Source organism: Podarcis raffonei, chromosome 8, assembly GCF_027172205.1.
Source record: "Podarcis raffonei isolate rPodRaf1 chromosome 8, rPodRaf1.pri, whole genome shotgun sequence".
NCBI lineage: Eukaryota > Metazoa > Chordata > Lepidosauria > Squamata > Lacertidae > Podarcis > Podarcis raffonei.
Window position 1 is genome coordinate 73,376,254 of NC_070609.1, and position 576,716 is coordinate 73,952,969.

The 576,716-nt window shown below is 46.5% G+C and overlaps 6 protein-coding genes and 2 long non-coding RNA genes across 21 annotated transcripts; 4 read left to right on the forward strand and 4 right to left on the reverse strand.

Moving 5' to 3' along the window:
• Nucleotides 1–21,934: 21,934 nt before the first annotated feature.
• HES4 (hes family bHLH transcription factor 4) lies at nt 21,935–25,627 on the forward strand. Of its 2 annotated transcripts, none has more exons than XM_053400814.1 (4): nt 21,935–22,452; nt 23,136–23,231; nt 23,544–23,631; nt 24,528–25,627. In XM_053400814.1, the coding sequence occupies exons 1-4, from the start codon at nt 22,345–22,347 to the stop codon at nt 25,109–25,111; spliced, it is 876 nt and encodes a 291-aa protein (XP_053256789.1). In that variant the 5' UTR covers nt 21,935–22,344; the 3' UTR covers nt 25,112–25,627. The 2 variants fall into 2 exon arrangements, with proteins under 2 accessions (XP_053256789.1, XP_053256790.1); XM_053400815.1 differs by having other exon boundaries at nt 24,531–25,627.
• Nucleotides 25,628–57,698: 32,071 nt separating this feature from the next.
• PERM1 (PPARGC1 and ESRR induced regulator, muscle 1) lies at nt 57,699–184,642 on the forward strand. 3 transcript variants are annotated; one of them, XM_053400818.1, is made up of 5 exons: nt 117,587–117,712; nt 119,856–121,809; nt 125,392–125,505; nt 156,790–156,873; nt 184,536–184,642. In XM_053400818.1, the coding sequence occupies exons 2-4, from the start codon at nt 119,856–119,858 to the stop codon at nt 156,870–156,872; spliced, it is 2,151 nt and encodes a 716-aa protein (XP_053256793.1). In that variant the 5' UTR covers nt 117,587–117,712; the 3' UTR covers nt 156,873; nt 184,536–184,642. The 3 variants fall into 3 exon arrangements, with proteins under 3 accessions (XP_053256792.1, XP_053256793.1, XP_053256791.1); XM_053400817.1 differs by lacking the exons at nt 117,587–117,712; nt 156,790–156,873; nt 184,536–184,642 and adding exons at nt 57,699–58,854; nt 127,738–129,166; XM_053400816.1 differs by lacking the exons at nt 156,790–156,873; nt 184,536–184,642 and adding an exon at nt 127,738–129,166.
• On the reverse strand, nt 70,116–73,947 carry LOC128419752 (uncharacterized). The gene is made up of 3 exons (XR_008331907.1): nt 73,882–73,947; nt 71,937–72,063; nt 70,116–70,305 (listed from the first exon to the last, which is right to left on the reverse strand). It is a non-coding gene; the product is annotated as an uncharacterized LOC128419752 (long non-coding RNA).
• PLEKHN1 (pleckstrin homology domain containing N1) lies at nt 137,125–195,090 on the reverse strand. Its single transcript, XM_053400819.1, has 16 exons — nt 194,989–195,090; nt 189,181–189,280; nt 169,954–170,100; nt 168,420–168,500; nt 164,683–164,770; nt 158,374–158,498; nt 154,938–155,087; nt 154,025–154,105; nt 145,992–146,061; nt 145,276–145,430; nt 144,478–144,663; nt 143,480–143,749; nt 142,187–142,336; nt 141,611–141,835; nt 141,246–141,294; nt 137,125–139,752 (listed from the first exon to the last, which is right to left on the reverse strand). Exons 1-16 carry the CDS (start codon nt 195,066–195,068, stop codon nt 139,562–139,564), a joined length of 2,148 nt encoding a protein of 715 aa, XP_053256794.1. The 5' UTR covers nt 195,069–195,090; the 3' UTR covers nt 137,125–139,561.
• A 6,630-nt stretch (nt 195,091–201,720) lies between these two features.
• On the forward strand, nt 201,721–229,968 carry LOC128419757 (uncharacterized). 2 transcript variants are annotated; one of them, XR_008331908.1, is made up of 3 exons: nt 201,721–201,803; nt 220,048–220,159; nt 229,538–229,968. It is a non-coding gene; the product is annotated as an uncharacterized LOC128419757 (long non-coding RNA). The 2 variants fall into 2 exon arrangements; XR_008331909.1 differs by having other exon boundaries at nt 229,542–229,968.
• Nucleotides 210,675–242,264, reverse strand: KLHL17 (kelch like family member 17). The gene is made up of 12 exons (XM_053400833.1): nt 241,943–242,264; nt 227,225–227,484; nt 225,827–225,948; nt 222,549–222,770; nt 220,942–221,058; nt 219,193–219,406; nt 217,562–217,706; nt 215,893–216,060; nt 214,651–214,739; nt 213,634–213,707; nt 212,577–212,758; nt 210,675–211,312 (listed from the first exon to the last, which is right to left on the reverse strand). The coding sequence occupies exons 2-12, from the start codon at nt 227,433–227,435 to the stop codon at nt 211,084–211,086; spliced, it is 1,773 nt and encodes a 590-aa protein (XP_053256808.1). The 5' UTR covers nt 227,436–227,484; nt 241,943–242,264; the 3' UTR covers nt 210,675–211,083.
• On the forward strand, nt 239,373–315,136 carry NOC2L (NOC2 like nucleolar associated transcriptional repressor). Of its 6 annotated transcripts, none has more exons than XM_053400826.1 (19): nt 239,412–239,532; nt 247,394–247,573; nt 249,662–249,863; nt 259,004–259,114; nt 259,409–259,529; nt 263,097–263,187; nt 266,882–266,960; nt 267,798–267,908; nt 268,640–268,753; nt 270,406–270,594; nt 275,960–276,099; nt 283,652–283,763; nt 289,440–289,553; nt 290,656–290,757; nt 294,195–294,338; nt 295,861–295,974; nt 296,784–296,928; nt 311,751–311,891; nt 314,098–315,136. In XM_053400826.1, the coding sequence occupies exons 1-19, from the start codon at nt 239,462–239,464 to the stop codon at nt 314,217–314,219; spliced, it is 2,403 nt and encodes an 800-aa protein (XP_053256801.1). In that variant the 5' UTR covers nt 239,412–239,461; the 3' UTR covers nt 314,220–315,136. The 6 variants fall into 6 exon arrangements, with proteins under 6 accessions (XP_053256805.1, XP_053256801.1, XP_053256802.1 ...); XM_053400827.1 differs by having other exon boundaries at nt 249,689–249,863; XM_053400828.1 differs by lacking the exon at nt 239,412–239,532 and adding an exon at nt 245,757–245,867.
• SAMD11 (sterile alpha motif domain containing 11) lies at nt 314,977–474,763 on the reverse strand. 5 transcript variants are annotated; one of them, XM_053400823.1, is made up of 14 exons: nt 473,840–474,763; nt 470,450–470,490; nt 426,159–426,337; nt 412,852–412,902; nt 393,053–393,177; nt 374,270–374,362; nt 363,229–363,399; nt 352,608–352,758; nt 341,894–342,009; nt 340,299–340,377; nt 337,868–338,565; nt 327,636–327,760; nt 319,809–319,919; nt 314,977–316,455 (listed from the first exon to the last, which is right to left on the reverse strand). In XM_053400823.1, the coding sequence occupies exons 1-14, from the start codon at nt 474,678–474,680 to the stop codon at nt 316,207–316,209; spliced, it is 3,030 nt and encodes a 1,009-aa protein (XP_053256798.1). In that variant the 5' UTR covers nt 474,681–474,763; the 3' UTR covers nt 314,977–316,206. The 5 variants fall into 5 exon arrangements, with proteins under 5 accessions (XP_053256798.1, XP_053256795.1, XP_053256800.1 ...); XM_053400820.1 differs by having other exon boundaries at nt 470,399–470,490; XM_053400825.1 differs by lacking the exon at nt 473,840–474,763 and adding an exon at nt 471,584–471,668.
• Nucleotides 474,764–576,716: the final 101,953 nt, after the last annotated feature.

Here is a 576,716-nt window from a genome sequence, read left to right on the forward strand (position 1 = left end):
CCCCACCAATTAAAACCGACCCTCAGCAATGAAAATTGACCTTCATGGTTTAATCAACTAAGGCTCTTAATTGATCCATTAACTGATTAAATCCCTGCTAAGGAGGAGGGAAGAGTTGTGTTGTGTTTCCTGCCTGGGGCTCCTGTGTGCTTTTTGACAGCATCTCTTGGGCAGAAATTCACCAGGAAAGCTTTTCCCAGCCCTGAATACGGTTACCTAGTCATTAGAGAATGGACCAGACACTCAACAGGTCCAGGATCCCCTGAATCCAATGCTCTTGCAAAATTTCACCAGAACCTGGAAGTTGCTGCAGCCATTTCTCCTTGCTTCTCTGGTGGAGGTAAAGGGCATGCCCACCCCTGGGATTCTGCAGCCCAAGGAAGCCACCTCAGTCTACCTCATGAATGGGATGGCCTGCCCTTAGTGGCTCTGTGGATTTATACCTGATGAAGAGCCCTTGGAACTGTCAGAGGAGAAGGTAGAGCATCCTTGAAAGAGCCAACACCTAAAGCTGAGAGGTCCAGGCTGAAGAGCAATGACAGCATGAATCTACAGATGCAGTTGCTGATCTACTTGTGCCTTGTGAGTATGCAATCCCTGCTGCTCCTTCTCTAAGAGGAGCAATGATTAGAGTATTAGGAGGCCAGCAAACATAAAGCTGATTCGGTATGCGTGACCTTGTTGAGACTGTGCTGCACATGGAACCCCACACTCTTGTGGGTTTTAGTAACAGGCTTTCACCTCCTGGACCAAGACCCTGGCCTCCGGGGGCACCTCCAGAGCATTACATATGATGGAGAAAGATGAGCCTGTCAAATTTGCAGCTGTTCCGCAGCAATTGTGGAAAGAGCGCCTCTGCCCTTAAAAAGAGCTGGCCAATGCCTTGCCCCAGAGCACTGTGGTCTTTTTCTGCTGCTGTAGCTGCTGAGACCCACAGGAAGAGAGGAAGCTGTCTTATACTGAGTCACACCATCCCACTGAGTCAGACCAGCAGCTTTCCAGGGGTTGCAGGAGCCTGGCGGACTGAGCTTCCTGACTATCAGAAGACTTGGCATTTGTTTTCATAGAATCATAGCATCGTTTTGCAGTTTTGTGGGATCAAAGCTCTTACCTTGCATTTTTACAACTATCTTGCAAGGTGGGACAGTAGTGAGTGTACTCTTCATATTTCAAACACGTGGAGGAGATGAGGATTTGCCCAAAGGTACTTAATCAGCTTGTAGAGATTTAAACCAGGGAAGGGCACCTCAGGCGTAGGAGCCAAATGCTTTTCTATCGTGTTCTTGGGACTCTCCTCTGGCTGCATCCTGTCCTCAGACACACTTCTCACCTGCCCTACTTCACACCCTCCTTGAGTTGTTGTTTTTTTAACCTGGCCTTGACCTCCATTAGTGCCTCTTGCTTGCCTGGGTGGAGGATAGAGGCAGGGGTGAGCATCTGCAACAGAAGCTAGTCCCTTGCAGGGAGATAGCATTTGCATTCATCTCTCTGCCCGTTTAAGAGAACACAAGGGGCTTCAGTTTCAAGACGTGCAAGTTTTGTTATGTGCAATGGAAAACACAACTTAAGTCACACCGAAAGAAGATATTGCAGCACTCCAGTTCATTTGCCCATCTACAGAAAATCTTGCTGAAAGGCAGTGCATGGAGATCTGCACTGATGGTTGCAATGCATCCTTAATTATAATTACTGTTTAAGACAATTGTATAATCTCAGGTTGCATATTCTTAGAAGGGAGCATGGCCAGGAGGAGGTCTGGCTGTGAGGGGCCATGGCTGTATCCTGCAGGGACTCTGCGTTTGGAATTTGCCACTGCGCTCCTGGGTGATAAGGCAGCTTCCTATGAATCTGGAGCCTTCTGCCTGCAAAGGAAGCTGCTGCAGTACCACCCCCAGGGCTGTTTGCCCTTCCCATCCGGCTTGAGAGAGTTGCATTCACATGGGATGCATTAGGAGGGATGCTTGCAAAACTCTTTCGGGTAACTTTAAGCAGCTATGAGCCGTTAGTTCCCTTTCTAACGTGCCTGTCCTTTGTCAGCAGAATTCAGGCTCTGTTTCCCGGGCTTCTTCTTCTTCTTCTGGGTTTCCGTTACAGCCATGTGGTGTGGCATCTACAATTAAGCTATCATATTAATTATTTACTGAGCAGCATCATGCAGTGGGGAGGGGGGCAATAAAGGGGTTTGATAACAGGCTTGAGAAACTGTTTCCCTTCTGTCTGGGCCACTTCTTCAGTCGCATCAGAGCAATTGGAGCAGCCATTTGTGTGAGTGACAGAAGTGGTCTTTGTCATACTTCATTTTAAAAAAGAAGTCATAATTAACAGATAATGAGATTGGCAAAAAAAAGAAAATGGAGAAAGATATTGAGGAGAGAAATGATGAGGAAGACAGCTTCTTGGGAAGTTTTTCCTGTTCTTTAAAAAGCAAGAAAAAGTCAAAAGTCTTTTTTTTTTAAGGATTTTGCTGTTGAGTTTATTAACACAAAAAGAGAACTTATTTGAAAGTTTTGAGAACTTTTATGAAGGTTTCTTAATCTTAAAAGGAGGGTAGCCAATATGGTGCCCTCCAAGTGTTGGATTCAATGCCCATCTGCCCCAGTCAGCATGGCCAATGGCAGTGAAGCCCAACAACACCTGTAGGAGTTGGATATCCCTGTTTTAAAGGCTCTATAATTCAGTGGCTGAATGTGCTGAACTGTGTCAGCTTGCCAGCTCTCTGCCTGGCCCACTGCCCTCATCAAGCCTCTGAGCAAGCTGGCATCTAGGCTTTCGTCCACCATCTTAAAAACTTAATGATTCCATATGGACAAGACAATGCGACTTATATTAATGTATTTTTTTTAAAAAAAAACCATCACCACCAATACACATCCACACCACACTTCCCTCAAAGAATCATGGGAACTGTAGTTTGTTAAGGGCTGTGGAAACTGTCGCTCTGTGAGGGGTAAACTATAGTTCCCATTATTCTTTGGGGGAAGCCATGGGCTTTAAAACTATGGTGTGGATAGACTCTAATTTTTATGCCCATTTCATGACCCTGACCTGAGCAAACTTATCTAATACATACTTTCTCAAACAAGATACGAAAAAACAAAACAAAAAACAGCCTTCATTTGAAATTTGCACTCCTCCTGAATTTTGCAATGCAGCTTCTCCATCAAGTAATGTGTCATTATATTACGGGAAAGTGTGCATATAGATGAATATTTTGGTGAAAATAACATTAAAAAATCCATTACATTAGGGAAAACCGCTTTGTAAAAATGCACATCTTAGGTGAAAGTCACACTAAAATGCTGATGAATTTTCATAATTTTTTTTTAAAAAATTGCAAACTAATGTGGAAATTGGGGAGAACTACATTCAGCATTTTAATTGTTACTTTTAAAGAATATTTTGCTTTGTTTTTGAATTACATATCTGTTTACTCCCCTGGTCTCCTTTGAGGAGGAAGGGTGGGATATAAATTCAGTAAATAAAATAAATAATTAAGAAATGAGAAACTGAAATTGACAGATTTGCCCAGCCCCATTTAACTGGAACTATTAAAAAAAGTAAGTAAATAATCCAAAGTTGCTTTGATTTTTTTTTAATACAGTACTCTTGATCAAAGATACTCTTGACATCCATTGAAAACAGAAGATCTCCAGCATTACACCATCTCTAAACAATGCCGTTTGTGCTGGCACAGTCTTACTGCGGTGATGATGGTGGCGAATAATTCCCTGTGGGGGAATTCGCACACTTCTCCGGTTTCCTTCCTGGCTGATGCTAATGGAGGTGTGTCGGCCCCCGTCATCATGTTAATCCTCTCCAGCTTTTGTCTGGACTTGAACAGCACACAAAAGGTAACAAAACTCTCCTTCGTCGCTGACCAGGCTTGTTCTTTCTTCTGTAGAAACCGTTCAGAACTGTTGTTGACTTTACGTGCTTCCAAACTTAGTCATAGTTTCAGTCACAGTGCTGAGCTTGCGTTATCTGTAAGAATGGTCTTGTTGAACAGCACAAAGAGCCATCTAGTTTCATCTTCAGTCGGGCCAACCACACAACTTTTTAGAGCCCCCCCCCCAAAAAAATATAAGGTATAAAGGTTATGAAAGTTCTCCATAAGAACATAAGAAGAGCCTGTTGGATCAGGCCAGTGGTCCAATCTGATCCAGCAACTGTGGATCAGATCAGTGGTCCAATCTGATCCAGCAACTGTGGCCAACCAGGTACCAATGAGAAGTACGCAAGCATGAGCTAACTACTTGCATACAGTTTCCAGCAACTGGTATTCAGAAGCATCACTGCCTCAGATTGTGGCAGAGCATAGCCGTCGTGGCCAATAGCCACTGATAGCTTTCTCCTCCATGAATTTATCTAGTCCTCTTTTAAAGCCATCTAAGGTTGTGGCTATCACTGCCTCCTGTGGGACCATGTGTCTGAAGCTGCATTTTAGTGAATCAAGCTTATCAGCCCAGCTTATCGTCTGCTCTGACTGCAGCCTCTCTCCAGGTCTGTGACCAAGAGAGGTTTTCCTCAGACCTGCTGTTTAAGACCCTTTCCTTCTAAATCAAGAGTTGCTAGGGAACTCAGGATGCAAAACATGTGCCTAACCACTCAGCTTTGACTTCTGCCTCTCCAGTCCATCCTATGCGATAGAAAGATATTCCCACTATGCAGGGGGGCAAGGGAAATAAGGCAATTTTTCTCCACTGGAAGGAGCTTCTTCTAATCCTAGGGAAGGACCATAGCTCAGTGACAGAGCATAGGCCTTGCATGCAGAAGGTTCCAGAGTCAATCTTTGGCACCACCAGGTATGGCTGGGGAAAGGTCTTGTTTGAAACCTTGGAGAGCTGCTGCCAGTCAGTGTAGGCAGTACTGAGCTAGATGGACCAATGGTTTGACCCAGTATAAGGCAGGTTCCTGTGTTGTTCCAATCATCTGTTTTCCTACATCCAATATCTTACAGACAGTTTATCCCGACCATTTGACATTCAGAGATGCATTGCCTCCGGATTTGGATGTTTCATTCAGTTTTCATGGCTTGCAGCCATTGATAAAGACCTATTCTCCACGCATTTATTGCAACCTTTCTTCAAAAGTCATTTCACCCAGTACCACTTGTGATAACGAGTGAATCCCAGAAGTGACGTGTGCATTGATAATCTTATCTTTCGGTTTGCAGCAGCCCTCAGCCTTTAAATTGGTCAGCATGAATTCTTTATAAGAAGAGGCAGGAGGGAGAGATGAAAAGAGAATATATCTGCAATGTTTTAAGCATATCCTAGCCTCTCACTCTTTTTTCCTGGAATGGGCAATAACAATTAAAAACACACGCCAGTGTTTACCTGCCCTGGGGCAGTGGAAGAATCGGAGATAGCTCATGATCTAGTCATCGATCGCATCCACACCACACATATAAAGCACATTCAAAACACATGGCTTTCCCCCAAGAATCCCAGGAACTTTATTTCAGGGTGATGGGAACTGTAGTTCTGTGAAGGATAAACGTCATTTCCCAGTTCTGGGAATCATGGGAGAGGTGTTTCCAGCTACCCTACATCATGTCTGTGGAAGCCTTGCAATTTGCTGCAGGAGAAGGGCTGCTAGCAACATCATTTTGGGAGGGGTGTTTCTAAGACCAAAGTGAAACAGTCAAGCTCCCTTATTAGTTTTGCTATTGCCAGGAGGTGCCAACATAATCTTATTATATTTAAAGTACAGAAATGTTTTGGTGCTGTTGCTTTTTTTTAAAAAAATGTTGTATTGTTGTTTCATGACATTATTATGAAATTGGTTTTGCACTGTTTTTGAAATGCATTCCTGTTTTCTTTGTCGTGAGCCACTTTGAGCATGATTCCTTTTGTAGGGAAGTGGCATATGAATACAATTATGAATATGAATGAATGAATTTCTGTTTTCATCAGATTTTTTTTGTATCTAGGTGGGTCTATATCTTCTAGGTTTGGTTCCCCCGCCCCAAAGAGGAAAACAGCAACAGCAGCCTACCTCACAGGAGTGTTGTGGGGGAAAGGGGTCAAAGATTGTGGTGCATGTTAAAAATGGTACATATACAGACACAATGAATTGGATTGCTGGTTAAGTATAGCTGGAGAGAAAGAACAGAGTATAGCTGTTTCCTTCTCCCAACAAACCATCAAAAAAGTGTTATCTCATTAGGGTTGTAAACAAGATGGACTTTTTTCAGAACATTTAGTTTAGGAACCAAATTAAATGTTCCAGCGATTTAGGGATTCGATCTGGTCTTTCTCCATAAGCTGGTCCAGGCTCCTGCTGCCTGAATGGCCGGCTTGAAAGGGAGAGGAGGTACCCCACTGTTTTGGCCTAGTGACCCATTCTAACAGGTCCTCTTTGAGGAGAAGCGTGGGTCTCTTTCAAGAGTTCATTCGATACAGCTTACAAAAGATTTTCACCCGAGATGAGAAAAGTTTACAAAAAGTTTTTTGGGGGCGGGGAGGCAGGAGGAAAACGGCCAAGCCTTTTTTTTTAAAAAAAAGGGGAGAATAAATTACCTTTGCTGTGTCTGGGTTGAGCTAATCTGATTAGGCCAACCTCATGAACAGCCCCAGTGAAAAGGGGGGAAAGGGAGGAGAGGGGTGGGGGAAGAGAGAAAAAGCCATAGATTCCAAAGAAAAAGAGGCCGTAATGTTAGGCAGGTTCAGACAAAACACAGGGGTCATACAGCCTGCTTGACAACAGATGACAAGATGATAAATCGTTTCGGAGCCAGAACCAATATAATTGATGCTTTTTAAAGAAAAAATAAAAAGCTTCAGGTATGGGAACAGGCACTTAATAAGATTAAGGGAGGCAAAAATGAAAGTCCCTGTGACCACTATGGATATTTCCAATGGGTGTTTGGGTAACATAGAAGTTTGAGGGCTCTTGAATGAAGATCGTGGTGGCGGGGAAGGGGGGGCATGAAGAGGGAGGAACCACCCGAGTTAATTAAGTTAGCAATACTTGATTTCTCAATAGATCAGAGCATTAGGAGTCATGTCAGCTCCACAGAATGAGAATGTGGAAAGGGCTGGCTACAGAAGACCATGGGAGTCACGTAACCAACTGCTTGGCAAGGCAGTGATTTGCTGAAACTCACCAGCTTTTGGGAGGCTGACAAGTGACAACCACACCAGCTCCATTATTACCACTTGGTAAATGGTGGTCTACCTTGCAAACCCTTTGTGCTCCTCAATTCCAGAAGAATAGGTGAGAATACACTAAGTTGCTAATTAATAACCTAATTGATTTCTAAATTAAGAACTGTCACTTAGTGGAAGAGCTTCTGCTTTGTATGGAGAAAGTCCCAAGGTTCGATTCCTGGCATCGCCAGATGGGACTGGGAGTGTTCCCCATCTGAAACTCTGGATAGCTGCTGCCAGTCAGAGTGGACAATACAGAGCTAGATAGGCCATGGGTCTGATTTGGGATAAGGAAGCTTCCCATGTTCCTGTGTCTTAAGGGAAGGACCATAGCTCAGTGGTAGAGTCTCTATGCAAAACATAGGTACAAGCCTCAGCATCTAAAGATAGGGCTGGGAATGTTCCAAGCCTGAAAACCTGGAGAGCCACTGCCAGTCAGCATGGACAACACTGAACTAGATGGACCAATAGTCTGACTTAGTGTAAAGCAACTTCCTATGGCTCAAATGGCCTCGGTGGTGCGGAATGCCTTCCATCAGCTTCAACTGGTGGCCCAACTGCACCCCCACCTGCGCAAGGATAATCTAATTTCTATTGTCTGTGAAGTGGGAACCTCTAAGTTAGATTATTGCAATGCATCATGAATGGGGCTCTCTCTGAAAACAGTTTGGAAACTTCAGCTGGTGCAGAATTTGGCAGCCAGGCTGCTCACTGGGGCAAGACGGTTTGAGCATATAATGCAAATCTTGGTCTGACTGCACTGGCTGTCAATTAGCTTCCGGGCCCAATTCAAAGTGCTGGTCTCGACCTGCAAAACCTTAAACGGCTCAGGACTGCAATAACTCAAGGACCACCTCTCCCCATATGAATCAAACTGGACCCTGCAATCATCATTTGAGGCCCTTCTTTGTGTGCCCCCTTCACGAGAGGTCTGGAGGGTGGCAACATGAAAACAGGTATTTTCTGTGGAGGTTCCCTGTTTGTAGAATACTTTGACCAGGGAGGCTTGCTTGGTGCCTTCATTACATGTATTTAGGCACCAGGCAGAAATGTTCCTCTTCTCCCAGGCCTTTGATTAATTAAACAATCTATGGCATTTTAAACTGGGGCAGGGTATTGTTTTTGGTAGTTACTATGGTATGAATTTTTGTGTTTTTATATTATGAACCACCCTGTGATCTTCAGATGAAGGGTGGTATGGAACTGATGATGATGATGTTTAAAATATGCTCTTCTGAATCAGACCAAAGGCCAATCTAGTCCAGCTCCTCTTTCCCACAGCTGCCAGCCAGATACTTATTTTTATTAACTTGCTTGTAGCGTTTGTATGCTATCTCATAACATCAAGTTCTCTGTGTGGCTTACAGCAAATGAGTAAAGCAAAACAAAACAAAACAAAACAAAAACAGAACAGAATGTGAAGCATTTTATATTCTGCCTTTCCATACCGTGAGGAGGCTCCCAACCAAACAAAATGAAGGAAGTAACAATAAAGTGGATTAAAATCAACCACCGGACAGCAGCAGCAACGCAGGTCTGCAACGCTAACTTGGCAGCCCATAGGCCTTCTAAAAGGGCATAGCTCAGTGACAGAGAATCAGCTCTGCATGCAGAAGGTCTTGGATTCAGTCAGGCTGAGATGGACTTACTCGTGTCTGAAATCCACTGCCAGTCAATGCAGACATAGGGATTTAAGAAGAGACTGCTGGATCAGGCCAAAGGGGGTCCATCTGGTCCAGCATCCTGTTCTCACAGTGGCCAGCCAGTTGTTCCCAATAGGAAGCCCACAAGCAGGACCCAAGCAGAAGAGCACTCCCCGCCTTCCAAAATTTCCAGCAACTGATATTCAGAAGCATAACTGCCTCTGATTGTAGAGACAGAGCATAGCCATCATGGCTAGTAGCCACTAATAGCCTTATCCTCCATGTATTTGCCCAATCCTCTTTCAAAGCCATCCAAGCTGGCAGACTTCACTGCCTCCTGTGGGGGTGAGTTCCGCAGTTTAACGATGTGCTGTGTGAAGAAGTACTTCTTTTTCACCTCTCCGGAATCTCCCAACATTCCGTTTCATCGGATGTCCACAAGTTCTGAGCTACATGGACCGAGGGTTTGACTTGGTTTAAGGCAGCTTCTTATGCTTCTAGGGTTTTGCAGAAGAGCTCTGATCCTCATCAAGAAGGTCATTCTAACATCCTCGAAAGTGTAGTCATAAAGAACCACACAGTGTGAGCAACACAGTGCAGAAACTACCCCATACTTGGAGATATATATATATATATATATGCAAGATTGCACAGTCCCTTGATCCCTTGCAAAACTGGGAGAAATGATGGAAGAGTCAATATTGCAGCATGAATTATGCAAAATAATGTGGGCAGTGGGCACTTTTGCACAAGCTATACAAGGTTGATTAGTCAGCCTTTCATGGGAACAGAATGACAGATTTTTTAATTTATTTTTTAAGCATAGAGTATGCACTGTTCCAGCTACAATTTTCTCAGTTCTTCCTCCAAGGAGTTCAGAGGAGTGGGGTTGCAGTCCAATTGTATTTATGTGTACTTGAGTTGAAAGGAAGTCCCGCTGTGTTGACTGGGACTTACTCCTGGGTAGAGGCATACAGGATTATAGCCTGAGAACTAGAGATGGATGAGAAAGTATATTCAGTTTGTATTTGAAGGGTCAATTTACCTAATTCACACTTTTCACAAGAATACACAAACACAAACCCAGCCATGTTTTGAAATTTACACTTCTCCAAATTTTGCAGTGCAAGTATGCCAAGTAATGAGTAAAGGAATGCATATACCAAAATACAAAGTAATGCATAAATTCATGAAAATAACCTATAAAATGCACTATATTGGGGGGAAATGCTTTGCAAAAATTCTATGGGGAAATTGCATACAAAAACGTGTATGTTAGCAGAAATGTTCACTAAACTGCTGATAAATTGTCAGGAGAGCTTATTTTGTTTATATATATAAAAAAGCAAACTGGTGTGGAAATGGGGAGAACTGAACTTAAACTGAAGAGAATTGAGTGTACGATTGGGGGGAAACTAGCAATGGAAATGATGGATTCGCCCCTTCCGACTCACAGCAACCCTGCAGGGTAGATTAGATTCAGAAGTAGCGATTTGCCAATGCCTCCTGGTCAACAGCACCTCAGAGCTCTCCTGCACAGCTCCCACTCACTTCAGTGGATTAACTGAGCTTTGCGTCCTAGGACTTATACTGCAGATTGCAACGTCGGACAAATTGGCAAGCCAACACAGAGGAATGTTTTCCCCTTTTGTTCAGTGCATGGGCACGTCCGGGTCCTTAACGTTAGATCCCCCCACCCCTGAATTCCTTCACATGCTGGAAGAACACATTCTGCCCCTTAGCAAATATAATTAAGAACAGTATCTGTGGAAGGGCCATGTAAGGAGATTTTCTTTCCAAGGCCTTCTTAATACAGATGTAATTGACTCTGTTTTCTGCCTTCTGCGTGCAGATTGCGCCATCCCCACTCCTATTATTCACCCACAAATTAACTGGGGACCTGGTGAAAAGGGCCTCTCCATCCAGGAGTGCGTCTGGAGAATGGAGCTTTGGCTTGTGTTAAATCTGGACATCGCCATTTGCCTCTCTCTCCCTTTTTATCTCTGCCGCCTTTTCAAATGTGTTTTCAAGCCTGTGAGAAGTCAGCAAATATGTGTTTGGAGAAACCAAAGGGGCTCTTGTAAAAAGAGCCTACATCTGTTTCATTCATGGGGTCATGGTGGACAGCTTTGGTTCCCTTCTCCTTTTCTTTCGGAGCAACATGCTCCAAAGGACTGAACTTTGCAACTTCCCTTTAAGCTTCTCCCTGACTCTGGGGGGAAGAAAGAAAAAGGGGTGGGGGAGAGTGAGAAGAGAAAATATATTGTTTTTTGGTTCTGCCAACTTCCCTCAGTGGAAGGAAAACCTAGGGGCCAGTTTCCTTGTGAAAAGTAAGTACTGAAGCCTGGTGATGTTTGTGTAATATCTGTTTGTGATTATGGATGAATAAGGTAAGGTCGGGTGATCAGGTATACAGTGAATGTCTTGAGAAGAGTATCACCACCACCCCAGGCAGCATAATACGTTGTTCCTTGCAAAAAGAACCCTTCTGGACAAGACCAAATGCTCATATAATCCAGCATCCTGTTTCTAAGCACAGCTACAAGAAGGCATCAGTCCTCCCTTAGTCTGTCACAGCATATGGCATTTGGACAACAGTGCACTACCTCTTCAAATGGAATTTCTATTTAACTGCTGTGGCTAATTGCTAATCTAATGATAGATCTATCCTTCATAAAAGCTGCTTTCTGCAAAACTCAGGCTTTTTTTCTCCTTCATTGGTTACATTCAAACTCTCCAGACAGTTTCTCGCAAGCCTCCGCCCACCAATGGAGTGGGGGGTGTGCAAGAGCTAGTAGCCACCAGTCATCAACAGCCATTCAGGAAAGTGCTTTAGTGATCGGTTAGACACAAGCCTAGAGGTGGGTCTCTCTTCATTTGGCATCACGCAATATTGTGAGATTGACACTGCAGTGTTCTTTGTGTCATCTCTGCCCCCTTTTAAACTTATTCCCCAAACTGGGTGAAGTTGAACTCTGCCACCATCCTTTTTTAAAAGCTTATTCCAGCTTCTCCAACTCCCATCAGTCCCAGTCAGCATAGCCAATGGTAAGGAAATGATGGGAGCTGGAGTCCAACAAGGCTCAGAAGGCCATGGGTTCCCCATCCCTGGTCTAGATGTTGCTGGGCACCAACTCTCACCAGTCCCAGCATAGCAAATGGTAAGGAATGATGGGAATCATAGTGCAGGGACACTCACAGGGCAATGGGTTTCCTGGCATAGAGTCCTACAAACATGGTAGAGCCGCCTTTTGGTCCAGTCATTGGGCTGCTCTCCTTGGTGCTAGACATACTGTGATGGCCACTCTGATAATGGCCATGGTGGGTACTGACTGCAGCACAGTAATTTGGCTGAGGAACCAATGGGGACTGGGCTGGCTCTAAAGAATTATTGCTCCAGGTTTGGTTGCTCAGTCTCAGTGACTTGGGAAACTGAGGAGACACACAGATGCCTTGCCTTGAATTTGCCTTGCCTTCTTGATCCAGAACTTGACCCCCAACCTGTCTTTGAGTTTGTGTTCCTTGCTTGTTTGATCCAGAACCTGATCCAGAGTCTGTATTTGGCCATACCAGGAGAATCAGGGCCTTAAGGAACCTGGCCTGCCTGAACCAGAACCAGGTCCCCCATCAGGGGTGCCAACTAGAACAAAATATTTGGGGGGGGACAGGTAAGCCCCGCCCCACACAATTGATCACATGACATAGCACACATACACAATTTGAATGGCAATGTCCATTAACTTTGGGGGGCGCAGCACGGTAATTTTATTGGGGGTGGCAGCGAAGACCCCCATGGCCCCTAGGAGCTGGCTCCTATGTCCCCCATCCATCTGCAGCCTGCCTTGGAACTTAGGCAAAACCTTCACATGTTGCTTCTCAGTGCTAAGAATGTTCTCCACCTCTCCATTTAGTCAGGATGTGAAACCTTTTTTCCACTCGAAGGCTGCATTCCATTCCAGAGTCAACATGTCAGAGGTGGGCGGGTTCAGTGGAAAAAGTGGGTGGAGCAATGGATGTGACTCTTAAAGGCTACATTTCAGCCTGTGCAAGTCAGGTTCCTACACACACATCGCTCTATCCAAGAGGCAACAGACACAGTCCAAGGACACATTCCATCCAGGCAAAAGCATTCAGTGAAAGCACTGCAGAGTTGCAAGGGCTGGGCAGAGAGGCCCGGTTGACCGCATTTGGCCCCTACGCCCAATGTTTCACACCCCTGCTGTGAACACTGCGCTACAACAGTTCTCACATGGCTTTAGGAAAAACTTCTCTTAATGGTAGAATGTTTGTAAAGCACCAGCAGTGGTGGCTGGTATCCCACAGGAATGGTAGGGTGGAAGGCAAGGAGACCAACAGCAGGTGGCACTAGAGCCAACGATGGGTAGAACCAGAGCCAATGGCAGCCAACTAATTCCACTGTTGTGCCCAACCTCTTCCCTGATTAGCTCTGCAGGGCAAAGCTAAGACTAAGGAGAAAGAAGGAAGCAAGTCAGTGCCTCTCCCTGGACTGGTTGTAAGTAAGAAGATAGACAGGTGGGGACTGACTGAGGGCAGATTGAGATTTGGGGGCAGGGTCCCCACAAGCCCCAATAGACCAGTCTCAATGGAGCACTAGTACAGCACAGCAGACAAAATGAAGAAAACACACTCTCCCTCTCCCTCTCCTTCTCTCTCTCTCTCTCTCTCTCTCTCTCTCTCTCACACACACACACACACTTTGATAATGCTCAGAGTGAACAGTTGTCTCACTAAACTAAAAACTAAACTAAACTAAACTAAACTAAAAGTGTTGAAAGGAGCAAGACTTGTCAACAGTTGGAAGTAAGACAAAAATAGGCATTCAGCCTCCGGCACTCGTCTTTTCATATGCCTTCCATTCCACTCACCCCCAGCTGTGGGCTTTTGAGCCTGTGTTTCTCCCCCTACCATCACCCCACCACCTCCAAATTGTAGAAGCTTCACTCTAATAAAATTAGGCTTAAAGATCAAAGAGGATGGAGAGCTTTCTCGGAAGAAGCTTGCCTTTTACAAGTGGGTTTCTTCTGTTCATGGGGACATAATCCAATACAAACAGTTGTGTTAATAGCATGTTCCTTGTTATTCGTGGGGAAAGTGACTGAGAGAGGGGGGGTGCCAGTCCCAGTTCTTAAAGCACAACATTAAATTAAGTCTTGTTTTCATACAGCCATGGTGCAAGCCAGGTGGAGGCATGCCACCCAGGAGGTAGATTCTCAAGGACCTGGCTGGGGGAGTGAACAACATGCCCTCCAACCAATCAGCAGGAATACGTCAATGTCCTGGCTTTCCACCTTAGATGCAATATTCAGACTCTCAGCTCAAGAAAACCTGAGAGTTTTATTCAATAAATCAGTACACAGTCTCAGAATTAGCTAACAGTATAGGATACAGGATTCACAAGTCTACAACAAATCTCTACGGTTCATGATCAGGAGAATCTAAGTTGCTGTCCCAGTGCTTGACAAGTCGCTCCTGCTCTTCTTTATACAGCAGGTCACTTGTGTGGTTCTTCTCCCAAGAAAGAAGACCAAGCGTGCAAAAATGTACTTTGGCGGATCAGCTGGGTATGTCTGTGCCAGCATAGACAGTGATTTGTCCTTGGTGATGGGACCTAAGTCAGTCCCCACCCCAGGTACCCTTCTGCCTTTGACTAGCCAGCGACACCAATTGGTTTGCTGCCTCTTCAGCTACTTCTTGTCCAAAGGGAGGGCAAACACTGACCCATACAGTTTTCTATTATTTCTGGGACATCCAGCCGTAATGGGTCAGAAAGCTCTCCTAACTTATCACATGGACTCTCTCCACCTCCAGACTCTTAATTCTTCTCTGACAGATCCTGCCAGTCCTGCCCTGAACTGGTGGGTTGCATGAGACCCATGATATGCAATCTGCTTTCTCTCATGCACCTCCTAAAATGAATCTCTGGTTTTGCTAACAGGACTACAATGTTTCCTGCTTTACTTAAGGTGGGGGCTTCAGATGATCACCTTTCACATAAATTTGGGCCCAAGAGAGGGCAGCCATTCTGGACCCATTATTTTAGGCAATGGCACAGAACTGGCCTCCTGGTGTCACCTGGGTTAGGAGGATTCTGGGGTGTGAATGTTCTTGTTTAAGCTGGCTGCAGTTCCTTCCAATGGCTCAGAGAACAAGGAACCACGAATCACTGCTTGATCTGCAAAGTTATTGATCTGAGCCCCAGGAAGCCTAATAAGCTACATTCCTGATAGGCTATACCAGATAATGATGATATGTTTAGCAGCAATATATGAGTCAGTGTTTTAATGATTTGCTATTTTTTAAAATGAGCAAATATATGAGTGTGTTTTTTAATTCCATCATACATAATATATAAACATTTGTTGGTGTTAGATGTATTTTGCTTTTATACTTATTGTATATCACCCCAAACTTGAGATAAAGGTGATTCATAAGCTTCCCAAACAAACAACATACCTTCCACTTGCACAATAAAACAGAGAGTTGTATTCAACCTTCAGCCTTTTCAAAGTAGAGCTGTTGAATATAATGAACATGACTACAAAGGTCCATGTATTTCAATGGGTCTACTCTGAGTAAAACAAACCCCACTCTCCAGCCACCTTCACAGACGACCACTGTTCAAGGCCTTAAATCAAACCCACAGCCTGAGTTTTCAATAGTGAGGAGGTGGATGCAGAATCTCATGGGAGCTACAACTCCCAGTTCCTTTGATGTCTGCTGAAAGACAATGCTGGCTTAGTGTGACACATCTATAGTTGTGTGCAGCTGCCTCTCATCTGATGGTGTCTCATCCGATGGTGGCAAACCATGAGAAATTAACTCAGAAAATGCAGAGCCCAGAAGCTAATTGCTTACAGAGACCACAGCAGCCTCTCCCTCCTTCCCTTCCTCTACCTTGTCTATCCAGGTGTTTTGAGATGGATTCAAAGTGCTGGTTTTGAACTATAAAATTCTTTACAGCTCAGGACCCCAATATCTTCTGGATCCTCTCTCCCAAAATGAACCCAACCTAGACCCTTAGATCTTCTCCTGAAGCCTCTCCCCAGGTCCCCACTCTGGGGGAGTCTCAGAGGGTAGTGACAAGAGAGAGGTCCTTTTCAATTGTGGCTTCACATCCAGGGGGTTGCTTTCCTCACCATGTCATGGTGCAGTGAAAAAGGAAATGCAAGAAAGTGGGCTTGTTTAAGAGCTGGAGCAATTAGGTCTGCCAAAATCATGGGGTGAATGAGGTGAAAACATAGTTTTCGAGTTTGACCATTGTTAGAGACATAGGAGCATAGGCAGTTGCCTTATACTGAATCAGACTATAGATCCACCTAGCTCAGCACTATCCGCAATGGTCGGCAGTGGCCCTCCAGGGTCCTGGGCAGGGATCTCTCCAAGCGGCACCTGGAAATACCAGAGATTGAACCCAGGTCCTTCTTCATTCAAAGCAGATGCTGCATGGCTAAACTACAACCCTTCGCAGATCAGCATAGTTTCAGAGAATGTGGAAACTAATCACACGGAGGCCAAAATCTTATTTGGGGGTTCCTTGCAGTTTCAATCAGAGGTCACCTAAGTGGGTGCCATGTGCCCACGGAGGCCTTTGCTCACAAGGTCCCCACCTAGACTCCCCCACCACACACCAAGTAGGCTTGAAATATGTATTTCATTGTAGCCGACAGAATAGGTTGTGGTTTGTGCCTGATTGCAGCATGAGTGTGTAGTGCCCACAACAATTTCTCCCATTTGCAAATGTGCCCGTCCACTCAAACCTGGCACCCCCAGTTTAAATGGTAACACCACTTTGCAATATTGTGTGCATTTCTATTTAAAGTGAAAGGTTGTGTTTTTAGCTAGCTGAATGTCTGTTGTTACAGCTCAGTGTGTTTTACAAGTTGAGCCTATGCACTCAGAATTAAGCACTGATGGGTTCAGCAGAGCTTACTCCTAAGAGACAATGCACTGGATTGCAGTCCTGCTGATCCTAATAAACTGGGCAGCATCCTATGTACTGCTGCCCTCCCACATGAGAATATATCATAATACAGTGTTCTTCAATCCAGATGTGGGTGGACTACAAGCCCCATCATCTACATCCAGCTTAGTCCAAGGATGATGGAAGTTGTAGTCCATCCACATCCGGGAACCCCAGGTTGAAGAACACTGTAATAATGCAGCGACACAGCTACCTGCAATTTTGGACTCTCCTTAGGGGTGGTGGTGAGGAGGGCCGTCATCATAAGCTCCTGCACTTCAAAATATACCACTGCAACGCTGCTTCAGATTTTATTCATATTTACTCAGAAAGGGTACCAATAAGAGTAAGGGGACTTACTCTACAGCTAGGATGAGGATTTTGTGTGGGCCTCTGTATGTTGCTGAATTATAACTCCCATCATTCCTGGGAAACTAGGAATGGAGGAGAAATTTGATTCAGTTTGGATTTAAAGGTGAACTTAGCTAAAACACAGCCATCCTTCAAAATCTGGACTTTTCCAATTTGTGCAATGCAAGTTCTCCCAACAAGTAATATGTACAAAAATGCATATATGAAAGTGTGCTTATGTCAGTGAGCAGACACAAAAATCATCATATTACGGGAAATGGCTTTGCAAAATGTTCATTTCCAGCAAAATGTTCATATCTGGCGAAATGAGCAGTAAAATGACGGATTTTCATGAGGCTTTAAAATTTTTGCAAAATTATGTGGAAATGTGGAGAAAGGCACTTAAGACTGGGGAACAAATGAGAAACTTTGAGAAGCTGAAACGAATGGATTCACCCATCCTTACTTACTCTACTGTAGGGATGGAGAAGCGTGGCTCTCCAACAGCAGTTGGACTACAACCCCCATCATCCCCAACTATAGGACATGCTGGCTGGGGCTGATGAGGGTCACAGGCTCCTTATCCCTGCTTTAATCAGTCTTAATAAAAAGCCAGAGCTGGCACTCAGGCAGAGACACAGCATGGAGCCTCATTTCTAAATGGTGCTTCTTATCTAGGGCTGGGGAACCCCTGGTCCTCCAGATGCTGTTGGAGTACAACTCCCACCTTCCCTGACTATGGGCAATGGTGGCTGGGGCTGACAAAAGCTAGAGGGCCACAGCTTTCCCAGGGGAAAGCTTAAGAGTTCAACCAACTTCTCAGTGTTTAATCGTGAACTGAAACAGACCTATCAAACAGCCAATAGGTGGCACTATTGGGCTTCCTCTCTCTCTGTCCCTCACCTATCCACTGTATTTTTCCCCAGCCGTTTCCCAGACAATAATTGTTCACGAATAAGAAATTGAAAAGAGGGTAGGAAGAGGATTCAATTTTCCAGCCACCTCTTCCACACCACACACACAGAGAGCTCCCCACTCCTTTAAACTTTGAGTCGTGCTTGGAGATTTGATTATCAGGGAGGTGGGTCTGGAACAAAGCAAAGCAAAGCAAGAGGAGGAGTAAAAGATCAGAATAAATTGCTCGACTCGGTTTTGTGTTGGTTGCATGTGGCCCAGCTCACCAAGATGATTCATATTTAGATCCTAAAGCAGGGATAACAGAGCCCAGAACCAATATCCACATGCCCTAAATAATTTCCATACCAGGAAGGGAAAGGCCCTCTGCATATGTTCAAGGAAACTCCCCACATAAAGGCCACCTCCCTGCCAAGTAGGTTGTGATGGATGCCTTGTACATCCATGGGCTGCACTGCCACTTGCTCTTCCTCTGGTTGTTGTGAAGTTAGGGCTCTGTTGTGTATGGGGAAGATAAGATAGGGAGACAGAGGTTTTCCAATTAGTGTTGGGGTGTGACCAAGAGCCCAGCCCTCAAACATGAAGTACACTGGGTGACCATGTGAAATCGGTCACCTTATTTCAGTCCAACCTACCTCACAGGATTGTTGTGAGGGTGAAAGGGTATGTGTGTGCGCTATGTGCACCTCCCTCGCCTTCCCAGGAAAAGGGAAGTTTTAAGACAGGAGATCATTAGGTTCTGCTGTTCTTCATTACAACACTTCTTAAGATGTGGTTCTTTGATCATGTTCTCCCATTACTGCTTTTAAAGTCACTTTGTGGTCCCTGATGGCCTTTTCACCCAAATGAAATAATTAATAAAATGTTGTGCATGTGACCAAACAAGAAACAGTCTTAACATCTATTTAGTTAAATGTTTCAGCTTATGCCTTCCTCAGTAACACAGCTGGGATTTCAAAGACCCCTGAGAGCCAAGAAGTAAGCCCTCATGAAAAAATACACACATTAGGAGGTTGCAGCACCGTGCCCTCTCATGTCCATGTGTGATGATGAGCCTATGAATATGTCCATGGCCAACAGATCTGTGTAGAGCCATGCAGTTAAGGGGGACCTTGGACCAATCAGGATTTCCCCCTCTGCGTGTACATGGGCACGGTGGTGTGCACATAGGATGTTTTCTTATGCTCTCCAAACATGCAGCCAGTGAACTGTGTGGCTGCCAGGTGTGTTGGCAGTGGTCGCAGAACACAATCCTGCTCCCTCCACCAACACATAAAAGTGTTCTTGTAAATACCGCCACGTGCCAGGTAATAGTTTTAAGAACACTGGGATATAATAACTACTTTTAAAAATTAATAATGCGGCAAACATGCAACAGAATTTTATTTCTGTAACTTGAAAGCCTGGGTAGAAAATAAGTGTGTTTTATCTTGTATATCAAGTCCACAAGGTTGCTATACATACGATTCCTCTTCCCACCCCATCCCTTCTTCATTTTGTGTGGCATCTGTGAACAGCCACTGTGTTTTGTTTCTGTGGTTTGTACAAGATAGATAGATGATAGATAGATAGATGATACATCCTAACACCCTAAAAATAAAGTATATGCTGGAGCAACAAAGATCCGGAAAACTGCTCCAAATCTTGACAACGGTCAACACACATATAGTGGGAGAGAGAGCAGGCCCTGTTGAGAGACTGCATATTCTCTCTTGAACGGGAAGCTAAACAACACTAATGAGAGAGGGGGGGGGAGGGAGGCGTGGTTTTCCCATGAACTGCTTTCCCTCCACTCGATTGCACAGTAGGACTTTTTTTTCTGGAGTCTTTCCTCCTTCTACCCCCCCTCCTTCTTCCCAGTATGAGAGAGCGTGTATTGTGTGCTAGTGTGTGCGTGCGTGCGCACGGTGCAGGAAGCCAGAAGCCCTTTGGCACGTGCTCCCGTGGGCGAGGCAGGAGGAAAGGAAAAGGAGAGCAGGAAGGGCTTGCGCGAGCGAGCCAGTGAGCGCGCGCGCGCGCACCAATTTGGCTTGCCGGGGAGCCGGGTGGAGGCACGAGAACAGCTGGCGGCTGCTTTAGCCGCTGGGTCCGGGAATGGGGGTGGGGAGGGAGAGACTCTTGATTGACAGCTACGGGAGTTGCCAGCCAATAAGAGGCAGCTTGGCTTGCAGCCTTTCATCCATTGGCTGCCTGCCTGGCAGGGCTTCGCGTGCCGGACCAGCTGCTGCTGTGGCTTGCTTCATTTTTTTTTATCCCCCCCACCCGCTCGTTTCCCTCCCTTGCTGCTAGAAAGAGAGTGGTTTCTTTTCTTTCATTTGCAACAGCTGGAGGGAGATGTGGGCAAGGTTTTGTCTGGAAGCAGCGGTGGGTTTTTAAATCGTGCATTTAAAAACTATGCAGGTTCTTTCCCCCCTATCTCTCCTTTCCAGCATGATTTGGTCGCTTTACTGTTGCGCCTTATGGAAAATATGAGTGAGGTAGCAAGTTTCTAATGCAAATAATATATAAAAGTATGCAGAGATAAAGGAATCCAGCTGTAGGCCAAGTACTTGCAGGTTTATCCTTTTAAAAGCTAGTTGGTGGGTTTTGGGTTAAGACTGCAATCCTAGTCCACGCACTGTATCTAAGAGTAAGTCCAATTCACCACAATGAGATTTACTTCTAGGAAGGTAATGCATAGGTTTGCACAGCAAGACAATTGGATGCATCCAGTGCTAGTCCTACTCAGAGTAGACCGATTGAAACTAATGGACCTACGTTAGCCATGTCTATTAATTTCAGTGGGTCAAATTAGTTGGCAGTAACCCAGTGCTCAGTTAATTGCTCAATGCTTATATATCTTTTTTCTGAAAAAGCAATCTTATTGATAAAAAAGCAGCAGTGCTGTATATGTAATATATATCCAACCGGATATCCAAATACTTGCAAATATAAATAACATCAAAGCAGGCTAAATTAAAAAGGGAGCGCACTATTTATCCACTCCATCCCCATCCAGCTGTATCTAAACAAGAACCACCCTAGCGAAAAATAACAAAATGAAAAATGAGTACAAAAATCAGCATAGGGGATTAAGGCGGGGTTTTTTCCCCTTTAAGGAAATTGCAAAAGCAAAAGCCGGGATGAGAATCGTTATCACAAAGGCCGTAACCAGGTAAAAGCACATACATAGCAGCCCAGCTTTTTCTGACATTCTCAGCATTTGCTTCTCCCTCGCCCCTTCAGTAACAGGGGCTGAGAGTTGTTTTTAATTCTACCCTCCTTCCCTTGCCATATGTAGCCTACAGCAACTGACCTCCTCAAATATCTGGCCTGAGAACTTTCTCCAGGATTTTCTACGCTGATGGGAAGCGGCTCCCCAAGGGCTTTCCAGGCAGGGGACATTCCCAGCCCTACCTGGAGATGCCGGAGATTGAACCTGGCACCTTCCGCATGCCAAGCAGGTGCTCTGCCAGGGCCTTTCCCCGGAGAGTGTCCCTCCAAGCCACTCTGCACCCCACCCCCATTTTGCAAGGCAAAACTGGGATTAATACATTCCTGTAACTTAAGTTTGGTGTGTGTGTGTTGTATTATAGAAGCCTGCCGACTTGCTGTACAGGTTGCCTTGCACACCTCTGTTTTTGAAGGGGGGGAGTGTTGCTGACCCCCCCCCCCCAACACACACACACCTTTGTTCCTTCCAAGCTGCTGGTTTCAATCCAGCCTTGGGAGATATTTTATATATATATATATATATATTTGGAAGCTCAGCGCGTGACTGACAGCTCGCGGGGGCGTCCTCCAATCGGCAGCCCCGGCGGGGTGAGTCCCGTCTCCGATTGGCTGCCAGGAGTGTGGGAAAGAATGCGGAGAAGGTTTCACACGAATTGGGAGCTGCCGCCGGCTATAAAGGCGGAGGGGGAGTTTCCTCGGAGCCTGCCAAGCCAGCAGCGGCTCTGCAGCAGCACAAGCGCGGCGGAAGAGCGACTAGCCAGGCGCGCAGGCAGCCGCGCGCTACGTCTCCCCTTCGCCGCGCGCGCGTTGACGCCTGATTGCAAACACAGACTTTACTCGACCCCCCGCCACCCTTTTCCTTGGTCTTTTGGCCAGCAAACTCTTAAGCTGGGATAAGTAACCATTGCACCGACAGCAGCAACCTTAAATACATTGGCTACCAACATCGGATGTACAGTTTTGATTTGTTTTTTTAAAAGCAGTTGATCCAGTCTCCCGCCCCTACTGTAATACTTCCAGCGCTGTTTTGCGACGTCCCCCGATTTTTGTTGCTTTTTCATTTCTGCATTAAAATCAAGAAACTGCAAAAATGCCGGCTGATACTATGGAGAAGCCTACTGCCTCCCCGATTGCGGGGGCCCCGGCCAGTGCCAGCCAGACCCCCGATAAACCCAAGAGCGCCAGCGAACACAGAAAGGTAATTTCCCTCATCTTCTCCCCACCCCGCAAAAATATAATGATTTGGGATTGATTTTTTTATTTTATATAGCTTGCATACATGTGTGTGACTGCGCAAATGGATCTCTCCTCTCGCCATCCTTTAGCGAATCTTACTTATTACTCCAAGGCTGTTTACGTACCTCAAATCTCCCCATAAAATGTGGGTGTTTAATCTGCTGGGGTTTTCTATATAGGACCATCTCCCAAATAAATTACTGTGTGTGTGAAATGAGCATGTGAATATGGTAGCAGCAGGCAAGTGATGTATGTTAGATTGGGGGGGGGGGATTAGCCTCGTGCCTTTGGGGCAGTGCCTTGACAGGTTTGAGTGTTATATGGGGAGGGGTGGGGAACAATTTTAGGGCAAAGCTGTGGAACCAAAAATGGGAAGTTACGTTTGTTTACAGAGTTGTTGTGTGGTATGAGCATGGGGGGGGGGCGTCTTGAGAAGGCTTGTAGTGGCTGGGATGGGTGTGCAATATGAAAAGGGTCTCAAGTCGACCCAACTACCTGGAGTAGCTTACTAAGTAACTAAAGCTATGCATGTTGCAGGTAGCAGTTGCATTCAAAGTTGTTATTGTGCTCGTATACAGGGAGAGAGATAAGAACGCTTATCTGATGCCCACCTAAATTTCTACCACTTCTCTGTGTTCCCCTCAGTCTTCCAAACCAATCATGGAGAAACGACGCCGTGCCAGGATTAATGAAAGCTTGGGCCAGCTCAAGACACTCATTCTGGATGCTCTGAAGAAAGATGTAAGTTTTGATTCAAGGGGGCAACAGATATATTTGGAGAGTTCCTTTTGGGGGGGTGAACTGCATGTACCCGAGTTCTCTACCCCACCCTGGAAAGGACCCTTTTGATTCTACTACTGATATTTAGCTACCTGATTGACTTATGGCCATTGTGGGAGGGGGAGAGATAAGCGAGAGGCGAATTGGTCCCAGATGGCCAGATGCAGCAAAGTTTTTGAGATATGGGGGAAGGGACTCCTTAGGTTATTCCTTGTTGCCTTGCCTCCCAAAAATGGAATAAACTTGCTCATCACGCTTGTTTGCTTTCCACAGAGCTCCCGGCACTCAAAGCTGGAGAAAGCAGATATTCTGGAAATGACAGTAAAGCACCTGCGGAACCTGCAAAGGGCTCAGATGACAGGTGAGGGCAACCTTCCTACCGGCAGATTTGGGTGGGCTGCAAATGGGGTGGGGGTGGAGATGGGGGTTCAATTCAGAACTCTTTGTATGTTTCTCCCTGACTCCTGGCTATCCTGCTTGACAATCTTGCAATCTGATGCACGTAAAATAAAGCCTGGCGATTTGGCTGGCCTCCCTCCTTTCCTGACCCCTTTCCAGTTAATCTGCTTAGCACATTTGTACACATAGAAAGCGGCCTTATGCTGAGTCAGAGCACTGATCCCTATATCTCAGCACTGTCTACAAAGACAGGCAGCGTCTCTCCAAGCTTTCAGGCAGGGAATCCTTCCTAGCCCTACCTGAGGATGCCATTGAGGGCAGAGTCTGGGACCTTCTACACACAAAGCACACACACTAACTGTGGCCTATGGCCCTCCTTGGGCCACACACTGCCCTTGCCTCCAGAATATCTGATACCCCCTTTTTTAAAAAACAAAAACCCTCACAGCAAACCTGTGAGGTAGGCAGATTGTCTGGGACCACCCAAATGTGTTTTGTGGCTCAGCAAGGATTTTGAACCCCTGCCCTTCCAGTCCTGTATTTCATCACACTCCCCTCCAGAAGTGATTTATCCAAAGCCACACAAGAAGCTTCATGGCTGAGCACCATGAGGGGTTTGAACCCAGCTCTTCCGTCACCAAATCCAGGTTGAGATACCCTGACCTGCAATTCAGCCAATCCCCATAAGCTTAAATGCACAGATATAATTAGCTGGTGAGGAGCAATTTCGGAGCTGGCATGCAGCTATTCACATAAGAGAGGAAAGGAAAGGAAGCTGTGTCTGCTGAACTCAAAAGGCTTTGAAAGATCCAAGCCGGCTAACCCTTCTCCTTCTTGTCTCTTCCCCCTCCTTTGCAGCAGCCCTGAGCGCTGATCCTACCGTCCTAGGCAAATACCGGGCAGGATTTAACGAGTGCATGAACGAAGTGACCCGCTTCCTCTCCACCTGCGAAGGAGTCAACACAGATGTCCGTGGCCGGCTGCTGGGCCACCTCTCCACCTGCCTGAGTCAGATCGTGGCCATGAATTACCCTGCGCCCCCACCGCCCCCACCACCTCCAGCCGCAAGTGGACAGCCTGCCCATCTGGCTCAACCTCTGCATGTCCAGTTGCCAGGACCTGCTGGAGGACCTGGGGGGATGCCAGTGCCTTGCAAACTGAACCCTGCGGAAACCTTGTCTCCGAAGGTCTACGGGGGCTTTCAGCTGGTGCCGGCAACTGAGGGCCAGTTTGCTTTCCTCATCCCGAACCCCGCCTTCCCGTCTGGCTCGGGGCCAGTGATTCCTCTCTACGCCAACGCAAACATGCCAGTCTCTTCTGGCAGTTCGACAGCAACTCCTTCTGTCTCCCCAGTGCAGGGGCTCACATCCTTCGGGGGAAGCTTAGCGCCAGTCTCCCAAGCTGGTGGGGAGCGCAGTGAAGCTGTCTGGAGGCCTTGGTGATTCTCTCCTCTGAAAACAGACACCATCTTCTGCTCCCGCTTCCTACCCCCTACCCCTGCACAAAAGGACTTGAATTTGGTTCCGTTGTATGGAACCTGGACTTTGGTTTTTGTGTTAAATGCACCCCACCCCAAAAACTCCTTATTTATTCATTTCCAAAGGTTGGGAATTCAGTTTGTATTCTTACTCTTTTTTTAATTAAAAAAATTGTTTATGACAAATACTTTAGTTTGGTTCTGTTTTTAAAAAAGGAAAAGTCTTACAGCACAATCCTATGTGTTCCTACTTTTTAAAAAGAAAAGTGTAAAGTCCCATTGATTTCAGAGGGGCTTGCTTCCCAGGAAACTGGATATAGGATTACAGCATTAGTTCTGTATCAAATATTCCCATACTATGCCAAAGCTTCTTTCTTTTTTTGTGAGTCTGTATGCCTGATGTTTTGGTTTGTTTGTTTTTTTAAAAAATAAAAAATGTTGGAAAGTATTTGTACAAATAAAAACTTTCTTAAACTAGAAATGTTGGTGTGTTGTCTGGCAAAGGCTGGGGGTGAAGGTGGGATCAGCTTTCTAAAGAGTCCTTCCATCTCAAGCAAGGAAGAATTAAGGCCTCTTCAGAAGTCCTTTTTATTGTGCATCCATGATAATAGCATGGCAGTTTCACACTATCCCACTTTCAGTACTGTTTGCACCTGCAGAAGACTGAGGGTGGACACTCGGCTTTGTTATCAATCAACACATATCCCATAACTTACTGCTGAGATCTGGTAACTTTATATCAACAAGTGGTGATGGTGGGTTTATCCAACTCCTGCTGCATTATAGCACAAGAGTGTCCCTCCAGACAGCAATAATACTGTATCACTGGGGAAGCATCACAGAACAGCTAATGAAGTGGGATGATGGCCACCATTAATCCTCCACTAACACACTATTATTGTATCTCTGGCATGTTGCAGATTACTCCAGCAAACTTACAGCAGTCTGTGGGGGCCCTTTGCCTCCAGGTGTGCAGATAGGCAAGTCTCTCTCTATTGATTGTGAAAAATACGATGGTGCTAGGAATCCTGGTCTCTTCCTTCCTGGCTTTGGATGTGCCACAGATACTATGTTGTTTGCATCTGTGTGTTCAGGCGTGTGAACGAGCAATTTTCCAAGCCTAGGTCACTCATTTCAGCACCATGGGCAAGTTGCAGGACTGCAATGTTTAATACAACCAACTGATCATCTGGGGGTGCTAAAATGTAGCACTAATTGATGAGGCAGTGGATCTTAAAAGTGTGTGTGTGTGTGTGTGTGTGTGTGTGTGAGAGAGAGAGAGAGAGAGAGAGAGAGAGGCTGTGTCTCCAGAAATGATGCCTGCTGTGACATGCCTGCAAACAATATGTTTTGGGTTTTGGTTTTTTGCTTCAGAACTACTGTCTTTAGTCATACAAATCAACTGAAGCCATGGCTGTAGCTAAGGAGGGGCAGGGGGCAGCTCCCCTCCCAATCAAGAAAAACAATAGAAATACTTAACTAACTGACCAATCACATCAGTTCCGCGCCCCTCCCCAACAAAAGTCCTGCCCCCCCCCACAAAAATCCCGGCTACGCCCATGACTGAAGCCACAATCTTAAGAAAACTTAACTGGAAGAAAATCCCCAACAGAGTGAGGGTTGACCTCTGAATAAACATGCCCAAAACTGTGTGCTGCACATGTTATATGCTTTATATGCTTTTTCTTGTAATGGGGCAACAGCTGGAAGGGTGGAGGAACCCTATAAGCATACCCTTGCAAAGGCTTTGCATGCTAAATATTGCCTCCTATCTCCCCCTGCCATTCTGGAAATGAGGTTTCAGAAAGTAAAATTATTCCTATTATGCAACAAAAGATTTTGACAAACCAAACCTTATTTGCTCATGTTTTCTTTCCCACAATTTACAAAGGGTTCAGGGCATATTCCAATATATCCTTACGTAGGTTAGATTGACAGTGATGTAGCCCTGGGGTAACAAGTCACATTGGGGAGCTGAATTTGCAACTTGGTCATCACCCTAACATGCTGTCTGCATTGGCTGTATCCAAGAGGACCCACTTCAACACCCACTTCAAATGTAAAGTGAACATGACAGGCCCAAAAGTTATTCTGCAGCTCAGATTTTCATCTGAGCTGGAAAAGAACCCAAGTCCTGCCTCCCACTTGTAAGGCTATGTGAACACCCACATCACCTTCGCTTCCACAGCAATTGGAATGGGCAGAAGGGAGGTTTCTCATTTTCCTTCCCCTCCTCAACACTTACAATGGGTGTATCCCACATGCTAGATAAGGAAGCCAAACCTCCCTCCACTCAACCCTCAGGAGTTGGGCCAGAGAGGTTGGGTGAGTTGGTAGATAGGTAAGCGGGTGGCTGGGAGAGTGGTTTAGAGACTTGCCAGGGCAGGGCTAGGGGAAAAGGGGTCCTCCAGATGTTGGACTACAACTCCCATAATCCCTGGCCATCTGGCCATGGTGGCTGGAGCTGATGAGAAGGGAAGTCCAATAGCACCAGAAGGGCCACCTGTGTTAGGGCACTTGCAGGGAATGCCTGAGTCTGAATTTGGGCTCAGCAGTGGACCTGGAATTAAAAGCAATCTATTTTTCAAGTTTGGGGTGAAATACGGTAGTTTTGTTTTTCTGAGTCTGCCTGGGGGAGTTCTCCTCCTTGGTAATGAAGATTTTGGAACCAATTGCCCACCTTTTTGAGGTCTTGGACCTCTAACATAGTTTTCCTTGAGCTAGTTTACAGGAGTTTTTGTGGTAGTATTTGCAACAAGGGGGAAAGATGTCATGTGTTTACACCTCTGTTGGACCTTTGCCAGCCTTCTATGCAGGGAGCAGGGGGCAAACATGCAAGCCTCTCCCTGTGGTACAGCTTGGGGGCCCTGCATACATCCGCCTACATCCTGCCTTTTCATGTGGCAAGGAAATTATGGGATGGTCTTTCTAAAGTCTGTTTTCCATGTTTCACGGGCAGGGGGTTGGGTGGAATCTCCTCTGAGAAGTCATTCTCTCTCTCTTTAGAGTGAGCAATTCTGGAGCACAAAACTGGGCACTGCACCCATCTGCCCTTTCCCCAGATGTGCAAGGACTGGATGTAGCTCCTTAGGGTTGAAAGGCAGGCCACAGAGGCACCGGCGTTGTCACTCCAAACGGCTGAGGTCTGGCATTTGGAAAAGAGCCCAGAAACTAAGCCCTGGACTAACTAATTCTTCTGTCTGCCTTCGTGGCTTATTCTGTAGCTGGCATTAAGCCAGCAATTTTATTTCCTTAAAAAGAGGTGCTGGGTGGTTTTTTTTAAAAAAACACACACACACATCACGAGGCCATCACACCTTCTGACCCAGAAACTCTGATCCAGCTGAGCAGGAAGAAACTATGACTACTTTTCTGCAGGAAGATTAAGATATGCAGCATTATTATTAGCCCAGGCATGTTCCTCTTTGACTGAGCTCTAGCACAAATTATATGTACGGTTGCCAAGTGGCTAGTGAGGGTGGGGGGAAAGCCCTGATCCACTCTTGCCTCTTTACATAAATGTTTGAGTCCCAGGACCAGGTTCACTCACTGGCATCTAAGGTAGAGCTGGGAAAGATACCTGCCTGAAACCCTGGAGAGTCACTGCCAGATAACATTGAACTAGATGGATCAGACATCTGGCTCAGTATCAGACAGATCCTATATTCCTACAGGGGCTAGTGCAGGGGTCAGCAAAATGAAGGGGAATGAAACAATGAAAATGAGGGGAATGAACAAATTCCTATGCCCCACAAATAACCCAGAGATGCGTTTCAAATAAAAGGGCACATTCTACTCATGTAAAAACACGCTGATTCCTGGACTGTCAGCAGGCTGGATTTAGAAGGCGATTGGGCCAGATCCGGCCCCGGGCCTTAGTTTGCCTACCCATGGGCTAGTGCAAAAGCTGGCAACGCTAGTGGTTATCTACCAGTTCTTCTGGCAGGGCTCCTGTGCCTCTAACACTTTTCTGACAGGTAGAAATTCAACAGGCAGAGTTCACTCTTCTTTTGTTCTCAGCAGAAAGCTGCAAGGATGTAGGGAAATAATTACCATATATTTTGCTCTATAAGACTCACTTTTTGCCCTCCTAAAAAGTAAGGGGAAATGTGTGCGCGTCTTATGGAGCGAATGCAGGCTGCGCAACTATCCCAGAAGCCAGAATAGCAAGAGGGATTGCTGCTTTCGCTGCGCAGCAATCCCTCTTGCTGTTCTGGCTTCTGAGATTCAGAATATTTTTTTTCTTGTTTTCCTCCTCCAAAAACTAGGTGTGTCTTGTGGTCTGGTGCGTCTTATAGAGCGAAAAAAACGGTAACTTGACATAATGGGCCACACTACTTCTGACTGTAGGCGGTGGATATCTCTTCTGGATGTTTCTTCAGATGGTTGTGGTGTGCATGTGTGTGCTTGTGCTTTAACTCTCTGCAAGGAAAAAGCTAGAACATCAGGAGACAGTTTCTGTCTCAGATATCTGCCTGTCATGCTGGTTTTCTGTTTGTAGCAATCAAGGTGGGCTGTTGCACTGACAGGGCAGTATTCAGCTGAGTTTTACTCAGAGAAGACCCACTGAAATTCATGTGTCTAACTTGGTCACATTCATTAATTGGTATCAGTGTGCCTACTCTGGGTAACTCTTAACTGAATAACACCTGCATTTCTCCCGCCACCCACCCACCCTCAATTTTATCCAAAACAACCCTCTAAGGTAGCTTAGCCTGAGAGAGCCCAACTGAGCCCAAGGTCACCTATTGAGCTTCATAGCTGTGTGGGAATTTGAACCTGAGACTCCTGGGTATTATCAACAGCTATTAGCAATGATAACTATGTTTTATATCCGCTGTTGAAGGCAGAATGCCTCTGAATATCAGTTGCTGGAAACCACAGGAAGGGTGAATGTTCTTGCACTTGAGTCCAGCTTTGGGGATTCCCACTAGGGCATCTAGGGCTGGCTACTGTGAGACAAAGACTTGGGAGATCAGGGTTCAAATCCCCACTCAGCCACAAAGCTCACTGGGCGACCTCAGGCCAGTCATTCACTCTCAGCCTCACAGTGTTGTTGTGAGGACAAAATATGGGAAGGGAAAAAAGAAGCTGGGTACAGTTCAGTCCGTGGAGCATGAGACTATTGATTGCAGGGTTGCGGGTTTGAGCCCCATGTTGAATAAAAGATTCCTGCATTGGGGTGGGTGGACTAGATGTACCTTGGGGTGCCTTCCAACTCTACAATTATATGATTTCTAAGTATGTGTGCCACCCTGAGCTCTTTGGAGGAAATATATACCGTAAATACATACACATATACGTGTGTGTGTGTGTGTGTGTGTGTGTGTATACACACACACTCACACACACACACACACATACATATAGAGAGAGGGGGGGAGGGAGGGAGGGAGGGAGGCGAGGAGGGAGAGGACACCAGCTACACTGCTCCAACTTCTCTAGAAAAAGTATAGGATAAAACAGGAACATTTTTATATAAAAAAAGTTTAAAAATCATAATTCAGCCTTCAACCCAAATTTACATCTGCTGTCAGGAAACATACTTTGGTAGGAAGCTGTTTGGGGGCAAGGTGCACAGAAAGGGGGGGGGAGAGAGATGTTATACCCTCTGTATTTTCTCTCATTTAAGGAGCTAGAGGGAAGCGGGAAAAGTTAGCCTCCCGCCTTACAGGAGAGCTGGGCAGTGAAGAGCCTTGGCCCTTTTGTCGAGAAGGGTAATTAAAAGGTATAAAAGGTCTCATTGAGTATGCAGCGGGCTCTTTTGCAAGGCCGAGAGTCTATTGAGATGCCTGGGAATGCAAGGCAGAAGGGTTAAATGTGCCTCTTTCCTCGCTTCCCACCCCCACCCAGCCACCCCCCTCCCCAGAAAGCCCGCTTTCTCATTGACAGGGTGAGATGGACTCTCATACTCAATAGTGTTGTAAATTCAATCGCCTGCCTTCACAATGCTCACCTCATAAAAGAGAATGATTCAGCCCTGTTCTTTTTTCCCCTCTCTTCTTCTTCTCTATCAGCCTCCCCAACCCCCATCCCTGCCCAATTTCATCCTGGTGTGGCAGAGAGGGAAAAGAATGGAGGGAAAGATAATTTTTGCCACCCATTATGACACACACCAACACACACACACACTAAGTGCACTAATCCCAGCCAAAGGTGAAGCAATTGCAGCAAGGCTTGGCTGCAGACGAATGAGACATTTAAAAATTGGCACCGATCAAGAAAGTCATACAACAAGGCATTTGTTCAGAGGTAAGGGGGAGGCAGGCAACAGGTGATGTGGCTGCCTGGAGTGACAATTTGGCAGTGAGGATAATAAACAGCAACACTGTTTAGCCTTTGTACAGCACTTGAACATTCGAAGCAATTCCCATATGTTCAGCCAGGAATCCTTACAACAACCCTGTAAAGTAGGCCAGTACAGTATTATAGTTACTGTTGTTGATAGAGAGAAGCGAAGCATCATTTCTGGGGAAGGGGCTGACAGGTCACCTATGTTATGCCAACTTTATGCATAATGGGGGGGAGCAGTAGATAGAGCTGGCCTATGTTGCCAGAATTCTCAGAGGGATTTTCCTGTGCGCGTGTGCACACACACACACCCATTTATGTGCCCCGCATCTGCGGTCAGGGTCGGGGGAAACAGCCCAGTGGGCCAGATGAGGAGACCTGGAGGGCCAAGTCTGACTGGAGAAATGAAGGTTCCACACCCATTTTATATCAGATTTGACAGGTTGAAAAGAGAGTCAGTGTGGCATAATGCTTAGAGTGTTTAACTATGACCTGGGAAACCAGGGTTCAAATCCCTACTCAGTCACCATTTCTTAGCCTAACTAATCTCCCTCACAGGATTGCTGTGAGGATGAAATGGGCAGGAGGAGAACAATTTACACCACCTTGAACTCTTTGGAAAGCAAAGGTGGTATATAAATGTAAAATGCTGGAGCTGGAGCAAAGGTGTGTGTGTGCCTTCAGTCTTAGCCCTACTGATTAACCACAGAAGGGCAACTTTAATCTGCAATTAAAGCTTTTGTGTTGATTCCTCTACAAGTTAAATCAATTCAAGTTTATTGCCCTCAGTTTTGGGTACATATACCATGCGCCCTAGGAATGCCTAACTCAGACATTGGACATAACTGAGTACAAATCAGAGTGTGTTTGTCTACACAGACAAGGGATCCTGATTCTCATGATCGGGGCACCTGGCTGTGCAGGTGTCTGGACTGCACAGAGAGCTCTTACACAAGAAGCAGAGCTCACAGGCAACAACTCTCAGTGAAAGAAGACCTTGCTTCAGTGGTGGGGCTAACAGCATTGTCACTGTGCCCCACTCCAGTCTGTACTCAGATGTGCCTTAGCCATGAGAAACACAGGCTGCTGCAAGAGCAGAAACAAAAAAATAAATAAAAATTATGCAACTAAGTGAACGGGTTAACACAATCGTCTTTGGCTTTTTCAATGCAATAACCATCAGAGTTTGTGAAAGGAGTTATCTTTTAGCTATTGGAAGGGGCAGAGAAAGAGAGAACATAGGAAGTGGGCACAGATATTCCTCAACTCAAGAATCCAACTTAGCCATTTTGTTTCCAACTCTCCCTTCCCAACAACAAGGGAAATAAACCTATTTGCACTAATTGCTGTATATCAGTTTTGAAGGAGATGTTATCTCAAGGTCTCACTCTAACCACAATGGCTTTACTCTGTCTTCACTGCTGGAGACACTATGCCTCAGATTATCCGTTGCTGGGAATCACAACTGGCACCAAACTCTTGCTTGCAGGCTTCCCAGAGGCATCTGGTTAGCCACTGTGAGAACAGAGCAACGGACTAGGCAGTTGTTTGGCCTGATCCAGTACTCCTATGATGTTTTTAAGCAAATGTGAGAGTTTACCTAGTACAATGTAATCGTAATATATACAATAGGCTTTTTATTTTATTTGTAATACAGAAGTCTTGTACAAGACCTCTAACCCTCTTAGCAAAGGCTCAGTAATTTTTCTTTTTTTATAAAAAGCAACTACCAAACAAAATGAAAATAGATATCCCAACCACGCCCAAAAGGGACGACCCTCCATTTTGCCCACTGTGAAACATGTAACTGGCTGGATAAGGTTGGCAATGTTTGCTCTTGTGCAGTTTCAGGGATTTATTTATTTAAAGCTGTGCATGCATAGGTGCAGAAATACCTGCGTTAATGCCCAGAATGGGAAAAGGGTAGAGGAGGACCAGTGGGAGCAGTGATTGAAGGGACATAAAAACACAGCCCAGGTGCAGTTTTGCAAAGGTTTGTCCATTGTTGTGGGCAGCAAGCAGCAGAATAGCAATGAATATTGTGATGTGGGGTGGGCAGGAAAATTTGAAAATTAACTTGCGGGGGGGGGGGTCAGATCTGAACAACCCATTTGCGATAATAACGTCCTTGTCTGGAAGCAACCCAGAATCAATACGCTGAGGCACCTTTCAGTGGTGGGCCAGGGTTCTTTTTACACTCACTTTCAGAACATCCTGGCTTTGGGAACATTTGAACCTCAGACTGTGTTATATACCATGTATTTAAAGCACATTCCCCAACCAACCCACAGAATCTTGGGGACTGTACTTTGTGAGAGTGTCAGAATTGGAGTTGGGGCAAACTATACAGTTCCCAGGATTCTTTTTTTGATGGGGGGGGAGGTGTATGTACTTTAAATGCATGGTGTGTAACACAGCTGGTTCTAAGCCCAATACCACAGCTATACATCACCAAATTACAATTTGAGTGACCAGCGAGGCAGGGAGGGATCCGGAATCCTAACAGATCCGGCTTGCACCGGGGAAAGCAGCCTGCCAAGGGCCCGGGTCAGCTGTCGACTTGGCTGCCCTGGAGCGAGCGGTGCGCGCTGCTGGGCCGGCGGCCGCGCCGTCCCTCCGCCGCCCTGCCGCGCGCGCTGGCTGGAGGTCATGAGAATGGAGCGATCTCTCTTTCCTCTCCCTCTCTCAGCGGAGGCTCCAGCAGCCCGAGGCCGGGCGCGCCGCCAAGCAACCCAGAAAATCCCTCATGGCTTGAGCTGCGTGCGGCGGCGGCTGCTGATGGCTGGCCGGCGGCCGCCCGCCTCTCGGCGAGCCAACTAGCGTTCAGCCGCCCACGCGGGGCCGGGCGGTGGCGCACGGAGCGAGGAGGGAAGGAGGGAGCGGCGCGCAGCCCTTCGCTGGCGCAATCGGCGGCCGGGTGGCCCTGCCTGGCCCCGCTGGGAGGAAGGAGGTGGGTGGGCCCGACGGGGCGGAGCGGCTGCCGAGCGAGCCAGGGAGCGTGAGAAGGAAGCGCTGGCCTTGGGCGCTACCGGTTAGGGTAGGGACAGCCCCGAAGGCCGATCCAGCTCGAGTGAGTCACGCTTCCCAAGGCTGCTGCTGCTGCAATCCCACTTCCCTGGCAGCCGGCCCCGTCGAGCTCCGTGGAGCTTTCTCTTGAGCAGACATGCAGGAGCGTGGCCTTGCGCGGGCGGCCGGCGGTCGCCAACGCAAGCCCTAAGGCAGGGAGAGGAGACCCATTGATGAGCTGGGGCGTTAATGTCAGTGGGGCCACGTGGAGTAGGACTTAGTTGGATACCATTCTTATCTGCTTATGCTTATCTGGGAGCCTTCACTGATTCCCCCACCCTCGGGTTCGCCCTACATGTGCCCATTCCACCTCTGAGATCGATCAGCGGAATTGCCGCATAATACCCCTGACCACATTTGTAAAAACATTATTGTTTCGTGCCACACACTTTGGAACTCCCTGCCTATTGAGATCTAGCAGGCGCCTTCACTGTACTTTTTTTCCTGCTAAAAACTACCCTGTTTAGACAGGCCTATCTAGAAAGTTGAGGTAATTTTAATACGTTTTAGTATTTCAACTTTTGTAGGGTTGTAAATTTTGTTGATTTTACTGTTTTTTCTAAACCGCTTTTGAGTTTGTTTTTGTTTTTTTACAATCAAGCAGTGTATAAATGTTACTAAATAAATAATAAAGAACCAAATCTTGCCTAAGAAACTTTTAACAAAATCTTAAGAATTTTAAATTATGTTTTGAATATGTTTTTTTTTATTATTTTTTAATGCAGCGTTCGAAACTCCAAATGTTCTACGCACATTTTGTGACGGGGAATTTCATTAGCGCAAGCAGTTTCTGAGCTCTGGGCACAGTACTGCGCCTAACCTTTCAGATTGAAACTGCAGAGTGGAAGGAAAGGAGGACCTTTTTCTGCCTCCCCACTTCCAGCTACTCTCTGTAGACTGGAGAAGAGATCCTCTGAAAAATAATAGGGGGGTGGGCAGGGGAAGGACTAGACCATGTGAAAAATGAACATAATATTTTAGCTGCAGTTCATTCATTTTCAGCTTTGTATTGTAATAAAAACGCACGCCTAGACATTCTGTTGTTGCATCCATAACCTATGTTTAAGGTGTCATTTAGCTCCTAGCTTTCATATCTCAGTTTCTAACACTGTTTTATTGGCATTGTTTTATCCTTTATGTTTGCCATCCTGGGCTCCTTGGGAGGAAGGGTGGAATATAAATTTAATAAATAATAATTGGTTGTATCCAATGCTGTGGAAAATATTCCCAGGCTTTCCCAGCTGGATAAATGGGTCTCAACACAAGTGTCCATCAAAGGCTATCAATGGCTACTAGTCACAATGGCCCTACTCTTCCACCACAGCTGGAGGCAGGTTCCCCACAAGCATCTTGGTGGCCACTGTGAGGACAGAACGCTAGACTAGATGGGCCATTTCTATGTCTGCTTATAAGGGTTTTAGTCTTGTTTTAAATGTATTAGTTTTTGTGTTTTAAACTGTTTTATATTATCTCATATGTAAATTTCTTAGAGTTGTTGAAAGGGTGATCAGTAAATCAAAGATAATTATAAAATAGTAATGATCAAATATTTCCACTTCTGCACTTCTCTCTGCCCCCATTTTGGCTGGTTCCTTAGACACTGGAAGAGGTCCTGTAGCTGATTTTCCTTACTCCAATGCAACACAATTAAATTTGTTAAAATGGGAATAAAAAGCATCTTTCTATTTTTGCAGTGCCCTTTGGAAACGGGCCAGACTTGCATATCAGACTGGTACATCAGTGCTCCTCATTTCCTATCTTGAACCAATAACCTTATGTCTCCTGATAAAGAAAGAAAACCTTGAGTTGGCCTGATTTAATCAATCCACCCTTCTAGATTAGCTAAACAAGCTATGTTCATAGCGAATACTGTTTTTAAAATCAGTATTTTTAGTATGCTCAAATGTGAACTATATACATTTTTTTCATACTATGTAACTTCTATATAGATACTTTTAAAAATAGTTGTTTGTATTTCATTTAGTTTTATTAGATGTTGCTAAAATTATTTTGCTTTGATGCTAGTCATTATGTTTAATCAAAGTTGTTGCAGTAGTTGCAGTGTATGTATTTTGGGCATATGATTTATCAAATCCTTTCATGAAGTTGCTTTTATTGGATTGTTGTTTTTCTTGGATAATTGAGAAATGTTAGAAAAAATACAGTATCTCTTTCAAATAAAAAATTAGGTATACATACGCATCTCTCACGTTGTCATTTGGGAAGCCATCTCACCATTTGCAGGCTGCTCAGTTCTAGACTTGCTGATTCAGGTAATTGTGATTTAATTAGGATTTCTCGCCTCTTCATCAATAATAAATATTTTAGATTTGGACTGCTAATATTTTCTAAGTTTTTATGCCTTTAAACTCATTTATCTTCTTTTCTGTAATTAAGTTCTACTAAGTAATGTACTTGCTATGTGCCTGAAGAAGCATCCTTGAAGTTTTCTGTGCGCTGATACAAAGGGGGACTAACTCTCTCTCTCTTAATGTGGCAGTTGTAGAGGAAACTTGAGGTGAAAAACATAACTGTCAGGCTCAGTGACTGCTGCATAGAAATCATGCTGGGATATCCCCTCTGAACAGAGCATTACATGGCTTAGGTCCAAGCTATCTGAAAGACCATATTCCCTCATATGAACCTGCCCGGGTTTTGAGCTCTGCAGGGGAGCCTTTCTCACGGTTCTGACACCCTCCCAGGCACATTTGGTGGGGATGCAGGAAAGGGCCTTCTCAGGAGCTGCTCCCAGATTCTGGAAATGCCTCCCTGGAGAAGCTAGCCTGGCTCCCTCCTTGTTGTCCTTCTGCCGGCAGGTGAAGGCCTTCTTGTTCCAATAGGCTTTTTGGGAATTGACTGCTTTTAATGAAAGGGCTGTTTTTATTGTAATTATTTGGATGTTTTAAACAGATTGTATATATGTATATAGTTTTAATTCTATTAATGTTGATTTTTTTAAAAAATATTGTTTTTTCCATGTTTTTAGTGATTCTTTTTTAACTGTAAGTTGCCTTGAGTCCCATCAGGGAAAAAGGTAGCGTATAAATAAACATACTACCATTACTACTACTACTACTACTACTACTACTACTTGTTGTTGTCACAATGCTAGTCCTGCTCAGTGTAAACCAATTAAATTTAACATACATGACTAACTAAGGTCCATCGATTCCAGGGGGCCTATTCTGAGCAGAACTTAGTTCGATAAAGCCTAACAACAGCAGTAGTTCAGCTGTTCACTACAAATGTTCATAAGGCTCCCCCCCCCCCCATATAAACACACTTATAACTGAAGCACTGCCTGGGAATAAGCTCAATTGAACACAGCAGAAATGACTTCCAAGTAATTCATAGGATGCATAGGACTGGGTTATGCATCTGCAATCCAATGCACATTCACCGGCGAGGAGGCTAGAAGTATTTCTAGGCTGGCTTGAGATAGCTTTCAGAGTTAGGGGGTTAGGCAGAATCATGTGTGAAGGGAGCATCAAGCAGCTGTTGGCCATCATAGAACCTCCAGTTCAGAGCCAGTGGACCTGCAAGTACAAGCTAGTGGGCTCAGGCTTCTAGGGAGGGCTACTGCATTTCCACCCCACTTATGAGTTTCGCAGGGGCATCTTGTTAGTCACTGTTGGCAACAAGATGCTGAAGTATACTGAACCTTGGCCCAGCTCAGTAAGACTCTTCTTTATATTCCAAGTGGCTGTAAGGCCCTATTCACACTTGATTGGGAGTGTGCCTCATTGTGAGAATTTCAAGTCAACATATGTAGGGTTGGGGCTGTAAGAGGAGGAAGAAATTTGACCATGCTGAGCCAATAAAATACTTGCAAAATAAAACAAAAACCTCCCTTATTTGTGGCTTCCTTTGCACCTGGAACTAGACTTTGCAGCGGAACTAGGACTACCTTGCAGGACAACAAAGGGTCTATTTAGCCCATAGTTCTGTTCCCAGCAGCTCCTGGCCAGATGTTGTTAAGAAGCTCCCAAGCACAAAGGGAACCCCTAGCTGCACTCTTGTTCTCAGCAGCTGGCTTTCAGGAGGTGTACTACCTCTGTATGTCAAGCTTGCTGTAACAGCCACTGTAACTGCTGTGACATCCACTTGCTGTAACAGCCAGCATGGCCAATGGTCAGGGGTGATGGGAGCTGGTGTTCAATAATGTCTGGAGGGCACCACATCTCCTTTCCAACCCTTCCTACATGAGCTGCCTCATACGGAAGTCAGACAGTCCATCTATCTCAGTATTGTCTACTGAATGGCTGGCAGTGGCTCTCCAGGATTTCAAATGGTGGTCTCTCTCCTTGCCCTACCTGGAGATGTCAAGAATTGAACCTAGGACTTCCTGCATCCAAAGTATGTGCTCTACCTCTGTGCTACAGCCCTTCCCTCAAGATACAGGGACATAGGAAGCTGTTTTGTACTGAGTCAAACCACTGATTCATCTAGCTCAGTGTGGTCCCTAGACTGATTGGTAGTAGTTGACCAGAATCTCAGGCAGGAGATTTTCCCAGCCCTACTTGTAAATGCCAGGGACCACCTGCATGCTAAGCGGGAGCTCTACCACTGAACTACAGCCTAGAATTCACCTCCAGATCTGATTGTTTTTAACACCTGAGGTGGAGGCAGGGCTCCAGGGTTTCAGATGGAATCTTTATCGGTTGTACCTGGGTATGCTGCCAGGCAGATACTCTGTCACTAAGCTATGGCCCTTCTGCTTGTGTCAATGACTTTGTTCAAGTTTACTTATAGTCTACAGACCTTCGGATTCTAAAACCAAACATTTGATTCCATACAATGAATGGGATAGTAACTAAAAAAGGCAAGGAAGCACACTAACCGCCCATTTTTCATTCTAAATCTTTTTTAAGTAGGACAAAATCAAAACCAGTAACGCTTAACAATTCTGCAAAAGTTTCTTTTGAATCATCATAGTTGGGATTCAAATGCTGCAACCCATTCAATTTACATGAGACTCAGGTTGTGTATCAATGACCAGAGAGGCTGTAAAGCACTCTAAAGATCTTCATGGGAAAGGAACAATCAAGGGATCCATAAGTCCAGCTCCTTTATCCATATAAAAATTACAAAATATGGCAACAGTTCCTAAATCTTCACTACCACAGGTGAAAATACAACGATCATAAGGAATACCATTAAATCTTCGAAAATAACTGAGGGAAGAACAAAGTCAAGTTAGTGCAAACGCTTCCCTATATTTTGGGACAAATAAGGACCTAAAGTACGGTAATTAAGCACAAGGTTCGGTAGCTTAGATGGGTTTTCAATGCAGATTAGACAAATCCATGGTGCAGAATAGGGTCACTTGGAAGTCCCCATGGACACAGGAAGTCTTCCTATCAGTACCAGGTGCTGAGGAAGGCTGTTGGTTTCATACCCTGCTTGGGAGTTTTCAGAGACATCTGGCAGCTAACATAATTCTAGACCTGTATGAACACCATATATTTAAAGCACATCACTTCCCACCCAAAGAATCCTGGAAACCGTAGTTTACCTCCTTACAATTCCCAGCACCCTTTACAAACTACACTTCCCTGCATTCTTTGGGGGAGGTCATGTTGCTTTAAATGTATGGTGTGTACACAGCCATTATGAACATCTGGCCTGATCTAGTCTGGTTTTATTTATTTATTTATTTATTTATTTATTTATTTAGTACTTATGGCCCCATTAGGCAAAGGTTGGCATTTTATTGGCCAATATACAGTGTAGCAGAAACCAGGCCATCAAAATGTTTTATTTAGAAAGGTGTACTTAACAGAAGATGGTGCTAAGCCTACAGGGCAGAGGGGAAAGGCCCTGATCCGAGAGAGCTATTGGAAGTGGGCGCTGCAGTAGGTCACAGCTGTCCCAAGTGGTGGGCAGATTTATCCAAGCTGTTAATTTGATTAATTGAAAAGAAGTGCCTCTAGAGAAGCAGTCGCGTTCTCAGGGGTCAGGGGAGGTCACTGAGCTGAAGCACTCAATCAGGACTTTCTCTTAAGGCCAAAGGGGATTGGAATGCCGCCTCTTTCAAAGCCGGGCAGATTGGCGCCAAATTTCTTGCATTGCTCCCTGCCTCTTCTGTTGCACTCGACCGAACACACCCGCCATCACAAACAAAGGCAGCAAATCCAGCTCAATTTGGCCTGTGTGTCTAACTACCAATCCTCATACAAAAGGAAACTGGCATAAAATAAATAAAACAGCCTGTTTTCCATCTGCAGCCTTCATTTAAGGGCACCTTCATTCACAGGCCAGCTGAGAGGATTTAGCGACCCTCGTGCAAACATGAGTGTGCCCCCATCTCATGCAATTGCGTTTTGAAAGTGACCACTGTTCGTGGCGTTTTGGGGCTGCAAGTTACTTTACTCCCCTTTCCCTTCCCACCTCCTTGGTGCAGCACTCCCTCTGGTGGTGATGCCTGGAATTTGTCAGCTTCCTGACCAGTGGGCTGGTGGCTGTTTCTGTTGGGTTGCATCCAATGCTAGTCTTAGTCAGAGAGCAGATCTATTAGAATGAATGGTCCTGACTAACTTCGGCTCATTAATTTCAGCGGGTCTTCTCTGAGTCAAACTTAGTTGAATGCACGGATTCTTAGTTGGAGCGATATGTGGAACTGCACTGCTACATATTATGCATTCCACATTTGTAAGAAACCAATCTTTTAGAGCAGCAGCATCCACACTTTTTTTAAAAAAAGTTTTTACTGATAACCTCATTGCTTTATTCTTTTTGCAAACCACTCTGAGGATGTTGGGTTGTTGTTTTTACACTCAAGCAGTATATACAATTTATAAAATAAACAAGTGACTCCTTGTCCCCAAGATTCTGCCATTGGTGGGAGGCAAATGAGTGGCTTGAATAGCCTTTCATATCCCTCCCTATCCACAACGATCCTTCAGCTAGCCTGGTTGCTGAGTCAGACCATTGTTCCATGTGGCTCAGTATCATCTCTTACTGACATGCAACCAATGTCTTTCTCAATCTTCACTAGGAAGCCCCAGGATTGAACTTGGGACTTTTTGCATTCAAAGCATGTGCTCTACCAGCCCTGCCCTACCATTCCTCCTGGTGCAATAATAGTGATAATAATTTTTCAAAATTCTTTTAAAGGAAAAAGATGAAATAACATTTAAATAGGCAGAGATTGGGGTGGGGAAACCCAGACAAATAATGACATACAATTAATACTCAGAAATAAGAGTAGGCCACCCTCAATTCACATTGTAGATTCAGTGCACAAATCTTAAACCGAACCTCTATTGAGGCGTATATGAAATATGCTCAAGGGACACAGGGCAGTGAGGTCCTCAGACTGACGCGTAACAGACAGTACGTATTTATTCTTACAGGATCAAAGTACCTGGGATAGCTCAGTTGGCAGAGCATGAGACTCTAATTCTCAGAGTCATGTTGTGCAAATGATTCCTGCATTGCAGGGAGCTGGAGGTTCTATGCACCTCAACGATTCTAGGATTATATGTCTATTAGCCACAAGAACTCACTTGTGATGCGCATCCATTCATCCCCAAACTACTGGGATACAGACTCACTGAATCATAGAACTGCAGAGTCAGAAAGGTCACCTAGTCCAACCACCTGCAATGCAGGGAACCACAGCTAATCACAGCTTGGTTGGATGCAAGCCCAAATCCAGAAAACAGGTCACAGAGCAAAGCCTGGTCAAAAGGGCCACACCTCACTGACACCTTCAAGCAGAATGCCTTCCTCAGGGCCTCACTAGTAATTTTAAAGAACATACCTGCAAATATCAAGGACTTTGCCAGTACATGGTTAAATGTGAGTAACAACTTCAGTGAAGCAAGAATAATATTAACATTATGTTTCTGGGTATATGTTGAGTTCTTTTTTCCCCACCCTAACTACAGTCAGCCTCCTTCAAACATCCAAGGTTACGATAAATGAGCTTCCTGGTCAAAGGGTATGACTTTCCAGTATAGGTTTGTTTGAGTTGTTTCAAATGTTAGTCATACTCAGAGCAGCCCCACTGAAAGTAATGGAGATGGTTAATTTCAATGGGGCTACTCTAGGGCTGCCAGACATCCGGATTTCCCCAGACATTACTAGGATTTCAAAGGCGGAATTGATGTCCGGGGGGAATTTTTGAAATGTAGTGCTTTGTCCTGGATCTTCGGCAAGTCAAAAATCAAATTCTTTTTGGCGTTGATGTGAAAAAAAAGCTCAACAATTTTGGGGTTTGTTTGCTTGCTCCCCACCCCCCACCCCCCAGAAATAATAAATGTGGTCGTGAGCAAATTTCATCATAAGCTAGTAAGGTAACTACAGTGGGCTGTCACCAATGCTAGTTTGACTCAAGAGTAGGTCTACTGAAGTTAATGAAAACAACTCGCTTAGGTCCATCAATTGCAATGGGTCAACTCTGAGATGGGCACAAATCAGAGGGTCTGGCTGTTTTTTATCAGAAGGAAAGAACATTTTGTTTGCTGCAGCAACAATACTTTTTTAGAAATAAAGCTTTCGAGGCAAAGAGAGGTTTGTTCAAAAGCAGAAGGCAGGAACACATGTTCATTTAACAAATGTGTAAGTTAGTGTGCAGCTCTGCGATGCAGCATGGCTCCTTTCCCTTGCAGTTATCTGAGGCTAAAAAGCAGCTGACATATATCCTGCCGGATCTGTTTGCTGCTGACTCCTTGACCACAATACATTGACCAGGACAGGTGAAGGATTCCTGAGCAGCGGGGGTGGGATGGAGCAAAAAGCGCTTGTGCCCACTCCCCCACCCAAACACATAAACCTAATTAGCAGCATCAAGGGGTTATATTTATCACAGACGTTTGTGGGAAAGCGGGCGGCTCAAAGGTTTATGCTTCTGGGGAGCGTAATATGTCTGGCTGCCTCAACTGAAGACAAAATTTATCACGAGGAGATAACGCCATGTCTATCCGAAACAATTTATTCAGCAAAAATAGGAGCCAGATAGGGGAAGCGTGGCTTTTAGAAGGCTGCATTTGGTTTGTAGCGAATGACAAATAGTACCAAATAAGCCCCCAAGGCTTCAGGTTTTCATTTGTTACGAAACCTGCTATGTCAGTAACAAATGGGTACAAGGCAAGTTTAGTTTCGTAAACCTAGGCTTCCTATGTGCCGTACATTTAAAGCACATGGTTTTCCTCAAAAGAATCCTGCGAACTGTAGTTTACCCTTCACAGAGCTACAATTCCCAGTACCCAGGGTTCTTTGGGGAAAGCCATGTGCTTTAAATGTATGATGAATTGGCTCCTCCTCTCTCTGAATCGTTCCATTCCAGCTGCTCGTTATAAGTTATAAGAACTACTGTGTAAGTTCAAGAACTGGATCACTAGCTTCCTTGTTTCCTCTTTCCTCCTCATCGCCTTTTCCCTTTGTGATGTGTGTTTTAGAATGTAAGCCTGCAGGCAGGCAGGGATAAATTCCCAGGATACTTTGGGGGGAAAGGCACGTGCTTTAGCACATATGCAGCCCAATTCGTACCCATTCACCACGCTTTCGGGAGTGGGGGGCTTACCTTCTTCCTCGGCAACATATCTGATGGGTTCCGCCCCCCCCCCGCCCAACACACATATTGTATCATTCAGGGACATTTGCATCTGAGAGTGCACAAACGACAGCTGCGAATTGTAAGTGAGGCTCCCTGCAAATTCACTTTCTAAACGTAGGCATATTGCATGTATGGTAGGGTGGACAACTGTCGCCACCACAGGTAGGGTACACAGGTAGGGTACAATAAAGCCCGACACCGCTTTGCCTACTCAGAAGGGTCTCTCTCCAAATGAGAATCTTTCTGCAGTGGACTGACCTTGTGTAGCATTGCATACACAAACACATCCATGCATAGGCACATGCAATACATAAATATAATACACCTGGGAGGGAGTAATGAGTTGGTTGATTTACTCTTCGCCAAAAGGTCAGGTTGTTTCCAGACTGTGTTAATAAGCAGTTACTGAATGGCTTGCCATCCTGGCGGGAATGAGCAGAGGGAGGGAAGGCAGACTGTGAAAGTCCTCACCATGGTGCTCCAGGGCCGGTGATGCTCACTCAGACTAGGTCACGGCTTTTGTCTCTCAAAATAAGAAAGCAATGCATGTGTGGGTGGCACCAGGGGGAGTTGGCAAGAGAGCAAATGCCCCCCATACAAGGAGTTTCGCCCCTCCACTTGTCCCCCACCCCAGCCCATTGATGGACTCTCTGTCATTAACATACACTATATTTTTCTTTCAGTTCTCTTAAAATGTCAGTCACAACTTGCCCACCTGGAAATATACTTTGCCACTTCTGTGCATTTGGACACCTCTTAAAATATCACAACCAGATTTTGTGTGATGGTTCCTGATATCAAGGAGCAGGGTTTGTTTTGTCTATGATTGGATGTCGTTTTGAATCAAGATGCAGACTGAACCTTTCCAAACGGCACTGCTGCTGTTGTTTTCCTTAGAATTCCCAAGCAGAGCCGAGTACAATATAATTTCCAGTATCTGCCCACCCTGGACATTTTTTGTGGCATCACCTCAGTTTGCGTCTTCCTCTCTCCACCCCCACCCTGGCTTGTGTGCTCTTTCTCATTCTCTCCTTTTGTGCCTATCTTAAACGTGAGGCTGCTCCTTCCTCTTAACGAGAAGTTAAGCTGCTAAAGGAAATCGATTCTCTGAGAGCACAGCATGGCTCGCCTCTCCAGCGAAACCCTCTGAGGTTTCATACAGGAAACCTCAGAAACCTTAGAAGCCAGAAAGCTTTTAAAAGCATTTACGATCAAAAAGCCAAGGTGAGAGAGAGAGAGAGAGAGAGAGAGAGCACAAGAGAGAGCACAAGAGAGAGAGTCAACGTCTCCTGAGCAGGATATGCCTCTTGGAGACGGCTGTCCATCTAGGTTTCAGGGAAGCCCACGTCATCTGCTAAGGCTTGACCTTTGGGGTGAACCATCCTCAGTTTAAAACACCAAGAGCAAGAAACTACACTTCTGTTTGCTTCTCTGTTGTAGGGATCAGGAAGAAATTTGATTTAGTTCTCATTTAAAGGCGAACCACCATAACTGCACTTTGCAAAACAAGATAGGAACCAAAATACAGCCATCCTTTGAAATTTGCACTTCTCTGGATTTTGCAGTGCAGTTCTCCAGGCAAGTATTGCACACGAAGAAGCGACTTGTTTGTTAAGGATTGAGAAAGGATGGATTGGTGTCACTTAGGCATTCACTTACAACTTTTCATATTAATATTATATAAATATAGATATATATAATGAAAATTCATATTTAAATACAGTTCAAAATATGTCCTTTACATACATATTTTATCCTGACACACATTTCTAATCATATTTCTATCCTAAAATACACAACGGCTTATGCTTTGTTGAGCTGAAAACGGTATCACAAAAATTGGAGAAGTGTGAAATCAGAATTGTGTAATTAAACCTACAGAATTCACAGCCACAACATGTGGTGGTGGCAGCGGCGACAGCCACAAGCTTAGACTACTCAAAAAACAAAGACAAACTGCCTTTGAGTAAGCAAGGCTATTTTTCTACGTAGTGGAGTATTCCTGAGTTGTGTACTCTGGCAATAGCTCTCCAGGGTTCCAAGAGAAGCTCTTCTCCATTGCCTGCTTATACTGGAGTTAGCAGGGACCAAACCTGGGACTGGTGTGATGCAAAGCAGGTGCTCTACCATTGCACAAAGGCCCCTTGAACTTGGTTAGACAAATCCAACAGCTATGAGATAACAGCACAGCTAAATGGAACACCCATGTTCCAGGACAGTATATCCTTTGAGTCTTGATACCCGTATCAGGCAATAGGGGGAAGGGATGTTGCCCTCATGCCTTGCATAAGGACACATGATAGAGGTGCACAGTATAGAGAAAATGGACAGAGAAAAAATGGTTTTCTCCCTCTCTCATCTAACACTGGAACTTGGGGGTCCTCAAATGAAACGTGGTGTTGGAATATTCCAGGGCAGACAAAAAAGGAACGACTTCTTCACACAGCACATGGAATTTGCTCTTCCGGAGGCAGTGGCAGCGCCAACTTTGGATGGCTTTAAAAGAGGATTAGACAGATTCAGCGAGGGTAAGGAGCTATCAGTGGCTCCTAACCACAATGGCTACGTTCTACCTCCGCTGTCAGAGGCAGTGTGCCTCTGAATACCAGTTGCTGGCATTCAAAAGTGGGGGGAACCTGCTCTTGTACTCAGGTCCTGCTTGTAGGCTTCCCATTGGGGCACCTGGCTGGCCCCTGTGAGAACCGGAGGCCGGACTAGATGGGCCTTTGGCCTGGTCCAGCTGCAGGGCTCCTCTTATGCCCTTGTGCTTGTGAGCTTTCCAGGGGCTTGGCACTCCCGCAAGACTGCGGGAGGCCCTGAGTTGCTGCTTTGTTTCCTCCCTAAACCATCCCAATTATTGCACTGATGGAATCCAGACAGGGTTTTTCTCCCACAAGGGCAGCGGAGGGTGTTGAGGGAGGAGGAGGAGGAAGGGCAGTCAACTGGCAGGCCGGCCGCAGGCTCAGGCATGTTTCTGGAACGTAGCTGTGGGGGGAAAGTTATTCATCACTTAATTCCTCCCTCGAGGTTTCTCGGCCTCCTTTTTCCCACCACCAGGCCTATTATTTCAGTCACTGAAGGTATCCGGTTTGGGCTGTCAGACTGGGAGGGGCCCACCTCCTCGGTGACACAGGGCACAATGCATGGGAAAAGTGTCAGCCCGCCCAGCCCGCACGCATGCCGCTTGCCTCACTGGAAACTCGCCTGCGGTGGGTTGTTCGTGTCATTACAACAGCTGCGCGCTGCCGGCAGGCCGCCATAACCTCTCCCAACTTGCTGCGTCAGGGGGGGGGTGGAGGAGAAGAGAGGGGGGGAGGTAAGCCAGAGGGTTTTTGGTAGGGACATTATGAAGTAAGGAAGGTGGAAGAAAAGGGCTTGCATAACTTTGTGCATTTGGACAGGCTACTGGGCCAATTTTGGGTTTTCTGGGTTTGTTTGGTTTGGGGTAGCAGTGGGGCAGGAATTTGCCTTGTAAACCAGGCTGTTTTTATTAAGAATGTAGGAAGAGCCTTACTGGATTGGGCCAATGGCCCTTCTGGTCCAGCATCCTGTTCTGACAGTGGCCAGCCAGATGCCCCAATAGGAAACCTTTAAGCAGAACTAGAGCACAATATCTCTCTTCCTACTTGCAATGATCAGCGATTGGCATTGGGAGGCGTACTGCCTCTGACAGCGGAGGCAGATGGAACATAGACATCATAGCTAGTAGACATTAATAGCCTTATCCTCTATGAATTTCTCTGATTGATCCTCCATTTTAAGAACATAAGAATAATCCTTTGGTTGTTTTCAGCTAAGTCTTTCTCAGTGTAGGTGCACTGAAATTAATGGACCTAAACTTAGTCATGTTCTATTCTGGGTAAAACTTAATGCCATCCAATATCTCTGAAGGATGGGACTGAGGGCCTAAACATAGTATAACACTCCTTAAACCTTACCAATACTTGGAGTTGCCTTTTACTGAGTCACATCATTCGTCCTTTTAGCCTAACACAGCAGGGACTTTTCCCAGCTGTGCCCCTGGAGAGCTAGTCTTTAGGGTGGTCACTTAAACATCACATTGCCCAAAAAAGAAAGGCAAAAATACAAAAGAGGACACAAATCTGCATATGCTAATTTATATGTATAGAAACAAATTTAGAAATGATTGTTATCATTTAAACAGTAACACAGGAAGCTGCCCCATCTCCCCACCCCCCTTTTAATCAGTTTTAATGTCAGGCAGAACACCCACTAGAGATACAGCATGAGCCTCCTTTCTGGATGGCACTTCTAGGTCCCAGAAGCCTTTAGTCTGGGAATGCAGACACTGTGGCCTTCCATATGCTGCCGGACTACAATTCCCACTATCCCTGACCACTGATCTCACTGGCTACTGCTGATGGGAGCTGTAGTCTAATAAACTTCTGGATAGCACTGCAAGTTTCCCACTCCTGTTCAAAGCGTGTGTTCTCCCACTGAGCTTTGCATTTCACCACAGTGGGGAAGACTAACCGGGTGGTCTCTGTACTTCATGCTCAGACAGCTCAGACAACTAGCTAGATGCTAAACCATTTGTGGGCAACTTCAAGGCCCTGTTATCCCCTTGGAGCATCATTTTAAAAAGTCCTCTGTCCTCTGTTAAAGTAGGCTACATGACCACCTTAGCCAAAGTAGACGTGGCACCATGGTTAGATCTCCCTGCAATATTTCCGAAATTTACCATGCAGGCACTTCTATTTAACAAAGCACAATTTTGCTGCGTATTGTACAATTATAGAACTGTAGAGTTAGAAGGAACCTAAAGAGTTTTATTGTGCAATTGCACAACGAAAGCCCTAGCAGCAATTAATTCTGTATCTTAAGATATACCTTCCACTCAAATGAAGACTAAACAGCAAAGGTTGCTCCGTGCAAGCTAACAGCTCAGAGGTTAAAGGCCAAGCTTTTTCAAAGCTGTCCTCCCCACTTAGAAGGTCCCTCCCCATCCCCTCTGCTTATAATTCTGGCCCCTGCGGCCTTTAGCCTTAGCATGTGAGAGGTAAGGTGGTGTGAGGTACTTCAGGCAAACGGTGCAGGTTTGAGAAGATGGCTTAAAGAGATCTGTTCTACCAGCTTTACCTGTATGAGCAGTGCCACTGTGGTGAACTTTGACCCGACATAGATGAAAACTCATGCTCTGTGCTTTCTTTAGCTATATAAATGTGCTCGGCTTTTAGTTTGCCACTGCAGGTTCTGCAGCAAGATCACCTAATTTTTGCACCAGGTAAAGCAGAATTCCACAACCTGTGCACAATATGCAAATAAGAATTTGCATTGTTGCGCCTACTGCACTTGTTCTAACCATAGTGGAGATGTCGCAGCTGAGTAATAAAAGCACCTGCTTTGTGTGTAGATAAGTAACTGGTTCGATCCCTGCCATCCCTATTTTAAAAGGATCAGAAAGCAGGTGATGAGGAGATACCTCTGCCTGACACCCTGGGGAGCTGCTGCCAGTCAGAGTACACATCAGGGAAGGATAACTGCAGAGGTATTTCCAAATGCGGCCCTCCAGGCATCTCTGTTTGACTCTCAGGACTCTCCTCAGACTGCACCCCACTTCCACAAGCCACATCCTCTTTGAGTGGTTTTGCCTGACTGAAATAGGTCCTCGAACTGTGAAATGCATCTTGCTTGGAAGGAAGATGGAGAAATGTAAGCTGTGTGTGTGTGTTTTGGAAACCCCTGAATTTTGCATGGTTGCAATGTAATCTGCTATATAAAGGCAAGAGTAACATCCATTGCTCTGCCTACTTTTACATCTGGCTCTGCCCACCACCAGTATGTAACCCCAAGAGGGCATGTGTCCTTCAGGCTCAAAAGGTTTCTCCACCCCTGAAGTAGACAATAGTTAACATGGAGAAATACTATTAGTTTTTAATAAAGCAGACTTGTATTTTCATACGTTCACTCACTGACAGCCTCCTCTACTCCTGAAAGTCTGTAGTGCAATTCTATCCCTGAAACCTTAAGGACTGGAAACATGTCTCCACGTGCCTACACAAACACAACCTTGATTAGTTGTTTACCCAGTACCTCATTCTATCTTTGTATGGCATACTGTCAGAATACACAACTTTATCCCTTATGCACTATAGTCTGTGGGAAATTTTCTCCCGCAAGTTCCAAAGATCTCAGAAGCTCGATTTGAAGTAACTTGAGACCAGGGCTTTTAGTTTGTCTGTGCCTGTTCTGTAGGATAGCATTCCTGCTAAGATATAACAGGTGACCAATATTTGCACTTTATGGAAACAATTGAAGACTTTTTTGTTGTTGTTCTGATGGGCTTTTGCATCTAGATGAATAGGTCTCTATGTCACAGATGTACACTTTGTCTTGTTTTTGTTTTGCTTTTAAATACGTCTGCTGTTTTGTGTGTGCCCTTAACTGTTTTCTTTGCTGTTTTTATTGTACATCACCTTGGAGCGATTGTATAGAAGGCAATTTATAAGTTTAATAATAGTAAAAGTGACATGATAGCAGTTTTTTTTAAAATTATGCGTGGCATGGAGACACTGCATAGAGAAAAGTTTTTTCTTCCCTCTCTCATAACACTAGAACTCAGGGGCTTCCAATGAAGCTGAATGTTGGAAGGTTCCTGACAGATAAAAGAAAGTCCTTCTTCATGCAACGCATACAGCTGATGACCATTTTGTGTGGGCGTTCCACTCCTGGCCCCTACATGCATCGCCGGAGTGCATATAAGCCTGCCTTGGCCTGTTCCGCCCTTTTAGTGACATATTTTGTGACTTTGGGGTCACTTCTACGCTTTGGGTTCAACGCTTTGTCTTTCAGATGCATGTTAATTGGTCATCGCCTGTAGTTAAATTACAGAACTTGCTGCCATGGGAGGCAGTGATGGCAGCCAACTTGGATGGCTTTAAAATATTAGGCAAATGCATGGAGGAGAGGGCTATTGATGACTACTAGTCACAATAGCTATGCTCTGCCTCTGTCAACCTTCTGAATACCAGTTGCTGGAAACTGCGGGAGGAGAGAGTGGCCTTCTGCTTGGGTCCTGCTTGAGACTAGATAAGGTAAAAGGTAAAGGACCTCTGGACAGTTAAGTCCAGTCAAAGGCAATTATGGAGTTGCGCCACTAATGTTGCTTTCAGGCCGAGGGAGCTGGTGTTTGTCCACAGACAGCTTTCTGGGTCATGTGGCCAGCATGACTAAATTGCTTCTGGCACAATGGGACACCGTGACAAAAGCCAGAGCGCACGGAAACACCGTTTACCTTCCTTCTGCAGTGGTACCTATTTATCTACTTGCACTGGCATGCTTTTGAACTGATAGGTTGGCAGGAGCTCGGACAAAGCAACAGGAGCTCACCCCATTGTGGGGATTCGAACTACTGACCTTCTGATCAGCAAACCCAAGAGGCTCAGTGGTTTAGACCACATCACCACCCGTGTCCCTTGCTTGAGACTAGACTGGCCTGATCCAGGATAGCTTTTCTTATGTTCTTACTCATCATACTCTCTTTGGATGGCTTTAAAGGACAATTTGATGAAATCCTAGAGGAGAAGGCAATTAATGGCTAGTATGCATAAATGGATATGTTCCAGCTTCACTGTCAATAGGCTGTAACTTGGATTCACAAGCAGGGAGAGTTGCACAAGTGCTTTTGAGCACTTGGTTGGCCACTATAAAAACAGGATGTGGGACTGGCTGGGATACATACCCACAAACACATAATATAATTTCCTCCTTCCACATATACGTAGCCAGAACTTGAGACCCAAGGCTCTTGGTCAGGTGCTCCTGCCAAATGATGTGTCCTGGGTGGTGTCACAGCACACCCCTTAAAACACTCCCTATCAACTAAGGACATTCTGGCAGTTCCTCTTAAACATGTCATTAGGCAGCTATAGCTTGAAGCTACCTGACTCCCAGTCCACAAGTTCAAGGACGTTAAGGGGTCTGCAGAGCATCAATCCCATCCTCAATTATTCTACCACCTTCCAAACTGATCCTTGCACATAACAGGCTTAACAAGTTAACTGTATAACCCCTAAAGAAGCTCCATGCAAAATTAATTTTGTAATACAGAACATATTCTCCATGGGTGTCTGCAAGGGAAAGGGGTCTTTTCAGTAGTCTCAATGGAATGCTCTCCCCAGACAGCAGGGGTGAAACGAGGCTTTATTTCACCCAGGGCAAAGACCCAGTTTGGCACCACGCACACACATTTGCGCACACACACACAGGTTAGTGATTACATATATTTACTGAAGTTTTCAGGCACCAGGCCTGTTGGCAGACCAACTCTGCGTTACGAAGATGTCTGCAAGCAAGACATAAAGGCTGGCAACATCAACCCCACCATGTGGGAATGCCTTGCAGATGACCACAGTGCCTGGAGACAGAGGAGAAATGGCTGCTGGAAGGGGCACAGAGAGAAGAAACGCCATGGTGCATCTGCAGCAGCCCAACTGGATGCCTTCATCTGCCCCAGCTGCAAGCCAACAACAATTTTACATCTGTGAAACTGCCAGTGCTGTTGTGTGAGTGTGCTATACTGATTTTACCCTGTTGCTAGCTTTATGCTGTTAGATCTTGTGATTTTATTGTTTTATTGATGGCTTCAACGTTTATTGTAAGCCATCCTGGGAAATTTTCATTATTGCTCAGCCTAAAAATCAAAGTAAATAAGGGGTGTCCCCCCCAACATTATTCCTGCTCAGAGTCAGTCCACTGAAATTAATGGACATAAGCTAGTCACGTCCATCATTTCAGTGGCACTAATGTTGGATACAAACCACAGTAAACTGGGAATCAGAACCCAAAAGCTGGAATGTAGAGTTGGAAGGGACCCCAAGGGTCATCTAGTCCAACCCCCTGCAATGCAGGAATCTCAACTGAAGCACCCCCAACAGATGGCCATCCAACCTCTGTTCAAAAACCTCCACTTTGCGAGGACCTCCGTTCCACTGTCAAACATGTTGCCAACGTCCGTTCTTCTCAGAGTAGACCCACTGAAAGTAATGCCCAGGGCTAGGCTTAACTTGGGACAGTTAACATCAATGGGTCTACACTGAGTAGGGCTAGCATTGGTGACAGCCCTATATCTCTATGAATTGGGTAACCCCACTCTCTATTCCTGCCCACACGCATTAGAAACAGATCTGTCAAGGACCTCCTTAATTCGAATACATTAAACATGATAATGTGATGTCAACTTCCATTTGCTCTTCCCGGAGAGGATCGGCGCTGACAGGCCTTCTCATGCCCATCGCTGGCTGCCCTTGAGTCGTCTTCCAAACCCTGATTTTTTTTTTGTCTGTTCCCTCCTCCCTTCCTCTAAACCTCCTCTCCATTTCCTCTCTTCTCCTCTCCACTTAGCATCATCAGCCATTTGGACAGAATGTCGAAAGCTGCTTTGGGGCGTTTGTTGTGAAAGGGGACAGGAGCCAAGGAATGGGAACCATATCCGTAAAAGGATGCCAAGTTTAATACAGTTGTCGTTTTTTCAGCAGATCCGAATGGAGGGTGCATTGGGTTATTGCCTGTTGAGTTGACTGGTGCTTGCCAGTGGCCGTGGGTGGGAGTGGGCAGGGAACAACACAACAGCTTAATTCCTCTGCCACTGCACCATCAAGGGAGAAAAGCAATATATCAGAGGTGGCAGAAACAATGGCTATTGCAGTGCTTTTCAGTTGCAGGGGCACCACAGAAACCAAATGTATCCTTGCCCAAAGTACCCTGAGCAATAGTTTAATAGTAGATCACCTACTTGAAGGAAAGGCCACAGCTCAGTGGTAGAACATCAGCTTTGCCTGCAGAAGGTCCCAGGTAGACAAAATGAGCTACTGGTCTGACTCGCTATAAAGTAGCATCCTATGTTTCTGCATCTTAAGGCAAGGGCCATAGCTCAGTGGTGCAGCAGCTGCTTTGCATGCATAAGGTATCAGTTTTAATCCCCAGCAACTCCAGGTAGAGCTAGGAATGTCCCCTGCCTGAAGCCGTGGAAAACTGCTGCCAGTCAGTGTAGACAGATGAGCCAAGGGTCTGATAAGAAAGCTCCCTATGCCCCTCGGCATGCAAAAATCCCAGGTTCAATCTCTGACATTTACAGTTAAATAAAGGACCAGGTAGCAGGCCCTTGTGAAGAGCTGCCAGCATGAGCAGACAACACTGAGCTAGGTGGACCAATAATCTCACCTGGACTAAGATGGTCTATTGTTTTCAAACCAATGCTCTGACCACCACACCAGCTACACACCATGCTCATTAAGCATTCATCCCTGATTTGCTGGTATAAAGCTTACATGGAGGTTGACTATATCCAGTCTTTATTGAGCATGTGTTCTGATTTGCACACGGGGAAGTTATACAGCAATGAGCATTCATTTCAATTTTCTTACAGTGTGTTTATATGTCTTCCTATTAGTCATTCATTCACCCCACAAATTCTAATGCATTTTCCTGTCACTTTCCAAACTGCAAACAGCTTGCTTGCTTGCTTGCTTGCTTGCTTGCTTGCTTGCTTGCTTGCTTTATCTATTTATTTATTTATTTATTTATTTATTTATTTATTTATTTATTTGGATTTCTTGTGCTTGGGTGACACGTTAAACAACAAAGTTCCAGTATGTGTTTTAATCCCTTGTAATGAAACAGTGTCAGTCTGGGGACATGCCATCACAAAATCATGAGACAAGCTAAACATCAACAATGCAAGACTAGTAATAAAATAAAATAAAATCACAACTGAAGCATTTATCTGGGGTGAATCCAGCACACCCCTCTGGATCTTGGTGCCTCATTCATGACCCACCCTCTCAGAATACCTTCTTACCTTGTCTTCCCAGAAGCGATTTGTACCATGTCATACTGCTTGGGATGAAGAAGTGAAGCAAAAAGTGGTGGTGGTGGGGAACCCTCCCCAAACCTTTCCTCTTTGAAGCAACAGTGAGTTCACTTATTGGAAGAATTGCTGCTGCAGCTGCTGCTTTGGTTCGAAAAGGCTTTCTGTGGGAGAGAAGAAGAAAAATGCAACAGGGAGAGGTTATTCCTATTACTTTATTTTCAGTTCTCAGGGCATACCCTCCAACGGGTCACAACCACGCCGTACATTTAAAGTACTCTTATACGGTACCGCTTTAAAAGCCACATCTTTCTCCCAAAGGATCATGGGAGCTGTTTCTTCATCACAGAGCTACAATTCCCAACAACCTTAACAAGCTACAGATCCCAGGATTCTTTGTAGGGGACGTCATCAATGTCAAAGTAGAATTAAGAGCATTCTGGGGAAGATGTCAGAAGATGATTTTTTAAAACAAAACAAAAAAGTGGGGAAGAGATAGTTTGCACATATGGAAGACCACCTTCTTCCACACTGTCCTGCCCATACTTTAAAATCAGCAGGTGGGACCCTCTTGGGGGTCCCCACACAGGATGAAATACAGTAGCAGCTCCACACATTTGAAACTTCCTTCCTATTAAGGTACATCTGGGCCCATCTCTTTATAATGTTAGACTTCTAGTTAAGATGAACTTTTTTTTAGTGAATATTTGGAGGAGGAGAGACCCAATTTGATAAGCACCTTTTTATAGATTTTATTGCATTTATATCTGACCTTTCTCTCTCCAAGAAGCTCTTTCCCTCCTCATTTAACCCTCACCCCACAACAACCCTGTGAGGTACGTTAGGTTGAGAGGCAATGACTGGCCCATCGTCACCGAATGAGTTGTGTGTTTTTTCATTTAGGCAAGCCTACCCAGATATTTACAGTGGTACCTCGCGTTACAGACGCTTCAGGTTACAGACGCTTCAGGTTACAGACTCCGCTAACCCAGAAATAGTACCTCAGGTTAAGAACTTTGCTTCAGGATGAGAACAGAAATTGGGCGGCAGCACGGCGGCAGCAGGAGGCCCCGTTAGCTAAAGTGGTACCTCAGGTTAAGAACAGTTTCAGGTTAAAAACGGACCTCCAGAACGAATTAAGTTCTTAACCTGAGGTACCACTGTATTTACTTTTATTTTATTACGTATGTTTTTTAACTGCTGATTTTATTTCTAAAGTGTGTTTTTTAGAATTAACTTTTTTTTACCGCAGACTTTTATGGATAAGTTTAATGCATATTTTATCCCATGTAAATCGCTTAGAAGCATTTTTAATGATTAAGCAATATACAAATTCCATTAAGTAAATAAAACAATAAATAGCGTACACCCGCAGGAAGGAAAGCATCCGCCTGCAGGGCCCCTTAATTTGTAGTGGTGGTTTGAGCTTGGAAATAATAAGGTGTGGGTCTTCCAGCTTTTAGTCTTACAAAAGTGCTGGCTCTGCAGCTCAAGCTTTGATACTTTGACGACCACCTTCTCTGCAAATGCAGCGGGGCAGCAGGCAGGATTTGACACTGACCTCTCCCTGTTCCTGCCATGGTGAATTCCTAACAAGCCAAAACAGCCCAATCCTGTGCAAAGTTAAGCACATCTAAGTCCACTGAAATAAATGCACTTTCAGCCGGCCTAACTGTGCACAGGCCTGCCTCCTTAAGAAGCTGCAAATATTTCTTCAACGTTTCCTGCTTGAATTTCGCTAGGTCGTTCAACTCCTGTCAAACAAGATGAGCTATGACTTCCAGGGACATGCTGGCAGGGCCCTTTCCCATGGCAGAACAGGGAGAGGGGGAGCCCTCTTTCTTTTAACATCTGAAACAAAAGACTGTTTGTATCAAATTTCATCCTGGGATTTCCTTGTTTTAATCTGCCAGATCTTGAAACTGTTAAGCTCACTAACAGATACCCCTGGAGAATGGAGGTGGGGTGGGGGGTGGGGTAGAGTTGCTTTCAAAATGTAGAGCTTGGAAAGTATGAAAATTTAACCCGGAGGGTCAGAGATACAATTTGTGAAGAATTAAATTCTATAAATTAATTCAGCATCTTCTATTTGGGTGTGTTTTATGGCTTAGCTCCTGTGCCTTCAATGGTTGTGTGAGAGTTCAATAGATGCAGCCCTTTCAAGCAGGATGGTGTTAAGTGCTGAGGCTGCTTCACCTGTTGAACATCTGCCTGTCTCAAAGTTGTTTTCAGGCTCAAAGGCCCTGACAGAAGAAAAAGGCCTCAGAGAGCACAACTGGATGAATGGATATGTAACATGTATAGTGTTCCGAATGCTCAAATTATTATTGTTGATCATTCAAATAGTGTCATCCATTTTATTTTTTTACCTCATATTTGGCCTCAGCCTAGACAACCTCTCTCTGTAGTATTACTACTACTACTACTACTACTACTACTATTATTATTATTATTGTTGTACCGCCCTTCATCTGGGCAGTTCACAACATAAAAATACAAAATGAGAACACAAAATACCGGTACATAATAAAAACAAGAACAAAAACAGAAAGAAACCAATAACACCCCCATAACACAGAGCTACAATTCCCAGTACCATTAACAAGCAACAGTTCCCAGAATTATTTGGGGAAGGTGAAATGTGCTTTAAATGTATAGCATGCACCCAACCTATGTTACAGAATGTTTGGGGACTAATTACCACAACAACCCTGTAGGCCACATCACTGCTGTTACAGTACTATAATCAAGGCAGAGAGAGGTTGTCTAGGCTGAGGCCTAATCTGAGGTAAAATTTGTGACAGACGTAAAACTTGAACCAGGCAGAATTTCCAACCTGCCATTATGCTATACTATTCCTCAGAAAAGTATCGAAGCCTCTTCTTCCCAATTTTGCTGAGGGGAAGCGTGTGATTCAGAAATGTTCGGAACCTAGAGCGAGCAAATTGAGCATTTTCAAATGTACGCGCCCACAAATTACCTCAAGAACCCTTGTGAGGAGCCTGCAAATTAAGCCAGTGCTGTTAACTATAATCAAGGCACACAGAGAGAGAGACCACCTAGACTGGAAGTAAAATCTGAAGTAAAAAAATTGCGACCGAGGTAAAACTCGAACCAGGCATCATTCCTAACCTGCCATTATGCTATTCCGTTCCTTGGGGAAACAGAGGCGCCTCTTCTTTCCCATTCGTATAGCAAGATTCGGTGAGGGAAAGAGTGCAATTCGGCAGAGTTCAGAACCCAGAGCGAGCAAATTGCGCATTTTAAGATGCATGCACGCATACGCACACACCCCAGAAACCCAGCATGCATTTAAGCTGAGCTGAGCTGACGAGAGAGGTCGCCAAGAGACGAAACGCCATGTGTGGCAGCGAGGCTGTCATCTCTTTCCCAAAGTGACTTTCTCCTCTGGAAGGGGGAGCTTCTGCGTTGCCAGAACGGCTGTGGGCATGCCGTGGGGTTGTCTTGACGGTGCTGAGCGACTCTCCGGCAAATGAGCCCTGATACCTCAGCTGCGCACTCCTCCCCAGCACCATCCTTGTCAGAGCTTGTATTGTCCGGGCCTGGTCGAAAATGCCCTCTCTTGTCCTATGGTTGCGCTGACGATTTGTCCGCAGCGTTTGAACTCCTCTGACACGGCCGAAGCACGAAAGCCGCCGTGGAGCCGCTTGGTTAAATGGCTTTCAGAAAGGGTCGGTGACACGGTGTGGAAAGGGCAGCCGTTTAAGACCATCCATTTATTTAATCTGTGCGTGGAAAACAGCAGGGAAACAGACGCTGGTGTTTGAGGCCTGCGCAAGTTGGACAACCCTGAGGAGAAACGAGGAAACGGGTCAACGTGGGTCAAGAGGGATCACTGTGAAAAACATGTCTAGGCCAACAGCCTCTTCAGCTTTCACAGTGTCTACTCCGTGTCTACTCAGAAGTCAGCCCCGTTGAGCTCAGCAGGACTTGTTCCCAGGTAAATTGGTTATAGGGTTATTCTTTCTTTGTTACATTTGCATCCCGCCTTTCCTCCATGTAGCTCAAGGTGTCGTGTGTGGTTCTCTTATCCCCCATTTTATCCTCACAACAACCCTGTGAGGTAGGTTAGGCCAAGGGACTGTGACTGGCCCAAGGTCACCCAGTGAGATTCATGGCTGTGGGAGGATTTGAACCCTGGTCTCCCAAGCCCAACACTCTTGACTGTGCCACACTGGCTCTGCAGTTGCCACGCAGCCTTAGGGTAGTTGCGGAACCAATCCTGTAATTCACAGTACTATGGGCTGAATGTGAGTTCAGTCATACTCAGAATGGACCTACTGAAATAAGTAGGCTTAAACGTCAACCATGACTAACTTAAACCCATTGATCGCATTGGTTCTACTCTCAGTACGACTTAAGGTAAATTCCAGTTATCACTTACTCCACAACCAGTGTTCTCCCACTGCTAGTTTTTGAAGCTGTGTACACATGTTAGCTACAATCCATGTTGATCCTGTCATTTTGTGACAAATACCGCTATTTGATGCAGGGTTTTCCCCCTCAAACCAGCTTCAGTCCCACTAGAAAACTTAAGCTGCATTCACTTCATAGTTAAGAATGGTGTGTGCATTCGAGACCACTGACTTTATGAATACAAGCTCCAGGGGGTTGCAGGAGAGGGGAAACCGAAAAGGTCATGTGTATCAGGTAAAGACACCCCTACCGCCCTCTCTGATGTGAACAACACCAAGCAAATGCAGCTTGCAATGCAGCAGGGGGGAATGACCTTGCTGGGTTTTAAACCACTGATATAAACATACCCTTTGTCGGATTCAACCTTACATTTCTCACACAAAATCTGCCACAAAAAAAGGAAGGGAAATAGCTTGCTAGAACAAAAATGGTCAGATTGGGATAAACATATTAGCAGCCATTTTAAAACTCTCGCAAATGCCTCAATTCCACACAGGAGCACATGTTTGTTTATTCATGCTAACCCATAGTTTGCCTTGCTGTAATGTGTGAGCCGAGTCCAATTAAGGTCTATCCAGAATAGAATTGTTGAAATTAATGGACCTATGTTTAGTCCTGTCTCTTAACTTCAGTGGGTCTACTCTGAGTAGCTCTATCATTGGTTACAACCCCTTTGGCTGCATACAATTAAAGTAAATCCCCACCTCTGCACAAACAAAATAGAAACCTGGGAATTGTAGTTTGCCCCCTCACAGAGCTATAACTCCCAGCGTCTTTAACAACCTACAGTTCTCAAGTTTCTTTGAAGGCAGAGTATGTGCTTTAAATGTAAGGTGTGTATGGCGCCAAAGGTCATAAGGACAGAGTTGTGGTACTTGCCACAGATGATAGAAAAAATCAAAATAAGCACCCAGATCATTTTTGAAACCACTGTCTACACTGCATTCGTAGATATCAGGGAAGGTTCTAAGGGTAAGGAGAATAGCATTTCCTGAGGCTAAAAACATCACACAGTTTCTTTTGGAACTTTGGGAAATGGGCTAGATTTCCAAAAGGTGTGTAGCCTTGGAGTAAAGACATGAAGACTGAGCAGCAATGAGGAGCAAATGCACATTTGCAGTGTGCCATAAAACTGATTATGCAGGAAGACAGACCCTGTGTTGTGAGCCATCCTCAGATCCAGAAGGAAAGTCATTTCCCTTCCTAGTTTATAGACTGTGCTCGTTTGATTGCTTGGAAAGGATACCAGGGAAAACAGTCCTTGTAATTAGCTAATGAGGGAAAGACAGTGAGGAGCAGCTTTGAAGCGCCCGAGCATGATAAAGGTCAAGAAGTCTGACGAGTGTATTGACGTCACTTCCAGCATTTGCTTTTCTTCCTTGGCCTGCTGTCAATTCATTCTGTAGAGACATTGGGACGTGGTGCCTGCTCTAAAATAATAATCTGCCTGGCCTATGCAGAAAATATCACTGGCATTCGTTAAGTAGCAACAGCTCCAGGTGCCCTCCTATCTCCCCCCTCTTTGTTAAAAAAAAACTTGCTTTCCTTATCCAATCATCCCAACAGCAGCCCCCTCCTCAAACCTTCTCAGCAGTCAGATTACAGCAATTGCTTTCAGATGCAAGTAGCTGCAATAAAAGCTCTGGCAGGGGAAATTTGCCTCTGAGGCGCAGAAGGCAAAATCCAATCCCATGCAAATCTGATTATCTTTTACTGCCATAGACACCTACCTAGTCTACTCGTGGGAAAGTTAAAAAATAAAAAAGAGAAAGAAACCGAGCATGGGAACAGATTAACAAAGACCAGGCATGCAAATTTTGGAAATGGTATGTGGTGAATCTGAAATCTAAGAATGCATCTGCAGGTAGGCTTTCCCAGCTGTTGATTACGCTGATCTGAATTTAGCACTTACAAGTACGGAAGATAAAACTAATGATGACTACTAGCCATGATGGCTATCCTCTGCAGTGCCACAAATCCAACTTAACGGTGTACGTAACGCTGGAAAATGTCAATCACTTCTCCTACCTGGGCAGCTGTCTTTCCAGAAGGGCTGACTAATGCCGAAATTCAGCATCGCCTGAGCTCTACAAGTGCAACTTTCTCCTGATTGAAGGGCAGAGTGTTTGGAGACCTGGACATTCACAGGGAAACCAAAATGCTTGTTTACAAAGCTATTGTACTACCAACCTTACTGTACGCTTGTGAAACATGGACCAATTATAAACGCCATCTCTAACCCTTCAAAAGATTCCATCAACAGTGTCTCTGAAAAAAATTACACATCACTTGGGAAGACAGGCGAGCTAATGACAGTGTACTGGAAGAAGCAAAGATCACCATTGTCAAAGCAATGATTCTTCAACATCAACTTCGTTGAACTGGTCATGTTGTGGGGATGCCAGATTATCGTCTTCCAAAGCAACTACTCTATTCCAAACTTGAAAATGGAAAGTGTAATGCTGGTGGTCAAAATAAGAGGTTTAAAGACTCTCTCAAGGCAAATCTTTAAAAATGTAGTATAAACAAAGACAATTGGGAAACACTGGCCTGCAAGTGCTCCAATTGGAGAACAGCCTTTACCAAAGGTGTCATGGACTTTGAAGATGCTTGAACTCGGGACGAAAGGGAGAAACGTGCTGAGAGGAAGGCACACTTGGCAAACCTTCACCGTGATCAGCTCCCGTCTGGAAACCTATGTCCCTATTGTGGAAGGACGTATGGATCCAGAATTGGCCTCCACAGTTGCTTACAGACTCACTGTTAAGACTGTGTTCATGGAAGACAATCTTACTCTGCTATGAGTGATCGCCAAAGAAGAAGAAAATAAGAAGCTTTTTAGCCGCACACAGCCTCCTAAGGAGAAAACACTGTGGGCAGTGCCTGGCAGCAGGTTGGTAAATTATGTGTCAAGGGGTGTGAACCATGCAAGGTCATGTCATCATGGTTGCGGCAGTTGTCAATTGGTGCCTTCCCTGCCTGGCGAATGTGCCTCATCAATGTGCATCACTGTGGTTGGTAGGTAATGGCAGAATTTTGAAAGGTGCTATGGGAGTGGCTGTCGGTGCTGCTATGTCTCGACAGCTGTTGCTGTCTGCATTTGGATTACAACTCTATTACACTGGTGTAAACCCTGGTGCAGCAGAAGCCCAGAATAGCAGCAGTAATAGTTAACAGTAACCCTTCTAGTTGGTTAACTAAGGAGCAGGTTTGCTCAAGTATGTTGCAGGTAGAAATACTGTTTGTAATGAAGGGAGAGCAGTAGTTTGCTTGCTCGAATTAAGAAATAAGAAAGTTTTGAGAATTTACATGCTAGATTAAAATTGATTAATTCATTGAGAAGGGGATTGTAAGAAAAACACTGGGGCCTAATTTGAATAGTAGAGTGCCTGGTATCTGGTGGGCAATCTCACCCTTTATTTCCACACTGTGGCTGCAGACCAAATCACCAGTCAGGAGAGCTATGAGATTCAGGTGAGGGTCACATGCCTTGTCAATCCCAGCAGGTATATAACAGGAAGACCGTCCAGGCCAAGCCTGTGTCCGTACACTGAAAGTGACAAACTCAAACAAATTTTGATGAAGTTTTGGATTCTATGATTCTATGGCTGGCAATGGCTCTCCAGGATTTTCCAGAGAAGGAAATTCCCAGCAGTACCTGGGACCTCTGAGCTAAAACCTTTCCTCTGTGAAAGATACTATTCTAGATATGTGAATGTGTGGTACAACCATTTGCATTTACCAATAGGAATTGCACTGACGTACCCGCTAATCAGTCCCCAGCATCTCCAGGTAGGGCTAGGAAATACATCTATCTGAAACCCTAGAAAGCTACTACAAGTCTGTGTAGACAATACTGAGATAGTCATAGTTCTAGATCTCTGACTTAGGTTACCATACCTTTAAAGCACATGAATTCCTGCAAAGAACCAAAAGAATGGAAATTTGTGCAGGGTACTGGGAATCATATCTTTGTGAGAAGCAAACTACAGTTCCCAGGATTCTTTGGGAAAGAGACATGCTTTTTTGTATGTATGCAGCCCAATAGCACAGCTTTCTAGTTTCCTAACCACTGGAAGGCAATAGTTTGCAAGTTAAAGGATGCTGGCAGAAAGCACATTTAGAAACCCAACCTTAATATTTTCATTCGACTGGGCCAGAGTGGCAACTAGTTTGTCATTGCCCATAAGAACGCCACAGAACAGACCACTTGCTCTATCATTTTGTTTTTCAGAATACATCCATGCCATATATTTGAAGCACACAGATTCCCCTAAAGAATCTTGGGACTGCTAGTTAACCGAAGTCTCCGAACATGTTATTGGAACAGCTAGTTGGGACAGGAGCTATGGTCCAGCAAAGCGGTTTCCTTAACAAATGTCAGGAACTTTATTATAATTGACATGCAAAGAAGCTGATGTTCTCACAAGTGTTCTGCCCTCTTGACTAGTAAATACGGGTGTCACCAAGCTGATTGCATTTTTCTTGCAGAGAAAACTACATAACAAACTACAGTTCCCATGATGCTTCTAGGGGAAGCCATGTGCTTCAAATGTGTGGTTCAGAGGTGACCTTACCCCTTCTGTTAAGTCTCTTGAACCAAGTAGAAAGCAAACACAAAGAGCTGGTGGATTTTGTTATTTCTTTCTTTCTTTCAAACATCCCCACTCCACCATGCTCTTTCAGTGGTCAACATTTGATGCTTAGCCCCCGCCCCACCCGCTCTCTCTCTTTTTTTAAAAAAAGAAAGGAGGTATGGAAAAGTTTACTTGGCCATGGGATGAATAGATGGCAATTAAAAGAAAAGGACAATGCCTGGCCCTTGTGCAGAGGTACGAGTTTAGCTATTAAAGGCTACGGCTTAGGTCAGATTGGGACCATATGTCACCATTCCAAAGCATAGTGGTGCTTGGTATCCCTGGATCCCAAATCAGCTGGGCCCATTGTCTCTGTGCCTGGGTGAGCCCCCCTCCCCACCCCCCAACATATATTCATAGCCCACACGAAGGGCCGCCTAGAAGACAGAAACAAATTGATACATACAAGCGCCCACCACCATTGGGGCTCACATGACACATTTTAAGCAGACAATAAAAGCACATTTCAGACTGTTTAAAAAATCTTGAGAAAGGATCGGTTGCCACGGCGATCAGATGGTAGGCCCCTCCGATGCGGCCCATTAAACTCCAATTGCACCTTATTCATTAGGACTGACTCTCAGGCGGTAAAAGGAGGGGGAAAGCAGGAAGAAAAGGACTTTTTTAAACGGGGTGGGCCTAGGGAGAATGAATCTGTGCAATAACCAGTTTGTTCATCAATTCAGGTGTTGTTTAATTTGTCCTGTTCAGGGGCTCCCTTTGTTTAAGCCCATCGCCCCATTGACTTATAATTTCCAGCACTCTATTAAGATGGGTTTCTCCAAACCCACGGGCATCACTTCATCGCTTAAAGCGGAAGGAGGGGGAAAGAATGGAATAAATCAAAGATGGGGAGATTTTCACTTTAGGAGTTGATGATGGAAAGGCTTGTAATTTCGGAGACGCCTCTTGGCTGGATGTTTTGCAGCAACAAAAGAGAGAGGAGCATTTGCCTCTCCTTAGGCGTGTCAAGGGTGCAGCGCTCAGAGTGTGGGCCACGTTTCTCTCTCATATTAAACTTTGCTCTGTTTGGGGACGGTGTGCTGGTAATGTGCCCCGGAGCTTTTCAGGAGGCAGAGAGAACAGAAAAGACCTTTTGAACTTTAAAACACAAAAGGTGTTAAGTTGTTACCACCCGACCATATTTGGTGAAGTTAAAAAAAACAAAAACTTAATGCTGCCAAAGTAACGAAAATGTTCAGATCTACAAAGGCCTGTAACTTCATGTTGTTCAATGACCAAAGAAGGGAAGGCAAGGAAAATACCAGCCTGCATGTTTGAGGGTAGGACCAGCCCTAAACATTTTGGTGCCTGAGGTGAAAAGATCCAAAGTACACCCCATACCTAATAACCAGAAAATCCTTAGCCCTGAAGAACTTTGCTAGTTTCACTGAAACTCACTCAAAATTCCACAGCCCCCCCTTTTTTTTGCCTGAGGTGGCAGCCTTCCAAATAATCTTAATATTTCAAATTAGGCTATATCTAGCAAAAAAAACAACAACAAACCTATATAAGTGCAAAACTTGCTGGACCTTTTCTTCACTATTATGAAAAATAATAATAATTCCCCCCCCCCTTGCACTGATGATCCTCAGACTTTTCTGCCTATGGAGGAACCCTCAAAGAGGCATCAGATATGTGAGCTGTTAAAAGTGCTGCGCTTCTGTCAGGCAAAAAGGGAGCAATCGGAACCCAGCCTTCACCAATATGAATTCTGTTTTTAAGTGAGAAGGGAGCCATGTCACAAACTGCTATGTTTTGTAGTTCTCCCTCTTCCCGGGCAACTCTGGGAGCTGTAGTTCTGTGAGCGAAATAGGCGGTTGGCACCCTTTACAGTTCCCACAATCCTTTGGGGGAAGCAATGACTTTTTAATTGTTATAATGGTGCTTTAAATATATGGGCCCAAGCCTACATGCAGCCCTTCCCACACCTCCTTGAGCTATCGTAACTAGTTTCACAGCTCTCAATCCTGCCCTGTGACTGGCAAGTTTGCACTCAAAGCAGAATCACGGCCATCTTGGTTCAGTAAGCCCACCAAATTAGAACGGAATAAGATGTCCACCCGTGTGTGGTGAATGGCAGCACAGCAGAGAAAATCAAGATTCCCACCAGTTCCTTAAGTCCCAATTATTCCCAGATTATCTTTTGAAATCGGGAGATCTCAGCTGAATAAACCAGTTGCCTGAATTACTGACAGCCGGGTGAATCGCTAAGGAGAGCAAAGAGGGAGCTGAGCTCTGCGGGTTAAAGGTGCCAGTCCCCTCTGGTGACCTTTGGGGGCAAGGGATGCTGTGTTATTGACTGACGGGCAGATAAACAGCCGCACCGTTTGCTGTCTCCTTTGGCACGCCAGTCAGGCAAACAACAGAGGGCAAGGGCCTTCCCGAAGTTAAAGAATAACTGTTTGGAGGAGGACGGGAGACCCTGGCGGCTTCATCCTTGCTCTGGGGGCTTCAAATCAAGCGTGGGGTAAACAGCTTCAGAAAGGAATAGAGGCAAAAGTCACCTCCGTGGTTACCGAAATGGGTTTTGCTCTGTAGCAACGAAGGCTTCCCCCCTGCTTTTGCCCCAGACTCTATTAAACGGCTTTCCTTATCTATCTATCTATCTATCATCTATCTATCATCTATCCATCCATCCATCTATCTATCCCTCACTCCCACCCACCTACCCTCATTGTGCATGGCAGCAGTAAGCAAAGAAGAGATCTCTCCTTTGAGAGGCACAGACAGTTGCTAAGAGGAGAGATAAATGCCTTTCCTGCCAGGGGACGACTTGTATCTGACCTCACCTCACTCCTAGAGGCTCAATTTCTGTGCAAGGGTTTATGCTATTCACTATCTAGGCCTGCAGAAAATTGCTCTGCACACCTTACATGACTGGTAGGGCTAAATTTGGCTTGGGGAGAATGCTTGCCCCATATTAGTTGGGTGGCTTCTCCCCTGACCCTGCCCTTTGCCCCCTTGCACTTGAAAAAGAGACATGGAGAAGAAAGTCTCTGAGAATGCACAGTGTTTCTTTCACCCTTCTCCCTCAGCTTCCCATTGCGAATGAATAACCTGCGCCTCAAGACACATAACTAAAATCTGAAGACTGGGCCTCAGAGCTAAACAGCACTCAGCTCTGGAGCCTTCCATTTTACACACCAAGCTACACCTGTTTTTGGCTGTAGCATCCCAGGTAGTTGACTTTAAACTGACCCTTGCGGGCTCCCTTGAACTTGCAGACAGATCTGCCTTTTTCAGTCTGAGCCATTCAGTTAACAGTGGCTTCAGGTATCCCTGCTGCATATCCTTCACTCCCAGTGGATAGTAAAGACAGGTGTAACTATGCTATTTTGCTGAATGGTCACCACTGTTCCTGTTACCAACTGCATTCGACAGAGCTCAAGAGGACATCGTCGTCGTCATTATTTCATTGCTTTTTACACAAAAATGCTTTAAGGCAACTTACAGTGTAAGAACAAGAAACATTAAAACCAAATGTAAGGACCACAATAAAACAAAAACCTAAAATACCTATATATAATTTTATATAAAAAAGGACAGATTCAACCCACACCACTAAAAGAATGAACAATAAAAAGAGGCCATGGACACTATCCCCCAAATTAAAAGCCAAAGCCTGAGTAAATAAAACTGTTTTTGGCTGGTGCCTAAAAACAGACAATAATTGCTCCAGGCGTGACTTCCTAGGGAGAGCATTCCATAAGCACGACTGAAAAAGCCCTCAGAATAGGGGTGCATGTAGAAAAGGACCTCAGATGACAAACACAGGGTCTAGCTTGGCTCATGCCTAGATTTCTTCCCATGTTATCCTCACAGTCCTATAAGGTAGGTTTGGCTGATAGATAGCCTGGCCCAAGTTATCCTAGTCAGCTCTAGGGTGAGTAGGGATTTCAGCCAATGTCTCCCCAGTACAAGGCTACTCTATCTGCTATACCACACTGTCCAATGGCCATTTAACCTCAAAGTCCCACTAATCAAGTGTGATGTCTATGGTATGCATCCAATGTACATTATTTTAGTTACTTCACTTTTTGAAAAGAAATAGCAGTTTATCAGAAAGTTTGTGTCTGAAAATGCAATGGTGTTGTTAAGGAGTGGAGATGGGGAGAAAAGAGGAGAGTTAAATTATAAACAAAGCTGGGGGGAGTTTTTGCACTGCAATGAGACTATTGATTTCATTGTGAGCATAGGAACAAGAGAAGGTCCAAAATCAAAGCATTCCATGGTCATTTTTCTATCAAAAAGTAATATTGGGTGAACAACCTATTTACATGCCAATGTGCATTGCTGAACTGACCCAGGATGGGGGTGGGGGTGGGGACATACAAGCCTTCTATTATCCGCAATCAATAATTGCTAGAGTTCCTGGGAGTCACCCTACTAAGAAGACGTTAACGAGGTGCTCCCTTGCGCGAGGAGAGACAGCGAACGAGGTTTTAATTGGCAATAGATTATATTTATCAAACTGACAGCAAAGAGGGGTCGAGGGGCAGTCCTCTTGGTCGCTGTGTGGGTGGGGTGGGGGGGGGAGTAAGGGCTTAAAGGTTGGAGAGGAGGAGGGTGATGGAGGGGAGCAAGACCCTTCCCATAATCTCACATCATTCTGAATTATTCATTAGAGTCCTTCAAGAGGGTGGATAAATCAAGGGTGAAACAAAGAATGCAAGATGCTATTGTGCTATCACTTGAAGCCAACTTAAACCCAAGCCAAGTGATGATGAAGGGGGACAGCTAAGGGGAAGACGAGGAGGAGAGAGAAGAAGAGAGCGCCATTTGAGGTCATTTAGCAATATGGAGTGGCAAAGTTATTAAGAAGTGTTTAAGAGATGAAACTGGATATTTTGGTTAACCTTAGCTCATTTGAAAGGTTACCTACTGGGTAAAGTTAAACCATATAATCTTGGGGGGGGGAACCAGAATAATAATAATAAATTATTAATTATTATTATTAAAATTTATATACCGCCCTACACTCACAGGTCTCTGGGTGGTTCACAAGATAAAATCACAATATAAAAACCACAGAATACATAATCAAAATAAAAACAAAAACAACCGAATTAACCACCACACCAAAAATAAAAAACAACCCACATTTTAAAAGGGCATTGGATGACAATCAACCAAAGGCTTCGTTAAAGAGGAATGTTTTTGCCTGGCACCTAAAGGTGTATATTGAAGGAGCCAGGCAAGCCTGCCAGGGGAGAGCATTCCAGAAGTGCGGAGCCACTGGAAAAAAGGCCCGATTCTCGTGTTGCCCTCCTCCGGACCTCTTGTGGAGGACGCACATGAAGATGGGTCTCAGAAGCTGATCTTAGGATCTGGGTAGGTTCAAATGGAATGAGGTGCTGCTTGCAGTATTGCGGTCTGGAGCCATTTATTATTTGCTACATGTACACCACGCCACATGGATCTCCTCTTTGGGCTTGGGAGACCTGAATTCAAATCCTCGCTGAGCTCAGCCAGTCACAAATCTCACTGGCGAGGCCCTGGGCGATTTACTATTTCTCAGTCTAGCCTGCTTCACAGGGCTAGAGCAAGGGCAGAATGAGACAACCATCTGCATTTCTTCCTGATGCTAAAGAAAATAGAATGCTTATTTGGCAGACAGAATGCCACATCTCCATCTATTCACAAAGCGGAATAAGGACACTTGTGTATTTGTAATACCTTTTATCATTCCAGTCGTCATTGCTAGAGCCTCTCTGCCCTTCTTTGAACGCTGACCTGTTAAGACATCCTCCCCCGCCCCATTTTCAAAAGTGTATTCATCACAGCACTAAATTACTTAAATCAAACAAAATGCATGAACTTGGGTCAAACCATTCCAAAGAACAATACAGTCTTAATGTAAATAAAAGAGGGAAATTAATAACATTGTGTTTAAAAATTCAACAAAAAAACTCACCAATATACACATTTTGCTGCAGACTTCTTCTTTGGCAATCACTTGTAGTCAAGTAAGATTGTCTTCCATGAACATGGTCTAAGAGTGAGTCAGTAGGTGACTGTGGAAGCCAGTTCTGGATCCACACGTCCTTCCACAATAGGGACATAGGTTTCCAGACGGGAGTTAATCAAGGTGAGGATTTGCCAAACATGCCTTTCTCTTAGAACATTTCTCCCTGTCGTCCTGAGTTCAAGCGTCTTCAAAGTCCATGACACCTTTGGTAAAGGTTGTTCTCCAATTGGAGTGCTTGCAGGCCAGTGTTTCCCAATTGTCGATGTTGACACGACAATTTTTAAGATTTGCCTTGAGAGAGTCTTTAAACATATTTTGCTGCCCACCAGCATTACGCAGAATCACAGTACTGAGTACAAGAAAAAGCCTATAAAACAATACAAAGTCAAGTTCAGCAGTAACCAATGCTGATTCAATTACTGAAAAAGTCTTTCATCTCTGTTAAATGCCTACTGGATACCAAAGGATGCATTCTTAAGGTTACTAAATGGAGCTTCTTACAAAGCACCTTTCATGCTTATTCCTAGACATTACTTTTATTGTGAATTCATAATTATTTGTGCTGGTGATGGTATTTGGGGTGGTTATACATCATCCCTCTTTCAACACTGTTTGTCCTTGCAAAGGTTTGGGGGCAAACATACTGCTTCGTTTGCAACCAGCAGTGCATGTCCCTCATAATTTATGCCTGAAACTTTCCATACCACAGATGATCCAGGGTGGTTGTTCTTTGTCCCAACTTTTGTTGCATTCTAGTGCAAGAGTGCCCCTCCAACTGGTAATAATGTGCTAACACTGGGGAAGCATCGCAGAACTAATAAGCAGAATGAGGTTAGGATGTTTATAGATATCCATCACTAATGCACAATGAGTGCATCAATGCCATGCCTTCTGAAGTGTTAGTAATCTGACTATCACAATTTGCTTCTTATAAAACAAAAAACTTGAGAATGTTTAATATAACATATAAGCTTACAATGTATCTAATGCCTATGCCTATGTGCGCTCCCGTTGTTCGGTCCCAGCGCCTGCCAACCTAGCAGTTCGAAAGCACTCCCGGGTGCAAGCAGATAAATAGGGACCGCTTACTAGCGGGAAGGTAAACGGCGTTTCCGTGTGCGGCTCTGGCTCGCCAGAGCAGCGATGTCACGCTGGCCACGTGACCCGGAAGTGTCTTCGGACAGCGCTGGCCCCCGGCCTCTTGAGTGAGATGGGCGCACAACCCTAGAGTCTGTCAAGACTGGCCCGTACGGGCAGGGGTACCTTTATATAATTATACTGTCCTTATTTCAAAGATTTGCAAACCATCTTTGGATAACTGAAAGGTTTATAAGACACCTTTTGGAGTTATAAGACACCTTTTGGAGTAACCTCACAAGACAGCTTCTATACAGTATTTAAATGCAAAAATAAAATAAAAATGCAACCAAAGTTTTTATATATAAAAAACCATCATACAATAAAATATAAAAATAAAAATAAAAACCACTGGTTGTATCAAATGTTACTCCTACTCAGATCAGACCCATTGAAATTAATAGACATGACTATGAGCCAGTGTGATGCAGTGGTTAGAGTGTTTAACTAGGACATGAGAGACCAGGGTTCAAATCCCCACTCAGCGATGAAGCTCCCAGAGTGACCTTGGGCCAGTCATGGCCTCTTAGTCTAACCTTCCTAATAGTTTCTCCACCCCCTTGATTAAATGTGGATGCGTTTCTCAGAACTGGGGGCATCACCCTGTTCCATGCACTGTTTTTTAGCAAGATGTCTTCCACCAGTGAGCAGAGTAAAACCTCCTCTGTGGCATCCTTGCTATGGAACCACCTTCCCAGAAAAACTTGCCAACCACCTTTCTCCAGAGTGCCTCCTTCTGTGTGCACATTCTACTTCTGCTTCCATTAAGCAGGTTGCACAGGGTTTGATCTCATTTCCAAAAAGCCAAATGAATAAACCTGTTTGACCAACTATAGGGATGGAAATTAATGTGTCACATACCTCCTGGGAAGTAGAAGCTTTTTCCAACCGCTTTCCACTTGCTTTAAAAAAAGCAAAAACAAAACTATTGTCTGTCTCCAGCTTTGAGATTTGGCTTCTTTTATTCTTCTTCCTTTCCCTGCCTGAGCTGAGAAAAGAAAAGGGCGGGGGGGAATAATCTAATGAAATATTTAAGATTTTGGTGGGCAAGAGAGTCTCGAGAAGGTATTGTTTGCTCCCGTCTTTTGTGAGGAAGATGGGAGATGGCTGTAAGCAGGTTGCCAGGGGCCGCACCATATTGATGGGAACGGAGTTGGCATTGGCTACAGCTGTGGTATCTTGATTCCCAGCTGAGACACCAGCCTGGAAGCCTTTGTCCAGCTTTGTGAAGAGGACACGGAGGGGCCAAATTTACACAGACTTGATTGCAATTGCTACTAGGCTTTCTTTCTCCCCCTTGCTTTGTCTCCTGTTAGAAAATGGGAGAAGAGAGAGGGCACACGGGGGAGGGGGGGTTGACAATAAATGATGAATTTCATCACTGCTGGGCCACATAATAAACTCAAACACAGGAGAAACCCCCAGCTTTTCCCCTTCCCTCTCTTAAAGACATCTCCCACTGCTTTGCCTTCTTGGAACCTGATTTTTTCCCACTAACTGCTGCCTGATTTATAGCCGCTCCCTTAGAGGGAGCATATGTGGCAGAGGCCGTTTAGCAAGGGGTTGACATTTCGCTTAAGCAACTGTGAAAGGGCAAATTTTCCCTGAAACAGAGCTGCAGAAGAATTATGCTCAGTGGCTTCGTTTTGCCCCTCCAGTTCTTCTTGTGGCCACCAGCAGTCCTCATTGCACACACACACTACATAACATTGAATCGCATACTTGGACTCTCTCCATTACTGAATCCACAGTACCATTCCTCGGTTCCGTTCTCATCAGATCACAGCATACATTTAAAGCACCTTTATGCCACTTTAACAGTCATGGCTCATCCCCTCCACAGCCAAGATTTATGGGAGTCGCAGTTTAGCCCTCACAGAGCTACAACTCTCAGCACCCTTAACAAACTACAGTTCCCAGGATTCTTTGGGCGAAACTATGCACTTTAAATATGTGTTAAATGTGCTTTAGATGTATGGTGCAGAAGTGGTCAAAGCACCAATGAATTTAACAGTCTGGGGTTCAGACTTGGGATATGTGCACAATGCCATCTGTGGATCCAATTCCATGCCACTTATCAACACTGTCCATGAATTTGCCATCTCACTCTAGGCGGGGGGGGGAGGATGGGGATAGGGGATCTTCCCACTCCAATCAGCGCCAGATTTAGGGTGGTGCGGGCAGTTTCCGTACACGGGGCACCAAGGGAGCACACAACAACAACAACAACAACAACAACAACAACAACAACAACAACAACAACAACAATCTACTCAATACTTGACGGGGCGAAAATTTTGTTCTCACTCAGGGTGCAATGTTACTAAGTCCGCCCCTGCTCCCACCTGAACACCAAATTTATTTGGGAAGAAACTGGTTGCGTGATGCTAAAATGCACATAAAAATCAGTGTGGTTAGAAGGTTGGACACCTGTGTACCCTCTCACCCTCCTCACCCCCCCCACCACCTAGCAGTCCCCTTGATCCACAGCTTGTTGTGGGGATTAAATCAGGGTGAGAACCATTTGAGCTCCTTGGAGAAAAAGGATGGGATATAAATGCAATAAATAAATCTCTCACAGACACCCACACCACATTCACAAACTCCTAGATGAAGGACTAGCCTCATGCGCAGGCCAGAGCTTCTCCTCCAGCCCAATCTGCACCACAACCCAGTAAAAATATGACATGGCGCATGGAGACTGCAGTTGCTGCTGCTCCTTGCTTTTGTCGCTGCCCCACGGTGGAGGCGGTTCCATTAGGGAGAATAGGGCACTGCCCCACCAACTTCACTCTGCCCTTCTTACAACCAGTCCACGGGATGGCAGCTTCTTCCATTTCAGTGTTGTCCTTGTATAATTGTGCAGCAAAGAAGAGGAGGGTGGGGACAAAAGTACAATGGGTTGGATCTGCCTCTCATTGGCTCTGGCTGTGCCTGTCATTGTCTCTGGCTCCACCTTCCGTTTGGCCTCCCTGCCTTCCGTTCTGCCAGTCCCAGTGGGCAGCAGCCATCAGTGCTGCCCTCCTGTGTAGATTTTGCCAGTGAACAGGCAAGAAGTTATAACTGTGGAATTCACTGCCAAAAGATGTGATGACGGCCACCAACGTGGATGGCTTTTAAAGGGGTTTTGGCTTGGACATACCAAGGGGCAGGGGTCCTGTGCTGATAACACCCAAGAGTCTGCAGGGAAGGAGGCATTCTTTGAGATATGGGGGGGGGGCTTATGTTAATTAGCACTTTAAACACAAATGCAGGACTTCTCAAACTGGTGCATGGACTACCAGTGGCCTGCAAGTTTCGTTCAGGTGGCCCTTGGCCCATCTGCAGCAAACCTGTTTATTTTCCATTGCGTTTTTATTGCTGGTTTTATCTCTTCTATTGTACTTTATTCCACTGCAATTTGAATGCTATGAAATGGCAAATTGCATTTCAAATAAAACACAACATATTAAGAAACAAAAGAAGCAATAGCAATTCAGTTAAAAGCCAATGCAGCACCTAAGAGCACAGAAGATTATAGTTGCTGCAAAACCAGTATATGGGCCACCAAGACCATTAGCAATTTTCAAGTGGTCCACAGGGGGTGGACGAGTTTCGGAACCACAGAAAAAGTGAATTGTGCCCCAGAAATGAACTGGCAAGCCAGTCTTTCAAAAGATGCACGCAAGGGAGTTACTGCTTCAGTACATCCTCCTATGTCTTCCTCTCTGCCACACACTCCCAAGCAGTGAATTCCACTCTTTTAACAGGCTTTCTCAGGTCCCTTAACAGGGAGCTGGAGCAACTTATGAAGATTACATCCTTCTCAAGAGGCCTGTTATTTCTTCATTTAAGTGAGTGGGCATGACGGTAGTTTTTCGGTTTTTGTTTTGTTTGGAGAAGGGCAGGAGGGAGGGAGGAGAAGAAACGAGTAATGTGATTGAATGTGCGTGTGTTGCTTCATTAGAAGGCTGGTGGGGTCCCCCATCCCCACCCCCTTCCCCTGCCTCGTGACATGGAAGGCTGGCACGCAAAGCTGCGTAGTTAGTTGTTATTAATGACCCTGGCTCTGGTTTGGTCCTCAAGGGACAATCTGACTTTAATAAGCCACAGCTGGAGGGTGGTTTCCGGGCCTGCCGCTGAGGAGGGAGAGAAAACATTTCAGGCACAGGGGAGACTCAGGCAGAGCAGGGCTGTAGGAAGAAGCTGTGTGGATGGGGACCACACTGCTGTGTTGACAAGCTTGTGTGTCAAGGTGTGTGTTTTTATTGTACAATTGGACAAAAAAGGGTGAGAATTGGGGGGGGGGGACCAAGTGTCCTGTTGGAAAGCTGATAATGTGCAGTTCAAAAGTGTGTGGCAAAGGGAGGGAAGATTAGCGTGGTATCCAACTTAGTTTTACATAGCATAGACCCATTGACATTAATAGACCTAGGTTAGGCCATATTTGCACTATGTATTTACAGGCAGGATCATATCACATTAAACAGTCATGACTCCCCCCCCCCCCCCGCCATGAAGCATGGTTTGTTAAGTGTGTTGAGGGTTGTTAGGAGACCCACCTTTCCCCCTCACAGAGATATAATTCTCAGAGTGGTTTAGCAGCCATCCCCTCTTCCCAGGAAACTCTGGGAATTACAGTTCTGTGAGAGGAACAGGGTTTTCCTAGCAGCTCTCAGGACTCTCAGCATCCCATGGTGAAAAGTCCAGCATCCTGTTCTCACAGTAGCCAACCAGATACCGCAAAGGGAAGTCCACAAGCACAACAGCGCTCTTCTCTCCTGTAGCTTCCAGAAATTGGTATTCAGAGCCATACATTTTAAACACATTTAAATCACACCCACCCTCAAAAGCATAATGGGAACTATAGTTTGTTAAGGGTGCTGAGAACTGTCGCCCTGTGAGGGGTAAACTATGGTTCCCATAATTCTTTAAGGGGCAGGTGTGCTTTAAATGTATGGTGTTTAGATAGTTGTAGCAGCAGCAGCAGCAAGGAGGAAGAGTGGCACCCAACCCAGGGACTGATAAAAGACTGGTTGAAATCACAGAGGGATGGGTGGTTTTAGGAAGGAGAGGGACAGGAAGCCTTCTTCCTAAGGAGGGAGGGAAAGAAAAGGGAGAAATCATTGCAAAACATTGGAGAGAAAAGAATTGGCGTCGCCCCCTCTAAATTTGGGCTCCCTAATGCATTTTTCTGCTGTCAGGTTGGGTCACCCAAACTAAGCTGTGAGCGGTGACCTTGACAAGGAACCAACTTCCACGAGCCAAGAGGAGGGAGGGAAGGAGGCCTGTGGGGAGGGAGGGAGCATGGTTAAAGAAAAGCACCTTCTTTTCAGTATGTACACAAGGAGCGGAGGTTGACACGCCGACCTCAACGCTTGGCGGCCGCCCAGCTGCTTACACGACTTGGCAAGGGAGAGCGTGAGAAAGCAGGGGGCAAGAGCTGAGTGTCATCGCAGCTGCAAAAAAAGGGAAAGGGGGGCTAGGTGGGGAACACTGTGCTGAACAGAAGAAGGGGGGGAAACCACCCTAATTAGAAAAATATGCGGCCAGAGGCCTTTCCGCCGTGAAAACACAGCCACATTGACCCTCTCCTGCCAAATGTGCAATCTAAGTTATTTGAGGCTATGGAGTGTGGGATTTTTTAACTAGGCTGCAACAGGGTATGCTGAGGAGGAAAATGGACTGGGGGTCGGGGTGGAAGGGTGGAAAAAGCTCCACAGGGACCATAACTCAAAGCTGTCATCGCAAAGGGTTGGAAAGGAGAAGAAGTGACATCACTTCCTAAAAGGGACAAAACTTCATTGCAGCTTCCTAGACCCTGTTGTTGTTCTTGCTGCTGCTCCTGGTAGTTGTTTTTTGGACTCTTTTCTGCAGAGGCCCTTTGCAATCAAACAACAACGCTTGAAAATCCTGTGCTTGGGAACAACATCTGAAATGAAACCCCGAACCACCCCTACTTGAAAAAAAATTTTTTTTAAGTGTTTGATGCGTTTGTTCTCAAACCAGGTTCAATCCAACTAGCTCAGGCAGTATTCAAACTTAAGCCAGGTGTGTATATTTGAGACAGCCCTCACGCATGCGCAGACAACAACTTAATGAACAGAGGCTTGGTGGGGGGTGATTGCAGGCAAGGGGGAACCAAAAAGATCATGCATGTTGGATGAAGACATCCCCCTCCCCTCTCTGATGTGTGCAACCATTCACATGTGCCAGGTCTGGCTGCTTACCACATTGTGAAATAAATGAAGCAGTACCAGGGTTGGCAAGGTGAAGTGACTGCATCAGGTGGCAGGATTCACAGGGACAGCAGATCCTGATGTCAATCTTCCTTCCTCCCTTGTTCCTGGTGTAGATCTTCCCTCACTCCTTCCCTGGCAGGTAGGGGAGTGCAATTTTGGAGTCTGCCTGAGGTGCCAAATTATATTGGGAAACCTGTAGCCCAGTGTTGTTCTTGTTGGATTCCCTGATCATGGTCAGGGCTGGACTCCTTTGGTCATCCCTGACCATAGGCCAAGCTAGATGGGATTGATGCGAGTTGGAGAGGGCCACAAGTTCCCCAGTCCAGTTTTAAACAATCAAATCTGGAGCAACCACTCATGCAGATACACAGCAGGGAGCCTCCTTTCTGGATGGTGCTTACAGCTCCTAGAAGCCTCTTTCCTAGCCCCACCTCTCCTCCCGTTTCCTTTGACTCTCTCCGCAATCCGTATCTGACAGAAAAGGCACATAGGCATTATTGGTGCACATGATGGTATAGGGAATGAGGAAGCTGAAGGCCTCCAGAAGCTGGACTTCAATTCCCATCACCTCTGACTGTTGGCCAAGCTGGAGTTTGTGTCCAGCAACATCCAGAGAACCACACAGGTTCCCCATTCCCGAATTACCATCTGGTGGTGGTTTGGAACTAGAATACCATCAACTCCAGAGTCTAAACTGTACCACCAAATATCCTTAGGGATCTTCTTATTGAGAAGCATACTGCCTCCAACAGTAGATGGCATAACTAGGGCTTGGTCAGGTTGGCCTCTACCAAGAGCGCAGGCCCAGGGGGGCACAAAAATCATGGCTCTCCACTCTAGCTCATAGTGGCTAGGAGCCCTCCCACCTACCAGTGCATTCCTTGGACGACTCCTCACGCAAGTGCCCTTGGGTGCTATTAAAAGTGTGTGGAGTTCCCAGCAGGGCTCGGAGGGAAGAAAGACAAGGAAACAGGTGAGAGTTTCAGGGGAAGGAAGGAAGGAAAGCAGAGAGTGGAGGGAGGGAGGGAGGGAGGGAAGCACACAAGGGCGCAAGGAATCGTGGGGGGCACTGATACAGTTCCTTGCCAAGGGTGCAAGGGAGCCTAGATATGCCTCTCACTGTAGGGGTAGAGCATATACAACAGGGTTAGTAGCCTAGCCATCTGTAGACAATCCATGGCCCTAGAGACAAACCTTGGAGACTTGGCAGCCCTTAAGTAGGCAAGCTGTCTTCTGGGGAATCTTGTCTGCTCATAGTGATCAGAACCAGGGAGGAGCTCCTGATAGAACCTTTCCAGGGTTCTTTGAAGAAATGCTGTTTTGAATGCCACTGATTTAACTGGTACATCTGTGTGCATGCCAATAATGTCTATGTGTCTCTTCTGCTTGTAGGAGGGCGAGCCAGAATCAAGAGGCAGATTTCATAGAGCCAGGGGAAATGGGAGGAGGGCTAGGGCTAGGAAAGAGGCTCTCTCTGTGTGTGTACTTTATTGACACACGACTGCAGCTCAGCTATCCCGAGCTGTGTGGGTGGCTCTGTGCGGATGCCTGCCAGGCTCCTCTTTTCCCAGACACGAAGCAGACGGCTTGTCACACAAAGAAAGTGGTCATTATGGGACTTTCTCTCTCTCTCTCTCTCTCTCTCTCTCTCTGTGTGTGTGTGTCTCCCTCGTCCCTTCTCCGTGCCAAAGCTGCAAACAGTAGAAGTTCATTTTCAAAGGAGTGGGGATGGGCCACACATCAATTCATGACCTGCCAATGCTTTTGTATTTTAAAAAATTGGGGCCTGGGGTAAACCTGTGATGTGTGTTGGGGAATGTGGAGGGGCAAAGGGCTCTAGTCTAGAGCATGGGTAGGCAAACTAAGGCCCGGGGGCCAGATCCAGCCCAATTGCCTTCTAAATCTGCCCCACGGACAGTCCAGGAATCAGCGTGTTTCTACATGAGTAGAATGTGTGTTTTTATTTAAAATGCATCTCTGGGTTATTTGTGGGGCATAGGAATTTGTGCATTTTTTCCCTCCAAAATATAGTCCGGCCCCCCACAAGGTCTGAGGGGCAGTGGACTGGCCCCCTGCTGAAAAGGTTTGCTGACCCCTGCTCTAGAGAGATGAGTTTCCTGGAATGCTAATAGGGGGCATTAATGAAGGTGGCACAAGGTGAAGTGCTTTGTGCATACATATGTGCTCATGCGCGTGCACACACAAGAACAGCTTGCTGGATCAGGCCAATAGCCCATACAGCCCAACCTCCTGTTCTCACGGTGACCAACCAGATACCTGTGCTAAGCCTGCAAGCACAGCAGCACTCTAGCAACTGGTATTCAGAAGCATCACTGTCTCCAGCGGTGGAGGCGGAACATAGCCATCAGAGATAGTAGCCATTGATAGCCTTGTCCTCTGTGAATTTGTCCTATCCTCTTTTAAAGCCATCCAATTCGTGGCCATCCTCTCCTCTTGGGGGAGTGAGTTCCATAGTTTAATTGTGTGCTGTGTGAAGAAGCACTTGCTTTTCATCTGGCTTGAATTTTCCAGCTTTGATGGATGTCCCAAAGTTCTACAGAGAAAAGCCTTTTTCTCTCTCTATCTGCTTTATCCATACCGTGCTTAATTTTATACTCCTCTATTCTGTCACCTCTTACTTGCCTTTTCTCCTAATGAAGAAGCCCCAAATGTTGTAACCCTTCCTCATAGGGGAGTTGCTCCATACCCTTGATTGTTTCAGCTGCCCCTTTCTGAACCCTTCCACCCTTTGGAGAAACAGGGACTTAAACATTTAAATGTTAAGGAATAATTTAAGATTTTAGAAAAGAGAGAGAGAGAAGGGAGGTAAGGAAAGTGTTCCTTGCTGCACTGATGACTACTGTATAATCTCCCCCATGCCACCCCATGTACACACTAAACTAAAGGCAAATGGAGTCAAAGGGTTGTATCCAAATCAGTCATAATCAGTGCAGATCCACTGAAGATAATACATATGACTAACTTAGGTCCATTAATTTCACAGTGTCTCCTCTGAGTAGCACTTAGCTGCATAAAACCCAAATAACTTTTGCATACTGATTTCCCCCTTCCAAATCTCTTTCCAAGGCCACTCCGAGGAGCAGGGAAGCTTTTTCTTCCCTTTCCTCCTTCCTCCTTCTCTTTCTTTTTTAAAAGTTCGTCTCATTTTATTTTTCTGAAGTTAAGCAGCCCTCAGAATGAATGCATTAACTGGTACCCTGGAAGCCTGACTCATTTTTATGATAGCACGAGCTTGACTTTAAAAAAACAGAAAAGAAAGAAAAAAGAGCAGGGAAGGGAGAGGGAAAGACACAAGGTTTTTATTCTCCTCTCCCATCCAGGGCCAAGTGAAATGGGAGTTATTTGATAATATTTATGGTGTCTCCAGTTGCAGATGACAGTGCTGCATTACTGAAACGGCTCATGGGATGGAGGAGCCAGAGAAGGATCATGTCTGCATGACAGGCTGAGTGGATGCTTACATAAGGCAGAGCTTTGGGCTGATTTGCTTTAGCTGTGACCAAGGGTGAGGGAAACCCACCTCCTGGGCCAACTTTGACAAGTGAACATGACAACACACCTGTCAGTCACATGGCAACATGACAACGCCATATAATTGGTGAGTTGCCCTGCCCCACCTGTCAAAATCCCTTGCATGGGGTTCCCAAACACCCCAAAGCTAGCTGGCTATCAAGGATTTGGGAACCGCAACAGAAGCAGGAATGCAAATCCTGTGGTTGGTGCTTTGGAGATCACTGAGCAAAGCATTTCTTTCTCCCCTCCCCACCAGTGTGTTTGTGTGGGGGAGCTACATTTTACTGGCATTGCTGTGCACAAGAGTCGGTAGAGCGTGAGGCTCAATTCTCTCACACAACTGATGTCGGGGGGGGGGAGGTTTCTCTCTTCCCTCCCTGCAACATAAGAATATAACCGCCTCTGAAAAGTTTGGAAACTACAGCTGTTGCAAAAACATTCCTTGTCATTCACGTCTTTGGCTGATTAAATCATCTATGGCATTTTAAAAGTTTTTTTGGGGTTATTGTTTTGGTTTGCGGGGCTTTCGTGTTTTTCGGTTTTATGTTGTGTATTTTGGGGTTTTTTAAGAGGATGATGGCCTGTGGTCATTGGATGAAGGGCAGTATATAAATTAAATAAATAAATAAATAAATAAATAGCGTAAGACAAGCCAGTTGGAGCAAGCCAATGGCGCATCTAGTCCAGCATCTTGTTCCCACAATATGCTAGCCAATCAGATGTCCATATGAAAAGCTCACAAGAAGAACCTGAACACCATAGCACCTGCAATTCCTAGCTGCTGGCATAATGCCTCTGACAGTAGAGGTAGAACAAAGCCTTTGTGGCTAGTAGCCATTGATAGTCTTGTCCTCGCTTATTTTGACTAATCCTCTTAGAAGAACAGTAATGTCAGTTGATAGACAGGTGGGTGTGGTTTGGGGGAAACAGTTTTTGGGCCACATTGGACACATGCACCCTTGGGGTCTAAGATTGGTCCACAGGCTAGAATCCCCCCACCCCTGGCATAAAATCTTTTGGGTACTACTTGTTACCACACTTGCATTCTCCATCTCTGGAGATGCCAGAGATTGAACTTGGGAACTTCTGCATGAGGGAACCTAGGAACTTCTGTATTCAGCTGTGGTTTCTTTCTAAGTGCACATCTCAGGCTTGAACAGGACACGCAGGAGCCATGGAAATTCTGCCCTCCCACTCACTTCCAAATTTCAGTTTTGGGCTTAGTTTAGATGACCTGGGTGACCTATCCTGGCGGATGATGGGCTGTTGAGTGCAGTATTTGATATTTGGCAGTGGGTGTATACAGGCTTTGCCCAGGTTGCACACACAGTACTCTGGACAGAATTATTCTCCCTGTGAATTTCAACATTCTTTAATTCTGTCTTAAAAACACAACCACCAAGTTTCTAGTCCTTAACATTGAAAATGATTTGGTTGAAAGTGTAATTCTGAGGTTCCGGCTGTATGATCACTCATTATTCAGCTGAGTGGAGGAATTGCACCCAGGACTCGGTCCCAGCATTGTGCTGGCAGCTGGTACTGAACTGGCTGGCAGAATAAGATTTGCAGAAATCAGAGGGCAGGGCTTCAGCATCTTGCCTGTCCCTATCTGCCGGGCTCTATGCGCACCATTTAAACCACACCCGTCCCCTCCTAACAATCCTGGGGACTGTAGTTTACCCCACACCAAGGTAAAATTCTCAGCACCCTTAACAAACTACTGTCCCCAGGGTTCTTTGAGGGAAGACATGTGCTTTAAATGTATGAAGTGCACACGCTACATAGTTGCCAGTGCACTGCCAAAGGCTGGAAGGTAAACAGAAAGGCTGGCAGTTCTCATGCTCTTTGTGGGGAAAGCTGTACTGCCGCCCGCATCCCAGATGGAGACCTCACATGAACCAAATCAGCTTCCCGTTTGGTTGTGTGCGCTCCAACCCACAAAGTGAACTTCTGAGCCCAGCAAAGAGAGACACAGGCTGTGTCAACTAACTGGAAGGACAGAGGAAGGAGAAGGGAGGAAAGTGGCTGGCGGGGAGGCAATACTGGCAAAAGGAGACACAAAGATACCTCATTTAAGGGAAACCTCCGACTGGATTGAGGCTAAGGCAGCATATGCATTACAGTTTACTCCCACTGCTGGTGTCTGAGGCTGAGTACTCACAATGTTATCATTTCTTGAGAAATGCTGTTGCTCAATGTGTTTTGTCCCAAACCAACTTCACTCGGTTCGAAAAAGCAAGCCGTGGTTAAACTCGGTGTGCATTTGAGACATCAGTTGTGAATGTACAGATGCAAGCACATGTGCATATGATGGCTTCATTGAATAGGAATTTGGGCAGGGGCTGCAGGTGCAGGGAAACTAAACAGGTAATGCACATTGAGTGAAGACATCCCCCCACCTGTGTGCACAGGAATGCAAAAATGTGACTCGAATGCAGTCAGGCATGGGGTGGGGAACGGTCTGATCAGCTACTAATGTGTATATCGCATAAGGACACTTGCATAAGTACACGCTCCCATTTACTTTCCATCCAGTGCACCCCACCATTGGTTTAGGAAGCCATGTACACACAGCATTATTTGTTTAATTTATATTCCACCCTTCCTCCCCAGGGAGCGCAGGCCAGCAAACAGATAACACAATTTAAAAACAAAAACAGTCTAAAACAACAATTACAAACATCCCAAAGCAGAAGGCTCCAGGTTCAATTTCAAATGGTATCTCCGGGTAGGGTTGTGAAGTATCACCTGCCTGGGAAACCCTGCAGAACTGTTGTCAGCCAGGGTTTTCTGCGGGTTCATGTTTGTTCCGATTCACCAACAAGCAGCGTTTTTCCTGGGGAAAGCGTTGCTATGTGTGTGCATGGGGGTGGGGTGGGGGGACACCTCTCGGCCCTGTGACTTGAAATCAGGGACCAACAGAAGTGTGGATGGGACTTCAGTGTGTAGACAACACAGAACCAGATAGCCCGACTCCAGAAGGCGGCTTCCTGTTTTCCTAGAATCCGCTCGCCCCGTGCACGCACAGCGCTCCTGCGTCCTGGGCGACGCAATAGCTGTTCGCTGGCGGTGTTGTGAGGTTGGTTGGTTGGTTGGGTGTGTGTTTGTTTGCGCGCGCGCTTCTCTAAACTGGGCGGCTGGGCGAGCGCACCGCACGGCAACCCTCCCCTCGCGCGCCCTCTTTGGGAGCCGAGGCCTTCTTGGGGATGGGAACGAAACAAAAGGAGGCACACGTGAGGCTCCTCCTCCTCCTTTCCCCTGTGCTGCGCTCGCTCTCTCAGTCACGCGGCCGGCTTGCTTTTGCCCTCCTGCTCCTCCCTCTTTCCTAGCTGCGCTCTCCTTCGCTCAGTCGCGTGGCCCTGGCTCAGCCCTCGGTGGCGCGTGCGGGCCGTGCGCTCTCCCTTTCGCCCTCCTCGCCCCCACCACCTCAGTCCTCGAGACCCGCAGCTGGTTACGTGCGCGTGGCAGATCCAAGGCAGGGCCCAGTTTTCCATGCATAGGCTGTAATTTAAAGAAGAAAAGTGGGGGAGGGGGAAAGCATTTGAGAGGCGGCGCGGTGTAGTGGTTGTACTCGAGGATTGGAACGAGGCCATGGGTGCAAGATCCCCACGTAACCACGAAGTGTGGCTTTCGGCTAGTTTTTGTCTGTCAGGCTAGCCCACCTCGTAAGGGTGTTGTGAGGATAAAATGAGAGGGAGAAGAATTTGCCTTGAGCAGCTCCTTGAGAAAAGATGGGATATGGATGTAAAGAAGAATATGTAGATAGAATGTTCCTTCTCCACACATGAATTTGTAGAGATGTGCATAGATGCTAGGAAAGGATATACTTTATTAGATATTATCCATCCTTCTGTTCTCTGGAAGAGGGAGAAGGTTTCTCCAAAAGTACTGCCTCTTAAGTTACAACTTATTTATTTGCAATATTGTCAGTTTTTGTTTTTTTAAAGTGTGTGTCTTCTAACAATGCACATCAGGGAAAACATTAGTGAGGAAGGCACCCAAGTGGCAAAGCGCATTTCTGAGGGTGGGTGATTAAGGAAACAGAAAATGTGTTTACCTATGGAGGGTACATCTGTCAGGGGAGAGTGACTTGTTGGTGGGGTTGCTTGCCCTCCTCACTTCCCTCTTCCTATTACTATCATGCACAAAGTGTTGGCATTAGCATTTCATCTAACACTCAGCTCCCAAGTTGCCGATGGTAGCAAAGAGACATATTTTAGACCAAGAGCCCATCCCATCCAACATCTTGTTTTCCACAAGTTGCCAATCAGATGCTTTTGGGAAGCCTACAAACCGTATTATGAAGGCAACAGACCTATGAACATAAGAAGTGACCCTACTCTAACCGGCAGTGGCACTTGAGAGTTCCAAGGAGGGAGTCCAGTTCCTACCTGGAGATGTCAGGGCTGGGGGGTTGAACTTGGACCTTCTGCATGCTCTAGCCACTGTGCTACCGCCCTTCCCTCCCTAATTCAGCATAACTTGCTCTGCTGATCATGAGAAGAAACAAGGAACTATATAGAACAGAGCATGTGACACTTCCTTATAATAAAACTATATGCCTACCCAGCCCAGTGCTCTCTATTTTGTCTGGCAGTGAAAGGACCCAGCCAGGCCCAGAGCTCCCTGCAAAAGAACTTAGGAAATGGTCAATAACTCTTCCTTTTGCCACCACTTTGTCTAATGGTGGGGCTGGCACAGTTCCCAGTACACCAACTGTTGTCCCATCATAGGAAGTTGCCTTCTACTGACTCAGACCATTGGTACATCCAGCTCAGCATTGTCTACACGGACTGGCAGTGGCTCTCCACGGTTTTGGGCAGGGGGCACTCCCAGCTTTATTTGGAGATATAAGGGATTGAACTGGGGCCTTCTGCAGGCAAAGCAGGTGATCTAACCACTGAACTATGGTCCACTCCAAATGCCAAGGATTGAATTTAGCATGTAGCCATATAACAGTAGAAAGACCCAACGGTGTGACTCAGTATGAGGCTTCGTCATAATGCCATTCTCCCCCACACCTTTTGCTTCTCCCTCTATTTTGTGGGGCAAGGGCATTCATGGCTTGTTTGCCACCTATGCAGTATGCAGTTAAATGCACATGTCATCAAGGTTTTTGTTTTTAAGGATAGCAAAGAGAAGTGCACCTACTGTTGCCACTGGCTTTATTTGGATTTTATGTATATTTTAATATTTATCTGATTTTACATAGGTTTTTTCCCCAGTGTTGGAGTGTTATTCTGTAAGACCGCTTTGGGTTTCCTTGGATGGGAAGAGTGGTCTATGAATGATTGCAACCAGTGATAAGAAATAAATATTATCTTGCACTTAACTCTGCATCCAGCCATCCATTTCACGGGCACAGGATAGGGTTAGCAATATTAGGGAACCAGTGCCCCCTTTCCTCCTTTTCTTTGTAACAACCCCACTGTCTGAAAAAGCCCAGTTAAAAAAAAAAGAAATCTAAATTCTGGAATCTTTCCAGTTTTGACTCACTGGAGGTCAAACATCTCATTGCAGGGAAAACAGCTACAGGAAGCTGGTGGGGAGAAGGAAGGCAGGCACAAGAGTGGGGGGGGCGGGCGGGGGAGCTGTCAGGAGGCCTCTGAAGCTTTTACGTTCCCAGAACTCAGCAGGCCTGCAGCTTTCTACCCTGTTAATCCTTTCCAAGTTCCGTCCTTGCTGTAAGGCATGCGTTGTTACGAAATCTGCAAAGACCAGGTCTGCCTGCCAAAAAAGGAGAACTAGTCTGTTGTGTCCACCAACAGTTCAAAATGCTCTCACAACTCCAAAAAGGCACAGGCTGCGATTTTATTTAAAACAAAAACAAAAAACCTTGAAATTGTTTCAAACCAACAAACAAGCCACCAAACTGTCCTTTTGGGATGACATCTGCTTGACAAAATAATTAAGCTGATATATTTTATACATGACAAAAGAATTAAGCTGGTCTGCTTTAGGCTGGTTTGGGAAGCAATATCTTTTTTTAAAAAAACAAAACTATAACTCTGCATGGGTTAGCTGCAGATGGATTTTTAAAAACCCTTTGCACATGCTCGTATGTACTTTTGTCTTTGTTACATCATACAAGTTAATTATACCCTTGGCACTCCCCCCCCCTCGGCAAAAACAAACAAAGCAAAGAGTTTTTGTGAGCCCTGGGCGCAATGAATTATAATTATAAACTCCAGAAAATGAGAGCCAAATTATAATTATCCAAGTGTGGGATGGGAGTGCATACCTACAGAGATTCAGCAAAGAGCATGTTCAGTGGTGGGATTCTGTCCGGCAGCGACTCGAAGTCACATTATGTCACTTTTTGTGAAAAAAGCAGCTAATAATTAAATATAGTAATGATAATAAAATGTGCTTCAGAGCATGTCCATTTTCGTGACCACTGTGTAGCCTATCCCACAGCATCTGGGATTTTAGGGTATAGGTATTCAGGTCAGGAAGTGCAGAATTGACCTCTAGCATGTTTCTCTTTATTTATTACCGTACATTCCTGTCCCACCTTCCCTCCAAGGAGTTCAAAGCGGTGTACCTAGTTCTCCTCCCTGTTTTATCCTCACCACAACCCTGTGAGGTAGTTTAGGCTGAGAGGCAATGGCTGGCGCAAGCTCACACCTAGTGAGCTTCATGCCCAAATGATGGTGTCGGACTAGGGACTCAGGCTAGACTGGTAAAGAAAAAGAGATTTACGGTATGTGTGGCATATGCAATATAACATTGTGCCCCCAAGATGGCGGTGTGGAGCCCTGTTTTTCTCTACCTGTTTTCCCTGTTCAAATTTACAACGCTTTAAGCTCTGAAACGCTTCTTTGATGTGTCTAGATCCAGGCTGGGACCTGGGAGAGACTAAAAATCTAATCTCTACTCATCCCTGAAGCTCACTGGAGTGACCATGAGCCACTACCTCTCAACCTAACCTACCTTGCAAGGTTGTGGGGAGTAAATAAAGAGGAGGGAGAAGGATGGATGCCACCTCAAGCTGTGTAGAAAAGAAAAGGTGGGATATAAACAGCAATAAATAAACAACCACTACACCACAGTGGCACTCTGCCCAGTTTTCAAACGCTCAATTTTTTTTGGCAGTGAACACATTTTAAAAGAATTGTGACGGTGACGCCCAGCTGCTGCGATCACACTGCTTTTCCCTTGCCACAAGCCCACCATAAACTCCAAGTGAGACCAGGCAATTGCTTCTAGCCGGATTCACTGTGTAGGCGGGAGGCCCTGGCACTTGAGGGAATGCAACACAAAACTCCCCCAGCATTGGCATTTCCCCTCCCTAATCCTGAGCCAGCAGGACCGATGCGAAACTCTTCCCAGCTGGACCTTGCCGTTACACGCATAATCATCCCCCTCCCCGCACAATTCTCTCCCTGCTCGGCCTAGTTACCGTACTGCATCTGTGGGCCAGACACCCCTGTGCAGACTTGGAAAGCGAACAGAAACCTCCCCACTTGCTCCAGGCAGAGGCATGGACGTCTTGGCAGCTCTGGAGACCATGTGCGTCAAAGGGAGCCTTTAAGTCATGTGGGATTTCTAAAGGCTCTTGTGGAAGGGCTTGGCCCTTCGTCAATCAGGGGAACCGCTGAGGGAGAAGGACAGTGAGGGGGGTGCCTTTCACCTCCCTTCCACCCGCGTGCACACACACACACACACACACCAAGGTCACATCCACACTATATGTTTAAAACACATTTCACACATTCAGCTGGTTCATTTCGTGGAGATCTTCCCATTTCCAAGGATAATCTGGACATAATTGGGATTTAAGGAACTGGTGGGAATAGAATTCCAGATGCAGGGTGTGGGGCAGTGGTTACCCCACTCTGTGAGGACAAAACACACTACACATACTCTCGGGTCCCCTTGTGTTTCTTACCCCTCCTTTCACCACAAGGTCCCAGGGAAATGTAAGAGCAATTTATAATTTAATATCTTAAAGACAAGGGCACCCCAGAGCATGTGCAGAGCATTGGCTCCTTTCACAGCAAGAAACCACATGCCCTCTACCGTCCACACACACTTCTAAAACTAGAAGAAGAGCAGTACTTCTTGGGCATAAGATACGCTGGCATATCCTTCTTTAAAAATAAAGAACCCCAAACAAACCTCTCTGCCCTCAGGGTTCTTCAGGACCAATAAAGCAAGCTTTGGAGTACTTGAATTCGGAAGGAAAGAACAATCTCCCAAGAGATAAAAACATTAAGCCTCCCCCCCCAGCCCCAGCTTCCTGGTGCACATTTCTTTCATGCAGTGTGCTTGTGCCTTTTAACTGTTTAAAATTTGGACATTCTGCAGGAACAGCCCTTCCCCCCCTTAATGTATTACTGGGCTAAGGAAAAGTTTCCCCTATGGAGGATTCCTTCCTGCCTGCCATGCTGCTGTTAAGGGTTGGGGGGTGGGGTGGAAATTACATTGGTAAATTGGCAATTATACCCAGACGTATCCATAAGCAACATGTGACCCAGTGGGCGGATATTTCAGGAAGGCCTACAGTATTTTGGCAAACCATAGGGAGGAACTGCCTAATGCTAAGAGCTGTTCATCTGTGGAACTGACTGCCTCAGGAGGTCATGGGCTCTCCTTCACTGGAGGTATTTAAGCAGAGGCCAGATGGCTATTGATAGGTGGGGTGGATGGGGGGTGCTGTAATGACAACCTGCGTCTGCAGATCCTGCATTCAGCAGCGGGCTGTGTTGGATGACCTCTGGGGTTCGTATTGTTATACAGTGGTACCTCGGGTTAAGAACTTAATTCGTTCTGGAGGTCCGTTCTTAACCTGAAACAGTTCTAAACCTGAGGTACCACTTTAGCTAATGGGGCCTCCCACTGCTGCCGCGCCGTCGCTGTGCAATTTCTGTTCTCATCCTGAAGCAAAGTTCTTAACCTGAGGTACTACTTCCGGGTTAGCGGAGTCTGTAACCTGAAGCGTCTGTAACCCGAGGTATCACTGTATATATTTCATATATAACAATAACACACAAAAGTTACAACACATAGAAATTATATTTGTTTTGCCTGGTATAAAATGCGCTACCTTTTGTGTCGGTCTTCTTATTGACCATGTCAATAAGAATGTGAAGAGGAGGCACTGTTCCACCTCAGCTGATCAAGGCTCTCCAGGAGAGTTCTTGTGAAGCAGGTGTTGAGGTCCCAGTTTGACCAGCACTTTGCCCAGGGCCTGCCCCGGTGTGATTCAGAGTAGGCCTCATTCCTGCCCCCTATGACAGCCGGGTAAGGTTGATTTCATTCCCCTTCTTGTTCCCGATGTAGATCTTCACTACCCCCTTGTTCCTGACGTTCACTTCCTGCCTTGGTCCTGATGTTGATCTTAATCCCACCCCCACCAGCCTTGTTCCTGAGTTAGATCTCCACTCCTCACTTCTCTGGAAGGGAATAAAAAGCATCTTCTGCTTCACCTGAGGTGCCCAAATGCCTTGGGCCCAGCCCTATCCTGAAGGAATCCATACCTCTGTCCTATGATATCACCTTCTATATTTGTCTGTCCCATTCCTCTTTCCATTAAAACGTGTTGCCACATTAAAACTTTCCATTCTTGAAATGTTCCTCTGTTCTTCGCTTCTCCGACTTTTTGCTGTTACCTGTCTAGCGGCAACTAATACCATTTATGACATCTCTTTATAGGGAACATCTGAATTTTGGTCATCAAATATGGTTCACAACGTCAATGTCAGGAAAGGATCTATTTGGTGGATTAAGCTTAATGTTAACTTCTAGAGCCAATGTGGTGCAGTGGTTAGAGTGCTGGACTCGTAAGGCCAAGGTCTAAATCCCCACTCAGCCATGGAGCACATTAGGTGAACTTGAGCCAGTCACTAACTGGGCCCATCCATAGCTCGGCTTAATCTGGATTGTGAACTGCTTGTGCTTCCTTTTAATTCCCCCTGGTCCACATGACATTCTCCTCCAACTGGCCCACACTTTCTGATCCCTAACATGGCCTCTGCTATCAACACAGCTCTCCTGTTCGGATTTTCAAAGCATGAGGAATCTCTGAATTTAAGGAGGAGAAAGTGGGGGAGAGCAAAGTTGGAGAATGAGGGAGAATTAAAGGGGTTCACAATCCACATTAAACTGAGGTATGGACGGGACCTCTCTGCCTAACCTACCTCACAGGGTTGTTGTGAGGATAAAACAGAGAGGTGATTGGAGAAAAGGTGGAAGGGAAATACAATGATGCTGATGGCGGCGGCGATGGTGATTATGCTGTCCCTCAGACAGCCTCTTTCTTTTTGCAACCAGCTGAAAACAACAGACAGAAACTCAGCTTAGGAAATATTTGTGCGTGGGGGAACTTCACCTGTTATACAGCAGCCTGGCAATATAAATGTGCAGGTGTCCTATGTTTATAGAAGGAAGTGGGGAAGGTAGCCATCTCCTTTCTGCCGGGTTTGCTTTGTACAGCGTCTTTTGTGCATCAGTATCCATTGCGCTGCTCAAAACCCTTAAACCCCAAAGGCCTGACAAGCCTAGAATAAATACACACACATGCAGAGACACAATTCGTGACTTGTTCAGAGCTGGGTGGCGGCGGCGGTGGATGGGCTGAGGGGGAAGAGGGGGGGGGACGGTTAGCAAAATTTCCTGTTGGCCTCCCTTTCTGAAAAAAGAAGGTGTGCTGTTTGTTCAAGGCTATCCAAACATTTGCAAAAGTTCTGGCAGCCAGGGAATGCGCAAGGCGGTGTGTCCTAGGCGTGGGAAAGTGGTGCTCTCCTCAACCTTTTGCAAGCCTCGTCTCTCTCCCCCCCCCGCCCCCTCCCTCAGGCAAGCAAGCGGTTCAATTAAAAAAAAAAAAGAACCCAGTGCCAAGAGATTTATTGAGCTGATAATGACAGCTTCAGTCAGCAGTAAGCAGACTTAGGAGAGAGAGAGAGGCAAGGAGGAGGAGGGAAGGAGAGGGGGAAGAGGAGAGAGACTCCAGATCACAGGAGAAAGAAAGAGATGAAGTATACACATGAGCCAGGAAGGATCTGGTGTCAGAGGAAGGTGAGAGAATGGAGAAGCAAACCTGCTGTTGTTAGCTGGTTTCGGTGGTTAATCTCTAGGATGAAAGCTGTCAGGGAGAAGGGTAGAGTTGCCACTGTTCTGGCCATGGCCTCCTGGTACTTTGAAAGCCAGACTTTCCCAGACTGCTGACACACACGGTTGTGTTCCCCCCCCCCACCTACCCACCCCACCCCCTTTGACTGAGAGGCATAGTTCAATCTTACACCAGCATTAAAAAAGCAAAAGCCAATAGCTTGCTTATAGAATGGTTCCCTTCCTTGTGTATCTAAATCATGGATTTGGGGTGGGAAGGAGGCTAGTTCTGGAACATTTCCTCATGCAGAAGCACAACAGGCACCCTCTTCTGCATTTTGTTGTTGTTGTTTAGTCGTTTAGTCATGTCCGACTCTTCATGACCCCATGGACCAGAGCACGCCAGGCACTCCTGTCTTCCACTGCCTCCCGCAATTTGGTCAGACTCATGTTTGTAGCTCCGAGAACATTAGAAGTGACCAAGTGATGATGTGATGATGTGATTCAGCCTTTGTCAAGTTTTTGTGCCCTCCAGATGTTTTGGGCTTCAGCTCATGGCCAGCCCAGCTAACGCAATTTCGTGGCAGGCTATTCTTCCTGCACTCGCACCCCCCACAACACCGCCAAAGTGGAAGCTGATTGGAGGAGGCCAGCCCAGAGCAGTGATTCATGCAGAAACACAGCGAGAGCACTCTCTTGCTCCATTGGGAGCAAGGCAATGATGCAATCCCACCCAGTTTCACAGGCACAGCAGAATAACCCTTCCTGCTCTTTCATAGAGGCTGAGTGAAGGAGGCAAGACCAATATCTTTTCTTATTTAAGTCATTTATTGTTCATGGTGATCCAGAAATTCTCCAGGACTCATGATGCACAAATGTGTCCTGGAATACAGTAAATCTCATTAGGCGAAGGGCTTCAGCTCAGTGGTAGAGTGTCTACTTTGCATGCTTTGCATGCAGAAGGTCTTGAGTTCAAACTCAGACATCTCCAGGTAAGGCTAGGAAATATTCTCTGTCTGAAACCCTGGAGAGCTGCTGCCAGTCAGTGAAGACAATACTAAGCTAGATGGACCAATGATTCTAGTTTTGACCCCCAACCTCCTCTCTGCTGAGTTCCATAAGTGGCAACTCTTAAGAGTAAGAAGGAGGAAGTTGACAGGCTGTGCCACTCCCTGTACTGGATGTAAGAAATAAGGCAGGCTGGCAGGTTACTGACTGATGTCAGACTGTGGGACAGTGGCTCGTTCATCCTAATAGACCAAACTCCATTGCAGTCTGTGTGTCTTATAAAGTGCCACAAAACTCAATAGAAACTGCAGGAGGGGAAAGTTATGGTGCAATTTCACTTCTGTTCCTCTTTTTTATTATTTTATTTTTATTAAATTTCCATACCGACCTTCATCCGAAGATCACAGGGTGGTTTACAATATAAAAACAGAAAAATTCTTACAGTTATAACAAACAAAAACAATACCCTTCCCCAGTTTAAAAGGCCATCAATTGTCCTGGGAGAAGAGGAATGTTTTTGCCTTTAGCCCATAACAACTTTTCTAGCGAGTAGAATCAGGGGTCAGCAACCTTTTTCTGTTGTGGGCCAGTCCACCGTCCCTCAGACCATGTGGTGGGCCAGACTATATTGGGGGGGAGGGGATAAATGAATTCCTATGGCCCACAAATAACCCAGAGATGCATTTTAAATAAAAGCACACATTCTGCTCATGTAAAAACACCAGGCTGGCCCCACAAATAACCCAGAGATGCATTTTAAATAAAAGGACACATTCTACTCATGTAAAAACATGCTGATTCCCGGACCGTCTGCGGGCCAGATAGAGAAAGCGATTGGGCCGCATCCGCCCCCTGGGCCTTAGGTTGCCTACCCCTGGAGTAGATCATTGCTAGGATTTGAGCAGCAGATCCATGATGTCATTAAATGTTAAACATTCTCATAAATTTACTTAGAAACAAAACAAAAAAGACAATTGTTTCAGTCTGAGAAAGCTTACTTCAGAAGCCAAATGATCAAGAGGGTGGAGCTGCTTCCCTATGGGAAAAGGTTGCAGTGGTGGCTTAGCTTGCTTCATTTCCACGGAGCTGGCGCATTCTCTAACAGCCCTACCTAGCTGCAATTCTGTAGCAACAGCCGCTCTACTTAGCTTCAAGAGAACTACTCTCTTGCTGGTCAATGTCTATATTCCCCCAGGCCAAAAAAACCCCGTTGTCAAGGCTACATGGGCTGAGCTAGAGGCGTTTTTAGAGCCTCTCGAATCTACTTACCCGTCTGCCCTGACCATTGTGTGCGGAGACTTCAACGCTCGCATAGGAACAGATGACAACAGTCTATACACTCATTTCAACCAATTTATGGACCCCGAAGAACTGACGGATATTGGCGCGACACGACTGTCCAAAGATAGCAGAAGTAATTTCTCAGGTCTCTGCTTGGTGCAGGCTGCCAGACGGAGGGAACTGCTGATATTAAACGGCAATATAGAGGGGGACCGCCCCGGGGAATATACCCATTTCTCCAAGGCTGGGGGAAGCGTTATAGATTATATCTTAATCTCAAGATTTGCTCACAGCTTTGTAAGGAAGTTCCAAGTGGGCCACAATATTCTGAGTGATCACCTGCCTCTAATTTTAGAGCTTGCAGGTCGGCCTTTTGACTATTCTATTGCCGAGCCACAATATATACCTTCTGCAAATTTGGTTATACCTGCCCCCAAAAGACTTAAATGGTCCCCAATACTGAATGAAAATCTAACCCTCCTTCTTCAGTCAGTGGAGTTAAAGCGTATTCGCTCCGCTATCGTATCAGGCAATTCAGTAGCTGCGATCATGGAACGCTTTAAATTACTTTTGGAAAGATTGAAACCCCATTTAACAACAGTGATACATTGCTCCGCTACAAAGAGGGCAAAGGATGGAGCTAGCTGGTTTGACCTGGAGTGCAGGCAAACAAGGAGACAAACGAGAACAGCCTACTGGAGATACAGGAAATCAGGGACTGCCCCCCTACTTAACGCTTATATTTATCTGAGACGGTCTTACAAACAATTACTAAGGAGAAAGAAATTGGAAGCTGAAAGAGCCGCTTGGCACAGTTTGGTTAAGGCATCGCACGAGAAAGATACTACTTGTTTTTGGCGAACCATATCTGGTCTACTGGACCAGGAGCGTACTAATTCCATCTGTACAGTGGAACCAATGGAGTGGTTGCGCCATTTTCAATCTTTGTTCTATGACCAGGAAGCCCAACATTACAAACTATGCATCCAATTGGAGGACCTACCTCATTGGCCACCAGTAACTGCGAAGGAAGTTGAGAATTTAATCGCACAACTAAAGAACAACAAGGCCCCAGGGAATGATTACATCCCTGCTGAACTTCTGAAGTCCAACATTGGCTGGTGGGCCCCCCTGCTGGCGTCTTTATTTTCTTGGATCGACTCAACGGGTTTACTCCCAGATGGTTGGTCTGAGGCAATAATTATCCCAATCTATAAAAAAGGACCCATGACAGACCCGGCAAGTTATAGACCAATCAGCCTTCTGCCTATACCGAGCAAACTATATGCCAAACATCTTTATACCAAGCTAACTAGCTGGCTGGAAACTGAAGCCATTCTAGCGGAAGAGCAAGCGGGTTTCAGGCAAGGCAGATCCACCATAGACCATTGCTTCATCTTAGCCTATCTAATTGACAAATATGCCAAAAAATCCCGTGGGGTGCTATATGCAGCCTTTATCGATCTAAAGGCTGCTTTCGATTCAATTCCACGTGTAAGACTCTGGGATAAATTGAGCACATCAAGTATAGACAAAAGACTATTATTTCTGATGAGCTGTTTGTATAAAGACACGGTGCTGCATGTAAGAACTTCGTTAAACGGCCATCTTATAGGACCAGTTTCTGTCAGTAAGGGGGTCAAGCAAGGTTGCATCCTGGCCCCAGCTCTATTCAACATCTACATCAACGATATGGTTAACTGTTTGTCATCTCCGGACTTCCACGCCCCCAAACTGGCTGACAAAGCAATATCAGTGCTTTTGTACGCTGACGATGCGATACTCCTATCCCGAACAAGAATAGGCTTAAATAGGCTCATAGGTGAATTCTCAGCATACTGTAGGAGAGAGCAACTTGCAATAAACTATCAGAAAACCAAAACTATGGTTTTTGCAAGGAAACACAGACAGTATAGCTGGAGGATGGATAACCAGACAATTGAACAAGTCAAAGCCTTCAAATATCTGGGTATCGTTTTCCAGTCGACTGGGTCCTGGGATGTCCATCAAAAATGTGCCAAAGAAAAAGCAGCTCAAAGTATCAAGATGCTGTCCCGCTTCTTCTACACGAAGGGGGGCAGATACATCCCAGCAGCCCTTGAAGTTTATCAAGCAAAACCTCTGGCGCAGTTACTGTATGGGGCCCAAATCTGGACGGGGAACCACTGCTCCAGTCTTGAGTCTGTCCAGTCTAAATTTCTAAGGCAGATTCTCGGTGTCCCCCCCTGTGTTCCCAACGCAGCATTAAGACTCGAGGCCTGCCTTCCATCTGTGGAAACTCGGACTTGGCAGAGAACATTCAACTATTGGCTTCGTCTTAATCTGAATCCACCTGGTCTACTGCCTTTAGTAATGCAAGACTCTCACAAAAGCAAGTGGTTCAAAACCGTGCATCAAAAACTCCTTACATGCGGTCTGCACTCACAGTCCCTATTATCAATAGGCCTCATCAAAGCAAAGAGTCTAATAGGCCAGCGCCTGAAAGACATCGAACGACAAAACAACCTGACCATCTTAAAGAAACTGTGCCCATGGTATACCTACTTTCCCCCTTCTCATTTTGACTCTCCAGCTTCATACTTGTCTAAACTAACCATCCCGAAATACAGACGTGCCTTTACATTGGCTAGATGGGATGTTCTTCCCTCTGCTGTACTCGAAGGTCGTTACCAAAAGACTCCATTTGAAAAACGACTCTGCCCATGTGGAGATGGTAACACGGAAACAGTGTCTCACGTCCTTCTTTCTTGCCCCCTCTACAAAGACCTAAGGAATGAGATTATTACTCCACTCATTCTCTCCAACCCCGGCCGTTCATCAGACATTACACTGTATTTTCTATTATCTGATACGGAAAGTCAGATAACAGAGAAGGTCGCGAGGTACATCGAGAGAGCTGCGAAATTGAGGGCCACCATCTGAGTGACAGACTTGTTCATCCGACGGACCATCTTTTGCCTGTTCTTTTCCTCCTTTTATCTCTATTTTTACTTTTAACTCTTGTACAGCTGTGGCCTGTTGGCTTTGCTAATAAAGTTTTGTTGTTGTTGTTGTTGTTGCAGCATTTGGGACTTTTTACTTTAGAAAAAAACCAAGAAAGAGGTAACAAGCTGAAAGTTAAAAAATTATACATGGCATGGAGAAAGTGGATAGTGAAAAGTTTTTCTACCTCTCTCGTAATACTAGAACTCATGGACATCCAGTGAAGCTGAGTGCTAGAAGATTCAGGACAGATAAAATAAGTGCTTATTCATGCAGCACATAGTTAAATTATGGAACCTGCTCCCCCAAGAGGGAATGATGGCCACCAACTTGGGGGGCTTTAAAAGAAGACCGGGCAAACTAATGGAAGACAAGGCTATCAATGGTTCCTGTCCCTGGTGGCAACACTCTGCCTCCACAACCGGATTCTGAATACCAGTTGCTGGAGACTACAGGAGGGGAGTGGGCTCTTGTGCTCTGGTCCAGCTTGCAGGTTTCTCACAGGCACCTGGTTCTCCACTGTAGAACAGGATGCTGGACTAGATGGGCCATTGGTCTGATCCAGCAGGATCTTCTTATGTTCAGTGAAGGCTAAGCAAAAGAAATGAAGGAATGTGCTCAAAGTTGAAGAAGAGCCTTTGGCAATAAGAGATATAGGGGCTCTTCAGGGGCTTGTAAAACTCCAAATCTCACAATTTCATTTTCTGTCTTAGAAGGCCTTTCTCCCCCCTCCCCTTCTAGGTATCCAGATCTGAAGGACTCGAGTATTGCTCCAGATTGCTCCAAAGTTTAGTTTGTGTGCCGTCCCATAGCAGGCTTCTCCCTCCACTGTTGGAGGTAGTATTCCTCTGAATACCAGTTGCTAGGAATCACAGATGGACTGTTAGCATATTGGGACATCTGACTAACCACTGTGCAAACAGGATGCTGGACTAGATGGGCCTGTTATCTCTTCTGATGTTCTTTTGATAGGGACGAAAAAAGAAGGTGATCACCAAGTCCATGCTTTTGTGCCAGTGAGATTTGCAGCTTCATGTGGTTTGCTGCCATTGCAGTCAGGATCCAGGGTTAGATGGACCTTGATCTGGCACAGCCAGGGGGTTCTTTCATTTTTTTCCACTTTTAGAGAGTTTAGCCAAAAGTTCATTAATGATAACTGGGTCACCAAGACCCTGGAAAGCCCAGTTAAAGGCAGCTGTGTTTGCTTAAAAAAATGGTACATTGCATTCTGACCAAGGCCATAGCTTCCCGCTGAACACGACATCCCTAACTTTCTACATGCAATCCTTACGGTTTACTTGCCTTTTGTAAGTCAAAATAGGTGAGATTCACAAGTTGCTCTACTGACATGCTTTCTGCTATAGTTACTGCATGATGCAGAGAAAGCACTCTACCCACACTCTGGGATTCTGTTATCATTTCTTCCAGGGCTCAGTTCTAATGCTTTGAATAGCTGAAAAATAATGTGCTGAATATAGTCTGAATACAGGTACCTCAATTGCAAACATAACTCAGCTTTCCCCCTGCGCTACACCTGCTGGTAAAAGTACAGTGGAACCTCAGTTTTCGAACATAATCTGTTCTGAAAGACTGTTCGGCTTCCGAGATGCTCGAAAACCGAGGTTCCACTGTAAAGACTTTCAGATTAAACACAGTTGTTCACATTGCACCGAAACAAAATTATGACTACTGTCCAGCTATGGAAAATAGATCAAAGGACAAAGCTTCATTCCCACAAATTCACTTCCAAGTCAGAAAGGTTAAATTTGCAGGTGAGCGGTGCGGACAGTGGAGGAGAAAGTGCGCAGAACCAGGGTGGAAGAGCCATTCCTACCAATACCATGTAATAATAACCATGAAGCTAGTTCACACAGACATCTGCAGAGAGAGAAGAATGCAATTTAAAAAGAAAGAAAAGGGTCATCCTAAAAGTAGTATGAAAAATTACGGGATAAAGGTGGTGGCATTACTGCAGCCTGGGACATGTGTCATGTGCCTCCCAAGTAGGTTTTGAACCTGAATAACTTCAGGGATGGGCAAAACTGTCCATTCTGGCTCCTCTCTGTTTCTCGTTTTTCCAGTCTTAATTCCATTCTCCCTACTTCCACATCAGTTTGCATTTTAAGGGAAAAAAAGAAGCCATCATGAAAATTCATCAGTGTTTTAGTGCAAATTTATTTTAATATGCACATTTTTGTATAAGCAGCTTCCTCTAATCAACACTCTTTATTTGCAAAGCAGTGTTCCCTGTTATAATGCATTTTTGTATGTTATTTTCTCTAACACGTGCAGTTTATGTGCACAGTTCACGCTAGCTTGTGCATTTCTGTACTCATTGCTTGACTGGAGAATTGCATTGTAGAATCCAGATAATTTTGTGTGATTCCAGTGTGAATTTTCAAGGAGGGCTGTGTTTTGGTTTGCATCCTGCTTTGGAAAGGGCAAATCTAGGCTGGTCTGCCTTTAACTGGCAGCTGATTCAGATCATCCCCCTGCTCACTAGAAGGCAAGAAGCACTGGGGGTGGGTGGGCAATGTACCAGAGACCACATGCTAGTGGTCCAAATTATTGACAGACTATGGGTTATAGCCTGATTAATTCTACTCAGAGTAAAAGGTAAAGGGACCCCTGACCATTAGGTCCAGTTGCGGACGACTCTGGGGTTGCGGTGCTCATCTCGCTTTATTGGCCAAGGGAGCCGGCGTACAGCTTCTGGCGAACCAGAGCAGCACACGGAAATGCTGTTTACCTTCCCAGCGGAGCGGTACCTATTTATCTACTTGCACTTTGATGTACTTTCGAACTGCTAGATTGGCAGGAGCAGGGACCAGCAACAGGAGCTCACCCCGACACAGGGATTCGAACCACCGACCTTCTGATCGGCAAGCCCTAGGCTCTGTGGTTTAACACAGAGTAGACCCACTGAAATTGATGACCCTTAGTCATGTTCACTGAGTTTACTCTGAATAGAACTAGCACTGGATATAACCCTTTATCTTTGCTCTTGGTGTTATTACCCAGCTTCTAAAGGAACAGGATCATTTAGCAGCATTCTGACTGGAGCGTTTGCTGTACAGATAAGCTCTGGTGATATTCAGAATGCTTCTAGATGCCCCTCAGGAACGGCTTTATAGCCCCATATGGTTTCAAAACTAATATATGGTTTATTGGCTCCTGCCCTATGGGGCCATAAGCACACCATATATTTAAAGCACATAGCTGCCCTCTCAAAGAATTTGGGTAGCTGTAGCTTATCCCTCACAGTGCTATAATTTCCAACACCCTTAGCAAACTCCCAGGATCCTTTGAGGGAAGCTTGTGCATGTAAATGTGCTTTAGATGTATGATGAAGATATTACCAAAGCACCAATTGGATTTCCAGAGTTGGTTTCAGATTTTTTTGCGGGGGGCCTTGGAAACAATGCCATCAGGGGGATCACTTCCATTCCATTCCATTCCATTCCATTTTATTCACACTGTCTATTAAGTTGCCACTCCCACAGCTGTAATTCTCAGCATCCTTAACAAGCGACAATTCCTATGACTCTTTGGGTGAAGACATGTGCTTTAAATCTGCTTTAAATTTATGGTGCAAATGTGATGAAGAGTTGGTACTGGGGACTCACTTATGCTTCCCTCACCTCCCCTTTCAGTATCTGTTCACAAATATATAGGCTGAGTAGAGGAGAGCAGGTAAGCCTCCATTAGGACTGGTGGGACAGAAAGCAGGGAGCTCAAACAGTAGACAGAGCCAGAGCCAATGACAAGCAGAGCCAACTAGTACTAGTTTTGTCCCCATCCTCTTCCTCCCTGCGAAATTCTACAGGGAACAACACTGAGATGGAGGAGGAGGAAGCTGGTAGCCAGGCCCACCTCCTGGGCTAGATGTAAGAAAGAAGGCAGGCAGGTGCAGGTTGGCTGAGTTTGGCGGGACAGTGCCCCATTCCCCCTAGTAGTGGATCACCCTCCTCTGCCCCAGATGGATGGCTGCCCCTCAAAAGCAAACACCATGCATTACTAGTAACCCTCCTAAAAATTAGAGATCTTCTCCTTTGGCAGCCTCATTTCAATGTGTTAGACCGCTGCACTCCAGTTCTGCTCAGTTTCTACCTGAGCCGGTGGAAATGTGTTCAACAGCCAGTAGCCTCCAGCCACCAGTGCTCCCACTGAAGCAAGCATCTGCAGCCGCCACCAGGACTAAGGGATAATCTCTAGCTGTTAGCTTGAACAAAAAGCCTAAAGTGTTCATCGCATCCACCATGACAATGCAGGAGCAGCAAAAGGTGAGGCCCTGAAAGAAGAATTGGGGCAAATGCCAGACAAGCTCATGAAACCTGCTAACAATTCCTTTTGGAGAAAACACAGTCTTCTTTGTCAAAATGCTTTTCTCAAATATAAATTTGCAGGCTGGGAATATTATAAGTCATTGTGAAAGACATTTCCTGGGGAGGGAAGCTAATTTATTTTCTTTTTTAAAAAAACCCAAAACTCTCCATTGCACGTGTGTGTGTGTGTGTGTGTGTGTGTGTCCTCCCCACCCCCTGCTGTTTGCTTTTTGTTGTGTAAACTCATAGGGCTGGACAGACTGTTTTTGTCCCACGCTTAAAGCTTAAGTGCCCCACTTCAGGTTGGAAAAACTGATAGTTTTATTTACAGTAAGCAGCTCGCAAAGTTGGAGGGTCTGGGCGTGTTTTTTGGCTGTTGTGTGGCAGGCTGCTGGGGCAGCACTCACACGCGCTACTCCTGTGGCATCGGGAGCTTGTCTGGCTGCCAAAAGCCACACAAGGTTCCTGATGCTAATTATACCTATTGCATCCCACAGGCCTAAACATGGGGCAGACACAGGGAGTTGCCTTATTCCAGGTCAGACTATTTGTCCGCCATCTGGTCCAGCTCTGTCTACTCTGACTGATGGCAGTAACTCTCCAGGGTCCTTCCCAGCACCTGCCAACATCTCGTCCTTTTCAATGGGAAATGCCAGGGATCGGGGCCTTCTGCTATCATATATTAAGCTCCAAAGCGCTTCTCTTCCACCTCCCCCACCTATTTAAGAAGCCTGCAGAGCAGAAGCCCTGGCCTCTCAGAGCAGAAGCCCTGGCTTCTGATTTCAGCAAATCTTATTCAATCACCCCTTTGGCTTCTGTCAAATGTTAAGGACCAGAAACTTGGGGGGTGTTTATTGTAAGAGAGAAAAAGAAGGAAGCTGAGGTTCGCAAGAAGATTAATCCTGTTGCAAGTTGTACATTTTGTACACGATCTAAGCATAGTTGTAGCCTTTATCCATTGCCAAATACCAAATACTCCCACAACCCATCCTTCAGAACATGTTACTCAGGCCATGTGAACTAATTCCTAGAAGTGAAGATAAGAGGCTGGCTTATAAGAAGAGCCTGACTGCTGGATCAGGCCAGTGGCTCATGTAGTCTAGAATCCTGTTGACACAGTGGCCAACCGGATGCCCATTAAGGGAATCCCCAAAGCAGGACCTAAGCACTGCCGCAGCAACCCTCTGCGTTTGTGATTCCCAGAAACTGGTATTCAGGGGCATCCTGCCTCAAGGGGAGTATGATGAACAAGAATGCAAGAAGAGCTCTGCTTGATCAGGCCAGGTAGCCAGGTAGCTAGTTCAACATCCTGTTCTCACAGTGGTCAACCAGATGACCATTACTGGAAGCCCACAGCAAGGGGAATCTGGGTGCAACATGTACGATTCCCAGCAACTGGTATTCAGAGGCATATAGCCTTTCACCGTGGAGGTGGAGGTGGTGGCTAGCAGCCATGAATAGCTTTCTCCTCCAGGACTTTGTCTAAACCGCCTCCAAAGCCATCCAAGTTGGCGGCTATCACTGCCTCTTATGGGAATGAATTCTACAGTGTGAGCTGTGTGCGTTTGGAAGTGGGGTGGGGTGGGGAGAGCGATCTGCACCAGCCGCCCCTGGGCCTGGTATATATATGTGGAGATGGAATGTGCTGCGTCCGCCCAGCGCCCGCTTCCCCGACTGGGAGAGAGAGAGAGAGAGAGAGAGACGAGGCACAGTGTGGGAATTCTCCACCCTCCTTGACTCAGAGCCATAGGTTATGTCTGTCCTGGGGCACAACCCAAGCACTCGGGTTAATGAATTACACAGGAGTGTGTGTGCTTGTGGGTGTGAGAGAGGAAGACGGCAGGCAGGCAGGCAGACGCACACCACCACACGGGCAGGGCGAGGTTTAGCTTCAGAAGTCAAGTATGCGGAGGCCTTTGACAAATTTTATGGTATGCGGTTTATCAGCCACCCGTCTGACAAGGTCTTGCTCAACCTGGTACTCAGAAGTGTGGGAAAAGAACTTCCAAGTTGGCGGAGACAGGCAGGCTTAACTCCTTCGTGCCCACTCCAGCTCAGCAGCCTCTTCCACAGTCTTTACTGCTTGCAGATCCACACCATACATTTAAATCACATCCAACACCTGTTTAAAACACATGGCTTCCCTCAAAAGAATTCTGGGAAGTGCAGTTTGGTAAGGGTCTTGAGAGTTGTTAGAAGACCCCCAACCCCTCACAAACTACAGTTCCCAGGATTCTTTTTGGGGAGGGAGGGAAGGCCTGACTGTTAAAGTGGTATAAGAGTAGATCCACCCCATACCTTTAAAGTGCATCCCAACACAGGTTTAAAACACATGACTCCCCCTCCACAAGAATGCTGGGAACTGTAGTTTGTTAAGGGTACATTGGGAATTGTAGGGAGAAACTACCTTTCCCAAGATTATTTGAATAAAGGTTTGTGCTTTAAATGTGTGTTGGATTCACTTTAACTATATTGTGTGACTTCTGTATTTGACAATATGGTTAAGAATATGGCTTTAAATGAGGATTAGGCAAATTTATGGAAGATAAGTGGTGAGTAATCCTGACAGCTATGGTCTGCCTCCACTGTCAGAGGCACTATGCCTCTGAATGCCAGTTACTGAAAACTGCAGAAGGGGAGAGTTACTGTTGCGCTGCTGTGCCTTTAACAGTTGAAGGGCAGACAAAAGCTCAGTGGGTGCAACATCTCCTAGCATCACCACTCATCAGTCACAGCCAGTGGCGTATTCCCAAGGGGGTTCAGGAGGGTGCACAGGGCACACTGTCTCCCTCTCTCCCCACTAAAGGTTCCACCCAAGGAGCAGGCTCTCCTCCTGGATCATCACCATTGCAGGAAGGCGTAACTAATTGTGTTGTTAATTGGTGTTGCCGTGTGTGGGACAGGCAAGCAGCTGCCAGCAAGCTGGGGCGTTATCGCAGATCCCGGTGCCATTCTTGCCATGGACTAAGAGGCCTTTCCTAATCATCCTGCAATTACAGCAGCTGCCTTGTGGCTTCCAGTAGCCTGTGACTACAGGGTGGAGTAATCCACTCACCTGTGCCTCTATGTTCAAGCTCAGAGTATATTTAACATATTCAGCAACGTGTTCCTGAACTGGGGAGTACATTGTTGCTTCCCATCATGAAATGATAAATGGCAAAAATGTGTGCATTAGTTACACAGGACTGAACTGCCCCAAAAGTAGTTCCCTTGTAAAAAAAAAAAAAAAAAGAGGAAAAGGAAGTTTTGCACAGTCTCTTTCTAAACTCTTTTTTGTTTGGCCCTTCTGCCAAAGAATAGTGGGAAGGAAAGGGGAATCTGCTATTGTATTTGTTCCAATCCTGGGGGTTTAATACATTCACACCTTGGCACCAAAAAAGGCTGCCATTCCCACTACTATGGAGGAAAGAGATTTCTCTAGGAGTAGCAATGCGTTATCTCAGTGTGATGCTTGACCTGTTTAGCTTAGCAGCTAGGTCCTGGTGAAGGTGATGGGATACAGCTCAGCTCGCTGGGTGTGTTTGGGTCTGGTTAAAGCAGGCAGAGAAAGGAACCTCCAAGAGTCCTAGACCGTCTCACTGCTCAATCAATCTCTTTCCCCAGAGAACTCTGCGAATTGTAGATCTGTGACAGGTATTGAGATCTCCTAACCACTCTCAGCTATGGGTGTAACCAGGATTTCTGGGTGGGTAGGTGGGGCAGCCACAGTTGTTGAGCTTGCTTTTTTAAAGGGGTTCCACCAAAGTTTTTGAGCTTTTTTGAGCCATGATTCTTTGGGGGAAGCAATGGCTGTTGAAAGTAGTGATAAATGTATTGTATGGATGTGGCCTAGACTGAACTGTTCACATTCTGTACATGGAATGCGGGGAGACGCTGCCATCTTGTCCTTTGCCTCAGGCAGAAAAATATCATGGGAACTCGACAGCTTCCCAGTGGCCCCAACACACTTGCCAGAGTCTGTATTTCCACACAACCGGTTCTCTAGACCTCTTGACACCTGCCCACCTTCTCCCCTATGCATGTATCATTGACTTACTTAGGTCAAGCCTCTCCCAAGAAAATAGTTGCTCTCTCCTGGTCCCCATTCAGTGTTTCTTAGACTTAGCCAGTGACATTAAATCCTCCTAGGACACTGTCAGGCCTTAATTTGAACTGGTTTCACTTGTAGCCCTTGAATGAGTTTGTCAGCGCCAGTCTAAAACAGATAGCATTAAAAGAGTTTCAGGCACATTCATGGAGGATAAGGCTATCAATGACTATTACCCATGATGGCTAGGTTCTACCTCCACCATCTGAGGCAGCATGCCTCTGAATGCTAGTTCCCAAGAATCATTAGTAGGGAGAGTTGCTGTTGCGCTTGGGTATTACTTGCAGTGCCACCCACAGATGCCACAGAGCTATGCAGAACAATCATCTGAAGGATCTTTATTAAGACTGGCAAATAGCTACATCTGCCTAGGGGAAATCCAGAGAACACAGAATCACCCATGAGCTCATCACATTTGATAGCAATGAGCCACCACCGCAATGACCTGGTTTCATCCGACACACACAGAGACTCTTAAGTCGCTGTTTCTGCCCAGATACCAACCCTGAGGAACCTCCATTGTCACTCTGAAAGCTTTCCACTGAGACTACTGAGGTGGCATTGTTACAGATGCAAGGAAACAAAATTTGCAACCCCAGTTAAAAAACAATCACAAGTGGGGAGATATGCTGTTGGACTTAAGTCCTGTTTGCAAGCTTTCCATAGTGATCTAATTGGCCGCTGTGAGAAGAGGATGCTGGACTAGGTGGACTTTTTGACCCAATCCAACTTCTTATTCATCATATTCTCCTTGGATGTCTTTAAAAGGGGGTTAGATAAAGTCATGGAGGATAAGGCTGTCAGTGACTACTATGTTTTACTCCAGTATTGGAGACAGGATGCTGTCTAATACCACTTCCTGGGAATCTCATGTGAGGAGAGTACTGTTGCAGTTAGGTCCTGCTTATGGGCTTCCCATTGGGCAACTGTTTAGCCACCATGAGAACAAGACTATATGGGCCTTATACTGTATTTGATCCAGCAGGGCTCTTACATTCTTATAAAATGCCGTTCATTCTACCACCTCCGAATTATCCTGCTTCATTCTGCTGAATGCACAGGCTCCCTTCAGATATCCAGCTTCCAAAGGAATGCATAAAGAAACTGGAAGAACTTGCAAAATTGTCAATAAGGCATTTATCACAAATCTCCCTAAACGGTATTGTGCACAGAATGCACAGAACTTAAGCCAATGAGAGAGACCCACGTTCAAATCCCCGCTTAACCATGAACCTTCATTAAGTGACCTTGGCCTGCTCTCTTAAACTTTCCACCTAAACTACTTTTCAGGGTTGTTGTGAGGATAAAATATTAAGGGAGGAGCATGTTTGCTTGCATGACCTTGGGCCACACAGAAGTTTTCAACTTTAACTACTTTGCAGGGTTGTGGTTATGAGGATTACATGTCGGGGGGACCACATTTGCACACAATTCTGAGTGTGCACCACACCAGAAGGACAGGTGTGGATTAAAAAAAAATGTAAGAAAGAAAATATCGTTCAATGGGCATATTTTTGTACAATGAAATCAAGGCTGTCCCTGGCAAGCAGCGCTTATGAGGCTGCATATGTTGCCTTAAGGTTAGTTAACACAATTAACTATGCTGCGAGAAACAACCCCTTCAAAAGGGTCCAGGGTGTGGCTGGTGGTGGGGTTTCCATAAACTTGGTGGGCACCAGTCAACAGTAGCCTTGGAAATTAACGAGGCAGCTCCCTCATCTGCAGCCCAGAAGCTCTTTTCAGGATGATTAACTGAAGTGCTAAGCAATTAACTTTTCACACTTGCAGTCTCTAATCTCTCCAACATAACTCAGAAGGGTGACAGACAGATTTGCTGTTTATTTATACAGGTTACTAAAGTGTGGGAAGAACAGCACTCTCCGGGATTTATGGCTGTGTTTCATGGCAGGTCTAGGAACAAGAGGCATCCGGGTTCCTTAGACACAGTGGGCCAAATCATCACTGGCAAGTGTCGAGATGAGCCATTCCAGTCATGACTAGGGATGGAGGAGAAATTTTATTCAGTACGCATTTAAAGCCAAATCTATCAAATCTGCACTTTGTGAGACAATATTTGAACCAAAACACAGCTATCCTTCAAAATTCGCACTTGTCTGAACTTTGTGGTGCAGTTCTCCGACCGACCAGTATTTACAAAAAATGCAAATATTGGAGGATGGGAGTGTGCAAATATTGGAGGATGGGAGTGTGAATATATTAGTGAAAATAAACATACATACAAAAATGCATTATATCATGAGAAACTGCTTTGCAGAAAGGCATACATTAGTCAAAACTGCATATTAAAATGTGTTTATAAGGATAAATCCAAGAAATGCTAGTGAATTGTCATGAGGATCTTTATATATATAATATATAATATATATAAAACACAGGGGGGTATGGGGTGTTAGAGTAGGGGTAGAACCTCTGGTGGAGGACATGTTGTGCTCTTTCTGGGGTAGTTTGTGGACCTTTTGTCCCCATCCTGCACTCAGCTCTCAACCTGTGGCTCCTAGAAGCTGTCAGCATGTGACAGTGACCACATCCCAGGAATGGCTTTGACTGGGCGGCTAAACCAGGTAAGGGTGGCCGATGGGTCTCAAACCTTCGGTGAGTTGGGGATTTGAATGTGTTCATTCATATGCCCTTTCTGTCCTTTCCCCAGAATGATATGCAAAAATAAGAAATTAAAAAAATTAATCTGCATTAAAATTCTCATTTAAATACATATTTAAATACAAACATAGAAATTAATCTCTAAATGCCTTTTCTCTCTCAATTACATGTATTTTATTTTATTGTTTAATCATTTTTTTGTTTAAAAAAACTCCAAAACAAAACACTTTTGTGGCTGCAATCCTAACCCCTCTTATCTGGGCATAACCTTTGCTGAATTCAGTAGGACTCACATCTGAGCAGGCGCAGTAAGGACTGCGATGTTAGCTAAGAGCTACTTCACAAAATTTGTAGAAATGAGAAATCCAAAGGATAATTTCATCCTGGTCTGCAAGTCGGTTTGGGAAGTTCAGATTATGGGTTGTATCTAATGTTGGTCTTACTCAGCCTAGACCCAATGAAATGCATAACAGTGACCAACTGAGGTCCAAGGTTCTTCTGCATGCACTATATGCTACTGCAAATGGTATGAAATATCTATATTTTAGATAAATCTTTAGCAATGGTTGATACTGTCAGTTATATGAAGAATATTACATATCTGTTGTCCAGTTCAGACAGGTATGTAATATTTAATGCAGTTAAATTTGTTATGAAGGCTCCTCAGCTTAGACAAGGCCACATTGCCTCCTTTGAGATTTAAAATCCCTTTTAATTAAAAATGTAGGTATTATTGATTGTATAGGTCAACTTTTTATTGTTGGGTAAATATATATCGTTAGGTAAATTGAACACATATTCAATTTATGTTTCCATTTGCTATAGCTTGTATTTGGTTGCCATATTAATACCTTTGAAGTATGAAGAAAAATGAACTTAGGCCTATTAATTTCAATGGGTCAGTGCTGAGTAGAATTTAGTTGGCTACAACTCCAATTCACTAATTTCGAACTCCTTGACAGGAGCACTTCTTTTATTCAAGTTTTTAATTAAACATAGGCTTGCTTTACTTTACTTTGTACCCCCCCTCCACCTCTTCCTTTCCCCCCTCAAACCCACCCCTTCAAATTTCGAAGCACTAAAAGGACCCCATGGCTTTTTTCCATTTGTGAGTTTACTTTAATCTCAGTTACAGCAGTGGTTTCGTCCCCAGTCCCTCCTGCTATTTTCCTGAGCTGTAAGACAAAGAGGCGTTTACACTAATAGAGCCAATGGCCTTCAAAGGCTGAGGCAAACAGCTCAGCAGAGGGCGCATAGAAATGAATGTTCAAATGTGACCCCCCCCATCTGTCCCCCCCCCTTTCCTCCAAAAAACAATATTGACCCAAGACCCCTGCATGGCTGCTTTTAGTCAGAGGTTTTAGCACACAAAACTGAGGTTGGATTTGTGGGTTGTTGGGGTTTTGTTTTGTTTTTCTTTTCTTTTTAAAGAGCCAGCTCCCCCTGGTTTAATCTGAAGACAATATTCCCTCTTAAAATGGAAACCAGCCTCACTGGGAGCGCAAAGGAGCATTTCTTACTCAGATGGTGAAAAAGAGACCTTGGGTTGCATCCAACCAAATTCAGAGTAGACCCACTGAAGTTAATGGGCATAGGTTAGGCCATATTCACACCATGTGTTTAAAACAGCTTGACACCACTTTTAAACAAACAGGCATGGCTTCCCCCAAATGATTATGGGAGCTGTAGAGACTGGATGGCCATCCATCATGATTCATTTAGTTGAGATTCCTGCATTGCCAGGGGTTGGACTAGATGACCGAAAGGAACCCTTCCAACTCTACAGTTCTATGGTTCTAAGGGAAGCTGAGAGTTGTACGGATACCCCTTATTTTCCCCTCCCAGAGCTACCATTCCCAGAGTGGTTTAATGGTCAATCCCTCTTCACAGGGAATTCTGTTAATTGCTGCTCTATAAGTGCAAATCTCAATATCCTTAGCAAACTACAGCTTTCAGGCTTCTTTGGGTGAAGCCAAGGCTGTTTAAAATGGCACAATAGTGCATGGTGCAAATATGACTTAAGTTCTACTCATAAGTTTTCACCACTACTTATGGTGAGGGCCAGTGTGGTGCAGTGGTTAGAGCACCGGACTCGGGCTTGGGAGACCAGGTTTCAAATCACCACATGGCTTTACTAACAATGACCTTGGACCAGTCACAGCTTCTCAGCCTAGTCTACTTCACAGGGTTCTTGTGGGGATTAAATGAGTTGGAGGAGAATCTCCTTGGAGAAAAGGGTGGGATAAAATAAATTAACTACCCAGAGTAGACCCACTGAAATTAATGCACGTATCTATTCATTTCAATGGGTCTGCTCATTTAATGGACAGTCGTATCTATTCATTTCAAATGGGTAGGACTAACTTTGAATATAACCTATTTTCTCCTACTTCCCGAGAAATCTAGGTGCTTCCAACTTGTCCCTAACAAAGCCACACGAGATAGAAGACAATTCTATTCTGCCTAAGCAGAACTGGAGGGTGAGAGATTTGGGATCTGAGTGGGGGACATTTTGTGGGTTTTCTCCCCCTTAAAAAGCCAAAGATTATGTTCAATTAAGAAGCACTAATGGGGGCTTGCAACTTAGGCCAAGCGGGAGGGGAAAAGAATCGGGCGGGGGGGGGGAAGAGAACGAGACCAGGGTCATGGCAGAACAATGTCTTGTTGACATCACTTGAAGGAGCAATTCATGGAGTGGGAAGTGAATGCGGGGCTCGACGAAATATCTCTCTCCCCCCATCCCAACTCAAATTCATCAAAGAGGACTCTGAACTCTTCTGTCTCCATTCTCCTCGCCCCCACTCACCCCCAGGAGGAGCATCATTAGAGGAGGCTAATAGGGGAGGCCGGCTGCCATTTTGCCTCCAGCTCACCAGCTGAGGAAAGAAGCCACATTCTTTTGCGCAGGGGTGTGGGGATGTGAGACAAATGGGGCTGAGGAGGCTGGTGTGGGGCAGCGGCGGGGGCGGGCGTGTCATCATGGAATGAAGGCTTGGGGGGCAGGAGTTGGTTAACCCATCTCATTAGTGGCCATATGACATCATTATCTCACATTAGTGACACTCTTGCCACAGTAATTGGGTAGTCTCTGGAATGGCCTGGACGACCTTTAATTATCGTGGCGGGCTTTTTCACCCTCTTTAATGTGATTCTTCTATTTAATTTTCTTTTAGCCAATTCAGCACCAGACCTTGTTAAAATGCCATCATGGGGTTGGGGAGAGAAGAGTACAAAACCAACGCAGAGATGTTCTAAAGCAAAGGGCTGAAGGGGATGGGATGAAAAGAGAGGTATCTCTGGGGACCCCAATCTCTTGGACTCTACTGTAACCTATCACCAGACCTTTGACCTCAAGCAACTGGCTAGGGAATTACCTCAAGTTTTCCCACTGCTGGGTTAATTCATGGATCTCTGTATAACTTATTTATTTATTGCATTTATATCCCACCTTTTATATCCCAAGGTGATGCACATGGTTCTCTCTTTCTTCCAGCTAATCCCCACAGCAACCCTGTAAGGCAGGCTAGGCTGAGAGACAGTGACTGGCTGAAGGTCACCCAGTAAGCTTCATAGCTGAATGGGGAACTAGGCTAGACCCTGCAGGTCTCGCCGCTCTTAGTCCAACCAGGTGCCCCAATACACACCCTTTTGCAAAAGGAAGGCATAGAAGAGCTTTTGGGTCTCATTGTTCAAAGACAGCGTTAGGGAAGGCCTGAGAGAGCAGGACATGTGCGGGGAACAGGGTGGACTCAGGAAACTTTGGGCAAGCAATTGTTCAAGTGGGCTGTATGGTGGAATAAAGTGGTGGAATTAATGGTCTGCCATCTAACCCAGGAGTGGTGGACAACCTAAGGCCTCAATGTGGCCCTCCAGGAACCTCTACCTGGCCCACAAAACTGCTTCACACCCAGCTGGGATGTGTCCTGCAACTCTGATTATACCTCTTGTTTGCCTGGAAGAAGGAGGGAGACGTGTGTGTGTGTGTGTGTGTGTGTGTGTGTGTGTGTGTAGAAGCTAGCCAGCTCGACGAAATGTCAAATTTAAATCCATTGCTCTGTTCACTTTTGCCTCTGGCCCCACCCAATGTTGGCATATGGCCCTCGGAATGTAATCCAGAAGGGAATCTGGCCCTCAGGCTAAAAAAGGTATTGCCCGTCCCTGGCCCAACCTCTCTGTCATCTTAACATTCCCCTAGAAACCAGCGCTGGGATATGTCCATACTACACAAGCAGAAAAACAAGTGTAGCAGCCGCTGTATCTCCATCTCAAGAGTCAAGCCTCAACTCATGCTGGAGATTATGACTGAAATAATAATAATAATGTTATTATTTATATGCCGCCCTTCTGACTGTGTTGCCCCAGCTGCTCTGGGCGGCTTCCAGCAAAATAAAAAAACCACAATAAAACATCAAACATTAAAAACTTTCCTATACAGGGCTGCCTTTCGAGGTCTTCTAAAAGCCATATAGTCATTTATCTGTTTGACATCTGATGGGAGGGTGTTCCCCAGGATGGGCACCACTTCATCATCATCATCATCATCATGCTTCAGAGCAGACCCACCAGCAGAAGAGATGTTTAAACCTGACTCCATCCCTGTGTCATTCCCTGGAATCTTGTAGTTTGGCCCCGGGGGAGGGGAGGGGGAGGACAGGACACAAACCATATACACCATATGCATTATACCTTGATTTTCCCCCACTTTGTGGCTCATAGTTGATCCAGGATGTGGTGTAAAATTGGGGGGAAGGCACCCAGATTAAATCACACCCTTTCCCAAATCTTGCTGCTCTGATTAAATTTGGGCACATTGCCACTGCCAGTCAGTGTAGGCAATGCTGAGCTAGGCAGACCAAGTGGTCTGATTCAGTAAAAATCAGTTTCCTCTGTTCTTATGTCTTATGGGAAGGGCCATGGCTTGGTGGTAGAGCAACTGCTTTGTGTGGTGAAGGTCCCAGGTTCAATCCTTGGCATCTGCAGATAGGATGGGGAGAGACTCCAACCTGAAACTTTGTAGAGCTGCTGCAAGTCAGTGTGTAGACAATGTAGAACTAGATTGACCAATGGTCTAAATAATTCACTATAAAGCAGCTTCATGTGTTACTGTGAGGGCAGATAGAACTTTGGGCATGCTTAGGGACCATGAAATGCTGGCTGATGCAGTGTGTGTGCGTGTGCAAAGGGCCTTCTCGGTAGTGACACCCTCCCTATGGAACGTCCTTCCTTCAGATGTCAAGGAAATAAACAACTATCTGACTTTTAGAAGACATCTGAAGTCAACCCATTGTATTTTAATGTTTTGTTGGAAGCCGCCCAGAGTGGCTGGGGAAACCCAGCCAGATGGGTGGGGTATAAATATAAATATAAAACAACAACAACAACAACAACAACAACAACAACAACAACAACAACAACAACAGTATGGCTCCCAGTATGTTTCCAAGCACAATTCAAAGTGTTGGTGCTGACCTTTAATGCCTTAAACAGCCTCGGTCCTGTATACCTGAAAGAGGTCTCCACCCCCATTGTTCTGCCCAGACACTGAGGTCCAGCTCTGAGGGCCTTCTGGCAGTTCCCTCCCTGCGAGAAGCAAAGTTACAGGGAACCAGGCAGAGGGCCTTCTCGGTAATGGCGCCTGCCCTGTGGAACACCCTCCCATCAGATGTCAAAGAAATTAACAACTCTTCTTCTTCTTCTTCTTCTTCTTCTTCTTCTTCTTCTTCTTCTTCTTCTTCTTCTTCTCCTCCTCCTCCTCCTCCTCCTCCTCCTCCTCACATTCACGTGTGTACACATGTGTAAACCTGGATGAGAGCAAGAACATAATGGAGTGTTGTGAATGAGGACATCAAAGAGCAATGCTCCAGACTGCAGCATTTTGTTGTAGGTCCCAGTTTTGTGTTAAAATCATTTGCTTTCTTTGCTTGTTCTTGGGGGTGGGCAGAGATCCCCAGCATTTCCAGGGTTAAATCAGTCTCTCCCCAGCACTACCCCAAATCTCTCTTTCTCAACTGCTAGTTTAATTCAAGTCAGATTGAATTTCGGAAGGAAGCAGCTGTCGCCACCCCAGGAAATCTTCACCGCTGCTCTTGCAAGGAATCTGGGGGCTGCAGCTCGGGGGCTACTGGGCACATGCCGCGTGATGATTGCAATCTGACTTTTCCCTCCCTGGGTTGTACTTTGAAGCCCAAGACAGTAGGTGGGCCAGGTCAGGAGAGATCAGTGTGGAGCTAGGCCCGCCGTGAGTTTGGAATAACAGCTTCCATCTTCCAGTCCTGCCCGTTAGGCCTTGGCGAGAGTAAGGAAGGGGGGGTGCACTGGAAAGAAGAGAAGGGAGCGCTGCAATAAGACTAATTGAATCCCGCAGATGTGAAACAGATTCTGGCTCCAGTGGGGGTTGCAGCCAGCCAGCGAGGGAAGCGTTTCGACCTACAGAGGAATTAATCAGCTGTGTTAGGAAGGGGAAGAAAAGGCGGCCTGGCCTTCTCTCTGCACTAGGATGTGAGTCACGGCCAGCCAAAGACTTCTGAAGCAGGGGGGAGAACCTCCAGATGTTCCTAGTCTCTAACTCCCATCTTCCCTAGTCACCTTGGCGATGCTGGATGGGGCTGGTGGGAGCTGGAGGCCTAACCACATCTGGAAGGCCACACAGGTTCTCACCCCTGACTTCGAAAAGCATGCCGCTGCAAGGATTCATGTGGTTCCCTGGAGGCATTGGAGAGATGAGCTGCGTGAGAGCTGGGACCAAAGTTCGCCATTGCCAAGGGCCCCTGGAACGTAGGAAGCCACCTAATATGGAATTGGACCATTAGTAGTAGCTCTGTACCATTGACAGCAGCCGCAGCCGCTGCTCTCTTGGGTTTCAGACAGGCGACATTCCCAGCCCTACTTGCAGTTGCTGCCTGGGATTGAACCTGGGACTTTCTGCATGCAGAGCAGGTGCTCTAACACCAAGTGATAAATACTCCTAACAAACATAGGTAACTGCCTTATACTGAATCAGAATTTTGGTCCATGTAACTCAGTACTGACAACAATGACTAGTAGCAGCTTTCCAGACAACTCTCTCTCCCTCTCCCTCTCCCTCTCTCTCTCTCTCGGCCTACCTGGGAGATGCTAGCAGTGACTGAAGCTGGGACCTTCTGCATATCCTCTACCACTGTTGTGCTTTGCATGCCAAAAGCCCCGTGTTCAGTCCTTGGTTAAAAGGATCTCGGGGGTAGGCCTGAAAATGAACTCCTGTTCTGAAATGCTGCAGAGCTTCTGCCCAAAGAGTGGGTAGTGCTGGTTGAGCAGGGCCAATGCTCTGACTTAATAAAAGGCAGCTTTATATTTTGTGGAGCTTACATGTTCCTCATGTGCAGCACTGTTCCCACTAGGATCTAGCTGTTTGGAAGAGGGTGGCATTTTTCTGTCCCCTGGGGTAGTATCTGCACCTCCATGCAAACACATAACTCAAAATTGGCCATCCTGGGCCGTCATCCATCTCTCTGTCCTTGAGTGACACCTAGTGGCCAAAGCAGAAAACAGTTCTTTTCAGATTGGGTGGGAATGGTAATGCCTTACCTGAACTCTTACCTGAATCATAGAGTCGGAAGGGATCCCGAGCGTCATCTAGTCCAAAGCCCAGCTATGCAGAAATCTCGACATGCGGTCTCCCATCCAATTTGAAACCATTTTGGACCCTGCTTAGCTTTGCAAACATGCTAGCAGTTTTTTTTCATTGCTGCACCACTAGGAGGGGTAACAAAAGGGCTGTCTAGCCTAGCATCCTGTTTTCTCTTTCTCATTTAATCCCCTCAACAATCCTGTGAAATATGTTAGGCTGAGTGGGGATTTGAACTCTGGTCTCTCAGGTCTTAGTCTAATAGTAGAAGGAAGTCAGTATAGGGGTTGAAGAGCTTCCAGATGCTCTCCTGCCCAGGCACTGACCAGACCCAAACCCGCTTGGCTTCAGCAAGGTTGCTGCATCATGCACCATTATGCAAGTAGATGGATTCAAAGCTCCACTCCGTTCATGTACAGCAGGAAAGAAGGCTGAAATTAGAAGTGTGGAGGTCCCTCCCCCATGCACATTGCACCCACCAACAAAAATAGTGTGTGTGGGGGGGATTAATGCTTGTCTAGACTGGTAGCAAAATACCTTGGGGTACCGTAGGTCTTTAGATGCTGAAGAAAATCCCAAAAGCTTCAATACCCATTCAAGAACAGAATTATGTTGCAATGAAACCTGCTTTTCAGGAGCGTGGCCAGCAGATGGCAATCTTCAGCCATGGTCCTGCAGCACTGTTTTTACTTTCCCAGATTTTGAGGAAATAATGGCCAATGGTTGCCCATTAGGGCAAATAGCAGGCTTCCCCACCAGCCTTGGCAACACCCACCTTGCTGCCTTCTTGCTTACATCTAGTTGACGGGGTGGCCCTGCCTGGCAGCTTCCTCCACCTTCGTCTCAGGGTCCATCTACACTTCCTTTTGCACTGTGTTTCTACACACAAGTCTGGGCTTTCCAGGCCTAAGTCCAAGCGGTTTCTTCTTCTTCTTTGTCCCACATTTTACCCTTGAATTGGAGCAAACAGCAATCGGTTTTTCAGTGGATTGCTGTTTGCTCCAATTCAGTGGTAAAACATGGGTTTCCCCAGGAAAACCATGGGGGGGCAATAACAATGCTCAGACACAGACCTGGAAAGCCCAGACTTGTGTGTAGAAACACAGTGCAAAAGGAAGTGTAGATGGAGTTGCCCCTGCTACTCTGGCTGGCTTCCAACATAATAAAAACACAGCAAACATTAAAAACTTCCCGATACAGGCCAAAGGCCTGGTTGAAAAAGAACATTTTTGACTGGCACCTAAAGGTGCATAATGAAGGTGCCAGCTGAACCTCCCTGCAAAGACCAACTAGGGAAGGGGGAAACTATGTAATACTCCTTCCACAACACCTAGAGGTGCTGGTATCAAAGTCCCCCATCCTTTGTTTGATACCAGAGTGGACCTACTTGCATTTGAATAGCTCCTCTCAAACACATCCAATATTTCCTGGACAGACCAGAGATGGGGGACTGTGGAAATCCAGAAGTTATTGAACCACAGTTCCCAACACCCTTAGCCATAATCCATGGAGATTTGGGCTGCTGGGAGCTGTAACTCAGCAACATCTGGAGGGCCAAAGGTTCTCTCATACCTGCCCAAAATCTCCCCAACACCCTGGCTAAAAAAGGAGCAATGAGTTGCCAGGTACCAGAAAACAGGTTCTGCCCCTGGTAAACAGGGTGAGTCAGAGTGGCTTCTTTGGCGCATCTGTGGGAAGGGCTGCCTGCCTTCTATTTCTGGACCAGCCCTTTGCATTTATAGAATTTCATGTGACACGTTTGGGAGGCAGGGTCTTATTTTCGGCCTGAGAGAATTGCCTCTCTGAAGACAAACAGCCTCTGCACTCAGTGCCCAGGGTACTGGGCACAGCACCATGTCACGCCGGGAGAACTTTGCTGTGCTGCTCCTGGCATGGCCCCATCCTTGGCGTAGGCTGTCTGCAAGGTAGGAGCTGCAGTGCCACCCCCCGCATTGTTTTTGTGTATCTGCTCCCCTCTAGAACAGCCACTTTCCGCTTTGCATCCTTTTGTACAAGAGGCTGTGATATTGCATAGGTGACCTCGAAACCCTAAAGGTCAGGCTCTCCTCTAGAGTAGACAGTACAGCTGATGATATTAGCAGAGGAGCCTTATACCACCAGAGTGGAGAGGCCACAGAAGAGGGAATGTGCTCATATAGCTGGTGTTGCTGCCCGATCGGGTGGGCCGGAGAACTCACAAGACAGAAGGAGATGGCCTTCAAGGTCATACTTGTTGATCACCACTGTTTATTAGCAAGTTGCCGGTCCACATGATTGGCAGTGGTGTGTGTGTGACGTTTGTGGTGGGAAGTCTTTTCTGTTGACGGGACCCCAGTTGCTGGAAACACAGGAGGGGAGAATGGGCTACGATTTGGGTCTTGCTTGCAGGGTTCTCACAGGCATCTGGGTGGATATTGTGAAAGTAGGATATTGGGCTTGATGGGCCATTGTTCTGACCCAGCAGGGCTCTTACGTTATTAAGTTTGTATATTCAATGCGTCTCTCAGGCTTTGAGCACAGAACCAGAAAACTCAAGTCAAGTCACATGCGCACTGCATTCGGGCAAGGAACAGGTTTCAGTCCACCTTGCCTGTGCCCCCAAAACACAGCACCTGGCTAGTTAGGAATTGCAGCCATTCACTTACATATAAGAAAATCAATGGGGTAAACTTGGGTTTATTTCTAGAGGAAGTTAACTTGCAGCCTGCCTAGACTAGGCTTTCCCGATTCCTAGTCATTGGGAGCTGAGTAGACTAGGGTTTCCCGATTCCTAGTCATTGAGAGCTGAGTGTGCATAGCCCCTCCATTTTGCATAGCCAATACTTGGTAGTGTTTCTTGGTCACACTACTATGTTACAGAACATTAGGACAGAAAGGCAGCAATTGGTTTCTATATAGGCAGCATGTTTATAACATGTCACCCTCTCTTTGCATCATCATTATTGTTATTAATTGTATGCCGTCATTGTCACTTGAGAGATAAAAGCAATCCCCGCTCACGAGGGGAGGGTGCATTCCCAGTTTGCGAGGAGCTTACATTTGAAGGCAAACCCCTGGGAGAACAAGAAGGTTTATTTGCAGCTGGGAATGAGGATTAAGAGATAAGGCACAGGCCACACAGAAGTGGTGGATTTGGGGGAAAGGGCCGAATATCAATGGCAGAGCACGTGCTTTGCATGCAGAAAGTCCCAGGTTCAATCCCTAGCATCTCTAAGGAGGACTGGGAGAGGCTCCATGTCAGACTCTGGAGGGCTGATGCAAGTCACTGGAGGCAATACCAGGGTTGCCATATTTTTTTAGATATCAGCATCCTGTTCTCATAGTGCCCAACCAAATCATTCAGTGGGAAGCCTGCACACAGGACATCAGCCCAACAGAACTTCCCCACTTGTGATGCCCAGAAACTGGCTTTCAAAGACATACTTCCTTGGTCAGTGAAGGAAGAACACAGCCATTGTGGATAGCAGCCAATGATAGACATACTGCTGTGAAAATGTTGTTGTTACAGCCCTATTTAAAGGCCTCTGTTTGTGTCCTCTGTGGCTGCTAGGGATGGAAGGATTCTGGTTCTCTCAGTTTCTCATTTTCCAATCTTATATTAAATTCTCCAGTTTCCTGCAGCTATTCACAGATGACGATTATTATTAGTTAATCCTCATGAAGATTCATCAGCGTTTTGGTGCAATTTTCACTCTAATAAAAACATTTTTGTGTGCAGTTTTGACTAATGTGCACATCTTTGCAAGCATTTTTCTAATGTAGTGCATTTTTGAAAGTTATTTTCCCTTATCAATTCTTATGCACATTTCCCACTAATATGTGCATTTTTAAAAAACAGTGGCTGGCCGGAGAACTGCATTGAAAGTGAATTTCAAAGGATAGCTGTGTTTTGGTTCATATATTGTTTTGGGAAGTATAAATTTGATAGATTTGCCTTTAAATGGAAACTGAATCTAATTCCCCCTCTATCTCTTATTGCAAAGTGAAACATGCTGTAAAAGTATTTTTAAAACTTCTCTCTTTTCTCTCCCCTCTCCCAACAACCCCATCAACATGTCCCTTTCCCAGATGGAAAATTTTGAGTACAGCATCCTGTTGAACGACCGGGATTGGGCTGAGTTCTATTTGGCGTCTGAAGAATGCAGTTTGAGCCAGCCAGCCTTGGCCACAGCTGACGAGCAGCTCCTCAGCGACCTTGAGGAAGGGGAGGCCGCAGAGAGTGGGTCGGTCCAAGTGAAAGTGGGCCCTGTCCTCCCAGCCAGCCATTTAGCCAGCTGCCTCCCACGTGGAACCCCAGATGGGCACCTGCTTGTAGACGAGGTTTTGTCTGGCAGCGACGACGAAACAGATCTGGGCTCTGTCATCAGGTTTCTGTGCAACAGCAAACAACTTGGCACAGCTTGCCCCCAGTCTTCCAGGAGGACCCAGGAAGGTCAGCTGCCCCGTGTCACTTTGAAGCCATCAGGAAGTCGGAGTGGGCTGCAAGTTACTGTCACAGAAGCTGCATTCACCGCCAAGGAAACAGAGAGAGGAGACCAGCCCATAAATCCAGACTGCTCCCTACCAGTGGTGCTAGCTACTGCCACCCAAGCAAGGGCCTTGACAGAGAAAAGCCCGGGGCAGGAGAGAATGGAAAGACCTCCCTGTGCTGAGCCTACAAACCTGAAGACCACAGAGGGGGCAAACAACAAGGGGAGCAGTCCTCTCTGCTTGGAATCACAACACTCCAAGGACAATCCCTCCCTGGCTGCCTGTGTGGACATGCAGCTCCCAGCATCGATGAAGAGCACAGCAGCTTGTTGGGAACCAGAACCCCCACTTGCTCCATATCCAAGCTCTGCACCCTTTTCTTCTCCAGTTTCTGCAGAGCTTGGGGGAGCAGAGCGCCCAGAGAAGGGTGGCAAGCCCCTTCAGGTCACCTTGAAGGCACAGGCAGCAGCGCAGCTCCAGGAAAATCCATCTCCATCTCAAGGGTGTCTGGTTCCAATCGTAAGGGTCTCCGCACCATCTGACATGCTATCGGCGAGTCGTGGGGGAAGCATTCCGGGAAGGACGAGCAAGGAAGAAGACATTTCTGCAAATGTCAGCGTTGAGAGTGGAGCAAGACATAGGGAGGCCTTAAAGGAGGGAGGCCCAGCGAACCAAGTCAGGGGCTCTCCATGTGACAGCGGGGTACAACAATTTCCAAGGGCACCGGAAGAAAAGAGAGGTCCAAGCCCAACCCAAGCAACCAGTTCCATATGTGATGGGCTATTGCACAAAGACACAGAAACAGCTGCTTCGACAGGAAGGGTTGAGAAGAACGACAGTGGAGAAACGTGCCACTATATTGGCATGGCTTTACCATTTGAAGAAGCTTTACCATTTGAAGAGGAACTTCAAGGAGAACAGACATCAGAGCACTTAGGGGAGTCCGCTCCCTATGGTCTGACATTAGAAGGCTCTCCAGAAAGTGGCTTATCTGCCATGACTTGGCCAGAAATGTATGACTGTTTTTTCTGTGATGACACCCAGCAGAAGGGATTGGGGATTGGGCAACCGATCTCAGGGATTGACCAAGAGCTGCCTGAAATGGATGGGCCTGAAATGTATGAACATTTCTTCAGCGAAATGGGGGAGGCCAAGGTGAGAAACAAAGATGGAGCTCTGGAGACAGTCTTCAGCTCTGGACATCAGTCAGCGCCATCTGGTGGCTCGGGGGACCTGGATTTGGACATGGCTGATGGTGCTATGCAAATGTCTACCCCAGAGGTGTACGAACACTTTTTTGCCAACAGAGCAAAGAAGAAGAGGAACTGGAGGGTTTTTTTCTTCAGCATCCCAGCCTCAGAGATGAGGAAGGCTGCAAGAGCTTTAAAATCCTTTCTGTGCAGACCTGCACATCTTCTCAGATCACGGCCCACAAGCCAAGGCACTCTGCTTCGGAAAGGATCTCAAGGAAGGCTGGTGCTCGTGTCTCCAAGGCTCCTGGGTGAAAACCTACCAAGACCAGAAGACCTAGGGATGGCCGTGATGCAACCAGGTACCATTTCTTTTTTCTGATATGCGAGTGGATTTTTGGTTTTGTCAACTTGATACACTGACCATTTAACTGTTTTGCCAGTGCTTAATTTCTAAACAAATGTGCCAGGGCTCAACACTTTGTACATCTAAGGCAGATGCGGGGAACCTCAGGCCCAGGGGCCAAATGTGGCCCTCCTGGACTCTTGTCTGGCCCTTAGATAGGGTTGCCATATTTCATATTATTAGGAAGACCTCAAAATTGTTGAGATTTTATTAGGAAATCTTTATTTAGACAAGCCCTAAAGTTGTTGAGCTGTGGTGTTGTTGCTTTTTTACAAAAACGCCAAAAAAAGAAGAAGCGATTTTTCGATTGACTTGCCTAAGATCCTTTTGGAAATTCCCCCCAGATGTCAATTCCGCCTTTGAAATCCTGGTAATGTCCGGGGAAATCCAGATGTATGGCATCCCTACCTTTGAACTCTCCCCAGAGCACCCTCCTTCCCAGCCCCACTCCATCTCCCTAGGCCACACCCTTACTGACTCTCCTTTGCATCCTTCTTTGTGTGTTCATGCCTGGCTGGAATGCACCCTTATATTCTGATCATGCTTCTTTCCTTTCTGGATGGATAGAGGGATGATGGTGTGTAAGTGCGCATAGAAACTTCCCCCACCCGCCACTGGTGGGTGACCCCTCCCGTCCCCCCCGAAGGTAGCCCAGAGAGAAGCATGACCCTCAGTCTGAAAAAAACATTCCCCTCCCCTGACCTAACCTAAGGACTGGTTGCAGAGTTCCGTGGTGATGTCATTTGGGCATTTGGCATCTTCATTTTTAATAAACAGATGTTTTCCCAGCAGCAGCATTACCCTAAGCATTTTGTTATGGAGCACATGCTTCAAGGGAAGGTGCACTCTGCATGTCCTCAGAGGCCCTCTGTCCTTAGGTCCATTCTATTGAAAACATAAGTTGGATTCATTCTTTTTAAAGTGAAAAAGCATCAGCACACATACCCAGAGGCACCATGCCATGCCCAAAGTATGAGAACATTTGGAAACAAGTATGGCAAACCCTTTTGTGCTGTGGGTTCAAGAGCAGCTAAATTGTGACTGTTATAGTGGATACACATGAAATAACTTTCCTGTGGAGATGTAAATTCCTTACAAATGGAAAGATATAGATGATAGATAGATGATAGATAGATAGATGATAGATAGATAGATAGATAGATAGATAGATAGATGATAGATAGATAGATGATAGATAGATAGATGATAGATATAGATATAGATAGATAGATGATAGATAGATAGATAGATAGATAGATGATAGATAGATAGATAGATAGATAGATAGATAGATAGATAGATAGATGATAGATAGATGATAGATGATAGATAGATAGATAGATGATAGATAGATAGATAGATGATAGATAGATAGATAGATGATAGATAGATAGATAGATAGATAGATAGATAGATGATAGATAGATAGATGATAGATAGATAGATAGATAGATAGATAGATAGATAGATAGATAGATAGATAGATAGATATAGATAGATGATAGATAGATGCACACACGCATATATACATCAACCTATCAATATTTCATATACTCAACCAAATGGTGACCTCATTATTTGAATAAAGCCCTCTTGCCTTGGTGGTGACTAATCAGCCAGCCAGCCTTAATTGATGACCTAGAATAGATCAACCCACAGAGAGTTTTACCACTTGCAGAGAAAAGAGTAAAAGAATATTGCAGCACCTTAAAGACCAACAAATTTACAATGGCACAAACATTTGAGGAGTAGAGAGTCGGCTGCGTCTGATGGAGTGAACTCTAGCCCACGGAAGCTTATGCCATCATAAATTCATTAAAGTGCTGTAAGACATTGTTGTTAACATTTTTTACAACACACCCTGGAGGTTAAAACCTTTGCAGCCCTGTCTCAGGCGTATTTACTCAGAAATAAGCCCTGCTGAGTCACTCCCAACCTAAGAGTACATTGAAACTGGACTTGCAACCTTGGGCCGTCGAGAGGTCCTGTATCCCCAAAGGAAAACAGTGCTCCAAAAACGCTCAAGGGTCATCTGCAAGCACCCATAACTGATTGAAAGTAGCTCCTCTCAGAAGTAAAACAAAGACTGACCTTGGAATGTTCGAAAGTCGTTCTTTGTCCTGAGCCTCAAAGCAGATTGAGCATTATTGCGACACTTGGTCTTCTGCAGGAGACAGACAGAAAGAGTGCAAGGAGTGGATGGGTAAGATTAGAACTCAGATCTCTGATCTATTTGCTTGAAAGCTAGCCAGGCATTACTCTGACCATAAATGTAAAGCACGTTTAAAGCACAGGGCTTACCCCAAAGAATCCTGAGAACTGTCATTTGTTAAGGGTGATAGGAATTGTGGCTCTATGAGGGGTAAACTGCAGTTCTTTGGGAGGAAGCCATGACCTTTAAAATGCCATATAAACGTGCTTTGTCTGTATGGGGTGGATATTGATTATATGAACACACAATGCACTCTCTTGCAAGATTCTTTTCAGTGGAAGCTGAGTAAATCAATGTCCAAGGTTAAGGGGGCAAAAGAACATTAGGGTTGGCTTACTAGGACTGCTGACTCTCTTATGAATCACATGACACATTCACCAGCCTGTAGTTATTCCACTACTTCCCTCTTTTTCTCAGATTTTTCAGACTTGCTTTATGACTTTGCTTTTTTCATTTATTGTAGAGATGAGTAAACCAGATGTTATTGTGCTCCAGGTCAATTCTGCCCCAGCCAGCATAGCTAATGGTCAGGGGTGATGGGGGTTGTAGCCTAGCAACATCTGGAGGGCCACAGGTCCCTTATCCCTGGACTAAAGATGCCTGGGAGCTGGGAGCACCCTCCAGAAAGGAGATTCCCTGTTGCGTCTCTGTGTGGGGTTATAGACAAGGGAGATACAGCACTGCATTCCATACAGTGTGATCCCTGTGTGGCAATTGAATTTGTTCACAAGCAAAAGGAGCAGGCTGCAAGATTAGGGCAGGTGGAAGGTAAAGGAGGAGGAAGGTAAAAGAGGAAGAAAGGGTCATGGAAAGCAATGGGCTCCAGGGAATTTAAAGACATTATAGCAAGAACAACCAACGCAGTGCTCTCCAGAAGTTGCTGGACTACAGTGCCTATCATCCCTGGCCTTTGGCCATGCTGGCTGGGAATCTTGGGAGTTGTAGCACAACAACATCTGGAGTCCTTGTATTCCAGTTGCACAGTTCTCACTGATAGGCGTTCCCAAAGGCACCATTTGAAAATCCCTGAGGTGGAATGGAAACCCCAGGTTGAAGGACAGCTGTGAAGCTGGTCCAAATATAATCACCACTGCTATCACCATCATGCCAATGTCTGGGGATTTGTTTTTTTCTAAAGAAGAAAAATCCTTTGTGAGGATCAAAGGCAAAGCATGCAGGGATTTGAAAGGTCAAAAGCCTTTATGCTTTAAAGTTGAATTGTTCATGGTACCAGTGTGATAGGGGGAGGCAATGCTCTAGGATTCCTGGATAAACATTTCCAGGAGAAACAACCGTATTGGTTCTTCTTCTTCTCCCCCGCCACAGAAAGACCCCTCCAGCCGGTTTTTACACAAAGAGACATGTGCTTGGGCTTTATGGCGTTTGCTTCGTGGGCTGTGAAGAGCTCTGATCTGCAGGCCCCGGATGCTTGGAAGATCGGTAATGTATCCAAGGGCTTTGTGTGGGAGAAGCACAACTCCTAGCGGATTTGGAGAGGGGGTGGATTTAAGCCTCAGAGATAGGCCAGGAATGTTAACATACTGGTTCCGCTCTGAAACAGAGCAAAACTAATGCTGAGAGATGTTTCCCTCCCTCTCTTTTTTTCTTTAACCATTTTTTACTCTCCCCTTCTCCTTCCTTAATGGCCCAACGTTTTATTCTAAACCAATTGTTCCCCTCATCAGAAAGGGAGGCAATCTTCATTCTTAACACCTGAAGGAAACTTCATTTTTAGAGTGCGTAAAGATAAGAATTACCTGCCTGCAGAATTACCTGTGACTTTCTCCGGTAGCCACAGGCCTGAATGAGCCTCCTGATTCAAAACAGGACAGCCCAGAGAAGTAACTCATACAGAAATGCAGGGGGCAGCCTCCTCAGAGATGGGATAGTTCTGCTGAATTCAATCATTTGGGAGTGATTGAACAACCCAACAGCACTTCCTGTAAAGAAGGGGGTGGATCACTGTGATTAGAAGGCAGAGGGCACAGAGCAGTAGCTCTTACAGAGGCACAATGGCAATGCTCCTCTAGGTCTGTTATCTCTCTGCATTGGGAGGGATTGCTTTTTCAGGGTCTATCCAGTGAAAAGAAATGGCAGAGTCACCTGCCCCCCCCCAGAGGAAGGAGACAAAGGCAGAGTGTTACATCATACAGAGGCACAATGGGCAACCTCCTTGGAAGGTGCATCCTTCAAACACACAAGTTCATTTGAATTAATTCCTCCTTATGCTTAAAGATGACGACTTCTCATTTTCCTTTCTCCACTGGCTCTGGAATCTTGACCAAGGAATGGGGTGGGTGGGAAGTAGGGTTGCTTGTCTATGGCTGGAAACAAGAGTCTCCCCACACACATTCTGTGCTCTGTCAAAATTAAGCCCCAGGACTTTAAGGCATTATTAGGCAATATGGGATGGCCGAGGAAGGGAGAAGATAATGAGTCCACCTAGAGCAGGGCGTGCAAAGCTGGGTAACCGCAGATGGGGAGATAGGTGGCTGAACTTGTGCCTGCGCTTGGGCTGGGTGGTGATCAGGTAATTGGGGAGAAAGTCACATCCTTTGAGGCTGGTGGGAAAGGACTGTAGGTTGGTGGTTAGAGCACCTGCTTTGCAGAAGGTCACAGGTTCAGTCCTGGTAGGACTGGAAGAGGCTCCATGTCTGAAGCCCTGGAGAGATGGTGCCACTCAGTGTAGACAATACAAAGCTAGATGGACCAATGGTATAATCTGATATAAGTCAGCTTCCTATGCTCCTGTGAAAGGTGAGGGCAACCATTTAGGCACAGCCCAGATGTTGGCATTTTATTAAAAGAGAGGTTTTCAAGGTGAGAAGCAGCAAGCTGGACAGTTGGCTTACCCAGAGGCTCAGTAGAGCCAGCAGGCCAGGCAGAGTGTGCCACTGGCCATAGCTCAGTGATAGAGAATCTGCCTGGCAGGCAGAAGGTCTCAGGTTCAATCCCTGGCACCTTGAGGCAGGGCTAGGAGAAACTTCTGCCTGAGCGCTGCTGCCAATCAGTGTAGACAATATTGCGCTTGATGGTCCAGTGTTTTGACTTAGTGTAAGATAGCATCCCATGTCTCTGTGTTGTAAGGGAAGGGTTACAGCTAGTGGTAGAGCATCTGCTTTGTATGCAGAAGGTCCCACCTTTAGTGCCTGGCATCTCCAGGTGAGGCTGGGAGTGAACTCTGTCAGAAAACCTGGAGAGCAGCTGCCAGTCAGTGTAGATAACACTAGGGTATATAGATGAGTTGCAGCTTCTTTTGTTCCTATGTCCTTATAGCAAAAAACAAACAAACAAACAAACAAACAAACAAACAAACAATGGTCTCAAGAAAGGATATTGAAATTAATGGACCTAAACTAGACAAGATCATTAACTTCAATGGGTCTATTCAGAGTAGGACAAGCAATGGATTCAAACCTTAGGGTTAACTTTTGCTGTGATTTTTCCCAGCGATCTCTAGTATGTATAGCTGTGTGAGGGGAACTATCAGCACCTTTAACAAACTACATTTCCCAGGATCCTTTGGAAAAGCTATGACTGTTAAAGTGGTATAATAGTGCTTTCAGTGCATGCATTCTAAGAAGACAAGAAAACGATTTGCATAACAACCTGCCTTTCTTTGATACATCCATCTGCACTGTGGATGCATCTTCTTTTTCCCTCCTCTTCCAGTGTTGCTAGCAAACTTTGGTACCTTCTCAGCCATCCGCTTCTTCAGGCGGCAGGTCATCATGGAAGCTCAGCACGGAACATAACAGGACACAGGTCAATTCCATCCAATTCCTGGTGGTCCTTTGGGGATGAGTTGGAAAGGATATCACGGTACTTCTTTGGAGACAGGGAACCAACCTTTGGGGCATCTTGGTCTATCCTGGACTGTTGGACTCACTAGTATAACTCCCCTCAACTGGTAAGACGGCAAAGAGTTTTGAAAGATAAGATGGAGGCTTCCACAGAAACTGGAGTTTGGTTCCACTGTTAGTGCTAGAAGGAGGTGCCAGAGCAAAACCTTTCTGTCCCTGGCCAATAACTCACCTTGAACTCATGGGAGAAGGAGGGCTATAAATAAATAACCCAGCCCACATCTGGTAGCTAGCTAGCTAGCTGGGCAGCTGCTCATGAGGTAGACCTGATGGCCAAGAGACAACTGGAATGTACAATCCTTTTTTGGAGAAGAATATTGAAAGGAGGCAAGTTTCAGGGATGGTTTACCAAAACAAATCCAGGAGGCACAGGCGTAGGAGATAATGGTGCTGTTGTGGAATTTTAGACTCTTAATCTTGAATGGTCCATCAGAGCCTCCATCATTTTAGCTGTGATGAATGTATATTGCTTCAAAGGGGTGCATTTGGAGCACGTTCTACTGAAAATTAGGTCTCCCAATTTCTGCCCTGACAGCACCGCTTGTAGAAAGTCTTTCTGAATGAACTGATGCCTTTAATCAAGAGAATATGAAGGTTAGGATGAAGGGTAGAGGCTCACACTGGTGGCTTCCACATATTCTTAAGTGAATGTGGGAAAAGAAGAGTGAAGGAAAAGATGGCTCACCGTATCTGCTGACAGAAGCAACAGGTTGAAAAGGAAGGGAAAAGGTTAGGTTGAAGTAATGAGAAGGATGTCCTAAACACAAGATCCTTTTATCTAGGAGGCATCCAGACATTTTCCATACGAAGCAGGAGAGAGAGAGGTGACATTTTTATGTTTTAAAATACCAGCACATTCACACTGTCCAACCTTTCAGTGTTAAGCCTCCTGTCCTTTTTGCAGTAGGTGATGGGCAGGGGGATTTTTTGGCAGAATCTATAGCCTTGGTTATTACAAAAGACAATAGATTGAGCAGAACTGCTGTATCCTTGGAACATTACAGCAGCGTGTGATTTTCTTAAACTGTTTTGAAGAGTTCAGTGATTGATGTGGAAGGCCACAAATCTCTTCCTGTTGGAGTTACTAAAAATGTTTGCCTTAGTAAATGGCCTTGCTTGCTGGGTAGGTGAAAAGTTACCAGTGGAACAATACTGCCTGGTGAAATGTTCTGTGTAACTTTAACATTTGCAAATTCCTATGCCAACAGAAGTTGAGCCAATAAAAGATACCACTACTTGCCTGTGTTGAGGTTGTTGTTGTTATTATTATTATTGTTGTTGTTGTTATTGTTGTTGTTGTTGTTGTTGTTGTTGTTATTAACCCCAGCCTTCTAAGGCTTGGAAGAAAGATTGAATAAGCTCTAGTCGTCTTCAAGATTCCAACACATGCCCAAAACTGTTTAGTAAATCATCACCATTATGCTTTAAAAAAAAATATTATTGATTTCATTGTGATGCTTAACATTTATGTATATTGTACTTTTGAATGTTGAAAGCACTTTTCATACATTACCTTGCTGCAATGTTTACAGCAATCTTAAAAGGTAGGTCTCCGTTATTGTCCCCATATTGGAGATGAGGTGGACCTGAGGCTAGGAGGGTGGTTTGAGTTGCCTAAAGCCATCCTATTGTTACCAGGATTTGGATTAGGGATTGGCTCCTTCACAGATGCTTAGCCGCTACTCTGAAATGGCACCTGTCTTCAGCTGATGTTCCTTCACAGCTTCCTTTCAGCTCCTCTGCCTAGAGTTGCCAATGTAGCTTTGGGCTCTGCTTCTATGCCTTCAGTGCAAGGAGGGCAAGGAGCCCTTTTCAGCACAAGGGCCACATTTCCTTTTGACCAACTTTCCATGGGCCACATTCCAGATGTGGGTGGGGCCAGAAACAGCACATGTAAACTTTACCTTTGTGTAGTAAACTGGACTCCCCACACACTCTCACAAGCCCCCCTCTGTCTTCCATCCAGGCAAGGAAGGGGCATGATCAGAGTTCAAGGACACATTCCAGGCAGGCAAAAAACATTCAAGGAGGTTGTGGAACAAAGACTAATCAGTGATGTGGCTGGAGACAGTGTGAGGCCTTGGGAAAATACTGAGGGTCAAGTAGAGAGATCCGGGGGTGGGGGTGGTGCACATTCAACTGTCAGGCCTGAGGTTTGTCACTGCCCCTTTAACTTCTATGCATCAAACAAAAATTCAGCAAGTGAAATGTTAAGAAAAATCCAAATAGAAAAATAGAAATATGTGTACACAAAAGAAAGTTTACAGCATACAAAAAAGTGCCAAATGAAAGTGCACCCTGCAGCTTACTAGCAATTAGAGCCCCGTGGACGTTACCACTGTTGGAGGAAGATGGGGTGGGGGGAGCACACTGCCCCCGGCAGCACGATCCCGGTGGGGTGCCATCGCGGCTCCCCCCCCCCCGGGCATGCTGGGTGCCATGCTCCCACAGGACGCACGCCAGCCCCGCCCCCACCTGCTCTCCGCCACTGGATGTTACATATGCATGTAGGTTCTATGTACACATGTACAAGTGGTCATCAGAAAATCAGTTCATGCACATTCCTGCCTAAAATCCATACATGGGTAGGCCTGAGTAAATCCGGGGAGGCAACTTTGCATTCACTGGATAAACACATGGTTGAGTGAACTATTGACGTGACTTGGTTCACCTGTCGTGGTAAGCCAAAGTATGACTTGTCGAGATCACATGAATGTGCTGGCGTTCAAAGAGGAGCTTCACATCTTCTGTGCTCCTCCCTGGACTTTTTAGATCAGTGGAGAATGAAAGCTAAGGCAAGGTTTTACTTGGTGTATTGCAGTGGAGGCTGCTGTATTTGGGCAATTGGGGCACTGTCCCACCAACCTTAGTTTGCCCTCAGCCAGCCTCTATCTGTCTGCCTACCTACTTGCATCCAATCCAGTAGGTGGAACTGGATGCCCAGTCTTCCTCTTCCTTAGTTTCAATGTTGCCCCTTGCAGAACTGAACAGGGAGGAGGAGGATGGGAGCAAAACTAGAACTAGTTGGCTCAGCCTCTGATTGGCTCTGGCTCCTCCTATCATTGGCTCTGGTACCCCCTACAGGTGGGGTCCCTGCCTTCTGCCCTACCAATCCCAACAGGCACCAGTAGCACTGGCATCATGGCAGAAAGAAGAAGCTTGTAACTCTGCCTCAGCCTCTGCCTAAAGTGAGATTGCTAAAGACACCTGGAATTCCTCCAGTTTCTTTTTGCAACTGGGCCCTCCAGGGTGGGGCGGCAGCAGAGGGCGTCCAACGCAGCCCGCTGCATCAGGAAGACAGAGCCAAGGCTGTCTTCATGGAGATCTTATCCGAATGGCATCGTTTAGTTAGCATGATTGCTGCTTTGTTCTCAATGGGGAAGTGAAGGCGAGCAAAGTATTGCTATCATAAGAGGCGAGGCAGCTGCCGCCCTCCTCGTGAGCAGATCCAGATGAAATGTGGGCCCCTGGGAAAAATGAGTGAGCGGAGTATCAGAAACCGCAGCCAAAAATGGGAGATTAAAAACCCAGGAGTTTCTGCTCGGCTTGTTGGAGCAGCAGCTATAGCTTTTCTTCTTTATCTCCCTCGACTTTCCAAAGAAGGGTTGGCAATTCTCTGGCATTTTAGAGTTTTTAATCTCTGTCTCTGGAAGGGGAGAAGTAAAAAATACTGGGCCCAAAATAGATGAGAAGTTAATCGTGTGCAGACGCAATCAGTGTGGCTGTTTTATGTTGTGAAAATAGCAGCCGGGGGGAAGCCTGAGCAGTCTCAGAACCACGAGGAGTGCTTAACACCTTCATCCTCGGCCACAATAAAAGGGCCGATTGCTCAGTGGCAGTGGTCCCTGCTTCAATCCATCTCCAGGTATGACTGTCTCCTGTCTGAAACCCTGGAGAACCTCTGCCAACCAGTGCCGACTATAGAGCTAGATGGACCAGTGATCTAATTAAGTATAAGGCAGCTTTTATTGTTCCTGTGCCTTAAGGGAAGGGGTGTAGTTCAGTGGTAGAGCATATGGTTTGCATGCAGAAGGTCCCATGTTCAATCCGCAGCAGCCCCAGGCCAGATTGGGAATGCTCTCTGTCTGAAACACTGGAGAGCCACTGCCAGTCAATACTGAGCTAAATGGGTCTATTTAAGGCAGCTGTGTTCCTAAATCTTCTCCCTGGAGCTGCTATTTGCATTTCAAGGGAAATGCTCATTGTCTTGAAAAGGGTCGTGGCTTGGCATTTGCGTCTTTTTCATCCCAACAGGCTCCACCCCTGACCCACCAAGTGCCATAGTCACCAGATGTCACTAGCCTCCACTGTTACCTCACTAGGCTCCACCCCTTGATCTGCTGAGAACCACCCCCTCCATGTGCATATGGTCTGAAAGGGCTTCTAGTGTGGAGGGCTGCTCTTCCAGGCACACAAGAGTCCCAGCACAATCACTAGCCGCATCTGTCTCCCCCCCCCAAAAAAAAAATGGACTAAAGAGGTAGGGCAGGGATGAGGAACCTCAGACGTGGGTGGGCCACATGTTGCCACCCAGAACTATCTACCTGACCCTTGGGACCATCCCCAAGCCACAGCCCTCAATAGTTCTGCTTTGAACCCTCCCAGTGTCTTTCTTCCCTGGCTTGAAATACAGTATGTCCTTGAACTCTCATCATGCCTCCTGTTTGTGTGGATGTAGGAATGAGAGGGGTACATGTTCAGTGTGTGTAGAGATTCACTTTCGTTGCTCCACCAACTTTTGCCTCTGGGTCCACTCACCATGGCCATGTGCCCCCTCCCCCCTAAAAGTTGTAACAAAAAGGAATGTGACCCTTGAGCTAAAAAAATAAAATAAATTCTCCATCTCCCGAGGTACAGCTTTGCTGCTAGCTTCAGTTTGTTTCCTTTTCAGTACTTATGCACTGACAACAAGAGCTTGTTCCTGCTGCACCAGCAATGACCTTGATGAGTTTATCGAAAGCCTTTTTTCCCCTCTGCTAAGCCTGCCAAGATGAGTGCAATTGGCCGGCATTTAGAGACCGTTGTCAAGGGGGTATTGGACTGCCCTACACAGCCTCTGCCCTCACCCAGCATCTGACGTGCGTTACTGCCAAGCAAATGAAAAAGTCAGACAGGTGCTTTTTCAGTCAACATTGTCTCCAAGTTTCAGCTCGCAGACCATGCCAGCAACCTCTTTCTGCAAAGAGCCCCTGAAATGTAATGCTAAAGGTTGGTGATACGCAAAGAGCCACCAGGACACTTCCTGTCTGTGGATTAACTATATATATGCCTTCAAGCTGAAATTAACATGATGCATGTAAAAAAGGAAACCTTTTAAGTGGAGGTTAAAAAAAAAATCCTAGGGTGATTCCAGACAACCTGTTTATTGAGAATTCATCCTTGTTTGTTTGTAGGGAAGTTAGACAATGTTGGCTATTTAGTGAGTGTTTGTTCTGATTTGTTTGCAGGGATGTAAGATGAAGTTGTGCCAAAGCAAGTCCCATCCCCCACTTTGCTGTGCCTTCCCCCATTACTTTCCTTATGGCAAAAAGTCTGTTCTTTTGCACAAAGAAGGTTGATGCATAAGAGCAGCTCCAAAGCATCTCTAATTGCACAACCTGAATTTGCCAGTATGGGATTGAACCCCACTAAAAAAAACACCCCAATAGTTCAGAAATCCTCCCCCATAAATTGTTTCTGTATTGGCCTTGGGGACATTTGGGGGGGCATATGCTTTCATTTTTCATGTTTTTATAGATGCTTTATGGGAAACAATTCATAAACAAAATGAAGAATGAAGCAAACCCTGGGTCTCTCCCTTTCTAAATTTTGGAGGTTAAATCCTGATCTGCTTAGGGGTGGAGTGGGGGTGTCAGTTCATTTGTGACTTGCAAAGGCAAAGCTGCAAATACCACTTCAGTAAATGTGAGAGGTGTTTCAATGTGTTTGCTGTGCTACATTCCTACGGGGAGTGTACTGGCAAAGCTGAGATGCATTTCTTAAGAACCATTGCTTCAGTGGCAGAGCCTACTTTGCATGCAGAAGGATCCAGGTTCAATCTGCAGTGGCATCTCCCAGGTAGAGCTGGGAAAGACCCCTGCCTGAAACCCAGGAGAGCTGCTGCCAGTCAGTGTAGACCAGGCTTCCTCAACCTTGGCCCTCCAGATGTTTTGAGACTATGAGACTACAATTCCCATCATCCCTGACCACTGGTCCTGCTAGCTAGGGATCATGGGAGTTGTAGGCCAAAAACATCTGGAGGGTTGAGGTTAATGAAGCCTGGTGTAGACAATACTGAGGCAATATCATTAGCTGGATTCAGCTTAAGGCAGCTTCCTGTTTTCCTGTGTCTTAAGGGAAGGGCCATGGTTCTCTGCTGGAGCAGCCCGCCTAACATACAAAAGTTCTTAAGCTAAGGGCACCTCCGACAGCATGTCTGGGGAGAGGCTGATCACTCAGTGGCAGAGCACATGACTTGCCCAAATCTAGCCTTCTTCAGGATATGCTATCTTACTCTGACCACCTAGCCACAACACACATTTAAAGTACATGGTTATTCCCCAAAGAATCCTAGAAACTGTAGTTTAACTCTCACATAGCTGCAATTCCTAGTACCCATAACAAACTATAGTTCCCAGGATTCCTGGGCGGGGGGAGGCATGTGCATTAAATGTGGCTGCGACCTAGACATGGGCATAGCCTGGAGGGGGAGGCAGAAGGCAGCTGCCGCCCCTAAATCTAGTAAATAAATAAAAAATGCTTAACTAACTGAGGTTCTGTCCCCCCCACAACATGAAGCCTGCCCCCCCAACATGAATCCTGGCTATGCCCATGGACCTATATGAAGCAATTCCCTCATCCCACCCTGGAAGCACCAACTTCTGTGATCCCCCAGCTACTGTCTGAAGGAGGCCAGGCCAAGCACAGGCTCGCTACCTCAGAAGTACAGTGGTACCTCAGGTTAAGAACTTAATTCGTTCTGGAGGTCCGTTCTTAACCTGAAACCATTCTTAAGCTGAGGTACCACTTTAGCTAATGGGGCCTCCCGCTGGTGCTGCTCCGCCAGCACAATTTCTGTTCTCATCCTGAGGTTAAGTTCTTAACCTGAGGTACTATTTCTGGGTTAGTGGAGTCTGTAACCTGAAGCGTCTGTAACCCGAGGTACCACTGTATGGACCACCAATGGAAAACCAATGACTTCCAGAGTTAGAACACAGCAGTCCTGACCCCCATAGAGTCAGGTTCATTCACTTCATTTCATTCAACTCCCTGTAATATCCTCTCTCTCTCTCCCCCTCTCTCTCCAGAATTCAAAAGCCACAGGTATAACTAGCTGTTTGATGCTGGCTCCTGGAACTGTGAAATTTCCAGGTGTCCAACTGTTCTCTTCAGTAGCTGGGTCTTAAACTGATGCTCTGCTTATATTTGGGGAGAAGGCCAGAAAAAGCTCTTCCTTCAGTGGCTGCCTGGCTCTGCCTCCCATTTAGTTGCCCTGCCCATCACCCCACCAGCTCCTGTATTCACTCGCCACCGCAGAGAGCTACACACCCGTGTTTGTCACACAACCACCTTTGCCTGAAGGGAAGTGTGTGGGTTTTAAAAAATGTGCTTGGGAAGCAGAAACCCTAGTTGAGAGTAGAAGTAGGGGAAAGGGTGACCCTGGTGCATGCATAGATCTTAGGATTGGGTTGCCCAGTTACATCAATAGAAAGGCTAGGTACCTAATTGGTGCTCCCATAAGCCACATTTTTTATTTATTATTTGCAGAACTAGCAAAATGCCTGCAGTTATGGGGGAAGGGCTCATAAATTCAAGAACCTCAAGTTGCAGTCTGTTTAGGTAAAGGTAAAGGGACCCCTGACCATTAAGTCCAGTCGCGGACGACTCTGGGCTTGCAGTGCTCATCTCACTTTACTGGCCGAGGGAGCCAGCATTTGTCCGCTCTGCCGACAGTTTTTCCGGGTCATGTGGCCAGCATGACTAAGCCACTTCTGGCAAACCAGAGCAGCACACGGAAACGCCATTTACCTTCCCGCTGGAGCGGTACCTATTTATCTACTTGCACTTTGACGTGCTTTCAAACTGCTAGGTTGGCAGGAGCAGAAACTGAACAACGGGAGCTCACCCCGTTGAGGGAATTCGAACCACCGGCCTTCTGATCAGCAAGCCCTAAGGCTCTGTGATTTAGACCACAGCGCCACCCGCGTCCCTTGCAGTCTGTTTACTGTACTGCATAGAACTCAAGGGCAACAGTTGGGAATTGAGCAGATCCTCATCTGCATAGCCACACCCATTCCTTTGGATAGCAATTTCCTTTGTTTCCAGGATGTGGGCAGCAAGTACTGTGTTTCTTACATAGCCAGAACAGCATCACCCATGCAGAAGAGAAAGGTAGCACTGAGCATGGGAGATTCCCAGGTTTGCAGGTGTACAAAAATAAAAATGTATTTTTTGGGGAGGGGGGGGTCCTTTAAAAAAAAAGACACCTCTCTCAAATAATAGCCCAATGGAGAAGTGAACTAGGGAACATGAGATGTGTGTGTGTGTGTGTGTGTGTGTGTGTGTGTGTGTGTGTGAAGCACTTCACACTTCAAAATTTGGTTGCAGATCCCACTGTACTACTGTATTAACATCAAGGGCACTGAAGTTTGAATACACGCTCCTGCAAGATGTACCATATTTACTCGAATCTAATGCTCACCCTTTTTTGGCTGAATTACATTGTGAAAATTAAGGTATGTGTTAGATTTGATGGCGCATTAGACTTGAGTAAATACAGTATTTTACAGCCTGTGCCTGAAATCTGTCTCCACCCTTCAAAAAGCCAGATTGCAGGAGTGATAGTAATCTAAAACTAGGTGACCTGGAAACACAATCCCAGCATATTAGGTTTCCCCAGCAAGTCAGTGCACCTTTGATTTCTGGGGAAATCTATTGCCTCACCTGTACAGGAGATGTGAGAGATGGAACTCAAACTAGTTCTAATGATGTCATGCCATAAATTTAGGCCTCTACTGCAGGTGTGAGTTAAATTGGGAAGTACTGTACTTTGAGATTCAACATGGGTTTGAAATGTTTTAGCATATACCATAAGGTCCTTTAATGGGGCCAGTCCAGCAGCTAAGACTTATCATCATAAAATTGGTACCACTGCTCATAGTCACCAATAGTCTCATTCTCCATGAAATCTAGTTAAATTAAGTTGCAAAAAGCTATGAACTGTTACATATATTAACTTTATTAGCAGTATGGTCTTCCAAGAACGTGTCAAGAGAACTGTACAGCATGTAAAATTCATTACATTTGCAACTTTGCTACAACACCTCGCCCCTCCTTATACACACATGCACACATATACAAACACACAAACGCACCCTCTCCGCAAAATCTTTGAAAATGGGTCTAATGCAGCTGTGGTCTGAGACCTGAACGTTTTGACACCCACCGTCTTTTTACAAGCTCCTACATCTGCTTTGTAAAAGAATATTTTTTTTAAAAAAAATCCTTCTACTCTCACTGGGTCTAAAGCTACCCCTTCCTTGAAAATACAAAAAAAAAGAGACCTGCAGTTTCAAATACTGTACAGAAACAAGCATCCCCAAGTTGGTGTAACTCTGGACCAGCTGGAAAGATGCAAGGCAGTTCCAGGAGCACTCCACAGAGTTTTGTCAACAATCACACAATTGAATAGCATTTCTTCCTCCCACCTCTCCCACTGCCCCAAGGCACCCATGTTTACATATTAAATAAAACATCAAACAAAAAAAACTACATGTAAACTTCACTGGTTGCCGTCTGTTTAAAGTAATATTTATTTTTATTTATTTATATAAAAAGTTCAAGTAAATAAGACACACCAGGCCCTTTCCTGATGTGGTACCACCACAACATAATAAATCATCCAGTGAGGTTTTAATTGTTAAGAGTGCTGGACCAAGGTCTGGGAGTTCCAGGCTCAAATCCTCACTCAGTCACAAAGGCCACTGAAGCTCAGGATTGCTAGGACAATGAAAGGAGGGGCTAGGCATGGCATGCCCTGAACTCCCTGAAGGAACAGTGGGGTATAAATGCAATTTATAATAAATAATAATATAAGCAGACTTGACCTAATTGGTTGCAGGTCCCTGTTGTGGGTTTCAGAATTTGGAACCTGAAGATTTGTGGCCTCACAGAGCTTGCCTGTCCCACCAGGTTGGTACTGGAGCCTGGGGGTGAATGATAAATGCAAGCCCACACCAGCTCCTTTGGATGCAAAAGCACTCTTTTCTAAAGCAAGGGTGGGGAACTGCTTGGACTGTCCAAATGCTGTTGGGCAAACAGAACTCCCAGTGATCTCAACATCACCAGGAAGGCCAGAGTAGTCCCCCATCACTGCTCAACACACGGCTCCTCCCCGAGGCTCCAGGGGGCCACGCCAGGCCCAGCAAACCTCTCAACTGAGTACCAGAGCACCCGCCTTCTCAATTCCTCTCCCTGCATGACCACTGTGACTATCTGCCTCAGTGCTGGCACTGGTGCTCCAGACGTGACCACCACCTTTTATTTTGAAATTTGCTCACTTGCAGTGCTGCAAAAACCAAGAGGTCCTGGCACAACGCTGCAAGCTGCAGGCACACAGGAGGTGCAGCACCCAGCAGTGAACTGTGTAACATTTGAATAGGGCATGTTCACCTGGGCATTGGATGGGTGTCTTCCACCCACACGGGTTTTAGGCAGGCAAGAACTAGCTCTGCCTCTTCTTCCCCAGGTGGCTGTTGTGAATGAAGCACATTCTGCACACAATCAAGGGAGGCACAGCCTCCTTGCTTATTGTGGAACATGCTATTCCAAAAAGGCAGAGGTCTGGGTTTCCCTGGTAAGCACTAAAGCATCAGGAGGATAGGAAGTGGCTGTCAGTACCATTCCCTGATGCACACATCTGCCGGTGTTGCAGTTTAACATTTTCAATTATATATACCCACCAGCACACCTTCATTTTAGACTAAGCAGTTCCCTTGTTTTCATAATACTTCTCTTGCCACATCCCCCTCCCCCCCAAAAAAAGAAAATTGTCGCAGCTAGCAAGTGACTTTTCTTCTTCCTCTTCTTGCATAAAATGGCAAGATCCGTTGGTCAGATGCAAAAATGTGGGCTTCGGTCTCCACCAGCTGCAACAACGAGGAGTGCAGGGCCGATGTTTTTTATTATTATTATTCTTTTCTTCATAGCCATTACCAAGAGTCCAGTGTCCCAACTGCAAGTCCCCAAATGCAGGCACAGTGGATTGGATGGGGGTGGTGGAATGCTCTCATTGAAAGCCCAGGCTCCTTTTCCAGACCTGTTTCTCATAGCACCACAACAGGAAGTGAAGGAACAAATCAAAGCATAAAAGTGTGCCTACAAGCAACAGGAAGAGCCACTGCCTTCTCTAGGATACAAAAACTTCTTACTTCCAGAGGAGCATTTTTTTTCTTTTTTTAAAAAAAGAGGAGCCTGGTTAGCCTTGAGCTCAATTTTCCAATCCTTATACTGCCCCAGGAACAAAAGCAAGAGGACCAGAGGAGAGGCAGCCAGCCATGTTTCTTTCTGAAGCTCTCTGTTGCTGCCCTCAGTGCTTCAAATCACCCCACCCCCTTTTAAGCAGTGGTAGGTCTCAAGTCCTCTCCTCCCCCCTTTCAGCAATGGTAGATCTCGTTGTCAGAGACTGGCACCGTCCGTCGGGAACTCGAGCCCTTCGGCTCGGTCTCCCATATGTTGTCATAACTGAAGTCGCTCTGGAAACTCTGGAGCTCGGCATAATCGTGGTAGGCAGAGTCGAGGCGCTCTCGTCCGCTGTCGGGCAGGTCGTACGTTCTGAGGCTTTCGTCTACAGAGGCAGTGGATAAATTGAGGCACAGGAATTAGACATAATATCCAGACATAAACACGGGGAGCTGCCTATTAAGGAGTATGGTAAAGGTGAAGGGACTCCTGACTATTAGGTCCAGTCGTGGACGACTCTGGGGTTGCAGCGCTCATCTCGCTTTACTGGTCAAGGGAGCCTGTTTACAGCTTCCAGGTCATGTGGCCAGCATGACTACCAGAGCAGCGCACGGAAACGCCGTTTACCTTCCACCGGAGCGGTACCTATTTATCTACTTGCACTTTGACGTGCTTTCGAACTGCTAGGTTGGCAGGAGCTGGGACCGAACAACGGGAGCTCACCCCGTTGCGGGGATTCGAACAGCCAACCTTCTGAACGGCAAGCCCTAGGCTCTGTGGTTTAACCCACAGTTAAACCTGCATGCAAATGCACCTATTTGAGGCCCAAGCTGGGAATCGGAAACCTTGTCCTCTGGCCTGACATTAGCAAATGTTTGACTGACAGATACAGATCCCACAATTGTGGAATTCCCTCCTGAGAGATGCACCAAGCTGCCTCCTCCTTTTTAGACATGCTCTGGAAACCTTTCTACTCTGTGGAATCTTTTTAGGACTGACTGGTGAGTGGCCCTTTTTCTAAAACCCAACCAAACTATATTGTTTTGTTTATTTGCAATGATTTCTACGACACCATCACCACTAGAAAATTGTCATGGCAAGATCCACAGTAAGATTACATTCATAAAACAAAATATAGTAAAAAAATAAATAAATCAGTAGATCAGTTTAATACATTAAACATAGCAGAGATCACCCTTTAGGTAAAACCTGCGTGTAAATAGGTGAGTTTTAAGCAGGGGCCTAAATAGCCACTCTGAACTTGGCCACACTTCTGCTTGTCCCTTGACTAAAAAGCACAGGTTGTTTGAGTGATTTTCAACTTATCCCATGTTTTCTTGGCACAGGTCCAAGCAGTTTTGCCTCTGCCCCACTGCTTTCGCCCATAAAACCCACATTTTAGCATTAAAGCGGAACAACTGGCAAACTTGGAAAACCTGATTGTGGTTTGTTCTGATTTAGTGCTAAACCACAGGTTTTCCTGGGGGAAAGCAGCAGGGCAAATGGAAGTGTGGATGAGGCTTGTGTCTGGCCATCGGAACTCTCCCCATGACACTCAACCTCGAGCCACACCCCCTTGCCACAAGCCACACCTCTTCCTGGCCTTGCTTCACACCCTGTGTGCTTTTGTCTGGCCTGAATGTTACCTTGAGCTCCAAAAATTGCCTCTTATGCATAGAAACCATATGGCTTGTTTGTTGCTCTGCTCCCTTGCTCCTTCTGCCCTCCCATCACTGGCATGTGGCTCTCACATGGTTGCCCAGGTGGAAATGCGCTCCTCGGGAGGAAAAAAAGTTCCCCACCCCAATGTATTCTTTTTTTTAGAGTACTTGGAGCTGGGATTGTATTGTGAGACAGCCCAAGAAACCTGGGACTCACCTGAATGCAGCAAGGAAGTTGTCAGAAATTCATCCCGTGATAAGGTGCTCTGAATGGTGGAGGGAGAAGAGAGGAGAAACATAAAGTTGGTGTTAGCAATGTCACTTAAATAACGCAGATGGAGTCCAGAGAGAAAATAAATCTTAATAACCTGTAACCCAGGAGTTAGCAAAACCCAAACACACTAAAGCAGGTGTGTAGGAATCTCTGGCCCTCCAGATGTTGCTGAACTACAACTCCCATCAGCCCCAGCAATCATAGCCAAAAACCAAGGGTGATGGGAGTTGGGCGTTGTGGTTCAGCAACATCTGGAAGGCATTCCCCACACCTGCACTAAGGAGTACTCCCCTTTAGACTGTACTCACTGAGGTCAAACAATCGGTGTCTGGAGAAGGCATCACTGAGAAATTAAAAATGGACTCAGGCATGTTGCATCTCTTTTGAGGCGTTTGCTCTTGCCAATGCTTGTCAAGCAGAGGTTGGGAGTTCTTCTTCTGCACCAGAGGATTATGGGAGACAGGGACAGACACAGGTATGGCTGGGTAGCCATTCTGCTGCTCCAAGGAGCTCTTTCCATGGTGTTTCATGAACTTCAAAGGAAAAGGAAACACGGCTATATTTAGCTGGTTATTCCAAGGAGATTCTGTCTGACTCTACCTCTCATGAAGCTTTGTTTAAGGAACTGGTGGGAAACCTGTGGCTCTCCAGATGCAGTTGGAATTCATCTCCCAACAGAACTTCGAGAAAAGTTACTAACGCAGAAAAGCGAGGGGATGGCTCTTCTACTATAAATACTTATTTAAGTTCAAAGGAGCTTGTACTTATTTCAATTTATGTCACACTGGTGGCTTTCCCCTCACAGCACACAATTTGGGGATTCCTTTGTTAAACTTTGGGGCACCTTTTCAAGGGATCTACTGTCAACTTAACGTGCACAATACCTCTTCAAGGAAGTTGGGGTCTCCTGCTCTGTGCGAAGAAGGGGAATTTGGTGTATAAGGGTCAGCGTACATAGGGGAGGAAGGCAGAGGCACGTTCTCCAGGTTAGTGGGAGCTGGGCAAGTTCCTCTTCGCAAGTTCCATGGTGGCAGCTACAGGAAGAGAAAAGAAGGTTAATGAATGTGATGCCTCACAGCTTGAGGAGAAATTGGTTCCAGGGAAAGGTTAGTGCAGGAGTCAGCAAACTTTTCCAGCAGGGGGCCGGTCCACTGTCCCTCAAACCTTGTGAGGGGCTTGACTATATTTTGAAAAAAATAATGAACAAATTCCTATGTCCCACAAATAACCCAGAGATGCATTTTAAATAAAAGGACACATTTTACTCATGTAAAAACACGCTGATTCCCAGACCGTCCGTGGGCTGGATTTAGAAGACAATTGGGCCGCATCTGGCCCCCGGGCCTTAGTTTGTCTACCCATGGGTTAGTGTACCTGCAACATCATATGCAATGCAGTGCATGCAGGGAATTATGATGTAAGCACTGGAACATGGGAAGAAGCTGTATAAAATTACTACTGGTACTTGAAGGGGAGAGTCTTAGGCCTGAGAGTTGAATTAGACTTGTAAGTCACTTGTCACCTGAAAGTCTCCAAGTGACTTACAATGCATTTAAAACATCAATATAAATGCATCATGCCATAACAACAGAACAAAACAACCCACGTAACAGAAAAAGGAAGTGTTGGAAGCACACCACTAACAAAACAACATCATGATAGTTTATTCAAAGGCCTGGGGCAAAAAGTTTTGTCTTTCCCTGGGGCTGAGAAGATGTCAAAGAAGGCATCAGGTGGACCTCACTGGGGACAGCATTCCACAGACAGCCACAACTGTAAAGCCCTCTCCCTTATCACACCTCTGAGCCTCCCTTGAACTAGACTTAGTTCCTTTTTAAAAATGAACTTCCCAACCTCTGATTTATACTAGCAGCAGTTCCCCAGGTTTTCAGGCAGACATCTTTCCCAGCCCTGCCTGGACCTCGGCACATGTCCTGCCTCTGAGTTGCAATTCCTTGCTACCAACATAAGAGCCTGCTGGATCAGGCCTATGGCCCATCTTGTCCACCCAGATGCCTGTGGGGAAGCCTCAAGCAGAACCCAAGCACAAGGGGACTCTCCCCTGTTGTAGTTTCCAGCAACTGGCATTCAGAAGCATTGCTGCCTCGGACTGTGGAGGCAGAGCACAGCCATCGTGGAGGAAGTTTGAACATTGGTCCCATCTCCTGGTCGCTTACATTGTTCACATCCAGATGCAACGGGGGAAGAGCAGGATGGTGGTGTTGCTGCACCACGGCGGAGTATGGCTCATTGTACACTGGAGAAAGGACTTCTCCACTGGGATGCTCTGGGATGAGCTGGAAATGGTTCCTTTCCCCATCCTGGCTGTGGGGTTGTGGCTGCTGGGCCAGTGGCCCACATTTCCCTTTGGATTTTCGAGAGCTTCCTTTCCTTTTCAGCTCAGCTTTTGGCATCCCTGTGCTTGTCGAGACTGGCTTTCCTGGACACTGAGAAGAAAAGGAGAAATCATGTGATTTGGTTATCTGAAAACCAAGCTCCAGTTATGTGCATTTTCCTCCAACATGATGATGATGGATTACGTTCTTCTGTCCTGTCTCCTAGTTATATCTCCTTGTTGTAACATCCTCTTCGGTCCCGGCTCTCACTGTGTCAGTTTAGTTTAGTTTTATTAAACATTTATTCATTAAATTTATGCTGGCCTGTTTTTTACTTTAAAAGCTTTATACACCGCTTAATTGTAAAAAAAAAACCCAAGTGGTTTACAAAAATAATGCAATAATGAAATGATCAGTAAAATAGTTAAAAGCAACCAACATTAAAAAAAAAGTTATTAAAATCAGCAACAAGCTAAAAGCCTGATTAAAATCCATGTCAACATTCTGCATGTCTGGAGAGACTTGCCTAAACAAAAATCTTGTTAGCAGACTCCAAAAAGGGTACAGCAAACGCTCCCAAGCAAAAACCAGAACAAAAGAGAAAGCCATGCAAATTTGTTTAATTTATTGAATTCTCAGAATTTAATGTTTCTTGATGCAGAATTAGGATTACTATGTTAGAGATCCTGCCCCCTGTCACAGAATATATACAAATCCTGGTGGGTCAGGATTCAACCAGGATCCTGAACATCAAGGATCCTGCTCATAAAGGAGGTGGCATGAAAACCACTTCATGTTGCAGCTTATCTGGGCACCTAATTTCCAAAATTTTTACCTACCCGGACTGGTTGAGCCTGGGAGTCATCAGCTAGTCGGCATTCTGGCATCACACCAAATGACTGCCTCTCGGAAAGGGAGCCCGCGCTGTTCTGGGAGTGGTGTGTGGATGTTGCCCCCTTCCCTCCTGATGCCCAGGAGTTTGTTCGGCCATCAGACGTGAGTGAGCCTCTCCCGCTTCCTGAGAACTGAAGCAACAAACAAGGAAGAGGAGGATAGGGTTCTCGGTTATTAAATATTGCATAGTTACAGCTGACTTTCTTTGGGCCAATGTGATACAGAAGGACAGAGTGCTGGCTGCTGGCAACAAAAACCCAGGTTCAAATCCTACCCAGTTATGGATTTATCTGGCACAATCTACCTCTCAGGGCTGTTGTTAAGGGAAAGTGCAATTAACGAACTGAAAAGTGCAACAGGAATGGTACACAATAAACGTGAAAGACAGTTCTCACAATTAATAATGTAAGAAGAACCCTTTTAGATCAGGTCAGTGTGGCCCATCTAGCATCCTGTTCTCGCAGCGGCCACCCAGATGCCCATTCTGTCACACATTGGCATGATGAAGAAATAAAACCCACACAGATCTGGGACCACTTTTGCTCTCAAAGACTCCCACGGAATGGCATGACACTTGTAGGATGCAAAAGCGACACAACCACTGGAGCAACTACATCATCTCTGCCCCCACTTTGACGGGTCAGTAGCTAGTGCACAATAAATGGAAGGGGATACAGCCAGTTCCTAAGTATTCTGCATAGGTTGTTTTGTTTTAAGCAAGCGGGGAGTCTGTGGAACCTTACCTGAGCCAGGTGGTGTGGCTTTGGTCCTGAGAAGCTCTCCGATCCAGAAAGGGAGGAATCAGCATTACGGAACTGAGCTGTCTTAAGGCAGTACAGCCATTCTTGGTAATCGTCATAGCTGGGGCAAATCACCCGAATGGAGTTGATTAAACGGCCTGCAAGGAATATAAATTACATTGCCTTGAACATGATTCGCTCGGGATGTCACACCGGACCATGGTTTGCAAGCTCCTTTCAAAAAGCACGGCTGGGAAGTTCTGCTTTATTTACCCACTTAACCCAGTCCTGTCTGACTGGCAGTGGCTCTCCAGTACCTCTCAACCTTCAGGACCTTTCCCATCACCAGCTCTTTGATCCTTTTAACAGGAGATGGTGCTGGGGATTAAACCTGGAGCCTTCTGCATGCAAACTACCGTGTGCTTTATGTATGTATGTGCTTTACTGCTGAGCGAGATCAGTGGCTCCTTGATGATTTCTGACTCTGGATTGCTACTTCATTAGAACAAACCATAGTTAAAGCTTCCTTAACCACAGTCTGGATGGAGCCTATGATTTCTCCAGTCTTTCAAATGCTGCTTTCCCCCAATCCTTCCTTGTAGAGAAGTGTCCCTTCAACAACTTGGTCTAATTACCTAAGGCACCACAATTTCTGCCACTTCCTCCGCCTGAATTAAACAATCCCCTTCTCACTTCTATGCTTGTGATTTGTGGCATACCTTCTATTAGGAAAGATGTTTTCTCGTTTTCTTCAAATTGCACCTGGATTGCATTCAGAGGCAGTTCTCCCTGTTGGCAGAGGAGGTGGGATGGGGTGGGGATTAGTAAATTTGAAAGAAAAAAATTAACACACACCTTCCAAGCCTGAGTCTCCTCCTGTTGAAAATATTTTAAAATAAATAAGCAAATGCTGTTGACCTAACCTGGAAAACACGTTACTCGCCTATGGCAAATTAAAAATCGATTGAGGAGATTCACTATGGGTGCCTCCAGACTGTCAGTATATTGCAGGAGAGATCTGCACACACACTAGAACTTTAGGATTGAGCAATTAAAGTGTATTAAAGCACCCTGTGTGCATGGTTTTTTGTTTAACTGGATTTAATTGCGCTAGGATAACAGGCTGTGGTTTGGAAATACATGGGACACTGTGAGATGAGTGAATGACTTCTCCACGCCGTGTATAGCTGAACTGTGGAACTCTCTGCCTCAGGAAGCACTATTGACTGCCAACCTAGATGGCTTTAAAAGAGGATTGACAAATGTGGGGGAGGACAAAGCTATCCATAGCTACTAGCCATAATGACTATGCTCTGCCCTCCACTGAATGCCAGTCGCTAGGAATCACAGGTAGGCAGAAAATTGTTGACCTCATGTCCTGCTTGCAGGCTTCCCACGGGCTTCTGGTTGGCCACTGTGAGAACAGGATGCTGGATTAGATGGGCCCCTGGCCTGATCCAGGCGGCTCATCTTATGTTCTTACCAGTAAGGTGTGTAAGCACCCTGCAAAGGAACCAAGGGGCTTTGCCAAGGTCCTTTTTATTGAGCACAAATTGTGATGAATGCACATGTTGGTTATCCTGGTGATTATATGCGATCCTTGCTTCCAGCACTACTTATGCCTACTAAAGTTTTGGGGTGGGCACACTGCATGCCCCATAGCTTCCTGCTGGCATCCTGTAAGTTTTTATACCACAAAAGTTCTGGTTTGTTTTTTGTCCTACTTTTGTTGTGCTATAGCGCAAGAGCAATAATGCACTAACATTGGGGAAGTATCACAGATAATCTAATAAAGTGGAATGATGCGTTGGCAGTCCTGTATAAATCTACCACTAATGCGCTATTATTGCATCAATGTTACGTTACGGAATACACCTGCAAAAAAAACCCCCCACCAGTCTGAAGGGGCCCAGGACGAATTTTTGTTTTCATACAACTGCCCCATAAACAGATCAGAACAAATGCTCAATAGAAATCAAATATAGTTTAACCCCCATGTAAGCTTTCAGCAAACAAATCAAGATGAACGTTCAATAAACAGGCCATCCAGAATCACCATGATAGTGCCTCCAGTCACTATTTTATGGGAGGAATTCTAGTGTATACTGGTTTGGGCATTTTATGAGTTGAAGCACTCTGTCTCCCTAGCACAACAAATCTACCTTAAAAAAACAACACCCCAGACTTTTTGCAGTTAGGAAAGTTATCTGCCCATGTTATCTAATAATAAACACTGGCAATAAAAAGAAATCTAAATGCTTCTACTCCAAAGCATAGCCTTAAAAAGCTGGGTCTCTGTCTTGATTCTATGTTGTCAAAGAGGAAACATGCACATACAAGAGGAGCCTATCAGGACGTTCAAGGGAGCTCCAATGTTTGCAGATCTATTTGTATTTTTAAACGAAGAGAATCCCCAAAACAGCTGAAAGAGAACTGAGCATGCTCAGTAGCCAAAGAATGTTTGTGGGCAAGGGGGAAGGCGATGGGGTATTTGCTCAGCTCTTGTTTGTGGGTTTCCCACAGGCATCTGGTTGGCCACCATGAGAACAGGATACTGGATGGGCCACTGGGCTGATCCAACGGCCTGGCTCTTCTTACTTGAAAATATGTGGACACTTAGACAATGCGTAATGCAGCCTCAGAAGGATTAGGGAAGGAGGGGGCTTTAATGTTTAGCTGTTTCCTTTGACAAACACAAACAGAATTAGGCAAATCAAGGTCACTAGTTTGCAGGTTACAGAATCCAACAATTTATGCAGGTTACAGAATCCAACTGTTGGTGCATGGACTAGACAGCCCTCCAGTGGGGTGGGGAGGTTTTCTGATTTACTTTCTTAGTATCCAAGAAAAGGTCATGTCTGACTGGCACACTTAACAGAAGCACCCCACACTGCAACAATTTGTTGCACGTCTCGCTAGTGTGTTTACCTAAAAAACAGTTGCAACAGATAGACTCTCTGCACTTTGTTCTCCAAGACTCCTGAGTCATCATCCCAGCTTTAGATGCTCCCCAAACATTGTTTACTCTCCGATACAGTTTGCTCAGGATAACGGCTGCAGGGGACTCAAGTTTGACTTTCCAAGTGACCTTAGTTAAGACGAAGATCTTGGAAAGACCAAAGTTCTGCATGAAGACTGAACAAAACAAACGTGTGTGTCTGTGCAAGAGGCAGAAGCCAGGGGGAAGACAGAGGTGAAAGGCAAATTCAGAGAAAGATATGTGAGAGGGATTTCTGGAGGTGGCTCAGTTACTAAAACAGCCATTCCAGAACTGAGCAGGGATACAGGAATAGAGGCAGGGGTCTTTCCTAACCCTACCTGGAGGTGCTGAGGATTGAGCCTGAGACATTTTGCATGCACAGGTGCTCTACCACTGTATTACAGCCCTTCCTGAAATTACATTGTGTGGATTGTTGAGAAAAAACCTGCAAGCATGAGCAGCACTGAGTCCACAATAAGCTGTCATATGGAAGAGCCTAGTGTCTTGGGGAGAGGCAGAGGGTACCCATCTGTCCACAGGGCACCTCCTGCCCTCCCAAAACTGCACCCAGCTCTCTGGTGCCGCCCCTGACCTCAAAGGAATCCTTGCCTCCCCTGCGAAAACAAACCATTCCCTTCTGAGGTGTGTCACTTCAATTAAGCCAGTCCATGGAGCTTGCTCTGACAGGAACATCCAGGAAGCCCCGGCGATTCCTCACTGCCCCACAAGAAGCTTTGGCTGGCACAGGTTTTGCTGAGCAAGAGGCGTTCTCTGCCATGGCATGCAAAGGCAAGAGCCTCCCTCCAACCTCGATGACAGCCCTAGCTCCCAGGGCAGATGTGGCGCAAGCCTGGCAAACCTCATTCATAGGATGCCTGACGTGGCTGCTCAAGAGGGCAAGGCCGAGTGCAGTGTCAGATCTGGAAGCAGAGGCCTGCAAAGACATGGACACATCTGCAAAGTGCTAATGCTCTCCTTAGATTCTTGTGAGGGTGCTGCTTGCACTTGGGTTCTGCTTATGGGAAGTGTTAAGTACTTGGTGTCTAGTCACACTGAGTGGACGGCATTCATTGCCGCACACACCATCGCTTGCACCAAACCCAAAGTGACCTAATTTAGGTTTTTTGTTTTCTTTCTTCTGTTCAATTGGCAATGCACAAAGCCGGTCCGGATTCCAGCATTGTTGGGCAGGAATGAGGAATTCATGTGCAGAAGGGTGATGCCAAGCCCAGGCATGCCCCTGGAAAGCCAAGTTCCTGAAGTGGCATCACAGGTGGATGATGCACTGGGCGACACAGGGCTGAAAGTTTGCACAGCTGCACCTCTGCATCAAGCTCCACTACAAAGCCAGATTCTACAGTACAGAGGGCTGGCGTGACTGCCTGTGGAAGTTGGCCAATTAGGACAAATAAGGCCTTCCAGCTGCCTTCCACCAATCCCCGCCTACCAGCTAGCTTACTTACATTCAATTGGGGTGGCTCGACCTGTCACTGGCTCTGGCTCCACCTACTGTTTGTCTCTCTGCCTTCTGCCCCATAGGCACCAGCTACCACTGGATGACTACTGTCATTACAGTGAGCTCGCTGGTTTTTTGGGGTGTCGCATCATGGGCTCTGGATGCACCCAGGTCTCCCCCACATCCAAATCCATATAGTTTAAAAGTGAAGCAAAGCTGCTCAGCCACAGATAAAAATTCCCACGGTGAAATTTTAGCATGCTGTGGGTTTTTCCTAATGCCAAGGACTGGACCTGGAACCTTTGACATACAGAGCAGAAGCTCCAGTCTTTTCCCTTCCCTGCCTCATGCCCAACCCACGCACACAGAGGCTCTTACGTGCAAGTAAGAAAGAGATCCTTAATCAAGCAAGCAAGGGCAGGAAGCAGACACAGAGTTCAGCAGACACAATTCAAGAATCAGGCCAGATGTTCAGAACCAGACAGAAACAACAAAGGTGTCCCAACAGTTTCCACCCACCAACCTGCCAACCTTTCAAAGAGGAGGTGGAACATGCTTGCTTTGCAAGAAGGGCACAATTTCAGACAAGCGCTCCTGTGGGGTAGGTGAGCCTGCTCCCATCTGTAGAGGGGCGGCTGGTCCTAGGTGACAATACTGCTGCACCTTCCCTGTTTGGGCACCTGATCAGACATGGCTGCCTCCTCCCATGGCTGCCCACATCCCTCCCCAACAGCCATGGAGATGCTTTCCGGGAGGTCAGGGGGAGCAGACAGCATCTCTGCTCTCCCATTCAAAGTGTCTGAAGTCTTGCCACACCAGGAACAGCCCCCTCCTCAGACCCTGGTTCTGACCAATCAAGTCCTGCTCTGTTTCTTCCTCCGCCTCGGGCCTGCCAACCCAAACCCAAACCTGACAGCAGTGCAAGGCTCATGGCAACTACTGTGGGCATTTGGTCCTCCATGATCAGCAGGGAAACAAAGACCCCTGTCTGAAACCCTGGACAGCTGCTGCCAGTTTAGACAATACATACTGAGGCAGATGAACCAAGGCAGCTTCCTATATTCTTACGCTCCTAAGAGGAGAAATGCAGACTGCTAGCTTCAAAGGAGGTTTCTATTACTGGGAATCACAAATGGGGAGATTCGTATTCTGTCGTTATCCTGCTCTAGTTGGCCACTGTGAGAACAGGATAGGGAGAACTTTGGCACACTTGGTTTGGAGAAACATGTTACGCTTTCACTTCTGTTTTGGTGTCACAGCTGTTTTTCCTGTTCCTCTTATCGTCATGCCAAGGTCTCCATCTAAAGCAGCAAGTATGTGCACAAAGGTCTGAGCAGCTTCTTCAGAGCAGACACAGCCATGGCATCATGCCATCCAGCCTGACGCATCATGGCTGCTCTATGGTGTGCATGAAACATACCACAACTGCTGGGTTGTGATGAATATGTAAGCCTAGCAGGACCCAGATTAACAGGCAATAATGGGCCTCTGGCCTGATCCAGCAGCCAGGCTCTTCTCATGTTCTTAATACTTAAATCATGTCTTTGTTGCTGCAGTCTTCGGCTTTGCCTTGAAGGCAGTCAAAGGTGGCTCTAGGGAATGGGAAGCCACCCAATTCAGCCGGCTGTCCGTGACAGTTGGACCATGGCACATTACACCCCACAAAACCACAGGCATTTTCCCCCCTGTAACAACTGCCCAGCAATGTGATCAGAGAATCCCAACCGCTGTAAGGATTTGCTATTTTAAAAGGAATCTCAAGATTGGTTCTGCCTCCTATAACCAAACGCAATGTGAAGACTTCATTGAATCCAAGGGCTCATCCTCTCAAGTGTACATTCTGAGCTCAGTTCTGCATGCCGAAGTATAAAATGTACACGCCTTGGATCAAGCGTGAGGAGTGGGCACATAGGGTGGCATCTAGTGCTAGTCTAGCTCAGAGTAGACCCGCTGCCGTTAATGGACATGACTAAGGGCTCATCCACCCTTCTGCTTGTCCTGCACCAAGTGGCTTCTCCTGTGCCTTATATGCACAGATCGAAGTGGACTTTTGTTTTCCCAGGAAAACCCGCTCTTCAGCACTGAGGAAAACCTGATTGACACTTGCTCCAATTCAGCAGTAAAGAACAGGTTTTCCTGGGGGAAAGAGGCGGGACAAGCTGAAGTCTGGATGAGCCCTAATTTAGGCCCATCAATTTCAATGGTTCTACCCAGAGCAGGGCTTAGCTGCATTCAATCCATATAAAGGTCCTTTGCTGAAACAAAGGGAAAAGGACCCCTGGCAGGAATTTACTTTTTTAAAGGTACAGGTTCCGGATTTATTTAGTTTCTAAACTGTAGTCACTTTTCCATTAAAATAAAAGCAATTTATAATAGAAATTTCTAAAAACATATTTTTAAAAGTTAGAGAATATAAAGTAATATGCTCATGGGTAAAACTGTAAAAATCAAAACAGAGGCGGAACAACCCAGTCACCTGGTAAGCTTTCTGGTCCTAGTACAGTGGTACCTCGGGTTACATACACTTCAGGTTACATATGCTTCAGGTTACAGACTCCGCTAACCCAGAAATAGCACCTCAGGTTAAGAACTTTGTTTCAGGATGAGAACAGAAATCGTGCTCCAGCGGCGCGGCAGCAGCAGGAGGCCCCATTAGCTAAAGTGGTGCTTCAGGTTAAGAACAGTTTCAGGTTAAGAACGGACCTCCGGAACGAATTAAGTACTTAACCCGAGGTACCACTGTACAGCCTCTCTAAATAAGCCCTGGGATACCCAGAGCCAATTCACTGCCAGGGCCCCACTGCTGATGCTTCCACTGGTGCCCCCCCCTTTAGTGTGTCCTCCCCACCACCACAAATGGCCTGGCACTCTGAGCAGCACCAGGCAGTGAGATCTAGCCACTCTTAATTTCCCAGAATGCCCCTCGCCTAGCATTGCTCTGAGGAATTGTGGGAAATTCCTGCTTCAAGCATTGCTGCCACAGCCTGGTCCGTCCACCAGGGCCCAGTGACAGAGGAGAGGGCCCCTGAGGACTTTACCCAGATCTTCCTCAACCCTGTAGCTGGTTCTTTATGGGTGAGTAAGGATTTGAACCCCGGCCTCTCAGGTTGTATGTAGCCTGACACTCTAACCACTAAACCACACTCGTTCCACATAGATGTAGGTATGCAGAGCAGCATTCAGCCATGCAAGCCTTCAACTGTGAGTATGAAGCGATACAGCCAGGCCAACACTGCCTCCATGAGAAGGAGGCCACAGATGGGCTTGGCCTTTGAGCCTTGAGTGAGGTCACTTCTCCAGCTTCAAAGGAACGCAAATGGAGCCACCGCCCTTCTGGTTCCGAGACAGCTTAACCACAAATATTCAGAAGCCACAGCCGGCTTTCCAAGCAAGTGGACGGAAATATATTCCACGTTGGCCAACTTTACCCGCGGTCTCCCCCCTCCACTTTTTTTAAAGGAGGTGGCGGCAAAGTATTTCCTTTGCCAAGAGCACTTACAGCCAAGGACACAAGCGCTAGCTGACTTGTCAAGCAGAGGCTGATGAAGCCAGCTCACCAGACAGGAAGCACAGGCCAGGGCAGAAGAAGCAGAAGAGGTGGAGCATAGCAGCCCTCAGTTCACATTTCACCTCTGCCACAGACTCAAGTCACTGATCTGTCTTATGGGGCCATTGGCAACGGCTCTGCCTATATAGGCCTCTAGGACAGCTGCATATTCCTGCATTCAAATTCCTCAGGGTCCCTTCCAACTCTACTATACGTCAGATATAGAGAGTGGTATTCAACTATGTTTTACTCAGAGCAGTTTTAGAAACTGAGATATGAAAGCTAGGAGCTAATGGCACCTAAAACCTAGGGTATGGGTGCAACAACGGAATGTCTAGGTGTGGTTTTTTATAACCAGAATACAAAGCTGAAAATGAATGAACTGCAGCTAAAATATTATGTTGATTTTTCACATGGTCTAGTCCTTCCCCTGCCCACTCCCCTAAAATTCTTCAGAGGGTCTCTTCTCTAGTCTAAAGCAGCATTCAGAGGGTCTCTTCTCTAGCCTTCAGAGAGGCATGCTCCCTTTCCTCACACATAGAATGAAGATGTCTTCTAGGATGCCTGCATCTTGCTTCAGAAATACTGTTTCGAACCATATGCAAATTTAAAAGCAACAGACCAACGGACTAAAACTCACAGTATGGATTGATTAAAAGGTCTTTAAACTCAGGTTGCAGCCCTACTTACATAACACAGATGTTATACAGTATAGGCAACATTAAATAAAGGGTACAGGGGTGTGGAGGGTGTTGGGGGAAGCTCCTACCTTAAAGTAGAGGCCGTTGCGTTCTTCGGATACTATGACCAGGGTGGAAGGATAGAGGATCAGTAGTCGGTCATGCTGCTCCTGTTAAGAGACCAAGAAGATCAAGGTTCATATTGAGCTCAAATTGAATATTCAACCTGCCTAACAACTCGATGAAGCCAGAAGTGCAGAGGGTACCAAAAAGATACAGAATTAGGAACATTGGAAGCTGCCTTATACTGAGTCAGACCGTTGATCCGTTTAGCTCTATATTGTCAGCACTGGCTGGCAGTGGCTCTCCAGGGAGTTTTTCCCAGCCATATCTGGAGAAGCAGGGGATTGAAACTGGGACTGTCTTTATGAAAGCTGATGCTCTGCTGTGGAGCCACAGCCCTTCCCTTACGACAAAGGAACACAGGAAGTTGCTTTACACAGAGTCAGACCCTAGCTCAGTATTGTCTATGGTGATTGGCAGTGGCTGTCCTGGGAATTGTAGTTTGTTAAGGAAGTTGGGAATTGTAGCTCTGTGATGGGTAAATGACAGCTACCACTATTCTTTCGGGGAAGCCATGACTGTTAAAGTGGTATAAAACTTGCTCTAAATGTATGATGCGGATGTAACTCCTAAGTCTGGAGCTGACCTTAATCCTTTTTTGGAGTTTCTGAAAGACCTAGGCTCCTCTGGGAAGAAAACAAACAACAGATTTGGTGATACCTGAACCTGCTAGGCCAAAAGAACCCCAGCTTCTTTGCTCTTCAATTATAATAAAATTCCTGACGTTTGTCAAGGGAAGCAGTTTGCAGGACCACAGCTCCTATACCAATCAGCTGTGTCAATCACTGGAATTTACTAGCAGCAAAAAAATAAATAAATGATGAAACTTAAATATACTCTGTGTGGCGTGGATGAAGCCTTGGTCATCAAGGATCCTACCTGGAAGGGCAAGTGTTGCAGCTTCACTTTAGAGACGCAAAGGATGTCGCCTAGAGACTCCCGCTGGGTGCCTCTCCACTCTTGCACAGCGGCATTCTGCACAGACCACCTCAGCTGCTCTCTTCTGATGGAGCTCTGCTTACATTCGTTCTAAAGGGGAAGAAAGCACAACAATGAAGGACACAGAACCGTTCGCCTTGGCTCAGTGCTGAGCACAATGGGTGGCTTGCGGGCAAGACCACTATATCCGTAGTTTGCCATTTAGAGACTTGGCGTGATTAAGTGGTATACCACTAGCTCAAATAAATAATATTTTTTAGTTTGAAAACTTGTTTATTTAAGCAATTAATATACCGCTTTAATCACGCCAAGTCTCTAAGCAGTGAACACAATTAAATAATAATACAACAGATAAAATCAGCCCTAAAAACAGTAACTTTCCTTAAAATGCCTGCTGAGCTAGAAAAGTATTTGTCCAGCACCTGAAGTTCAGCAAGGTGAGGGCCTCTCTAACCTCAACTGCGAGGGAACTCCACAGAGTTGGGCCCACAACACTTCTGGTGAAGTAAAAGCTGTGTGTCTGAGACATGGAGAATAGGTAACAGAGGGTCCTCAGAAGATCTCAGTGATTGGGCAGAGATATAAGGGATCAGGTGGTCCCTAAGGTATCCGGCACCCAAGCCATTAAGGGTGTTGCAAATTAATACAAGGATTTATTATAGTCACCCAGGGCAAGCTTTTGAGAACTGGTGCTATGGGCTGGCAGTAGTTTGTCCCCAGCAACAATGTGGCTGCAGCATTTCCCCCCCTGACCAGCTGTAGCTTCTGGGCCTTATGACACTGCAGAAGTGGGGCCTTTTTGGTGGTGGCACCTGCCCTCAGGAACATGCTCGGCAGCTGCAAACAATGGTTGCTTTTAAACGCCACTGGGGGGGACGACCCACATTTTTTGTAGCATTTCTCCAGACTGTAAAGTTTTAATGTGCCGTTCTGTTATTTATTTATTGTTTTATTGTTTTCTGTGGTAAGTATATTTTGGTTTTAAGATAAACTGCTTAGGGATCATAGATGTCAAGTGATATGAAATTATTAACTGATTTGTTTTTACATTTTTTATTTACTTTAAAAAAATATGTGCTGCTAAACTGCAATCGTCTCTAAGCTGCATACAAGAAATACACTACAGAAAAGGTAAAAATAAAACAATGAAATCAGACTTCCGTTGAAATGACTACTGGAACAACAACAACAACAACAACAAAAGATCTTCAGTGGGCATTGGAAGTTCAACAGGGAGGGAGGCTGTCGGATCTCAACTAGGAGGGCCTTCTGTAAAACTGGGCCCACAATTCTGAACGCAGAGAGGCTTCTGGTAGATGTGAGTTGTGCATCTGAGCTGTTTCACTACTTAAGAAATACAAAGGCAGGCATTCAGGACCAAGTGTACCTGCCATTACTACTGCATTATGTTCTTTCTTTTTAAAAAAGCATATATTCCATTTTCTGTTTCACTGTAGTTAGAACATTTTGGGGGAAACATACTTTGAGATAATGTTTGGCTAGCATGCCACAGACAGTCGCTACCTGCCCACTGTCGACTGACTTCCCTAAAAAGACACTTGAGGGAAATAAATAGGATCTAAAACCAGTTATCCTGGTTTGTGCTTCAAATTCTTTTGTGACAAACTGTTTGTCAATGCTTTTCAACCTGGAACATTTCCCCCTTTATACAGCTACGGAAGCAGCAACTGCAACAAAGACTGAGCTGTCCGGAGCCAGACTGGAAATAGTGAGGAATGGGGGAAACCCCCCCCCATTAACCTGCTCCCTCTCTCTTTCTCTCTCTCCCCAGATACTGTCCGGGAAAGGATTGCTCACCCTGGGAAACAGACCGAAAGCAGCCAGTTTCACAGCACAGAAGAGTTTTTCTGCTAAGGTATTTACAGGCGCAAAAACAAAACCATCAGGCCTCACCTGTGTTTGAGTCTTTCCTCCCTCACCACCCGCACCTCACAGCTGCTGGTTCCGGGTTGGTTTCCAGTTTGCCTTGCTAACTCATCATTTCCCACGCTGACTAAGCCTTTGTTTCAGGAAAAGATAAAAACCCCTCGGATCCCCACCCAGAAAAGGGCTGTGCTTGTGGCACAGGAGGCAGCGGGGCAGCAGGGGCGTAAGGGAGTTGGCAAGAGGTTTCAAATCGGTTGCAGAATGAGCTGCCTTGGGTGTTCCAGACAGACATTTTCAGCACTTTGTTAGCTTTACTAGGAAGTATTTGTTTATTTATTTGATTCTGTTTTATGAATCACTTCCCATAAAATATCCCGAAGCAATGTCACAGTAAAGACACCCACAACAAACAATTAAAAGCAATTCCATGTGTGGAAACAGTTTAAGAACAGTTCCCTGTGGTTGAGCAATTCAATATACACAGAAACATAAAAGCAGTTCCATATATAACCACAGTAAAAAAAACCATTTTATTTAAAAAAATCAATTACAAATCCAATACAGCAACTTTTTTTTTGGCCTAGTGGGCCAGATCTTTATCAGCCCCCACACAACCTGCGGCCAACTTTGATGTCCACCCTTGGGCATGGTTTGGGGAAATGCCCTTGCGAGCCAAACTTCACCCACTAGCAGACCAAGACTGGCCCACAAGCCAGAGACTCCCCACCACTACAATACAGACTGCTTTGATAAGCCTGCTTCTTATTCCACAGTTCCTACAGAACATGGGCATTGTGGATGTTATTGACTGATGACAGGGGGGTTGTAGGTGCACATAATAGATGGATGGGGTAGAAAGGCAGAAGGGAGAGAGAAAGAGAGAGAGATCACTGGTCCCTCTGCTTCAGTATTGTAAACACTGACTGGCAGCAGCTCTCCAGGGTTTTCAAGCAGGGGACATTCCTATCCCTACTTGGAGATACTGGAGACTGAACCGGGGACCTTCTGCATGCAAAGCAGATGCTCTGCCACAGAGCTACAGCCCTTTGTGGCTTAGGCCATGTTAGACGTTGGACAAGACTTGCTTTGATTTTAATGTGTACATAAATACTGGGCCCAGAAAATTCTGTTGGCACCCCATAGCTTGGAGTGAGCCCTGACAGAAAGAACCAGAGGTCTCTCCCCCAACACACACACACACTTGCATTTACATGTATAAATTAACATATGCAGACTGTATATAAATTTGTGCCAAAAGTCCTCTACGTACCTAGCAACAAACTTACACCTAAGCAGAGATCTTGTTATCTGGGTGTATAATTCAGCAACCCATCAAACTCATCTTGCTGTTTTGTGAGATTCTACAGTCAGATCAATGTCAGGGCAAGGGAGGAGAGGCTGGATTAGAACAGGAATTATAATCTCCGGCCGTCACTCCGATTTTACATGTTCACGCTGCTGGCATGCAGGCCATCCCCAAAGCACTCACCTGAGCAAGGAAAGGCATGTCGAAGCTCCCTCCATTTAGATGGATCTGCTTCTCCAAGTGGTAGAGCCAGCGCTTAAGCTCAGACCTGTTGGGGCAGTAGACTGTCAGGGGGTTCAGCAAGGGACCTAGAAAGGCGAAGGACACAAGGAAGGCACGTTAACAGGTTGAACATACAATGCAAGACGGGGGCAGGATGGTCTTAAAAAACCCTGCCAAGGGAGCTTGGGGAGAAGCTAAGCTTGAGGATAAGGTGTGGCACTTCCAGGCGGTTACTATTTCTGAGTGGGGTTCAATCATGTACCAGAAAATTCTCTATTTTTCTTTCTTTGTTGTTGTTGTTTTCTGTAAAAGGTAAAGGTAAAGGGATCCCTGACCATTAGGTCCATTCGTGACCGAATCTAGGCTCTGTGGTTTAACCCACAGCGCCACCTGCATCCCTACAGTTTTTTCTGTATTACTTACTTAAACAAAATAAATAAATAAATAAAATTTGAAAATAATAATGAAAATTTAGGCTGCAAATTACAGCTGGTTGGGAGCCCACCCCGCAGAAAGATCAGACTTTTTACGATAAGAGAAGTGACAGAAAATTGCAACTTGGATGGCTTTAAAAGAGGATTAGACAAATTTCATGGGAGGAAAAGGCTAGCAATGGCTGCCAGCCCTGGTGGCTATGTTCTATCTCTCTGGTAGAGGCAGCAATCCTTCTGAATATCAGTAGCTGGAAACCACAGGAGGGGGAAGTGGTTGTTGCACTCAGGTCCTGCATTTGCGTTTCACATTGGGGCACCTGGCTGGCCACTGTGAGAACAGGGTGCTGGACTTGATAACCTAAGAAGAGCCGGCCAGATCAGGCCAGTGGATCACCTAGCCCAGCATCCTTTTTCCACAGTGATCCGGCAGGCTCTTCTTATGTTCTTACAGACTGGAAAGTATTTAAAAAAAAAAAAAATATTTATTAACAGTTTAAAGACTACAAAAGAAAGAAAAAGAATTAAACAAAACAATACAATACAATACAAAAACAAAAACACTACATAACACTAACACTAAAACATTGAATTAACAAAACAAAACAAACACAATTTAAAACACATCCAATAATTTCAGTATCTTATCTTTCATTCGCTTGTTTCCACGACCTCCTCACACCTCCCTTTTTGTATTCCACTTCAATTAACTATTTCAGCAATTCCTTTCCATCTTCCTCTGTTTTCTGTCCTGTAATTTATCTTAACATATTCTAACCTTATTTTTTCCCTTTAATACATTAATAATCTATGTGTACTTAGTTCCTTATAACATTTCTGCTAAAGCCATATAACTTCATTCCAACATTTTTCTAACATTCATTGATTTTACAGTATTTCTGTAAATAATCTTTAAATTTTTTCCAGTCTTCTTCCACCGACTCTTCTCCCTGGTCTCAGATTCTGCCAGTCACAGACTGGAATGTATAAGGGTAACTAAAGGTGACTCTTGCTTTGCTGCAATGCTGTCTAACCTCCCCACCAGCAAATCAGAATGAGATTGCTCCTTAGGTAGCCCAAGTTGTCAAGCCTCCCTGCAAACAAATCAGGATTAAGGTTCAGGTTGTCCAGAGGCGCCCACTGAGATAATAAACTCAGGAAATTACATGGTAGAGCACTTCCTGGCTTGCACTATTACCATTACATCTGCACAAGTTGCATAACTGCAGGATCCATCACATTCCAATCTCCCTGCATACTGAGAATCAGGACCGTGGCCACATTCATAACCATACATGCAAAACACTGTGATACCACTTTATAAACAAGTCACGGCATATCTGTAGCTTCCTGCTAAAAGCCTGTAACATTTTCATACCACAACTTTCATACCACATTTGTTTTTAGCTGGGCACACATAACTGGTTCAAAACACAGCAAGGTTTCTTTTTAATGCTGCCTTTCAAATAGCATTTGCATGCCCTTTGAACACCTCGGTACAGTCTGCTACCTTTCCATGTTGCCCGCTGCTGGTCCACACCAGCAGGTGAAAAGGGGGCCAGGATGTTTCCATATGGCTTATTTTTCCAAACTAGATGAAAACTGGTTTTGGGGAGAGGGAGGGAGAAACGCACAAAACACAGTATTTCTCAAGAAACTATAGGGTAGATGTGGACTGTGAAAAAACAGGGTATGCAGCAGCCTTTGTTGAATTATAGCCTAAGTATGCTCTTCCATGTGGCAATAATGTGGTAGCACTGGGTAAGAATCAAATGATGTGTGGGTGATCCAGTATAAACCCACCACTAAATGCCTGGCTGGAGTTGGATCCTGTCCTCCCAGCTGCCTCTGCCTGCTGCAGCCGCTCACACACCCTTGTCCGGTCATTACGATAAGCGCCAGAGCAATATTAACCTCCCACTTCCAGTCTGACCGATGCTCAGCTACCCATCATTCATTGCCCCGCCTCTTGTTAAAACAAATACCAGGCACGCTTTGAAACGACCTGAATGGCAGTGCTTGGAGCCTTGCGATAAGCTGACACTCAGCAAGCCGTCATAACAAATCATTATCAGCAGAATGAGTACTTTGGCCTTCTGGGGAGGTTTCTGTGGCAGCGTGCTCAGCGCAAACACTGATTAATTTGGCTTTGCAATATCTTTGGGAGTCAGGGAAAAATACAATTCAGTTTATGTGGTGCCAACTGGGGAATTGAAGCAGAGAGAAGTGAGGGTATGTGTCTGCTGTACTGCTGCAATGCTATGCCTTACAAGAGTATATAAATTCTCTCGATGTATCGGCACCGGCTAGAAATGTGAGAACTTCAGCAAAATGTTGCGGCATAGAGTGTTCCCGTTCAGTGTTCCAGCCCACCAACTAGTTGTGCTCTTTCCAATATACTCCATTCCATTCTCCCCCTAACAGATGCTCAGTATTCTGTGGCAACTGAACATGCTGAGCCATCACTGAGCTACTTAGGGTTTTGTTTTGGTTATTTTTTCAGTGGGGAGTTGTCCCGTTAGCCTTATTTTCCTTAAGCATTTTTATTATGATTTTTGTTACACTACAGCACAACACAACATTATGGAATTATACCATAACAAGGGCATGGTAAAAATAACTCCCAGTCATAGATCTGCTCTCCTTCTGGCAAGACCTGGGTTCAAATCCTCACTCAACCATTAAGTTCACTGTGTGCTCTTGGGTCAGCTGCTTTCTCACCGCCTAGCCAATTCACAGGTTTGTTGTGAGATTTTTCCTGCTTCACCTGGAGATCATAGTTATGGAATGGTAGAGATGGAAAGGGACCAAGGGGGTCATCTAGTCCAACCCACTGCAATACAGGAATCTTTTTGCTCAACGTGGGGCTTGAACCCATAATCCTGAGATTAAGAGTCTCATGCTCTACTGACTGAGCTACTGCAGTCGTCTGCTCATCTTCCCAACCTACCTCAAGGCTAGCAGAACAGAACTATTCTCCTTTCATCCCTGGAACTTCTCATGTGAACTTTTTTTTTTCTGCTAGGGAAATGAGAACACCGCCCCACCCCCCCTTCATTTTCATTTTCTAACTTTCTTTTTCAAGGGAATTGCCCTTAAGGGGAGGAGGAGGAGGTATGCCTTGTGATTTTTTAGATTGCAGAGGGGAAAAGTTCACACCCTCTCGATGAGCCCAGGTGCTTATTAACACAGTGCCTGCAAAACCTCAGACTGTACCCAATTTCTCAAGCCCATTTTGCATATCGGGATGATTCCTGAATTTGGGCAAGCGGCTGCAGCCTAGTGACTCAAAACCTATGTAGGTAGTGTGCCGTCATCTCTCTACCCCTGCTCCTCCCTCCCAAAGCTCAAAAATGGATTCTTCTCCCTGCCTTAACATGTAGCAGAGTCTCTCCATGACCTGTTTGAATTTAGAACTAAGACAGAGGCTTCATACAGGCCATACAATTTAAAAGCACATGACTTCCCCAAAATAATCTTGGGAAATGTAGTTTGCTATGAGCATTGGGGATCTGTAGATCTGTGAGGGGTAAACTACTGTGTATTTGTTTGTTTGTTTGTTTGTTTGTTTACAAATATTTATATTCCACTATTCATTTAAAAAATAATAATCAGAATGGTTAAAGAATTATATATGAAGCCATAAAATAAAAGCTACACAAAAAAAGTTAAACCTCAAAAATCCGCTACATTATGGAAATATGTGTACTTAATTGACTGCATACAAGGGACGCGGGTGGCGCTGTGGGTTAAAGCCTCAGCGCCTAGGACTTGCCGATCGAAAGGTCGGCGGTTCGAATCCCCGCGGCGGGGTGCACTCCCGTTGCTCAGTCCCAGCGCCTGCCAACCTAGCAGTTCGAAAGCACCCCCGGGTGCAAGTAGATAAATAGGGACCGCTTACTAGCGGGAAGGTAAACGGCGTTCCGTGTGCTGCGCTGGCTCGCCAGATGCAGCTTGTCACGCTGGTCACGTGACCCGGAAGTGTCTGCGGACAGCGCTGGCCCCCGGGCCTATAGAGTGAGATGGGCGCACAACCCTAGAGTCTGGCAAGACTGGCCTGTACGGGCAGGGGTACCTTTACCTTTAATTGACTGCATAAGCCTGATGGAATAGAAAAAAAATTCAGATGGCATTTAAATGTTGAAACAAAGGAAGCGTGCTGAATATTTATTGGCCGAGTGTTTCATAATACTGGGCTGATGACACTAAAGGCTCAATTATTTTTGTTGTCAAATGAGCCTCGCCAACTCAAGGAACAACCAATGACCTCAGTCATCAAGCTGGGATATCAGGGTTCAGGTGGTCTTTAAGGTACCCTAGACCTGAGCTGCTCAGGGCTTTGTTTATTAATGCGAGGGCTTTGAACCTAGCTGGGTAGATGGATAGTCAGTGCAGTTGTTTAACAATGGTATCTCATGTTGTCAGCCAGATGCCCCCATCAGCAGTCTGGCTGCCACATTCTACACCAGCTTGCCTTAGTATTCTCTACACTGATTGGCAGCAACTCTCCAAGTTTTCAGGCAAGGGGCATTCCCTGCCTACCTGGAGTTGCTGGGGACTGAACCTCGGACCTTTTGCATGCAAGGCAGATGCTCTACCACTGAGCTACGTTCCCTCCCCAAGAAGCGTGACTTCCTTTTCCCAGGGGCTCACCTGGGATTTGAACCCAAGAGCTCTCATACCCAAAGCGAGAATCATACCCCTAGACTAACAAGACTACAAGCAGATGCTATCAGGACAGCCAAGTTATGTGGCCGTGTCAGTCAGCCAACCCTTCCTGGGACAGCAACCTGTCTGTTCAGTGGCTCCAAGGGCTTAGTCATTCCTGAATTGCAGCAACTGCTGCTCAGCTACCAAGAATGATTGTTTAAAAGCAGGAGGTAGTCAGAGAGAGAGAGAGAGAGAGAGAGAGAGAGAGAGAGAGAGAGAGAGAACCCGATAAAGATTGTGGACTCCAGACAATGGCCGATGAGTGGGTGTCTTGGCACTGCCTGCCTACGTGCTTCCAGGCCAGATTTGTTCTGGCAACAGCAGCTGGAATTCAATGCCTATGTCTTTGGAGAGGTCCAACATGTCCAAACTAAAGGCCCACCCAGACTTCCTTTTCTGCCACATTTCTAGGCACAGGCCTACTCTGTAAAGCTCCATGTTTCGGCACTTTTATTTTTGCCCCAATGCTTTCCTTTGAAAACCCATTCTTTGCCACTAAATCGAAGCAAACAACAGCCAGCAGAAAACCCGAATTGCCATTTGTTCAGATTCAGCATTAAAGAGTGGTTTTTCTGGAGAAAGGGGCAACGCAAAAAAAGCACTTGGGTGGACCTGTGCCTAGAAAGCACAGGGTAAAAAGGAAGTGTGAATGAGCCCTAAAATAGTAGCTGTCAAATTGTGGGGCTTAGAGAAGATATAGCATAGCTTAAAAGTGGCCGGTGGAAGTCAAAGTTAAAAGGTTGGCTAGGAACATAAGGCAGTTAGAAAGAACCTGCAAGGACCAATTCAAGGTGCTCATGTAAGTGTTTAAATGACTTAGGCCCCAGATATCGGAAATACATCTCCTTCCCTACAGACCTTGGGCGGTAAGCTATTTTTGGTTTTGCTCGTTTTACAATTGCAAAAGTTTTGCAGCACAACCCCAAATTGCCCCGACACACACCCTTTTCAGCCCTACTGACATCAGCTATTCTGTAGGTTCCCACTTGGCACTGCAAAAGCATTTCACCACCACCATCTATTCTCTCCCACTTAAGAAAAAGCACCTCCTATGGAAAGCATTCCACAGTCACCACAGAAAATGATGTCATACCAAAAATAGGTACGTCAAAGAGTGGCTTGCTCTCACCTGTAATTTGAAAAGCATGCATCTCCTGTTGGGCGCCCTTTGGGTTTTCAAGCTCGTTCAGCTGAATTTCTCTCAGAGGCACCAAGCCCTGTGAAAAGAGAATGTAACAATCTTATATCTGTCAACCCAACTGTGTTGACCAAAACTCCCCTTTTAAATCCAGAAGTGTATCAGAATGGATTCAGGCTTTGGTTGGATGGCGCCTTGTACACCTCCTTCCAGCAACTCCTGCAGCACAAGCTGCTGCTAAACATATTGCTCTGCTTTCCTTTGGACCACCAACAGTGAGACCGAGAGGGGGGTCTTGTCATCTGGGCAGCCCAAGGCCTCCATACACACTGCCCAGGCTTGCCCCCCCCGCCCCCGGAGAGGGCACTTCAGTGCTGCTGATGCAGCGGTTTGACTTCACCCCCAGAGGTGTACTCCATTGTCTCTCGAAACAGATGGGTGCCAACAACGACGACTTCCAACAAAGCATCCTGGCAACTGCAGCATGTTAAGGGTGCGGAGGGTGGCGCTGTGGGTTAAACCACAGAGCCTAGGACTTGCCGATCAGAATGTCGGCGGTTCGAATCCCTGCGACGGGGTGAGCTCCCATTGCTTGGTCCCTGCTCCTGCCAACCTAGCAGTTCGAAAGCACGTCAAAGTGCAAGTAGATAAATAGGTACCGCTCCAGCGGGAAGGTAAACGACATTTCCGTGCGCTGCTCTGGTTCGTCAGAAGCAGCTTAGTCATGCCGGCCACACGACCCAGAAGCTGTACGCCGACTCCCTCGGCCAATAAAGCGAGATGAGCGCCGCAACCCCAGAGTCAGCCATGACTGGACCTAATGGTCAGGGGTCCCTCTACCTTTACTAAGGAAGCTGAGGGTAGCTAGGAGATCCTGACGAACTACGGTTCCCAGCATTCTTTGGGGGAAGCCAGGACTGTTGAAGTGGCATAGGATGCTTTAAATATATGGTACAGATGTAACGACTGGCCCAGTTCCTGTGTAACTCTAGCCCAAATCACAGCTATGTGTGAGCAAGTGGGGGGTGGCGTGTAGTCAGAGCAAAAACTGTGACTGCCTTGCTCCTTCCCCAGTCCTGCTGCTGCCTTGCTACCTGGAGCTAAACAATGATTTGGCTTAGTATTACATTCAAAACTGGGCTCGTGGTTTTTTATCTTCTCCAGACAAACCATAAGCAGCAAACCAAGAACAAACTCTGGTTACAGCTCATAGTTTGCCTGGAGCAAAACTGCAGGCAAGCTAAGCAGCACAGTGGGCAGTAGTGTAGTGGCAAATTCAGAAGTGCACAATCCCTTTCATGATAGCCGCAGCCACAGCCCTTCTTGGATTATACAATAAATCTTACAATTATACAATTAGGGATGCTATGCAACAATCAATGCAGATCTCCGTGTGTTGCCATTCTGCTAGATCTATTATTTTCTGTGCATGTGTATGAGCAAATGATTTGGAGTGCTCCAATATATTCCACTGCATGTTAACAGAATCAGGATACACTGGTACCTTGGGTTACATACGCTTCAGGTTACAGACTCCGCTAACCCAGAAATAGTACCTCGGGTTAAGTACTTTGCTTCGGGATGAGAACAGAAATCGTGCTCCGATGGCGTGGCGGCAGCAGGAGGCCCCATTAGCTAAAGTGGTGCTTCAGGTTAAGAACAGTTTCAGGTTAAGAACGGACCTCTGGAACGAATTAAGTACTTAACCCGAGGTACCACTGTACAATTATCTTGAAACTGAAGCACCTGGCCGCTTTCAGTTTTCCCAAAAGCTTAGCTTTGGAGCACACAGGGGCTGAAAAGCTCCCCTTCTGCGTTGATTGGGCATCTCTAGGGTTCTGTACCATTTTTTTAACACAGCTCTAAGATGCTAGAGACAGGGACCTGCCTTTGTGAAGCCAGATAACTACACCAATCAAGTCAGAGGCAGGAGCGAAGCGGCTGCGATTTTTAGCTTTGAGTACCTGCAAGCTTGCTCGCTCATGCTTAGCCATGGTCTGGCTTAGTGTTCTGTAAAGACCAGGCCATTCTGTGCAAACCAGACACATGAGTTATTCCCACGATGGTATCTATTTGAATAATGACCTGATGCTACCCAAGAAGGAGGCCTAATTGACACAAACAGTAGGGGAGCAAATAAAACTGTTATGGACTCTTTGCAACAGGTGACTCATTGTGATTCAGCCTGAAGGACATTGGAAGCTGCCTTGTACAGAGTCAGACCACTGGTCTGTCTAGCTCAATGTTGGCTACACTGGGTGGGAGGGGGTGGAGAGCCTTTTCCAGCCTGAGGGCCACATTCTGTTTGGGGCAACCTTCCAAGGGACTGGGGCCAGTGGTGGGTGGGGCCAGAAGCAAAAATAGTAGCCTGTAAAAGCTACTTTTGCAAAGTAGGCTCACTATCCTCCACCTTATCAGAGTTCAAGCACACATTTTAGCCAGGCAAAAACACTTGGGCTGCTAAGCAGGGCCACTGAGATACGATACGATACGATATTGTCATTGTCCCTTGGGGAACAATGAAATTGAAAACTACATAAAACTACATTAAAACTACATAAAACTACATTAAAACTACATAAAACTACCAGAAAACTACATAAAACTACATAAAAGCTACATAAAACTGCTACAAAACTACATAAAACATTCAAAACCCCCTAAAAACTCTAAAACCCCATTTTAAAAAACACTATACTACAGAGACCCCTTATGCTGCGTTTAGAACCAGAATTGCATTAGCGTAGAAACTGTTTTTCAGACGGCTAGTCCTGGCCTTTATAACCCTATACCTTCTTCCAGAAGGCAGAAGCTGAAAGAGATCATTTCCGGGGTGTGTACTATCATGTGCTATCTCTGCCGCTTTCTTATGGCACCTGGCAGCATAGATTTGATCTAAGGTGGGAAGAGTGCACCCAATAATTCTCTCTGCAGTCTTTACAACCCTGGATAGCATTGTGCGATATGGCATGGAAGAATTTTGAGGGTCAGATAGAACCTTGGGCATGAGGTTCGCCACCTATGCTGTCATCTGATGTTTATGGTCTGTGGGTCAATATAAACAGAAATAACCCTAATGGCAATTTCAAATGAAAGCACAGGATACGTAGGTTTTGTCATGCCACAAAAAAATTGGTTCTCAAGTAAATTCCCCACAATGCACTGGGACTCCTCTCCCATGGGTCCACAGAAGAAATAATTCTCAAAACAGCTACTCTCTGTGCAAAGACAGGTCAATCCACTTTACAGTAGTTATTTGGAAGACCATGACCAGGCAGAATGGAAAAGGCATGACTCAGCAATGTCAAGAGAGGTCTGGGGAGGTTTCGTGCCCTGAATGCACCCACAAAGGCAAGAGGCTTTGAGATCCAAAAGTGCTTTTCCCCTTGTCTTGGTTTGCTGCATGATTCACAAGCATGCAGTGACAAACTCATTTGCCTTGGATAACCAAGGGAAAGAGTAAGTCATTGCAGGGATTGTTTATCTGCATCTCTGGCAGAGGGAACTCAGAAATGATTTATTTATTCAGATTTATGCCTCTGAATACCAGTTGCTGTGAATTGCTGGTGGGCAGAGTGTTGCTGCGCTCATGTCCAGCTTGCAAAGCTTCCCAAAGGCAACTGGTCAGCCACTGTGAGAACAGGATGCTGGGCTAGAAGGGCTACCAGCCTGATCCAGCAGGCTCATTTGCATTCTTATGATGTGTTAAAGAGTCTGCCATCCTTTACCTGATAGGTGAGTCCATTTGGACCGAGGGATTGAAAATAGAGGTAAGCTTGAAAGAGCTCCAGGTAGCAGTCGTTCATCTCCTACAACAGAATGAATACATTAAAAAAATGTATTTCCAGGGGACAGAGATCTTTAACATTATGTACTTCAAACATGCCTTCTGGGATTGAAGGAGACTTAAAATTAGTAAACATTTAACGCTCTAATAGCATAAAGAGAAGGAGGAAACTATACACAATTCAACAGAAAGGAGGAGAAAAGGGCAGTGTTTAAAATGTATAGTGTGGCCGAGGGCCTTCTGGCGGTTCCCTCATTGCGAGAAGTGAGTTTACAGGGAACCAGACACATGGCCTTCTCGGTAGTGGCACCCGCCCTGTGGAACACCTTCCCTTCAGATGTGAAGGAAATAAGCAGCTATCCTATCTTTAAAAGACATCTGAAGGCAGCCCTGTTTAGGGAAGTTTTTAATATTTAATGCTGTATTGTTTTTAACACTCGATTGGGAGCTGCCCAGAGAGGCTGGGGAAACTCAGCCAGATGGGCAGGGTATAAATAAATTAATAATAATAATAATAATAATAATAATAATAATAATAATGGCCCAATGGTGTGTATTAAACATACAGGGTCAGCTCAGGACATCCTACTTGATTCAGTGATCCTGATTCTGCACCACTGCTTAAGCAATGCCTTGCTGGATCAGATTCAAAGCCCACACAGTCCTGCATCCTTTGCAAGAATATCATAAACTAACAGGCACTAGACTGGCCATTCAGAAATTTAGGCTCTATCTGTATTATATGCTGAAAGCGGTACTATGCAGTCTCGAACAATCATAGCTTCCTCCAAAGTATTCTGGAACTGTCATTTGCTAAGGGTGCTGAGAGTTGTTAGGAGACTCCATTCCTCTCCCAGAGTGGTTTAGCAATCAATCCTTCTTCCCAGGCAACTCAGAATTGTAGCTCTGTGATAAGAATAAGGGCACCCTAACAGCTCTCAGCAGGACGCGGGTGGCACTGTGGGTAAAACCTCAGCGCCTAGGACTTGCCGATCAAAAGGTCGGCGGTTCGAATCCCTGCGGCGGGGTGCGCTCCCGCTGCTCGGTCCCAGCACCTGCCAACCTAGCAGTTTGAAAGCACCCCCGGGTGCAAGTAGATAAATAGGGACCGCTTACCAGCGGGAAGGTAAACGGCGTTCCGTGTGCTGCGCTGGCTCGCCAGAGCAGCTTCGTCACGCTGGCCACGTGACCCAGAAGTGTCTCCGGACAGCGCTGGCCCCCAGCCTCTTAAGTGAGATGGGCGCACAACCCTAGAGTCGGACACGACCGGCCTGTACGGGCAGGGGTACCTTTACCTTTAACAGCTCTCAGCACAAGCTATAGTTCCCATCATTCCTTGGAAGAAGCCATGGTTGTTTAAAATGGCACGATAGTGCTGTACATGTACAGTTTAGAATCTTGTATCTACACAGCCTTGGCGTTACTTCTCTCAAAGCAACTTTTGGCATCTGCCTTCCCTCCTCTGCAGAACTCACCTGACACTGCTGAAATTTAAACTTGACCTTGGAGTAATAGATAATCTTCCCCAGGTTCCGCACCACAGTCTTCCTCCTTCCCTTCTTGAACAGGTTTGGGAAACGCTGGTCAAAATTTTCCTTCTCATTTTCCTGGCTGGTGAGGTTCTGCAAAAAAAAAAAAAAAAAGGTTAGAAATATAGCATTTTTATTAAGATAATAATAACTAAAAAGTCAAAAATGGTTCATCACAACAGATTAAACCCTTAAGAACCAGCCAGGTTTGGTTTTTTTTAAAAAAAGATGGCATTCAACAAACTTTTACTCAGAGTAGGCTCATTGAAATTAATGAACATGACAAAGTGAGATCCATTAATTTTAATGGGCCTGCTGTGAGTAAAGGTTAGTGGAATAGGACCCAATGTGTTTTGACACAAATTTTTTCTTTGGTGACTATTTCCTATGAATGTAATTTGTTTTAACTAATTTTAATACTGTATTTTAAATGGTTGTATCCTGCCCTGGAATATGCTGTACTGAATGGAATCGGTATGTTTATAAGCGCCACATAATACTTGCACCTCATCTGTAAGAATTTATTTTTTAGTGTGACAGCACCAACCCTTTGGAACTCCCTGCCTATTGATATCAGGCAAGGTGCCTTCACTGTATTCTTTTCAGCACATGGCATAGACATTCTTATTTAGACAAGCCTACCCATATATTTAGAAAGTTCATATGAGCTTTAATTTGTTTTATTCTAATCTACTGTGGTTTTAACTTTCTTCATGTTTTAAATTATGGTTGTAAACTTTTAGTGACTCTTTTACTGCTTTATCCTTTCTGTAAACTGCATTGAGGCTTTTTTCTACAGTCAAGCGGTATTTAAATCATATGAAATAATAAGACTAATGGCAGGTAATAAATGTATATTTGGTTATTTTTACAGTGACTTTATTTTGGTTAATTGCTGTGTAATTTCATGTCATTTCTCAGTTGGGTTGTATAAGTTCTTTTGGTGATTTAATTTAACGAAAAGCTTTTGAAAACGGAAGGAGGGGGCCAAAAGAACCAGCAATCTTTTTCTTTTTTGTACTGGCTTCCCAACTGGTAAAACTGAGTTTAGAACTAACTGTACATTTAAAGCACTATGATCCCATTTTAAACAGTCATGGCTTCCCCCAAAGTATCCTGGGAAATACAGCTTGCCAAGGGTGCTGAGAGTTCTTCGGAGACTCCTTATTCCGCTCGCAGAGCTACATCCCCAAGTCTTCTGTGAAGAGGGACTGATTGTTAAACCACTCTGGGAATTGTAGCTTTGGGACGGGAACAGCAACCCCCCCCAGCAACTCTCAGTACCCTTGACAAGGATTCTTTGAGGGAAGCCATGACTGCTTAAAGTGGTGTGAATGTGGCCTTCAGTTAGGAGTCTAAAAGCCAAACACCACTGGACTCCATTCTTTAATGTGTTGCCTGCTGAACTGCAATTACAGTGGTACCTCGGGTTACAAACGCTTCAGGTTACGTGTTTTCAGGTTGCGGACCACGGGGAACCCGGAAGTACCTGAAAACATTATGTCCGGGTTTCGCCGCTCGTGCATGTGCAGAAGTGCTAAATCGCTCTTCACGCATGCGCAGAAAAACCAAATAGCGTCACACGCATGCGCAGACACAGCGCTGCAGGTTACGAAAACTGCGGGGTGCAGACGTGCCTCCATCACGGATTACATCCGCAACCCGAGGTTCCACTGTACTGAATCTCACACATGGTGCTAGTTTCATGTGATGTCAGTCAATGCAGATCATAGTGAGCTAGATCAGCGTTCCCCAACCTTTTCCCGACCGTGGCCCCCTTCCGACCTCGTTTCCTTCCTGTGGTCCCCCATGGGCGTAGCCTGGGGGGCAGGGAAGAAGCTGCCCCCCATAAGTAAAAACCAATACAAATCTGAGGTTCTGCCCCCTAACAAAAATCCTGGCTACACCCATGCAACCCCGTCCTACCAGTAGAAAGGTAGCTATTTAAATGTTCTGTTTGTAAATAGAAGATGTTTTATTTATAATTTTTATAATTTATACAAAATACAATTACATAAAATGATAGGAACATAATGAAATATTGCTGAAGCAGAAAAACAGAATCATGGAGCTGGAAGGGACACCAAGGGTGATCTTTCTAGTACAACCTCCTGCAATGTAGGAAACTCAGCTAAAGCATCCATGACAGATGGCCACCCAACCTCTGCTTAGAAACCTCCAAGGAAGGAGAGTCTAAAACCTTGCGAGAGAGATCCATCTTCCATGTATTATAAAAATTAAACAACACTTATTTGACCCCAGTTATTTGATACAGATATAGTAAACCTCCAGATATAGTTCTGAAGGAAGATGAGGACAAAAAGGTACACACGGAGTTCTGTATCTCTGGGAGAATTTTAAAAAGCAAATGGTCCTCACCGACCTGGTGCGAAAAGATCTTGTCATGTGGAGGAGCCCTGGCTTCCTAGATAAAACACTATAGCCCCACACACCCTTACCTGGGAGTAAGGCCCACTAAACTCAGTGCAGCTTTCTTCTGAGTAGACAGCTATTTACTAGATGCAAGTCAGTAGCACCACACAACCCCACTTGGCTGAGTACTGGGGTGGATTTCACCCCGCGCCTTGCAGAGCCGGGCAGACGCTGCCAACGGGCCCAGCACTGGAAGCAACAAACAGCTCTGGCTCACCCAGCCCTACCCATTGCCACCCTACCACTACACTTACTGACCTGGGGGTTCTGGATTGCGGACTCTACCAGTCAGAACTGGAGCCTCAGCGATCACCGTTTCCTGCTGGAAACAAACTGCTCCAAGAAAATGCACATGGCAGAAAGGAGCGCTAGGCCCTGGTGGGCCACCCCCCATAGCCAGCCAATCAGGATTTTTTTAAAAAAATGCTTTTTCCCTTTCCCCTTCTCACTTCCCTCTGTCACCACCTAGCCTCCTGCTGTGGCCCCCTATTTATGTGATTGTCATCTGTGGCCCCCTTGGCATATCCTGGGGGTCCCCAGGCGCCATATATAGCCGCCGACTGGGAAACATTGAGCTAGATGGACCAATAAGGCAACTTCCTATGTTCCAATTTTCTCAAACCCCCTAGAACCAAGAGCCAGCCCAGATCAAGGGAGAGGTAACATTCTCGAAACAAAAAAGCTGGCAACCCTAAATGCATCACAGATGCCTTTCCTAAAGGACAAGTGGTCTGGGGTGTGTGTTTGTTGTACAGTCTCCATGCCAGCCAAGGATTTAAGGCTTGATTACTGCAACCCAGACTCTCTGCTTACAACCCTGGAGAGGAGTCAATGAGGGGGCTTAAAAACAAACTACGACTAATCTCCTCCACATCCAGCATTGTGATTAACCCAGCTAAGTGGCTTAAGAAGGTGCTAACTTAATTTGAGCCCCAAAAGTAGAGGTTACCAGACTTGGGTGAAAGTCAAGTCCTGCGGCTGAGCTGCAAGTACACCCCCCCCCTTCCTAATTCTTTGAACTCAGCTGCTTGTACAGCTCTTGCTTTTCCTTTTCAACCTGGACACAAATCTTTACATGCCCATTAGCCTTTATATGCTAAATCTTTACATGCCCCCACAACCATATTTGATCTGATTTGAAAACAGAAGCCATATGAAGACATCCACACCATCTCTCCACCCACTGGTATGGGCAAAAGTGGGACACTTGGAAAAACATTCAACCGCACTGATGCATTTGACAACATGCAAATGCAATGTGAAACACACTGAGGGGGCAATGATCTTGCTGCCTTTTAAGCCAGTAATGTGTACACATGTACATATGGTGTTTACTGGTGATCTGTCTACAGGGATGTTATACGGCAAGCAGCAGTCACCCCATGTTCATCCTGATTTACTTGCTGGGTGTTTATATGCCTTGCCATTAGTTATTCATCCATCCTTTTCAAAGCATTTCTCCATCACTTTTCAAACAGCAAAAAGATATGCAATTTTTAAATTTTTATTTGTTGTTCTAGAGCACCAGAGCTCTTTAATCCATGCTGAATGTGCAAACCTGAAGTTCTGGTATGTGACTCAATCACTCCCGCAAACTACAGACAGCCTGGAAGCAGCCTTATATAAAAACAAAGCAACTTTTAAAATTCCTGGAGGAATATTGTCCTAATATATTGGGATCTGTATTGGGATTTGTATCACGCGGATGACCATTAAGGAGTTGTATTATCAGGCCACTGGTCCATCTAGCTCACACATTCTACACTGACTGGCAGCAGCTCTCCAGCGTTTCTAGCGGGGGGCATTCCCAGTCCTACCTGAAGATGTCAAGGACTGAACCTGGGACCTTTTGCATAAAAAGCAGGTACTCTTACCTCTGAGCTATGTGTGGCATTTGATCATGGGGGCCCCCACCAGTCTAACATGGTACAGTCCAGATAGAGCTTTACCATCTCGTCTTGTGTTTGCTTGCAAGCACTAAGGTTACGAACAACTCAGAATTTAAATCCCTCCTTGAATAATGTTTGCACAGACACTCAGTGCTGATGGCCACTGTTTGGGCAAATGCAGACTCAATTAGCAGCTTTTTGTTTTGTTTCCAAGAACACAAGCAGAACACAAGAAAAGCCTTGCTGGGTCAAGCCAATGGCTCATTTAGTCTATCATTCTCTTCTCCCAGTAACCAAAAGAGGCCTGTGAGGAAATGGATGATTTTTAACAACTCATTCTTTTCTTCAGCATACATACACATTCATTTTTGACCCACAGGTGACTCTGATCAAACAGGTTGGGGAGGTTTTTGAAGAGCCTGCAAAACCTGTTTATCCAGGACTGAGGACAAAGATGCCTCTTGTTGTACAGCTTTCAGCTGTCGTCCATCTTCCCTTGTCAGAAAGCATCAGTACTGTACTCCCTTCCCCTCCGTCAAACGCATGCAGTGAAGCTAAGTAAAAGCACCAACTAAAGTCCTAGCTTCAAAAAGGAAAAAGTCTTTTGCAGCCTGAAGGAGAACGTGGGATCAAGTGGCAGGCAGATAGCACAATCCAGGCAGGGCAGGGCCCCGCAGTAGTTAGCCAGTTCTAATCCATATATGCCTGCTTTCTAATAACTGGTGCCAACAGAGACAGCTGCATGAGCCCCCTTGATAGATGAAGGCTCAGCAGTTATTAGCCAGACCAACATTGCCCTGGGTGGTGCTTTGGTTAGCTCACTTCTCAGGAATGGGCCTTCACCTCTCTGCAACAGCCACTTCAGAGACCCGTCAACAGCTAGAGAGGAACCAGTTAACTGGTGACAAGGTGCTAATTACCCACAAGCCCTTTTTATCTTGGGTTTCTCTGACATTAGCTGGGCCTAATTGGATCAAGACATCTCAAAGCCTACGGACAGATAACACCCTTTGGGCTGCAGGATTTGGTGGTATGCAAAGGAGAAAACATCTATCTATGCCTTAGGACCTCCTAAGGTATGGAAGGTAGCTCAAGCAAGAATGCAAGAGGCATACGTTATCTTTTGCTACTAGGTCAACTTCCATCAATGCTGAAGGTTGCTGGCCTTTGAGCATCACTGAGTGCTTCCTGACAGTTATTGCTTTTAGGCTGGATACAATCCCTCCCAATCAGGAAAGTGATGAGGAGGTGTGGGGTAACATTTGCTTTATGTAGTGTTGTCTAACCTCTGCACAAATAAATTGGAATGAATGCTCAATAAATAGCCAGTGTTGTCTATCCTCCCTGAAGACTTTGTGCAAGCAAACCAGGATAAATCCACAATGAACACGTCTAGATGTGGAGCCAGAGCTTCTCCTCATACAATTGGAAGCTTTCTAAGGGTCAGCTCACATGTTACTAGAAGAGAGGTGGCTGCAAGCATCTCTTAGTATTTTCAAAATACTGTATACAGTAGATGAAAGCCAGAAGCTTATGCATCTCTGCTACACCAAGTTTCCACTGATTCATAATTTACATTTACCACTGCTGTGGGTGGTAGGACTCGAAGCAAAAACAAATACAGTGGTACCTCGCAAGACGAAATTAATTCGTTCTGCGAGTTTTCTCGTCTTGCGAATTTTTCGTCTTGCGAAGCACGGAACTGCACCTCTTCAAGCAATGCACCCGGTTTTAAGAAAAAGGAAACAAACTTGCAAGACGTTTTCGTCTTGCGAAGTAAGCCCATAGGGAAATTCGTCTTGCGAAGCAACTCAAAAAACGAAAAACTCTTTCGTCTTGCGAGTTTTTTGTCTTACGAGGCATTCGTCTTGCGAGGTACCACTGTAGGGCAATCCTGTGCATATTTATTTGGAAGTAAGACCCAGGGTCAGGGCTGATGCATACTTGAGGGTCTACTGGGCTTCCTTAGTAGAGGTTACTGGAGCTGTGGCTCCTCTGATCAGCACCAGGCAACTACCTTTTATACGTCCTGAAATGCCCTAAAGTTCATGAAAGGGATTGTGGGAAATTTAAAATGGTGACCAATCAACAGTGAGAGTGGCAGGCGGCGGGATTTGAAGAAAGGCTCAGACAGCATCACTGGTAGGCTTTGCCAGACACTGAGGCCTGGCAGCTGCCCCAAGGCCATTCAAAATATAAAAGAAGTAATGTGTAACAGCTCTCTGTTGCTGAACGGATTGCAAGCTTTGGAATCACACTGAATGCTTCTCCAGGAATATCTGCCCTTATAACCAGAGCAAGAGAGAGTTAGTTAGCTACCTTTCCGTTCAAGCTGTCCTGTGGGAGACAGATTAGAATCTACAGGGCATCAGTGAGCATGTTTCTGGAGATGGGAACTGCTAAGCGACAATTAACGATTTCACCGAGGGGCAATTAAAGTGAGGAGAAAGAGATTAAATATTTGCTGCTGGGTTATTGATCACCTGCCAACTCTGAGACAGATAAAAGGGGGGGGGGGAATGCAAGCCAGTCAGGACAAAGCTGTTGTGAACACAAAGGCTCAACTGGCAGGGAGGTTTTCCCAGATAAAAGAGATATTGGGGCAACCGCCCCCAACTGCAATTTTGGGGAACTGTTTGGTTGTAGGAAACCGAGCTTCAAATCTTTGCTGAGTCTCAAAGTTCACTCAAGGCTCATCCACACTCACCTTTGTTTGCACTTTCTAGGCATTTTTTGTTTTGGTCCTGGCGTTTTCTCCAGGGAAAACCACATTTTACTGCTAAATCAGAGCAAACGGCAATTGGTTTTCCGTGGATTGCTGTTTGCTCCAATTGAAAGGTAAAACATGGTCTTTCCTGGGGAAAGTGCCAGGACAAAAATAAAAGCTCAAACACAGACCTGGAGAGCCCAGACCTGTGTCTAGAAATGTGGCACAAAATGAAGTGTGGATGAGCTCTCAGTCGGCTTAGGTGAGTCGCCCTCTCTCACCCTAAGTTACCTCAGAGGATGGTGCTATCCAGATATCCCAGGAAAGGCAGGAGAAAAACATGAAGGAGCAAATTCAGAATCACAGAATTGTAGAGTTGGAAGGCACCCCGAGGGTCACCTAGTCCAACCCCCTTCAATGCAAGGAATCTTAACAGAAGAGATTCTAATACACTGAACAGCAGCTAAACTGACATATCTATAACAGGGATAGGGAACCCTTTTCACACTAAGAGCCACATTCCCCTCTGGGCAACCTTTTTGGAGCCACATGCAAGTGGTGAGAGGGGTCAGAGGCAAAAGTGGGTGCAGTCATGAATGCAAATTTCACCTTTGTGCAGTTTCCATGCACACTCACACAACCCTCTCTATCCTCCATCCAGGCACACAAGATGCATGATCAGAGTTCAAGGGTGCATTGCAGCCAGGCAAAAACACTCAGGGAGAGTGCAAAGCAAGGCCAGTGAGGGATGCAACCCAAGGAGAGCCTGGGTAAAGTCCCAAGGGATTCCCCCACTAGCATCCTGAAGTGGTACAGCTGAGACAGAGGTCTCCCTCCCACCTGAGGGAGAAGAAGGTGGACATCTAATGTAGCTTCCAACATTCCATCCTGTTCTGCACTGTGAGAGTGAAACTCACCCTCTATTGACCTCTCAGGGGCTCAGCCCTCACAGACTTGAAATTCCACAGAGGAGAATGCAATGCGCTCCCCTCTCTCTGCACAGACGAGCTGCGCTCTCCCCCCCCCAGGGGTCTTTGCACTCTGAAAGCTCTCCTGCCACACGCACAGTGCACTCATCCTAAAGATGAACAGTTATGGTAATCCCCATCTCCTCGTCACAGAGGATGTGCTTTTCATTCGAGCATTTTCCGTGGTCCAACACTGAAACAGAGGCACAGCACCCTGCAATCTGCACCACTTGCGCAACTACCACTGGCATCCTATTGTCCTGTACTGCATTGTCCCCAGCCTTAAGGTTATAATTAGTACGTCTGATTATCCAAATTAAGAACATAAGAGGAGCCCTGAAGAAACAGCCTGCTGAATCAGGCCAGTGGCCAATCTAGTCCCACAACCTGTTCTCAATGAGGCCAATCAGATGCAAGACCAGAGTGTAGCAACACACTATTCACTTGCGAGTCCTAGCATACTGTGAGTCCTAGCATATTGCCTCTGAAAGCAGAGGTAGAATACAGCCATCGTGTCTAGTGGCAACATATAGCCTTGTTCTCTGTGTATTTGTCCAAGGCTGCATGTACGCCATACATTTAAAGCACTCCCCCCCACACACACTCAAGGAATCCTAGGAAATGTAGTTTGTCAAGGGTGCCGGGAACTTTAGCTTTTGAGGGGTAAACTACAGTTCCAAAGATTCTTTACATGGGTGTGCATGCTTTAAATGTATGGTGCGTGCACAGACTATCCTCTTTTAAAGACACCCAAATTTTTGGCCATCACTATTCTTGTGGCAGTGAATTCCATAGTTAAACTACACACTGCGTAAGGAAGTGCTTTCTTTTTTTTTAAAGAATATTTATTAAAGTTTTCAATAGTAATACAATAAAGATCAAAAAGAAAAAATATCAAAAATACAAAAATAAAAATAATTAAAAACACATAAAGTTTCCATTACCTATTTTCCATTAACTTATTTCCCAGACCTCCTCATACCTCCCTTTTTGTATTCCAATTCAAATTGTTGGTTCAGCAAATCCTTATCAATAAATTTTAACCTATTTCTAAACCATTTTCCCCCCGATATTCTCTTAAAACATTACAGCTGGAAACCACTTAATTTCTATCCGACATCATTCTAACATTCATTAATTTTACAATATTTCTGTAAATAGTCTTTAAATTTCTTCCAATCTTCTTCCGCCGACTCTTCTCCCTGTTCTCGGATTCTGCCAGTCATTTCTGCCAATCCCATATAGTCCATCACCTTCATCTGCCATTCTTCCAGAGTGGGTAGATCCTGTGTCTTCCAGTACTTTGCAATGAGTATTCTTGCTGCTGTTGTAGCATACATAAAGAAAGTTCTATCCTTCTTTGACACCAATTGGCTGACCATGCCCAGGAGAAAGGCCTCTGGTTTCTTCAGGAAGGTATATTTAAATACCTTTTTCATTTCATTATAAATCATTTCCCAGAAAGCCTTAATCCTTGGGCACGTCCACCAAAGGTGAAAGAATGTACCTTCATTTTCTTTGCATTTCCAACATTTATTATCGGGCAAATGATAAATTTTTGCAAGCTTGACTGGGGTCATGTACCACCTGTAAATCATTTTCATAATATTCTCTCTTAAGGCATTACATGCCGTAAACTTCATACCTGTGGTCCATAACTGTTCCCAGTCAGCAAACATAATGTTATGTCCAACATCTTGTGCCCATTTAATCATAGCAGATTTCACCGTTTCATCCTGAGTGTTCCATTTCAACAGCAAGTTATACATCTTTGACAAAATCTTAGATTTAGGTTCTAACAGCTCTGTTTCTAATTTTGATTTTTCCACCTGGAAGCCAATTTTCTTGTCCAAATTATAAGCAGGAAGTGCTTTCTTTTGCCTGTCCTGAATCTTCCAACATTCAGCTTCATTGAATGTCTGCTAAGTTCTAGCGTTATATCAGTTACTGCTTTTCACATTGTGTCAAAGCTGCAGATGTTCGCTCCTCATGTGTAGGAGGGCTGATTACGGATCTACAGCTGTGATTTTCAGGACTCTCCCAAGTGATACCATTTGTACTTTTTTCCTGTTTAAAAACGCCAAAACAATGTTGGGATGCACATAAGTTCCTGCTATCATATCAGAGCTGTGGCCTGAGGAGGCACAAACGTAACTTCAAAAGCAACAGCAACTGAGAACCATCTTATCATTTTAGGCTTTCGGTGGGCCCAGAGATCAGGGAAGAGCAAAGGCAGGACCAAGAATGGAATTTATTGCACATGCAAGCCTCAGACAGAAGCATTTAACCTAAAGTTTCTCAGTGCTTAATTATCAAGGGTAACCTTTCATTAGCACAGTCACAGGCTGATGTGTTCCACTTTCTCTGCTGTAGAAGAACAAAGCTGTCCAAAAGGGTCAGAACCCATAATTAGAACATCATGTATACTCTGAGGTTCAGATACATGTGGCCACAAAAGTATACCACAGTGTTTCTTCATTAAATTCACAATTCTGGGTTATATGTGGAGGTACATGTCTCCACTCGTATACCTGAAAAGATTTGTGTAACAGTGTGAACGACTGGGCTTCTGTATGGTTCTGGCAGGGTCTCCTCTGAAGGCAAAAAATTCTGCTGTGTCAGGACTAAATGACCACAATCACACCCAAAACAGAGCAGTTATCACATATCTGCAGTGAAGGCTGATTAGGAGGAGAAAAGGCCACTGCAGTAAATCACACAGAGACACAGCGAGTAACCTCCTCTGTTGGTGAATCCTTTTTATAATTAATCACACATAATCCTATGCAAATCTACTCAAAAGAAAATCCCATTGAGTTCAATGGGGCTTTCTGGCACTTAAGTGGGTATATAGGATTATAAACTGACATATCGCAGTATAGATGTTTTGGAGTCCAAAACATCTGCAGGGCAGCACTTTGCTGAAGGCACCATATTCAGTGCTGGCAAAAGAAGTAAGAAAACATCTAGCTCTCTTTCAAGAGAATAACTTGGATTCATATTTTAAAACGGCCCCTTCCACCTGCTCCCACACACCCCAGCATGCTACTTATTTTGTGTGTTACTACAATCAGCCACACACCCAAATTTAATTAGACGCCCTTCTGGGCATTAAGTGGCAACCCAGATTTTCATCTTCCCCCACGTTCCCAGGCTTTCCAAGCCAATAGGAACTCACTCGCTTTACGCAAACCACCAGCAACATCCTACTAACTCACTAAACCTGATTGCAGCTTCAGCTTATGTCTCAATTGGAATAGCAGAAATCTGAGTAAGGGTGGTTGGTGCGAATGGATCTGCAAAGTTAAGTTCCTGGACTGGTGCATCCTAGAAGCTCCGTTGCCACATTTAAGCAGGCAATGGAAAGAATAGTGTGCCAGTGAAAATGTAGGGGTGTCAGGAATTATTCCTGCAATGGGCTGGCCTTTGCCCTTTAATGTCTCCTGTGTTCAAGAACTCCTGAGGTGTAGAATAATTGCACTGGGCAAATTGCACAGATACTATACAATCTTGTTCACATGGGATGATGAAATAATTGTGATTCATTCCAGAAATATCTTTTGCTTTGTCAGCCGGTTCTGCACGTCGTTTCTGCGTCTAGTTTCACAGTACAAATCTTTCATCCCCTGAAAGGCTCATTTTTGTTTTTCAATGATTCAACAGGCAAAAAGAATTGTGAACAGTATAGGCAAGTAAGTGGCTTAGTATCACTGACATACTCAAGAATCAAGAGCGGCAGGGCCCTCCCCTCACAATCAGTCCAAGATATACTAACTATTAGGGGAGATAAAAAATGACATTTGTTTAAAATATTTGAATGTCTCAGGCTCAATCCCCAGTGCACCCAGTTACGGCTGAGAAGGCACCCAGTCGAGCATCCCAGACAACTGTTGCCAGTCAGAGCTAGATGGACCCATCATCAGGTCAGATCAGATCCACACAATACATTAAAAGCACATGGCACCCCCCCCCCCCAGAAAATACTGGAAACTGTAATTTACCCCCTGCCCAGAACTACTGTTTCTAGTACCCTTAACAAACTACAGTTCCCAGGATTCTTTAGGGGAAGTCAAGTGCTTGAAATGCTGCCTATCTATCTTTACCAACTGGAAAGTTCTCAAGGCAGATTACAAAATATACAAAAAATACAAAAGTGAGAGATGTGAAGTGTTCTTAAAAATTTAAAAAAAAATGGTTCTGGAATTCTCACAAAATTCCAGTCAAGCTGAAACCTCACATCAGTAAAAACACCAAGGAGTTTTATGGCACCGTAAAGAGACTTCATAAATATATTAAAACACCTACTTTTATGCATTCAAACAGTTTTGTCAGATGCTCAGACCACAAAAGCTTATGCCACAATACCTTTGTTAAAAGGTGCCACAATATTCTTTTGATTGTTTACATTGCAGGAGACTTACGCAGTTAACCCTCTGGAAATCTTCCCATAATAGCACTACTTCTAGCAGTTTGCATCACAAATGGGTAAATAAACAGAGGAAAGAGGGGGGAATTCCAGTATCAGTTGAGATAATTTATCTCAATTTGCCTAATGCAAATTGATCGCAGCAATATATTATTCACACACACAGAGAGGCACCTTCACACTAGGTAGTGTCTTAACTGGTGAATCATACCATCAGTAGAAATCTGAGGTCATTTCCTGCTCCATCACTTATCAGAATAACCCAAGCAGGGGGTAAAGAAAGACAATACCAAAGGTATGTGGGAAACAGATGAATAACCTCAAGCTCTTAACGTTAATGTGTGAAGGCAGGGGTGGGGAACCTGTGTGACCCTCCAGATGTTGTTGGGCTGCAAAACTCCCATCAGCCTCAGTCAGTAGGGCCAATGGTCAGCGACGATGGAAGGCATACTCCAGCAAAAAAAGTATTATTATTACATGCTGCCCATCTGGAGGGTCACAAACTGGCCACTCCTGCCGTATCACAGGGTATATAGTTCCATAATTTAACTACATGCTGTGTGAAGAAGCACTTTCTTTTGCCTGTCCTGAACCTTCCAGAATTCATCTACTAATAGGTTGTACCCGCCTAAGGCCCCATAACTCTTTAAACAGGCATTGCCCTTCCGTCCAAGAAGCCTGGGAACTGTATTTTGTTAAGGGCACTAAGAGTTGTGAGGAAATCCCCCATTGCCCTGGCAGAACTACAGTTCCCAGAGTGGCTTAACAATTGATCCCTCTTCCCATGGAACTCTGGGAATTGTAGCTCTGTGAGGGAAACAGGGGGTCTCCTCACAACTCTCAGCACGCTATGGTTCTTGGGGAAGACATAATTACTTAAAGCGGTATAAGAGCACTTAAAATCTATTTTATTTATTTCATGTATGCACCGCTTGAGTGTAAAAAACAAACAAACCCTCAAAGCTGTTTTCGAAGAGATAAAACAATAAAATCAATGGGGGAGGGGACAACAGGCATACTTTTAAAAGCACTAAAACAGATTAAAATTACCTCAACCTTCTAAGCATTTGGGCGGGTGCATCGAAACAGGAATGTTTGCAGCAGGTGCCAAAAAGAGTACAGTGGAGACGCCCGTTTGATCTCAATAAGCAGGGAGTTCCAAACTGTAGGGCATAGCCAAGATTTGGGGGGAGGGGCAGAACCTCAGTTAGCTAAGTATTTTTCTTGATTTTTACTGATTTGGGGGGAGCTGGAACTTCCTCTTCCCCCCCCCGGCTATGCCCATGTGCTGCCGCACTAAACAATCAAGTTCTTACAAATGCAAATGGGTATTACCTTATGTGGCACCTATAGACAACTGAAGTGGTTGAGTGGGCACATGTGTATGGCACAGATGGGGCCTAAAATCCTACTCAGAGTAGACCTATTGCAATTCATTTGTGGTTTCACTTCTGAATAGGACTAGCATTGGATACAATCAATGCAGAACCTGCTCACCATACCAAAAATGTACAAAGCGCTAACCTCCTACACACACACACACACACACACACACACACACACACTAATGGAATATTATCAAGGGCCTTCAGGCAGAAAACATTTGGCTGGTGGCCTAAATAGGAAGAAACCAGAGTTTGGGGTTTTTTCACTCCCTTTATCATCACTCAGCAGTATTTCCACCCCTCTGGGCTGTTTGTATTTCTCACAGACACTCATTCATGCCCCCCCACTGCTCCAAGCGGAGGTTTTGATCATTTTGGGTTTCTCTCAGCACCTCATAAGAGAAAGAGAGAGAGAGGATTTTGAAGCCCAGTTCCTAGCTGGGGGTTGATCAAGCAAGACACGCACCGACATGTCTCACTTTGCTCCGCCTCAGCTATAGGTGAGGCTAGTTAAAAATTAAACTCCCTCAGACCTTAGCTAGAACGGAGAATCCAGTGACTTATACTTTAATCACCACGGATGGCCACCATGTCAACTTTGGACAGGCTATTGCGTCACAAGGGGGGGGGCTCTGAATTAAGCGTCTCCTTGAAGACATATTTTGAAAAAGTGTGGTGGAGATAATATTTGTTATCTAAACTTCTCTTCCTTCCTCACAGAGTCAATGTTGTTTTTGCCCCAGGGCATGCGCCACTGTGCTTGGGAAATGCAGCAAGACAGGAAGTGGTTGACATCGGTCAAGGTCCCCAACTGCTATGGGCCCGAATTTCTGCCTTTGCCAAAGGTAATTCACTCTATCTTTCTCTGCCTCAGGCACACACAATATCACCTGGTATTATGAACCCTGTCATCCTTTCACAATCTCACTGATAGTATATATAACCCTCATATACGCAATTGTTTGTTACTGGTGGAGTTGCAGGTTTACTACAACTGCTGTAGCTAATGTGTGGCATGAGAGAGTTGATATGAGCACCAACATTAACTCCTCCATTACAGCACAATCCTATCAATTTTTCTCCAGAAGCAAGTCCCACTATTTTTGAGGGCCTTGGGGCAACTCCAGACTGATATTTTATTGCGGGTGCATTCTGCAATGTGTCAGTGGTGTATTTATCCCAATTTATCAGTTGTTCTGCAACACTACAACATTATTGCTGTCTAGAGGGGCTATAGTGCAACAGAAGTGTGATGAAAACTCATACAGAACATTTGTGGAGTTAAAAGTTACAGGATTTCAGCAGAAAGTTACACGAGTAGAAATGAAGCACTATGCCTGCCCCCAAACCTTTTGCAGACAGAAGCAGTATTTAATGTGGGATAGTGTAGGACTGCCCCAATAGCCTCGTGAGCACAAATCATCATAAACACAGAATAAAAAGGATGCCTGAATGAGCCTTTACAGGGTAAATGCACAGAAGATTGCAGCTATAGGCAATGTAAACCAGGCATAGGCAAACTCGGCTCTCCAGATGTTTTGGGACTACAACTCCCATCATCCCTGACCACTGCTCCTGTTAGCTAGGGATAATGGGAGTTGTAGTCCCAAAACATTGGGAGGACCGAGTTTGCCTATGCCTGAGGTAAACACACCATTTGACCCATCATGGTACTCCATGTAAGTTATTCAAAATAAATTACCACCGTACTCTGGGCTATAGGTATCTGGCTGGCCACCATGAGAATAGGATGCTGGACTAGATGGGCCATTGGCATAATCCAGGAGGGTCTTGTGTTCTTAACGGTGTGCACATGTGTGTTTATGCGTGCATGCGTGCGCATGTAAGTGGCCTACAACAACCAGCTGCAACACTCCACAGATTAAGGTTAAAGGATGCAAGGCAGAATCCTTAATGATCTCATAAAAGTATTTAAAAGACCGAAGTTCCTAGAAGAGTTTGGATTTGATATCCCGCTTTATCACTACCCGAAGGAGTCTCAAAGCGGCTAACATTCTCCTTTCCCCTCCTCCCCCACAACAAACACTCTGTGAGGTGAGTGGGGCTGAGAGACTTCAGAGAAGTGTGACTAGTCCAAGGTCACCCAGCAGCTGCATGTGGAGGAGAGGAGATACGAACTTGGTTCCCCAAATTACGAGTCTACCTATTCAATTCACACATATTTTTATTTAATAAGATGCATATATTGCTTAATAATAATAATAAACCCAACCAATTTCAAAACAGCAAATGTACATATCTGGGCAGGTTTGCCTAAACGTTTTTAGCAGGTGTCAAACACAGTATGGTATGTTAATGGACAAGGAGCACCAAAGACTAGGTGCCCCTTCCCCATGCTGTATAATGTTATATACCCTGTAACATTATACAGCATTTGTGGCTGTGCAAGCAGGCACCCATGGAATAAGGCAAGCCTTCAAGTAAAGCAAGTGTTGAGGGGAGGTGGGTTATTGACTTGTGGGTTTTCCTCTCTTCCCCCCTTTTTTATTATGTATTTTGTGCTTTTATCTTGTATTTTTAATGTGACAAACCACTCAGAGATCTATGGATGAAAGGCAGCGTACAAATTTAATAAATAAATAAAAAAAACATAAATCTTTCAAGAGCAGCACCTTGAATTTGGCCCGGTAACAAATTGGCAACCAGTGGAGATCTTGGAACATGGGTGTAATATGCCAACAGGGTCTCTCACTCGCTTTGAGAGCCAGCATGGTACAGTAGTTAGGAGTGTTTGATCAGGACCTGGGAGACCACGGTTCAAATCCCTACTCAGTCATGAAACTCACTGGGCCTGTAGTTGTTTCTCAGCCTAACTTACCTCACAGAGTCGCTGTGAGGATAAAATGAAAGAGAGGCAGAAACATCTATACCACCTTGAGTTCCTTGGAGGAAAGATGGGATATAAATGCAATAAATAAATGTCCACCTCGAACCCCACTTCCATCTGCATTATAGGCAGAGTACATCCACCTCGTTTAGAATGTTGTTGTGGAATTCCTGAGCAATCTATAGTATGTTAAGCTCTTTAAACTCTCTAAAGCACTATAGATGCTAATTATTGCATATAAATGCTACTCCTTTCCAAACATGTAAGCGTATCCCCACACAGCAAATTGATGGGGCCTTCAGCTCAAGCCATCTCTTAGCTTGGGGTGGGTCTCACCCCTTTGAAGACGTTGACTATGGCCTACAAAACATGTAAATTAAAGACTCCAGGCAAAAGGCTACTTCATTGTCATGGCAGTGTCACCATGTCACAAAAAAAAGCACTTCAGTGGGGCAGGAGAGGAGGCTGGATACATCTGCCTCGTGTGTGTACGAAAAGTAGTTCACCTCCAACATCGTTCCTATGGAGCTTTGAAGTGGTTTACCACACCTTTCAGCCAATCACCCATTCCCACCACCCTTCTAAGTAATACCCCTCTCTTACTATTATATAAAGGTCTGGTGACTTCTCTTTCAGCGTATCTGAAGAAGTGTGCATGTACATGAAAGCTCATACCAATAACAAACTTAGTTGTCTTTAAGGTGCTACTGGAAGGAATTTTTTTTTAATTTTGCTTTGACTACAGCAGACCAACATGGCTACCTACCTATATCTAGAACTCCTTAGTGTGTATACTAGGATTGCTGCCTAATTTGAAAGAATGGAATCATGCAAATGTTAACATACATTTAATAAATATATTCAATTTCAAAAAAAAGAAAAGAAAAGAAAAGAAAAGTAGTTCACCTAGTAGATTAACATCCACGTCGCATGTTTCAAGTGCATGATTTCCCCCAAAGAATGCAGGGAACCGAAGTTCATCTCTCACAGAACTACAGTTCCCAGCACCCTTAATAAAATACATCACCCATGATTCTGAGGGGAAGAAGCCATGTTCTTTGAATGTACTCTAACTGCATGGAGTGGTTGTCTCTTGTGTGCACCCCAAAAGGCCTAGCTCAATGTTTCCCCTAACAAAACAGACATTGGTAATATTTTTGCAAGTGCAGCGTTTACAGTCAAGGTGGAAAGAGAACATTAAGGGAGGACAAACAAAACTGCTCCCAGCACAAATCCGAGGGTGAGGGAAAAGATGGCAGTAAAATCTACTTGTGGGTTTGATCCAACATTTCCAGAAGCCCTATCTGAGCCTGCCTTGGCTTCTTGGCCATTGCAGTAAAGTGGTTTTTTTGGGGGGTGGGGCACTGCCGCTGATACAGCTCCTTGTCCAAGGGCACAAGGGACCCTAGGTACGTCTCATGTGGAGCCATCTCTGTGCGTTACAGAATTACCAACTTTTGCACCCTGGGAAGGATGAATCAGCCTAATCCATCAACTAGCTTCCTGCTTTCTCAAAAGAACAGGGAGAGCAGCACAATCCCTTCCTCCCCACCTTTTTGTAGTCATAACTCCAGATATACAGGTTGGTGACAGGGCTCTGTCACCATCTCCACCCAGGAAAATACAGCATGAGAACAAGCAAACATTCCTCAATGGAGAAGGGATCTGGGCTGCACACACACCTTTACCCATTTAAAGCACACCCTCAAATACTAGGAACTGTTAAAGGTGCTGGAAATTGTAACTTTGTGAAGGTAAACTATGGTTCCCAGGATTCTTTTGTCTGGTTGGGGGGGAGTTTGCTTTAATTGTGTCAAGGTATATATACAGCCCTGATCCCCATTCTGAATTCTTGTTTAAAAAGGCTCAGGGCAGGGAAATATTGACTGTGGGCTGGCTAATTTGTTTTATTTTTTAATCATGGGTAATTAAAAGCTCTTGTGCGTCACGATGACAATAGCAGGCCCACTGGCTGGCCAGCAGTCATGCTGCAACTTTCACAGTGAAACAATTCTAAAGACTGTCATCCATAGAAGAAGAACCCTGATAATTAAAATAAAAGTAGTGATGATGATGTTTTTAGTCAGCTGTAGCTTTCCTCCTTAAGACCTCTGGGAACTGTAGTTTGACAAGGCTGTTAACTATCCCTAAAACAGGCATGCCAATCCTTCCATTTCCAAAAACTCATTGGGGCACAACATGAAAATCTGTTTAAACCAGGCTGACTTAACTAGTTTAAACCAGACTGCGTTACAGCGTGCAGAAGCAATTTTATTTGCGGGTTGAGGATTTGTGCTTACAAATTGCATCTCCTCAGCCACAAACTCAGTGAGTGGCCTTGCTCAAGTCCCTATCACAACCTTGGTTTCTCATCTGTAAACGGAATACAATAGTCACTTATCTCACCTCAGGATGTCCATGATTAAAAGAGGTCCTGAAGACACACAAAACATTGGATAGCAGAAATGTCACCACCATTATTCAAATTAAGATCACTATAGATCTCAGAGCACTTACCTGGCCAGGAATATATTGGAGTATCTTGTCTGAGGTAACATCCCTCTCTTGTCCTGGTTCAAAACCAAAAAGGCTGGCTAGCTTTTTTTTGCTCTCTTGTCTGAAAAGCAATTAAAAAAAAAAAGAGTCAGGCGAGATCAAAGCAAGCAAACAAATCAAATCAGCAACGCATCAGGGTGGAATTAGCAACTTTTATCACAAGGCTTTTAAGTGTCCGGACCTAATGAACAGCTGGCCATCAATAACATTTAGGCTTAGCGAATTTCTCCTTGGGTTTTTTTTTTGGGGGGGGGGCTTTGTTTCATTTGTCCTTCCACAAAGGAATGCTTCATTTGTTCTCATTCCTCATCATGGATGGTCAAAGGATTCTGTCTTTCCCAAGGAGAGTGTTAAGGTAATCCTTTTTCTTCTTCACCGTTCTCTAAAAGAAGGATGAGGCATGCACGCTCTCTCAGAACACATGAGTTTGAAGATGATGCAACTTTAACGTAAGTAGTATGAAAGCTCAATATTGTCTACACTAAGTGGCAGCAGCTCTCCAGAGTTTTCAGACATTTCCCCCCCTTACCTGGAAATGACGGGGAATGAAACAGGCCCCATGTTCTGCCTCAGAATCTCTTTCTCAAGGCCACTGTTGCAACTATTGCTGCAGGGCGCAAACACCCACACATGGATACCCCAAAACAAATAAGAATCTGCTGCATCAGGCCAGAGGCCTATCTAGTCCAGCATCCTGTTCTCACAGAGGCCAACCAGATGCCTATGGGAAGTCCAAAAGCAGGATCTGAGCACAACAGCACTGGTTTGTAAAAGTTACCTACGATAGCTAAATAAGTAAAAGTGATTTCTCTCCCACACACTACACCAACAAGTAATTCAGCGCAGGCCTAAAGGTTGTATCCAACCATGTCTTACACAGAGCAGACCCATTGAAATTAATTGACCTCCACACTCCAATTACTTCCAATGTGCTGCTACCACTGATTTGGGAAGTAGTGTACATACGGTGTTAGCCACCATAAAGGTCAATGCACATAATTTTCTCAAAGGAATCCTGGGAACCGTAGTTTGTTATGGATGTGGGGAATTGTAGTTCTGTTAGGAGGAAATTACAGTTATCAGGGTTTGAGGGGTGACAGTCCTGTACTTGAAATGGGTGTGCTTCGAAAGTATCGTGGTTCTACCCAACGTGTTCACAGCCTTAGTCATATTCACTAATTTCAGCAGAACTACTCTGAGTAAAGGCATAGCTTTAGAAACAATCCTAAGCCATTTTTGCTCCCTGATTAGGGCCCCACATAGCATTCCCCCTGGCTAAAACCAACAGTCTTGTTGCACCATTTAAATAACCATTCCTGCCATCCCTGATTCTTCTTTCAAGGTGACACCAGCAGTGACTCAGACCCCATTAAAAGGCATTGTTGGTGCCCAGGTGCCAGCTGATGTCATGGAGGTATTCCCCTTTCCCCACCCACCATCACTCTCAGTCAACATAGTTTCGGCTATTGAAAGCAAATTACAACATTTTTGCTGCATGGTGATGGGTGTTTTTTGTTTTGTTGTTCTTGTTTTATTCACATGCATCCTTCATGCTACTCCACACAGCAGAAGCAAATGCTTCTCTGTAAGGGGCTGTTGCATTCCTCGTTTGCAAACAGGAGATTGTATTCTTAAACACACACACACACACACACACACACACACACACACGTATGCAGCCAGACACATCTTATGGGTACAGACTCCAGATCACTTAACACTGATTACTTGCCACTCAGCATATTTAAACCAGGGGTGAGGAAACTGCTGAACTCCAGATGTTGTTGGACTACAACTCCCATCTTCCCTAACCATTGGCCATGCTGGCTGGGGCTGATGGGAGTTGGAGACCAGCAACTTCTGGAGGGCCCCCTAATTCAATGTACTGTACTGGTTTTGACTTATAAGGCCTTGAGCAGCTCAGGACCATAAAACCTCAAGGACTACCTCCCCCCGTATGAACCAACCCAGGCCCTGAGATCATCACCTGAGGCCCTTCTCGGTGTGCCTCCTCCTTGAGAGGTCCAGAGAGCGGCACCACAGGAATGGGCCTTTTCTGTGGTGGCTCCCCGCTTGTGGAGTGCTCACCTGGTGCCTTCATTACATATCTTTAGATGCCAGGCAAAAACCTTTCTCTATAACCAGGCCATTGGCTGATTAAACAATCTATGGCCTTTTAAACGTGTTTGTAGGAGGTGGGGTTATTGGTTTTTTGCTTATTATTATTTATTGTTATGTTAAGTATTTAGTTTTTCAATTTAGTATTTTTATGCTGTAATCAGTCCTGTGACCTTCCACCCTTCTTCCCCAGCAATATGCCACCTCTAGTACTAGAGGCAACATAGCCATTGTGGCTAGTAGCCCTGAGAGCTTTATCCTCCGTGAAGTTATCTAATCCTCATCCAAGTTGGTGGCTATCACTACTCTCGTAGCAACAAATTCCAGTGAAATATGTGATGTGGCAAGACAGTTGCCACTCCCCCAACATATATATTTTTAATTGAAAAAACCCCCAAAGACTACTGCAAACCCCATGTGTGAGCCTTTGTGTACACAGATATTATTTCACTAATGTGAGCAGTGGCTGTCAATTGACCTCTCCTGCTCCATTCATTTGTCAATATCCTTTTAAAGCTTTTCAACCTAGTGTCAACTGCAGCATCTTGAGGCAGTGAGTTCCGTAGGTTGTTAATGCATCATTCAATGCATCTCTTGCAGTCACACCACGGTATGTGCATGTAAATTTTGTGCCATTCCCTATACTTGAAGTGTATTCTGTGAGAGAATTCTGTCCTTAAAGAACATTCAGACCATCCACTTGCTCTCCATATTACTACTGTACTTTCACTTGAGTGTCACAGGTTGCAAACCTCCACACACACCCAAAAAATATTCAACTGGGGACCCCTTGTTTTCACATACCGTCTGGTAGCACTGATCAGCTAACTTGAATAGTGTTACTTGCAACCCTAAACAAAACAGACAGGCCCAGCATCTGTTGCTACCCTTGAATTTTTGCAAAGCCCCATCCCCAAACATCTCTTGGTAAAGCAAAGAAGCATACAGAAATTTTAGAAAGAGAAAGAAACTCAAGTGATTGGAAAAGAGGCCTATTGATCTTAAGGGCAGACACTGATACCCCAAAATATGGCTATGAATACAAAACCACCTTAGCATATGTTCCATTTGTTGCATTTTGCAATATGTGTTAGTTTTCTTTGATGTGTCAGAACTTGTGGTTTGCAATGTCACACCTCTTGCCAGGGATGCCCATGAAGTGCTAACTAGGGCAGGGCAAAGCTCTTACAGTACTTCCTGTGATATCCCATCATGCACTTCACTCTTCGCTCTCCAGAAGGGAATTAAAGCCACATCAACAAAAGAGTTCTATGAATTCTAGGGAAGTCCATGAACTCTTTTGTTGATGATGCTTTAATTCCCTTCTGGAGAGCGAAGACGGAAGTGTGTTGCTCCACTAATTCACAACCACTCATCTCGGCGCCACCAAAACCTAACAACGTCAAGTGCTTCGCAGGTGGATACAATGTGCAATCATATTGGCATTTTCCACCCAAATGGCTTGATGGGCATTGGGGACACTGCCTGAACACACAGCATTTTCAACATGCAACGTGGTTTTGCATTTGCCCACAAATCCTCTGATTTTTCATGCAATCATAACAGGTTTAAGTCTGGATTTTGTATATAGGAAGTTGCCTTATACTAAGACCCTTGATCCATCTAGCTCAGTATCGTCTGCACTGACCATCAGTGGCTCTCCAGGGTTTCAGAAGGGATATTCCCTGCCCTACCTAGAGATGTTGGGGATTGAAACTAGCACAAAATAGATGCTCCACCACGGAGCCACAGCCCTTTACACAATTACCAGCATCAGTTTCAGGGTTCCTGCCTGTAAGTTTACACCCACATAGATGCCTAAAGAAAGAAAGCCCAGGTGCCTGGTCATTTGGGCACTTAAAAATCCAAAAAAGGCACATCATCCCTGGATTGTTTTTCTAACCATGTTGGCACCAAGGAATTTGGCCTAGTTTTCCATTCCTCCTCCACATATACAGTCACTTAGTTTTACTGTGCAGGTTCTATGTAAGGCGAGATTTTGTCTGGTGGGAACTGTGAGGTGGGAAAACCATGAGAATGGCAGGGGGCTCAACTACATCCCTTTTGTGTTGTCCTTTCCATTGCAAATCTGAGCTACTTTTGTGAATGCATTATGAAATCTCCCTTTTTAAAGTGCTGTTGTGAAGCTCTTCTGCTGCCACAAAGTTTTCAAACTCGATCGGTATCAAAGGCAGAACAGGAGCAGAAAGCCTACAACAGGAGGTTCTGGTGTTCAGATAGACTAATCCACGTAAAGCCCACACTTCAAATAGCATGACATTCCTACACAGAGGGTGGTTCTGTGTAGGAAATAGCACACAGGGCTTATCAGCAGTGATCGCATAATGTGCATGTTGTCCATTTTGCTGGGACAACTTCTAGAAGGGTAGCCACAACAGACACAAAGACTTGGGCACCTTGAAGACTCACAGATTTATTGGGGCATATGTTCTCAGAATTCATGCCCACTTCACTTGATGATGTGGGCTGTAGTCCACAACAGCTTACACTACTATAAATTTGCGAGCCATTAAATGTGCTACAAGGCTCTAATTTCACTGGGTACACTGTACACAACACACAGTGAAATCAGTGCCACAATCTACATGCAGTGCTATCCGTGTAGGGAAACTATGGTAAAGTACCGTAAGTTACTATGTCACTGGAGTTCTGAAACTGATTTCAATTATGTAATGAAGTAAAATATATATATAAAAAGAAACACCCCCATCTTGTTCAAAACTCTTATCATTACAGTACTTCCCTTGATTACACGCCATTTGCCAGTTTGGGGGCTCACCATGTTTCGGACATAGGAATATGCCCCCAAAGTAGCAGTAAATATTTAGGATTTAATTCCTAAGTGAGTCCTGAGGAGAGGGATGCCTTTCTAACACTGCCTATAAGTAAGGGAAAGTTTTATGGAGTGAGACTTTGAATTAAAAGTTCATTTGAAACGCTCGTCTTCCTAGAGACTGTATCATAAACTTCTGTTAAATGGCTATTGTTATTTTAACTTTATAAAAACACACTTACTGGAGAGCAAAGTTTGCGTACACACCATGTATTTAAAGCTGATTGTCCTCCCAGAAGAATCCTGGGAACTGTAGTTTAACAGTGCTGGAAAATGTAGTTCTGTGAAAGGTAAATTACTGGGTGGGGGGTTTGCTTTAAATTTATGCTCTGTGTTATTATGAATTATTCTGCATAGGACTGCCCAGCACATTAACGTTTTGCAATCTAACTCGAACCTTTTAATTCTCAAGTGGGATATAATTTTTTAAACAATTCAATTAAACTGAAGCTGTCAGGGGTGCCACTCCAAAGGAAACAAAAAAAACACACACACCCATTTAAAATAAAGGAATTGTTGTCTCTCCACACACACAAACACACGCCAGACACCGTCCTTTATTCCAAGAACTCCACCAAATTCTCTGCGTGCGATATGAGAAGTGTGGAGGTACTGTAACACTTGTCATGATAAATCTCAAGGAAACGGACATGCACACAGTGCCTGACTTTTCTTGGAGAAAGCGAGACCCAGCAAGGGAATTTTATTCCCAATGAGGCTTTCTTTTAAGAGAACAAAACACGCAGACAGCAGCAGCAGCACAGAAAACTTAAAAGGAAAGATTGCGGCGTACTCACTCTTTCCGAAGCGAGGGTTTCCTGGAGAAGGAGTATCGGAACCTGCCAGGTGCCTGGGGGACGCAAGCCATGTTCCCCATGTTTGAGAGCGACTTGTATAATCCAAGAAACAGTTGCGAGGAGGGGGGAAGAGAGGAGCAAAAAGCCAGGCAGGCTCAGGGAGCCCAGGCGTCGGAGCGTGTGAAGCCAGCGAGGAGGTGTGTGCTCTCTGAGTGTGTCATGCAGACACTTCCGTCTGCAGCGGTGACTCTTATGGGTGTGAGCTGGGAACTCTCAGCCATTTGGCCAAGGGCTGCTTTGTTGCTGGGTTCACTTCCCCTCCTAGTGGATCTGATCACACACACAGCATGAAGTGGGGAGTCCAGAAAGGAATTCTTTGTTGATTGTTGCTGCTGCTGCGTCTTTGCAGGTGAAACTAATGAAGGAACTTTTAAAGAGGCAATTGGAAGAAACTCTTGCCATGTGTTGTGAGAGAGGGGATTATTGTAGGGTTGCCATATTTCAAAAAGTAAAATTCCTGACACCCGCAAAGCTTTTTTTTAAAGGAAACCACCCAAATTGTTGAGCTTTTCTTAGGGAAACATAACCCGAAAATAGTAATTTTAAGCTTCTTTAGCTGTTTCCACTGCTTTTTCCATTGCATTGCTATACATCAAGATTTTCCCTGACATTTTGCCGAAAATTCCCCCAACACACAAAAACCAGGACATGTCAGGAATTTTCCTGGTGTTTGGCAAGCCTAGGATTATTGGTTTGTGTTTGTTCTTATTTCTTATAATGTCTTTTGTGTTTTTAAAATTCTAATTTTATTTTGTGAACCGCCCTAAGATCTGCAGATGAAAAGTGGTATACAAATTTTAATCATCACCCCCCCATGAAAAACTAGAGGTGGTGGTGGGGGGAGCACCATTACTAGTTTTCTCCTGTAGACAGCAAGGCCTGCTGAAATGTTCCGCCAAAAAAATTTAAATTTCTGGTTCATTGTTATTTTTGTCTGACTTTAATAAAACTGGAAGCACAAGTCTGCTTTTCTTTATTTAGGATTGCGGTGAACTTTTATTCAAAGTAGAAAGACCTCATGAAATGAATGGATTTCAGTTAGTCCTGTCCATTAATTTCAATAGGTCTACTCTGAGTAAAAGTTAATTGAGTTTTTCCTGCAAGTTTATTTATTACATTTATGTCTCATCTTTCCTTCAAGGAGCTCAAGGTGGCATAGACACTTCTCCCCATTTCACCCTCACAACAACACCCCTGTGAGGTAGGTTAAGCTGTGCGAAATTGCGACCGGCCCAAGGTCATCCAGCAAGCTTCATGGCTGGGTAGGTAAATTAGGTATACTGTAGAGCAGGCTTCCCCAACCTCTGCCCTCCAGATGTTTTTGGGCTTCAACTCCCATGATCCCTAGCTAGCAGGACCAGTGGTCAGGAATGATGGGAATTGTAGTCTCAAAACATCTGGAGGGCCGAGGTTGAGGAAGCCTGCTGTAGAGAATGCAGCAGACAGATTGCTGATGTTCTGGTTGAGAACATGTGACACCATTGGTAAAACAGCTGCACTGGCTGCTCCTCTGCTACCAAGCCAGGTTCATGGTCCTTGTATTAACTGACAAAGCCCTGAACAACTTACCGGTAGGTCCAGGGTACCTCAGGAGTTGCCTGAACCCTTATATTCCAGCTCAATCACTAAGGTCACCTGCATGAGTGTCGCTGGTCATTCCCGAGTTGGTCAGGCTAATTTGACAACAATGAGAAACTGTCTTTGCAATATTCTGCCAGTAGAGATTCAGCAGGTGCCTTCTATGCCAGCTTTTAAACACCTACTGAAAGCCTTTCTATTCCACCAGGCCTATGCAGACAGTTAAGAGTACTGATGTTTGTTTTTCCCTTTTTTGTTTTAAAATTGTTTTAAAGTTCTTAATGCATTTTCTGCATGGTTTTATTGCTGCAAACCGCTTTGGGATTTTTTTTAATGATATAGCAGTATACCTAATTTTTTTTATTATAAATAAACAAACAAATAAATAAATAACGTGGATTTGAGGTAAGGTCCCCACCCTTCCCTCATCCATAATACATGAATTTGGGGGATTTGTCTGTTTTATTTACTTAAATGTAGTATAAGCACTGATAACTGGGAAACACTGGCCTGCTTGCACTCAAACAGACTTTGTAGAAGCACAAACTCAAGACGAAAGGGAGAAATGAGCTAAGAGGAAGGCACGTTTGGCAAACTGTCACCGTGATCAACTCCTGCCCGGAAACCTATGCCTCCACTTGTGGAAGGATGTGTGGATCCAGCATTGGCCTCCACATTCACTTACGGACTCACTGTTAAGACCGTGTTCATGGAAGGCAATCTTACTCGGCTACGAGGTGTAAGAAGAAAGAAGAATGGGAAGCTGGACAAAGAAGAAAGAAGATGGGAAGCTGGACAGCAGGACCCAAGTGCAACAGCCAGTCTCCCTACCTGTGACTCCTAGCAGCTGGTATTCAGAGGCATACTGCCATCGCCAGCGGAGGGTGTACATAGTCATCAATGACTTCTAGGCTTCTCCAGGAATTTTCATCTCCTTCCTATAAAATATTAGGTCCCCCCCCCCAAATAGAGAGACGAATCAAAGCATAGGCAGCCTACCCCTCTCTGGCTGACTCACGCCAGTATCTCAATCCGCTGCGCCTCACTTCATAGAATCCATTAGGTCTACAAAAGTGTCTCAGTCCTGCTGTGTGAACTAGCAACAGCTGCTTTCATAACTGAACAGGGGGGAAAGGGGGAAGCTTTAGAGAAGCAAACAGAGGTGAATCAAACACTTGGCCAAAAGGTTGTGTGATTCAATTTTCAGAGGAATTTCCGTAGAATGGAAACATCAACAGGGATAGCTGAGGACAGCTGAGCCAGTGTATGGCTACAGTTTTGGACCCAGACTTGGGAGACCAGGGTTCAAATCCCCACTCAGCCATGATGCTTGCTGGGTAACTTTGGACCAGCCACAGTCTCTCAGGCTAACCTACCTCATAGGGTTGTTGTGAGTATACTATGAAGAGGGGGAGAACCATGCATGCCACCTTGAGCTCCTTGGAGGAAAAGGTGGAATAGAGAAGTAATAAAGCATAAAACAAGGTTAAAACTGATAGGGGGAGGACTATCATAAGTGGAATGCGTCAGCGTGTCATCAGAAATCCATGCAGTCAAAAGAAGGAGAAAGAGAGTAGTATTTAGCAGGGTTGTTGTGAGGATAATATAGAATGCTATATATGCCACCTTGAGATCCATGGAGGAAAGGGGGGCTATAAATGTGGTGATGATTATGATAAATACATTACAGTGACCCAGCACAGAAATTGAATATGGAAGAGGGAGCCTATGGCTGGAAAAAGCAAATGTTGTGGGGGAGTTGAGGAGGTTCCTAATCTTTGGCTCATGCTGTTTTTTCTGATTTGAATTCCCTCCCTCCCAAGCTGCTTTCCCCCTGCAAAATGTAAAAGCTTACAAGTAAAATATAGTACCTTTAATATATATATTTTTAACTCATTTGTTGCGGGGTGGCAATTTTAATTAGGAAAATGGCATATGAAGAGAAGGATTGCAGCCATGGGGCAATTACCCCATTAGCTGCTCTGGGCATACGTACACAGGAAGCTGTCTTATATACCAAGTCTGACCGTTGGTCCATCTAGCTCCGTATTGTCAACACTGACTGGCAGTGGCTCTTCAGGGTCTCAGGCAAGATTCTCTTCCAGCCTTACCTGGAGATACTGGGGAATGAGCCTGGCACCTTCTGCATGCAAAGCAGATGCTCAACCACTGCCATGCCCCTTCTGTGCAGCCACCAGTTTAGTAGCCCTGATAGAATTACAATTCCCAAAACAAAATTTTTTTCCCTTCCAGTAGCACCTTAAAGACCAACTAATTTAGTTCTTGGTATGAGCTTTCGTGTGCATGCCTTAAAGACCAACTAAGTTAGTTCTTGGTAAGATGGGGGTGTTTCTTTTTATATATATAAGGTGCTACTGGAAGGAAAAAAAATTTGTTTTGACTATGGCAGACCAACACGGCTACCTATCTGTAATTACAATTCCCAGCAACTCTTAACAAACTACAGTGCCCAGAATTATTTGGGGGAAAAGAGTGTGCTTTGAAGGTATAGTGTACACACAGCCTAGATAGGCCCATTGAAGCAGAAAACTTTTCAGCAGGCATAAAAAAGTATAGTGATGGCTGTCTAATGTTAATAGGCAGGGAGTTCCAAAGCATAGGTGCTGCCACCAGAAGTGCAGTGGTCCAGGGTCATGGACGGGGTGTTGTTTTTATTTCTGCAGCAGGGTCTCCCCAGAGTCCCAGAGCTACCCAGTCAACATGAAAGGGGAGCTTTTTAGCCCCAGAGAAGAAAGTATTCTCACCCTTTGTTCTGATTGGAACCAATCCAAGTGAAAGGAGATGAGTCAGCCAGTGGGGATTGGCTCCTAAGGTCACTCTGGAGAAGGCATGTGGGAGGAAAACCAAAAAGGAGTTACCGGTATCTCTTTATGCTCCAAAGAAACACTGAAACCACAAGGTGCTTCCATTTGCAAGAGAATGGGGAATCTTAAGCGAGCTAACTCAAAACCTCATGGGCTCAAGGTTGAAGGTCGTCTTGCAGATGATCATACATAACTGACCCATAGCTGTCAACTGTTCCCTTTTTTAAAGGAAAATTCCCTTATTCTGAATAGGATTCCTCGCAAGAAAAGGGAAAAGTTGACAGCTATGAACTGGCCTGTTCCAAATTCCAGTGGACTGGTGAGATACGAGGCTCAACTGTTAGCAGACATTCAGGACATCTTAGGACCATTTATGGAACTAGACAATGACCCCCGCTGCAACTGGGTGGACATTCATGATCAGAGGGGCAGCATTGAGTCATGGTTTCCATGACTTAGCAGATATATAACATCTGGTCTCTGACATATGCATTTGAGTTAAAAGGGGCCCATAGTAATGCTGGGTGTAGACAGGAGAACACAAGTTCCTCAGCGAATAATGGAAGTTGGGCTGCGAGGCCTGGAAATGTGAGACAGAACAGTAAAGGACTGAGACCCTGGCATTTATCACCTTCCCCAATAGCACCCAGATCCGCTCTAAGAAGTTCACTGACTGCAGAAGGTGCTTACCTAGGGAAGGGGAGCTGAGATTTGGTCACTCCCTTAATAATTCTGCAGGTAAGGTATTCTCTCGGTCAAAACCTGGGTAACACAGGTATAATGGCACTACTTTGAGACCCCCAAAGAGGCTTTGTCATTGACTCGGAAGCTCCCAGAAAGATCTCAGTATTCTTACTTGGAACTTGGCAAGGTGGGATAATAAGTGGAATAAATATTTGAATATATAAATATAGGGTTCCATTTCTGTTATGTACAATGGAACTTCAGGGGCAAGCAAGCTTAAGTCACTCACAGAAGATATTGGAAGACTCCAAATCATTTGCCTATGTTTGTGCACAGAAAATAATAGATTTAGCTGAAATGCAGCTCAGGGAGATCTGTGTTGACGGTAGCAATGAGTTCCCTAATGATAATTATTGCATAATTATAAGTTCATTGTATAATCTTAGAAGGGGGCGTGGCTGTGAGCGGGCATGTCTGTGATTATCACAAAGGGACCCTGAACTTGCCAAAAGACCACTGGCTTCCATACTGAAGGAACGACTCCTTACAAATGTGGAAGGAGCACTGAGTGGCACTTGTAGAAGCACAAGTTCTGCAGATCAAAGTGCTCCTACATAATCTGCGCTTTAGAGGAGGTATGGAATTATTGACACAAAGTGGAGGAGAGCACCTGTGGCGAGAGGTCACAGAGGGGGAGGTCTGAGCACTCGTGCTGCTAATTCTCCCTTGCAAAACCTCCTCTCCTCCCACCCCAGTTTGACATCAGTGTCAAAAACAGAATTTTGCACCTGTTGCCAAATATCTAGCTTTCGACTTATTTTCTGGACATTTGAACCCAAACTAAACTCAGCTTCAATTTCTTAAAACAGTATCTTTTTAAAAAGCAAAAAGCAAAAAAACCCTGCTATATCATGGGATCCTGCTCCTGATCTCCTTTACCCCTTCAATTTAATTTTATTTTTAAACAGGATTGGTGAGCAGACAGGCTCCGTGCTTGGAAAAACTGTATGCAACTGGTGTTTTATTTATAGAAATCTGAGTCTGGATTAAGGGGCTGGAGAGCAATGTGGAGCAGGTGGGAGGGAGTGTGGAAAAAGAATCTCACTGGCTGATCTCACATACCTACTCCGGTGTTAGTTACACAAAAATCAACCCTGGCATTTCCAGGAGGGATCGGGGTGCAAGCTTTCAGGTCACACAGAACTGTTCCTCAGGTTAGATGTTCAGTGAAAGGTAGTAGGGGAGGTGTTGGGGGGGAGAGCAAAGTGCCTGTCTATACTTCAATGTGAATTGTGAACCACTTGTGCCTCCTTTAATTCCCCCTTGCCCATGCGCCACTCCCTTTCAACGCCTGCTGTCCCACACTTTCTCTTCCCTAAATCTGGAGACACCCTACGTTTTGAAAATCCGAATAGAAGAGCTACACCGATTGCATAGGGAATCTCCACATTTAGGAAGGAGAAGGCAGTAGATACTGCCACATGGGGTTCACAGCCCACCTTAAGACAAGGTATGGACATACCCAAATATATCTCTGGGCAAGAGACATACTTCTTTTTAATTATGCTTTCTTCTCTCCATCTTCAGAAAGGGGAAAGGCTGTACATCAGTGGCAGAACACCTGCCTTGCATGCAGAAGGCCCCAGCTTCAATCCCCAGCATCTCCAGGTAGGCTTGGCAAGGCCCCTGTCTGGGGTTTTTGCACGTATTATTTTCCTTTAAACTGCTTCTCAAAGCGGCCTGCAGCCTAAGCACCAAATATTGAAAATGACAATATGTTGAAATAAAACATTCCGGATAAGATCAAATATGGAATACACATCTAAAGCAGCATAATTAACAGGAAAATAATACCTGCTGCTTTAAGTGTGTATTTAACATTATGGATGGGGGGGAACCAAATGCAAAAATAGAACAAATTTGCCTTATGGACCAGCCTCCATTGCCTGCCCTACTTAGACAACTGTCTGCAGACCTGGGCCAAGGGTGCAAATCAGACGGGTGCTGTCTGAAGGACTGGTGGCTTAGCAGAAATTGCAGCCCATCAGGATTAATTGCCTTGCTCACCATCTTCGTGTAAGAACTGTAGACGATGCCAGAAATGTTTACTTGTCATGATCTTAGAGGACTAGCATTGCAGAAGCAACGCCCAACCTTGTGAATGTACCGCAGGGCTGTGGAACATGTAGCCTTCGGAGGTTGTTTGATTCCAGCTCCCCTCAACTCTAGCCATCATGTCCAATGGTTAGAGATGGGGAGGGATTGCAATCCAACACCATGTTGAGGACCACACTTTCCCTATGCCAGCTTTGCTGTCTTTTGTTGGTCTGTGTGGGGAGCAAAGCAACAACACTTTCAATAAATTATCCGAACTAGTTGGCAAGCAATAGACAGAAAGGCAACCTGTTCTTCCTCCTTACTGATTCCTCCTCTTTATTAGCTACTTTTTGGTGAAGTAGATCACTGCCTCCCAAACTTTACATTCTGCTTCTTCTCCAAATTAGTCCCCAAGTGTTGAGCTATCCTGCGCTAGTGTTAACTTTTTGCCTCCAGCTTGGCCACATGTCAAACCCTTACTTAGGCTTGTTTGCCAGAGAGTAATAAACTGTGAGTTTTCTATATCCTTTAAACCAGCAACCTTACCAGGCAGTTTCTTTGTGCACACCACTGGAGCTTATTTTACAGTCCGGACTTGAGATGTACTGAGCACTGGCTCCTGTTTTCAAAACGCACTCACTCCAGCATCTGCAGCTCCCTCCAGCATTGCAACGATGGCATGTGGGGTTCTGCTTTGCACTGACAGCTTTTTGCCTCAGGTGGGAATGAAAATGCATTTGAAAATTTTCCTCCTTTTCACCTTGGGGCCTTGCAGCCCCCATACCCGCCCTAAGGCAGGAGCCGTCCTGGTTGCCTCTGTTTGACAGCAGGGAAAGAGAGTCCCCAGATCAGCTCATCTGGACCTTCAGCAGCTGCTGTCAGTCAAGGCTGCTTCCTTCCATGGAAGGCTGGAGCTTATTAATTCCAAAGGGGAGCAGTTGGTTTGAGACAAGGGGAGTGAGCCACTTGCTCAGATCAGTTTGCTAGGGGGAAATCTTCTCAGTCCTGGCTGAAAACCTCTCTCTGTTTCTTAAAAAGAAACTATGACCTTTCTAGGAAACTCTGATTGGCACAATGCCTTTGTTTAGAGAAAAGGGCATTTCGAAAAGGCAGCACACAAGTTTTCGAGAGGGGTATTTTCCTGCTGCCAGGCTACCACATTGCTTTTTGGCACTGTAGCAAAATATTTTATGGGTGCTCCTTTACCAGGGCACCAGTGCTCCTAACCTCCTCCTTATGAAGAGGCACCAAGTAATCCCCCCCCCCCAGTTCCATATGAGCACAGCCTGTAGATATGTTCTGCATTAGTAAGAAATCGATCCTTTTGTGTGGCAGCAGCCATAATTTGTAACTCCCTGCCTGTTGACATCAGGAAGGCACCTTCACAGTACTCTTTTCAACACCTGCTCAAAACATTTTTGTATAGGCCAGTCTATCTGGACACACAGACTGCTGATATGTGTTTTAATCTGGTTTTTAGCTCATCGTTGATTTTAATTATTTTCTGAATGTTTTAAATAGTTGTTTTTAACTGGGGGTTTTTTATTGGTGATTTCATTGTTTGGTTCTTTGAAGGTTTTCTATACATATCAAGCAGTATATACGTTTCATGAAACAGGTAGATGAAGTACCGGTAATAGGTATGCTCACAAAGCTGCCGCTTCAGGTAACTCGTTTCAGCGCTTTCCTAAACCACAGGTATCACAGTGACAAAACAGCCAGGACATTCTCTCATGAAAGTATTACTGATTATTTAGAGGAGGGAGGAAGTCTGTCTGCAACCTGATGGTTCCTGCCGCCCCACAGTCTACTCCCTCTTCCTGCCAGACCAGGACTGTGAGGTGCATATAGCACAACTTCAGAGTCCTTCTCCTGTCTGCTAGGAATGTAGGAAACAGGTTTATGTACTGAGCCAGACAATTGGCCTATTATTATTATTATTTATTGAATTTACATACCGCCCTATACCCAGAGGTCTCAGAGCGGTTCACATATTGTCTACACCAGGGATGGGGAACTTCAAGCCGGGAGACCAAATGTGGCCTTTCAAGCATTGGTACCTGGCCCTCATTTGGTACCTCCTCCTCTCCCGAGACCGTACCCCTCAATGGCCTTGCTTTACCATCTTGAATGTTTTTGCCAGGCCAGAACATATCCTTGAAGTCTCATTATGCCTCTTGCACTCCTCCTTATTCTAATTGTTGTTGAATGCATATCCCACCCTTTGTCCCCAAGAAGCTCAGAGCAGCAAACAGATAATCACAAAAACGTCCCAAGACAGTTTAAAACATTCTAAAGACGATTGCATTTAGAAACTTCTAAAAGCAGCTACAATTTAAAACATTCTTCCATCCAGTGATCACGGCGTTGCCAGGAACAGGATTCTTCAGCCACACAATGCCCAAGTGAACAGAAATGCATTCCATTGTATTCACTTTTGTCTTGGGCCCCACCCACCACTGGCATGTGGCCCTCGGAAGATTCTCCAGAAGGGAATGCAGCCCTCAAGCCCACCCTTGGTCCACACAAACTGGCTGTAGCTCTCCAGAGTTTCAGACAGGGTCTCCTCCCCAGCCCTACCTTGCCTGGCAATGTCAGGGATTGAATCTGGGACCTTCTGCATCCAAAACAGATGCAAAGCAGGTCACAGCAGGTGTGAACTTGCCAGGTAAGATACAAATGCTCAACTGTGCACACTTCCAGTCTTGCCCAGGGAATGGTGGTGAATGCAAGAAGTGGTGTGCATTCCTTACTTTGCAGGCACACCTTTCCTGCTGCACTCAGGTGTTGCCTGTGGGCTTCCCATAATAAGCATCCGGCTGGCCACTGTGATAGCAGGTTGCTGGACAAGATGGGATTGTTGGCAGTCTCTTTCTGTGTTCTTAACACCCAGTTCTTTCACACACTGCTTTGCAACCAAGGCACCACCGAATCCTGAGCTTTTACTCAAAGACCAGTGCTAAGTGCTGAACACTTTAGCACTGGTCTCCAGAGAACACTTTCCATGGGATGAGCTCACATTTGCTCTCACCTGCAACACACATGTACAGGGATTACATTCATTCTTTGACCACCCCCACCACCCCCAGTAAGTGGCCACACAAACACACCATTCAATCAAGGTAAGCTTGTTTGAACGTATCTTGTTTCTGCTGAACCCTAGGAGCTTAAATTGGGAGTCTGAGGGCGCCCTCTCCTGGCCCATTCTATCCCAATTATTAGCCTTTATATTACGTTGGTGCATTTGACTGTCTTTCCCCACAGGCCAAGGAATCCTGGAAATCACAGTTTACCCCTTGCGGAACTATAATTTCCAGCACCCTTAACCAACAACAGCTCCCAGGATTCTTTGGGGGGAAAGCCCCGTGTTTTAAATGTGTAATATGGTGGTGACCCCAGATGTCAAATAACTTGGCTGGGCTTGAGTACTACGTGCCTTGACATAGGGGGCATGATGTTCTGCCTCAGGTGGCAAAATATCTTGCACTGTTCCCTGGCAACTCTCTCTCACACACCCCTCACATATTCACCAAAGATCAGTTTAGTGAGGAACATGTTTGGTGAATGTATAAGGAGGGTTGTGTGTACAGCCACTGGCCCAACGCCGCCCAGGAAGTACAGATTTGAACCCAGGTCTTCCTGATCCTCACTGGACACATAGCTTACGTACACACCATAAATTCTGTTTAAAGCACATGACTGCCCATGAAGAATCCTGGCCATTACAGTTTACCAGTCGCAGAGCTACAGCTCCCAGCACCCTTACCAAACTACAGTTCTTAGGATTCTTTGGAGGAAGCCATGTGCTTTAAATGTATGGTGTTTACATAGCCAAAGTGGTATAGTCCAGGATTGGTTTTGCCCCCTCATCTGCTGTGGCTGTGTGTATGTGAATCAAGGCTCATTTCAGACAAACCCACGTATATCCAGAATGTTGCAATATCCAGGAGGTTAAAATAATTTTAAAAATGCAGTACTCAAGAAAAAAAACTTTTTTTTTTTAATTTTACACACTGGCTTGTATTGCTCATATTCCTGCCCCGCCCCTGTTATAGTGCAAAAATTCAAAAACACAAAAGAAAAAGAAAAGTTTAAATGCACATAAATAAATTGACACACATTTACAGATACATTTAAAACAAAAATAGAAGGCTCCTCTGACATTGGCTGATTGAGCTAGGGGTTTGCACCATGGGTAAGCCAGAGAGCTTTTGGGTTGTGGCCAGCGAAGTTTTGCTCGCAACAGACCCACTGGAATTAACACACTGAAGTTTGCCATGCCCTTTAATTTCGACGGGTCTGACTCTGAGCAGGACTAGCGCTGGACACAACCCAGTATTTCCAGATTGTTGTTAGGGAGCAGAGGAGTGCCAGGTTTAATCTCCTCCCTCCCTCCTCAAGTCAGTTGCTACGGTCTTTGGACAATACATGCTCAACTCTGGATAAAGAAACGTCCTCAAAAGGCAGCAGGCCTGCGCTGGACAATAACATACTCTGGACGAAAAGCACTTCAAAAGTCATGTTAAGATTAGTCATTTTGGGTTAGTCAGTTGTGGAGTTGGATTAAGAAATGGCTAAAGAAAAGCACACAGACATAAGAGAGGCGATGGATGACTCCCCCCCCCCCCAGTTGGCCATAAAAGGTACTTCTGCTTCACAGTTTTGCTTATCAAGCCCACAGTCACTCTCTCTCTCTCCATTGTTCTGAGTTCACAATTGCCTAAGCTTCTTTCTTCCATCTCCCGGTGTCACTTTGGGCCAGATGGATTCAGATGCGCTCTTCCAATGATCAGTGGCTCCTTTTAAACTCAAGGACATAAAGAAGTGGACGTCAGTCTCTCTCCCCGTCACCCGTGCAAATCAAGATGTCCAGCCTAGTTCCAATACAACAGGGTGTGCGTTAGCAGGGTAACTCGAGGAGCAATTCCCCTGCAAAAACTTTTTTGTCAAAATGGGGCATCCATCAGTGTTGCTCATAGGCAACCCCAAAAGAGCATCTTCCACAAGTGAGGTGTGCAGATAACACATTTCAACAGAACATTGTTCCAAGGGGATGCACCCCTAGGCTACAGGAGAAGTTTCTTCAAAACAGATGCTTTGTGGATCTAGATGATGGCTTGCCACTCTTCTTGCATTATGCTGTGGCTCACAACCAGGAATACAGGAAACGGCCAGAGTAAAAGACAGGTACACCTTCCCTAAAAAAAGACAAACTGTGGACCAGGCTGGTCCCTGCCAGTAGTACAGACTGATGAAGAACTCTAGATCTTTGGACTGCAAGGAGAAACGTTGAATATCACATCAGAACCGCCCCTTTGCAACCTGTCACCCAAGAGCAGCAAGTGTTACCTACCTCTTCCAGCAAAGGCATGTCATGTGTCCCATGCCACCAGAGGCAAGCAAAGTATATACACATAAAAAACAAGCAGATGACAGAAGGTGACCAAACAGGCATTGGTTGTTGCAAACAACTTGCCCCAACCACCAGCAACCAAAAAGGAACTGAAGGCACTGATAGAAAAATGATAACAATTGTGTATCTTCTCCTAAAACAGGCGTGGAAAACCTTTGACCCTGCAGTTGTTGCTGAGCTACAACTCCCACCATCCTCAGCTGATGGCCATGCTTGCTGGGGCTGATGGGAATTGTAGTTCACAGCAACGTCTGGAGCACCAAAGCTTCCCCATTCCTGCCCTAAAATGTATTGCAACTGGCAAAGCCCTGGCAAAGCTTACTGGTGGAGAGATTGTTTATTCTGCGTGCTCAACTTTATTTTATTTCGAAAAGGTACTTTTAGAAGTAACTCCCCACCCCCACCCCGTTCAAAACATGCTCCCCACTTGCTGTTCCATGCAACCGGTGTGTCTGTATGAAGGGCTAAGCGTATCAGAAGCTGCACTTTCCAGGAAAAACAATAGCACATGCAACTTTATGGACATAAATGTTCCCATTAAGTTACCTATGCAGTGCTATTAGTAAGCAATAGGACCATGAGTTGGTCCCATCCCTGGACAAAAAGGTTTGGCACGAGCTCACTAAGCCAGGCTGGGTGCTCTTTGGTTAAAGCATGTTTAAATGCACATTTAAAGCACATGGTGTTTCCTTAAAGAATCCATGGAACTGCAGTTTACAGAGCTAGAAGTCCCAGCACCCCTAAACTACCATTACTAGGATTCTTTAGGAAGGGAGAAACCATGAACTTTAAATGTGCATTAAATCCGCTTTAAATGTATGGCACAAATATGACTCAGGTTCCACTCTCTGCAAAAGTTCCTGTCTCCCATTACCAACACTAGGCCAAGGGAAATACCCACTCTTATCTAAGATACAACTCCCTGTTACCCTAGAAAGGTTCGGAAGCCCACTCCAGCGGCCAAAGAAACCAAGCCTGAATATCTATCATAGATTAATTAACCCTTCAATGCAGCCACACACTGTGCAAGGAGCAGGGCAGGCCTATCATAACGTGAGCCAGCCAAGAGCCCACCAGTTGTCTTTGTAAAGGCCTAGCCTGTTATTGCCACAGCAGATTGATCTGGTGGAAGGATATGGAGAGAGAGAAAAGGAAGAAATGGGGGGGGGGACCCAAATGAACAAGAGATTAGATAGGAGGGTATATAAATTAAAACTAAAACCAGAAGTCTTTAGCGAGATCAGTTAGGCCACAGTTGCAGAATAGAGTCCAGAGGTTACTGAGGTACAAGAACTTCATCCGTTGCAATGGATGTCTTGGGATGGGTCGTCTCGAAGCTCCAGTCTCACCCCGTTCCCAAGCTCTTGAGCTGCACACAAATCGCATTAAGAGGATAGTGTATAATGCAGTGAAACGTTATCTTAAAAGCAAACCCTTTCCTCCATAAGAGATGTTTTCATGGTGTAGGTGGGTCTCCAAACAAGGGCACTGTTCAAGTTTACAGTACAGATGCTACTCAAAATGTTCGTTATGCTCCAGTGGTATGTCAGTGTAGGGACCTTGGCCTTTTCAGTGCAAGTTCTTCATATATGAATGTGGCATTAAAAAAATAAAGAAAAGAATTGCACGCTTTCTCTGTCACACACGTGTAGTCGATGCAAGCTTTTCCAAAGGCAATCCTTCCAAGTCACATCACACAAATCACAGTCTATAAGGAATTCTTCCTACGTTTAGCACTGCTCAAGCAAAAACAGAAATGAAGTTAGGCGACGACTGTAGGGACTTCAACTGAAATTAACTGAGCAGTGTACAATAGCGCTCTGAAATGAGCAGGATCTGAACATGAACTGTACAACCATACTGTGAAATGAGTGGCTATTGCCACATGCCAGTCTGAAATGAATGACCGTTGCACCATAGTACCCAGAAATGAACAGAATTTGAAGAGCTATTGCACACTGAGCATGTGGAATGAATGGCGGTTGTCCAACACCACCCTGAAATGAGCAGAATTTGAAGAGGTACCATCCTGAAGCGGGAGGGACTTGGGCAATGCCACTCTTCAATGCATGGGAGGTGTTCGAAGAGAGGGCAATTGAACATCTCTCTGCCCTTTCAATGGGAAGGCTGGGCAGCCCCCATTCATTTCAATGATATCTTTATACTAACCCATCCTTCAGCTGCCTCCTCCATCCCACAGATTGCACTTACTCTCTATTTGACAAAAAACATACGTTATCATCACCTGGCTCCTCCTCCTCCCTTTTGGCAACTGTCCAACTTTGTTTTTAAAAAAGGAAGAAAGAATAGGGCAAATAAATAAATAAATAAATAAATAAATAACATGGAGTGCAGAAAACCAGATGTGCGGGAAATGAAACAATAAAAAAAATCCTAAAGAACTTTAGAAACGCAAGCGTCAAAAATTGAAAGTTAACAAATATAGAATAATATGAACACAGTCTCGTAACCTTGCTCCACCCTGTTAAAAGTTCCTTCGTTCTCCCCTAAGTACAATCCCAGAGCACCGTCGTCGGGCTAGCTTCTTCCTAATTATTTTTGGGAAGTGGGGTTGGGGAATCAAAACAGCAGAGCCAGCACATTGGCGGATGCCCCAAAACCCATGCCGCTGAAGAGGGCAGGAGAACGTCAGAAGTGGTGGCACATAACCAGGCTGACAGAGCGAGGGGCCACTGAACATGTTAAGAGGGCTTGTGTTGCAGCCATCTTCCCTCCAGCCCTGTTTTATTTTTTTAATTTTAAGGCATCCCTTTCAATAGACACCAGTGTGAGAGAAATAAATGCATCACCTCACGAATCTGTAAGAGTACGCTATAGGCTTGGTAAGAAGTTTTGGCTAATTGTGACATTCACAGCTTACATTCAGCTGTTGGTGTAACCGAAACAAGTGATCCTCCTGCCTGCTTTAGATGGGCTTTGTTTCTTTCTCAATTTCTTTCTTTCTTTCTTTCCTTCCTTCCTTCCTTCCTTCCTTCCTTCCTTCCTTCCTTCCTTCCTTCCTTCCTTCCTTCTTTCCTTTCTTCTCGTTGTTTAAGCTCCATTGCAGGAGGTGGAACCAGAAGTCATGTCCAAACATGGAAGTAGGAGATTATTGAGTCCGGTCTTGACAGGACCAGGCAGAACCAGTCAGGTGATGATGAAAGAGATGGTGAAAACCAGGAGGGGCTCTTGGTGTTTCTTTCTTTCTCTTTTCTTTCTTAAAGAAGTGTGGTCTAAATCCCCATTTGGAGCTCTACCACAAGAACCAGAAATGGCCCCCTCAGAAAGTTATTACTAAAAATGTATGGACGCAGCATCAACGCCTTCATCACTCTCTTTCTTCACAAAGAATGGCTGCCGCAGGGGTCAGGCCAGGCCGGCTTTGCACTCCGACAGATGCTGCAGTCCCCTCGAGGCAAGGTGCGACCGGACTCTTTGTCAAAGACTCGTCGAGGACACTGATAGGGTAGGGGAGGAAGGGGGCGGGAAGTTGAGGAGTTCCAGCACAGCCACGCCCACGCTGCTGCGGCGGGTGAACATGCACGAAGCCGCCACCCACTTGTTGGTGCGTGGGTTGTACTTCTCGATGGAGTTGAGGCTGGAGCTGCCATCGTTGCCTCCCACTGCATATAGCCACCCGTCCATAGCCACCAAGTCATGGGTGCTCCTGAGGAGAGAAAGTCAAACCAATAGGTTACCAGCTGCGTGGATAGTGTCATTCTGCAATTTGGCCACTAGGTGGCACTGGATTTAATTTGTACACAGGAAACAAACAGCAGATGACCAAACATGGCTTGCCACTCTTCTTGTTTTATGCTAGGGCTCGCAACTAGGAATCTGGTCATCACGTCCCCTGACTTTTTTCTGCATGGAACACTTGTAGAGTTGCAAAATATTCAGAAAAGGATGACTGAAATGATCAAAGGGGTGGAGCGACTCCCGTATGAAGAAAGGTCGCAGCTGCTGGGACTTTTTAGTTTTTATAAAATGGTGAGCAAGAGGAGACGTGATAGAAGCTTGTGAAATACACATGGCGTGGAGAAGGGGCACAGGGAAATGTTTTCCACCCTCTCTCACAACACTTGAACTTGTGGACGTCCAATGAAGCTGAATGTTGGAAGTTTCAGGACAGATAAAAAAAGCATTTTGTCACACAGCTCATGGTTAAACTATGGCACAGGAGTCAATGATGGCCACCAACCTAGATGGCTTTTAAAGAGGATCAGACAAATGCACAGAGGAGAGGGCAGTCAATGGCTGCAATTGCTGATGACTGTGCTCTGCCTCAACGGTCAGATGCAGTGATGCTTCTGAATACAGTGGTACCTCGGGTTAAGTACTTAATTCGTTCCGGAGGTCTGTTCTTAACCTGAAACTGTTCTTAACCTGAAGCACCACTTTAGCTAATGGGGCCTCCTGCTGCCGCCGCGCTGCCAAAGCACGATTTCTGTTCTCATCCTGAAGCAAAGTTCTTAACCTGAAGCACTGTTTCTGGGTTAGCGGAGTCTGTAACCTGAAGCGTATGTAACCTGAGGTACCACTGTACCAGATGCTAGAAACTGCAGGAGGGGAGAGGACTCTTGTGCTCGGGTCCTGCTTGCGGGTTTCACATAACAGGCACCTGGTTGGCAACTTTGAGGACTGGATAATGGACTAGATTGGCCTGAGCCAGCGAGCTGTTAGTACGTTCACTTGAACATTGTTGAGAGTCTTGACAGAGCACTTACTGCCTTTTTCCGCCTGCCGTAGTGACTGCAGTATGCTGCTCAAGGTGATTTTTAATAGCATTTTTTACAGGCATGTTGCATACCACCTGAATGAAGCGCATGAACCTTCATTCAGTTTGGGAATCCCTGCCCTGAGGGGCAGCTTGTGACACTGCAGCTCATCCACAGCCTCTCAGCCTCTCTTTGGGATATGCTGCTCCCTACCTCCGGATGTTCATGGGTGCCACACTTTCCCAAGTGTTCGTTTTTGGATTGTAGCGCTCCACCGAGTTAAGGCAACTTGTCCCGTCATTGCCTCCTGCCACGTACAGCATCCCTTCCAAAACAGCCACGCCGGCACTGCTGCGGCGGCTCAGCATGTTGGCAATCGGAGTCCATGTATTGATCTGGCAGGAAACAGCAAAAGGAAACATATACATACATACATACATATCCATAGATTAAAAAGAGCAATCATATAAAACTTAAAAGTATAACTCAGCCACACTACATAGATACCTGGAGCAGCAATGGCTATGGTCTACCTCCACTATCAGAGGCAGGGTGCATCTGAATGCCAACTGCTAGGAGCCACTATTGGGGAAATGCTGCCGTGCTCAGGTCCTGCTTTTGGATATCGCAGAGGCATTTGTCTGGCCACTGGGATAACAGGATGCAAGACTACATGGGCCTAGGACACTGTTCTTCTTATGCTCTTATGAGCCACATGAGGGGCTGACTCCCCTGCTTGCTTTGCTCGCCAAACCCCCTACCCCCACTCCATGTGCTGGCTGCCCCTCTCGCTTGACCTGATCTGCTGCTGCGAACCCAAGTCGCTTGGCTATTATGCCCAGGGCTCACTTGCCTTCTTCAGCTCACTGCTGCAAGCCCTGCTTGCTCGGCCGCTGCCCCTCTTGCTCTCACGCCACCTGCCCACCCCCCCTGCTTGTGGGCCTCCTCCCACCACAAGCCCACTCACTCACTTGCTTGTTAGCCTCCCTGAGCCTGGTCTTGGCTGGGGAGGGCGGGGTATAAATAAAATTTATTATTATTATTAGTAGTAGTAGTAGTAAAGGCACACACTGGAAGGCAGAAGTCCTGCGGGGCTTTCTGTCACCTGCTGCTTGAAAGTTCTCATTGCAATTCATCTTTGCAGCCTGCCCCCTCCCCCCCCCGATTTTCCTTCCGGCCCACTCTCAGTGGCTCCATCACCACCCCGGTATATCCAAAACTTCCCATTCTTTTCCCGATAACCCTCAGTGCTTTGCCCCTTCCTGTTTACCTGTGGCTCATATTTTTCCACAGTTGCCAGGTGTGATGAACTATCATATCCCCCAACAGCATAGAGGTTGCCATCTGCAGAAGAAGAAGATGAAAAACACGCACACATACAACCCATGCATAAATATGCAGCAAAGCAAGAACCCCACCCCAAAACACACATTCAATCCATACATTTGAAGCACGCGCCTTTCCCAAAAGAAACTTGGGAACTGTAGTTTGACAAGGGTGCTGGGAGTGGTAGCTCTGTGGAACGAGTGCTAGGCCCAATAAAAAGATGAGTGTACAGAAAAACACCAGGCCACAAGGACTGAGCAGCCAAGGCAGGCTCCTCTGGGGAGAGATTACCTCATGGAGCGTGAAAACACACACACACACACACACACACACACACACACAGAGACGTTCCTTCTGGCCACTTTGCAGAGGCTTCATCTGGCGCAAGGGGACATTAAACATTCACAAGGCAGCTTCTGAACTGTTTCGTGAGAGCGAGGCAGCAGCCTAAACAAGGCCGCCTGCTGTTAGGATTAAGTTTGCTTTTTGGACAGGTGCAGAGCAAGTGGCAGGCCAGGCATGTGGTGCCATGACGACAGCAGGCAGCACACATGAGTGGAAGGGGAATGACTAAGAAGTCCCTGGGGCTTGGAGGTCAGCAAACTGGAGCGGAAGGAAGAACTCATGGCACACAAAAAAAAATCTGTACAGAAAGCCCAAAAGGAGCCATTCCACAGCTGAGGTTCTCCGTCAAGCAGCTATGGAACTTACTGTGGTGCTTAGTGCTTCAAAGCAGGGGTTGGTTTCAACCCAAGGGCCACAATCCCTTCTGGGCAGCCTTTCAGGGGCCACATCCCATTGGAAGGCGGAACCAAGGACAAAAGTGGGCCAGCATACTGGATAAAACTATTTCATACAATTGCTTTGGGAAAGTGCCAAGCCTGTTATTCTGGTATGTTCTTAAAACAGCAAGTGTTCTCTCTCTCTCTCTCTCTCTCTCTAATTTTTAAGCCAGACTTACCAAGAGTTGCCACGCGGACGTATCTCCTTCTGGTGCTCATGGCTGCGATGGATGTCCAGGTGCCTGTTAGGGGGTCATATCTTTCAGCACTGAGGCAGGTCAAGAGAGAGGAATAAGTAGAATATGGTCAATAGTTATGGTGACTGTTAAGTTGTGGGTGAACATATCAGACGACACAGCGATTCTTCAAACAGCTCTTGTTTATTCACAAGCCAGAACAGAACTGGACTGAAGGGTTCAGTCAGCCTGCTTATATAGAGCTCCAGTACAACGTAACTGTAACAATTTTCTAAAACTATCCAATCAGTGAACATCACTTTCGATCCCTTATTTGCATAACTATCTACAGTATCCCCCTGCTGGCCCAGGGTGAGAACTTCAGTACATAACAGTGACCAAACATGCATTGTAAAACAAAAAAACAGAAAGGGGGACGGAATAGCAGTAGACAAGTTTTTTGAAAACTGGATCTTTACCCATTAATTATTGGAACGTGAACTTTTAAGATGATATGTATACAAGTCATAATCAAAGTAGAACTGTGGAAATTAATGGACTTATTGGTCAAGTCCATTAACTTCAACGGATTGGCTCTGAGTAGGACTAGCATTGGATGCAACCCAACCATCCACCCATAGGCAACTCTCAACTTACACAGAGGTTACGTTCTGGGGATAGCTCGTAAAGCCAAAATACATTGGGTGCAATGGTGGGTAGGATTGCCAGAGGGTTCCCCCCTTTTAAATCTTTTGTTATCTTCTTGTCAAGCGCAGAAAGCTGAATGCACAGAAGTTAAAGATGCGTAAGTTGGAGTTGCCTGCATATATTCTCTTATTTAAGAAATATGGTCAGATGGCATTTTTCCTAGCTGTAAGGAACTTGTAATTGCAATTGCATTCGGTTGTATCCAACTAGGTTTTACTCAAGAGTGGAATCCCTGAAATTAGCAGACCTAAATTAGCCCTGTTCGTGAATTTTAACGGGTTTGCATCACACCGGGGCCACATTCACATCATACATTTAAAGTGCTGTGATACCACTTTAAACAGCCATGGCTTTCCTCCAAAAGAATTCTGGGTGCTGTAGTTTGTTTAAGGGTGCTGCGAGTTGTCAGGAGACCCCTTACTCCCCCCAACTAAGCTACAACTACCAGAGTTTCCTAAGAAGAGTGATTGATTGTTAAACCACTCTGGGAATGAGGGGTGCAAGGTGAATGGCAAATAAGCCAATAAGCCCTCTTACCTGTTGAGGCACGAGGCTCCGTCATACCCTCCAGCAGCATAGAGAAGTCCATGCAGTGCTGCCACCCCTAAACAGCTCCGCCTGGTCCCCATGGAAACCTCCGTCTGCCACGAGTTGGTGACGGGATCGTAAGACTCCACTGTGGCCAAGTCAGAGGTCCCATCGTAGCTGCGGTGAAACAGAGCCAGCGTTACTATTGAATATATTAACATATTTATAGTTTTAGAATTTTAAAATAATTCTATTTCTGTAAAATATCATTTGATAAAATTATAAAAAAATACTACAAACATTTTCTAGCATAAAAAATATACTATTGAGATGTATATATTTAGGACCTACCCTGTTCTTCTGATTGTAAATGGTTTAAAACTGTTTTTAATGTTGTTGTTTTAAATTGTTGTGACATGCCCTAGGACATTAGGGTGAAGGGCGGAAAATAAATAACAGCAGCTGGCTAGTTCTATGTTCTTATGCTCTGACTGGCAGCAGCTGTCCAGGTTCTCTTTTAAAATGGAGACGTTAGAAAAATGCAGTCTGAATAATGGCACCCCTCTGAATCATCTCTGCCTTTTGCCGCTAGCTCCTAAATCACGATACATGGGTTGCATCCAACTAAGTGCTACTCAGAGTAGACCCACTGAAATGAATAAATCTAAGTTAGTCATGTCCCTTAACTTCAATGGGTCTACTCTGATTAGATCTAACATTGGAGACAACCAAATGCTAATAAGAATAATAATACATATTTATCACTTCATACCAAAATAGGCTTCTAAGGGATTTATAAGTTATAAAAAAGACAGCTACACAAACATATCAACATCCACAACTAAAATGCACAGTAGAAGAATCCCATTAAAACATTAAAAACCTAAACATTCACAATCAAAACAAGGGTCTACCTCTCTGCCTGTGGATAAATGACAGGATATTTATGATATAAATACGGTCATTGGCCTTATAAGTACAGTGGTACCTTGGTTTACGAACGTAATCCGTTCCGGAAGTCCATTCTTAAACCAAAGCGTTCTTAAACCAAGGCATGCTTTCCCATAGTAGCTGGGGACTCAATTTGCAAATGGAACACACTCAACAGGAAGCGAAACATGTTCTGCTTCCAAGGCAAAGTTCACAAACCAAAACACCTACTTCCGGGTTTGCAGCATTCTTAATCCAAGTTGTTCATAAACTAAGCTGTTCTTAAACCAAGTTACCACTCTATTTATTTTTTCTTTCTTTCCTTTCTTTTTTCCCTTCTGGTTTCTAAAATATTATTGTTCTGTATATTAGTTTGATTCTTATTGTATTTTATGTTGAAATTTTTCAATGAAAAATATATTTAAAAAAAACAAACATCCACAATCAAAATAAACAATTAAACCAACACGATAATTAAAACAGGGCACTCTGGTCAAGAGATCAGAGTAATGCCTGTGTAAACAGGTGTGTCTTCAAAAGCTGGCAGATGCAACAGGGAATGCGTTCCATAACACTGGAGCTACCAATGAAAACGTCTGCTTCAGCGTTACCACTAGCCAATAATCACCAGGCCAGGTTCCATAAATACGAAATCCTCCCTCCCTGACATCTATTGCTCCCTTGAAATTATGTGATGACAGCCATGGGAGTGGTGGGTGGGTGAGAGTGGCCGAGAATTCCTCCTTACCCGCCCACGGCATACAGCTTGTTCCCAATGGCAGCAACGCCCACCCTGGCCCGGCGAGTGGACATCGAAGCCACCATGTGCCAGCGGTCTGTCCTGGTGTCGTAGGCCTCACAGTCACCATGGATGGCAAAGAGGCTGCCGCCACCTGCACAAAAACAGAAAGCAGGGAGAAAGTGACAAGCTGGAAGGCCAGGGGGTAAGGCCAAGGGGCTCTCCGCAAGCTCATCTTGGGGCTCAGTTCACACAGCTGTTTCTGAGGCAGCCTCCTGTCAGGACTGGGCTATAGGCAGTCCATAGGAGGTGAGCCTGAAGGCTGCCCCCTGCAAGTCAGTGGTTTGCAAATGTCTGGCTCTTAGCCTTTGACTCCTGGCACCTGATAAGCTGCCGATTAGGTGGGCTGCAAAAATACTTGGGGCACAAAGCAGGCGAAATTAGGGGTACAGCCTGGGGAGAGGGCCACATAGGGAATCTGGAGGACTGGATTTGGCTCCCCAGAGACTGTACTATCATCCAGACATGATGTAAAGTCCCATTAAAGTTGTGAGGAAACATGGTAGGATGGTAGGAGGTGACCAGGGGGTGCTGAACAAGCCCCAGCAGGGTAGCGGGGAGGATCTCAATGGAGGCAAGTAATAGCATCCAGCAGGTAGGCTCTGGTTCTACAGAGAGAATGAGGAATCTGTCACCCTTCATATGTTGTTGGGACTCTTAACTCCCATCATCATTCTCCATCATCTAGATCAGGGATGTCCAACCAGTCAACCGTGATCGACAGGTCGATCCCCGGCTGATCTTGGTTGATCACGGGATCCCTCTCAATCGGCAGTAGTGAAAAGCAATGCGGTGAAAGTCCCCGCCTCCCTCCTCTGTCGCTCTGTTCCTCCATTGCGTCAAATGGGCGGTATTTAATTGTATGTAGCTGACAGATTAGGAAACTAAAGTATAGTTAGATCTTCCCCTCTCCAAAAAAAGCTCGACCTCCCCCCTCGCAGCCTCTTGTGAGTTGGATGTGCCTGATCTAGATGATATATTGTATAGCCCGCCGACCAGTTATTGCGGCAAGTGCAACAGCAGTGATCATTCAGTGTACAACTTAAGGGTAAATTCTGTTAAGTGTTAGTCAACTAGCCAAGGAAGGGAGAATAGGTGGAGGTTTTGCTTAGCAGCCTGGCAGAGCAGCATGATCTTTAGCGTGTGCTTGCATGACGTAGCATGTGCTGTGACTGGCTGTGCAGTTGTGAGGCAGTTTCCCCCGTGTTTGGTTGAATATCTAACCCTGCTCTGTATAAGGCCTGAACTAAGAAAACACAAAAACCTCTCTGTTTCTTTCTTCTCAAATTATACACTGATTTTGTCTAGTTGGCTCAGAAAAAGTGTTGTCAGGATTTTTCTCTCTGTGTTCCAGCTTGCTTTATTTATGTGATTTTGCTTAACAGTTATGACTAGACAGAGACAATCTGAACAGCACCCACAGTGCTGAAGTGGCAACGCCTCCCCAACAGGCCAGGAAGTTGTGCCACCTGCTCCATCATTCCCAGCATCTACTCCTTCCTTTGTCCAACCTCCAGAAGTTCCCCCTCTCCCCACAACCCCCAACATCCAGTTCCTTGGTCTTGGCCAAGCCTCCTTACCAACGGCAAAGAGCACAGTGCTGGCCCCCTCACAACGCCGGGGACGCGTTCGGCTGTTACTAAGGACGCCTCTCTGCTCAGGCATGAGATGGTACTTGAGGGCTTCGATGAGAAGGTCCTTGCATTCTGACTGGTGCCGCACAAGCAGCTCTGTGTCGACGTTGCTCATCAAGAAGTCACGGCTTAGGAGGGGGAGCCGGACACACTTCATGAGCTGGGGAGAAGAAAGGAGAAGGTTTGGGAAGGGTGTGAGAGGGCATGTGAACTAAATAAAAGGAAGACTGCAGGGTCTGGAACGGGAATCATACATGAACAGGGTCGCTTTCAGACAACCTGTTCCTTGGGCATTGACCCAAACTTGTTTGCACTAAGGGTTGCACCCAACTAAGGCTCCATTTGCACTCTGCATTTAAAGCAGTATCAATTTATTCATTGTATTTATATCCCACCTTTTTCCTCCATTTGAACTCTGCTGTTCCAGGTCCTAGTCCAACTCTTTAACCACTACCCCAGTTGAAATGGCCATGGCTCCCCGCAAAGCATCCTGGGAACTGTAGTTTGTTAAGAACGCTGAGAGTTGTTAAGCAACCCCTATTAGCTACAATTTCCAGAGTCCCCCAGAAAGTGGGATTGACTGTTAAGAACTGTTGCTCTGTGAGGGGAACTGCACTGAGAAATTCAGAGATCTGCGCATTTCGGAGGACGATTGTGCTTTGCTTTCTGCATCGTTTTGAAAGTGCAAATTAGATAGATTTGCTTTTAAATGTGAACTGAATTGAATTCCTTCCCGTTCTTAACTACAGCGGAATAAAATCAAATGACCCATTCATTCCTTCTCTCTGTCTCTGTCTCTAGAATGGCATCCATCGGTAGGGGAAAAAGAAGGCTGTCCTGTTTTTTAAATCAGTTGTGCGATTATGTCATACAGAGGAGTCAAGAACTCTGTTCGCCACGAGTGTTTCCTTTGGTGAGTAAAATAAGAAGAGCCTTCTTCTCCAGCTTGGAGCTGGACAGCTAGGAGGAATAATCACTTTTGTCATTGTAAGGTAAAGGGACCCCTGACCATTAGGTCCAGTTGTGACCGACTCTGGGGTTGCGGCGCTCATCTCGCTTTATCGGCTGAGGGAGCCGGCGTACAGCTCCAGGTCATGTAGCCAGCATGACTAAGCTGCTTCTGGCGAACCAGAGCAGCGAACGGAAACGCCGTTTACCTTCCCACCAGAGTGGTACCTATTTATCTACTTGCACTTTGATGTGCTTTCGAACTGCTAGGTTGGCAGGAGCAGTGACCGAGCAATGGGAGCTCACCCTGTTGCGGGGATTCAAACCGCCGACCTTCTGATTAGCAAGTCCTAGGCTCTGTGGTTTAACCCACAGCGCCACCCGCATCATTGTACGGTGCTCTAAACCAACAGTGCAAGTGTGGGAGAATTCTTGGCACTTGCTCCAGCTTGGAGTTAGCAAAGAAAGCCTGGAAATGGTGGCTTTGTTGCTGGGCTACTGAGGCACTCTGGTGCAGCTGCAGGAATGAGCAACCCCACTCCAATCTTTGTGGAGGGAAGCAGTGACTTGTCCCTGACCTTGCACAGCAGCACAGCCTGAGTTTAAGGAAGGGACAGAGGAGAGCCTGGAGACCCAGCAACCACCATTTGGGGGGTCAGCTGAAAATAGCAGACTCTTGGCTATGTAGCATGCAGCCTCCCTCCCACATTCATCCCAACCAGCACCGAAACCTGCACAGCCACGTACTCTAGGAATATGCTGCCTTCGACTGTCCACATCATGCTTCACCCAGCTCAAGACAGCTCGATAGACTTCCTCCTCTGAGGGCACATTGAGGCTGTCACTGGAGATGAGATCTAGCACCTGTAAAGGAGGACAGGGGCGGGTGGAGGGGGGGCGAAAAGAATAGAAAAATTGGGTTAGTTCAGACACTGCACAGGAAAAATGGAATCGAACAAAGATGATCCCAAGAACCGCCAGCATTTCTATGCAGGATCCAGGTCAAGAGATCGAGATAATTACAACATGAGAACATTGGAAGAGGCTCACTGGGACCTCAGCAGCCTGCTTTAACTATGTCGCTGTTATAATGGGATTGCTTGTTGGTTATTCAAATTGTGAACGTTCAAATTTTTGTGTTTGGATGAGGTTCTTTTATTGAGTGTGCTAATGATGGGTCTTTATAGGTTTTATATTTGAAAACCACCTAGCAGGTTACTGATCCCTCATCTAAACTCACTAATGGTCCCTTTTGCTGGTAGCAGCTGCCCAAGGATTCAGCTAGAGGTCTTTACTGCTACTTGACAGCCTTTTTAACTGGAGGTGCCAAGGATTGAACCTGGGACCTTCTGCATGCAAAGCAGATGCTCTACCACTGAGCTACATAAACCATAGGAACGTAGGAAGTTGTCTTATACTCAAACCAATGGTCCATCTAGCTCAGTAGTGTCTACACTGACCGCCAGTGGCTTTCCAGAACTTCAGATTGGGGGGTATTAAACTTGGGACCTTCTGCATGCAAAGCACACCTCCCCCCCCACTAAAAACAAAAAACACAGCCCTTCCCAATGCTTCCCATCTACAAAGGGCATCACAGTGGTGCCTGCCAAGCATAGGCAACAGTGTCCAAGGAGAAGCTGGCATGATGCCACCAGCAAAGGCAGGAATGGCCTCATGGAAACGCAGGAGGAGTTTTAATGAGAAGGCACACTGGTGTTTTCTTACTGCATAAGAAGCACATTAGGTCAGCACGTATTTACATGCACTCTTCCTATACCAGCTGCAAAGCTTGGCCTGTGGTTTGGAAAAGCGATTGGAGGCACTGAAGTTGCTAGGAGGGAGGTACCTCCCTCAATTTTTTAACTCTTTAGGAATACACAGGAGGCTGTGGTATCCTGAGCCAGACTCACTCTAGCCATATTAATTTACCAGGACATTTGGGCAGCATTCACGGGGTTGGTTTCCCACTGAATCCAGACATTTGCATAAACTGATGGGACTGAGTGTCTGTGTGCAAAACCAAACATGGGGGATGGGGGAATCGATCACTCATTATACCAGGCTTCCTCAGCCTCGGCCCTCCAGATGTTTTGAGACAACAATTCCCATCATCCCTGACCACTGGTCTTGCTAGCTAGGGATCATGGGAGTTGTAGGCCAAAACCTCTGGAGGGTCGAGGTTGAGGAAGCCTGCATTATATCTTTAGTTTGTGCTACTAAAACGTTTTGTGGATTTCATTTGCAAAGGTAGATTGCAGCCTCAATCTCAAGCAGGTGAGCAAACCCTGGTGCTGCTTAGTACCATTTGCGAAACCTGACACACAAGGCGAAAAAAGGGCTGCGCAATCTCTTACCTGCTTGAGAGGCAGAAGCATGAACTCTTCTGTCTTGGAGACATCCACAAAGTGCTGCAGGACATATTTGTGGGCCGACTTCAACAGGTCACTACAGGAGTGCGTGTCTGCGAAGCCCCGGATGCCCAGGCAGTTGGAGGGGTCCAGCTGGCTCAACAGGAACTTGCAGCAAGCATCCCGCACCCCATTCAGCTGGAGGAGGCTGGCGGCAGGAAGCAGTGTCTGCAAGGCAAAAAAGCCTGTCACAGGCAGGTATCTCACTCCCCCCAACCCTGACACTCCTGGTGTTTTAAGAAACTACCTTAAAAGCTGAGACCTGCAGAGAATGACTTTCCAAACATGTTACAGTTCTTGAACCAGAACGCTAGGGGTGGGGAGCCTCTAGGGTGCAGGCCATTTTTATTTAATATACTTAAGAAGAGCCCTGCTGGGTCAGGCCGCTAGCCCACCTGGTCTAGCATCCTGTTCTCACAGTGGCCGGCCAGATGCATGTGGGAAACCAGTGAGCAGTATTCAAGCGCAAGAGCAGTCTCCCCTCCTGATGTTTCCAACAATTGCTATTAAGAAGCACTGCTGCTGCCGACTATGGAGGCAGATCATAGCTGTTGTGGCAGGTAGACATTGTTAGCCCTCTCCTCCATCAATGCGTCTAATCCTCTTTTAAAGCCACTCAAGTTGGTCACCATCACTGCCTCCTTATATACCGCTATGTACTTAAAGACAGTTGCTAAGCTGTTTACAAAGTGACACGTACAATATATGTAACAAGGAAGCAACTGCAGCTAGGATTCTCCATGCACAAAAATGGAAAGAAGCAGAAATACCCACTAAAGAAGAATGGATAAGTGAGGTGATGGATTATGCAGAACTGGCAAATTTAACAGCTAAAATAAGAGAACCTAACGATGAAGGTTTTGTGGAAGAATGGAAACCGTTTTCGGATTATTTATGTGCTGGGCCCAGTGGTAACCCGTGAAACACGGTCCAGGACCGGTCCAGAATCCGGAGGTTCCGCTATGAGTCAGTCCGACAGAGCCAAGGCAGGACACGAGGCAGGAAACCAGTTAAGAACAGGTACAGGTTCTCAGGCAGGATCTAGCATACAGCAATGTTGCTCCCGCAACCTGGGGGCGGGGTCCGACAGCCTTTTATCTTTGTTGGGGTAGCGGCCGGTCCTGATTCCCCTGGCAACTCACCTCCCTGCTTTGCCCGAAGGTCAGCACCCCTCCTGCGAGTACTCAGGTCTCGCCTTCTTTCAGATCTTAGTCTCTGCAGCTCAGGAGATGTTGGTGGGTTACTAGACTGAGGGGCTGCCCCAGCCTCCCCTGACCAAATTGGTAGTGGAGCAAATGTAAGTGATGGCTCAGCTGAAGGCAACGAGGTAATCCCCGCATCTGGAGCCAGGGCAGGCTCAGGCCCCTGACTCAGCCCAGCTGGTGTTTGTTGCAGGGGAACCTGTGCAGACTGGGACTCTTCAGGATCAGGCCCCAGGATCTGGTGCAGACTGAGTCTCCTCTGGTGCTGAGTCCGAGCCCAAGTCCCAGGCCATCACAATTTAGAGAAATATTATGGTATGGTGAACACGTGAGTAGGATTTTAATTAGGAGCAACATAACGGATTGAAGATTATAGTAGTTTTGTTAAGGTTTAAGAGATAGAAGACAGGATGTAGCAGAGGGAGAGAAACAGAAAAAAACCATGGAAAAGGGAGTCGGAAGTAAAAAAAAAAGTTTTTATTATGTATTGAAATGTATGTGTGAAATTTTGGAAAACTTATTTAAGAAATCTTCCAAAGGGGGAAAAACACAAGGAAGCCATCTTGGCCCACCAGGGAGTTTAAATTGGCCTGTGAAGTCATTTCCTCCCAAAACCCCACCCATCTGCCAATCAGCTAACACCTTTAGGTGACACCAGCTGATTGGCAGGGTCCAATCTTGCTAGAACTCATTCCCACTGGAGGCAGTGACGGCCACCAACTTGGATGTCTTTCAAAGAGGATTGGACAAATTCATGGAGGCAAGGCTATCAATGGCTTCTATCCCTGGTGGCTATGCACTGCCTCCACAGCCAGAGGAAGCAATGCTCCTGAATACCAGGTCATGGAAACTGCAGGAGAGAAGAGTGCCCCAGCCCCATAGAACTAAGAACACTTCTGCTTCTTGCATTTTAATAAGTTGTGTGTCATCATTTTTCTTTCCATTTTTTAAAATAGAAAGCTGTGCAGTCAGCGTAAACATAGCAGGGAAGCTTCTACTTTGGACCAAGGCTTCCCTCAATTATCCTGGTTTTGCGCTGAGCAGTCTTTCAGCCATCACCTTCTGGTAGGAACCTACAAAAACCCAAGAGAGATCCACAGATGGGAAGAGAGAAGGGGTTGCTCCAGGCCAGCTGAGCCAGCCTTGTTGGAAGCACTGCAAGACCAGGCCAGCCATCATGTGACATCATTGGGAACTGCAGGGAGGGCAATGTGATAAGATTACAGGCATCTGTGGTTCAGGGGCCTGGAGGTGCCACTGCAATTTGGTTTTGATACATAAATAGACATTAAACAAGACGGACCCAGGAACCTCATATGGCCATTTGGAGTGCTCCTTGCCCATATCCAAGATGCTCCATTCCACTCCTTCTCTCACCCATCTCTCCAACTGTCCCCTTTGCTCAGTCCTCATTCGGGTGGGGCTTTTTTTGGGGTGATGGGGGTCGAGGGGATCTTCTGTTAGGATTCCCACCCCCACTAAAGTTTATTTTTGTACAACTGCAAGAATTGAGGGTTCTCTGCAGGGGGATTTCTCCAAGCCTACCGATACCGACCTCTGTGCACGTATGCAATTTTGACTACAAAAATGTTAACACCTACCCCTGAACGCTGGAAACAGAAGGAAATATAAAGGAACGGCTCGCCTGGTGGGGCAGTGCAGCAGCAGCTTTCATGGCCCTTGCACCCAGGGCTGATCTGGACAAAGAGTTGGAGGCTGCAGAGGCACTAAGTGGGGAGCTAGTTTGAGTCAGGGCTTAGATCTGACTGCAGGAAGGTATGCAGATTATCACATCTCAGGTGGCTGGGCAAGAACTTCCAGACCACCTGCTCCCAACCTTTGTTGAGCAAGTTGCTCCCTCGGAGCTGTCCGTGGTCCTGCCACTTTCGTCCATGGGCATCAGACCGGAATGCCACAGCAGTGTTTTTGCCGCTTAACAGCAGAGGGTGCAGGTGAGGCAGCAGTGAGGACAGTTCCCAAAGAAACCATAGAAAAGATGCTGGTCCTTCTGGTCCATCTTACCTGTACGTTCCCTTCTCCCACCACAATCTCAGCCGTGTAGGCATATTGAACCAGCTGCTCCAGCGCCTGCGGGTCGATATCATGGAGTGTTATGTGGGTCTGTCGGCTTTCACTCATCTCATCTGCGGTGGCAAGGAAACACAAGGGAACTCCGTGAGGACACCATGGGTATCTTAAGCAGAAACCCCTATGTGCTTTATTGTGGTCACTGTCCCCAGCAAAAGCCAAGACCCATCCAGCCCTGAGGAGGAGCAGGAGCCGCAGATCAGTGGCAGAACAGATGCTTTCTTTGCAGAAAGTCCCAAATTCATCTCTGGGTAGCAACAATCACAAGTCCTAGAGGTCTGAGGGAAGCCCTTGCTTCAGACTTGGCCCCATCTGCACTATACGTTTAAAGCAGTATCATATACAGTCATACCTCCGCTTACGTATCCCTCTACTTACGTAAACTTTGGGATACATAAGCAGCAAACCCGGAAGTATATTTCTGGGGTTTTGCCACGTGCGCATGCGCAGAAGCGCTCTACCACCGTGTGTGCATGCGCAGAAGCGGTCCCTCCAGTTGTGGAAACCTTGGGATCCGACCAGAGCTCCGGAACGGATCCCGTCCACAACCGGAGGTACCACTGTAATGTTAAACTGTTGTGGCTTTGTCTAAGACTCCTGGGAGCTGTAGTCTTTTAAGAGAGCTGAGAGTTGTTAGACTCCCTCCCGTTCCCCTCACAGCTACATTTCCCAGAGTTCTCTGGGAAGAGGGGTTGATTCTTTAAAAAAGCCAGAGACAACACTACCAATAGCTCCCCCCCCCTCACTTAGAGACCCATGCTGGTTTATACTTGGTAGACTTGACTAACTTTGACCTGTTAATTTCAGTAGATCTGCTCTTAGTAGGATTTATTTGGGTAGAACCCAAAATGTCTGCTATATATATATGTCATGATTAAGGGATATCTTCTTCTTCTTCTTCCTCTTCTTCCGTAAGTGTTTGCCACCCTTGGCTCCTTTACAAAGAAGGGCAAGATATAAATATTAAAAAAAAATAAAATGGGGCATCAGTGCCCCACATAGCCCCTTTCCCCTTCTCCATGAGTAGTAACACCAGATTAAATTATGCACCTATTAAAGTTCATTTGCAAGTTATCTAATGCACCCTTCGAGAAACTCTGCTCTACAGCTCACCTGAAAGGGAAAGTCTCAAAGCAGAAAGAATTTCAGGGTTAATGAATTATGTGCAGCAAGAGGAATGGCACCAATTAAAAGTCTACTCGACTTGCAGAATTTCTACAGGTTGCAGAATTTTTGCCTCAACTGGAGCAGAACATGAACCATCTGGGTGCAGACTTTCAAGGCAACTGAGGCAAGGAGCAAGAAGAAGAGGATTTGGGTAGAGATACTTGCTTGTGAACATGGCGTGGAAGTAAGGGCTGCAGGAAGCCAGCACCACTTTGTGGGCCTTGATCTCCTTGGTGGCCACATGCAGCACAATGTCGCAGAGCAAGGATCGCTGCCGCATGCGGTTCATGCAGACGAAGGCGTCGTGGTAGTGCCGTTTCGAGTTGTGGGAGATGCTGTGCCCATCCCGGTTTAGGAGCTGCATTCCGCTTTCCATGGCTGCAGGCGGGTCGTTCCTGGCTCGTGGCAGCGCCCTCTCAGCCTCTCTGGAGAAACATTTTAGGGAAGGACAAGAAGCAGATTAATCACAGTTTTGGATCCTAAACTCTGCTCCTTGGTTTAAACAACAACACCCTGCAGCCGATGACCTCCTTGCAACATTTCAGCTCCCCAACCGGAAGCACCCTATATGAATGCAAAATTGGAAAATAAGAAGGTAAGAAGAGCCTGGCAGCTGGATCAAGCCAAAAGCCCACCGGCATCCTGTTTGGACAGTGACCATTCAGATGCCTCTGGGAAGCCCCAAAGAAGGCCCTGAGCCCAACAGCAACTCTCACTGCTTGCAATTCCCAGCAGCTGGCGTTCAGAGACATGCTACCTCCAACAGCGGAGGGAACAGCCATTGCCAGCCTTGCCCTCTATCAATGTGTCGAATCCGCTTCTAAAGCCATCTAAGGGGAGCATGATGAACAAGAGCATAAGAGCACTGCTTGATTGGGGCAAAGGCCCAGCTAGTCCAGCATCCTGTTCTCCCTGTGGCCAACCAGAATCCCCAAAGGAAAGCAGGACCTGAGTACATACTGCCTCTGGCAATGAAGGCAGAACACAGCTCTCATGGCTACCAGCCACTGATACCTTCCATGAGTTTGTCCAATCCTCTTTTACCTCCATTCACTATGAAAACCAGATGGGGGACTATGATGCGCCGCTGGCCTGATCCAGCAGGGAACTCCTTATGTTATTCATCATTGCATTATGTGGAGATGATTTAGATCAGGCAAATTCATGGAAGAGAAGGCTATCAGTGCCTACTAGCCCGTATGGCTACATTCTACCTCCACTGTCAGAGGCCATAGGCTTCTGAATGCCGTTTTGCTAGGAACCACAAGAGGGAATAGCTGCTGTTGTGCTCAGGTCCTGCTTGTGCACTTTCCAGAAAGGGCAGCTGGCTGCCCATTGTGAGAACAGCATACTGGACTAGATAGGGCACTGGCCTGATCCAGCAGAGCTGCTCTTATGTTCTACCTTGGATGCTGGGTGGAACTGGACTTTATCCATTTAAATCCTGAATGGTGGGGGGGGGGAGGCATACAGTTTTGCCCAAGGCTCCTTCCAAAGCACAAGCCTCCCTGCCGTTGCCTCTGAGCACCATGCATTGTGATAACCACAGGCGCCTCACCAGTAATAATCATGAAAAGGAATAATTAAAAACCACTCAGCAGCCTCACGTCAGATCCGCCCACCGGCAGTAAGTCACACGCATGTTTATCCGGGCCTTGATATTCATCACAAACACCTCCACACTGCCGGCTGCGAGGGCTTATGAGTATGTGTGAGCGTGCCTAAAAATAACTGGTCCTCGGCTAGGAAGAGGAAGCAGTTTTAATTCATTCTTGCCAAAAGCGGGAGACGCATATGCCAAGGAGAAGGAGGCGGCGGCAGCGATGACGAAGACGGCGATGGGGACAAAGGGAATCAGACCACGAAGCAGCGGACACATGCACACGCTACAAGCCAGATGGGCAGATGGGTGCAGACGCAGTGAGATGCCAAGCTTCCTGCAGCCTCGGAAGAGAATGGCGGGGGGGAGCACCAAAGCATACAGAGCGCTTCCTGTGATGAAGGAGAGGGAACTCCCGTCCTCGTCTGGAACGAGGGGAGACATCGAGCGGCGACTGAACGGATGTGACTCCTGAGAGCCGCCCACATACAGCTGATCGTGCAAGCTAAAGGCAAATGGGAAGACAGAGGAGATCTCGTGAAGTTAAGGAGCTGCCAAATGCACGATGCGCAGCGGGCGGGTGAATTAACATTTGCAAAGTATGCAGTGGCGGAAGCGCAAGGTATAATTATGACGGGTGGAAGGTGGGCCATGTGCTCCCCTCCAGCAGCCTGATTTCAGCAGGTGAGACTTTTTCAGGGTGGGGGATAAAATGTATTTTTCTGCTCCCTAAATGTTTCAGCCTAGCCCCCTGGGTGGGGAACCTTAGGCCTGGGGGCCAAATGCAGTCCTCCAGACCTCTCTAACTGGCCCTTAAAATAGTCCCCAGGCCACATCCCTCACCAGCCTGACTTTGCACCCTCTTTGTTTTTGCCCAGCTAGAATGTGTTATTGAACTCTGTTCCTGCCTTTTGTCTGGATGGAGGAATGTGGGTGAAGAAAGTAGCCTCCTATATGAAGGTAAAACAAAAAACATTTGTTGCTGCACCCACTTTTGCCTCTGGCTCCACCCACCACCGGCTCTTGGAAAGTCCCTCAGAAGGGAATATGGCCCCTCAACTGGAGAAGGTTCCCCATCCCCATCCCCATCCTAGCCTTTCCAAAAGATTCCACTATGGCAACATCACTGACTCGCGGTCATCTGGCTAGGAGGTTTCACAGCCCCCATGTGCTGGCCTTCCTGCAGACCCCTCAGAGTAGTTCCCACCTTTCAACCATGCAGGGGGTAGTGTAAGACTTGGGGGCAAGGACCAACCATCCTAAGCAGAGCACTCTCCCAAAGGTCCTACTGTACAAGCTGGATGGGACAATTACATTCAATAGCGTTGTATCAAAGCTTTGGTTGAGGGCCCAGGAACTGGTCAAATCATAAGGGTGTGCATAACGGTGGAAAGACTCTCAACTGGGCTTAGACTTTCATAGGGACAACCTCTTTCATGTGCAGGAGCTATCCTGGGTCCTGAAACATCCTAGCATTTGCATGGTCTATAGTGGTACCTCGGGTTACATACGCTTCAGGTTACATACTCCGCTAACCCAGAAATAGTGCTTCAGGTTAAGAACTTTGCTTCAGGATGAGAACAGAAATCGTGCTCCGGCGGCGCAGCGGCAGCGGGAGGCCCCATTAGCTAAAGTGGTGCTTCAGGTTAAGAACAGTTTCAGGTTAAGAACGGACCTCCAGAATGAATTAAGTACTTAACCCGAGGTACCAATCTATTTGTATATTTAATTATAGCAACACCCACCACTGCCACCCAACTCCCAATTCAGATAGCCTCTCCAGGAGGTTACAGTGGTCGATGGCATCAAAAGCCACCAACAGATCAAGGAGAAAACCAGTCTCCTCCAAGAACACCTGGCTCTGGTTAGCAGCCACCCGCTTAAGAACCTTGTCCAAGAAAGGGAGGTTGGCAACTGGCTGGTAATTCCCAAAGTTCTCAGAATCTAGGGATGGTTTCTCAAGAAGCAGTCACTGCCTCCTTGAAACAGGCAGGAACTACAGTACCCTCTCTTGTAAAGAGGTATTGACCACCTCCCTAGCCCTGACAGCTGTCTCCTTCCTGCTGGATTTTATCAGCCAAGAAGGGTAAGGGTCCCCACATCCTCGAGCCGGATCAAATGAAATTCATCCAACAAAACAGGATTAGACAGTGCTGTGTGTATCTCTTGAGAGTCAATTGCTGTAGCAGTAGAGCTAAGGTCCTGATGGATGCAAGGAATTTTATCCTCAAAATGCCCAGCATTCTGCCACCACTTTTGGGCCAGTGTGCTGAAGACCCGGAAAAGCTCTGCCAGATGGTATAATGAGGATGCAATGGTTGTCATGACAGCTATGAAGTCCTAAGCCACCCCAGAGCCAGCATGGATGTTGAAGTCCCCCAGAACCATCAGTCTAGGAGGCTTCAGCACTGCCTCCAAGATCAACTCTGTCAGCTCCGTCAGGGAGACTGAAGGACAGCAAGGTGGTCAGTAAACTAGGAGAATCTCTAATACCCAACACCAGGAACACACACTCAACATCCCCATTCAGCTGGACAGAAAGCCTGGATACAGACGCACAGAGAGAATCTCTATAGACCACAGCAACCCCCTCCCTGGCCCTCAAGTCTGCCCTGATGCTGTACTGAGTACCCAGGTGGGCACAACTGGGTGAGACCAACTCCTCCCTGTTCACCCACCCAGGTCTCAGTGATGCAGGCCAGATCGGCCTTCCCATCTACAATCAAGTCATGGATTCACAGCCAATCTGGCATTCAACAGCAGCAGTCGCAGACCCAAGGGCTGGCTGATAGGACCACAGTTCTTCAAGTTGAAGGGAAGGCTGCCACACTGCACGGTCACATATATACAGGATCTTTTAAAACAATGTGTTCAGCAATCCTGAGAATGCAGAACATAACCAACTTGTCTCTGGGCACAAATCAAGAGAAAAGGTCAGAGCTCAGAAGCAGAGCATCTGCTTTGTATGCAGAAGGTCTCAGGTTCAATCCCCAATGGTATCTTTGGGAGCACTGGCTGGGAAAGATGCCCTGCCTCAAACCCTGGAGAGCAGCTGCCAGTCAGTGTAGACAATACTAAGGCTGATGGGCCAATGGCATGATTCAGTATAAGGAGGCTTCCTATGTTCCTGTGTCTTAAGGGAAGGGCTGTGGCTCAACGGTACAGCAGCAGTTTTGCATGCAGAAGGTCCTGGGTTCAATCCTTGGCATCTCCTAGTAGGGACAGGAAAGAAGACTCCCTGCCTGAAACCCTGAAGAGCAGCTACCAGTCAGTGTTGACAATATTGAGCTAGATGGGTCCAATGGTCTGACTTAGTTCCTGTTCCTTACCCTCTGTGTGAAGCCTATAGCCTCACTAGGAACAGACTTTGCTTTGAGATCCCAGTTCTGTTCATGAAACTCCAAGCTCTGTTGCAGGTAGCATCTTTTCAGACATTCCTTCCTCGTCTTCTTAAAGGCTTTCCAAGAGGAAATGCAGCCCTAAGAGTGAAAAGGATTCCTCACCCTTACCCATCATCCTGAGCACAGTTGTTTGCTACAAGAGAAGTGCCTGGCTTTCTGAGAGAAATAAATCAAAGCAACAATTAAAGGATTCTGAGAGCCCTAATGAACCTATACCCCAAGAAAGTAATCGTTGTAGCTCTGAGAGAGTCACTGTTCTGAGCACACTTATTTTGAATCTGTCTCCTCTGGGCACCATTGGGTTCTGCCTTGGCTCATTCATTCACTGCCAAAGCAGAGATGCTACAGAGTGGCATGCTTTCAAGCGAGCCTGCCCATGGCAACTCTGAACAAGGAACTCTTCTAGTCAATAATGTAAGATGCAAAACAGTTATTGTCCTAAGCAAACATTTTTTCAACTAATAATAGTTAAGGAAGTGGGACATAGTGGGTTGCCTAGGAGCAACTTCGCAATGACTTTTAAACCATATTAATCTGCTGTCATTAACAGCTAGTTGTTTCATATCCGTTTACATGCAATTTTGTATTGATTTTTTTTTTATGGTGAAGTGCCCTGGGAACTATTTGGCTTAAGGGTAACATATGAATGCTTTAAAGTCCTCAATCCCTTCCCCCATCCCTTCTTAAATTAAAGCCTTTTGGCTTTTTAAAAGGTTGAACTTCAGAGCCACCAATGCAAAAACTTATGTTCCAGGAGAATTCACTTTGGATTAATGTTCTAGCATATATGAATCTTTTATTGCTAGGAGGGGGATCTAAACTTTGTTGATATAACAACAAAGAGCAGATCTGTACATACACAGCACTAATCATTTTATCTAATCCCCTTTTAAAGCCATCCAAACTTGGCTACAAGGGACGCGGGTGGCGCTGTGGGTTAAACCACAGAGCCTAGGACTTGCCGATCAGAAGGTTGGCAGTTCGAATACCAGCGACGGGGTGAGCTCCCGTTGCTCTGTCCCTGCTCCTGCCAACCTAGCAGTTCGAAAGCACGTCAAAGTGCAAGTAGATAAATAGGTACTGCTCCGGCGTGAAGGTAAACGGTGTTTCCATGTGCTGCTCTGGTTCGCCAGAAGCGGCTTAGTCATGCTGGCCATATGACCCGGAAGCTGTACGCTGGCTCCTTCAGCCAATAAAGCGAGATGAGCGCCGCAACCCCAGAGTCGGTCACGACTAGACCTAATGGTCAGGGGTCCCTTTACCTTTACCTTTAAACTTGGCTAGCAAGCTTCTAAAGTGGCATATATTGGACAGGGTTAGGCTAGAAGCTGTTCACCCTCTATTAACAGGTCCTCCTAAGGGACTATTTCTATAACCAACAGGTGCACAGGCTAAGATCTGCTGCAAGGCAGACCTTTTGACCTGAAAATCCTGCCCACTGTACCCAGCATGACTAAAGATTGTCATTACTCAATGGCTGTGTTAGCATGTTCACATTAAATTAGTCTTGCATATGAAGCCTGTGTTTCCAACGCCGGATGCCTCTGGAGAGTCACTGTTCTGAACCTCTTTCCAACCCTCCTCCTCAGGGCATCCTTTGGTTCTTTCTAGGCACTATTTGATCACTGCCAAAACAGAGGTGCTATGCAATGACCTGCCAGTGTGGTGTGGTATAGTGGTTAAGAGCAGTAGTCTTGTAATCTGGTGAACCGCTCCTCCACAAGCAGCTGCTGGGTGACCTTGGGCTAGTCACACTTCTTTGAAGTCTCTCAACCTCACTCACCTCACAGAGTGTTTGTTGTGGGGGAGGAAGGGAAAGGAGAATGTTAGCCGCTTTGAGACTCCTTAGGGTAGTGATAAAGCAGGATATCAAATCCAAACTCTTCTTCTCTCAGACGAGGCTGCCCACAGCACCTTTGTATGAGTAACATTTTCAAGCAGGAATGTAGTACTCAGAATGGCAACTCATGCAGAGATACAGAACTCTCTCTTTAAAAACAAAAAAACCCAACACCTCACAGTTAGTAAACTTTTTCTTGTTTTTTTGTTTTTCAACCCTCAACTACTTTATAGCCTAGGAAGTGGGGAACAACCTAGAAATTACTTCTGAACTCTTTGGTCAGTAAACATAGCTACTCTTAGGCTACTTAAAAACAAACAACCATTTTGCAAGGGAGCTAGCGGAAAAGAGAGAAAGCAACCCATGCTTCTTCCACTAGCCCACTGTATTTCCATGTGTGTTGTGTATCAAGATGCTTTCCGTCCACTGTGTCTAGCAGGGAAGTCAAGCAGACTGGTGGATGGCTTGATCCGTCTGTCCTCCACCAGCCTCCTCACTCACCTGCATGAAATTCCTGGTTGTCTGAGGTACTAGGTGAGCTGTTAAATGCAAGATTCTGCTAAACTATGATTTAGCATTAGAAGCTGCAGCAAGACTTGGGCTTCCCCTTCTTCAGTTTGACTGCAAGGAAGAGATTGGAAGCTTCCATTTCTATTTTAAATGGGCCACAGTTTAGTGTGTCCTCTGAGCTCTAAACTGTGGCTAATCTTAAATATGCATTGTTGAAACAAGCCATCTTTGTAATCTACAATTAAGATTAACCACTGTTTGTCTGGGTTCAGATGTCACAACAAACTGTGGTTTATCTAAAACCATAGTTTAGCTTTACCGTGCACAGTCATTAACAATGGAAATATATTCTGCATACGCTCAGAGGCAGTTTATTATTCTGTTATTCAGCATGTTCTAGCCCCACAGTCCCCATATTACACATCAGATCTGCTTGTTTGGTTTAGGTAGTGTTGAACAGCTAAGCCTTCCATATTGCTTGAAAGCTCAAGTCTATAGTGTACTGTGGAAGCAAATCCGCTATCTCTTTTTTGCAGCCCTCAAACCAAGCCATCCTAAAAATAGTCCTGGTTGTTTCAAAGGACATGACGCAAGCCACAAAATTAATCACCCTCTCTGTTGCTAACACAGGTAGCTTCCAATGCCAGCCGTTGGGTTCAGTGTGGCATTTCATGGAACCAAAGGCCTTCAAATCCAAACTGGTGCTTAAAATCAGTCCACATAATCGGGCAAAGGCAACAGGTGCCCTAAGCCATGCACAGGGAGGATCAAGGCGTTGGCAGGCCTACAGAGCAGGCTGCTTTGGGTTCTAGCAAGTCAACAAAACTCCGCATTGTGATTACTTTATTTATTGTGTGTGCCACTTTACAAAATACAGTATAAGAGGTCAGCTCCTGCATTGAAAGGTTTAGAGCCTAAGTTTTGACACAGGGTAACACCAGAAGGGAAAGGAGGCAGGTATAAACAGGGGAGACAAAATAAAGATAATTGAACTTTCCCCAGTATTTTGAGTCACCAGAAATGTGGGACACCTGCCCTAGAGAGGCCCAGTTGTTCAAACTCGCTGCTCACATTTTGAATACCCAGAATGCAGCTTTTTAAGAATGCCTGTGGGTTGCAAGTGGATGCATAAAAAGGTAAAGGGACCCCTGACCATTAGGTCCAGTCATGGCCAACTCTGGGGTTGTGGCGCTCATCTCGCTTTACTGGCCGCGGGAGCCGGTGTACAGCTTCCGGGTCATGTGGCCAGCATGACTAAGCGGCTTCTGGCGAACCAGAGCAGCGCATGTAAATGCCGTTTACCTTCCCGCCGGAGCAGTACCTATTTATCTACTTGCACTTTGACGTGCTTTCGAACTGCTACGTTGGCAGGAGCAGTGACCGAGCAATGGGAGCTCACCCCGTCGTGGGGATTTGAACCGCCGACCTTCTGATCGGCAAGTCCTAGGCTCTGTAGTTTAACCCACAGCGCCACCCACATACAGACCAATAAAAAGTTCAGAAAAGAGCATGGAGAGCCACCAAAATGTTCTAGGGGGGTGGAGCAACACCTCTATGGGGCATGGTCACAATGTTTGGGGCTTCTTAGCTTAGAGATAAGGTGAGCAAGAGAGGACACGATAGGGGTGGTGGAGAAAGTGGACAGAGGAGAAGTTTTCTCTCTCTCTCTTGTGATACTAGAACTCAGGGATGTCCAGAAAAGCTGGATGTTGTAAGATTCAAGCCAGATGAAATTAAGTTCTTCATAGTTAGGAGGAGTCAGTGACGGCCACTAACTTAGATAACTTTAAAATTAGACAAATTCATGAGGGATAGGCTATTAATGGCTACTAGCTAGGATGGCTATGTATTACTCCCACTCTCAGTGGCAGCTTCGGAGTCTCGAGTGCAGAGAGTGCTGCTCTTGTGCTCAGGATCCGCTTACAAGCTTCTGATAGGTATCTGGAAGGCCACTGTGAGAACAAGATACAGGACCAAGTGGGCCTTTGGCCTGATCTAGCCTCAGGGCTCTTCTTATGCATGTCTGTTTGGAAATCCAGCTGAGCTCAACAGGACTTGCTTCCAGACAAGTGTGCATAAGATTGCAACCCCATTGTTCTTTCCGCTGAGTTATTGTTTGCTTTAATCCCATCTGTTGTTGGCTGTCTTCTTAATTGCTTTAATTTGTGTGGGTTTTTTTGTTTTTTGTTTTCCTTAGCTTGCTTTTAGATTTTTAATTTGGTGCCGTAAGGGGTACTGATGGGAAGGTGAGATGCAAACATTTTAATAACGAAAGCAAGCAACACTTTTCAGGTGCTGCAAAACCCTTTCTCTGCTTTTGCTGTAAGACACGGATCCAGTTCCTCAATCCTACAGGCTGCCTCCCACTGGCTTGTGGGCAACGTTGATGGAGCTTAAGGAAGGGCCTGCAGCTTTGTGGTATAGAGGAGGAATAGTGGAGCTGAGGCGCAGGGCCCAAAGGTGGCCCCCTAGCTCTCTCAGTCTGGCCCTCGGGACTCCCCAGGTGACACGCTTTCCCAGCCCTGATTCACACCTTCCTTAAGGGCTTTTGCGTGGCTGGAATAGAGTCCCTAAACTCTGGTGCCTCTTGCATTGCCTGGATGGAGAAAGAGAGAGATTTGTTTGTATAAGTATTATAAAATCCTGCATGGCATGGAAAGTGAATAGAGGAAAATTCTTCTCCCTCTCTTGTAATGCTAGAAAGCTGAATGTTTGAAGAGTTGGGACAGAGAAATGGAAGTATTTCTTCAGAGTTAAAAGTATAGAACTTGCTCCCATAGAAGGCAGGAATGGCTACCAACTTGGATGGCTCTAGAAGAGGATTAGATATATTCACAGAGAAGGCTCTCCATGGCTACAAGCCACAATGGTTGGTCCCTATGAGAACAGGATGCTGGACTAGATGGGCCACTGGCCTGATCCTGCAGGCTCGTCTTATGTTCTAAACTTCTACCTTTTGAGAGGTTGGAATGGAGTCTCCTCTGCAAAGGTAAGACACCTCACTGTTGGCCCAACTGCTTTTGTCCCTGGTCCCACCTGCCAGTGTCCTGCACACATCCCTTGAAGGTTGTCGATCAGGCAATGTGGCCCTCAGGCTGGAGTTGGTTTCCCACCCCTGTGGTAGGGCACATACTTTGCCCACAGAAACCTCTGCTCAGAAACCTCTGGATAACTCCTGCCAGTAGACGTAGACCATGTTGTTAGACCCCAGATCCCATCAGCCTAAGGCAGCATGGCCAACAGTCCAGGGATGATGGGAGGTTCCTCATCCCTGTATTAAAATTCTGGCTTAAAAATAGGGACATGGAACCTGTGGCCCTTCAGATGGCGTTGGATTCCCACTAGTCCCAGCCAACATGATCAATGGTTGGCATTGATGGGATTAGCAATCCAACAACACCTGGAGGGCCACAAGCACACACACACCCCATGTTAACAATACTGAGCTAGGATAGATTGCTCTGGTATAAGGAGCTTCCTATGCTCCTGTGTTAGACTCTGTTTACTAACTTGAGTTGGCTTGGAATGAACTCTCTTTGTGTTCTAAGCTCCTCGGAGGCTAGGCAGTGCCTTCCTTTCTCTTCCTGCTGTGTGGCAACTACATCAATAGCACAACAAAAATAAAATAAAATCAGGAATTCACAGATGCTGCAGGAAATTCGACAAAAAGAGGTGCCTGCATTGGTGCCTAAACATCCCTCCTCTCTTAGAGGAATCATAGAGTTAGAAGGGACCACAAGGGTCATCTAGTTCAGGCATAGGCAAACTCAGCCCTCCAGATGTTTTGAGACTACAATTCCCATCATCCCTGACCACCAGTCCTGTTAGCTAGGGATCATGGGAGTTGTAGTCCTAAAACATCTGGAGGGCCGAGTTTGCCTATGCCTGATCTAGTTCAACCTCTAGCAATGCAGGAATGCATGGGAACTCAAACATGGGACTCAAACGCACAACCCTAAGATTACGAGTCTCATGCTGAGCAAAACGGGCCCAGTCCTGGGGCATGCTCCAACCTGCATCCCCCACCTTCTGTCATCCTAACAGTGGAAGAAAGCCTGCTGCTGCACCCAGCAGGGTTGGCGTTGGGCAGGCAATTTGATGAGGTTCCTTCCAGCTCTAAAATTCTGTGGTTCTCAACCAGCCTGGCACCCTTCAGATGATTAAGACTGAAACATCTATCAGCCCTGGCCAGCATGGCTGAGCTGGTGACAGCTGTAGTCTAGAACATCTGGGGGGCACCAGATTGGTGAAGTCTGGTCTGGAGCCAAGAACCTCTGTACCACATCCAAGTATTGCTAGATGAAGGTCAGAAAGAGCAAGTCATTCTTGTGTGGTGCTCTGACAATGGGGCTTCTACCATGATGTAATAGAATCAACTGTAGAGTTGAAAGGGGTCCCAAGGATTGTCTAGTGATTCCAACCCCCTGCAATGCAGGAATATCAATTACATGGCAGGTGGCCATCCAACCTCTACTGAAAAGCCTCCAAGACAGGAGAGTCCACCATCTCCCTATGGAGTCTGGTCCACTGTTGAACAGTGTGGTAAAGTTATGCTGCAAAAAGTATGCATGGGTTCTGAAGCACTGTCAGTAGGCATCTTGCCTAGGATACCAAGAAATGAAATCTTATCCCCACCTGGGGAAAGATACCCTTCATTTCTTTTTTCATCCCACAAAGTCTGAATTAAAATGACCAGCAGTTTAGTTTTGGATTGTGCAAGAATGTGTACTCCATATGTTTCAGACTGAGCCCTCTAATTAGAAGGAAGCAGAGCGAAAGCAGTGACTCATACAGAGACTCAGCAGGCAGCCTCCTAAAAGCAGAGGCAATTCATCTTAGCCTTCCTGCCATGAGAGTAACTGAATAAATACCTGTTAAGGCAAGCATTCCACTGAACTGAACTTCTGATTCGTTTTAACTTTTTTTAATTGTTATACTTATTAATTTTTGTTTTATTGTTTATTTTAATTAAGGCTATTTTAATGCCCCAGTGAATTTGCCAGCTGCACTTGATTCAGAGAGGCCACAAAGTTACCTGTCTGTCAGGAGAGATGGATTGGAAGGAGGCAAGGTCAGAACAGGCAGTCATGCAGAAATACAACAGTCAGCTTTTTCAGGGCAGGTAATTTTCCTGAATCACTACTCGAAAGAGAGTAAATGAACCAGTCTCATTTGATCATGAGATGTGGCAGAAGGATCAGGAAAGATTGACTGGAAGAAGGCAACTTCAGACCAGAGACTCACACAGAGACAGAAATGGGATCCTCCTCTGAAGGCAGGTAATTCTGTTATATTTGTAGTGTGGGTGACTGAATGCTCAAATTACACCTTGTGATGAAAATAAAAATTACCTGCATTCAGTGTAGGCCGACTGGAATAAAATGAAGCCCAGAACAGCTATTCATGCAGAGATGCAATGGGCCATCACCTGTGTGCGTGGGTGCACTGGGCTAAAATTTCATTCTCAATAGTAGACTAACAGCTCTCTCACAGGACACTGGGTATGACTCTTTTATTACAATGATTTTTTTTAAAAGAAATTGCTGGAGAGTTACAAAACCATTCCTTCTGAAAGACTGAGTTATGCTTTCTTAAATGTAGCACAGGAAAGGAAGATGCACATAATTTATTTTTATAATAATTATTATTATCATTTAAAAACAGAAGCAAATAAGGTGGGTGGAATGCATTAAACAATTAGGAACACCCCCCTCCATGCACAAAAAGGTCAGTTTTGCATTGGAGTTTACACCCTCCCTCTAGAGGAGGTAATCTCTCTCCCCCAATTACGGTATGCTTAATATCTGACTCAAATGCTAACATGTGAATGCGATCAACACATGTTGCCATGCAGGTACATTCACAAAGGGGGTGGGATTGGCTGGGTGCCCCCTTCCCTTCTCAGTGCTCTTATATACTAGGAGTTTTTTTCTGCAAAGAGCTAGGCCAAAACAAAGACTTACAAAATGTCAATTTTTAATGGGGGGGAGGATGCAGTTTAGTGCTCCCCCAGCTAATACTTTCTCATGATTTGCATCATTACATCTCTCCCTTGCATTCCCTGCCCAGAGAGGAGGGTGCAGTCAGGAAGAAAGTGCAAACATATTCCGGATGGCCTAAGAAACCGATTCCTTTGTGTCCATATTCCACCGCCCGCCCCCCACTTTCCATAGGGCTAAAATTGACGCAAATGTAAACGGACCAGGTGGAAGGCGATTTAACAAAAAAAAAAGTTAAGGAGGAGCTAGATTTTTTCGTCCCCACCCCCGATCTTTTGATAGTCCCGGTTTTATAAATGGTCATATTTGTCTTTGAAAACGCAAAGCAAATAGGCAGTAGGTTAGTTTTCAGATGGGGCTGGTGGAAGAATTAGTTTTGCTTTGATATACATACACACACTGTATATATTTGCAGCAGCGGGATCCTGCCAGGATATGCAAACTCGGATAGCCACCTTAAATTAAAAAAAAAATACACACATACAAAACTGATCTGGGTAGCAGCAATGCAGGCTTCTGATACTGCAACTGGAGCATTTGGGAACGGGGCGGGGGTGGGGGGGGGAGGCGCGCACACGCAAAACCTGCATCCCATCCCCCCCCCCGCAGCCACTCACTTCCTTTAAAGGGTTGTGCACCCACTGCACCCCACAATGACAAATCCGGCTCATTTCAAAAACATTAAATTAAAGGAGCGAGAGCTAGACTGCAGTTGTCTGAAATACGGCAGTCACCTCAGATAACCCCCCTCGCCGGTACACCAGCGCGTGTCTTCAAAAGCTTCCAGCCGCAACACGATCACCCTCACGAGCAGCGGGATCGGGACCCGTGCTTTGCCCCATCCGATCGACGCCTTGCAGCAGATTATTTGAGCCGCAGTTTCTTGGAAACGTGCAGCCCATAACGAGATCCTCCTCCCCTGCCACAACAGATGAAGGATTTTGTGGTGGCTGCATTGTTGTTCGTTGTCGTCTGAAATCGTACAGCGCCTAGCGCAAAGCGAGGCAAGCGCTTGCAATCGCACGCAGCCATCCTATTTCCATCAAACAAGCCAGGCTGGGTTTGTGTGTGTGCAAGGAAAACTCGAAAAGAGTAACAAAGGAGAAATGAAAGCCAGCCCATTTCACTGGGGGAGAGAGAAAGAAGAGGCGGGGGAAACGGGGCCGAGGCTGCAAGCTTTAGGCACACTTTCCTGGGAATAAAACCCGGTGGAGGACCCTGGGGTTTACTCTCGAGGAAGCGCACGGGCAGGCTGCGTGAAAAAGTGTGCGTTTGAGATGCACCGCCAACCTTCCCGGTCCTGCAAAATGCGGTACCCAGGCTGCGTGAGAATTCCAAGTGGAGCCATTGCAGGTAGCACATAAAATTATACAATAAAACGAGACACACACATCTGCAATGGACCCACGTTTAGGCTGCAATCCTGTAAATAATCTGCCTCTCTTGTTCAGAACCGGTGCTTGCTTCTATTATGAATTTCCCCCGTTAGAAATAATAATAATCAGAGAATTGTGAATAAAAGACCGTACTCACCCAGTTGACACCTCCAGGGCTAGAAAGCAAAGGTGCTTTCCGTGGTCAGGCACTTTGCTCTCCAGATTGATGGATTTTTTAAAAAGTTAGCCGGTGCAAAAATTGCTTTTCCCAGCTGATGGGGCGATTGCTAACAGCGGCAAAAGCCTCCCGCTGGATTATACTCCTCTCTCCTTCCTTACTCTCCTTCCTTACTCTTTGCACATATCAGGTCCGTCTTTCTTTGCTTCCCTTCACAGTGGAAAAAACACCAGCACTTTCCCCCACCCTGAGCTCTACAGCAATAATCAAAAGGAAGGCTTGTTAGATTTGTGTGTCTGTGCTGGTGTGTGTGTAAAGTCGCCGCCCGCTCTGCACTTTTGCAACGGCGGGTCGTGCTGTGTAGACTGTTCCTTGGGGATACTGAAGAGTGTCTTTACATCAGCCGTTCTCAGCCTGTTTTGAGGTCACGGACCCCTTTGAGGATCTGAGGCAAGCTATGGACCCCCTCCCCAGAGAAAAATCACTTAAAGCAAATACGCACATTTTGCATACATTTTATGGGAAATATTTTTTATTGAACAAAATAAAGTGAAACAATAAAAAGTAAACAAAATGCATTAAAAATGCAAAAAGACAGAAAGGGGGGAAGCATGCACTTAATTTTATTGCGTCGGGCACAAAATAAACCCATTTTTGTGCCCCCTGAAGCCCATCTTTGGACACCCCCCCCATGTTTGTTTGTTTATTATTACATTTTAATACCTGCCCTTCACTCTGAGGTCCCCTACAATAATTAAAATACAATATTAATACTAAAACACAATATTAAACATTATTTAAAGCGGTTCAAAACAACTTATTTATTATTACATTTGTATCCCACCTTTTCTCCAAAGGACCTGAACACACTTCTCCCCCTCCCCATTTTATCCTCACAACAATCTTGTGAGGTAGGTTAGGCTGAGAGAGAGAGGTTGCCCCAAGGTCACTTAGAGAGCTTTTTGGTTACTCCACACTGGTAAAAAGCCTTCTTTGCATTGAGCACTTGTCAGGCAATTATTGTTATTGAACATAAGCAGGCAAAAGCTCTGCTGGTAGAGTACAAGATTCTTGATCTCAGGATCGTGGGTTCAAGACTCATGTCGGGGAAAATATTTCTGCATTCTACAGTTCCATAATTCTATGAAATTCTACGATTCTATGATGCTATGAAAAGACACATAATGGGGTTGTACTCAACACCGGTCTTATTCAGTGTAATAAAAGATCTGTACCCATTCATTTCAATAGGTACAGTAGAATTTAACTGGATACAACCCAAAATGTTTAACTCTAGATATGAAATTCATTGCCAACTTTATTGCTTCTAATCAAAAACCAATATGGTCCAAAGTTACATATCCAGCCAAAGGAAATAAACAATTTGTTATTATTATTGTTGTTGTTGTTATACATATTTATACCCCACTTTTATCCTAATCTGAGATTCAAAGTGGCTAAAACATTTAAAAACATGATAAAATACAAAGTAAGAAACACAAACATGTTAAAAATAAATAATTACAATATATTAGAACACATTCAGAACCACAAATGTGATCAGCATCATCTGCACCTTAGTTTTTAAAGGCCTGTCTGAATAGGAAGATCTTCACTTGCTGGTGGAAGGATAACAAAGAGGGATCTAAGGTAATATCTATTGGGAGAGAATTCCATGCATAAATATTACACTACCTTCTCTCCAGATTAAAAAACAGGTACACTAAATTCTCTTCTCCACAGATTTGCAAAACAAGCATACATAAGATTGGACTGTAGGCTACTGTCTCTCACGCTGTGTAGACACTATAACTTTAAAGCACATTCAGAGCATAGTCTTTCCCTCAATGAATTCTGGGCACTGTAGTTCACTCCTCACTAAATTACAATACCCAGCAACCCTTAACAAACTACAGTCCCCAGAATTCTTTGAGTGAAATAATGTCCTTTGGATGTGCTTTAAAGGTGCAGTGTATACACAGCTTCACTATCCCATATCTGCAATATAAATAGTTTGCAGGGTTGTTGTAAGTATTGGGGGGGGGGATAAAGCAGGAAGATAATAGAGTCTTGGGGCACTTTTTAAAAGACTTATTGTGGCATAAGCTTTTGTGGACAAAATGTAAATGCTAAGTACTGTATCACCATTCCCTCTATTTCTGATGTCCAGATGGTGAGTGCCAAGCCTTATGTAGCAAAAACAGCACCAACCCAAACACAAGTGGAACATATCAGCAGGCCATAAGGGAGACCACAAGGTTTTGCAGAAGGACAAAAATATCCCCAAGTACCGCCCTATCAGTCATTTAAGATCCACTAAGGGATGCCCTGGTTGTTATTCTCCATTTAGCTTCTGCTGGGTAAGGGATGATGAAAGCAGGGCATTCTCAGCAGTGGCCCCTCTGATTACGAAACTCTCTCCTAAATCACATCCTTTTGCTGCCCCCCATGTTGGCGTCACTTAGGCACAAGCAAGGTGAACATATTATCTTTTTACCTATATACCTTTGAAATGTAACCAGCCTTCTTGCCAGCACTGTTGCTTTGTATATGTAGTTTCAGTGTTGTTAACCTTTTTTTCTGTATCGTGTTACCTATGAGATACAGTATTGCCAACTGCTCTGTGCTCCCACTGGTAAGGCCATAGCTCAGTGGCAGAGCCTCTGTTTTGCATGCAGAAGATCCCAGGTTCATCTGCAGGTAGGGCTGGGAGAGACTTCCTGTCTGTTTTAAACCCTGGAGAGCCACTGCCAGTCAGTACCGTATTTACAATACAGAACATAGCTAGATGGCCCTAATGGCCTGAGCTTGTATAAGGTGCCTTCCTATGTTCCTATGTCCTTCCTCTAGAAAGGGGCTTCTTTTTCCAGTGCAGCAAGATCTCCCATATTTTTTTAGTCTCAACTCCCTTTTCCACTCTCAAAGGGAGAAATAGATCACTTCTACATACGGAGGGGCGGGGCTACAGTTTCCTTAGAGTGGGGTCAGCTAACTTTTTCAGCAGGGGGCGGGTCCACTGTCCCTCAGACATTGGTGGGGCTGGACTATATTTTGTGGGGGGAAATGAACGAATTCCTATGCCCCACAAGTAACCCAAAGATTCATTTTAAATAAAAGCACACATTCTACTCATGTAAAAACACCAGACAGACCCCACAAATAATCCAGAGATGCATTTTAAATAAAAGCACACATTCTACTCATGTGAAAACACGCTGATTCTCGGACCGTCCACGGGCCGGATTTAGAAGGCGATTGGGCCAGATCCGGCCCCTGGGCCTTAGTTTGCCTAACCATGCCTTTTAGAAGATCCACGTCTTACCCCCCACACCAGCCCTGGGAACTGTAGTTTCTTAAGGGTGCTGGGAACTGTAGCTCTGCAAGGGGTAAACAGTTCCTGGGATTCTTTGGGTGCGGAAGGGATGTGCTTTGAATGCGTGTTGTACACAGCAGTCACTACGTCTCTCAAGCTCTACTTTGGGCGAATCCCCACCGTTCCCTATCACTCGTGCAACAGTCCCATGGCACCTCTAAATATCTGAGAGAAGAGCCTGCGGTGAGTGCGAGAAAAGACACATCCGCGCGCGCACAACTCCAAGCTGTGAAATTCAACAGTGCAACATTTCCCCGGAATCGGTTTTGTGTGTGTGTATGTGTGTGCGCAAACGCGCCCGCCCGCTTCGTGCCCTGTTCAAAGCCCGGTTCCGTTTCTTTCCCTCCGCTCGCCGGGCCCGTGAACCAAAAGATCAACCGGGGCCGGCTTCCCTCCCAGTCTCCTCCTCCTCTTTCTTCCTCCTCCTCTTTGCTACTGTTGCATTTTGGGAGAGGAAGTGCCCGGACCACGTTGCTGCCGCTGGGAGCGGACGGAGGCGCGAGCGCAAAGCATGGCCGCTTCCAGCAAGAGGTGAGTGTAGCTTTGCAGCCAGGTAGCCTCGCAGGCGTTTAACAGAGCTAGCTCTTTTTCTAGAAGATGCACAATATCATAGAATGGTAGAGTTGGAAGGGATCCCCGAGGGTTGTCGAGCCCAAATCCTTAAGCAATGCAGGAATCGCATCACGCGGTCCCGCCTCCATTTTGAAACCGGACCGGTCCCACCTTAGCTTTGCAAATGTGCTAGCTCCCAAGATATCTCCCAACTGTCCCCTTGGAGGGTTTGCATGATTTTCGGTAATTCGGGCTATGGAGAAAGAGAGTATTGGAAGCTCTCATCCTTTTCCCCTGCGCGTGTTTGCGGATTTCCCTAAATCGTGGGGGCTGCAAGGAACACCTGGGAAGTTAATGGAACAATTTCGCAACTTCTAATCCATGGATCTGTTTTTATTGGAATTGGCTACTTGTGTGTCTTCATGATCAATGTTTATGGGGTTGTTTACATCGTGTGTTTTAATTATAGGTGCTCATATTTTAATTTTTATGTAATTGGGTTTTTATACTTCGCTTAGGAATCTGCTTTGGCCTTAAGTAGATATACAACTAAATTAATAATAACAATAATAATGATACAAGTAATATACTTTTTTTATAAAGCTGGGAATTGGTTTCATTGAACACAGTAGGACTTACTTTCTTTTTTTTCTGAGAAACAGTGCTGAACTATATGGGCCATTGGCCTGACCCAGCAGACTTCTTACTAGGTTTCAGGGTAGGTTATAGCAATTAACATGCAATGTTAAAAACAGTTTAAAACAACTTACAATCACCTTGAGGTACTTGGGGTCCTGGGCCGCATAAGGTTTTATAGGTCAAAACCAGCCCTTTGAATTGAACCCAGAAACTAATCTGATACAATTGCTAAACGATAATAAAAATAACTTCAAGTCACAATGCATAAAACACCACAAAACATGCAAAGCCATGTAGAAGGATCAAATTGAGAAACAAGGATTCATGACTTATAAAATTATTGTTTTGAAATATCCTTGAATTTCTCTCTTCCCAGCTGCTTCTGCTGTTCTCAAAAGGCTCCTAGCTAGGGCTGAAAGGTGGGGCAGGGCAGGTGGGAAAAGCCATTGCCTGATGAACAGCAGAATGTCTCTCTCCCCTCACAGTTCTTTAAATTTGTTAGTTGCTTTCTCTTGCCCAAGGCAACCCAAAGTGACTTACAACCAAACAGACAGACAGAAAAAAAACCCCTATAGATGCATTGAAACCAATTGTTGTTATATACATAATTTAAACAAATGCGTTTAATTACTAAATAATGATGAATAGCCAGTGCAGTCAGACTATTGCAACTGAAAGAATGAGGTAGGAAAGTCCTCTGTTTGCCCAGGCTTGTGGCCATTCAATCCTGAGCTATGGTCCTTGGATGATGCTCTTGACATCTGAAAGGCAGATTTTTCCAGCGAGTTCTCACACCTCTGTTCTTTTTTTGAAACTGTTCTTTGTCTTTTGTTTACCCATTTTGTCCCTTGCCTCCCTGGGAACAGAAAACTCGCTGAGCTGAGTGTGGATGAGTTCCTGACTTCTGGATTTGATTCTGATGTGGACGACGAGTTGCAGGAGGAAGCCTTGAATTCCAGAGAGGATGGGGTTCATAAAAAGCTCAGCCAGAATGGGAAGGCGCCCGTCAAGAAGAAAGGGGGGCTAAAATTGAAAGCTGTGGAAAAGTAAGAGAGGAAAACGTTCCTTGTTTTTGGAATTTTCTAAAATGCTTTTCATTACATTTTGAAATGTACAAAACAAACCACAGATTTTTTTGTTTGTTTTAAAAACATTTGAAGTACAGTGCATTAGAGTAATAGTTTTAGCTAATTTTTATTTTATATATTGCGTCTTTGTAAAGCGCTTGGAGACTCTTGTAGATTGAGGGTATATGAATTGTTCAAATAAATAATAAAATAAATGATATCCAACTACGGTTTAGTCAGAGCTTCCCCCCATAATGTTTTGTTATTTCATTTTATAATGTATATAAAACAGAGAGCAATTCCAACAACAGATGAAAATTAGAAGATGAAAAACAAATCTATAAAATAGGCATGTAGAATGAGTGCAGTTGCACATGGGTTAAAAAAAGCCCAAGTACAGACTTATGTGCGTTATCAATTTATCAAATATAGTTCCAGATTTGCCAGCCTTGTAACAAAAGTTGTCTTGAAAATGATGGTTCCGCTGTATATGTAATGAAAGAACACCAGGTCATAAAAAGTGTCTGGTGGTTCTAGCCCTTGTTAAAATGGCAAATTATGCATAATTTTCTCCATTATCTCTATCACCTTGGAAGTCAAACGGAATCCGTTCCGGAAGTCCATTTGACTTCCAAAACGTGTGGTAACCAAAGCGCGGCTTCTGATTGGCTGCAGGAAGATCCTGCAGCCAATCAGAAGCCGCGGCTGCCCCACTGAACGTTCGGCTTCCAAAAATAGTTCGCAAACAGGAATACTCACTTCTGGGTTTGCGGTGTTTGGGAGCCAAAACGTTCGAGAACTAAGCTGTTTGAAAACCAAAGTATGCCTATATTCAGATGTACTTAGAGGGGACCCATTGAAATTAAAAAAAGATAGAGGAAAGGCGAATAAGAGGTGATATGACATAAGATTATGAAATTATGCATGGCATGGAGAAAGTGGGCAAGGAAATATTTTCTGCCTTTCCCATAACATTAAAATTCGTGGACATGCAGTGAAGCTGAATCTTGGAAGGTTCAGGGCAGATTTTTTAAAAAGTACTCCATGCAGCACATAAACTATGGAACTTGATCTCCCAGGAGGCAGTGATGGTCACCTACGGTAAAAGAGGATTAGAGAAAGTCATGGTGATTAAGGCTATCATTGGCTTCTAGCCACAACGACTGTGCTCTTCCTGCGCAGTTAGAGGCAGGAGAGTACTGCTGTGTTTGGGTCTTGCTTGCAAGTTTCCTATAAGCATCTGGTTGGCTGCTGTGAGAACAGGATGCTGGACTAGAGGGGCCTTTGGCCTGATCCAGGAGCCAGGCTCTTCTTAAATTAGTTACAATTCCAAACGGTTGTGTGCCAAACCCCTGAAATGTACAGTGGTACCTCGTTACAGACGCTTCAGGTTACAGACTCCGCTAACCCAGAAATAGTACCTTGAGTTAAGAACTTTGCTTCAGGATGAGAACAGAAATCATGTGGTGGCAGCGCAGCGGCAGTGAAAGGCCCCATTATCTAAAGTGGTGCCTCAGGTTAATAATAATAATAATAATAATAATAATAATAATAATAATAATTATTATTATTATTATTATTATTATTATTATTATTAATACCCCGCCCTCCCCAGCCAAGGCCGGGCTCAGGGCAGCTAACAAGCAATAATAAAAACAAGTTGAATGAATACAACTTAAAAACAAGATTAAAATATTGAAACATTAAAATGCAGCCTCATCACAGGAGGAGAAAGGAAAAAGAAAGAGGGGGAGGGAATCAAATTGGCTCCAAGCCAAAGGCCAGGCAGAACAACTCTGGCCTACAGGCCTTGCGGAAAGAAATCAGATCCTGCAGGGCCCTGGTCTCATGAGGCAGAGCGTTCCACCAGGCCGGAGCCAGTGTTGAAAAAGCCCTGGCTCTGGTTGAAGCTAATCTAAGGTTAAGAACAGTTTCAGGTTAAGAATGGACCTCCAGAGCGAATTGAGTTCTTAACCTGAGTTACCACTGTACATCCAAGTTATAAGCAATTGTTTCTAAATCTCTGTACTTTCAAAGTCAGCTTTTGATTTTTATTTTATTTTAAAGAAACCACAATTCCTCTCCCCTGATCAGGAAAGTGAAGACAGGGAAGGCTTCCCAACACAAAGACCAGCTCTCCCGGTTGAAGGAACGGGATCCGGAATTTTACAAATTCTTGGAAGAAAACGACCGCACGCTGCTGAATTTCGATGCCTCCGATAGCTCTGATGAAGAGGATGGGCTTCACGTGTTGCCTGAAAAACTAGAGGTGATTTGTTTCTGTTTTAAAAAAACATATATAAGCTGATTTTCAGTGATGCTCTTGGACAGTTGCATAGGGTCCGCCTAGTGCCGCCCTTAACATCATTTTAGTGCCCATTGAATACCTCTCTCTTCCCCATGGTATTTGACAGATTATGATGAATATTTCAGTTTATTCCTGCTTTCTGCTGCTGAGGTTTTGCTGCTTCATTGGGTCTGTTTACGGGTCTTTGTAATGGCTTTGTTTTAAGCCATTCTATGTTTTTTGCTTCATCTTGACTCTTTATTTTTCATGAGTTGCTTGGATACAGGTTTGTTTGTTTTTTGTAACAAGTGACTAATCATTTTATTTATTTGACTTATATACCGCCCTTCATCATAAGATTGCATGGTGATTCACAATATAAAAATACAAGGTAAAAGCAAAAATCAATAGTTAAAACATAACAAAACAATCACTCTGCCTTCCACAAGTTAAAAAAAAATACTGATCCACTGTTAGTCCTTACTTAGGTTAGACCCATTGGGTGGTGCTCAGCTAAATGTTACTTGGAATAGACCCATTGAAATCAATGAAAATGTGTAAGCTATGTACATTAATTTCAGTATGTCTATGCTGAATAAAACTTAGCTGAATACCACCCACTGGAATGAATGGGGCTGTCTGTCTTAGGCCCATGTATTTCAATGGGTGTTCTCTGAGTAGGATTTGGTTGGCTACAACCACATTTTAAAATGGCAATTTAGAAAGCATTGATTCCTTAAAAGCAGATCACAATAAAACAATACACCACACAGCGATAAAATAAAATGGCGGCATGAAGTCTCAGTCTCCGGCGGGGAGGGAGGGGAACTCTTGATTCTATGAAGAAAACACGGTGTCACCATTTGCACCTCTTGAGGCAGAGAATTATGGGAGACAGGCCATGACAGAAAAGGCCTTGTCTCTTGACACCTGTCTGGCCTCGGAAGGCAGTGAGACCCAAGAGGAAGACTTCGGAGGCGAGCAAGAAAATCCATGGCTGGAGATGTTTTATTGATGTTATGATATGCTGTGTCTGCAAAGAGTTTTCCCAGGCCGAGGACGCAAGTTTTGAGAAAGACCGTGCAACATTTAATGATGAAACGGTGAGTTTGTAGTTCTATTCTGCTTATACGATTTTCTACATTTGCTAAATGTGACAGTTTTGTGATATGGAAGGAAGTGAGTGACATCTGACTTAAAAGGACTAAGTGATTTAAATTCTCAGGGATGGGGAGCCCAGAAGCTGCTTTAAGATCCAGATGCTGTGAAAAGCAGGATATATTCTATGCTCATGATAGTATTTTATTCTCATGTTAATTATGCTGTTTTAAATGTACCATTTATATTATATATTATATCCTTTAGCAATGTTTCGTTTTGAGATGTTTAAGATTTTTTTTTGTTAGCTGTTCTGCGTTATTAAATGAGCATTCTATAGTTACCTCCTTTGTTTTTCAAATCTTTGTAACTATATTTTCAAATCTTTAAGGTAGTACTTTAGTTTCCTGTTAATTGTGGTGCTTTGAATGTGTTACATGAATTTTAAGGTGCAAACACCTAGCAGCCTCTCCCCCCCCCCCCCGGGAAATACCAATCCTTCAACCTTCAACAATTTAGGAAATATCCCCTTGAAAAATAGACAATTTATTTTAGTGGATATAACTTAGACAGGGCAAAAGCAGGGCTATTTTTAGCCTCCAGTTGAACTGTGAGACTCCCTCCCCAATAGGTAACAGGAAAGTCTTGATAAGAACTTTCCCAATATAGACTGGCTGAGTTCTTTTCACTTGCAAATACCTCAAACCTATAAATGGTTTAACTTCTGCCAGCCCTCTGCAAATTTTTTTTTAAAATGGACCTGACAAAGGGGTATCTGCTATGTAAATGGAGACAATTCTTTGTCCATAGACTCTATGGATAAATGAGAACAGCATTTAAATAGAATTCTCCAGGAAAGCAATTAACATGTATCCTAATCTATGACTGACAGACTTTTAAGGATGTTTGGGATGAGAAATTTGATCTTTGATTTACATGCACAACCCATTTGTGTGACTTTTGCATGATGCTTTTGGGTGGTCCCTGGCTAAGGGGCTGGGCAATTTCCATGTGTCTTTGAACTGGTTAGTTCTGCTCTGGGCTTCCTTCCCCACCTCCCTGCACTTGCAAACAGAAGAATAAAGATCAGCCTTGCATTTGCCCCTCCGCTCATTCTCTGACCAAAACATGAACTTAGGGGTTGCTAGGTCCCTTGATGGGAAGTTGGACTTTAAAGTCAACCCCATGTTTTTGTATAACAAATGTATATTTAAATTTGACCTAAGGTGCGCAAGGTTTTTTATTTAATTTTCCTGAGAAGGGATCCTTGTTTGGCATAACTATGGGACTCATTCAGTTGTCATTTGCATTCTCCTATGTTTCCACCTTCCAACCTACCACCAGCACAGTGATGCACTTGTGGAATCGCTATGGATGCATTGTGGCATGAATAAAGATTAGGCTTAAAACGTTTGCTTTTGGGCACATTACTCTCTTTTGTGCAAGTAAAAAATCCAAAACTCTTAATACACTATCCAGTAAAGCCCTAGAGCTAAACTTGCAATTGTGGCTATAATATTGTGGATGCGTCCTACTAAGAGCAGCTTCACACCAGTCTTGGACACTTATACCACTTTGCAATGTTAAAGAAGGTTCTACAAATAAAAGCACTTTCTACATTCATGAGTATTGACTTTGGGCATGCTAATTGCATATGTACAATCACCCAGAAGGCTCCAGCTTTGTTAGTAACCAGTCAGTGGTTTCAAGTTGTACTAGCAACCATCTGGTGGTTGCATGTTGTGCTTAATGGCAGAACTTCCAGCTGCAGGAAAGTTCGGAGGAAACCAGCCATTAACAGTGGCAGATTTTAATATGACCATTTTTTCCTTGTTATTATTAGGCTGCAAGTTACTTTTGCAGCTAAAACCAGACATAGGCACAAACACCTCCTAGCTTGCATATGTCTTAACTTGCTGCTCTACTACCGCATCAAAAATGATGGAAACCTATGAAGAATTATAGCCCGAGGTGGGTGCTACATCTGCACAGTTCCTCTGTTCTTTGTCTTTCTGTTTTTCGTGTGACATTATCCTTGCAAGACTCCATGCATTCAGGCAAATAGCCTGCTGCTTTACTATCTCTTTGATGAAACAAAAGTGATGAATGCTGTAGGGTGGGTTTTTTGGGGGTGGTTGTTCATTTGTTCCTTGTCCATATGCTTTCACCTGTTCCTGTTTTAAAAATTGCAGCATGCTCTTATCTGTAATTAATAATGCCACAAACTCTTACAAAGTCTGTGTGGGGTGGGCAGGACTCTTCATTCTCTCTCTCATGAATGACCTGGAAAGTCTTCCTTGTGCTCAGAGAGTTGGCAGAGGAGGAGCTTGCTGGGACTGGGGCTGTGATACCACCAGCAGGGTAATTGGACCAGGCTCCCATGGCTGATGTTTCAGAGCTCATGGAGCCCCAAGGCTGGTTGTCCAAATGCTGCACATCAAGCCTCACTTGCTGTTGGAATTGAATTACCATTCCCCCTACTACCATGAGCAGAGATAGACTGCAGAAAGGCAAACAAGTGCTGTTCAGTAATGTTTTATTCTGGATTGTCTTGTTTGATGTTTTAAAGTGGTGTAAACCACTTTGAGATTTTTTAAATTTAAAATACAAAGCGGTTTAGGAATGAAATGAATAATAATAATTTCATTTTTCTTCACCTTTTCAGATAAGAAAACATGGTGCATCTGCTACTCACCAAGCAGATGAATCTGCCAAGTCAAGCCCAATGGCACAGGCATTAAAAACAATGGACAGTGATTTGCGCATGAAGGTGGAGAAGCTGTTCAACATTGCATACTTCGTTGCCAGGGAGAACCTTTCATTTGAGCTCTTCCCAATGATATGTGCACTCCTGAGGAAGATTGGTATAAGACTAGGCGAGGCGCATACGGATGATGAGGCGGCGAAACAGATTGTGCATTACATTGCCGAAAGCCTACGTCTGGAACTCAGGGACAAATTGAGTAAAGCAAAGTTCTTTGGGATTTTGGTTGACGGCTCAACGGATAGGTTGGCTGTCGCATCTGACATAATTTACTTTTATTATATATTTGAAGGTGGACTGAAGTGCAGTTATGGAGCCATTAGGGAATGTACTAGTGAGAATGCAGCAGGTGGGACATCTACAATCGAGTCGGTTCTCTGTGACTACGTACCCGACTGGAAAAGCAAGCTAACGGCGATAAGTTTTGATGGGGCCGGTGCTAATATGGGGACTGTGTCTGGCGTAGCAAAACAGTTCCAGGACAGCTGTCCAGGTTTAGTGGCAGTGCACTGTGTAGCTCACCGACTGGAGCTTGCGATAGACGATGCCTTCAAGTGTGTAAAATTTGCTAGGGTCGCCGAAGATGTTGTGTGTGGTATATACACATTTTACTACAGTCGTCCTGAAAGAGCAAAGGTGCTGAAAGATATTGATGAAGTACTGAGCGAAAAAGCGCTTCGCCACATAGGTATTCGCAGAACCAGCTGGTTGCAGTCAAAGAACCGTGTTGTGAAGGCATTGGCAAACAATCTCCCACTAGTGGTGGCAGATTTGGAGCAGATTGTGAGTGGTTCTGGTGCAGAGTCAGAACTGAAGGAGTACTTGGAGCGTTTGAAGTCGGAACGGTTTGTAAGGTTTTTGTTTCTCATGCACGATGTTTCGAACACACTCGCGAGACTATCTGAGGCGTTTCAGAGGAAGTGTGTGTCGGTTAATGATGTTGAGATCAGTTTGGCTTCGGCAAGAGAAAGGCTGCGGAGGATGGTGAAAGAAAGTGGCCCTCAGCTGCGAAAATTTGAAAGTACCGTGCAATTGGAAGACGGCGTGTTAGTGTACAGAGGTGTGAAAATTGCTTGTAGTGCAAGTGAAATGGAGTGCTTTGAGGAAGATCGACGTGTCTTGCTGAGTTCAGTTGTGGAAGGAATAGACAAACGGTTGGACAGTATCAGAAACGACAAAGTTCTACGAAATGTGGAAATATTTGACCCATGCAACGTACCCGAGCCAGTCGGTGAAAGGGACTCGTCTACAAGTAACCATGGAGAAAAAGAATTGAGTGAACTGATGCAAGCATTGCCTATCAATGTAAAAGTCGACAAGGAAGCCATCATGGAGGAATATCAGGATTTTAAAGTGTGGGCTCGGAATAAGAGAGTCATCACGTGTGAAGAAGCTTGGCAGCGTCTTCAAGCAGAGTCAACAGCTTCTGATTCATATATTAATATATGTAAAGTTTTGAACTTTTTGCATGTTCTCCCACTTAGTACTGCAGAATGTGAGAGGGGCTTTAACCAGTTAAATCTGATTAAAACAGACATTTGGAATAGTCGGCTCGTGACTACCGTTGATGACTTACTAATGATCCAGATGAATGGCCCCAACCTGGAGGTTTTCAATCCTGAAAATGCAATTAATTTGTGGTGGAAGGATGTTGCTATAGAGCATATTGGAAGACCAGACTTCTAAAAAGAAAAACTATTTTCGAAACTGAAGTGTGGTAGCAATATTTTCTATTGTATAAGCAAAATTAAACATCTAATTCAATTTATTCATTCACCTTTTGTAACAAACTTTGCAGTTTTTTGTCCTTGTCATAGTACTCGTAATAAATTGTGCAGTAATCTTAGCAAATGAATTAGTGTTACGCTACTGTAATGATCATGATGCCACTTACAATTGATTTATGGATTTAGCGCTAGCACTACATAAAATATTACTGACATACAAAGCTGTGTTACATACAAGTGTAGCACAATACTTTATATAATGCACACACATATACATATACTGGTATTTATAAAAATTAGTTATTCAAATGACATGGTTGGCCGCTATTGCTAAGGCTGAGCCCCATATAGGTTTATAGTGTCCCAGTAGCAATTGCTATTAAAAATGTGATATTGAAAATGTGTCACTGGTGTGAATTGTGTATTCGTTTGCGTGTTTTGAAAAAAGATGGAATTGGTAAAATGTGCAACTGAATAATTAAATATATTAACATTGACAATATATACAATTCAATTTTTGCTTTGTAATTGTAATAAAAAGAGAGGGGGATAGACATTCCATTGTGTTGACTGTAACCTAAGTTAGAGGTGCTTTTAGCAACTGGCTTATATATTTGAGTTTCTAACATTGATAGGGTGTTGTCAACTAAATGTTACTTGGAATAGGCCCACTGAAATTAATAAAAATGAGTAAGCTGTGTCCATTAATTTCAGTAGGTCTACACTGAATAAAATATAGCTGAATACTGGAATGAATGAGGCTGACTGTCTTATGCCCATTTATTTCACTGGGTGTTCTCTGAGTAGGATGTAGTTGTCATTTTAACATTTAGTGGTAGCCAATTTTTTAAAAAATAACCGAATCCTTAAAATAAAACTACACCAATAAAACAATGCACCACAGAGCAACAAGATAAGATAAAAGAGCAGCATCAGGAGCTTTTCCACCCCCATCATTCAGCCTGCATGTGGAGAGGTTACAGGGAACTAGGCAGAGGGCCTTCTCGGTAGTGGCGCCTGCCCTGTGGGATGCCCTCCCATCAGATGTCAAGGAGATGAGTAATTTATTATTATTATTATTATTATTATTATTATTATTATTATTATTATTATTATTAATACCCCGGCCAAAACTGGGCTCAGGGGCTAACATCAAATGTATAACACATTAACATAAAATCAGGCAGTCAATTAAAATACATCCTAAAATCAGATCAGGATCAGAATAAAATCCAATCAGATGGCAACCCGCAGATTAGCGTTGGGGACCTTAAACTGCTCACCAAGCCCAACTGTTTGTGGTGAACTTATATGGGCCTGTGAAAAAAATTAGGAGGCCACTTTCATGCAAGTTCTTATGAAAGGGGAGAGGGAGTCAGACTGAACCTCAACCAAAGGCCTTTAGAAGACATCTGAAGGCTAGGGAATATTTTGATGTTTGATGTCTTGCTGTGTTTCAATTTGTTGGAAGCTGCCCAGAGTAGCCTCACTGTCATGTCTCAGTAGACCAAGAGAGCTCCTGGGAAGATTATTCTTGGAATGGGCTGGATCAGGCCTGTTGCCCTGCTAGTTCAGCATCCTGTTTTCATAGTGGGCAACCTGATACTTCTTTGAAAGCTTGAAAGCAGGATCTGAGCACAGCAGCATTCTCCCCCTTTGTGATTCCCAGCATCTGGTCTTCATTAAGACGCATAACATTCCCCATCGGTGGAGGCCTAACATAGCCATTGTGGCCTAGCAGCCCTTGATAGCTCTCTCCATGAATTACTCTATATAGTGTTTTTCTGAAGCCATTCTCATTGGTGGCCATCACTGGTGGGTCTTGCGGTAGCTAGCTTGTGCTTCATAATCTCTTGAAAGCAAAATTATCTTCCCTCATCTACAATAGAGTGCTGTTGGTTGATAGATTCAGCCCATAAATGTGCTTCAGTGGTTGAATTGGTTGGCACATGAGTACTGTTAGATTGTACAAGGGTTTACGATGGCTATATATATCCTGGATAAAATTCCTTACAGAGGTCACCCTCTGGAGTTCTAGTGAAAATTTTAGCTGCTGTCATGAGCTCTAGGAAAAAGCTTAAGAGTAATGATGTGGGTTTTCCAGAATGTTTTTTCTCCAGGTACCCTAAATTTGTATCATGGTTATTTTTTGTTTGTATTACTCCAGAGTATTACTGGGCCAGAGATTAAGTCTGGAGGGTTCTAGCCAACTAAGTTTTACTCAGAGTAAACACACTGAAATTGATAGACTTGTTAGGCCCACATTTAAAGCACTATTATGCCAGTTTAAACAGTCATGGCTTACCCCAAAGAATTTTGGGAAGTGACGTTTATGAAGGGTGGTGAAAGTTGTTAAGAGACCCCTATTCCTCTCACAGCTTCGATTCCCAGAATTTCAGGAAAGAAGAATTGCTTGTTAAATCACTCTTGGGGATAGTAGTACCGTCAGAGGAATGAGGGTCTCCTAACAACTTTCACCACCCTTCATAAACGTCACTTCCCAATCAATGGATTGACAACATGATAACACTTGCAACGTATGAATGGATTGCTTATAGACATAGATTTCGGACAAATATATTGATATCTGTAACAGGTTTATGCAGAAGGCAGTAGGTTATTAGCAGCCATATGTAAGGATAATAATATCACTTATATCTATACCATAAGCTGTAGAAATGAAATTGAATTTCCAAAATGTATTACACCAGGCTTCCTCAACCTCGGCCCTCCAGATGTTTTTTTGGCCTACAACTCCCATGATCCCTAGCTAGCAGGACTAGTGGTCAGGGAAGATGGGAATTGTAGTCTGAAAACATCTGGAGGGCTGAGGTTGAGGAAGCCTGTATTACACTGTACTTTTGGCACGTTTTTTCTCTTCCACATTTTTTAAAAATTCCTTTTATCACATTTCTGTAGAAATGAAAGCCTTTCAATTAAATACCAATTAAAACAAAAACAAGTGGCACTTCCCAGGATTCGTTGGAGGAAGCCACGACAGAAGCCCTGATTCTGTTCTGACAGTACTCATTACTATGGAGTACTGTTGCCTTTTTAAAATAACACTTTGGCTGCTCATGGCAGCCATTCTGTGCTGTGACACCTTGGCACTTTTATTGAACTCCAGAGGCTTTAAGACCACTATTTTCTCCGTCCCTGACTGCCCACTATGATTTTGGGGTGTGTGTGGGAGTTGTAGCCCAAAACCTCTTGAAGAGCACCAGGTGGGGAAAAGGACCGTGGAGATTACCATCAGGTCTCCAAGGTTTTGGATGGGGCTGGGCTTTTCCAGGCCTACATAAGCATGCCAGTGATTGAAACTCTGGGACCTTTTGCACACAAAGCATGTGCTCTTTTTCTTTTTAGCGAAGCATGTGCTGTAACCATTGAGCTTCCCCTGACATTTGAGGGGTGAGTACACAGGCAGAGAGTCCTCTTCCAAATCTGCCTTCCAGGTATCTGAAAAACCTGCTGCCGACTGCTTATGACGTCCTTATGATAACCTCTCGGCACCATTGTAAAATCTTTTGCAGGAAGCCAGTGATGATGAAGATGATGAAGAAGAGCAAACCAGCAAACGGAAAAAAGTGGACTTCATCAATGTAAATTTGAAGATGGTGGAGCATTGGAAAGCAGCTGCAGAGGCAAGAGATGAGGCCGTTTGATTTCCTTCCCACTCCGTTTTTTAAGGGTAGCGCTGATTAAATTGGGGTGCTGATCACCTGTCCTTGTGCCCATCCTATAGCAAGTATCTTAAGAAAACATGCGGCACGCTCCCTTTGGTGTTAATATCTAGCGTGCCAAAGGTGGCTGAACTGTTACACCCTGGGACTGTCGGTTTCTACATTCCTCATCTTAATTTTTAATGACGCGCAGAAAGCTGTGTCTGTCTGTCTCTCCTTAATCATCTTCCCATTGCTCTGTCCTCTTTTCTACAGAAGCAGCTCACAGCAAAGCTCTTCCACGAGATCACCCAGGCTTTCAAAGCCTGCGTGGTAACAGCCAAGGGGGATGCCTCGGGGATGGAACCTGGCAAGTACAAAGTCACTGATGGCACAGGTGAGCTTCCAGCCCTTCTCATGTTTGCCTTTCGCCCCTAGTGGTGATAGAGAACCTACTCATGCAGCCGAGTCAAGTGTCACGTGGGTTTACTGGACTGTACCATTCACAATAGAGGAGCATGAATGGGGAGCAGTCATAGCTCGGTGGCAGAGCATCTGGTTTGCTTTCAGAAGGTCCCAGGTTTCATCCCTGCATCTCCAGATGGGCCTGGGAGATACTCCCTTCCTGAAACCCTGGAGAGCTGCTGCCAGTCAAGGTAGACAGTACTGGGGTGTATGGGCCAGTAGTCTGACTCTGCGTAAGGCAGCTACCTTTGTTCATGTATTTGAAATCCATCAGGAAACAAACCTGTTACATCTAGAAAGTGGCACATCAAAGAGACGGCTGATCCAGAACCCTAAACTGCTAGTGTTCTCTATGCAAGGACTATAATGTCTGGTGTCGGGGTGTGTGGGTGTCATTATTTTTATTCCTTTATTTGAAGATTCCTAAAATAATTAGGAGCTACAGTAAGATGAAACAGGAAAAAGGGGTAGATTAAATAAGCAGCAGAAGCGCAATGACAAACATTTCTGCAGTTGCACACCTGGTACTATATAAAAGGGCTGGGTCACCCTTTGGGAAAAGCCTTCCCAAACCAAAATGCATGCAAGTCGTTAAAATCTGAAGTTGTCCCTTCTGCAGTTTTTTTTTAATTGAATATTTATTAGTTTTTCACAAATTATAAAAACACAAATCACAACAAAAACATACACACACACAAAACACCAAAAAACACCACATGTATAATTTCAAACCCTATTTTCATAAAAGATTTTCCCGACCTCCTCATACCTCCCCTTACTGCATTCCAATCTCTAATTAATTTTGATCAACAAATCCTTCCCTAATTTCTAATAAATGAATTTTAACCTTTCTTTTCATATTACATAATGGTTACAGCATTCAACCTCATATTTTCCAAATCCACGACGTCTCAACATTCCACAATTTTACAATGTTTCTTAAGATAGTCTTTAAATTTCCTCCATTCTTCTTCCGCTGTCTCTTTTCCCTGGTCTCGGATTCTGCCAGTCATCTCTGCCAGTCTCATATAGTCTATAACTTTCATCTGTCATTCTTCCACGGTGGGTAGTTCTTCTGTCTTCCAATACTTCGCGATCAGTATTCTTGCTGCTGATGTAGCATACATAAAGAATATCCTATCCTTCTTTAACACCAACTGGTTGACCATCCCCAAGAGAAAGGCCTCTGGTTTCTTCGGCAAGGTATATTTAAATACCTTTTTTATTTCATTATAAATCTTCTCCCAGAAAGCCTTAATCTTTGGGCACGTCCACCAGAGGTGAAAGAATGTACCTTCATTCTCTTTACATTTCCAACACTTATTGTCAGACAAGTGGTAAATCTTAGCAAGTTTGACTGGGGTCATGTACCACCTATAAATCATTTTCATAATATTTTCTTTTAAGGCGTTACACGCCGTGAACTTTATACCGGTGGTCCACAACCGTTCCCAGTCTTCAAACATAATGTTATGACCAATGTCTTGTGCCCACTTGATCATAGCTGATTTAACTGCTTCATCCTGTGTATTCCATTTCAGCAGCAAGTTATACATTTTTGACAAGTTCTTAGTTTTGGACTCTAACAGTTCTGTCTCAAGTTTTGATTTTTCCACCTGAAAGCCGTTTTTCCTGTCTGACTTAAAGACCTCCATTATTTGATAATAATGAAGCCAGTCACGCACTTTATCTTTTAGTTTCTCATAACTCTGCAATTTCCATTTGTCCCCCTCTCGTTCCACAATTTCCCAATATTTCGGCCATTTCAGCCCCTTCTGCAGTTTGGATGGCGTAGTCCAAAAAGATCTTGTGCCATGTGATTCTGCTGCTGCAAGTGCAGCTCAAAGTAGCATCACCAGGAACATTCTTCCTTTGTTTATTATGTACTGTTCACTCTACCAGTATCAGAGGAGGCTTAACTGCTGCCTCTCAAACTTTGCCTCTAAGGTGAGATTAAGGAGGAGGACCCCCATATTCCCTTGTGCCGGCAGGGTGTCCACTGAGAGCTCACTTCCTTTCTGTAAAGGTGCCTGTAGTCAGTTCCCTCTGCCCCTGGGGAAGTGCTGTAGCGAAGGGGCAAAGCACCTGCTTTGGGAGAAGGTCTCAGGTTCAGTTCCCAGTGGCATCTCCCAAGCAGAGCTGGAAAAAGATCCCTCTTTGAAACTCAGGAGTGCTGCTGCTAATCAGTGCAAAGAGTTCTGAGCTGGGTGGACAAATTACCAGGCACCATATAAGGCAACTTCCTATGTTAAAGGGTGGGAAATATAAAACAGCATATAGTACAATATGCTTATCTAGTAACTTGTTAAAAATAGAAATAATAAGGGCATGTCCACCCAACGAAAAGATGAGCACTGCCAGAGAAGCCTGTATAGTTATCATATTATCCTGTACAGTGGTACCTCTAGTTACGGACTCATATTATCCTGTACAGTGGTACCTCTAGTTACGGACTCAATCCATTTTGGAGTGCCGTTCACACCCCGAAAAGCCCATAACTAGAGCACCGCTTCTGCGCATGCACGATAGAGCGCTTCTGCGCGCACACACGTGCAGCGAAACCCGGAAGTATACATTTCTGGGTTTGCTGCGTTTGCAAGCCGAAAAGACGCAACATGAACCTAATGCAACACGAGGTATGACCGTATAAAGGGTATTTAAGAGCTACCCCTCTGGCTATACAGGAGCCATTCCAGTAGGGGGAGCCAAAGGATCATCAGTTATTGCTAAAACTTTGTAGTGCTATTTCACCTTCCCAAATGGTTCTGCAGGGGGTGCCCCACACATTCTGATATACTCCTTGTTATATATATATATATATATATATATATATATATATATATATATATATATGTGTGTGTGTGTGTGTGTGTTTGTGTGTGTGTGTGTGTCTGTGTGTGTGTACCTCTGAGTTGTGTTCAAGGGTTAATAATTGGCCCAGTAGGTGCATGCATTCATTTAGGCAGCTGGGCATTTTGCAAAATGATTTGTTTGTTTGTTTGTTTGTTTGTTTATAACAGGGCAGTCAGGTAGGTCTTGAGATAAAAGATGCAAATGTTTTCAGACTCGCATGCAAATTGGGATTTTACTTCTTTTGTGTGATTCTTAAGTGTTAGATGCTGCTGACCTTCCAGTTCATTCTATTTAATAGTGCTGCCCCACTTTTTTTAACCCCCCCTTTAAAGTTCCTTGATCAATTTAAGTCCTGTTCTCATCTTCCCACACCCATTCGCCCCCTTTTTACCAAAAGTTGTGCTGTGTACCCTCATCACCTTGAGGACTGGGATCTTGCTTTTTAAGCAAAATAAGTTCTCACTGAGATTCCTAGGAGGGTTGATGTCAAATTAATCCTAATTGCAGAGGCTTAGAGATAAAACACACATGCGTGTGCACACAAACACACATACACAGCCCTGTGTGTGATCAAAACTGCTTTGTTCCTTACTGCAAAGGAAGTGTTATGTCTGGTTACATAGGTTTGTTTTTCTGTCCTGTTTAGTGTTCAATACCCTGGTGTCCTTCTGCATTCGCGATCTTTTTAAACTGCTGCAGAAATTGCTTCAGGTGAAAGCTGCAAAAAACAAATCCAAGTAAGTTTTGGTTTTTTTAATTGGAGGATAAATCTTGTCAGTGACTACTAACAACCATGGCTATGTCTCATCTCCACTGCTGGAGGCAGAATGCCTCTGAACGCCAGTTGCTAGGAATTGCATCTGAGGAGAGTTGCTGTTGCTTTCAGATCATGGATATTGTTGTTTAGTCGTTTAGTCATGTCCAACTCTTCGTGACCCCATGGACCAGAGCACGCCAGGCACTCCTGTCTTCCACTGCCTCCCGCAGTTTGGTCAAACTCATGTTAGTAGCTTCGAGAACACTGTCCAACCCTCTCGTCCTCTGTCGTCCCCTTCTCCTTGTGCCCTCCATCTTTCCCAACACCAGGGTCTTTTCCAGGGAGTCTTCTCTTCTCATGAGGTGGCCAAAGTATTGGAGCCTCAGCTTCAGGATCTGTCCTTCCAGTGAGCACTCGGGGCTGATTTCCTTCAGAATTGATAGGTTTGATCTTTTTGCAGACCATGGGACTCTCAAGAGTCTCCTCCAGCACGGATGTAGTCTTCTCAATAAAATCATAGAATTTTAGCATTGGAAGGGACCCCAAGGCTCATCTATTCCAACCCCCTGCAATGCAGGAATCTCAGCTGAAGCATCCATGACAGATGGCCATCCAACCTCTGCTTAAAAGCCTCCAAGGAAGGGAAAGTCCACAACCTCCCAGGGGAGACCGTTCCACTGTCGCACAGCTCTTGCTGTCAGAAAGTTCTTCCTGATGTTTAGTCGGAATCTCATTTCTTGTCACTTGAAGCCCATGGAGCAGCTGGTGAGGATTTTGGACTAGATAGGCCATTGGCCTGATCCAGCAAGTCTCTGTTTAACCCCCACCCCATGGTTTTTTTTTAAAGAATGCTACAGATCTTTGGATGTCTGACTTCCCAGATTCTTGTCATGGCATAGAACACAACTGCTTTATAATATGATTGGGGGACATCCAGAAAGGGACTTGGATAGCTATCCACATAATTGGCGACAAACTTTATGTTTTGGCAATTTCTTTGGCCTGCTTCTGCTGTCAAATGCATCTTCTCCAGCACTCTGTTCAAATGGTAATTTTTGGATCACAACTAGGATTGTCCTCTGTATCTGTAATGGAAATTGGGGTTGCTCGTGCGTAAGTTGCCGCCACTCTTGGCAAGGTTGCCTGGTTAAACCTTTCCCTGGCTGCACAGCCCTGACTCCGCGGCTGTATCAGTCACTGGCAGAATCCGTCAGTGGGCGTTTCCTGAACTTCTTCCAGCATAAAAGTTCTTTGACGCCAAGTCTCCGCCTAGCCTCCCTGCGCGGAAGTCTTCTGCGCAGGGTGGGCGTGGCCAGCGGAGGACCCGTGCTCTCCCCGCTGGTCTCTGGCGAAGAGTCCTGGAGCCATCTCTCCAAAGCCCTCCTCTGCCCCCCTTTCTCCCTGGTGTCACGCTGATTTCCTTCCCCGGCCGATGAGTCTCCTCTCTCCCTGCTGGGCCCTTCTTCGGCATCGTTTGGGAGCCTTGCCTCCACTCCTGGCTCCAATGGCAGTTCCCTGACAGTATCACTTGATGCTCTTGCTCTCATTTTGAAAACACATCTATATTATCTTTCTCTCTGTCTGTCTATGTGTGTGTGTTGTTTTTTCCTTTGATTGCCCTTGAATCTTCCCATCGTCTCCTCGTACCTTGGTTTACGAACTTAATCTGTTATGGAAGTCCGTTCTTAAACCGAAACCATTCTTAAACCGAGGCACGCTTTCCCTAATGAGGCCTCCCGCCGCTGGTGCCCTTCCACCATTCAGTTTCTGTTCTTAGACTGAGGTAAAGTTTGTAGACTGAGGTAAACTTCTGGTTTTGCGGAAGTTCATAACCTGAGTTGTTTGTAAACAGGGCTGTTCTTAAACTGAAGTACCACTGTATTGGTGTTCACTCATTTTATGGATTTGTAGCAACCATAAAACAGTAATCAAAACTGTACTTGGAGAAGAAGAGAGCACAGAAATTATGGAGAGAATTTCATAGAAATGAAAGTTAGTTTATGGCAGCCTTGCCCAACCTGGTGCCCTTCGATTGTCTTGGACTACAACTGTCCTTTGCTCCAGCCAGTATGCTTTGGCTGATGCTGATAGGAGTTGTAGCCCAAAAATGGTCTGGCTCTGTCTAAGCCACCTTCCTATGTTGCTGTCAGAGCGCTGGGGGCACGTGAGGTGCTGTACCATCTGCCAGTGGCTGGGTGCTCTGTTCCAGGCACCTTTCCGTCCCCTTGCAATCTGTTACTTCTCTTCTCAAATGTTCTGGCTATACCCAAGAAACCCTCATGTCATCAGAGCTCAAGGATCATGGTGCACTCAGAGTGAGAGAGGTGGCTGAAGGTTTGTCTGGGAGTCGGGGTTGGATTTTCTAGCAGGGAATGAATGCAAACAGCTGGGTTAGTGGAGGGTACAATTAATCCTTTATTGCTTGCCGCGGGCATTTGATTCTCCTGCATTCTTTGGCGCTGCCATCCGATCTGGCTGGGTTTTTGGGGTTGGGTGTGTGGGATTAGTGTTGCATGCATGCTTTTCTGCACATGAACTTGGCTTCTGGGTATACTTGGCAGCTGTCCTGAACTAAACAAGGTCAGACCAGGTTATATGAAAAGAGGCCTCCCACTCGAGCATTTTAAAATTTTATTTCATCGAATTCATATACTGCTTAATTGTAAGAAGCAATTGAACCTCAAAAGCTGTTTACAGAAAGAATGAAACAATGGAATAATCGATGAAAACAACTATTTAAAACATAAAAACATAATCAAAATGCCTGCCAACATTCTACATGTCCCGATGGTTGTGCCTAAATAAAAATGTTTTAGCAGGTGCCAGAAAGAGTACAGTGAAGGTGCCTTCCTATGGTCAATAGGCAGGGAGTTCCAAAGTTGGTTCTACTCAGAGTAGACCAGTTGAGATTGTTGAGCATGATTTAATTATTACAGTGGGTCGGCTCTGAGGAGACATCAGTTGGATGCAACCTGGGCTAAGCAGTTAAATTCTGCTAGTACTTAAAAGGTCCTGAGTTCAAATGTCAGGCCAGCCATGGATTCGCTGGATGGTGTTGAGCAAGTTATTCACGCCCTCTCTGCCTCTGCTCCCTTACTATAAAATAGGTGTGGCATCTCCCTGTCTCCAAGGCCTGTAGTGAAATCGAGGTAACAACTGAAGTTTACCACGACAGCATGCTATAGATGGCATATTTTATCTACACGGTTGTGTGCATAGTCTGTGCTGCTATTTTTTTTTTTTAGGGTTCCTGCCAAGAAAAGCCAAATTCTCAAGACTTCAGCTAAACTTTGCAGATTTAGCACATTTTATGCTAAATTTCAGTGGCCATTGTCCAGACACTTTGAAGTCAACCTTTCTAGCGATGAGGGCTAGAAGCTTGTTTTAAAATGAAACTCTGGGAGGGGTGGATTGGAAGGTTGTGGTTCTCAGGATACTGATTTCTGCACCGAATTCTGTGAGGTGGTTAATTAAGTTTTACTCGAGTAGAACGAACACCACTAAGTGAGGTCCGTTAATTTCAATAGGTCTGTTCTGAGTTGAGTAACACCTTCTGTGTCCCAAGTCCATGATGGACTCACCTCCGCATATAAACACACGGGAAGGCTGCCACCAATTTTCATCTTGCGCTGCTATGCCTGAATAACACACAATATATTTCTTTTGTTTTTTAGGATGGTCCTTCCCTCTTCCAGTCCGCTTTGGGGGAAACTTCGCTTAGACATCAAAACTCACCTTGGCTGTACCATCCAGGTAAAAGGTGGGGGGAGTTGATGGACTTCTGTTTAAAAAACTGCATCCGTCTCTCCTCATCCCTGTGACAGTACCTTGTATGGCGTCAGACCACTGATGCCATCTAGCTTAGTATTGTCTGCACTGTTTGATAGCAGCTCTCTCCAGGGTGGCAGACAGGGGACATTCCCAGCCCTAGCTGGAGACGTCGGGGATTGAACCTAGGACCTTCTGCATTCAAGGCAGATGATGTACCGCTGCGATATGCCCCTGCCCTTAAGAGATAGTGATGTAGGAAGCTGCTTTACACTGAGCCCATTGCACAATCATGCTTTGTTGACTCTTGGCTGGCAGCGGCTCTGCAGGGTTGCAGAGAGGGAGCCTCTCCCAGCCGCACCTGCAGACGTTGGGGATTGAACCTGGGGTCTCTTGTGTGCAAAGCAGATACTCCACCACTGAGTGATGCCCTTCCACAAGTTACATCAGGTAGCAGGCTCTGAGCTCTGTCCCAGGGCAGTTGTGTCTGTTGTGACCAATGGGCAGAGGATGGAGTGAGCTCTGGAACAGATAAACTATAGTTGTTGCCTCCAGGGGAAAGCAAATCAGGCCTGCAATTGTGGTTTGGCTGCTTTACTCTTGGAAGCTCAAACCTTGGTTTGGGGTGGGTGGGTGGAGGTCCTCAATTGCAGTTAGTGGAATCCAATGTTTGGCTTGGTCCCTCGGTTGAACATTGTGGAAGGAGGGGCACTTGTGTGCCTCTGACCAGCTTAAGAGATAGATGTACAATTTGGTGAGATTGCAGCTTGTGAGTCTCACCCAGGTTTTAATGCTTCCCGCACATTCTGCCCATTTCTGCAGCTCCTCTCATGTTTGACAGAAGCCTCTGTGGGAGCGGCTGTCCTACAGCATGTCAGCTCCATCGTGCCTTATTTCTTGACTTTTCCAAAACAAACTCGGATGCTGCTCAAGGTGAGTTCGGCAGCTGGTGCTTTATTTATTTATCTAGTTTTAATGCCGCTCTTCAACCAAAAAAGCAGAATAAATACTCCCATAGCGGCTTACAAATGTCAGCGATAAGTGATAAGACACTGCCTTCTAATCTAAAAAGACACGGCACAAAAGGAAAGGTGATTGGGAGGGAGGAGGAATGAAGTAAACCCAGGCAGAATTTCTTAATTCAGAGGCAGCCTTTGGATGTTGTTGAACTAACAACCCCAGCCATTCTGGCCAGTGGTCAGGGATGATGGGAGTTGTAGTCCAGAAACTCCTGGAGGGCACCACATTGGCAACTTTGATCTTAAGTTCTTTTAGAAAAGGAAGAAATACTCTCTGAAAGTAGCATTAGAAGAGGCGCTCACTCCTGTGTGAGAGAGGAGATGGTAGTGTTCCTCAGAAGCTGCTTGCCAACTATTGTTTTGTAAGAAAATAAACATAATGAGTCAATAATTAGATTAAAAATATTCCCTCAGTTATCAGAATATTATCAGTTGATAAACACCTACAACTGATTGCCTAAATGTGGCAGCCCTATTTATATTAATATTCATTGTTGTTTGCTCTCCCTTCACCCTAAGCTTCCAGGAGAAGGTTGTATGGATAACAGAGGTGGTCTGTGTTTTGAGATTGGGTGGAAGCTAGTGGACTGGGAACCTGTCTGCTGGTCTCTGTGTGCATTTCTTAATTCTTTTCTTTATTTCCAGCAAGCTACCCGTCTCTGGAGCACAGGCGAGGAAACCGTCAGGGTGCTGGCTTTCCTGGTGCTCAACAAAATCTGCCGGCATAAAAAAGATGTCTACTTGAACCCAGTTCTCAAGGTAAGGTGGTGGAGAAAAGCCACCTCAACGTATGCATGCCATACTATTGATGGGAAGGCATTGGTCCCCTATTGTCTACTGTGAGTCAAAAGGCTCAGGATCATGACGGGGGAACCTGCAGCCCTGAAGATGATCATGGATTCCCACCAGCCCCAAACAGCATGGTTAGTGCTCAGGAATGATGGGAGTTGTAGTCCAGTGATACCTGGAGGACCACAGGTGTCATGGCCCCTGTAGCTGGCCCCTCTTACCGCCCTAAAGAAGACATGGATGAGGAGGAAATACATGGTGCTGCACGCCATGGGCGTAGCCAGGGAGGTGCAACTACCCCCCCCCCAAATATCAAGTAAATAAATAAAAATACTTAACTAATTGACCGATTGCATCACAGGTAACCTGGTTCTGCTCTCCCTATATAAAGTCTCTGCCCACCACCACCCTAATCCTGGCTATGCCTATGCTCCACACCCCTTCATGCCCCTGCCGTGGCCTGAGGATAGAGCACTCCCGCCTTCCTCAAACTCCAATGAGCGCTCCCCATAACACCCCTGTCCGTTCTGTATTGTAGAAGTCAGTGCCTGCAGAATCAGATTTTTAAGCCAGCTTCAGAGTTCACAAGGAGGTTGGTCCAGCAGTAGTACAGTAATACCTCCATGAACGTCCGCCTTGTCTAGCGTCCATTCTGGCAACCGGAATGGGTTACTTCCAGATTTGCCGCTTGCGCATGCGCAGAAGCGCTAAATCGTGCTTCATGCATATGCAGAAGCGCAAACTGCTCTGTGCGCATGCACAGACGTCGCACTTTGCCCTGCGTCCTTTTCAGCTAGCGGCTGGGGCCCTGGAACAGATCCCGGCCGCAAAACAAGGTATGACTGTAGAGGCCTTGCTGCCATACACTCAGGGCGTTGGCTGAAACAATGTCTTTCCATAGCTCAGTCACCAGGGCCTACTGGGAGCTGTCCTTGGTCCTGAACTGCCTTGATTCCTCTTCCCTACACTGCCCTGGACTTCCTTTTTGCCTGCTCAGACTTGCCCTTCTTAATCTGTTTACTGCCTTCACTTACCTGGCTAGCACCAAGCCCTGCTAGAACAGGATATATATGAATGAATGAATGTTTTTTGATGGTCAGAGGCCTATAAAGTAGAGCAGGATAAAAGCTCCCACCTGCCCCTCCTTTAGATCTGATGGCAGCTTCAAACAGTGGCCACAGTCAGATATGGGCCTCCATATACTTTGCTGCTGCTTTTTAAAACCATGGCAAGTCTGCCTTCCGGGGTACCTATCGAAGCCCAGCAGTGTAAAAAAGAAAGAAAAGAAAACTATTATTTTCCAAGAAGCCTTCTAAGTAGAGGATCTTTTTTTTTTATCATCTCAGTCGGCAACCGTATTGGATTTGAAATTCTTTTTCTACATTTAAGTTTAAGGCGCATGCATTTTTAGGGACTACTGTTGATTTGAATTATCTTTTGAATGGTTTTTAATGCTTGTTTTTAAAGGCCTTTTATTGAATGGCTTTAATGTATTCTTGCCAGACGCTCAGAGGTTTTATATTACAGTCAAGTGGCCTATATACTTTTGTTAAAATTAAATAAACTTTGTTCTGGTTTCCTCCAACCCCCTCCGCCCGCAAACTCCACCTTTTTCTTTATAGCAAATGTATATTTCCTACGTGAAGAACTCCAGGTTCACCTCCCCCAATGTCCTCCCTATGATCAACTTCATGCAACGGACTTTGACGGAGATGTACTCCCTCGACACCTCCATCTCCTACCAGCATGCCTTCGTCTACATCCGCCAGCTGGCCATCCATTTGCGCAGTGCCATGGCCATGAAGAAGAAGGCAAGTTACAATGCTGCTTTCCAAATCTCTGGTGTGACCGCATTTGGAATACTGTGCACCGTTCTGGTCGCCTCAGCTCAAAAAGGGTATCGTAAAGCTTTGAAAAGGTTCAGGAAAGGGCAACCAGAATGATCCAGAAAAGAGGTTTTCAGCCTTTTTGACCAACTTCTGCGGCACCCCTGTGGGGCTCAGGAGCCCAGTTATGTCGCCCCTTGCCTGCAGAGCTGGCAGCCTCTCACTCCTCCCTTGTGGAGTGTTCCCTCAGCCTCCTCTTCCCTCTCCTTGGGAGTCCTCCGGGCAGCTGCTGATGCCGTCCTTGGTCTCTGAGCTGCCCCCCTTGCCTCAAAGAGAGGTGCCTCTTCAGGCTGCCCCTCAGGGGCCTGGGACTTGCCTGTCCATTCCCAACAGCAAGGGCTGGCTGAGCTCCCTCGCCTGCTTGCTTGCTTACTCTGAGGCCGCCTCAGCTCCTGGCAACCAGCACCCCCTGGCCAGCCCCAGAGGCAACATTTGCCCAGGGAGTTTGTAGCCAAGGCTGCTTCAACCAACAGCTGTGCAAGCCTTTGGGAGGCAGAGACGTGAGAGGGCATCAGAGGAGGGAGGGAAAGAGAGACAGAGGCCAGTGTTGCCTGTGGCACCCCTGACCATAATTCAGGGCATGCCACAGGAATTGAGCCACTTTCTGCAGCAGGAAAGATTGCAGCATTTGGGGCTTTTGAGAAAACACAAGTAAGAGGTGACATGGTAAGTGAAGAGGGAGACGTTTTTCTTCCTGTCTCATAGCACTAGGTGAGATATCTTTGTTCAGTTCTGTGTGGACTCACACACCAGTCCACTGGTCAAGCTGCAGAGAGAGCATGGGAGGGTCGCTTTCCCTAACTTCCTGTCCCAGCACTTCCTGTTTCCTGTCTAAGTCCTGAATCTCCCCATTTAGTTCCATTGCTCAAGATACACCTGGTGTATAACTTATCGACTGTCTACACTTATCGACTGTCCCCATACCTTTAAAGCACTTTCTTACCCTCAAGGAATTCTGGGCACTGTAGTTTCACCTAGCAGGAATTACTGAGTTGCAGTTCCCCTTAACAAACTACAGTGCCCATATTTCTTTCAGAAAAAAGGATGTGCCTCAAATGTGCTTTAAAGTTACAGTGTGTACGCAGCCTTAGAGAGGTGCTGATATTTTTTGTTTATCTGTCGCTTGGTCTTTATTGAGGGTGGGGTGTGGAATAAAAAAAGATATCCCTCACAACAACAGCCTGGCTTTATCAGCTGTCTTCTGATCTGGCGTGTCTTCTGTTGATATATGAAATCTGCATTTCATCGCATTAACCGAAAGCCCCACCAAGTAGCAAAGAAGATTATAGAGTCTCCCCACTTTGTCCTCCCCCCCAAAAAAACCCATTTTCTTTTTGGCAACCTGTCATTTGCCCCCATTTTTGTATCTGTTGCAGCCTGGGTCCTCCTAGACCCCATTAGAGCTGTGTGTCTCCTGTTCTACTCCCGCCACTCAGCCACCAGAGGAAAAGTAAGATAGGGTGGGAGAGAGCAGGTAATTCCACCCTCCCTATCCCTTTCCATCCCCAGATTGGGGTCTCATCCAGTCTGACGTGGACTTAATGCAAGGCAAATTGCTAATCCCCTCTTTATTGGTGTTTTAAAGTAAACAATACCGACACAGATTAGTGGGTTGATTTACACCCCTGGTGCTTGCAGGGGTTGGTTACCATGTTAAGCCTTCTCTCTCTCCCCCCCCCCTTCCCAAAAGATGCTCAGACATGGCAGATAAGCTGAGGAGAGATAACCAAAGTCTAGGACCTTAATTGGATCTGTTTGGCTTCTCAGACCCTCAGCCGTGAGCCAGACAGGACCCAAATCCAGTTAGTTCCACAGTGGGAGAGGCAGTTCAGAGTGAGGGAGGCGCAGATTAAATTTCTGTCGGTCCCGAGTTATTGTTACTGCCCATCTTGATAATGCACCCATTTTACAATTCAAGTGGCAAATAGGTAAATGATGGGGAAAGACAGAAGCATAGGAAGCTGCCTTTATCCTGAGTCGGGCCACCGGTCCTTCCAGCTCAGTATTGAGATTCCTGCATTGCAGGGGGTTGGACTAGATGATCCTTGGGATCCCTTCCAACTCTATGGTTCCATAATTGGCAACAGAGTTTCAGGATATCAGGCAGTAGTCTCTCCCAGCCGTACCTGGAGATGCTAAGGATTGAACCTGGGACCTTCTGCATAAGAAGCAGGTGCTCGTGTCACTAAGCTGCATTCCTTCCCTTAAGACAGGCACCCCCAAACTTGGCCCTTGAGATGTTTTCAGACTAGAATTCCCTTCATCCCTGACCACTGGTCCTGTTAGCTAGGGATGATGGGAGTTGTGGTCCCAAAACATCTGGAGGGCCGAGTTTGGGGGTGCCTGCCTTAAGGCGTAGGGAGCTGTCTTAGGCTGAGTTAGATCACTGGTTCCTCAGTATGGGCTACGCCAGTGTTTCTCAAAGTTAAGTCTCCAACTTCCATCATCCCTAACCACTGGTCCTGCCAGCTAGGGATGATGGGAGTTGTAGTCCAACAACAGCTGGAGACCCAACTTTGAGTAACACTGGTCTACTCTGACTGACTGAGGCTCTCTAGGGTCTCAGGCAGAAGTCTCTCCCAGCCGTACTTAGAGATGACATTCAAGAGGGAACCTGGGATTTTTGCGTGCAAAATGGATGCTCTGAACATGAGCTATGGCCTTTTTCCCCATGCAAAAGTAACAGGGGTTTTTTTGCGCTTGTGCAGCCTATTTTGAGTGTTCGTAGCCTTTCTTGCAATATTACGATCTTACGGTGACAACCACATTATATTTTTATTTTATTTGCTTAGGTTTAGTCAATATATCCCTCTTTAAAAACCAAAAACCACAAAGCAATTTACAGCTAAAGTAAGAAAACAAGAAAATGAAAATCACGTAAACATTGTTAAAACGGATTTTAACAGTGGAATATTTATTTACTTATTTGTTTTTTACATTTGTATCCCACCTTCCCTCAAAGGAGCTCAAGGTGGCGTTTTGCTTGACAATAAAAGAAGCAAAAAAATACAGCACAGCTGAATGATAAACAAGCAGAAATTGAATACAATAACACAGATCTTAAAACAGTATTAAAGCGTGAAAACCCAACAGGAATTAAAAACTGCCAAGAGATAATAAATAGACCAATTTGGGAAGGTGTGGGAGGAAAGAAAAAGTTTTCTATGAATGCCAGAAACATAAGAAAAGTTTTTGGTGTGCGAGTCTAAATGAATGTGAATGTAAGATATGAACTTTCTGACAGAGGAGCTGTTTGGCAGTCGGGTGGCTGGCCTTGGAAGGCAGTGGACTCTCTTTCAATGAAAGTTCTAAGCAGAAGTTTGGTGGCTGTCTCTCAGGGATTCTTTTGCTGTGATCCCTGCATTGCAGTTCCAGTTCTAGAGGTCTAACAATTGAATAACCAAACAAAGGAGGTCTTGCAAAGAGAAATGGGAATGAAAAACCTACCCCCCGTCCCCCAGCTCTTGCACAAACCTGCAGTCACATCTTGCCTCCATCAACCCCATATCTTTAAAGCGGTATTATACCACTTTAAAGAGCCTCCTTCTGCAGTGTTGGATGGCAGGTTGAGAGGAGTTCCCTACCAGGACAGACTTTGCTCATGTGCTCAAGACATCGATTCCATAAAACATATTTTGTTGCTCTGTGCAAAATATGAGCAAGCCAGGGCTGAACTGATACTACCCTTGCTGGTACCTTTCCCGGGAAAATCAGAGGCTCACTATGTCAGGTTCCTATTGGAAGACCGGACAAATGCTAGAACATTAGCAGTGGCAAAGTTTTTATCGGTGGTTGCAAGAACCAATGATCCCTATATTCTGAACAAAATGCTTGTTTAACCTGGAGGTAGGCTGTATGCATTGTGTATTGCTTTGTAACGATTTGTTGGGTCTCTGGACCGTAATAAAGATTGTTGTTGTTAAAGAGCCATGGCTTCCCCAAAGAATTTTGGGGCCTGTAGTTTAACGATGCTGAGAGTTTTGAGGAGACTTCTGTTACCCCTCACAGAACTACAATTCCCTGAGTTCCCTGGGAAGAGGGATTGACTGTTAAATCACTCTGGGAAGTGTGGCAATGTGAGAGGCATAGGCTGCTTTAAAATATGTTTAGGGGATTCCTCTCCAATCTGGTCAATTTAAAAAAAGAAAAAGTTATCGGTGGAGGAACCAGCACCCCCAAGTGGCAGAAAAGGTGAGATGGTTCAGGCAGAGTTTAAAAATGCCTAGGATTTTTAATTTTTTTCTTCGAGTGGTGCTTCTTTAATCAGTCACAAAAATGGCAATGGGTGCCAGGCTCCATAGTCAGGCCTAAGGCAGATGTGAGGCTGTCCAGTAGACAGGGATTATGTTATAATTCAGTGACATCTGGAGGGCCACAGGTTCCCTATCTAGGAGCTAGGAGCACCATTCAGGAAGGAGGTTCCATGCTGTGTCTCTGCATGAGTGCCTGCTCTGGCTCTCATTAAAATGGGGAAGTGGAAACTGTGGCCCTCCAGATGTCGTTGGACTCCCAGCTCCCATCAGATCATTGACTTAAGGCAGTGTTTCTCAAACTTCAGCTGATGTTGGACTACAACTCCCATCATCCCTAGCTAGCAGGACCAGTGGTCAGGGATACCTCAAGTTGTAGTCTAAGAACAGCTGGAGACCCAAGTTTGGGAAACACTGAATAAGGTATTGGGAGCAAGAAATGATAAGAAGTGACAGTTGTGCTTTTTAAACTTTGTAAACAGCTTTGAGAGCCTGATGGTCAGAAAGCAGGACATGCAATTCATATTTGCATTGATTCTGCATTGCATTTGAAATTGTTACATTGGGGCCTGCAAAAACTATTTTGCCCCTCCCGCATTCTGCTGTTTTAGTGACGTTATGGTCACTTCCAGGTTCGGTGCCGTGCAGTTGGGTTCATGTCAACCGGGAGTTGCCTCTATATCTATTGTATATATATTTCTATCATCCAACGAATTCAATATGTTTTTATAGGAATGTGATTTGTAAATGCAGCTAAATGGTAAATAAATAAATAATATGAATAAGATCCTCTCCCCCCCCCTTCAAATTGTATAAATTACCGTATTTTTTGCACCATAACACTCACTTTTTCCTCCTAAAAAGTAAGGGGAAATGTCTGTGCATGTTATGGAGGGAATGCCTATGGGTGGCATGCCTATGGATTTTCCTCCTCTAAAAACTACGTGCGTGTTATGGTCGGGTGCGTGTTATAGAGCGAAAAATACGGTATGTTTCTTCAGTGCCCTCTGTTAGAAGATCTCTCTTTCCTCACCCTTCAGGAAAACTACCAGTCTGTTTACAACTGGCAGTATGTCCATTGCCTGTACTTCTGGTGTCGGGTCCTGAGCACCATCCACCCGAACGACATCATGGAGCCTTTGATCTACCCGTTGACCCAAGTCATCATAGGCTGCATTAAGTAAGTCTTTTGTTTCCTCTGTGTCAGGCTTGCCTTTCGCTTGTTTGCCTTTTGAAACCTATGTGTTCATATCCCACCTTTCCTCCGAGGAGCTCAAGCTGGCGAAGAAAGTTCTCTCTTATGTCTTCTGTTTTATCCTGTCCCCTGTTTCCACTTTATTCTCACAGCAACCTTGTGAGGTAGGTCAGGCTGTGAGTCGCACCCAGTGAGCTTTCTGGTCTAATGGGGAAATTAAATCCTGGTCTCTCAGGTCCTAGTCTGACACTCTTAGTGCTATGCTTTATGGCTTTCAAAACATACAAGTCCACTCTCAAAATATATTAATTTAGGAAAAGCGGGTGGAGGAATGGCGATGGGACCCCCAGTCCCTTGGATTCAGGAACAGCACCTGTGGTGGTCATGGCATCTGCTTCAATGGGCCCTCGGACCCAGGCTCCTCTATCTGGGTCAATTAGCTGAGAACCAGGAACTGGTCAACTCATCTGCCGCTGGCACTCTAGTCTCTGTCTCAGCTGGGCTCCCTCCTCTTCCAACTCCCAAGGCAATGGCATCTCCTGGTTTACCTGTTCATGGAAATTGGTCTGCCTTCTGGGCTTCATTTGGAGTTTTGAGAAAGTGACGTAGGTGCCAGTCTCAAAATGTCTGCTGGGAGGTGGGTGGCATGTTGCAAAATGGCCACCACGTTGAAAGAAGGGGGGGGAGGAGGAGACAGGACCAGCAAAAATAGGGTGGGCAATCCCAATCCCGCACAGCTGCCCTATGGGAGGGGGAGAAATCTACATCAGCCACTCACTGAGGCCACATCCGCACTATGAATTTAAAGCAGTATCATGCCACTTTCAAGAGTCACGGTTTCCTCAAAAAAATCCTGAGAAGTGTAGTTTGTTAAGGGTGCCCAGAGTCGTTAGGAGACCCCCTATTCCCCTCCCAGGGATACAATTTCCAGAGTGGGTTTAACAATCCATTTTCCCTGGAATTCTTGCTCTGTGAGAGGGAACGAAAAAGAGGGCAGGCGTCCGATCCTGGCACCCGGTGAAATGTGGGCATGTTTAAGGGGGCATGTTCAGTGTTGGAGAGGCTGAGCCCTTGCTGAAATTTTGAGGGGTTAATTTACTGAGGCTATTTGTGGGCATTATAGGACATACCAGCGGGCACACTGGTGCCCATGGGCACCATGTTGGCAGCTCTCCCTGGGTTAGAACGTCATAAACCAGCACAAGCGCAAAGTATCCAGAATGAGTGATGGCCCCTGAAAAGGAGCCGCTTGAGATTTGTTGATGCTCTTGACATATTTCTGCAAACCTATACCTGTATGAAGAACCCTGAATGTTTTTGTTATTTGAAACACACACGTAACACACTCAGGCCCACACCAGCTGATTCCGAGCTTTGGGACCACACTTGGAGGCTAATGGGTGTGCAGTAAATTTTCTAAAACTCCAGCAATCTCCAGAAATCCTGTTAATGCCGTGTCCAGATTGCACGGTTGGTTTAAAAAAAAACACACCAAACACCTACGTTGCTTGCGTTTCCAGGCTCCTCTGAGTGTTGATGAAGATAAACAGGTTTAAACGATTTCCAGAGCTCACCTCCCTCCCCCCTTCAATCTCTCTCTTTCCCTCACCCCCCAAGATGTCTTTCCGTCACTTAAGCGGGGCTTTTAATTGTCCTGCGGACGAGCTGAGGCAGTTTTCCACCTGTCTAAGCAGATAAATCAGCTGCCTCTGAGGCCTCCCGGAAAGGTGAGCTCAGCAGGTCCCTGGGAGGAGAGGAGCGGAATTTTGCTGGTGACTGTCACATAAGAGGACGGCTCTTGGGATGGTGTGCAAAAGTTGTTGTTTTTTTAAACAGGCCCTAAAAGCTTTGAAAATGGAGGGTATTTGTATCTAGAGAGAGCAGCTTGAATTTTTAAAAGTTCGCACAAGCGTTAGAAATCAGGTATGCTGTTTATTCTAGATGCAGAATATGGATGGAGCATGAAGAGGTCCTTGTTCCATCCATATTCTGCATCTAGAGTAACCCGTGCAGATCAATTGTTTGCATTTGTACAAACTTTTTAAAAATTCAAACTGGTCTCTTATGAATGTTTAAAAGGGCTGTACCTCAGTCAGTCAGAGCATTTGTCTTGCATGCAGAAGACCCCAGCTTCAGTCTCTGGCATCTCCAGGTGGAATTGAGAGAGAACCCTGTCTGAATCCCTGGGGAGAGCCACTGCCAGTCAGTGTAGACAGTACACCAATGCAGTACACCAAGTGGACCAATGCTTTGACTCATCAAGCTTTTCCCTTAAAACATACGAACAGAGGAAGCTGCCTTATATTGAGCCCATCTCAATATACCGTATTTTTCACCCCATAGGGCGCACCTAGTTTTGTGTGTGTGTGGGAAATAAAAAAAAATATCCCCCCCCCAGGTGCGGGGCTGGCGCGGGGGAAGCCCGAGCTTCCCCCAACCCCAGCCCCCAGAACAGCCTGCTTTCCGCAAGCCTAGGGAGCCTGGCGGGAAGTCGCGCCGGTCTCCCCAGGCTTGCGGAGAGCTGCGCGAAGCCCCGGCTCGCTCTTCAGCGTGCCCCAGGCTTCGGAATGCAGGCAGCTCTGCGCAACCCTTGGGAGGCCGGCGCAAAGTAGCCCCCAACCCCTCTCGCTCTCCAGGCTTCAGCGAAAGCCTGCATTCTCCCCATAGGATGCACACACATTTCCCCTTCATTTTTGGAGGGGGAAAAGTGCGTCCTATAGGGTGAAAAATACGGTACATTGGTCCATCTATCTTGGTATTGTTTACAATGAAGGCAGCAGCTCTCCAGAGATTCAAGCAGGGTTCTCTCTCAGCCCTACCTGGAAAATACAAAGTGCTGAACCTGCAGCCATCTGCCGAGCCTCAAAATGGCACCAAGAAATCGAATAGTTTTCAGATATAGCTCCTGCAAAATGCTAAAAAGCACCATGAGTTTTCAGCTAAAAAAAAACCAGCCTTCCAGTGCAATTCTGGAAATTTGGTTTATCACCTGTCACACATGAGGGTAACCTTTGACCCTACGTTTTTGAACTGCCCATCGGTCCTGGCCATTGACCATGAAAAAACAATAGTGTCGTACCTTGGTTGACAAATGCCTTGTGACTCGAACGTTTTAGCTCCCAACTGCTGCAGACACGGAAGTGAGTGTTCCGGTTTGCAAATGTTCTTTGGAACCCAAATGTCTGACGCAGCTTCCGATTGGCTGCAGGACCTTCCTGCAGCTAATCAGAAGCTGCGCCTTAGTTTCCAAACGTTTTGGAAATCAAATGGACTTCTGGAACGGATTCCGTTCGACTTCCCAGGTCCCACTGTACTGTATATGATAAAGATCGATTTCTTAATGCCTTTCAATCCCTACCCCCCTCTACACCATAGTGGCTTTTCACAAGTTGTTGACTTTAAATGTGAGGAGAGGGGTGGAAAAGAAAAGAAAATGGCAACAGATTTTAGAAGGAACACTTCTGGCTTGTTTTAATTTTAAACATCGGGGGGGGGGGGTTGAGAAGCGCACCGTGCTGGTTACTTTTTTTGCCCAGAAGGTGGCGCTTCGCCCTCGAGAAACGGAGCCGCGGAAGAAACGAGAGTGGAAGCTAATGCCGTCCGCGGGAGCTCTCTTGCTTCAGGCAGGAACCAGGGCAGAATTTTAAATGTGCTTAAACAAGATAACTAGGCAGCACAGGGGTTGCCGACAGAAGCTGGAATTGACTCCTTTCGCCCGCTGCCTCCGAAGGCCCCCCACCCTCTGGCTCATGTGGGGGGGGGGGGCTCGTCGGCCTTCGTTTCCTGCGGTTTGACAGAGATTTGAGGGAAGAGTTGTGGGGCAGGAATGTGGGCCTGGGGGTTCAAGAGTGCTGTGTGCGGCTGCCAGAATGGATTTTGGCTGTCGCTGTGTTAAAAAAACAATGCTTTGCCAAGAACAAGTGTGTGTGTGTGTGTGTGTGTGTGTGTGTGTGTGGAGTTAGGACTGAGAAGAATATAAGGGCGGCCAGGGTGGGGGTTGTCTCTCCAAGTTAATCACATATACCCAGAACCACCCTTCTTCTTTTCTCTTCAAATGTTCTGTTATAATGCCATGTTTTTTTCTTTTAAAATGTAATTATTTCTGAGGTGCCTCTTGCTGCAAATACTTTGCCCAAAGTTGCCCACTTGTACTGTATGCTATATGTATACAGGCGTTTGTGTGGAAGTGGGCACACTTGCCTAGCTCTGGTGCTGCCACAGTTAATATTTTCTACAAAGAGCTCAAGGTGGCATAAACCTCCCCCACTCACAACAACCCTGTGAGGTAGATTTAGGCTGAGAAGCCGCGAGTGGCCCAAAGCCACCAGCTGATGTTTTAATAAGCTTTTGCCCCACAAATATAACTGCAGCTACTGCTCCTCTTGGTAATTTTCTTGGTTGAGAGTGATGTAGGGAGCTTACTGTTTCCTACACTGGCTGGCAGCAGATAAACATTTATGCTTTGCGGGTTCTGTGTATATAGAAGGTGTATCATTTGCCAACCAGGAACACAGGAAGCTCCCTTTATACTCTGCCAGACCACTGGTCTAGCTAGCTCAGTGCTGTCAACATGGACAGGCTCTCCAGAGTTTTAGACAGCAGCCATTGCCATCCCTACCTAGACATTTATTTATTTATTTATTTGCATTTTTAGCCCACTTTTTTCTCAAAGAGCTCGAAAGTGGTGTACAAGGTTCTCTCCCTCACAGCAACCCTGTGAGGTAGGTTCAGCTGAGAGATTGTGACTGGCCCAAGGCCAGCCACTGAGCTTCAGGACTGAGCGGGGAATCGAACCCTGGTCTCCCAGGTCCTAGCTCAGGGGTCAGCAAACTTTTTCAGCATGGGGGCGGTCCACTGTCCCTCAGACCTTGTTGGGGGCCAGACTATATTTTGAAGGGGGGAAAATGAACGAATTCCTATGCCCCACAAACAACCCAGAGATGCATTTTAAATAAAAGCACGCATTCTATCCATGTAAAAACACCAGGCAGGCCCCACAAATAACCCAGAGATGCATTTTAAATAAAAGCACGCGTTCTACTCATGTAAAAACACCAGGCAGGCCCCACAAATAACCCAGAGATGCATTTTAAATAAAAGCACATGTTCTACTCATGTAAAAACACCAGGCAGGCCCCACAAATAACCCAGAGATGCATTTTAAATAAAAGGACACATTCTACTCATGTAAAAACACGCTGATTCCCGGACCATCCGCGGGCTGGATTTAGAAGGCGATTGGGCTGGATCCGGCCCCCGGAACTTAGTTTGCCTACCCATGTCCTAGTCCAACACTCTTAACCACTATGCCACACTGTCTCTGTGAGTAACACTAGGCTAGCCCAGTGTTTCCCAAACTTGGGTCTCCAGCTGCTTTTGGATTACAATTCTCATCATCCCTGACCACTGGTCTTCTAGCTAGGGATGATGTGAGTTGTAGTCCAACAACAGCTGGAGACCCAAGTTTGGAAAGCACTGGGCTAGATGGATCAATGGTTTGAGTAGAAGACAGCTTCCCATGTATTAAAAGAAGGACTGTAGCTCAGTGGAAGAGCATCTGCCTTGTAAGCAGAAGGTTCCAGGTTCAATCCCCTTCATCTCTAGATTGGGCTACAAAAAATTCCAGGCCGGAAACCCTGAAGAGCAGCTGCCAGTCAGTGTGGACAATACTGAGCTAGTCGTCCAAGTCGATAGAAGGCAGCTTCTGTGTTCCTCAGGCAACCACCTATCTCGTACTACAGCCTTTTCCTGTCTCGCGGCTCACCGGTCAGCTGGTCCGGCGACAAACTCTCCTGGCACATACTTCATTCCAGGCCTGTCCCTTGCCGCTGGGAAGTTTTTAAGCCGGCTGTCGCCTTGCCTCGCTCTCTGAAATTAATGGCCTTGGTTTACAGTAAATCTATACCTTTTAACAGGTTTATCCCCCAATCAATTAATTCCTGTAGAAGGTTTTCGTCATCGCTTTCGCCGGTTGCCAGGTCTCGGGGGGCGGGAAAGTAGATTTATTTCCATAATGGATCCAGTGATAATTATTTCACTATTTGGCGGGTGGGTGGGTGGGGGTGAGGGTGAAGGGGTGGTGTGTGATTTATATGGTGCGGCTGATGCAGTTTCTCGCCCCCGTTGGTTTTTACAATCTCAGCAGTCGCCGTTGCCGTTTTGTGGGGGTGGGAGTGGGGAGCAGTGTGATGTGATTTGCTTCTCAGAACAAGAGCTGTGATCGGGGAATGACTTTGAAAAGTGGGAAGGACTTGCAGAGGGTGTAGAAGCAGGAAGAAAGGTGTGAGTTCCTGTAGATCTCTACGTTTCTTTAAGCGGAGCAGTTGTTCTGGGATGGCGACCCTTGAACTCTGTCCCTGATTGTGCCAGGAATGGGGGAACTCTTGACCAGGCATAGGCAAACTCAGCCCTCCAGATGTTTTGGGACTACAACTCCCATCATCCCTAGCTAACAGGACCAGTGGTCAGGGATGATGGGAGTTGTAGTCCCAAAATATCTGGAGGGCCGAGTTTGCCTATGCCTGCTCTTGACATTCCAGATGTTGCTAGGCTCCCAGTTCCCATCATCCCTGGCCATTGACCATGCTAGTTGGGGTTGATGGGAGTTGAAGTCCAGTAATGCTTGGAGAGTCACAGGTTCCATCATCCTGTTTGGAGAAGTCTTCAGATCAGCCACTCGTGCAGAGAGACTACAGGGAGGCACCTTCTCTGTTGCCTTTTCTGATGCCTGCTATGGACATTTGTATTTCAACCCATCTTCTAAAAACTTTTTTGAAATCTGGACTTGCATGGATTTTACTTTATAGGCTGGTGTAGTTTTTAATCAGTTTTAATATTTATAATGGTTTTTTAAGCACTACTTTTATATATGCAGTAATTTCAGCTGTTTTTATATACGTAACTGCTATATATATATGTCATAATAATAAAAAGGAAATGTTGCATTTCCAGTTTAATAAAATCCAGGGCAGAAACTCATGCAGAGACGTAACAGGGAGCCACCTTTCTGAGCAGTACTTTCCATTCCCAGAAGCCTCTAGTCCAGATGTGGGGAACTTCTGGTCCTCCTAATGCTGTTGGACCCCATCTCCCATCATCCCTGACTGTTGGCCATATTGCCTGGGGTTGATGGGATCTGGGGAGTCCCGACAACTTCTGGAGAGCTAAAGGCTCTCTACCCACCCTTGCTGTAAAGAAATAAAAATCAGTGGCTGAGGCCTTATTAGCTTAGTTTCTGTCTCGTGGACTTTCAAGCCATGCTTTCAACTCCTTAGTGTTCATCCCTGGCTCAAATCAAACCGAAGAAAATGCAAAACTGCATTTTTCATATGTTCATCCATTGTTGCTGTTCCTTTGCCTTGTCCTGCTGCTGCTGGTGGACAAAGTGTGCATTAGAAGGCCTGTAGAAATACATGTGCAGCTGTTCTGCCAACAAATCAGTTCTCAGGGTTGGCTCTCATGGCAGAAACCTCTATAGCAGGATTGAGAGTTTTGATTCTGTGGCTGATGACCATTCTCCTCTTTCTCTCCCTGCAAGGCTGGTGCCCACAGCTCGCTTCTACCCCCTGCGCATGCACTGCGCCCGGGCCCTGACCCTGCTGTCGGAGAGCACTCGGACATTCATTCCTGTCTTGCCCTTTATCTTGGAGGTGAGTGCTCTTTTCACCAGCGTGCATGGCGCAGTAATAAAATATAAAGCAGCTTCCTGTGTGTTCAGGACCTCTTCCAGGTGGGCACAGGGTGGACCACCAGCGGCTCTGCTACCAAGACAGCGTCCTCCGTGGATTTCAGTGCGCAGGCTGGTCTTTCGGACAAACTGCTCCCAAGTTGGGCTCCGCCTGCAATATCCACTTAAATCGGCATCGCACCGCTTTAAACCATCATGGCTTCCCCCAAAGGATCATGGGAACTGTAATCTTTAAACCATTATGTCTTCCCCCAAAGGATCATGGGAACTGTAATCTTTAAACCATTATGTCTTCCCCCAATGGATCATGGGAACTGTAATCTTTTAAAGAAGGTGCTGAGAGTTGTTGGGAGACCCCGTTCCTCTCACAGAGCTGCAATTCCCTGGGAAGAGAGGGACTGACTGAGAAAACCACTCAGGGAATTGAAGCTCTGCCAGGGGAATAGGAGTCTCCTAGCAACTCTCAGCACTCTTAACAAATCACAGTCCCCAGAACCCTTTGGGAGGACGCTGTGACTGTTCAAAGTGGTATGATACAGCTTTAAATGTATAGAACAGAATTGTTTAGGGTTTTCTATGTTAACAGCAAAAGCTTAAACTTGGCTTGGTACCAAAGCAGCAGCCATCTGGCCTGGCAATGAAGAACTCTGGAGGACTCCAAAGCTTGCACACTGTTTTGAAATGTTGTTGGCCTGATAAAGGTTTAGCTGTAATGTCGATTCTTACAGGTCCAGAATGGCTCCCTCTTTTAAGTTTTGCTTTGCAGTTATTTCAGTTAGTTGGACTTTGTAACCGGACCCAAGGGGTTGTGCTGAAGGCGGCTGCTATGCTGCCCCCCACATTTGGGACAAATTTTGTGCATCCCCTAGGAATCTGCCCCTTTCCCCAAATTTGAGCTGCAAGCTGCCTCTTGAGAACTGCATTGTGTGGGGCCACATTTACACCATATATAAAAAGTGCTGTGATACCATTTTAAGCAGCCAATGCTTCCCCCGAAGAACTGTGGGAGTTGTAGAACATTAAAAGGTGCTGCGAGTACTTAGGAGACCTCCCCCCAATTCCTCCCATAGAACTATAGTTCCCAGAATTCCCTGTGAATTGGTTGCTAAAACTGCACAGTGTGTGTGAGGGGAGTAGAGATTCTTCCAGCAACTCTCTGCACCCTTAACAAGCTGCAGTTCCCAGAATTATTTGGGGGGGTGGGAAGACGCTACAACTGTCACAAGTGGTATCACAGTGATTTAAACATGGGTTGCGAATGCGGACTTGGGAGCAAATCCTACAGCGTGACTCAGCTGTGTAGCAGCCTCTGTGCAGGATCTGTTGCTTGCATTCATTATGGGGCCCCCTCCACACACTGTCCTGCTTTGCTCTCCCCCCCCCCCCGCATCTGGCTATTTGTGCTCTTTGAAAGGGGAGGGTGGGAAGGAAAAGGAGAAATGGCAGACGGTGCGAAGTTTGGGGCGGGGAGGGGTGGTGGTTTGGGGAGAGGCCGTTGCCTGGGAATTAGCCAAGCCACCGTGGTTTGCTGGGAAGCGAGAACCCTCCTGTGGTTATTTTTTTATGTCGTTGCAAACGTCCGTTTGTTAACCACATCCTTTCCGCCTGCAGCGGCCAGCGAAGGCCTCCCCCCTGCACTCTTCCTCTCCCTCTCTCTCTCTCTCTCCCGGACCCCTTGCGGCTTCTTGGCTGTTCCCCTCTGTGCATCTGTTTCCTTCCTCCTCCTCGCTCCCCGCTTGCGCTGCTGAGCTCCCAGCCCTCAACCTCCGGTAGATAACAGGGTCCCAGCGGCGACGCCTCCTCCCTCGTGGCAAGCCACATATATCAGCCCAGCCGCCCCCGTGGTCTCAGCGTGCTTTTCCTCCTGGCTTCCGCCAGCGACCACATCCGATGGCGCTGGGCTCATGCAACAGGCAGCTCGCCCACGGCGGGTGGGGATGGAGCACACGGGCTGAGCGCCTGCATTGGGAAGATCTTGGTTCATGACTCTTTGCCGAAGACAAGCAGCCCCTTTATAAGAAGGAAGTGTTTGTGTGGGGATAAGCTTCTCAAAATGCGGAACTTCCTTTCGATCTTCTGGTTCCAGTATTTTTGTGAGATAGATAGATAGATAGATAGATAGAGAGAGAGAGAGAGAGAGAGAGAGAGAGATAAACACATACACACCATAGCTGTCAACTTTTCCCTTTTCTTGTGAGGAATCCTATTCGGAATAAGGGAGCTTCCCTTAAAAAAAGGGAAACGTTGACAGCTGTCTCTCACACACACACACACACACACACACACACTAATCCATCTTAGTTTTGTTCAGGAGCAGACCTATTGAAATCAATGGACCAGGATTAGTCACATCCATTTATTCCAGTGGGTCTACTCTGAGTAGGATCATGCTGTCCTGACAACAGCAATGTGAGGTAGTTTAGGCCTCTGAGCTGTTGTCCCCACAGCAGCCTGTGAGCTGTTCTTGTCTAGGATTCGCAGGTCGGGGAGTGGGGAGCGACTAGGCCACTGAAGATGAGCCAGCATCCCCCACTTCCCCAGAAGTTAAGCACCTGTGTCGTAGGCGAGGTCCTGAGTTCAGAGCATATGTTCTACATGCAAATGATGATCCCAGGCTGACTCTCAAGTAGGGCTGAGAGAGGCCTCGGCCTAAAACACTGGAGAGTGGCTGCCAGTCAGCACAGACGATACTGAGCTAGATGGACTTGGTATAAGGCAGCTTCCTATGTTACTGTTCATGTATTTGATTCCCCCCTCCCTTTCAGAAACAAAACTTGCTACATGTCGAAAATGGCATGCCAAAGAGATCGCCACTGCAGAACCCTGAAGTGCTAGTTTTCTCCATGCAAGGACTTACATTGTCCAGGGGCAGGATGTGTGTGTGTGTGACCATACCTTTTTACTTAGACAGGCCTAGTATGGTCATAAGATCCAGCCCCATCTTCTGAGGTCACCTTATTTCCACCGTTGAAATGAATTTCTCCGGAATCCCGGCGTGTGCTTTCCGTGACAAAGGATGCAATTACTCTTCCCTCCCTGCTGCTCTCATCCTAAAGTAACAGCAGGGAAAGGGGCCTTCTGCGGCTCCTCTTTTCTCTAACCGTGCGCCCCCCCCCTTCTGCTTTCCCCCGTGCCCTTGTCACCACCCGCCGCTGACAGCCTGCACGTCTCCTGCCGCCCCTCCAGGTGCTGGAATTCCCCTGGCTCCTGCCACCGGAGATAAGAGTCGTGTCAGTGATGGGCCTTGACAGCCGCCTTGGCTGCTCTGGTGCGAAGAGCACCTGCCCTGCTTCTCCCCCGCCCCCCCCCCCGACTGGCGGCTTCTCCCTTCGCTCTCCCTCTCTTGAGGGGTGAGACATGTTTCAGGAGAGGTTGAGTGGGCCTCTGGAAGGGTCTCAGTGTTATAGGGCAGGGGGCAAGGCCCAGGGAAGGGGGTCCTACTGTTTATTCTTCTTCTTTTTCAGAGGATTTCATAGAATCCTAGAATTTGGCTCTACTTTAAAGTTTATTATTATTGCTATTATTAGGATAGGACTCTGCTCAAAGCTGCTGCTGTCAATTATTTACCCCCTGACTTTCGCTCTAAGGTCCCAGCAGGGATTGACGACTTTAAATTACAGTATTAAAAACTGTTTAGAACAACTTACAATCAGAAGAAACAAAACAAGGTGGGTCCTTGCTGGGATTCAGTCCTACTTGAAAGGAGGTGGAGATTCGGCTCTACTTTACAGCTAATGATTGCTATTATTTTATTATCCGGCTCTGCTTATGTTTAAGAGGATGCTGGAGGGCATTCCTTATTCTTTGGCGGCACTTGGGAAGCTGATTTTATTTATTTATTTCCATTTAGGGATTGCTTCCTGGAGTGATTTGCTATATAATAAAAGCATACGTGAAACAGAAATATTTTAAAATTGAAAAAAATGATTGCATTTTTTAAAAATGATAAAAACTCTCTCTGTGTGTACATAAATACAGTGTAAAACAATAATAATGCATACTTAAAGAATCAATTCACACAGACTGCCAAGAAGTTCGTTCCACCGGCAGTAGCCCTTGTTCAGACACTTAATACAGGAAGGCAAGTTTGGGTAAATTAAAGTGGGAAAACTTTCCCCCATGTCTCTCTCCCTTCTAACTCGCCTGCTCCTCCCACCTCCCCATAGGGGGCAAGGCTGCTCTGACAATCTAAAATCTATCTCTTTCCCCCTCCGCACTCCTTGGGTGTGTTTTTTGGGGGGTGGGTGGGTGTAGGAATAAGGAAGGTTAACTGATAAGCTCAGAGAGTCACAAGAGGAGAGACGTAAATGCACTCAGCTGACTCTTTAAATGGTGGGTCGCTGACGGATGTGTGAGGGCCCCATTGCTTGGACTCCAAGGGTGGGGGGTGGGAGAGAAAGAGAGGCCTAGGACATGGAAAAGGGAATGAATAGTGATTCTGGAAGATGGAGGGGTGGTGGAATATTGTTCCACCAGGTGTTCTGCATACCCTCTGCAGTTTAGCTTATTGAGCTCTGGCGGGGGGTGGGGGCAGATTTGGGCTTTTGTTTGTTCACACACACACACACACACACACACACACACACAGAGTGCTAGGTATCAAACTGCTTCTGAAATTTAAGGGAGGCTTGAAAAGGAGTTTATGATACAGCACTATCTGTGTTGTTTGGGGTTTGATTCATTTGTTTGAAATGGCTGGGTTTAGGGGAAGGGAATAATATAGGAAAGCTGCCTTATACAGAGTCAGACCACTGGCCCATCTAGCACAGGGTTCATTGCACTGACTGCCAACAATTCTGCAGGGGGTTTCAGGCAGGGGACATTCCCCAGCCCTACCTAGAGATGGTGCTCTAACCACAGCAAGCCTTTCATCGCATCTAAAGTATTTCTTCAGATCCTTTCTCTGCCATAGACCTCACCGGGGTGGCTTTGGGAGAAGGGCACCTGTTTTCTCTGTCACTTCCCAGCCTCACAGGGTCGCTGAGAAGGTCAGTGAAAATTACAGAGCATTGACCCTGCTTCATCTCGTAGCCGAGAGCTTTGACTTAGTTGGCCATTCTGCTTGTGCAGCGTGATTCTTTGCTTTTTCTCTTTAACGACCCCGGAAGTATAACCCAGAAGCAAAACCTTGCCTTAAGTCTGGCTGGCGAGCCAGGTTCAGGCATTGCACTAAACTGCAATGTTTACTCACTCGCCCCAGAGCCGGAGTTCTCGGCTTCCTGTGATGTGTGAATGCAGCTTCTGGGTCACCCCTAGGTGGTAGCAGGGGAGCTTTCAGGAAGTTGGGTGAGGGGTGAAAATTGTACCCACAGGAACTTTGACACTCTGTAAAATGGCATGTACACCAACAGCTTTGAATGGTGGGTTCAGTTAACCCGGTTTGCTAGGGGAAGATTCTTGCTAATGCATTGGGCCTTTCTCACCCCCCCTGGCATTCCCCCCCCCCCCAATATCTCCCAAATCCCCTCTGGAGGTTCAGGAGAGTCCCAGGACAGCAAAGGGGGTGGAGGTGGGAGAGGAGAATTGTTCTACCTGACAAGTAGAAATCATTGTGCCATCAGAACGATTATAATAGCATGACACCAAATTCCTTCCTGAGCAAATAGTAAATACTAGATTGTGTCTTTTTATCTCATAGGTTTTCCAGCAGGTAGACTTCAACAAGAAACCGGGGCGCATGAGTTCAAAACCCATCAACTTCTCTGTTATCTTGAAGCTCTCCAATGCCAATCTTCAGGAGAAGGCTTTCCGGGTAAGGGGCGGGCTTTGGGGGCAGAGATGGCGTGGTCCAGCCTCTGGCTTTTCGGAGTAGCAGCTTTTGAAATGCCAAATTTATGAAATCCTAATCTTCCATATTTGCTTGTGTGGTTATTTATACTCCTCCCTTCAAAGAAACGTTCAAATAACTAGAAGCAGAAGGATTTGGGGGTGGAGGGGGGGGGATAATGATTCTTCCCCAGCCCTGCCTGGAGGTGCCAAGGATTGAACCTGAGACCTTCTGCATGCGAAGCAGATGCTGTACCACTGAGCTGCAGTTCTCTAGTAAAATTTTCAGTTTGAGTACTATAAAATTAGAATTGGGGGGGGGGGACACCCTGCGGGCAGTGAATACAACCATAAGCCCGTTTGCACCACCTAATTAATTACAAAACCAAGTCTAATTAAGCATCACCAGAAGTAATTAATATGAGTCATTATATATGTAACGTCTGGACTCTGTGATTTGGCCAGCTGTATGAAAGGTGCAGGTGTCCTTTGTTATAAAAGAGCTGAACTGGGCAGAGGGTCTTGGGAGGGCTCACCCGTCTGATGTTCCATCCCAGTGTTGTTAGACTCCCAAAACCCATCAGCCCCAACCAGCACAGCCATTGAACAGACATGATGGGAGCTGTAGTTTAGCACCACAGCCGCCGCCACGGTCTCCTCTCATCGGATGCGGCTCTCCATTACCTGATTGATCATTGGTAACTGGTGATGCTTGAGGCTGAAGCTCAGAGCAGTGCTTTGCAACTGAACTATGGTCCTCCTTTTAAAAAGAGCATTAAGTTCCCAGTCCTCATGGTTCTGAATTCAGCGCTCCTTGAAATAGGTGCACAGAAAGCTGCCTTTCGCTTATCTACACTGAGTGGCAACAGTTTTCCAGGAGATTCTAAGGCTTGAAGCTGGAGCTTGAACTGGGTTTTTCTGCATGCAAATCAGATTCCCTACCACTCAGTGCCTGGCTGGGAGATCACCTGGGTGGAGAAGCCATATACTTTGTCTCGAGTTCAGTGGTGAAAGGAAAGCAGAATACAAGCACTTGCTTTTCCTCTCTCTTTCTAACAAGTCCCCCTCTCCTGCTTTTTCCCACACAGGATGGCCTCATTGACCAGCTATATGACCTGATTCTGGAGTATCTTCACGGCCAGGCCTATACAATCGGTTTTCCGGAGCTCGCCCTCCCAACTATTCTCCAGGTGCGTCCAGGTGTCAAAAAACTAGCCTTGGGTGAAAAGGCACCTCTCTCTCTGGATTAGCCCTGCCCCTCTATAATGGGGATCCTGACTGAGCTTGTTCCCTGTGTATGATACTGCAGAGACTTGACAACCTACAGAAGTCTTGCTCATCCAGGAAGTTGTCTGGTTATTAGCGGCAAGCAAACGTGCCCTGTTTCTGGTCTGCATCACTTTTGTATTTGTTCACCTGTCAGTCCCAAATTCTGCACTAGGAACATAGGAAGCAGCCTTATACTGAGTCAAACCATTGGTCTATCTAGCTCAGTGAGGTCTGCACTGACAGGCAGCAGCTCTCCCAAGGATTCAGACGGGATACTCCATGCCAGGCCTGGATCTGAGACCTTCTGCATGCAAAGCATGTGCTCTGCCACTGTTCTACAGCCCTTCCCACAGAATAATCATTGTAGAAGTGGTTTTATTGGGGTGCGGCCCAATTAAGTCTTACTCAGAGTAGACCCCTTAACTTTAATTGAGCTACACTGAGTAGGACTAGCATTGGATGCAACCCATCGCCTTTAATTTGCTGAGTTTGTCGATCTTTTATATCTTCGCTTATTTCATTTTATTGTGCACTGAAGAAAGTTTGGTGGTTAACTGTTTATAAAACCACAACTAAGGATTGTGCCCCAATCCTACTCAGAGTAGACCCATTGAAATCTATAGCCATGACTGAATCTGGTTCATTAATTTTAGTGGGACTGCTCTGAGGAGGATTTAGGCTTGTCGCCAACAAAGTAAATAATTTAGTTTGCAGTTTTTCAAAACATGCAAATTCCATGTGGAAATTTTCATTTAAATACATTTTTTTTTAAAGTTGCATTTTCTCCCCGTGTCCACTTCTAAATAGCAGCCATCCAGTTCAGTATTGCCTACTTTGACTGACGGGGTTTCAAGCAGGAGACATTCCCAGCCCTACTTGGAGATGCTGGGGATTGAACCTGGGACCTTCTGCATTCAAAGCAGATGCTCTACCACTGAGCTACGGCCCTTTCTGAAAATGACGTGTTTTTAAAAATGCCCTCACTGCTTCCCTTTCTGCTTGGGTGGGAGCCCTCTCTGCAGCAGTGCCGTTGGGGGAACGCCTTTCCTTTCCACTCTCTTAAAGACGCCTCTGCAGGGCATTGCTTTTCCTGGAATTCCACCCCCTGCACCCCCTCCCTCTGGGCGTGGGCTTGGACTCCCATCCTGGCCTGCCTCATTCGTGAAACGCGGCTGGAAGGATCTCCAGAGGAGACTTTTACAACCTTCTAGGGAATCAGGCTGTAGTGGGCAGAGGAGAGGGAATGTTTGGTTTTTAACCCCTGGACCCTTTGCCCTGGGGCCCTGGGGTGGTCTTGTTTGCCCCTGAAGGTTGTTCGTAGGGAAGGAACAGCTGCCTGTCCTCCTTCAATCTCTGAGGATAATCTGAGCTGGCTGGCTGTTTGGAGCAACCAGGGGGGATGCTTGCAATTAGCAGGAACACGCAGGCTTCAAGCTTCATCCCCATCCGTATGCCCTGGGGGAAAAGACTGAGAGACAGAGAGAGAGAGGAAGTGGGAAGGAAGCAAGGAGAAAGAATGTTTTAAGGAAAGAATTTGGGAGGGGGACTCTTCATTTAGATGCTGAGCTGGCTTTGCGTGTAGCAAAGTTCTTTGTCTGTGTCCAGTGCTTGGCAGTTGCGGTCAGATCCAGATGCCGCGGCCCTGGTCACTTAACGTAAAGGTAAAGGGACCCCTGACCATTAGGTTCAGTCGTGGACAATTCTGGAGTTGCGGTGCTCATCTCGCTTTACTGGCCGAGGAAGCCGGCGTACAGCTTCCGGGTCATGTGGCCAGCATGACTAAGCTGCTTCTGGTGAACCAGAGCAGCGCACGGAAACACTGTTTACCTTCCCCCCAGAGTGGTACCTATTTACTTAACTTGGGTGGCTTTAACTAGCAAACTGGAGGTTAAACTAACCCCTTTCCAGCCCCAGGAGGTGAGCAGGGAGTGTTCGCGCGACACACCTACGCACTGCAGCCGACGCACTAATGTGTCGTGCCACACAGTTTGAAAGCTCTGGGTTAGAGTGTTGGACTAGGGCCTGAGAGATGAGGGTTCGATTCCCCACTCGGCCATGAAGCTCATGGTGGGGTGACCTTGTGCCAGCCGCTACTTCTCAGCCGTACCTACCTCTCAGGGTTGTTGAGGGGATTAAATGAGCAGGAGAGCTGTTGTAAGCCGCCTTGAGCTCTGTGGGGGGGGGGGGGAGATGGGGTATAAATGTAACAAATAAAAAAAAAGAAATAAAATAAATGCCAATTTCAGGGGGGGCAGAGTTGATGTTGTGCTCAGGTGCTGTTTGTGGGCTTCCCATTGAGGCATCTGGTTGGCCAACAGGATGCTGGACTAAATGAACTTTTTTTTGTTCTAAGCTTCCCATTTTTATTTTTATTTTAGTTTTATTTAATTTTTAATTATGGCTGCAAGGCATATAAGGTACCAAGGAAACTTCTCTTGCGCAGGTCCTGATCCTTTCAATAGAGCTTGTGCAGAAGAACTGCCCTGGTGGATTGTGGTCAAAAAGTTGGATCTCTCTAACCCTGTACCCTTAGCTCCAAATAACATTCTTATAAGGAACATAGCACCATATCAGGTTCTTCTTCCCTTCTGTAGTATGATGTGCTGATGTTGTGATGCCATCCCCACTCACAAGTGAATTCCACAATTTTGGGTTTGACTCTGGGCATACCATGCTTTGTCTAGATGTGCAGCTTCTGAGCCCAAAATTCCAGTGACTAGGGGGGCAATTCAGGGGAGAGAAAGATACAAATGGCTAGCTTCGAACAAAGTTCAAACCTCAAGCTGCAATCAGTTAGAAATGAGAGGCGGGGGTCTATTCCCCCCTCTCCTTCTTAGGGCCATGTAAGGCAGGGGTAAGAAGCTGCCTTTATACTGAGTCAGACCATTGGTCCATCTAGTTCAGTATTTTCTGCACTGACTTACAGTAGCTCTCCAGGTTCAGTTTCTGGCATTTCCAGGTAGGGGCCAGCCTGAAACCCTAGACAGCTGCTGCCAGTCAGTGTAGACAATACTGAAATAGATGGACCCAACAGTCTGACTTAGTATAAGGCAACTTCCCATGCCTTAAGGGAAGGGCTGTGACTCAGTGGTAAAGGCTGCAGAAGGTCCCTGGTTCAATCCTTGGCAGACTCCCTGTTTGAAACCCTAGAGAGCATCTGCCAGTCAGTGTAGACGGTATTGAGCCAGGCGGAGCAGTGGCTTGACTCTGTACAAGGCAGCTTCCTGTGGGATCCTGCGTTCCATGCTTTCCTGCTCTTTTGGCAGCTGTGCCGTACTGCGGAATATAAAGTTGTAAGGAGCAGAGTCGGGGAATTTAATGGGATCAGTTCGTGGAATGTCTCCTTCCTTTCCTGCAGCTGAAGTCGTTCCTGAAGGAGTGCAAAGTTGCCAACTACTGCAAGACGATCCGTCAGCTCTTGGAGAAGCTGCAGGAAAACTCTGCCTACATCACCGGCAAGCGGCAGAAAGCCACCTTTGGCGTCGCTAACCGGGAGGCTGTGGTGAGTCTCTGTTTTCTCTCTCTCTCTGGCTCAGCATCTCGGGAGAGGGGCTCTGACTGCCGCTTGGCGGAGCCTTGCGCAAAGGCAGGAAGGAAGAGGAGGGCTGGGCGTGGATGCCGACTCTCGCTTGAGTCGACTTGTGAAAAAGAGATCAGTCCACAAAAACAACAACAACCCAGAGCTCTCGTTTCATGACGCCAACTAATATTTTTTACGGCCGCAGTGGAAATCCCTTACGATCTCTGGCCTTTATGATAAAATTATTTAGAGACCTCTGTGGCTGTTCGTAACCACAGCCCTGTAGAGTGGCTGGGTGTGTATGTGTATGTGTGTGTGTGTGTGTGTGGAGCTTGTGTGGCCTTCCAGATCTTGTTGGACTTGTGTCAGCCCACAGCCAGCATGGCTCAGTGGTCAGGTGATGGGAGTTGGAGTCCAGCAAGATCTGGGGGGGGGGGTTACAGGCTCCCCACCCCTGCATTAGAAGGTGGCAGCACTGTGATGGAGGTAAGGAGGGGCAGTAAAGGCAAATGATGGCCTAAATCAGGGATTGGAGGCAGGCTGTGTGATCCTCAAGAAGTACAGTGGTACCTCGGGTTAAGTACTTAATTCGTTCCAGAGGTCCGTTCTTAACCTGAAACTGTTCTTAACCTGAAGCACCACTTTAGCTAATAGGGCCTCCTCCTGCTGCCGCGCCGCCGGAGCACAATTTCTGTTCCCATCCTGAAGCAAAGTTCTTAACCCGAGGTACTATTTCTGGGTTAGCGGAGTCTGTAACCTGAAGCGTATGTAACCTGAAGCGTATGTAACCCAAGGTACCACTGTACTTTGTATGTATAAAATGCATGAAACCGTTTAAAAACAGAACACTGTAAATTTAGCAAAAAGAGGTGGTTCCCACAAAACAAAATACCTTGACCGTCAAAGGCTGGGGCAAAAAGGTATGTTTTTGGCACATAGCAGAAGTTGTTTGGCGAAGTTGCTAGGTGCATCTTCGTGGGGAGAAGAGTTCCACCCTTGAGGTTCCTCCATTCCAATGCTTCTGGGCTTTCTTGTTCAGAGGCAGTTTATCTGTGATGATCAGTTTCTGAGCGAGGATGTGGGGGAATCTGTTTGACTTGGGCTGACACACAGAAAGCTTTTTACACAGCCTCCATCTGCTGACAAAGTTTTGAGATGGTTGGCCTTTAGGCTTACAGCTGTGCTAACCTGCGGGGAGGGGGGAGAAAACTTCTCTTGGCTGCACTAATCCAGTGGATCAGAGTGGCCTTTGGCATATCAAGGAATCATCGGGATGCCCAAACAACTGTGTGAACGACTCCTAGAATCCTAATGAGCAAAGGCCTGCCCTCTCCCCTTCAGTCCTCAGCTGCACCAACTGTAAAATGGGCATAGGAATGCAGACACTATGACTTGCCTCCAGGGGGATGGGGAGGGGAAAGCGGTGAAGATAGGCTCACATGCTGGCTCTTAAGATGGTGATCACTTGCAGCTGACAATGGTATTTTCTTGCTTACCTTGACAGGAGCAATGGGAGAAAAAGGTCAGAGAGGAAGGGACTCCACTGATGACATATTATGTGCATTGGAAGAAGCTGAGGGAGAAGGAGATTCAGCTGGAGATCAGCGGCAAAGAGCGGGTAAGACACAGATGGGGAAGCTGAGGCTCAGGGGCCAAATGCAGACCCCCAGCCTCTCTCTCTGATCCTCAGACCACACACCTCTTCCTAGACCACACTCCTTCCTGGCCCTCATTCGCACCCTCCTTGAGTAATTTTGCCTGGCTGGAATATGCCCTTTGAACAGAATGGAGATGGAATCCTTCTTGTCAGTGTCCTTCTGAGCCAGAGATGGGAAACCTGAGACCTTCCCAGATGTTTCCAGACCACATCTCCCATCACCCCCAACAATTGGCTGTGCTGGCATGGGCCTGATGGAAGCTGCAGTCCAGCAACATCTGGAGAGCCACAGGTTCTCCTTCCCTGTTTTAATAAATAATTATAATAATGTGCTTCCAGCTTCCTGGAGCCTTTAATCCAGGGTCCAAAACAACAACAACTAGAGGGCCATCCCTGTTGTAATCTTAATAAGAGCCCAAGCAGCCACTCATGCAGAGACATAGCAGTGAGCCTCCTTTCTGGGTGGGGTTTTCAGCTTCCAGGAACCTTTACTGTAGGGATGCAGGTGGGGGGAGGACTATGGCCTCCCCTGATATTGCTGGGCTGCCAGCTGCGTCATCGCTGACCATTGGCCATGCTGCCCGGGGCTGATGGGAAATGGAATTCAACAGTGTCCAGAGAACCATAGGTTCCCCAGCCTCTGTCCTAATCGTGTGTGTAGTTCTTTTCAGTTAAAGGGCAAGGAATATATTTATATGGGCTGTCATGCTGCTTCTTTATGCTTTTGACTGAAATGGGGAGGACTAAAGTTTTCTGTTCTCCTGGCACAGATGGAAGATCTGAACCTACCAGAAATCAAGCGGAAGAAGCCGGGCGAAGAGAAGGAGGACGATAAGAGGGAGTTCAAGGACCTTTTTGAGCTGGACAGCGACTCTGAAGAGGGGGAAGATGCTGTCGGTGGTCTGTCTGTCAAAGGTACAGCAGGGACTTTGAAGCTGGGGTGGGTGGGGAGAGCCGCAGTCTCCCCTTTGGCCGCTAGGGGTTTGCAGTTGTCTTGTTCTCTTGAAAGCGGGAGTTATAGCAGCCAGAGCACACCAGGAAAGCCCCCCACTCACAGTTGCGAGGGAATTAGGAAAAGAGCATCTCTTTGGATGGCTATATGCTGGCTATATGTGAGGATTGGTTTTGGAAGGGTTTTTTTAAAATGTTTTTTTCCTAAATAAACACAGCAATATACAAAGGGAAAGCAAAAGGCTCTGAGCATTGGGAGATCCTGTTATTAGCCGTTTGGTGAGGCTGTTTGCACATGGCACAATGGGTTAGTGCACCTGGCTGTTAAGCAGAAGGTTGGTGGTTTGAGCCCAAGCAGGGACAGCTGTGGGCAGGTTTCCTGCATTGCAGAGGGTTGGACTAGATGACCCTCAGTCGTGTCTTCCAACTCTATGATTCTATGATTTAGCACAAGCCTGCGTGCAGATTCCAGAAGGGCGTCTCTGCTACTGCTGCTGTTCAAAAGAGCAGTCGGTTCTGCATTTCTTCCCTGGTTTGTACCTTGGTTGCTTTTGAACAGCCTTCCCCGGCCAGGTGCAACAACAGCTCATTCACACTAAACTATGGTTTATCGTGACATGTGATCCCAGCCATTGTGTCCAGACTAGAAACTGAGGTTTGCTTTGCTCCTGACTTACCTCGAAGAAGAAGCCAGGAAAAAGCTTTAGCTACAGATTTGTGGTTTCCTGGGAGCGCAAGCAAATCCCCATCCTTGGTTCAAACAATGCTAAATTAGAGATTGTGGTTTGCACCCTCCCTGCAGTAGAGGGAAGCTGCACAGTGGCCAAGACCAGCATGTTCCCAGTAAACCATGGTTTTTCTGTGACTTGCAAAGGGTGGTGGGTCAGTGAAATAATATAGACTTCATAACACATAACAAATACAAAGCAAAGTCAAAATGAACTGGTTGAGAACAAGGAAGAAAAATGACCAGCCTTCACTATTACCTCTGGTGGTGCTGAAAGCTTAAATACAGTTCAGATATCTTTTTTTGGGGGGGGGGCGTCTTCTCACTAGGCTCAATGGTTTCCCCTAACTCGTTCATTAATCTACTGGGTTGTCTCTAATGCTAATCCTACTCCGAGAGCACCCATTGAAGTTAATGAATGTGAGACTAACGGAGGTCCATCAATTTCAATGAATCTACTTTTGAGTAGAACTCAGAAACCCTGAAATCAGGCAACAGCCTGAGTTGCATCACCGTCTGTGAAGAACATAAGAAGAGCCAAGCAGAGTCAGGCCAGTGGTCCATCTAATCCAGCACCCTGTTATGACAGTGGCCAACCAAATGCCTGGGGAAACCTGCTGGCAGGATTCGAGCACAAGAGCTCCAGTGGTTTCCAGCAACTGGTATTCAGAAGCACTGCTGCCTTTGAATGTAGAGGCAGGGCATAGCCAAGTAGCCAAGAAGCATTCTTGGGCTAGAAGCGGAGGCTCTCGTGCTGGGCAAATCACCCCACAGGCTTGCTTTTGAGCTTCCCTGGGACATGTGGCCAACAGCTGGTGGGAATAAGATGCCAGACTCCGTCAGTCCGTCCCACTGTGGCAGTTCTTAAGGTTGTGTTTGGGAGTTCCTTGCGGTGCAAATCTGGATTTTAGTTCATGTTTTTGGCATGGCCATGTACGGGCGAGCCCCTCTCACGGCACTCGGAGGAATAAACGAGGACATTGGGCCTGTATTGATTTTGAGCTGGTTGCTTGGCAGTCTTCGCCGTCAGCATTTTTTTCTAAGCCGAGTTGAGCATGACTCTAGAAGAGGCAGGAATGCTTCTGCTGCTGCTGCTGTGTGTGTGTTGTGCTGGTGGCAGGGGCACTGGGTCGTAGCAGGGAACGGTGTTCGGGCACCCCTGGAGAGGCGGTTAGGCCACGCATGGCTGGGCTGCTGATGTGCCCGCCTTTAAAGCTAGCTGCCAACCCGGCGACACCATTCTCCCTGCGAGGAGAGAGGCAAGGGAAATCCTGTCAGCATGCGGTGGGCTGGCAATGCGAAATGAAGTGACACGTTTTGGAGGCTGGCGAGCCTCCCTGGGTGGAACGACAGCAGGAGCTGTCACAGCTGGAAATCTCTTCTCTCTTTCTCTCTCTGGTTCCCCAAAAGCATTGAGGCCATGTTTGTTTTCTCGGCGAAGGGCCATTGCCCAGTGGCAGGGCATCTACTGAGCTTGCAGGAGGCTCCAGGGTCAATGGCATCTCCAGGCGGGGTTTGGAAAGAATCCCGTCCTGAAACCTTGGGAGAGCTGCTGCTGCCAGCCATGATACCTAACTAGATGGGCCAGTGGTCTGACTCTGTATAAGGCAGCTTCCTAACGTTCCCAAAGTTGCAACCCCCCTTGAATGCGGCCAATTTCTGCTTTATGTACATGACCTTTTCAGCACAAGGTCCCTTATGAGGAAACCCGGGCCGGGGGATGGGGCAGGTGGGCGGGGCCAGAGACAAAAGTGGGTGGAGGTTTGGGTGCACCCCTTTGTATTGTAGAATACAGTGGACGCTTGGGTTGCAAACGTGATCCGTGCGGGAGGCACGTTCGCAACCTGCAGCGCCGCGTCTGTGCATGCGCGAGTTGCGATTCGGCGCTTCTGCACACACGCAAGTGCCGAAACCCGGAAGTAACCCGTTCTGGTACTTACGGGTTTTGGCACGTCCGTAACCCGAAAACGCGCAACCTGAAGCGTCTGTAACCTGAGGTATGACTGTAGGTGGCTTCATGCTTTTCAGACCCCATGACCCGACCCACTTTCAGCTCAAGCCTGCATTCGGGAACCCACTGCTTAATCTTTCCCCAGATATTTGCATGGAGGTGGTGCTCCTGTTATGACCGACCTTGGGTCATGCCACAGGCCCCCTAGTGGGTCCAGGCCGACCCCTTGAAGACCAGTGCTGCAGACCACGTTTCATCCATGTTCCAAGAGTCAGAGGAACACCCAACCACAGCCTCTTAATTCCCCATCTTGTTAAAGAGGAGGAGATATGATAACCACCAAATATCTTAAGGGTTGTTGTCACGTGGAAGATGGAGCAAGCTTCTTGTCTGTCGCTTCAGAGCGTAGGATCCGAACCAATGGATTTTAATTGCCAGAAAGGAGATTCTGACAATACGTTAGATCGGACTTTCTGACGGGAAGAGCTGTTCAACAGTGGAATGGACTACCTCGGAAGGTGGCAGGCTCTCCTTTTGTTTTTAAAAAGAGGTTGGATGGCCGTCTGCCTGACCTTCTTTAACTGTGATTCCTGTGTTGCAGGGGGTTGGGCTAGATGGCCTTTGGGGGACCCTCCAACCCTGCAGTTCTATGATTCTGTGGCAAAGAATCTACAAAGTGTGTAGTTGGGAGTGCGGGGAATCGTGCAGTTGTAAAGCTGATAATGTGCTGTTTGAAAATTAGGGGTGGGGTAGACCCATTAGGGCATATGTGCGAACTTCCCAAACCATATTAAAACATCTTTTTTTAAGGGGGGGCACAGAACCTCCTCTTCATCTTCATCTCCAAGCATCTAACACTTTGCGGCATGCTTGTAAATACCCTTGAAAGCACCTGTTACATACTTAACGAAGACATACTCATATATGAATTGTTGCTATGTAGCAGATAGGGACTAAGGGCTGCCATGGAAAAATTGCCACTGATACAGGATGTAAGGAAGCAGCACAACATACTTTGTGTTTGCTTGGCTTCTTGTGTTTGTTTAATGTGGGGAATTTGTGCAGCTGGGAAATCTGCTTGGTTAAAAAGAAAAGAAAAGTTCTTGGGTACTGAAAGATGTGGCCTAGGCAGAATTCCAAGGGCGGAATACAGAGGTCTTTCTTTTAAAATCATTTTTCTAGTCCTGTTGATCATATAAACCAGGGGTGAGGAGCCCAGGGGCCTGAGGACTAGACGATTTATTCTTTTTAAAAAAGAAAAAAAGGGGGGGTGAGTCTGCAGAGATGGATCAGGATTCCAAGCAAAACCTGTGAGTGTTGCATTGCTCAGCTATCAGGTAATGAGAAGCTATTGTAAGCTTGGAAAATGGGTGGGCCTGCTTTGGAAACAATATGGTATTTACATGGGATGGGGGGTGGTGGTTAGACCTAGGCACAAATTCTGCCCTCCTGGATTCTGTATTTCACCCTCTGAACCCTCCCACAACCTCCTTGAGTGCTTTTGCCTGGCTGGAATATGTCCTGGAGCCCTGCTAATGTCTCTGTATTGTCTGACAGTGGAATGTTTATAGCAGGGATAGGCAAACTGGGCCCTCCAAATGTGTTGGGACTACAGTTCCCATCATCCCTGACCACTGGTCCTGTTAGCTAGGGATCATGGGAGTTGTAGTCTCAAAAAACAGCTGGAGGGCCGATTTTGCCTATTCCTGGTTTATAGTGCCGTTGATAACCCTCTGCTTTTTGCATACCTGTACAAAGGTAACGGGACGCAGGTGGCGCTGTGGGTTAAACCACAGAGCCTAGGACTTGCCGATCAGAAGGTTGGCAGTTCGAATCCCCGCGACGGGGTGAGCTCCCATTGCTTGGTCCCTGCTCCTGCCAACCTAGCAGGATAAATAGGTACCGGTCCTGCGGGAAGGTAAATGGCGTTTCTGTGCACTGCTCTGGTTCGCCAGAAGCGGCTTAGTCATGCTGGCCACATAACCCGGAAGCTGTACGCCAGCTCCCTCGGCCAGTAAAGCGAGATGAGCGCCGCAACCCCAGAGTCAGCCACAACTGGACGTAATGGTCAGGGGTCCCTTTACAAAGGTAACAACCTCCTCTTTTTGTTCCGCCCACTTTAGCCTCTGGCACCACCCACAACTGCCCCTTGGAAAGTTGCCTGTATGGGAATGGGGCCCTCGGTTAGAAAAAGGTTTCACACCCTTGTATCCAAAAAATGGGTTTTTTACAGGGAGAAGCAAGATGATGATGATGATGATGCTGCTAATTCTTATACCTCCGCCATCTGACTAGGTTACGCCAGCCGCTCTTGGCAGCTTCCAACAAAATATAAAGGAATAAAACAAAACATTGAACATTTAAAAGCTTCCCAAAACAGGACAGATGGCATAGTAAGGTGTTCATTGGAACTCATGACAGAAAAGCAGCCGTGAAGGATTGATTGATTGAGGCAGCAGGTTCCTAGTCCCCATGAATTCACCAGAGAGCAAGCCCCATCTCATAGCAAGCTCTTCCCTTGTTGACAGAATGCGCTTCCTATTTATGCTATAGCTGTAGTTTCTTGGCTGTGTTCAGATGAGTGGAAAATAAGCCGTTAATAGCTTGGAAATTACCAATTTTCTGTTAATTAGCAGCAGCTCACAGCCCCTCTTCCTTTTTTTTAATTAAATATTGCAGTAGTTAAGCACTCATTAGCGTTTTATAGCAACTATAATCTCTGCGGAGTAAGTTAGTCTGGAGAGCAGGCTGGCTCCTGATAGTTAACCATTGCAAACTTAGATCTCTAATCAAGACTAAAGGGTTGTACCTAATGTTTAGACCCATCTGAATTTAATGGCCTTCACTCAACTTAGGTTCATTAATTCCAGTGGGTGTACACTGAGGAGAACTTGGTTGGAGACAACCTTACACCAGAGTGGGCCTTATCCCATTTTGACTTCCGCCTTCTCCATTTCAATCATGAGGGGAATAAGGCCCTTTGGAGCTGCATTTTATTCTATGGATTCCACCCCCACCCCCACTGAAATATAAAGAAGTTGGACCTCCTAAATTCTCTGGCAGAAGTTATGAGTTTGTGTGGTTATTGTATTTTTTAAAATGCACTCTATAGATAGATGCTGGCTGCCTTAAGAGCCAAGTACCAGCTAGTTGCGTTCTAAACTACTAGAATGTGTTTTCATTTTGATTCAGCATATATTTTTGTTGTCCCATATTCCAAGTTTGCAAACATGAGGACTAGTGCTTTGTTTGTTTGTTTGAAACCATTCCTATAAGAACTATTGGAGGGTGTTCAGATATGTCTCAATAGCCACATTACTGCTTCTTTGAAATTAGGAATACAGTGGTACCTCGGGTTAAGAACTTAATTCGTTGTGGAGGTTTGTTCTTAACCTGAAATGGTTCTTAACCTGAGGTACCACTTTAGTTAATGTGGCCTCCCGCCGCTGCTGTGTGATTTCTGTTCTCATCCTGAAGCAAAGTACTTAACCCGAGGTACTGTTTCTGGGTTAGCAGAGTCTGTAACCTGAAGCGTCCGTAACCCAAGGTACCACTGTATTCTTCTCTTCTGTGTGGCTTCCCTCAGAAGAAATGGTCTGTATTTTACTTTATTTTTAATTATACTAATGACCATATACAGGAGCCACACTGTAATTATTGCTTAGATGTACTTTCCTGTTTGGGGAAGAGGGCCTAAAATCAAAGTTTGTACAAAGTGGGGCTTTCTCTGCTGTGGCCCCTTAACTTCATGACTCTGCAAGCTGCCTGACTCCTGTAGACTGTTGTTCACTAGTACAAGAGCGGGGGAATTTTGCAATTTGTGGATGGAAGAAAGAGCCAAGCAATCTACACAGACCCAGCTTTCTCAGGGTTTCCTTTTTGCAAAGAGGCCATGGCCATAAAATCACATTAGGTTTGTATTAGATTCATCCTACTGAGTGATGCATCTTTTTTATTTCTTTAATAGCATGCATTTTTTTAAAAACCCTCTTAAGTTGCTTCTAGAGATGCGGGTGGCGCTGTGGGTTAAACCACTGAGCCTAGGGCTTGCCGATCAGAAGGTCGGCGGTTCGAATCCCCGTGACGGGGTGAGCTCCCGTTGCTCGGTCCCTGCTCCTGCCCACCTAGCAGTTTGAAAGCACGTCAAAGTGCAAGTAGATAAATAGGTACTGCTCTGGTGGGAAGGTAGCCGGCTTTTCCGTTTGCTGCTCTGGTTCGCCAGAAGCGGCTTAGTCATACTGGCCACATGACTCGGAAGCTGTACGCCGGCTCCCTCGGCCAGTAAAGCGAGATGAGTGCTGCAACCCCAGAGTCATCTGTGACTGGTCAGGGGTCAGGGGTCTCTTTATCTTTTAAGTTGCTTCTAAAAGGCTTTGTGGAGAATCACTGGGAAAGCTGGAGTAATAGTAATGTAAGCTTCCCCTAAAAAACAAGACTTCACTGCAGGAGCCACAGTCCTGTCCAGGCCATAGGTCAGGGGTGGGCGGGGCCAGGGGCAAAATGGGGCGGGGGCAATGAATGCTAATTTTGCCTTTGTGCACTGTAGGCCGTTTCCCACAAACACACTTGAACCACCCCTCTCTACCCTCCATCCAGGGAAGCATTGTCGCAGTTGAAGGGCACATTTCAGGCAAAAACAGCTGAGTGGGACTTGTGTGGGGCATGGCCTGGGGGAGAGAAGGTGTGGCTTAGAGGGAGTCCCGAGGGCCAGATACAGAGGAGCGGAGGGCTGCATTTGGCTGCTATCTATCATCTATCTATCACCATGATGAATTGGACTAGTGATGCTAAGAGGAATGGATAGTGTGGGGAGCCGTGCTTCTGTCTGTGTGTGAGAGAGGGAGGCGGGGGAAAGAGAAAGGTCAGGGGGTTTGGGCGCCTCGGGCCAGAGCCGCGTTGAATTTCCGAGAACGAGGCCCCGTGTAAGATGGCCTCCCCTCGCCTGCCAGATTTGATCAATGGCCTGTCTGCGGTCGCAGTGGGGAGAGGCGGCGGCGGACTCATTCCTCTCATTTACCGGCTGACGGAGCTCCAGGAGGGGAGGCTGGCTGCTGCGGGCGGTTATTAATGGCTTGGGGAGAGCTGGTGGATTGCCTTGTCACGAGGCAATTAAAGCCGGCGAGGAGCCGCTTCGCTGGCTGCCGCCTCTCCCCGCGCCGGGGCCCGTAATGAGCGATCTGTCCGCATTAAGCGACGGTGCGCCTCTAATGAACTTTAGCGCGTTCATTCATTTATCCAGCACGTAATCATATTACGCCAATTTAATATTGGGGGGTGGGGAGGGAGGGGGGAGGGTTGTGTGGGGCGGCCAGAGGGAACGGTCTTCCTCTCCCCCCCCCCCTCCGCTCCCCGGTTCGTTACGGGAACGAATTTCCTGGTGCGTGACTGTGCATACATTACTAGCCAGCCTGATCTGTAATGAGCAATGATTGTATATGTTTGTGTGTGTGGTTGTGTGTGCGCGGTTGTGTGCCGGGTGAGGTTGGACGTGTTCCTTTTATCAGATAATTAGCCTGTCGACCCAAATGTCAGTGGGTAAGGAAGGGGGAGGAAGAGGAGGAAGAATAGATTATGTAATAACCATAGATGATTATCTCAGATTTTACCTCAGGGGAGTTTTGTGCTTCTTTCTCTCTTCTCTTCTCTTCCTCTCTCTCTCGCTTATAACTTGCATTTCCCTGCCTCTTGTACGTTTTTGACTAAATGAAAGATATAATTCAGTAGAAGTGTGTGTGTCTATACATTTACTCTGCCTGTTTGTAAAATGCAGCCAAAGTTGTTGTTTGTGGTGTGTTGTGGTTGTTTGTTCTGTTGTTGTTATTCCCACCGCACCTTTCAACTGAGGAATTCAGCTGTCAGCATGGCTGAAACAGCATCACGTTGCAGTAATAATAATAATAATAATAATAATAATAATAATAATAATATATAAATTAAAACACAACCTAAAACAATGAACAGAGCTCCAAAGACAAGATTAGCTTCCCTCTCTATCTGGAGGATTGTGAGGGGATTTGCAGTACCTAGGAAGCTGCCTTATTCTGAGCCCAACCCCTTGATCCATCTGCCAAAGTATTGTCAACACTGACTGGCAGCAGCTTTCCAAGGTTTCAGGCAAGGGAACCTTTCTGAGCCCTGCCTGGAGATGCCAGGGATTGAACCTGGGGCCTTCTGCGTGCTATGGCCCTTCCCAAATTTCTCTTTTCCTCTCTCTGTCTCATTTTCTGTCCACGTCAGCTCTCCTGAGGTTGACTGGTATAATTTATTATGTGAACTTCATGGCTAAGTAGGGATTTGAACCCAGGTCTCTGGTCTCTCTGGTCATTCAGCTGCTGCACTGCTCCCTCCCTATAACCTTTCCAGCTGGAGAGTTAATAGACTGGTTGTCCTTCTTAGACCTACTCCACTGTGGGGATAATCTGTGTGTTTCTGTGTGTTTGTAAGGATCAGCATTTGGTTATTTTTGGGTTGCCCTAAAACACATATCTTCTCTAGGGTGAGTGGTGTTTACAGCTGGGATATCTCATTCGGTAGAGCATGAGACTCTTAATCTCAGGGTTGTGGATTTGAGCCCCATGTTGGGAAAAGATTCCTGCATTGCAGGGGTTGGACTAGATGATCCTCGTGGTACCTTACAACTCTACAATTCTATGATTCCTTATGCCCATTTTATGGATGAGGGAAACCAATGCATTGAGTAGCATGATGGAGAGAATGCCATTTTAGGGCAGGGGTTGGGGGAATCTGGGGCGCTCCAGATGTAGCTCACTTCTAGCTTCTGTCACCGCTGACCTTTGGCCATCCAAGTTTGGACTGATGGGAGCTGGATGTGACCTCTGGAAGGTCACAAATTCCCCACCCCTGTTTTAATCAACTTTAATCAAAGCCAGAGCAGCCACTCATGCAGAGACACAGCAAGCAGCCTCCTTTTCCAGATGGTGCTCCCAGGAGCCTTTAACGTGGGAATGGAGAACCTGTGCCCACCCCACCCCGATATTGCTGAACTACAATTCCCACCAACGCTGACAGTTGGCCATGCTTGACTGGGATTCCAGCCGCCTTTGGAGGGCCACATGTATCCCATCCCTGCCTTGCTGGATCTGAGCAAATGTCAGCCTTGCATTTTCCTACAGTGCCTGAGGCGAGGTGCCTTTAGGACGCCCCCAAATAGGACATGAGCTGTTTTGACAGTGGAACGGACTCCATCCAGAGGTTGTTAGGCTCGCCTTCCTTAGAGGTTTTAAAGCAGAGGTTGTTTGGCCATCAGTTATGGATGCTCTAGTTGAGATTCCTGCATTGCAGGGGGTTGGACTAGATGACCCTCGGGGTCCCTTCCAGCTCTACAATTCTGTGATTCTATGACTGCAACAGCTCTCCCTGTTGGGGAAGGGCCATAGCTCAGTGCAGCGCTGACAATGAGTGCAGACTGTACTGACCCTAGATGGACCTGGCTGTCTAAAGCAGCTTCTTATATTCTTGTGTCCTAAGGGCTCAGTGGTAGAGTATCTAACTTGCAGACTGAATGTGGACAATACTGAGCTCTATGAACCAGTGGCCTCATCAGACAGCTTCCTATGGTCCTGTGGTGTGCAGAGTGTCCACAGCGTGGAAGCTCAAGACCCAGTACAGTGGTACCTCGGGTTAAGTACTTAATTTGTTCCGGAGGTCCGTTCTTAACCTGAAACTGTTCTTAACCTGAAGCACCACTTTAGCTAATGGGGCCTCCCGCTGCCGCTGTGCCGCCAGAGCACGATTTCTGTTCTCATCCTGAAGCAAAGATCTTAACCCAAGGTACTATTTCTGGGTTAGCGGAGTCTGTAACCTGAAGCGTCTGTAACCCGAGGTACCACTGTATTCTGGCCAAAATATTTTGATGGTGCAGGATTGGGACTACTAAGCTCATGACTTGAGGCTGGGTTTGTCACTCATAGTTCAGTCGGAATGAAATGCCACAAGACTTCTGTGCCTGGAAGGGCTGGCAGCACCCCCACCCCACCCGTATCCACAGCCTGCCCCCCCCCAACCCAACGTGGCATGAAACAGACCCTTTCCTTGCAATGGCTGCAAGCACTCCTGAGGGTGGGGTGGGGAGGGTTAAGGGCGGGGAAGCGTGGAAAATTTTCCCATCTTCTCCCCTCCCCTCCCGCCGCACCTCCAGTAATAGCTTCATCGTTAAAGTGATTAATGCTGCCTTTAGAGCGCTCGCTTCCCAACCAAATTGTATTAAAAGTCAGGCTAATATCTCCGGTTCTTGCTAGCAGGGATTCCGGTGGGGGAAAACGAGGTGGGAGGCTAGATGATGTGAACAGGATGCTCTTAACTCCGTAGTGTCTGGGGGCATTGCTGTTCTTTCCTCTGCTGGGGGGTTGGTGTGTCTTGGGGAGCAGTCAGTCAGTGGGAAAAAGGAGTGGGAGGCACAGGATTCCACAGTGGGTGGTAATTCTTCCAACCCCCCCCTCCCCGGGCTCGTCCAGAAAGGCAAGCCAAATGCTCTCAATCTGTCGTCATCATCTCCTGCAAGAAGAGAGGAGTGATGTAGGTATTCAGTCCTACAGGCCAAGGTTCAAATTCCTTCTGTCGTGAGGCTCCCTGGGTGGCCTTAGGAGATAGACCCTCTTGTGGCCTTTTGGGCAAAAAGGGAGATGAGAAAAATTAATAAAGCACTTTGTATGTTTGAAAAGCTGGTGGCTGGTTGGTTTGTAGAGAGGCACCCGTGTCCATAATTGGGCTTTAGACACAAGATTCTCTGCCCCAAAGGAGCTTACAGTCTGAACTTTGGTGAGAGAGAAAGAGTGGCATCAGATTAGACCCAGTAAAATTATGTTGGGTTATGTTGTTTATTTCACAAGATTTAGATGTGGTTTACAGAAAGAATAAAACAATAAAATTGTCTGTAAAAATAATTTAAAAACATCAGTAAGTTAAATCCTGAGCAAAATGCATGTCAACATTTTATGTTTCTGGGTAGGCTTGCCTAAACAAAAATGTCTTTTGCAGGCATTGAAAGGGGCAGGGTGAAGGAACCTGCCTGGTGTCAGTAGGCAGGGAGTTTCAAAGTGTGTTTGCTTCCATGGTCATTAACTTCAGTGGGTCTACTACCCTAAGTAAGAGCTAGCACTGGGTAGAACCCAAGATCAAGAAGGCACAATAGCAAGCAAATTCATTTGCTTAAAGCTGGATTTCACAGCATGCCATTGCTTTATTGAATTTGTCACCCCTAAGATGTAGCAATGGGGCCAAGTAAAAAAGGATTAGGCAGATTCGCTGAGAGGGCTGGGTCTATTGTTTTGCCATTAGCTGTGATGGCTTATGGTAACCTTCCTTTTTCAGAAGAGCTGATAAAGTTACAAGCTTGCTAGATCAGGGGAATGCTGTGGACGTAGTGTATCTTGATTTCAGTAAGGCTTTTGAGAGTCCCTCATGATATTCTTGCACAGAAGCTGGTAAAATGTTGGCTGGATGAAGTAATTGTTAGGTGGATTTGTAGGTGGTTGAACTGATGGAATCCAAAGAGTGCTTACAAATGGTTCTTCATCAACCTGGAAAAAAGTGAAAAGTGGGGTGCTGCAGGGTTCTGCCCTGGGCCCGTTGTTTTTCAACATCTTCATAAATTATTTGAAGGAAGGTACTGAGGGGATGTTAATAAAATCTGCAGATGACACCAAACTGGGAGGAGTAGCCAGTGCTGCGGAAGACAGAATTGGGATCCAGAATGACCTAAACAGATTGGAGAACAGGGCCAAAATTACCAAAATGAATTTCAGTAGGGACAAATGTAAGGTTCTACACTTAGGAAGGAAGAACCAGCTGCACAACTATAAGATGGAGGACACCTGGCTTGCCAGCAGTACATGTGAAAAATATCTAGGGGTCTTAGTAGACCACAAGCTTAACATGAGTCAACAGTGTGATGCAGCAGCAAAAGAGGCTAATCCTATTCTAGGCTGCATCAACAGACATCTAGTGTCCCAATCAAGGGAAGTAATTGTCTTGTTCTATTCTGCTTTGGTCAGACCACACCTGAAGTACTGTGTCCACTTCTGGGCACTACAGTTTAAGAAGGATATTGACGAGCTGGAACGTTTTGCAGAAGAGGGTGGCCAAGATGACGAAAAGTCTGGAAACCAAGCCTTATGAGGACTGGTTGAAGGAGTTGGGTATGTTTAGCCTGGAAAAAGAGGGCAGGACTCGAACCAGTGGCTTCAAGTTACAAGAAAGGGGATTCCCGACTAAACATCAGGAAGAACTTTCTGACAATGAGAGCTGTTCAGCAGTGGAATGGTCTCCCTTGGGAGGTTGTCGCGACACTCTTCCTTGGAGATGGAAGAGTTTTAAGCAGATGTTGGATGGCCATCTGTCATGTATGCTTTAGCTGAGATTCTTGCATTGCAGGGGGTTGGACTAGATGACCCTTGGGTTCCCTTCCAATTCTATGATTATACCTCTGAATACTAGTTGCTGGGGCTGTGGAGGAGAGGGCTGCTGCCTTCCTGTTCTGCTTGTGAGCTTCCCTGAGACATTTGGTTGACTACTGTGGAAAGTCAGCTGTTCACCTGGTCCAAGAGGGCTGCTATATTCAGCTTGGGAGAAGGGGTGTCTGTGAAAATGAAGATTTCATGGGCAGGGAAGAGCTTTTAGGAGAGATTTGAATGGAGAGAGAGATGTGGAAAGACCTGTGCGGATGTTCTGGTTGGGGAGAGTTGCAAAGAAAAAAATGAGCATGGCAGATCTACCCAGCTGCTCTCCTGTGATTAAGCTTCTCCCCCTTTCTTTCTAGAAAATGGTTTTAAAAGTAAGTTACATAAGCCTGCCTATGTGCCCCCCCCCCCGGCACCACACACAGCTCCCTGGCTGCAAAGGTAATGGGAAATAATCAAGGTGCTGGCTCTTGCATTTGCCGGTCGCAGCTGAGCTCTGTTCAGGAGCCCGGTTTGGGCAGGCTTCCATCGCCAGGCAGCCGCTGCAGCTGATAACCCCTTTCCCCCCGCCAGCGGCGTGTGATGGATTGGGCTGGGGAGGGGGATGGCAGAAGAGCCACTTTTTTTCTCTTTCTCCTGCGCTTGCAGAGATAGGCTGCTCAGGTGCTTGTCAGGATTATCTCCCGCAGAAGGCAACCCTGCCATCCATCTTCTGCTTGGTCCCCTGGGGGGGGGGGTGGTGGAGAGAGCTGAGCAGGCAGGGAAAAGGCAGCAAGGAAATATTTTGAGCCAAAGTGAATTTGGGGAGAGGGTGGGTTGTTTTTTTCAAGTCCGTGTAAACCCAGGGGCTAATGCAGCCCCCCAAACATCTCTCTCTGGTCCTGGGAACTTTTCCTAGGCTGCCCCAACCCAGGTGATGGTGCACCATTTGGTGTTCTGCTCAAGTGGGACCTAGCAGAACTCCGCTGTGATTGCCAGCACCTTCATAAGGGCTTCAGGGGTCTGTGTGTGTGGTCTGTTGGATAGGGGGCATGGCATGGCTGGAGTGCTGTTCTAATAGGGGGCATTTTCCCGCATAAGGAAAGGGTGCAACATTTGGGGCTTTTTCAGAGTTGACATGATAGGATCATGCATGGTGTGCAGAAAGGAAACTGAGAAATGCTTTTTTGCTCCCACAAGAGTCAACAATGGCCACCTTTAAAAGAGGGTTAGACAGATTGGCTGTCAGTGGCTACTAGCCAAGACGGTGGTGTTCTTTCCTCCAGTGTCAGAGGCAATAGGCCTCCGAGTGCCAGTTGATTGAGTCGTAAGTGGAGAGTGTTGCTCATGTGCTCAGGTTCTGCTAGCAAGCTTCCCGCTGAGGGATCTGGTTGGCCCCTGTGAGAACCAGATCCTGGACCAGATGGGCCCCTGGCCTGATCCCCCAAGGCTCTCCTTGTATTTGTATATTGAAGACTGCTTTGCTATGATGTAACGCAAAATTTGGTTGCAAGCCATTGTGTCAAGAAATATATAGATTCTTCCCCCCCCCACCTTGTTAAAGTGAGCAACACATGTTGGGTTCTGACTTGTTCTGCTACCTTTGTGTCCGACATCTGAGACTATGCAGTTTCCCGTGTTGCAAAAGTATCTTAAATGTTTTGATACCCTTTCTGTAAAAAATTTTTTTGTTTTGGTCTCCTTGCTGCAGGGAAATCAAAGGCCAAGAAGGACAGTTTAGATGACACTTCATTTGGCAGCAGTGAGGAAGAGGATGACAGCGATGAAGGAGAGTACAAAGTGGAGGACGAAGAAGAGGATGATGACAACGAGAGCTCCAGTGATTCAGATGGTAAGAGAGTGCTGCCACGGCTTCCTTTGGAGGAATGACGTTGGGCATATTGGTGAGGCGAGATGTAGGCTTTTGCTCCTGTGCTCCTGACCTCTAGTATGGGATCTGAAGGAATATGCCTTTTACCTGTTACGTTTTTTGGAAATGGGTTTGCTTGCTACGCAGCTTGCATTTTGCCAGGTGTGTGTGTGTGCATTTGTGTGTGTGACACACACACATTTCCTGGTTGTCATATCTCTGCACACCTTGTACTGTCTTGCTGGTGATCCCTTTAAGAGGAGCAGCTGGTGCCCACGGAGGAAGGTGCTGGGTAGGATCCAGCCACTTACCCGCTACACTGGAGTGTGTGTGTGCGCGCGCGCATACCAATTCCATCGGTTTGGCCTGAAAAGATGAGCAGTGGAGGTCCTTGAAGCAGGGCCCAGGGGGGCGACAAGCAGTGTTTTTGCCTTGGGTGACGATCCACGCAAACAAGAAAAGTCTCCGCCAGGAGGAGGACGTTGCTTGTCAAGAGTGCCACCGGCTCTGGCTGTCCTTTCCCATTATCTCCAAGTGCGCTGCTGCCTTCCCCTTCTCTCTGAGGGGTGAGGTTTAAAGGATGCAAAGCCCTTTTGGGGTGGTGATGATGGTGCAGGGATGTCCACCTCTCCTCCCCCCTCTCCTTAACAAGATTTCTCTCCCGGCTTTGAGGTGAAAATGAGAGGAGAGAGCTGTGCCCAGCCCCACTGACTGATTCACTGTGACAGATGGCAGAGGGTTGGCACACGGACCTTGGTGCCGTTGCCCAGAATAGATGAACAGCAGAGATGGGAGCGAACATTGGCTGGGAACGCTTGGCAGTCTCCTTGCCGGCTCTTGGAGCTATTTCTATCTGGGGCTGCCAGAGCCTGGCAAGGCAAACGGCTCCCACAGCTGCCTCTCTCTCTCAGTGCTTGTTTCAGGGCGGATGTTACCAGTTGGCCCCTCCCTCGAGATGTGCAGTGACATTTGTTGGGGGGGGAGGAGGAAATAAAACACCCTTCCAGAACTGCAATACTGTAATAAGCATTTTAGCACAGGGGCGTATGCGCCCATGTTTCTGCGGGGGCCAGCACATGAGAGCATGTGCTTTGCACGCAGAAGGCCCCCAGGTTCAATCCACAGCATCTTCAGGAAGGGCTGAGAAATGTCCCTTACTGGGGTCTCCCAAGGATATCAGACCTTTGGCATATAATTTTAAAGCATTATTTACCTGTTCTTCACCCCAAAGTCCCAGGGACAGTTGCAGCCATTAAAAATTTTTAAGCTTGATTTTTTCAATACCAGTGATCATCTCAAGCTTTGAAATGCAACTTGCACGACCTGCTTGGGCAGAGGAGCTTTGGGGTACTGGCCTTGTACTGTCAATAGGGATAGGGATCTTGCTGCCCTCTAGAAGATATTGGAGCACCAATTCCCATCAGCCAGCATGGCCTATTGTCAGGGATGATAGGAGTTGTAGTCTCACAACATGTGGAGGGCCTTGCATTTCTTGTGTCTATCTTAATGTACGATGTTGCCTAGGAGTTGCAGCCAACCGAATTCAACTACGGACCCAGATTCAACTAAGCAGTTGCACTAGTGGGAGCTGGTAGAACAAGTTATGCAAGCACAACAGGCCCCCACCCCACTATGGGAAGGGTCAGTATAAAACCCAGAACAGCCCATGTGGGGGGGGGGGGAGAAAGACTGTTTGGTCTGGCATGCAGAAATACTTGTGCCAAGGGATTCCTTTCATTGAAATAAATGGACCGATGCTAGCCATGGCCATGAATTTCAATGGGTCTGCTCTGAGTAGGATGAGCACTGCATACAACCCCAGGACTGTTCTCTCTCCCCTAAGGATGGCTGGAACTGAGATTTCAGGAAAAAAGCCTGCCCCATGTTTTAAACTCAAGAGTCCCACTTAGAAAGAGCAGTGCAGAGCGGTGGGGGAACGACAACTTTTTGCACCATCCTTCCCAAAACGCCTTGTTTTTTGATTCCAAATTGCAATAAGAGCAGCACAGAAGCGCTTGTTCACCCTCCCTTCCATCCCTGCTATCTGGAAGATGCAGCGGTGGCGATAAATTAATTAATGCTTGTGATTAATTAGCAATGAGCCGCTTCTGCCTGCCTCTTTCTCCCTCTCCCCTCCTCTTCCTTCCTGATAAGGCAGGATTTACACCTCTCTCTCTCCCTTCCACAGGGGGAAGCAAAGGGGCCGGCCGCAAGGGCGTCGGGAAACAGCTGTCACGGGCGGAGCTGAAGCAGCTGGCACAGGGACCCGAAGACATGGTGGAAGACTTGGACTTCTCTGATGCTGACTGACAGCTGCGCCAACAGACAACTGGGATGGGTATTGTGAGGGGCAAGGGGAATGGATCTGGAGGTGTTGCGTTTGTGGTAGGGTAACCCACATGCCCCTTTAAAGCAGGGGCAGGAAGTTGCTCCGCTGAGGCTGCCTCCCTCGTCCCCCAAGGCACCGCTTGAAACGCGAAAATCTTGTGCAGCAGAGTTTTATACGTTTTGGAGAAACACAGTAAAATTTGTGGCTTTGCCAGCAGCAGTAAAGTGGCTCAGGCAAGGAGATAAAAAGGCCCTTGTTAAAACCTGCCACTTTATAAATAACGTGGGGAGGGCGGATCCGCCACCTCCAAATCCCTTTTTTGTTGGAAGGAAACCAGCCCCAAGCCCACCAGCATGGCCAGAGCTTGTGTTGTCCATTATTAGCCAGCCACTGCTTCCAGTGGGGAAGCACCAGCAATTAACTGGTGGCAGGTATCTCCTAATATTACCTTGCCTATTCCACAGGGCTTCTAGGGGCGCAGAGAAGTCTTGCTTTGCCAGCCAGTGCCCTCTGCCATTTAAACCCCACCCTGGTACAGTTATGCTAAGCAGATTCTAGGAAAGAGAAGGGCTAATAGTTGGGTGCCTGTGGTCTCTCTTCATAGTGGGCAGAAGAGACTCTGCACTGGGAACTGTATTCGCTAGATTCACCTCTGCTTACCCCCGACTCAACTCTGTGTATTATTTTTTGTACTTTTGCAAGACTCTTAAGGACACAGCTGGCCCACGGAGCAACCAATTTATAAATTAACTGTTTTCTTTTTTATTATTATTATTTAAATCGATTTGCTGGAAAGCGTTGCCCTGGATGTGATGGATAACGACCATTTACAATATATAAAGAAGCGAAGGTACCATTGAGCGATCTGTTTGATTCCCCACCCCCACCCCAAACAAAAGTTAAAAAAAATGAATAAGGGAAAAAAGGTTGAGCGTGCAGGTGTTTTCAAAACAGAAAGGGTAAGGAGAGAGAAAAGCGGACAAGCATCGATCACATGATTGTTTTCCATCACTGTACAAATTGCGAGGTGGTGAGGGGGCAAGGTAGAGCGCCCTGCCCCGATGGGCTCACTTGGGTACCTGTTACCTGGTCATGGGGGTGGGGGACCAGGTAAAAATGTGCAACTCCATATCCTCTGCAACAAGCCTCTTCCCCCCCCCCCACAAAATACACACACACTCCCCCCACACAAACAAAGTAAAAATGGGACACACATCATCTGTACACACGCAGTTTAAGGTGTGGGGGGTAAACTCTGCCTCCCAGCCTCTTCCACGCTCATCTCCCCTTCTGCCCCCCCCCCCAACAAGGCTATCATTATTATTCTGCAAAACAAGTCTGTGCAGTGCCCAGCAAGGAGGGAATCTTTCACAGTCAATCTGCAATGTTTAAGCAGCATGAAAATGCAGTTTTAAAAAAAGAGAAAAGCACACAAAAAACCTGTACCCCACAGAGCTAGCTGTGCCGTACCATCCAAACTGAAGTAAACATGGACCGGAACTTGGGCGTTGGGTCAGTTGTCTGTCTTTGGTATTGTTTCAAAGTTGTTTTTTGAGCGATGCATAGACACCCTGAAAGAGGAACGGAACAGGTTCCAGCGAGGGACACATTTCAGAAGTGGGGAAGGAAGAGTGTTTCCTCCTGGCGGGAGGCTGCGGTTAGGGGAAGGGAAGAAGGGGGTGCTGAGGGTCTCTTCCCCAAAGTTGCATTTCTGTAAAGGCAACAAAGAAAAAAGCCCAAACAACGTTCCTTTTCTCCAAAAGAAAAGAAAGAAAAAGTCACGGTGTCCCTTTTCAAATTGCTTCCAATAAATCTTTGGATTACGCCGACCCCTGCCCCTTAAAACCCCAACGCTGAATGCATTATTATTCTCTTGGTTCCTCGGCTGGCTGGTTCCAGTGCTGGAAGGCCCAGGAGCCCAAGCCAGGGACCCTCGCGAGGCTGGCTGACTGCCTGGGGCTGTGCAGTTTACGAGGGCGGCTTCGACGTGTCGCTGAGGCCGGCCAGCAAAGGGTTCCCGTTTTCCTGCTTTGGCGAGATACGGCTGGCGGGGAGGAGAGCGTTGCCGTACGGGGAGGAGGTCACGCTTCCTGTCGACGAGGGGCGGAGGTCAGCGGGAGGCAAGTCACGGTCTGCGGGTCGCAAGCCCGGGGGCTGGAGCGGGAAAGCCATGGGGAAGCTAGCCATGTACAGCACCCGGCCGACTCTCTTGGCTACCTGTGGAGGGAAATTGCAAAAGGAAGAGGGGAGATTAATGGGTGGGTTGAGAGGAGAGCATGCAGGCTCAAGAGGCCTCCTGCTCTTAGCACGCCTGCTGTGAGCCGCAGTCCTTTTCTGTACAACTACTCCTGCATAACTGGCGGGGGGGCAGCCTCTGCTGGAGTTCGTCTTCTGGGGTCAAGCAAAGAGTGCCTGGTGCTGCTGATTCCTCAGCAGAATCTGTACAGGTCAGGGAGGCAGCTATGGAGCCTGGGGGACCCTAGCAGGGGGCTGTTTTGACAAAATAGAAATTATGGAAAAGGCAACGTGCACAAAGTAGGCAAATTAAAACCATGTGCATACAAGCTGAGTAATTCCACACGCACACATTGTGGATAGTCTTGGTGAAGGTCATAAATAAAGGGAAGTGGTTGGTGAGAGGGGATCTCCACAGGTCAATCATATAAACAGAGACTGGACACATGCTTTAAAAGTCAATCTTCCCCCTCTTGAGGACTAGCACCTTGATTTAACGGGGCAGGAGAGGACAGATAGTCATGCTAAATTTCACATAATCCCAAATTGCACATGTGTACATGATTGCAGAACACATGCTGTGTGTGGGAGAGGGGTCATTATGCTCCTGATGTACCTATCATCAGAGTACTACATGAAGACCCATTTGCAGACAGAGCAAGTGAGCCTTCTTATCTCCCTAGAAACCAGTTCTCAGAATTCTATCCCACACGCCCAACATGTTCCTTGTCACCCTCTGGTGAAACAGCATCCAGGGCAGAGATACCTGCTGACATTTGGGGCAGTCACCAGAAATGTGACCAGGCTATTTCTTATTTCAGACACACGGGGATAATAATGGCTGGATGTGGAGGGATGTTCCACGGGGAAGCTGCAGTCTGCGTTGGGGGGGACCACTGCTGTATCGGGGCTTCACATTCTTCCTCCATGCACACTTCAAAAACATTGTAAGTCTGGATCAGGCCAGTGGCCCATCCAGTCCAGCATCCTGTTCTCACATCACAGTGGCCAATCAGATGCCACAATAGGAAACCTGCAAGCAGGACCAGTGCACAAGAACACGCTCCCCTCCTATTCAGAAGCATTACTGCTTCCAACTGTGGATGAATCTTTTGGTGATCACACACACATGCACCCGAAGCCCTGAGCAATCTTGCAATCTCTCTGCCGGCCGGCCCCCCAGCGACACCACCCTTGGGAAGCGGACCATGGTGCAATAAATACATTTTGCCGAGGCAGGCTTCCCCCCGCCTCAACCACCACTGGCCATATACATTTGTTATATTATGTTAAAACAATAAGGGCAACTTTATTACTTTCCCTGCAGCCCTTACTGTTTACGAGGGGTCTAATAAAAAGGTTCTCTGGGCAATTGTTCCCTGTGGATCAATTCTGCAGGAAATAAAACTGATTCAAGGAGGAAAAAGAAGCAGTGGCGGTGGCAGCAAGAAATTCAGGAGCACCAATCCGACTTCGATTACACACGCAGGTTGTGGAGTGTTTGCAGGAGAGATACGGAAGTGAAATAACTGGCAGTAGCCTTAAAATTGGGCTTGGAGTGATACAGCCATCCCTTCCCCAAGTTTTGCTAACTGAATAATACTCTGGTTGTTTGGGGTTAAATATGAACCTCTGCTTTTTATTGAAGCTTTAACAAAAACCAGCTGTGTAGGTGCGAGAGCAGGCAGGGGGCTTTTGGCTCAGGATCGAAGGTGATTAATATAAGCCCACATCCCTGGGGCAGACGGGAGGATAGGGGGAGAGACTCGGCAGCTGGGGAGAGGGCAGGGAGCTACCATTAAATTGTTGACTGCAAATGAAGGCTGTGATGGGGAAAAGCGAGCAGCCTTTATGGAGGAAGAACCAGTATGTGCGTGCAAATGATGTTAATCCTGCAGCTTTTGGTGGTGGGTGATGGAAAAATTTGGGGGATGGGAAGAAAGAGATAGTGCTCAAAAGCTAGCAAAACACCTAGACCTCTGACTCCTATTTGAACCCTTTCCTATGCCCTGTTTCCAGAACGCACTGAGAAAAGGTGTGTGGTGGTGGGGCGATCTACTTAGAACAGCACCTTCTACTGCACTTAGTGGGGAACCAGTGGCCCCCTCCAAGTGCTGCTGGACTCCCGTCAGGCCCCAAGCTATGTGACCCGTGACGAGGAATGATGGGAGTTGGGAATCTGGAGGGCAAAAGGTTCCCCAGCCTTGTTCTACCAAAACAACTTATCGACCGGTATGTGAGCGTGCACGGGTTACAGTAGAAGGCAAAGGAAATATATAAAGCTGCTAGTGCAGCTGAGTCCAGAACCCCATCAGCACAGGCCTGACCTACAGATGTTGCAGAATGAAGTGGCAGAGTGGGACTCAGTTGGGCTGCAGAAAAGGGATGCCATCCTTCCATAATACCTTCTCATGGGATGTGCTTATCAGCATGATTCTCCCTGCTAGTTTCTTCCTTCCAGAAAGGTGCTGCCAACTCCACTATGAGGAAGGCTTACAGCATTTGGAACTCCTTAAAGGTAAAGGGACCCCTGACCGTTAGGTCCAGTCGCAGACTCTGGGGTTGCGGCGCTCATCTCACTTTACTGGCCAAGGGAGCTGGCGTACAGCTTCCAGGTCATGTGGCCAGCATGACTAAGCCGCTTCTGGCGAACCAGAGCAGCGCACGGAAACGCCGTTTACCTTCCTGCGGGAGCGGTACCTATTTATCTACTTGCACTTTGACGTGCTTTCGAACTGCTAGGCTAGCAGGAGCTGGGACCGAGCAACGGGAGCTCACCCCGTCGCGGGGATTCGAACTGCCAACCTTCTGATCAGCAAGCCCTAGGCTCTCTGGTTTAACCCACAGCGCCACCTGCGTCCCTTGGAACTTCTTAGGTTTGGAGAAATAGTGATGGCCACCAACTTGGGATGGCTTTAAAAAAGGATTAGATAAAGGCTCCCAATGGCTACTAGCCACAGTGGCTGTGCTCTGCCAGTCAGAAGCAGTATGCTTCTGAATACCAGTTGCTGGAAACCACAGGAGGAGGGGAGCTGCTCTTGTGCTCAGGTCCTGCTTGCCGATTCCCCATTAGGGGATCTGGTTGGCCACACAGAGAACAGGATGCTGGACTAGTGTGATTCCCCCACCCTCACTTCCACCTGCCCTGGGTTCTGTTCATCCACTCACACACACACACACACACACACACACACACGTCTGGTTGGAATAGGCCACTTGAGCCCTTAGACCCCAGCTGCCCGCCAGACTTGCAGGCCTTAATCTTACTGAAGACAAATGTCAACAGGAATTCTGGATTCTGAGGTTCTGGCCTGCTGCATCTTGAGCACTCTTACCTGTGACCTTATCTTCAATGCGGGTCCCAGTTTTAACCCCATGTTATTCAGTAAGTGCTCTTCTGTCAAGAGGGGCAGAGTCTCGCCATCTATGGCCTGTTCCCGGAAGACCTGTCAGGGGCAGAAGCAGAAAGCAGTGTGGGTAAGAGGAGCCCAGAGGAGAGCTACTTGGGATCTGAGTGCTGTGTTTTAAGAGAAACACAGAAAGCTGCCTTATACAAAGTCAAGTCTATTGGTGAACACAAAGCAAGACTAACACACGCAGAGAGAGAGAGAGAGAGAGAGAGAGAGAGAGAGAGATATGTGAGCCTACATCATTAGTATTTGCCAACCTAATGAGGTTGGGTCTACATGTGGGTAAGGTGGTGGGCTAAGCTGCAGTATTGCACTTCAGAATGCAGGTGGGCTCTGTCTGTGTGTGTGGATGCGAACCCCATCCTTTGCTGCAAAAAGAGAGCATCCTGCGATCACTTTGATGCAGACTGCTTCCTGCCCATTAGTTCTGTTAAATAAGGTTATGGACCCATGCAGCCCCCACCCCACCCCACAGCAACTGGCTCGTCATAATGGCAAGGGTATTTCCATTCAGTGACATAATCAGAGACTCGTGAACAATACAATACCGCTCCTCTCTCTCAAGGAGACCAGTTTTTTGTATTTGTTGTTCGTGATTTCTTCCTTCCACTTTATCTAATACAGTGGTGCCCCGCAAGACGAATGCCTCGTAAGACGAAAAACTCGCTAGACGAAAGGTTTTGCGGTTTTTGAGCTGCTTCACAAAACGAATTTCCCTATGGGCTTGCTTCCCAAGACGAAACGTCTTGCGAGTTTGTTTCCTTTTTCTTAAAACCGTTCATATTGTACCAAGTTTGAAGTGGGAACTGGGCTGGCAGGGAGCGAGCGAGGAGGAGGCATCCACTGCGCTTGGCCGCCGCGAAGGTGCCTTTGCGGGGGTGGGAAGAAGCCGGGAGCAGCTGCCGAGACTGTGGGGAGCCCGGCAGCGTGGCGCAAGGTAACGGGGGGAGCAAGGGAGAGTCCGCACCGGGCGCTTTGTGCGTCCGCCCTCGGTTCCTGGGCTCGAACTTCCTTTGGCACCTCGTGGAGAGAGAGGGAGAGGAGCGGGCTGGGGCTTTGATGTGGGACGCGGTTTGGCGGAGCGAAGACGCGGCAAGGCTTGGCGACAGAGGAAGGTGGGCTGTTTTCGTGGGGAGGTGGGAGGGGGTGTCTTTGCCTCTTCCCGGCAACAGATCCTCCAGGCTGGGGAAACTCCTCCTGCTGGGGAGCGACCCGCTTTGTGCTTTGCCCGCTATCCCATTATAAAAGGAGTACAGTACCAGGGTGCATACGTGCTTCGCAAGACGAAAAATCCGCAAGACGAAGAAACTCACAGAACGAATTAATTTCGTCTTGCGAGGCACCACTGTACTGGGAAACTCAGTAAAACTTTAAAGAAAGAAAGAAAATAGGAAGAAAAAGCACCCTGCAAAGGAAGCATTTGGATGGGGGAGGAAATGTCTACCCCAGGCCTCTTCCTTTTGTGCTTGTCTTCTAATTATAATACTGCCATGGACACTTTAGTTGGGATTCCTGCATTGCAGGGGGTTGGACTAGATGACCCTCAGGGCCCCTTCCAACTCTACAATTCGATGATTCTAAGTAGGGGAGTACCTGAAGTATTGCAATCAGGCTGAAGAGAGAAACTCAATTCTCTTACTTCTTGTACCTCCTGCTTTGAATATTGTTTTAATGGCTTGTTTATTACAGTTTAATTATTGATCGTTTTAGCGTAGTTGATTTACTATGTATTTCAATTATGCAGTGTTGTGTTTTTTTAAAGAAAGGCTTGATCCTTGTTATCCTGCTGTTGACTTTTGTCCATTTGTGAACTGGTAGACTCCTGGAAATTAATGGGCCTAAGTTAGAGATGTCCATCAAATCCAAGGGATCTATTCTGAGTAGGGCCACTACTGGAGACAACTGACTATTACCTCATTTTGCCCCGTACTCTTAAAGCTGGCGATTCAGAGGCAGGCACAGATGGGAGCCTGCTGTTCAAGCTTTTCCCCTTAAATCATAATAACAAAAAGGAAGCCGACAGCAGCTTCCTCCCCTTCTGGATCTTCTTTTTATAGGTGGGCCCTTCCAGCCAAGGCTGCTCAGGAGCACAGCCTCCTATCCCTGCCCTGTGACCCAGCAGGCCAGCCTGGCTGACAGCCAAAAAACCATCCCTGCGCTCCGCCACACTTGCTTCCAGGCCTCCCTGGAGCCCATGCCAAGCTGTGTGCGATGCAACGTGCCATCAAGACACAGATGGACAGTCCCAGGGGCCGAGAGCACCAAGGGTGTGTGTGTGTGTGTGTCTGTTTCCAATACAGGGTTGCACTGAGCAAAGACAGCCTTCCTCCCACTGCCCCCTGCTTTATTCCTAATGCAAACGCTGTGGCTGGCTTTTTTCTTTCGGTTGCTTGTTTTTTGCTGGCAAGAGCGGAGGTCAGCTCTGTGCCAGACCTCCCCGGCAGCTGCGGTTTTTGGAGGAGAGAAAGCAGGCAGACAGCTCTGCAGCGCTGGGTCTCCCCGGCGGCCTGGCTTTCTTGCACAGTAAAAACCTGTTAAATGCAGAGCCCCGCTGTGGACCAAAAGGAAAAAGAAAAAGGCCTTATCCCTTTAACTCGTTCTGTGCCAAACCCCTTTTTCCTCCTCCTCCTCCTCCTCCTTCACTACCTCCCCCTCCTCCAAACCTCTTGCCCTTCGTGGCTTACTCAAGAGACCTTGTTAATAGGGTGGGGGAATTGTATTTTTCTGGATCAGGCTGCCTGGAAAGCACCACTGTGAAAGTGCAACTCTCTTCACAGGGAGTTCTGTGGTGGCTGGTGGAGATTGGAAGAACTCTCAGCAACCCTGCTTGCTGTCTTGTTCAGCCTGGAGGAAGCACAAGGCCGGGAGCTGAGAGGGCAAGCCTGCCCTGCCCACGCCAGTCGGGTGCTGCTGGCACAAAAGCACACGGATGGCTTCCAAGCAATTCTTGCAAGAGGAGAAAAACAGCGGGGAGGGCCTTTTAGAGTGTTGCCACATCTCTATTCTGCACTAGGGTTGCTATGGGTTTTGGACTGGATAAAGTGAAGGGTTTTGGGGGTGGGTGGGGGCGTTGCTTGAAGTTCCTTAGTGGTGAAAGTTCAAGCGTGGCAGACACATCTTTGAAAGTACAGGTAAATGGCCCAGAAAAGCTAGGAAATAGCTAGATGCTCCCACCTGGAAGACAGGAGCCATTTTGGCAAAGGCGAGTCAACCCACTGCCATCCGACTGAAGGGACAAAGCAAACTAGGGAGGGATGTGTGTGTCAGAGAGAGATAGAAAGAGAAGGAACAAAAAAAAGCTGCAGTTTTTAGAATCAGAGAGGAAAGTGCTAGGCCAGCTCAAGACATTTTGATGGGAAGGGAAGGACCGTGTCTCAGTGGTAGAGCATTTGCCTGGTTTCAGAAGTTCCTAGGTTCAATCCCCGGCCCCTCCAGAGAGGGCTGGGAATGAGAAGAGTTTTATATCATTTTTAAGTGGAGGAACACTCAACTCTTCAATCTACCCAAACTCTGAAGTTCGCTGTCCCCATTCTGAGGCTGCAGTCTATACACACACACCTAACTGGGAGCAAGTCCCATTGAAACCAGTGGTGTTTACTTCTGAGCACAGGAGTACATGGGCAGAGGGCTGAACTGCTGCATCAGGTCTGCAAACCTGTCCTAGATTTTGCTATAAGAAAACAACAACATTCAAAATGCAGAGCCCTGAAGCTGGATCAGGTCAGAGGGTGGGGAATCTAGCCCAGCATCCTGCCCCCAACACTCAGCGAAGTTTACAGATAATCACAGAATTGTAGAGTTGGAAAGGACCACGAAATTCATCTAGTTCAACCCCCTGCAATGAAGGAATATTTCGCCCAACGTGGGGTTCGAACCTATAACCCTGAGAATGTGCTCTATAGACTGCAGGATGTGAAGGTGATGGGCTGCCCTTGTTTGTGTCTCCCTCAGCATCTACTGTACAGAGACAGACTTCCTCTAAACATGGAAGTTCCATTTAACTAAGCTCCGGGTTATAGCTGTCAATAGGCCTATCCTTTATCTTGTGGGAGTGAAAGGGAAGGAAAAGTTTTAAATTTCCTACTTTCCCCCTTGAACATGAGAACATACAAAGAGTTCTGATGGATCGGGTCAAAAGGCCCATCCTGTTCTCACAGTGGCCAGCAAGACTTAATTCGTTCCGCAGATCCGTTCTTAACCTGAAACTGTTCTTAACCTGAGGTACCACTTTAGCTAATGGGGCCTCCCGCTGCTGCCGCCGCCGCACAATTTCTGTTCTCATCCTGAAGCAAAGTTCTTAACTCGAGGTACTATTTCTGGGTTAGCTGAGTCTGTAACCTGAAGCGTCTGTAACCTGAGGTACCACTGTTTGGGCAAGCGAGATCTGAGTGCAACAGCAACCCTCTCCTGTGGCTTCTAGCAGCTGGGATTCAGAAGCATACTGCCTCCAACAGGGGAGGCAGAACTTAGCCATCAGGGTTAGCAGCCAGGGTTAGTAAGCTTCACGCGACCTTCAGGGCAGGGACCTATTTTCCCCTGCAAAGTTAGGCATACTGGTGGGGCACCACAACAAAACAAAATAATGGTGCAGTCAGAAGTTTTTTCAATGGGCTTAGCTATTAGCTTTCTTAGTAGAAAGCTAAGTACTGCTTAGCTTTCTACATGCTGCATCCACTATCGACAATAATACTTATGCCTAGCTACATGTTCATTTATATTAAGGCAACCCTAGTTTTAGGTTGCATCTGAGAGCCAGCATGGGCAACATGCCAGGGTTCGATCAGAGATGCCCTGTATCGGAGGCGGTCCATTCTATGACAGCCCTGGTCCAGTATGCAGTATGCACTTGCTGTTCTAGATCAGAACAGGCCACCAGTCTGTATAACTCAGCATCACCCACAATGACTGGCAAGCAGATCTCCAGGGTTCAGTTGGGGGGACATTTCACTGTAAGGTGCTATAGAAATGTCATAATAGTAATAAATAGCAGTCCCACCTACACAGAGCCTTCTGCATCTCCCGCCAATTCTCACCCTCTTTCTCCATCCCATTTGTGACTCTTGCCACCCCACCCCCCAAGCCAGCTGCCACAGCTGCCGCCCTGCAGAAGCCCCAGCCTTAGCGGGGGCTTTAATGAAGCGTGTCATGAGGGGATTAGCACTTGCACAGTGTGCGAGAGGGTGGTGGTGGAGGAGGGGGGGGAAGCAGGGGGCAGGCCCTGCCTTGAAAATGCACCACCCGCCTGCCACCCAGAAAGAGACAGGAAAAAACGACGACCCTGTAAGCAGAAAGGGCGTCACGGCCTCCCCTGATGCATTCCCAATTGGCTGGGGGAAGGGGGTGGGCAAATTATTTGGAAAGCAGGGGGCCTGAGACCCCCAGCGAGGCCTCCTCCTTTCACTGGCAGGTGAGAGAGCCGGCTGTGCTTAAAGAGGCACGTTCTGGAGTGCCTCGTGGGAGGTGGTTTGAAAAACGAAATAAACACTGCGCTGTAGCCCAGTGCTCGTCCTACTCAAGGGCAGACCCATCGATGCTGTGGCTAACTTAGGTCCAAACACTTTAATTGGTCTAAGAGCCATAGACTTAGTTCTTATTGTTATATTTAGCTTAGGACACTTAGAAACGTATGATAATAGTATTAATAAAGGTGACGTACTTGATTCAGGTTAGAAGCATTAACATGGTTTGACCGGTTCCTCCTCCTTAGCCCTGCTTTGTGGGACTCTTTCTTGGAAGGGGAACATGGCACACTGGAACAAAGGAAGCCGCCTTGCTCTCTCTAGTGCACCTGATCTCCAGGGTTTCCAGCAAGGGATACCCTGAGCCCTACCTGGAGATGCCAGGATCGGAGCCTTCTGCCTGCAAAGCACCCCTCTCCCCAAAGGGCCTTGTCGTTCTGAATGTCTGGCTTCCATAGGATCACTGTACCAAGTCAGATCACAGGCTGATGCTCACGCTGACTGCCAGCCGCGCTCCAGGGTTTCAGGCAAGGCTCTTCTCCAGAGCTCCCTGGAGATGCTGGGGATCAAGCCCGGGACCTTCTGCCTGCAGGGCATGTGCCTCATAGGGGCCCTGGAAGCTGCCTTGTGCAGAGTCATGGGACCAAATTGGTCCATCTAGCTCAGTAGCATCGATACCAACTGGGACTCCAGGATTTCAGGCACCCCTAGCTGGAGACGCCAAGGATTGAACCTGGGGCCTTCTGCTTGCAAATCTGATGCTGTGCCACTCAGCTCTGGCCCTGCTCTCCCTGTTGAGCAGGTCTTCTCTCTGTTCCAAGTATACAGCCACCTTCTCGTTGCACATCTCAAGATCCCTTCCCCTGAAGCTGATATTCTCTCTCTCAATGGAGTGTTTATAAGAAAGAGGCCTTGGCTGACTCTGGTGCCGAACGAACAGACGGGGTTTTTGTATCCTGACCGGAGGCCTCACACTGAGCCACTTCATGATCCCCGCCTGGCAGTGATGGATGTTCCAGAAGGGCCTCTTGCCTTGGGGGTTATTCCCCCACCCACCTTCCTCCCCGCTCAATGCACAGGGTTAACCAGCAATTTTAAGTTCTACAGCTCAGACCTCCAAGTTGCTTGCACACAATTATCAGGAAAAAATCGTCAAAAACCCCAGGATGTAAATAACAACCATAGATTTAAAAACCTTCTGCACAGAAAGAATTATTGCTATATTATCATTTATTTAAATATTTATCATTTGTTGTTGTTTTTATTTTTAATTTTTTTTATTAACATTTTATTTAACATTTATTTATTTAAGTATTATTTGGACACAGTGGTCTTAACAATGACCCCCCCCCAAAGCATCTTTGAAGGTGTGGCTATCCTGAAGACGATAGTTTGAACAATGTTCTTCCCTGGCAATGACTGTGACGGATGAAACAACTTTTGCGCTGTCTCTGGCGTAACTGTATGCTGGACATTTGGATAATTTGTATGGATTAATATGGATAAATTATGTTAAATTACAACCCCAATACCTGTTAGAGGGGTTGGGAATATCCTTCATTTGAAATCCCAGAGAGCTACTGCCAGTCAGTGTAGACAATACTAAGCTACATAGACCAAAAGTCCGACTCAGTATAGGGCAGCTTCCTTTGTTCTTATAATGGTATTACTGGACTATACAACAGGGCTTTAGTGTGCAATCCTCTGCATACGTACTTGACAGAAAGTGCTCTTGAACACGGTGTGGCTTACTTCCATGTAGGATTGTGTAGTCAGCAGTAGCAGGCAGTATTTACTTACTGGTATTTAGGGAACATGGATGGGCATGACCAAGCCACAGTAGACTTACAAAGACACGAAGAAGTGCAGACAGTTGTGGTACTGAGTGCAGTATTCAGCTTCTTGAGATATATACTTTTTTATTAGAAAAAAGAAATGTTTTTTCAAAGATCCCATAAGTTTCTAGACCCTATGAGGTGGAGGCAAGGCCTGGCAAAACCTCAGAAAGCCAGAGGCGCTGAGACAAGATTTCCAGTAGCTGGGGGTGGGGTGGACGCTTTAGTGCCCCATGACTGCGATCAGCAGAATAAATTTTGAATAATTTATTCAGCTTGCAGAATTCAGTTTGTGAGGATGCAGAATTAAAGCAAGCAAACAAACAGGGAACAGCGCAGCCCTCTGATAGAGCCCTCCAGGAATCTGAAAGCAACTCTTGGCCTTGTTGATTTGCAGAGAAAGTAAAAACCCAAAGCCCCAGGTTTTCCCCTCCCCTCCTGAATATTTGGGAGTTTACCTGAGTGTACTCGGCACAGCCGGACAAACCGCCCACGAAACTGCAGACGTCCTCCACTGTCCACTTGCTGACGTCCTCCAGCGCTGGGCTGTCTTCACCATCCAAAAAGAGACCTCCCATGCTGCCTGGAATGGGGGAGAAGGTTTTTAGAGAGTTGGGAAATTGGGGCGGGGGCGGGGGGGCAGAGGAAACATAAATCACGCAAGTCCCACACGGACAGCCACACTGCTGCCAGGCCTCCCTTGCTGCCCATTGCATTATTTTCCTCCAGCCACACATCCATCTTTAATGAACTGTCAATTAAAACACCAGGCAGGGTCAATTTGCCCGCCGAGGCCTCCCGGAGATTCCTAGCCCCGAGGGTGGGGAAGCCAAGAGAATGACAGCGGGGCTGGGGGGGCGGGGATGACACATTTCCAACTAATGTCTTCAATGTGCTTAATTTTCTTCAGCTGCAGTCAAGGGAGGGGAGGTGGGGGGGGGAGTAGAATCCAGCAAGGGCTGCAAACTGAAAAGCAACATCAACAGCCCCCACTAAGGCCAGCCAGCAAAGGTCTCTGACCACCTCTAAGTATGTGCTCAGGACAACAAAGGAGTTCAAGGAAGTGGCAGCTTTTCAGGAACATGGGAAACTGCATTATACTGAGTCAGGCCACTGGGTCCATCCAGCTGAATATTGTCTACACTGATTAGAAGTGGCTTTCTGGGAATCTCTCTCCCAGTCCTACCTGGAGATGCTAGGGACACGACCTGAGCGACTGGAAGAAGGCACACTCAAAACAGAGACTCGTGCAGAGACACAACAGGCAGCCCCCTTCCTTTTAGGGAACAGGTTGAAGAGCTCGCTAGTAGAGGGATGGAAATGCTACCTGCTGTCAGGCAGCTTGTTATCACAGAAAACTACAATGCCAGGTGCTTGACTTAGTGATAAGCGCACCCGCTGCTCATGCAGAAAGTCCTGGGTTCAATCGCTTGTTATCTCCAGGTAGGGCTGGGAAAGACCCCCTGTCTGAAACCTTCAGAGAGCCACTGCCAGTCAGTGTCAACAACACTTGAGGAGGACCCAACAGCTACCACTGAATCAACTTGTTTATAAAACTGTGAAATCTTCCAGATTTGACAGAACTCTTGCTAGTGAAATGAGAATGCCTGTGAAATTCAAAAGTCTGTATACTGCCCTAAGATGAATTAAGAGAAGGGATGGGGAACCAGTGGCCCTCCAGATGCTCGACTCCCACTCCCATCAGCCCCAACCAGCCAGGCCATTGGTCAGGGATGATGGGAACTAGAGTCCAACAACTAGAGGGCCCACAGGTTATGAGCCACCCTTGATCTTCAGCTGCGTACAAACCATACAGTTAAGGAACATCTCACCCACTGCATTAATACTGGCACCTGTAGTTCATTAAGGGTGCTGGGAATTGTAGATTGGTGAGGGGGTAAACTACAGCTCCCACGATTCTTTTGGGGACGGGATATGCTTTAAATGTATGGTGTGTATGCAGCCTAAGTGAAGGCAGACATTCACCTCTTTAGTAATCTCCTAATCTGAGAGACTTGCGTTTTTTTCAGACCTGAAGCTGTTTTTGCCAAACATTGGAGATCTTTCTCTCTTTCTTCCTCTCTCTCTCTCTCCCTCCCCTTCCCCACCACCCACCCATTTGAAAGAGCGCGGTGCTGACTTGGTAAATAGAGGAAGTGGAATTGAACTCAATTATTCCAGGCACAGCTAAGGCTCCGGCGAGACGCCTCCATCTGCAGCCGGAGAAGCAAGCGTCTCCGAAGGGATCTGGCAGTAACAGCCAACTGGTTCCAAATGATGCACTTCCTCCTTCCAGAGGCCGGCCAAGGATAGCAGCTCGGCCAAGTAGATGGGAACGGAGGAGAGCCTCCTCCTCTGTATTCGGCTGGGCAGCTTGAACCTCAGCACTTTGACTCTACAACGGGGGCATCGCTCCGGACCCACAGGAAAAATAGGGCAGTGCTCTGATCCAACTCTTCCATGGGACCAGAAGCTGTTTTCCAGAGGGGCTTTTCCAGCCTCCAATTTCAGGGCTGGCTTCTCTTGCCAACTTTTTAACCAAGCCTGATAGGAAAAAAACCTGATTTTGCTCAGGACACAGAGAAAGTGTTCAATGGCAAAGCACAAGCTCTGGCTCCACCTATCATTGCCTCTGGCTCCGCCTACTGTGGGCCTCCCTTTCTTCTCCCACTACTACTTCCAGCACCCATTGACCGCCAATGGGCAGGTTAAACAAACTTTCTCCATACTAGCACTGAGCACAAGCAAGCAAGACTTTGCCAAAATAACTCTTCTCCCCAGTCTAGGTTGCCTCTGGTCTAGTCAGCATTTTGTGCGAGGGATCAGGCATAAACCAGGTTTGCCTAACTATTTGGAGAAAGTACTGTTGCCCCAGGGCAACAAAACACTTAGAAACACATCCACAAGGCAGAGGTTTGTGGTTACAGAAGCGATGAGGAAGTATCTGGATGTAGTCTAACCTCCGTATAACCTATGTCAAATAAACTCTGCACATAAAGGTTCAGAGGGAAGAGCACTTCTAGCCTGGAGAGTTATAGAGTTCTGGACGGCACCTCAGTGTAGCTCCCAGAACTGGGTGAAGGGCAGACTAGGAGGAATCATGCTCAGAACAGCAACTCATGCAGATTCGCATCAGGCATCCTCCTCTTCCCCTCAGCTGGGAAAGACTCGCAGTTTGAAATTCTGGATAGCTGCTGCCAGTCAGTGTAGACGGAGATCCGACAGACCAATGGATAAAGCAGCTTCCTGACATCAGGTGCCCATGGCAAGTGATTCGAATTCTTTCATTTGCCATGAAGGAAAATATTTTTTCTTCTTCTTGAGGAAGAGGCACTCCCCAACACATTTTTTTTGGTGTGCCAACTCTCCCCTGAGCTCGCCTGTAAGAATCCACAAGTATTTTCCACACAGCCACACAAACACAGACCCTGCCAAAATATTTATCTCAAGACAGTTCATCCTCCCTTTCGCAGTCACCAGGAAAACACATGGAGAGAATGTCTGCTGGCGTAAAAAATTCTGAGCTGAAGGATTGGGGGGGGCAGGAGACAGAGTGATTTATTGGCAGTTACTGGAGGTGGGAGGGGGGGGCAAGAAAGAGGAGATGCCTGATTTTGCCAAAATAAACAAGAACTGGTCAAAGCTCTGTGAGGACAAACAGCCACAGCGTGCAGAGACCCAAAAAATATGCCTGGTTCAGCTGACCAACCCTCCTTTCAGGAGGAGTGCATTTCTCTCTCAAACTCCTCCTTTCACCACTCTCCTCTCACAGACTCCAGTTAAATAGGAACAACTGAACAACTGACCCATGCCCGTGGGGCGGGGGTATATCCAGGGATACTGAGAAGGCTTGCTGGTTTGGTGCTTTAAAGCCCAAATTCTTACTCAACCTCATGCCCTCCAGTTGCTTTGGGCGAAAACTACTAGGAACACAGGAAGCTGCGAATCAAATCATTTTGTCTATGTAGCTTGGTACGGTCTACACTGGCTGGTAGGGGTTTGCCAGGGTTTTAGTCAAGTGATGTCTCACCTGGAGCTGCTAGGGAGTGAAGCTGGGACCTTCTACACACAATGCAGACTCTGCCATTGCACTGTGGCCTGTCCCTTAAGACACAGAAGCATAGGAAGCTGCCTTTTAATGAGACAGACCATTGGTCTATCTAACTCTCTGCAGCGTACACTGACTACCAGCGAACCTGGGGTCTTCTGCATGCAAACAGATGCTCTGTCACTGAGCTATGGATGAGGGTTGTGTCCAAAACAGTGGAAAGGCACCTGGAAGCCTGCCCTTTGCATTCTGCAAATAAAGAGGTGATTATTCTATTCCCATCAGGTCAGGCTCCTGATTTTAATTGGGGAGGGGGTTGGCATTGGCACCTTGAACGGGCCCACCTCCTTGCCTCTGCCCATTTTCCTGCTCTCAGCCTCTGGGCCAAATCAGCACCACTGCCCACAAGGAGAGAGGCAAGGCAACTCCCTGCTGACGTCTTTTCCCCCTTTCGTCTCACATGCTTCACGCTCAGCTTCCCAGGATTTGGGCTCAGAGGACTCCTTTGAACAGCTTCGTTAATTAATTCCACACAGCTCTCACACCCGGTTCTCTCAAGGGATGCCAGTATGTGCGGGCAGAAGCAAGAAGTTTCAAAGCATCTCTCTCTGGCCCCACAAGATGCGGAGAACACAGGAAGGGCCCTGCTAGACCACAGACACTGGCCCCAGACTGGCAACTGGTTTCCCACAGTGGACCTGAGCAAAATCCATTGCCCTCTCCCACTCGCCATCCCCAGCAATTAGCACATAGGGAGAGAGGGAGCTGCCTTAAAAGAGTCAGGCCACTGGTCCAGCATTTTCTACACTGACTGGCAGCTGCTATCCAGGGTTCCAGGCAGAGAATCTCTCCCAGTCCTACCTGAAGATGCTGGTGATTGAACCTGGAACCTTTTGCCACGGTTCTTCCCTGAAGATGTAGCAAGATAGGATGCTGCCTATTCTGGCAGCTGTTCCATCGAGCTCAGTATTGCCTACCCTGACTGGCAGTGGCTCTCTGGGGTTTCAAGCAAGGGACACGCCCAGCCCTACCCAGGGATGGAACCTGGGACCTTCTGCATGCGAAGCAGATGTTCTTAGCACTGAGCTACAGCTCATGCTGTTGCTAATACTGGCTAGAATTCAAGCTATGTTAATAGTTGTGTGGGTCAAGGGGCTTATAATTGGATCATGGGAACTGCTTGCCACGCAGGGCCAGGTTATAAGGGAGCCAGAGTGATTACTCTGCAAAGGCAAGTGGGATGCTGCCCCACCAAATTCAGTCTACCCTCAGCCAGCGGTCCCACTTGTGGGTGGTGGTGGACTCAGCAGGGAAGAGGAGAACAAAACTAGAATGAGTCTGCTCTGCCTTTCATTGGCTCTGGCTCCACCTACTTCAGGGTGCCTGGCCTTCCACCCCACATATCACCAGCCGCCATTGCTTTGGAGCTGGGGCCCACACCGGCCCCTAGCAAAGGACTGCTAATTTCCACAAGGTCGCGAGATTCCTATCCTCTCCCACCAATGTGGGTCCAAGAAGCCAAACAAGCCATAAAGACCAGGCACCTTTTCCCTCCCCCTGCATGGGGCCCATGCCACTGACCCACACAGAGAGCCGGGACGGGGGCTTAATCCATCTTGTTATTTCTTCCCCTGCCCTGCCGAGAGCCGGGAGAGGTCACCGAACGGCCCCGGAAGGCTGGCGTTAATTGCTCTCCAGACTGCAGATCGATAGGAAGATTTTAGCTGCTTGCTGGCTCCATCCTTCACCTTTTCCAGAGGACGGGGCCGGCCGGCGGGCAAGTGGGCGAGGGGGGGTGGCGGTGTATGAGAGAAGAGGTGCGCGGCTGAAACGAGATGAGGTCATTTTGGCAGCGGCTGGGGTTTTCATAAGGCAGCTTGGGGAATTGACCCGGCAATCGACTGCCGTGTCGATAATTTTCTGTCACTGGGGATAGAAAATGGCTCTGCGCCTCCAAAGTGCCGGAGGAGCCAGCCTCCTCCCCCTGGCTCGTCCCCGCCCCCCCAGCCTGCTCCAACACCACCACTGTTCCCCCTCCCTGGAAAGCAGCCAGCCTCGTTCAGAGCCTCCTGGATCATTTGCGGATATTAAATCTCTACCCTTTCCCCTTTCTGCCCTCCATCTTCCCGTCAGCCGCTATCTGGATCTTCCTGCTTGCATTATCTAGCTTTCATCCCCGGCACGAAGGCAAGGCAATGTGTACACACACACACACACACACACACACACAAACTCACACGTTGTCTCTTGGGGAATGCATCACTATGAACACAGAAAGCAGCTTTCTACCGAGTCAGACCATCAGTCTGCCTAGAGCAGTACTGTCTACACTGACTGGCAGCGGCTCTCCAGGGTTTCAGACACAGATCTCTCCCAGCCCAACCTGAATATGCTGCATCTCTGCTCTGCCTCCCCAAGAAGAGTTGGCTTGCATGTGTGAACAAGCCACCAGTGATAGAACTGCCTTACCACCCTGTGCACAAACCTTTTTCAATGGACACAGTGGCAGATTCAGGGAAATGTAGAGAATCAAGAATGAAGGAATAGGCCCAAGGAGCAAGGCTGGATGAAAGCGCTTTGGGGGCCCAAAATAAGGAACCTCTTCCTTATTGCATTGCAGGGGGTGTGATTAGATGTCCCCCAAGGTCCCTTCCAACTCTAAAATTCTATGATTCTGTTATCCCCCCTCCTCCTCAAAGCAACACATCAAATAAGGTATCACAAAATTAGTCTTGCGGCATCTTTTTAAAAACTGTATCTAGATGAGCCCTATTAAGCTTAAGACTTCCTGAAATTAATGGACCGAAGCTAGTCATGTCCGTTAACTTCAGTGGGTGCAACCCTTATCAATTTATTACAATATTAGGTTTTGTTAATGATGAGAAAAACCTAAAACTTCTGAGCATGCGAAGTTTCATTGTAACTCTCACCAGAACAAACACAAAAACCATTCTGCTGAAAAGAAAATACTCTGTGCACAATAGCCACCTTCAAACACCTTCAGGCAGACTTCCTCAACCTTGGCCCTCCAGATGTTTTGAGACTACAATTCCCATCATCCCTGACCACTGGTCCTGCTAGCTAGGGATCGTGGGAGTTGTAGGCTAAAAACATCTGGAGGGCAGAGATTGAGGAAGCCTGTCTTAAGGGGTGTCACATGGAGCAAGCTTGTTTTCTCCTACTCCAGAGGCCAGGACTCGAACCAATGGATTCAAGTTACAAGACAGGAGATTCTGACTAAACATCAGGCCCATCTTTCTGACAGCAAGAGCTGTTGGACAGTAGAACAGACTCCCATAAGAGGTGGGGGATTCTCCTTTCTTAAGTTTTTTAAAGCAGAGGTTGGATGGCGATGTGTCATGGATGCTTTAGTGGAGATTCCTGCAATGCAGGGGCTTGGACTATGATTCTATGTGCCATTTCAGTCTTCCGTCACTTAACCCATCACTGTTTTTCCGCACTTCCCAGCTTGGCCCAGCATAACCTACCTCACATGGGTGCTGTGAAGATATATAAGAATGCTGAGGAAACAAGTGTCCATGAATGAGCCCAAGCTCTGCCCTAGTAACAATTACTATGCTGTTCTTTTCTCCACAGCATACATTTAAAGTGCATGGTTTCCTCCAAAGAATTATGGGAATTGTAGCTTAGTACTCACAGAAAAAAGCAGAGACATCACCTTGCCCACAAAGGTCCCTATAGTTAAAGCTATGGTTTTCCCAGTAGTGATGTCTGGAAGTGAGAGCTGGACCATAAAGAAGGCTGATCGCCGAAGAATGGATGCTTTTGAATTATGGGACTGGAGGAGACTCTTGAGACTCCCATGGACTGCAAGAAGATCAAACCTATCCATTCTGAAGGAAATCAGCCCTGAGTGCTCACTGGAAGCACAGATCCTGAAGCTGAGGCTCCAATACTTTGGCCACCTCATGAGAAGAGAAGACTTCCTGGAAAAGGCCCTGATGTTGGGAAAGATTGAGAGCACAAGGAGAAGGGGACGACAGAGGACGAGATGGCTGGACAGTGTTCCTGAAGCTACCAGCATGAGTTTGACTAAACTGTGGGAGGCAGTGGAAGACAGGAGGGCCTGGCATGCTCTGGTCCATGGGGTCACGAAGAGTCAGACTAAACAACAACTAACGACTAAACAACAACAACACTCACAGAAATACAATTTCCAGCACCCTTGACAAGTTTGGGGGTTTTTTTTGGGTGGGGGGAAGTAATGTGCTTTAAATGCCTGGTGTGGACATCAGACTGAACTACAGTTCTAGCAGCAGTTGTTTTCCTGCCCTATGTCCCAGCTCCACAAACCTCGTGGTACACCAAAAAGGAGAAACCAGGAACGCCCAAATCACAAATAGGCATTCAAAGCCCCCCAGCTGAAACACGCTTTGAAAACACAGTGGAGGGGTTACAGGAACTAATATGGCCAAGAAAAAGCTACATCAGGGCTTGGAGAAGCACCTCCTCTCACTCGCCCCTGCCCATCTGGGACCCATGCCCTGCTCTGCACGCTCTTAAAAACCCACATTTCCCTTTTAATCAGCCAGTAAGGAAACGCTCTTGCCAAGCCGCCTCATCTGTTGAGGTGGCTGGGGATATTCCATCACACCCAACCATCTGTCAGGAAGAAATCACTCCTTTCTGCCCCGCCTTTGGTGGCGAGTGCCGGCGGGCTTGCCTTGACCCGATGAGCTCCTCTTGAAAGGAGGACGGCTCCATCACCCAAGTGGCTTGCATAGCCTCCATCTCTTCTCCCCAAAGCAGCTCCCTCCTCCTCCCCCTCCCCCACCAACCCACTTCAGTTCATGTTCCCTCTTTCTTTCCCTGGCTGAACATGCTAGGTAGCAAACAGGAGGAAGGAAAAGCAGAGGCTTCGAAAACAAGCCTGAAAGTTTCAGATCGCGTTATGGCGGCACTCATTCACACAAAATGACATTCCCCAATCTGGTGCCCTCCAGCTGTTTTGGACTACAACTCTCATCAACCTAAGCCAGAACAGCTGCCATTAAGAAGACAATATGTGCACTGTGAAACACGGGAAGGCCCATGCCTGGGAGGTGTACAAGTGCTCCTTACTCCAGGGGAAAGTTCCAAAGGCAATTGTGCACACAAAATACCATGGGTGCAAATACTGAGATGGTTAAGAAGCATTTTGATAGGACTAAAAAGGTGCCCCCCAAATCCAGCTCAACTATACTTATGTCATGTCTTGTGAACAGCCCTGAGATCTTTTGATGAAGGGCAGTATATATATCTTAACAACAACACCTTTACCTATTCCTTTCCAAATCCTGAAAAGCCCGTAATCATTTTTGCAGGTCCTTCTCTGTCGCCTGCCCAGCAATTTATCAACATCTGTCCTGGAGGAGGGTCTTCCAAGCGAGGCCAGGCTGACCTTGCAAGACCAAAAGGGCAATGAAATCGCATTGCAACCCACTCAACCACACCTCACCTGCCAAGCAACACACAAACAACAGCGGACATTAGGAGGGATTCTGGAACAAAAGGGCTGTAAGCCCAGCAGCCAGAGCATCTGCTTTGCATGCACCAGGCCCCGGGTTCAGTCCCTGGCATCTCCAGGTAGGGTTAAGAAGGTCCCCTGCCTGAAATCATGAGAGCTGCTGCCAGTCAGTATAGGCAACACTGAGATAGATGGACCAAGGCAGCTTCATATGTTACTGAACAGTATTCATTGTGTTGATGAATTTGCTGTTGTTTGCTTTATATGCTATTGTGTTTGATATTACAGTGTTTGCAATGTTTTTTGTTTTAAATGCTATTGTGAGCAGCTTTCAACATTTGTTGTTGGAAAAGCGGAATACAACTATCAACTCAACTCAACTCAGCTAGGTCCTGAAATATAATATCCAAAGAGATGTTAAGGTATTTAGAGCCATTACTGCCTCCAACTCCAGAGACAGAGCGTAGCCATTGTGGCTGGTAGTCATTGATAGACGTATCCTCCATGAATTAAAAACACAGCCATACAGGTAAAAGGCAGGATTTACAGAGCCCAAATATGTCACAATGCCACCGTCAGAAACAATTAAACAATAACAAGAAAAGAAAAGAAAAACAACAGTAATACTGTATGAGAAAAAAGGTTCTTATAACCAAACAAATCAGAAGGAAATAGAGGCCTGCTCCTCTTTAATTTAAACATGTATCAGATCACCTTTCTTGGCCAGAGCAGAATCACAGCTTATGCGTAGTCAGAGACTCTTTAAGAAAGTGGAAATACTGGGCTGGTGGGTGTTGTCATGTTAAAAGAAGGGAGAGAGAAGGGGTTCTCCACAGCGCCCCCTCCAAATCCAGAATCCAAGGCCATATCCACACAATATATTTAAAGCTTTTTTTTGCCACTTTTAGCAACTACGGACAATTCTGGGAGCTGTAGTTTATTAATGGTGTTGGGAATTGGGAAGTCAGTGAAGCTCAGCACCTTTATCAGACTACAGTTCCCAGGATTCTGTAAGGGGAGTCATGAATTTTAAAGGAGTGCAAATGCACATGGTATGGCTGTGAACCAAATTCTGCAAACGAAGGCACACTCCACCTGAAAATTCTGCACACTCCCAACGTCTGCTAGCATTCTTAAATGTACCAATTCCACAGACAACTGTTGCCGCCACCTACCTGTGTGGAAATAGGGGCTCATGGTGTATGGAAAGCCAAATGGCAGCGGCTGCGGAGGTGGGAGTGAGGCCGGTGGGAGGTATTTTGCCTCAGTTTTGTTGATGACTGGGCCGAGGAGGTGGCTGGGCGACTCGGCGCTGGAGGAGCTGCAGGGGGCGCTCTGGCTGGCAGATAAATCGCCCAGTTCCTTGGCACCATCGCAGGCTTTTGCTGCCTCTTTGCATTCCTTCAGCTCGCCAGCCAGGCTGCTGCTCTCGGCCTTTGTGCTGTCCAGCTTCTCCTCGCTCACGTCGGCATCGCTCTCAGAGTCCTTCATCTCCTCGTCGTTGCCATCAGGGGGGCGGCTCTCGGACAGCTCTTTGGATTCGCTCTGGCCAGGCGCCTCGGCCCGGTGGTGTGTGGACTTCCGGCTCCCCCTCCGACTCCCTTGTTCCTTGGGCGGGGTGGTGGAGGCGCTGGGGACCCCATGGTTGAGCGACAGGAGTGGGGTGTTATTATGGCGGAGCACCAACATGGCGTTCCTCCGCGAGAGCTCGTCGCGGAGCGGGTGCCCCTCGGGAATGTCATGGACGTTGCGCAGGGCTGGGTGGTCCGGCGGCAGGCCCGGGTGCAAGCTCATTGGGTCGCTGGCCAGGAGCCGCTGGCGGTGAAGGTTCTCCAACTCCTTCTGGCGGATGATCTCTGCAGACATCTCAAGCCTAAATGGATGAAGGCAAATGGGTGAGATGGGTTTGGGAGGAACTGAGAGGCTCAGGGTCAGAGTCCTACCTCTCTGCCTTGCAGCTGTGAATAAACTACCCCCTCTTGTCTCCAAATTGCAGTGTCCCACAATTAAAATGGGGTGTGAAAGTGATCTACCTTGCAGGGTTGTTGAGGGAAGGGGGGGACTCATCTGAATACAAATGGAGTGTGATACTTGCACAAATTCGAAGCACTACATCATCTGAGGCCCTTCTTCATGTGCCTCCTCCATAAGAGGTCCGGCGGTTGGCAACACAAGAACCGGGGCCTTTTCTGCAGGGAGGCTTGCCTGGCGCCTTCGAAACATATTTTCAGGCGCCAGGCAAAAACCAGATCTTGGGCTGATTAACATTCTATGGCTTTTTAAATGTGTTTTGGGGGGGTGTTATTGGTTTGTTTTTGTTTTATTATGTATTTTGTGTTCTCACTTGTATTTTTATGTTGTGGTCTACCCTGCATTCTTAGGATGAAAGGCGGTATACGACAAACAACAGAACACAAAACCAATAGCAGTGGTTCAGCAATGCGTATTGGGTGGGTCAGAACAGACCCACTGAAATTAATGGGCTCAACTGAGTCACATCCATTATTTTCAATGGGTCTACCAACCCTTGGAAGCGAGTTTTATCCATCTCTCTTTCCGGCAATATTTTCCCACCCCGACATCCTTGCATCACCCAGGTAGTTCTGCTTCCCCCTCTCCCTGCTTCCAATTGGAAAGGGGAAGCTGGAGTCTAACCTGGGGAAAACAAAGAGGGAGGGGGGGCACTGCCAGGCAAATTGCAATGCTTTCCAAAACTCCCACCTCCCAGGGAGATTCCCCAGCCTCCCATCTCTCCCCCTTAAGGGGAAGGGAGGTTGTCCGGGAGAGAGCCCTTGGAAGGGAACGATGATAAACGTGTCTGGCACGGCCTCCAACTCTTTGGCTCAATGAAGCGTACCAGCTAATCTCTCCTTCTCAAAGGATATGCATGGGAGATCAGGGATGAATTCATGGCCAAGGCCCCCACCTCCCACAGCTCTAGCTAGAACAGGGGTCAGCAACCTTTATCAGCCGTGGGCCGGTCCACCATCTCTCAGACCATGTGGTGGGCCAGACTATATATTTTTTTGGAGGGGGGGTTTGAACAAATTCCTATGCCCCACAAATAACCCAGAGATGCATTTTAAATAAAAGGACACATTCTACTCATGTAAAAACACGCTGATTCACAGGCCGGATTGAGAAGGCGATTGGGCCGCATCCGGCCCCCGGGCCTTAGGTTGCCTACCGCTGAGCTAGAAGAAAGGGAGTGGGCCTCCTTCTCCTCCCCCCCCCCCAAGCTGTCTTACACGGAGTCAGATGCTTGGTCCACTTACTGTCTACACTGACCGGCAGTGGCTCTCCTGGGTGCCAGGAAGGGGGTGCTTTTCAGCCATACATGGAACTGCCAGGGCTTGAGCCTGGGACCCTTCTGTATGCAAAACAGCTGATCTACCACTGAACTACAGCCCTTCCCTTCCAACACCTAAGTCAGGCCATTGGTCCATTTAACTCAGTACTGTCTACACCAATTGGTAGCAGCTCTCCAGGCAGGGGTCTCTCCTGACCCAACCTGGAGATACCAGGGATTAAACCTGGGACCGTCTACACGTAGAGATGCTCTCCCACTGAGCTGGGGCCCATCTCCATCAAGTGTGTGCTTCTAACCTGGCAAGGTTCTGCTTCCTCAGCATCTCTTGTTGTCGTGCAAACATCTCCGCTTGGGCTGGCTGTAGAAACCCGTAACCTGTGGGGAGGGGAAAGATCCGGAGGTTAACACAAATGCATGGTTGTTCAGAAATACTACGGTAGTGTTAATTTCAGAAGTGCACCATCCCTTCACAATAGGCAATCAATAATAATAATTAGGGGTGCATTGCAACAACTAATGCTGATCTCCTTTTGCTGCATTTCAGCTAGATCTATTATTTTCTGTGCATATACATGGACAAATGATTTGGAGTGTTCCAATAACTTCTTTCGGAGTGACTTGAATTGTGCTTCCCCCAAAGTTCCATTTCACATAATAAAATTTGCTCACCCTTCCCTTGAAACAGAAGCCCCTTGTTTGCAGTGTCCCTAACTGCTTAGCTTCGGAGAAGTTTCCCAAACTTGTGTCTCCACTTGTTTTTGGACTACAACTCCCATCATCCCTAGCTAGCAGGACCAGAGGTCAGGCATGATGTTAATTGGAGTCCAAAAACAGCTAAAGACCCAAATCTGGGAAACCCTACTTTGGAGCATATTGAACAACAATTCCCTGGTGTTCTTCCGAAATGCCTTCTCCCGAATGACCCTAGGAGTCAATCTTCAACTGGCTTACTCAACTCCTTTCACTCTGACTGGCTCCAAATCAGCACAAAGGATTAGAAGACTTCTTCTCAGTGGCTAAAAAGCTCTCCTTTTCATGCTGACTGGATGTGCTAGGACGCTAGGGACAGAGACCCTGCAGCAGAAATAGTAACAGGTCTTTGATCTCCCCGCACTCCAGAACCCTGGACCACTGCACTCAAATCCAGCCTTATGACGATTCAGTCCTGTTCCTAGGCCTCTCTCAGCCCTGCTCCCTAATATCCTGTTGGGGATGCAAGGGGCTAGCACCTTGGATTGTTCGCATTCAAAAGCATGCACTCCACCTCTACACTATGCCTTCTGACTATGAAGGATGACAGAGGGGGAAATTGGAAACTACTCAATTTACAATTCCAAAAACAACACACAGGCAGCTGTGCTTCGAAATCCGTACTTCTCTGAATTTTTGCAATGCAGTTCTCCAGACAAGTAATATACACAAAGGCACATATATTAAGGGAACATTTGAATGAAAATGAATATATTAGCGAAAATATATAGATACAAAAACGTGTGTGCTAGGCAAAAGCACATACAAAGAATGCGTATATAATTAGCACAGTTGCACACAAAAATGCTGACAAATTTTCATGAGGACTTTTTTTTTTAAAAAAAGAGAAAAATATTGCAAACTGACATGAAAGACTGAAATTAGAACTGGAAAAAGTGGGAGATGGAAGGTTGTAGCCACTGCCAATCTGACTCAACAGGAGACCAACTGAAATTAGTGGCCACGACTTAGGTCCAATGATTTCACCAGGTCCATCTTGAGTTGGGATACCAAACCAGAGAAAACTGACATGGACAAATTTGTCCATTGCTAGAGGAGGAACACCAAAACCACATACCTCCCTCGCTCCTTGAACATTTTGCTGCATGGCATAATCCTCAGCACAGACAGGAACACTCACCTGGCGTCTGACACAAGGCCGAAGGTACCCCTAAAAAGGGGGGTCTCAAGTGCGGGCCTAATGCAATGTGAGGAGCGTTCTGAGGCGACAGAAGAGGGGGTGGATGGGACATCTCCCTAAAGGGAAAAACAACACAAAGCAGAGGGAAGTTAAGCACTTTACTTGTGTGTGGGGAGAGGGGAGTGTTGGGCCGCATCTACACCATCACTTTAAACAGCTATGGCTTCTCTCAAAGGATCCTGGGAGGACCTGTAGTTTGTTAAGTTATGAGGAGGCCCCTCTTCCCTTTCACAGTCTCTTAAGAGTTCCCTGGGAAGAGGGACTGTCTGTTCAACTACTGTTGACAACAAATGTTTTCAGCAGGGGGCCAGTTCACTGTCCCTCAGACCTTGTGGGGGGCCAGACTATATTTTTTTGGGGGAAATGAACAAATTCCTATGCCCCACAAATAACCCAGAGATGAATTTTAAATAAAAGCACACATTCTACTCATGTAAAAATACCAGGCAGCCCCCACAAATAACCCAGAGATGCTTTTTAAATAAAAGGACACATTCTACTCATGTAAAAACATGCTGATTCCCGGACAGTCCATGGGCCGGATTTAGAAGGCAACTGGGCTGGATCCAGTCCCCAGGCCTTAGTTTGCCTACCCATGGTTTAATCATTAGGAAAAGTGTAGCTCTGGGAGAAGAACAGGTGTCTCCTCACAACTCTCAGCACCCCTAACAAACTACAACTCCCAGAATTCTTTGGGTCATGTAGCCATGGCTGTTTAATGTGGCATGGTTGTGCTTTGAATGTAGGGTGTGGATGTGGCCTTGACCAAATCTGTAGAAGCTATACAGTTTTGACATGTTCCTGGCTCAGCACAGAAACACAGGGGCATGCTAAGCAACCCACAGTGAACTGGTGAGCTTAACCAGGAGAGGCGGGGACAAACATATGAAAACACAAAGTGGAGTTTAAATTTCTCACCCTTCCTTGTAAAGCAGGAGTGGGGAACCTCTTTTGGCCCAGTGGCCTACATCTTATCATTCTGCTCCTCTAACTTAGACAGGTGGGCGGGGACACCCACCTGCCAATCATCCAATACCAGTATGCTGTCATTTGACTGATAGGTTGGGAGGTCCTGCTCACCTGTCAAATGTGACCCACAAGGTGATGGTGGGGAAAAGGTCTGCTTTGCCTTCATGTTCCCTGCGATGAACACAGTGGTGGAGCAGCACCCAGCAGGAATGAACCCTGCCCTCCAGCCGATGTCAGCTGATTGATTGGCAGGTATGGTAAGGGGGAGGGAATTACCTCACAGGCCAAACAGGACCCCCTGGTGGGCCGAGAGCTGAACATGGGCCAGGGATCCTACTGTACCTGTTGTAAAACACCTGTAAGGTGAATTAAGCTCCCTTGGTATACTGTTTGGACAAGTCTTGACTAGGAGACATTCTCTTACTGGTCCAAATACTCAGGGAGCTCATCACTCTTCTCCCAATGGCCCAAACAACCCCCTCAACTGCCATGCATTTGTTCTATGTATTGTATTCTCAGGTGTTTGCTGGAACAGTTCACAGTGGCATTGCGCAGTCTCCCATCCAGACAGCATAAACATGGGAGTAAACTGCTCCCATCATCCCTGGCCATGCTGGCTGGAGCTGATGGGAGTTGGTGTTCAACAGCATCTAGAGGGCCACAGGATTTCCACCCTGGCAAAAAAGATCAGGCAGCTCCCCTTGGCTTCCTTCCATGCATGGGCTTTCAGAGCACACTCAAGGGAGCCATTTGACTAGCTGCAATGGCTATGTCCCGCCTCCACAGCTGGAGGTAATCTACCCCGAATACCAGCTGCTTTGAATCACAAGAGCTGCTCTTGAGCTCAGGTCCTGTTTGAGGGTTTTCCCGAAGAGGCACCTGGTTGGCCACTGTGAGAACAGGATGGAAGGTTCCAGTTACATTCTCATGGCTAATGCCAGTGTAACCAGCTAAACTTCCCACTGGACAAAACATCTATGGCTAACAATCTTTTAGGTAATAAGCCCGGGAAGCCACAGCGATTTCGGAATGTTGGGTTTTTCTCAACTGGGAACAGCCATTTATTTTTAAAAGGGCAAAATTTGCTTGAAAGATGACAAGGAGCCAGCAAGCATGAAATGTGTTTCCTTCCCCCGGGAGATGAGCATGGGTCCAGAGCCGTACCCCGCTTGTCCCCCCTCCAAACCAGCACCGGCTCATTACACAAAAGTAGCACAGGCTCTCTCTTCAATCATTAGTAGCTTATGGATGTTTCTCAACACCAAATAATGTACTTTGGGGGGGGGGGAGAGGATTCTAGTGATTAAAGCTGCAGTGCTGTACACTCTCTTGTAGGAAACCCGGGGGCCACACGTCAGAGGTGGGTGGGGCCAGAGCAACAGGTGTAATTCTTGTGTTTGCACAGCCATACAAAAGTCAGAGGTTTGCAGAAACAGACACAGACACATCTCTCCATGTTCCAACCAGGAAATCAAGAGCCATTACTGTACTGCAGTTCAATGAAAAACCCAAGCATGCAAAAGTCCCTGAGAAGGGTGTGCAGCAGGACCGGTGTGGGGAGTTGCCTGGGGAAGATTCTTGAGTGCCAAATTTGGCCCCTGAGCCTGAGGTTCCTCATGCCAAGCAGTTCCTAAACTGAAACCTGCCTATTCTTCAAAATATGCACGTCGCCAAATTTTACTGTTCTGTTTTCCAACAGCAGCAACAGATTCAAAAACGTAATCAACAACAAGTTCTTTTTTCAAATAAACAAATTGCAAAGTAAAGAAGAAATGGGTTAAAATGAATGTAAGTTGTGGGTTGGGGGGGATGGGGAAACCGAAAAGAAGCAAGATGGACAGACTCACCCACTGTCAGTCAGGAGGAAAACTAACCCCCTACCCATACTAAACAAGGGTGGACTACTAGATTGAGTAAAATCTCAAGGCCATTTATAAACACACACACCAATCAACACACATTCAGAGACCAAGTGAGATAAAAACAGAAGTGGAGAATTTTTCCTTCTAATGAGACTGCACAAATACTACGTGCGTGTAGACACACACAAAGAGAGATATAACTGAGTGGATTAAAATTCTCCCCTTCCAAGACCCAGGTCTCCATCCCCTTGTTGTCTCCCCATCTGTCCCTCTCCCCCGGCTTCCAGTCTGTCTCGTCCCGCTCGCTCCCCCCTGCTCCCCTTCTGTCCATCCCTCCCCGTCCCCCCTTCTTGCTTGCCACCCCCCCAACGCCTAGCTTTCAGCTTTTCTCTCCTTCCCTCCCTCCTGCGCTCTCCTCTAAACTAATTGCACAGCTCCCGGTGTCTGGAAGAGAGCCACGGATCGATCCGTCGCTGTTGAAATGTTAATGCTAATCGTATAACGGCTCCGCCAGCGCCTCGCACTTCAGTGGCAGCGCCAATTAATCTCAGGTAACGCGGCGCATGACCTTCGGGGCTCAGCGCCGGGGCAGCAGCCAAGCGATGCTTATGTAATTACACCATGAAGTGTGTAATCACCTGCCCTAATCCCCGAGGCCTCACAATTAGCCGGGGCCCTCGGTCGCCGGGCTGCCAAGTGCGCTGCCACTCCGGACAGCCGAGCGGATGAATAACGGACAATTAAAGCGGCCTGGCGGGGGCCGGGAGGCGCGTCCGCTCAATCGTAATTAGCTGTAATCATGGGGAGACGAGAGCCTGGCAGACGTGCCGCTTGTTTTATAAGAAGCAATTTGGGAAATCAAGTGGCGCTTAACCGTTTTGTGGCCAAGCAGGCACATCCTTGCCCACCCCACCCATCGCTGCCCTCCCGTAAACACTGGCAGCAAGTGTGTGTGCACGTGTGTCTCGCAGAGATAAGCACATCTGGCGAGGGCCTGCTGCTCACCCCGACTCCATCTCCCCCTTTCCCATCCCCATCTGTGTGCCTCTTTGCCAAGTGCACCTTCTGCCAGGAACAAGCCTCCACTTCTGTTAGGCCAGTCTTCTGGTTCCATCGGACTCCTCCCACCCTACCATTTGCCAATGAAACACCTTGCCTCCCGTATCAGAGGAACGCAGGGAGCTGCCTTAGACAGAGTCAGGCTCCACTGGTTCTGCCTGGCTCAGTATTGACTACACTGGCAGGAAGTGGGTCTCCAGGGTTCCAGCCACCAGAGATGCCAGGGATTGAACCTGGGACCTTCTGCATGCAAAGCAGGTGCCCTACCTCTGAGCTCTCCCCTTAAGACATGAGAATCTGCCTTATACAGAGTCAGTTCAGTTGGTCCACCTAGCCCAGGACTGTTTGCACTGACTTGCAGCAGCTATCCAGGGTTTAAGGCAAGGGACGTTCTGAGTCATGCATGCACTGTCAACACTGACTGGCAGTGACTCCTGTTTCAGATAGAAATATTTCCAAACCCTATTTGGGGTGGTGCCTCCACTTCCATCTAAGTTTTTACTCTGAGCAGCTTCACTGCTGAAACACCAACTCCCTTAGAAACTGGGGAAATGGAAAAATTTAAGGTCAATAGAATTGGCTGTAGCGATGATAGTCACCAGCTATGCCCTCTTCTAGATAGGGATAACTTGGCCATGGTAACCTCTAGACTACTGCAATGTGCTCTATGTGGGGCTGCCCTTGAAGACGACTCAGAAACTTCCAACTGGTCCAAAATGCAACGACCAGGTTACTGGCTGGGGCTCCGTTTAGAACTCATACAATCTCTGCTTTAAAACAGCTGCATTTACAGGCCCAATTCAAGGCACTCATGCATCTGGAGCCCTAATACCTGACAGACTGTCCCCTTTCTTAGTGACCCCCTTGGGTGCCATAAACAATGGGAGAGGGGGCTTATTTGTGGTTCTGCCACCCACAGAAGTGAGGGAATGTCAGCTCCAAAATTGTACACATGTGCTGAATACACGCCTCTTTATCCTGCCCGTTGACAGTTATGGTGTTTTTGTTTTGCCAGACCCGCTTCTTTTGCTCAATTTATACTGTTCTGTTCCATGTGGAACTGTTGTACATCTCTTCTGAACTGCAATGATTTAATCTGTTCTCATAGTTGCAGATTCTATTGTTGTAACCTGCCCTGGGATTTTGCGGTGAGGGGGCAGGTAAGAAACCTTATAAATAAATACTAAATAAATAATGGACACATCCCCATGCCCCGATACAAAATCAAAGGTCAGCTTGACTACACTTAATGTAATTCCAAAGGAAGTGGGTCAGAGTGATATTGGTGCTCTGGCTAGGATTATTCTTCACTCCCCTCTTCTGTGCAAGGCAGAATCTTGACTCTTCTCCTGTGTGAACTTTTTGGCTCCAGACTCTATTTACAGCAGAGCCTGTTTTTCTGTCTCTTTGAGGGTACATTGATTGGCTGTGACTCTGGGGCTTGGTGTGATTGCCAGCAAGATAAGAGGGAGGGGAGCTGTTGCCATGGGGCTGGAGAAAGTTATGCTGTGGTTTGTTGCTGTTGTGGGTTCCCCTGTCCCTTCCCTCCCTGGCTGCACAGGTTTTGGAAGAATTAAAAGGACACAGACTGAACAAATTCAGCAAGAGAACATAGGGCTGTGAATGGGATGTTGTGAGTCTAGGAAAGTAGCTGGCACAAGGTAGCTTTCTTGAGAATATCACCTGTCAGTAAACGGGGGTCGGGGTGGGGGACACACATAAGTTTCTAGTCCTTATGGCTGAAAAAGTAAGTCTTGAAAAGTGTATGGCCCCAAACTCCATAAATCAAGGGGCAGGGGATGGCTGCATCAGGCTTTCCCTTAACCCTATAATTGCCCTAAAATGAATGACTTATGGAAAAGTACCAAGACCTGCAAAATAAAACATGTAGAGAGCAATTATGCAAATCTCTTCCGTTTGCATTATATATACAGGGACACAGAATGCAGCTTCTTAGGCAGAATTTCAGATTCCCTCCCTCATTTTAGCCGACACAATTATCTGAGTGCGCGTGTGTGTGTCAAAGTCAGACCATACCTTTAGGATGTGGTGGAGAGTGGTGACAGGTCCACCACTGGTGTAGTAATTTGTATGATCACAAAACCAAGGGGGCATTCATCCATCAATACAGGGCAAATGGGTAGGGTTTTGGGTACACACCCAATGACACGTGACAAACTAGCATTAAGAAAACAAATCAGCATTTGTCATGATTCTGTGTGTACACACACACACACACACACACACCCTAGCTAGCGGCTGGAGTGCAAAGGTATTAGGCGATTTTAACTGCATGTTGCTAAATTTGATATGTCCTTTAAGAGGAGACAAATGGTTCACGAGGCTTTAAAAGTATTGACTTTTCTTTAACAATAAGCGCTAATGGCCTTCAAATAATCAATACTTTAAGTCATTACGGGGTTACACATTATACCGTTAAAAACCCGGTGTATTGCATTTTTTAACCCCCTCTCCTCTTCCCCAATCACAAGCTCCCTGCAGGCTTAAGAGCTACCTTTTAACAAAGAGGGAAAGAGGGCAGTTGGAGAGGGCTAAATTCTAGGATGTGCTTGCAGGCAGGCAGGAAGGCAGGGTAAAGAGCCACTGCAAGGCTGCACTCTGCTTCTCAAAAATTGGCTGCCAGTTTGTTTCTGGGACCATGCTAGCGTCTGAAGTCTTTTCGACTGAGGCCCCAAATATTTGAAAGATCGCATAGGCCTTTTGGGGGCCAAGAGAGGAGGCTATATTGGTGGTTCCACTGACCTCAGAAGTTCAGGGGTTGTAGTGGCTTGGGAGAGGATGTTCTCTGTGGTAGCCCTAAGCTGTGGAATCCCCTCTGCAGAGAGGTGCGTTTGGCACTTTCATTATATTCTCTTGCACCTTCATTAAATTGTTTCCAACGTGTGTATATGCACCTCTTTACCCTGGCCTCTCACACCTGTGGTGCCTGTTTTCAGGACCCACCCTACTCCTGAGACTGTTATTTGTTTTAACTGCTTTTTATTCTGAATTGTTGTAACAAGGATGGGTGCGATGGGGCTGAGACCGTGCTCCCCACTTTACTGGGATAGGATGGGGCACTTCTAACAGGGCCGAACCAGAAGCCACCTTATGCAGAGTCAGACCACTGGACCATCCAGCTCAATACTGTCTGCACTGGCTGGCAGAAGCTTTCTGGGGTGTCAGGCAGGGGATGTTCCTAGCCCTACCTGAACATGCTGGCGACCGAACCTGGGAGCTGTTTGCATATACTGCAGATGGCTCCAAAGCCCTTCCACATTTATTTTGCATTTGTTTAGAAAGCCAGCACTCAGTTCAGTCTCTGTCGCTATATTCAGATTCCAGGTTGACAAGAGATGTGAAAGGATGGTCTTTGATGAGAACAGAGAGCTGCAGACTAAAGGGGCCTGGTAGCTGCAGGTGCCGTAAGCTGGGCTGGCTGAGTGGCACAATTCTAGAGGAGTGAAGGGCAGCTTCCTGTGGTTATTAGGAGTTTTCAATACCCAGCTGTAGTTGCATCCAACCAAGTCCTACTCTGAGCAGACCCACTAAAATAAATGTGACTAACCTGAGTTCCTCAGAGTGAAGGCAGCTCTTTGTACCTGTGCTTGACTGCCTTACTCCCCGCCCCCCTTCTCCAGCCCTAGCATGGGGGGGGGGGAGTATCCTGGTTACCCCCTCTTTTCCGCAGTGCCACCTTCGTAAAAGGAGCCCGAGTCACTGCCAGGCCTCTTCTTCCCTCCCTCCTCCCTCTCTGCCTCCAGCTAATGGCTGAATTCTTCAGTGGCTAATTATTCTTGCCGCTGCTGCATCCGTGAACTGACCTAATCCCTGCGGGTTCTCGACAGGAAGCTGAAATGGAATTTTAGCACCATGCCAAGACGCTTCCATTCCACCCCCCACTTTCTGTGCCCCCCCATCACGACATGCATTATTGCCTGACTCCCAGGAAAGGCAGGGACCATAAATCTACCTGCAGTTTTGTTCCAAGCCCAGAGTCTTGGGGGACGGGACTTGCCCCTCCCGATCTCCCTACTCTGTCTACCCCCCCTCCCAGTCATCCAACCACCGCTACCCCCCCCCAATTCTCTGCCTACCTGCAGTTTCAAACACCCACGCCCTTTGGGGGAGTACAGGCACACACAAAAGGAGCTTTGATTGACCTTGTTGACTAAAAAAAAATAAAGGACCCTGCCAAAAGGCAGGGCGGGAGGAGGAGGAAAAATTAACCCTTTAAACATCTCAATTCAGTGGCTGCATACACACCATAAAGTTAAAGTACATCCCCCACCCCTAAAAAGAACCATGGGAACTGTAGTTTGCTTCTCACAGCTACCATTCTCAGCTGTGTTAGCAAACTACAGTTCACATGATTTGGGGGGGGGCAGGGGCAAAGTGTTTTATAGCTAGGGCATATATACTATGTCTCCAATGGGCCTCCCCGCTGCCCCCAAATCAAAGCTTTGAAGCAAGCTTTTTGGCCACACAGAACACTTCTGACAGGAGGGAATAGTGGTATCTGACGTTAGCTGCCCTGAGCCCGACTTCACCTGGGGAGGGCAGGATATAAATAAAAGCTCATTATTTATTATTATCATTAAAAGAACACCAGTGTCTGGTTTGAAGGCTGTAGTAGTAGTAACAACAACAACAACAACAACAACAACAACAACAACAACAACATAGTATTGTTGTTGTTATTTCTACCCTGCCTATCTGGCTAGGTTTCCCCAGCCACTCTGGGCAGCTTTCAACAGAACATTAAATACAGAATAAAACTTCAAACATTTAAAACTTCCCTAAACAGCTAAAGGCAGCAGGCTTGCTGAAGAACAGGGGTCAGCCGTGATTTCCGGTGCCTGCAACTGCACAGACATTATTTCCGGCATCGGCGTCTGCGCAGACGCAATTTCCAGTGCCGCAGAAGCAAATCCCCACGCTGCGCCGGTTTAGCGCAGCACGCAAGGACTCGCCGAGCAGGCGGCTCGGTTCAGGGGTGGCTTGTGGGCCCATGGGCCTTAGGTTGCCTACCCCTGCTGAAGAAGGTAAGCAGGCCTGGGCTAGTCAACACCTGGATGAAAAACTGTTTAGGAAACACATCTGCCCCCTCCAGTATCAAGAATACTAGGGTAGATTGACCCATGCTCTGAATGTGTCCATCTCCTATGATCGTTTGCCATAAGGGAGGACAGAGAGGCAGAGCATCTGCTTTGCATGCAGAAAGTCTCAGGCTGAAACCCCAGCACCTCCAGGTAGGACTTGGAGAGACCCTTGCCTGAAACCTGAGACATCTGCTGCCAGTCAGTGTTGGCATTACTGAGCTAACTCAATATAAGGCAGCTCTCTATTTTCCTATATCTTAAGGGTCGTAGATCAGTGGCAGAGCATCAGCTTTGCACGAAGAAGGTCCCAGGTATAAATCCTGGTCTCTCCAGGCAGGTCTGGGAACGTTACTTCGCTGTAACCCTGGAGAACCACTGCCAGCCAGTGTTGATGCTATTGAGATGCAGTCTTCCTAAATGCAGCTCAGCTTTTGAGTTTGGAGGGAGGGGGGAATATGCACACACACAAACAAAATACCGACCGGATGCTGGAAGCAAAGCAAACTGGAACTGAAATGGCCCACCTGTGATGGACAAGAAGGGCCCATTTCAGATGCTCCTTGCATTCTGCCTCCCCCGTCCTCCGGCTCCACCAAAGTGATCTTTCAGCCAGTCATCTGGCTGATTTCCAGCCCACACAAAGCTGGTGAGGTTTCCTTGCTGACATGCAGAGCTGAAACCAGCCCCTACATCCACATTCCTGACAGATCTGTCTCCAGCATGTTTTGCCTGCTTTGGGGGTGGTTATGGGGCAGGTCAAGCAAAGTACATCTCCCCACCACCGCCCTGCGCTCTCTCCCTCTCCCCCTCCCTCCCCACTCTCAGAGGCCTGCTCATTTTCAGTCAAGCTACACCAGGCACACCCCAGGGCACACTGGAAGAAGCAGCCATCCAAAAAACTTTGCCTGCTCAGATGCACCCAGAGCACCTGCTGCGTGTATGCAGAAGGCCCCAGGGTTCAACCTGCAGTGGCATCTCCAAGTAAGGCTGCAAATGTACCTGGAAAGCCACTGCCAGTCAGTGCTGGCAATACTGAGCCTTGGCCTTTCCCAGCACTATCTGGAGATGCCAGTGACTGAACCTACGGCCTCCTGCATGCAAAACAGGTGTGAAGCTATGGTCTTCTTATCCTTCAGCTTCAGGATTCAAACCATGCTTAGGCCAAGTTAGACAGAAAACCCAGAGAAATTCCACAGCAAGGAGGCATCCGGTGACCCTCAAAGGGCCTCTGCCCTCATGGCTGTACCTGTAACTTCCAGCACTTTCCTAGAGCAAGAAGCATTTGCTAGAGGAGAGATCAGCTTGGTTGCTCCCCCCGTTTTGTGTTGTGCCAAATTACTCCTGATCGCTGTGGGCCACTGCCTAGGAACCTTTTTTTTTTCTTTGGTCAACCAGAGAGTGGGGTAAACATGCTTAAAACAAACAAACAAATGAGCAAACTGGTTCCTAGTCCGCTGTCAAAATTCACACTAGCCCTCGATTTTGATTCTGATCTACCAGTGATCCATACCCTGCATGTGCTACTTACACCCTCAAGTAGTTCAAGGGACCCCCACCCGCCAGCATGCCAAAACAAATTTCAACTGGGTGGGCACGAGCCAGAAAAGGAAGTGGGTAGATGGGTGGGGAAGAAACACAGGCCCCATAAAGGTTGCAATCTACCTCTCGGTGAAGTGTGAATCCCGGTGCTGAGGGAGCCCCTGCTTCCTCCGCTGGCTGGATGAGTTGCTGGCAGAAGGGAGATGCGCTTCCATGGTGCTGGGGTTGCGCACTGCAGCGGCTGCTGCCACTTCTTGCCGTGCCCGGAGGAGATCTGTGGAGGGAGGAGGAGAAAGCCCTAAGTAAGCTGGTGTGCTAGATGGGGCCCCCAACCCTGCCTGGATGTCAACTGGCTTCACTGCTTCCTGGCATGTGATGAAGAGTCTCTGAACATAGGCAAAGTACTTTCTGTTTGTATGGGAGGCTTCCTTTCACCTAGCCAAGACCATTGGTACATCTAGCTTAATTTTGTCTGCACTGATTGGCAGCAGCTCTCTGGGGTTTTGGATGGGTCCAGTCTGGATATCTATTATATGGCAGTTATATATCTGCTTGATCATTTGCAAGTCTAAATGGTGTACATAAAAATAAACCATACAGGGGGGAAATGGCTCCTTCGACCAAACACAGACCTTAAAACGCCTGCTGGAGTAAGGAAATCTTTCTAATGCACCTGTGGTTGAGCCAGGAGGGTGCCTGCCTAATCTCAGTCAGGAAGAAGTTCCACGGGCTTCAGCCTGTTGCACTGAGATGCCAAGGACTGAACCTGGTGCCCTTCCGCATGCAACGCAGATGCTCCAACGCTGAGTTTTATGGCTCTTTGCAACACAATTAGGCTGCCTTCAAATCTGGAAGCAGGGACAAGCGCCTGCAGAGCAGATAGGGAGCAGCTGCCAGGCCAGCTTTGAGCCCCAGCACCTATTGCAACTGGCTCTCCTCCCCGCCACCCATTTGAGAACTGTTGTTGGGTATTCACTTTGCCACCAAACAAGCTGTTTCTGCATTCATGGAAAACAACCTCCCACCCCACCCAAAAGCGCCTCATGTGCTTGGACTGCCTCTCAAATTTTGTTCTTTTCCTTCCCTCTTCCTTCCTGGCACGACAGGGGAGGGCGGGGGGAAGCCCTACAAATCTCTAACATCTGCAGCTGCTGAGAGATTAAACAGAAGGTAATGGAGGCCGAAGAAAAAAGGAAGAAAATAGAAAAGAAAACAGCCATCGCCCCCAGCCCTGGGGAAGGGAGCCAGTACCCTAAAGCCTCCACCTTCTATCCCATGAAAAGCATCCGTCATGGAGTGTTGCAAGGCAGCTGGAAGGTGCCCCAAGGCACAGCCCAGCCACCCACACCACCGTCCATGCTACTCCCAATCTATCCTGCTTTATGCAAAAAAAATAAATAAATCCTCTGACCCTCTCACTTCCATTTCCAACCTTGCAAAGCTAGGGGACCCTTGCAGAAATTCTTGCACCATCCTCTCCCCAGTTCCCCATGGCTCCTTCTTGGCCAGTTCTCCATTCTACACCCTTCTGTCTCCCTAGTTGCTGCGACCCCCCCCCTCCCCCACAAGAAACTCTGCGTCTCCAGTGCTCTCTTTCAAGAGCCCTAATGGGAATCAGGCTCCTTCAGAGCGTTAAAGGGGATTAGCTCTTAAGAGAGAATTAGTGGACAACAGTGAAGAGAATCCTTCCCGTCAACACTCAGGTGCAGGGAGAGAAGCAGGGGTGGGGGAATATCCAGCCAGAGCAATCCAGCTGTTGTCTACTGACTGAAATAGGAGCACTCAAAAGTTTCCTGCCTAAACGGGGGCCTTTAAAACCCAAGAGCAAACTCTGCAACTAACCAAACCAAACCAAACCAAACCAAACCAAACCCAGGATGAGGGTGCCTGTGCTTGGCAGAGAAAAGAACAAGTCACTTTGTTGCTCTGGAGGGGGTCCTGTCTGCACTCCCCCCCCAAAAAAAGGCCATCCAACCATTGCTAAGCTGCTCAGAGCAAGAAGTTTGGACACTGCAGGGCTCCTGGCCCCCAGTTAGTGGTGCATGGAAGCTGGATAGGTGGAAAGAAGGCATCAACTAACTAATTCATCAGTGTTTTCTTATACAACCACAGACTCGTTAAAGAATCAATCAGTTGTCCAATAATAATTTTTTGTTATTGGGCATTCATGATGCTTTGCTCTCGCTATGTCATTGGGGCATTTACATGTGGCCCCTGCTTTTTATGCTTTGCATCTACAGATGTTTTGGGGGAAGACACACTACTTTATTCCAATCAGGGCATGTCCCGTAATGTCTTGCAGAAATCCTTTTCAGGGCTCAAATGCTCCTGTTTGATTTCATGTCCTGCTTTTGTTGCGCCATGGAGTGAGAACACCCACCCAGATGGGAATAATGCATCCACATTGGGGGAAAGCCTAATTAATCAGAGCAACACGCAGTATAAATCCATCACTAATTTACTATTATCGCATTAATGATATGTTGCAAAACATAACTGTGACAACCCTGCTCCAGGTTGCAGGCAACTCCCTTTTATTGAGAGTAGCCCTATTGAAATTAACGGGCCTAAATTACTTGTGTACATTACTTCCAACGGGTCTAAGAATGTAAGAAGAGCCCTGCAGGATCAGGCTAATGCCCCATCTAGTCCAGCCTCCTGTACTCACAGTGGCCAACCAGATGCCTGTGGGAAACTCTAAAGCAAGACCTGAATGCAAGAGCCCTCTCCCATCCTGTGGTTTCCAGCAACTGGTATTCAGAAATTATGACCTCTACTTTGAGGGTCTACTAACATGGGGTGCAACCCCTGTCTGGAGTAAGCCCCCAGAGAAAAAGCTTCTGCTGAGCTTTGCAGGAAGACTGCGATCCTCGTTCTACACTGGGAAGATGGGCTGGAGCTAGAACAGTTGTTTTGACAACACAGGTCCTACAACCCAAACGTGCGTTCCATCAGGGGTTTTCCTGCTAGACCATAAAGTTGAGAGCCATCGTTGAGAGACTGATGCTCATGCTGTGAGGTCCACCCGGTTGGCTTCTTGCATCAAGTGAGCATGGTAGGAAATGTCCAACCTGGAGGGACAGAACACCTGCTTTTCCCCCTGGGGTTTTCCCTTTACACCTGGATGGGCACTCAAGCACCCAGACCCAAGTGGAGTCGCCTTCTGGGACACATCCACTTATTTTTTAAAACTGTAATCTTTTAAAAGGCAGTAAGCCTTAAGTTTGGCATCGCGGCTAAGGGAGACCAAGCGCTAACTCAGGAAGTCAACAGAGTCACAGTTAACTTATGAAACACTCTGCCACAAGGTGCAGCAATGGCCGCCAGCCAGGATGGCTTTAAAAGGGGAAACTAGCCCAGTTCACAGCCATTGGCAATGAGGGATAAATCGAACGTTCACATTCAAGAGACAGGAGGTCACTGAATACCAATGGAGAAGGGCTATGGCTTAAACTCCAGAGCAGCCACTCATGCAGAGACACGGCAGGCAGCCTCCTTTCTGTTTCCCCAGCTCCCAGGAGCCTTTAGTCCAGGGATGGAGAACCTGTAGTTCTCCATATATTGTCGGGACTCTCAGCTCCCATCATCCCTGACCACTGCTCATGCCGGCTGGGGCTGATAAGCGCTGGGGAGTCCAACAACATCTCTAGGGCAACAAGTTTCCCCACTCCACTTTTCTTTCGGCCTCTGCAATTGGGGGACAGGGGTGGGTTGATACCACCACCGTCCTCCCTGTGCTACAAAGATTCCCAAGACAGTGGTATGTGAAACAAGCCTGAACACACTTGAAGCCGTGCATAAATGCCAAGCACGGTCATTTCTTACCCATGCTGCCTCAATGCCAGGATCCCCCAGGTCTCAAGTGATGGAGGTTTGGCTCAGTGGAGGCTGGTCCATTAGAGGAAATGGGGCACCAGCCACCATTAGGTTCAAGTGTTTGTGGAGCTAAAAGGCAACCGTCTCCAAGGCAACTCCACCTATGCAGGAAGCAGCCTATTGGTTCTCCCTCCCTTGCTCCAGCCTGGCAGGGTTATAAAAGCTTCCAGGGTCAGACTTGGGCCTTTGCCCAGGCCACAGACAACCAGCTCTGAACCCTTCTGTCTGCTTGCCTCGACTGGCCGGCACCTACCTCCTTGCTTGTCTTGCAGACTTGCACTGCTGGCTCAACCACTTTCCTATAGCTGGACACCACCTCAACCACCAAGACTTCCTTTCAAGTCCTTCTCGGCTGCTCTCTCCCCTCCTGCTTGCCCTCTGAGCAGAGGATGCAGCCAGAGCGGCTGGTAATAACTCACCCATCTGCTGGGGTTTCTCTCTCTTCACTCCTCGCCCCCCGCCGCCCCAATGCAACAGCTTGCCTTTGCTTGCTCTAGTAGCTCAGCCTGGCTGGGATTTATTTATATCCCAGCGGCCCTGGCCGTCTATATATCGCTCTTGCCACGCTAAGTCTGCCTTGACCAACGTCCGTCTGCACCATCCCTGGAGCTCGGCTTCCGAGCTGCAAGGCTCTTTGGGTGGGGAAAGGGAGAAAGAGGAGAGGAGAGAGAGACAGGAAAGGGAGGTGGTGGTTTGGCATCTGCTAGCGGGACTGGAAGAAGCATCTGCCTTGGGTGGCTCTTGCGGCTCAGTCTCTCTGAATATGCAGGGAATTCCAGGCATGAAGACAGTGTGTGTGTGTGAGGGGGGGGGAAAGGATTGGGGTGAATCATAGACATAAACCTGATAAAAAGATGGAGTAAAATATGCATGTGTGTGAGAAGCCCAAGCTTTGCAGGTAGATTTTTAACAGGGACAAAAGAACCCTGGGAACTATCATTTGTGCCTCACGGAGCTACCACACTCAGTGCCCTTAACAAACTACAGTTCCCAGGATTCTCTGGGGGGAATCCGCATGCTTTAAGTGTATGGCATGTGCACAGACCAGCTCAGTGGTAGGAGCATGTGCTCTGCATTCAAGGGGTCCTGGTTTGAGTCTCAGTATCTCAAGGTAGGGCAAGAAGATATTTCCCGCCCCCTGGCCCAAAACATCAAAGAATGTATAAGCAGAACTATGGACTTCTTTCTTTAAAAAATAAATAAAATTGCACCCAACAAATTAGTGGCTTTAGACAAGCCATGTGTTTGCACCTAGTCTCGATTTCCCTGTCAGTAAAAGTGGAAAGAAAATGGTCACACCTGGAGATGGTGAGAGAGAGGGAGGGGGGGGGGCGGGTTGTCACATCCAGCTTCCACTGTTTTTCAGCACCCTCCTCTAGCCCTCAGGAGTTGTAGTCTAGCCACACCCAGTCACCCATGATGCTGGCAGGTGCTGATGGGAGTTGGAGTCCAACCACGTCTGGACTGATTAAGGCTATCCTACACAATTCCAACTGCTGTTTTTCATTAAAAAATCTTCAGCCAAAGAACCTAAGATTAAAACCTAAGACTTAAAAGAGCAGTCTGTCTTGATCAGAGCACAGATGCATATAGTGCAGCGTTCCCAGAGAAGAGGCCACCACGAAGCTCCCAAAGTTGGACAGGAAAGCAATACCATCCAAAGGTCGTGTGCCTCTAGACATGCAGGTTTCCACAAAAGAGGGTCTCTCCAAGAGCAGGTTCACTAATCTTGGTATGAAATCTTGCCTGAACCACTGAAATCTTTGTTCCTCCCCCTGAAATAGTACTCCTAGTCATGCTTTGCACATACTCTGCACCCACCATAGCGTGCGCACGCACGCACGTGCACACACACACACAGAGCTTCTTATACCCAGTGATAATTTGTACTAGCTGCCAATTAGCTCCCAGGTTAAGTTCAAGGTGTGCATGCATAGGACACAGGTGGCACTGAGGTCTAAGCCACTGAGCCTCTTGGGCTTCCTGATCAGAAGATCAACAGTTCAAATCCCTGCAACGGAGTGAGCTCCCATTGCTCTGTCCCAGCTCCTGCCATTCAAAAGCATACCAGTGCAAGTAGATAAACAGGTACCGCTGTGGCGGGAAGGTAAATGGCATTTCTGTGCGCTCTGGTTTCCATCATGGTGTTCTGTTGTGCCAGAAGTGGTTTAATCATGCTGGCCATATGATCCGGAAAGCTGTCTGTGGACAAACGTCGGCTCCCTTAGCCTGAAAGTGAGATGAGCGCCACAACCCCATAGTTACCTTTGAGTGGATTTAACCATCCAGGGGTCCTTTACCTTTTACCTTAATGGTATGCAAAGCCCTATAAAGCTTGGGATTAGGATACCTGAAAGAGCTTCTCACTCCTTATATACCCAACCCATTACGAGGTATCATCTTATCAGGAGGTTCGTTCCATATGATGTAGGAATCGGGTGTTCAGAGGGGCAGAACCGACACTTTAGAAATCCCTCCCAGAATACAGACAGACAGACTTGGGTGCACATTGAAGGATCATCCTTTCTCAACAAGCCTCTGAAAGAGGAGATCTTTATCCCAATCTGTAAATGTACTGGATTTGTAATTGTTTTTATATACAAAATTGTTCTTTAATTGTTTGTATAGATGGAATTGTTTTTACATATGGAAACATTTTTACATATGGAAATGATTTTTGCTATTTTTGGTTTTGTTCTTTTTACTGCAAAACTGCTTTGAGGTATTTTATGGGAAGTGATTCGCAAATGGAATTGAACAAAAACAAACAAACAGTTCCTACATTTGTATCCATGTTCAGCCGAGGCCATGAAGCTGAGGCAGCTAAGCCTCTCTCCCCTTCCCTCCTTTCCTAAAGCAGGAGCAGTAATCCTTCCACAGCCAGGTAATTAGCAATCACTAATTGGCGGCAGTTTGTACCAAGAACTTTGGAGTAAGCAGACAATGCTTTATTTATCACCACCATTTGATGCCTTTATCCCCAGGATGCCAGAATGGGTTTGCAAAGGAGAAGAGACAAGGAGAGTTTGTGGGAATAATACTGGAGAAGTCCTGTTCTCACCAGCTCCCCTGGCTGAGCCCAGAGGTGAGCGATCATGTAAGAGTCACCTTTTCTGAGCATCTCATGAAGGACTCAAGAACATGCAAGTGAGGGGACAAGCAGTTGCCTGCCCACTCACAGCTTTGGCTTGCAGAGAGCCTGCGTGTGGTTTAGTGGTTAGGATGTTGGGTTAGTGCCTGGGAGACCACTGTTCAAATTCCCACTCAGGCATGAACCTCAGACTGGGTGACTTTGCTCCAGCCACCCACTTACCTACCTAGCTAGCAAAAAGGGTTGTTGAGAGGATAAAAATGGGGAGGAGAGGGGAAAGTCCATCTAGTTTTGCATCCAGTTCTCACAGTGGCTAGCCAGGTGCCCCAATGGGAAGCCCTGGACTTGAGTGAAACAGCAGTGCTGGCAGCCATTGGTAGCCTTATTCTCCCCCTATCAGTGGACCCGAGAGCAGAAACCTCACTTAGGAGATTCAGGGTGCACACACAGCTCTGGACTCCAGTAACACCTTGGTGCTGATCTTGAATTCCTAGAACTGGCTGCATGAGGTAGACGCCTAATGGAAGAGCTGGCCCAGTTTGGAAGAGGCGTTCTGTCCTGGTGTATGAAAGAAGGATGGATGCCTGTTTGATGGTAGAGACTGCAACCTGTCTTTAAAAGCACTTGCATTAAAAACTGTCTTTAAAAAAACCCACCCCTGCTGCCTGGTTCATAGGTAGCACCTTTTTAAGCAGATCATGGTTGCAATCCTATACCCTCTTACCTAGGATTCAATGGGGCTTATGTCTGAGTAAATCTGCATGCACGGTATCTCATTATACATTCAAAAACACCACCACAGAGCTGTCTCCAGCTAAGTCCTACACAGTGCAGCTTACTGAAATTATAATGCACTTAAGCCAGTCATGCCCATCAACCTCTGTGGGTCTACTCTAAATAGGGCTAGCATCGAATACCACCCACAATTACTTAATTAATAATCATACTAATAATATTGAAAAGCATTTCACAATGTTCCATGTTAGATCACATTCCTGCCTCCCCTCCATACCACATTTAAGTTAGATATTTTATATTTGTGTGTGTGTGTGTGTACACACACACACACACACACACACAAAATGGGTCTACTCTGAGTAGGACTAGCTTTGGATACAACCCCCGGTTACACTATTAAATAAACCTAATATATACAACACACAAACACAGATTCTCTGAATGATTTTTAAAATGAGGGTTCCCCCCACCCCGCCCTGAAAGAAAAAGAGAGCATCAAGCCCCACCAGATCTCACACGCTGAAAAGCCCAGAGAATTTTCTCCAGCCAGTGACTGCACACCTCCAATGTTTATAAATTAATTATCTGAAAAAGGCCGGCTGTGCTTTATTGCAGTGGGGGCTGCAATTTAGAAGCCTGATGCGCTGCCAATTCCAAGAGCGGCATTGATCCCAAATGACCGCAACTATCCACCCAAACCCTCCTCCGCTCCCGCCTCCTCCCTCCCCTCCTTCTCTCTTCCAGCAACAGCCCTGCCTCCCCCTAACCCACCGCCTGCCCGCGCAGACATGCAGAGGATGTGTTATTTACAACGCTACACTCTCTTGACGGTTTGGAAATCAAGAGTGATTGACACACGGATGCTACAGGGGACGGCAGTTCCAGGCGCGGGAGAAATGGAGAATGTGAGGATTGATGCAGATGGAGAACGGCATGTGCAAGTGGGGGGGGGGGAGGGAAGGAAGGAAGAGAGGAGAGGAAAGGAGAGACAAGCAATTAAAGAAAAAGAAAAAAATGGCTCCTAAATTATTAAAGGTTAGTTGGTGCCACTGGGTGCGCCCGCAGATAATCAGTGCTTTGTGCTGGCAGGAATAAAATTTATACTTGCTCTCACTGAGTTTATTTCTCCCAGGGAGCTTCTGCTATTCCAGGGTGAGAGATGGAAGGGAGTCCATCCCCTTAGCCATCCAGTTCTGCCCCGGAGTCAGCCTTCTGAATAGTTGCTTGCCTGGTTGCCAATGCAAGTCGAGAACAGTTGCCAGGTGATGCACAGGTACAAGAGCAAGCCTTTTGCAGGCTACTGGTTTTGGTGGACTCAATAATTATGCAATTTATGTAATCAGTTTCGTAAAAATTTTCAACAGCGATATAAATAATGTCCTTTTGGGCAGAAGGCAAACTGCAGTTGAACGGAAGCAGCACTGCAAGTGGCAGGGCGGAATGCAAGGCAATGCCTTCTCTGGCCCCTACCTATAGGCAGGCGTGGGAAACCCTTTATTAGTCCAACTCTCATCTGCCCAAGACTCCCATCTGCCCACCCAATCATGGTTGATGTAAACTGCAATCCAGCAACATCTGGAGGCACAGAAGTCCCCCATCCCTGCACTAAAGGCAGAATTCCAGGAAGAACGATCTGTCAAATGGAGGATCCACCATAAGGAGACCATTTCCTTCCTTGCAACGCCTCTATCCCACCCCTGATCTCCCTATCGCATGACCTGGGTTGAGTTAAAGGGGCTGGATGCCTCTCCCAGCTGTTTCTGATCCAGCAAAACACCAGGTGAGAAACTGCTGTTTCAAAAGAACCCAGCTAACATCATCCAGATACAGAGGCAGTTAACTTTTAAGTCCCAATGCAGAAACGGGCTGAGTTAAAATCACCGCCTGTTGTTGCCACAGGACTTGGGTATATGCTCACAGGAAGCTACTCTCTACTGAGTCAGAGCACAGGGTCCATCTAGCTCAGAATTGTCTGCACCTGGGGTGAAGAACCTCAAGTCCAAATGTGCCTCCCCCAAGCCTCTCTACCCAGCCCTCACCAGCATGCTTTGCACTGTTTTTGCCTGACTGGAACGAGCCCTTTAACACTGACGTGCCTTTCACACTTGCCTGAATGGAGGATGAACTAGTGGATGAACTATGTGCAGAAAACGAGCCTGCTGCACAAAGGTAAAAATCAGCATGCATTGCTCCACCCACTTTTCCCTCTGCTCCCCTCTCCGCCAACACTGGCATGTAGGACCTGGGAAGGCTGCTAAAATAAAGGAAGTGAGCCCTTTGGCTGAAAATTGTTTCCCACCTCTGGTCTGCACTGGAGAAGGTGGGGATTGAATTTGGTTAGCGAAGCAATTGCTTTACCAGCGACCCACGGCCCTTCTCTTAAGATACAGAAATGGAGCTGCCTTATACTCAGTCACACCGCTGATCTGTCCAGCTCAGTGTGTTGTTTATACTGAGAATCTGTTTTACATGCAGAAGGTCCCAGGTTCAACCCCTGGCTGGGAATGTCGCTTGCCTGAAACCCTAGCAGGGGTCAGAAGACTTTTTCAGCAGGGGGCCAGTCCACTGTCCCTCAGCCCTTGTGGGGTACCGGACTATATTTTGGAAAAAAAATATATGAACGAATTCCTATGCCCTACAAATAACCCAGAGATGCATTTTAAATAAAAGCACACATTCTACTCATGTAAAAACACACTGATTCATGGGCTGGATTTAGAAGGCAATTGGGCTGGATCTGGCCCCCAGGCCTTAGTTTGCCTAACCATGCCCTAGAGAGCTGCTGCTGGCTAGTAGAGATAGCATTGAGCTAGATGGTCCAATGGTCTGGTTCAACATAAGGCTGCTTCCTACATCCCGCTGTGACTGATGTGCACTGCCTGGGGAAACTCAAGTGGTTGTGGGAAAACTGCCTTTAGGGGGCCATTCCCAGTGTTCTCTTTCGGGGGGCTCCATGATAAGCTTCCCAAGGGGTGGTGGAAGTGGCTCAAAGCTCCAGGCAGGCACTCTCACAATAAGACAACGAAAGGGGGTCCTCACCACTATGGCTAGGGACTGCCATGCTGTTGGCCAACTGGTAGAGGCGCTGCTGCTGTTGCTGCTGCTCCTCGAAGGTGCCATGCTCATTGAGGGCGGACATCATCCTCCTGTAGTGCTCCTCGGGGGTCATCTGAGTCACGGCGCCCTCCAACAAGGGAGTGTGTGAATTTTCTAAGAGGAGAAAAGATGAAACATGAAGAGGGTGTGTATTCATTTGTTGCGTTTCTATCTCACCTTTTCCTCCAAGGAGCTCAGGTGGACTGGGTTCTCCCTGCTATTCATTTAATCTGACTAAATATTAGGAAGAACTTTCTGATTGCAACAGCTGTTCAACCGCGGAACGGAATACCTTCAGACAGAGGTTGGATGGCCGTCTGCAGAGGGTTTGACTAGATGACCTTTGTGGGTCCCTTCCAACTCTAAAATTCTGTGGTTCTATGAAAACGGCACTGAAAATAGAAATCACGTATAATTGCCCCAATAACCATCATGAATCACTATGAATGGCCAAGGAAAAGGACTTCTGGGGGCACCCATAGATAAAAATCAGCCCAACTCTGGCTCCCAACCATTTCTGCCACCCATTCCCCCCCCCACAAAAAACAGCAAAGGTGCCTCCAGGTTCTTGCTGCAGCACACGGTGGAAGATTAAAAAACCAGGCCTGGAGACGTTTGTTTACTGTAAGCAAAGCTCAACAGTAATTACCATTTTCTTGTTTTGGCAGCTTCCCTCCAACACTGTTTTATCTCTGATCATCCCCACAGGCTGAAGCTTTTCATTACTCCAGAGGAACTCCCAACATCAGTGGTAACATTGCGGTGCGGGGCGTGGGGAGAGCAAAGGCAGCAAGTGAGTTGGGGGGGTGACTCCCCCCCAATGCATGGGTGTGCATGCTGTAGAGCTCCCATCAGAACAGTTGGCACGGTTAATTGAATCAGATAACGATCTATTAAGGGAACTGCTTTGATTGTGCCTTGGGCCGTGTATCCATGTGCTTGTGACGGGCACGGAGGCAGCTGGCTTCTGAAAGCAGAGCCCTCCTGGCCCAGGAGGTGATGACCAGGCAGATGCAGAGAAAACCCTCTTGCTTGTTTTTTAAAAAATGCATCAAGGCTCCAAAACGCCCCCCCAACCCCCAAACCAGAGTGAGTGTGAACATCCTGGTGGACAGCTTTTGACAAACTCTTCCAAAGGGCACCACATCCTTTGCTGCGGAGGGAGGGTGTGTGGTGCCATTGTGGGGACATTCATTCACTTCCTAATATTTTATACTCTGCCTTTCTAGGAAGTATTTAACAGAGCTGGCTTAGGGTTGGAGTAAAAGACGCCACTGTCACAACCCTGCCTTCTTCTGATGCAGGGCTAGATGACCTGTGGCTCTCTGGACACTGCTGGACTTCACCTCCCATCGCCCCTGATCACTAGGTCATGTTGGCTGGGGCTGATGGGGTCCAAAAACATCTGGAGGAAGCAAGGTTGGGAGAAGAGACAAAGCCAATACACTGGGTTCTCTGTCTTCATTGGCCAGTGCCCCTTGCCTCGCTGGCAGATTCCAGTGCCTCTCTCTCATACATGCCATATGTTTGAAGCACATGGCTTCCGACCCCTGCCCCAAAGAATCCTGCAAACTGTAGTTCACCCCCTTACAGAGCTACAACCCCCAGCATGCTGAACAAACTATAGTTCCCAGCATTCTTTGAAGAAAGATGTGTGCTTTAAATGTATGGTGCAGACCCAGTCTAATTCCTACCCTCCCATCAGGTCAGGACACTTTGAAAAGAAAATCTGTATCTTTACGAAGTGCATCTCCACGAAGGGGCCCGCTCCATAAACCAGGGGTGCCTGGCTTCTCATGCATCAGGATGAGAAATCTCCGCCTTGACTTGACGCACATAGAATTAGGAGCCCAGGGAACGACGTCAATGAAAAATGCTATTGCCGCTTCATCGCCATCATTTAAATGTGTATCCCACCTTTCTTCCCAAAAGGAGCCCAGTGTGGCAAATGCACAAATGATAAAATAAGTAAAACATCTTAAAGACAATTCCAACAGAGTTGTAGTCGGGGGGGGGGGGATGAAATGTAAAAAAGGCTTGTTGGAAGAGAGGAGGGTCTGCAGGAGTTGAGAAGGCCACAGAAAAATGGTGCCTGTCTAATAATTAACAGGAGGGAATTCCAAGGGGCAGGTGCCACCACACTAAAAGCCCGATTCCAGCGCTGTGTGGAATGGAACTCCTAAGAACTGCAGGAGGCCCTCATCTGCAGACCGTGGTGATCAACTGGGTATAGAAGGGGTGAGACGACCCTTCAGATATCCTGGTCCCAAGCTGCAGAAGGACTTTATGCACCAGCGCTGTGAATGTAAGACTTCAACCTGCACCTGGCACTAAAAGCCGTGAAGACCTGTTGACTCTGGAGAGGAACGAGGAGGGGTGGCCAAGAAGGGAAGTGCACAAAGGGAGCTTTGCCCATGGTGGAGCAGGTGGTCTACACCCCAGGGAAGGAAGGGGGAGCAGCCGCAGCTTTGGAATTCCCCTTCTTTCTATTCCTGCCTCCGCCATCCGCCGCCGCTCCCTGCTGCTGAATGACAAGGCCTCCCACGCTTGCCCGCCCACTTGGCTCCCTGGAGAGAAAGCTCAGAAATGCACCAACTGTCTCAACTCTGCTGTTCCCCCCATCATCACTCAGAGCCAAAGCTTGGCAGGGAGGGGAGGAAGCCAGGATTTTGGGAGGGGGAAATCACTGGAGGTTTGGATTGTGTCGTTGCTTTCGGCTGGAGAAAAAGATGCGGTGGGTGCAGAGGAGGAATCTGTCCCAGAGAAGATTTCAGGTGCAAGACGGAGGGAAGCAAAGTGCAGAGAAAGGCAGGGGTAGGTGGGTGGGGGAGTTAGGATGCGATGTGTGGAAAGAACCCAAGGGAGATTTCTTCCCGCTCTGCCACCCATCTCAGCCCTGCGGCTCTGCTGTCTTGCTCTGGTCTTTAGCGCTGGCGGGTTAAAGCCAGGCGCTTGATCCCATCAAATCTCCAGACGTCTCCAGGTGTGACATCAGGACTCCGGCTGAGCCACTCAGAGGGCGCAACTGAAACGGTGGCAGCTGCCCTGGCCTTCTGCTCCACCTGGCGCACAGATGCCGCTCGGAGGCGCCTGTCCCCTGGCATTCCAGCTCATGTGACAATGGTGTGTGAACTCTGCCAGCAACTTTAACTGGCACTTCACCCCCCACAATGTGAGAACACTGTGAGAGCGGGATGCCAGATTAGGCGGGTCTTCAGCCTGATCCAGCCGCTGGACTGTTATTTTCACTCCTATAAGTGCCTCCCTATCTAAGAGTCTACTGGAGATTTATACAGAAGTAGCTTATTCCTTAAAATGGGCCACACAGTGCATAGTTAAACAATGGAACCAACTACTGCTAGATGTAGTGAATGCCACCAACTCGGATGAATGGCTATAAGGCACAATGGCTGTGTTCTCCCGTCACTCTCAGAGGAAGTATGCTCCTCAGCCTTCTGTCCATTCGTCAGCCCCGAACCTAAAAAGTTTTCACATACAGGAGAAGAGGGAATGGGTGACCTTACTGGCTACCTGAAGTGAACCAAAACAGAAAGGCAACCTGGATTCAGGAACAGAACTTTGGATTGTTGTGAACAACTGCTTAAGGAGAAAGCAGGTTGCTAGTCCTCACTATTGTCAGAAGGCTTCAGCTGCTCTTGCTTGGCAATCCTGCAGCGACCTGCCTAACCCCCACCCCCCACCCCCCAGCATCCAATCTGGTGCCCACAACCCCCCGTTTGCACCTGGCACAGAAATTGAGAATTAGAGCAGTGTGAACATTCCTGTCTACTGGATCACATAGGAAGTGAGAGAACTCTTCTTGACACTGCAATTCCCCTGCCCCACCAATGCTTACATTAGCCTAGCTCAAAATTCCTCCAATGTGTTGAAGCTTCTCCTGCATTTATTTTTGCTTAAAGAAAGAGTAGTGGGTGGAAAGAGACAGACCCCATCTCAACAATTTTCTCTCTCTCTCTTCAGTCACCAGCCTCTTAATAATGCAACTCCATTTCCCATCTCCTGTGGAATCTGGGGAGTTGATCTCCACACCTCTGTGTCAGAAGTGAGGATTTTATTGGCGGGAGACAAAGAGGAGAGAGTCAGGAGTCTTCTCCTGGGGCGGACACTTCCTCCACGACCTGCCAGTGCGGCTCCTGTTCCGGGCCTCTGATACGCTCCAATTTCCATAATAGAGGCAAGAACGTTCTGCTCAGTTTGACAGCAGGCACACCTGGACAGCTCCTGATTCTGCTGAGATAGGGCTGGTGTTTGATCTCCAGAAGAGGAAAGGAAGAGAAGGTTACCTGCTTCACAGCTGGAAGCTTTGGAAGCCCCTACAGGTGTCTCCCCTTCCCTCTTCCCTGGGTGGAAGGAGAGAGGAGAGCAAAGCAACACATCCTGTTGCTTCTCCATCCTTTTCCAGAGAGCATGCAGCCACAGCAAGTGTCAGTGGGCTACACTAGGGATGAGCATATCTGCCAATATTGGCTTCATTTTCCCAATCTTAAATAAAGTCCCCCACATTCCCACCTCAGTTTGAAAACTGTAAGCAATTTCCAAAGCAAATTGATCAGCTCTTTAGTTTGGGTTTTTCTTTTTACTCGAGATTCCTGCATTGTAGGGAGTTGGACTAGAAGATTTTGGGGTCCCTTCCAAATCTACAATTCTATGATTCTTCTAATATTCACATTTTCCTGTGTAGTTTTACCTAATGTACCCATTTCTGCAAAGCAATTTTGCCTAATATGATACATTTTCCTGTCTATGATTTTCACTGAAATATGCATTTACAGACACCCATTATACCCTATCACTTGCATTTTTGTACGCATGACCCGGCTAGAGGACTGCGTTGCAAAATTCAGAGAAATTTCAAGTATCATTTCGAAAAGTGTAAATTTAGACGGTTCGCCTTTAAATGCAAACCATATCAAGTTTATCCCATATCCCTAACTATAAAATACTAATAATGCTGTATTGCTGTAATAGGATTGCTGTCCCCTCTGATGTTCACGCTTCAGGGCCAGAACAGCCAGGTGGGGAATTGACGATTATGGTATAAAGGGGGTTGCAGAAGCAGTTGTCAAGGTCAGTGCAGCATTAACTGGTTCATAGGGGAGGAGGTTTTAGGGCAGGAACACCAAATAAAGGAAGGGGAACTCAAGAAGGTAACTATCTCAAAATGCAGGATATTCAGGTATAGCAGATGCATACAAACTCACACCCTGTAAACAGGGCAAAGAAACCCTTGACACGAGAAGCACTGTCAAGTCGCTGTGCAACGAAAAAATGATGGGCTTTCTCACACAGCACCAGGCAATCAGTTTATGGAACGCACTCTCCAAAAATGTTGTTGTTTAGTCGTGTCCGACTCTTCATGACCCATGGACCAGAGCACGCCAGGCACTCCTGTCTTCCATTGCCTCCCGCAGTTTGATCAAACTCATGTTAGTAGATTCGAGAACACTGTCCAACCATCTCATCCTCTGTCGTCCCCTTCTCCTTGTGCCCTCCATCTTTCCCAACATCAGGGGCTTTTCCAGGGAGTCTTCTCTTCTCATGAGGTGGCCAAAGTCTTGGAGCCTCAGCTTCAGGATCCTTCCTTCCAGTGAGCACCCCGGACTGATTTCCTCCAAAATGGATAGGTTTGATCTTCTTGTAGTCCATGGGACTCTCAAGAGTCTCCTCCACAGCACCATAATCCAAAAGCATCAATTCTTCGGCGATCAGCCTTCTTTATGGTCCAGCTCTCACTTCCATACATCACTACTGGGAAAACCATAGCTTTAACTATACGGACCTTTGTTGGCAAAGTGATGTCTCTGCTTTTTAAGATGCTGTCTAGGTTTGTCATCGCTTTTCTCCCAAGAAGCAGGGGTCTTTTAATTTTGTGGCTGCTGTCACCATCTGCAGTGATCATGGAGCCCAAGAAGGTAAAATCTTTCACTGCCTCCATTTCTTCCCCTTCTATTTGCCATGTACAATAGGGTAGATGACTTTGAAGGGGGTTGGACTAATTTAATGGAGGATAAGGCTCTTCGTGGCTATGGGTTATAACATTTGCAAGGAGTTTCCATGGTCAAAGGCACTATGTACTGGATGTTAGTTGCTTGGGATGAACACTGGGAGATGGCTAACTGTGCTCATGTCCTATTTGAGGGCTTCTCAGAGGCATGTGCTGTCCACTCTTGGAAACAGGATGCTGGGCAAGATGGGCCTTTGGTCTGATCAGGCCAAATGCTCATCTCGTCCAGCCTCTTGTTCTCACAGTGGCCAATAAGAGGGTCTCAGGTAGCCCAGAGGCAGGGCTTCTTTCTCTGTTACTCATAAGTAAAGCCCTGCTGAATCAGGCCAGGCCAATGGCCCATCAAGTTCAGCATTTGTTATAACAGTGGCCAAATGTTGCTAGACTACAGCTAGGGATGCCAGAGAATTCTGTCGTAAATGGATATAGGAGTGGATGTCGACACGGTTTGCTTATTCACCCAGGGTCAAGAATGGAAATCACTTAAGTTAATATGAGCAGTGTATAGAATCATCATCAACAACAACAACATCATCTGTTGTTGTTGTTGTTGTTAAGTTTGCAACTTTAACTAAATAATTCTGTTTCCTGCATTATTTTTTATACTTCCTACCCAATGAAGTTAATTATGTATTTGATTCTATAATTAACTGCATTCGTTTCAGCCATAGTGGATAGCAAATTATGTAGGTTTTAGTGGAAGCTGAACTGCAGCAGAAAGGAAGCAGTCCAGGTTGCCATGAACACTGCACAGGATGGAAACTGCTTCCTCCTTACCCCCCCCCGGTATATCTGGCTGGATGGACGGACAGGGACACACACACACACACACACACACACACACAGTCACTAGTCAGCCTCACATAGGAGAAAGAAAACCCTAGAATGTATTTCATTTAAACTTGTGCAGGTAACTGGAACCACAAAGATCATTCTGACCGATCTCACACCAGATCTGATAATCTGCTGCTTCAGACTGAAACTGTCCATGTCAAAGAGAGTGTGGTGGGATGGGGGTGGGGGGAAGAGATGCCAATCTGGGCAGAAAAGGAGGTGTGGGGGAAAGGGAGGTCTTATTTGGGGTCTGGGATAAGCAGCATTGATTCCGAATCCAAAAGCGATAGATAGTCAGGTCTCGGGAAAGCCTGATTAAAGCTTAGCTGCCTTCCTTCTCCAAGAGATGGATTAAACTGCTATCACCTTGATTAATTTTTCAGAGGATGCAGCTGTTAAGGGGGGCAGAGAAGGGGGAGAAGGAAGAGGAGGAGGCAGGAGTTCAGAAACAGCCTGCAGATCAATAGCACAAACGCATTATGAGCAGCATTTTACAGGTTAATACCACTGTTAGGTCCCCTCCGATAAGCTGGCTGGCATCACTGTCTTCCTTGGTAGCAAAATGCATTTCAGCATCCTACCTGGATCCTATTGGAATATTGATGTCTGCCTAATTGCAACTCCAAGGAGGAAGAGAGGGAGAGGGAAGCAGAGGAGGAAAAGGGGGAGGCAGGCTGGGGTGAGGAGTGGGGGAAATGGTTTCACAGGCTTGTGGACAAGAGGAATGTGCACTGGAAAACCAGATTCTTCTGGGATATTATACTGTCTTTGTCGTTTTGGAGCTTCTTCCTAGGCTTCTGCAACTACCCTGCAGAACAGAGAACCCTGAGGTCTCGGTTCATCACTTAATTGCATTCCTTCTCCTTTTCAATAAAGTTCCCAACTCTTAGCATTGTGAAGATAAGATACAAAATGAAAGCAAGGTAAGAGGGGGGAAATACAGTATATATAGTCCTTATGATGGTGAAGCTAAGATAAAATTAAAAACAAGAAACGGTTAAAAACAAAGTTTCTAGTCCTTATGATTGCAAAGAGAAGATTAAAATAGAAATAAGATACAAGTAAAGTTTCTAGTATCTGGGACGCGGGTGGCGCTGTGGGTAAAAGCCTCAGCGCCTAGGGCTTGCCGATCGAAAGGTCGGCGGTTCAAATCCCCGCGGTGGGGTGCGCTCCCGTTGTTCGGCCCCAGCGCCTGCCAACCTAGCAGTTCGAAAGCACCCCCAGGTGCAAGTAGATAAATAGGGACCGCTTACTGGCGGGAAGGTAAACAGCGTTTCCGTGTGCTGCGCTGGCTCGCCAGATGCAGCTTTGTCACGCTGGTCACGTGACCCGGAAGTGTCTCCGGACAGCGCTGGCCCCTGGCCTCTTAAGTGAGATGGGCGCACAACCCCAGAGTCTGTCAAGACTGGCCCGTACGGGCAGGGGTACCTTTACCTTTTTAAAGTTTCTAGTCCTTATGATTGTGAAGACTCTGCCTGGCAAAGTAACAAAGCTGCAGTGACTCCAGCACTAGAACAACAGGGAGAGATGCTGCTGGCTCCTTCTCCAGATTTCCCTGTGCCTCTTCAAAATGCCCAGAAGCAAATCTCCTGGCTGCCCACAGAACTAACATAAAAGCACAGCCATCCTTTTGTTATCTTATGATTACTTTTCATAGAATCATAGGCGTTAGAAGGAACCTCAAAAGGCCATCTAGCTGAACCCCTTGCCAATGCAGGCACTCCCCTGCTACAATTTCCCCAACAGACAGTCATCCAGCCTCTTCTCAAAAGCCTCTGTCAAAGGAGTGTCAGGCACCTCCCGCCATCAGAAAGTTCTCTCTAATGCTCAGTTGAAATTCCCATGCATGTCATTTGAACCCGGTTCAGGGCCCTGCTCTTTGGAGCAACAGAAAACAAGTTCGCTCCATCATCTAAGTGGAAGACCTGAAAACAGGTGTGGGGAGGTAGCCTTTGGTCCTTCAGAGGTTGCTGAGCTACAACTCCCATTGGCTGTGCTTGTTGGGGCTGATGGGAGTTGTAGTTCAGCAACATCTGAAGGGCCAAAGGTTCCCCACACTCAGGTGCATTAATGACAGAGTTTCAAACAAAGATGTGATCTCTCAAGCCCACATTCACAGTATGTTTGCACTCAGCAACGTCTACACTGGCTTGGTCATGTCCACAGAATGGAAGGCGGCAGGTTACCCAAGGATGTGCCCTACAGAGAGCTGGCTTCTGGCACCAGGTCAATTGGCAAACCAACTCTGCACTCCAAAAATGTTTGCAAACGTGACGTGAAGGCTAGTGACATCAGTTCTGCTGTGGGGGAGACCCTTGCAGACGACTGCAGCACCTGGAGACATTCATGTTGCGCATCCATAGCGGTGACCAGAGGAGAAATGACTGCTGGGAGGAGTGCAGAGAGAAGAAACGCTATGGTGCATCTGCAGCAGCACAACCAGATGCCTTCATCTGCCCCAGCTGCAACAAAACATGTCTCTCCCGCATCGGTCTCTACAGCCACAACAGGCGCTGCAACCTTCCAACAGTTTGACTTCTCCCCCAAAGGAACACTCTTCCATTGTCTCCCAATACAGACAGATGCCAACAACTCTCAGTAGAAATAACATTGGCTGCATCCCTTTGAAAATAACAGGCCGGATCAATTTAGGTCCATAAATTTTAACAGGTCTGGATGCACCCCAGGATCTCCTGTCCCCCCCTCCCCGCCTAAAACTTTGATATCAACAAACTGGAAGGTGAAGAAGGCATCTTTCTTAAGCCTTAGTGCCCTTTTGAACTTTTGAATGCATGGCAAGGTCCTATCTTGGCACTTTTTCTAGCCCACAGTAGAGTCCTGCTGCAGAAAAGCCAAGAAGAACAGGACGTATAAGTTTGCTGCTTAAAAACTTATGTTCACAGTAACTGTTAAGGCAAAACCTTTCTGACAACTTGGGCCCCTCAATCAGAGTGCAATCTCCATCAAGGTGTGTGCTATTGACTGCTAATTAGTTTTGAACTTAAAACAAGGAAACCTCTAGGGAACAGGGACAGGACTGTAGCTCAGTGGAAGAGCATCTGTTGTTTTTAATGTATAATTGACTTTCTTCAGTAATGTTTTCTTCTGGATTACTTTACTTGATTTTTTAAATGTAGGTTGCAAACTGCTCTGAGATTTTTTTATTAAAAATACAAAGCGGTATAGAAATTAAAATGAATGATAATCTCCAGATTCTCTAAGTAGGGCTGGGAGACACTCCGGCCTGAAACCATGGAGAGCTGCTGCCAGTCAGTGTGGACAACACTGAGCTGGATGGACCAATTGTAGCTTAGTCCTAGAAGAACTACAATTCCCAGCAAGCTTAAGAAACTACAGTTCCCTGGATTATTTGGTGGGGCGGAGGAGTCATTGCCTTAAATGTACAATGTGTACACAGTCTCTGCCTCTCTCACACAGGAACCTGGCCTCGTACTCCCCCATCTCTGTGCTGCACGGCAAAACTGCTTTTGAAACTTAGGGGCTTTCAAAGCAGATTGCAAATATGTCATTGGGCATGTATGCAGTTCTGCTCTTCAAAGAAATAACCGTAATTTTAAAAATCATGTTGATCACGCCCAACTCCCCCAAGTGCGACTGAAGTAGCTGTTTGTATTCCATACGGAAGTCTTGAAAAGAAAATGTTTTATTATAAAAACCCAAACTCAAAGGCAGGAGGGAGCGGAAGGGGGAAGAGAGAAAGAAAGGAAAACACCAAGGAAGGAAATGGGACATAGTAATTTTTGTAATCTTAACTCTTGCTAAGCAGACAGGGGGGCGGGGAAAATCTTACAGAATGATGTTCTCATCCGGTACTAAATCATTCATAAAGGAAGGAACTTACCCAGATCTTATCAAGTCCGGGGGTGGGAGGAGGGTGCAGGGGTCAGAATAAATTAAGAGCAATTCAAGTTAAGGGACACCTTCCGTAGCCAGAAAGCTGAAAATGGAAGAACCCTTTGAGCTTTTATGAAAGGAAACTGCAGCAGCGGCATGACTTGGGTAGATCCTGCTACTTCCCACCCCCCACCAACTCCTCTTTCTCCATCATAAACGCCAACTGTCACAAGCTTCAGAAAGTATGATTTTTTTAAAAAAGGAACCTACCTTTTGGGGACTCACTTCGAGATTTCTTGCTCTCCAGGGGACACTCGCTGCTGCTGTTGGGTGAACACGCTCTTCTCTTGCCTAAAACTTCGTCTGGAAGAAAGGGGGGGGGGAGGAGAGGGAGAAAGAGAGAAAGAGAGAATTAGATAGAAAGGCACACTCTTCTTTCCATCACCGCCACCCTTTCATCCAGAGACTTTGGGGGGCATGTTGAACACACACACACAAATCTGGCTGAGCAAGGGAGGAGGGAGGGAGGGAAGGAGGGTGGGTGGGTGGCAGAGTGGAAGTCATATTGAGCTCACGGATATGCTTTCCTAATCATGCAGCCCAAAGGGACCCGGCAACCCTTCAGCACGCTGATCAATGGCCACCGTTTCCAGCCATAAATTTGGAAATCTAGTTTATTTCCTTACTGAACTGCATCATTTGATCGGCCGCCTTTCGTCCCCCGGGTGTGTCCTCGCTTTTCATACCCTGATGCAAAACAGCTGGGGTCTTGGCGGGTGGTTCGGGGGGGGGGGGGGAGAAAGAGATAGAGAGAAAGAGTATTCACTTCCCCCTTCTCTCTCTCTCTCACACACAAGCACCCTGCTCCTCAATCTTTCTTCAGTCTCTCTCTCTCCACCCCTTCGCTCTTGGCGATCGCAAGATCTTCAGCAATCTTCTCCCCGCCAGACTGCGCGAGAAGCATTCAGCCTCTGCATCCGTGCAGTCCTAGCAAGCCAACGCAAAATATCTAATATACAATTACAACATCTCTCTCTCTCTCCCCCCCCACCCCCTCCTCTCAATCCCCCCCTCCTGCTTTTCCCTTCTCCTCCTGTACAGATTTAAAAATCAATATCCTCCCATAATAATGCTGGGGAGACTGTTTGTCATCGTCGCAAGCATCAAATTCTCATCTATCAAAAAGGCTCTGCCTTAAAGGGACTGCAAACCCCCCCCCCCAAAAAAAACACCCTGTGCAAAACAAGTATCATATTTTGTGTGTGTGTGTGTGTGCATGTGTGTGTGTTGCAATTCTGAAAAGGCTCAGAACATCACTTAATAGGAGCAGAACTCTGCTTCCTGACAATTTCAGCTGCTTCTTTTTTTTTTAATGTAAACAACCCCCAACCAAGCTTCTGGTCCTTATGACTAATGAAATCCCAGGATGGAAAGCGGTGGGTTGAGAAATGGGCTTCAGCGTCTCATGTACCTCTGTTCCCCCCAACCCCAACATGACCAAAGCGAGAATTAATTATGCACAATTATGTTTAAAAAAGATGCACACAAAATAAAATTCATGCCATTTTGCTCAAGTCGTTTAATTTATCTTTCGATGCAGAACTGAGCTTTTCCTGGCACGGAATTCAACTCACTCGGGTGGCATTTATTTATTTATTTAAGCACAAAGTCCCTACAGCTCTTGTGCATATTTCTTTGTAACTGGTCATGAACCACATGAAAAACTACCCGGCTTGGATTGTGGGGACGTTGATTGTATTGCTGGTTGCAGTCCTAATTGCCTGCTGTTTAACAACCACTGTGTTGCTCAGATTGGGCAGCTATTGCAAATTAGGTGAAACAGTATCTCTTGATGGAACAGTTTCTGTGAGTGTGGGAGTATGTAAACTTTCCTGTGGATCAGAACACTTAATCAGGGGGGAAGTTTTCCCTCTGCCACAGAGTTTTGGGCAGCGAAACCTTTTGCCCTGTCCCCCCCCCCAATGGCTGGCAGTTTTATCTCTTTGGACTGATTTTTGAACGAAACCTTCATCTATATAAGAATATAAGAAAGAGCCTTGAAGCTGCATCAAGCCAATGGCCCATCTCGTCCAGCATCCTGTTCTCACAGTGACCAACCAGACAGATGCCTTTGGGAAAACCCGTCAATCAGGCTCTGAACCCAAGATCTCCCCTCTTGCAGTTTCCAGCAACTGGTATTCTGAAGCATTACTGCCTCTGCAGTTTGCTTTTTTAAAAAGGAAAAGGCTACTGAAATCTCTCCCCCACCAACTAGGGATAGCTAGTTCTGTCTGATTCTCATTTCCCCCCCCCCTATCATGAAGTAACTTCTCCCCTTTTCCATATCAGTTTGCGGAAATCCTCATGGAAAATCCATCTTAGTGCACTTTCTTCCTATTGTGCACATTTACATGTGCACACATTTTTGCAAAGGGATTTCCCGTGATGTGATGCAATTTTTGCACATTCTTTTGACTAATACACACATTTTATGCACCCTTCGCCCTAACATCATGACTTGGCTGGAGGACTGCACAGAGAAATTGGGAAAAGTGCAAACTTCCAAGGGTGGCTGTGTTTTGGCTTCTGTCTGGTTTTTGGAAAGTGCATGATTTGGGAGATACTTCTTTTAATGTGAACTTAATCAAATTCCTCCCTCATCCCTGCTAACAACTGAGATGCTGACAACGAACTTTTTGTTTTTGTTTTTATTATGCATTTTGTGTTTTTATGTTGCGTTTCACCCTGAAATCTACGAATGAAGAGTGGTATACAAATTTAATAAATAAAATAACTACTGAGAGTCAAGTGCTTTTTTTTTAAGGCCAGTCTGAGTCTTAGCCTCTATGGGAAACATGTGAGTGTGAGAGCCAGTGTGGTATAGTGGTTAAGAGCAGTGGACTCGTAATCTGGTGAACCGGGTTTGATTCCCTGCTCCTCCACATGCAGCTGCTGGGTGACCTTGGGCTAGTCACACTTCTCTGAAGTCTCTCAGCCTCACTCACCTCACAGAGTGTTTGTTGTGGGGGAGGAAGGGAAAGGAGAATGTTAGCCGCTTTGAGACTCCTTAGGGTAGTGATAAAGCGGGATATCAAATTCAAACTCATCTTTGGGGTATTTCTCCCTGCCTTGCAAGCTTGGATTCTCCCGAACCTGGACATCCCGCTGGCCGGCATGTGCAACACACTTGCCCCTAGAAACGGCATCCATGACAACAGGACTGTTTTCGCCCTATGCCCCACCAGCATGGGGCTGGCTTCCACCCTCCCTAAACCGTGAAAGAACAATGGACCGGCAGGTGAAAGGCGCCCAGTTGGGGTTTCGTGCCACGGCATGCAGTTGGCTCTGCCCTTTGCCGGCAGGAATCAGAGGAACAAAGGGAGAGGGGGGGGGGAAAGGTCATGGGAATTACAGGGTGTAATTTAAACAGAGGGAAAGCCGTCAGCACTTGGCGAGGGGGAGAGAAGGAAAAGTGCTTGGAGCCCAGAGACTCAGGAGCCAACATCTGACTGGCTAGTTTAAAATCACTGTGCAATGTCCTGCAACTGGCAGACCCCCCTTGGGTCTTGCTGCCCCTGCTGGGCTCCTATGCCCACAGTCCCACAGCCAGAAGGAATGCCTTAGGTGTGTCTTCCCCTCCTAATATAGGAACTCCTCCCCCGCCCCACAGTCTGCAAAACGCCACATCCATTTTCACTCCTAAAATAGGCTCAATGACGCTAGTCCCTATGGGAGTGCCGTAGCCTGCAAAATGCCCAAGGTAAATTTTCAGTACTAAAATAGCCCCAATGACGTTAGTCCATGTGGCAAGTTCCCTCCCCCCAAAGTCCCACAGCCTGCAAAATGCATTGTGAATTTTCACTCTTAAAACAGCCTCAATGACGCGAGTCCCTATGGGAGGTTTCCCCACAGTCCCTTAGTCCGCAATATACCCTTGGTGTGTTTTCATTCCTAAAACAGCTTCAGTGATGCTAGTCACTATGGGAGGTTTTCCCCAGTCCTATTGCCTGCAAAAAGCTTTGGGTGTTTCCACCCAAGTATGTTAGTCCCTAATGGGATGTTTTCTCCACATTCCCAGCCCATCGTTCTCCACAACTCCCATCAGCCTCAACCAGGATGGCCAAGGATGGCTGGAGCTGTAGTTCAGAAACATCTGAAGATTTAAGTTTTTTCAATATTGTTATAAACTTCTGTGGTATCTCTTTATGGTACAGCAATATATAAATATTTTTAATAAATAAATAAACACCTGTAGTTCGGCAACATCTGCTCCTGATGAAACAAAGTAGAATATAAAACATTAAAAACATACACAACACAAACAACTAAAGCAACAATGCAACCAGTTAAAAAAAGAATCAACACTGGTAGAACTGTGTAACAACAAGAACCTCAAATGCAAGTTTAAGCAGAATCAGAGAAAAGGTATCAAGCAAGCCTTTACACTACAGCATTCCACAAATTGTGGGGGGAGCCACCACCAAGGAGGCTCTCGCTGCTACCTTGTGCTTCAGAATGTTTACAAGCGCAAACAGGATCAAAGGCAGAATGGCAGATAACCACCCCAATATCACCATGAGCTCAAATCTTAATGAAAGCACCACAAATAGAACATCTGGAGAGAGCTGAAATGGTGAAGGAAAGCCTTCTCAGAGAGAAGTGTTTCACTTTGTACATCAACATTCTGGAGAAGACCAATTGTTAGGCAATGAGCAATTTGAAGACATTACGGGCTCTGCCAGACTGATGTTTCATTACTGGTATATTCTGAAACATGTTCTTGACAGAGTAATGGTGTATTAGTGATGGATTTATCGTGCTTTTGTTCTGTGATGCTTCCACATTATTGCCATCCGACAGAGCTAAAGTGCAACAAATATGGGACAAAAATAAACCAGACTATTTGTGGATAAAACGTAATGAAATTTCAGCAGCGAGTTACAGGATACGCACTGATTGGAAATGAAGCGCAATGTGACAGGCGCAAACAGTATTGAAAAAAGGATTGTGTGTGACTGCCCTGATAGCATCAAGAGTACAAATCATCATGAATGTGCAATAAAAAGGATATCCGGAGGGGCCCTGATTCCCAAGGTGTGGTTTTATTACACGAACAGCTTTGAGACGCCTCCTCCAAAGTCCCTTCGGAGAAACACAGCAGAGGTGGGGATGGGGGTGGCTTGCTTTCACAGCCTCCTCCACTGCTCACCTATAACGAGGCCATTTACAAGGAGAGGTGTGCAGACATGCCCTGCAAAATTCATTTTTACAGCCTGTGTCGGGTCATAAAAAGGTGGTAAAAATTCATAGTATGGAAAACAAGCCCAGCTGTTCGTCTTTGTGGTGGAAGAAAGAGATCCAGCTTCATTTTGCAGACGATGTATGCATAGAGGACGGTGCTTGGGCGAGTGGCTGGGGGTCTCTTACTCTTACTTGTATATATGCGAGTATCAAATGGTTAAGCTAACCTTGGCCTACCTTGCAGGCTACGCATGAATGAAGACTGTGTTTGGGAAGTGGGTAGGGTTTTCTCTTTCTCGTTACAAAATAATGAATCTGTACAGTTCAAAAGCACGCCCAAAAGTGCTAGTAGATAAATAGGTAGCTCTCCTGCGGGAAGGTAAATGGTGTTTCCATGCGCTGCTCTGATTTCGCTGCTCCGTTGCGCCAGAAGCGGCTTAGTCATGCTGGCCACATGACCCGGAAAAACTGTCTGCGGACAAACGCTGGCTCCCTCGGCCTACAGAGCGAGATGAGCACTGCAACCCCGGAATCGTTCGCAACTGGACTTAACTGTCAGGGGTCCGTTACCTTTTTTTTACATGTAAGTATTGTATGGTTAAGACACAGGCCTGGTGTCAATGCCACACTTAACCATGGCTGAATTAGCACAAGCTATGCATATGTAGAGGATGGTACTTGGGTGTGTGATAGTCTCTCTTTTACTCTTATCATTTCAAAATGATTTTTGTGCATATGTAGGCACCAATATCATGCTCGGTGTTAATGTCAGGCTAACCAGGGTTTACTGCTCCCCCAAATCTCAACCTCAGCTTGCAGGCCTGTTTCATGCCCTGGTTAAGAAAGGAACTTCGGCTAGCATTAATCCCTAGAATCTCCAAGTAAAGCTGGTGATGTCCCCCTCTCTGAAACCCTGGAGAACTGTGGATAGTCAATGTAGATGGGTCAATGGTCTGATTTTATATAAGGCATCTTCCTATGTTCCTAACCTAGAGAAAGGGTTGTAGCTCACTGGCAGAGCATCTGCTTTGCATGGAGAAGGTCTCAAATTCAATCCCTCACATCTCCAGGTAGGTCTGGGAACGTCCCTGGCCTGAAACCCTTGAGAGCCACTGTCAGGCAGTATATACAATGATACGCTGGATGGATCCACGGTCTGACTCTGTACAAGGGCAGTTTCTTATGTTTCTCTGTAACAAAACAGATCTCGAAAGCCTGAAGTTTTCTCTCCCCGCCATACAGCACATGAGAATCTCTTTTTTCCTGAGAAACTTACAGCCAATCCAAGTGCTCACTATCATGTTCTGAACACACAACAAAGCCAAGAAGGAACGAAGGTGAAAATTAGTTTAGAAAGAAGACCTCGCCCTTTAGTCCACAGGCATTTCAAGGTGGATTTCATTTTCTCAGGGTCAAGAGTTCATAAATAAATCAAGGCAGTTAGAAGGGGCTCACTGAGCATTCACAGACTGAAAACATCCTGAGTTTCAAATGTTCATAAATTTGTTTAATTCAAGGCAGTTGGAATCTGCTCATCTCTATATTATGCTCATGGTTTCTGATTGCCTTTCTGCCAATTTTGGTTTCTTCTTCTCAGTTTCACATTTTCCCAATATGCAGTTCAGTTCTCCACTTTTCCACATCGATTTGTGGTTTATTTATTTTAAAAATCCTACTGAAAATTCACCAGCAGTTTAGTATGAATTTCTCCTAATATACACCTTTTCGCAAGGAGCGTTTGATTTATTGTATTTCTATGCCGCTTTCCATTCAAATCAATCTCAAAGCGGCTTAAGAACAATAAACAACAATAACATGATAGAACATCACAAATACAGCATAAATCAAATAATATAATTAATGAACTATCAATAAAACACTAACAATCTATAAAACATTAACAAAGCAGCAACTAAAAATAAACATCACAATTAGCAAAAGTAATATTATATGATGAACAAATCAATACAGTCCAATATACATGGATTTGCAAAGCAACTTCCCCTAATATAATGCATATTTGTCAGCTATTTTCATTAATGTACTCATTTTTATGCACACTTTTATTCATTTTCGTACACATTACTTGGCTGGAAAATTCCACTGCAAAATTCGGAGCGGTATGACTTTTGCACGGTTGGCTGTGTTTCAGTTTGTGTATTTTTTCTGGAAAGTCTGAGTTAAGAGAAGTTTGCCTTTGAATGCACACTGAATAGAATTTCTCCCCCATCCTTACTTTCAGGGAAGGGCCCAGATTCCCTGACACTAAATGAACTGTGCTGCGTGAAAGAGTACTTTCTTTTGTCTGTACTGAATCTTCCATAATTCAGATTCATTGGATGGCCACAAAGTTCAATACTATCAATGGGAGAAAAACTTACCCACTTTCTTCTCACAATGCTTGATTTTACACACCTTTTACTTGTCCCCAAGGACCAAAATGTGTGGTTATACAAACCAGGAACAGTGCATTCTTAGCACACGATTAGAGAAGAAAAAGTGGGGTCCCCAAGCTTTGAGGTACAGTGGGAATGGGGAACCTCAGGTGCGGGGGCCATTTGGCCCTGTCCATTTGGCCCTTGTGACTCTCCTCAGGCAATAAACCATCCCAAGTTACTCTCCTCAGCAGCCTTGTTTTTTACACACACACACACACACACACACACACACACACACACAGTGTTTTTTGCCTGGCTAGAAATGCATCCTTGAAATCTGATACTCTTGCTCGCCTGGATAGAGAAGGCTGTGTGTGTGTGTGCAAACTAGCCTACTGTACAAAGATGAAATTCCCATTTGTTGCTCTGCCCATTTTTGCCTGGCACTAGCATGTGGCCCCCAGAAGGGAATGTGGCCCTTAGGGTGAAAAAGGTTCTCCTCTCCCTACCCATGCCTTACTGGGAACTCTGCCTGTACCACCACCTTAGGCCCATTACTCGTCTCCATGGAGAAGCACGAGGCCAGATCCACTGAACTGACGCATCCTCAGATACCCGGCCTGACAGTTTGGCGATGACCATTACCATTTCGTTTTGTCAGGGCCTCGGCCTTTTCTGCACCACTTTGAAGGCGGCAGCAAAGAGATAGCAGCTTCCAGGGGAGCAGGCAGCAGGAGCCGTGCCCTGAGCGTCGCTTAAACGTCCGACCGCACTCATTCAGCCCCCACCGGCCCGTGACAGGCTTTGACAGCCAGACTCCTTAATTCCTTTTTCTTATTCCCTTAATCTGTCATCTTTATCAGGCCGGGGAAGTGCCAAGCAGCGTGCAGGAGCCCCAGCCCCGATCAATCTCCACATTACAGCTGACAGAATGGTGCTAATAACTTATTGATCTCGTGTTTGCCGAGCCCCGCCGGGGCCAAAAAGCCTGCCATTGATTGGCTTGAGGGAAAAGGAACCTCTCGGGCTGAGCGCCGAGCGGAAAGCCTTCAAATTGTCTTCTTCCCAAGGAGCTCAAAGACAGAGTGAGGGGAGGCGAAAGGGAAGGTAGGTGGGAGAGGAGGGAGAGATGGGAGAAAACTCTCTCTCACACACACGGTAGTTTCGGGGTTGAGAAAATAATGGGGAGAAAAGATGGGAAAGGAGAAAATTAGAGGCAATATTTTGTAATAAGGGAGCCACTAGATTCATGGAGGAGAAGCCTGGCAATGGCTACTAGCTAGCTGGAATGGCTATTTTCTCCCCCACTCTTATCAGAGGCAGTATGCCTATGAATGACAGTTGCTGGGAATTACAAATGCTATTGTGCTCAGGTCTCGTTTGGAAGCTTCCCCTGGGGATCTGGTTGAGAACGGGGTGCTAGACCGTGATGGACTTTTGTTCCGATCCAGCAGCCCAGCTCCTCTTATGGTCTTATTCAGCATATCCTCCAAAGCTTACTTTAAAAGGAGGTTACACAACTTTATAGAGGGGAAGGCTAGCACCTGGCTATAGGCCACTGTGGTCCTGTTCCACCTCCGCTGTTGGGAGGCAGTATACCCATGAAAACAAAGTTTGTGTGAATTTCAGGTGGGCAGACTGCTCATTGGGGCACTGTGAGGACAGGGTATGCTGGGCAAGATGGGCCCTTGGCTTGATCCAGCACACAACTTCTTACGCTTCTAGGACTTTGGTACGTTTGACACACAAATGTGTGTGACATGGAGGAATCGCTACAAGATGAGTTTCTCCCTCAGTACTCAAGGTAAAACTTGACTTATCAAAGTCCACCCCACCTCTCACAGGCAAGTGGCAGGTTTGAGGAGGCTCTTGAGATGTGATGGGACCACCTTCTAATTGTGTGTCCTCTTGAGGTTCCCTGGGGATGGGCAGGCTTGTTTTGTGGTATGCTAAGAGTGGCTCCCTTCCATTTTTTAGCTGCTATACAGAGTGTCATCTCTTCTCCAGGCATCCACCATTTTGTTTTCCATCCATGATGACTTGGGGACATTTCTAGTCCCACCTGGAGATGGTACCCAGGACACCTTCTGCATTCAAAGCAGACAATCTACCACTAAGCTACGGCCCTTCCCTTAAGACACAGGAAGCTGCCTAATACTGAGTCAGACCACTGGGACCATCTAGCTTAGTGCCGCCTACACTGGCTGGCAGCAAGTCACTGGGATTTCAGGCAGGTGACATTACCAGCCGTAGCTGGAGATGCTGGGGATTGAAGCCAGGACCTTCTGCATGCAAAGCAGGTGTTCTACCACTGAGCCACAGCCCTTCCCCAGAGCGGAGAAAGTGGGGAGAGAGATAAATGCAAAACACAAGAAAATGGAAGAACAGAATTCTAGAAGTGAAGTGTGAGGAGGAAGGGAGGGAGGGGGGAAGCCAGGAATGAGTGACTGGGAAATTGAAAATGGGTGGTGGTGATTCGCACTGCAAAGTCTCCCCTGAGTTCTTAATTGGTTGGGCTCTTCCCCACCCCCACGATGCAGCTGCTCCCTGGCCAATTAGTTTCCCACTGCTAGAGAGAGAGCACAGCATCCATGGTAGAACAACAAGTCCTCCTGGCAGCCTGTTCAATACCTCTCTTTTGCAACTGCAAAGGGGGGGGGGCAGGTCCCTGGTTAATTTATGAGCTGTGCGGCCACATTACCGGCTTAACCCTTACATCTCAGCGGCCTTCAGGCGCGCCAGCGGACTGGGCCCCCCTTGCTCAACTTCAGCATGTCACGATGTCAAGCCCATCCAGGGGAGCAAAGGAAGCTTTCTCATGCAGAGGCATAACCACAAAAAAGTGCTAGAGGCACAGAATGCAAGAAAAATGAGAGGATAAGGTTCTTAAAGTGCCCCCTCCCAAGTTTATTGTAGCTGTTAATGCCCGACACTCAGCTGCATGTGACTAGGGAACAAAATTCAACATATTTTTCCCCCTGTACTGTTTTAATGAAAGGAGCTGCTCCAGAAGAAGGAAAACTTTTAATTACAATAAACTTTAAAGGCAAAAGGACTCCTGACCGTTAGGTCCAGTCGTGGACAACTCTGGGGTTGCGGCGCTCATCTCGCTTTATTGGCTGAGGGAGCCGGCGTACAGCTTCCGGGTCATGTGGCCAGCATGGTGAACCAGAGCAGCGCACAGAAACACCGTTTACCTTCCCGCCGGAGCAGTACCTATTTATCTACTTGCACTTTGACGTGCTTTCAAACTGCTAGGTTGGCAGGAGCAGGGACCGAGGAACGGGAGCTCACCCCGTCACAGGGATTCGAACCACCAACCTTCTGATTGGCAAGCCCTAGGCTCTGTGGTGCTTTTGACAAAAACCCTGTTGTCTTTCTGGTTTTCTTATACTTGGATGGCTTTATAATAAGATTATGGCCCATCTAGTTTAGTACTACACATACTAGCAGCAGCTGTCCGGGGTATCAGGTAGGGTGCCTTTGCCCAGCACACAACATTCCAAGAACCTCTAAAGAAAACTGCTGGCTGAAGAATCAGCAGGCACGAGCATTCCTCTCCACTTGTATTCCATGACTGGGCGTCTGCCCAATTTGATCAAAGGCAGCGCTCCGTGAGCAGAGAGATAATAACTCAGGTTATCAGATGATAACCGCTATTATGTGAATAACTCCATATGCCAATTCACCCGTGCTCTAGGCGTCCTGCCAGTTTGAAGAAGAGGGGGTGGGGAAACACAGACTAAGTAACTGGGGGAGGGGGCAATTCAAATCACCCCCATCCTCAGTTTAAACAAACACCAGCTACAAGAGGGTGGAAAGGCTGTCATTGGTTCTCCTGTTCAAACAGCTCTTCCTTTTGCAGCAAAAAAGGCAGCAATGACTGCCTGAGATGCTTGACCGGGAAGGAGTTGGCTTTCTGCTCAATTTCATGTGATGAGCAATCAGTTATAGGTTTTCTTTTACATTGAAAAATAATAATAATTAAACTGGGAAGGTGCAGTCAGATAGTAAAGCAAAAATCATACTTTCACCTCCCAATTTGCTCCTTTTTCCTCTTGGATCCCAGAAGAAGAAAGTGCAGTAGCCCAGTGGTAAAACACCTGCTTTGTATCCTGGAAGGATGCTGCCAGTCAGTGTAGGCAACACTAGCTAGATGGGCCAAGGATCTGTCTCAATATAAGGCAGTTTCCTATTTCATATGTGAAGGGCTGTAGCTCGGGGTAAAAGGGAGTTACAGTACAGCGAGACTTGTTTGAGAAAACAAGGACGGTTAAAATCTGAGTTATGAATTGAACAATAGCGAAGAACGCAGAGACTGTAATGAGGGCAAAAATCTCAAGACATCTGGAACATGGGGAGTCCCCTTTTGAAATTTTTTATAATTGGAATATATAATTGGTGGTATTATTATTATTGTATTTTGAAATGATCTGATTGTATTTGTCATTAATTGGAGCACCAATTAATGACAAATGAAAATTAATGACAAATTAGTGGTTGGAGCACCTGCTTTGCATGCAAAAGGTCCCTTAAGACACTGGAATATAGAAAGCTGCCTTACCAAGTCAAACCACTGAGTAAATCTAGCTTAGCACTGTACTGGCACAGTCCTTCCAGGTCTTCAGACAGGAACTTCTCCCAGCCCTACCTCAAGATGCTGGGGATTGAATCTGGGACCTTCTGCATGCAAAGTAAGTGCTCCAACCACTATGCTATGCTATCCCTCTTTCCCTGTTGCTTGCTTGCCTGCCTCCTTCTTCTCTCCCATTCCTGCCTCAAGTATACAAACTTCCCTATTTGCATGCATATCCTCCTCCACCCTCATGCCAGCCAGGCATCAACCACAGCCCATAACAGACTCTGCACTCCTAATACGCTCTTCTATGGGGTCTCCTCTGACCTTGTCACACGGCTCTAGGTCCCATCCTGCCAGAACTATGCTTCATGCTCCCCGCATGCTCTTGTGCCCGTGTGCCCAGCACTGACAACGTTCAGAAGTTCAAATAAATAATTTGGAAAGCTGTTTCCATTTGGAAAGCCAGTGAACCAGATCATGGTAACAGAAAGCAAAAATACAACTTAAAAATGGCACCATGACATACCTTTTAGCCATTGAAGTCAAAGTCACTGATTCTGGAGAAGTGAAAAGTTATCTAAACAAAAAACAAAAGTTACTGTGCCATATCCCACCCCTTCCATGTTGCTTCATTTCTTTCCTTCCTATGATAATCACATGAGCGGTCTCAACCAATCAGCAACCATAGGCTCAGGGTTCAAGATCCAGGATCCCATGGGGGATGGCTAATAATAAGAGTCAAGACTAGGAATAGGGAGATTCCAATACAGTGGTACCTCGGGTTACATACGCTTCAGGTTACATACACTGCAGGTTACAGACTCCGCTAACCCAGAAATAGTACCTTGGGTTAAGAACTTTGCTTCAGGATGAGAACAGAAATCGTGCTCCGGCAGCGCAGCGGCAGCAGGAGGCCCCATTAGCTAAAGTGGTGCTTCAGGTTAAGAACAGTTTCAGGTTAAGAACGGACCTCCGGAACGAATTAAGTACTTAACCCGAGGTACCACTGTATTCCCATAATTCTGCTCACAGGATGGTTTTGAGGAGAAAATGTGGGAGGCAAGAATCATGTAGGACGTGCTGATCTCCTTGGAGGAAAGCTGAGATACTAATCAGAAACATAGGTCACATCCGTGCCATACATTTGAAGCACTATTATACCTCTGGGAACTGTAGCTCTGTGAAGCCAGCACCCTAATCAAACAACATTTCCCAGGATTCTCAACTACTGTTAAAACGGTATCATAGCGCTTCAAACATGGGGAGTGGATGCAGTCGTAGTGAATCGGGACAATGTCATGATGCTATACAGCCAACCAGATCAGGCTGCAGAATAACATCACTGAGAGCGATCAAGGGTGAGGGCAACTTAAAACAAGGCAAACAAAAAACCAGTTCAACATGGAATTCTGAAAAAGACAATGGAAACCAAAGGCAGTTTTTCGGGAGGTACCCAAAGCATTTGGGGTGACAGCAGGGCGGTGAGAAGAAAAAAGAGCAAATAGTTTTGAGTCAGCCATAGGAAGAAACTAAAAGACCCCAGGGCTGGAGCATTCCCTGCGGACACACGCAAGCCGATCAGCTCCTTCTTTTGACAGGCGCTGTCTTCATAAGCTTCCCACCCCCTCCTCCTCCGCCAGCCGCCCATCTTCGCTTTTGCATGCCCTGGCAGAGTGAATTAGCCAAACTGGATAGAAAGGATTGGATTTGTTTACAGACACGCAGCAAGCTTCTCAGGGAGGCTCTAAGTCTGTGTTTGATGTGCAAACCTCCAGCTTTGCCGCCATGCCTTTGTCAGGCGGACCCCGGCTCCTGCGCTCATCCCTTTGTGTGTCGCTCTCAATTAAGATTAAAAAGGGCCTTATGCCATCATCCTCCCTTCTCGCACACAGAGAAGATCCCTTTGTGGCAAGAGAGCAGCACCTTGTAGGCAGCTTCGCATTTATCTGATCTGTTGGGGGGGGCGTGCAGCGGCACAAAGAGTGGCGGGAAGCCGGGGAGCGGTGGCGGGGGGAATCAGTACAGCTCAACCATTAGAACAATTGCAAATCCTGCCACTGCGGGGTGGGGGTGGGGGGAGAAAGAGCACAGATCCTGCAATGAATTAATTAAGAGCAAATTACATTTTTTAAAAAAAATCAGTGGTCTTTTTTTGCATTCGTTTGCTGCAGAACTGTGGGAAGGGGACAACGTCAGTAGCCATGGACTGCAGACATAAAAATAACAAGACTGTAGATACACAAAATAGACTAAGGCTGGGCTTTTTGCAGTCCGAGGGCCACATTCCCTTCTAGGTAACCTTCCAGGGGGCCACATGACAGTGGTGGGCAGAGCCAGAGTCAAATGTTGGGTGGAGCAATGAATGTCAACATTACCTTTGTACAGTAGGCTAATTTCCAGGGAGGCCAGCAGGGGTGGCACCCAGAGCACTCACTCGAAAATCCGAATGTGCCTAATAAAAGTTGGAGACTCCTGCCTTATGTGGTATAAAAATTCACCTGCTACAACAGGCATAGGCCAACTCGGCCCTCCAGATGTTTTGGGACTACAACTCCCATCATCCCTAGCTAACAGGACCAGTGGTCAGGGATGATGAGAGTTGTAGTCCCCAAAACATCTGGAGGGCCGGGTTTGCCTATGCCTGTGCTACAACATAGACAGAAGTCTTTTGTTGAATGCAGGTAGGGCTATACCAGGTGACTTCATCCTATTACTATTTTTTGTGGGCAGAAAACCCTACCTGGGCAGCATTTGCAAGATGTGAAGCAACAGCTGAGGATCGGCTACAGTTATCGTTTTTACCACATATCCCACCCAGGGATCTGCAGGCAAGTGACCCCCCTCTCCTGAAGCCACAGCTCCTCTTTGCAAGACCTATGAACTGCTGCACGACTCATGAGTAGCAGCCGCCGCCAGTGAGTCCTCTGTGGCAACCATTCAGTGCTTTACAGTTAAAGAGCACTCAAGTACACTCGAGTACATAATATGACAATTCACTCAGTTCTCAAAAGCGAGTGCTATTTGCTTTACGTAACACTTATTCTGTAAGCCATGCTCTGCTTCAGAGGGAGGAGGAGAGGTGGTACAGTGGCGGCTTAAAATACTAAGGGGTTGTGTCCAATGTGGGCTTAGTCAAGAGTAGACCCACTGAGATGAATGGACCCAGGTTAGGACTAGAATTGGATACAACCCTGGAAAATTGGGCTGGGAATCTGGGGAAGGGGGGGAGAGAATTTGATTCAGATAGCACTTTAAAGGTGAATCTACTCAATCTGAACTTTCCAAAACAATACATGAACCAAAACACAACCACTCCTTGAAATTCACACCACTCCCAATTTTGCACTGCCAGTTCTCCAGCCAAGTAATAAGTTAAAAAAAGAGAGAGCATGCGCTAAGGTGAAGTGTGCATAAAAATGCCTAGATATGTGTCAAGAAAATTGCAAAGTTCATAACCCCCCGAGATCTCACTGTAATATGTGGAAATATTTTTTGGAGTGATGTGTAATAATTTGATTTGATATTTTTAAGTGAAGTGGTTGATTGTGTTGCGAGTTATGTTGTTTTATGCATGGTGGGGAAAATGGAAATTAATAGTAATAGTAATTTAAAAAGGTAATGCCTAGATAAAGTCACTCCCCACCACCACCAATCATACTTTGGACAGAGGATATGACTCTGCTGGCAGGTAAATACAAGAAAGTGCTCTGATATATGGACTCCTTCCTTACATACCGTATTTTTTGCACCATAACACTCACTTTTTTCCTCCTAGAAAGTAAGGGGAAATGTCTGTGCGTGTTATGGAGCGAATGCCTACGGGTGGCGGGGGGGGGGATCTGCTGCAGTCGTGAGCAGAGGATCCATGGTTCCCCTTCCTTCCCTCCTCCGTGGCTCGCTTTGAAACAGCAAAGCGGGAGAGGAGCCGCTTACACAGGTGTAAGCGGCTCCTGTCTGGTTGGCTGCTTTAAACCGTGCTCTCTGTCCCTCTCTCCTCCCCACTCAGCTTGCTAAATAGCAGCAAAGCTTTTCAGCTCTCTAAGCCGGGGAGGAGGGAGAGAAGCAGAGCCTGCTTGTTTTAAAGGAGCAAAGTGGGAGAGGAGAGGAGCCTTCTCCCCTTATACCTCCTCCTGCATTATTAGCAGCATCCTTCTCCACACACCCCACGCATGCTCCTTGTCCCTTGAGTGCTTTTCCTTCCCTCCCCACTTAAAACGTGGTTACAAAGCACGGATCCACATGGATCCTCAGGATTTTTGCATTGGGCTACCCCAAACTCACCGTCAGATCACATGTCTGTGGCCACAGCATGAACCACAAAAATCATACATCCACTGTTTCGTTTAGAATATTTTTTTTCTTGTTTTCCTCCTCTAAAAACTACGTGCGTGTTATGGTCAGGTGCGTGTTATAGAGCGAAAAATACGGTAGTTGCATTTGCATGAATGTCTGCACAGCAGTTGGGGTCTGAACCACCAGCCATTTTCCCTCTTTCCCTTCTCCCCCCACATAAAATGTTGCCTTGATTAACTGTGATTTAGTTTGTATTGTTTGACTATACTTGTTTCTTTCTGGAAAATTCAATAAAAATCTATTAATTAAAAAAACATGAAACCAACACACAAAAATACACTATATTGGGGAAAATAGCTTTGAAAAAAATGTGTCCATATTAGGAAAAATTGCATACAAAAATGTGTATATTGGGCAAAAGTGGCTCTCAAATGCTGACGAATTTTAATGTGCCCTCCCCCCTTTTTAAAATGGAAACAGACACAGAAATGTAGAGAACTAAAGATTGTAAAAATGAGAGACTGAGACAAATAGATTCCAACATCCTTAGCTGAGAGACAGGCTGGGATGTTTTACTCAGTTATGCTCAGTGGTTTAATTTAGCCTTGTCCTGAGCCGATTTCATCAGAGAGGCAATGTTTGAAGGAGTTTAACAGTGCAGCCCCCCATCCCCCTTCTTAACACAGCACAATCTCACCTCTGCATTCTTGCAGAGAGAGCAAAGCCAAGCCCCAGCGATAATTATAATAAATCTTTTGGTGCTGGGCAGGGAGCGCACGCCTAGCCCTGCTCCATGATTAAGAGATCCCTGTAATACCTTACGGTCCCCAGTGGGCTGGGCAGAGCGGGGTCTAGCTAAGCATTGCATCAAACAAGTTAAGAATATCTCAATCATTAAGCGGCAACCCACGGCAGCTCCGAGCGCAATCGATGGGGCAATTAGATTTTATCAGCACCTGCTTCCCTCCCCCCCTCCCCCCAGGCCTCTCCTCTCACATGTGCTGGCTAGGCAGAAGTCCAAGTTACACCTACCTCCCCTCTGTGAAAAGACAAGGTACAGCACCAGATTTATGCTTCCATTTAAGAACATAAGAGGAGCCTTGCTGGATCAGACTGGGGGCTCGTCTAGTCCAGCCTCCTGTTCCCACAGAGGCCAAAGGAAAGCCCACAAGCAAGACCTTAACGTAATACCAACTCTTCTGCAGTTTGCAGCAACTGATATTCAGAAGCACACTGCCTCTAACAGCGGAGATAAAACACAGCCAACAGGGTTAGCAGCCATTGATACCTGTCTCCTCCATGAATTTGTCTAATCCTCTTTTAAAGCCATCCTAGTTGGCCATTGTTGCTTCTTGTGGGAAACAGCTTCGTGCTGCTTGAACAAGTACTTCCTTTGCTCTGTCTTGAATCTTCCAGCAGCTTGGGGAACCTATATAGTTGTACTTAGGGTTACAAACCTTACTTCTGAGTACACACAGATTCCATTCTAAGGGCCTAAACACTCTTTCTCAGCTCAACCAACCTCACAGTGCTTGCTATGAACATACAACAAGAGGCAGACTATGTACACCACCCTCACAGCTCCTTGAGAATACAAGGAATACAAACGTCCTAAATAAAGTTATTTAGGAGATCGCTGCAGCCTTGGACTGACCCCAGCACACATCCCTGTTTCCCTGCCTCTCTGGATCCTTAGCAGTTACCTCAATGGTTCCCTTCCCCTATCTTCAAGGCCTAGTTATGTTCTGAGCAACCAGTTCCTAAGAACACAGCAAGCTGCCTTATCCTGAGTCAGACCTCTGGGTCCATCCAGCTCAGTATTGTCTACACCGAACAGCAGCAGCTTTGTGGGGTTTTAGACAGGGGGGCGTTCCCAGCCCTACCTGCAGATGCTGGGGATTGAACCAGGGACCTTCTGACTGGCAAGGCAGACGCACTGCTGTGAGCTACAGCCCCTTCCTTCACCGGCTGCTCACAAAAATAAATAAAGGCTCACAACAGAGCCGCCATCCATCCAATAGCCTCACTTGTTGATTTATGCACCATCGCCCTTTCAAAAGCCAGCCCATCTCTTTCCCACCAACGCTGTCAATGAGAGGAAGGATCAGCAGAAGATACAACCGACCTGTCTTTCATTCTCTCCCTCTCCCTCTCTTTCAGCAGAAGACAAGCCGGAGCCTGCTAAACCCCAAAAAAGGTCAGACCGCAGCATAAAGTCGAGGCAGCCACTCAAGCAAGGGGGCCGGCGGAGATGGAGGCACCGCGCGACAAGCTTCTGATTAATGCAATTACAAACCCAACCAAGGTCTCTTTCTGCTTCACTGCGTGCTTACCCACCCCCTTCCCCGCCCGCAGGCCTCTTCGCTTCTCTGGCGGAGCATGCTCTGAACACACAGGCCTCCACATCACAGGATAAACACCAAGGAGAGGCTCAGAATGGCCCAGGTGAGGGTCAAAACAAAAAGTCACCTTCCCAGGTCTGGGGCAGCAGCCAAGCATTTGGGGGTGGGGACAAGGCACAGGGGCAAGGAGGGAGAAGAAGAGGTGAGCCAGGAAGCTTACCTGCTGCCCCCAAGCCAACATCCAAGCTGCTTCTCTTGAATTCGCACCGGCTCTGGGTCTCTGGCATAACGAGCTGGCGACTCTGGTGGAGGTTGGAGATGAAGGAGGTGAGTTCGTTGTCCCGGCTGTGGAAGGGAGAAGAAGGGTTTCACTTACACAGCCAATTGCTAGCAAGCTTCTCCTGAGGCTCTTTTACCCTAACTGCCCTCCCCCCACAAGCCAACCCTATGATACCCAAAGACCTCCTCCGAATGTGCATTTGGGGTCATTTGTGCTCATGGTGCTATCGAGGTAGTCACATGCAATCTTGCTTTTGCTACTGTTTATGCCTACAATTTTTTGGGGGGTGGTCATACTGCTCTACTTCCAGGCAGTGCAGATTTTGTAACATCCTGTTGAAATACTGCACATGATCTGGTTCGTTTTGGTCGCTCTTTTGTTGCACCACAGCCCCTCCAGACAGCAATAATATGGTAGTGTTGGTGGAAGCATCACAGAACAACTAATAAAGGAGAATAAATTTGCCACTAATGCACTATCCTTGCATCAAGAACATGTTGCAGAATACATCAGAAAATAAAAAGCAAGGCGCTAAGAACTGCATTCTGCGAGTTTCCTTTTCCCCTTAAATAGTGATCTTCTTGTGTTGTCCTTTCTGCTACCTGTAAATGAAGTTCAAAAGAAGAGCACCTGGTTCCCTATCAGGTTGGTGGGCATAGAGGACAGGGCTCTTTTGTTGGTGGCCCCACACCTGTGGAATTTGCTGATCTATTTGAGATCAGGATGCAGAGACTCCATCACAACTAACAACCTTCAGTAGACCTAATGCCCATGGATTTCTCTTCTGCACTTCATGTTCCGACAGAGATATGAAAACATTCCACAACATTAAATAATTCAGGCAAAGCCCTCCACAAATTTCTCTTCTCCCTGACATGCTACAAGGACTACAGAGGAGCAAAAACATCCCACAACATTAAAGAATTAAGGCAAAGGCAATTCCCAAGAAGGTTCATACTCACACAGCCAGCGGCCTTACTCTGTGCATCGGCAAGACGCCGCACATGACCGCCCACACATTGGCTCCACGGAGACCACCCTAACCAGTGAGTGCTGGGGTGAGGGGACCAAGAGTTATCTGCCAAATTACCTAGCAATTGTCCCTCTTTAAATAGCCCTCCTTGAGGCTGAATGCCTCCCCAGCTTGGACCAGCAATGCTGCGGAGCTGCTCCCATGAGCCCGTCCAGAGTGTGGGAGGAAAAGGGAGGGGGAGAAGGGGCGCTAATCTCCAGTCCAGCGCTCTGCTTAATCAGATAAAGTTTATGACAGAAAAGTCATTAGAGGCAGGTGCTGTCGATGGGCGTCTGGCTCCAGATTTTCAGACAGTGGCGGGGGTTTGTGCTATCTGTCCTCTTTTGCCCCAACCCCTTGCAGAACTGCTCTCTCTACCAAACCTGACCTTAACAGGAGTCTTCAAGCGATGTTAGCTGCAATCCTAAAGGGCTACCCTGTTCCTTCAAGGTGGAATCGTCTCGATGCAGCCACCCAAGTTACCATTTACGTGTGAAGAAGAAGCTGGTTTTCACCACTGGCCATTTAAATCATACCGCCCAATCCATATCTCCTCTCCCCTGCCGCCCTGGCTCCTGCCGACACCACGGCAAGCAATTTCAAGGCCTAGATACCACCTTCAAGAAGCATTATGCAAAATATTTCCAAAGGAGTTTAGAGGATTAATTTGAGGCGATTATCGGTTCCTCTTAATCGTGCAAATCAATAACTCCGGACGTCAGGGACAAAGGACAGATAAAAGCTGCCGTCAGCACAACAGGAAAAGGAGGCTGGGCTGACCAGGGGTGGGGTGAGGAAAGAGGCCTGACATGGTGGACATGACAGTGGGTTTAATTGGCTTATAACCCCATCATCACAGCAGTCTAGGGTGCAAGTCTGTGCAGCTGTTCCCCCCCCCTTCTTATGTGCAATGACCACAGAATGGCATGTTAGGTCAGTGCAATGTTCCATAGCCTGGTTTATACAGGCAGCAAAATGAAGTTCCTAAAGATTTACGTAAATTTATATTCTACTTGGTCATAAAATAACCCCTCAAAGCAGTTTACAAAAAGAATGAAACAATGAAATTATCAATAAAAAACAGTTAATCACTTTGAGGTTTTCCCCTCCAATAAAGCGGTATATAAATTTTATGAAATAAATAAAAAGGGGGAGCCCTATTTCCCCTCACAGAGCTCCAATTCCCAGAAATCCCTTGGAAGAGGGATTGATTGTTAAACCATTCTGAAAATGGTTCAACCAAATGCAAATCTGGGAAGTGGGTAATAAGCTCCAAATAACTCTCAGCATCTTTAACAAGCTACAGCTCTAATAATTCCTGGAAGCCGTCTTGAAAGTGGAACCATAACGCTTTAAATGCATGGTGTGAATGTGACCTCAGTCTCTGCTCAAAGAATACTAGATTGTCAGTTTGAAGACTCCCAACTAAGTTTTCTCGAGAGGCTAACTCAGGGATTGCTATCCCCTAACACACACAGACATCCGATCATGTCACTCTCCCCACACCCCTGTGTGGAAACAGGCCAGGAACAATTTCATCACATGTTGAACAGTTCCTATAGACCAGGGATGGGTGACGACCAGCCTCTGAGACAAATGCAGTCCTGCAAGCCTCTCCATCTAGCCCTTGAGATATATCCTCTCCCCCAGGGCATGTACCTCATTGGACCTACTTCACAACCTTCTTGAACATTTTTGCTTGGCTGAAATGCGCTAGTGAACTCTGAGCGGGCATAAAGCAGCTTAATATGTAAGCAAGAAAGTCTGAAAACCGCCTACCAGCATAATGCAAGAACCTCTGAGCTGGGGACAGCCTGGGGGGGGAGGCACAGATGCTTCTCTCCTAAAAAGAAGACTTCCTTCCGATATGCACTGATTTTCTTTCTTTTTTCTAAAACACAGCCAGCTCTCCCATGCCCGCCTGCCCTCCCCCAAATACGCACATACGAAATCAGATTAGTCGTCTGATCCCTTCCAGCAGCGTATTTTATATATATATATATATTTTAAAAACGGATTAGAAAAGGAGGCCTAAGAGAGAGATAGGGATCTCCTGAGAGGTTGAAGAGGAGACAGATAATCTCCTGAAGGACTGAAGTTGCCGTAACCATTTTCAATTTGACCAAGTTTTTCCTCCCTCCACCCCGCCTTTTTGCTAATTAATGCTTTAGAAGGTTTTCAGCGTTGACAGCGCGGAGGAGAAAAGGGAGGGCAAAATACAGAAGGAACATCCAATCTCCCCCTTTCTCACAGACAAGCAAATCAAAGTATGTCCCCTATCTTAACAGTTTTTACTGATAAGTAATGGCCGCTTCACGTATTAAGTCAGGAATGGGTGAGAAAAGTGGAAGCGGCAACAAAATGCTGCAGTGGGGAGTGTTGCAACTGAGAGTTGCAGCCAGCTAGCCAGCAATGCCCTTTCCCAAGAGATGCCATTCCATTTCATCTCCCTGAAACAGACCCTTTGACTCAGGTTGCACGTAACGCTGGGCCAAGTTATGGTCGTATCCAATACTAGTCCTACTCAAGAGTAGATGCATTGGAAGTTAAAGGTTAAAGCATGCAGGCTCCCAGAGAGAAGACTGTGGCTTCTCTGCTTCTCTCCTGCTCCTATGTTGCTGTGAGTGAAGCCTTGGTTTGGCTTAGTGGTTGTGCACACCCAGGCTTATGCTTTGCCTGGAGTAAGACAAACCACAATCCTCTGACTGGACAACACATTAAGCCAAACCATGGCTTAGCTGACAAAAGGTTTAAAAGAGGACTGGGCAAATTCATGGAGGATAAGGCTTCCAATGGCTACTAGCCTTAATGGCCATGCTCTGTCTCCCCACAGGGCAGGGCCAGAGAAGCAAAATGTGTCAGGGACCAAGACTCGGGAGAAGCAGAGGATCCCAGAACACCTGCTCCATATTCCTCAGTTCACAGTAAACCTCCACCCACCTCTGTTTAAGAGCCAGGGCCCTGCAATTGTCAACTGATGCCCTTCTCTATGTTCCTCCTTCAAGGTCCGGAAGGTGGCAACACAAGAACAGGCCTTTTCAGTGGTGGCCCCCTGCTTGTGGAATGCTCTCCCCAGTGAGACTCGCCTGGTGCCTTCTTTCTCTAGCTCTAGGTGCCAGGCAAAAGCTTTCCTTTTTACCTGGGCTTTTGGCCCTTAGTTTGAAGGATCAAAGTATTTGCAGCTTCTTTTGGTGGGGCAGAATCTGCTAGACTTGTCTTTTAGTTGTATAGATCTGTGCACTTTTTAGGACTTTTAAAAAGTATTAATTGTATTTGTTCTCATTGGTTTTAGTATTGCTATTGTGCTTGTAAGGCACTTTCAGCTATCTTGATGAGCAAGAAAATAAAACAACAATAACTTCCATCAGCTCTAGCCAGCATGGCCAATGGCCAGGGATGCTGAGAATGCAGCAACATCTTGAGGACCACCGGTTCCCTATCTCTCTTTTAAAAGCTGCTGCTTAAACTAATAGCCTCCATCCCAGCCTGATTGGGGCTCTTGCTTCACAGACTATTTCAGGTTAACCTTGGGTGACATTCAAACATGCCAAGATGTTTTGCAAGCGACTGTGGCTACCAAAAAGAGAGAAAAATGCTGCAATTCAGCCCATAACAAACAAATGCAATTGTTAATGTCTCCGCCCAACCATCCCCAGATTAATCTATTGTCTGCACGTAATGGGGCTAATAGTCCGCTTGCCTTCTCTCAAAAGGCCAACTATCCTAATCCATCCTCTGTAATGGCAATATAATGATTCACCAACGGCAACAGGATAGCTCTGAAGCTTACAGGAAATGGAGCTCGAGAGGAGATATACATGTGAGATGAACTCTGGGCAGAAAGATAACCTCAGCCAACCACACTGGAAGGATGAACATAGCCAGGTGTTTGTGCTGTTTTGCTGACTCTCCAGAGAGTTAGTGCTCCCCCTATCCCGCTCACTCTATTTCTCATACCAATAAAATGAAGAAAATTTAAGAACCTCAAACACCCATATTATGCATGACTGGCTCTCGACTGATGGAAGCTGGATTCTAACAGAAAGTTTGCCTGCTTTGAAATTTCTGGAAATCTTAACGCATATATAGGTGCATTGGTGTCGGCATGTTCGTGTACACCAAACTTATGCAAGAAGGTATTACTTCAGTGCCTGAAATCCTGGGCAGCTGCTGTCAGTCAATGTAGACAATATGGAATTAGATGGACCAATGGCCTGAACCAGCATAAGCTTCCTATATTCCTAATAAATTAAGAATTGGAGGTTCCAAATTCAATCCCAAATGGTATATCCTGGTAGGGCTGGGAGAGACTCCCTGTCTGAAACCCTGGGAAATTGCTGCCAGTCAGTGTAGACTACATTGCGCTAGAGGGACCAAATGATCTGACTCGCTTCCTATCCATGTTAGTGAGATGTGCAGGTGTACACGTACACACACCCTGATATTTCTTTTTAAAAAACCACACACCTTGTTATTAACATTGCATTTTACAGTGTTAATCTGCCCTGAGATCTTATACTGAAGGGCAGGAAAGTAATCCAATAGTAAACACACACACACAAACACACACAAACACACACACACACACACACACACACACTTACACACTTACAGGCATTAGGAGTCAGACATGTCTTTAATGGGGAGAAGGATGAAGAGGCTAATGGATCGAGGCAATTAACCAAAAAATAAATCAGCGTCAGGATCCTTGCGTCTCTCGCGCCAAGGCTGCCAGGCGCCTGTGGGGTCTGGCAAGATGTCGAAGTGTTAGCAGTCATAGTGATGGGCTGTCAAAAGGGAAGGGAAGGAGACAGCAGTAGTGAGTGGGGGGTGCTGGGAGGGGGAAAGCTAAGAATACAAATGAGGGACAGGGAACCCGAAACCTGTGTCAGGAACAGAATCCCAATTCAAGCCTGCAACAGACCTTTGAAACTGGAATTGGGGAGTTTGGTTCCAGCTGGGGAGTGAATCTAGAGCTGGGGGGTATGGAGGGTGGGGTGGGGTGGGAGAGGACAAAAATCTATTTGGTTTACATTTATAGGCGATTCAACTGGATTTGTACTTTTCAAAACAACATGAGAACTGAAAACACAACCATCCTTTGAAATTTGCACTTCCGCCGAATTTTGCATTGCACTTCTCCAGCTACATAGCATGTACATAAAGGCATATAAAGTGGGATAAAGTGTGCATACAAACACAGGTATTGATGAAAACAACATGCAAAAACATGTTATTTTAGGTGAACCTGCTTTGCAAAAAAATGCATGTTCTTAGGAAAAATGGCATAAATACTGATGAATTTTCGCGATGACTTAATTAATTACAACAGCAAACTGGGGATGAAAGAGGAATTCAAGATTGCAAAAATGGGAAACAGAGAGAAACTGACAGATTTGCCCATCTCTAGTGACAATGCACCATCGCATCGAACAGCTTGATCCTAGCTACGTGCCCCCAAAACAGTCACTAACACTCACTGGATATTTATTTGGGGAGGGGAGGGGGTGGAACGAAAGGAGACCCAGAAAGATAACGAGATATGAAATACAATGGAAAGCCATTCCTTTTTTAAAAAAGAAAAAAGTTTTACTCATCTTGCCATCTCTTAACGATCCTTCCTCCGCTGCAGAGATCGTATTAAATTTCCCTGATCAATATAGTCGCCATAAACCTGTCCCGACCCTCTGCCCTTCCTTAACATATAAAATAAAATCCAATATGCAAAGCAAGGAGCCGTGTTGGGGCCATGACGGCAGCAGCACAGACAGAGCTGAAGAACCACAAAGACATTAAGGAAATGGACGGAGGTATCTGCCTGTGCACCCACCGGGCAAAAGCTGCAGGGAAAGGCGCTTCCACCTGGCCACTTTCAATATTACCCGTTTGGTGTGGATGGGGAAACTTGCATCTCCTGACATTGCTGTACTCCAACTCCCTTCAGCCCCAGTCAGCATGGTAAGTGGTCAGGGACAGACCCAGTTTGGCACCACTGGCACGCATACACACACACAGGCTGGGAGAACTCAATGGCACCCCCCCGGAGGCTTCACCTGGCGCAAAACACGCAGCTAGCTCCCCATAGCTACGGTTCTGGAGCTGGAGTCCAGCAACTCGTGACCCTTCAGATGATGCCAGGCTTCAGCTCCCAGCATCCCTGACCATTGGCCATGCTGGCTGGGGCAGATGGGGATTGGAGTCTGCACATCTGGAGGACCAGAGGTTCCCCACCCCTGACCGACATAATGAAAGGCTCTCCCCTTAACAGAAAAGGTAAAGTTAAAGGGACCCTTGACCGTTAGGTCCATTTGTGGACGACTCTGTGGTTACGGTGCTCATCTCGCTTTACTGGCCGAGGGAGCCGGCTTCTGGGTCATGTGGCCAGCATGACTAAGCCGCTTCCTGCGAACCAGAGCAGGGCACGGAAATGCTGTTTACTTTCCCGCTGGAGTGGTGCCTATTTGTCTACTTGCACTTTGACGTGCTTTTGAACTGCTAGGTTGGCAGGAGCTGGGACCTAGCAATGGGAGCTCACCCCATCAAGGGGAACAGACCCACAAACGCCCAAGAAATGTCAGTCCTTCACTGCCCTGTGCAGTTGTATTATTTTGAAGTGCAGGATATAACCACAGCAGCTCCCATCGTGTTTCTGACTGCATAGGTTCAACGTATACAGCTCACAGAGCTTTAACATAGGAGTCTGCCTTTATACTGAATCAGACCTTTGGGTCCATCGAGCTCAGTACTGTCTACCTTAACTAGCAGCAACACTTCAGGGTTTCAGGTGGCAAAGTCCTATCGGAGATGCCGGGGATTGAATCTGGGACCTTCTGCATGCAAAGCAGGGGTCCTAACTACACAGCCACAACCCTTCACTCCCTTTCGCTGACTGAATGGAAAGTTCCATGCTTTTAATGAGAAATGCAGTTTATTCTGCAATGCAAGAAATGTTCCCATTTTGAATGCCAGCATGAAGTAAGTGGGAATCCCGCGAAAAAGAAAGGCAGTTTTAACAGACACCCCCCCCCCCGTTTTACTGTCCAGCTTTTCGTTAATTCATCTAACAGCAACAGAGTTCCCATTCATACCAGCCTCCTGGAGTGTTGCAGCTGGCCCAGATAACAGGACTGATTGGGCTTTTCAAGCCTCGGCTGCAAATCAAAACCATCAAATCAAACTAGATCACACGGCATGCTTTAGCAGGTTATTATATCATGAGCTTGTCGTCCCAGTGACACAGCATTATCAAAAAGCTTGCAGGAACTGCGTGCCTGGCAGAAGACTTGGAGCTGGAACGGCGTGAGGCAGATGCCTCAGGCGGAAGTGAAGTATTGGAGGGCGGTGCTGTGTATGCCCCTGTCTACCCTGTTCTCTACTCCCATCAGCAAGCCTGCTGCTTTATCAAGAAGTCTGGAATGTGACTTGAATGAAGAAGCCAATCCATAAGCTCAGAGCCCTAAGAACAGGATCTGGAGTCAACAAATTTCAGGACACATGGCAAACCTTCCTTACGCTTGTCTCTGGAGACGAAAATGACTGAAGCGCCCCAGCCCAAGCCACACATGGCTAATTGTGACTAAATACTTTGGGGGAAATCTCAAAATATTTTCAGCACTGATGAATGAAATTTGAATACATCCATGAGATGTGATTGTAACTCCCTGTGGAACATTTTCTCTCTTTGTTATGATTTCTCTTTGTTCTTTTACGTTTATAAAAGTAATACAAAAATGTTTTGCTTGTTTTGAAGCAGGCCTGCTGCCTTCAGGAGGGGGGGGAACGAACAGCCCCATTGCCAGTATTGAAGTAAAACTCAATGGCCGGCCAGTCAGTTTCGTACATGGAACGGGAGGAGGCGATGCATCATCATCTCCTTTGCCTTACACTTAGGAGGTGAAGTTTTTCAATGTGACACTTTGTGGTGTAACTCCGTTTGCATGTACGGCAGCTGTGGCATCTCCAGGTAGGGCTGGGAATGAAGACTCCTACCTGAAGCCCTGGAGAGCTGCTGCCAGTCAGTGTGTGCAATACTGAGCTAGATGGACCAACAATTCTGACTCAGGATAAGGCATCATTTCATGTTTCTTTTCCTGTCAGGCATCAGCGGGGAGGGGGCAGGGTCTCAACATCATTTACGGCCCAGGAATTTCTGCACTCAACTCTATTCGAGTACCAAAAGGCAACTTCTTTGCAAACAAAAAAAGGATCTTGTTGCCAAAGTTTCAAGAAGAAAAAGGGGGTGGGGGTGGGTCCCCGATGGTGTCACGCTTTGCGAGGCGTCTATGTTATTTAAGAACGAGCGAAACAGGAGCGATGTATCAGTCAGAGCTGCCTAAACGAGAGCGAACACCAAGGGACGGGGTAGGCGTGTAAATCAGCCAGAGCCTGCGCCAGAAGAAAAATAATGATCTTTTTATGGATGCCATTAAAAAGGGAACCCCAGCCTGCTCTATAAATACTGTTGCAGCACGACGACGCTGCCTGAACAACCTTATTTAACAGAAGCTGGCGCCTAACCTGTGAGATATATGAAAGATCTCAAGGACAGTTTGACCAGGTTGGGGTGTGTGGGTCTGGGTGTGGATACTTGGGTGAATATTGGAAAAAAACCTTTAAAAGCAAAACTTATCCAAGCTCTTCAAGAGCAACACTCTGATCTGGGTCTTCAGTCCAGGATGTGAACTTGGGAAATTCCCTCTGGATAAGCCACAGAAAATTGAGTACTCATCCCTTCTGGGAGACAGAAAAGGTTGCCTGGACCCATCAGACATGGCATTATGGGCATCAGACACACATCTCCCTCCTCCTGAGGCAAGTGGTTGTGGCAGACGGAGGAAGTACTGAGGAACAAAAGTATATTGTGTGGCGTAGTGGTTAGAGTATCGGACTATGACTTGGGATACCAGGGTTCAAATCCCCACTCAGCCATAAAGCTGACTGGATGACCTAGGGCCCAGTCACTGCCTCTCAGCCTAGCCTATATCACAGGGTTGTTGTGAAGATAACATTGGGAGGGAAAAACCATGTACACTACCTCAAGCTCCTTGAAGGAAAAGGTGGTACCTCCGGTTATGCACTTAATTTGTTCCGGAGATCCGTTCTTAACCCGAAACTGTTCTTAACATGAGCAGTGCTTTTGCTAATGGGGCCTCCCACTACCGCCATCGCGCAACTTCTGCTCGGATCCCAGGGCAAATTTCACAACCAGGAGCATCTACTTCTGGGTTAGCAGAGCTCATTATCTGAAGCGTTCGTAAGGAGGACGGTACATAACCCAAGGTTCCACTGTATATAAATGCAATTAATTAGAATGCAGCATCCCTGCACATTAAGCAGAAATACAGGAAAATGGCTGAGGAACAGTCAACCACCCGTGCTGCATGACCCCAATAAAAAGAGCTGCCTGGATGAGGTAGACAGGTGTGATGACAGTGGAAAGGCAGTGGAGATCGAACAATGAAGATGTGGGGTGGGGGAGCTTGGTAACCGCAACCCCACAGGGCACAGGCATTTGTGAGACAACATGGCACCAAAGTGCTGTTAGGCCCAATGCCAATGATTCTACCACAAGGGCAGAAAATGGCAACCCAGAGATGTGGAGTGTGCCAAACTCGAGCTTTAGACTCACCAAGCCGCCAACGACTGATTCCCTCATGCTCAGTCCGTGAAATCTAAACTTTTCTGCCTCCCTCAAAAGCGAAAAGTAACAGCGCAGATGAAGAAGCAAGAATATGGAGGCCCAAATGGACAAAGCAGCTAAGGGGGCGGGGGGCGGGGGACAGGGGAAAGTCTGAGGGAAAGAACTGAGGGTGAAATGCTAATGACCCCAAGAAAGGAGATTTTCAGGTCCCACCCCTATTCCTGTAACTGTAATATGTTTTATCTGTTTTTAATTCTGAAGTTTAAATTGCTGTAACCTGCCCTGGGACCTGCTGGTGAAGGTAAGGTAATAAATCTAGTAGTAACTTTAACTCATAAGGTCCCAAATGGGGGGGAAAGCAAAGGTGGAAAAAGACTACTGAACTCACAAATCAAGGCTACAGATGGGAAAGAATTTACCACTTCAGAGAAGAAAGACTAAAGGACAGCAGGCAGGGTTGGTCTGGAGAGAGAGATGACTCCCCACCCTCTGCCTCCCACCCAGGGGAGGAGTCAAAAGCAGCCTTTCGCAACCTGTGGGTCCCCAGATGTTGAACTACAAATCCCATCACCCCTAGCTAGCAAGGCCAGAGCTCAGGGATGATGGGAGTTGTAGTCCAACAACATCTGGGGACCCACAGGTTGAGAACCGCTGGTCAAAAGGATCCAGAGGACCCTTCCAGTAGTAGGAGGGCAGCTTACCTATAAGGAATGCCCTGGGGCAACATTGGGCAAATTAACATTAATGTCTGCCCACGTCCGCCTCTGGCCCTGCCCACTCATGTGTGGTGCAGACCAGGGTTCAAATCCCCAATCAGCGATGAAACGGATGGGAGTGACCTTGGGCAGCCAGAGTCACCCAGCCTATCCTATTTCATGGGAAAGGATATGCTACCTTGAGCTCCTTGGAGGAAAGTTGAATGAAAAAGTATGCGGTCCCCGAAAAGTTGCCTGGAAGGGAATGCGACTGTCGCACTGAAAAAGAGCGGTTCCCTCGCTGCGAGAAGCCATGTTACAGGGAACCAGGCAGAGGGCCTTCTCAGTAGCGGCACCCACCCTGTGGAACACCCTCCCACCAGATTTCAAACAGAAAAACAACTACCAGACTTTTAGAAGACATCTGACGGCAGCCCTGTTTAGGGAAGCTTTTAATGTTTAATAGACTATTGTATTTTAATACAGTGGTACCTCGGGTTAAGAACTTAATTCGTTCTGGAGGTCCGTTCTTAACCTGAAACTGTTCTTAACCTGAAGCACCACTTTAGCTAATGGGGCCTCTTGCTGCCGCCGCGCCGCCGGAGCACGATTTCTGTTCTCATCCTGAACCAAAGTTCTTAACCTGAAGCACTATTTCTGGGTTAGCGGAGTCTGTAACCTGAAGCGTATGTAACCTGAGGTACCACTGTATTCTGTTGGAAGCCGCCCAGAGTGGCTGGGGAAACCCAGCCAGATGGGCAGGGTAATAATAATAATAATAATAATAATAATAATAATAATAATAATAATAGAAGAGCTTGCTAGATGCAGGCAATGGCCCATCCAGTCCAGCATCTGGTTCTCGCAGCAGCCAACCAGATGCTCACCAGAAGCCTGGAAGCAGGACCTGAGCACAAGAGCCCTCACCCTCCAGAGCACAGTCATCATGGCCATGGCCACCCCTATTCTAACAGCCTCACATTCTCGTACAACCAAAAGGATTAACACCCTCTGGCTGCGGTGCAAGGGATGATTCGCAGTAAGAGGCTTCCCCCAGATATCCTTGGCTTTGCACAGACCAGCCTGCAGGCGGGAAAGGCCTTGAGCCAGCCAGCAAGGTCAGCCCTCTCCAAAACTCCCCGTTCGGTAAGACCAGGACCTCTGAGTCAGCCGAAAGAAAGGACGGTGATCTGAGAGAAGCTGACAGCTCAACTTGATCTGAGACAACCCCCCCACCCCCCGTTTCCCACTTATCGCCTTGCGCACAGCACGACAAAACCTCCCTAATCGCTCGCCGCATGGCCAATACCTTTCTTCGCCGGTCGATGGCGGGCAGAACAGCCCCGAGAGGATAAAAACCTGAAGATGAGCAACGCAAGGATTTGGGTCAAGGCTCTCAAGCCTTGCAATCGAGTGTCTAATCAGCGAGCAGCGAGGGCAGCGAGACAGGGAAGGAGCGAATGTGCCGCTGCAGAGCTCAACAGCACTCCGGTATTGAACAGAGGGGCATCGCAGCCTGCCGGGAAGCCGCGGGGTGGTTTTCATCCGAGATGCTCAGATCAGCCTTGGGCAAGCCAACGTTAAAGTGAACAGGGCTATGCAGCCCACCAGATCTAAAGAGCACCTCCCGCCTGCCTGCCTCTTTCCAACTTATTCTAATGTCAAGCTAGGGAGGCTGTAAAAGGGCCCTTTTCAGCTCTCCTAGGCTTTGGGATTAAGCACATCGTGAGCTTCTCTTCTGTTCAGACAGCAAGTGCCTAGCTAAACTATAGCACTCACTCCCGCAGGAGGCAGCAATGGCCACCAGCTTGGACGGCTTTAAAAGAGGACAGGCAAATCTATGCAAGAAAATGCTATCAATGGCTACTAGCCACAATGGCTATGCTCTACTTCCAGTGTCAGAAGCAGTATGCCTCCATGTGCCCGTTGCCGGGAAGCAAAAGTGGGGAGAGTAAGAGCAGGATGCTGGACTAGGTGATCCAGCAGTCAGGCTCTTCTTAAAAGGTAAAAGGCTTTACTGGTCGAGGGAGCCGGCATACAGCTTCCGGGTGATGTGGCCAGCATGACTAAGCCACTTCTGGCGAACCAGAGCAGTGCACAGAAACACTGTTTACCTTCCCGCCGGAGCAGTACCTATTTATCTACTTGCACTTTGAAATGCTTTCGAACTGCTAGGTTGGCAGGAGCAGGGACCGAGCAACCAGAGCTCACCCCGTCGCAGGGATTCGAACCGCCGACCTTCTGATCGGCAAGTCCTAGGCTCTGTGGTTTAACCCACAGCGCCACCCACGTCCCAGGCTCTTCTTAGATTCATCTTATTCCATCGGATGGGTTTAAAAGGCGATGAGATAAATTCATGAAGAGTAGGGCTATCGGTGGCTGCTAGTTACAACAGCTGGCTTCTACCTCCACCGTTGGAGGCAGTAGACTTCTGAATACCCGCTGCTGGGAGTCACACGTTGTGGCACCTGTCCGTCTCGGGAGACAATGGACGAGTGCTCCTTCGGGAGTGAAGTCAAACTGTTGGAAGGTTGCAGCACCTGCTGTGGTTTTTAGAGAGGGCCCAGTGCAAGTTGGTCCAAGAGGAAGGTCCAAGCGTAAATAGCAACTTTGTTTAAAGGAACAAGAGGCCTTTTTTACTGCAGATACACATCTCTGCAGTGTCTGCTCCTTGCCAGAGTTCTGAAGGACTCTCCGCCTCCCCCGCTGCCCCCTGCTGTCTATCTCCATTGGCTTGCCCGCCTCGACCGCTACCAGCACCTATAAATCTTCCCTCTCAACATCCATCAAGCACCTGTGTTATCGATCATCCCCTGACCACAGCGCAATGTGGCTATTAATACAAAGACTCGCTGACAGGGCGACATCAGGGGCGCGCAGAACGAAGAGGCACCCCAGCGGACTTCAAGCTGGGGGAAGCGATCGAGGGTTCCCTCAAAAGAGGTGGCTTGCAGTTGGTAAATGACGTCCCCTTGCAAAACGGCCTGGCTGCCCTGCCTCTTCTCCCCATGGAATATGCAAGCGTGGAACAGCACCAGGTGCATTTCTGCAGGACACTCTTGGTTCAAGTGGGGCAATGGTGAGGCCAAAAAAGGCTTGACAACATACAGCAGAAGTTCAGTGGGCATTGCAAAGCTGGCCTAAAGTGGGTCATCCCAAGGGCAGCCCAATGTTCCACTTTTAAAAGCAAAACAAAGAGAGAGAAATAGAAAAGGGGGTGGGGAAAGAACATGCCTGCACTGCTAATGTATACCAGTTATATACTAGTCAAAGTGTCATGACCTCCCATACCACTGCCCCCCCAATTCCTGGGAATTGTAGTTTGGTGTGACTGCTAAACAAAACCTTGTTAGAGATCCTCTAAGCCAGGGGTGTCCAACAGGTCGATCGCGATCTACTGGTTGATCGTAGGGTGTCCCTGGGCAATCGTGGTACCCCCCCCCCGAGAAGTTCGCCCAGAAGGCTATGTGGCCCTCAGGCTGGAAACAGCTCCCAACATGAGCCAGAATTCTTCTGCAATATGAAAAGGTTTTTCAACAGAAAGAGATCCTTCAGCCTAAGTACTCAGAAAAGCACATGGAGCCTGGAGGCGCATCAAACAGCAGCATCTCCTCCAGAGATTACTTCTTTCCTTAACTTTAAAATACCTTTCAAATTAAACAACATGAGTCTATTTACTGCTTTTCTCCAGCTGTTGCCTGAAAACCATACAAATGCACCAATGACGTGTGTTTGTGTGGGGGGGGGTTTGGGGGGGGACACCTTTCACTCGCCATAATGCCACCTTCCCATGACGGTCTGTTTTGATTGCCAGCCACCAGCAACCGTTTCCTTGTTGATGTTGGCCTCACCTACAGGAAGAACGTCCTGGTACGGCAGCTGAGCAACCAGCATGAGATGTCAAGGCAAAGACAGCCTGGGCCTGGCTTGGCCTTTGTAATGTCTTCTTTCAGGAAGATGAGTATCAAGAAAGAGAAAGAATCAAGACACCCTGGATGAGGTCCTGCAGAGCCAAGTTTGTGTGTTCCAGAGAGCTAAGAACGTACCTGAAGTGTTAAATAGCTTCTGTAAAACGGGTTGTGACTAACACACACACACACGATAGCTGGCATTGATCCTGTTTTATCTTTTTTAAAAATCTTTTTTTTTTTTAAATTGAGTTTATATACCACCTTTATCTCCAAGGAGCTCAAGGTGTGGCATGCATGCCCATGCCCGCCACTCCTCATTCAATCCTCACATCAACTCTGCAAGGTAGGCTGGGCTGAAAGGTAGGGTCTGGACCAGGGTCACACACAGTGAGCTTCATGGCCAAGTGAGGATTTGACCCCTGGTCTTTTCAAGTCCCAACCTGACACTCAAACCACTGTGCCACGCTGGCTCTCGCAATAAAGGTACGTCAGCCTAAGGGACAGTGGCACGCCCAAGGTCATGGGGGTATTCAATGCTTGTCCCACTCACAAGTAGATACACTGAAGTTAATGGGCATTACTAAGATCCACTTATTTCAGTGTGTCTACTTGAGTAGGACTTAGTTGAACGCAACCCGCAGGTTTCATGGCTGGGTCGGGATTAGAGAACAAGAACCCAACACCTATTCAATGCTCTCATCAAATTTATCACTCTCTCTGTATGCCAAGCTATGACAATTGTCCCACCCGGCCTTGGCATGTGGCCCCCAGATGGTTACCCAGAGGGAAATGTGGCCCTCAGGATGAAAAATGTTCCTAAAGGTATGAGTTCCTAAAGGTATGAGTAGAAAGTTGAAAAGTTCTAAGAAGGTCAGATCAAGAAGCCAATACTGTTAATATATTGAAGCTGGCTCATGTGGATAGGCCGAACTGGTAGGGACAGCCCAGCCTTCAAAAATTCTCTACATAGAATTATAGAGTTGGAAAGGACCGTGAGAGTCAGCTAGTCCCACCCCCTGCAATGCAGGAATCTTTTGCCTAATGTGGAGCTCAAACCCACAACCCTGAGATTAAGAGTCTCATACTCTACCAATTGAGCTATTCAATTTGAAACAGACCCAAAATGCAACAGCTTCCCTTCCAGTTCTCTTGTAACTTCCACAGTCTGGTGCTGACCTAAACACGATTAGCACTAACCAGAATTTGTCATCCTAATTGAAGTTCAGAGCCTCCCACACCACCACACACAAAGTAAAGCCATGGCTAGCTCAGCAAGCAAAGCCCTGTCTTCATAAGGTGTTTATAGGGAGACATCAGCAAGACCCTTGCTGTCCCTTTGTAAACAGAGTCTATAGAGGTAGAGAAATCATCTTATCCCTGGCTTGAAAACCCACTGCACCACCTCAAGGATCACCTTAACACTAGCCTTGGTTTCCAAACCCACACTGAGTCCATAATTTTGTCTCGATACAAGGGGAAATACTTAAGGCATGGCTTTAAGGTGAGCTTCCCATAGGTTATCCGGTGGGATGGTGGATGAGATGGGGCTTTGATCTGATCCAATGGGGCTCTTCTTATGAAATTGGATATTAATGCTTAGCCAGAGTTAATAAAACCCAGTTCTATGGTTGCAAAGGGTTAACAGTACTGTGACCTGTCTGTACCACCACAGAGTCAGCAGCCCCACAGTAGGAATGGAGGAGCAATTAGTTTTGCTGGCATTTTAATAATCTGCACTTCTCAAACCAAAACATGAACAGAAATACAGTTTCCTTCAGAATTTGCAAATTTTGCAATCCAGCCAATGAATGTGTACAAAAATGCATAAATTAGAGGGTATACATAAAAATGTGTGCATTGGTGAAAACAACAGACAAAGGTAGGGAAAATCGCTGAAGTCAAAGCTGCATACAAAAACGTGTTTATTATAAGAAATTCACACTAGAATGTGGAAATGCTGAGAAACTCAATTTAGGAATGGAAAACATAAGCAACTGAGAGAAACTGAAACTGACCACCCTGCTCCTAAGTTTCATAACCTCTGTCCTATCCTACCCTTACCAACCAATTAAATGTTTTAAGATCACACGAAGGGCAGGTTTGACAGATGTGGTGATGTGCCACCCACGCCACCATTCCTGTCTACTGTCTCACCCGCCACAGACAAAACATGAAACATGCGTCAATCAGGCTGGAAGCACAACTTTGAGCAGCTGTTCCTTTTTCCTTACGCTTGCTAATTTGGCCAATTCTCCCTTGCAAGGAGCCTTAATTCTAGCGAGAGCTAACCCTGCAAACACACCATATACACATTTAGCTTGCAAACTATACCCCCCAGGATTCTTTGGGGGGAGCCATGTGTTTTCAATGGCACAGCCATGAGGTAACCTTTTACTTGTGTAAGTGATCCAGGTATGCCTTTGTATACTTGAATGCCCAAAGCTTGTGTTCTAGACTACGTACACGTGCGCTTTAAAATTTTTATTTAGAACAATTGTCCCCAGCCAAAGAAGGCTCCCAGAGCCACTTACATATAAGCAATTAAAACAGCTGACATAAGCTGCATACACACCAGTCATTTAAAGCAAATTTAAAGTGCATTGCTTCCCTCTGGGAACTACAGCTTACTCCTCAGATAGCTAAAATGCCCAGCACTACAGTTCCCAGGATGCTTGGGGGGGGCATGTGCTTTAAATGTATGATGTGTAGCTACTTGTAAGACCCAAACGATTTACTTTGGATTCACAAAGCAAAAACCGGAAGTCCACTGAAGCTGTTCAGCTCCCTGAATGGCTGGGCTAGGGGTAGCCAATGTAGTGCTATAACGTGTTGGGACTCCCAACTCCCATCAGCCCCCACCAGCACAACCAATGGCGAGAGATGATGGGAATTGTAGTCCAACTTGGGATCCTGACAGACCCCCTTTGCTTGATTTTTTGTTGTTGTTGTTTAAGTGTTGGGGAAGTCTAAAAAGGGGGAAAGTATCACCATTTTGATTCTTGAAAAAAGAAAGCTTCTAACGATGCTTAAAAAAAGAAATAAAGGGAACGGCGCCACATGGAGCCGCTTCTTTAAAAAAGATAGAGACACACACTTAAGGCACTACTGTATCAGCTGTGTGAATGGCTTCAAAGTACTGAAGAGAAAAGATTACCCTGGAGACCTCAGGAGACTGAAATATTTCCCCTTTCAGGAAAGGGAGGGGGTGGAAGGAACCTCCCCACCAGCGTTGGGGTTTTGGCGTCGAGAATGCATGGGACTTGTTTGTATCTAATTAAACATTCTTTCATCGAGGACAACAGAGACAGCAACTCCAAGGTGACCAGACTGCTTAGGGGGGAGGAGGCAGGGCACCTTTGCAGACTTGGAAAGGAAGATCAAAGGAAGGAGAGGAAAGGAAGGCAGGTAAAATCAAGTCAGGCTGTTCCCAGACATGTTGCAAAGGGTAGAGACAAGACAAAACAACCACAGGCGTGCAAGGTAATAGAGTATGCACGACATAGTGTGGGACCAGTTCAGGACAATGGTTAATCTCGGAGGCAGGTTGCCTCTGGAAAAAGACCTCAGTGAACCTCAGGGTTTCCTAGATCCGATGCCCTCCAGATGTTTTGGTCTACGATTCCCATCAGCTCCAGCCAGAACAGCTGGGAGTCAACGTCAATGGAAAGGGGTGCCATGTTGGGGATGAAAGGCTGGCTTACACCCCAACCCACCTCACATCCCAGAAATACCACCCACCTAGATTAGATGGAGGACTAAGGATTGGCTTGTATGTGTCATGTGGCTGAACTGTCAAACCTGCTGCTTAATGCTGGGTGGTGAAATGAGGGGGCTTGTTTCAGAGCAGCAGTGAAGTTGCCTGAAAGGTTCAAGGGTACTTAAGAATGAGTGGCTGACATTTGGTTTTTGGCCCCTCTTACAAGGATGACATCTCCCTGTAGAATGCCCCAGGTGTACTGTCTATGCAGAGGCAGTGGGAAGAATGCTGGCCGTGATTTGTGCCTACCAGCTTTTACTCACAGAGTGCCCAATTCATTTTGGAGGGCAAGAATTGACTGTGTGACTGGGAGGTGATAAGGTATCACGCCCCGCCCCCCATCAAAATGGTGTTTCAATTAAATGAAAAAGAGTTTAAATGGTGTTGCCAGAAAGGATAGTTTGGCTGAGTGCTAAATCAGTCGTGTGGATCACTTCTCCCGTGACAAACTCTGCAGGGGTCTACATGACTCAAATTCTCTACCTTCCCAATTGGCTGTGCAAATTATCCTTTTCTGCATTTAAGTATGAGTTTTGATTGCTCAGATGAAGACAAAAAATGAAAGCGGGGGAAAAGAAGGAAAAGCAAGAAACCCCAAATCACAGTCGACCCCTACAAGAAGATCCTTCCATATTTTTAAGTGGGACCCAACAATCCAACCCCCAAATGCATCGTTATATAAACTCTTGGCCTACCATACAAAGAGGGGCCCCAAAATTGGTACCTGCAAGAGGTCTCACGGAAAGAGATGTTCAGATCCCAATGTGCATGTATCCTGTTGAGAGAGGAGGAGGGGGGGGGGAAAGGGAGAAAGAGAGAAAGAGAGAGAGAATTTTCAGTCGCAGGTGCTGAATAGGATGTTACAGCTCAGAGAAGCTCAGGCTCACAGACTAGGGGGGTTGTAACACTCCCTCATCTTGTAACCTCTGTCTAAAGTATTGTGTGCACCCTGTCCCACCTTTTCAATGCTAAAACACAGCGTAGAGTGTCTATTTGCACAGATATTTGCCACAAACCACAGTTTACCTTTAAACTTGGGGTGCAAGCAAGCTTCAGTCCCTGTCCTGAAACTCTGTCTTAGAGTTAATGTTGGCACAGAGGTAGCACAATACTCTAGTTAATGGGTTTTTTGGGGGGGGTTGGGTTTGAAGAAGGAAGGAACAGAGGTGACTGGGGCCTACTGAGACTGGTGGGGCAGAAGACAGGGATCCCAAAAGTAGGTGGAGCCATAGTCAATGTCAGGTGGAGCCATTGTTCTTCCTGCCAATCTGTCAAAAATTGAGAACCAGGAGGAGGAAGCCAAGGGCTATCTCCAGGGATGGATGCTATGAAGAAGGAAGGTGTATGGTGGCTGCTAAGGGCAGGCTAAGGTTGGTGAGGAAATGCCTTGTTCATCCGCTGCAAGAAAGAGAACAGTGAAGAGGTAAGGCACTCTTGATCCCTTCAACTATAGGGACCAGGAAATGTTATGCCTTCACCAGGGCAAAGTACTGCTTTAAAAAGCGAGCTGAATAATCTGGCAAAAAAGCACATTGTAAGGAGAGCCCTGTTGCTGGATCAAGCCCGTGGCCCACCATAGTCCAGCACCCTGTCCTCACAGTGGCCAGTTAGGTGCCTGAATAGGAAGCCCACAAAAGCAGGATCCCACCTGAGATTCCCAGCAAATGTATTCAGAAGCACAGTCAATAAGGGAGACTGGTGGCAGGGAGACATCGTGTCTCAAGTAACAAGATGATCTTCCAGGAAGGAGAAGAAGCCGAGGCCTGACATGTATTAAGGTAAGGAAGCCCAAACGCTGCCTTGCACCACACACACACACACACACACACACACACACACACACACACAAAACCCCCCGGTCATACTCCCTCCAGCTGTAAATAAATCATTAGCCCTTTCCCCGCCTCTGAAATTAATTCTGCATGTTCCGCCCGCAAGCTGGAGAGACAAGATTCCAGACAAGAGGCAGCCTAAATTTAGATGCTGACAAGTGACAGCGGATGAGATTTCCCCACCCCCAGCAAGCCTCTGAAGGCTGCCTCAGGCAACCTACTCACAAACTCACCTGGGAAGTCCAGGCACAGTAGGGCTAGAAACAGAGTCAGCCTTACAGAGTCAGGTCAAGGGTCCCTTTAACTTAACATTGTCTACACTGATTGGCATCCGCTCTCCAGGCAAGGGACATTCCCAACCCTACCAGAAGATGCTGGGGATTGAACCTGGGACCTTTGGCGGGCAAAGCAGATGCTCTACAACTAAGCTAAAGCCCGTCACTAACCAGCTGATGAATTTCAATCTCCAGGCTGGTTTCAGCTTCCCTCCACCCACCAGATTCTGGGAAACTGTGGCAAGTCTACCAGTCTGTCTTCCCTGTCCTGGAAAGACTCCTTTGTAATTTCAAATCTTGGCTTGGCTGGAGCTCCCGGATATCATGGGAGTTCTAGAAGCTGTGGTTTCGCTTTCAGGCTTAGCTCATCAGAGGCCAAACAGGAGGACCAGAGAACAACAGCACACTCCCCAATTGTGATTCCCCACTTTTAAATGGCTCAGGACTGCAATACCTCAAGGACCACCTCTCCCTATATGAACCCGCCCAAACCCTGAGATCATAATCTGAGGCCCTTCTTTCGTGTGCCTCCTCCACAAGAGGTCCAGAAAGTGGCAACAGAGGAACGGGGCCTTTTCTGCAGTGGCTCCCCACTTGTTGAATGCTTTCCCCAGGGAGACTCGCTTGGCGCCTTCATTGCGTATCTTTAGGCGCCAGGCAAAATCATTCCTCTCTTCCCAGGCCTTTGGCTGATTAAACAATCTATGGCCTTTTAAACTGTGATGGGGGTGGGTTGTTTTTATTTGTTACATTGTATTTTGTATTTTTGTGTTTTTATATTGCAAACTGCCCCGTGATCCTCAGATGAAGGGCGGTATAGAAATTTAATTAATTAATTAGTCATAAAAAATAAATAAATACATTCCCAGAGCCATGCTGCCTCTGGCGGGAGAGGGAGAACATAGCCCTAGTGGCTGGTAGATACTGACAGCCTTATCTTCCATGAATTTGTCTAATCCTCTTTAAAAGCTATCCAAATTGGTGAGCATCACTAGATCTCATGGGAATGAAAAAGTCATTTATTTTATCTCGTCTTCATTAAGGATGCAAGAGAAGCCTGCTGATCAGGCCAGTGGCTTATCTAGTGCAGCATCTTGTTCTTATGGTGGTCAACCAGAAGCCTCTAGGAAACCAGAAAGTGGGACCCAGCAAACAAACATCATTGTCTCTGACCATGGAGGCAGACATAGCCTTCCTGGCTATTAAGCCATCGATAGTCCTCTCCTCCATGAATTTGCCCAATCCTCTTTTAAAAGCCATCCAAGTTGGTGGCTATCACTGCCTCTTGTGGCAGGGAATTCCAATATTCTGCTCCAATGAGTATCTCCCAGTTCTAGCATTATGAGGAGCAGAACCTGTCTATTCACTTCTTCCACACCCTGTACGATCTTATACACCACTATCAATCCCCCCCCCTCTTCTCTAAACTGAAAAGCCCCAAATGCTGTAACCTTTCCTCACAGGGGAGTTGCTCCAACGCCTTGAACATTTTTGGTTGCCCTCTATCTGAACCTTCTCCAGCTTTCTACAATATCCCTTTTTGCATGAGACGCCCATTTCCCCCCAATAAGGCTTAAGACGGCTCAACATCAAAGCCGGCTTGGCTAGCATCAGAGTCTATTTTGCAAGAGAGAGAGAGAGATGAAATTAAGCGCTGCAGTGAGGAGCGCATATTCATAACTTGGCAACTGCAGCTATCTGCGGAGCTGGATAATTAAACACCCATATTTAAACAAATGAGTAGGTAAGAAATGAAATTAAATCCCAATTATCTTCTATCTCCTACCCCCTCTCCTGTCCTCTTCCTTTTCTGGGTAGCTTAACCAAGCTCTGGCTCTGTCGTCGTCCCCCCTTTAGTTCCTATGGTGTTATCTCCAATTAGATTTCTGGGGCTAATGTGCGTTTCGCTTTAGCGGGTTATTCATTCAATTGAAATCAAATTACTAATAATTTGCAAGCTATCAAGCTGCACGAGTCGTGTATTTGGGTGGGTTGGAGGGACCAAGAAGGCTCCTTATAAATTACTAATAATTAAATGGGGGGGGGGGAGAGAGAGATTTGAAGAGGGGGTTAGAGTGGGGCGGGAGCTAGAAGCCAACAGCAGCAAGGCAGCTGATGACACTCCCTTTCTCTGCTGCAACCTCCCCTGCCTTTCCTCTAATACACAATCAGTTACACAGGGTTTAATAAGAAAAGCCAGATGTGTCCCTCAACAACCCGAGGCAAGGCTTCCTCTCTGCTTGGAAAAGGAGGGGAAGCAGAAGGCGGCCTGGGAAAGGGGCCACGGATCAGTGGTAGGGCTTTGTATGCAAGAGGTGCCAGGCTGAATCCTCACTTGCATTGCCAGGTAGGGCTCAGAAAGCAGCTTGGAGGGAAGCTGGCAATCACTGTGTGCAAAGACAGACCAAAGGCCTGACTCTGCAAAAGGCAGTGCCCTCTGTTCCCGGTAGTTGCTGGCATCTGTCTGTCTCGAGAGACCAGGGAAGAATGTGCCGTGGGAGCAGGGGTGCGGAATATGTTCCTGTGTCTTAAGGAAAGCTCTTTAAGCTTAGGGGTTGCGTGCCAACTTTGGAGTATATCAAACACAAAAGTACATAATAAAAAACAAAAGCAAACCAATAATCCATATTTTAAAGGAGATAGGATGTAAGCCAAAGGGCTGGTTGAAGGGGAACATTTCTGTCTGGCGCCTAAAGGTGTATAATTAAGTTGCCAGCTGAACCTCCCTGGGGAGAGCATTCCACAAGCAGGGTGCCACTGTGGAAAAGGCGCGTTCTTGTGTTGCCACCCTCTCGTGGAGGAGGCACACAAAGGAGGGCCTCAGATGATGATTGCAAAGTTCAGACTGGTTCATCTGGGAATTAGTGGCCTTTGAGGTATTGTGGTCCCGAGTCATTTAAAGTTTAATAGGTAAAAAACCAGCACTTTGAATTGGGGCCGGAGACTAACTGGCAACCAATGCAGTCAGCCCAGGATCAGCATTATACGCTCAAATCATCTTGCTCCAGTGAGCAACCTGGCCGCCCTATTCTACACTAGCTGAAGTTTCCAAACCATCTTCAGAGGCAGTATACTGCATTAGAAGATCCCAGGTTCAGTCCCTGGCATCTCCAGGTACAGCCGTCTGGAGAGCCGCTGTCAGTCAGTGCAAACAATACGGAGCTAAAAGGACCAATGCTCCAACTCCGTACAAGGCAGCAGCTTCTTCATTTTTTAAATAAAAAAAAAATGCAAGAAACATGTATATCAATAAACAAACATGAACTATAAGCCAATACAAAAGTGACTAATTGTTCATTCTATTGAGAAAGTTACAACAGACAACCTGGCATTTGCTGCGAAATGCAAAAAAACAGACACAATAGTAATTTGGTCCTCAGTCCTGTAGGTCTCTCATAAGTTTCCATGAGTTTGAGGTGGCCTTCTCGTTTGATCGTACAGGAGCATAACGGATCTTCCTGGCAGCTTCTTAAGAGAGCAGATGTAGCTCTGGGGTAGAGCACCTGCTTTGCATGCAGAAGGTCACAGGTTCAATCCTCAGCATCTCTAGGTAGAGCTAGGAGAGACCCATGTCTGAAACCCTGGAGAGCCAATGCCAGGCAGTATAAACAAAACTGAGCTAGAAAATTCAGTGGCCTGGCTCAGTATAAGACAGACTTCTATACCCCCAAGTGTTGCCTTTTAAAGTGCTGTAACCCACTCTGAAGGGATGTGGGTGGCGCTGTGAGTTAAACCACAGAGCCTAGGGCTTGCCAATCAGAAGGTCAGCAGTTCAAATGCCCGCAACGGGGTGAGCTCCCGTTACTCGGTCCCTGCTCCTGCCAACCTAGCAGTTCGAAAGCACGATGTGCAAGTAGATAAATAGGTACCGCTCCGGCGGGAAGGTAAACAGCGTTTCTGTGCGCTGCTCTGGTTCGCAAGAAGCGGCTTAGTCATGCTGGCCACATGACCCGGAAGCTGTACACTGGCTCCCTCGGCCAATAAAGCGAGATGAGCACTGCAACCCCAGAGTCATCCGCGACTGGACCTAACGGTCAGCGGTCCCTTTACCTTTACCTAACCCACTCTGAGACCTTAGAGTAAATGGTGGGAACTAAAGTAAGTTGTTATTATTTCCTAAAACAAATCAGTTGTATGTGGAAGGATGGCTAGTTAACATTCCTACTGTTAACAGACAAACAGACTGATTAACTGATAGTACATAAAATATATACATATAATCAGACACATTCAGAAATCTAACAGGCCAAGGTGTTGTTAGGTTCTTAAAGGCCCAAGATGCAAATCTGCATAAATAGACAGAGTGCCTCTGGGAAAGTTTAGATGGCTCACTGGAACCTGTGCTTTTCAGCAGGTATGCAAAAAGAAAAGCAAAGAGTTTAACAAACAGATAAGAAAGGCAGGAAATCTGTGTTATTACCAGCTAAGTTTTCCTCAGAATAAACTCACCAAAATTAATGCACACAAGTTGGTAGTGTCCATTAACTTCAACAGGTCTACTATAACAAGTCTGGTTGGAGATATTGGGTTGTATGCAATGCTAGCCCTACTCAGAGTAGACCTATTGGGAGCTAATGGACATGATGTAGGTCCACTGTAGGTCTGCTCTAAGTGGGATTTAGCTGGGGCACAAGCCTCAGCAACTTATACCAGCATTTTCACCCATATATGCAATTTTATTCCCTTGCAGATAGTGTGTAATATTTGTTGGATAGCCGAGTGTCGGCTCACATATTATTTCACAGAGTGCGAATTTGGAGAGGTTCTCATTGCTCCACCATTCCTAACATAGACCTAGGTGCTTTTGCTCTCTGGGGCTTGTTGGAAGAGGGACCAGCTTGCCTTATACAAACTCAGAAAAATTGTCCCTTTAGCTCGGTACTGTCTACACTGACCGGCAGCGGCTATCCAGCATTTCAGGCAGGGAGCCTTTCTCAGCCCTACCTGGAGATGCTGGATATTGAACTTGGAGTCTTCTCTGTGCAAAGCAGGTGCTCTACCTGGCTCCCTTTTAGGAAGGGATTACTCCCGGCACACACTCAGCCTCCCCCTCTGCGCTGCCTGCCAGTTCCACAGCACAATAAAGTAGCCATTTCCGCTCACTATCAAATCTAAGTCCTCATTAGACCCGCTGCCGCTTCCTGGCACTCTGGATCAAATCCAGCGCTCGTTTCCCAGACGGATCTTAAATGTATTTTATTTATTAGGGTGACAGTCATTACTATGAAGCGGCGGCGGCAGCAAGCAGCTGTGCTGGAGGAGGAAATGTCAGGAGAACACCGAAGGGCTAGGCTGAGGAACAGCATCACTGGCAGGGAACGCAGTGGCAAAAGCCCAACCAGAGCTGCACCTAGGAAGCTGGGCCTTTGAATGGTGGTACAAACAGGCCTAGAGATTTCTCCTCCTCACTGTCCCAAACACAGCACCTCTCTATACTACTACTTCTTTAGCAATCACTTGTAGCAGATTAGGGTTGTCTTCCATGAACACGGTCTTAACAGTGAGTCCGTAAGTGACTGCGGAGGCCAGTTCTGGATCCACACGTTCTTCCACAGTGGGGGCGTTGATCAAGAGTAGGGTTTGCCAAATGTGCCTTCCTCTTAGCACGTTTCTCCCTTTCATCCTGAGTTTGAGCATCTTCAAAGTGCATGACACCTTTGGTAAAGGCTGTTCTCCAATTGGAGCGCTTGCAGGCCAGTATTTCCCAATTGTCGGTGTTTATACCACATTTTTTTAGATTCGCCTTGAGAGTGTCTTTAAACCTCTTTTGTTGACCACCAGCATTACGCTTTCCATTTTTAAGTTCGGAATAGAGTATTTGCTTTGGAAGACGATCACCAGGCATCTGCACAACATGACCAGTCCAACAAAGTTGATGTTGAAGAATCTTTGCTTCTTCCAGCTCCAGTAGTTCACCTATCTTCCCAAGTGATGCGTAAAAATTTTCAGAGATACCGTTGATGGAATCTTTCAAGGAGTTGCAAGAATTTTGTCGGCTGCAGCGAATAAAGAGATGCCTTGATAATTTCCGCAATCTGTTCTATCTGCCTTCACAGCCGTTGTAACACAACACATCTTATGCCTGTTCTGCCGTTGAGGACTTCTTGGGTCATTCGTTGTCTAGCTCCTAGCTCCTCCCCTTTGACAACCCTGGTGGGAGTATGGGACTCCCGACGGCTTTGCTCATAAGGGTCATAGGAACATGCAAGCCCACTCACCACAACAAGGTGATGATCCAGTGGGTGAGACCACTCTGTACATAGGAATGGGTGAACACACCAACTTTGATTCCTCTCAATTTCTCATTTTTCCAGTCTTAAATTTAGTTCTCCACATTTCTACGTCAGTCTGCAGTGTTTTGTTGTTTTTGAAGGCCCCATGAAAACTCATCAGCATTTTAATGCAAACTCCTAATAATATACTGTACATACTGTTGTATGGAATTTTGCATAACGTACATTTTAGTTTTGCAAAAGGGAGCAGATTGTCTACCTAACAGAACTACAACTTTAAGGATTAGTGCCCAAGTTTGCTTTTTTCCTCTTCCCTCCCTATCCCTCTTACCTTTAGTGATTATTTTTTTTAGATTGTAAGCCTGCAGGCAGGGGCTTGTCTTGCTTAACTTATTGTATGGAAGCTGCTCTGGGAGCCTTTTTTTGCTGCTGAAGGGCAGGGCACAAAAACACTAAATAAACTGATTGATTTATCAATTGTAGGGCTGGCCCTTCTGTCAATGGAAGATAAATCCCAGACCTGGGCATCTTAAGAGTCTTTTATCATCATCATCTTTTAAAATTAAATTTCTATACACCCTTCATCCAAGGATTGTGGGGTGCGTTTAAAATATAAAACACAAATCTACGTAACATACACTACCATTACGACTTGCAACACACACACCACACACACACACCAGTGGGTAGATGGTCCCATAAAAGCCTCAAAAGAACAAGTTTGGCTGGAGATACTGAGCTGTATCCAATGCTAGTCCTACTTGGGAGTAGACCCTTTGGATGGTAATAAATATGACTGAATGTAGGCACATAAATTTAAATGGGTCTGCTCCGAGTAGGATTTAGTTGAGCATAATTCTCAGTAGAGAGATTCCTACTTACGAAGGTTCCCAGAGAAGATGGGAGCCACAGACCTGACCCACTCCCTGCCCCCTTTGCACACAGCTGCGTCCCACAAGTGCCAGAAACATGTAAGGAGGGTGGGGGAGCAGGGATGCAGAATGGGGGGTGGGTGGGAGAATGGGGGCTGCTTTGGTTTGAACTCCAATCAATTAGAGAGGCAAAGAGCAGCAGCCTTCAGGGATGTCAGAAATAGATTTCCACTTAAGAGCACCAGGGATGCGGCTGACAGACTGACAGCCCCAAACCATTAAAGCTTTCACGGAGGCTGGCAATTTTGCTATTAGAAGATGGAAGTCTGGGTAAGAACGGCGTGGTGACCCGGTTCACTGGAGGCAAAGTGGAAAGGAAATGGGGGCAGGGGAAGGGGGGAAGCAGCGGAACGGGGGGGGCGGACAGATAGTTCCCCCTCCCACTGCTAAACCACAGAGACACTCAGCCCATCAGTCAAAATAACAGCGGCGAAATGAGGGGAATTCTAAAAACGTATATCTGACCCTCCCTTAACCTCATCCATCAATCTTTCCACACCTCCCTTGTTCCAATCCGTAGTCTCGCTTCCCAATCCTCTCCCCCTCTCTTCTTCGAATAACTGCGGGCTGTATGGACAACTCCCAGCACATTGGCGGGACACCAATAAAATATCCCAGCTACCCCCGGAGCTGTTTTGCCTGCTCAACCCGCGAGACTGCCGATTTAAAAGAGCATTCCCCACCAGCCCCAAGCCAAAAGGACTGTTGCCAGTTTTAAAAGACGCGTTTTGGTTGCGCTTCTTCTTGCTGGTAGGGGCACTTGACGTCAGCTGCAGGGGCCTGCACCGAAAGGTAGATTTCTCCACGAGTGGCTGTTAGTCGCTGATAGAAACTGAAGACCGTTCCATCAGATTCCTATTCTCCTATTCTTTGTCTAGGGTGGGTGGGCTGGAGTGAGGATCTTACGCGTTCAAACACACATACTAATAGGATACAAAATGTTGGTCCACTTAACGCAAGCCAGAGGCAGAAAAACTATAGGGGACGCCAAATAATTGTGGGATGCCAGTTGATGAGAATCACAAGTGAGGAGAGTCCTGTTGCTCTTGGGTCCTCTGCCGGTGTGCCAGAGGCATCTTGTTGTCAAGAGATAACAAGATGATGGGCTATGATGGGCTACTGGCCTGCCCGATCCAGCAGGGCTCTTCTTACTTAGCTTATTTTATTAGTGACTCAGCTGGTTAGTTTAAACCAAGGGTGGGGAAGCTCAAAGTCCAGGGCTCCAGGCAGCGGAGGTATAGGATCAGAGTTTGCATTCTCCTAGATGTCAACCTGGGAAGGTAGCCCAAGCCCCACCTGCCCCTCGCTTCCCTCTACAGGAGAGGTGCAGAAACTCTGTTCTCGACCACTGGACCAACTTATCAGTCTCCATCCATTCAATCCGCCAAAGCCTGTCTTTGCATGCAGGGAAGTACCTAACTCGCCGAGGGTTTGAGATCCATTGGACACCCTCACCTGGTTTTGCCGGCCACTCAAAGCCATTCCCAGGGTGTGGCCACCGTCACATGCCGACAGCTTCTAGGAGCCACAGGTGAGAGCTGAGTGCAAGGTGGGGGCCAAAGGTAGACAGACTTACCCAGAAGGAGCACGACATGCCCCCCACAAGAGGTACTACCCCTCCCCAAACACCCCATACACCCTTGGCTGTAGCTACTGTACAAAGGTTAAGAGGCACCTCTGTTGTCCTACTCACCCTGGACCTACCCACCACTAGCATGTGGCCCTCATAAGATTGCCTACAAGGAAATGTGGCCCCTGGACTGAAAAGGGTTCCTCACTCTTCGTGACATGAAAGACCACCTGCTCTTTGACTTGTGACCCAGTGCTCACTTAGTAGCCTACTTGCTTCCTGCCAGCTCTTTCTCGCTCTCTTCCTTCAGTAACTTTGCCCAGGAGCTTTGCGTCTCTTGGCTCCACTACCCTCTTCCTTTTCAGCTTATTCTGCCCAGGCTGCATCTCTGTTGCTTCCCCCACCTCCTGACCATTTGTATCTACTAAGGATTTTCATCCTATCAGGCATTATGACCTTTTGCTTCACCTTCGGAAGCTGCAGTGTCTGTCAACATTCTATTCCGGCAGCGTTCCCTGAGCAGTAAGGAATGCTAACATCACAAGCAGATCAATGAATGGCTAGTTTCTCGGGGAAGCAAACAGTTTTCAGCCTATAGACAGATGAATTACTTGAGCCCCACGTGTCAAGAGATAACCTCTTCCTTAATATTCCAAACCACACAGTTGTAAATTATTCTCTGTTAAATATGGTAGTACTATTTTGAAGTGGTATAGAGGATTCAGTAATCCTCATTCCTACCCTATAAGGCAGGCCAGCACTATTTTTGTAGGCGGGGTAGGGGGGGAAAGGAGCTGAGATTGAAAAACACTCAGTAGCCATATTCAGACATCACATTAAGCCATGGTTTAGTGGAGCCAGGCCTACTCTCAGGCTCGTGTGTTCCTCCCTTCCCCTCACACATGGTCAGGAGGATGAGTTTGGACTAACCTGGAAAAGGGTTTTACTAATCTATTGGGGGCTACCAAGAGAAGAACTGAATGTTGCATTCCTATGCTGGGCATGGAAGAAGCAAGTTTCCTATCTCTAAGAACCCCACTTGCTGCTAGCCCTCCTCTGGCAGACCACTCACTTGCAATTCCAGGTCACCTATAGGCCAGAGTGTAATTGAAAGAACGAGTTAAGGGATAGCAAAAGCTTCCAAGCTCCAATCTCTCTCAATGGAGCAAAGAAAGCAGAAGAGAGGAAGGACAAAAACCAGGAGACATAGACAGACATCTTCTCGACACACTAAACCGTGGCTTAACCCAGGGCAGGGAACCTGTAGAGGAGGATTATTAGTTTGTTTTGCTTTTGTTCTTCTTTTTATTGCATATTTCTGTTGTTTTAACTTGTATTTTTATTCTGTGAAATGCCCTGAGATCTTCAGACAGAAAACAAACAAGCAAGCAAATATAGACATCTAAGATTATAGCATCCTGGACCATTGGCCAGGTTGGTTGGGGTTGATGAGAGTTGGGAGTCCAAACAACTGGAGGGCACTATGCTGAGAAAGACTGGCTTAAAAGTGCACGGCAAAGTATTCTGAACTCACTGGTCTCAGAATCAAAATCTGTAGCCAAGGACGTAGTCAACTGGGGATTTTTCTAGCCTCGAGACCTTCCATGAAAACAGAGCGAGGCTGAAATCACAGGCACACTGGGAGGCAAGCGCCACTGGTGTACGTTATGCACAAAACTGGGATGCAAAATCTCAGAGGAAACCACTTTAGTAGATGACCAAGCCAACGACTAATAGTTAAAACTTTCTCTCCTCTTCTCTCTTTCCTGACTGTATTTTCTCGCCAATGAGCCCAAGCAAATCACTATAATTAAGATTCTGAAGATAAAAGCATTTTATTGGTTTGCAAACCCTGGGTATTCATCTAACAAACTATTCGCCTCCCTCCTTAGTAAGACAAAGCAGGGCTACTGGAAGAGAGGCGCTGAATTAAATGGGTAGTTAAAAAGGAAGGATGAACAATTTGGAGATGCTGTGTGCCTGGCTCCATAGCACATCGCGCACCCGTGGTAGGGAAGGACGCAGACCTATTGCCCAGCTTTACATGCGGAATTAATAAACTGCATCCACAACTAATGGCCACAAGAAACAGGGTGTCAAGTCAGAAATGCTTCTTTTTCAGTTGGGGTGGGGGTTTGGGGGAGGAGATGCTGTGCCACTCCAGCTCCCCAGACCTCTGCTGTTGGCGACCCGGCAAAGTGGGAGGAAAACGGCTTAGTGACTGGCAAGCAACAGGCACATAAAACCCCCTCACACACAGAACTAGAAAAGCAATTACACGCCTTTGCTCTCCCATTCCTTAGTTTTTATAGGGCTTGTTTCGGAATCCAAGCAACTCTGTGCATTAGCGAGCGCAGGGAGAGGTTGGTGGTGGTGATGATCAAGAATAGCTGTAATGATACACTTGGGGGTGGAGGGCAATGAGACACAGCTGCAATACATTTTCATTGCCTCTCCGTTACAAGGTATTACACAATGCACACTTTCCCAGAGGAATCCAAAGTCTGGACTCTCTTTGGGGATTGCTTTGTTTCCCCAGAGGGAAAAATTGCCTCTCCTCTACCCATGGCAGCTACATTGCCAGGGGTGTAGAATATAGGGAGTTGTTTTATACTGAATCAGACCATTGGTCCATCTAGCTTAGTATTGTCGGCACTGACTGGCAGCAGCTCTCCAGCGTTTCAAACATTCTCCCAGCCCTAGTTGGAGATGCTGGGGATTGAACCTGGGACCCCCTTGATGAGGGGTAGCATATCTGCTCCAATGGAGTCTTTGTCTGTACTTGTACACTTGTAAATAAAGCAAATATTTTTAAATGACACTCAAATCTCCAGTGATCTCTCCTCTAAAGAAAGCCAAACCCACTGCCCCTGGAATCTATTATGACTCAGGGAAGTGGGGAAAGCACAACAAATATGTTTTTTACGGCATAACTCTTCTACAAGAAGTGTGATCACACAATCTTACTGTCTAGGCTTGCTTTCAGGGCATGTGGATTTTTATGAGCACTACATGACATCACAACATGTCCACCAATGGCTTTCAAAGGGAAATATGCAGCCATCCAATCAGAGACTTTTTGCAGTCTCACAACTTGCAACCGCTGGGGTGGGAGCACAAATGATCAACACACACTCAATGCTTTGGGGTGTGGGGGGTGAGATAGGAAATCACAATAAACAAAATTACCTTCTTTTCATGATACTAATATGCAAATCCTCCTCCTGCTTGACATCAGGGTGGTGACCGTTGACCTTGTCGCTCTCCTCACTGTCGTCACTGTGTGAGAAAATGGAGGGAAGCTCTTTCTTTGGGGTCCTGGTAGGAGGCAAGGGGATGGTCCTCTTCTCAGCAAGGCGACCCCGATTCTGCGGAAGGGGAGATATCCGGAGTCGGGGGGGGGGAGAAAGAGGAAAAGATCAGATTAGGTGACTCAATCAAGATGTGCTGAAGGGGGGAGGTTTTTTAAATACAGTCAGTCATCTGTTGGGGTGGCTCTGTTGACACTTCCATAATCCTTATGCAAAACAAACTATAGTTTATGTTAATGGTGTTAACAAACCATCATCAAAGCTGAGGCGTACAGCAGATTATCAATTAGACCTTCGTTTCTTACATTACAGAATGATTAAAAGCACCAGAAAAGGCTGCTGAGCCTTTGTCTGAATCTTTTGTGGCTCTTTATCCACAGCTCTATAGCTGTTGGGTGGTGATAGCTCCTTAACCAGTTTGGCAGGAGACTGGATTCCTATGCAATACTAAATTGTGGTTAGTATTAACTAATTTTGTAAACCAAGTAGATGCTTTAATTAATGAGTAATCTTTAACCACAGATAATAAACCATAGCTAAGCTGCAGGGCTCACAAGTACAGTGGAACCTTGGTTCTCGAACGCAATCCGTTCGACTCCCAAAACCGAAACCAAGGCGCGGCTTCCGATTGGCTGCAGGAGCTTAAAGCGGAAGCCGCGTGGGTTGTTCGACTTCTGAAAAACGTTCAAAAACCGGAACACTTGCTTCTGGGTTTTCGGCATTTGGGAGCCGATTTGTTTGTCAACTAAGCAGTACGAGAACCAAGGTTTTCATTGTAATGCTATGCCATGGTTTAATAAACCATAGTTTAATGCACCATGGTGCTTGGGAACCCTGAGAAATGGGAGGAAACAGCAGTGGATGGGAGACTGCAGAGGAAAAAAGTGGCAGGCACAAAAGGGTTAAATACCCCTCCCATTTGCCACTCTAAAAATGCCTCCCCCCCCCAATATTTTACATTCAGTATTCAGCAACCAACACAGGAAGGTTCCAAATATGCAACAAAGTATACAGTTGCACCCTAACAAAAATGACACTCCTGGTTGTTTTTTAAATTGAAGCCATTTCTGGAAATCTGAGCACAGCACCTATATTGAGCATTTAACTCCAGCAATTGATGCTTTCGCCAGGGACCCCCAGAGCTCAATGCCTAACCTCCCCGCTCCACCCCCACAGCTAGATGTCGCAGTGCACCTCTTTCCCGCTAAGTCACAATTTATCGCATCAATTAAGAGTCAGCGGCCTGCAAATTCCCAACACACAACTGCCACGGGACTGCCTCGAGTGCGGCTCCAGAAGCTGAGGAGGGGGACGGTGCCGATCTCAGCTCATAAAAATCATTTAATGGCCATTATGGTACCTAAGAGCAGTTACTTGGTCTCAGTGGCTGCTCAGGGACTCATCATACTTAACTAGAGAAGGGGGAAGGAACAGAGGGTGTGTGTTGGGGATTGAGAACAGCCCTCGCGGAAACTATTCAGAGCCCCACACACAGAGAAATAGGGGGTCCTGTTCAGCTTCCTTTAACAGCCCTGCCAGGCTCACAATCAGGGGTGGCTCAAGTGCACACTTATGGGTCAAGTGGCCTGCATTTGCAACTCTAACACAGCCTCTCCCCCAACTTGGTGCTCAGATGCTTTGGACTACAGACCCATTTACACAATGGACTTTCAAGCAGCAACGATCGGTTCTCATAGAATTGTAGAGCTGGAAGAGACCTTGAGGGTCATCTAGTCCAAACCCCTGCAATACAGTGGTACCTCGGGTTAAGTACTTAATTCGTTCCGGAGGTCCATTCTTAACCTGAAACTGTTCTTAACCTGAAGCACCACTTTAGCTAATGGGGCCTCCTGCTGCTGCCAGAGCACAATTTCTGTTCTCATCCTGAAGCAAAGTTCTTAACCTGAAGCACTATTTCTGGATTAGCAGAGTCTGTAACCTGAAGCGTATGTAACCTGAAGCGTATGTAACCCAAGGTATCACTGTACAAGAATCTTTTGCCCACTGTTGGGCTTTTTGCCCAACTTCTCTTCTGCACTAGGGCAGGGGCCGGGGCCGGGGCGTGCACACGCACATGCGCACGCACACACACACTGCTCCTGTTGCACTACTGCTGGCTGAATGCAGAGTGGCATGAAACTAAATTTTATTAAGTTGGGTCCATTATTTTCAACAGGTCCACCTGGAGTCAAACTTAGCTGAATGCCACCCTATAATACCACAGTCATTCCTCCAGATTAACCTAACACATCAAAGTTAATGGGTTGTAGTAAATGCTAGTTCTACTCAGATTAGATTCCTAGCACTGCAAGCCAATGGGCAGGCTTGCAGTTTGCTTCAGCATGATTCTAGTCCACTTTATTTAACCACCACTAGTCCTGATGTTTTGCAGATTACCAAATGTGTATTAAGAGTCCTGAAGACAACGGAATGTAGACAATGCTAGTCCTTTTCAGAGTAGACCCCACTGAAATTAACACAACTTAGGTCCATTTGTTTCAATGGATCTACTCTGAGTAGGATTTAGCTGCATGCAACCCAAAGATGTGACCAAGAACTTTGCATCAACATGTGAAACATAGTCCCACTCATATAACCTACTGCATAATTTCTATTACTGGCACACCACCCCAAACAATTGGAAATGTTCACAAACATTCCATGTCATCACAACACCTCAGCCAATGGCTAAGAGGCTTGCAAATAACCTGCCGCTGGTCTGAGCCTCACAGATACCATAGTGGAAAAGAGGTTTCCTAGTCACTAAAAATTAGGTGCTAGGAAAAAGTTGGCTGAATTCAAGGTCCTAATTTGTTCTGGGTTTGTTTCCTTCTCGGGGAGTAACACAGCAACTGAAGCATATATCAAACATCTGAAACATTTCACAGTTGCTAGTCCAGCATCCTGCCTGGGAAAACCATCACCACCGCCGGACATGCACAGCCTCCCAAAAATTTAAAACGGCATTTTAAGAGAGTCCTAGCTTTGTTCACTTCCAGTACAAACACTGGATCAGCCCAAAGGAAGTCCCTTTGGATGTGGCCTCCTTTTATAACCCTGAGATAATCCTCCCTTGCTAATAAGAGTACTGTGCATCATTGTGTGCTGGGGGGCAGGGAAGAGACCCGAATTTTATCTTCTGCCTCTTGACTTATTATGTTTTTGAATGTGTTGATATGACAATATAAGAGGAGCCAAAGGTCCATCTAGCCCATCATCCTGTTGGCCAGCCAGACGCCAGTAACACATTCAAAAAGGAGGACATCAGTGCAGCAGTATTCTCCCCATTAAAATTAATTAATCTAAGCTAGCAACATTCCTTTATTTCAGAGAATTGTAGAGTCGGAAGGGAGGACGGACGTCATCTAGTCCAACCTCCCTGCAGTGAAGGAATCTTTTGCCCAATGTGGGGCTCAAACACATGACCCTAAGCTGAACAGCCCCATGTTCTTCCGACTGAGCTATCCTGAGTTCTGTTAAATTGGTCTACTCTGATTAGGATTAATAATGACTACAAGCCTACCTCTTTCCCCAAATCACATCTCATATTTGCTTAAATCTGCAGCTCTAAGCTGAGCGCGCGTGTCATATTCTGCTCTGATCTGCATTAAAGGCAACTGGTGAAATTTATCAAATGCCACACAATTAAATCCGAGGCCTCCTTTGAGCCTGAAGGCCCGGCAAATGGCCCTCCCGCCTGACCACTGCTCCTCACTCTAATTGGCCCTGGTGAGAGCTAGAGTTTAAATATGCATTTTAATAATATGTCATTGCTTTGGTTTTATCCCCATGTTGAAGAGCGCTCCGGGTCTCCCAAGAAGACGGAAATCAAAGATGGAAAGGAGGCTAAAATTTCCACTCAAAGAGGAGCCAGTCAAGGTTAGCCAAGTTGTTAAGACAAAAGCACCCCCAAACCACCCACCCAAACTAACCCTTCCATCGTAACTCCCACATTAAGCCACATTTTCCCCAGCCCATTTTAAAAATAAAAAATAAAAAGAGAAGACGACGTTTTTCCGCAGCAGAATAGGAAATAACCGAGACGGATCTTCCAGATGAGAACGGAGGGTTGGAAAGTACAAGAACAAGGGGGAGGAGGAAAGGAAGGACCCCTGTTCTCAGAGGGAAGGTCAAAGCGTATCAACGCCCTGGTTGTGATGTAGCACAGCTGCCAGAAAACGAGGAAGGATTCCTTCCAGCAGGTCCCCGGCGAGCATTTAATTGATCCCAGAGACGCCGAGGCCTCAGCTAGGGCGGAATTTGCAATGTGTTGGTGGGGGGGGGGAGAGAGACGGGGGGAAATGAGAGAGACCAGAGAGAGACGCTTATGTGAGGTCATGTGGTGGGAAAGGCTGGACATTGGGGGGGGGCAGGGGGCAGAAAATATTGCATCTTGACATAGGATAAGGCATCTTCACTGTGGCTACCAGTCACACTGGTTATGTTCTTCCTCCCCTGTCAGAGACAGTATGTCAGTTGCCGGCAGCAGCAGGTGAGGAGAGCTCTTTTGTGCTCAGGTTCTGCTCACGGGCTCCCCATATGCACCTTGTTGGTCAATAGGTCAGCCTCTGGCCTGACCCAGTAAGTCTCTTATTATGTTCATATAAGTAGCAGTGAAGGAGGGCTGTTGCCTGTGGGTTTCTTTGAGCCATCTGGGTGTCCACTATGGAAACTAAATAAAAAAAATTTAGCACTATGGAAACTGTACTAGATGGGCCTTTGGCCAGATCCAGCTACAGGCTGCTCTTATGTGGAGAAAGGAAGCCAACTCCTGAGTAGTTTAGCTCCAACCAACACACTTTTCGCCTTCCTGGCAAATGAATAAATAAAGGCAGCTGCAAACACGTATGCAGGAGAGGTTGTATAGAGCTCAGTGGCAGAACACGTACTTGGCATGCAGAAGGGACTGGGTTCTTCTTCCTACCTAGCTAGACTCCGTCTCGTGGGTCCCTTGCCATCTGTAAAGATGCCCCCCCATCACTGCCTGGTCATCTCACCGAGCCTCTTGGGTGGAGGCTGAAGGTGCTTTTTGCCTACCATCACCACAGACCACAGAGAGAGAGAAGTCAAATGAGCTCCATATGGAGAGGAGGCCCCAAAGTTTTCATTCCCTTGTTTTCATTCCCTTGTTACTGACACACGAAGGTTTGGTTGCCCTCCAGGAGCCTGGAAACCACGGCTGGGAGGAGAAAAGGGAAGGCCCACAAATTTCTTATTAAGAAGCCATACCAAGAGTTCCTCAGAGAGTCCTCTGTCCTTCCCCGATTCCACCCCCGCCTGTTTTAAAGCCAGCTGCGATTACCAAAAGGGTCACACCAGGTGCCCAAATAAGCCCCCCCGTCTCTCCCCCAGGCCTTCATTACACATCGCAAGCCAGCGTCTCAACGCCGCCAATTTGTTTCGATAGCAAATCCAGGGGCTGGGGCAGCCCTCGCCTCACTTCCTGGTGCTTAACCAGCTTTGCTATTAAAACCCAGGCCGCTGATAAAACAAGCTTCTCGGGTTCCGTGCCGTCCTCTGCTCCGACGCTCAAGTAATGAGGAAATGAATAAAAGAAGAGGCAAGCTCTCTCCGCAGGCTTTGCTGCCAAGCGCGTTTCCCTCATCACCTGTCAAAAGCGGCCTAGTTCCTCGCCCGATTGCTAATGCAGTGCATCTCTCATACGGATAGGAATTCACACTGTGCAGCCACAAATGAAGCCAGGCAACCCTTATGGCAGGAGGTCTTGGGAGAAATGGGGGAAAGTTAGGTAGAGCCCAAAGGGCACATCCTGCTCTGCAGAACACCCACATGCACACACTTCCACAAAACGACAGGGGAGGAGAGTCATCTTGTGGTGAGGTCCTGTTTGTGGGCTTGCTTACCACCGGGGTATTTGGTTGGCCACTGTGAGAACAGGACATTGGGACTTGATGGGCCACTGCCTTGTTCCAGCACTCAGGCTCTTATGTTTTTATAGGAATTACAGTGGTACCTTAGTTCTTGAACGCAATTTGTTCCGGAAGTCCGTTCAACTTCCGAAACGTTTGAAAACCGAGGCATGGCTTCTGATTGGCTGCAGGAGCTTCCTGCACTCAAGTGGAAGCCGCGTCGGATGTTCGGCTTCCGAAAAACAGAACACTTACTTCCGGGGTTTCAGAGTTCAGGAGCAGATTTGTTTCTCAACTAAGTCGTTCGAGAACCAAGGTTCCACAGTATTCTGCTATCCTAAACATGTCTTCTAGGGACTAAGCCCCGCTGAACACACCGGGGCCCACTTCTGTCTAATCCTTAGGGATGGGGCAAACTTTTCAGTTTTGGTTTCTCTCTGTTTTTCATTAAGTTCAGCTCTCCACAGTTCCCCATCAATTTGCCTTTTTTTTTTTTAAGTCCTCCTGAAAATTAGCACGAATTTCTCCCAATACACAATTTTTTTATTGCAGTTTTGTCTAATGTACACATTGCAAAGCAATTTCCCTTAACATAATGCATATTTTACCCTAACATATGCATTCTGATTTCTGGGGCACTTTACCCAGTTGGAGAACTGCTCTGCAAAATTCTGAAAAGCGTGAACTTCAAAAGGGGGCTGTGCTTAGGTTCTTGTATTGTTTCAGATTGTTAAAAGTAGTTTTGCCTTTTAATGTAAACTGAATCAGATTTCTCCCCTAGCTCTAGTAATAGCACAAAGCGCTGTAGCATTAGCTGCCTTCTGCTATGGACTTGACAGCAGTAGCCAATATGTGGACAGCAGTCCATGAAAATTTCTGGGGAAACACACTGAAGGGTGTGAAATAATATTTGCTTGCGGCACTACTGTCTAACCTCTCTGCTATCAAATAAAAATGAAGGCTCAATCAATAGCCAGCATCATCTAACTTTCTCATAAACTTTGTGCAAACTAATCAAAATGAGTGTTTAACGAACAGGCCTGGATGTGACCAAACCCAGCTGCATGACTGGAAAATATCCTGGACCACTACTAGGCTCAAAGAAATGGCAAACTTTCTGCCTCTAATTCCCATGAGACCATCTCCACACCTCCTTCCCTACCTAACCTGTCTCAATGATGGATGTTTTAACTCTCTGCCCCTCACTCTCCCCCCCCCCCAAAAAAAATAATATATTGTGGAAAACATATAACACAGAGATGGGGGAAATTGGTTTTTCAGAACCTATTTTTTAAAGCAGTCTTTCTGAAAATGCTCCAGATGTTTCATAGAAGGGAAGATTCTTAGGTCACATCAAGACCTGGAGATCCTCTTTTCAGCACAACAGGAAGTCATGCTCTGAAGCTGGTCCTTCAAGACACAAAGACAGGGTAGCAGAGCATTGGGCTAAGAAACCTTTCTTCTCAGCAAGGAAGAAAGATTCCTTAAAGCAGAAGGCTGCCCCCTGCTTGGAAGTCTTCAGCTGAGAGAAGACTTTGCCACCAGAAAAGGAGACAGTTGAATCCAATTCACAATGTGCAGGGAAGAATTCAGCTTCTTTGAATTTCTCTAAAGCAAGTTCCTAGCCCTTCTAGTTACGGAGCTATGTTTTGAAAGGGCGCTAGCAACGGCGGCTGAAATCTCAGAAGTCAGAGGTATTTTCAGGAAACTGAGTGTGGCATTTCACTATCTCTCCTGATCCCACGAGAAACCAAAATAAATTATGCAAATTTTGAAAGATTGTGCGAACTTGGCCCACTGAAATAATTTATCCAGGTTACAGAATGTGGTTTTTCTTAGCACAAAACTTTAATATTAGTCTGAGCAGAGAATTTTAGTGTTGCCAGTCCTATATAAGCAAAGATTCAACAGGCACCCTCACTTTTTTACTTTCAGGTGTCTCCTGAACATCTTTTCTTTTATGCCGAAGGGGCTTTGCAGCTGTTTCTTTTTGTTATTAGCCAGTCACTTTAACCAATTATCAGTATTGTTTTAGTGGTGTGTTTTAATACCTTTTTCTATTTATTAAAAAGAAAAAAATTCCAGGCAACATAAATTATCTAGAAGAATAGCTCTGTTGGATCAGTCCAGTGGCCCATCTAGTCTAGCATCCCGTCAGTACTCACAGTGGCCAACCAGATGCCCCAATGGAAAGCCTGCAAGCAGGACCTCTGCTCAACCGGAACTCTCCCTTTCCTCTGGTCTCCAGCAACTGGTATGCAGAGGCATTTTGCCTCTGACAATAGAGGCAGAACAAAGTAATTATCATCCCTTCCACATCGGATGTTCTGGCTGTGAGTACCAATCCATATGTTGTCAGAACAGCACTCTCCACGCCCAAAAGGGAGGTGTCGGCAGGCTTGATGGAGCCCTGAAGTTTACATAAATGCAAGACTTCTTTTCAAACAACAACAAATACACCTTGAAGGCAAACCCCGAAACAGCCCAATGAGAACTGAACATGCTCAGTATTAATGGAATGTTTGCTGACTGCCTGGTGGTGGTAGGAATGGAGTGGAGCAGCAGGAATCCTGAACAGCAGCAGTCCATACGCTGCAACATTTTGTTGCAGGTTCCACATACCATCGATTCCTCCTCCTCCTCCATGCAAGGATTGGTTTTTCAAAATAATCTTGAATTCGGTTAACGCCGCCCAATCCCTTTTCTGTGTTTAGAAGCAAGCTTTGCTGTGTTTCAATAGGGCTTATTCCTCAGGAAGGATTGTAGCTTTAGCCTTCTGAACTGAGCAGAGAGTTTAGAGCAAAGAGGTAAATATTGGCCCTGTCAGCTCGTAAAACTGAAGCCACCCGGATTCTTCCGTGCTTTGCCTTAGCCCAGGACCTGGAACAGCACCGAGCTTTTCTGCCGCCCCAGGATACCAGTAAATTCCACCATGGGGAAATTCCACATGTCGGTTACTTTGGCAGAACATCTGTTGGGAGGGTTCCCGTGTTCCTAGGGGGTAGAAACCTGCCTGGGCGACCAAACTCAAAGAAACGTCAGTCTCTTTCAGCAGAAGCAGCTGATTTTGGCATCCTTTTTCCTCCAGCGAGTTGGAATCTGGACACTTGGAAACTGGAAGAGTCCAAAACCATCATGAAAACCGGAGAGGCCAAGTGTATTCTCTCTTTTTTGGTCTGGAACAGATTGAGTTTCATGAGTTCTGGCTCCTGACTCATCAGCTGCCTACAACCCCCCACCCCACCCAAACAATCCCTGAAATCAGACCCAAGATTCTCTCCCCCTCCCCCAAGAGACAGTAGATTGACCAGCTCAGGTCCATAAATTTAAATGGGTCAAATTTTAGTCGGACTTTAGTTGGATATAGGCCATTGGGAAAGAAAGTGCATGCAGACGCTTGCTTTTTCAAAGGATCAGAGCAAAGTCAGGTCCAGCAGAACTGATTTGAGCCTCAGAAAGCACACAGAGCTGACAGACGAAGTGGGGAAGAACGTAACTCTTCAACTTGCTCTTTTAACTCAGTGAACTTTTCAACCACCCTCTCAACCAACGGAGCAGTGTGGGTCGGGACGGTGGCCCAGAGGCTTTGTGGGTAACCAGCAGGAAGACCTAAAAGGGCACCACTGCCATGCCCACAAGCACCAAACTGGTGACCCCTGCCTTGGGACCCTCACAATCTCCCCTCATAAATGTTTTCATCTATTATCAGTGCCCTGCTTTCCAACTCAACTCTTCCCAACCCGGAACATATTAAGAGTTTGCTAGAATTTATGAATTACTCCCAGCTTCCTGGCCTTCTGCTTGTCGCCAAGGAACTGTGAGAAACATTTGCAGGCACGGAATGGGTGGAAAGCAGAACTGGCCAAGTTTTCTGACCTTGGCGGTATTCAAACTCCTCACGTCCTCGCTTCCCTTCTCCAGGTCCTATATTGCCTTACTCCCCGGGGTGGGGTGGGTGTTGTAATTTGGAAACTAGAAAGTTTCCTTAATAGCTTTGTCAAGGGAGCCCCTGAACAATTTTATTCCATCAAATCAGGCTTCGGTCTAAATTACTCTTTGGATCTAGATGCCACTTCGGCTAAAAATTCCTTATTGCTTAGGAAGGCAGGATTGGGGGTGGGAGGAGGCGGCTGAAAGAAAAGCCTGGGCCTCGGAGATAATCTGCTTGCATTTACTCAAGGTGCCAATAAACGAGCACTGAAGGCAGATGGTAAATTCTTTGCACCTTTCGACTCTTTTGATCCACATCTGTTTGAGACAGGATGGATAATTTCTAGAGGTCAAGAGAGCAGTAGCTTCTAGACAAGAGAACCAAGAAGCCTCCTTTCTGAACTTGCTCCTGCTATTATTTTGGTGGTGGGGTAAAAGACAGCATCCCGACCACCTGGAAATGTGGAAGGAGGGAGAGTGGAAAGGATCAAAAGGGAGGTGTGTGTGTGTGTGTGTGTGTGTGTGTGTGTGTGAATATTCCCAGTTTCACATCTGACCTGGACTAAGTCACAGCGCATTTCTATGCCAGAATTCTCCCAACTGCGCACCCATATTGAGCATCCATCCTGATTTGTTTGCAAAGAGATTAGATCATGTTGGCTATTTAATGAGTTTTCATTCTGATTTGTTTGCAAGGAGTAAAAGCAGGTGTTGTCCCACACATTCTGCTGCATTTTCCCATCATTATTCATACTGCAAGAAGTCTGATCTTTTGGAGAAGCAGGTTTGTTGTGCAAGGCTTCCCAATCAACTATAATTGTCTAATGTGAATTTGCCCTTATTGACTAAACCCCGCCTGGAAGCACCCGTAAAGTACTTTCAGATCCCCAAGCTGACACTTATCAACAACTGCCTCATACAAAGTCAGTCTGCTGGGTCCATATGACCCAGAACTATCTGCACCAGGCACTGGCAAGCTAAGGCCCATGGGCTGGAAGCAGCCCATGGAGGTCGCATAACCGGTCTATGGACCCCCGCCACCCGCTTGGCCAGCTCCCGTGTGCCACGCTAAACTGGCACAGAGCGGGGACCGCCTTCCACGATGCTGGGCGGCCTCCAATTGGCTGCAGGAAGCTCCTGCAGCCAATGGGAAGCCGTGCATGCCTCCTCTGTGCTGGAAATCGCATCTGTGCATATGCAGATGCCGAAATCGCGCACTCGCGCTCCGGCCCATGAAGCGATCTCTGCAGGAATTAAACGGCCCACAGCAGGTAAACCTTGCCAACCCCTGATCTACACAGACTGGTAGCAGCTCTCCTGGGTCTCTCCAAGCCCTATGTTGATAAACATGGGATATTTTGCATGCAAGCAAGAGCTCTGTCACTGAGCTACAGCCCTACATAGGTTGTGATGGTCTGGAAATGGAAACTCAAATTGTGTGCAATGGAGAGTTTATTCAAGTAAATTTGTATGGGCATTAGGTACCTTCGATATTTCACTCAGTTTCATCCAAGAAATGGCTTCTCTTTAATAATTGGACCAGATCAGCAGAAAAACAATGGAAAACAAAGCAGCTAATGTGGTGTAGCATTAAGGGGGTCAGACTAGGACCAGGGAAGCCAAGGTTCTAACACCAGCTCAGCTATGACGCTCCACAGGAGATGTCCTTGTCAACCTAACCTGCCTCAAAGGGTTGCTGGGCCGGCTGCCAATTTGTTTCCAGGCCAAGTTCAAGGCTGAACCTGGGACCTCCTACATGAAAGGCAGGTGCTTACCACTGAGCTAAGGTGCTTTCCCTCAGAGTGGTCCTTTAGAAAAGGTATTCCCCATCTTCTCCTAAACGCTGGCAAGTATCTGGGAGTCCACCACATGACGACCACCCAAAGAAGTCCTCCAAGCTGTTCACTGTGCTGGAAACTTTTCTTTTTTAAGGAAGGGTATGAAATTGCAAACGCCTCTGAGAGAATTTGTATGAAGATCTCCATTGCCCTCTGCCCTTCCATATAAGCTTTCTCTTCCCCCTCCCCAAGAACACGTAAATTCCACACCAAGCCCATAAGAAATGTGTGTGTGCGTGTGTGCGCGCGCACAAATTTAGGTTTCCATTCACAACCTGCTTGATGATTTGTCTACTACATGGGGGTGGGGGTGTAGAAGAGATTTTCCAGCAAATTGCATTACTTTGTTTGGTCAATTGGCCTACAAATTGATTTTCCTGTACAAATAATGAACATTTATGGTTATTTTCCCTATAGGCTTGCTTTATTTGCCATGTAACAAAGAGTGATTTTCCTGGATTTTTTGGAGACCTGAGCTTATCGCTGCTAGTAATTGTGCGTGCCTGTGAATTTGGGGGAGGGGGGGAGAGAAGAGGAGGAGGTTGCAGACAAAAGGGAATCTCTTCTTGTGTTCTTGTAGGAGATGCTCCAAAGGGAGAGGAAACAAGAACTATGCAGGAGTGTGTGCTATTCTCCACACTAACCACGCATTTACCATAATGCCTACTTTGGCCCTGGGGGAGCAGGATGGCACCATGAGGAGGGAGGGGAGGATGCACCGCTGAGCTTGCAATGGTTACTTGCTCAGTAGCATAGCATCAGTAGAAGGTCCCAGGTTCAATCCTCAGCATCTCCAGTTGGGACTAGGGAAGACTTTGGTCTAAAACCCTGGAGAGCCACTGCCAGTCAATACAGCTTGACAGTCCAATGGTCTAGCTCAGTAGAAGGCAGATTCCTACATTCCTTTTTCTCAAGGGACGGGGCCAAAGTTCAGTGATAGAGCACCTGCTTTGGATGTAGAAGCAGCTTATTAATTTCATTAATAAGCAGAGTCATTAATTTCACTCCCCCTTGTTATCCCTTGCCGAATTACCTGGATATTGTTCCACGGGCATTTAGGATATATTACAGAACATTAGGTGACGTAGCCCCACCCTCCACTCCTGGATGAAGGTGAACGGAAAAAGAACTAAGCGAGGCCTCCCAAGGACTTCCTAACCAAAACACAAAAGGGGGGGGGGGGAATTGCTGGTTCTCATTAAGAGTTCTGCTTCTCAGCCAGGGGTTCACTTTCTAAAGCCTTTGTGGGGGGCCCTGAGGGAACTCGTCAAGCCGCTGGCGAGTGGGGATAGGGGACAAGCCAGCAGCTCCAACAAATAGCAAGAGTGGCTAGGTTGTGGCAACATTTGACAGCTTAACAGGTGCACTGAACAGCTGCTATATTTAGGAATCATTAGCAAAGTACATGTCTTCACACATTTGCAAAGAGACTAGGAGAGAGTAAAGATACTGAAAAAATTGGGGGAGGGGGACAAGGATGAGAGAAAGTGGATTTTGCAGGCCCTTCACCTGATCGCTCCCACGCCAACTCCACAGGAGCGCACGTACAGACAGGTGGAATTGAGGGATAAGAAACTGAGGACCAGAAGAAAGATGGCAGGAAGACCCAGGAGACATCCCACCTTCTCTCCAAGGTCTCAACTCTGGAAATTTTTGAAAAGCAGGACAGCAAGGGGAGGTGTTCCCTATATACACACAGAATTTGGCTGGGTGGCATCTTGCACACCTCCTTCCAGGAACTCCTGCAGCCAGATGTGGCCCTTACCTCTGTGCAACAGGCTACATTCAAGCAATGCAAAATACAGGTGTCTACACCCTCCTGCTCATCCAGACAAGCAAGAGTCATTATCACAGTTCAATGAACTTTTCCAGACAGAGAGACAAGAGAGTCAGTGAGGGGCATGACATGAGAATGGGGGTTGGGCTAGGAAAAGGAATGGCCTATAAGAGTCCTGAGAGCCTGATGGAAATGTATGGAGGGCTGCATTTTGGCCCCCAGGCCCCCCCCCGTGCTTTACATGACTCTTGAAGCGGCCATGGAATTGTATGTAGATAGGGGTCTCTAGAAAAGGAAGCACCAAGATGCGGTTGGCCTGTTGGCTTAGCCTTACAGCACAGAAGATTTCGACTACGGCTGCATGTTAATTCTGCACAAGGGAGCAGGGAGTAACAATTTCTGCAGGAAATTCTGCAACACATGTGAGGGTCCTGCGAATTAAGGACTTTTGCACCACTGTATTTGACTTGAATGAATTTATTCTGTGTGGTTTTACTATTTCACAAGATCTCTTCAGTTAATTGTGGGGAGGGGAAAGGGTGGATACAGGGCAACTCCTGATCATTGCAGGAAGGGGGACTGGAAGGACATAGAAAGAGCCCTCTTGGATCAGGTCAAGGGTAAATGTAGTCCAGCATCCTGTTCTCACAGTTCCCAATCAGATGCTTAAGGGAAACTTGCATGGACCTAAGCGCAACAGCAACTCTCCCCACTTTGGAATCCCAGCCCACTGGCATTCAGAGTCATGCAGCCTCTGCCAAGAGAGGTAGAACTTAGGGTTAGTAGCCATTTGAGTACCTTACCCTCCACATTCAGGCATTCCTCAGGCTGTTTTGGATTCTGCAAGGGTACCCCTAAGGGCTAGAAACCTATGTCCCTTTTTTTAAAAAGAAGAAGAAAGAAATTTCTTGGGGTGAGAAACTCCACAAATCGCAGCACAACCTGTGCTTTGTCTCCGCTCCCGCAGAACTGCAGTACAGGCGCCATTCTGGATGTAACCCCGAGCCGTAGCCCAAGGCCATAGCCCAGCTCAGCAGATCAGTACGCAGTTGAATAAATAAATGGGCCACCCAAGCGTTAGTTCAAGCCGGCGCTGTGACATGCCCCTGACAATATCGATTCCTGGAGCAAAAGCACTGTGCAATGACCCAAGAGCCTAGCGTTGTAGTGTGAGCCAGGTTTGGTCAGAAGCAGAGACACAGAAAAAAATAATGCCCCAATACCTATGCATACAAGAAACCCACCACACTATGCTTTGAACTAACCCGTGGTGGTGTGCCCACAATTCTGCTGGATTTGCCGCATGCCATCACTTCCCACAACAGCCTGCAGCAGAAGCCAGAAACACTCTGCAACTGGGGTGGATTTTTTACTTGCAAGGGATTTTCTTTCCTTCTTGGCTTGTTTTTAAACCTGGGAAACACTCAAAAACAGAACCCCACAGAGTAAATAGGATTTCCCCCTACCCCCCAGAGTCCTTAAAAGCTGTACAACGTAAGGGCATAATAAGAGCCAATCAGATGCCTCTGGGAAACCTGCAAGCAGGACCTAAACCCAACAAGAACTCTCCCCATTGGTGATTCCCAGCAACTGATTTTCAGAGGCATACTGCCTCCAACAGTGGATGAAGAAGATAGCCGCTGTGGCTAGTAGCAACTGCTAGCCTTACCCTAGAAATCTAGAGAGGATACTAATCTATTTTAGAGAAAGGGCCAGCGCCAGCAACCTTAAGTAACCACTGAGCACCAGGATCGTAGCAGTGGTCCCCAACAGTGATGTGCACCAGAGTATGTTCAGAAGCCTATTTTTTCCAGCGCTTTTTTTATCCACGTGTCTACTCAGAGCAAATCTTAATCGGATACCACCCCTGAGCAGGATTGGAGGGTAGGAAGAGTGAACAAGAGAGATGCAACAAGATGAACAAACTAACAACACAGCAATAGTCAGACAGGGCAAAACTCACAACCCTGACCCCTCAAGCCTAACTCCAGACCCCCCAAATCTGTTCCTTTCAGCTTGCACAACCATTGCACAGTGAATCCTTTATGCCTTACAAGATGAAATCACAACAACAGGCTAAGTTATCAGCACAACCCCAGAGGGTGTGTGTGTGCGCGTCTGTGCGCATGCGCACACACCCACGCACAGAGTGATGGGGGAGATTGTCAACATTCACTTTGTATTTTTCTAACCCAGGGTGGCCGCGCTTGGGGTCAGCATCTGGCTGCCTGTCAACCTCCCGCTGTTCTCCGCTCCTTTATTTATTTATCTCTCCCTAACCCAATTTTCCGGCTGGAATGGCGAGAGAGTGACGGCAAAGTAACGTGATTGAGGCGCCCCGGGCAAAATGCCTATTACCTTCCCTGACTCCCCCTTAATCAATAAAGCCGTTTTGCTGCCTGCTTCTGAAGCAGAGCATGCCATTCTGCAACAAGGGCCCTCGCACCAGGAGCACATGCAATCCGAGCCAGAGGGGGCTGTACCTGGGGTGTGCAATTTAATGTGGCTACTCTTCATGGTTGTGTGAGATGCATGTATGTGTGTGTTTTCCATATACAGGGTACAAAAGAATGATAGTGTAGGCTGGAGATGGGAGTGTGCAATTGAAAGAACTGTGACCTGAGGGGTTGAGTTTTCTATGTGAATCTATGGGTTGGTATATGTAGATCTGCAAATATAGATATGTAGGAATGTAGGAAGGCATAATTTTCTCTTCCACCTTGTTATTCATAGCATGCAACTGTGAGAACAGGATGCTGGACTAGATGGGGGGGCGGCATTCTCAATCATGTATCATTTACAGATTGAAAGCAACAGCAACAGCAAATACAATTGATTTGCATTCTGGAAACGGGACGGATAAGCAAACAGCAGCAATTTCTGCTCCCATTTCCATATTCAGCAGAATTCTCTAACTTCCTTATATGGAGGTTTTAGAGATATACATATGCACACAAAGAATAAGAACCTTTGGGCGCTCAAGCTGAGTATGAAAACACTGATTCTGGCCTGCAATTTGTTTCCAGCATCTCAGTATTCCCAGGTATACTACCTCTAAATAGGGAGGTTCCATGTCTGGCTATTACAGCATATAACTGGAAATCTCAAATTTCTTCATTTTTTTCCAGAAGTGTCTGAATGCCCCACAGATTACAAATATGACGCAAATAAATAGCCATGTTGATAGTAACAAGACAGTAGGCTCAGACTGGGCTACTGGTAAACAATCACATAAGTTAGTTTTAAACAGTACTAATTTTTTGCACACAATTCTACTACTTTGGTTGCTTGAAGCTTTTGTTGTTGAATGCATTGCCCCATGAGACAACTGAGGATGAATGTTTTCAACTACAGTATTTGTTTACTGGAAAAAAGCTCTTTGCTAGCACCCTGCCAACTGGGAGAGACAGCACCATCCTGAATTGTTCTGAGGGAACAGTGTCTTGTGAATGTACAGGTGAAAACGAACAATACACTATTGTCTGCAAACCATCAACGTTGTGCTGCCGCCTGTAGTCAGAAAGGTGCTAACAAAGCGCTATCTTTTCTAGTGAATAAACACTTGATAACCAACTAGAAAAGGATAGTACTTTGATAGCACTCTACTAACTGGAGGAGGCAGCACCATGCTAACAGTTTGTCGCCAATAGTTATCTTGCCTGTAGCTGCTGAAGGCGATTGGGCGGATGGGGACGAATTTGCCAATATTGCCAGTGACAGAAAAGCAAAACATTGTTTTGGCAGGTGCCTGTAACTGAACACTGTCTTAGTAGACATCGCCCGGCTTAACATACCTCTCGCTTGCCTTTGGGCAAAACGTTTGGCCCTTGCTGAAGGACGGCAGTTCTCATTATGAGCAGGGAGGGGAGGGAGAAGAGCGGCGTTCAGCACATTTCCCAACGGTAAAACTGTACCCTGCGATGCATTATGGCCCAACTGGTTTCCCCCCTCCTGAACAACCCACTGCTATTGACATCCTTCCAAGATCGTTAAAGCAAACATCAAGGAAAGGGAGAAATTTGTTTGTTTAAGGAGGTGCAAGTCTTGACAAAACAGACCCTAATCAGTTATTTAGATAATTGAAAAGCCGCCAGGTCTTTGTTACCTGCCAGGGCCAAACAGGAAAGGCTGGGGAGAAGGAGAGAAAAACACAGACAAAAAAAAAGCAGCCAGACAAGGACTAGGGCTCAAATAGCATCCAGGTGTGGAAATAAGGTTTGGCTCACAGATGAAAACCACACAGGGCTCGTTGTTTCAACGGCAAAGCTTGATCTTCTGTCCTTTGCAATAGTTTGTGTCACGGCTGTAAACACAGCAGCCGGGTTTTGTTTTTTTAAGTGGAAGAACAAAGGGGTACTATTTCTTTCTTATCCTACCCTCCTCCCAAGGAACTCTCAAGGTGGCATTGGTGGTCCTCCCCTCCATTATTATTTTCAGAACAACCCTGTGAAGTAGGCCTGGCTGAAAGAGAGCAAGCTTTTTTAATGGGCCTTGGGAGATTCTTGGCCAAGTGGGGAGGCGAACTTATGCTTTGCTCCCATCCTGCCCTTAGTCTGACACTCTAATCATCGCACCACGCTGCATCTCATGGTCTAACATGCAGTCTTCAGGTTAAGTACGGACCTCCAGAACGAATTAAGTACTTAACCTGAGGTACCACTGTACTTAATTCGTTCCGGAGGTCCATCCTTAGCCTGAAACTGTTCTTAACCTGAAGCACCACTTTAGCTAATGGGGCCTCCTGCTGCTGCCGCACCGCCGGAGCACGATTTCTGTTCTCATCCTGAAGCAAAGTTCTTAACCTGAAGCACTATTTCTGGCTTAGCGGAGTCTGTAACCTGAAGCGTATGTAACCTGAAGCATATGTAACCTGAGGTACAACTGTATCATGCAGTACCCGTAAAGGGGCTGACTCCACAGACTGAAACCGTTGAGCGGGCATATATATAGCGTAAACTGGTTCCAATCCATAAGGGCTTCATATACTATCTGTAACACTCTGAACTTGTCTCTTACTTCCCTACCCACTGGGAGGGGGGCATTTATCCAGAGTATATATATATTTTAAAATTCCAGTAAGAAGCTCCTTGCAACAGATTCTGTACAGCGAGACTTCACCTGTTAGGCTTACTGCAGGAAGGCTTCCATGGCACACATTCAAAAAACTGCCAAACATCTCCGGAAGGGGAGGAGGGGGAAAACGCAAACAAACCTCAAACAGGATAGATGAGAAAAACCTCAAAAGCTCCTTTGTCCCTTTTGGCCGCCAAAAGACCTGCTTTGAATGGTGGGTGGGCTGCTGCGGGCTCCGCTCCCCAAACAGGTAACAAGCAGACTTTTGAGATCGCTTTAAGGTACACCTCACTCTCGCCTCCTCTCTCCTGACTGGTATGAAAGCTTAAGGAGAGAAAATGTGCTTCTGGCATGCCAAAGAAACATAGAAAGTTGCCTGAAACAGAGACAGACTTTTGGTCCATTCAGCTCATAGAATCATAGAATTGTGGAGTGGGAAAGGGACTCCAAGGATCATCTAGTCCCACCCTCCACAATGATTTTTGCTAGCTTACCCGCCCACCAATAACCATGTTTACCATCTCTGACTTTAAAAAGAGGGAGTTAAAATAACATTTTTTTTGTTAAAGATTGTCATTAGGGACAACTTTCATTCGCCACAGGTGCACATCTATTTACCAGCCAGCCATAACTCCTTCTTCATAAGACTCCTGCAAAAACAAAGCTGATGGGGTCAGGGAAAGGATATGAAAAGTTATTGATCCGAGGAGAATTCATTTTACCTACAAGGGGACAGGACTTTCTCACTTATTTAATCAAGGGCTGGCATCAAAACCATAGCGAATTTTAGTATTATCTAATTCTACCTAATCTCATTCGATCACTATTGCTCCACCACAGCTGAGAAGGGGAAGTCCTGCCTGTTCTTGTCTTCAGGTGCTATCTCCTGTTGCCTTAGCAACGCAGCAAAATGCCAATTCCACAGAAGTCAGACCTACCACATTCATCTCTGGGTTTATTTTTTAAACTACAACCCCTATATACGGATGTGTTTAACCCATATACAGGGGTTGTACTTGAAAATAAATAAACTGGGGTGCAGATATATACCCCCTCCCCAAGAGCAAGCAGAGAAAGGGGAAGGGGGATTTATGCACATCTCAAAAATCACCAGTGAGAGATTAGGTTAAAGGTAAAGGTAAAGGGACCCCTGACCATTAGGTCCAGTCATGACCGACTTTGGGTTGCGGCGCTCATCTCACTTTACAGGCCGAGGGAGCTGCCTTTTGTCCGCAGACAGCTTCCGGGTCATGTGGCCAGCATGACTAAGGCGAAGCAGAGCAGCGCCCTTTACCTTCCCGCCGGAGCGGTTCCTATTTATCTACTTGCACTTTGACGTGCTTTTGAACTGCTAGGTGGGCAGGAGCAGGGACCGAGCAACAGGAGCTCACCCCGTTGCGGGGATTTGAACCGCCAACCTTCTGATCGGCAAGTCCTAGGCTCTGTGGTTTAAGAGGAGAAAACAACTCATTTTGGCCACCCATCATCCCATGGGGCTCAGAGTGGCTTATAATGATTATATCTTCCTAAATACATAAAAATGTAATGTGTCACCATGTTCTGCAGTTCACGTGGAGGTTTGGAGTCAAGCAACAAATGGAGAGCCACAGGGTTCCCCAACCTTGTTTGAATCAGCCTCAATAAGAGCCAGATCAGGCACGCATGCAGAAACACAAGTAGTCTCCTTTCTGGACCACATTCCCCATCATCCTTGAGCATTCATCAGGCTGGGTGCCGGGGCTGGTGGGAGTAGGAATCCAACAACATCTGCAGGGCCACAGCTGCCTCTGTCTTGCTCTGCTGAAACCAAGCCTAAGAACTCATAAGTGACCCGAACACATTAATCTTCCTCCGCTTACTTTTGGCTTTCCATCTCTTTCCCAGCCCCCAAGGGCCAATGGTCAGGGATAATGGGCAGTGGGAGCAGCCAAACAACATCTGGACTGCCACAAGTTCCCCGTCCCTGATTTACAAGGTTAATTACGCAGCTGGAGCCCTGCAAGGGGAAGAGCAGCTGGCAAAGGCAATTCTGAGCAAGAAAAACAGCTGGTGAGGGAAGAGGATTAGGAACTCTTGACTCCTGCTCCGTTCAAAAACCACAATCTCCCAAACCTTCTTTCCATTTAAAAATAAAGCACACGAAGGTTGGGGTTTTTGTTACACATATCTGCACATATCATTTGCACCACGGCCCGCTGCAGTGAGAGGAGGAGGAGGAGGAGCAACTAAAGGCAAGGAACGATGAAGAACTGTAAGTGCATCCGAAAGAGATAAAAGACTTAGCACTGGCAGTTCAGAGCCGACTGAAAAGGACCAAGGATGACACCTGGAGAAAAGGTCCATGAAGGTTAGTATCGCAACAGGCGAGTGAAGTGCTAGCTAACATTTCAACGTGAGCACAGGCTCCAGAAGGCAAGTAGGCATGACGGGGGAAAAGTAGACGCACTCTCAAACTCTTTTGTGTGTGTTTTAAAAAAGAGCATAAGAATAGCCTGCTGGATCATGACGATGCCCCATCTGGTCCAGCATCCTGTTCTCACAGTGACGAACCAGATGCCTGTGGGAAACCAGTGAGCAGGACTCTCCCCTCTCCTGTGGTTTCCAGCAGCTGGTAATCAGAAGCATTTCTGCCTCCAATTGTGGAGGCAGAGCACAGCCATTATTGCTAGTAGCAATTGATAGCCCTATCTTCCATGAATCTGTCCAAACCACCCAAGCTGGTAGCCGTCACTGCCTCCTGGAGAAGCGAATTGCGTAGTTTGATGGAGAAGTACTTTCTTTTATGTGTCCTACAACTTCCAACGTTCAGATTCATTGGATGTCCATGAGTTCTACTGTTACGCAAGGAGAAAAACTTTTCTCAATCCATTTTCTGCATCCCATGTATAATGTTATAAACTTCTACCACGTTACCGGTCGGTCGCCTTTCCACTAAACTGAAAAGTCCCAAACGCTGCAACACTTCTTCATAGGATAGTTGCTGCCCTTGATGATTTTGGTCGCCCTATTCGGAACCTTTTCCAACTCTACAATATCTTTTTTTGGAGTGAGGTGACCAGAACTGTACAGTACTGTAAACATGGTCACACCATAGATTGGTATAACAACATTATGATATTGGCAGTTTTATTTTCAATTCGTTTCCTAATGATCCCTAGCATGAAATTTGCCTTTTCCAGGGCTGCCACACACTGGGACTGGCATCTTCACTGAGCTATCTGCTATGACCCCAAGGACTTGCTTCTGGTCCATCACCTCTAGTTCAGACTCCATGAGTGTCCTTGTGAAATTAAGATTTTTTTCCCCTCCAGCATGCACCACTTTATACTTCTTTACGTTGAATTGCATTTGCCATTTGCTGCCCCAAAAGTTGTTTACTGTCAAAAAAATATATAAATGCTATTGAATCCTCAGGATTGTTTTCAATAAACTTCTGTGTCTATGCTAGATTTTTTTCCTGGGTGGAAGAAAAAAACCCCATGTCAATACCTCTTTTTTCAAAACCCAAGAACACCCAGCTTAAAAGAACATATGCACACACCCAGGTTACTTTCAGATGACTCGTTCATTGAGCATTCATTCTCATCTGTTTGCAGAGAGGTGAGATGATGTTGCTTCTGCAAGTGCCCATATTTAGTGAAACCTGACCGCTGTGCTGCGAATCTGGGCTGCATTCACAACATGCATTTAAATCACATCCCCGCACAATAAAAAAGAATCTGCATTGGCCACTACAAGAATGCTGGACTAGATGGGCCACTGGCCTGATCCAGCAGCACCCTTCTAAGGCGAGGAAATATTCCAGGCCTTTCTAGATCTTGAACACCCCATTGCAAATGGGGTGTGAAGTTCAGCATCATAGACCTTCTATTTTCAGGAAGAAAAAACTTGAAAAATATTCACAAGCACTTCCCCTCCCTGGATTTTCCCTTGCCGCACCTCCGTTTGCACAAAAAAGTTTCAAAAGGCATAGAGTGCCTCCATCAAGAAAGCTGAATAAATTATGCAAAGCTTAACAGATGCACGCAATGAAGGACGACAGTTAGCAAAACATGTTGCAACGGCAGGATTTTGCTTTCAGAGCCACAAAATTGGGTAGGGGAGAAGGGCTTGAGAGGTAGAGAATCTTTAATTTTATTTTTAAACTGACTGCTGATCATTTATAGGAAATTATACAATTGCTCATTTACTAAACTGGGCTTTTAAATAATAAATCTATCCAGATAATTAAAATACCGAGACGGTCTGGTTGAAACGCAGGCCAATTTGGCAAGTCCGATTGGAAAGAGCTTTTGCTCAAGGGTGTCCTCCCCTCTCCGCCATGTGCAAAACGAATCAAGAGCAATTAAAACTCCGGGCTCTAACCATATCCAGAATGTGCGTAAGGCTCTCCTTCTGCACATCTGGGAATTCCCACCCTTCTGCCTCCTTCAGGCACGTTACAGCGGAATCCTGCATCGGATTATACTTTCGACCCATGGGGAGGCATGATTTCCACTCCGTCTTCACTATCATCCGGGAAGCAAATTAGGGCCAAGGACAAGAACTAAGGGAAAGATGTACTTATAAAAGAGGAGGTTCAATAACGTTTAGCATATCAGCCCCATCAGAAGAGAGCTAAAGGTGGCCCTAGCGCAGTGGTGCCCAGGTTGAATCCCTGGTGTGTGGGATACCCTGTGCCCGAAATCCAAAAAGCCACTGCCAGTCAGTGTAGACAATATTGAAGTGGATGAACCAATGACCTGATTCTTTATAAGGGAACTTCCTAAGTTCCTGTCTCTTAAGGAACAGACCAAAACTCCGTGGCAGAGCATCTGCTTTGCATGCAGAAGGTTCTGTGTTCAAACCCAGGCATCTCCCAGGTGGGCTTTGTAAGATCCTCTGCTTGTAACCCTGGAGAGCTGCTTTCAGTTAGTTAAAAACTAGAAGCTGTGTCCAAACCCTACACAGATAGTATTTTAGTTGCCAATTAAAGACATCTATTTGCTTGGGCCTTTGAGGCATAAATGCTAGCAGTGAAGTCAGCAGCTGGTACTAATTTTAATTTTTGGAAATGCAGTTTCCGGTGCTTTCACTGCAATGCTATTTACTGCCCTGGGCTCCAACCGGAAGAAGGGTAGTATAAAAAGGGAATGACTGTTATAGATGATGGGCCAATGGACTGAAAGTCTACATGGATGTGTCTACCTATGCATAAGAACGCAAGAAAAGCCCTCTTGGATCGAGCTAAAGGACATTAGTCCAGCACCTTGTTCTCACAGTAGCCAACTAGATGCATATAATAATAATAATAATAATAATAATAATAATAATAATAATAATTTATTATTTATACCCCGCCCATCTGGCTGGGCCTCCCCAGCCACTCTGGGCGGCTTCCATAAAAACAAAAAATACAGTAAAATATCACACGTTAAAAACTTCCCTGAACAGGGCTGCCTTAAGATGTCTTCTGAATGTCAGGTAGTTGTTTATTGCTTTGACATCTGCTGGAAGGGCGTTCCACAGGGCGGGCGCCACTACCGAGAAGGCCCTCTGCCTGGTTCCCTGTAGCTTTGCTTCTCGCAATGAGGGAACCTCCAGAAGGCCCTCGGCGCTGGACCTCAGCGTCTGGGCAGAATGATGGGGGTGGAGACGCTCCTTCAGGTATACTGGACCGAGGCCGTTTAGGGCTTTAAAGGTCAGCACCAACACTTTGAATTGTGCTCGGAAATGTACTGGGAGCCAATGTAGGTCTTTCAAGACCGGTGTTATATGGTCTCGGCGGCCGGTCCCAGTCACAAGTCTAGCTGCCGCATTCTGGATTAGTTTTAGTTTCCGAGTCACCTTCAAAGGTAGCCCCACGTAGAGTGCATTGCAGTAGTCCAAGCGGGAGATAACCAGAGCATGCACCACTCTGGCGAGACAGTCCGCAGGCAGATAGGGTCTCAGCCTACGTACCAGATGGAGCTGGTAAACAGCTGCCCTGGACACAGATTTGACCTGTGCCTCCATGGACAGCTGTGAGTCCAAAATGACTCCCAGGCTGCGCACCTGGTCCTTCAGGGGCACAATTACCCCATTCAGGACCAGGGAATCCTCCACACCTGCCCGCCTCCTGTCCCCCAAAAACAGTACTTCTGTCTTGTCAGGATTCAACCTCAATCTGTTAGCCGCCATCCATCCTCCAACCGCCTCCAGACACTCACACAGGACCTTCACCGCCCTCACTGGTTCTGATTTAAAAGAGAGGTAGAGCTGGGTATCATCCGCATACTGATGAACACCCAGCCCAAACCTCCTGATGATCTCTCCCAGCGGCTGCATGTAAATGTTGAAAAGCATGGGGGAGAGGACAGAACCCTGAGGCACCCCACAAGTGAGAGCCCAGGGGTCTGAACACTCATCCCCCACCACCACTTTCTGAACACGGCCCAGGAGGAAGGAGCGGAACCACTGTATGACAGTGCCTCCAGCTCCTAGTCCCTGAAGACGGTCCAGAAGGATGTTATGGTCGATGGTATCAAACGCCGCTGAGAGATCCAGCAGAACTAGGAAACAGCCTTGGGAAGCCTTGACTGGCAACAGCAAGCAGAACTTAAGGGCAACACAGCACTCTCCCCACTTGCAGTTCCCAGCAAGTGGTAGTCAGAGGCATACTGGCATGGGAGAGACCCCCTGCCTCAAAGCCGAAAGCTGCCTCTGAGAGTGGAAGGAGAGCATCGCCATCATGGCTAGTAGCTATGATTAAACACATTCGCGGAGGATAAGGCAATGGAAGTTGAATGTATCTCTGGGAAATGCAGATGCTGGTGGACTCCAAATCCACTCACCCACGACACCGACCATGCCAGCTGGGGGCTGATGGGAACCAGAGTACACCTGCAGGGCCATCGGATCCCCTATCCATGGTCTTTGGGCTACAGAAGAACCAATGGGACGATACCCCGTCAGCACACGAATGATAACAGCCAGTGATCAAAACAGTCCCTACTAGGACTGATCCAAAAGTTGCAACTCTTCAGCAATAATGTATTATACATTTGATGTTAGCCGCTCTGAGCCCGGCTTTGGCTGGGGAGGGCGGGATATAAATAAAATTTTATTATTATTATTAATAATAATAATAAGAAGAAGAAGAAGAAGACATTTCAGTGGAAGGAGGGGAGAGGAGGGAAAAGAGGAGAAACTATAGAACGGAAAGGTGGCAGCAGCAGTGACTCCCCCTTCCTGGTCAGCTCAGCACTGGCATCTGTTGTGCAGCCAGATCCTTGCCAAGTGTCTAGATGGAGGAAACAGCCTGCACAGAGCAGAACCACCAGAAAACATCCCAAGGAATTAGGTAATGTGTGGAAGAGTGAGAAGGGGGGGGGGGGACAAAACTTTTTTTTTAAAAGTTTGCATGTGCAGCTGGAAAGAGCGTCCTCCCTCCCACTCACCCACCTCTCTTGAGAAAAAAGGAAAGAAAAGAAAGCCAATACCTGAAGGATGGTGTTCCTTCTACATTTCAGTGGGGGGGGGGCGTTGAGGGAGTTTTTCTTGATCCTATGGGGCAGATGGGCACAGAGCATCACTGCCCGTTGGGGAATTTAAAGCAAGTGCCTTGCATATGTTCACAGTGAAGTCCCAGCTGGCAGCTGCTCCCCCCCACCGCCAGCCTGAAAGCAGTTGCCAGCGAGCCAGAGTTGGGGACACTGAGCCACCAGCAAATTAAAAACAGTCGCTCATGCCCTGAAGCAGTGGAGACAGCCTCCGAGCAGTTTTAATGACATCTCTAAATAATTTTGACAGCGAAATTACTTATCGGAGCTCACCTTTACACTGCCCTTGACACATCACTAACAAGATGAGGCCGCTTCCCCGACCTCCCCATTTATTAATTTATTTGCATTCCTGCTCTTCTACTACTCCTCTTCCCACACACACCCACACAAACACACACAAATTCCACCCCAGTCTCTCTCTGATTTTAACAAGCTCATCTGAACCTGGGTTGTGCTCCCCAGCCAAATGTGTCATGCCTGCGACTGAAGCAGCGCTGGCCATGAGAAGTGTTTTGTGGGTCTGCACATGAACTGCCATGGCTTCCCTCTGGCAGGAGTGGGGAAGCTTTTTCCAAACCGAGGGCCACGTTCCTTTCTGGGCAACCTTCCGAGGGCCGCATGCCAGTGGTGGGCAGGGCCAGAGGCAAAAGCGAGTGGAGCAGAAAACGTAAAAATTTTAACCTTTGTACAGCTTCTGCACAGGCTCACATAGACTCCCGTCTCTATCCTCCAGCCAGGCAAGCAAGAGGCATCAGAGTTCAAGGGCACATTTCCAACTGGGCAAAAACTCACTCAAAGAAGGAATGAAGCAAGGCTGGTGAGGGGCCAAAGGGCCAGATAGAGGTGTCTGGAGGGATGAATCTGCCCCCCCCCCCTCAGCCTGAGGTCTCCCACCCATCATACAAAATAAATTCCAAAATCAAACCACCACCACCAACAACAAAATGACCATCTCAACTCAGAAGGTCGCCAGCTAACTTCTACAGAGCTTTTTTAAATGCTCTCAAAGATCTAGAGCACGAGGCTCTTAATCTCAGGGTCAAGGGTTCAAGCCCCACATTGGGTGAAAGATTCATGCATTGTAGGGCGGGTTGGACTAGATTATCCTCATGGTCCCTTACAACTTTATGATTCTATGAACTGAAAACGTCTATAGGTATACAAGCTGGTGGCATCTGGGGAGAGCAACTGGTGTGATCACCAGCACACCACACAGTGCAAAAAATCACACAGACAGGCTTTCACAAAATTGGAGTAATAGAATGGACTGGGGGATAGACTTTTAAGTTTTCCTCTGACAAGCACAGCAGGCTTGACCAGCAGTGCAACCCTGAACCATGTCAACTCCAGACTACATTCTGGTGAACTCAATGGAGCTTACACCCAGCTGAGCCCAGCTAGGATTGCGGTCTTGGTGTCTCTATGGTGTTCACCTTCAGTTTTCTGTGGTTTCCACTTTCTGTGCAGCAGGGCCCCCCTACCAGCTAACCACCACCACTTGCTCTCCAGAAACCAGACTGCAAAGCGCACTTGCGAGCAGAGAACAGGCCAATCCTGCAGAGCAGCTCAAAGGAGCAGCTCACAAACACACCGCTCGTCCATTAAGCACTGGAATTCTGACTCTGAAAGCTGTCTCCAAAGGGTGCAATTTCAACGTTTCCCCCAATAAATCAAACTCAATGTACCAGAATAAACGCCAATTCAAAGCAGCGTGAAACCACAAATAAAGAAACCCTCGCCATGCAGAATTAAAGGTCTGCAGGGACCAAAATGATTGCAAATGTGAATTCAGGGTGGTGGTGGAGGGGAAGGCAGGAAAGGAGGAGGATTTACCATAACAAGAACACTCTCCTGACACACAGAGTGAGCCTTGAGAATCCCCTCCTCAACAACCACAGGTGTTTGCCCTCAACTGAGATGTGGGAAGGCTGGAGAGAAAATGTGTGCCGGCACACTACTACTGGACACCCCTTGGAGGTGCGAAGGCCATCACAACAACCCCACTAGAACAATGTTTGTGCACGTGTGTGTAACTACAGCTTAAATCCTATGCACATTTATCTGGGCGCAAACCCCACTAAACAAGCCAAGTCAGGGCTGCTGGGAGTTGCAGCCCTTGAGACCCACAGATTTTCCCATAGGAATGGGCTGCAACCTCAATGCATGCTTACCAAGGAGCAAATCCCATTGCACTGATGTGTGCTTAGCACCTGCAATGGTGCCAGGCAGGTGTACACAGGATTGCACCTAAAGAGAGGGATCTTTTATGCACTTCATCCCAACAAGTTGAGCTCAATGAGGTTTGCTTTCAGATTCTAATGGAATGGGGAGGGGTAGCTGCAACACAGACTCTTGCAAAGTGCATTTTGGAGCGCCTTACTTGGGGAGGCCGCCTCTGAACTTCGAAGCCCTTTTCACACGTTCCACTGAACCCGCAAGGGGGGAGCGGGAGATGGCTAAAACGCTGGCTCTTGACAACGAAGCTGCATTCCCCGCGGGCGCGACCTCAAAGTAACGTATGAACAGTAACTCTTCCCGTGCGCCCCCTCCCAAGAGAGGAGAAGAGGCTGTAAGCCGTTCTCTTTCTCTGTGCAAAAGTGAGAGGGGGCGGAACTGAAGACTCACCGAGTTTGCAAACTCCTCTCGGCCCCGTGCGGGTCTCTCCCTCTCGTTTTTCTCCTGCTGCTGTCGCTGCAAGCAAGCAAGCAGCTAGCAAGCCAGCCAACCAGCGCGGCGGCGGCGTTGGCCTCGTCCTCCTCCTCCATCAGGGGAGCGGGTGGCCCCTTCTCCTCCGCCTGCCCCTGCAGTGACCTCCCCGCCCGCCTCCTCTCCTCTCCAGCGCCGCGCCCTTCCGCCCGATTAGCCGCCCGGCCGCCGGGTGGGCTTGCTCAGCTGCGTCGCTTGATTGATGCGACGGCGGCAGCAGCGGGAGCGGGAGAGACGCGCTCTGCTGGAGGAGGAGGCGCCGCCGCCGCCAAGGCAGCCGCAGCGGGCGAGACGCGGCTCCGCTCGCTGGGAAAGGAAAGCAAGCAAAGGACAGCGGGCGCTGCAGCCGCCAGGAGGCGGGGAACACTTGTCAGAGGTCACTCCCGCCGCATGTTGTATCGCGGGGGCTGATTATTCTTAGAGGCGCCTTTTCAAGGTCCCCGCGCTAAGAGTCGAGGCTGCAAGTTGCGCACCTTCTCCAGAAACATATTGTGCATCCACCGTTTCTCAACCGTGGCTCCGTAGCTGTCGTTGGACTACAACTCCCACCATCCCTAGTTAGCAGGACCAGTGGGAGTTGTAGTCAGCTGTGGCCCCCAAGGTTGAGAAACACTGTAAAATGCATGTTTAAAACATATGACTTTCCCCAAAAAGAATATTGGGAGCTACAGCTTGTTAGGTTGCTGGGTGTTGTAGTTCTGTGAGGGGGAAACTATAGCTCCCAAGATCATGGGTTATGAATGTATGTCGTAGATCTGCCCTTATACTGTTAGGGCTCCTTCCCTCCCCCCATCCTGGGACCTGTAGTTTCATAAGAGTGCTGAGGGATGTTATGAGATGACTTCACAAACTACAGCTCCCAAGATTCTTTGGGGGGGGGGGGTCCTGCTTTAAAGGTAACATATGGTGTGGGGTAATTTTTTTAACCTCACCTTTCCTGCATGGAGCTCAAGGTGGCATAATGTGGCTCTCCCTGCCTTACCCATTACAGCCTCACAAACAACTCTGAGGTAGGTTTGGCTGAGGGTGACTGGCCAAATATCACTCAAGTGAGCATTGTGGGTGGGTGGGAATCTGAACCCTGGTCTCCCAACCTTTGGTGCAACAGAGGTTTGCTGAACTACAACTCCCATCATCCCTGGGCAGTGGCCTCTATGCTTGCTGGGGCTGATGGCATTTGTAGTTCAGCAACATCTGGAGGGCCACAAGTTGCCCCAAACCTGCCCTACTCCAAGCACACTGCACTGGCATACTTAATCAGGGTTACTCTAAGAAATGACCTTAATTAGCACCCAATTCAAAATGTTGCAGAAGAGTGAGCAAGCTTTCCAATGAGCGAGTTATGAAGAATGAAAAACAGTTGTGGATAACGTGAAAGTTTGGGTCTCTGCTTAGGAACATGGGGAGGGGGGGACATTGCCTAAAGACTGTAAAGCAGCCTTCTTCAACCTGGTGCTCTCCAGATCCTGTTGCCAGACTCTATCTCCCATCAGCACCAGCCACTATGGCCAATGGTCAGGGATGATGAGGACTAGAATCTAGTAACATCTTAGGGACAATGTTTTGGGGGAAACTGTTTAACACATTTTTACAGGCCAACATAAACCAGACAGAGGGACTTTGTTATTGGGCAGGATAAAAATATTGCAACTAACTAGGTATCTACAATTTTAGGGTGCCTCCAGATTGTTAAGACCAGGGGTCATCAAGGTTTACCACCCACAATTTCTGGCTACACAGACGAGATTTCCAGCACCGTGAAAGCGGGTCCCGTGCTGCGCTGCGCCGGTTTAGTGCAGCGTGCGGGGACTTGCCGAGCGCGCGGCTTGGTTTGGGGACAGCTTGTGGGCCAGTAAAACGATCCATGGGGCCACTTGTGGCCGCGAACCCCTGTTTAAGACTATTCAGGCGCATACTGGGAAATTTAGGTTGGTGCAAAAATGGATTAAAGCGCTCGCTCTGTCACCCTGGCACTTAAGGAAAAACCCCTGCTCTTTTGCAGTTAGGAAAGTGACAAGGAAATGCATTCAAAGGTGTGAGATGAACAAACGATTAATGGGAAGATGCAGAGACACCCTGCAAGCAAATCAGGGTGCATGTTCATTGTTGCATAACCTTTTCGCAAGCGGATCAGACTGAAAGCTCAATACAACCACATATTGTCTAACCTCTGCATAAGAGCTTTACGCAAGGAAATCCAAGATGAATGCTCAATAGATAAGTGACCTCCATGAGCCTTACTTACCTGACAGTAACAGCACAATCCTCTGTGTGTGTATTTATTTCATCAGAAGCCCAGGAAATGTGCTGGGCATGACAGCCGAAATTTTTTTGGACAGACTCAGCGGGGCTCTTGAACTATGCTTCGAGTGGGGCTTTGGTGCACCTCTTAAGGGACACACCCCTTGATCCTAATGCCTGACTTGCAGGCACAACCTGCTACTCCCATTCACAAATGCGGTCTGCGTTTCAGCCTGTTCCAGTACAGACAGATCCATTGTGAGATTAGACAGTCTATCCAGTGCTGGCTCCAAGCTTGTGTGTGTGTGTGTGTGCGCGCGCGCGTGCTTGGTGGGAGGGGGTAGGGCTCTGGGCAAGGCACCTTCAGGGGGCCCCAGTGATGTGGGGCGGAAAATTTCCCCGGTGTTTAATTCCGCCCCCCTGCCCACAGAATATTTTGCTTTTCGTAAGTTCAACAGCATCACAAAGAGGGAGAGAGCAGACAGGCTGGCATTAATTTGAGCTCAAGCCTCAGAAAAGAAAAAGGGCAGCAACAACAACAAAAAATTGTTCAAACAGCCATACGCATAAACATGCAAACTGATAAACATAACACCAAAACCAGAAATGAAGTATCGGAATAAACACGTAGGAAGTGCATTGCCATAATAGGCTGGTTGTAAACATTTCCTTGCAAAATCAATACAGTATACATTAACATGTAGGGTCTTCAGAGGCCGTTCAGTAGCTTTGGCTGCCGTACAGCCTGTCAGACAAAATTTAACAGTCCTGCATGATGTATAATAAGTGAAAAATACAAGTTATGCTTAAAGGGGAGTTGTTAGTTGTCCCTGACATTAGGGGCTCAAGATACTGAAAGGAGCTCCACACTATACATTTAAAGCAGGGGTCAGCAAGGTTTACTGGCCATGGGCCGGATCACTCCCACGGAGATCATCCATGGGCCAGACTGGCGCAGCGCGACGCCGTAAATTGCGTCTGCGCATGTCCGTGGTGCCGGAAATCAATTCTGCGCATGCCCAGAAACCAAAAATTGCGCCTGCGCAGAAGCGATTTTCGGCATCTGGACATACGCAGACATGATTTCCGGTATCTGTGCGTGCTCATACGCAGTTTCTGGTGCTGCTTGGCGAGTCCCAGCACTGTGCTGGTTTAGTGCAGCGGGGGGGGGGGGACTTGCCAAGCAGGCGACTCGGTTTGGGGGTGGCTTGTGGGCCGGTAAAACGGTCTTTGTGGGCCGCACGTTGCCAACCCGATTTAAAGCATACTCAACACAAATTTCTCCCAAGGAAATCTGGGGACTGTAGTTTGCTAAGGGTGCTAAAAATGGTAGATCTGTGAGGGGGAACTACAGTGTCTCTAGGAAGCTTCCAGGGAAGTTGCGTGCTTTAAATGTGTGTTGAATCTGCTTTGGATTTATAGTACAAATCTCCTTTCAGATATAGGGTTAAAATTATGTCACCAGGTGTTAAAAGGCACTGGGGCCCAGATTTTTTTGCAGGAGTTCCATCCGATGGAATAGGCACAAAGTAGTGGTTAGGCACGTAAGTGATGGACTTGCTGCAGATGTAAGGAACCTTTGGCCCTCCAGATGTTGCTGCATGCTTGCAGGGACTGATGGGAGTTGTAGTTCGGCAACATCTGGAGGGCCAAAGGTTCCCCATACCTGACTCACCAGGTGGACTGGAAACTCACCTTTAATGTGGGAGGAGCTGCACCTTGTGACAGTTGCTGTACAGATACTTGGGATCATATGTGCATGGAGCATTTCATGTGAATGATGGTTAAAGGAGCTGTGACCATATAAAAGCTGAGCCTTGAGCAAGCTTGTGTCTCCTTTAAAGGGGGAAGCAGGAGGTGGAAACATAGCAAACCAAGGTTTAAGTGATAATCTGTCAGACACCTCTGTATTAACTATGGCTAAAGTTCAACCACAGATTAGCATTATATGCAAACTCATCGCCTCAGTGAGAAGCAGGCCCAAGATTTCATAAAAGCAGACACAAACTTCACACTTGATTGGTGTAACAGCAAGCGATGGAAATGCAGGTGAATGGGACAACCCTGATGAAGCCCGCATTTGTGTAGGATGTTCCTGTTAAGGGTCTTATTTTTAACTTATCTCATGGTTTATATTTTGGTTTTGTTAGCTACTTTAACTGCGCTTGTTACAGAAAAGTGGGATATAAACCATTAAGATGAAACATTCAAAATAAACCTTTACTCTCCCCCTCCCCAGATATGATGCTTTTCAGTGAGGTGTCTGCTCACGCATTCAGCTGCCAGCAATTGTGAGTAGTAGCCAACTACCGTATTTTTCGCTCCATTGGACGCACTTTTTTACTCTTAAAAAGTAAGGGGAAATGTCTGTGCGTCCTATGGAGCGAATGTGTGGTCCCTGGAGCCAAATTGCCAGAGTGCGGCACACTCTTGGACTGCTCTTTGGTGGTGGTGGTGGAGCCGCGCTCCCCTGTCGGCAGCCTCAGCTTCCCCCTGCAGCCCCGGGAAGCTCTGGAGCAAGGGGAGGGCTGTGCGCCCATGCCCCGCACTCCTGGGCTGCTGAATGGGGGCGGGGGGGAGAACCGCGCTCCCCTGCTGGCAGCCTCAGCTTCCCCCTGCAGCCCCAGGAAGCTTTGGAGCAAGGGGAGGGCTGTGCGCCCATGCCCCACACTCCTGGGCTGCTGAATGGGGATGGGGGGTGCTGCTCTGCCAGCAGCCTGCCCTTCCCCCTCAAGGTTTGGAGCAGTGGGCAGGCTGTGCGCCCATGCCCCATGCTCCTAGGCTGCTGAATGGGGGTGGGGGGGTGCTGCTCTGCCAGCAGCCTGCCCTTCCCCTCAAGGTTTGGAGCAGTGGGCAGGCTGTGCGCCCATGCCCCATGCTCCTAGGCTGCTGAATGGGGGTGGGGGTGCTGCTCTGCCAGCAGCCTGCCCTTCCCCTCAAGGTTTGGAGCAGTGGGCAGGCTGTGCGCCCATGCCCCATGCTCCTAGGCTGCTGAATGGGGGTGGGGGGTGCTGCTCTGTCAGCAGCCTGCCCTTCCCCTCAAGGTTTGGAGCAGTGGGCAGGCTGTGCGCCCATGCCCCATGCTCCTAGGCTGCTGAATGGGGGTGGGGGGGTGCTGCTCTGCCAGCAGCCTGCCCTTCCCCTCAAGGTTTGGAGCAGTGGGCAGGCTGTGCGCCCATGCCCCATGCTCCTAGGCTGCTGAATGGGGGTGGGGGTGCTGCTCTGCCAGCAGCCTGCCCTTCCCCTCAAGGTTTGGAGCAGTGGGCAGGCTGTGCGCCCATGCCCCATGCTCCTAGGCTGCTGAATGGGGGTGGGGGGGTGCTGCTCTGCCAGCAGCCTGCCCTTCCCCTCAAGGTTTGGAGCAGTGGGCAGGCTGTGCGCCCATGCCCCATGCTCCTAGGCTGCTGAATGGGGGTGGGGGGTGCTGCTCTGTCAGCAGCCTGCCCTTCCCCTCAAGGTTTGGAGCAGTGGGCAGGCTGTGTGCCCATGCCCCACGCTCCTAGGCTGCTGAATGGGGGTGGGGGTGCTGCTCTGCCAGCAGCCTGCCCTTCCCCTCAAGGTTTGGAGCAGCGGGCAGGCTGTTCGCTGAGAGAGGGGAGGAAGAGGATTGAGAGGAAAAAATGTGGCATTAGCAATGCTTTGGATGGAAATGAAGATGGTATTTTACATGAAGATAGCGAAGAAAGTGATGTCAGTGATTGTGAGCAACTGAGCTTCATAAATTCTGACTTTAGCAGTGATGAGTTCTTGGGGTTCACAGAAGACTAGAAGAGTACTCAAACCTTAAAGTCTCTCTTCATTTGTTAATGACAGTGATGATGGTTCTTAATGCCATTTTTGACTGCTGTTCACTTTACATGGCTGTAATATGATTCTGATATACCGGTTGATTATTAAATACAGTAGTTTATACAACATTTGATTCAGAATATTTTTTTCTTGTTTTCCTCCTCTAAAAACTAGATGCGCCCTATGGTCGGGTGCGTCCAATGGAGCGAAAAATACGGTAAGTCCTACTTGCAGGAGACCCATTTAAATTAATGGGATATACATTAGCCATGCCAATTAACTTCAACAGGTCTACTCTGTGCGGGATTAGCACTGGATACAACCCCAGGTGTCCAGGCATCAGTTGACGGACATGCATGTGGAAATCAGACCCTGAAATAGTGAATCATTATTTCATGATATTAATTATGGGAGGTAGATTTGAACCTCCGACTCCTCTCACCGAAATCCCAAACACTGGTCCTCTCCCTAACAAATGTTATCTGGAGTCCCAGTGAATGTGTAAACAAGTGGCATCTGTAATTAAGATGCCCTATGATGCAACCCCATTAATTGGGAAACACAGCCCTTTCTGCTTGAGCAACCCTAATTCCAAGGAATGGTTAGAATAAAGGAAGCTGACTTACATTGAGCCAGACCATTTGGTTAGTATGATAGACACTGGCTGGCAGCAGCTCTCAAGGGTTTCAGCCAAGGTGCCTCCCAATCCTACCTGGAGATGCCAGAGATTGAACCTGGAACCTTTTGCATGCAAAGCAGGTGCTCTAGTACTAAGCTAGGGCCCTTCCTTATCAGCCTCTCACAAGGTGAAACAGTTCTTGGATTTTCCTAATGAGGTTTCAGAGGGGGGAAAAATCAGTCGAGAAGCAGCTTCAGGCACATGCTGCAGTGTGCGTGGGGTGTGTGTGTGCGCGCGCTGCTTTCTGCTGAGCCGATTTCCAAATGTGGATCTATACAGCCAGATGCAATTTCCTCTTCAAATCAATGTTCCAACCCCCACTCGCTCTTTCTGGGTGGCTGATGTGGTCTCCAACCATTCAGAGGTTGATTAAAGCCCCTGACACTACAAATTTGATTTGACCCAAGAGAAAGGGGGAGCAGAGGGGAGGGAGGAAAGGATGGGGGATGGGGTTAATTTAATTTAATCTTTGCAAGAACAGGGAGTTCCAGGTTAGAGAATTTCAATGCTCACTCCTTTGGCTATGGAGAGAGCAGGCGGGGGCCATTTACCCCTCAAAAGCAGCCCCTCCTTCTCCTTACTTTCTATTATTAAAAAATAAAGTTAACAAGTTTGGCTGTCAATAAGCATGCAATACGATAGGCAAGCATTTGCTGCAGTCTTCAATCTAGGTTTACAGCGGACAAATCCCATTCACTTCAATGGGGCAGACTTCAGAGCACACAGCCTGAGAAAGTGTTGGCTGCAATCCTCAGACATGCTTGCTACCCAGTGACTTTTCTTTCTGTGCAAATATGACTTGGATTGTGCTGTTTGCCTTTCTCCACCCCACACCCCACCTGCCATGTTTAAGAAAGGAAATGAGGATCAAAGATGGGAAGAGGCCAGGAAGCAGTTGTGAAAGCAAGCACATATGGAGGGGGGGTTCCCCAACATAGGTTTTAGTCAGCAGCCCCATCATAACTGTGCAAGTTGATTGTGTGTGTGTGCATGTGTGTGTTTGCTCTGCGTTTTCAAAATGCAGCTCAAGGGACAATGGAGTCAAGTGCAATGCACAAATCAAGGTATTGGTCCTCGGATCTATTATACATCTGAGCTGGGGAACTATTGGCCCTCCAGATGTCGCCGAACTACAACTCCCATCATCCCACGCCACTGGCCACGCTGGCAGTGGCTGATGGGAATTCAGGGCCAAAGACTCACCTGCCCTGCCTGCCCTACACTGTTTTGGTTTAGGGTACCTGAAAGACCACCTTTTCCCATGTGAACTGGCCAGTTGGTTACGCTCATAATCACTGGAGGCCTTGGGTTTGTTTGTTTTTGTCCCATTGTCTAAAGAAAGTTGTAGTTAGTGTCAGGGTAATCAAGACAGGGCCTGTGGCAGCAGCCCCATAATGAACTTTCCTAGAGACTTTTCTAGAGACACTATAACTGGCCTCATCCCTGATGGTTTTTAGGTAGGCATTGGAAGTGTTTTTGTTTCTTGGTTTTTTTCCATTTTGGTCATGCATTCTTCACCTGGGTGCTTTTGCAGGGTTACCTTTGAGTAGCTGTCTAAATACACTGGGGCATTGTTTCCAAGGAGCATAGGAAGCTAACAGACCATTGGTCTATCTAGCTCAGAAGCCTCTCTACAGTTCCTTCGTCCATTTGTAACCCGAAACTGTTCTTAACATGGGGCGCGCTTTCGCTAATGGTGCCTCCTGCTGCTGCCGCGCCACCGGAGCACAACTTCCGCTCGCATCCCAGGGCAAAGTTTGCAACCGGGAGCATCTACTTCCGGGTTAGCGGAGCTCGTAACCTGAAGCATTCATAAGGAGGGCAGTACGTAACATGAGGATCCACTGTGTAGGGCAGGGGTCAGCAAACTTTTTCAGCAGGGGGCCAAAACACTGTCCCTCAGACCTAGTGGGGGGCGGACTATATTTTGGGGAAAAAATAAAATGAATGAATTCCTATGCCCCACAAATAACCCAGAGATGCATTTTAAATAAAAGCACACGTTCTACTCATGTAAAAACATGCTGATTCCTGGACTGTCCACAGGCCGGATTTAGAAAGTGACTGGGCCTTCGTTTGCCTACCCATGGTATAGGGTTTCAGACTGAGACATTTCCAGCCCTACCTGGAGATGCCGGGGACTGAACCTGGGACCTTCCAAGTGCCACTGCGTGCAAAGCAGATGCTCTGCCACTGAACTACAGAGCTTCTCCAACGTGGGAGGTTGCATCATGCTATTAGAAGACTCCCCATTGTTCTCCAGCCTTGCTAAGATTGCTGAGCATGCCGTTCCCAGAAGGGAACCAACCGTTACTGACATGACAGCATTTTAAAGAGAGTGGGGAGTGGAGTGGATTTCATTTGGTGGATGGACTCCCAGAAGGATACTTTGAAGTTAAATATTTCCCTGCTTTTGAAAAGCCTAGTGTAAAACCCATCAAGATAACCTCCCTAAGAAGTTAAACAGTAAAAGACAATGGCCTCACTCCAAAGCTACAAAAACACACACAAATTCTGCAATATTGTTGTTCTTTCTACTTCAGTGGGAAAAAGCTTCACGCATCAAGACTGCAACAGGGTGGGAACATCCCCTGATCTTGACAGAAATAGGGGAAATCTTGCTCCTATAATCGTTGAGTATACATTGGAAGGCCCTGTATGCAGATCCAAAGCCAGTGGCGGAGCTTCATGCTCCGGCACCGGGGGACGGAGAGCAGGCAGGGGCGTGGCGTGCTGCCCGTAGGGGCATGGCGCCCAGCATGGGCAGGGGGGGCAGCCGTGATGGCACCCCTCCGGGATCACGCTGCCGGGGGCAGTACGCTCCCCCCCGCACGCCTCTTCCTCCGCCAGTGCCCAAAGCCACTATCTTATACATTTGTTGGTCACCTGCAGCAAGTTTAGAATTAACTCCAGGCAACCAGGTAGGGAAGCATTGTAAAGGCTGGTTTTCTTTTAGGCTGACATGTGGCTAACTAAGGGATATTTAGGCACTTGGGTTAGTAAAATGGGGGAGAGAGAGAAATAAATTGCATGAACTTATTTGTAAGGCCGATCAAGACAAAGAAGATTATACATGCTGAAGGTGCCACTGATTTCATATTTGCAGGAAGGAAGAGAGTTAGCCACAAGCACAGAGTAGAAATTTACTCTTTGCCTTATTACTCCTCTCTTTACAGCAGACAGCATGCTTTACACTTCCTTTGTAAGTGGGATTCTCCATATACAGTGCACAACTGCTTCTGCACAGACAGCTGTACACATCTGCACATACAAAGCAGCTTCTCTGGAACCCCTGCATAGTAGCCATTTGGCAAATTGTACACGGACAGGTGTGAGCATGCCACTCTTCCAAAATGTGCAGCAATCAGCCATACAAGGACCCATGTTGGCAAACACCTTGTGAATATGCACTGCACAAAATTGCCCCAGTCATCAAACCTAGCATGACCCTATATAGAAAGTACCATATATCATAAAGGACCAATTAACGTATATTAATGCAGACTCAGCAAACCATGTGTCAAAAGCCCTTTTCCCTTCCCAACAAGCCTTCCCTTCAGACATGTATTTTATATGTAAATAGCCACACAATATTTTATTTAGTGCACTCCACAGCTATAAATTGTGTTGCTGTCAAAATGCATGTGACTTTTTCAGCCTTATAGAATCACCATCTCAAGGAAACCCAAATCTGCTGTGCTTCCAATTATCATTGTTGCTGTGAAACCATGAAAATGGCACACTGCTTATGACACCTAGGATTAAAAGCAGGCAAGTTTAACCTATAATACTAGAGTTATAAAACCAACTGTGAAACACTTGTTTTACTACCCAAACTTCCAGGTACTCCACGTTCCAGGGAGTTCTACATGCTATAAACTATTTTTGGCTAACAATTTAAAATAATCATCTACACTAGGAACACCTTTATAGTCCTCTTCTCAGAGAGCTGCTGGCGGGGTGGGGGGTGGGAAGGCTGTCTTCAGAAGCAGCCCGTGGATAACACGTTGTTGTAATCTAACCTAGATGTTACCAGAACATTGTTAGGCTATCCCTGTCCAGATAGGGGTGTAGCTGGGCCACCAACCAAAGTTGATGAAGGTACTCTGTGCCACCAAGGCCACTTGAGCCTCAAGCAACAGTAAAGGAACTAGAAGTACCGCCTAGGTGCATACCTATGTAACCCCATCAAGAGCAGACAACCTCCCATCCATCCATTCTAGGCTAACACTATTCTAGTACCTATTCTATTCTAGATCAGTACCTCAGTCCAATCTGGACCGAGCTTCGGTTTGTTGGCTCTCATCCAGTCCATTCCCAAAATGGTAAGCCCAAGTGGCAAAATTAAATTCAGCAAAATGTTGCCTGAAATTCTGAGTGACATGGTTCCCATCAGTGATGGCTGGTGTTCATTGAGACTAGCAGGGTAGAGAGTAGGGAGCCCAGACAGAGCCAGAGCCAATGTCAGGCAAAGCCAAGTAATTCAAGTTTTGTCTCCATCCGCCTCCTCCTCCTCCTCCCTGCTAGGTTCTAAAAGGGGCAATGCTAAGACTGAGGAGGAGGAGGAAACTGACAGCTAGGGTCAACCCAACCGGACTGGCTGTAAGTAAGAAGGCAGGAGAGGGGGCTGCCTGAGGTTGGTGGCATAATGCGCCGTTTGTCCTAATGGATCCATTTTCTCTTATTCAAGTTCACTGGTGCATTAAGGATAGGGCTTTGGGGCAGAGGTTCACGGTCATACTGAGCAGAAGGGCCTTCCAAATACAACAGGGTTGGCTTACTATTCTATACAGTGGTACCTCTAGTTATGAACTTCATTCGTTCCAGAGGTCCATTCTTAACCTGAAACTGTTCGTTCGTTAATGGGGCCTCTTGCTGCCACTGCACTGCCGGCACATGATTTCCATTCTTGATCTCCGCCAACAATTCTTAGACCATCTATGTATCCCAATGTGGAAACCAGAGACTGGGGTTACACACTTCTTATTACAGGGGAGAGACCAAGAGCTCACCAAGACAGTAGCTAAGTTCCTCTATTTGATTTTTTGCCGCCAAAGTACACTACAGGACCCTGCCCTTGCTGGAGACCCACAGAGGTGAAATAGATTGCTCGCCTCTTCTTCCCTTTGGCAAATGATTGTACTGTTGAAATGGCGACGAGATTGCATTGGCCTATTTATTCTGAATGTTTGTAAGTGATGCCAATAAAGGTTTGATGATGATGATGATGATTTCTGTTCTCATCCTGGGGCAAAGTTCTCAACTCAAGGTAACTCTTCCAGGTTAGCCGAGTTTGTAATCTGAAGTGTTTGTAACCTGAGGCGTTTGTAACTCGAGGTACCACTGTATTTAAAATAGGTGAAGTAATACACATTACCATCCACAGCAGATGTCAGGAACCTTTGGCCCTCCATATGTTGCTCAACAACTTCCATCAGCCCCTGTAAGCATGCCCAATGGCTGGGGGTGATAGGAGCTGTAGTACAGCAATATCCGGAGGGTCAAAGTTTCCATATACCTGATCCAAAGTGAACCCTGCCTGCCCCTGGTGAAAGCCTAAAATTAACTAACTACACCACAGTTCCCATTTTGTGGTGAGGGGAGATACCACTTTGTATACTTCCTGTTCAGCACCACAGCACCCAAAAAAGGGAAGGGTGCTCATAAGAACGCACCCTTAGGTGACAGTGGCTCCAGCCTTCCAGTGTGGTAGCCATGTTACATTTGTTGCAGCAGAAACAATAAAGAAACTTCTTGACAAGACTAAAAAAATTATTAGGGCCTAAGTATTTGGACACTAAAGAGCCCCACTTTGTAAGAGGCACAAACAGTGCTTGAAGTGAACTAGCTCTGCGTTACCAAGTTCAGCTAATTAGTTAAAAACTCCCTAAACTACACCTGTAAATAATTCCCATAATTGCTGGGTGAACTGAAGATGAATTAAGTTTGTTTTGTGGGATAGAAAGATGTGAAGTTCATCTTTGTGTTCATTCTCTTACTCTTTAGGCCTGTAAGCTTAAATATAATAATTACTGGAGGAAATAAACGACCCAATTCCACTGTGTCGTTTTTTAATGCTTCCTTAGTCTTCTGAAGTATATTTTATACTTTGGCACAGCAACTTACAACGTTTAGATATGGTGGTCTCTTTCAGTGGGTGAGATGTGCTGGACACCTTTTTTTACGTAAACACAATATTTTTTAGTTTTTGTTTCGTTTTAGCTGTATATTGTTTTAGTTTTATTTTTAACTCACTTTGAGATAATAATAATAATAATAATAATAATAATAATAATAATAATAATAATAATTTTGAAAGCTGAATTTTTATTTTATTTTGCCAAGGATCATTTGGACAAACTATGAACTGAAAATGAATTAAACCAGTTCACTCTGTGAAGGGACAGGCGTAAACTTGGATTAATCCCTTTCTGGATGTGCTGAACTTAAACTAGAACTGGATTATCCTGAATGACTTAAGCTACAGCCTGTTACAAAGGTGGGGATACCTATGGGCCCCCGATAGGTCATCAGGATTCCAGCCCCCATTGTTCCTGACACTGTCTATACTGGCTAAGACTGATGAAAATTTGAGTGCAACAGCATCAGAAAAGCCACAGGTTTTCCATCCCTGGCCTACAGCAGGGCTGCCCTTACAGATGACTCAGAAACCTCGACTGGTTCAAAGTGCAGTGGCCAGATTACTAACAGGGGTTGTCTTTAGAACCCGTATAACCCCAAATAATTCCATTGGCTGCCATTGTTTCTGGCCCAATTTAAGGCGCTGACAACTATCCTTCTTACCTATAGACCCTCTCGGGTGTTAAAATAAACAGGTGTGGGTGTGTGATAGTTATGCTACCCTCAGAAATTCGGGGCATTCCATGTGGCAGCCCCCAAACTGTGGACTTCCTCCTTGACAGAGGTGTGTCTGACACCTTCACCGTACAGCTTTCCACAAATGCTTGAAGAGGCAACCTCTTCACTCCGGCCTCTGACACTTGAGGTGTGTGTTTTCAGGACCCTATTCTTACAAGCAAAATTTGTTTTAGCTGCTTTTAATTCTGAATGTTAAATTGTTGCAACCTGCCCTGAGACCTGCTGGCGATCAACAACAACAACAACAACACATATTTTCCCCTCTCAGGCAGCAGGGTACCACCCTTCCCAAAGGAGCAATCCAAGATATCTGCAATGTGGCAGTGGCCTCCAGATCTCGCATGTGCCAATCAGAGAAGTGCCCACCACTGTACAAAGAAGAAAAGCCCACCCAGTGTCTAGAGCCTGGGGGCTCTGGACTTTCCCCAGCATATCTACTGAAGCTGGTGAGTGATAATATAAACATATTATAGATTGCCAGCCCCCCACTGCCAATACAATTTAATTGGGGTAGGTAGGATCAGGCTCTCCAAGGCTGAAGAACTGGCCACCCTCAAATCAGCTCTCTTAAGAGCACATCTACACTATGAATTTAAACCAGCCTCAGATAGGTTTTGCTGTGATGACCCTGAGGTCTCCCTCATCGCACACACAATAAAACATAATGGAACTTTTGGAAAGGAACATACCACCAACCAAGCCATATACTGCAAATAATCAGCTGTCAATAAACACATTTGCACTTCACAGACCCACAAATCCTCATTTGTCATTCAGTGCTCATTTACAAATGTTTATAGATACACAGGTGCACTTCTTACTCAACAAGCCTCACTTTGTGTTATATCACTTCGTTTAACACCACCTTTACCAGGAAAAAAAATAGGATGCCATGCAATTGTCGAAAAGTACTGATGCGAGTCAATTCGGTAAGCACAATCTGAAACCCAAACCCTATATTCTTAACGACATCACACTCATCAACAGCGGAGAATTACGGATTCCTGCTCCAGATTCTATATACATAATGTGGGTTGCAAATCCACTCTTTGCCCATAAATATGATTTGAAAGGTGTGGGGCTGGGAACCCCACCCCATTGTTTCATCATTCCAATTTAGAGTACAGAAGGGTGCTAGAGTGTGCAAAACAAGCTGCCTTAAGTGTAAGCACATTTACGTGAAAGTATGTCTCATTGATTGAAGTATCGGCACAGTTGAGAACAGGGCCTTGCATTTAATTGAACCCTACTAATGCTATACATTATTCCCATTTTCAAAAAAATATGATTTTTATTATTTTTACGAACATAGTGTTCTCTTATTTTTTCAAGATAGGATTGTTATCCCTGCAGTCTTTTGCCAACACAGTTCCAAAACATGCACATTCCAATATCATAATCTAACTTCAAATCCTCTTACACTGACTATTTTGCACTGCTGAATAATATACCAGAAAGGGGAAATGGATGACCAAGAAAGCTGATAGAAAGCTCGCAAACACTTGAGTTGGCATCCTTGAACAGCAGTTTTGCCTGCCTATTGGAGGCTGCAACCCTGAGCCCTCCTCGCTAACATGGAGCTAAAACTAGATGCATTCAGCATAACAACATCACAGGATATAGCTCTCTCAATTGTCACAGAGGACCACAAACCACTGTCTCCCACCAGCAGTCACACATATACTTAAAAAACAGTGTGCACACCGGCAGGGGTGGATAGATGAAGAAATTATCAAATAGAAATGTGGCCAAATATTAAAACAGAGAAATTATTTCTTTGCGTTCTCATTTTGGTTTTTCGCAATCATCTTACCACTGGAGACGAAATTCGACACCCAGGGCAATCACAGATTGGAGGATGTACCTGTAAGATTCCTTTGGACATAAGAGTCTTCAAACTTTTCCCTGGATGAAAAAGAAAAAAGAGGGGAATGGGGGGAATGGAAAGAACAAAACAAGTATTTAGTTTGGCTTTTAAAAAGAAAGAGAGAGAGAGAGACTTTGCACAAAACAAGCCAGCCTCTACCCACCCACCCCCTTTTACAGGGCCCTGGCTTGCACCCTAATTGAACTTTGTACCCTGTGGAAATGATGAAAAGGAGTAGCAGCGCTCATTAGCCCCTATCTAACCTTGTTAAAAATGTTCGCCAGGCTGAAAAATAATAGGGGAACCCTGAAAAGGAGAGGCCTTGGGGGAGCAGCGCTGCTCTGCACCCACCCCGCCTCCCCCTGCATCAAGCAAACACCATTCAAGATGCCTGCATTTGCAATTCACAGCCATGACGCCAGCACTCAAAGGATAAAACACACACAACTGAAAGCAGGTAAAGAAAGGCAAACAACAGGCTGAAGAGACAGGCGGGGAGCGCGGGGAGCTTAGCCCCCGCTGCCCCTGAAAAACTCTTTTCTCCGTCCCTTGAACACCAGCTCTCCTCCCCAGAGGAATGAGCGGACTTTTCCTGAAGGCGGCCGGAGGAAGGGGGTAGCAGCATCATTAGAGCGGCGGCAGCAACAGCCGCTCTCCTCCTCCTCGAGGCGATCAATAAACAAGGCGAGGTGTCAGTCACCTCCTAATGGCTCTTGGGACCCTCGGCGTGACACATGCAGCCCTCGGCTAATGACATGTCAAGGCGGACGCCTCTTGGGCTTCCCACCTCCCTCACCCAGCTCTCCGGCCCCCGCTTCGCCCCAGCCTCAGCTGCCTCCCCGAGCCCGGGCAATGAAATAAAATAAAATGAGGCGGGCGCGGGGAGGGTGTAAAAAAGACCGCGCGCGCCAATGCAAGCCACAGGGGCGATCCTCGCCTCCTTGCACAACAGCAACGACGACGCACCCGCTTGCAGCTCCACTTTTCCCGGGGGAAGTCGCTGGGGCGAAGGTGCGGGGAGATTTCGTGAAATTAAATTGTTAATAAAGGAGGAGGAGGAGGAGGGAAGAGGAGTAGCCGCCAGCACAGACCTCCCTCCCACCCACCAGCTCCCTCGCCGCCGCCACCCACCTGCCTCGGCGCATTGGCGGATCCGGACTGAGCGGCTGGGGTTGGGATTTCGGTTTCTATTCGCATCAGCCCTTTCCGAAGCGACTCCCCCCACCCACAGGCGCGCTTCCAGAGCAGAGCAAGGCAGGCGCAGCAGACCCGCGGTCGCCCCCCCCCGCTCCTCCGCTTAACCTCAGCGTCGGCGGAAGGGGCGACCCAAAAGCATCGAGGCCAGTCCCGGATCGGGACGCAAGCGGCAGATCAACAGCAAGCCACGGAAGACGCCACACTGCGGGTTGGAGGAGGGACACCACAGGTCCACGTGCCTCTTGCCTGTCCGAGGTGGGGGGGGGGAGCAGCTCCGCTCATTGCGACGCCGGTAAAAAAATGCAACCTTTCACAAGACACACACATACTTGGAAGTCGGCCCCGCAGAGTTCAGAGGGACTTACTCCCAAGTTAGGATCGCGCGCTGTAAGAACGCCACGCTACGCGCAAACACGAAGCTTGCGTTTTTGAAGACCCCTTTCCTCCCCCCCACTCCAGAAAGCAGCGAGGTTGCTGCGCCTCACTTGCCATTCGGGGGGGGGTGCGGCCGAGAGGCGAGGCCACCGCTCGAAAAGCGCTCTCGCCAGTCCCACACGAGCAGCAGCGGAAAGGGGGTTCTCCAAAGTCGCGCCGAGCCGCCCCGGCGCAAAAGCTGCACTCGGAGAAGAGGGAAGAGCGAAGAGCTTCGGTTTGGCGGGGGGGGGAGGGGTGACGGGGCGGGCGCGCCGTTCACACATACACACGCTGAGCTAGACGTAAACAGCAGCTGTGCAGACACAACCGCGAAGGGCGCCCAGCGCCAAAACCACAACTCCGCAGCCAGGCGAGCAGCGCCTCAAAGGGGACGCGCCGTCGGGGCAGCCGAGAAAACAACGCACAAGGCAGCTCCAAAAAGGATAGGAGTATGTATCTCTGTCGACCCTTTGCAGTGCTGCTTCGATCCCCCACTACACGCGCGCGCACAAAAAGAGCCCAGAAACACACACCAGACTCCGGGCGCCAAAGCGCTGGCGGCTTCTCAGCTCAGCCTGGCCTGGAGAAGTTGCAGCCTCGGGTCACTTCGGAGGCGTGCTCCAGACAGTCCTTCGCTCCGCGCCAGGCTGCTCTGGTTTGAAGTGGAGGAAAGATGAGTCTCTTCCAATCCTCAACCTCCACCCCCCCCTCGAACTGGCGCGCGCGCGCGCGAGACTCCGCCACCGCCCAACAAGTGCAAGTTCTCCCCCCCCCCAACATGGGCACATGCTGCCGCCACCGCTCTTAAAATAAATAAATAATCCACCCTCGGTTTTACTTGGCCCGCAAAATACAAGAGGCGCGCATCAATAAGTCTCTTCAACTTTCTAAGCACGCGCGAAAACTTCCGTCTCCGCCGTCGGTTCTTTCGGATTCTGCGGCGCATTTGCGGCGTTCGTTCGTTCGTTCACACGCACGAAAGGCGGGTTTCATCTAAAGGCGTGTTTGTGTCAGTTTGACTTTCCGAAAGTAAAAAGGGCAGTTTATAAAAGGTGGGGCGGAGGATAAGGCTTGTGAAAGACGCACTTACAAACCCTCGCGGAACATCATCCCGCACACCCGTTGGCCGACAGCCGTTGCCCCCGCTGGGCATCAAGGGATTCGGCGGTGGAGAGGGAACTGGGAACGCGCCCCCTCGGAAAACCGCGGGAGTTTCCCAGTTTGACGGGACTCTCTTCTAACACGCGCCGATAGTTAACGCGGTCACGCCCCTCCCACCGGAACGTCGAATCTCCGGGAATGAGCAAAGGAGTCAAGAGTGCCTCTGAACATGAACAGAGCTCTTTCCCCGTAACATTCAGTGAACAACGGCCAACCCACCACGCGATTATGGGATAGCGGGGCGCGGAGAGACCTGAACCCAAGCCACATAGCAGTTTAGCAGTTGCACACTATTTCCGGTAAAACGAAGAGCCCTGTGAAAAAATAAAGCTTACCAAGCCTGTTCCCCCCCCTTCCCTTATCTGAGATCGGGACGATGCAAAGGCTTGTTCCGTCTACCGATTGCTGAGCCTTCTAAGATCATACACACCCTACCTACTTTTCCCCACCAGCCGCCTGACGAGGAGCCCTGTGCGCCTCGAAAGCCGGCACTTTCGCCCCAGAGAGAAGCCAGCCGAGCAAGCAGAAAGGAGCAGCCCCGTCGCCTGGCGCGCCGCGGCTTCCCGCCCCGGCTAGCTCGCTCCCTTCCCCGCCGGCCGGCCGGTCGGTCGGTACCTTTGTGCCGGATGCTCCGCTTCCAGTCCTTGGCGGTCTCCCGGCCGCTGACGAACTGGAACTCGTTGGGAGTGAGCCACTCTCCCCGGTAGCGAATGGAGGGCCCTTTGCTGCCCTGGCACAACTTATTGATGTAGAGGAGCGCCTTGTTCTCGCCGCACTCCACCTCGATGCAAGGCTCGCCGTTGTCGAAGAAGGGCTGGAAATCCGGGATGGACGAGAAGCGCTCCAGCATCAGGTCCTCGGGGAGGGGGTGCGGGTGGGAGTGGGCGGCGGCGTGGGGCGCCGCGTGGAAGTCCAGGTAAGCGCGCTGCTGCTGGTGATGGTGGTGGTGGTGCTGGTGGTGCGCAGCGGTGGCGAAGATCTGCTCGTAGGCAGGCGGGTGCGGGGTCACCACGGGGATGGCGGCGGCCGCCAAGGGGACCAGGTAGTCGGGCAAGGTCTCCATGGGCTGGTTAAAGGCGGCCAGCGCCAGCTCCTCGCGGTCCGGGCGCTCCCTCTTGATGGCCGGCATGGTGGCGGCGACAGCGGCGCGCTCAGCCGGCGGCGGCGGCGGCTGCTCTTCCCAGGCTGCAAGTTGCGCGCTTGGAATGAGCCTCCCGCAAGAGCAGCAGCAGCAGCAAAAGCAGCAACAGCCCCAAAACAAGCAGCACCTTGCAGGCGCCGGCTGGAGCGGCGGCGGCGGCGGCGAACCCGCTTGCAAAGCTCCCCAGCGGCGCAGCAGCCAAGGGGCGCCGGGATCCCGCAGCCAGCAACCCGAGCTTAATGCGCCCGGGAGGAGTTCAGAGCGGTGGCGGCGGCAGCGGCGGCAGATCTGCCCCTCCGGGTTAATACTTGACATCTTGGCCAGGGAGAGGGCGCCGCCGCCGCCGCCACAGCTGCCGCCGCCGCCGGAGACATGGTTTCGGTCGCCAAAGGTTTATTGATCTCCACGCACACACCCCGCCGCCGCCGCCCCCCCCCCAGCCGCGGATCGACCCTGCGCCTCTGCCTAGCGACCTCTTTTCTCTCTCTCTCTCTTTCTCTCTCCCCCCACCCCCCACTTTCCCGCCTGGAGTATCCCCTTCTGGCTTGCCCTGCCAGCCCACGCAGCCCTCCCTGCTCGTTTGCCTGGCGTTTTATTTTTAATCTGGTTGTGTGCGAGTGGTTCTTTTTTAAATATATATATATTACAGTCACCTAAAATCTTGCAGCCTTATTTTTTCTCTCCGTTCCACTTTCACTCCCCTGCCCCGCCACTTGCAAAAAACGTAATTTTTTAAACTGCATTTTTTATTTTTAAAATTGCAATTGCTTTAGCGCAACCTTTGCAACATTGCTTTCCTTCCCTCCCACACAAGCCTGCAACTTTTCCACAGGTCTGTCTCCCCGCTATTAATAATAATTTTTAAAAACCCACCCACATGCATCCACACGTGCACCTGCAAAAGGGGATATTTCTCAAACGACGCCCCCTCCCAGCGAAGCCTATTGAGATGGTTAGGAAATCAATTTCTAGGCTAGAAATTAAAAGCAACCTAGTATTTAATAAATAAATAAAATTAAAACACTTTCACAGTCGACAATTCCCCCTCCCCGATAAACAGCGCCCTTGCCTTTACTAGAAGTAAGGGGGTTCTATTTGGCTGGGCTTCCTCCTACAGGCACCCCTGATAGAAACATATATATTGATATATTTTCGGAAGTCAGAGTGGAGTTCTGAGACACTCCGACCAAACAAGCTTTTCCCTCCGCTGCCGATTCTCCAACTTGCCCCATTTAAACAGCACAAGGCGCTTGCAAAAAAAAAGAGAGGCGGAAAAAGTGGAAGGTGGGGGGTCTGACTAGGAGAGGGGGGTAAGCGACGGACAACCACCTTCTTCAAAGAACCACACAATCGTCTTTCCTGTGTTTTTTTTTAAAGCCCAAATTAACCTGGGTGGATGGGTTAATAAAGGTTGCTCTTCTTACACGTGGACTCTGGATGCCTTTGGAGTCAGTGGGTGTCACTGGGGCTTTGCCCCCAAACCTGTTTTCAGCTGGAAGGCTCACTGCTGCCTTGGGCAGAAAGAGTGAAAGTCTCTCTACTGTCTCATCGCAACTCTGGTGTTTGGAAAGAATGGGCTTCTGGATTAAGGTAAGTGTGGTGCAGGCAGCTGTGAACCCCTGCACATATTTCTTGGGGGGGATTTTTAAGTGATCTTCTTGTGGGCAATCTTACTTAGAGACATTTTCTACATCATGGCTGGGAACCTGAGATCCACCAGAAGATGTTGGGTTCACAACTCCGACCATCTCCAGCTAGCAAGGACAACTGTCAGCACCAGGTTCCCCACTCCACCAATGCATTGCCCATGTTGTCTTCAGGACAAGCGTCTTAAACATCATGGTAGTCCTCTGTCATGGTTCTCAGTCTGACTGCAAATTTTCACTGCAGAAGCAGACCTCTAAGGAGAACAAGGCGTTCCAGGCCAGAGTGGGGCTGACCCCCTTTTTGGATACTGCCCTTGTGTTTTGGACACTACGCAAGGGTCATTGTGTTCTCCAGACAGTATTCTTGGAACCCAGAACCACCACCTCCATCATAAAACTGGCCCCATAAAACTCTTGTATTCCTGTCCTGTTTACAACCTTCCCACTGAAGCATCTGATTGGCCAATGTGAGAACAGGATGTTTTTAAACACCTGGTTTTTTTAATCAAGAATTTTCTCAAGTTTTTTTTTGTGTGTGTGTGTGTGTAAACCACTTATTAGGTTTCTTAAAACTGAGCACCATATAAATTTTGCAAAATGTAAAATAAAATAAATAAGCAAAGGATGCTGGATGGATGGGCCTTTGGCCTGATCCAGGGGCAAGGCTCCTTTTAAGTTAATTTAGGTCAGGGAAGGAAGTTATGGAGAACATGTCCTTAGGGAGAGCTCTACATCTAAATATATATAAAGCACGTAACCAAAAATGTAATAATAAAAGAGTTGAATTCAATGTTAGTCTTACTCAGAGGAGAACCATTGAAATTAATGAACAATTTCAGTGGGTCTACCCTGAAGAAAAGTTAGTCAAATGCAACCCAAAGTGTGGAATTGGATCTCTATTTCATACTGCATTTGTTCTAAAAATAAAAATTGGCAGAGCTAGCAGGGGCCAAGAAAAAAATGACTGTGGGGGTGGATCTGGGACCACCAGTTGCCTGTCCTAAAACAACTGTATTTGGCTGCTGTCACAGACAGACTTGTGGGCCACTGTGTCCCTGTTCTGAGGATGATCCAGTCCAGATGTTCTTATATAATATAAAGCAGCTGGAGAAATAATTTTTAAAAAAACACAAACAGAACAACAACACCACCCAAACCCCACACCTTTTCTTGACACTCCCTCTTGTTGAATGCCTTGTGCATGGAGGAAGGAGAAAAAAGTGGTGATCTTGGTTTGTGGTTCACAACTTGGGTGTGTCAGGGAGATATCCTACCTAATTGCCACATTTACTGCTTTCCATTAAAAGTTTAATGGCAAGGTTTAAAATATTACATTACATTGTACTGCATGTTTACTTGCCAATATTTCGCTGTATTTGATTATTTCCTCCGCCTCCCCACAAAAAAAATAATGATGATGATGAGGCAAAGCTTGGCAGGCTGCCTACCAGAAAATGAACTATTTCCCACCCTTCATTTGGAATATTTGAAACTGTTTGTAGACAAGCAGCCCCCCTAAAGCTCTGAGAAAAGAGTGATGCTCAGAGTTTTCTGTCTCCCTGCTGGTCGCCAAGGACAAACCGGCGCCAAAAGCGGTTTGTCAGAGAAGCCTTGTGCCAATCTTGTCAGAGCTGAAGGAGACTCTGAATGCAGGAGGGCACAGGGAGGAACTCCCCAGTTACAGCTGCGCTCTGTAAAAACAACTCGGTAACTTTCTGATGGTGCATCCATGTCCAGTTCTAGAGCACCCCTTTGGGAACGCTTTGAGCTCAAGGTCACACCGCAGCCTATCCATCCTCATTTGCAGGGTAACTGAGTGCGATGCAGTCGTTAGAGTGCTGGACTATGACTGGGGAGACCAGGGTTCAGATCCTCACTGGGTGACCTGGAGTCAGTCACGGTCTCTCAGCCTAACCTACCTCTCAGGGTTGTTGTGAGAAGAGCTGCGTACTCCTTGAAGGAAAGGTGGGATTACAGTGGACGCTCAGATTGTGAACATGATCCGTGCAGAAGGCACGTTCGCAACCCGCAGCGCTGCGTCTGCGCACGTGCGGGTTGCGATTCGGCGCTTCTGTACATGCACAAAGTGTGATTTAGCTCTTTTGCGCATGTGCGACTGCCGAAACCCAGAAGTAACCCATTCTGGTACTTCCGGGTTTTGGCACGCCCGTAACCCAAAAAAACGCAACCTGAAGCGTCTGTAACCTGAGGTATGACTGTATCCAAAATCCACCAGCTCCAAAATTTGCCTATTCTGGCTACATAATAAGAGTCTGCTGGATCATCTGGTCCAGCATCCTGTTTTCACGGTGGCCAAACAAATGTCTGTGGGAAACCCACTAGAGCACTCTCTCTTCCTGAAGTTTCAAGCAACTGGAATTCAGAAGCATTACTGCCTATGACCATCGAGGCTGAACATAGCCATCGTGGCTGGTAGTCATTGATAGCCTTATCCTCCATGAATAGCCCTTGACATATCATTATCCTCCTACAAAGATTTGTCCAACCCTCTCTTAAAGTGGGTTGGCATCGCTGCCTCCAATAGGAGCAAGTTCCTCAGCTAGTAATTGCTTTCAAGTGATTTAGTGTCAGGGAATGGGCAGAGGAGGAATGGCAGAGACCACCTCCCCAGCCTGACCCTTCCAGGGAGGAGGAGGAGGAAGACAGTTTAGATCTACAACAGGGGTTTGCAGGAGGTCACAGCTCAGAGGAAGATGAGGGGGAAAGTTGGGAAATAATGGGAGAGGAGGAGGAAGCAGCAGAGGGGCAACAGCTGACGGACATGGTGTCTTTAGAAAGCATTCCAGATCCCCCTCTCCCAGAACCCAGCGAGCCTTGAAAGTAGGAGAGCAAAGAGCTCAAAGACAGAGGGCACATAGCAGCACCCGCAGAAGTGACGAATGAGGAAGTGAGAGAGACGGGTGGTGGAGATTCACTCGGGACAACGCCATTATCCAAGAGGCTGGGTTCTATAGCCTCTCCCTCTAATTACTGAATAAAAAAGGATAGTAAGAAACCTGTCTCTATACTTTCCTGGGCAACCAGCTGGGAGTCGCTGACAGCATCCTGACACTCAGACTAAGATCTGTCCTAGCTTTACTCCTTGCAACTCGATAACTGGGTAGGCCAAGGTCTGAAGTAGGAACATAGGAAGCTGCTTCAGACCCTTGGTCCATCTAGCTCAGCATTGTTGACACATTGGCAGCAGCTTTTCAGGGGGAGGGGAGATATATTTCACAGCTCTACCTGAAGATGCTGGGGTTGCAACTGTTGTGCCACAACCCCCCCACTCATTTTCTATAAAAGACGACATCAGTGACAACTTGAATAAAATATTGGGGGGCTCCAGGTAAGCCCTGCTTTGCATAATCAATCACAAGATGCAGCACACACACACTATTTGAATGGCAATGCCGATCAACTGGGGGGGGGCAGCTCAAATATTTTATTGGGGGGCGAAGACCCATTGGTCCCTAGGAGTTGGCTCCTATGCTCCCCATTTCTGGAATGTTCTCCCACGGGAAACTCGCCTGGTGCCTTCATTACATATCCTAAGGCCTCTGACGGGGAAAATTTTCCCCCCAATGATCTATGATCATTCTTAAATGATCTATGTGTGGGGGGGTATTGTCATTATTACAGTGGTACTTCAGGTTACAGACGCTTCAGGTTACAGACTCCGCTAACCCAGAAAGAGTACACAAGGAGTACACAGCAACACAAGGATGGGCTTTTTCACTGGTGTCCCTGGCATGGGATGCTCTCCCTAGGGAGTCATGCCTGGCACCATCTTTATCCAGTTCTAGATACCAGGATAGGACTCCCTCTCCCTGGCTTTTTGCCCTTAATTTGAATGGTACAGTGGCCTCTTTTACTGGAGTTGGACTTGGAGCCCTGCTGCCTTGTTTAACTGTGTTTTTAGTATTTTATTTGAATTGTTGTGTTTTAGGTTTTTATTGAGGTTTTAAATGGTATCCTTGTAAGTTGCTTCAAGTTACTTTGTAGGAAAAGCAACAAACAGTAACAAATAACAACAACGACAACAACAATAATAATAATTCCACAAAGAGGGAGCCTCCATTAATAAAGGCCTATCCCTTGTAACCACTTGGCCAACCAAGGAAAGCAGAAACACTCTTAAGAGGCCCTCCCCAAACAACAATTTCAGATGTATACACAGGAAGTGTTCTTTGAGTCATTCATCTTCAAGAGGTGGGTCAACACCCCAAACGATGGTAAGTTTTGTTGCCGCTGTGGCACCAACGCCACTTTTTTCTTTCCTTCCTGGTGGAGAGAGATAAGGCCCAAAACTTCACACGTATGCTAAAAAGTGTTTTAGAGCAAGTCCCATTTGCAGACTGGGGTTAAAGGTGGATCCTTGGTCTATAAAAGCTGGAGAATATTGCTTTAAGGCACCTTGGTCCCACACCATTTATGGTCTTAAAGGGCAAAATTAGCACTTTAAATTGTTCCTTTAAACTGTGGCTGGAAACCTGCATATAGTTCTTTAAACCCAAGTGATTAGTTCCTGTTAGCAATCTGGTTACCACAGTTTGGACCAGGTGCAGTTTTGCAAGACCAGGGCTTTTTCCCCCCAGCCGGAACTCACTGGAACTAGAAAAAAAGCCCTGTACAAGACTATTCAAAACATCCAAGTCCTTACAGAGTCCTATGTCCATGGCCTAGACTTTTCAGCTTGATATGCCAGATACTGAACTCAACACTTTATGCATGCTAAGTAGGGAGCAACAGTGACTTTTGCAACCTATCAGCTTGTCTTGAATGCAGCGGAAATAATGTCTTGCAAGGAAGTCTGCTTCCCACCCTACCCAGCAACCGAGCTCCTGCAAAGATTATCTTCATTACTTTGCAGATGAGCTATGGTCCCTGTATACTGTAGAGCCCAAACAGGATATGTAGCAGATTTATTCTGCTTAAAGCTAATGCAGGGACTGTTGAATTCTGTATTATTGTAAGCTATCACATTCTCCAGAAACCATTCCAGAGGCTAAATATGACTCTCTAATTGGAGGTGGGTGTGGAGTCAGTAACAACAGGCATCTTGTTGGCCATTCTGAGGACAGGATGCTGGAGTAGATGGGCCACTGGCCCATTAGGCTAGTCCTAATCATCTGGAGGGTTGCAAGACCCTCCAGCGTTGACTGATTTTAATAAAGCACCAAAACATCTCTCTGGTCAGCTGAGCTCAACCACATGAAAGCCCATTGTTTCTCAGCTCTGGACTGGGTGGTGGTAAAGGAATGATGTGGAATCTGACAGGACACATCCAAGGCTAGATATAAATAAGAAGCCAAGTACTGTAGGTGGGTGTTGGCTTGGTATACTAGGTTAGTGGGGCTGTGCCTCATCTGACCTAGTAGGCCAGCCTCCATGTCTGTAAAAGGATTTAATTTAGGGGTGTGGGCTGGAGGAAAGAGATACAAACAATAAGTAAATTTGCATGCAAGTGTGCAAAATGGCACCCACCTTCTAATAATGCCCCTGACAGCCACTGATAAATTATTTCCTGGTGCTGACTTTAGCTTCTGTCCCAATGGAGACCCTAGAACAGCATGGGTCTCCAGCTGTTGTTGGACTACAACTCCCACCATCCCTAGCTAGCAGACGTGCCGGCTGAGGCTGATGGGAGTTGTAGTCCGACAACATCTGGAGTGCACCAGGTTGTAGAAGGCCGTCCTAGATCTTTTGCTCCAGGCCGTGTCTAGCACCACCAGGCACATGAGGCCCCAATGTGCTGTGCAGGGCAGCTGGGCAAGCGCCACCAAAGTCCTGCTTGGTGGGATCAGCATCGGAGGTCAGACTAGCCTAAGGCCAGACTGCTTCATTAGGGGAGATGTTTTGACAGCTCAGAGAGGAACAGCCGCCAAAGGGGAGGGGGGCGTAAGGGGGGCTTTGGGTGGGGTGATGGGGCTCGAAGCACTGAGGACATAAGGTCCTATTTAAAAAAATAAAATAAACACCATTACTGGAAAGATCCCAGGTTTCGCCTGCTTTAATCCAGCAGAGACCGAAAAAGGCCAAAGTTCCACAGTGATTTCTCGGAACATAAGAAGAAATCTCCACAAATGCAATAAACATTCCCCCTTTCCTGAGCAAGGCCACATTCACACCATACATTTAAAGCAGTATTACACCACTTTAAACAGTCACCGCTTCCCCCGAAGAATCCTGGGAGCTGTAGTTTGTTCTGGGTGCTGAGATTTGTTAGAAGTTCCGATTCCCCTTTACAGAGCCGCTATTCCCAGAGTGGTTTAGCATTCAATCTCTTTTCCCAGGGAACTCTGGGAACTGTAGCTCTGTGAGGGGGACATGGGGTTCTCACAACCCTCAGCACCCTTTAGCAAACTACACTTCCCAAGATCCTTTGGGGCAAGCCATGATTGTTTAAAGTGGCATGATAGTGCTTTAGATGTCTAGTTCAGGTAGGACCTAAGTCCTACTCAGCAGAAACCCATTGAAATTAATGGACCTAAGTTACACAGTCTCACTGACTTGAATGGGTCTCTTTTGATTCTCTGCTATCAGGTGTCCCGTGGTTTTTTGTTTGTTTGTTTTTATTTATTTCCTCCCTCTCTCTGCTGCCCCCCCCATCCTTTTAGTCTTATTCCCCAGGCAAGGGATTAATTGAAGTAAACCCATTGCCATGACAACCACACAACGTGGAGCTTTAATCAAACAAAACTCCGATAAGATGGGAAAAGGGAAGTAAAGACGGAGAAAGCAAAACCAAAAAAAAAACCCAACAACAACCCCGGGAAAAATATTAAAGCCCCACAGTGAAACTATACCAGAACAGAGACAGGTGGCCTCTCTCTGCCTCCACTGCTGACTTGGTGAATGTTTTATACAGAGTTCAGTCAGAGGCCAGGCACCCTGACCATGAGCAGGGCAAAGGGGTGCTTGACACCAGTGAAGGGCAAGAGACAGCCAGGTCAGGGTCTGGGTGGAGAAGCTTCTTCCAAACTGGGGGCCGCATTCCCTTCCTGGGGCCACATGCCATTGGTGGGTGGGGCCAGGGGCAAAAGTGGGCAGAGCAACACATGTACATTTTACCTCGGTGCAGCAGGCTAGTTTCTAGATGTACTCACACACACATCTCTATCAAGGCAAGCAAGAGGCATGATCAGGGTCCAAGGACACGTTTCAAGGCAAGCGAAAACACGCAAGGAGGGTGCAGAAGGGAGAAAGCAGGTGTAGCTGAGGAGGGGTGTGGCCTGAGGATAGCCCTAGGCAGAGAGCCCTAGAGGGTTGCTTTTGGTCTCCAGGCCAGGTTCCCCATCCATTTGAAGATAAAACCACCCAACTCCCTTCCCATTCTGTAGACTTCTCTGTAGCATGGCACCAGCAATACCAGTGGCTAACGTGCCCATGCCTTTCCTAGCTCCTACACCCAATGGCATAGGGACGCGGGTGGTGCTGTTGGTTAAACCACAGAGCCTAGGACTTGCCAATCAGAAGGTCGGCGGTTCTAATCCCCGCGACGGGGTGAGCTCACGTTGCTCTGTCCCTGCTCCTGCTAACCTAGCAGTTCGAAAGCAAGTCAAAGTGCAAGTAGATAAATAGGTACCACTCCAGTGGGAAGATAAACGGCGTTTCCATGCGCTGCTCTGCTTCGCCAGAAGCGGTGTAGTCATATTGGCCACATGACCCAGAAGCTGTACGCTGGCTCCCTCAGCCAATAAAGCGAGATGAGCGCCACAACCCCAGAGTCGGCCACGACTGGACCTAATGGTCAGGGGTCCCTTTACCTTTACACCCAGTGGCAGAGCTTCATGCTCCAGCACCAGAGGTGGAGAGCAGGCGGGGGTGGGGCATGCATTCTGGGGGCGTGGTGCGCTGCCTGCAGGGGCGGGGCCCCCAACACGGGTGGGGGGCATCAGTGATGGAACCCCACCGGGACTGTGCTGATGGGGGTGGTCCCCCCCTCTTCCTCCACCAGTGCCTACACCCAACAGTCAATATCTGCCAGGCTACGCGCCACAAAGGTTTTTCCTAGCCAATCCTGCTTTTCTTTCCAAGCCAGGAGCTTGCTTCAGGCTAGCATGCACAATGACCAGCCGTGAGTCAGGCAGCTGTGGGCCCCACTCTGAAAATAAGCCAACTAGCCAATTGTGAGTGCTGGTGAGGGGAAACGTGTATCAATCAATAAAAAATGATAAAACAAATTTTTTTCCCCTTCCAGTAGCACCTTAAAGACCAACTAAGTTAGTTCTTGGTATGAGCTTTCGTGTGCATGCACACTTCTTCAGATACGAAAGCTCATACCAAGAACTAACTTAGTTGGTCTTTAAGGTGCTACTGGAAGGAAAAAATTTTTTTGTTTTGACTATGGCAGACCAACACGGCTACCTTTCTGTAACTAAAAAATGATAGGCATGCATACCTATATGTCTGTAAAAGAGATAAAGGCTGCACATTTAATGCACGTTATTTCTCTCTCCCTGCCCACAAGGTACCATGTGAACTGCAATCTAAAAGATAAGGCGCTTCTTCAGGCAGCGCAAAGTTAAACTATGGAACTCGCTCCCACAGGAGGGGCAGCCATGGCCACCAACTCGGAAGGCTTTTCCATGGTTGCAGGAAGCAATGCTTCTGAAAACCAGTGGATAGAAACCACAGGAAGGGAGAACGCTCTAGTGCTCGAATCCTGCTTGCGGGTTTCCAAGGCATCTGGTTGGCCATGGTGACAAGAAGATGCTGGAGAAGACTGGCCATTGGCCTGATCCTGCAGGCTCTTCTTAAGTTCTTACTTTACCAAGAGTACTGGGAACTGTAGCCCCGTGAGGGGTAAGCTGCAGTCCCCAGGATTCATAAGCAGAAGTCATGTGCTTTTTAAATCGATGGTGTGTATGCGGCCACAGAGAGGCAAGGGAAGCCTACCCTTAACAAGGATTATTTTTCAGCAGGAGTTTTTTTGGGGGGGAGGGGGGAGGAGAGATGCACCAATTTCCCTTTGGTCCGCTTCATCTGTCCCTTCTCTCTCCTGCTGACTACTCATCACTGACTCCCGCAAGGGCAGTTCCGAGACAGACACGCCTGCAATTCATCAAAGGGGAGGCATAAGTCTTCAATGACAGGCCTACTGTAGCGTATCACACCGATGCAATGGGATGTTAGCACAGCACAGCAGAGGAGGGGAGAGGAAAGCCCTGGAGGTTGCCAGCCCTCTTGCCACAGCAAGCCAGTCTGGACCTCGCTTTAATGAATCTGTGTGTAATTGCAGTAAAGAGCCAAGTCTCCAGAAAGGGGTGGACAAAATCTGTTGACTGCAATTTCTCACCTAAGTTTCTCACTTTCCCAATCTTTTAAGCTCAGTTCACCACCGTTCTGCACTACTTTTGCAATTTTGCTCACAGATCATCAGGGTTTCATTTATCTTTTTGTCAAAGTATTTCTATACTGCCCTCTCATAAAATATCGGTATGTGTGTGTGTGCATGCACACAGCAATATATGGAGAGACATTAAAAGCAGGGCAGAACAATCATTAAAAATGACTGGCTACTCAAGAAAATCTTAAACAACTGCATAGGGCTGTCGGCATAAAAAGGACTTCAAGAGATGCATCTCTGCTGGAAGAACTGATGGAAAAACCGGTATAAAATGAGAATTCCTTGGATGCCAAGATCCAGGGTTGTGGCAAGTACTCTTTGGTGAGAGAACCCAAGCAGAGATTTAAAATCACAAGATATTCAGTAAAGTAAAATGTGGGAATATAGGCTGTTAGATCTTTAAAATATGTCCTTGTGAGTTCCAAAACTCCCTTCTTCCCTTAGCGTAGACAAAGACCACACATTTGGTAAGTTAAAAATGGCTTACTTACAAACTCTCCAAACTCAGATTCATGTGCTTTTCCATACAGCATTCGGAAAAATTTGCACAGGCAGTAAAAACTGGCTTAGATACAGTGGTGAAAGTTCCTAAATTATTAGTATAGGAACACAAGAATGGCTTGTGAGAGCCATGCGGCTAAGCTGGAGCAACCAGCTTGTTTTGGAAAAGTGTACATTAGGTTAAATTTGCCTTTCAATGCAAATTGAATCAAATATCTCTCCCAACAGCAAGCCATTCTGTTTTCAGATTTTAAAATAACGATAAAAATTATTCATCTTCCAGCCTCTAGCCACCCGCTTGGCTATAAGATAGGGCCAGCTTTAGACAGATTTTTTTCCTTTTTTAATTTTATCTGGACAGGGCAGCTTCTGTCTTTAACCCAATCACTGACGGGAGTTGGGTAGCAGACCAGCTGCTCCCAGAGCCTGAGCCCTAGTCAAAGCAACATCAAAGACAGAATCACAAGGCCTTTCAGCTTACATTTGGCACCTGAGTTTCCCTTTTTATCTCTCTCCCCCTTTTTTGTGTTTGTAGTCTTGAAAGAAGGTTCTGAGTTGCAGCACAGAAGTGAGGGGCAAGGTGGGAACCCACCATTTATCCACTGATCTGACAGCAGGACATGCCCCCCCCTTCCTCCAACACATGCACACATGTCGAAGCACTCAGGAAGTGCGCCCAAACTTTGCTGGAGCTATCAGACAGGTACATTACCAGGCTTGGCACCAGTCACTAAGGCCCCAATATGGCAGAGCCTGCTGTTGACTACTGCCCTTGCTCCTCCTTTCCCCCCGGTGCTGAACAATTGCAAGTCACAGTTTAAGATCATGGGAAGATGGATCAGTTCAAAGGTCCATCTATTGCAGCATCCTGCTTGCTTGGATTCTGATTCTGGACCATGTCAAGGACTGGCTGGGTGCGGAGGAATGGAGGCAAGAACCAGCTGGGGAACCACCAAGGGAAGAAGGTTCAGAGCCCAGGGCGGGGTGGGTGGGACAACAATGAGTGGTCAGAGGGAGAAGACTGGGAAGAGGAGGTGTTAGAAGCTGAAGAGGAAACAGGGCTTAGTGAGCTGGGAGAGTCATGGCAGAGAGATGTCCAGAATCAGAGGCAGAAGCTGAAGCAGGAAAGTGGGGGAAAGGAGAGTCATAGACAACAAGCTCCCCACACCACCACCCCCAGTCTCCCAGGACCAGAAGAGGCGTGAAGCAGGAGGAGCAAAGACAGGCACACAGGTGCACTCTCCACTTGCTCGGAAAAAATACCAGAGAGGAGGAGACAGGGGAGGTGGGGACCTTTAGTCTCAGCAACTGATCCATGGGGCAAGACCTGCTCGGGAAGAGTTCCTGTGATCATTAGGCACGGCATTCCACCAAGTCTGTGCAGATCCCGTTTTTGCTAATACAGTGGTACCTCGGGTTACATACGCTTCAGGTTGCAGACTCCGCTAACCCAGAAATAGTATCTAGGGTTAAGAACTTTGCTTCAGGATGAGAACAGAAATTGTGCTTCAGTGGCGCAGCGGCAGCAGGAGGCCCCATTAGCTAAAGTGGTGCTTCAGGTTAAGAACAGTTTCAGGTTAAGAATGGACCTCCAGAACGAATTAAGTTCTTAACCCAAGGTACCACTGTAAAGAGTTAACTCCAACTTTGAATAGTGTGGCTTACTGCCAGCTCGCTCTGTGACAAACCAGACCTGGACAGGGTTCTGGTTGCTGTCCCATTGGTGCGGCTGCTGACAAGTCACTTGTTGCCCAGTAAAAACAGGACAAATGCACACATAGGCAGAAGAACAGGGAGGGAGATAGAATTACAAAGTGAAGCCAAAAGGCTTAGCAGCGCAAGAGACAGTGAAAAGGCAATTCAGTCAAAAGAGTAAGGCAGGGGCATGGAAGCTTTTATTCCACAAAGGGCTGTGTTCCCTTTGAGGCAGTCTGCTGTGGCTGAATGCTGATGGTAAGTGATGGGCTATGCTCAAACCAGTGGTGAGTGACACCAGATCTCAGAGGGGGTGTGGCATCCCTTATCTCTCACTCTCTTTCTTCAACCTCCTCCTCCCCTTCCTTGACACCCTCATCAAATTAAGATGAGGGTTGTGGGTTGTCCACCCTTGGAGCAAAAGATACTGGATGGGAGTAGGAATAAGCCACTTTCATCCGGCATGTAATTGGTAAAGCCAGATGAATAGTGTGTTATGTGATAAACAACTTTCTCTTGGGGGTGGGGAGGGAATTCCTGTGGCAGCTTAAAAACCAACGACATAAACTAGCCACCCCCAGTCTCCATTGATCCCAAGCTCAATACAGTCAAATCTAGAAATGAGGAACCCATCACACCAGCCTGATATGTGCTGATTTATGCTCCATACCAACAGTGCATTTAAAGCACATGGTTTTCCCTAAGGAATTATAAAACTGTAGTTTGTTAAGGGTGCTGGGAAATGTAGCCCAGTTGGGGTAAACAACGGTTCCCTGTGTTGTTGTTGTTTTGGGGGGCTGCTTTGTTTGTGCTTGTGTGTGTGCAGCTTTCCTTGTGGGGAAAAAAGAACTAGTAGCCTCTAGGGTTTGTTGCTGGTGTTGCCATTTCTGTTTGTTTGCAAAGATGCCCATTGAGCATGAGGATGACACTCAGAGGGTTTTAGTCTATAAAGCAGCATCCGTTGCTTTATACTGAGCCAGACCATTGGTCCACCTGTCTTGGCATTGTTGACATCGACAGGCAAAGACTCTCCAGGGATTCTGCCGGACATCTTCACTCAGCTCCACCAAGGGACGGAACCTGAGACTTTCTGCGTGTAAAGCAGGTGCACTTACCACTGAAAAACAGCCCCTGCGTTGATGATAACATACGAAAATAAGATACAAAAATGAGAATTAAGAGCATAAGTAGAGCCCTGCTGGATCAGGCCCATCTAGTCCAGCCTCCTGTTCTCACAGTGGCCAGCCAGATGCCCATGGGAAACCTGCAAACAGGACCTGGGCACAAGAACCCTCTCCCCTCCTGCGGTTTCCAGCATCTGAGATTCAGAAGCATCACTGCCTCTGACTATGGAGTCACAGCACAGCCATCGGTAGCCCTCGTTTCCGTGCATTGGTCCAATCCTCTTTTAACATCCTCTAGATTAGCGGCCATCCCTGCCTCCTGTGGGAGTGTGTTCCATAGTTTAACTAAGTGCTGCATGAAGGAATTCTTTCTTTTATCTCTCCTTCAATTCACATTATGCATTATATTAGGGGAAATTGCTTTAAAAAATGTGTGTATGTGAACCGAAACTGCATATAAATGTGTGTTTATTAGGATAAGCCCACACTAAAATGCTGATAATTGTTTTTATGAGGAAAAAACAAAACATCGCTGTGGAAATGTGGAGAATGTAATTTTTTAAAAAATGAAAAGAAAAGAGAGGAAAAACTGAGAAGACAGAAGTGGACAGATTTAACCATCCCTAATACACATGGTATACCAAGGTGGCCTCCCGGCTTCTCAGGGTGATATGGCAGTAGACTTGTCCATTCCTAGTAAACATACATACACAGATGTATCTCAGCCTCCAGCCATCAGAGAAAGGTCTTCTAGCCATTAATGCCCATTGACGGAACATCTTTGCTAATAGCTCAAGAAAAGGCTAAGGGAAAGGTCACCTTATCCCTCAGCTGCTGTTGCAGTGTGCTACCAAGAGCGGTGTGCCATGGTGGGGCGATTCTGCCAACCTCTTCGTCCTGCCCATGGTTTCTGGTGAAACAGCTGCTGTGGACCAGCAACACATGAAAAAGAAAGGCTTGTTTAAGGCAGCTTCTTTGTTTACAGTACTACACACAGGTCTGGCAGTTTGGATATCTGAACCTGTAGTGGGTGGTGTGTATAAGCGAGGTTTGGGTACTAATTTCTTGTGTTTGGATAAGTGATTTTTTTAATAACGAGCGTTTGGATAGCGGGACCTGCGTGTATGTGTAAAGGAAGCCATATATCCTAAAGACTAATTTCTTGTGTTTGGATAAGTGATTTTTTAAATAACGAGCGTTTGGATAGCGGGACCTGCGTGTATGTGTAAAGGAAGCCATATATCCTAAAGACTAATTTCTTGTGTTTGGATAAGTGATTTTTTTAACAACGAGCGTTTGGATAGCGGGACCTGCGTGTATGTGTAAAGGAAGCCATATATCCTAAAGACACCACAGTCTCCAGTGTCCTTCATTTCATGGAAACCGAACCCTGGGAAAGTGCAGGTACCCCTGGAGTCTCTCACTGCTCAGAGACCGGGGTTGTCTTGACATAATTCAGGGCCTCATCAAATTATAGAATTCTAAAGTTGGAAGGGACCCTGAGGATCATCTAGTTCAACCCCCTGCAGTGCAGGAATATGCAGGGGTGTGCACAATTGTGTTGTGAGGATGTGGCCATAGTACTCAGGTGCTGAACACAAAAATATTCATACTCCAAGGCAATTCTGTCTCTAAACACACACACACACACTCATCACAGTTCTTCCTCTACTTTTAACTGGGCACGTCTGGAGTGGATGGTTCCAGGCTCCCAAAAGCCTCTCTCTTTCTCTTTCTTTCTCTCTTTCTTTCTCTCTTTCTCTCTCTCTCTCTCTCTCTCCCCCTCTCTCTCTCTCTGGCCAAGCCAAAGACAATGTAAGCTTATCCTAATGAGATTTTGAGCATTGCTTATCCCTTCAGTTCACCGAGGTTAAGTGCTATTGTAACTCAGCGACGGAAGCGGACTTTACAACCATTCTTTCAATTTTGTGGCAGAATGAAACAAGCTTGTATGAGGATCATGATGAGAATATTTACCCCTATTATTATTATTATTATTATTATTATTATTATTATTATTAGCAAGCCCAATGTGTGTACACTACTATCAGGCCTCCTAAAGGGCCACCCATGCCCAGAACAGGAGTGAAAGTCAATTCAGTTCACATTTAAAGCTGAATTTATCAGATCTACACTTTCTGAAACAATCTGAGGACTAAGCAACAACAACAACAAAACTTTATTAGCAAAGCCAACAGGCCACAGCTGTACAAGAGTTAAAAGTAAAAATAGAGATAAAAGGAGGAAAAGAACAGGCAAAAGATGGTCCGTCGGATGAACAAGTCTGTCACTCAGATGGTGGCCCTCAATTTCGCAGCTCTCTCGATGTACCTCGCGACCTTCTCTGTTATCTGACTTTCCGTATCAGATAATAGAAAATACAGTGTAATGTCTGATGAACGGCCGGGGTTGGAGAGAATGAGTGGAGTAATAATCTCATTCCTTAGGTCTTTGTAGAGGGGGCAAGAAAGAAGGACGTGAGACACTGTTTCCGTGTTACCATCTCCACATGGGCAGAGTAATCTGAGGACTGGAACACAACCATCTGAATCTTGCAATACAGTTTTCCAACTACACTACGTTTACAAACATGCATATTTTAGGGGAACAAGTGCATAAATGTAAATATATCAGTGAAAACAATGTACAAAAGCTGCCTTATAACAGGAGATATTGCTTGCAAAAAGATGTGCATATTAAGGAAAATAATTAGGATAAATTCGCACTAAAATACTGGAAAATTTTCATGAATATTCGCTTTAAAGAGAATTGGAAAATTGCTGAAGAAATGTAGAGAACTGAATTTAAGATCGGGGAAAATGAGAAACCAAGAGAACCAAAACTGAAAGATCCTTCAGTTCCTACGCAGGGAAGAATATTGGAATCTGTGTTAGTGAAAGGGCATTGGTTCATCTAGCCCAGTACTGTCTGCACTGCCTGGCAGCAGCAATTCTTCAGGGCTCTCTCATCATTTGCCACCTGATCCTTTTAATCAGATATGCTGGGAATTGAACCCGAGACCTTTGGCATGCAAAGCAGATACTTCATCACCAACCTATAGCCTCTCTCCCCACCCCATCCCATGAGCTGCTTTCAACCAATACAAACAGTTGGTCTGTTTAGCTCATTAAAGTCTATTTTGGACTGTCCACGGCTCTCCAGGGTTCTAGAGTCTCAGCCAGGCAAAAGTTTAACTACCTGAGGATTTTCAGCAGAACCTTTGCATGCAAAGGTGTATGTGCTCCACAATTTAGCTAAAGACTCACACCAAATGGAAGGACACAGAAATATCTGCCTTATCCTTAGTCATACTGTTTGTCAATCTAGCCCAGCACTGTCTGCTCTGACTGGCAGTGGTGTCTGGCAGAAGACTTCTGCCATCCAGTGGAGGTTGGTCCATCAGGGCAAATGGGGAGCTGTTCCACTAACCTCAGCCAGCCCTCACTTCCCTGCCTCTTTTCTTACAACCAGTCCAATGGGATGGCCCTGCCTGTCAGCTTCCTCCTCCTCAGTCTCAGTGTTGCCTCTTGCAGAACTCATTAGGGAGAAGGATGGGGACAAACCTAGAATTAATTGGCTCTGCCTGTCACTGACTCAGGCTGCACCTACTGTTGGTCTCCCTGCCTTCTGCCCCACCAATCCCCATGGGCGCCAGCTGCCACTGTAGACTGGGCTGCTTCAAATCTCATTCCTTCCATGGACTCATTAGCTGGACTTGCAACAATTCTCTCTCTCTCCCAACCCTCCCTCCCTCTTCCAACCTTCTATGTACAGTAACACTACTACCAGCCTACCTTGCAGGGCCGTTGTGTGATGACTGTTTCCAAAGGCCTGCATGATGTTCTTTGTAAAGTATATTGCATCAGCATCAGTCTGCCTCAAGAGAAAATGGAGGGTGCATCCCAGGGTGAAGTCTAACTGCTGCATTGCAGCACCAAAGAGACCTCCCCCAGGTGTGAGTCTAGGTGGTGTGTGTGGAGGTCCTGGGCTGCCCAGAAGACAAGACCTACCTCTCAGCATCGCTGATGTGGTCTAAATGAAAGCAATCTATTTGGCACCAACTTGGCTGCAGGAGTTTTCAGAAGGAGGCGTACAAGGCACCATCCAGCCATCTTAGGGACACACTCTGGATTTGTGTAGGGTTTCCGCCTTATGCTTTTCTTCTCCCAAAGATATCCCGCAAAGCACTGGGGGTTTAGGATCAGAGTTTTCCTTCTCCTAGATGGGTTACCTTCCCAGGTTGACAAGCCCCACCTGCCCCTCACGTGCAGAAACCACCTTCTTGACTTTTGGACCCACTATTGGTCTCATCTGCTCAATCCACCAGAGCCTGTCTTCGTATACATGTCAAGTATATGGTGCTATGTCAAAGATTGTTATTATACGGATATAAATCCAGGACCCTTGAAAACCAGCATGGATGGGTGTGTCGCAAAGGTAAAGGTAAAGGGACCCCTGACCATTAGGTCCAGTCGTGGCTGACTCTGGGGTTGCGGCGCTCATGTCGCTTTATTGGCCAAAGGAGCCGGCGTACAGCTTCCAGGTCAAGCCGCTTCTGGCGAAGCAGAGCAGCGCACGGAAACACTGTTTACCTTCCCGCCGGATAGGTACCTATTTGTCTACTTGCACGTTGACGTGCTTTCGAACTGCTAGGTTGGCAGGAGCAGGCACCGAGCAACGGGAGCTCACCCCGTCGCGGGGATTCGAACCGCCGACCTTCTGATCAGCAAGTCCTAGGCTCTGTGGTTTAACCCACAGCGTCACCCGCGTCCCATCCCAAAGGTAGAAAGAATTATTTAGAGCTTGGGTTTAAACAAGAGTGTGGGAAACTTCTGTGTGGCTCCTTCACATTCTCTGGTATGCCTGGGTCTCAAGCCTGTTGATTTCTCTGTGCCCCCCCTCCCCTGTACCCCACCTGCCATCGCCCACCTGCCAGCCACGGTCCTGATGCACACATGGCAGCTGCGATGGCTTCTCCCGGTGTAATTAACAAGGAGCAAAGGCCTTTGGGGATGCATTAGCCCCGCTTCAGGCAGCCGAGAGCGGATGGGAAAATAAATGGGCTCGGGAGCTCTGGGGACATTAGCGGGCCTGCAGACAGCGAGGAGGCAGCAAGTGGAAAAGAAATACTGCTAGCCAAAAGGGGGGAAGGATATTTACGTCCATTCCTCTTCCGTGCAGTGCGGCGGGGAGAAAGGGAGACGAACCGAACCGGAGAGAGCCGGGAAGGAGATTGAAGGCGCAGGGTAAGATGCTTGACATTTAGCACTAGCACAAAGCCATGCTGAGCTGCATGGAGAAGGGGGCGATGCTAAACCATAAGGTGGGGATCTGAGTGCAAAAAAAAAGAAGAACCTTGAAAGAGCTCAGCTGCTGGATCTGGCCAAAGTACCATCTAGTCCAGTCCTGTTCTCATAGCAGGCAATTAGATGCCTCCGTGGGAAATCTGCAAACAGAACCTGAGCGCAATAGCACTCTCTCTCCACTTGCAATTCCCAGAAATTGGTATCTAGAGGCATTTTGCCTCTGATAGTGGAGGGAGAACATAGCCATTGTAGCTAGTAGACATTGCTAGCCCTAACCTCTATAAATTTGTCAAATTCTCTTCCGAGAAGAGTATCCAGAATAAGAACAGGAGATAGGCGCTCCTGGGTCAAGCCAAAGGAGCCTCTAGTCTAGTTCTCACTGGAGGCGCCTATGGGAAGCCCCCAAGCAGGATGTGCCTGCAACAGCCACTCTCCTGACTCTGACCGGCACATCATGCTTATTCCTTTACACAGGAACCCAGCCAGAACAGACCAAAGAGGCATATCTAGCCTAGCATACTGATTCATGCAATGCCCGCCTATGGATGCTTAAGAACATGAGAAGAAAAAAGAAAGAAGAGCCTGATAGATCAGACCAATGGCCCATCTAGTTTAACTTCCTGTTCTCAGAATGGCCAAGTTTCCAGCAACCGGTAGTCAGAACCACTGCTACTTCTGAACATGCAGGCAGAGCATAGCCATGGTAGCCATTGATAGCCTTAACCTTCGTGAATTTGTCTAATCCTCTTTTAAAGCCATCCTAGTTGGTGGTTATCACTACTTCCTGTAGGAGTGAGTTCCATATTGTTACTATGCACTTCAGGATGGGGACAAGGTAATTTGCAAATCTGTCCTTGATATATCACAAACTGCTCGTCGGAAACAGGTGTGTTTCTTTAATCTATTGACACCCCCCCCCCATAAATCTGGAATAAATTGGGTAGGGAATACAGGGTGGCGTCTTGATGCAGACAACACTGCGGCCATATCCACAACATACATTAGAAACACTATTATACCAGTTTAACAGTCATGGTTTTCTGTGCCCCCCCGGCCAAAAACTCCTAGGAACTGTAGTTTGCTGTTTGCTGGTGAGTTGTTTGGAAAGCCTCTTTTCCTTTCACAGAGCTACAATTAACAGTGTGGTTTAACAACCAACCCCTCTTCACAAGGAACTGGGAACCTCAGGCCCAGGTGTGGGGCAGGTTGTGGCCCTCCAGGCCTCTCCACCAAGCCCTCAGGATTCTCCCCAGGCCACACCCCTCAATGGCCCTACTCTGCACCCTCCTTGAGGGCTCACAAGTGTCTTTGAATTCTGATGATTCTTAGTTGCCTGGATGCAGGACAGTAGAAACCAGCCTACTGTGCAAAGGTAAAATTTACATTTGTTGTTCTAGTCCCTTTTGCCTCTGGCCCAGCCCACAACTGGCATGTCCCCCCCCCGCATTTGCCCAGAAGGGGATGTAGCCCTCAGGCTGAAAAGGGTTCTCCACACCCACCCTTAAGAAAAAGGAGAAGCCTGAAAAGGAAGTCTGAACAGCCTCTAGCATCACCCCCAGAGAAGGCCTCCTTTTTAACTGCTCAACCCCCCACAACACACACATACACACCACCTCAACAAGCTGCATAATTAACAGCCTGACAACTGGGGCAAGCTACATGAAGGGAAACCAGCCAGCCCTGGGAGTAGGGGGAGAAGAAGGGTGAAATGTTAATTAAGGCCTGTAAACCATTTTAAAATCACTGGAATAAGGTGCCACAGCAGAACATCCAGCCCTTGACCAAATAAAACATTTTAATTTTTTTAAATAGTGCAGCAAAGAAGATGTCGGCAGGAAAACTTGACTTCCTTTGCAGGAGGTACTTTCAGAATGTGTCATAGTGAGCCTCCCTGAGTCAAGAAAATTACTTTTCTTCTTTTTCCATTTTTTGGGGACATCGTCAGGACTGACACCCAGATATTCAGCTGCCTGAGGCAAAGGGACATGTACTGTATTGTTTCATGTACAGCTTGCATTGGGTACACTCCGCAGAATCTTCAAGCAGGGCTGTCTGAAACCCTGGAGAGCTGCTGCCAGTCAGTGCAGACAATACTGAGCCAGATGGACCAATATTCTGACCCTGTATAAAGGCTCCTATGTTCCCCTGTCTTAAGGGAAGGGCCGTAATTCAGTGGGAGAATATTTACTTTTCATGAAGAAGATGACAGGCTCAATCGCTGGAATCTCCTGCTGGGCCTGGAAATGTCGCCTTCCTGAAACTCTGAAGTACTACTGCCAGTCAGTGTAGACAGTACTGAGTAGAATGGACCAATGGATAAGTCAGCTTCCTATGTTCCTACATAAAGGTAAAGGTACCCCTGACTGTTAGGTCCAGTCGCAGACGACTCTGGGGTTGCGGCGCTCATCTCACTCTATAGACCGAGGGACCTGGCGTTTGTCTGCACACAGCTTCCAGGTCATGTGGCCAGCATGACTAAGCTGCTTCTGGTGAGCCAGAGCAGTGCATGGAAACGCCCTTTACCTTCCCGCCAGAGTGGTACCTATTTATCTACTTGCACTTTGACGTGCTTTTGAACTGCTAGGTTGGCAGGAACTGGGACCGAGCAACGGGAGCTCACCCCGTTGCCGGGATTCGAACCGCCGAACTTCTGATCGGCAAGTCCTGGGCTCTGTGGTTTAGACCACAGCGCCACCCGTGTCCCTATGTTCCTACATAAATTGGTATAAAATCAATTTTTTGCTTTACAGGGAAGATAAGAGCTTTGGCTCATTAACTGGCCCACCACCAAAGGCACAAGATGCTGGCAAACAAATTCTGTCAGCTGTTCAAGCCTTTAGTGCAGAGATGGGCAACTAGGTGGCCCTCCAGATATTGCCAACACTGCAACTCCCCATCACCCCCGATCACTGTGCACATCGGGAGAGATCAGGTTCCCCAACCCTGTTTTATATTTTTTCACTCATAGGGTGACAAGCAGAAATCCAACAGGTGCAGCAGCTCTCCGCCTCTATGCCCAGGAAACGAGGCTTCACCCTTGAATTCCTGTCTACCAGCTGGTCGTCCCTGAAAGAATGGAGGAACCAACCCGTTTCTTTCTTTTCCGATAATAAGCAATATACTTAGGCAAGAATGCAATGGGTGAATCTTAGCTTCCGATGATGGGGGAAACGGCGGGTGAGTGGGCGTCGGAAATCATATAGTGTCCCACCTCCGAGAAAGCCCTGCTAAGAAAGTTTGGCTAGCTGGAACTGTTGGGGAGGCGTCGTTGCTCCGGATCCCCCTTGCGCGGGGTCCCTTTCTCCTCCGCCGCCGCCGCCGCCTCCCCCGGCAGCTTGGCAGCCGCCCCGGAGCCGCCGCGCCGCCGCCGCCACCGCGGGAGAGAGGTAATAAATAACCCGGCGAGAGGAGCGGCGGAGCCCAGAGGGCGGCGCAGACCCTGCTTCTGCCGCCGCCGCCGCGGTTGGAAACTCCTCCAGGCCTCCCGCCCCCGGTCGCCTGGAGCCGGCCGGGCCAGACGGAGGAAGGAAAGCAGGCGGGCGGGCAGGAAGGAGGCGCGCTCCCAAGCAGCCCCATCGCCCCCGGGGCGCGCAGCAAGACGAGGCGGAGGCAGGCAGCCAGCTAAGCAGCCTCCTCGCTCGGCGAGCTTCGCCAGCGGTCAGAGCAACTCCCGGCTTTGCCAGCCTGAGCGCCCTGCTCCGCGCGTTGCTTCGCCCTTTGGGAGGAGGGGGCGAAGGGGTTCCACGTGGCACCGGATCAGGGCCCAAGGAGGCGAGAGAACGAAGCCACCCACTGACACACAGTGGGTGACACACAGCCCGGCCGTGGTTTCATTGCTTGCTGCAAATTTCTGTTTGGATCCCAAGGGGCCAACCGGATGCCACCTAAGTGCGATTGAAACAGCCCTTGGGGGGGGGGAGACAACAACCCCAAAACTGACAGCTGCTTTCGGGCGCCCCCAGACACCCTCACGGTCTCCCTTCACTCTTTGCCACTCCTAATATAACCCGATGAGGCTTAGTGGGCGAGTTCACTCACCCTCTCCTTTCCCTCCCCAGGGAAAACAAAAATGTATAAAAGGAACTGAAATGGGAACGCTACTGAACACCCACCCCCTGCCCAATACAGTGGTTACCTTGGGTTAAGTACTTAATTCGTTCCGGAGGTCTGTTCTTAACCTGAAACTGTTCTTAACCTGAAGCACCACTTTAGCTAATGGGGCCTCCTGCTGCTGCCGCGCCACCGGAGAACGATTTCTGTTCTCATCCTGAAGCAAAGTTCTTAACCCGAGGTACTATTTTTGGGTTAGCGGAGTCTGTGACCTGAAGCTGTAACCCAAGGTACCACTGTATACACATGCACACTTGATAGTAGGGTTGGGGTGTGGCCCTATATGTGATCCTCCAAGCTGATGTCTAAGCAGTTTTTTAAAGAGAGCATAATAAACTGCCTTATAGGCCACTGGTCCATCTAGCTCAGTTATGTCTGCACAGACTGGCAGCAGCTGTACACTGTTCCAGGCAGCAGACATTCCCTGGGAACTACATGTAGTTTGCTCACAGTGCTGTGAAATGGAGCACTGTGGAGGGGAACTAGAGCTCCCAGGATTTGGGGGGGGGGAGAGTCATGTGCTTTAAATGTGCATTGGCTATGCTCTGGTGGTTATGCTGTACCTGCACAGCTGGAGGCAGTAATGACACAGAAGGGGAGATCGCTTTTACATTCGGGTCTTTTCTCGCAGACATCTGGTTGACAACAGTGAGAAGGGGATGCTTGGGATAGATGAGCCCAACACATTTTTATGTTCCTAAATGTATGGTGTAAGACTTGGCCAGACATCCATACTGACCACTCTGCAGGGTCATGGATGAGAGTCGCTCACTTTGAACACTGACCAGCACAGAGATGGGGAAACTCCCCCTCCCCCAGGCGATGTTGTTGGACTCCATCTCCCATCAGCCCCAGCCACCCTGGGCAAACATCAGTTGCGATAGGAGCTGTAGTCCCAGTAACGCAGATTCCGTAACCCTGTTTCAGCACAAAAACATTGTTATTCTGCCCCCCATCCCAAATGAGGTGGTGGTCTTGATCACTAGCAATTTTGACAAGCACCTCTTTCAAAAAAATGCCTCCCATCCAATTTTCCTTCCCATGGACCAGAGGAACAGATAATAGTCCTTGTAAAGTGCTGTGTGTGCATGTGCAACAATTTTTTTTAGGCCTGCAGGCACATTTTGATTTTTGAATGAGTGCCACAGGCACAAGCTGCTCTGGTCACTTCTCCCCCAACTCCCTCCCCACAACAAGACAGAAAGAGAGAAAGTTATGAGTGTACACATTTTTCTTCCCCCGGGGTTCTGCGTTAAAGTCAGATCCAGTCAAATTAATATGAGCATTGAAAAGCACATAGAATTGAAAGAGAAAATGGGAAAGAGCATCACTCTTCCAACCTCCTCCTCCAGCTCTATGTGCTTTTAAATTGAGAAAAAGGGTACCCACAAGACCCTTGCCTGCCCCACACCCCATTCTAACTGCCCACTCCGCAGGAGGTCCTTAAGGCATGATCTTTTCCTCCCTTGAAAAATGATTACCCAAACCAGAGCAAGTCATGCAAAAATAGTAAAAAATCAAATTAATGCAAAATAATAGAAGCTATGTGCATTTGCATGATTTTGTTACGTTACAGAATCCAGCTCTTTTTGGGAAGTGCACAGTATTTGAAAGCATTTTAAAAAAATATTTCCTGTTACGGAGAATGCCCACCCTACCCCACTCCCCTTCACCTTCCCAGCGATGAATAAAATTGTGGCTGACAAGGGGATGAGCAACCAGACAGAAAGCCAGAGGCATTGGATGGCGTTAACCAGTTTTAACAAGCAGGAGGGGGTTGAGGTGGCTTGAGTAGCCCCCCCAAAAAAGAACCCCAGTATTTATGAAACATTGCCATGCCTGCTACCACACCTCTAAAGTACTAAACCACAAAGTGTTAAAGGAACAGGGTTCCTCTTTTTATCTTCTTTGTTTTGTGGCCTTTTTTTTTTTTTAATCCGGAGCTGTCAAGTGCAAGGATGAAGGTTCCCCCAGCGGAGAAAGGGAGACAGCTTATGCGCTTGGCTTGGCTCCCTTCCTTTTATCGTGCCAGCCGCCCTCGGCATAGAGAGAGGGGAACAAGAGCTGCCTTCTCGGAAGAGGGGAATCCTGCACCCACGCTCAAGACTCCGGCACGCCCAGAAACCGACTCTCGCCTCCTCTCTTGTGGTTTGCCCTCAAACCCCCCCCCCGCCACCCGCCCTCCGCTGTTTCTTTCGAAAGCAGAGGTGGGGAGCGAAACTGGTTTGGCAAACATCTATAATTATAATCGCTTGGAGGTGTGTGTGTGTGTATGCGGCGGAGGGTGGGGGGAGAACCTAGTTAAATCTGGAGGTTGAGGGAGGAAGGAAGGAAAGCAGACATGAAAGGAGATATAGGCCGCCGGCCTTCCCACACTGGCCTGTGACTGGGGTGACATGTCGCGGCCTGTTGGTACCTAGGAGCACAGGAAGCTGCTTTCTCCTGAACCAGAGCATTTGTCCATTTAGCTCAGTCTTGTCCAAACTGACTGGCAGTGACTCTCAGGGGTTTTCAGACAGGGAGCATTCCTAGCCCTCCCTGGAGGTGTGACTAAACCCCAGACCTCCTGCATGCAAAGGCCCTTCCCTTAAGATATGCAAACCTAGGAAACGGCCTTATTCCAAACAAGACCTTTAGTCTGCTTAGCTGAATATATTCTACACCGACTGGAAGCCACTTTCTCGGATTTCAGCCGAAGGATCTTTCCCAGCCTTACCTGGGGATGCCGCTGGGGATTGAACCTGGGACCTGCTCCATGCAAAGCAGATGCTCTGCCACTGAGCCAGGACACTTCCCCATCTAACATACATACCCTGTAAGTTGGTCCGGCTATGTCCATTCAAGCCTGGGTTATGACTGGCATCTGTTTTCTGCATTTGAAGAGTGTAATTTGGGCACCTGTTTGCTTGGACTGATTTCCTAATTACCCTCTTTGATGCAAGCTGAAAAGTGAATGTACCAGATGGATGAGGCCTCAGGTAGAATAAGAGGGCGGATGGCATGATTATTGGGATGGCTTCTTCCCTGAGGCTCAGGAGATGCTGGTTCATCTCCTCCTCCCACTCCTTGCTCCTTTAACTCTAGGCAAGCCTCTCCTTCTGCCACAACTTTGGCTTTCTGCAAGAAAACAAACAAAAACCGTGGTGCACTGGTGGACTTCCTTGACGGTGGCTAACCTGAGTCAGTGCCATGACATGACATGCTCCAGTTCAACTGAGAAGCAGGAAAAGAACACGGGCAAAACCTACAATAGTCCTCCCTTCTCAGAGCTGCAATACAATCGTCACAGTCAGTCTATGGAATTTGCTCCCACAAGATGGCCACCAACTTGGATGGCTTTAAAAGAGGATTAGGCAAATTCATGGGCGAGGTCATCAATGGCTACTAGCCACAATGGCTATGTCCTATCTCCACTGTTGGAGGCAGTATGCCATTGAATCCCAGTTGATGGGAATCACAAGTGGGGAGAGACTTGTGGTGCTCAGGTCCTGCATTTGGGGTTCCCATATCTGGTTGGCCACTGTGAGAACAAGATGCTGGACCAAATGGGTCTTTGACCTGATCCAGCAAGGCTCTTCTTACGTTCTTCCTGGGATAAGTGGCTTCTCTCTGCTAATACTAGGTGCCTGTAGCAGCTCTCAGAAGCAACAGCTGGTACAGGAAACAGAAGGCTTCTTGCCACATGGAGGCTCATTTGCAGGCCCTTGTGAGAACTGGCCGAATGAATTACCCAAAGCAAGGCTCAGGTTAGCTTTGATTAAGGATAAGTAAGCACCCAAGATGGAAGGCACAAGAAGAAGGGGACGACAGAGGACGAGATGGTTAGACAGTGTGCTCGAAGCTACAAACATGAGTCTGACCAAACTGCGGGAGGCAGTGGAAGACAGGAGTGCCTGGCATGCTCTGGTCCATGGGGTCACGAAGAGTCGGACACGAGTAAACGACTAAACAACAAGAAGCACCCACTTGCTTCACCTGAATATCAACCGGGCTGCTTGAGTGTTCAAGTACAATGCTAAAAAAGGGTTTTACTAAACTTGAGGGTTGTACTAAACTTGAATTTGAGCAGGGGAGGGGCATGACAAAGGTTCCACCCTATGTAGCTTTCACTTGTGACGCCCCAATAAGATTATACTTGACATGTCCAAATGGCTACTGGAACCCTCATACATGGCCCACAGCTCTTTGGGAGAAGGAAGGTGTATTAATGTGAAAGATAGTATACAGTGGTACCTCGGGTTACATACGTTTCAGGTTACATACGCTTCAGGTTACAGACTCTGCTAACCCAGAAATAGTACCTCGGGTTAAAAACTTTGCTTCAGGATGAGAACAGAAATCGTGCGGCGGCGGCGCAGCAGTTGCAGCAGCGGGAGTCCCCATTAGCTAAAGTGGTGCTTCAGGTTAAGAACAGTTTCAGGTTAAGAACACACCTCTGGAATGAATTAAGTACGTAACCAGAGGTACCACTGTATTAATATAGGTTCTGGAATGCATACATGTTCTGTCCAGGCAGCGGCTGCAGACAGTTTTGTTCTTCGCCAGCGTAAAGCCTCACAGGTCTTCCTGTTGTAACCCTATAAAACCCCTAGAACAGGTTAAGCGGAGGCTTTCAGCGTGCTCAGCCCAGGCCAAATACTAGCCAGGTTAGTATTTTGTGCCACTGTGCCATTCTGTGCCACTGACTGCCTGACATTTGCCAATTGGTTACTACTTTGAGTGGTGTATTAGGCTACTGGTGCAGATGGCCCACAGCAGCTGTTGCTGGGTGGAGAGGGAAGAAAGCCACGGCCGCCAGGCACAAATCGCTGATCTTAGAAAGATTAAAGAAAGCTCTGTAACAGCTTGATCCCAAAGGGCCACTTCCTAGGCTGAATTCCCCCACATGCATTTTTTAAAGGGGGAAAACATATGCTGCTCAGGCACGACCAACGACAATGGGAAATGTACACTTGCACCAGAATAGTGAGCCTAACGTTTAACTCAGCCTAGCTCCTAAGCATGGATGCCTTAACACAGACTTGCAAGTAAGTCCACCAAGGTGTCTAGCCCATAATAGCTTGTGCAAGACTGTCTGCCTAAGAACATAAGAAGAGCTGCTGGGTCAGGTCAAAGGCCCATTCTGTTCTCAAAGTGGCTAAGTAGGTGCCTCTGGGAAGCCCCAGACAGGGCATGAAGGCAAGAGCCCTTTCTTTCTGTTATTTATAAGAACATAAGGATAGCCCAAAGACTCATCTAGTCCAGCATCCTGTTTTCCCAGTGGCCAACCAGATGTTCCAGTGGGAAGCCCGAAAGGACAAAACAGTGCTTTCCCTACTTGGAATTCCCAGCAATGGGTATTCAGATGCATATGACCTCTGGCAGCAGAGCTAGAACATAGCCCTCATGGCTAGTAGCCGTTGGCTACTATGAATAGCCATGGATGTAGCCATATATCCTCCTACAAAGACTCAAGTCTCTGGGGTGGGGAAGTCATGGCTCTCTAGATGTTGCTGGACTACAGCTCCCACCATCCCTTACCATTGGCCATGCTGGCTGCTGGGAGCCCAACAACATATGGAAGGCCATATGCTCCCCACCACTGGGTCAACCCTCTGTGGTCTACATAAGTTGTTTGAAGTAGCGAGCTCCATAAATCGTCAAGTGGAAACAAGTGTTTGTAAACACAGCGGAAAGGCACACGCACATACCAGTTATGATGCAAAACAGCCACTCAGACAGACAGACAGACAGACACAGCCAAGCAGAAGATCAGCCAGTGTCTTCCCCTTTAGAAGATAAGAATGCAAGAAGAGCTCTGCCGGAACACATTGGGGAGGAAGGAACAAGGAAGCATCAATAGAACAGCAGCCAGCATAAGAACAGAATCTGGATTAAGCCAATGGCTCGTCTAGTCTAGCAACTTGTTCTCACAGTGGCCAACCAGATGTCTGTGGGAAGCACACAAGCAAGACCTAAGTGCAAGAGGACTCTCCCCTCCTAAGGTTTCCAGCAACTGGTATTCAGAAGTCTACTACTTCCAACTATGGAGACAGAGCATAGCCATCATAGATAGCAACTACGGAGAACCCTCTCCTCCATGAATGTGTCTAATCCTCTTTTAAAGCCATCACTGCCTCCTGTGGGAGAGTTCCATAGTTGAACTATGTGCTCCTAGAACTACTCATTTTTCTTTGTCCTGGGACTTCCAATATTTGGCTTCCTTGGATGTCCATGAGTTCTAGCGTTATGGAAGAGGGAGAAAACCTTTTCTCTATCCACTTCCTCCATGCCATGCATAATTATTTAAACTTCCATCATATCACCACTTACTTTGCCTTTTCTCTGTGTTAAAAAGCCCTCTTACAAAGTTGCAGTTCAAAGAGACCTTTTGCCCATGTCTTGGGTTCTTTTGGGAATGGAGGCAAGCCACTATTGTATTTTAATATTTGTATTGTATTTTAATATTTTGTTGGAAGCCGCCTAGAGTGGCTGGGGAAAGCCAGCCAGATGGGCGGGGTATGTATAAATAAATAAATAAATAAATAAATATTATTATCATTATTATCATCATTATTATCATCATTATTGGCAGAGAAAATGTCCAGTTTTAGTTGCTGACCACTGTCATGTAGGAAGTTCTCTTTCTGAAAGGCTCTCAGTGTGCTTTCAAGCTGTTGTGATTTCCAAGTGGAATTCAACCACATACCGGCAAATTCAGGTTGTGAAATTATAGCGCACTGAGAGCTCTTGTGCATCAAATCTTCTTCCATAAAATATAGAATTTTTTGGGATAATCGTCGTAACATGTCAGCAGCAGCAACAACAAAAACAATAATTCTAACAGTCTTCCTACCCCGTCTCCTAGACTACTTGCTGTACATAGTTTGAGAAAATAGCACATGTAGCTTGGGACTATGCAGAAGAATTGTTCATGGTTGCTTTTTCAGTAGAAAACTAAAGCTGGAGAAAACCTTGTGACCTTGTTAGTTTTTATTTGCTCTGGCATAATCCATGCACATGCACTAGACTGCAAAGAAGTCCATTGGTTTAGCTCTTCCTTCAGCAAGTTTTATGGAGGACAGTTTTTCTACCATAATGATATTCCAGAGTCTATGGTGCCATGCACTGAACTATGATACCACTTTAAACAGTCATAGTTTTCCCCAAAGAATCCTGGGAACTGTTGCTGAGTGGGCTGAGACTTGTGACAAGGCCCCTCATTGCCCTTACAGAGCTACACAAACCAGAGTCCCCTGGGAAGAGTGATTGTATTGTAGCTCTGTGAGGGGGAATAGCAGTCTAACTCTCAGCACCCTTAACAAACTACAGTTCCCAGGATTCTTTGAGGGAGCAGCCATGTATGTTGCAGGTCTGGCTGTCTTCTAAGCTCCCAGCAAACAAATCAGGACGAAGGCTCAATAAAGAGGTCCTTAGGAAGTGGCCATAGTCTGGACGCAGTGGTTCTCAACTTGTGGGTCCTCAGATGTTGTTGGACTACAACTCCCATCATCCCTGAGCTCTGGCCTTGCGAGCTAGGGGTGATGGGAGTTGTAGTTCAACAACATCTGAGGACCCACAGGTTGAGAAAAGCTGGCTCTGGAGTGACAAAATAGCAGCATAAAATTTGCTTGAAATCTGACGCTACCAGAGATTCGAATCGGTGCTTGTGGCTTGAGCTCCTTTCTCAGACAGTTGTTGATCCTATCCACTCTCGCTCGCCTCCGACCAAACCGGTTCTACTTCATAGAACTCTGTGACCTGCCCTCTGTATAAATAGCAGCACTTCCATCACCCTCCGGGGCCTGAGTTATCTCTCTACGCTGGATCGCTATGACTTGTTTGGCAAAAAAACATTGCTGCACCCAATGAGCCCAAGCAGGAGTGGCCGTGGCCTTGCTTACAAATTGTAGACTGAATTGCACGCTACAGAGTGGCTGGTTTGGTTCTAGAAACAGCTGTTTGGAGTAGGGGATGCCTGGCATGATGGAAGATTAAGGCCAAGAATAGGATTCAGTAATGCCTTAAGAGAGAATATTATGAAAATGATATACAGGTGGTACATGACCCCAGTCAAGCTTGCAAAAATCTATCATTTGCCCGACAACAAATGTTGGAAATGTAAGGAAAATGAAGGTACATTCTTTCACCTTTGGTGGACGTGCCCCAGGATTAAGGCTTTCTGGGAAATGATATATAATGAATTGAAAAAGGTATTTAAATATACTTTCTTGAAGAAACCAGAGGCCTTTCTCTTGGGTATGTCTGGCCAAGTGGTGCCAAAGAAGGACAGAACTTTCTTTATGTATGCTACAACAGCAGCAAGAATACTTATCGCAAAGTATTGGAAGACGCAAGATCTACCCACTCTGGAAGAATGGCAGATGAAACTGATTGACTGTATGGGATTGGCAGAAATGACTGGCAGAATCCGTGACCAGGGAGAAGAGTCGGCTGAAGAAGATTGGAAAAAATTTAAGGACTATTTACAGAAATACTGTAAAATTAAGGAAAGTTAAATGGTGTTGAATTGAAATTGAGTGGTTTCTAGCTGTAATGATATAAAGGAACATAGATGGGGAAAAAAGGGTTTGAAAAATAAGGTAATGTTATAAGCTGTAATGCTTTAAATGAAGGATTTGCTGAACAAATAACCTTAATTGGGATACAAGGAGGAGAAGTATGAGGAGGTCTGAGAAATTTGTTATTCTAAAGTATGATTTATGAACCTTATGTCTTTTTTAATGTTTTTGTTTGTTCTGTTTTTGTTTGTTTGTTTGTTTAAAAAATTGGAAAATTTAATAAATATTCTTAAAAAAAAAAAAGAATAGGATTCAGTAAGTTGCTGGGTGATGGGAGGCGAGTGGTGGTGGGGACATCTTCAGCATGAAGCCAAATGGGATCCCTTTCCCCTGCTGGCCATCAAGCTGAAGACAAAAAGTTACATTTTCCAGAAGATGCAGGAAGCTGTCTTATACTGATAAGACTCTTTCCTTTAAACATAAAAATAAGTAAAGCTGGTCCAGGTGGACCCAGTCATTCTTGGAACAGACTCAGATCAGGATCTGGATGTGCTGAGAGAGGCAAGGAGAGCTGAATTAGTGCTTCTGATTCAAGAGAAACGGGGGGTTTTTTGGGGGGTGTCCTGTGAAGATACTAGCAGTGCAGAATAGAGGTTAGCTCAAGGAGGAGTGGAAGCAGCTTATCCTACATAAGAATCTGCCTTCGTCAGACCATTAGTCCATCTAGCTCAGCATTGTCTACACCAGTGTTTCCCAACCTTGGGCCTCCAGCTGTTTTTGAACTACAATTCCCATCATCCCTGACCACTGGTCTTGCTAGCTAGGGATGATGGGAGTTGTAGTCCAAAAACAGCTGGAGGCCCAAGGTTGGGAAACACTAGTCTACACTGGGTGGCAGCAGCTCTCCAAGGTTTCAGACTGGGTACATTTCCTGGAGATGCCAGGGACTGGAAATGAGATGGAAACTGCTTTGAAGACATTGGTAGCTCAAGAATCAGCAAGGCGGAAGGCATAAAAGACTGTATATAGCAGCAGAATAGCGGCAGAACTATTAAGTATCTCCAGATTGCATTGCAGAGGGTTGGACTACAGTATATGACTCTTGTGGTCCCTTCCAACTCTACAACTCTATGATTCTATACTGCAGAGCCCAAGCACAGTTTAGGCTGTGTTTGAGCAGGGCAGGAGAAAAGCCTGTGATAACCAATGCGCTGTAGTGGACAGAGCAGGAGTAGGCAAACTAAGGCCCGGGGGCCGAATGCGGCCCAACTGCCTTCTCAATCCGTGGACGGTCCAGGAATCAGCATGTTTTTACATGAGTAGAATGTGTCCCTTTATTTAAAATGCATCTCTGGGTTATTTGTGGGGCATAGGAATTCGTTCATTTTTTATTTCCCCCCCCCAAATGGTTGCTGACCCCTGGGATAGAGTGTCGGACAGAGAGATTGCACTGGACGGAGAGACCCCACTCAGCTGAGAAGCTCAGCTGACCTTTGGACGGTCCCCACTTCATAGTGTTGTTGTGGGGATAAAAGAAGTACCGGGGGGGATGGGGTGGAGAGAACTATGTGCACCACACCTTGAGATCCCTGGAGGGAAGGCGGGATATAAATGCAACTGATAAGTAAATAAATAAATTAAAATCTGCTTGATTATCACACATATGTCACCGCTTTCAAGTTGGGAAAGCCCTCCTCCACAAAGCCCCCTCTCAAATGCTCAGGGAGGTGAGAGCTGCGCTGTATGCATATTAATATGCAAAGTGTGCCTTCCCTCCTAATTAAATGGAAAACGCTATGATTAAAACTAGTCAGATAGCGCTGAGCGACGGGGCTTTATGCACTCCACGTGGAAGGCCCACAGGAGCTCACGAGGGGAGGGGAGAACGGTGCCAGCCAGGGAGATTACTGGCAGAACGACTGGAACAGAAATGAAAATCTGCCTGAGGAGTCAGGGGGGAAAAAGGAGGCATACTTGTTTAAAGGTAGATTTTAGCTCATGGGGAGTTTAGCAGGTGTAAGGCATGAAGAGGAATGAGATCCCTCCCACCTCAGGATCATATGGTGTGGGGATCCTGGCTGATTCCCACACCAGCAACTAGTCCTCCTGTCTCAAGCACTGCACCTCGTTATTCTGACCCTGCTAAGTCCAAGGAACAATTGAATATTGCAAGCAGACCTCACTTCCCTGACTGCATTTCCCTTTTCACCCTCTCCTCTTAATGCACTGCCACCCTGCTTTGAGGGGCGCACTCATAGTGCCCTGCAAGGCCAGTGCCGCTTTGCAAGACTGACTAGAACAGTGCAGGGCTTGCAGGGTGCCCATAGCTGTTGCATCCTTCCCACAGCACCCTCCAACTGGAGGGCAGGCAAGACGGACACAACAGGGTAGGGCGTCATAATGCCCCTCCCAAAGAACTACCTCCAAGATAACAGCCTGCCCAGCTACACCTCTGATCTCAATAGAGACTTTTCCCAATCTTGTGACCTCAAGACGTTCCAACTCTGATCAGCCCATGCCAACATAGCTGGCTACTCGCCATCTTAATTTGCCCAGAGGCATTCAAAATTATAAATCAGCTTGTGTAGATGTATGCTGCGTGTGTAAGAGAATTCTGATGAAAATGACAGCAGAAACTGATGATCTTCACCTGTTCTTCCCATGTCCAGAACAGAAATCAGATCCACAAATATGATTGATATACACTATTGTTGTTGCTTTCTTGTCCTCAAATGATACCTGATTTATTACATTGCCCCCCCCCCAATATTTGCATGCTGTATCCTTTATACTAAAACGTGTGGGGTGGAATAATGTTACAACAATGTAATTACATAACTTAAGCTATCAATTGCATAAATGATATAATTTTGTGACACTGGACAGCAAGACGAATAACTTCGGCGTAAGATGAACCACAGTGTAATGGAACATCTTTGCTCTCTTTCATCTCTACCTGTGCCTGTGCCCCAAATACTTTAAGGACCTAGCAAAGAGAAGGAGGCATGCAGGGCTGTCAGGCACCTGATTGCCAACCCCTCGGTGCTTGGAGGACTCTGCTCGTATTGTTTTTAAAATGATTTTTAAAAAACAACAACCCAGGTTTCTTTAAACACATAAACGCGGATAAGCCCTTCTTTGTAACAAGGGGGAGAAGATCAGCAGAGGACTCAGCCACCGTGGGCAACTCCTAGTTAAGTTGAGGAGGAAGCTGGAGAGAGGGGAGGGGGGAACTAATTAATAGTAGGCTGGAGGCCTCCCTCCTGCTTCCCAAAGGTTTTCGGGGGGGGGTCACCCTAAGCCCAACTTGGAGCTTCCCTCACACCCACACTCGGTCCTATCACACTTGCAGCAATGCTGCCCATGGTCATTAATCTGGACCCAAACACACACAAACATACACCCTCCCACAGTGTCGCTGCAAGAGCTTGCACTCTGTCTTGGGGCCACGCTGCCTGCCTTGCATTTAATTAGCTCAGAATCCTTGCATTTCTGTTGCTATGGGTTTCCTTCCCGAGGAGTATGCTCTTTTTTCCTCACCCCCCCGCCTCCCTCCCTCCCTCCTTATGTCTGCAGAAGTCCCACCAGCATTAAACACTTAAGTTTCTTACTGGAGAGCCGGCAACCGTTCCAATCCAAAGAATCCCAGCTATGTATGCGGACACCACAGCACCTGGCCTGCGTAAAAAGTTATGCACTAGCTTCAGCAAGGGGGATATGTCGGGGGTAAAAACACATGGGATTGCACATGGACGGCAGGGGATTCAGCGGCAAGTCACCATCTCCTTTTGCACACCTGGTGCAGCTCATGAGCAGGCAATTTTTGACAGGGTTTTAGGAAGCTGCCCTTATACTGAGCCAGACCACTGGTTCATCTAGCCCAGTATCGTTGACACGGACTGGCAGCAGCTCTCCAGGGTTTCAAACAGACATTCCCAGCCCGACCTGGAGATGCTGGGAGTTGAACCCAGGACATTCTGTGTGCAGAACAGATGCTCTACCACTAAGCTACAGAACTTCCATTCTCTTTCATCCAGCAAAATATGATGGGTAGTTTTACGTAGACCAAGTCTCGGAAATTGGCTTGCTACCCAAATGTGCTAATTTTCCCAAAGGCAGGCCTCTTCCCCCCCAATTGTCATTCACAGGCATACTGCCTTCAACAGTGGAGGGAAAATGTAGCTCTCATGGCTAGAAGCCACTGATAGCTATTTCTGCCGTGAATTTGTCCAGTTCTCTTTTAAAGCCATCCAAGTTGGTGGCCATCACTTCCTCTTGTGGGAGCAAATTCTATTTGAATCCATTTGAAAGTAATATATTCACTTTGCAGAATTCCTCCCAGCTTATGGAGGCTTTTGTGAGGTGTGGAATTCTACACAGAAATTGGAAGCTGATCCATTAGCACTCCTTCCTTTATTCTTGTGGTGGCTGCAGGAAAATAATAATAATAATAATAACCCCCTCCTCCGGCCCAATCCTGCCTCATAATTTCTTCAGTGTTGCAAGTGTGGCCACCTCTGCTGCCTCCACTGCACCAGCCCTAATTCAGAATTTCCCACGTTCTATAAGTTTATGTTTGACATTAATGTTATTTAAACATCTCCTTATTTCTTCCCCCTCTTTCTCCCCCTTACAAATTTCATGCCTAGGCTTCTCTTTCTCTCTCTCTCTCCCTCAGTCTCTTTCTATATTTTTTTAAGCGATAGTTTATGAAGAAAAGCTGACTCTACCTCCGCTTCGTCTCCTGGAACAGCTCCGACGAATAAAAAACCCACCTCGTCGGAGACAGTTTTATTCTGTTGATCGGAAGACTGCCAGCCCAATTTATGATGGAACATAAGATCTCCAAATCTGAATTTATGCCTCGCAGCATAACGACAGGTCAACGAGATTAAAAGTATGTTCATGAGAGAGCTGTAAGGCAATTTGGGTTTCACGGTTGTGTGGTGATTGGGCATTCAGTCTGAAAAGAAGAATAAAAAGGGATGGGGGGGGGGAGAGAAAAATCCCAACCAGCCTTAATAAAAAACTTACAGTTCTTGGGAACATAATTCATTACTGTAGCCTTGTAGTCTCCTTTACAAACACCCCTATACCACCACCATTAAGAGGACCAGACACACACACCCCGTAATTTTGGAAGAAGCAACCGAGGAGATAACGGCAGCAGTAATAAATAACATGAATTAACAGCATAAATGCAGCCTTGTCAAATGGTCCTGACAGCACAACTGGAAGGGGGGGTGGCGGAAACTGGGGAGCTCCATCCCTTGAAATCAGGAAAATCTGCTTCCGCTCAAGTCCCATCAGCTTCTCCAAGGGAAAAAAAGGTAAGGCAAAATCATGGATGGAGCCAGAACACCTAAGCCAGTAAAAGGAAATGTTCCTGGCATGGTTGAGAAAGACTGCCCCCCACCAGTGGCTCCAAGTAACCTAAGAGTATGTGCTTGGACATAACAACGCCATACCAGAAGGCACCTGATTTTTCTCGAGTGGAAAGGAAGGCTAGTGGGTCACAGCATCTGCCTTGCATGCAGAAGGTCTAGGCTTCATTCTCTGGCATTTCTCTGCCTGAAATTCTGGAGAGTCGCTGCCAGTCAGTGCAGACAACACTGAGCGAGATGCCATTTTAACATTGTGCTTTGATTGCTGTAACCCACCCTGGGAAGTTAGGGTGAAGGGCGGAAGGAGGAGAAGGAGGCTAAGAATGTAAGAAAAGATCTGTAGCTGGATCAGGCCAAAGGCTCATCTAGTTCATCATCCTGCTCTCACACTGACCAAGCACTGCTGAGAGTACTATGTACCCATTAAACATGTGAACAAGTGTTGCGGGTGGGTGGGTGTCTGTACATTCACTGGCAGAGGAGGGGGGTGCGGTGGGGGTGGACCACCCCAGGTGCCATCAATGGGTATGTGTGACAAAATGCAACTCAACGCTGCCTGTGGAACCAAGCAGGGCTGAGTTGCATTGTGACGTGTCCCCTTCCCAGCAATTAGCCAGGCTCTCTCTGCCCATCCCATCCATGTCTCACCCTTGGGGGGACCCTGCCTTGCCTCGTGAGCAGCAGCACAGCTCCGAGTGCACGCGTGCGCACACACACACGGAGGGGGGGTGACATTTGGCGCACTGCCCACCCACGACTCCCAAGCCTACCCCAAGCCATCGGCTTTGCCGGCGGCCTTCCCCCTTCCTTTTGACAGCTCGGGGGAGGCTTGGGAGTCGCAGGTGGGTGGCACACTGTTGCCCCCCACAATCCCGGGCTGCTGGAAGAGGGCAGGGCGTAGCTTTCTTTGATGGGGGGTGGAGGGAGGGAGGGAGGGGGAGAAGGCAGGATCTACATCAGATTGCTGCCTGCGTGGCTTTCTTTGACTGGGGGGTGGAGGGAGGAAGGGGGATTTTAATGGGGGGGGGTGATAAAAAGAATTTCACACCGGGTACCACCTTAACTTGCTATGCCACTGTGCACATTGTCCCTTTGCTTAAGAAATTCCAAGCACTACCAGGCTGTCGCTGTTTTCTAGTGGGATTCACTCACACACCAAAAAAGTCAGGTTGAGCAAAAAAAAGTTCATGTGGAGTGCTTGCACCACAAGCCTGCTGCCCGACTGTTCTCCCCAACTGACTTATTTTTTATTTTATTTTTAAAGAAGCGACAGGGAAATGCGCTGAAAAGTAGGATAACACACTTGCTTGACGCAACCTTGTCTAACCTCCCCACAGACAAATCAGAATGAATGTTCCATGAGCAGCTGACGTCATCTAGCCTCCTCACAAGTGTTTTGCAAACAAATTAGGATGAATTCTCAATGAACAGTTTGTCTGGAAGCCACCGCAGTTACCAGAAGGACCACAGCTCAGCTAATTTAAAATAATGAAGTATGGTGAAAGCTCTAATTGGCCGCTAGCACGCTAGCCTTTGGCAAGTAAGACTCACCTCCAGGCAATCTGGCTTTAAGGATCAAGAGAGCTGGGTTTTCCTCCAACCCCTTCAAACTGTTGACACACCTCAAAAGACTATTGTGCACAGTGTGCAGCTGGCCAACCATATGCAAATCATCATTATGTATTTTTATTATCATTATTACATTTATATATCTGAGAATGGCAGGACTTTGTGGTCAGGGAGTCTGATATCAAGGGAGGACTAAGTCCCTATATAAGACTTGCTTCCTGATCCAGTCCAAGAGGGTTTGAACTTGATGGGAAATTCATGATAAGTGATCTCATACAATTGATCACCACACATCTCTACAGTGCTTTTCAGCATATGTTGCCTTTCACAAACTTCAGTCTGCTTTCTTTCTTTTTTTAACCACACTTTTTGAAACAATGTGCAAACTGAAATGCAGCTATTCTTTGAAATATGCATGACTCTGGATTTCAGTGTAGTTCTCTTACCAAAGAATCTGTACAAAAATGTGTATATCAGGGAAATGTATGCATAGCAAAGCATATATTAGTGAAAATAATCAACTGAAGTGCATTATATTGTGTATTATATTCGAAGAAATTAGTATTATTTTTCATGAGAACTTTAAAAACAACAACAAACAAATCCCAATGCTAACTGATGTTGGGAACTCAACTGAAGATTTGAAAAATGAGAAACTGAAATTGAGATTTGGCCATCTATATCCTCACACACATCCCAAAATACTCCCTGCACTCAGCACACTTCAGAGATCTCCCTCTTACACTGATGAGAAACTAAGGTTAAGGGAGGCGTGAGAAGTCACCTAGGGCTGCATCGAAGTCCTACCTGGTAGAGATCCATTGAAAGAAACAAATCTCAGTTACGTCCTTTAATTTCAATGGGTTTACTCTGAGTAGGACTAGCACCGGCTACAACCCCATTGAGTAAATGGCTGAGCCAAGACTTCAACCCTGGTGCCCCAAAGACAAGTCTGTAACCCCTGAACAAGTTTTCTGATTCTTTGTCCCCAAACCTGTAGAGAACCAGGGTGGTGCAGCGGTTAGTGCATCAGACTAGGGCCTGGAAGACCAGGGTTCAAATCGCCACTTGCACCTGTAGTTCACTGGGTATGACCTTGGGCCAGTCACTGCCTCTCAGCCTAACCTACTTCACAGGGTTGTTGTAAGGATGGGGGGGGGGAGAAAACAACTTGTACAACCTTAAGCTCTTTGGAGGAAAGGTGGGCTATATATATATGTATATATACACACACACACACACACACACACACACACACATATATGTATATGTGTGTGTATACACACACACACATATACCTGTGTACATTCACAGAGGACACCCTTCAGCCAATTCTTGTTTGCAGTCAAGCAACCAGGGTGGTTCTACATGGGTGTTTATTGCACAATGCTGATGATAATGTATGCAGGTTCCTTGCGGCATCCAGACAGCATCGTTGTCGTCAAAACACCATTCGGTTTTACCCCCTTCCCCCCAAAAGAAGATTTAATCCAGATTTACCTTTTCCGGGGGAAATCCAATAAATAAAAGAAGCCTGTTGCCAATCAACTGTTTGCAATATCTCCATGACCCGTTTGGAAGTTAATCTGCCATCTGGAAGCCATCTAATTCCTAATTCAGAGGTCTGAACAGCACTGGATATGGAGGAAGCCTGTGACAGATAGGGGTAAACCCTGCAGAAAACTCATTGGTTTCCCCATCTTTGGCTGCTCTTTAATCTCTTTTGCCTTTCCTTGGTGGGTGGGTGGGGGGAAGCTTTGCATGCAGGAACATAATGTATTGCCAGCAAGGATGAAACGGGCTCCACCATAAATCTGAACAAAGATGTCAGCTCTCAGATCTATTCTCAGATTGTCCAGCCTAGAAGTGACAATCTCCAAGGGAACTTGGCCCCAGCTTCCCAACCCAGTTTCCTGCTGGTGCTAAAAACCCATCTTGACTTTAAGAAGGTGGCTTGCAGAAATTTCAAAGGCAATGTCTGGATACTATACCCTTGAATGCTGTGGCCTCCTAATATATATATATCCACATGTGCATACACAATCAGTGCAGGGCAGTCTTTACAACTGAGTTGTATCCAATGCTAGTCCTACTCAAAGCAGACCCACTGAAATTAGTAGCCATGGCTAACTTAGGCACATTGATTGCAGTGCCTCGACTCTTGAGAGGACTTAACTGGGTGCAACCTCCTGGGTTACAGCTAAGCACTCATGCTAGAGCTCTGGTGGATCTGCATGGAGAAAAGAGTTCCATAAATCCATCCAGAGGATATTTTGCTAGTTCAGGCATCCCCAATATGGTGCCCAGGGGCAACATGGTGCCCTCAGAAACCACAACCCAAGTATCCACTAAGACCCCCTGTTCAAACCAATGTCTTTCTTTCTTCATTTCTTGGTTTTTTGTGTTTTGTTTTGTTTTGTTTTGTTTTGCTTTTTAATTTGGTTTGGAGAAGGTTAGTTGTTTGGGTATTTTTTCCCTGCCTGTTTTATTTTGTATATGTGCGTATGGAATGTTTTGCCTGTTCTGATCATCACCAAGCTTTCATCTGTGAAATAGGTATTTTGGGGTGACCACAACAGTTCCTTTGACTTCCAAGTGCGCCCCCCAGGGGTGACCCCTGTTGTTGCAACCTTCTTTGCAGATTTAAATCACCAGTGCATTCTAGCTGCAGAAAATGAATATTTGGTACATCCCAATACGTTATGATGCTTCTCTCCTGGTTGAATATATGATTGAAACGCTAGAACCAGGTAAGAATACCAGTCCATTTTTGTTTCTTCCAGTTTCTCATTTTCCCAACCTTCCACATAAAAAAAAGGCCTTATCAGCTCTTCATCAGCACTTTTGTGTGAATTTGTCCTACTATTATGTCTTTTTTGCAAAGCAATTTCATTTAACAGAATGCATTTTTGCATGTAATTTTTGCATGTAATTTTCAAAAATATATGGATCTTAAAGACACATGTTACCCATGTGTATTCATTTTTGTACACCTCATGCAGAGGGAAAATTTCAGAGAAGTGCAAATTGTAAAAGACGCCTGTGTTTTCAATTAACGTATTGCTTCAAAAAGGGCAAATTTGGTGGGTTCACCTTTAAATGTGAACTGAATCAAGTTTGTCAACCCATCCCTAGATGCAGCTGGACGGTCTTAGCAGAAGAGCAGATTCACATTGGCAGAAAGCTGTTCCTGTTTGTGTAAAAGGAGAATTCTAATATTATGTCAAAAGGCAGTCAGCTCCCAAATCCAGGTTCCTTGCCGCAGCCCTGCCGTAGGGCAGAAACTGGGGCAGCGCTTGTTTATTGAGCAAACAGGCCTCTGACAGGCAGTGAGATAACCAGGATATGCCTGCTCCATCTTTGTTTAATCTGCACTGTTGTCAGGCAGGGCGGCGGGCCAGTAAAAGTTTCCCCCTTTTTTGCTGCGGGCTCCAGGGGCGGACCAGCTTCAGAATTTATACAAATAAAGGGAAGAAACTCAAGAAGTGCCGGCAGCACCGATCTGATTACAGAGTCATTTATTTTCTGGTCGTTAATAATTTGTGCAATAAAGGATTGCGTGCCTTTCTGAGTTAGTAGGAGTTATTGGCACAAATTTCCCCTCCGCGCCGGTGTGAGGCTGTGCTTGGAACATAAATTATTAGTTTCTTATCGCTCTCCTCTTCATTTTTCATGCTGCCACGGCTGAATCGCCAGAAGCCAGCCCCCGAGTCTTGCTCTTATATTATGCTGCAGGGGCGAAGGCAGCAGACACGGTTATTTTGCCTTTAATTATACAACCGTCTTGCAAGCCAACCCTTCCCCAGCCTTGGCGACTAAGGTGCTCACAGTCTGTTGTTTGTGTGTATGCGGCGGCCTGCGAGGAGAGAGAGAGAGAGAGAGAGAGAGAACACACCAGGTATTCCACCATGCCGCCATGCTAACAAACACGTTCTTCGCTGACAGAAGTCGGGATGACAAAATGACAGCCATCCACCACCCCTGCCAAGTTCTGACAAGATATCCATCTGGAAGACGAGCAAGATGGTTGCATATGTTTCTCAGCAAGCCACCCTCATTGATAGCTTTGCGGGGCGGGTGCCTGGGACAGATTACAAATGCTGGCACGCAAGCCTTGTGTATTGTTATTATCTGTGGCACTCATAAAACAATATGGCACCAACGAAGGGAGGTTGGTGATGGCCAATTAGGTCACAGTATGGTTCAGGGCCAGAAGACTAGAAAAACAGGGAGTTGCCATATCATTGGTTTATCTAGCTCTCTGGGGTCTCAGTAAGGGGTCTCTTCCAACTCTACAGTCTTTCCCCTAATATTCAAGAACAAGATTCAGGCTTGATTTTTTTTAAAAAGAGGACTTATTCACATGGCACATAGTTAAACTATGGAATTCCTTCCTACAGGAGGCAGTGATGGTCCCAAACCCAGATGGTTTCAAAAGAGGATAAGAGAAATTCATGGAGAAGGCTATCAATGGCAACTAGCCACAATGGCTCTGTTCTACATCCCCTGTCACACCTCTGAATACATACACAGGTGGGCAAAGTGCTGTTGTGCTCAAGTACAGCTTGCAGGTGTCCCACAAGTAACCTGTAAGAACAAGATGCTGGACTAGATGGGCCATCGGCTTGATCCAGCAGAGTTATTTTTTATGTTCTTATAGGAAGTTGCGTCAAACCATTTGTCCATATGGTTCATTGTTTATACTCACTGGCAGCAGATCCCCAGGGTTTCAGACAGAGCATCTTTCTCAGCCCTACCTGGAGATGAAAGGGATTGAGCCTGGGGCCTCCTGTATGGAACAGACTTATGAAAAGACTTGTCTGAAACAGACACAAATTGGGCATAGACTGGTCCATCCAGCACAGCCAGGAAATGCCAGTGCTGGAACCAGGGACACTTGGCTCTGGGTATGGCTACCCCATCTGATAGATCACTGGAACTGTGTTCTGCAGTATCTTCTATGGCTCTGAAGTGTTTTCAGGCTGTGGACTGGCCCTGCCCAGCTGAGCTGCCATTGGGCCCTTCCAGGCAGAAAAAGCTTCCCTGAAAGCTGATTCTTTTCCTGGTTCTGCTGCTTTCTGAGCATCTCTCAGCTCTGATTCTCAGCTTTGTTGTTCAGATCAGTACCCTGGCTCACCTTCCTAGCTTGATTCCCTATTAAAATCCCCTGGCACAACTCCTAGCTTAGAGGTTGCCAGTGTGGTGCCCATGGGCACCAGTGTGCCTGCCTCTTCTGGCACCTTTAAATGGCTCCAGTAAATATTTATTTTGTGTTATATCACGCCTTTCGCAGCCGCCATTTTGTGATCTGCACAAACCCATAGCAACCACTTTGTGGCTCGCACCCACAGCATTTTCTCCCAATTCCAAACACGCTTCCTAGCTCAAAAAAGCTGACTCCCTGTATAGTTTCTGGCTCTCAGTTCCCTCCTGATATCTACGCATGGCTCAGCCCTGGCAGTCACCCCTGAGCAGGGGGGGGGCGGGGATCTTTTGCATCATGAGGGCCACATTCCCTTCTTGGCAACTTTCTGGGGGCCACATGACAGTGATGGCCAGGGTCAGACACAAAGGTGGGTGCAGCAATAAATGCTCATTTCACCTTAGGCTAGTTTCTACACACACTGACACAGTCTTCTCTATCCTCTACCCAGGCGAGCAAAGAGTCATTCCTAGAATTCAGGAACACATTTCCAGCCAAGGAAAAACACTCAAGGAGGGTGTGGCCTTCAGAGAGGGGTGTGGCTGATGAATGGCCGTGGCCTGGGAAGAGTCCCAAGTTGCCAAGCCAGGTGGCCTAGAGAGCTGCAAGAGGAAGAGAGACAGTTATCTAGGCAGACCATGGAGAATGAAGCATTAAAAAATACATATGAAGGCTCCCACAGGCATTTTTACTCTGTTTTATAAAATACACTTTCACACCAATATGGGACAGTATGAAGCAGCCCCAGTGAGGCCTACTTCTCATCAGTAATGTGCTCAGAGCCCTCCCTGCTGCGCCGTGAATGTTTATATGCGAGGCAAGCAACATATTCTCTCCTGTTATGGGCGGGGGGGGGGAGGCAGAGCAGGAGAGAGAAAGTGGGACTGGAACACTCGGTGGAGCAATATGTCAATTCAAGATTGATGACTCAGTGCTTGGTCTGTTCCCCGGCAATTATGCAACACGGTAGGTGAGTCACTGATCTTTCCAAACTGGTGCTGGCATCCACCATGCAGCACCTACGGCGTCCGAGTGTCGAATATTTACACTGCTTTGCAAAGGAAGGGTGCTGTAGACAATGTCTCGGGGGATCCACTGGACTTGGGTTTACTAGGGGGCCAAAATGAGTGGGCTGCCCCTAGATGCCCTAGTCACCTCACCCCCACAAAAGGATTATCGTAGAGCTGGGAGAGGTTCAGAAAAGGGCAAGCCCCCTATGAGGACAGACAAACATGTTTGGGGGTTTTAGAGAAAAGATGGGCAAGTGGTGGGTGATAGAGGTGTATAAAATTATGGATGGTTATGGTGAAAGGAGATAAAGATACGTTTTTCTACCTCTCTAATAATAATAATAATAATAATAATAATAATAATAATAATTTACTATTTATACCCCGCCCATCTGGCTGGGCCCCCCCAGCCACTCTGGGCGGCCTCCACAGAAACCAAAAATACAGTAAAATATCAGACGTTAAAAACTTCCCTGAACAGGGCTGCCTTAAGATGTCTTCTGAATGTCAGGTAGATGTTTATCGCTTTGACATCTGCTGGAAGGGCGTTCCACAGGGCGGGCACCACTACTGAGAAGGCCCTCTGCCTGGTTCCCTGTAGCTTTGCTTCTCGCAATGAGGGAACCGCCAGAAGGCCCTCGGCGCTGGACCTCAGCGTCCGGGCAGAATGATGGGGGTGGAGACGCTCCTTCAGGTATACTGGACCGAGGCCATTTAGGGCTTTAAAGGTCAGCACCAACACTTTGAATTGTGCTCGGAAACGTACTGGGAGCCAATGTAGGTCTTTCAAGACCGGTGTTATATGGTCTCGGCGGCCGCCCCCAGTCACCAGTCTAGCTGCCGCATTCTGGATTAGTTTTAGTTTCCGAGTCACCTTCAAAGGTAGCCCCACGTAGAGTGCATTGCAGTAGTCCAAGCGGGAGATAACCAGAGCATGCACCACTCTGGCGAGACAGTCTGCAGGCAGATAGGGTCTCAGCCTACGTACCAGATGGAGCTGGTAAACAGCTGCCCTGGATACAGATTTGACCTGTGCCTCCATGGACAGCTGTGAGTCCAAAATGACTCCGAGGCTGCGCACCTGGTCCTTCAGGGGCACAGTTACCCCATTCAGGACCAGGGAATCCTCCACACCTGCCCGTCTCCTGTCCCCCAAAAACAGTACTTCTGTCTTGTCAGGATTCAACCTCAATCTGTTAGCCGCAATCCATCCTCCAACCGCCTCCAGACACTCACACAGGACCTTCACCGCCCTCACTGGTTCTGATTTAAAAGAGAGGTAGAGCTGGGTATCATCCGCATACTGAAGAACACCCAGCCCAAACCTCCTGATGATCTCTCCCAGCGGCTGCATGTAAATGTTGAAAAGCATGGGGGAGAGGACAGAACCCTGAGGCACCCCACAAGTGAGAGCCCAGGGGTCTGAACACTCATCCCCCACCACCACTTTCTGAACACGGCCCAGGAGGAAGGAGCAGAACCACTGTATGACAGTGCCCCCAGCTCCCAGCCCCTCAAGACGGTCCAGAAGGATATTATGGTCGATGGTATCAAATGCCGCTGAGAGATCCAGCAGAATACAAGAATGCATGTGTCTGCAGAAGCTGGATGTTTGAAAGGCGAAAAAAGTACTTATTCATACAGCAGTACAGCTATGGAATTCGCTCCAAGAGCTGGTGATTTGTCTAAAAGAATATTAGGCAAATCCTTGGAGAATAGGAGTAGCCATAATGGCTATGTTCTACCTCCACCGTCAGATGCAGCAGGCCTCTGAATCCTAGTTGCTGGAAATCACAAGTGAGTGGAGTACTGTTGCGCTCAGTTCCTGCTTTCAGTTTCCCATAGGCATCTTGTTGGCCACAGCGGGAACAGGATGCTTGACTAGACTGACCTTTGGTCTGGTCCAGGAGGGCTCTCTTGTGCTCATATGGCCTTCAGAAGTAATTCCTTTTAAAAAATTAAGTCTTTTTCCTAGAAGCTCATAGTGCTGTACATGATTATTGAGCTGGGACGGCTCTCCCATTAGGAAGATTGAGTTAGTGACAGCAGAGGAGGACAGAGCTATGTGCGCCACATGGCCTGACCTGCGCTGCCTATGCTAGCTAGATTTGATCACTGTCACGATCTAGCAAGTGGGATTCAATTCCATTGCCATTTTTAATTCCATCCAAGTTAGTGGTGAAACCCACACCTCAAGAGAATGAAATCTGCAAAATACATCTGTTTATATTTTGCTTGACAGACTGCTCTTTAAATGCAGAGGAGAAGGCTGGTTAAAACAAACAAACAAAAAAGTTGGATATTCCATTCTTTTCTTGGCATAAATGCCAATTGCAGGGAACCACAGGAGGGCAGACTGTTCGTATGCTTGGGTCCTGCTTGCGGGTTTCCCACAGGCAGCTGGCTGGCCTCTGTGAGAACAGGATGCTGGACTAAATAGGCCTCTGGCATGATGCAGCAGGGGTCTTCTTACGACTGTCTACTGGGTTGCCAAACTGCCATTATATAGAAATGAGGTTAACTATAACTCATAACTGATGAGTCAGCAATTATTACCATTTGGATAGGCTGAATCTCCAGAGACCCATTTTTCAGACAGTGAACTCAGGAGTGCTTCCAGATGGACGTGCAATTTCCAATCCCTGTGGTTCAGATCTGCAGGAGCCTTCTTCCCCTGCTTCGTCCAGAAGACAAAATTGGGAATAGGCCTGATGTATGCATGCCTTACATTTGGTTTTCTAGTCTGAGTGCAGAAGCATTCAGGTAGAAACACTCAACTTCCATCAATAGCTTCAGTAGGAATAAATGAATCTGTCAATTTCAGTTTCTGTCAGTTTCTCCATTTCCCACCCTTGAGCTCAGTTGCTGTATCATCACCTTGTTGTGGTGAATGGGCTTGCACGTTCCTATGACCCTTGTGAGCAAAGCCGTCGGGAGTCTCGTCACCCAAGGCAGTAAGGTCAAAGGGAAGGAGTTAGAAAAAGAATGACCCAAGAAGTCCTCAATGGCAGAAAAAGGCAGAAGATAACAAGCAGCATGTTACAACAGCCGTGAAGGCGGATGAAGGCTGCAGCAGATAAGAATCTGAAAATTTGTCTCTGAAAATTTTTACACAACTCTTGGGAAGGCAGGCAAACTAATGTCAGTGAACTGGAAGAAGCAAAGATCACCAGTGTTGAAGTAATGATTCTACAACATCAACTTCATCAGACTGGTCACGTTTGGATGTCTGATTATCATCTTCCAAACCAACTACTCTATTCCGAACCTAAAAATGGAAAGCATAATGCTAGTGGTCAACAAAAGAGGTTTAAAGACTCTCTCAAGGCAAATCTTTAAAAATGTAGTATAAACACTGAGAATTGGGAAACATTGGCCTACGAGTGCTCAAACTGGAGAACAGACTTTACCAAAGGTGTCATGGATTTTGAAGATGTTTGAACTCAGGACAAAAGGGAGAAAAGTGCTAAGCGAAAGGAACGTTTGGCAAACCCTCACCATGATCAACTCCCGCCCGGAAACATATGTTCCTACTCTGGTGTGTGGATCCAGAATTGGCTTCCACAGTCACTTACAGACCGTGTTCATGGAAGACAATCTTCAGCTACAAGTGATCGCCAAAGAAGAAGAAGACCCCACATTTCCACATCAGTTTGCATGTATATATTTTTAAATCCTCTTGAAAATCGTTCAGCATTTTAATGCAAATTTCTCATAATATACACATTTTAATGCAATTTTGCCTGGTATACCTGTTTTTTGCAAGCAACCTCCCCTAATCCAACACAGTGTTACATGTTATTTTCATCAACATATGCAAACTTTATCTTAGTATACCCAGTTTTGTGCACACTGATTTGCTGGAGAACTAGACTGCAAAATTCAGAGAAGTGTGAATTTTGAAGGATGGTTGTGTTTCAGTTTGCACAACATTTTGGAAAGTGTTAATTAGGCAGGTTCACCTTAGAAGCAAACGGAATCCAATTGCTTTCCCACCCCTATCTTCCAGGCAGCTGCTGTCTGAACACAAAGAAGAAAAATATATCAAAGGATCCTGAATAGACCCAGGCTCCAAATTCCAGCTCAAACTGCAGCATAAACTCTTCGCCAGGCATTGTAAATCCCTGCACAACCTGTAGAGATCCTCGCCAGAGTTTGATAAGAAGCAGCAGAAAAAAACAGAGAGCTAGATGGCTTGCATTATTTTGCACACACGCACAAACACTACTCCCTAGTGAGAGATTATATTTTAGGGGTACGCTGCTGAGCGATAATCAAAGCGGGTGGAAGGAATACAGAGCATACGCTGCAAATGCCAGCACTAGAGTCAAGAGTAGGAGCTGAGGAACAAATGCACATATAAAAATGGGGAATAGTTGACAGCACAAGCAGAAGGGGGCACTTCTGATTACTTTCCAACCATTTCTGTAATGGCTGGGTCTGGAAGCAGCAGTGTAACAGGATGTGTAGAGGAGGCAATATAAGCACCCCCTGCTAGGGAAATTACTCACAGTACCTTTTCTGAATGGTGAAGAAATATAGACAGCAAGGGTCAAAGAGGAATTTGGCAATTACCCTAGCGGTGGAAACTCTTGCAATTAGTCATGCACACACACACATGCCCTTATTCATCTCTGGGCCTTGCCCCACCAGACTTAGTGCTCACAAGGAGGAGGAATACCATCCATCTTATCTGGGCAACAGTTGGCTTGTCTGTGTTTCATTTGAACGTGTTCAATTTTCAAATTGCTCTTTGCTGAATGTTACAGCTCAACACACACAGACACCTAACAACTGCCATGTGGCACCCAGCTCTGAAATGGCAAATGATCAAGAAAGTTGGCTACACCCAACTGGACAGATCTGTTGTTTTTGATTTCTCTCAATTAAAAAAAAAGTTCCAAATCCTAAACTCAGTGTGCTACACTTCTGCATTCACTTTCAAATACTTAAAGCAACAACAATAACACTTCTGAAATTCTGTCAGTAGGGTTGGATTCACTTGACCCAAACCAATGGATTCAAGTTAGAAGAAAAGATATTTCAACTAAACATCAGGATGAACAGAAGACAGAATCGGGATTCAATATGACCTTAACAGATTGGAAAACTGGATCTAAACCAGGGTTAGGCAACCTAAGGCCCATGGGCCACAAGCAGCGCCACGGGGGTTGTTTAACTGGCCCACGAGCTGCCCCCAAACCAAGCCGTCCACTTGGCAAGCCCCATGCACTGCACGGTGCCAGAAATCACGTCTGAGTATGCTCAGTCACCCTGACTATGCAAAAGCCTTTGACTGTGTCGACCACAGCAAACTATGGCAAGTTCTTAAAGAAATGGGAGTGCCTGATCACCTCATCTGTCTCCTGAGAAATCTCTATGTGGGACAAGAAGCTACAGTTAGAACTGGATATGGAACAACTGATTGGTTCAAAATTGGGAAAGGCGTACGACAAGGCTGTATTTTGTCTCCCTGCTTATTTAATTTATACGCAGAATACATCATGCGAAAGGCTGGGCTGGATGAATCCCAAGCTGGAATTAAGATTGCCGGAAGAAATATCAACAACCTCAGATATGCAGATGACACAACCTTGATGGCAGAAAGTGAGGAGGAATTAAAGAACCTTTTAATGAGGGTGAAAGAGGAGAGCGCAAAATATGGTCTGAGGCTCAACATCAAAAAAACGAAGATCATGGCCACTGGTCCCATCACCTCCTGGCAAATAGAAGGGGAAGAAATGGAGGCAGTGAGAGATTTTACTTTCTTGGGCCCCATGATCACTGCAGATGGTGACAGCAGCCACGAAATTAAAAGATGCCTGCTTCTTGGGAGAAGGGCAATGACAGGCCTAGACAGCATCTTGAGAAGTAGAGACGTCACCTTGCCAACAAAGGTCCGTATAGTTAAAGCCATGGTTTTCCCAGTAGTGATGTATGGAAGTGAGAGCTGGACCATAAAGAAGGCTGATCGCCGAAGAATTGATGCTTTTGAATTATGGTGCTGGAGAAGACTCTTGAGAGTCCCATGGACTGCAAGAAGATCAAACGCATCCATTCTTAATGAAATCAGCCCTGAGTGCTCACTGGAAGGACAGATCGTGAAGCTGAGGCTCCGGTACTTTGGCCACCTCATGAGAAGAGAAGACTCCCTGGAGAAGACACTGATGCTGGGAAAGATGGAGGGCACAAGGAGAAGGGGGCGACAGAGGATGAGATGGTTGGATAGTGTTCTCGAAGCCACAAACATGAGTCTGACCAAACTGCGGGAGGTAGTGGAGGACAGAGGTGCCTGGCGTGCTCTGGTCCATGGGGTCACGAAGAGTCGGACACGACTAAACGACTAAACAACAACAACAATGCTCAGTCACAAAAAATAGTGTCTGCACAGATGCTGGAAATCGAGGCCGCACGTGGTCATGCACACACACGATCTGGCCCATGGAGGAGGCTCCGTTGGAGTGAACCAGCCCAGGCGAGGTCAACCTTGCCGACCCCTGGTCTAAACTAACAAAACAAATTTCAATAGGGACAAATGTAAGGTTCTGCACTTAGGCAGGAAGAACCAGCTGCATAAATATAAGATGGAGGACACTTGGCTTGCCAGTAGTGCATGTGAAAAGAATCTAGGGGCCTTAGAAGACCACAAGCTTAAGTGTGTCACCAGTGTGATACAGCAGCAAAAAAAGCGAATGCTTTTCTAAGATGCATCAACAGAAATATAGTGTCCAGGTCAAGGGAAGTACCAGTACCACTCTATTCTACTTTGGTCAGACCACATCTGGAATACTGTGTCCAGTTATGGGCACCACAATTTAAGATGGATATTGATAAGCTGGAATGGGTGCAGTGGAGGGTGACCAATATGATCAAGGGTCTAGAAACCAAGCCTTACAAGCAAGTTGTGAAGGAGCTGGGTATGTTTAGTCTGGAAAAGAGGAGACTGAGAAGATATAGGATAGCCACCTTCAAATATCTTAAGGGCTGTCACATGGAAGAGGGAACAAACTTGTTTTCTCCTGCTCGGGAGGGTAGGACTCGAGCCAGTGGCTATAAGGAGATTCTGACTAAACAGACGGAAAAACTTTGAGAAAGGAAGAGCTGTTTGACAATGGGATTGACTCCCTTGGGCGGTGGTAAATACTTCTTCCTTTAAAGTTTTTAAGCAGAGGTTGGATGGCCATCTGTCATGGATGCTTTAGCTGAGATTCCTGCATTACAGGGGGTTGGACTAGATGACCCTTGGGGTCCCTTCCAACTCTACGATTCTATGATTCTAAATTCAACTCAGAGTAGGCCCGTTTAAAATGAATGGCCCCAAGTTAGCCATGTTCATTAATTTCAATAGGTCTAGTTGGTCAAGGACGGGCATAGGCAGATTTGGCCCTCCAGACGTTTTGGGACTACACCTTCCATCAGCCCTGACCACTGGTCCTGTTAGCTAGGGATGATGGGAGTTGTAGTCCCAAAACATCTGGAGGGCCAAGTTTGCCTATGCCTGGTGTAGGACAACCAACTGAGCACATTTTTACATGTTATATTTTGCCTAACAACACGTTTTTTTGCAAGCTGTTTTCCAGAATATAAAGCATACTTGTAGTCACTAATACCCACATTTTTGTGCATCTAATACCCACATTTTTGGGTTAGAGAACAGCATCCAAAATTCAGAGGAGAGTGAATTTCGAAGGATAGCTTCATTTCATGAATTGCTTGGGGAAGTGTGAATTACAATGGATCACGGGAAACTACATTACCCCCATCTACCTAAACAACAACAACAATAACAACAATAGAAAGGAAGAACGACCTGGCCTCATCCACTAGCCAAAGAAGGACCAACTGCCCGTAGGTTACATCTGTCCTCCCTGCCAGAAAGAACATTTTCTTTGCAACTGTTCCATTTATGATGTTTTACATTGAGATCAATTCAGGATGCTTCAGGGGAAGCAATTTATAAATGAAATAAATAATAACAACAACACTTAATAAGAACATTGTAACTGATGCCTGAGTTTGCTTTTCTTCCCTCCCAATTCCATTTTCCTTTCATGTTGTGTCTTTTAGATTACAAGCATGATGGCAGAGACTGTCTCTACATTGGTTTTTTTAAACTGCTCTGGGAGCCTTTCCCCATCCCCCCACAAAAAGCTGAATAGCAGGATCAAAATGTTTCCTATAAATAAAATTATACAATAAATAAAAAGGTCAATATAAACCTTTCCAGGAGAAAAGCAGATCTCCCTAGGCAACGAGTCCTGCAACCTCAGAGTGGCCAGCCTTCGCTAGAGCCCCAGCAAAACACATTTCAGATGCTAGAATGGCCTTAAGACACACACCTAACATATGGGGAAGAGGGGCCCTTCAGATATCCTGACCCTAAGCCATTCCCCATAACTTAACAGTGACAAGCAGCCTGGAAACGAATTGGGAAGTTAGTGAAGCTGCTGCAATTAGGGCAGGCTTTCTCAACCTTGCCCTCCAGATGTTTTGAGACTACAATTCCCATCATCCCTGACCACTGGTCCTGCTAGCTAGGAATCATGGGGGTTGTAGGCCAAAAACATCTGGAGGGCTGAGGTTGAGGAAGCCTGAATTAGGGAGTCACATGGTCCTGACAACCATCCACTATAATGGGTGGTCCTGAGGCCTTTGGCACACTAAAGGGCACGTCCCAAAGGACTCCAAGAAGCACAGTCTCCATCGGATGGATGGATATCACTTCTTCCTCCAATTCCTAGAGCTCCCTCTCTCTTCTTCCCCATGCTGTCTCCCTCTCTTGTCAAAGATCTGCGCAGGATTTGTTTTCCTGTCAAGGAAAGCACCTGTCAAGGCCATGCTTTCTATAAAATAAAATGGCAGAGAGCCAGCCAGCCTTGTTAAAATAACGCTGTTTTGCAGATCCACACCTCATTCCCCAATGCACTTCAATCCCCAACCAGGACCGCACCACCCACCAGCCTTTATAGTCAAATTCTGCAAAGCTGCCTCTCCACCTTATGGGATGCGGACAGCAGTGAAAGCGGTGGGGAGAGGGGAGGAAAAGGATCGTTGTCATCACCATGTGAAAACTGAGAGGTGGGGAGGACTCTAAAACGGAAGGTCAGTGGCATGTTGGAGTGACTTGACCAAGCAAGATGAATACTTGATGTGTGGACAGAATTGGACCCCAGTCTGCCAAGGGGGGACAGGTCAAACCTTTGCCAGGAAGCCTCCGGGTGGTCTTTGTTTTCATGCAGTTCCCCTTCCCCTTATTGAAGCCTCACTCCACATAGCAACAGGGGCTTGCCTTTCAGAGGCTTAATTCTATCAGCAGAGTCCTGGACAGGAAGATAAATTGAGCCAGGTGTGTATGGCTGAGCTTCAGGTGTGGCAGTAGAATAGTTTAACTATGCACTGTGTGGAAAAAGTACTTTCTTGTATCTGTCCTAAATCTTCCAACATTCAGCTTCACTGAATGTCCATGAATTCTAGTTTTATGAGAGGAATTCTCAGCCCCCCAATCCATTTTCTCCTTTGTAGAATCCCTTTGTAAGAGCCTCAGGTCTAGGGCTGAATGTAGCCTCTAGATCTTGCTCTCTGGCCCTTAAGCCTCATTCGAGGTAGGACCATAGCTGGCAACCATCCCTTATTTGGTGGGAAAGTCCCTTATCCCAGCGCTGTGTCCCGCTGCTGTCCCTTATTGATGATGTCCCTTAAATTTGTGTCCCGCTGCTGTCCCTTATTGATGATGTCCCTTAAATTTCCCGGGTTTCAAAGGAAGCAGCTCCTCTCCCTCCCTCCCTGCTGGCCAGGGAGGAGGGAGGCTCCAACTGTGTTGCTTGGCTGCGTTGCTCACCCAATAAGGAGTCTAAGAACGACTGGGGGGTGGAGCTTGCATGCCTTGTGCCAATCAAATTGGCCACATTGCCTGGGGACTCGCCTTTCCTCAGAGCTTCCCAGCGGAGAGGTGACTGTGGTTTTCCTTGCTGCATCCCCTTTGCTGGGTTGCTGCGCTGTGGGAACCACCGCTTGAGGCTTCGTTTGGCTGCTGGCTGGGCTTTCTGCCTTTGGCTTGGAGGGGCTCAGAAGTCGAACATACCTGTGCTTGGAAAATCCCTTATTTTGGCTGCTGATCCCTTATTTTCGAGGCTGCTGGTCCCTTATTTTCAAATCTGTAAGTTGACAGCTATGGGTAGGACACACTCCCTTGTCAGTCACACCCCTCACCAGCCTAGGTTTGCACCCTCCTTGAGTATTTTGCCTGGCTGGAATGTGTCCTTGAACTCTGATCATGCCTCTTGCTTGCTCAGACGGAGGACAGAGAGGGCTCTCCCAGCCAATGCCTCTGCTCCATATTCTTTTTCCCTGGAGACTTGCCAAAGCCTGTGCAAGATGCTTTAATTCAGATTGGCTTTGGGTGGCCCAGGGATAGACCAGGATAGAGGAGAAAAATTATACAAAATAAAAACAAATTGGAATGTAAATGATGAACCTTTTTTAAAAACTTCCTTTAAATCCTTGAACTGAGGGCAAGCCACAATAATATGAGGAACTGCCACTGTTACAGATGTCACATGATATTCATTACAAAGTTGTTAGAAATTGATCTTTTGGTGTGGGAACTCCCTGTCTATTGAAATCAGACAGGTGCCTTTGCTGTACTCCTCACACTGTCTGCTTATAACACTTTCCAGGCATGTAGAAGTTCTGTGCATTTCAACCTTTTTAGCTTATTGTGGATTTTAGTTATATTTTTGAATGTTTTAAAATACTTTTTAAAAACAAAACACCCAGACTTTTATTGATAATTTTAATGTTGTGCTTCATTTTTTTTACAAAACACATTGAGGCTTTATTGCAATCAAGTAGTATTTGAATTTTGTTATATAAATAAACAAACAGCAAAATAAATTCTTGGGGCACCTTCTTCTTACATTGAAATAAGGCTATATCCATGTAAATGCTAACAGTTTGTGCTCTCCATAGCAACTGTTATCCAAAGCTCTCCAGGTCCCTTGACAGGCATTAATTGATTAGGCTTCCCATCAATACTCTGGGGAGTTAAGTGACTAATGGACAACTAAACAGGGCACCAGGGGCAGGGAGGGATGGACAGGGTAGCCATCTCTCTCTCAGAATAGTTATATGGATTGTAAAATGAAAATATCTGCGGTCAGGTTTGGTTGAAGACATTTCCGTGACTATAGTAGAAAATATAAATTCCAGCATGTGTATACATGCATGTATGCACGTACACACGCACGCACACACACACACACACACACACACACACAGAGGGAATAGTCGGTGGGGAAACAGAATATTGAAAAATGGAATGGGATCCAGAGAAGAGCCCCAAGTAGCAGAACTGTTTTTCTATTCAGCTGAGCTTGTGTAGGAGAACCTCCCTGTGGACCACACCCCATGGGACAGACCTCAGTTCATGCCCCACCTGTGGCACATCAAGCACCTGCCTCAGGAGTATTCAACTGACACTGAAAGGTGAACCTGCTTTATCTGCACTGTCCGAAACAACTCACAAACTGAAAGATAGCCATCCTTCAAAATTTATACTGTGCATATACTATAGTGAAGTGTGCAAACAATGTAAATACTATTGGCAATAACATACAGAAGGAAGTATATTGATAACTCAGATAACATCACATGCAGAAAAAATATTGTTAATTGGTGTGGATGCACCTAATGAGAGAGAAAAAAACCCGGGTTATTATAAGAGTCAGGAAGAAATATTATTTGAACATATGAATGCAAAGATGACTTTGATGGGTGATATGAATGGTGTAGCCTCCCTAGATTGGAACAGGACTATAAGGAAAAAAATAATACAAAAGATGTATCATTTTAGGATGACTGACAATTTAAGTTTAATTGACATTTGGAGAGAAAAACACAGGATAGACAATTTACATTTTATCTAAGCGCAAATAATTCTGTGAGCCAAATAGATTATGTATGGCCTTCTAAAGATTTGTATACTAAGGTAAAGAAGGTGAAAATTCTACCGAGAACATTATCAGACCAGAACTTTATAATGGTGGAATTAAGAACAGGCACAAGTTCCCCAATGAGATGGAGACTAAATGAAAATTTATTAAATGATCAAGTAATATTAGAAAAGGGATTATTCTGAAATTAATTTAAACCAAGAGACAAATTTAAAGGTAGGATGCGATGGGAGTAAAGTGGCAGTGCAGGTTTTATATATATATATATATATATAAGGCAAAGTGCATACCAAAGAAAGGTAAGAGAGCAGGGGGGAAAAAGAAATTTTACAAGAAATAAAAATAATAAATGTAGGAGGTAGAGTTGTGGAAAATTCAAAAAAAGTAAGAGATCAATTTGTGAGTTTTTATACAGAACTATATCGAGCCAAACAAGGGAATTTAGAAGAAATGGGCAAATATTTAGAAGACAGCGGACTACCTAAGATACCAACAGATAAAATGTCATTTCTGAATGGACCTGTCACAATGATGGAATTACAACAAGCAGTTTTACAGGCAAAATTAGGGAAGGCACCTGGACCTGATGGACTTTCAGCAATATATTATTTTTAAAAATACAATATTACCTAATACAACATTTAAAAGATAATATGAATATAACTTTGAATACAAGAGAGTAACCAGAATCCTGGAAGAGTGCATACATAACTTTGATTCATAAGCAAAATAGAGATCGAGAGCTGGTTAAGAAGTATCAACCTATTTCGTTGTTGAATAACAATTATAAACTGTTTGCAGACATATTAGCTAATAGGTTGAAAACTATATTAAAAGAGGTAATCTATCAAGATCAGGCCAGATTTTTGCTGGGAAGACAAATGAAAGATAATATTAGAAACATAGTTGATGTAAATGAAAAACAAGCAGCTTTAATGGTTTTAGACATTGAGAAAGCATTTGACAATGTCTCCTGGGACTTTATGTTTAAGGTTTAGGAATATATGGGTTGTGGAGACACTTAAAAGGAGTTAAGGCAATATATACTGATCAATCAGCAAAACTGATAGTAAATAATGTATTGACTGAGAATTGTAAAATAACTTAAGGAACTAGACAAGGTAGCGTGCTGTCACCTTTGTTGTTTATAACAGTTTTAGAAGTTTTAGCACAAAGAATATGATATAATCAAGAAATTAAAGGAATAAGGGTGTGACAGAGACAATATAAATCAAAAGCTTTGGCAGATGATGTGGTGATATCTGTAGAGGAACCAATAGATTCAATCCCAAAAGGACTGGAAGAGATAAAAAATATATATGGCGAAATAGCAGGTCTTAAAATTAATAAGAATAAAACCAAATTCCTGGTAAAAAATATAATGATGAGAGCAAAAATAAATTACAAAGTTTATCAGGCTTAAAGATTTAAAAGAAGATTAAATATCCAGGTGTGTGGTTAATAGCAAATATAAATTTTTATAAAGATAATTATTTAAAAACGTGGGAGAATTTTAAAAGAAATTTGCAAACATGGAGTAGAATGAAGCTTTCATTATTGGGTAGGGTGTTGTCAGGGAACTGCCATCTGAGACGCAGGAGGTGAAAGGGTTCACGGAGGGTGAGAGAGACCATTCAGCTGGGGAGGGAACCAGCAGGGGGAGAAGTGGAGTTACAAGGGAAAGTGAGTCGGAGGGAGGGCTCAGAGACACTTCAAGCGAGAACAGTGGGGAGGTTTCAGGACCTCCTATAGGGACACCCACTCCTCGCCGGAAACTGTCACGCCGAGAGTCCAGAGGACGCGTTTCCGTTAAGGAGCTTTTATGCTGGAAGAAGTTCCGTAAACGCCCACTGTCCGATTCAACGAGCGACTGATGGAGCCATGCTTAAGGAGCTCCGTCACAGACAGAGGTTTGTGGACTTAGCCAAACTCTGAGGGACTAGGATTTTACGCACAAGCAGCTCACCATCCCATCACAGCAATCGGACAGTCCCTGAAAGCAGCTTGTGCAGAGAGGCATCATGAGCAACCCAGCCGGAGCCGGGGGAGCAGGAGGAGCTGGAGAGGGTCCAAGCCTGGAAGAAAGGTACAGGGTGTTGGAAGTCCAGCTAGCACTGCAAACGGCGAGGCTAGAGGAAAGGAGGGCGCAGGATGCAGAAAAGGCAAAAGGCGCTACACTAGCAAGAAAGATGCCAGGATTGGTGCAGAAGTTTGGGGGGGACCCCAGGAACCTTTAGGACAGAACCTTTAGAACCTTTAGGACAAAGCCTTTAGGACAGAGATGCAGTATGCTCTCGAACTGCAGTTTAACGACTTTCCCGATGAGGCATCGCGAGTGGCGTTTGTGATTGGCCATCTCGAAGGGGGGGCGAGAGACTGGGTTAGACCCCTGATGGCAGGGAATAGTGAAATGCTGAAGGACACGAGGAAGTTTTTTCGCGCCATGGATTTGATGTTTTCCAGCGAGATTGAACAGGGACTGGTGCGCAGACAATTGATGGCTTGCAAACAGGGTAGCCGATCGGTTCGTGAGTACTGGACTGAGTTTACAATGTTGATACATAAATTGGGGTGGGACCTATCGGCGGAACCCATTCAAATGCTCTTTGAAGAGGGGCTTTCTTCGGCGGTGAAAGACGAACTTTCCCGGGCGCCCAGGGCGGAGTCTATGGACCAGCTGACCAAATCAGCGCTGACCATTGGAGCGCGCCAGGAGGCAAGAGCCTTGGAGAAGCGGGAGGGGAAAGGAGAGCGTTGGAGGGATTTCCGCATTCCAGAGATTCCAGAGCCAAGTTTCCCGCCAGGAGAGCCGATGGAAGTTGGAACAGCGCGCGCGCGCGCAGTTTCAAATCCCAGTGAAGGGAGGAAGAAGGAGGGAAAGAGCGCCAAGAAATGTTATCTCTGCCAGCAGCCAGGTCACTTTGCCAGAGTCTGCCCGCAAAGAAAGGAATGGCAAGGGATGGCGGGAGCTGTTGGGGGGAAGGAGGAGGGGGTCCAGGAGCCAGTAAAAGCCAACGCCTGGCTGCCACCGTCAGGGCACTGCAGCCAGGCCAAGGAGCAGTAAAAGTGCCCACTCCGGAACCTCCAAGACCAGCCCTAGTAATAGAGGTGTTGCTAGAGCTGGCAAACGGATACCCACTAAAGACAAAGGCGCTGTTGGACTCAGGCAGCTCCTGTAATTTCATGAGTAAGGAGTTTGCAGCTGAACACCAGATACAGATACTCCCTTTAAGCAATCCCCTGCAGGTGACCACGATCGATGGGAGGGAGCTGTTGGGAGGAGAAGTTAGCCTACAGACCGTCCCAATGGTTATGAGGGTGGCCAGGCACACCGAAAGGATAGCGTTCAATGTGGCCACCCTGGGAGGGGCTCCCGTCATTTTGGGAATGAGCTGGCTAGCGTTGCATGACCCGCTAGTGGGCTGGCATCAGAGAGTGGTCTCCTTTGGGTCAGCACATTGCCTGGAACACTGCAGAGAAGGAAAGGTGCCAGAAGGGGCAAAAGCCTTTCTAGCAGGGACGGAAGTGGCGGACAAAGGGAAGGTGCCCAAACAATACGCTGACCTGAGCAAGGTCTTCAGCGAAAGGGAAGCAGATAAACTACCACCGCATAGAGACTTTGACTGCCAGATTAACCTGGTCCCTGGGGCCCAGCTCCCCGTGGGCAAGCTGTACGCCATGTCAGACAGGGAAATGCAGGAGTTAAGGGAGTTTATTGATAAAAACCTGAAGAGGGGCTTCATCAGAGAGTCCAGAGCGGTGGGGGGGAGTCCAGTGTTTTTTGTGGACAAAAAACACACGGATAAACCCAGGCTTGTAGTGGACTACCGGCGGCTAAATGCCGTGTCAGAACCAGTGACTTTCCCCATGCCCAGGATTGATGACATTTTGACCAGGGTGAGGAAGGGAAAGATATTCACGAAACTGGACCTGAGAGGGGCATACAACCTGATACGAATAAGGAAAGGGGATGAATGGAAAACCACCATGTTCACCCCTTTGGGGGCTTTTGAATATTTAGTTGTGCCATTCGGATTGCAATCAGGCTCCGCCTGTTTTCAATCGCTCATGAACCATGTCCTGGGACCTTTGCTCTACAAGAATTGCGTGGCCTTCCTCGATGACGTGCTGATATATTCAGAGAATGAGGAGCAGCATGTAAAGGATGTCAGGGAAGTGCTGAGCCAGCTGCAAGCAAACCAGCTGTGGGTGAAATTGGAGAAGTGTCAGTTTCACACCAAGGAGGTGGAATTCCTGGGGTACCGCTTATCAGACAAGGGATTAGCCATGGATCCAGGCAAGGTCCAGGCGGTGCTGGAATGGAAGACACCGAAAACGAAAAAGGATGTGCAAAGGTTCTTAGGGTTTGGGAACTTTTACCGTAAATTCATCAAGAACTTTGCCCACTTAACGGCTCCCATCACGGACTGTCTAAGCAGCAAGAAGAAATTCGTTTGGACGGCGGAGGTGGAGCAAGCATTTGAGGAATTGAAAAGGGCATTCGCTTCGGAAGAACAGCTCCTGCATGTGGATTTACAAAAACCCATGAGAGTGGAAACTGATGCCTCAGACCGGGCGGTGGGGGCGGTGCTGCTTCAGCCAGGGAGCAATAAGTCGGAATGGAGGCCGTGTGCCTTCTTTTCGCGTAAGCTGAACAAATCCGAGAGGAACTACACCGTATATGACCGAGAACTACTCGCCATTCACGAAGCGTTCCGGAGATGGAGACATTTACTAATTGGCGCACAGCATAAGGTGCAAGTGTGTACGGACCACAAGAATTTGGAGTATTGGAGAACGGCACGAGTGCTCAACCATCGACAAGTGAGGTGGGCCCAGGAGTTCTCCAAATTCCATTTTGAAATCTGCTATGTGCCAGGTCCAGAAAACATCAGAGCGGACGCTCTCTCACGCAAACCTGAATATTTGGAGGGGGAGGGAGCGCCTGAAGAGAGACATATTATCCCAGAGGACCACTGGGTGTGTGGGGCGGCCTGGGTGGGGCAAAGAGAACTGGTAGAGGGAACGGTAAATGATGAATACGCCCAGGATAAGCTCAGAGGTTTAAGGAGAGAGGGAGAGGACCCCGGAGGTTTTGAAGAAAGAAACGGGGCATTGTATTACAAAGGGGCACTATATATACCCGAAGGGGAATTGAGGGGGAGAGTACTCAAACAGCTGCACGACAATCCCACAGCGGGGCATTTTGGGCAACACAAGACCATGTGGTTGGTGACCAGGGAGTTTTGGTGGCCCAAGGTGAGGGAGGATGTACGGGAGTATGTGAGAAGGTGTGACCAATGCCAGAGAGCCAAAGGAGAAAGGCGGGCGCCAGCGGGGTTATTAGAACCGTTACCCACACCAGAACGACCGTGGGAGGCGGTATCGATAGATTTTATGACTGATCTGCCCAAATCCCAGGGGAAAACCGCCATACTAGTCGTAGTAGACCTGTTAACTAAGATGGGTCACTTTGTAGCTTGCTCACATGCAGTCACGGCGGAAGAGACAGCGAAATTGTTTGTAGAACATATTTTTAGGCTGCATGGCGCCCCCTTGAGGGTGTTCTCCGACAGAGGGAAACAGTTCACGTCCAGATTCTGGAGGAAACTTATGAGCTTGTTGCACGTAGAGGTCAACTTTTCGACTGCCAGGCACCCTGAGACCAATGGGCAGGCGGAGATGGCAAACGGTATCCTCCAACAATACCTGAGGTGTTATGTCAATGACAGAGAGAACGATTGGGTCGAAAAGTTGGCGCTAGCGGAATTTGCTTACAATAATGCAGAGAATGTGTCCACCGGGATGAGCCCCTTTTTGGCTAATTATGGATGCCACCCCAGGGCGTTTCCAGGGGGAGGAGGGGAGAGATGGAGTGTCCCGGCCGCTGAACATTTTGTAGAAGAAATGGAAGCGATCCATCGTCAACTCCAACTCAACTTAGAAAGGGCCAAAGAAGAATATAAGAGGCAGGCAGACAAAAGCAGAAGGGAAGGTGAAACCATTAGGGTGGGGAGTCAGGTCTGGCTATCAACCCAAGGGTTGCCGTTCAAGGGGGGTTGCAAGAAATTGAGACCCAAAAGATTGGGACCATTTGAGGTCATCCAACAGGTCAACCCAGTGGCTTTCAGACTCCGGTTACCGAACCACATGAAACTGCACCCAGTATTCCACAGGTCATTACTGTCACCATATAGGGGGGAAGGTGAAGGGGTATCCACACGGGGGCCAGCCATAGAAGAAAGGGAAAGCAGCAACCATGTGGCGGAAATCATCGACTCCAGGTGGAAGGGTAATCAGGTGGAGTATTTGGTCGCGTGGGAAGGGGAACCGGAGTCGGAAAACACCTGGGTGACGGCAGAGGAGGTCCGTGACGAGATCTTGGTCGAAACGTTCCACCAAAGGTTCCCCAGGAAACCTCAGCCAGTAGCGAGGTTCCGGAGGGAGTACTTTGGCACCACCGACGATGAGGAGGAACTGGAAGGATTCAGGGAATCGGAGTTGGAAGAAGGAACAGACTCCGATGAAGAGGAGTATTTGGAAACCGGAAACAGCAACAGGTGGAGGGAAGTGTTCGAAACTTCGGAAGATGAGGGAGGTTCCTTCAGGGGTTTTGCTCCCTCGCCTCCCGCAGAGGAGGGGAGGGAAGGGGGTGAAGGGGGCCCTGGAGGGGAGGTGGATGTCAGGGAACTGCCATCTGAGACGCAGGAGGTGAAAGGGCTCACGGAGGGTGAGAGAGACCATTCAGCTGGGGAGGGAACCAGCAGGGGGAGAAGTGGAGTTACAAGGGAAAGTGAGTCGGAGGGAGGGCTCAGAGACACTTCAAGCGAGAACAGTGGGGAGGTTTCAGGACCTCCTATAGGGACACCCACTCCTCGCCGGAAACTGTCACGCCGAGAGTCCAGAGGACGCGTTTCCGTTAAGGAGCTTTTATGCTGGAAGAAGTTCCGTAAACGCCCACTGTCCGATTCAACGAGCGACTGATGGAGCCATGCTTAAGGAGCTCCGTCACAGACAGAGGTTTGTGGACTTAGCCAAACTCTGAGGGACTAGGATTTTACGCACAAGCAGCTCACCATCCCATCACAGGTGTCAATCATCAAAATGAATGCATTTCCAAGGATGTTATTTTTGTTTCAATCAATACTGATGATCAGCAAGACAGATTGTTTCAACAAATGGCAAAAAGATATTTCTAAATATATCAGGCAAAGGAAAAAACTGAGAATAAACTATAAAATACTGATAGATGCGAAAGAGAGAGGAGGTTTCTCTCTGCCAGATAGGAGATTATATTATGAAGCATCTTGGCTGTGCTGGCTGAAGGAATGGTTGTTATTGAAGAATTCACATATTTTTAGATCTGAAAAGTCATGGTACTATTTTTGGTTGGCACGCTTACTTGTGGTATGAAAAAGTGAAAGGACATAAAGGTTTTACAAACCATATAATCAGGAAAAAATTATATAGAGTATAGGATAAGTATAAAAACTTGTTGGAAACCAAAGCCTTTGGAAGCCATAGCAGTGAAAAAGAAAAAGAAATGATGGAAAATGGGGCAACTTTTAGAAATTTATTAAGAGAAGAAGGTGAAGAATTTAAATTAAAATAATTTAAATTTACCGGCAGATTAAGAAACTGATATAACAATTTTTAAAGAAAGGAATGGAAATGGTTTATAAAGTATTTACAAAAAAACTGTAAACAGATTATGACATTGGCAGGATTAATGTAAAACCTGCAGTTTCAAAATATATATGGGATATATAGTGGAATAGCTACAGTGAGGGGAGAAAGTATTTGATCCCCTGCTAAATTTGCCTGTTTGCCCTCTGACAAAGAAATGACCAGTCCATAATTTTAATGGTAGGTTGGTGTAATAATTCACAAATGAAAGAAACACAAAATAACTGTCAACCTCCCTCAGTCTGGGGCTCCATGCAAGATCTCATCTCGTGGAGTTGCAATGATCAGGAGAACGATGATGAAGCAGCCCAGGACTACACAGGGGGAACTTGTCAATGATCTCAGGGCAGGGACTGAGATCTTGCAGACCCCTTACTCAAGACAACTCACGTGCAGGCCTGTCTGCAGTTTGCCAATGCACATCTGAATGACCCAGAGGAGATCTGGGTGAAAGTGTTGTGGTCAGATGAGACCCAAATCGGGCTCTTTGGCATCAACTCAACTCACCATGTTTGGAGGAGGAGGAATGTTGCCTACAACCCCAAGAACACCATCCCCACCATCAAACATGGAGGGGGACATATTATGCTTTGGGGGTATTTTTCTGCTAAGGGGACAGGACACCTTCACCGCATCAAAGGGACAATGGACGGGACCATGTATCATCGAATCTTGGGTGAACATCTCCTTCCCTCAGCCAGGGCATTGAAAATGGGTCGAGGATGGGTATTCCAGCATGACAATGACCCCAAACACACGGCCAAGCCAACAAAGGAGTGGCTCAAGAAGAAGCACATTAAGGTCCTGGTGTGGCCAACCAGTCTCCAGACCTTAATCCCATCGAAACTCTGTGGAGGGAGTTGAAGGTTTGAGTAGCTACACATCAGCCTCAAAATCTTACTGACTTGGAGAGGATCTGCAAAGAGGAGTGGGACAAAATACCTCCTGAGATGCGTGCAAACCTGGTGGCCACCTAAAAGAAACGTCTGACCTCTGTCATTGCTAACAAGGGTTTTGCCACCAAGTACTGTCATCTTTTGCAAAGGGATCAAATACTTATTTCACTCATTATAATGCACATCAATCTCTGACTTTTGTCTTCTGGGTTTCTGGGGGTTTTCCTGTTGTTATTCTGTCTCTCACAGCTACAATAAACCTACCATTAAAATTATGGACTGGTCATTTCTTCGTCAGAGGGCAAACGGGCAAATTTAGCACGGGATCAAATACTTTCCCCCCATACTGTATGTAAAAGAATATATTGAGATGATTTGTAGCAGGCAGGAAGATGAAAAGAAATATAAAGAAGCACAGAAAGAGGGAGAAGGGAGTCAGTTTGAAATGTTAAAAATATGATAGAATAATTGTTGTAATATATTGTAACATATTGTTGTAATATATATATATAAATGAACATTTACATTTAAAATAAATAAATACAGAAAATGCATATATTAGGGGAAATTGCACACAAACTGATGTGGAAATGTGAATAACTCAGCTTAAGAGTGAAAAATGAGAATATGAGAAAAACCTAAACTCACAGATTCACCCATCCCTACTCTTGCTTGCCTGGATAGAAGATGGAGGTGTCTGTGTGTGTGTGTTTGTGTGGTAGAAACTTCAAGACTCTTGCATGGTTGACATGTAGCCTACTATACAAGAGTCATGTTGGTTGTTCTACCCACTCTTGCCCTGGTCCCACCCACTGCTCCCATGTGGCCTCCAGATGGTAGCTCACAAGGTAGCCAGAAAGAGGCATTCTCAGACCCTCCAAATCATCTTTTTGTATGCGTTTTTGCTCATGTCCCAGTCACACCGGGCCACAAAGCAAACTGTGTGGACCTGAGTAGTGACACAGCTCTGTTCTCCTTTGGAATGGTTTGTTCTGCCTTGAAGAATAGCTCCCAGAGTTTGCACCTTCTTTTTCACCAACGGAAGCAAACATGAGAGCTTCCACCACTGATTCAGGGTGCAAGCTGTTTGGAAAATGCATGTAGGGCAAGCCAAGGCTATTTAGAGACTGAACACTGAGCATAAAATTGACCTCACTTTCATTGGCAGGGAATGATACATTACCTTACCCTAAAGTACAATTTTATTGGACCGATGGGCAAGGGCAGACTTGCGTCGCTCTCCCATGCACTCAAGCTCGCTTCAGCAGAAGCCAGGCACGGCTCTCTTGGAAAAGTAACAGGTCGTAATGTATGACCAAGCTGTGCTGCTCTTAATGAGCCACTCCAAGCTCCATGAGGCCCTTTGTCTTTCCCCACTCTAGCTCTGTGCCTTTCCCAACTATCTGGCATGTTGCACAGATCTCTGCCAGAGCCTGGCATTTTCATGCCACACACACACTGCCATTCCCTTTCACATCCTCCTTATCCAGGGCACTGGTAGCTTTACAGACAAGCAGCTGGTATACTCATACTCTGCCTTTGACCCTCACACACTTGTCCACTGCCTTTCCATTATGCTTTCAGCAGAAAATAACCATGAGGAAGCCTTGTAGCATTGCAAGCGAGCCCAACAGTTATTCATTCATTCATTCATTCAACATATGTATGTGTGTGTGTGTGTGTGTCTCATTCTTCTGTCTACAATGTTCACGGGTTGAGTGCCATTGTATTTGAAGCCAAAATGACAAGAGGGAGCTATCAGAAGACTCAGGAGAACCTCAAGGGGAACAAGGATCCTCTGAAACAGCCCAATGAGGACCATGCTTGCTGAAACCCAGGATTATCCAATGAAGCAGAAGGATAGGTTTAGGACAGCCAAAAAGAAAGACTTCTTCACACAGCAGCACACAGTTTGTTTATATTGGGTTGTTAGTCCTACTCAAGAGTAGACCCACTGCAATTAATGAGCATGGCTAACTCCAGCCCATTAACTGTTGGGGTGCAACTCAGTTTTTATTGACGGCTAGTGGATCTGCATAAAAGAAAGTAGAAAACTTATCTATACAACTGTTACTGAAATGGTTGTATTTTTCAATTTCTGTCTTTGACAACCACTTCTGAAATTTATAATGTTAAGAGCATAAAAACAGATTTCAATAAATAAATAAAAACCCAGAAAATTTATAAAATTATGCATAGCATGGAGAAAATGGGTAGAGAAATGTTTTTCTCCCTCTCCTGTAACACAAGTACTCATGAACATCCAATGAAGGTGGATCCTGGAAGATTCAGGATACATAAAATAAAGTATTTATTTGTGCACCATATAACTAAGCTATGGAACTCGCTGCTACATGGGGCATTGATGGGTACCACCAACATGGATGGCTTTTAAAGAAGATTAGGCAAATCCTTGAGGACAAAGCTATCAAGGGCTGCTAGCCACAATTATCATGTTCCATCTCCACTGTCAGAAGTGCTATTCCAGCAATACTTGTTGCTGGGAACTACAGGAGAGGAGAGTTGCTCTTGTCCTTGAGTCTGGCTTGTAAGTTTCCCACAGGCGTCTGGCTGGCCATAGTAAGAACAGGATGCTGGAGTAGATGGGCCATTGGCCTGATACAGCAGACTTGTCTTATGTCCTTAACCTCCATGTTAAGGAGCAATCTACCTCTGAATATTAGGAGGGGGGAACTGGGGGAAGGCTGTCCTTGTCAGGCCCCGCTAGCAAGGTTGGCCACTGCTGGGAAGAAAAGGCTGAGTGAGATGGACCTTTGCTCTGACCCAGCAAGACAGTTCTTTATGTGCCCTGATAGGCACACATACACAGAGAGAGGAATACTAGAAGGGGAGAGCTTGTTGTTCTCTCTCCTCTCCCTCTCCCCCCCCCCCTGCACACACTCCATGCTTTTCCTTGGCTACAGACCTGCCTCTAACCCACCGCCATGACCCCATCAGCTATCTCAGCCGTAGCAACCGCAGCTGGAGTCACTGGGGATGCAGAGCAGAGTCTGTGATGAAGCCGACGGCGGCACATTTCAATTAGCAAGGCCGCCCCAAAGCCGACTCCAACATGAGTCATTTGCCATCCCGGCAGCTCAGAGCAAAAGAGAGAGGAAGAAAGAGTCTCTGCAGCAACGACCTGGATTAAAACCAGACTCCTCTGTTGTCATCGCACACAGATCTGTAGAGTTAAACCCTGCCTTTTTACAGCCCCCTAATAACAGATGCCCTGTGAATGTCAAGGAGACAGATATCTGCAATTCCACAGAAGATGCACACAGCACACATCCCCACCCACCTACTCAGGGCTTAATTATGCAAGCCCCACCCTTGCACAAAAGCTGATGTACATACTCAGGAGAGTCCATTTTCCAATGGGTTTGGAAGGGCAGGGGGAAGGATTTTACTTTTCATTCATCCTTTGTTTAATTGCATGAATTATTTGCAACCCAAATGGCCAAAAAACAAACAAAAACAAAACCACAGTTTGTTAAGGGTGCTGAGAGTTGTTAGGAGACCTGTATTCCCCTCAGACAGCTTTAATTCCCAGGGGTGGCTACTGTGTGGACAGGACGCTGGACTATATGGGTAGAGGTGGAACAGCCACGGCTCAGTGGTAGAGCACCTGCTTTGCATGCAGGAGGGACCAGGTTCAATTCCCGGCGTCCCCAGGTAGGACCACTGTCTGAAACTCTGGAGAGCTGTTGCCAGCCAGTGCAGACAACACTGAGCTAAATAGACTAGAGTTCTGGCTCAGGCAGCTTCTTACGTTTCTATGTCTTAAGAGAAGGGCAGGGCAGCTGCTCTGAATGCAGAACATCCCAGGTTAAATCTCTAGTATATACTGTACATCAGCTTGGGGTGCCTCATGGAAAGCTATTGGAGAATATAATAAATAATCACAGCAATGATAGGGCCGGGGTGAGACTCTCCTGTCTGAAAGCCCTGGATAGCCACCACCAGTCAGTGTAGGTAACACCTGAGCTAGATGGACCAACATTCTGACTCCATATAAGGCAGCTTCCTATGTCCCTAGATTGAATGAGTCCAATTTTATGTAAAAGGCGGTATTGGAAAGTTGTCTGTGAGCCTCCTGGATGTAATCAGTTTTGTTCATGATGACGACAGCTCCGCCCTTGTCCGCCTCTTTGATTATAATGTCTGGGTTGTTCCTGAGATTATCTATGGCTCTCCTTTCAGCAAGGTTTAGATTTTGTTGTAAGCAGTGGTGTTTTCTGGTCACATCCATTTGGATTCTGTGGCAGAAGCAATCGATGTACAAATCTAGTGTGGTATTGCGTCCATCAGGAGGGGTCCATGTGGAGTCCATTTTTGTGTAACATTTTTTCGGTGGTAGTTGGTGGTCAATGTTCTGTTCATTAATGTGTTGGGAGGGTGGTGGTTGTTCCCCAGTAGGTTGAGAGATGTTGTGTTGTGAAGATGTTGATTGTTCTACTTTGTCTTGTTCTTGTGTGTGTTGAAAGTACTCCTTCAGGCGTAAACGGCAGAAAATGATTCCAAGTCCCTGCAAAACTGGATCATGTGTGGGGATTTGGGTCAGGGTCATAAGGAGAAAGGGTGTCCTTCATACAAATGATAACCACCATCATCTAGCTACCCTTTGTAGACAATAACATTTATACAGCTTCCCAGCATCATAGGATAAAATCCAAAGAAATCAATTCTCCTTTTGGGAGAAGGGACATAGCTCAGTGGAAGAACACTTGCTTTCCATGCAGTAGCTCCTAGGTTCAATTTTTGGTGTCTCCTGGTAAGGCTGGGAATGCCCCCTGCCTGAAACCCTGGAGAACTGCTGCAAGTCAGTGTAGACAATAACTGAAACAGTGTAAGACAGCTTCCTATGTAGATAATTTGAAGGCCCCTGGCTCACAGATCAGTTGCGGTCTCCTCCAGACTTTTGCTGGAAGTTTTTTTTTCCAGGGCGGGGAACAGGGCCTGGATTCCTGTCTGGCTCTGCAAAAGCCCTATGTAACATAAGTCAGGTGACCTTACGGGAAAAGCAAGAGCATATCACCTGAACTTCTTTGCATCAGTGCACAAGGGCAGCCGCTTCTTACAAGGTCTGAGTCACCTCTGACTCATTCAGCCCTTCGGGGAAAGGTGGGCCTTTCCAGATCAAGTTAAGGTTATTGGCTGTTTTGGTTTTTTGTTTCAACTCTGCCAGGTACAAATGGAGGTGCTGGAGGCACAAGTCAGGTGCCCAAGTGGGTCATGCCCAGTGGCTGGAATGAACGAGTTCGTTTTAATGACATTCACTGAATTAGTTCAAATATCTCTGAACTGCACCTGAAAATAGTTCCCACAAATTGCCAGGGTGTTCACTGCAAGATGGATGCATAAATACATATTTAAAAATTTATTTTTGCAGTGTTCACATATCATCAAAATACCAGTCTTTATAACACACGCTCATTTAACCCAGATTTCCTCTTTGTGGGGGAAATCCACCAAGTTAAAAAACCCAACAAACCTGTGGACAATCAACCATTTGCAGTATCTCAATGAGCCATTTTACAATATTCAACCTCCCCGCACCCCTGGCCCAATCTGGAAGCACCTCGTGTTGAGCATTAGAGATGGGGCAAGAAATTTGATTCAGTTCACCTTTTTATTATCATTATTATTTATTAAATTTATTAAGTCACTTTTTCACTCAAAGCAACTTAAAATATTTTTTAGCAAAAAACAAACGTATACATCCATTACAACCAGTACATTAAAACATCCTGCTCATGAAAACAGGCCGTGGACAGTTAAAAGCTTGATTAAAAAGGAATGTTTTTGCCTGGTGCCTAAAGATATGTAACAACGGAGCCAGGGAACTATTGCACAAGCAGGGAGCTGCTACTGAAAAGGCCTGTTCTGATGTTGCCACCATCTAGATTTAAAGGTGACTGACAAATACACACTTTCTGAAACAAAGCGAACCAAAGCACAGCCACCCTTTGAAATTCACAACTCGCTCCCCAACCAATGTTGACAAAAATACATATATAAAGGATGTACATAAAAATAAGCCTAAGTGAAAATAACATACAAAAATTCATTGCACTAGGGAAAATCGATTGCAAAAAGGTGTACATGAGCCTAAAACTGCATACAAAAATGTGTTTGTTAGGAGATATTCACACAAAAATGCTGTTGAATTTTCCATGAGGATTAAAAAAAAGAGAGGAATGTATTACTCGTGCCTCTAGCCACCCCTTTTGTTTCTACTTTGATATTTCATACCTGTTTTCTGTGATTTTGTTTTATGCTTTTTAAATTATTTTAATAGGGTTTTTTAAAATAAAAAATCTGCAATTTGTTGCAGAGATGTGGAGAACTGAATTTAAGACTGGAAATATGAGAAACTGAGAGAAACCAACAGATTCATCCCCAATGAGCATCAGAGTGGGTTTCTCAGAAGGAAGTTAGGTTTCTCTGTGCATTTTTGGAAGATCCAGATTTGTAGGGAATGTTGATGGCTGAAAGCTGGACAGGAATAATAAAACTCATGCCTGTAGAAGCTGGAACAGCTGTGATGAGATTTCTCTCTCTCTCTCAAACACACCCACCCTAAAAAAACACCCCTATTTACTAGACTAGAGATTTCTTCCAGGGAAGGATTCCAGATGCTCAGCATGAGACCAGCAGGAAAGTTTCATTCCCCCCTGCTGGGATATTCTGCAAATGCTGCCATTATAAAGCCATGATGTGCCCACATTTCCCCATTACTCACCTCCAGAGCAAGCAGGGAGGATCTTTATAGGGGAGAGGAAGGGAGAGCGTTCCCTGGAGTGCTCTCAGCATCAAGGGAGTGATGGAGCGTTGAGTGATTGTAAGCAGCCAAGCCAGATTCAGCAGCTACTCTCTTGGCCTTTAAAAAGCCCCAGAGACTTTGCCCAAGAACTTTGCCCTTTATTGGCCCGGGGTTAATACCTTCCTCTAGAGCCACTGTGAAGCTTTGCTTGTAACTCTTCTATCCTGATTAATCCCTCTCCCTACCAGGCAGACTTTGAAAAAGTCTCACGTCTTCATTCCCCTCCTCATCACCACCAACCCTGTGTACTGAAATGCAGCATATAAAATCTGATGCCTTTTCTCCCATCTTCTACTGTTCTAGTGAAGATATGCAAGCCCTTTGGCTCGGCTGGAATGTGCACATGACAAGGTGAGCTACCCCCATTTCAGAAATAGCTCTCCCCTCCAAGCCCTGTGCCCACTCCTGACCTCATCAGGACACCATTGGTAGCTAAACAGGGTTCAAACAGCTCTTCTCCTCCCTCTGTAAGATGTCCTGCTTGCAGGCTTTTGACAGGCATCTGCTGTGGCCACTGTGAGGCCATAATGCTGGACTAAATGAGCCCTTGGATTTCTCTTCTTGTGTCCTTATTCATTGTGCTCTCTTTGGGTGGCTTTAAAGAGGGATTAAGCAGATTCAAAGAGGATAAGGCTAATAACAATGGCTACCAATCATGAAAGTGATGTTTCACTTCCCCGCTTGGAGGCAATATGCCTCTCGAATACTAGTTGCCTGGAATCACAAGTGGGGAGAGTTGCTGTTGCACTCAGGTCCTGCTTGCTGGTTTCCCACAGGCATCTCGTTGGCCACTGTGAGATGGGTGGGCCTTTGACCTGATCCAGCAGCCAGGCTCTTCTTATGTTCTTATCTTCTTCCCTTTTCTCTGACAGCAGTGTAGAGACCTTCAAGGCTGGTCAGTGGCTGAGGGTCCCATGGATGACCAGCCTAGCCTCAATGAGAGCCATGACACTTCCCTCTTGCCATTTTTAGTTACTCAAAGATTTAGATCTAGATAGGTAATAGAGATGTGGGCCATGCCATTGTATTTGGGGTAACTGGCAGGTGGCCACCACAGATGCCTTGTGGAAAGTGGCACTGTGGCCAAAGCAGCAGCAGCAGCAGGGAAGGCATGTGATGTCACCACAAGCAAGGCAGCACCCTGCCCTCATTCTGGTGTGTGTTGTGGGACAGGAGCCACTGTCAGCACCATGCCAATGGCCCCCTCAAGTGTGGTGCTTCTCCTGGAAGCCCTGCTGGAGGCCTCTGCACTTTGGCAGAACTCCCAGCAGCACAGAACCTGGGGAACCGGAACATCAAGACATTTGGAAACATCAACCCCAAATGAATTTATTGTTAACTTTTTGAATATATATTTTTATCCCACTCTTCAGCCTATTACTGTTCCCAAAGCAGCACATGGGAGAGTGGAGGGAGGTGCCCTGTCAATAGACTACAGGCATTTCTGTCCAGACAGGCCGGTACTCCCTTTGCTGGTGTTTTTGTTTGAGTAGCAGTTGGTGGCTCCTGTTCCTTTGGCTGGTGGAGAGCAGATGGTTTTCTCACTGGGCATGAGAAATAAAGGGAGTAAGACAAAAGCCACATGGCCGGCTCTGTGCGTCACTCCCAGCAGGGAAAGGCTATAAGCTCAAGTGGCTTTGTACACAGAAGGTCCCAGGTCCAATCTGTGCTGTCTCCAGGTAAAGTTGGAAGAGAACTCGTGTCTGAAACCCTGGGTGAGTGTAAGGCACTTTCCTATATTCCTATTCAGGTAAGGGCTGCAGCTTAGGGGAAGATCACCTGTTTTGTATGCTGAAGGCCCCGGGTTCAATCCCTAGTATATCCAGTTACAGCTGGGAATGTCCTCTAGATAACTCTGAGCTAAATGAGCAAGCAAAGAAGAGGCTCTACCACTGAGCTTTGGCCTTTCCTAGGAAGCTGCCATACCGAGTCAGACAACTGGTCCATCTAGCTCAATACTGTCTCCACGGACTGGAGGTGGCTCTCTAGGGTTTTAGACAGGGGTCTCCCCCAGTCCTTCCAGGAGATGCTGGGGGTTAAACCTGGGACCTTTTGCATGCAAAGCAGGTGCTCCACCACTGGGCTAAGCCCCCACTTGGATGACTCACCACTGAAGGTGTGAACCACCCCCGCAGCAGATATGTTGTCTGATATGCAGGTTGCCTGGTGCATGACCTTTAATGGCAGTTTCAGATAAACAGGTCTTGACTCAGATAATGTCAGGCACTTCCAGACTGTTGTTATTTTTGGGTGGGATGCAGTCATATACCAGCAAATTCAGGTTGCACAATTACAGTCGATTTGGAGCTCTTGCTCAACAAACCTGCAAGTCCCCACCCTGCCCCTGCAGTGTAGGGGCCCTGATCACAGCTGCCAACTTTTCCCTTTTCTTGCGAGGAATCCTATTCGGAATAAGGGAATTTTCCTTTAAAATAGGGAAATGTTGACAGCTATGGTCCTGATGCAGATCTGGATTCTATGCGCTAGCAGTTTACAATTTTAAAAGCCATTAATGTCATTGCTAATTGCGTGAAATAGCACTACATCTAGCCTGGCCCTCAAATCTTCATTTCTGTAAGTTATTGTCACTAATATGTGCATTCATATGCATGCTTCACCCTAGAATATACAGTTTTGTACACATATTACTTGGCTAGGGAATTGTGTTGCACAATGTGGAAAGCAGAATTTCCAAGGATGGCCGTTGTTTCTCATATTGTTTCAGAAAGTGTGAACAGAGGGGCATTATTTAAATGCAGGGAGACCCACTATTTTGTGCATTTTATAATTTTATAAGTTATGTGACTTCGCAGCTCAGTTTATCTTCTTTTTTTACAGTCTGTGGTGTTTTATGTATTGTGACTTTGTTCTTACTTCAATTGATTTTAGCCTAGTAATGATTTGTTGTATATTGTGAATGATTTACTGTTTATTTATTATTTGCTGATTTTGAGAGTTGATTTTATCTTGTGATATTTATTTTTCAAATGGATTACAGAGTATGACTTAGACTGGTTTCTTTATTTTAGTAGTCATGTTTTCCACAATGCCTCATTTGCATCTTTCTCATTTTGTCATTTCGATGGCATGTACAGCAATGCAGAACAGTGGGATACAGATAGAGGACTTCCGGGTCAGCGCCATCGGCAATGGCGGATTTCCTCTGACTCAGAGGAACCTGCTCCGCAAAAATCGGGTCTTGCCGCGGCGGCGAAGGCGGAGACCCTTTAAAAATCCCAGGCGGAAGAAGCCTGGGAACGTGGGATTCGGCTGACACCAGGAGCGCCCCCCCTACCCACAGGGAAACCCCTTTTCGGGGCTTCCGAAGTGACGCGGGGTGAGTGGCGCGGTGTTTCGAATCGACTGCTATTTTCGCGGAGTGAAGCCGCACAGCCGTTGCCAGAGAGCGCTGACTTTTTTCTGTGGACATTTGGATTTCAAACAACAACCCGTGAGTAGTACGGAAATTGGATTCTTAAAATATCTCTAAATTTGGCACCAATCGGGGAAGGTCCAAACAGGAAGTCCGCCTCCCCTTTCTGTAAATAATCTAAAGCAAAGAACCTGTCAACTAAGGTCGTGAAGAGGTTTTTTGTTGTTTTTTTTTGGAAAGGACTTTAATTCTACTGATTGAGACTATCAGAAAATTTCCTTGGAAGCAGGGGAGCCTGCAGGGGAAGAATAAAATTTGGGATTTGATGTGCCACCCCCACCCCCCCGGATCCGGGAGTGGTCCATGACAGCCCGCTGATGAGGAGCAGAATAATTTGACAGCTGTCAAGTTAGCTGTCAAGATACAAAAAGAGGACTTTGTTTCTATTGTCTACATTTGTTACAAGTTTTTATTTTAAATGAAGGAAGGACTGTTACAATTTAACGTGTGTGAAAAGAAACTTAAACTCCCCTAGAGGGAGCTTTGGGATATTGCATCAAGGACCAGCTGAGAAGTTGTTTTTCGACCCTGGACTGTTTAAGAATGGCTGTCGGGAAGGAAATTCAGTTTGAATTGAATAGGACATTCTTTCTTTTGGGAAAGTTGCAAGGTCAGATAAATGTTTTGACTACAAATGTTACAACTTTGGGAACAAGAGTGAGTACTAATAATGAACTTGATAAGAACTCGGCACAGGAATTTTATTCAACTGAACAAACAAGGAAATTAGAGAAGGAGAACTATGTTGTCTCCGAAGCGAAGAAAGGGGGAGCCGTAACCCTGCAGATGCAAAAGGCGAGTTACAACTTGAAGCCTGATATGATGGTAACAAGGAGAAATAAATCCTGGAAGATGGAAGCCTGGCCTGAATTGGAAAGTGAAAAATGGAGGGATCCCCTTATGTGGAGACCAGATGACCTTTGGATTACAAATCTGATCCAGGTGGAAGCTGGAACTTTGGGGACCGTTGGTTCTGAAAGGAGAATGAAACAAGATTTGGAATATTTTATAGGCCCTATTTTCAATTATGGAGGTTTGGCTGGAAGGAATGTGGGTGCTGCTGAGTTGGAGCTTCCCCGAGATTTGGCTTTTAATACTAAAAATTATCAAAAAGACTGGCAGAGGGGACATGAAAGAGATTTAAGAGCCTTGGATTTGAGATCTCCGGGCTGATGGCTTTCTGAGATTGATGGACTTATGCTGGGGACTGAAAGCGGGAAGGGGTTTGGGTGGATTGGAAATTGGGAACTCAATATGTATATAATATAATTTCCTTTTTGTTTTTCTTTTAATGAGAGTAGGGAAATTCGTGGAATGGAATCTTTTTCGACCCTAGGGAAACGTACTAAGAATAAGTATTTAAAGTATACCCTTAAAAATATCGCAAAATCAAGGATTGTTAGAAAGATGTTGGAAAAAGAAAACTAGGTGGTTTTGGCAGAAATGATATAAAGGATTAAGTAAAAATGAACTGATGAAATTGATGAAAGAGAGAGCGCAAAACTACAATATATTAAAATAAATTATTAAGGTTAAAAAAAGGTTGGAAGGATTTTCTGAAATGAAAATTTTTGAACTAGAATGCAAAAATGGGAGGTGTGAGGAGGTCAAGGAAATAAGTAAAAGAAGAAAGTTATGTAAAGGTTTAACTTTCTTTTCTTTTCTTTTTTCCCCTTTTCTAAGTGATTTTTGTATTTTTTCTGTCTTTTGTATTTCTTTTTTCTTTTCTTTTTTGTAACCATCAAACTCTGAATAAATATTATTTTAAAAAAAAACAGTGGGATACAAATAAAATGTAATGTGAACTGAATCGAATTTATCCCACATCTCTACCGTTCAGCCACTATAGGACTAAACGATGGTTTAACGTCACATCCAAATATGGCCAGTGTATGCACAGGTACATCAGCTTTGCCTTTATAGCTTTCCTCCATTGTTATTGGCAAGTGACTATGTCCAGGCAATAGCATGGCTTGAACCTGGTTGCCTAGACTAGCCATTTCCAGATAGGCGACCTCCAGATGTTTTGGACTCCCATCCAAAGGGTGACCTAAATTTCTTGATTCCCCTGCTTGTTGCTGTTTAAGAACCACACAGATTGAACGGCAGATAGACACCTGTTTCTTCAACCACTGTTCATTGCCATTTACTAAGAGCTTGAACCTAAGTGTGTTTATTTCCTCCTCCCTCTCAATCCATTTTGAGTTGCGTCTTTTTAGACTGTAAGCCTGAGAGCAGGGATTGCCCCTTTTTTAATTTAAATGATGTGTAAGCCACTCTGAGAGCCTTATTTGGCTCAATAGCAGGATGAAAAAATCTCTAAATAAATAAGCAGTCATTAGTGATGAAGGGGTTGTCCAGAGGAAGCCTACTGTCAAGTTTCAAGGGTAGGGGAAAGGTCATTGCTCAGTGGTCAGGTTTTAGCTTTGCATGCAGAAGGTCCTTGGTTCAATTCCTGGCATATCCTGAAGAGATATTGGTCTAAAATCCTGCCGGCCAGTGTAAGCAGTACTGAGCTAGATAGACCAATGGTCTGACTCTGTATAAGGCAGCTTCCTATGCTTTATGGGAAGGGCCACAGCTCAGTGGCAGAGCATCTGCTTTGCATTCAGAAGGCACCACATTCAATCCCAGGCATTTTCGAGAATGCCCCCTGCCCCAAAACCCTGGACAGCCCCTGCCAGTTAGAGTAGACAACACAGAGTTAGATGGACCATTGATTCTGACTCAAGAGAAAGCAACTCCCTGTGTCCCTAACAGGCCAGCACTACTTGCTGAACGCAGCCCACCAACCTATGAATTGTAGCTGCATTGTGTCTGACAACCCTCCTGCTGGTTCTGTTGCCTGTGTGGTTAAGACTGCAAAATCGGGGAGGTTTACTGAGTCCCGGCGGTGGTGGGCTGCATTCTGTTTGGTTGGTCAGAGGTCCTACTGGCCCCTTTCAGAGGCATCTGTTGCCTGCTATTCAGGCCAAAACACAGGACCATCAACCAGACCTTGGCTGAGATCCAGCCAGGAAAGTCCTTGCTTGAAAAATATTCCTCCCCACTTTCCTGAAAGGCCAGGGAAAACAATTGGGGGTTGGGCGGGGGGAGGAAGGTCTGCTTGTCAGCCAAGAGGGTCCTGAAAAGAAAGCTAGGGGAAAGGGCCCCCCTCTCCTCCATAATCCCCATTACATCCAGAGCTACAAAAAAACAAAAAACAAAACCTGGAGCCTCCTGTCTAAATGAATACATTAGCTGCCCCCACCCGGCGAACCCGGTGATGCTTCACAGCGGAAAATGACTGGCAGCTGAAAGCCGGGGGGGGGGGGAGAGAAAAAGAGGCCACCATGCACAAAAGCCCTTAATTAGGAAACTGAAAGTGGTGGCGGCGGCAGCAGCAACAGCGGGGAAAGTGGGGTGGGGGTGGCGGGGGAGGGAAGAGAGAGGCCAGCCCTGATTGTGGGGGTCAACACTCCTTGAGTGGCTCTCTGAAGCACCAGCAATGAAGTGACCTCCCTAATCATGCGCTCCAGGATAAATTTGTGGTGGAGGGAAGGAAGGATGCCCCCCCTCCACCATATGTGTAAGCACATCTCAACTCCCCCCCCCAATGTCTCTGCTCTGTTTATCAAGCTTGACTATTTTTATTTTCCCCCCAAGCAGCAGTCGATGATTTATCAACATGACCACTAAGACATTAATGATGCAAGTAAAAGAAGAGGAGCAACAGAAGGCCCCCCCCAAGGTTTGGGGAAGCAGGGAGGGAATCATCTCCAGGGAGGGGTTTATATGTGGATGCCATACCGTGCATTTGTTAGGGGAAGCAGAAAGGGAGACACTTTAAGGTTCAAGTGCTGGGTGGGTGGGGCTTTATGAGCCCAAGGGCCACATTTGCTTCTGGGAAACTTTCCAGGGGCCACATGCTGGTGGTGGGCGAGGCCAGATACAAAACTGGGCAGAACAATTAATGTGTATTTTACCTTGGCTAGCTTACACACACACACACACACACACACACAAAAGCACATCTCTGTCTGTGCAGAAACTAGTCTCCTGAACAAAGGTAATATTTACATGAATCTCCTTGGCCATTTTTGCCTTTGGCCCTGCCCACCACTGACCTAGTAAATGTGGAAAATGTATTGCAAACAACAACCAAGGAAAAGCTGAATGTGGGAAGGCAGGATAGATATAGATATCTGCTCCCTGGCAAAATACCCTCCCAGCCCGTCTATGCTCAACTCTTAACAGCAAAATCACTCAGATCCATTGCCAAACATTGTGCCACAAATTAGTTCAGATTCATTGGAGGTCTCTGGAGCACTGACTAGTTACAGCCCATGAGATAACAGAAGCATAGAATTGTAGAGTTGGAAGGGATACTGAGGGTCATCTAGTCCAACCCAGTGCAATGCAATAATCTTTAAAAGATAGTACATGACAAATGGCCATCCAACCTCTGCTTAAAAACTTCCAGGGCAGGAGAGCCTACCACACTTGTGGGAGACCATTCCACTGTCAAACAGGCTCCTACTGTCAGAAAGCATTTTTTGATGTTTAATCGGAATCTCCTTTCTTGTAATGTGATGCCATTGGTTCAGATCCTAGCCTCCAGAGCAGAAGAAAACAAGTTTGCTTCATCTTTCCATGTGACAGCCCTTTAGATATTTGACCAAGGCAGATGGGCTATGACTTCCCTTGATCGAGACACTATACTTATGTCAATGCAGCCTTAATAGCATTAGCTTTACTGCTGCTTGTTAGTAGTAATACCCCTTTGGGACCGATCCATGACAGGGCCTTCTTACTGGTGGCTCCTTGTCTTCCGAACAAGGTATGTGTCTCCCCCTTATAATAATCAGAGGAATTTACTGTATTTTTCCATGTATAAGACTAGGTTTTTTCCCTTTAAAATGTCAAAATTTGGGGGGCGTCTTATACACAGAAACATCTCCCCCATTTTCTTAAATCGGAGTCCCCCAAAATAGGGAGCATCTTATACATGGGGGCGTCTTATAGACGGAAAAATATGGTAACAACATCCCTTTTCACCTAGGCATGCAACGGCTAAAATGTGCTATTCCTAGCAGCTCTGAAATTATAAGCTGTCAGGGTAATGTTATGTGACTGTTTCAATATGTTTTGAGGTTTTTTATGGGTTTTCGACATTATGCTGAATTCGGCCAGTCGCTAGAGATTTGTATCCAACCAAGTTTGTATCTACTTATAAAGTAGACCCACTAAAATTAATGAACCTAGTTAGCCGTGCTTATGAGTTTCAATGAGTAGTGCTGGCATTGGATACAACCCTAGGTTTTTAAATGTTCTAAACTGTTTTTAAGAGTTTTAAATATGACTTTATTTTATTTTTTACTGTATTGTTCCACTATGAAGAAAATTTACAGCACTTAGGACTTTTGAGTCTATAGAGAAAACGCATGCAGAAAGTGGATAAAGAAAATATTTTCTCCCTCTCTCATAAAACTAGAACTCGTATGTATCCAATGAAACTGAATGCTGGAAGATGCAGGGCAGATAAAAGGAAGTACTTATTCACACAGTGCACAGTTAAACTATGGAACTCACTGCCACAGGAAGCAATGATGGCCACCAATGCGGATGGCTTTAAAAAAGGACTGGACAAATGCATGGGGGATAATGCTATTGATAGCTACTAGCCATGATGGTTATGCTCTGCCTCCACACTCAGGCAGTAAAGCTTCTGAATACCACTTGCTGGAAGCCACAGGAGGGGAGAAGGCTCTTGTGCTCAGATGCTGCTTGATGGTTTCCCAGAGGCATCTGTTGGTCCTCTGTGAGAACAGGATGCCGGGCAAGATGGGCTATGCCCTGATTCAGCAGGCTCGTCTTTATGTTCTTATGTTATTGTTTTGCCACTTTGTTGTTTTGCTGACCTGGGGTCCTTTGAGAGGAAAGATGGGACAGAAATCTGAAATAATACTAATAGTAATCAGAAAGGGGAGTGAAAAGCTGCAGAGGATTTCTCTGGAGAAGTGAAAAGCAAGCTTCCCCTGGGATGCTGCGCATCCATGCAGGCTGAGTTCTGCCACCCGCCCCTCCACTCGTAAAAGCCTCAATTAACTCTGCATTAATTATTCAATCAGAACAATGTGTCTCCGGGTCCCACGCAGCCCAGATTCAGTTACCAATGCTCCTTGGGAGAAAACTTGGCTAAGCTCACAGCTCAGGACATAAATATTGTACTTCCGTGAGCTTTGGAGTTGCTGGTTTGGAATTCCTTATTTCCCCAAATCTGTCCTTCCTCCTTCTGTAATCATTGCCTTTAGCAGTTTTAATTAATGTATATCCAGCCTTTGTTCAGAACAAAACACAGCAGTGCAGGGACGAGGAAGTGGGGTGTATCTGGGCTGTATCCAGTGCTACTTCTACCCAGCGTAGACCCATTGAAATGAATTAACACAACCATTTTAGGTCCATTAGTTTCAGTGGGTTTACTCTGAATAGGATTTGCATCTGCACTATACACTTAAAGCAGTATCAGACCACTTGAAATAGTCAAGCTTCACCCAAAGAATCATGGGAACTGTAGTTCCACTGCACAAATGAGAACCATTTGCTGGACCTCCTATGGAAGAAGCATGCAGTAGCCAGAAGTACAGTGCATCTATTTCCCAACCTTGACCTATTAGCAAAGCCTTCAAGGTCCCCTCCAGTTTGTTTTGGGGTGTTGGTGATGTATTCTTCAACATGTCATTGGTGCAATAATGGTACATTAGTGATGGATTATTACTGGACAATCCACAGATCATTCAACTTTCTTAGTCATTCTGCAATGCTTTCCAAATGTTATCAAATTATTGTCATCTGGAAGGGCACTCTTGCACTATCATAGAACAAAAGTGGGACAGCCCTCTCTCCCTCGGGATGTTTGCGGTATGAAAAGTTACCAAAATTTCAGCAGGAAGTTACAGGATGTGCACTGATTAGAAACAAAGCAGTATGGATGCCCCAAAACTTTTGCGGGCACGAAACCGTACTGAAAGCAGGACTGCATGTAAACCATTCTGTGGTCTCTTGAGGAAGGGTGGTATATAAATTTAATAAATAATAATACCATCTTTAGCATAAATCATAATGAGTGCACCATAAAATGGATGTCTGGTAGGCCCCACAATGCAAGGAAGTCACTGAGCCACAGGAAGCAATAGAAACCAGAAAGTCACTCTCTACCAGGTTTGGTGAAAAACCCTGCTTTGCATGGCAAGGCTTCAAACCCTTCCGGGGAGTGGAATAAAGACACATGAAATAGTATTTTTTGTTAATGGGTGAAAAAGGCCACAATTTTATTGGTTACAGAATGTGAGTGGCATTGGCTTAGGCACTGGAAACTACACAACTATATCTGACTCCTGCCCGTCTGCAGGAGTCTTGGAAGGGTTAACCACCAGGAGGGACTCCCCCAGGGTCACCGCTAGGGGTCGTGCCACGGCCCTAGCCCCCCATCTGGGGCTTCGGATGGAGACCACGCCCCCCAGATTCCTTTAACGGAATACCCTTGAATTAGGAGGGGTAGGTCACTACCTCCCCTCCCCTTCAACCTAATACTCCAATGCCTAACCGCCAAACCTTACAAAGTTGTGACGATTTGCTACGAGGTAGGCGAAAAAACCAAATGGCTGGTGCCAATTTGCCAAGTGGAAAAATTTCTACCAGGCACTTTGGACAACCAAGGCGACCAACCGAGGTCCGTAGCAAGGTCAAGAAATAAAAGAGCCTAACCTAAGGGAGGGAGGGCGGGAGAACTGGCCGAGCAGGGAGAAAAACAGGGACAAATCCTTGGCTGCGGGCAGTTTAAATAACCCGTTCCATGCCCCCGGACTGTCCGAATTGGACAGCCAAAGGTGACGTGGCTGAGGACCATTCAATGGCGCAGGGGTGATCCTGCCCTGCGTGCATGGGGAGGGCTTGCTCCCAGCCCGCAGCGACATCTCCCCGGGAACGTGAAATGCCTTTTAAAAAATAAAATGAAATAAAATCTCAAAATATTAACTTCAAACCACTGGGCAATTTCACACATACATGTTTTCCTCTTGACAATTGCAGCAACGAACTGTAACTTGCATGTGTGAATGGAAGCTTCACAGATATTACACTGACCCACCCAAAGATCTTTCACCATTACCAGAGGTGTTGCAGAATTCTGACAAAGAGAGAAACAGGAGTGGAAATCGCCAATATTCGCTCATTCGTCCCACATCCAAAATGGAAACAAATCTGGTGAATGCGATCAGCATTTGCTACTGTTGTTGCTTTCATTCCTCAAAGGATATGAAATTGATTACGTTTTCCTCCCTTTGGCATTATGTTTTCTTTGTATGGCTATGAATGGGGTGAAGCAACTTAACAACACAATTTATGTAATAATGTAAAATTCTGTCACGGCGGACACAGAGACAAATAATGTGGGGTTTTTTTGGTGGAAGACAAACTGCAGTAGAACAGAAACGGTGCTGAATGTCATGACTAGAGGGTATGATGGAAAATGATGCTTCCTTATATCCCTAACCATCACGGCGGGGGGGGGGGCAGGTGAAGCCAGACAAGATCCATAAACAGGTAACGGAGAAAACAGTCAGCTGTATGGTCCTGTCCACAGAAAACATAGTCCCATATGTCTCTCATTCCTACACACACGTATCGTTGTATCTGGCGTTAACTGCACAACTGCCACTGGCACACAACTGGACCTGCTTCCCTCACAAAGGTGATCATACCCCCTCCATCAACTTGCATATAGCCTCCCATGAGGAAATCCATGGTAGCCATCTCTTGGCAAACTGATTTGCAAAAAATCCAAACAAACCAAGGTTGAGTCGTGGCTGCAGCGGCAGCAGCCGTGGCTGGTGGAGTAAACAAACCAGCATATTTATACCATAGGAGCCATTTCCATGTTGCTATTTCTTTCCCCTTCCAAAATGCTTCAGGGCAACAAGCGAGGGAGAGAAGAGTTGTAAATATTTCATTCCTTTCCCTTCTCTCCCCCCCCCCCTTTTGGCAGCAAAACACCCAAAGTCTGCACTTCATCGAGTTGGGGAAGAGGGAGGAGAAGGGAGGAGGAGGGTGTAAAAATGCAGCCTGCATGCATCAGCCATCAGGGAGCATCACACTCAAGCAGACGGATGGCTGGTTTTGCGATCTTCAGGTGCAAGGTTATCTGCTAGGGTCTGCTCTCTGGGGGCCAGCGAGGTGCTCAGACCTTGCACTGGGGCGTGAGGGAGAGAGGCCTCCAGAGCCAGCCTCAGATGTCTGGGGGCATCTGTGATATGGGCAGAGGGCATTCAGGGCATGCCAAAAGGTGAGGAGGAAAGACAACGCAGGCAGCCTCTCACTCCGCCTCGCTGGCTCTTGGGCCTGCTGTGCAAACAAAGCGGGGGAAGCAAACAGAATTTGTTTTTGTTTTTCACACTGGGAAGGAGGAGCAGGCCAAACACCCTCTAATATAATTCATTTATTATTTCCAGTGTGGCTTAGTGTCAGACTAGAATGTGGGAAACAAGGGTTCAAATCACCACTAGGCCAGGAAGCCCACTGGGTTTAACCTTGGGCTGTCTCTCTGCCAAACTTCCCTCACAGGCTTGATGTGAGGACAAAATGAAAAGAGGGGAAAATCATGTGCATCTCATTGAGCTCCTTAGAGGAAAGAAGAGATGTAAATGCAATAAATTATAGCCTGTTTTCTATCAGAAGATCTCAAAGCACTATGAAAGTGTCCGTCTGTCTATCTATGTTACAATAAAAACCATGGGATGTGGGTGGCGCTGTGGGTTAAACCACAGAGCCTAGGACTTGCTGATCAGAAGGTTGCGGTTCGAATCCCTGCAACAGGGTGAGCTCCCGTTGCTCGGTCCCTGCTCCTGCCAACCTAGCAGTTTGAAAGCACGTCAAAGTGCAAGTAGATAAATAGGTACTGCTCCGGCGGGAAGGTAAATGGTGTTTCTGTGCGCTGCTCTGGTTCACCAGAAGCGGCTTAGTCATGCTGGCCACATGACCTGGAAGCTGTACGTCGGCTCCCTCGGCCAATAAAGCGAGATGTGCGCCGCAACCCCAGAGTCAGTCACGACTGGACCTAATGGTCAGGGGTCCCTTTACCTTTACCTTAAAATTATTTACATAACAGAATGTACAAACAATATCCATATCCATAATCAATACCCATATAAATAAAATCAGAGAGCGGTAGCACACATTATTAACAGTCTTGCTTGCCACTCATTTCACACCACTGCATACATTTGCTACCTCAAGCAATTTTTTTCTATTTACCAACCACTCAAAAACAAACCCACTCACACTCAACAATATTACAACTCACATGCAAAGGATCACCACCAAGGAGACTCAAGTAAGATGCTCTTCCCATTTCGGAAGCACTAATGGGCTCATGCCCCACACCTACTAGACTATGTAATAATCCTCTCCCACCTCTCATCTGAGGAACAGAGCCAGTTATATACCTTATTTGTTTCTGCCAGCATCTAAAAGCTGTTCTTTAAAACCGTTTCTCCAAACTTCTGACCACTGGCATGTCCTTAAACAAAAGAAGTTTAGGTTGGATGTGAAAGTTGGAGGTGAAAGAATAAGAACAACCCACACTCAGAAGAGCCTATCAGCCTGGAACTCCTGAGTGAGTCCCCATCCAGACTATACAATTTGATTTGGAAAGGTGAGATCTGAGACTCATCCAAAGGAGCAACAGGCAGCCTCCTCTGAGGACAGGTAACTCTGTTGCATCCCAACAATAGATGTGATTGCCCGATCCAAATCCAAAAGTGATGCAGCACATGGTTTTGAAATTCATGGTGTTGTGTTTTTTTTTTTTACTAGAACCACACTCAAATAATTGAGAGAATCAGGGCAAGGTGCTATGTGACAGCACCTAACAGCAGGAACTTAATCCCCATAAAGGGGCAGCCCAGACAGGCAAGTGAAAAAGACATCACTGCTGCAGTTAGTATGGGAATGAACCAGGGTGTGCATGTACTGCCCTTTTTCTTTCTTTTTTTTTTTAGGTCGTTCCCAAGACTTGCAAACGAAAACAACAGAGGAAAATATCTCAGCTAGGGGCTCCTTTGAAGTTTCCACCACATGCTGAAGGGACAACCCACTTTTCAGTTTAAATTTTTAAAGTTAAAACTTAAAAAACAGCTAGCGGCTGCAGGGGAGACTTCAAAGGAAGGCCAGGCTCTGTGCACACGGCGTTCTTGGATCCCGGCCACAGAGGACAAATGCAGATTTAATTCAGGAGCCTTCCCAAGTATCCTCCCGCAAGCTGGCTGCAGGGTAAGAAATTATGGTGGCCCGGGAAAAGGACAAAAAAAGTCAGGCAGGCCTTCCGATAAAACGAAGCATATTATAGGAAGCGAGAGAGTTGAGAAGGAGGACTCCTGCATGAAAAGGAACCGGTACAAATGCTGGTTTCGGCCCACCCTCCAGCCTCCCAGCTCAGAGCAATTTCCATCCTGAAATTAGTAAGTGCTTTGTTATGCCGTTTAGCTCGCCTACGTTTTCACCTCTCACTTGGTTAACTCGGAGGAGCGTCGTTAACTTTGGCTAGAGAAGCCAAACGGTGACTGCGGCTGATGGAAGTTGCAATCCAAAACACCTGGAGGCCACCAAGCTGGCAAAGGCTGGGATGGAGAATCAGCCACCAAAGTTGCTTCATAAATAAAATGAGACTTCCATTTCTTTTAAAATGTTCTCATCCAATGACAATCATAACACAATCAAATACCTAGGCTGCGTACACACAATAGATTCCGGAATCAATGAAGACTGCTTTTTTCCCCCTGCATAGGCTACATGCCACCTAGTTCTATTGCATATATTTTGCCCCTGAAAAGCCCTTCTTGAGACACTGGTTTCATTCCCAAAATAAAAGCTCGTTGCAGATCCCACATTACTCTGCAGTGTATCCATTTGGAAACAGATGTAGGTGGTTCTGGCATTATTATTATTATTATTATTTTGGTGAGGGGGGGAACTACACCTGCCCAATGAAGTTGAGGGTGGGCCAAAGCCATATCATGATCACCACTTCCTTCTTCATTCACCTGGGTCATGTGCAGGGAGGTTTGGCTAACCTATCAAGTAACCAGACCCACCCCTGTGGGCGAGAGAATCTAGAACTGATCTAAACTGGAAGCAGCATGTTATATTTATTTAATTATTTCATAAAATGTATGCACGACTTGATTGAAAAAAACACACACACACAACTCAAAGCGGTTTACTAAAAAACAACAACAAGGAAATCAAGGGGAAAATGACATCCATACATAAAAACATGCAAAAGTTAAATCAGATTTAAATTACCTCAGCTTCTAAAGTATCTGGGCAGTTGGAAAGGATAAAAGACGGAGAGAAAAAGTTGAGACTAAATCCAAAATTAAAAGAAGTTTTGAGAGAAATAAAATTCCATCAAGCACAATATGCAAAACTGATAAATCAAGAAGTTGAATGGAAAATCAAACAGATGAAACAAAGATCATTTGAATCGGCAAATAAATGTGGGAAGCTGCTATCATGGCAGCTGAAAAAGAGACAAAAACTGAACTTTGTTACCAATCTAGAGGTTGAAGGAGAATGTATTCAGAAACCAGAGGAAATTAGAAAGTGTTTCCAGAGATATTTTAAAAAATTGTTTTCCCAAGGACCCCAAGTGGAGACTGAAATAAATAAATTTTTAAAAAGCTATGGCCTACAAAAACTAACACAAGACAAACAAACTGACCTGAATTATAAAATAACCCAACAGGAAATCGAAAATGCCATTCAGAACATGCAACTAGGCAAATCCCCGGGCCCAGATGGACTTACCTCCAAATACTATAAGATATTGAAGGAATACCTGACTCAGCCATTGATGGAGGTATGTAATCAAATTATGGAAGGGAAGGGGGCACCAGAATCGTGGAAAGAGGCATTCATCACTTTGATACCAAAATTGGAATCTGAAAAGACTCAACTTAAGAACTACCGTCCCATCTCACTCCTAAACGTGGATTACAAGATTTTTGCTGACATTTTGGCAAATAGATTGAAAAAAGTCTTAAATGGAGTTATTCATAAAGACCAAGCAGGCTTTCTCCCTGGCAGGCATTTGTCAGATAATACTAGGAACATTGTTGACGTTCTGGAACTTCTACAGACAAATTTGAATACAAAAGCAGTTTTGATATTTATAGACGCGGAGAAGGCCTTTGACAATATATCTTGGAAATTTATGAAGAAGAATTTGGAAGGGATGGGAGTGGGAAGGGCGTTCCAAAATGGCATAGATGCAATATATTCAGAACAAAAGGCTAAATTGATAGTAAACAATGTGGTGACAGAAGAGTTTAAAATTGAAAAAGGAACACGACAGGGGTGCCCCCTATCACCCTTGCTATTTATTTCTGTCCTTGAGGTTTTGCTAAATTTGATCAGGAAGGATCAGCAGGTGGAAGGAATACAGGTCGGAGGAAAACAATATAAACTGAAGGCCTTTGCAGATGACTTGGTTTTGACATTACAGGAGCCGGTGTCCAGCACAAAAAGAGTATTGGAATTAATTTCTGAGTTTGGTCGGGTGGCGGGATTCAAGTTAAACAAACAAAAAACTAAGGTTTTGGCAAAAAACTTGACACCTTTAGAAATAGATGGGTTTCAGAAGGAAACAGAACTAAACGTTGTTAATAAAGTGAAATACCTGGGGGTCAACTTGACTGGGAAAAATTTGAATCTGTTTAAAGATAATTATGAAAAATGTTGGTCTGAAATTAAAAAGGATCTAGAAATCTGGTCAAGATTGAAACTTTCCTTGTTGGGAAGAATTGTAGCAGTAAAGATGAATGTATTGCCAAAAATGCTGTTTCTGTTCCAGACCCTACAGATCGTGGACAGAGTGGAATGTTTTGGAAAGTGGCAGAGGGACATTATGAAGTTTGTCTGGCAGGGCAAAAAGCCCCGAATAAAATTTAAAATATTAACAGATGCAAAGGAAAGAGGGGGTTTTGCCCTGCCGGACTTAAGGTTGTATTATGAAGCTGCATCCCTCTGCTGGCTGAAAGATTGGTTTTTGCTAGAAAACACTGATGTCCTAGATCTGGAAGGGTTCAACAATGCTTTTGGGTGGCATGCATATTTGTGGTACGACAAGGTAAAGTCTCATAAGTTGTTTAAAAACCATATTGTAAGGAAATCTCTGTTTTCTGTCTGGACTAAATACAAGGACTTATTTGAAAACAAGACTCCGAGGTGGTTATCACCGATGGAGGCTAAAGCCACAAAAATACTTAATATGGGGGGTGGCTGGGCAAAATACTGTGAAATAATAGAAAGAGTGGGTGACACTTGGAGGTTGCAGAGCTTTGAAAAATTGAAAGGGAAGGTGCGAGACTGGTTTCACTATGCCCAAATTTTAGAGATCTTTAAAAAAGATAAAAAAATTGGTTTCCAGGTGGAAAAATCAAAATTAGAACTAGAATTACTTGAACCTAAGACGAAAGTGCTTTCAAGAATGTACAACTTGCTGCTTAAATGGAATACTCAAGATGAGACAGTCAAATCAGCCATGATAAAATGGGCACAAGATATTGGATACAACATTATGTTTGAGGACTGGGAAAGGTTATGGACCACCGGTATGAAATTTACGGCATGTAGTGCCTTAAAGGAAAATATTATGAAAATGATGTACAGGTGGTACATGACCCCAGTCAAACTTGCAAAGATATACCATTTGTCTGATAATAAATGTTGGAAATGTAAGGAGGCTGAAGGAACTTTTTACCACCTCTGGTGGACATGCCCGAGGGTGAAGGCCTTCTGGGAAATGATTTATAACGAGTTGAAAAAGGTATTTAAGTATACCTTTCAGAAGAAACCAGAGGCCTTCCTCTTGGGCATTGTGGGCCAGAGGATACCTAAGAAAGACAGAACCTTCTTTCTATATGCAACGACTGCAGCAAGAATTCTCATAGCTAAATACTGGAAGGCACAGGAGCTACCCACACTGGAAGAATGGCACACACAACTGATGGACTATATGCAACTAGCCGAAATGACTGGCAGAATCCGAGACCTGGGAGAAGAGGCTGTGGAAGAGGATTGGAAAAAATTTAAGGACTATTTACAAAAACATTATAAGATATATGAATGTTAAAAATTTGCTAAGGTTTGAGGTAAATATGCTTCAGTATTGAAATTCGGAGTTGATAGAAACAAAGTTAATGATTGAGAAAAGTTTTAATTTCAGAGTGAATAATTAGATGAAAATACAAAAACACAGGAAACAAGGTATTAATTTGCTGTTTATATTTATTATAAAGAATGCAGGGATGGAGGAGATGGGGAAGTCCAGTGGATGATGAAAAAAAAAAAAAAGACTTCGAAAAATGAATTTTTTCTTGTTTAATTTCTTTTTCTTTCTGTAAAACCGCTTTTGTTGTGTTATTGATGATGGATTTAGATTCTGGAAAAAAGCAATAAAAAAATTTATAAAAAAAAAAAAAATAAAGTATCTGGGCAGGTGTGTTTAAACAAGAATGTTTTTCACAGGCACCAAAAATAATACAGTGTGTGTGCCTGCTTGATATCAATAGGCAGGGAGTTCCAAAGGGTAGATACTGCCACACTAAATGATTGCGTTCTCACAAATGCACAATGGGTATTATGTGGCACTTGTAGTAGCTGAGGATGAATGATTCTGGACTGAGGAAAAGTACACAGCCTGACTCCCTCCCTCAGCAATCTTCGCGGAGCTCTGGCCCAATGGTTGCCAGTGGCTTGAATTAATTAATTTTATAATGAATGATTTTAGAGTGTTGTTTGTGCTGTACTTTTGTACTGTTTTATTGTTGTTAGCCGCCCTGAGCCCGGCTTCGGCTGGGGAGGGCGGGATATAAATAAAATTTATTATTATTATTATTATTATTATTACATGTTTGTGCTACAAATGGGTTGGTGTGTATGCAGCCTTACTAAGGAGTCAGCCCAACTGGACTCATTGCAGCTTGCTTCTGAGTCAGTGGGTTCAGGACCGCAGCTGGCAGACTGCTGCGGTTGTTCTTTGTTGCTTAAACTTGAGCAGCAAATTTTCAGAACCGATAAATAAATGTGTTTATGTCAAAGAGCTGCAAAAAATGCACAAAAAATAGAGGATCAAAGATCTCGTTTTAATTACCTTTCTTCCTGTAACGACACCGATCACTCACTGATGGAATGTCATCACTGCAAAAAGAAAAAGAACAATTCCAAAAATATCAAGCCCAGGATATACAGCGTATGCAAACAAAATGGGTATAGATAAACATTAGCATTAATATTATTTATTCAACATTGTTCACATTGAACAGAACAAGGCATCCCTTGCTATAGCTTTTCAGAAGTGGCTCCATATTTCTGGAGCACTCACCCGAAGAAAGAACACCTTGTGCTGCTAGTTTTATTCTATTTTATTTTCACGGGTGTTGTTGTTGTTGGGTTTTTTTGTATTTTATTATTTTAGTCTGTAAACTTGTAAATTGCCCATAGAACTTTTGGGAAGGTCCATAGCTCAATGGTAGAGAACCTGCTTTGCCTACAAAATGTCCCTGGTTCAATCTCTGGCATCTCCAGATAAGACTGGGGAAGATTCCTAGCTTTAACCCTGCAGAGCAGCTGGCAGTCAGTGCAGACAATACTGAACTAGATGGACCAATTTTGTGACTCAATATAAAACTATTTCCTATGTTCCTGTGTCTTAAAGGGAGGGTTGTAGCTCAGGGGCAGAGCATCTGCCTTGCATCCAGAATGTCCCAGGTTTAATCCTGGACATATCCAGGCAGGGCTAGGAAAGTTCCTCTGCCTGAAACACTGCAGACCTGCTGCCAGTCAGTGTAGACATTGAGCTAGATGGCCTGATGGTCTGACTCAGTATCAAGGACGGCCAGCCCGTGAGGCAGGCTAAGTCAGCTGCCCTTGTACCTCATGTATTAGAAGCCCAAGAGGAAGAGTGTGGCATCATGAGAACAGGCCTTTTTAGTGGTGGCACTCTGCTTATGAAATGCTCTTCCCAGGGAGACTCGCCTGGTGCCATCTTTATCCAGTTTTAGGCACCACACAAAAAATTCCTTTAACAAACCACAAGTCTTAATAAAAGAAAGAGCAGTCAATCACACAGAGAGACCTCAGGAAACCTCCTTTCTGGATGATGCTTCTAGCTCTGAAGAGCCTTTGGTCTAGAGATGGGGATAGTCTCACCGGACCACAACTCCCATCATCTCTGACCATTGGGCCTGTAGGCTGGGACTGGTGGGAGTTAGGAGTCCAACAATAGGGGGGCTTCAGGCTTCCCAGCCCTGGTGAGCATAGAAGACTGTTGTTAGCTTGCGCAGTGGTGGTAAAAGACCCATTTCCTTCTCTGCTGACTAGATGAGACAGTCAAAACTCCATGGGCCTGCAGCGATGGTCATTGATTTAATTAGAAGCTGTGATCTCCAGCACATCCGAAAAATCGGCTACGAATGATCAAAGGATATTAGCTTTTGGAAGTCCCTAGCAAGCAGCATTATCACCTTCAGAGCCATCAAAGGAAATCTAACATCATCAAAGGTGGTTGGGGTGAAATCACCAATAAACCCACAAAAATATTTTATACAATTGCTCTTCTTCTTATTTTTATTTTATTTTAAAAGGTTTTTATTCCATGCAGGGCTTACTGTAAGCCACACCCCTGAAATTTGTGATCAGCACATCCTCTGATGTTTGAAAAAGGAACCTGTTTTATACCAGGATTGGTATTTCATAGAACTGTAAAGCTGGAAGGGATCGCAAGGGTCATCTATTCCAACCCTCTGCAATGCAAGAATCTTTTGTCCAACATGGAGCTCATGCTTTACCGATTGAGCTATCCAACAAGCCAACTGACCCAGTACCATCTGCTCTTCCTGGCAGTGGCTCCCAAGGAGATCAGGCAGAGATAAGGTCTTACCCATAGGAACATAGAAACCTGCCTTACAGAGTCATACCATTGGTCCATCTAATTCAGTGTTGTTTACACTGACTGGCAGTGGCCCTCTAGGGTTTCAGGCAGGAAGTCTCTCACAGTCCTACTTGGAGATGTGCTACCACTGAGATACTGTCCACAGAAACATAGAAGTCAGACCACTGGTTCTTCTAGCTCTCCAGAGAGGGGACATTCCTAACCTTGCCTGGAGATGCCAGGGATTGTACCTGGGCCTCTTTGCATACCAAATGCAATGTGTTCAGTCAGGCAAAGTCCCAGGGATATGCCAGAAGCTTTTGTGGACCTGCGATAAAGGTAAATGTAAAGGGACCCCTGACCATTAGGTCCAGTCGTGACCAACTCTGGTGTTGCGGCGCTCATCTCGCTTTATTGGCCGAGGGAGCCGGCATACAGCTTCCGGGTCATGTAGCCAGCATGACTAAGCCGCTTCTGGCGAACCAGAGCAGCGCACGGAAACGCCGTTTACCTTCCTGCCAGAGCGGTACCTATGTATCTACTTGCACTTTGACGTGCTTTCGAACTGCTAGGTTGGCAGGAGCAGGGACCGAACAACGGGAGCTCGCCCCGTCGCGGGGATTCGAACCGCTGACCTTCTGATCAGCAAGTCCTAGGCTCTGTGGTTTAACCCACAGCGCCACCCGCGTGGACCTGCGATACAGAGCTTCAAATTGGGCCAGTCACAATTTTTTAGCCCACCGTTTCTCAAACTTGGGACTCCAGCTGTTCTTGGACTACAACTGCCATAACCACTAGCTAGCAGGATCAGTGGTCAGGGATGGTGGGAATTGTAGTCCAAAAACAGAATGGTAGTCCAAGTTTGGGAAACCCTGTTTTAGCCTAACCTACCTCACAGGTGGGCAGGACCATGTAACCTTCTTTCAGAAGTGTCTTGTGGAGGAAGGGCAAGATGAAAACAAAAGTTATTACCAGTGCTCCCCCCCCCCCCCCGGCCCAGCAAGGGTACTCTGTACCAGCACCTCTTTGTTGTTGTTGTTTAAAGTGTAACAACTTCATGGTGTGTACTGGCACCTGTTTTTCTAGAAAAGAAAGCACTGGTTATTACTATTATTATGAAGGATAAGAAATCCATGAAGACTTTTGTCACCATAATTCTGGCTTTCTTTCAGGACAAAGAACAAGAAGAAACAAGAGTAAAGTAGTCAATAAAGGCTTCTGCTACAGTAAGTCTGGTCACCTTTCAGGTGCCACAAGTCTCTTTGCTCCTTACGCACTCTGCTCCTGTGTGTAGACCCCCAGGCTTACCAAGCCGGTCCCCCCACCCCAAGCTTAATTTCGATTTTACAAAACAAAGACTGCCACCACCCCTTAGAACCACCATCAAATAGCTGAGTTTGGGAGCGGGAGCGCAACGAGGAAGGGGAGGGGCGGCGGCGCATGGATGGAAAGATGGGTGGATGCTGCGTTCCTCTTCCCCTTCCCAAGAGGCCTTGATGGCGAAGGGGGCGACGACGCTGCGCCTTTACGCGCCGGGGTCAGGTCTCCTCTTGGCCGCCTGGCTCCTCTCCGGCCTGGCTGCCCCTCGTAGCCGGCAGTCGCGGGCCTCCCACGTGGAGCCGCCGCCGCCGCCTCTCCTCCGTCTCCTCCTCCTCCGACAGCTGCAGACGGCGCAGCGCAGCGAGACTCCCCCGCTGGCAGATCGATGCCGCTCGCCTTTCATCTGACCGGCGGCGCTCTGGGGAGGGGACGGGGAGGAATCCAGGCTTCCCGGAATCAGCAGCAGCAGCCGCCGCCGCCGAGAGCGAGGGAGGCGAAGCGCGGAGGCAGGAGCCGGCGTTGTTTACTGGCCCGGCGCACTCACAGCCGGGAAGGGAGGGGAGGGAAATGCGGGGAGGAGAGCTGCTCTGGCTCCTTCCCTTCCTACGAAAAGGATCAGAGGAGGAGAAAGAGAGGCGCTGCTCAAAAAAGGCATGCCCAAGCTGCTTCAAGCACAGGGACATAACAAGGTGCGGGTCTATCCAGCTGGCCGAGGCTCTCCAGGGTTTCAGATAGGGAAACCAATAGCCTGGAGCTAGATTAGAACATGGGAGAAAATAGGATACTGACTTGAACGAAATCAGGCCAGTGGTACCTCTCACACTGGCTGGCAGAACATGGGAGCTTCTGAATGCGAAGCAGCTGCTCTGCCCCTGAGCTTATGACCTTTCCCCAATGATGGGGGCAATGATTTGGAGCAGCACAGGTTTCTAATCCTTGCCAGCAGGGAGGGACCATGGCTCCCCATATGCTTCAGAATACACACATACAAAATTCCCAGGTTCAGACCAGCACCTCCAGTTTAAGACAGTGGTAAATGGTAAAAAAGAACAGTTGTCCATTACAGAACCTAGGAGAGACTAGACAATAGGAGAGACTTGATGAACAAATAATCAAACCTACTATGATTCAATTTCTTGTAGTCTGAACTGTAAATTGTAGAAGTTGCTGAAAGCTGTTAGGAGACCCTTATTTCCCTCACAGAACCACAATTCCCACAGTGGTCTAACAATAAACCCCTCTTCCCCAGAAACTCTGGGAATTGTAGCTCTGTGAGGAGAACAGAGACCTCCAAACAACTAGCAGCACCTTTCATGAACTACAGTTCCCAGGATTCTCTGGGTGAAACCATGACTGTTTAAAGTGGTATGATACTGTTTAAATGTATACAGGCGGTGAACATTTCTGTTCTGTTCCTAGTCCCTGTGCGTGTTGGCAGAGTGTGTATAAGTGCTCCCTGGCCCTGTTCTGCTTCTGGGTCCTAAAGGACCCGCACTTCAGCAATCGCACAACAATTGGACATGTCTAAAATGGTTGTCATGGTAGTACAGAGGGGTTCCTATGTTCCTACGCTGTTCATGTGACCTAATCTGACCAAGAAAGACACGTTATTAAATTCTTCAGAGCAGGCTTAGCAGCTCTTCTTACAGCAGCAGTTTGTTTTCCCTTCACAGGCTTAGTGAATCAGAAGAACCACATGGCAGGCACATCCATAAATACATCTCTCTTCTTCACCCCTTCACCACCTTTTTTTTTAATTCACACATGTACACACTAACCACCACACCCTGACTTCCATCAAGCTTGTGTAGCATTTAAAAAGTTCAAAGATATGATAACAGAACAGAAAATGGTTCATCTCTTATCTCTTGGGTGTCAAGAGTCTGAAGGCTCCTTGCTGTGGGATACCACAGCCTTTTTTAGTGTGCATGTGTGGGTGGAACGAGTAGAGAGGAAAACGACTACAATAAATGTGAAGCAGAAGACCAGAGGCAAACCCCTGGCTGAGACTTCCTTCTTGCTGAGCTGAAAACCAGAAATGCAAAACAGAGGAAGTTAAAAGTGGCTTTTTATCTCCCTAGCCCAAAAGCGGGGTGTGTGTGGGGGTTTACGACAATAGAAGGGGTAGAACCTGGGGGTGATGATTAGATGGTTTTTATTTTTAGATTTGGCCTTAATCTTGCTTCATAAACAAAGCAAGCGCTTATGCGCTCAATGTAGCCCACTGATTCTTTTTCTTTCCCATGTGCTTTGGAGATGGGTTTGGTGGAGCTGCCTGCATCACACAGATTCACATGTGTAGCATGAGAGAGAAGGGGGGTAGGGAGGATAGGAAATGGCATTTGCTATGTGTAGAACCATGTTAACATAACCATACTTTCATGGCTGCATCCCTCACCAGTGCCACGAGAACCCTTAAACGGTACACAGCTCAGCTAAAAGAGGGGTTGATTTTCCTGGACATTTTGTCCTGTACTGAAAGGCCTCCCCCTGCCTCTTTCAGTGATAAAGGAACAATAAAGGGTTCACCTGTTCAGCAAACATTACAATGATCAGGCTTCATTCACTTTTAGTGACACCATCACATTCATTAACTGATGCCTGATTGTCTAGGACAGTGGTTCTCAAACTTTGTCTCTGGGCCACACTTTCATAATAAAAATTTGCTCGTGTCACACCAAATTTTAAATTGGTGTGGTTTTATTATTTTATTCGTGTGGTTTTGTTATTATTTACATGGGGGGGGGGGAGAAACGACTCCTAGCAGCGCTTGATTTATAACATAGAGCACAACTACCTTATAATATGATCAAGGGACATCAGGAAAGTATAAAACAATAGAGCTACATTAGGATATTAATCATTCCCAAATTATAATGATAAAGAAGCCTCTTACATATGTACCTTAAGTATGCATACAAACTCCATGAAAGGTGTCAATTTGCTTTTGCCGGGTCATCACATTTATATTAGGTCTAATTTGGGACAAACAAACTCTCATCTCCTCATCAAGGCAAAGAAACCTTTCTCTTTTTTGATCTTTCATATTTATCAGAGCTGAAAATCCCTATTCACAACATGTGGAAAACTGTAGAACAGCCAATGCTCTTGATGTAAGGCAGGCATCCCCAAACTCGGCCCTCCAGATGTTTTGGGACTACAATTCCCATCATCTCTGACCACTGGGTTCTGTTAGCTAGGGATGATGGGAGTTGTAGTCCCAAAACATCTGGAGGGCCGAGTATGGGGATGCCTGATGTAAGGCATGGATACTGTTTCTGGGTGTGTGGGTGGGTGTGCATGTAATCTGGATACTATACTATACTATACTATACTATACTATACTATACTGAACTGAACTACTTAAATGCTTCTTTACTTCTCCCTGAATCTTCCTGCTACACTTGCCATCCTCTCTTGCCACACCAGTGTGGATTGCCACACACTTTGAAAACCACTGGCCTAGGGCTGTCCTTGTGGCCAGTCCAGAAGGATTGCCTTCATTCTAAATTGGCTCTGGACAACACCAAATCCAATGTGGTACATAGCTGTGCAACACTGCCACATTTACTATGCGATCTGTGACCTGAAGCCTCACCCAAGGATGGAGAAAGAAACTCTAGCAAAGAAAAATAATAATGGTGTACCAACAGCAGCAGGAAAAGAAACTAGTGGCAGCACACAGCTCACAAACACACACCACACAAAGAGAAGTGAGCATTCACACATTTAACGGTTTATTGTTGCAAATGCTCTACTTTGAACCCCAGAATCAAAACAGGTGCACTAGCAACCCTAGCTGAAAATGTCTCTTTCTTTATGAAGAAAGTTGAAGAGAGAACAGGGGCCTGCATAAACTTGGCAGGCTACCTCCTCTCCCTTTCATACCAGATTCTCTCTCTCTCTTTCTCTCGCTTACGAAGACTCAACTGAAAAGGAAGACTTTCTGTTAAACCCCAGGAGTGAAGCAACTTGGCAAGAGGAGGATTGGGGGCTAGGGGGCACACGCGTTGTGCTAATACCAGGGATCTTGTGGCCTACGGCTGATGCCTATTAAGCCAAGCTCTTTGGGGAATCTGTATGCATTCATCCTTTAAAGCCACCATATGTTCTGTGCCTTAATATTGCCAGGTGAGGACATTAAGATGGAGCAAGTGTAACCCAGTTGGTTTTGTGCACCACTGTTGTGGAGTATTCTCCCTTCTGAAATACAAGAGGCCCCCATTGACACTGGCATTCCACCAACTCTTGAAGACACACCGGTTTGCCCAAGCCATTCCCCTGATCTCCTGACTTGAGCCTCCAACTTTAAATGGTTCTAGTTGGTGTTCTAACTGTTTTAGTTGTTGCACTGTTTCAACGAGCTTGTGTGTTTTTTTAACATGTAGATCCTACTTGTGTATGCTTAATGTTTTGATGAAATTGGTTTATTGTGTGTGATTTTTAATTATGTGAGGGGGTGGTGTAGTGAGTTTTATACTTGCAAACTATTTAGAAGACACCTTGGCCATAAAGTGGTGAGTGTGTTTGTGTGTGCATATCTTATTTTGACATGCAAATAGTTAAGATGCCTGTGAATTGGTCAAGCCAGGTATAACTATTGGCCAAACCAGGTATACAGTAACTATAAATATTGGGATGGGGGTCAGGGGCTTTTTTTATCACTTTGTCAGCAGAGCTGACCCTTGCCCACAGTTCCAGCCTCAGCCTCTCTTTGCCCTTCAGATAAACATTGGTGATTCTAAGACAAGCACAATTTACCTGCAGGAGGGTTATACCTTTATTAGGCCCAAATCTATGTCTCTGTTATACTAGCTCATCCCAAGGCTCACAGGGCTTTGTAGGAACGTTCCCTGCACAGTACACATAGAAATCTACCATGCCAGGGAGAATAACTGTATATAGCTGCTCTTTCTTCTTCATCTACTAGCTTTCTATGTGCAGTGAGCCTTGCAAATAAGTCCAGAAATGTTACTTGCTTTGATAAGCTCAGTTAGCAGTCCATCATACATGATATGCTATTTATGGCATGATGGAAGCCTAAAAAGTGGGAGGGGCCAGCCAGAGAAGAACATGCTTTCAGTTACTGTACATGTGGGCGATTAATAGCCAATCCTAACAAATGCATTTCCTTGCTCGTTAGCATGAGAAGGGGCCAAGTCCATAGAGATGTATTCCTGATAGGCCTGACTCAGGCCATAGAAATACAATTGGCAGAGAGAGCTGTGTGTGATGTCATTTCCCCTCCTCCTCTGGAGAGGAAGGAACATATAGTACTTCCTGTCCCTCTTTCTCTCCCTTATCAGCCATAAAGATAAATATACTCTGTGCTTGCTCCAGTCCCAGGCACAAGCCTGAGACCGTTTTTATGGTAAATCTAAGTATTTTACCTGCAAAGCTTTTACTGCTGCTGTAGCTGAAAACCAATGCAAGACTAATAAGTAATTAAGTTATATATTATTATTTTTTAAGCCTGATCTTTATTGATCGAATTAAGTTATATTTTAAGCTTGCTTTTCAGTATGTTGTCTGATTTCTTTGTTAAATGGAGGAAGAAAGGGGGAAGCCATCTTACTTCATAATTGGGCTTCATTAAGAGGCTTCACAGCCTATTCCTACATGCTTCAATTCTGCTGCTAAGGATGGGACTTTAAAACTTCAACCAACACATGTGGCGGCCTGGAAAGATAAATTGCAATTAATATATCCTCTCCTACCTATTAAAACCCATCCCACAGTACAAACATTCCAGAGTCGCCTGGAGGAACTAATTTACAAACTGGAGCTTATTTTAAAGAAGGGGGGGCACATGGCAGGAGGTTCCCATTAGAAGAAAGCAGGGCTCAACTCTCTGATAAAGGAAATTGGGGCATCCTGGAGGGGGCACACACATACAAGTGGTGGGAAATCCAAGGTGATAAGCAGAGAGGAGGATGTCTGCGTAGAGCAATGCTGGAGAGACTTGAAGCATGGACATGAAATATGGTAATGTAACAGCTGTTTAGCACATTAGACTGTTGGTGTGTGGGCATCAGGCCAAGGACTGCGAAGCTTGAATTGCAGCCATGATCCCTGCGCGCTACCTCTACAGTTGGAGGCAGTCATGCTTCTGAATGCCAGTTGCCAGAAGTCATAGGAGGCGAAAGAGGGTTCTTGTGCTCAGGTCCTGCTTGTGGGCTTCCCATAGGCGTCTGGTTGGCCACTGTGAGAGCAGGAGGCTGGACTAGGTGAGCTATTGGTCTGATGCAGCAGACTGTTCTTACGCAAACAAAATCTTAAGGGCTGCTTGGAGAAACTGTTGAGTGTTCCCCTTCCCTGTGTTTACAGCAATTGCGGTTTTGTGTTTTTGTTTCCAATGCAGCAAGGGGTGCCCCGGTCTCGCTGCATCATGAAACCTAGCTGCCACCTACTCAGACTATGTTTCCTGGAACCACTTGAAACCCAACAGATGTTTCCCTTTGTGATGCATGCAAAGCAGAGGTGGGAGGGCTGCTGCTTGGGGTGAGGCAGCCCACGCGTGTGGCTAAGGGATAGCCCCTATTCTCGGGCTTCCCCTTTTGGAACTTCCCTTGTACCAGAGGGCAGAAGGGAAGGAAGCTGATTTAGGGGAAGAGCTGCAACTCGAGGGCAAGAACAGTTGCTCTGCATGCAGAAGATCCCTGGTCCAATCCCTGGCTTCTCCATGGCTTAAATAATGGAGAGCTGCTGCCAGTGTGTGCCTTACTGAGCAAGTTGGACCAATGATGTGATTCCATGCAAGGCAGCTTCTTATATTCCTATGCCTTAAGGGAAAGGCAGTAACTCAGTAGGAAAACCTCTGTCTAGCACCTGCAAGCTCCCAGGTTCAATCCCCAGCATCTCCAGGTAGGG

What these genes read in the sequence shown, in the direction of transcription:
- NOC2L (XM_053400826.1), top strand. Translation starts at nt 239,462, where the DNA reads ATGGATTGGAAGGAGGCAAGGTCAGAACAGGCAGTCATGCAGAAATAC. An exon ending in TGTTGCCTGAAAAACTAGAG is followed by an intron (nt 249,864 to 259,003) that starts GTGATTTGTTTC and finishes AATCTTTTGCAG; the next exon opens with GAAGCCAGTGATGATGAAGA. An exon ending in ACTTGAACCCAGTTCTCAAG is followed by an intron (nt 268,754 to 270,405) that starts GTAAGGTGGTGG and finishes TTTTCTTTATAG; the next exon opens with CAAATGTATATTTCCTACGT.
- HES4 (XM_053400814.1), top strand. Translation starts at nt 22,345, where the DNA reads ATGCCGGCTGATACTATGGAGAAGCCTACTGCCTCCCCGATTGCGGGG. An exon ending in GCGCCAGCGAACACAGAAAG is followed by an intron (nt 22,453 to 23,135) that starts GTAATTTCCCTC and finishes TGTTCCCCTCAG; the next exon opens with TCTTCCAAACCAATCATGGA. An exon ending in TGGATGCTCTGAAGAAAGAT is followed by an intron (nt 23,232 to 23,543) that starts GTAAGTTTTGAT and finishes TGCTTTCCACAG; the next exon opens with AGCTCCCGGCACTCAAAGCT.
- PLEKHN1 (XM_053400819.1), bottom strand. Translation starts at nt 195,068, where the DNA reads ATGGGGAACATGGCTTGCGTCCCCCAGGCACCTGGCAGGTTCCGATAC. An exon ending in TTAAATTTCAGCAGTGTCAG is followed by an intron (nt 168,501 to 169,953) that starts GTGAGTTCTGCA and finishes ATTCTGTTGTAG; the next exon opens with GAGATGAACGACTGCTACCT. An exon ending in ACATGCCTTTCCTTGCTCAG is followed by an intron (nt 155,088 to 158,373) that starts GTGAGTGCTTTG and finishes CTTCCCCTTTAG; the next exon opens with AACGAATGTAAGCAGAGCTC.
- PERM1 (XM_053400817.1), top strand. Translation starts at nt 119,856, where the DNA reads ATGGAAAATTTTGAGTACAGCATCCTGTTGAACGACCGGGATTGGGCT. An exon ending in GATGGCCGTGATGCAACCAG is followed by an intron (nt 121,810 to 125,391) that starts GTACCATTTCTT and finishes CCCCCGCCACAG; the next exon opens with AAAGACCCCTCCAGCCGGTT. An exon ending in CCCGGATGCTTGGAAGATCG is followed by an intron (nt 125,506 to 127,737) that starts GTAATGTATCCA and finishes CTCCTCTTCCAG; the next exon opens with TGTTGCTAGCAAACTTTGGT.
- KLHL17 (XM_053400833.1), bottom strand. Translation starts at nt 227,435, where the DNA reads ATGGAAAGCGGAATGCAGCTCCTAAACCGGGATGGGCACAGCATCTCC. An exon ending in CTTCCACGCCATGTTCACAA is followed by an intron (nt 225,949 to 227,224) that starts GCAAGTATCTCT and finishes TTGCCACCGCAG; the next exon opens with ATGAGATGAGTGAAAGCCGA. An exon ending in TGGGAGAAGGGAACGTACAG is followed by an intron (nt 222,771 to 225,826) that starts GTAAGATGGACC and finishes TTTGCCTTGCAG; the next exon opens with ACACTGCTTCCTGCCGCCAG.
- SAMD11 (XM_053400820.1), bottom strand. Translation starts at nt 474,680, where the DNA reads ATGTCAAGTATTAACCCGGAGGGGCAGATCTGCCGCCGCTGCCGCCGC. An exon ending in TTCCGTGAGACCTCTTGCAG is followed by an intron (nt 393,178 to 412,851) that starts GTACCAATTTTG and finishes TCCCTTCCACAG; the next exon opens with CCGGGACAACGAACTCACCT. An exon ending in TGTTGGCTTGGGGGCAGCAG is followed by an intron (nt 374,363 to 393,052) that starts GTAAGCTTCCTG and finishes CCTTTCTTCCAG; the next exon opens with ACGAAGTTTTAGGCAAGAGA.